Here is a 490,000-nt window from a genome sequence, read left to right on the forward strand (position 1 = left end):
GCAGGATGCCGTCCTTCTCTCCCTCCGCCGCCGGCTACTGTCCTCTGCCGCTGTCGAGCTTCGCTGCAGGATGCCGTCCTTCTCTCCCTCCGCTGCCGGCTGCTGACCTTCGCTATATATCCATACATACATATATACATACAGTATATATAAAAAAATATATATATATGTTCTTCAGTATTTATTGATACCTTTTTTTTATTTGGACCAACAATTTGTGTCATGGGACAAGCTTTCAAGAGTTTTCCTCTTCCTCAGGTCAAGCAATACCATAAATATATACGCACATAAACATGCGCACACAGTGTATATGTTTGCGTGTGCGCATGTTTATGTGTGCGTGTGCGCATGTTTGTGTGCGTGTGCATATGTGTGCGTGTGCGCATGTATATGTGCGTGTACGCATGTATACGTGTGTGCATGTTTGTGTGTGTATATATGTGTGTTTGCGCATGTTTATGTGCGCATGTATACGTGTGTGCATGTTTATGTGTACGTGTGTGCATGTTTATGTGTGCGTGTGCGTGAGCGCATGTATGTGTATGTGTGCGTGTGCGCATGTATACGTGTGTGCATGTATGTGTGCGTGTGCACGTGTATGTGTGCGCGTGCGCATGTATATGCGTGCGTGTGCATATATATCTATATCATACAAACACTCACAAAGGGGGTAAGCGCGGCCCTCCTACCCCAGCCGCCAAAGCTCCCTTACCCCCTCGCCGCTCCCTCCCCCCCCCGCCCGCTCCCTTACCCCCCCGCCTGCTCCCTTTCCCCCCCCCCCCCCGCCCGCTCCCTTACCCCCCCGGCCGCCAACTCCCCAGCCGCTGGGGGGCCAAGCAGCCTCGGATCTGCGCCAGTCCCACTCTCCACCACCTCTCACTCCCGTTGTGTGTGTGTGTGTGTGTGTAGGGACATTTTACTCCTGCCAACAATTTGTGCCTCACTTTCACCCCACCCTACCCCTGCCCTTCACCCCCCCTACTCCTGCCCTTCACCACCCCTGCCCTTCACCCCCCTCTACCCCTGCCCTTCACCCCCCCTACTACCCCTGCTCTTCACCCCCCCTAACCCTGACCTTCACCCACCCCTACCCTTCACCCACCCCTACCCCTGCCCTTCACCCCCCTTACCCCTGCCCTTCACCCCCCCCACGCCTGCCCTTTGACTGACGCACGCACACACCCTGACTGACACACTCACACACCCTGACTGACGCACTCACACACCCTGACTGACGCACGCACACACCCTGACTGACGCACGCACACACCCTGACTGACGCACGCACACACCCTGACTGACGCACGCACACACCCTGAGTGACGCACGCACGCACCCTGACTGACGCACGCACACACACCCTGACTGGCGTACGCACACAAACCCTGACTGGCGCACGCACACAAACCCTGACTGGCGCACGCACACAAACCCTGACAGCCGCACGCACACACCCTGACTGACGCACGCACACACCCTGACTGACGCACGCACACACCCTGACTGACGCACGCACACACACTGACGCACACACACACTGACTGACTGACGCACGCACACACACACACACACACTGACTGATTGACGCACTGACTGACACACACACATACATACTGACGCACGCACACAACCCCTCACAGCCGCATGCACACAACCCCTCACAGCCACACGCACACATACACAGACTGACGCGCGCACACACACACACACACTGACTGCTGCACACACACCCACTGACTGCTGCACACACACACACTGACTGCTGCACACACACACACACACACACACACACACTGACACACACACACACACTGACACAAACAAACACACACACACACTGACTGACACACACACACTTACTGACGCGCGCGCGCGCACACCCCCACACCCACACACTTACTGAATGACTGACTGACTGCCGCACGCACACACTGACTGACTGAGGCACACACACACGCACACACTGACTGTGTGTGTGTGTGCGTCAGTCAGTCTGTGTGTGTGTTTGTGTTTCTGCGTCAGACTCACTGACGCGCGCGCACACACACTGACTGACTGACGCACACACAATGACTGACGCTGTAAAGGAGGGAGGGGGGGAACTGGATTGATGTGAATGGGGGACAAACAGAGAGAGGGGGAGGGGTGAGGAGAGAGAGAGGAGCGGGAACATTACATCCCGGGCAACGCCGGGTCTCTCAGCTAGTATAAAATAAACGTAAAGAGAGGGTGCATACCATTCAATGATGGATACAAAAAAAGGAACAACAGGACAGTCACTCTTATACTCCCAGAAAGTGAATATATATATCATTTACGTGAATCACTATCCGTATTTGAAGTGTGTGTGTATATAAATATATATATATACATACAAATGAGCATACAGTAATATTTCCATTTGCTATTTGCCTTGCTATGGAGGGTTTTTGTCACTTTTTTACTCACATAACTTCACATATACATACATATATAATATATATATATATATATATATATATATATATATATATATATATATATATATATATATATATATATATATATATATATGCGCAGTGGAAGTGTATTGTGTGTATTTACCTACACACTCACTCCACATTTCAGTAACATACATATACATCTAAATAATATTCACATATACACGTTTGCTATAAATGGAATTATTACAATTTTTACATTATATACACGTGCAATGAATGGAATAAACACTGTAATAAGTTTGAAATCGCCTATCCGAGCTGCTATGCATGGCTGATCCCTTTTCTCCAGCTTCCTTGAATGTACTACTGTATGAGGAAGATCATGTGACCAGATGCTAGTGCACGTTTAGAGAGAGGGAGGGCAGTGCTGACAAAGGGGTGTGCCTGGGTTTGTGACAGGCCATGAAGGGGCAGTGCCTAAGCAAATGCTTGTTAAAATAGAATACAAGAAAATTGGTCTTTCAAAGTTGTTTTTTTAAAAACCGAAAATGCTAAAAGTATTTTTTCTTACTACAGAACTGATTTATTAAAAAAAACACACATGCAGGATATAGACTGAACTGCAGCTTTAAGGCTTGCTTTAACATTTCTGACTGCTTGTCAGTGAACGATGTTGTTCTTGTGATGCCCAGAGATTACATTCAGAATGGGGTAAAGTTATACTGTAGTACACTTCAGGGCATGTTCTTATGAGTGGTATATGTGTCCAACAATTCTGACTTGTTTTCTTTCATACTGTACATTTAATGCAGTTAAAGGGAACGTTTTTAATTCTTTGTGATGCAAATGTTATATTCTCCAGCAGAGACCCTTCTACAGACTGTCATAGATCATAATGCCATGACTAATCACGCCTACTCTGATAGATGCTTAATTCCTCGCTACTTGCGTCACTCTCCGCATTCATTGTATCGGAGGCTGCACAAATGGCTCAGTGAGTAAAGGCACTGGCTGAAAACATGGAGCGTGAAGTAGGGGATGCCCGGTTCTAATCCCTGTGCCTCGGGCACCAAACAGATTGTATGTGTAATGGGTATATACTGTATAATGTACATGGATAGGGTCACACTGGAAGTGCCTCCATAAGGATACCTCACATTTCCATAAATATACTTTATACAACTTTTCTGGTTTCCAGAATCCCACTTGACTTTGTTTGAACAATTAAAAGTAGTATTCTGTCTAGTGTTATTCAGGGTATGCAAGTGCTGAGGAAGTAGGTTAATATGCATTACTTGAAAATAGTAAAATGTTTGCATTTAACTCAATGTACTGTGATGTATATACAATACTATGTATACATATTTTCTTATGTGGTATCTGTTGTATCAGCATTAGACTTCTAGTATTTATTTACTTTGTGCAGCAATAGAAAGCAGCAGGATGTTATCCACTTCGAACACCGTATAACTTCTGCTAGGAAAATAAAGCCAAAACAGATCATTTGCATTCTCCAGCAATTCAGCAGTAACCACTGCAGTGATACTCACCAATGCCCGTGTAATGCCCTCCACCAATGCTATTCAGTAATGCCCCTCAACCTCCACAACAGGAAAGAATCTTCTAGTTCTTGATTTGGTTTCCTTGAGTGACATATTTAAGAGTTACCCAAAATAAATAATTACTTTCAACAGTGTTTGTTTGCTTTGTATCTTCTTTATCAATGTAGGATTCAAGCAGAAAGCAACTGTGTTAAGGGAAACCCTTCAGAAGCTGTAAGCTTCTCCACAATAACCTGTGAACCTGAAACGCCAAACCCTCCACGGATAACAAATCGGACCAAAAATTCACTTTCTCTCCAGTGGAAGGTAATTTTCCAAAATAACTTCATATCTACTTGAATTGAAAGACGCTACATCTAAAGTGGGTGCTTGAGTGTTCCTGACTCAGACACCCAATGCCTGATACCTGAAAATCTCTTCAACCTACAGATGCAGCCACCAGTATAAGAACACTTACCTGGGAAATTCTGGGGCAGTCTCACAGTAAATGCCTCAACATTTCTGTGAGATTCTTAATGGCCCATCGGATTATCACAGCGGGGGGTGCCTGCAGTCCCATTCAAACTGAATGGTACTGTAGGGACCCCCACTGTGTTAATCCGATGGGCCATTAAGAATCTCACAGAAATGTTGAGGCATTTACTGTGAGACTGCCCCAGAATTTAAAAGGCAAGTGATCTAATACTCGTGGCTGCATCTGTAGCACTTATTCCTAAATAACAGTGCCCAGATACCAGAGCACACGTGTGTGAAACAGTGGCCTATGATAAAGTCCTTTATGTGGATGTAATGTATTTTATTTTATACGTGCAAATAGAAGGAAAGTTTACTTTTATGCGATAAATGAGAAAATGAGGATGCCACTTTATTGGTCATTATTAAGACATCATCTAGAGTGCTGTATCCATGTGTGGAATCTACGCTTTGTGACAGAGGCGATTCATTTTGACATTGTGTAGATGGCTCAGTGCCACATGCATCGGTGTGGCATTTTAATTATTTCATCCAAATCTCAAAACCTTACCTCCTCTAAAAATGACTGACCTGAACCATGGATTCCCCGCGGCTAACAAAAGGTGTAATGTTTATAGTGACTAGTAAAATGGGTCCTATATTTCTGTGTTTCTATTGGAAGACCCGGTGTGCTCATTTGCATGTGATTTCCCAGAATCCCTGGCTGCAGTGGAAGCACTGTATGCTTGGAGATGAAGGTGAAAAGCAGGGTGGCAGACCTGTCTGAGACACGTGAAATATGCTCATAAGGGATATTTTTATTTGCTATTGGAAGAGAGGAACATGGATTTTAATTGTTGAAAAACTGCTTTGCTACAGCTCTGCTTTTCCTAATTACCTTAGCAGAGCAACTACAAATAATAGTAAATAATGACACTAACATTTTTCCTGGTTACTATTCAATAAGAATCTGAGATGATATAAGGAACACGTGTAGCAGTAGTAAAATACAGCACCAGTTACAGATAGTGCGTCTTTCCTTTCACATCCACTTCCTGGCGTAAAAACCCAATGACGTGAAGCGGCATGTTCAAACAATCTGTTCATGTTGTTTTGTTTTGTATTAATTAAGTGGAAATGCTGCTTTTTTTGGTCTGTGAATCATAACACGGTCTTATCAGTGTTAACAATAGTATATCACATTGTTACATCGTGTTTCCAAGGACTCGCTTATTGTGACCTGGAAGCAAGGGGTCAACTACTGTATGCTTAGCCACCTGCTTAACAAGTGGTGACTAGCTGGCCATGCTACCTGAGAGGAGCAGTTCCATCCAGTTGTGTTTGTTTATATGGATTGGGAGCAGGTTGTCTCCAGGGCTGAACATATTTCAGCCTTGGGGACCACCTGGTTCCCAAGATACTTGGCATTTAAATCTCCCTCATTACATGGGTCAAAAGGAAGTCACACGTCCTCCGTCTCAGCTTGCTATTGGCCCGCGGGATGTGGGGATTTAAATACCAGGTAGTAAATAGCAGCACCTTCCTGGGTTAGTATCTTGGGAATCAGGGGGTCCCTGGAGCTGAAATGAAAGCGGGTCAGCTCTAGAAATCCCTTCTATGTGTAAAAAAAAACAAAAAATGGGGGATGGGGAGTAGGGAGGGTCTAAGCGAGGAATGCTCTTTTAAGTTTCTTTCGCCAGGAAGACACATGTATCTGGACCCCAGGCAAGAGTCACTTTATTTATTAAAGAGCCAATTACACGTGGCATGTAAATTTCGAGCATGGGGCTCGTGTTTTGACTTACATACCACGTTTTCTGCCCAACAGAATTTCACTGCCTCACGTGGCCATCACCTTGGACACCTGAAAGCTATATTGACTGTTAACCAGTTTATTCGAAGTGCTGCAATATTACAATATAGACAGGGAATAGTTCCGTGGGCGCCTATAAAATTTTACCACTATAAAGGATATACGAAAACCAAGCCTGTTGGTTGTGAAGATTGTTGATCCTCACGGTGGGCTTGAAAACAAAGAGAAAGCACAACACATAGCGTAATACTGTTGAAACATTAAACAAACAACATATAAGACAACATATAACAGCTGAATACTGAAATGGTATTTTTAGGACAATAAAATCATTTAATAACCATTAATATTTACTATAATGCACAATTTGCATGGACACATAGATTTAAGCAATTAAAAATCTGAATAGGTGGTTCAACTGCTCCGTAGCACCAATGTTGATGATAGCAATGCCTACTCACCAGATGGAATAGGTTTGCAGGCAGTGGATATTTTAGAGAGTATCCCCTCTCATCTGTGTGCTGCTCTCTGCTTAGCTGGCGTCTCTGTCGGCTCGTGGGTGCAGCTCATCAGCAGGGACTCCTGCAGCTCCAGGAAGCACGTCTGAGCAGATGGAACTCAGCTGCAGCTGATTCAGCACGATGTCAGCCACGGACCACCGTGAGCTAGTCTATCTGCTGCTCACTGCTAGCTGGCGTCTCTATCCGCTCGTGGACGCAACTTGTCAGCAGGTACTCCTGCAGGGTGCCAAGCAGGGCGCTTGAATAATGGAAAACCGCAACAGCTGGTTCAACTCGTCGGCGGCTATAAGAGATGGTTAGCTGGCAGCTCACGTTGATTCACCGATGTACGGGGGTACTACACCAATGTGTGCGGGGATATACCCCTGAGGAAGAGAGCAGATCGCTCTTGAAACGCGTAGGGTGGAGGTTCAAGCCCCGCACACATTGGTGTAGTACCCCCGTACATCGGTGAATCAACGTGAGCTGCCAGCTAACCATCTCTTATAGCCGCCGACGAGTTGAACCAGCTGTTGCGGTTTTCCATTATTCAAGCGCCCTGCTTGGCACCCTGCAGGAGTACCTGCTGACAAGTTGCGTCCACGAGCGGATAGAGACGCCAGCTAGCAGTGAGCAGCAGATAGACTAGCTCACGGTGGTCCGTGGCTGACATCGTGCTGAATCAGCTGCAGCTGAGTTCCATCTGCTCAGACGTGCTTCCTGGAGCTGCAGGAGTCCCTGCTGATGAGCTGCACCCACGAGCCGACAGAGACGCCAGCTAAGCAGAGAGCAGCACACAGATGAGAGGGGATACTCTCTAAAATATCCACTGCCTGCAAACCTATTCCATCTGGTGAGTAGGCATTGCTATCATCAACATTGGTGCTACGGAGCAGTTGAACCACCTATTCAGATTTTTAATTGCTTAAATCTATGTGTCCATGCAAATTGTGCATTATAGTAAATATTAATTGTTATTAAATGATTTTATTGTCCTAAAAATACTATTTCAGTATTCAGCTGTTATATGTTGTCTTATATGTTGTTTGTTTAATGTTTCAACAGTATTACGCTATGTGTTGTGCTTTCTCTTTGTTTTCAAGCCCACCGTGAGGATCAACAATCTTCACAACCAACAGGCTTGGTTTTCGTATATCCTTTATAGTGGTAAAATTTTATAGGCGCCCACGGAACTATTCCCTGTCCATACTGTTTTCCTGACCAGGGGGTCAGGCTTTGTGTCCTAGGCAGCCCCTTATGTATAGTTTTAATTAATATATAAGGTAATAGTTACTACACCACACACATTGCGGTTAGCGCTACCTGTTTTGTTGTTAATATTACAATATAAAAATATTAATAACGCGATTACTGAGTGTTTGCCAGTATGCAGTATTTACAAATGTATATTATCTCATTGTATCTATAGGCGTCATGTGACAACGGTTCCAAAATACACAGCTACCTTCTGGAATGGGATGAAGTAAGTCCTGTTATTTTGCACTGATTTTCATACACAGCAAACTTTTATCTAGGTTTCTGTTCTGGGCTGTACAGTAAATGTAATGCAAACAGTAGGCAGAGTAACGGCACATTATTGTTTTTTTTAGATATAATATAGGATTTGATATTTCTGAGGTGAAATTGTGTTGGGTAACATAATTGTGCACAATGCTTGTTGCGGGTCACCTGACATCCTTTCGTTTCAATCTTCAGAGTGTTTTACTGGGTATTCTACAGAATTGAATTAAATTATGCCAAATGAGTACATTTTGTTATTTTGTGGTAACAAACACAGACATTATTAAGTCCCACAAACTAGCACATTTGGTTATGTTGTGTAATCCACACACATTGCGTACAATGAGCCATACATGCAATAAAATCAGGTAATTTAATGGCAGCAGTGTAGATCCACAGGCAATAAAAACAAGGACTATCACAGGGAAGTTCCTCGCCATGTTCAGGGTGACCGAGACAAAACAAAGGAGAGAATAATGCAGTCATATTACAGTAAATAAATCCACTCCCAGTTAATGGAGAGTTGGAGAAATCGCTCACAGACTTCAAAGCTTCTTCTGAGAAAGGCCAAGTAGCTACTCTTCAGTGTCAAGAATAAGACAAGCATAACACACCGGGCGTTATTCATTCAGCTGTGATAGTGCCGATTGCGGCACTATGACAGAGACATACTTATTGACTTCAGTGGGAGATTCCGGGCAATAGTGCTTTGTTTGGCACTGTTGTAGTTGAATGAATTACCCCTATAGACACACAAATCTTAAGGCGGCAATCCCCTCCCTTTTACCATATACAATAATTATTATTATAATCTGGCAGATGAAAACTTGGCTCTCAATTCTCCTTTATCGAAGTGCAGACACTTGGACTTTTCCAAACATTCGCCAGCTTATCTTCCATTTTAAATGATGCCCATATATTGAGAGCTATATTATTCATGTTATCCTTTTTTTTCCATGATACTCTAAAAAAGACTAAAATATGACTTCTCCCAGATTACATTGTTAGCATTAACATCTTCCAGTGTGCAAATGTTGATAGAACTCTTTACCAAAGTAAAAACGTGGTTAGCAAACCATCCTGGTAGTAAATTGTATTTACTGACAATTCTTGTGACTACAGTTGGATGCTTTCAGTAACTTTCTAAGTTTATTATGCATTTGTGTCTGGTGTGTTATTTTTGTTGTATTAGTGGTGTGGAAGTTATTACTGCACTATCCATTGTGCACCTAACAAGTACTAAGGTCAATGATACTAAGCACATATTGCTTGGCTATGCCCACTACAATATACAGTACTAAGCAGAGGAAATCACATGTACGCTGTAGCTTCGAAGGCCATTATTGTTAGTTGCAGAAATAAAGCAATGACAAGAATTGAGGTTGATAATCCCAAAAGTATTCTGTTTAAATTGCTGCTTTTAAGATGGAAGACATCATTAAAATACATTTTTGTAGGAAATATTTATACAATAAAACGTTATAAAAAATGACAAATTTCATATTAGTAACTTTTTCATAAATATCTCTAGGGAAAAGGAAACCAAGAGTTTTGCCAATGTTACTATGGATTACAGAAGCAGTTTAGGGTGACAAAACTGTCATCAGCAATCGGATATACCTTCAGACTTGCAGCAAAAAATGATATGGGTATGAGGTAAGTGACATTTTTTGTTATACAAAAGATCATGTTATGTCACATATTGGATCAGAATTTAGGATATGAGAAGCTTTGGCATTAGATCACACATTAGATCTAGAATACAGTATTCTAGTGTAACCTGGTACATGATGGCAGAGATGAAATGCCAAAAAGAGGAGGCTGAATTATAGGGTTTTCCCCCCCAAAATGTTTACTTTACAAAAGGCTGTGATTCTGCTTTCCCTGTGATGGAGAATCCAACTGAATTTGTTTAAAATAGACTCCATCGTGGGTGACAATGACATCGCAGCATATTGAATAAAGGCCTGGGTCCGAAGAGCTGTACATTGTCGGAATATATTCTGTTCTTCTTAATCAAAACTGTTTATTGTGAACAAAATGTTGGCACACCTCAGAGACTGACTTGTTCAGCTCAAAGTCACAGTCAAGATGCAATCATACAGCTGCTGATTTTTGCTCGGTGCACAGACCTTCGCAGCGACTGTGCAGAGTAGCTGGACGGCATACCGGTCTTTAAAAAAATAATGCTCTTTATTGTAGGTGTCAATGTTTCAGTGCTTTATAAACTGAAGGTTTTTTTTGTTTGTTATTTTTTTAAAGACGTGTGCCGTCCTGCTGCTTCGTTCCTCTGTCTTGTTCAGCTAACACATTTCTGTCTGTCTTCTCCTCAGTGGTTTTAGTGAAGAAGTCCTGTTTTACACCTCAGGCAGTGCTCCAACAGTGCCAGCGAATCCAACACTTCTTAAAGCTGGAATTAGTTGGTTATCAGTGCAGTGGACTAAACCCTCAGGAACACCGTCCGATGAAGGAATTTCTTATATTTTGGAAATGGAAGACGAAACCTCGGTATGTGCAGTGAACAAAAATTGTTATGCTGCACTCTACTCTCTGTAACTTTTGCTATCCAAGTATATTTCTGTTTCTTTTATGTGAAGCTGCAGTCCTGCTTAGCTTACATATTACATATTACAATGTTGTACACAACAATGTCATGCGCTTCTTTAAACAGATTTATTCATCCTTAAGAAAAACATATATTTTTATGTATTGTGAAAATGACAAGTGTCAACAGCCCATGCCTGGATGGAGGATAAAACAGACAATTCTGCTCAACGTTGGGGAAATTGCCCGAGAAACCTGTTTACAAATTAATTTGAAAGAGAAAAAGTTTGCTTTTTATGTAAATCCCAGCATTATAGACCCTGATTTAAGTACTGAAACACATCTTTAAATTGATTGATTTTGGTCCTAGGGTTGATGGTACATTTTACATGTGCATTGTGATTTACTTAAGTGTTTAACTTTCTAGTATCCGTATCAGTCCTGGAGAGGTTCACTCTAGGTTATATTTAGTAATGGAACATTATAGTTTTTCAAAGATGTCGTGTTGGAGCTTTCCAGTCCTCACAGATCTTTTCTTAAGATGTCCTCCAGTCATTTCAGAAGAAGACTTGTGGGGATTCAAACGTTCATAAACAATTACATGTATAGAGAGCGGTCATATCTGTGTGTTAGAAGGTATCATAAGCAGCAAAGAACTACATTTGGAATTTAGTAGTAAAATACAAGTTGTAGGTATATCTTTATTTATCTAGTGCCCACAGCTGTATTTAGCGCTTTACAAGAGATTCAAGACACTACTGGGAATTATAGTACAATAAGTATAATCAATTAGATCAGACAATAGAAAAGGAAATCCCTGCCCTAGACAGCTTACAATCTAAGTGTAAAAACGGCTTCCCCTTCCCCGGGGAATCGAACCCCAGACTCCCATGCGACTTGCCACTATACTAATGAGGAATTGCTTGTATTTGTAAAGGCACTGTACTGTCGTAATATTGTATTATTTGTTTCCTATTGGCTTCTAGTGTGCCTCTAATTTATTGTTTGTTATTAGCCTCCTTGCCAATAAAGTGTTAGAGGCTAATTGTGGACATTTGACATTTGAGATCTCAAAGGCCACTCTATCCAAGTTGTTTATTTGCGCACAAAATCTGCCTGAAGACGCAACCTCTGTGTTCCTGAAAGCTCACCCTCTTTTTAACCCTGAGTTAGTCATTAACGGTATCACTTCTACCCTACAGTTGTTTGTCAATTCTAAGGCTAACACTGTACTATCCTCTATTTGTGTCCAATGTTCTGACGGTCATGTCCATAGTGGTAATATTGTATTGTAAATAAGTGTCAAGACTTGTGTCGCTATCATAGTATGTCATATATACTGCTATTTATATAACACCACCAATATATGCAGCACTTTATCATCGAGACATTACAAGGAATTATAATATAAAAAGTGCAATAAACATACTGTTGGACAATAGTCTTGGAAATTCCTGCGCCACGTAGATTACAATGCAAGTGCTACATTTGAAGGTCACCATGTTATTCTGTTTTTAGGGGTACGGTTTCAAGGCAATATACAATGGAGATGACCTTACATGCACAGTGAGGAATCTGAGACGAAGTACAAAATATAAGTTTAGGGTAAGTTTATCTTTTTATATATATATATATATATATATATATATTATATATATATAATATATATTTGTTTGTTTTTTATGTATTTGTGTCATGTATATAAATTGGAAGCAGTAATTGTAAAACTAAATGTCAGGTACATTGCACAGCTGTATGTAGTAACTATACAGATGTAGCCAATATTGTTTCAACCAGTGGTGCGCTCCTGCGGGTGAAATAGAATGATAGCCCCGACCCCTTTAGAGCGCGGCTGATTTAAAACATTTAAATGCCATACCCACCCCCTCTCCAGGGGGATCCCACGTGGTCAATTCCTGTGGTCACACAGGAATTGTTCATCACTGGAGGATTTTGAGATCAAATCACGTGGTCTTATTTATCGTTTTCTGAGCAGAGGCTATGATCGGATGGATCTAACAGAGGCCTATCATGTGGCATTACATACCGACAGGCAGGATTTGATTTCTATGGACATCACTAAATTGGGTTCTAGATCCGAGAGGGCTACAGCCACACAAAGGAATCCCAATGTTTCTAATTTAGATCCACCCTACTTCATAACAAATTATAGTGAACAGGCAACAGCCATAACATCTATCATTAGGAAACCTTGGGGTACTTTGTCTTTGGACCCATTGATCCGGAACATGATTAGTGCAGACTCTAAAATTGTGTTTATAAAAAGCACAAACTTTAGGCAATCTGCTTTCTCCTAGCATGTTGCGCACAGGGAAATCCAGACAATATAATATATATATATAATACTCTCACAATTGAAAGGATCTTACAAATGTGGACGTTGTAAAATATGTCCATATTTGCAAAAACCGCAAACCTTTCATAATAAAGACAAGACAAAGGTGTTCAAAATCAATTCATTTATTTCCTGTCAAACCAATCGTGATATATCTTTTGATCTGCGGAAGCCATATGTGTATATATATATTAGGGGCTCACCACCAGACTGTTGAAAATCCGTACCATGGAACACCTGAGGTTGATCGCCAAAAAATACATAAATCATCCTGTTGCAAAACATTTCACCTCATGCCCTGTGAGCTCTCTGAGTACATTTCAATGCATATCTCTGGAACATACTCCTCCACCCGTACGTGGAGGTGACAGAGTTAAGACATTACACCAGAGAGAGGCACATTGGATATTTACGCTTAATACATTACATCCACATGGCCCTAACACGGAATGAGATTTGAAATGTTTTCTTTATACAGTCTGCCTATGGGTACCGTAATCAATATATTCAGAATATATGGATAGGTTTATGCATTTTTGCATGATCCAGATGAATTACTACAATTTTTGTGCTCTCTTATTATCTCCATTTACTATTGTCCATAGATGGTGTAAATTATGTAAGTTATTCTATTTCTATGGAATTGCACCTGCCTATGAAGCACAATTTGGAATCCACAAGTGGATTGCCAGTCACTATCCACAGGTACCAACATACCTCCTTAAAATATTATGGAAATATTTCATTCCTGGGAAGATTCCATCTAGTAAAGATGACCATCTTCCCCAAAATTCTTCATGTCTTACAAATGTTGCCAATATTAATGAAAGACAAAGATGTTAAAAAATTAAAGCGTTCCAAATCTTCATATGGAGAAACAAGAATCCCAGAATAAGTATGGTGAAGTTGCAACAACATAAATGGAATGGGGGGATCAACCTCCCCAGACTCAAATTATACAATACAGCAGCGCTCCTAAGATACAAAGGGGATTGGATCAACCACACACACCAATTTACAAATAGGGCAATAGAACAACAGATGAGTCCGGATATAAATCTAAAATATCTACTACACATGGCACCTAAAGTTATCCCAGTAATTATAAAAGACAACCCATTGCTCTTCAGCACCTACAGGGCATGGTACAGGGCTCATTAAACATTCACTGGGATACATTTTTAAACCTATCGTTCACAAAAAACAATCAATTCCAGGAAGGGAAAGCAAATTACCCATGTATATATGGACTGGGAGAGAAGAGGTATCCTTGGGATAAGACAGCTGCTACATACACTAGACCACTCCATACTCATATTTCAAGAATTAAAAGAAAAATATGGGTTATCTAACTCAAATTTTTTGCATATCTGCAAGCCAGACATTACACAAGGGAGTTAATCGATAATTTAACATTAGTGGAGAGGGACAATCCATTGGAGAGTGTCCTACAGGCAACACACCCGGGAAAATCTCTATCAAATATCCAAACCTGTCTTCGGAAAACACAAATATACGACTGCAACACAGCAGGAATAGGAGCGTGGGTGGCAGATAGCACAGACGAAAATATGGAAGATGTCATGCGGCAATTTGAGAGATCACTTAAACTTCTGCCCTCATCTTCAAACCAAGAGATGCACTACAATATCTTACACAGGACATACACCACCCCCACATTTAGACATGGGGCTAAACTAGCTCCAAATAGCAACTGTACCAAGTGTGCAGCACCGGAGGCGGATATGCTGTCTATGGAGTTGTCCTGTGATCCAAACGTTTTGGACACAGGTGGCAGATTTGAGCAAAAACTCACTACACACAAAGCTCCGTCTGACCAAAGAATACGCGATCTTCAACTACATAGCGCTAACAAATGGAGTTGACGGGGAGGCGACAGAGACAAAGGTTTTCAATAGATTTAGACAGATTATGGCAATGGCTGCCAAGAAACAATCCTCCAGCAATGGATACACCACACTCCTCCCTCAATAGATCTGTGGAAAGGAAAATTATTTAATTTATTCCATTTCGATAGGGTGGAAGCAACAACTGACAGAGAGAGGAAAGCAAACACCTTCTTTAAAACTTGGGAAAGATTCATTGACACACTATCCCAAGAAATTAAACAGCGGGTGCAGGAAAACTTCCAGCACACAACTTGGTTCGCTTCACGGATGCTCAGAAGAGATCCACCAGTTAGAATATAATAACGATTGCTGGAAAACAGAGAAACAGAAATACACATATTGTAGAACATGTGCCTATGCAGGAAGTCCCTAAACAACTATAGCACCCGAAGGGCAAGAGAAGTAATAGAGTTTATGCAAAGGCAGACTAGTAACTATGACTCAGAGAGTGGAGAACCATATAGGAAAAGGGAACAATAACAAAACAATACAAACACATAAATACTAGGTACTGGGGGGGGGGAGATTAGAGAGAGTCGACGGTAGCGTGGCAGTGGTAACGCGGTCGCAGGAGTTCCTGTTAATTACTAATTAGTCATTCAACTCGCCTTTTATTTGTTGTACAGGTTCTAGGAAGGGAATTGTATTGCTTATAAAGAAATGTTAAATTGAAACAATGCTTTGACCAAAGTTTATTAGTTTAGCTTTATATATAATAAAAAGATGAGTCATACAAACCTGTAAATGGATAATAACCTGTTATGACAAAAGAGGAAATATTGACCATTTATGATCTTTACAAATGATGACAAATATATGCAATGCAAGGCTTTCAATCAAAATACTAACCAAAAAAACTCACCTGTAGACATAGGGGCCTATGCAGAGAGCAGCGAATTTTCGAAATTCGCCATTTTTTGGAGAAAATCGCGCAGAAAACAGCAGAAAATGGCGAGTTCCGAAAAAACGCGCCAATTTTTCTTTTCTATTTGTAAAACTCGCCTCGCGGCTGGCGAGAACCTCAATCTCGCCAGTTTTAAAAATATCCTAATTCAGAGAGCCGCGAACGGCATCTAGCGGCTGTTCGCGCCAATAAAATGGCGCGATTGTCTCCTTTTTGCCTCGCCAGAAAAAATTGGCAAGAAGCTGCCGCTCGCGGCCATTGCAATGGGAAAAAAAAGGCGCGAATTTGTTTTTACACGTTTCTGAAGCGCGCATCTCGCCAATTTAAACTCGCCACACGCATCCATGTTAAACATAGCAGAATTCGCACTTTTCTGCATATGGAGAATAAAACTCTCCAAAAAAGGTACTTTTTACTAAATTCGCCATTTTTAAAATTCGCTGCTCTCTGCATAGGCCCCATAATGTATATGGAGATAAATCAGCAGTTATTTGCATTACTGTCTTATTAGCATTTTTAAATGATGCAATCTATCGATTAAAACCCTTTTATAGGTGTTTATATTGATATAAAATGGTTAGTGTCCAAGTGCATTCAGTTGGTCCTACAGTTTATATTTACTTCATAATATTGAGAATATATGTATATTGTCTTTTCACCTGGATTTGGCTCTATACCAGCATTTCCCAATTAAATTTAGTCAGGGAACCCTTTTATATTTTGTACAACAGAATGGAACCCCTTAAATATTTTTTTTAGCGTAGCTGCAGCACATTGGGGGGGGAAAATGCGCTGCAGGCGAAACATTTTCTTGGTTCAAGATCAAATACCTTAATAATAAACCAAACTATACCATGCCTGCTTTTTGATAACTCACTTATGCATAGATCCCCAAAGAAAGCCAATGCAAATACAAACCTAAATAAAATGTATTCAAGCCTAGAATTGAATATCAATGGAACACCTAATAACTACCCCAGTATCTTGTGTAATGAATCCTGCCTAAAATTACCCCTCTTGACGTGCAACAAAAAACATCCCTATAACACAGATCACCAATATCCTGGTTACCCACTGGGTAGGCAAATTAACTACTACCACGGAATCCTCCACTTTTCTTGAGAATAGATGCCCGGTGCGGCTTGCCACCCACCCCCCAACCAGGCACTAGGTAACTAGGGTGGAACCTGCACCTGTGGCTGCTAACCTTCTCCATGAAAGAGACTGCAAAATCTCCTTCTTGGTTATAATCCCTGTTCACCCCAGATAAAGCATTAATAGTCCTCAACTTGCCAATAGGCTCAGTATTGGGGTCACAGCAGTTCTTGTCTCAAAGCAGGGACTGCTGAAATGCTTACCAAAATGAGGGAGGGTACCTCAGGCTCTTCCGGCCGTCACTATGACAACAGTGCGCTGCTGATGGATTCAGAGAAACCCAGAGGTGACTCCTGGCGACATCTCCTGCATCTGTGTGTACTGAAGAAGCTCCTGTGTGCCGTGTGGTGCACCTGAATCCGGTGCTTGCAGCCCTCCTCCTTTTAGCTGGTCAAGACCCACCACAATCTGTATTGGCTCGTATTATTGCATGTGATATTTGGGGGCTAGGAGAAAACTTAGCAGTGGTCTGAGAACCCTCGGAGGTACAGACCGGGATCGTGCTCTGACTTCGGCGAATGCCTTTTGTTACCCACTGCAGCACTGTCTCCGCCTGCCATCACTAGCAAGCATTTGCATATCCAATCAGTTCCATCATGCAAGGTCTGCGGTCTAATAGCAGCTAGTAGCCCGTCCAAAACCCACTGTCCAGATTCCTCTTCTCCTCGGGACCCCAAAGTCAAAGCCATGCTAGGGTTCTCTTGTTAAGCTCTGAGGAGTGAAATGACTGTGGACTTTTTTACAAAGCAGATGAAACAGGTTTATACAAGTGTGTGTACAGCGCGTGTAACCACGTTGCGATTACATTTACTGACACTGAGGACGGTTTCCCACTATGCGAAATACGAACACGGAGCATAACCAATCACAGCCGTTTTGCGTCATTTCCTAGTATTTAGGTACGTAGGTGCGGTACAGTCGATGTAATGTTCTGGATTACAAAGGCAATTTAGTACACAAGCTGTGCAGTAAAAGCGACCTGACCCAAATATTGTCTCGTCTGCCAGAATTTTTTTGCGAAACACTTAATTTTACCGCACGGAACCCCAGGGTTCCGCGGAAACCCATTTGGGAAACGCTGTTCTATATAATGATGTTTATGTGCAGAGACTTATAATGTCTTGGTTAATTGAATTTAGATATTTTTTTATTCGGTTGAGCCTGCTTGGATACTATCGAAAGTGTCCTTAGGATTGTAAACTCAGTGGATACATATATTGGGTCTTTGTGACGCCAAATTTATGCACATAGCTAAATATACTGTTATTATTGAGATTTCATTTAGATTGTGTTTTTTCAATCTTCACTTTTTTGATGAATAGATTATATATTTGATCAATTCCATTACAGTTCTTAAACAAATGCGTGCATATTTGGCACTATCAAATATCAATGTCTAGATCTCTATATGAGATCTATTGATCTAGTAACCTTTTGACTTTTATCTCGTGAGTCTATCCGAGTATTCAATCCAATAGGGATTTACCTGTAGGACAATGATAGGTTGCATCCACTTTGACCATTTTTTAATTACAGATTGCACTCGCCTACAATCTGGCGGTCTTTTATGTATTTAAATGTCGGTTCGCTCCTTGCGCCCTACTCCTTGATAAAGCGCCATTCAGGTGTGAAATGCGTGGGAGGTGTTGCATGGAGATTGCGTCTCCTGTTTGTATGAATAAAGCCTTCTATTTTTTACATACCTTGATTCTGCCGTCCGGTTGCTGCTCCGGATATTCTTCCCGTGTTTTCTATTTAAAACAATGGCCACCTGCTCTTCCTGCTGCGTTGTCTGTGTCCCACTTCAGTGTGCCAGTGGTTAGCAATAACTTCAGCTACATCTGTATATAGCAACATAATGCTTGGGGTTAAAAAAAAGGCACACCAAATTCCATACAGTTGCACCTTTTCTTGAACTCTAACTGGGTAAGATACTCATCTTATATTTAGATTGGTATTGATCAAGAAGAATGCAAATACAAAGCCAGTGTAGCGTCAGTAATGTTTCTGGTGTTCTTTCTGATTGCAGTAAATGGCGGTTCTGTTGTACCATGAGTCGGTGCTCTACCTAGGTTTTAACTTATTCACAATACAGCTTCTAAAAAGAAAATAAAGATATCCAGTCTTTTCTTAGGCATGTCTACTGAATCTGCCATCAGTCCCCAAATGTATTAAATGCCACATTCTCACTTCTCTACTACAGTATACAGAAACCTTTCCTATACTGTAAGAGAACTCTCTCCTGATACCAAGTACAACCATGCAACAATTGTACAGTCCTTGGGATGAAAAGTTCCTTGGAAAGTTCTTTGTATTTATCCAGGACAGTTTGTGATGCATTGTGGAGCATATTATGATTATTTACAAGTGGCTAAATAAACAGTTAGGGGAGGAAATGGACAAGAAGAGGAAGGCGTTTAGATTCTTTAAGTCAGAAGGGACAGAGACATCGTATCAGAATTATAAGGAATGTAACAAAAATTGCAAAAGGGCAATTAAATTAGCAAAAATGGATAATGAAAAAAGGATTGCAATAGAAAGTAAGGTCAACCCTAAAAAGTTCTTTAAGTACTTTAATAACAAAAAAATGAGAAACGAAAATATAGGACCCTTTCAGTGTGAGATGGGTAGGCAGATTATTGGAGATAAGGAAAAAGCTGAGGTATTAAACAAATTCTTTGCCTCTGTGTTTACCATGGAAGAATCAAGTTCAATGGGGGCGCCACAGGAGGAAGCCACAACCTCCATATTAATGAATAATTGGTTAACTGAGGAAGAAGTTCATAAGCGACTTGAAAAAATTAAAGTAAATAAGGCACCTGGCCCCGATGGCATACATCCAAGAGTTCTCAAGGAGTTAGACTCAGTAATAGCAAAACCATTATATTTAATATTCAAGGACTCCATTTCCACAGGCTCAGTACAACAAGATTGGCGTAAAGCAGATGTGGTGCCTATATTTAAAAAGGGAGCTAGATCACACCCGGGGAATTACAGACCTGTAAGCCTGACTTCAATAGTAGGGAAACTACTTGAAGGTTTAATACGGGATAATATTCAGGAATACCTGATGGAAAACAAAATTATTAGTAATAGTCAGCATGGATTTATGAAGGATAAATCATGCCAAACTAACCTTATTTGTTTCTTTGAGGAGGTAGTAGGAATTTAGACCAGGGTAATGCAGTTGATGTGGTCTACTTAGATTTTGCAAAGGCTTTTGATACGGTTTCACACAAGAGGTTGGTGTACAAAATAAAGAAAATTGGACTCGGTAATAATATATGCACCTGGATTGAAAACTGGTTAAAGGACAGACAACAGAGGGTTGTCATAAATGGAACTTTTTCAGGTTGGGCTAAAGTCGTGAGTGGAGTACCTCAAGGATCGGTACTGGGACCCCTGCTTTTTAATTTGTTTATTAATGACCTTGAGGTTGGGATCGAGAGCAAAGTCTCCGTCTTTGCTGATGATACTAAATTGTGTAAGGTAATAGAATCAGAGCAGGCTGTCATTTCTCTTCAGAAGGACTTGGAGAGACTGGAAACGTGGGCAGGTAAATGGCAGATGAGGTTTAATACAGATAAATGTAAGGTTATGCATTTGGGATACAAGAATAAAAAGGCGACTTACAAATTAAATGGAGATATATTGGGGGAATCCTTGATGGAGAAGGATTTAGGAGTGCTTGTAGACAGCAGGCTTAGCAATAGTGCCCAATGTCATGCAGTAGCTGCAAAGGCAAACAAGATCTTATCTTGCATTAAACGGGCAATGGATGGAAGGGAAGTAAACATAATTATGCCCCTTTACAAAGCATTAGTAAGACCACACCTTGAATATGGAGTACAATTTTGGGCACCAATCCTAAGAAAAGACATAATGGAACTAGAGAGAGTGCAGAGAAGAGCCACCAAATTAATAAAGGGGATGGACATTCTAACTTATGAGGAGAGGCTAGCTAAATTAGATTTATTTACATTAGAAAAGAGGCGTCTGAGAGGGGGTATGATAACTATATACAAATATATTCAGGGACAATACAAGGAGCTTTCAAAAGAACTACCGTAAATTCCGGACTATAAGCCGCAACTTTTTCCCCACGCTTTGAACCTCGTGGCTTAAACAATGACGTGGCTAATATATGGATTTTTTTTCCGCTTTCAAATTTTTTTTTTCAAAAAAACACATTCTGTGACGTGCTCAGTTTTTTGGCGGCATGAAGCTTTCATTAGACCAGGCCTGCACAACACGCGGCCCGCAGGCCGCATGCGGCCCGCCTGTACTCACTGTGCGGCCCGCGGTGGCTTTCTGCTCTCCCCCTCCCTCCTGAGTCCTCTCCCGCGCCCCCCGTGAGCTCGCTGTCACCATCCCCTGCGAGCCCGTTGTCACCATCCCCCGCGAGCCCGTTGTCACCATCCGCCGCGAGCCCGCTCTCCCCCTCGCAGAGTAGCAGCGCACTCTAGCATTGAGGCACTTCCTGCCTGCTGCTTGCTAGAGCGTGCGTGCACTCCTGCTTGGACGGCAGAGGTATTTACTGGTTAATGTGAGGTGCTGGGGGGTTAATGTGAGGTGCAGGGGGAGAGTGATGGGAGGTGCAGGGGGACAGTGATGGGAGGTGCAGGGGGACAGTGATGGGAGGTGCAGGGGGGGTTGATGTGAGGTGCTGGGGGCTTGATGTGAGGTGCAGGTGGTTAATGTGAGGTGCAGGGGGAGAGTGATGGGAGGTGCAGGGGGAGAGTGATGGGAGGTGCTGGGGGCTTGATGTGAGGTGCAGGGGGAGTTGATGTGAGGTGCAGGGGGTGTTGATGTGAGGTGCTGGGGGCTTGATGTGAGGTGCAGGGGGTGTTGTTGTGAGGTGCAGGGGGAGTTGATGGGAGGTGCAGGGGGAGTTGATGTGAGGTGCAGGGGGAGTTGATGTGAGGTGCAGGGGGAGAGTGATGGGAGGTGCAGGGGGTGTTGATGTGAGGTGCAGGGGGAGTTGATGTGAGGTGCAGGGGGAGAGTGATGGGAGGTGCAGGGGGGGTTGATGTGAGGTGCAGGGGGCTTGATGTGAGGTACAGGGTGTGTTGATGTGAGGTGCAGGGGGAGTAGGCACCTGCGGCTTATAGACGTGTGCGGCTTATTTATGGTCAAAATAATATATTTTTTTTAATTCAGTGGGTGCGGCTTATATTCAGGTGCGCTCAATAGTCCGGAAATTACGGTATTCATCCCACGGGCAGTACAAAGGACTCGTGCCATCCCTTAAGGTTGGAGGAAAGGAAATTTCACCAGCAACAAAGGAAAGGGTTCTTTACAGGAAGGGCAGTTAAAATGTGGAATTCATTACCCATGGAGACTGTGATGGCAGATACAATAGATTTGTTCAAAAAAAGGTTGGACATCTTTTTAGATGGGAAAGATATACAGGGATATACCAAATAAGTATACATGGGAAGGATGTTGATCCAGGGATTAATCCGATTGCCAATTCTTTGAGTCAGGAAGGAATTAATTTTTCCCCTTAATGGGGTTTTTTGTTTGCCTTCCTCTGGATCAATAAGTAAGTATAGATATAGGATAAAGTATCTATTGTCTAAATTTAGCATAGGTTGAACTTGATGGACGTACGTCTTTTTTCAACCTCATCAACTATGTAACTATATGTAACTATGTAACTATGTTTTAATATTCCTTGAATGTCAATCTCGAAATAAAAATACAGTATTATTCAACAGTGTCCATTTGATCCGCCTTTATTGATTGAGAACTAAAGTCTATCTACATCACCTTATCCTTCTGTCTATCCTAAAATATAAACTTGCTGTTATATTCGTGTGGACTTGCACATTACATCAAGTTCTCCTGGTCTGTAATAATGCTGTTTGCTGTGCTGCAATAGTAGGTTGTGTGGGCTAAAGAAAGCCCATCAAAGATAAAATACCTTGGAGTATACTGTATCTGCATGTACACCACAGGCCCTTAAACCTGCGTCACCTGTCACCTGTCACACAGGGGCCTTAATCTGCAGATAAGGACTCGTATAAAAAAATGGATATAAAGTGTTCTTTCTTGTACTCGGAAAACTAGCCCCATTCAAAATTATTGCGTTCAAATTTTCCCGAGCTAGGGGAACACGATTTCACAGCATGTAGAGGAAGGTGGTACGGTGGTGCGGTAGAGGAAGGTGGTACGTCCGGCCAACCCAAAGATCCCCTCGCCCTCCTCCCCCCTCACCCCCACCCCCTGTCCTCCTTCAGGTTTTTAATGGATTGTACTCCTTCCCTCCTCTCTCCGCTCACCAAATGTGCCTGGGCAATGCTCGAGTCCCAGGCCCTGGCAAACCTAGTAAGGCCGGAGTGCCTGTGGACATTTCGATTTATGATTTGGTTTTCTTGGTGCTCTATTTGACACTTTTGTGGTTTTCTTCGATTTTTTTGATAAACAAATTCATTAAAATGTTTTACGTGCAGAAAATGTCTGCATTTTTAGTACAAACTGATCATTACATGTTTTAGTGCATTAGGATAACTTAATGTGCTGTATGGGGAGAGAACACGGTTTTAAGTGAAAAAGGCATTAAAACTTTCACAAGGAATCAAATTTAAGGCAAAAACAAAACCACATTTTGGATTTTTTTGCACATCTTTAATCACAAACAACATATAATAGGTATATTATAGGTATATTATATAGGAAAGCACTGAATTCTTGAAAATTTTCTCTGCCACTTTAACAGTTGATTAAAAATTTAGGATGTTTCAACACGAAGCCTGACTATGAAAAGCTCAATATTACACGCATAATTATTAGGAGCTAGCTTGCGGCTCGTTCCTCAGTGTGGGAAAAATAAAGCAATTATTACACAATTACAGTGATCAGGGCAGTGTTATAAATCCGGTTTAACCTAGTCACTGCCAAGGTGAACAATGATCCTGTTAGTTCAAGTATTTTTTACTTAATGTTTGGTACAGTATCTATCCCAATACCCTCTGCTGAGTGTTCCTTGAATCCAGTATAATTATATATATAAAACTATTAGCAAAATGAGACGGAAACCATTTTTGGAGAGGTAAATTTAATGCTTTGTTATGCAAAGCATCAGATCGTTGCTTGAAATTAGTTTTATAGTTCACAGTACACTGATTGTACACTGGCACATATTTGCCAGACGGTTAAATGTTATAAGAACGTAATTGTGCATATTTATTCATATAAAATGCAACAGCACCATGTCACTGACTTCTCAGCAAATATGTTATATTTGTTTATTTAATTCAATTATTATTTGTTCAGGTTATTGCATATAACTCAGAAGGCAAAAGCAGTCCAAGTGAGGTAGTGGAGTTTGTGACCTGTCCTGACAAACCAGGTGCCCCCTCAAAGCCTTCTGTCAAAGGGAAGGTGCATGCACAGAACTTCAGAATAGTGTGGGGTAAGTGATCTTTTCGTGCAGTATGTTTTAATACCACAGTGACTTAGATTTCTCTGGCATAGGAAATACTGGTCTCCTAGAACTTGCAGTGGCTAGGGTGAAAGAGTGATAGCTTAATTTGCCCACAGACAAAGCAGTTGACATTGAGTCTGGAAACCGTCATCTCCAACTTCATTTACTGACTTCACTAAGTTCTTGTACAGATGTAGCGTGACTAGCTGTTCCCCGTGCTGCATCTGAAGAAAAGCCACAGCTCGATGCGGCACTGATCCCAAGTTTGGCCGCAACTACAGGAACATGGGGTCATACAACAGCTGCACAAGTTTAGTAAATGACATTGAATGACTTCAGCTAAATCAGGGCACAAGGGTACACAAACAGCACACGTCAATCAGTAGCGACTTCTATCCTTGTATTCTTGTTGAGCGATTGAGTCATACAGTAGGTTTGGCAGTGTAGGTTGGCATGTGGCTTTTCACAGCCTTGAACTCTGTACTAATCTGCCCTCCACTTTGATGAGATCTCTAATATTCAGTACTAATACTTTAAAATCTTACATGTTCATTCTCTATCAGTATATACAAAAATTCAATCTGCATTTTATTGAAATGCTTTCCTTTTTATCATGTCTAAACAAATATCTTTTTCTGTGTATAGATCCACCAAAGGACAATGGAGGCGCAACAATTACTAAATATATTGTGGAAATGTCAGAAGACAGCAATGGTAATCCTTTTTTTAAATATTCTAATGCAACAATATCAACCCCCCTCCCCCACCCCTCTCCCCAGCTTCCCCACTCCCCCACCTCTCTCCCCAGCTTCCCCACTCCCCCACCTCTCTCCCCAGCTTCCCCTCTCCCCAAATGATGTGTGTATAATTTTTTTTTTTTTTAAATGTTACCTGAACCCATTGGATTCCCCATGATCTCATTCGTGGTTCCCCCGATATCCAGGAACTCCCCGCTTCTCGGAGGGTTTTGTGCCAGTTTTAAAAAATAAATAATAAAAAAAATAACTACAAGTATGTCACCAGTAGGAAGCCGCAGTGTTGACTCCTGATGGTGAAGCTTTCCCAGTAACTAATATCCTGAGCCTTGACCCTGCTGCCATTTTGTGTCCAGCAGCTCATAGCCTGCCTGGTGCAGAAGTGTGGTTACCGTGGGGTCCCCAGATATTATTTATTTTATTTATTTGTTTATAAAATGTTTTACCAGGCATTGAGAGTTACCTCTCGTTTTCAAGTATGTCCTGTGCACAGAGTTAAAATGACAAATAATACATGGTTACAAATACAGTTACATAATTGAACAGGGTATACATTATATTCAAGACAATGTATGCACAGTTAAAGAAGATGTATATTAGGGACAATGGAGCAGTTCCAGGAGAGGCTGCTACATTGTGCTACAAGCTTTTGAAAAGGCAATATGATGATGATCTGTAAAGCGAATTTGACAGGAAAAAATGTGCTTATACATTTTTAGATAGCTGGTTTTCTATGCTTTTTATTGTCTTAAGAAATGCTGCATAATGTTATGTTTCAAACATTTCTTTATTACTGCTAAAAGCTGCTTGAATTTGTGTTGATATGTACCAAATAAAAACAATTTTTTCTCACTTACTTGTTTTCAGTACTTTTGTACCATTTTCCATTCCTGAGATACCAATCCCAGAAAAAAGGCCATCTGGGAGGGATTAAAGGGCTTCCAGGCATTTCCATGACCTTTAGTCAAACAGAAAATTGACTGAATCTCTGGGAACCTCTCTAAATGCACATTGGAGGGGCTTACTAATTTACTTGGTCCTATTCTTTAATGTGAATTGAGTTGGGTGGTTTTATGTCGGTTATTATGTTTATACTTAAAACATTGCTTTAATTTCACTTGGACAACCACTACTGTTGTCTTTCTTATTGGTCGATCATAATAATGACTTTGGGCTTGTCCAACTAATCAGGGTTCTTCTAGATCCACCCTGTCCAATTAAGATTTTTACGTTAAAGTGCCTTTAAAATAATGTCCCACTTTATCTCCGTTCCTTGTAATGCACCACAATCTCATCAGTATGAAACCAGTTAACCCCGTATTATCAGGCCAGCAACCGCACATGAACCACTTCATTAGAAACAAATTGTCCTTGTTAACAGATGTGTACACAAAGTACACGAGATGTGACCTCAGTAAGTCCCTGGAAATTGGTCCAGGAATTTATGCCTGTGAGTTAATTAGATCAGTTCCAGGAAGCTGTTAGCAAACTTACATTTGTTTAGTCCAGTTTTAAACCAATCACGGAAACAGTCATTTAGCAGAGACCAACATGTTCACGACAATGAAATGTAAAGAATAAAATGTTCCTTAACTGAGAACACATACATGATTAATCTTGCAGGAAACAAGTGGGACATTGTGTACAGTGGGACTGCTAGAGAACATGCGTGTGACCATCTGAGCCCAGGCTGCTCCTACCGATTGCATGTGTATTGCATCAGTGATGGCGGAGAGAGTGCGGTAATGTTTACAGACTTACTTTACATCACAAATGGGAAGTTCTAACATCTACTACTACATATAGGGTTTTTTTGTTGCTAGTACATGCTCGGATAAACAAACTGGCTAGAAGACACACACATTATATTCCCAGGCTAACCTACAGTGGCTATATTTTATCCACACTTCTTAAAATCATTTTTTGTTTTCAGTATTTTAGTTTTAATGTTATTAAAACAAAGAAACGGCAGAGAAGAAAGCTGGGAATCCAACATTTTGTAACTGTCTTTCACAAGCTTTTGCTTTTGTTAGACACATTATGTAGAGTAAACCCTTCGTATCTATAACTGCATTTCTTCTTTTCTACCATTAATCTTTTTGTGGTTAAAATGTTTTCAGAATTGGGAGGTTCAGTTGTGCATCTGTATTCAGTGACGTGAGACTTTGGCGTCTTATTCTGTGCAGATATCCGACGTGTTGCTGGTGCAGACTCCAGCTGTGTTTCCTGGTCCTTGCCAACCGCCAAGACTACAGGGCAGACCAAGATCAAGAGAAGTGCAGTTGAGATGGGGTAACATTTGTTTTGTCAGTAAATATTGGGCTATCTCATTGTGTTGGGTGATGGAGCCACCATATATGTTTCTGGAAAGCTTTGCTTCCACATTTTGGCTTTTTGACTCCACACGTTATTTACTTCCCATTCTCCTCCTCCTACTCACTCAATTTACTTTGAAATTGGATCTTCACATCGCAACCAAAGCGATGAATAAGAAAGTGTCTAACAAATGTGAATGTTAAATGATGCATGCTCTGTAGCTATGGATACCCACAACCAAGCATTGAATCTCTTACTGTGCCATCATGCACTAACGTTTGTTTTGTGTTTACGCGTAGTGCCACCTCAGATAGATGGTGGTTCTCCAGTTACCTGCTACAGCCTTGAAATGTCTTCTGAAGTGAGTGAGCATAGAGAGGTGTACCAAGGATCGGAAGTGGAGTGCACAGTGGGCAGCCTTCTTCCAGGGAAGGTGTACAGTTTTCGACTACGTGCAGCGAACAAAGCAGGGGTACGGCGGATGTTTGAATCTGTCACATTACTGTCTCAAAATTATGTTTTAAATTTGTTAAGTGCTCCATATTACCCCAAATTAAAAATTATTACCTTAGCAGATAGCTTCTAATGTAATGAAGCAGCTTAAGTTTTATTTTATTCATAGTGTGCATGAGCAGGGGGTCTCCTGAGCTGAACAAAGTTCATTTCAACCTCGGGATACCCTACTTCCTGAGATACATCCGGTATGGGGTGCCGGTATCCCTCTGCTTTGTTTAGATCCCATGTGGTTAAAACCATGTTTTAATATGGTGGGGATACCAGCACCCCATACCGGGCCTGTAACTCAGGAAGTAGGGGGTCCCCGAGGCTGAAATCAACTTTGTTCAGCTCAGGAGGCCCCCTGCTCACTATAAATAAAAATAAAATGTAAGCAGCTTCATTACCTTAGTGGTTAGCGCTAAGGCAATGAAAGGGTTATAGCACAATAGCTGGTTTATTGGGGGCAGAGGGGGTGAGAGAAGGGGGTACTTGGCCCTTCGCTCACCCCCTCTGCCCCCAATAAACATTACAATATGTATTACCCACCAATGCACAACCCACCCACCCCCTGTGCCCCCACATAAAAACATTTTTTTATTTTTTATGCACAGGATTGACACCAGAGGCTGGCGGGGGTTCTTGGGTGGTCCCCACAAGTGTCCGAGGGCCACACGGGGTCCTCGGGTGGTCCCCATGGATGTGTGGGGGCCTCCTAAGTGGTTCCTGCGGGTGTCAGGGGGGTCCTCGGGTGGTTACCGTGGGTGTCTGGGGGTCCTCGGGTGGTTCCCACGGTGTCCGGGGGCCTCCAGGTGTCCCTGAGGGTGTCGAGGGGGTCCTCGGGTGGTCCCCGTGGGTTGTCGGGGGGGGGGGGGGGTCCTTAGGTGGTTCCCTTGGGTGTCCGGGGACCTCCAGGTGGTCCCCGCGGGTGTCTGGGGGCCCCATGGGTGTCCGAGGGCCTCCAGGTGGTCCCCAAGTGTGTCTGGGTGGTCCCCGCGGTGTCATGGGGTCCGCGAGTGGTCCCTGGGGGTCCGCGGGTGGTTCCCGAGGGTGTTCGGGATGGCCCCGCTGGCCTGCGGTATCAATCCTGTGTATAAAAAAAAATGCAATACATTCAAATAAATACACCCACCCCCAAAACATACAGTACAGTAATGGGCAAAATTACTATTATCCATATCTGGATAATAGTGCATTTGCCCATTAAAATAAAACATAAATCAGCAGCATAAAGTAAATTAAACTGGCACTTACCCCTGCCAGGATGAAGGCAGTGCTCACCCTTATCACCTTCCTTGTCCTCCGTGGGCATCAACAGCAACAGCACAATGAAAAAATACAATCTAATGGCCCCTAACGCCTTAATCAACTTTGCAGCTAGTTACCGCTACAGTAATTAAGGGGTTAACCCACCCTCCCCCGCTGACCTCCTACCCTACCCGGGGACACCACCCCCGCTACCCATTGATGGGATACCCCCGTGGGAACCATCTGGAGACCCGCGGGAACCACCCGAGGACCCCCAGACACCCACGGGGACCACCTGAGGACCCCTGCCAGCCTCTGGTATCAATGCTGTGCAGAAAAAAATATATTTTTTTTTTAAGTGGGGCACAGGGGGTGGGTGGGTTGTGCATTGGTGGGTAGTACATATTGTAATGTTTATTGGGGGCAGAGGGGGTGAGTGAAGGGCGAAGTACCCCCTTCACTCACCCCCTCTGCCCCCAGTAAACCAGCTATTGTGCCTTAACCCCTTCCGCTAAGGTAATGAAGCTGCTTACATTTTATTTTTATTCATAGTGTGCGTGATCAGGGGGTCTCCTGATCGGAACCGCATTGATTTCAGCCTCTGGGACCGGCTTCCTGAGATACAGGCCCCGGTATGGGGTGCCGGGAACCCCGCCATATGAAAATCCTCTGCGTCACGTGACCTGAGGCCTTTACCATTGCGGGGATACTGGCACCCCATCCCGGTGCCTGTATCTCGGGAAGCAAGGGGTCCCCAATGCTGAAATCAACTTTGTTCAGCTTAGGAGATCCCCTGCTCACGCACACTATGAACAAAAATGAAATATAAGCAGCTTCATTACCTTAGCAGCTATCCACTAAGGTGAGGATTATTTCTTGGTGGGGGGTGGGGGGGGTGCCGAAGAGGGGGGTTATACTAGTGTGCGGGAGCAGGGGGTCTTCTGAGCTGAACAAAGTTGATTTCAGCCTCAGGAATCCCCTACTTCCCGAGATACGGGCCCCATTATGGGGTACCGGTATCTTCTTAAATGTGAAAATCCCACGATTATGTGACCCACAGGATTTTTACATGGCGGGGATACTGGCACCCCATAACGGGGCCTGTATCTCGGGGCGTAGGGGGTCCCCGGACCTGAAATCAATGTGGTTCAGCTCCGGAGATCCTCTGCTACAATACTGTAGTGTTAAAATTTAAATAAAACCCACGCGATCGCCTGTTTGAGGCGTGAAGGTAGAGTGACTGATTCAGCCTATCTCTTGCTGCGCGTCTCTTACAGACAGGCACACCCGGTAGGATTAACACAGCAGGGACCCCTGCTGTGTTAATTCGATGGGCCATTTAGTCTGCAGAGGATCATCTCGGACCACGACGCACTATAGTGTGTGATTCACCCAGGTAAATGATCGGATAATGACTGCTAAACCTGTATGAGATGTCAGAACAACATATGCACCCCATAGAATCCAAAATAATGATGGGTTCTTGTTCAAAAGTGTTTTGTATCACTGCTTGTACACGTGCGTATCTTTCAGTGCGTCAATAACTGTTTTTTAACATTCGTCTTTCAACAGCTGTTTATAAAAGAAAAAATCTGTATTGATTTAATAACAGTGAGACGTTGAAGCAAAGTTATTAAACAAATTAGTCGCTTCACTATATACAGTACCAAAAAGTAGCTAGTAACAAAATTATTACGAGAAGAGGAAGATGTTGCTTTCTTCTGATGCGGTTAAACTCTCGAAAGCTTGTCTAATATCAATTGTTAGTCCAAATAAAAAAGTTATCACCTTACTGTACCTATATATGGTTAAACAAACGTTTAGAGCACTTTTTAATTTGGGATCATGTTTGGTTTGAAACTTTCTTACCCATTTATGAACCTGATTCATTTGTCTGATTATTATTTTTTTATTACGTTTCAGTTTGGACCTTTTTCTGAGAAATGTGACGTCACTACTGCCCCAGGACCACCAGATCCGTGTAAACCTCCCCACATAACATGCAGATCTGCAACATGTGCAAATATACATTGGGAGGTAAAATATTACAATACTGTTTGGTATTTGTCCAGCCTAACTCTCTGAAACAAAATCAGAATGTTGCATACATGTTTTATTTCTTCCTTATTTAAGAGAGAATACTCACGGTGACTTAAGACTTCATAATTATTTTAATGTTTCTGCTACAGACACTGACGTTGCCTCATATTTTATTCATATAAATAAATGCACTTGTCATAATGCCGTAATGCTGATTTAAACTGTAAGGTTTGCAATGAGGCATGCCTTGTACAAGTTGTTATTCTGCTAATACATTCAAAGGTAAATCATGATGCATGTATTAGGTAATACAAATGAAATAAAGAATAGTGTTTGAAGTAGCTACAGTACATTTAGATTTTAATAATCTGCAACAAATGAAAGAGCCTCTAGAATGCATAGTGCAATCATTGATGCCATCTGTACCCTACTTAATATGCTCTGAAGTCACAATTTTCTTGCTTGGAAAGATTTCAGCCCCATTTGTATGGTGCGGACATCTTCCCAAGTAAGGGGACGACTGATCACAACACATTAAACAGGGGGCTAATATGAAAAACATATCAATAAAACTTTTTAAGCGTTGTATGGTTAAACTATCGTTAATATAGCACCCTAGAGACATGTTTGTGATATTGTGATAGAACAAAATGTCTGCAAGTTCCACTGTTGGTGAAATCATTTTAATTTAATATGTACAACATGGGTTTTAAAGACAAAATAATGTGCATGGAAACACGTTACTGTACTGAATATATTTTGAGTACTTTGCAATATTTGTAGAGGGACCAGACACAAGTATGAGAAACGTGGTCTTCGACCAGCTGTGATTTTCCGTGACGAATTGCTGCCTGCTGCACCTTCCAGGATCTTCAGCCGGGAACCTGTACTTGGGAAGGTTGCCCATCTAAACTAACTCTCCATCACTTAAAAGAGCAGCGAATTGTATGAGTTTCAAGCTCTCTCGTAAGGACAACCTAATCAAATCTAAATTAATTCAACATTTTCTTGCATTCTCAATGATTCTGCTCCCAGTAGACGGCTTCCTTTATTGTAGTAGGTACGCGAGATGTGACTGTTCTGGAATCTATAGTTATGTGGTTCAATTATAATTATACTTTGCCTTTTGGTTCTACAAAAAATAGGCAATATTACGCCACAGGTGTACTCAGTCTTGGTGATTGTTACTGAATGCATATGTGAAACCTCATACATGGTCTCAATGTACTTTTTAGAAGAAGAAAAAGTCTCTGTACTTTCCTTTGGGTGCTAAATCTTTCTTTACTTCACAGGCCCCCAACAGCCATGGTGCGGACATCACCGAATACCGTCTGGAATGGGGAGGCATGGAAGGATGCATGCAGATTTGTTACTGTGGTCCTGGTTTCACTTATGAAATGAAAGGGCTCTCTCCGGCTATAGTCTATTACTGCCGGGTTCAGGCAAGTTCTATAACCATGATGGTTTACTTTACCATGGCCAGAAAATATTCCTTATTTAACATTTCATGTTTTTGTGTTTTTTGTTGCATGTTGGCAGGCTGTGAATCTTGCTGGCGCAGGCTTCTTTAGCGATGTGGTTCCATGTTTGACTCCGGCATCGGTTCCGGCTGCCGTGACAAGCCTTTGGGGAGTGAAGGAAGAGGAAGTAGAGAACCCACATTATTCTCCTTCTACCTGCCTAGCTATGAAGTGGGAAAAACCCTGTGATCACGGCTCCGAGATCATTGCTTACAGCATAGACCATGGGGACAAGCAACCAATAATGGTTGGAAAAACATCAAGCTACATTCTAGACAATTTGCAACCAGACACAACATACAGGTAAGCTACACCAAAGGGTAAAAAAGATCCACATAACATTGTACAGGCATACCCCGCTTTAAGTACACTCACTTTAAGTACACTCGCGAGTAAGTACATATCGCCCAATAGGCAAACGGCAGCTTACGCATGCGCCTGTCATCACGTCCTGAACAGCAATACCGGCTCCCTACCTGTACCAAAGCTGTGCGCAAGCGGGGAGAATATAGAGCCTGTTACAAATGCGTTATTTATATCAGTTATGCACGTATATAACTATTGCAGTACAGTACATGCATCGATAAGTGGGAAAAAGGGAATGCTTCACTTTAAGTACATTTTCGCTTTACATACATGCTCTGGTCCCATTGCGTACGTTAATGCGGGGTATGCCTGTATTAGATACTAGATCTAACCTCTTCAGTTGATGCCAGATACTGAGCACTATTGTTAAGCCAGCTGTCTGCAATCGTTTCAAAATCCTTCTCCGCCAAACATTTAATTATTCAATTTGGAAATTGGAGGTTTTTGCTGAAATTCGTAGCTGTACATTTATCTATAGGAAACCTAACCTGCCCATTCTCCCAATTTCTCTAAATCCCTCTGCAAAGAAATTGCTTCGGGTTCTGAATATACAGTGCAGCCATAGGCTGCAGCCCGGCAGGGAGCGAGCGCGCTGGTCCGAGGTGACGTCACGTGCTCTACTCGGCTGGACGATTTGTGGCCAGCTAGGAACGAGCGTGTTGGGGGTGCGGCCATGACGTCACGGGGCTGGTTCACCCTCATTGGGCGAACCGCTCACGTGACGCGCCAGCGAGCGGCATATTCAAATTTGCTTGCTTCTGCAAGCAGCTAAGCGGCGGCATGTGCAGGCTCTCGCTCACGTTGGCCACACGCATTGCTGCAATGGGTTTCATCGCGGCGAGCACGCCCGCTCAACATCACCCTGAACAAAGCCTTAGTGCTGTAAGCAAAGATGATGACTTTCTTTCTCTACGCCCATTTATAAGCTATTGATAAACCAGTTAAATAGAAGTGACCCCAGTACAAAGCCTTTAGGTAGAAAACATAGAGAGGTAAAATAGCAAATGTGTGGTGCTACAAAAAAAAGCCTTTTAAGACAAAAAATATATCTTGATAGGAGAATCCTGTGGTGCAACCCCCCTGTGGTTGAATGGCTGAATAAGCCCAAGTAGAATAGGTGAAAGCTGCTGATGTAGCTCCAATAATAAACCGACTAGCGGAATAAGCCCAAGTAAACCTTGACCTTGATAAAGAGCTAGCGCTCGAAACGCGTTGGTGGGGGGGCTCAGCACCCCACAATGTTGTTGTAATCTTTTTGTAGTATCCATTAAACTTTTGTATGGGAACTAGCTCTCTTTACTAATCTTTATTTGCTGATCCTGTGTGGCTGCCAGTGCCTGCTTTTTCCCATCTGCAAACTTTCAGAAAACATAGAGAACCTTTATTTTGGATTGCATCCTCCTATGTATGACTGTTAAACACATCTGCAAATCGAATCCCAATGTAGTGTATTTATTGCCTTGCAGTAAATTCCTGCATACTTTCTATTAAAGAAACCCGGTACTGTATGGTGAGTTTGACATGACCTATTCCTAAGGAAGCATAAAGTCTCGCTCTTACTGAACTGATCTCAAGGTCAGGTCCTTTATTTACCTTGATTTTTACTTCTAGCAGCCATTGCACGTCTGCCTCTGTTAGTTAGGTATTGGTTAATGTTAGGGTTTGGCTTTCTCTTGCTGTGATTCTTTTGCTAGTGGCTTCTCTTTGATATACAGAACACTGAACAAAAATTCAATAACGCAATACTCCTTGTCACCAATAATTTGTTTGGCCATCTTACCCTGCTATTGTCCTACATTTTCTTTTGTTGTCCCTTCACTATAAATAGTGTATATTTAAAGAACTTTTTATGATTTTCTTTGCTTTTAATTGAAATCTGTATTTAGCCTCTAGTTTTTTCAGAAAGAACTTCAGTCTAATTTATTGCTTGTAGACTATTCCCTAGTTGCTTAACGTCTTCCGTTCTGAAATGGAGTCTTTGCTGGTCACAAATAGTGCTCTTATTGTATATTAATTTGAATGCTATCACCTTTAATAAATCACTATTTAATACTTCTGTTATTTATTATGATTAGGTCCAGTATTGCCCCTTTTTAGTTGGTTCCTCAACAATTTGGGTCATATAATTGACATTCAACAAATGCCCTTTGTCTGTAGGGTAGTGCAGATTTCTCTACTCCAGAGTTTGCTCCTTGTGCAGATATCAGTCCACATAGTTTACACATTTTCACAATACCTAGGTCTTCTAATAGGTTTCAAATGTGGTTTTTCATATAAACATACATGACCATGTATGCCAGGCCTGCACAACATGCGGCCCGCCTGGCCTCTGTGCGGCCCGCGATGAGATTAAAAAAAAAAAATGGCGGCGATTCCCTGCGGTCCCAGCGCGAATGCTCAGGGCCTGCTCCCCCTCCCTGCTCCCTCCCCCCCCCCCCGCTCGCAACGTGGGACGGAGGGGGAAGTCACAGCCAGCTGAGCTCTTCTGCGGCCGCTCCCCCCCCTGATCCCAACGTGGATATGTGCAGGGGGGTGATGTGAGGTGCATTGAGGGGGGGTGCAGGGGGGTGAGGTGCATTGAGGGGGGGTGAGGTGAGGTGCATTGAGGTGATGAGGTGCATTGAAGGAGGGTGAGGTGCATTGAGGGGGGGTGATGTGAGGTGCATTGAGGTGATGAGGTGCATTGAGGTGATGAGGTGCAGGGGGGTGAGGTGCAGTGATTGGAGGTGCAGGGGGGTGATTGGAGGTGCAGGGGGGGTCATTGGAGGTGCAGGGGGGGGTCATTGGAGGTGCAGGGGGGGTCATTGGAGGTGCAGGGGGGGTCATTGGAGGTGCAGGGGGGTGATTGGAGGTGCAGGGAGGGTGATTGGAGGTGCAGGGGGGTCATTGGAGGTGCAGGGGGGGTCATTGGAGGTGCAGGGGGGGTCATTGGAGGTGCAGGGGGGGGGCATTGGAGGTGCAAGGGAGGGTGGTGGGAGGTGCAAGGGAGGGTGGTGGGAGGTGCAGGGGGAGAATGATGTGAAGTGCAGGGGGGAGAGTGATGTGAAGTGCAGGGGGGGAGAGTGATGTGAAGTGCAGGGGGGGAGAGTGATGTGAGGTGCAGGGGGGGAGATTGATGTGAGGTGCAGGGGGGGAGATTGATGTGAGGTGCAGGGGGGGAGATTGATGTGAGGAGCAAGGGGGGAGAGTGATGTGAGGTGCATGGGGGGAGAATGATGTGAGGTGCAGGGGGGAGAGGGATGTGAGGTGCAGGGGGGGTGGGATGTAAGGTGCAGGGGGGTGGGATGTGTGGTGTGCATGGGGGGTATTGTGTGTTTGATGTGGAGAGGGAGTATTATGTGTGTGGGTGAGGGGGAGAGATGGGGGTATGAGAGATAGATGGGGAGTATCGCAAAGGTTGATAGTGAGGGGTGCTGGGGGAGATATATGAGGATGAGGATGATGATGATGAGAGGTGCTGGAGGAGAGATGATGATGATCATGATTTTACCTGTGCGGCCCAAATTTTTTTTCCTTGGAGCAGTTCGGCCCTTCTCGCTTTACGAGTTGTGCAGGCCTGATGTATGCTATATGCACATTGATTAGCCATATAAATTAACAGCCATCATGTTTCCTGCTACCATTATTTGGCAGTTCAAGTGTTGCCATTCTTTAACATTTGCGGAGCTTTGCAGGGTGATCCATACTGTTGTCTTCCACTGATTTTAGAACTATCCATTCAGAAATGAACTTTGATGTTCACCTTTTTGTAGCGCTTGTTATCCTCTTGTGCGTATTCTGATAACATGCTTTTTTGTTTGTTTTTTCCCATTTGTTAGAATAAGGGTTCAAGCCCTGAACAGCCTGGGAGCAGGTCCTTTTAGCCACTCTGTAAAATTGAAAACCAAGCCTCTTCCCCCAGACCCTCCTCGACTGGAATGTGCTGTGTATAGTCACCAGAACCTTAAGCTGAAGTGGGGAGATGGAGCATCCAGGTCATTACCAGCAGATTCCATTCAATATCACCTTCAGATGGAGGATAAGAATGGAAGGTAAGGTGTTTTTGGTAGAAAATGAATGTAATCATACAGCATTTATATACCAAAAGGATCATAGGAAATCCTTTTGGGAGCACATTACAACTACTCTGGTTTTTATACTAGTATTGGCTTAAATGTTTATAAGGAATCTTAAATGAGCGTGAGTGCTGATTTGCATGCCATTACCCAGAATCCCTGGCTGCAGTGGAAGCACTGTATGCTAAGAGATAATGGAGAAAAGCCGGGTTGTGGACCTGCCTGAGACCTGTGACTGTGCTCACAAGTGGTATTTTTATTTGCTATATAAATAAATATTATTTTGAACTTGTGGGTGGATGTGTATCGAATTGATGCATCTTGCTGCAGAGCACAAATTGCCATTTTTTTTTTTCCAACATCATATGTCTGAAATGTGTGCCTTTTATTTCTTACATTAGAGGCAGATCTCTTATGAGAAGACATTAGTGCAAATTATAACTGTCAGATTTAGTTGATGCAAAGGGAAGGCAAATTTGATCCAATTATACATGCAAATGTTGATGCATATAATGCAGAGACTGTCTCCTTCCCTGACTTCTTTCTACTCGCTGCCCAAGTGTCACTGCAAGCAGAGACGCCAGTCAACTTAATGTTAACCTTTAACGTTAACCAAGTTGTAGCCACTACATTATTGGGTCTTGCACTCCAGGCACCCCATGACTGTGTGGCTATGTCAAGCCCTCAGACTACTCATTCTCTATAGGAACGCTGGACACGATCTGCACTATAGGGAAATAGAAAAGGACTCCTCTTTGGTTTCTGGGTTAAGGGGTGCTGCGGTCACATGACATTGCTTTGCCAGATGGACCATGGCACTCTAGTGCCGTAGCCCCTTCGTCACCCAATAGCTAAAGCGAAGTTAGTTGAATTGGCACAATTTGTGTAGTTGTGTGAATTAATAGGGTGTTCCCCCACTAGACTCCTAATGTTAAGTCTGTAACACGTCTGTGTCTTATGCTTATATATTAGAATATTCATTTTGCACAGGACAGACTGAATACAGGTAATTATTTGCAATTAGGAGATTTTCAGTAAACGGTGGAGGGTGCAAATAGGGGTTGGTGTTGGGTTATTGCAGTGGTAGGCAGCATTATCTGCTTCAAGGGCCTCATATGCAGCCCTTAAGTCCTCACACACACAGAGACGCACAGCCCCCCCGGGCTCGGCTCCGGCATCAAATGACATTGTGGGGTCGTGTGACGTCCCGTTGCCATGGGAACGCAACGTCACGTGACCCCATGGCGTCTTTTGACGCTAGGTTACCACGGCGACGCGTGACCGAAGCCCAGGTGGGAGAAATTACAGAGGCCTAGCCCTGCCCCCCGGCATTTAATTTAAATGCCTTGGGGGAGAGCGCGGGGCCTCTGCAACCGTCGTGCCCCCCCCTGAAAAATCTCATGCTCACCTGGGGGGCGCGTCCCCAGTTTGAGTTTGCGCACCCCTGCAGTAAGGCATGGAGTGCAAAGTGAGGGGAGGAGAGAGGGCAAAGAGGAGCAAGTTATGATGGAGGAGAGAGTAAGGTGGGGAAGAGGGGACTATAGACAGCAAGGTATTACAGGGACGGCTGAAAACAAAGAATAATGTTTCATTAAAAACCTTTAAAGCTGCAGTTCAGTCAATATCCTGCATGTGTGTTTTTTTAATAAATCAGTTCTGTAGTAAGAAAAAATACTTTTAGCATTTTCTGTTTTTAAAAAAACAACTTTGAAAGACCAATTTTCTTGTATTCTATTTTAACAACCATTCACTAAGGCACTGCCCCTTCATGTCCTGTCACAAGCCCTGGCACACCCCTTTGTCAGCCCTGCCCTCCCTCTTGCACATGTCAGTGAAGGAGTGCTCATGAATATTCATGAGCTTCCACTGAGTGACAGAAACAGAGGAAATACATTCCCCATATTTAAAGATGTCGCCAAACTTTGCCGATCAATAGACGGAGAACGAATTGACCAGCAGCTATGCAGTTCTTTAGGTAAGTAGAGATTGCACACATGAAACTATTGAAGTAAAAAAAAAAACTATAATTTTTTTTTTTTTTTTAAAGCCTGAACTGCAGCTTTAAGATCTGCTAGATTGGCGTATGGTATGTTTCTCCCACTCACTCACACACTCACTCATTCACACACACACCACGGGGAAAAATGAATGTCAGCATATTTTAATTTTTTTGTTTTTTTTAAGTATCATAAAGCTGAAATGAATGCAACTTGCTGCAAGGGTTACCAGTTATTGTAAGAATCCTATTGGTTAGTAATAGTTGTCCCAGGTCTTAAGATTAGTACAAAAGAAGCTGGCGCCAAGGAAGCACTGCTGCTCAAACTGTGGTCCCTTAGCCACTAAGGAAAAGTCAGATCTGCAAGAGATGAGCGCAAGAAAACGTTTCTAATGGTGCTATAAAGTTTTATTAAATAAAACGTTAAAATGAAGAATTCACACACACACACGTGATTATTTATATAAAGCATATAGCTGCGTGGTTTACCTGATGATCGCGTCTCTAACTCCAGGACTTCCACCTCCACTTACTCCGGGCGTGGGAAATCCCTCCTCCGCAAGCTTCTTGCGGGGAAAATCCCTTGTCTGGCCTCGCGTGCGCTTGACATCACCGGGTCATGGTCGCGTTTTTCTCAGGAGCTTGCTGCAGTGACCTGAGACACAACATTCAGCTGTCTTTTTGTCAGAAGTACAGTTAATAAGTCTCCAAACATGACATTGAACCAAAAAGAGATGTTCGGTAGAGATAACTTCAATTACTCTGAACAATTTGATGATCAGCTGAATGTCTATAATATTTGTTAGACAGCCGCACTGCTGCAGTACTTAAAGTAGACAGTTTATTTAGGATGCGGAAATTAGTTTAGTAATTACACACCATTATAGCATATATGGAGCAACGCTGGGCTTTTAACTTTTAATTGCAATAAAAATGAAAGGCACATTTTCAAAATCAACAAGAAAATGTTTGTAAGGATATGCTTTAAACCACCAAATATCTGTGAGATTGAGGAAGCTAAAATACTTTTGCAAATGGTGAAGTCATCAAAACTAGGTAATGTTTGCATAATGGGTGATTTTAATTATCCAGACATAGACTGGGGCAATGAGATTAGCATTACAACAAAAGGAAACAGGTTTTTGGGGCTGCATAAAGACAATTACCTGACCCAAATTATTACCCAATACATAACCAACCAGGAGAGGGGTAATAATGGATTTGGTAATATCAAACAATGTACTGTAGAAGTAATAGCAAATATTCAAGTCCTGGAACATTTGGGTAAAAGTGATCATATCATGGTCTCATTTTGAAATAAATTCTCAAAAAACAGATTACTTTGGGTCAACAAAGACCTTAAACTTTAGAAAGGCAGATTTTAGTAAACTGAGGACTAATCTACAAGGAATAAATTGGGATGATGATTTTTGCAGGGAAAAATGTAGAAGATAAATGGGCAGTCTTTAAAACATTGTTAGAAAAGCACACTTATCAGTATATACCCTTGGGTAATAAATATAAAAGGAATAAGTGAAAACCTATGTGGCTAAATAAACAGGTAGGGAGGGAATGGAAACGAAGAAGCTGGCAATATAGCCGAATTATAAGGAATGTAACAAAATTTGCAAAAGGGCAATTAAATGAGCAAAAATTGATAATGAAAAAGGATTGCAATAGAAAGTAAGATCAACCTTAAAAAGTTCTTTAAGTACCTTAATAACAAAAAAATCAGAAAATAAAATATAGGACCCTTTCAGTGTGAGATGGACAGGCAGATTATTGGAGAAAAGGAAATAGCAGAGGTATTAAACAATTTGTTTACCAGGGAAGAATCAATTTCAATTGTAGTGCCGCGGGAACAAGCCACAACCTCTATATTAATTAACAATTGGTTAACTGAGGAAGAAGTTCATAGGCGGCTTGATAAAATTAAAGTAAATAAGGCACCTGGCCCCGATGGCATACATGTAAGTTCAGTAATAGCCAAACCATTACATTTAGTATTCAAGGACTCCATTTTCACAGGCTCAGTACCACAAGATTGACGTAAAGCAGATGTGGTGCCTATATTTAAAAAGGGAGCTAGATCACAACCAGGGAATTACAGCCCTGTAAGCCTGACTTCAATAGTGGGGGTGCTACTTGATGGTTTAATACGGGATAATATTCAGGAATACCTAATGGAAAACAAAATTATTAGTAATAGTCAGCATGGATTTATGAAGGATAAATCATGCCAAACTAACCGTATTTGTTTCTTTGAGGAGGTAAGTAGGAATTTAGACCAGGGTAATGCAGTTGATGTGGTCTGCTTATATTTTGCAAAGGTTTTTGATACAGTTCCACACGAGGTTGGTGTACACAATAAAGAAAATTGGACTCTGTAAAAATATATGCACCTGGATTGAAAACTGGTTAAAGGACAGACAACAGAGGGTTGTCATAAATTGAACTTTTTCAGGTTGGGCTAAAGTCCTGAGTGGAGTACCTCAGGGATTGGTACTGGGACCCTGCTTTTTAACTTGTTTATTAATGCCCTTGAGGTTGGCATCGAGAGCAAAGTCTCCATCTTTGCTGATGACACTAAATTGTGAACAGAAGGACTTACTGTATAGAGACTGGAAGCTTGGGTAGATGAATGTCAGATGAGATTTAATACAGATAAATGTAAGGTTATTCATTTAGGAAGCAAGAATAAACAGGCGACTTACAAATTAAATGGGGATAAATTGGAGGGCAGGCTTGGCAATAGTGCCCAAAGTCATGCAGTAGCTGCAAAGCCAAACAAGATCTTATCTTGTATTAAACGGGCGATGGAAGTAAGTCTAATTATGCCCCTCTATAAAGCATTAGTAAGACCACACCTTGAATATGGAGTACATTTTTGGGCACCACACCTTAGAAAATACATTATGGAACTAGAGAGATTGCAGAGAAGAGCCACCAAGTTAATAAAGGGGATGGATAATCTAATTTATGAGGAGAGGCTAGCTAAATTAGATTTATTTACATTAGAAAAGAGGCGTCTAAGAGGGGATATGATAACTATATACAAATATATTCGGGGACAGTTCAAGGAGCTTTCAAAAGAACGATTCATCCCAGTACAACGTACACAGGGGCATCCCTTAAGGTTGGCGGAAAGGAGATTTCACCAGCAATAAAGGAAAGGGTTCTTTACAGTAAGGACAGTTAAAATGTGGAATTCATTACCCATGGAGACACTGATGGCAGATAGATGTCCAACTTTTTTTTTAATAAATCTATTTTTTATAAAAAGGAAAGGTACACAGGGATATACCAAATAAGTAAACATGGATGTTGATCCAGGGTGTAATCTGATTCTTGGAGTCAGAAAGGAATTTTTTTTTCCCCTTAAGAGATATCATTGGATGATATGTCACTGGGGTTTTTTGTTTGCCTTCCTCTGGATCAATATACTGTAAGTACAGATAGAGGATAAAGTATCTATCATCTAAATTTAGCATAGGTTGAACTTGATGGACGCATGTCTTTTTTCAACCTCATCTACTATGTAACAGCTCAGAATTTTTTTTTCTTTTCTTTTTCATTTAGATTTGTATCCTTATATAGAGGACCATGTCATACATACAAAGTACAAAGGCTCAATGAGTCAACTTCATACAGATTTCATATTCAAGCATGTAACGAGGCTGGTGAGGGACCTTTCTCCCCAGAATACATTTTCACAACTCCAAAATCACTTCCAGCTGCCTTGAAAGGTAAGTGTATAAATTCTGAGCAAAGGACCATTCATTTATAAAAGAGTTCTAAAAACATAGATTGAAAGATAGGTGGGTCTTGCGTTGCACACCCCACAAAGAAACATGATCGGGACAGATTAAACATATAGTATAGTGCAGAGAATTGTCAGGGAGATGACTGACCACTGTTTATGAAATAGTACTTTGTAGTTGGATATTGAAGAAACAGTTCTCTTGAAATTGGCCATGTTAGATCTTAACAACAAAAAGTGAAATACACTGCTCACCTAATAGGAGCTTGTTGGGTGTCCACTATGTTTCACCTAATAATGTCCTAATATAAGTGAAACATAATAATACTGTAAGGTGCATTGGGAGCAGCAATTAACATATACAGATATGATCCAAGAGATATAGCATGCATACTACAGTAGAGGCAACGTTTATTCTAACATTTGCTGTAAACTAGCCGGGTTACATTCTGGGTATGTGCTGGGTATGTGCTGGGTATGTTCTGGGCTAGTTTGAGGCACGTTTAAGGCATTTCTGCATTGACTAACGACCCATAGGATTAACACAGCAGGGATCCCTGGCAGTCCAATTCAGTTTGAATGGGACTGCCAGGGACCCCCGCTGTTAATCTGATAGGCCACTGGGGCTAGTTTAAGGAAAGTTTAAGGCATGTATTCAGAATGTACCTGGGTGTTTCCTGGTTTTTTTGGGGAATTGCCACTGGTTTTTGTTCGAATAAGAGTTGCCTCTACTGTATATAGACACTATAATTAACTAGTATTGCATACCAGAACGCAGCATGGGAGGTCATTATTCACTACTCAATACAATTTTATTCAGTTCACAATATATCCATCAACAAGCATAATTTATGCTATATACTATATACAATGTTTGGATAGAGATGACTGAATAACCTTGTTCACGTCACCATGACAGAGGAATTTTATGCATTTCCATTGTAAATACTTCATTTGATTGTGTATATTATAGAATTTGGATGTAATAAAATGTAGTTATTTTTTGGTTTTACTACATTTGCTGGTCCATTTGATAATTTATGATTGCCAATCAGATAATATCTGAAGGGCTATTATAGTCCTGAAATATCACTACATTAGGTATTGAGTGCAATAATTGGGGTACTTTGGATCTCTTGGATCATATCTGTCCATGTTGGATCTTCTCTCAAATATCAGTACCATTCTGGAAATATTAAATTAATTTGAGCCTTGTATGTATGTTGTATTATAAATTGCATGTTTATAAAGTGACCATGGGCAGTTGTGCCACAAGACACACATGAGATCACCCTTCCCAGGTCTGTTCTTTTGCAAAACAAAATAGAATTGGCTTTTTCTTCAAATCTGGCAACCGATCTGCTTCATTGCGAAATTTATCTTAAGAAGATTATTTATTGTCCCTGAAGTCTTGCTTCGTTATTCAACTCGTAATGTTTCTGTTTGTACCTTTTTGCTCCCGTCAGCCCCAAGAATAGACCGAATAAATGAACACAGCTGTGAAGTCACTTGGGAGTCTTTACAGCCAATGAAGAGGGATCCAGTTATCTACGTTCTTCAGATAATGGTGGGGAAGGACTCTGATTTCAAACAGGTAATTATCACACTGTCTAGTTTAGGAAGATTAGTTTTTAAAAAGTACAATAAAACTCCAAGTCTGCCTAATTATTCCATACTGTGCAGTCCAGAGCTAAATTATGTCCTGATCAAAAACAAATTATATGCAGATGAGGTCATGCTATTTTCCATCTCATCTTCCTGGGTTTAACAAATGTTTCTTAACAAAATGAAGTCTTAATATGACCAAGTAGTGTAATATCTGTAATTAAATTCAGTAAGGTTTATTGAGCTGTTATTTACTTCAGTAGAGATTGATTAGATGAAGTGCATGGGTAAGAGAGCCCCTCTACAGTCCCTGACTGATATCACCCAGTTTCTTAGCTCCATTTCCTCTCTGAATGAGAAGAGTGAGCTGCTAGTTCTTGGGGATTTCAACTTCAATTGGCTTGACCCTAAAAACCACAAAATCCACACACAAATTAAATCGCTTAAACTATCGCAACTCATTTCCCAACCCACACGGACAAACCTGAAATCGCACAACCATTCCTTGCTTGACTGGATTCTCTCCTCAAATCCCAGAAGAATCCAATCCTCTGGCATCCTTCCTGACATTTTCAGTGATCATGCAATAGTGTACTGTGTAAGGAAAATTAAACTGCCCCAATCAAGCCCTAAAGTTCTCCTCACTAGAACATTTAGAAACTTTAACCTACAACAGTTTCTGGCTGACCTTACCAACTGCCCTTGGCACAGAATCGGTTTAATTCCTGACCCTGATTTTGCGCACGACTTTTTCCAGTCCGAGTTCTTAAAACTCTGTGATACCCATGCTCCACTACGCAGAATAAGGGTACAGGGTGCTCACCTTCCATGGGTTACACCTGACCTTATAGCACTCTACCAGTTCAGGGATGCCTTGTGGAAAAGCTACAAAGTAACTGGCACTACCAAGGATCTCAATCACTACAGATGCCTGCGGAACATGTGCACAAGGCAAACAAGGCATGCAAAAGCACAATATTACTGTGACAATCTCCTCCAGAATACATCAAACCCAGCTAACTTCTGGAAGGTTATCAACAACATATTCCAGCCTTCTAACCATCAACAGCCAAATAATATCACTAAGGGCGATATTACTCTGACAAACCCCAACGACATTGCAAATGCATTCAATGATTACTTTGTGGGGTGTGCTACTAACTTATTAGCGAAACGCAACCCAAACCACAAACTTGAATCTCATCCTGGGAGTACCCCTATAGCCCCACCCCCTCCCAACACTGCCCACAATTTCCATAGTCAACTCTATCCTGTCTGCGGGCCATATTCCTAAGACCTGGAAAGCTGCCAGAGTTGTCCCAATCTTCAAAAGTGGGGACAAAAACACTGTATCAAACTACAGGCCAATCTCCCTTCTCCCATTCCTATCCAAAGTCATGGAAAAATGTGTCCACTCCCAATTAAGCCATTACTATAACATGACAAATTTACCTAGCCAATTCCAATCTGGCTTTCGCCCCAAACACTATACCGTAACTACCCTGCTAAAAGTTTGCAATGAAATCCAGTGTGGAATGGAACAGGGTCAACTCACTGGTGCAGTATTCCTAGATTTTGCAAAGGCTTTTGATACAGTTGATCATGCTATCCTGCTTAACAAACTCCAGAGCTCTGGAATAGGGAAGCATGCTTTAAACTGGTTTCAGTCCTACCTATCAGGTAGATCCCAACATGTGTCCATCTCAGGCTCTAACTCCAACCCCCTGGATATCACCTGTGGTGTCCCGCAAGGCTCTGTTCTGGGGCCCCTACTCTTCTCAGTGTTCATCAATGATCTTCCCACAGCTTGTCAGGAAGCCTCAATACACATGTATGCAGATGACACAATCCTATATGCACACAGTAATAGCCTCTCTGACCTTCAACACATACTTCAGTCTGACTTTTTGAGCCTCGAAAAATGGATTTCCCAAAACAAACTGTTTTTAAACACTGATAAAACTGTAACAATGGTATTTGGGACCAAGACTAAATTTTTAAAGCTTCCAGCGACTGAGCTTCAGATTAGAACCAACACTAACACCACCCTAACCCCTGTCACTAGTTTTAAATACCTGGGCATATGGTTTGACTCCCACTTAACATTCGGGATGCACATTGATACCCTGACAACCAAGACCTATGCCAAACTAGGGGTACTTTACAGGAACAAATCCTCCCTAAGTCTCCTGGTCAGAAAGCGTATCGCACAGCAGATGCTAATGCCAATTATTGACTATGGAGACATAGTATATGGCTCGGCACCTCAAACCCACCTTAGCAAACTTAACACCCTCTACAATTCAATTTGTCGTTTTGTTCTCCAATGCAACTATAACACACATCACTGCGAAATGCTCAAAGAACTAGATTGGTCATCACTCGAGTCTAGGCGCAAAGTTCACCTTTCCTATCTTGCTTTCAAATTCTTTATGGGCAAGCTACCCAGCTATCTGAACAAGCTGCTCACCCCTACCACATGCAGCACCTATCATCTGAGATCAGACTCCAAAAGACTGTTCATGGTCCCAAGGCTCAACAAAGTATCCGGACGTTCCTCCTTCTCTTACAGTGCACCCCAAAACTGGAACAACCTACCAGAGACTCACATCCACCACCAGTCTAAGTTCTGTAACTGTTTCATACGCCCATAATATATATTATCTTTAACTGTGCATGCAATGTCTTGTATATAATGTATACCCTGCTCATTTATGTAACTGTATTTGTAACCATGTATTATTTGTCTTAACTCTGTGCCCAGGACATACTTGAAAGCGAGAGGTAACTCTCAATTTATTACTTCCTGGTAAAATATTTAATAAATAAATAAGAGAGTGGGTTTTCCAGAGGTGTAGTTAAGTTCTCCATGTCATTGGAATACTTATTTGAGCGGGTGACTTACAAATGAGGTTGAAGATGAGTAGAGAAAGTATGTGTCAAACTTGATGGGAAAGGAATCCCAGAAGAAAGAGACAATTGAGAAAATGGTTTCAGGTGTGAGAGCACTTGACCGAAGGTTGGCAAAGAAGAGGAAACCTGTGAGGTTCAGAAAGATCTTTACACTAAAACTTAATCGAAGAAGATCTCAAGTTGATCTGTTCAAAGATGGAAGCTATGACAAGTGTGCACTTTGCCAGGTCCTAGACAGCTACTAGAACTTGGTACAACACCCCGTTAGTAGAAAATAAGAGGCGAACGTAATGAGAGAGCTGGGATGTAAAGAGGGGGACCTTTAATAGAGTACAGTAGGCGATCAACATAAGATGGAAAGCAGAGAGAACATAAAAACTAAAATATGTGGATAGTGTAAGCAGAATTGTATCTTTGATTACTTTATACACTGTGTATTTGGCCATCCGGCCATTACAAATTCATCATCATATTTCATCCAAGTGATGGTATCATCGCTTGCAGACGTGTGTAGGAGTAGCGAGAACGAAAAGCACTGTATGCTGCATTCAATTCATTAAATAAATAATGTAATAATGGTAAGGATTTAAACAATAACTTTTATTAGGTACTGTATTAGTATAAAATAAATGTCAGACTGGAAAGTCTATGAATAGTAGTGGTAAACATATATTCACAAATGCACAAATGATCAAATATAGAAAATTTAAAAGTGGGATTTACCTAGGGGCAGTTAATAAAGTGCTGATGTCCAAGTGTGACACACCAGTACAGACAGGGTTAAGCTAATAGCAGCCCTCGGGTAGTGGACACAATTGAAAAATAATTAGAGAGTTAACAGGTATTCCTTGACTAGCTAATGGTAGCCTGAGTAGCAGAATTCAGTATGAGGTAACCGTGATGGGCATATCAAAGTACACTTGCCGGAAAGTGGTAGTCCTATATTACTGGTTATAGGAACGCATACATGGAGAACAACTCCTACCTAAGTGTAAACCCTGGTAAAATCATGGGAAGGGGAAGAAGGGTCCCTGAAATCACTAGTCTAGTGTATACCAGGCCTGTCTTCTCGGTGGGAGCTATAGCACTTACTTGCAAGGACTCCGTTGGCTGCGGTACCAACCGGAGACACAAGTAAGGTGTCTGACTGCCCTGAGACGTCATGCTGATGTGATTTATTATTTATTTATTTATAAAATATTTTACCAGGAAGTGATACATTGAGAGTTACCTCTCGTTTTCAAGTATGTCCTGGGCACAGAGTTAAGACAAATAATACATGTTTACAAATACAGTTACATAATGAGCAGGGTATACATTATATACAAGACATTGCATGCACAGTTAAAGATAATTTATATTATGGGCGAATGAAACAGTTACAGACCAGATTAAAATGTGAGACAGCCTTAGATTTGAAAGAACTTAGACTGGTGGTGGATGTAAGAGTCTCTGGTAGGTTGTTCCAGTTTTGGGGTGCACGGTAAGAGAAGGAGGAGCGGCCGGATACTTTGTTGAGCCTTGGGACCAGGAACAGTCTTTTGGAGTCTGATCTCAGGTGATAGCTGCTGCATGTGGTAGAGGTGAGGAGCTTGTTCAGGTAGCTGGGTAGCTTGCCCATAAAGAATTTGAAGGCAAGACAGGAAAGGTGAACTTTGGGCCTAGACTCGAGTGATGACCAATCTAGTTCTTTGAGCATTTCACAGTGATGTGTGTTATAGTTGCATTGGAGAACAAAACGACAAATTGAATTGTAGAGGGTGTTAAGTTTGCTAAGGTGGGTTTGAGGTGCTGAGCCATATACTATGTCTCCATAGTCAATAATTGGCATTAGCATCTGCTGTGCGATACGTTTTCTGACCAGGAGACTTAGGAAGGATTTGTTCCTGTAAAGTACCCCTAGTTTGGCATAGGTCTTGGTTGTCAGGGTATCAATGTGCATCCCGAGTGTTAAGTGGGAGTCAAACCATATGCCCAGGTATTTATAACTAGTGACAGGGGTTAGGGTGGTGTTAGTGTTGGTTCTAATCTGGAGCTCAGTCGCTGGAAGCTTTAAAAATTTAGTCTTGGTCCCAAACACCATTGTTACAGTCTTGTCAGTGTTTAAAAACAGTTTGTTGTGGGAAATCCAGTTTTCGAGTCTGAAAAAGTCAGACTGAAGTATGTGTTGAAGATCAGAGAGGCTATGGCTGTGTGAATATAGGATTGTGTCATCTGCATACATGTGTATTGAGGCTTTCTGACAAGCTGTGGGAAGATCATTGATGAACACTGAGAAGAGTAGGGGCCCTACAACGGCGACCGACTATCATCTCGTGTCATCGTGGCGCTTTTTCACAGGTACTACAGCTCCCATGGAGCAGACAGATGTGATGTGATGTGTGTGTGTTCAAAAACGAATAGATGATACCGTTCTGTACACATATATATACACATATACTTGTGATTTCAGTGACCTCTCTTCCCCTTCCCATGATTTTAGCAGAGTCTACACATAGGTAGGAGATGTTGTCCATGTATATGTTCCTAGAATCAGTAATATAGGACTATCGCTCTCAGGCTACTGTACTTTGGTATGCCTATCACGGTTACCTCCTTTGCAGTCTAAAGCTCTAAGACAACTTTAGCAAGATTATGGTAGGTATAAAAAAGTAGTGTAAAACAAAAACAACTTTGCAGTGCAGTAGAACTGTTCCTTTAAATAAATACAAAATATGCATTTATATTAATCAAAAATATGAAACACATTGTATGATTATGCATTTTTCATTTTAGTGTTATAATTTCCATATCAGATATCATTTAATATTAAACAGCCTTAAATTTAGCCACTGGCATCTTCTCCTTGCACATTATACAAACAAATTAACACAAATTGACATTAACATCAGTGTGTTCTATTCTTCACAGAGCTAGGAAGAACATCCCTGGCAATAAGGCAAACACAATTCATTTTGAAACAAAATTAAACAAGTCTAATTTAATAATGCGGCATAACGACATAGGCAGTAACGTCTTATTATAATACTGATGTATATGCAAGTTCTCTTGTGCACTGGTAATGTTGAATATTTTATATGAGCAAAAAAATAATTTCAGCTTGTTCTAAAGATTTTTCGTTGGGGGGTCAGTGCTATTATGGGACGAGTGATCCGAGTATCCATTTATGTGAGATGCCAGGCAGAAAGCGGTTTAAAGCAAGACTTTTTTTATTTTTTTGCTTATGACCTCAAGATCTGAAAAAATCACACTGCTAACTGTATTAATTTAGCAAGAATCAATGGGTTTTATTAAATTAACAAATATTACTTCGTGCAAGGCTAATCACATCAATATTCACTCATGGAGACTGAGTGAATCACACAGCTAAACTACTTGATGAAGACAAAGTGTTTCCTCCATTTTGTGCGTCTGAGAAGCCATAGAAACATAGAACCTCCTTCCTGGTTTACAGGTATTGAGAGAAAGATTAGAACAGTGGTTTCCAACCTTTTTTTGGTTAAGGAATCCTGTATGAAATTTTGAGGAACCCTGACGATCTCTAATAGTGTGTCTGAGATCAGATGCATAATAAGGAACCCCGACCCTCTCTAATAGTGTGTCTGAGATCAGATACATAGAAAGGAACCCCAACCCTCTCCAATAGTGTGTCTGAGATCAGATGCATAGAAAGGAACCCCGACCCTCTCTAATAGCGCATCTGGGCCTCTGTAAATGCCGCTCCCCCCCTGAAAATCTCAGCCTCCAGTTTGTGCACCTCTGAGGTAGATAACACTTGTATTTTCTGCTCTTTCAGGTTTATAAGGGATCCAGTGCTTCATTCCGTTATTCTGCCCTCCAGTTGAACTGTGAATATCGTTTCCGTGTATGTGCCATTCGCCAGTGCCAAGATGCTGCAGGACCTCAGGATCTAATCGGTCCTTACAGTGCCACAGTCCTCTTCATCTCTCACAGGAGTGAGCCTCAAACCAGCACCAACAAAGACACTGTGGAAGCCACAAGGACAGGAAGGACGCTCAGTGACGAGCAGTGCGCTGCCGTCATCCTTGTGCTGTTTGCTACTTTCTCCATTCTGATTGCCTTTATTATCCAATACTTTGTTATCAAGTGAAAGAGAACCAATTAGCTTTGCCTAAACCCCTATACTTTATTTTACTTTACGTCCCCAACAATTACAGTTATTTTCTGTTCTGCTTTTAAAAAGTGGTGGCAGTGAGCACAGCATTGAGACTACTGTAGCATGCCATTATTGTCATTTCTGCCAACCTCAATGCTTATAAATATGACATGGTCTTATGAACTTAAGGCACGGGTATGCTGCCATATAGACCCTGACTCTTTATGATGCAATCTTGTGTGACGTTTACACACATTCAACAATCCTCACTTGCGCCACAGTTTAAGGATTGTTTTTGTGCAAGGAAAATACACAGAATGAGATATTACTTGGGGGTCACCCTAGGTGCTGGAAAGATGTGAAGAGGGATGGATGCTTTGAACGTAATCTAGCACTGTACTTCTACCTCCTCTATGTCTTAATTTGAGAAAGGAGACTATGGTGAATCATTTGGAGACTCAACTCAGGCAGAAAAAAAATAAACCCTGGAATTTCTAGAATAGTGTGCGAGACTAATCAATTAAAAAAAACACACCGAAAAAACAAGCTTTTAATTGTTCAATGGGAAGTTATTCACTGCAGATAATGATTTGAATAAAGATGGCACAACTGATTGAATTGGCCTAATGAAACCGCCATTCGAGCGGAATCTGGCTTGGATGTAGTAAGTTTAACTTTCCATGCTAAAATTAATTGGAGGTGTTAACCCTTTCACTGCCATAGAATCATGCCACGCATTGTTCTACTGTGTGGCTCCTATAGCAGCATGGGGGTTGATACATTAGCATTTGACATTTATTGCTGCAGATATCCAGGTGTGTTCCAGCACTTTCAGCTAAAGCATATATCAGATTAGACGGGTTACCACTAGTTATGCTTTCCAACTCCATCACAGTTGCCCCTTTGTCACCCTCAGAGCTAAGCATTGATCATTGCCTTTTATTTTTTGTTCTGTCACCAAAACCTAAAGATAAAACTTTTGTAATTTGCACCAGAAACCTTTTAAGCTGCTTTATACCTTGTGCGGGAAGGCGGGGGATGGGGGTGGGGGGGGAGAAATCCAATGTTTAGTGTAATGTCTGTCAGGATTCTGTACCAAATTGTTGATTGCATGTAGTTAGTGTTGCATAGGAGCACTTTGCAATTGAATAATTCCTGTCCTGTGAGCTTGCATTTGTGAGTTCTTGAATGACCAGATCGGAATACGACATCTCTCTCTGAGTGTCAATGACTGCCAGCTGATATGAAGCTTCTACTACAACTATTTAACAATCTTATCACACTTACACTGTCTGTTCTACACGTTTTCTTAATTCGCTTTATATTTAATTTATTATTTCAGTCAGAGGATAGTAACTCACTAATGTTTTAGTTGTGTTGGGTTTTGTGTTTTTAATGGAAATGAGCACTTTCTATCGATTTTAAACAGCAGCTGTTTTGAGCTTTGGAAGAATTATTCCTATGATAGACATGGGCATGTATTGTAATTTGTTTCTATGTCAAATAATCTGTTGTAGAATAATACGTTTTTTGTTACAACTAATGATAAATGTAGGTCTTCTGGTGGTAACAATGCTCCGTCTTTGAAGTGTGATGTGTGTTTACTTTTATTTTCATATTCCTTGTCACTTTTATGTATTGGTTAATACGTTGTCACACAGAACACATTGATAACGAATATATTTTTTTCTAGAGACTTCTAAGACGTGCCATGTTCGTCAGTATAAATGAGGTTGCGTGTAATTGCCCAGATATTTCCACATGGTTGAATGTCTAAAATAAGAATTATCACAGCAGCTAATCTGTAGTGACCTATGTTTTTCATAGTCAAATTCAAATGAATTCCTATTTTTGATAGTAAATGTCATTTAATAGTGTATTTGCCATTAAGTCTCAACATAGATTTCTGCAGTGGAAAAAAAGACAAACTAATTTTTAATGTAACCTTAATTTTACCTCATACACTGTACATTCCGAAAAAAGAAGAGAAACTCTAAACTTTTTAACAAAATCTTATAGGTACACTACCAAACATGTCTCTAAAAATTGTACAATGATGGACTACATACAAAGGAAACATGTATAATCTCATATAAATATACATAAACTATGTAGCAAAAAATATCTTTAAAATCCGTGAAAAATAAAAGTTGTATCATTCTTTCTCGATGTGTGCTAGTTGTTTTTCTTGTTTGCTTAGATATTATTATTTGCAAGATGAGTGCCCATTTAAAGGACAAAGGTTTGTAAAGATATATTTTCATATAGATCAGCCATGGTACTCGGTGATTTACAGCTGCAGCGGCCGTTATTCAAACACTTCACGCGTTGTGTACATCGGAATACCAATGTCATGACGCGGGATGTCTTCCAACCTTACTGCCTTAAGACGCGAGTGCGGAAAATGGCATTTTAGAGTGCTGGTTTTTAAACACCTTAAATTGACACAGTAGCACAGTACTGTACACATTGCAATTCATTCATTTCATTGCACCCAAAGAAACAGAATCCATGAAATTCAAACAAAGCAATCACGATATGCGCGGGTGCCTGGGGCGATTGGCTGCGTTCATGCTGCGTGGAGTACAGCAGAGCACACGATATAGACGCCGTGATTTGTTTGAATAACGGCCGCTACAGCTGTACATACATAGAACAGTACTGGCAACATTTGTCCCTCATAAGACTACATACAGTCTAATTTCTGGCAGCAGATGACTTACTGGCATTGGGCCCTAAATCTGAATATCAAGAAACTTTCATAGCGGCATCATCTGCTTCCACTCCCTTAATGTGTATTTGCTACTCGTCTCGTTACATTGGCTTATGTAAGACCACCATATTCAGGGGGATTCCATAGCACAAAAGAGGAGCCACGTGCACCAAAAGTTTAATATGACTGAATATGTTTTATTCCTCTGATCATTTCTTCACACCGCCTAGGTGTGCACTATTGTTGCCATGTGAATTACACGGAATAGACCATCATTCCTTGGCTATGTCTACCCATTCATCTTGATGACAACACACATTGTGGTTCACTCAGCACTTGCAGGCAAACCACAATTTTCAAATGAAGCTCACATTCATAATCAAACACTTGTTGACAATTGATTGAAAATATCTACAAGTATATCATTTGAAAGGGATTTGAGATATATATATTAAAGCATAATTCAGATGTAAATATTTAAACTGGCGGCTGGCTTGCTGAATTTTGCATCGGAATGCATTACACATTACAGGTGAAGAAAAACGAATTTGGTACTCAAGGGTTAAACTTATTTATGTAATTTTTTTTTAATAGGCATATGTAATACACAACTGTGGGTGCTTGTACTGCTAAGGGATTGCCTATATCCCACTGACTAAGATAAACAAATATAAGATAAAGGCAACACCACTCCAAAATAAGTGAATACAAATCAAAGTATATTACTCCCATTTGTACAACTAACGTTTGGACCCTAACATTAAGGGTCTTCATCAGGACCTACCCTAGTGTTGTGCAAATGTGAGTAATAAACCTTTGATTCATTTATTTTGAACTGCCACTGCCTTTTATCATATTTGTAACATTATAGGTAACCTAGAGGAGGGTATTAAAGAGGATCCATGAAGCCTGTCTGCTGCAGTACTGAGAGTGGGAGCCAAGCAGGGAATGCTTTATAAGGGACTACTCCTGTAAGTCTTACAATGGTTAGTGTGTGATTACACATTCTGTGTAGAATTTGAGGATATAACCCATTGTCACATGTAATCATTAGGAAACATTGGTGTTCTGTAGTCAGACAAACTTTAACATGAAAATGGCCATTATCTGCAACCAACATGTTACATTGTCCAACAATTATGGATTTTGCTGCTGAAAGTATTTAAAAATAAATGGTTATTTCAAATAGTATACTTTACCTCTATAATTTCACATATGAATAGACTTTTTATTTGTATCTTGTAATTTAGATTAACATCACTTTCCTCAAGGAGTCACTTCCTGAATTTGGCATTTTGCCAATGGAATACTTTACAGGCAAAAGAAAAAAGAGGCCGTTTCCAGTTATTGGTGGTTGAATTGGTTGTGGTTACTCAGCGGTGGTAAATCTAGAGTTAATGTAATTAACTTTTCACTTGGGTCAAGGGACATCTCTTGCTTTGTCCCTTCTATGTGACTCCAGATTATTCTTATTGTGAAAACTGTCACTGCCCTTTAAAGAAGTACAGTACGTAAAAGTTTATTATTTGTCAAATCAACACAATTTTCTATAAAGCAATATGCTTTACAAAGGAAGTATGACTTACATTGCAGAATATTGTTCAAACCAATTGGATGTGCATGCTTTAGTGTTTTATCAAAATAGTCTATAGACAGTGATTTTGATCTCTTTTTAGCTACCATTTTGACCACAGATTATCACATTTTACAATATCTCTCCCATTGCTCCCACCATTATATTAATCTAATTGTAATTAATATGGTTAACACTGCCTATGACTCCTCCAAGTGTTTAATGACGTACAATAGGGAGATAGTTGCTGAAGTGCATTAATATCTGAGTGTCACAACTGGAAAAGAGTTTTTTTTTTTAAAAAAGGTGGAAATTAATTGTGTGTACTGTTTTTGTTACATTTGCTCTTGGGCACGTTTGAAAGATGTATCTTTTATAATTATGTTGAAACGTCTTCCTGCTCTCTTCTTCAAGAGTCAATCACACCTTTGATGCCCTAGATTATATCACGGGGAACAATGCTTCGCACCAGGTCTATCATTTGTGCGGAATGTCACTGCTAACTTGTTGGTGTCTACTTTTTTGGACATTTTTACTTTCAACTTATGTTTAATATCTCCTAGCGTTTCTTACAGTGCTGTACATTATATGGGGGGGGAAGGGGGGAGATACAGACGCACCATTTACCACTGCTTTCGTTTCACGCTATAGACTATTTTATTTCTCAGAGATTTAAGTTTTTGAGACAAACCTTTCCAATAACTTGTCAGGAACCGCAACCAGAACTTTGTTTTCTTCAGAAAACGTTACCGTCTGCTGCTTTTTACCCCCTCTGGGGCAGCTGTATTGCCAACATCTTGTAGTAGTGGCTGTGCCTCCACAGGGACATTATGCTGTCCCCTCACTTCCTGCCGGCTCCTGTCCCAACCCTCTACTCTCTTGCGTTCTTCACCTACAGCCTCCATTCCACGCCTACTATCTCCAGTTTTAGGTAACCTCACCAGACCACTCCACTTCTTCTACTCTACACATACATACTAGAAAGAGTCCAGAATAATAGAAAATATCTAACTAACTCACAACACTTAAACTTTCCTATTCTTGCACAACCAGACCTCTTAACTCCTTAGGCTCAGTGTGTATCTAATCTCCCAACTGCACTGCCAGAGTAAAAGTGTACAATGATTTTTAATATAATCCCTATCGCTTGTGATATTGATGCTATTTTTAGAATCTTGTGCATATCCAAATCTGTCCACTTGTGTTGTTTAATGCGTATTTGTACGCTATCATTACTTAATGCGTATTTGTACGCTATCATTACTTAATGCATATTTGTACGCTATCATTACTTAATGCGTATTTGTACGCTATCATTACTTATTGCATATTTGTACGCTATCATTACTTAATGCGTATTTGTACGCTATCATTACTTAATGCATATTTGTACGCTATCATTACTTAATGCGTATTTGTACGCTATCATTACTTAATGCATATTTGTACGCTATCATTACTTAATGCGTATTTGTACGCTATCATTACTTAATGCATATTTGTACGCTATCATTACTTAATGCGTATTTGTACGCTATCATTACTTAATGCGTATTTGTACGCTATCATTACTTAATGCATATTTGTACGCTATCATTACTTAATGCGTATTTGTACGCTATCATTACTTAATGCATATTTGTACGCTATCATTCATTAATGCATATTTGTATCTACAGCTCTGTTTAATGCTTATGTAACGCATTAACTTTTTAACACAGTATGTAAGTGTAGTAATTCCAGGTCATAAACTGCACAGTGTAGACATCATACGAGTAAGAGGTGCTAAAACAAAATACTTGACTGATGGTCTGTGTAGAAACTTTAATGTAGGCCACAATGTGCCTGTCCCAAAACATCAGAATTGTGGCTTGTTGTGAACTAAGTAAAATAAAAATGGCAAGAAAAATATTTTAAACGGCATGTTTGGCAGTATAGCCCGTAGCATTAAAAAACATGCACAAAATATGCTGAGCAAAACAGAACCTAATTACCTGATGCTCTCAGACACCTATAGTCAAGGTCCAGCCTATAGCTAGTTGGAGCAGAGATCTACTAGGAGACGCAACATCTCCTACTAGCAAAATCCTGCCCCAGTCAGCAGCCGATCCACCAAAAACTCAACACCAACAGGATGAGCCCCAAACAGAGGAAAACCAGCTTGGAGCCAAGCAAAGCTGAAAGCAATGAGCAAAACAGCAAAAAAAAAACAGCCCCAGGTTTAGACAGGCAGCAGCTTTGAGACATGCAGCAGCCAGCAGCTCTGAGACAGGCAGCAGCCAGCAGCTCTGAGACACGCAGCAGCCAGCAGCTCTGAGACACGCAGCAGCTCTGAGACAGGCAAAAGCGCTAAGTTGAGAAAAAAACTTTTGTCGAGGAAAACCGCCGCAAATTACAGCTCTAAACTAAGCTGAGCAAAGCTATTGGTGCACAATGTATGAAGTCCCAGCACAGAATGGAGCTGAGAAAGATGTGAGCACACACAGCAATACAACTTCACACTGAGCGCAATGAAGTTATAGCAGAGTATAAACAGATCCCTGGCAGGATGGAGGCCAATTTACTTACTCTGTTACATTCATTGGCTAATAGCGTACTCATCGGAGAGGTCTCAAACAGAAGGGGACCTCATCTAATGCCAGAAAAACAAGCGCTATGGTCAGAAAACTTTTTCTTACCTATAGAACCTAAAATGGAACAAAATAAGATCACTCTTGAAGAATACAAATAATAATAATAATAGCTTTCATATAGCGTTTTTTTCTCCCAATGTGACTCAAAGAGCATAACGATTACAATATAGTGTGAGGGAGTATGTGGTATGATACCTTTTATTTGACCAACAGTTAGTTAATATGTTACAAGCTTTAAAACCTCTTGGGGTTCTTCAGGTATGGCTACCCACCATTCTTTGCCTAATCTAGTGCACTGTAAGCAGCATTGTACATAGGATTCTTACACAGTCCCTGTCTGGATGAGTTTACAATCTATGTTTTTGGTGCCTCTGGCATAGGGAGATAAAGTGACTTGCCCAAGGTCAACAGGAGCTGACACTGGTATAGAGAAGACATGCATTTCTTGCTCCAACTTTTAGTAGCATGATAACTCCACAGAGGTTCTTAACAGATCGTATAGGTAACAGAAGGCACATCATGCCTTTGGAATACTAGGCAGCACCTGCGTGATCCTCGCACTCGAGATTGGTGTAGCATCAAACGATACCATGGAGATCCTCTTCAGGCAAGTAGGAGGTAATAACTTGCTTCTGAATACCACAAATGCAGTGAGTATAATTCTTCGAACAGTGGCTAGGACCACAGCAAAGCCCACATCTGCTTGATTCCCAAACAAATGTATCATGGCACCAAGTACTTTGGGCAAATCTCCTTTACCTGGCAATACAGAGTCCAGAGGCGCCCTGTATCAAGATTTACCAGAAAGAGAAAAAACACTGCGGAAAGAGCATGGACTTTCTCTTCCTCTCTCACCCCCTCCTCCTCTTTCTCTCTCACCCCCTCCTCCTCTTTCTCACCCCGCTCCTTCTCTTCCTCTCTCACCCACCCCTTTTTCCTCTTCCTCTCACCCCCTCCTTCTCTTTCTCACCCCCTCCTTTTCTTTCTCACTCCGCTCCTTCTCTTCCTCTCTCACCCACCCCTTTTCCTCTTCCTCTCACCCCCTCTTTCTCCTCGTCCTCTCTCACCCTGCTCCTTCTCTCTCACCTCGCTCATTCTTCTCTTCCTAACAGTTCCTGCGTGGGTCGAGCCCAAACCACACTATAGCGAATATGATCCGATGTAATCTTATGCAAGGGAGTCCTCCCACATTTACGGGATTATTAAGCCAAGTGAAGAACGAGGCACACAGTCGGTTTCACGCCACCAAGAAAGCCAAAGAGTCCCGTAAAGAAGAGACTAAAGGAGCGGTGGCTCGGAAGACTCCAGGAGAGCAGTCAAGTGCCAAAGAGAAGGCTGAGGGCTCTACTCCCCAGAGGCAGGACCGACTGACCTCATCACTTAGAAGATTAGTGCTCTCCACCAGTGCCAGCAAGGACCAGATGCCCTCCGCTTCACTGTGGCCAAAATGGTCACATCTTTAGGAACTGTCCGTAGCCCAATAAACCCCGGACATCCAACCCCAAGTTAATGACCTGCAAGGTTCAGTCGGCAGAAACAACCTCCCCACCCACAGAAAGTGCACCAGCACTAACACCCGATGACACCTCCTCATCGGACATTTACCATCGTGTAGGACCGGCTGCCATTATCCATGTCCTCGTGGATGGCATATACGCCTCGGCATTGCTTTGTCACGGGGTCCCAGGTGTTCTATGATCTACATATTAAACATCTGCTCATGCAGTCGGCCGACAAGATGAAGCTATGGGGCCTCAGCAATGAGGAGTACCCCATCGATGGCGTGGTGCAGGTTAGGCTGGAAATACCCCACACTGGAAAGTCCCACACCATGGATGTGGAGGTGTAAGGAATCAGGGAACACGTCCATTGCGACATGTTCCCTTCTTACCTGTCATCACTCAGATTTCCGCTATGGCACCAACGTGTGCGTGCACCCCCACTCTGCTTACAGAGCACACGCGCAGCTCTTCTAGAGTGCCACGGAGCTTAGCTCTGCCCCCTCGGCCGCGCCGCGCTTTTCTCTTGCGTGCCGCACACACGTGACGCCATGCAATGCTCCCCAGCTGCGTAACAAGTATTCAATCTAGCCCACTTGTCTCCTGCAGCCAATCTTTGCCTCCGCAGAGGCCACGCCTCCACTCTGCCTCCCTTGCTACTTGTTCCTGTGTGCTACATATACCCTGCAGTTCCCTTCCTGCGTTGCTGAGCATAACTAGTTGTAGACTTGTGCTCCTGCGGTTGTTGTGCCTTGCTCTTGTCTTGTCTCTTTCACAGTTTGCATTCTTCGTGTACCAACCCGGCTTGACTTTTGAACCCCTCTGGATATCGACCCTGGCTTACCCTCGACTCTGCGTACCTCTCCAACCCCAAACCATGGCTTAACGGACTTTGACAATTCTGACCTCTCCGTCCCAAGGCCTTGGCAAGTATCAGGACTAACCCGCTCTCTCCAATCCAGACCCGGCTACGTTGACAATCCGCCTGCCAGGCACAGGCTTCAGCTGCTGTGGGTGCGTGGGTCTATACTTCCCTTCCTCAGTACCGGGGTCCTGTCTTGCTCGTGGGCAGCGCAAGCGTTACAGGAGGTGCTCATATGCCCTGAGCCTCGGGAACACCCAAGTTCTCTGATCATATTGGGGACAAACACCGACATAGTAAGGGCAGTGATCAGAGCCTACTTGCAAGATGCCGGAAAGCTACCCCTGTCTACCCTATAGATCCACCCAGTACTACTAGAAGAGTGCTGCAAGGTATCGGCCCAAGAGGGACACAGGATCATCTACAACATCCGAGGGGGGTTAACCCAGATTCCACCAGGGGGAGTGAAGCGCATGGCCGCAGTTTGCTGTTGACCGGGCCAAGATGAAGCCGACCACCTTTTCTCTCTAGAGAGTACGAAGGACGAGGATGCCCACAGAGGCTACAAGCTGGTGACCGAAGTGCGGGAATGGACATCCAAGCTGCCGGGAAGGATCAAGGTGTTCGTCCAGAACATTTCCCTTTACCCCATGGCCTACGATCACGGTCAGAAATTGGGGCGATTATATCCTGTTACTGCCGTTGAATCGATAGCCGCGCAAGTGACCACCGCCGCAGTATAAGAACCGCTGGCCTTCGACTTTGGGGACTCAACCTTGATGCCGAGTGAAGGGAATGGCTCACAGCCAAGTGAGAAGCACGAAGAGCAGTATTCTTCACTAGCGAGGTGGATGTGCGCTGCAGCCGGAATTCCCAACACACCATCCGGCTAAGTGATACCACTCCCAACCCGGAATGATCCCGGTGCATCTTTCCCTGAGATGTGGAGGGCATGAGAGACCTTCCACAGGAGATGGAGATGGCTGGGATTGTGACGGTCCCATAGCCCATATGCGTCACCAATCGTGGTAGTGAGAAAGAAGAATGGGTCGGTCCGCCTGTGTGTGGATTATCGAACACTGAATAATCGCACCGTACCTGACCAATATACTCTTCCGAGGATTGAAGAACTTCTGAACGCACTGTCGGGAAGCCAATAGTTCAGCATACTGGACCTGAGAGCTGGGTACAACCAGGTACCAATGAGTGCCAAAGACCAGGAGAAGACGCAATTCATGTGTCCTCTTGGCTTCTACCAGTTCACCTGTATGCCCCAAGGCATTTGTGGAGCTGCAACAACGTTCCAGTGGCTGATGGAGAGAACCTTCGGTGACATGAATCCATGGGAATGCTTGGTCTACCTAGACGATATCATCATCTTCGGCAAGACCCTAGAGGAGCATGAGGAATGCCTGCTGAAGGTGCTGGATCGGCTGGGCCAGGAAGGCCTGAAGCTGTCCTTAGACAAATGCCGATTCTGTCGCACATCTGTGACCTACGTGGGACACACAGTAGCCACGGAAGGGATAGCCACCGTAGAAGCTGTGGTGAACTGGCCCAGACCAAAGAACGTCGTGGAATTAAGCCCATTCCTAGGCTTCTGTGGATACTATCGCCGCTTTGCGTAAGTGTATTCCAATAAAGCAAAGATCCTCAACAACCTTCTCAAAATTTCCCAGAGGATACCAGGCGCAAAGCGAACACTGTTTGACGGAAAATTTATGGCCACCTGTGAAACGGCGTTCACCGGCCTGAAGAAGAGATTAACAGAGGCGCCCGTCTTGCGTACGCCAATCCCGAGCAGCCCTACATACTTCATGTAGACGTGAGCTTCAACGGCCTAGGTACAGTATTGCACCAGAAGTATGCGGCTGGCCTCCGACCAGTGGCCTACGTCAGCCGCAGTTTGACCCCCAGTGAGCAGAATTATCCTGTCGACAAGTTGGAATTTCTCGCTCTCAAGTGGGCACTCGTGGACAAACTCCATCATTACCTGTACGGCGTCACCTTCGAGGTGTGGATGGATAACAATCCATTGATGTACATACTGACGTCCGCCAAACTAGACGCCACCGGCCACAGATGACTTGCAATCCTCTCAAACTACCGGTTCACACTGAAGTACAAACCGGGGCCCCTGAACATTGGAGCCGATGCTCTATACAGAAGAATGGGACAGGATACCTTCCCAGTAAATACACTATTTTTCAACTTAGTGTGTTCTTAGCTGCTAATTGACTGAGTCTGCTGAATTAACCTAGTACTCACTACCCATAGACACCAGATTTTAGTACAGCACTATTTATGTGTTAATTGATTTAATACAGCTCAATTTACCTTTTTTAACCTATTAGTAATCCAGGTTGTTACACCCCACCAGACACAGAATCTATAGTGTACAGTATGTCTACTATATGTCTATTTTACACCACCTTCATTTGAACATTTATGACTAATAAAATATTTTACATTTGACATAAATCGTTCAGACAGGGGGATAGAGTGCTTCAAGTTGGGTTTTTTTCTCTCCTTGTATATCTCAGGTATAATTGTAGTTAATGTTTTCATTACACTAGAAGAGCATGCTATTTGCACGCTTCCTTGAATAAAGGAAAGTATCTTCTTTTTAAGTAATGATCAATCCATTGTGATATTGATCAGGTCGTGCTGACAAAGGGAGAGCAAACAGATGAGATTGTTGTAAAGCCTTTTCTGAGGATAAGAGAGAATCATATACAGGGCACTTTATTACTAAGAAACACGCCTCTGAATCTATTTTTCTAGGTACACGAAATCCTTTCAAGCAGAGCACGTACAACTGTTCAGGTTGTAACAGGTTAAACGTATAAGACAATCAAATTGTATATTTAACCCAGCCAATCCAAGACAGTCCTGGTCCAGCCCATTGTGTGCACTGCTGAGAACACTGTAGTGGCACAACACAGCATCCACAGGTACAGTGAAGCTTGCTGCACTTTGGTATGTCTGTTTTTTCCAACTGGTAGCACTATTTAATTAAATGTGTAGCCTTCAGATACAGAATCAGATGAGCTCTATTCTTGAAAGCCACTTGTTTGCATAATTCTCTCAGCACAGTCTGAGTAGCTGGATCTGCTGGGTGAATTTATTTTGTCCCAAATAATGAAGAATGAATCCAGCAGTGAGGGTGGAAGCAGCTCAGCCCCCGACTACTCTGATGGCTTCCATTGTACAGAGCACTCCTGCTCCTTGTTCTCCATCTCTGTGCTGATCCCCATGACTACTATCTTTCTTATTTTAATGGTTGTTGGTATTATAGGTAACACCATCACTATCCTTATTATCAGAAGGAACAAAGACATGAAGACAACCACAAACTTGTACTTGTCCAGCATGGCTGTGTCGGACATGATCATCCTACTCTGCCTTCCCTTTGACTTGTACCGTATTTGGAGGTTCAAGCCATGGATATTTGGAGGGTTTATGTGCAAGTTTTTAAATTTCATTAGTGAAGGATGTTCTTATTCTACCATCCTACACGTCACAGCGTTGAGCATCGAAAGGTACTTAGCTATATGTTTCCCTCTCAAAGCAAAAGTGTTTATCACAAAGAAAAGGGTCAAGATTGTCATTGGCTTCCTGTGGATTTTCGCCCTGGTATCAGCAGGTCCATTTTACTTTTTGGTCAGGATTGAGCCGGTCCACAACTTCACCAATTCTTCTGCAACCAGCTGGGAATGTACAACCCCCACGTCTGATCTTCTCACCGTCATGTTCTGGGTGACCACTGCATACTTCTTCTTTCCCGTGTTTTGCCTGAACATCCTTTACGGCTTCATTGGCCGAAAGTTGTGGAAAAGCAGGGATAAAATTAGAGGTCCTAATGCAGCAAATAGAGAAAAATGCCACAAGCAAACAGTTCGGATTCTAGGTGAGTGCGCTTTGTTTTTAGCATTTCATTCCCTAATTGTCAATAATAATCAACTATATGCAGGGAATAAGATGTTTACTGACATGGGAAAGGTGTAACTGAATACATTAAAATAGAGTCCAAAGTAAAACATTTCAGGGATTCATTTCCCGGTGTCAAAAATATTGACATTTTCTGATGGTTGCATTAACCAATAGGGTGTTAACGTTTTCCTTTTTTTTATTTATTTGATTTATTTTTAAATATATGTAGCATTGAAGCAGGGGGTGTCCGGAGCTGAACCGCATACATTTACGCCTCCGGGGAGCCGAATCTCCTTCTGGTATCTCCTGCTCACATTTAAAGCCCCCGAGCACATGGCAATAGGAAGCCGCCTATGACATCACGGTTTTCTATTAACCCATGTGATGGGACAGATAAAACTGAGCAGGAGATACCGGCACCCCCTATGGAGGTAAGTGTCTCAGGAAGCAGAGGCTCCTCGGAGCCTAAATGAATGCGTTTCAGCTCTGGAAACCCCCTGCTTCCTACATAGGGGAGAACAATTTGGTCGTTTTTTTGGGGGGGGGGGGTCATCCTTAGTAGTGCTTGCCTTAGGGGAGCACATAACCTAGGAACTGGCCTGCCCACTGCTGTACGCAGCGCTTTCCAAAAGAGACATGGGGCTAGATGCTGCGGGGGTACCAGAGTTAGAGATCTCCTGCAGAACGTTATTGCACGAAACACTACAAGATTGTTTGACCATTTCGGTACATGACTGCATGCTTCTTTTTTTTCTAACCTAATTCCTTCATTATTATTTGTAATTCTCATTTCCTTGCTCTACTAAACAATTTCCTTTTATACAGTGTTTGCTAAAAATACTACATTACAATCTTGTGCATCGTTCCCACTTCATACAGGTGTAGCCAACATTATAACGCCCATTAACTTGGAATAACTTAAGAAATAAACCCAGTAAATATTGCATGCGTTAAGGAGATAAAGCCCACATTACTATTGTATTCAATGATGCTCGCGGTAAAACTAGCGGTAATAACACGGTAGTGGTAACGGGTACAATAACGTCTGCTACATCTATACATAAGTCATTTAGTAATATGGGTATTTCATTTCACCTAAATATGCAGACATACCTTTTAAATCCACTTTCTAGTATAAAATAATTTGTTTTATTTATTGTATTTTACACGGTATTAGATATATCTGCAGAGAAGGGATATGAGACCAACACCTCTTATGCAGACGTACCTACATAGACTTCTCGGCTCTCGCTAAACAATTTACTTGTTAGCTCCTGAATAGGTTAGCATGGCTTCTTTTACATGCTCTGCTGCTGCTCAGAGAGAATGGATAGGATATGCAGAATGTGTGCTCGGGATACTAGGGGAGCCACTAATTATAACTTCTCTGCTGACATGAAGTGTGCAGTGTAAGCTGGCGGTCGTCATTGTTTGGATTAGATTCGTTTGCAAGTTGTCACCAACTGTGAGTACTGTACATCTCTAAATGAGCTTAAAGTAAGTGGGAAATGAATGGATCCAAGAAGTGAGGTGCATAAAAGATCGAAATAAATGGAGGGATGAGTTGAACATCCCAGATAAATTCACTGAAACACGTGCACACGGGAGCTTCAAGTAAAGAAAACTCAGACACAGAAGAGTTGTTCGGGAATCATTAGATGTACTATTTATTGCAGATCCTACCGTAACTGCACATGTGGCAGAATAGAGATATTGTGACTATAAGGTGTTTTTAATTTTTTTTTTAAAAATTTAAGAGCCCCTACAGTATAAACTGCTATTTATTCCCTATCTGTATGGAATTTGGGTGTGTGGGCACAATCGGACCCTGTGTTTTGGTCTCTATATAAATACTGCCTGTAATCACAATTCTCCATCCTGACAAAACGGTGGCCAATCAATCTGGTGATGCATAAACTTCTCTTTCAATAGAGTTCCCTGATATAAGAAACGTTCTGCCTGTAGCCAATGGATACCATTAAGAGAGGGAGATAAGGGCATGGATACACTTCCTGCCCGGGTTATTAAAAAGAGAGACAATAACTGCTAACAAAACAAGTTTTGTTTTTGCTTGTTTTTTTACAATGATTTCTGATTCTCTTTTTATCTCTTGTGAAAATAGTAGTATTTTTTCCTGTTCACCCTGGCAGTGGGCACCGTGGGGTTAACTCCACCCTCAGCTTATTAGGACAGGAAATTGAATTCTTGCAGGCAGGCCATAAAGGCCCCTCCCACTACCTGCAGATTAGTCGTTTTTTCCTGTCCTACATCTGGGAGCAGGTTTTGTTATTTTGTTCAAAAGGACTCACCTGACTGTAAATAGTGCAGTAAAGCCAGGGAATCTCGGCCTCTCTTGTCCCTGGAGCTCCGATCGATGTGCCCTGGTGGGTATCAATTCGGAGGCCTGTGCGACTGGGCAGTCCCACGGAAGCGTCTCGTAATGCTGGGGCAGAACAGCAGGGCTGTTTGAGCAATGGTGGCTCAGTGTATACCGCACAGGCATCTAAGAATGCAGCGGTGTGGGAGAGACAAGCCGGCCGGGCGTCTCAGGCAGAGCATAGCGCGTGCACGTTCTAGCGCGCGCGCACGCACACTGCGTCCCACTGGCGGGCAGGTGCGTGAGGGCCGAGAGCTCTGACTAGGCTGCCGTAACTGTGCGATGGAAGACAGTGTGTGAGAGGAGCCCTGAAGCAGCCGCAGCATGGAACGCTCGGCAGATAGAAGAAATCAGCTCCAAGAAGCTAGAAGGAGTGTGGAAGCCAGAATGGACACAGCTGGAAGTAAAGGGTCGCTGACACAAATTAGGTGAGTCCTTAGATTAGTTTTACAAAAGGATTTAAGAGAGTGGATTGTAGGAACTAAGGGAATAGATTTGAATTTAATTGTACTTTTTTTTTTACTTAAGTTCTATGGTTAAACAACCAGAGGAAGGAACTTCTAAGGGGGCAGTAGAGTCCCTACATCAGAAAAAAACTGCTAAAAAAAACTAAGTGGTGTGCAGCTTGTGAAAAGCCAGCCTTAGAGGGCAGGAAGCTTTGTGCAAACTGCCTTAAAGCTGCAGCAGGAGAGTCAAATGAGAAGATGAGTACTTTTCTAGCTTGGATGAAAAATACAGTAAAACAAAGTGTAGATTCTGCAGCGCAGCAAGCAGTAAAGCAACCACAAAAGAGAGCGAGGTCTCAGACCAGCATGGATAAAGTAAGAGATTCCTCATCTGACAAATCAGAATTGATATGTTACCAGGTGTCAGAGGGGGAGTGGGATTCATCAGAGCAAGAAATGCAAACTGAAGAATCAGAGTTTGATTTAGAAATGGTGGACCCTCTTATAAAGGCAATGAGGGAAACATTGGAGCTAGGGGACGAGGAAGAAATGGTTGAAAAATCATATAAATTCTTTGGGACAAGGCAGAAGAAAACCAGATGTTTTCCAATTCATCAAGTGATCAAGATGATACAGATGGAATTGTCACAGCCGGATAGAAAACTAAATATGCCCAAAAAGTTTAACAGAATGTATCCATTTTCACAAGAAGAGGTAAAGCACTGGGAAGTCAGTCCTAAAATGTATGCAGCAATTTCCAGGGTGTCAAGAAAAACAACTATACCAGTTAAAGATGCAGCATCCCTCAAAGATGTAATGGATAAAAAGATGGATAGTGTTTTAAAAAAGGCATATGTAATCGCAGGTACAGCATGCAAACCAGCGATATCAACGACATCAGTGGCAAGAGCAATGCGGATATGGATTGCTTATATCGCCATGCATAATAATGGTATATAGCTTTCCTCTCTGTTGGCAGTAAGTCCTGGTAAGAACAGGTATGCCAGCAGTAGTTATGGAGGTTTTCCCTCATCCAATGGTGATGTGCCCTATGTATGAAGGGGAGTGGCTGTATGCTCTGAGTACCTGGATAGTGACGTCAGGGATGCGCCTGCCTCCTGAAGTATTTAAGGCACAACACAGTTAGTTACCGGGGTTCTAGTGGTGTTCCAGCAGCTGTGGAAAGCTGTTAGGAAGTTGTATTGCCTGCATAAGGGAATGTAGGAACACTTTGTGACCCTAGTGACGTAACTAGCGGTCCAGGTTGACCAATCAGCCTGTCTAAGCCACTCTGTGTCCAGGGACCTGGCACAGAGCGGATCTCCCTAGGAGAAGAGGGGATCCCACTTCAATTTGGGAGGGCGTACCTGGCGAAGGGACAGCACGGAGAGATGTGCGGCTAGAGCCGGCAGCTGCATGGGGCAGTCTGCTACATCACCGTCTACAATAAAGATGACCTTGTTAACGATACCCCCACTGTGTGAGTGTGAAATTACTCAGCAGGGGATGGCACCACCAAGAAGGAGTTCCTCACCAGGACCATCTCCCTGCGGAAGCACAGATCCTGATGAGGTGGAGGCGCTGCACATGATGTAAGTTGAACTCGCACCCACTACCTCAGCTACCTGTTCTGTTGAAAATCCCCTACTAACATCAAGCGGGAGACTCAGGAGTTCTGTTGCCTACAGGTGCACCACCACACACACACGTAATGGGAGTTGGTTATTAAAGTACCCGGGCCAATGTGAGATTGGGGGGGGGGAAACCCGTTACAATTGAAGGTGCTGCTGAGATGATATATACCTATCAACAGGACAGGCTTTTGCTAGGCACACGCTAGGAAACAGGGAAAGTGTATGCTGCCACTTTGTGCTGCGTTGGGATGGAACCGCAGGAGTAGCCTGGGAACCTGAGTGGAGTTAGTGGGTCTGGAGAGGGGCTATAGCTGTCCGAGTCACCTTGAGGTAGTGCTAGGGGTATGACGCCAGAAGGGAGAGCTTGTTAACTAGGTCAGGTGTCCTGGAGAGGGTCTGCACTAGACTGACCAAGAGAGGTAGACGCCCAAGTACTGCATGGGAGCCCCAGAGTACTCTAGCCATTCCAGATCACTTACCGAGGGGAGCACAGACTGGGAGGATGGAGATACAGTAAACACTGAGGGAGTGAGCCTAGCCTGAGGTAGTGCAAACACGAGTTAGACATATGTTAGGTACACGAGGTGGTGCACAAGGCATGTTTATTGTACGGATGTGGTAGCTGCCCCGCAGAGCGGAGCTCCATGTACAATAACCCAGTATACCATGAGCAAGAAGTGTCCGTCGGAATGGAGGATCTGCAAAGAGCAGAAGGTCCAGGATGCCGGGAAGAGGAAGGAGAACAAACTACAGGAGAGACTCTTGTGTGTTTGCTATGGAATGGCGTGAAAGCCGTGGCTGCGCCGTGTTTGTCATGCCTATGTCCTAGGGATGATACCCCTGAGAATAGTGAGGACGACAGCCTTGCGAGATGGGAGGAACGAAATGGACTTTGTGACACACCAATTAACAAACAGTCAGACGCTACTTCAAATACAAAAGAGGACAGTGCTTACCAAAATGGCGGTTCCCGCGTTCCCGGGACACCGCGTGGGCCAGCTGCAGAAAGCCTTGCAACTCTGCAGTTGGCAAATTGTTGGCCAGGATTGGCGGCAATGAGAAAACTCCACCCACTTGGGGAGTTTGGCGCGAAAGCTGGAGCCGTGCCCTCATGGACTATGACTCACTCAGCCCCTGTGCTGGGTCAGCCTACAAAGCGGCGAGACATCCCCCTAGTTTCAACCAGGGGGAGTGGTCTAAAGTTCCACCGGATGCTGATGGAGGAAGAGGGGGGAAGGACAGCTCAATCATCCCCTGCACTTCAGTTGCGAAGAGCCATTGATCACTACAGACCGCTAGGACGAGTGCTCCCGTTGGTGACCATGGCTGAACAAGCGGAGAAAGTGGAACAGAGTCCCTTGATATCAACCCACCCCTACTCGGCTCCAGGAGGCTTCCTGATTATTCGAGTAGAAGGTGTGGAGACAGTGGTCTGTCTCTGCCTGCAGTGCAGACTGCCTGGTGGAGCCGTGGGCAGTGAGGCCCGATGCCCTCACTGTAGCCTGCAGTACATGTGGCCCATGACGACTTTTGTGCCAGTACAAACTGTAGGGATGAGACATCCTACCCCGACGTTGGCGGCGGAGCTTCCGGGTGCCTTGTGGAGGGAGAGTGCAGATCCCGCTGAGCCGGAACCCGGCCGGGTTCTCAATCAGGAGAAACCCAGTCATCGTAGAGGTGACCGGAAAGGAGCCCACAGACGGTCCCCTACCGGAATACCCCGACCGAACTGTAAATTAGAGTCCTCGGACGCGGAGTGTGCCAGATTGGCCGAGACACAGGACTTGTTGGCGGAGTACCATACTACTGGTATTCCGTGGCGAGATGCTATACCTCGTGGTGTGGAGACACAGAGCCGAGTGTCTCCAGTGCCGCGACAACCCGATCGCCGGAGTCCCACTGCCGTGGTGACTAGCGGGTCGGAAGGAGGTCGATCCACCCCGACCCTGCGGAGCAGTAGGATAACCCCGTGCTCACCGCAGATCCCAGGAGTGGAGGTGAGCGAAGAGCGGAACCAGGGTCAAGCTGGACCGCGCAGCAGAAGGGCATTGCCGGATATCCTCGTGGAGGAAGAGGTCTCATTTGGGGACCCAACCCAAGATGGCGTCGCAGCACGTGCGGATCCTGAGGCAGTTCCGGACGACCTGAGCGGTGTCGAGTGGGAGGCGATTGCGCCTCTACGATCAAGCAGTGGGAGTCGATCCCCTACGGACAGCCGACGGAGTGGGCGCTCGAATCGGAGAACGAGAGGACCCACTACCGAAGGACAGAGCGAACATTGTGGCGAACTTGAGTCAGTTGTTGCGGAGGAGCAGGCCGTGACCCTGCCGGCACCTACCGTCCAGTCCCGTCCCCCAACCCCGTCCATCCCCAGGGTTAGCCCCAAGGCCCTAGTTCAAACCCCTGTCCCTGTTACCTGTTCCTTTGGGTCTACCTCTAGTCTGGGTATGTCAGGGGAGTCCCGGGGTCCTACCACAGAACGAACTGGAAGCCTGGACTGGGGAACTTCCGATGATGGATCGGAGGGTGGAGGGAGGATTTCTCGACGAGGGTCGATAATTAGCGAAAGCTATAGTGCGCTGAGCATTGAGCAGCAATCCCGCCTGGGATCTTACCTGATCCGCAGTCCCTCAATGTCCAGGTACCTTCATTCCAGCAATCTTATACATTGGAGGGGAGGTGTTCCCTACCTGTCTTCTGGGTTAGGGGGGGTTCCGATGTCTCCCGTGTGAAGCTTGAGTCAGATCTGGAAGAAAGCAGTATAAGTTATTTCGGTGTAGTATAGGGCAGTTAAGATATACAGGGTAAATAAGATATCCAGATCCAGAGTGAGAGACAGCGAGAGTGTGGGGGAGAGAGACAGAGAGAGTGTGGGGGAGAGAGACAGAGAGAGTGTGGGGGAGAGAGACAGAGAGAGTGTGGGGGAGAGAGACAGAGAGAGTGTGGGGGAGAGAGACAGAGAGAGTGTGGGGGAGAGAGACAGAGAGAGTGTGGGGGAGAGAGACAGAGAGAGTGTGGGGGAGAGAGACAGAGAGAGTGTGGGGGAGAGAGACAGAGAGAGTGGAGGGGAGAGAGACAGAGAGAGTGTGGGGGAGAGAGACAGAGAGAGTGTGGGGGAGAGAGACAGAGAGAGTGTGGGAGAGAGAGACAGAGAGAGTGTGGGGGAGAGACAGAGAGAGTGTGGGGGAGAGAGACAGAGAGAGTGTGGGAGAGAAAGACAGAGAGAGTGTGGGGGAGAGAAACAGAGAGAGTGTGGGGGAGAGAGACAGAGAGAGTGTGGGGGAGAGAGACAGAGAGAGTGTGGGGGAGAGAGACAGAGAGAGTGTGGGGGAGAGAGACAGAGAGAGTGTAGGGGAGAGAGACAGAGAGAGTGTGGGGGAGAGAGACAGAGAGAGTGTGGGGGAGAGAGACAGAGAGAGTGTGGATGAGAGCCAGAGACAGAGAGGGGAGAGAGCCAGAGACAGAGAGGGGAGAGAGCCAGAGACAGAGAGGGGAGAGAGACAGAGAGAGTGTGGGGGAGAGACAGAGAGAGTGTGGGGGAGAGAGACAGAGGGAGTGGAGGGGAGAGAGACAGAGAGAGTAGAGGGGAGAGAGACAGAGAGATTGGAGGGGAGAGAGACAGAGAGAGTGGAGGGGAGAGAGACAGAGAGAGTAAATGTATATGATTGTCGAACACTGCATATATATATATATATATATATATATATATATATATATATATATATATATATATACACACACACCGCTGTACCAAATTTATGTACGTAGTGAAAAGTGCTGCCACGGGTGATCGGATGGTGAGACAATACAATGGAAAAGTGCCCGGGCGCTACCTCAATATGGAATGTGGGGAAAAAATGTATATAGATGTTTTACGACCTTATTGGGGTTTGTTTTCCCCTTAGCTTCGTGGTGCCCTCCTGTGACTCTGACCCCAACAGGATCTATCCAGGACCCTTGATAGTAGTTGGAACACAAAAAAAGAAAGGGGGGGCACAGGTTAAGGGATAGTGGAGGATGTGGATATTCTCTACCAGGTGTCCAATTTGGGTGTATCAATGCCCCAATTGATTATCTGGACTATGATGAAAGGGGGGATAGTATATCAAATGATGTATAAATATCACTTACACGGCCTTGTTCAAGTGCTATTGCCTCAAGGTATCTTTTATTCTTCCTTTTTCTCTCTGGTGTGGATCTCATTCGGTCTTTCTTGCGATCTTCCTTCTTTGGTCTACACGATGTCCTCCTTGCTCTTGCCTCAGTCTGCTCTTGCTCCTAATCCAGATGTTCATAAAAATGAAAAGCCATTAAAATAGCATCCAGTCTGTGAGGGGATTGTTCGAGACTCGTGTGTAGCTCTCTGCATCCGCGTCCAGGTGCAGTGCTACACCTCCGTGGTCTTGTTCCTAGACGGTGGCTGAAATGGACCAAAATGCTTAATCAGTTGAGCAACGCGTTTTGCCCTTTCTTGGGCTTCCTCAGGCTCCGTAGATGGGGCAGGTTAAGATCCAATAGCAATTTATACTGGTGCCAACCTATCCCATTCCTATAAGCATCACACATCTTGTGCATAATTTGGGGATACTTAGCAAGAAAGAATGGGGATACATACACCGAGATAAACCTATTCTACCGTTTTTTTAATTTTTACCCAAAGTTCATAAATGTTTGGAGGCCCCACTAGGGAGGCCAATCATATCAGGGATTGGATCCCTGACCCAAAACCTGTCAGAATACATCGATTTATTTCTTCAAAAATATGCAGTTAATGGTAGATCTTACCTCAAGGACACAACCCAAGTTTTAAATGTATTAACAGAGGTCCAATGGCAAGATGATTTTATATTATCCACTTGCGATGTCAAATCGCTGTATACGTGTATACAACATACAGATGGCATAGGAGCAATAGAAAGAACAATCATAAGAGATACAGCTATTTTAGAGGAGCAACACACTTTTATTTTGGACAGAATAAGTTTCATTCTACGGCACAATGTGTTTTGGTTTAACAACCACTTTTATCTTCAGCTGTGCGGCATGGCTATGGGGACCAGGTTTGCGCCTAGTTATGCTAACATCTTTTTGGCGGATTGGGAGGACAACAACATTTGGTCCAACCATCCATTTGGCGCAAACCTGGTCTCCTGGCATCGCTACATAGACGATGTGCTTTTTATATGGAGAGGAGGAGAGGAGAACCTGAGGGACTTTATTGGGTACATCAATAATAATAATGTCAATCTGGAATTCACATCAGAACACAGCCGGGAAATAATCAATTTCCTAGTTCGCACAATATATATAGAAAACAAGGAAATTCAGACCAAGACTTTTTTCAAACCCACAGATGCCAATAACTATTTACTTACTTCCAGTTGCCCCCACCCAAAATGGCTTAGTAACATCCCTTATGGCCAATTCCGGAGAATTAAAAGAAACTGTATGGATAATAGGGTATTTCAGGAACAAATACACACATAGTTACATAGTTACATAGTAGATGAGGTTGAAAAAAGACTTCCGTCCATCAAGTTCAACCTATGCTAAATTTAGACAACAGATACTTTATCCTATATCTATATTAATTGATCCAGAGGAAGGCAAACAAAAAACCCCATTAAGGGGAAAAATTAATTCCTTCCTGACTCCACGAATTGGCAATCGGATTAATCCCTGGATCAACATCCTTCCCATGTATACTTATTTGGTATATCCCTGTATACCTTTCCGATCTAAAAAGATGTCCAACCTTTCTTTGAACAAATCTATTGTATCTGCCATCACAGTCTCCATGGGTAATGATTCCACATTTTAACTGCCCTTACTGTAAAGAACCCTTTCCTTTGTTGCTGGTGAAATTTCCTTTCCTCCAACCTTAAGGGATGGCCCCAAGTCCTTTGTACTGCCCGTGGGATGAATAGTTCTTTTGAAAGCTCCTGGTATTGTCCCTGAATATATTTGTATATAGTTATCATATCCCCTCTTAGACGCCTCTTTTCTAATGTAAATAAATCTAATTTAGCTAGCCTCTCCTCATAAGTTAGAATGTCCATCCCCTTTATTAATTTGGTGGCTCTTCTCTGCACTCTCTCTAGTTCCATAATGTATTTTCTTAGGATTGATGCCCAAAATTGTACTCCATATTCAAGGTGTGGTCTTACTAATGCTTTATAAAGGGGCATAATTATGTTTACTTCCCTTCCATCCATTGCCCGTTTGATGCAAGATAAGATCTTGTTTGCCTTTGCAGCTACTGCATGACATTGGGCACTATTGCTAAGCCTGCTATCTACAAGCACTCCTAACTCCTTCTCCATCAAGGATTCCCCCAATATATCTCCATTTAATTTGTAAGTCGCCTTTTTATTCTTGTATCCCAAATGCATAACCTTACATTTATCTGTATTAAACCTCATCTGCCATTTACCTGCCCACATTTCCAGTCTCTCCAAGTCCTTCTGAAGAGAAATGACATCCTGCTCTGATTCTATTACCTTACACAATTTAGTATCATCAGCAAAAATGGGAAGGTTACAGGGAAGGTTCTTAGAAAGAGGATATCAGTCTAAACTCATTGACGCAGCAGTAGAGAAAACCAATTTAGTACCACGTAGTGACCTGTTGAAACCGGCAACAAAGACAGAAACCACCAGTTTTAAGACATCATTTATTACAACATATAGCACATATGCAGTCAAAATTCAGGACATCATAAAGAAACACTGGCATGTTGTCCAGATGGATCCCATCCTGAAGGAACATGTCCCCTCGGTGCCTAGGTTGATCTTTAGGAGAGCACCCTTCATCAAATCTAAATTGGCACGAGTGTGTTCAGGAAAGAAGCAACGTCGAGAAACCAACATTGGTTACCCCCACCAATGTTTTTTTTTGGATGCTTCAGCTGCAAAGCCTGTAAACAGGTGTCTAAAGGAGAAAAAGCGGAATTTAGTTCACGTCACTCAGGAAAAATTCAAAATAAAACAGACCCTCAACTGTCGCACCGAATTTGTCGTATATTTGTTGTCATGCCCATGTGGTCTCCAGTACGTGGGCCGTACCTCAAGACCTTTGAGAGTCTGCGTACTGGAGCACATGGGGAATATTCGCAAACAGGTTATGACACACAGTGTCTCAAGACATTTCAGTATATTCCATGAAGGGAATCCTGAAGGCCTCAGTTTCAAGGGAATAGAAAGGGTGGGCACACATTGGCGAGGTGGGGACAGACTATTGAAGCTCTGCCAACGGGAGAACTACTGGATCTATAGATTAAAAACTTTGACCCCCGGGGGTTTGAATATAGACATAGACCTGGGGGCTTTCATTTAGTTTCCAGTAGGTCTCGCCCCCACCGCTGCATGTTTTTGTAACATGACATTAGAGTTTCTTTATTGAAACCGATTTTTATTAAGGAACATTTACATTCCTTTATTTAGCTCCTTCTGACAATACACTCACTTTCAGACAGGTTCGGTTTTTAATAATATTATTTTAATCATCACTAAGTGTCTAATACACTAATTGTAGATTCTGTACCATCATGCACGATATTCAGTGCTGATATGTTTGCACTAAATCCACTTGGGGTCACTCAAAAACTTGCACTTTTAAGGATTATTTTTATTTTATCTTCTTTATTTCTTCGTGTGTATTCACACCTTGTTTTTCCTTTCTCTTCTTTTATATATATTTTCACAGATCATGTCATTTATTCAGTTTTGAGATCATCTTACTAATAGATATCAATATTCATATATATATATTATTGCCATCATGTTATAGTTTTATTTTGATGTACCAGATATTATTTACTAAGGTTATTGTATTTGTCAATATGTTACATGTCTCATGAATAATCACATTAGCACTGTGTAAAATGCTAAGTCTATTTCATAATCATTTTGCACTCTCAGAGTAAGAATGTCACTAGCACTAGCTGCTTCATGTCACAGCCCGTATGTGACTTTAGATATTTGCTACCTTCCTACTAGGAACTGTTACGCCGATGCTCGCCACAAACCGGGACCGGACCGCGGGGCTGAGGTGGGGTTATATAATCACCGACCTGAGTCCACGCAGACTGATCCGGAGTGCGCAGTTCGTAGTCGTACATCGCAGGGTCAGGATTGGAGAAGGCAGCATCGTCGTTATGGAAGCAGGAGTTCGGCAACAGGTAGTCAGGATTTCCCCGCTTCAGCTTAGGAGCGTGAGCGCGGGGGTGGCTTCTGCGCGAGGAGCGGCCTCGGCCCATGACGCCGATCTCAGCAGGAGGAGACAGCAGGCTGGCCGAAGTTCACCGCAGGGCAGCGTCGGGTAGAACCAACGCTTCAGCGCAGAAGTCCAAGGCAGGTCACTGCAAGAGGATCGCAGCAAGCCGCAGGAAAGGAAGGGTAGCCACTGCTAGGAGGGAATGCAGCAGGTACCGGTGCTGGCAACACGCTTCAGCACAGACGTCCCGGGTAGGCCACTGCAGGAGAATAGCAGCAGGCCAGTGCTGGCATCAACGCTTCAGCACAGACGTCCAGGGCAGGCCACTGCAAGGAGATAGCAGCAGGCCGCAGGAAAGGAAGGGTAGCCACTGCTAGGAGGGAATGCAGCAGGTACCGGTGCTGGCAACACGCTTCAGCACAGACGTCCAGGATAGGCCACTACAGGAGAATAGCGGCAGGCCACAGGACAGGAAGGGTAGCTACTGCTAGGAGGGAATGCAGCAGTACCAGTGCTGGCATCAACGCTTCAGCACAGACGTCCAGGGTAGGCCACTGCAAGGAGATAGCAGCAGGCCAGTGCTGGCAACAACGCTTCAGCACAGACGTCCAGGACCAGGCCTCTGGATACTCAGGAACTTGGAAGGTAAGAACGCTAGGAGAGAGGCCTGGGGTGGTTTGTGGCAGAGTCAGTAACATAGAGATATGAATAGTTATGCTCGGCGCTGGTTCAGAGCCAACGCCTAGAATATAAAGGGCGGAGATCCAATCACAGGAGGAGGGTGTGTGAGAATTCCTCCAATGAAGTAGCACAGGGCAAAAGCTGCAATGAGAGGCAGCACCTGTGCCATAGATTGCCAGAGGAAGCCTGCAACTGCACAGGTCTGCAAGGCAAAAGTCAAAGCCAGTAGTGGATTCCTTACAGTACCCCCCCCTTCAGGTGAGACCTCCGGACGAACAAGATCCATCACAGATTTGGGGGACATGGAATTGTTCCTAAACCTCCTTAGGCGAGAGGTGGCGTTGAAAGCCCATAGTTTGTTGGGATTCCTTACAGTACCCCCACCACTGGGTGAGAAGCCTGGGTGAACAGGACCATTCATAGGTCTGGGAGACATTGAGTTGTTCCTGAAGTGTCTCCGGCGAGAATTAGGTCCACAATCCAGATGTACATTGGCGAGTGCCATGAAAGACAGCGGTGGTACTGCAGTTCTTGGTACATGGACAATGGGACCTGAGGGCTCCGGAATGGGAACATCGGAAGGACAGTAGCCAGGTGTCCGGTGCATAGTAATAGTCCAAGAGTACGGGACACAGGACACAGATTGTCGGACAAAAATGGCAGAGGGACCTTCAGAGAAGGCAATGTCTTTGGTGAAATCAGCACGGAGGAAGTTGCGAGAGTCTTTAGCTTCCAAGGAATTCCGGGTGGTGGTTAGCAAGGGAATGGGGCGGGAGGGTTCACTACACACTATTGCAGCGGTACTTTTGATACCAAGCAGGGTTGCTATCCCAAGCAATTTGCGAGAGTCTGTAGCAGTGTGTATGCAACTCTTGGTCATGGTACTGGCAGTTGAAGAAGGATCCGCTTCCTTTGGTTTGTGATCTTTAGAGAGAATGAAATCCGAATTTGTGGCTTTGGCGAAGGACATAATAAGCATGTCTATACCCATAGTGGAACCATAGAGAACAGGAACGGACGCTTCAGGTAAAGCGACGAGGTCCAGTAAGGGTGTCTTCGTCTTAGGGAGAGGCCAATTGCCATACAGAATGGGCACTTTGGGCACCGCACAGAGACCTGCGAGTAAGGAGTCTGTTTGAAAGGTGAGAAAACAGATTTTATCCAAAAAACAAGGCAGGCGGTTACGCGGTGCATCAACCTTAGGGAAAAAAGTCTTGGGGTTAAAGCTGGGTGCCTCCAACACAGAGAAAGAAGACAGAGAACTAGAGCTTGGCTTCGGAGTGGAGGTCCCAGGTACCCAGGTCTCACATGATACTGTGGGAGAAGCAATGCAAATTGTTACTGTTTTAAACATAGGGTCTTTAACATCGGTAGCTCCAGGCACCTTTTTGAGAGGTAACCCTAGTTTTGGGACAGGACAGTCAATAGCAAGTACCCCAAGTATTGTGGAAGACACAGAGAAAAATAAGTCCATTTTAAAGACGGGATCTTCTGAAAAAAGGGAACGTTCCAAATGCGATACCCCTGAGTTCGTGGTAGTAGACATACAGTCAGTAGTGGATACCCCGAATACTGTGGGCGAATCAGCGTAAAACAGTATTATTACAGGAATGGGCATCCCAGACTTTAAGTCATTTTTAATCATCCCGGAGGCTGTGGCATGATCCATGAGAGAAACTGGGGTAAACTCTCCAACAGACACAAGGGATATCTTGCTTGTTACAGAATTGGGTCCCTGAGAATCCCTAGTGAGGGCATCAGACTCCATGGGAGACTTAGTGACAGGGGTTTTGGAACTGATTAAAGGAATTGCAGGTATCACAGATTTAATAGGAGAAATACCTTGCAAAACAGAAATTTTAGTAAAGGTGATAGGCATCACAGATAGGACAGACAGAAGTAAGCTAGGCAAGGTTGCTTCTATAACAGAAGATTTGGCAGCGGCAAAGCTTAACTCAGCGGCTGCTGGAGAACTTTTAACTACAGTGAGAAGGGACTGCAGATTTACAAAGTCAGGGATAAAGGGAGTCTCAAACTTGAAAGCCTGATCCTTCAAAAAGAAGGGCCCTAACTTTAATGGTACTGAGGGAGCAACAGCAGATACGCTGATCTCAGTAGGGGTCACTTGGAAAGGAGCATAATATATACTGTTCGCTTTAAACCCTAGGATTTGAGAAGAGGAGAACTCAGACAGTGCAAGTGGGGTAACCACGCCTGTGCTGGTCTCTGAAGTGGGTATTTGGGAAGGAGTGTCTGGGACATCAGAAACGACAACAGATTCCACGAAAAGGGGTCTATGCTCAGAAGCAGGGGTCTCAGCTCTCTGAGTGACAGACGGGGTGAGTGAAATACCTAGGAGTAGGGATTCTGCGAACAGGTTTAGAGAAACAAACGGCTCCAGAGTACTTTTTACTGGAGCCAGTATTATTGCCGAAAGTTCAGGGGGCATAACCCCGAGAATTTTAGCCGAGTCAGAGGACAAAAGGGGTTGATCCTCTGAGGCTAAGGAGGTATCCCTGACTGACGAACTAAAGGGATCTACCAAGGAAGATTCACAGGGCTGACCTGCAGGGGTTAACATAGGAAAAACCCCAAGGGTTAAATTACTCTGTACCTGAGAATCAGAGCAATAGAAGCTAGTCTCCGAGAGTGGGGTCATAGGGGGTTCTGCCTCTTGCCCTAGGGACCTATCATTAGACTGCGGAATACTAGGGTTAACAGTAGGAACCTCACAGAGCAGACTAGCAGGGGTTAATACAGAAAAAACCTCGGAAACAGAGCTTAGAATTTTTGGTTTAGGAAAAGAGGGCAAACAGGACTCATTCTCTGGTGCTAGGGAAGACACACTGACCTGGGGACTGCAGGGATTTACAGTGGGGAACGCATAAGCCTGACTAGCAGGGGTTAAGACCGAAATAACCTCAGGGACAGAACTTAGGGAGGTTAACTCAGGATTAGGGAGCGTGGCAGCTTCTTCCTTAGCGGGCAGCGACAGAGAAATGGTTTGACCATTCTTAGGAGAGAGAGGTAACCCCACAGGTTTAGTAACAGGACTGGTAGCACAGAGAATCTGCCAAGCAGCAGCATAGCTGGCAAGGAGGGGATCCTGTTCTATTATGTGAGTGTCTAGTGTTGAGGAAAATACATGGAGTGTATCTTGAGACTGAGCCAACATGAGGAGGGCGCTCTGTTCTACTAGATGAATGTCCAGTGATGAGGCCAGGGCATAGATTGCCTCTTGGGCGTCGGCCAGTTCCAAAGGGTACACGTTATCCCAGGTTAAAGGGGAATCAGTAGAGCGAATACAAGCAGCTAGAGACTGTTTTAAGTTCAGGATGCAGTAAGCCTTAATAAAGAGATCACAACGGCATTGTCTTTGCAAAGGGGTTAAACCTTCATACGTCCACAGTTCATCAACCAGGGGTAGTACTTCACACAAATACTGGCCTTCATAGTGGGACTGATACGCAGGACGGGACATAACTTCAGTTGGAAAATTGCCATCCCCCGCCACGGCGCGGTCCGGTTTTAACGGGCCGAGCATACTGTTACGCCGATGCTCGCCACAAACCGGGACCGGACCGCGGGGCTGAGGTGGGGTTATATAATCACCGACCTGAGTCCACGCAGACTGATCCGGAGTGCGCAGTTCGTAGTCGTACATCGCAGGGTCAGGATTGGAGAAGGCAGCATCGTCGTTATGGAAGCAGGAGTTCGGCAACAGGTAGTCAGGATTTCCCCGCTTCAGCTTAGGAGCGTGAGCGCGGGGGTGGCTTCTGCGCGAGGAGCGGCCTCGGCCCATGACGCCGATCTCAGCAGGAGGAGACAGCAGGCTGGCCGAAGTTCACCGCAGGGCAGCGTCGGGTAGAACCAACGCTTCAGCGCAGAAGTCCAAGGCAGGTCACTGCAAGAGGATCGCAGCAAGCCGCAGGAAAGGAAGGGTAGCCACTGCTAGGAGGGAATGCAGCAGGTACCGGTGCTGGCAACACGCTTCAGCACAGACGTCCCGGGTAGGCCACTGCAGGAGAATAGCAGCAGGCCAGTGCTGGCATCAACGCTTCAGCACAGACGTCCAGGGCAGGCCACTGCAAGGAGATAGCAGCAGGCCGCAGGAAAGGAAGGGTAGCCACTGCTAGGAGGGAATGCAGCAGGTACCGGTGCTGGCAACACGCTTCAGCACAGACGTCCAGGATAGGCCACTACAGGAGAATAGCGGCAGGCCACAGGACAGGAAGGGTAGCTACTGCTAGGAGGGAATGCAGCAGTACCAGTGCTGGCATCAACGCTTCAGCACAGACGTCCAGGGTAGGCCACTGCAAGGAGATAGCAGCAGGCCAGTGCTGGCAACAACGCTTCAGCACAGACGTCCAGGACCAGGCCTCTGGATACTCAGGAACTTGGAAGGTAAGAACGCTAGGAGAGAGGCCTGGGGTGGTTTGTGGCAGAGTCAGTAACATAGAGATATGAATAGTTATGCTCGGCGCTGGTTCAGAGCCAACGCCTAGAATATAAAGGGCGGAGATCCAATCACAGGAGGAGGGTGTGTGAGAATTCCTCCAATGAAGTAGCACAGGGCAAAAGCTGCAATGAGAGGCAGCACCTGTGCCATAGATTGCCAGAGGAAGCCTGCAACTGCACAGGTCTGCAAGGCAAAAGTCAAAGCCAGTAGTGGATTCCTTACAGGAACTTAATTTTAGTTTTAATCACAGATTCACCTTATATTTATAACATATATTCACTTTCTTGCATTTTATTGTATTTGTTTAAATGTACTGTATGTCTGTACCATGTCAGCTTATTATATGTATTTTTGATAGCTATTTCTTTCTAGAGATATATTCCCCTATGTTTTTATCAACACAAATTAAATACTGTTAAATTCAAGTCACCGTGACTTTAAATATGCACAGCCCTATTCTAACCATTGGGACTGCGCACAAAGCTTTTATCAGTTTAAATTATGCACAAGATGTGTGATGCTTATAGGAAGTCATGGGATAGGTTGGCACCAGTATAAATTGCTATTGGATCTTAACCTGCCCCCTCTACGGAGCCTGAGGAAGCCCAAGAAAGGGCGAAATGCGTTGCTCAACTGTTTAAGCATTTTGGACCATTTCAGCCACCGTCTAGGAACAAGACCACGGAAGTGTAGCACTGCACCCGGACGCGGATGCAGAGAGCTACACACAACGAGTCTCGAACAATCAAATCACAGACTGGCTGCTATTTGTATGTCCTTACTTCATTTTGATGAACATCTGGATTAGGAGCAAGAGCAGACTGAGGCAAGAGCAAAGAGGACATTGTGAAGACCAAAGAAGGAAGATCGCAAGAAAGACTGAATGAGATCCACACCAGAGGGGAAAAGGAAGAATAAAAGATACCTTGAGGCAATAGAACTTGAACAAGGCTGTGTGTTGATGAGAGCCAGAGAGAGTGTGGATGAGAGCCAGAGACAGAGAGGGGAGAGAGCCAGAGACAGAGAGGGGAGAGAGACTGAGACAGAGAGGGGAGAGAGACAGAGAAAGAGAGGGGAGAGAGACAGAGACAGAGAGGGGAGAGAGACAGAGACAGAGAGGGGAGAGAGACAGAGACAGAGAGGGGAGAGAGACAGAGACAGAGAGGGGAGAGAGACAGAGAGGGGAGAGAGACAGAGTGGGGAGAGAGACAGAGTGGGGAGAGAGACAGACAGGGGAGAGAGACAGACAGGGGAGAGAGACGAGACTCACACCCCCCCATATACACACACACACACACTCCCATATACACACACTCCCATATATATGCACACACACACACACTCTCTCACTCTACACACACGGGGGGGTCGGAAGAGAGGAAAGCCCATGACCAGCACCACCACCACCCCGCTACCCCCCCCCCCCCGCACGGGCATGAAGCTATTGGGCGGGCAGGCTGGAATTTCCCCCCTCCCCCCCCCCCCTTACCTCACTCGGCGTAGTGGAAGCTTTGGGGAGGCAGGGTGGGAGGCACGTGGCGAGGTGTTCCCCAGCGGGTGCCCCAGGGGACAGTCAGCCCAGCCGTGGCCACCACTGCCCTGCTCCCCTCGCCGGCATGTCCTGCAGTGCAAGGCCAAGCAGCTTTGCAGGCTGCTTCTTCCCCCCAGCAAGCGGTGGCATGAAGCTCGTGGGTGGGGCAGGCCGACATTCCTCCCCCCCCCCCACCTCATGCGGCGGCTGCGCCGTCATGAAGCTAGCTGGCGGGCATATTTTAAGTTTTGGGAAGACGGGCGGGAGGGAGGCACGTGGCGAGGGCCCCCCGCGTACGCCAACCGTGCTGCAGCAGTGGGGACCTCCCGCCCCGGGCAGTGATCGGTGGATCAAGGGGAGGGGAAGGGGACAGGAGCAGGGGAAGGGGAAAGGAGCAGGGGACAGGAGCAGGGGACAGGAGCAGGGGACAGGAGCAGGGGACAGCAGAGCTAATGCGGAGGCGCAGAGGGCAGGAGCAGAGGGCCACTGTGGGGAGTGGGGACCCGGGGGATCGCAGGTTGTCTTGCAGGAGGCAGGGAAGGAGCAGAAGGGCCGCAGCATGGAGAGATTGGAGAGTACTTACCGTCCAACAGAGCTCCAGGCAAAAGAATGGCCGCTCTTTGGGGGCGGGCTCATATAGAGCCTGGCCGCGCGCCCACAAAGCCTGGGAGCACGTGCCAATCAGCTGTCAGGTAGGGAGAGTTTTTTTTTTTTTTTTTCAGCGCCAGCAGGGAAAATTTCAGCGCGAGCAGGGAAATTTAAAAAAACACACACGTGTGCTGCTTGGGCCAATATTTACTTGCCCGGAGGTTAAATCCACTCTCCACGGGCGTGTAAATGTATAGCATTGTCGAACACTGTCTATAGGAATACCCCCTACTGGTGGGCTAAGCTCTATATGACTGATTAGTACAAATCAGATAACAGGTTATAAACAAAAAGAAAAACCGGCGCCTTACAAGTCCAATTTGTGATTATGGAAGTCCAATTGGTGAAGGAAAGTGTCCCAATGATTAGACCTTTCAGATCTTTGAATACAAGATGGTCTGATGTGGCTTCCGCCGTGCGTTCAAGTGATATGTGAAAAAAACACAAAGAGAATTATAGTGCAATATGCCAACACATGTCACTCTAAAACTGACATGCATGCCAATACAAACAAAACATTTAAGGCAGACAATACAGACCAAGACACTACCCAACAAACAGGACAAACAATAGCAAGGCTGAAATTGCTAAAAGCTAATTTAATAAAAGATAAAACAACATAAATGGTAGTTATGCGGATGAGAGACCGCCGGTCCGTATGGTGTAAAACCGGGACCCTACTCATGAGATTTCAGAAATAAGCAGGCAATGAAAGTCGGTCGTGAAATGGAACAGTTTCTCCTTCTGGTCACACTATGGAGCGTTTTTTGTAAACTCTCCTGTAGTTCCCCGCGTCTCTGGGGCGGATGCTCCGTCACTGGGAGGCGGACCTTGTGGTTGAGTACTCCTTCCCTCTCCGACTCGCGTCTTCCGCGTCACTCTCGTCACTCCGTCGAAAAAAGCGCTCGACTTCCCTACGCGTTTCGTGCGCTTGTGCACACTTCCTCAGGGGATAATAATAATGTTGATAGTTCGTGGTATATATATCTTTGCAGTGAATCTGATTGGCTACTCACGAGTAAAAAATTAACACAGCAATTACCACGATTGATACATTGATCGATTCTAACAACATTTCAACAGCCTAACAATACACATAAACAGTTAAAAACAATACAAAATACAATTAACAGGAAACAAAAAAACAAACAAAATTTTTTGGACGGAGACGAGAACTCAGTTCGGTCACAGTATATATCAAGTTCTCCTCATTTACAAAAAAGCCCCCAAGTCGAAGTCTATATTCAGGACTATTGGAGAAAGTGTCTTAAGTTCATAAATCCAGTATGCCTCTCGCATACTGGTCTGTTCTAATCTGTTGCCACCTCTCCAATTGGCCCGAACAACCTCAATTGCTTGGCATAGCAATCCTGTAGGATTTTTATTATGACACATGAGAAAATGATGCGAGACACTATGAGTGACCAATCCCTTCCTGATGTTATATATGTGCTCATGTATTCTCCTCTGAAATGTTCTCCCTGTTCTGCCTATATACTGCAAGCCACAAGGGCATTGAAGCAAGTATATAACGAACATTGAATGACAATTAATGAATGACTTAATCGGATAAGATTTTGGGTTACATTGGATTTGAATGATTTAGCATTGCAGCTGTACGAGCATGCTACACATTTAGCACATGTAAAAAAGCCTTTATTACTCCCAACCTGTTTCTGCCTAAGATGATTCAATGGGCAGCTTAGGGCCAATTTTGATTTTAAATTAATGGCCTTAGTTAATATAATATTTGGTTTGAGGGGAAGAATTTCAGCCAATGTGTTATCTCTAAGTAGAATTGGCCAATATTTATTTATAATCTGTCTTATTTTAGGTGCCATCTCGTTAAATTGAGTAATAAACAAAACTGTATGATTGTACTTGTTCACCTTGTCTTCTTTCTTATATTCAAGTAATGTGTCCCTTTCTATACTGTTGACCTGTTTTAGAGCTTCATCTAAGAGATTCTCAGAATACTTTCTCTCAATAAATTTGCATTTTAACTCTTTAGCCTGAACTTCGAATATCTCCTTATCGGCGCAGTTACGTTTAAGACGCACCAGTTGACCCTTTGGAATATTCCTTAGCCATTGAGGGTTATGTTGACTGTCTGCCCCTAGGTAGTTATTGGCTTGTAGTGGGTTAAAGAATGTTTTCGTATGAAGTGTATTGTTATTTACATATATATGAAGGTCTAAAAAATGTATGTGATCTATAATGTGATGACATGTGAATTTTAAATTTCTATCGTTACAATTCAAATATGTGAAAAAAGTGTCAAGCGAAGCCTGACTGCCTGACCAGACAAACACCACATCATCGATGTAGCACTTCCAGAGCACCAGGTTTGCCCCAAGGGGACAGTTGTTCCAGATGTAATCTTCTTCCCAACTGTCCATAAATAAGTTTGCATAACTTGGGGCAAACCTGGTGCCCATAGCAGTGCCGCATACTTGAATAAAATAATGTGAATTAAATGTGAAATAATTATGTGTTAAAATAAAACGAATACTATCCACCAAAAAAATATTTTTAGCTAGTGAAAGATTGCATTCTGTTTCCAACCTGCGAGACACTGCTCTGCAGCCCAGCTCATGATTAATTACAGTATATAAAGATGTTACATCTGCTGTTACCAGTATATAACCGGGCTGCCATTCCAACCCTCTCAGGATTTGCAATATATGAGTCGTGTCTCGCAAATAGGATTTAACACAAGTGACAATCGGCTGGAGGTGGTGATCGATAAATTGAGATAAATTAGATGATAAAGATGATATTACTGAAATAATAGGTCTCCCCGGAGGTGAAGTTAAGTGCTTGTGAATTTTAGGTATGAAATAAAATAAAGGGGTGCGCGGAAATTGAATATATAAATAATCCATCTCTTCTTGGGTGATAGCCCCACTATTCAAACCAGTAGTAAGCATATTTTTGAATTCTACCTTGAATTGTTCCAAGGGGTCATTTATAAGGGGGAGGTATGTGGCTGTATCTTCTAATACTCTCATGGACTCCTGCATATAGTAACACTTGTCCATCAACACTATACCTCCCCCCTTATCTGCAGATTTAATGACTATAGAGTCATTATTCTCCAATCCTTGTAATGTTTCTTTTTCCTGAATATTAAAATTATCGTGTCTGATTTTGTATGTCCGACTTGATTTTTCTAGATCCATAGTGACCATCTCTACAAATGAACTGACCAGATGTCCTTGTGAGAATTTAGGGTAAAATGTGGATTTCTTTTTGAAACTTTTTTGTGGAAACTTTTTTGTGGAGAGTTATTAGAACTAGTCACTTCTCCATTCAAATTAGTTTGATTGGATATAGCGTCACGGGCAAAACTTGAAAATGAGCTTCATGGGGTTCTCTGTGTTGTTTAACTTGAAAATAGACTATCCTGGTTTGTATACAGGTGTTTCAGTTCCATTTTAATTGTCATATTATACTGCTTCAGCAGAATTCACGACATCCTATATTAAACTGCCAAATTATACACAAAATGGATTATACAAAACAAAATGGAGTCTAGCTACACAAGATGGAATCTGAATTTTTTCCACTGCTTCCATGTTGCCTTCATGCTAACTCCATTGTGTCCATTGTACTGTGTATGGCTTTATATTAACTGCTCTACTGAGAGCCATAGTAATGGGCATATTTGTGGGAGCCACAGATGCAGGAGCAATCTTCTATGTTTCTAACAAATAGGGCATGGGTGTTGTAGGAGAGAACCAAGAGGAACCAGGTGAAAAAGTTCTAAGAAAAAATTGTAGGATTATCAGGCTAGATCATGTCTATGTGGAGAGAAAAAGTGAAGAGGGAGTAAATAGCGTGACAGATTAAACAGATGAAGAATATAAAGTTATGGTTAGGAAATAACCATGAGAGAGTCCAGTGTTTGAAGAGGTATAACCTGAGGTCCTTGCATGACCCAGGGACATCTACTTTCCCTCTCTCCACCCCGCTCACCTCAAAACTATATTAACCATAAAATAAAAACACAGACAAGTGAAGTGGTGAAAAAGGCCACATCATTATTTATTTACTTAGCTTACACTTATAATCATAGCTAAAAACCCAGGACCTTTTCCAATCCAACACAAAATCTCTTGCCTCTAGGCCAAGAGGTAGATCAAAATTGAACCTCCATATTAAAACCCATGAGGAAGACTGACCTTGAGCACTGCCTATCAGCCAAGTGCCCTTGGGGAGTAGCACCAAGATCTAGCTGACACTGGGAGCGTGAACCCCGCCATTCATCTCAAGATCATTGTTCTGTGGGCTCACAGTGGGAAATGTATTCTGGGAGAGTGTACCCCATCATCATTCACATATCTGTTCTAAGTGCTGAGTTCTAAGATGGTGGACACCACATATTCGTCTGTTCTACCGTTCTAAAATTGCGCTCCCGCGACGAAAACGGGACCACATTGGCTGCAGTTCACAACTTGCAAAAGTTTGTAAATCCTGTTGCAAGCTTTCAGCACCAAGCTTGGGCACCACCCCTCAAAGTGACTGGCTCAGCCAGAGCCATGTCACCACCTCCTTGTTACGCCGGTGCTGCCCGCAGACTAGACCCGTCCCCTGTGCTGAGGTGGGACGTAGGGATACACGCACCCGCAGCAAAGGGAGCGCGTCCGGAGTGTGGTGTTAGTGTTGCCAGGCCAGGTATAGTAATGAAGACAATACTTGCCGGTACCGGTACTAGAGGAGGAGTAGTTATTGCCGTTGCCAGGATCAGGGATAGGAGAGTTGCGGATGATCGAAGGTATAAGCCGTGTTACAGGGATGCCAGAAGTTACGAAGTCCAAGTAGAGCTGAAGTCGAGAGCCAGAGGGGGTAGTCGTCCAATCCGCGTCTATACCTGAGGAGTCACTGAGAGAGTAGTCAAATGCTTCCATACAGAGACTATGTCGAGCGACGAGTGATGGGAAGCACAGGCATAATAAAGCTGGACAGGCCAATGGGAAAAGGGGGCAGGCCTGGAGGACTGCAAGGAGTCTTCCCTGATAGGAGGGAGGTGTTACAGCCCAGCTGAGTGTAATCCTTGATTTGCATGGAACTGTGTGATGCTTGGGGGCGACGCCTCACTGCAGGAGCAGTGGTTAAAAGTGCTCTGTTAGGCGTGTGCTCTGTAAGCTGGGAATGCATGCACATAACGTCTGGGGCTGGCGTGCGTGTAGGTGTGCGTGCAGGAGGGCGTGGGCGTGCCTGGCGCTGAGCAGAGGAATCGCCGAGGGGAGTGATCCCGCGACGGTGGCAGGGGCGAGGAGCCGTGGAGGCCGGTAAGGCAGGATTGTTTTGTGTGTCCAGGGGCTCCCTGCGGAGAGGGAGTGCTCCGTGTGGGAAGCGAGGAGAACGCCGATTCCTGACAGTACCCCCCTCTTCAGGAACGGCCTCAGGACGGTCCAAGAACGGTTTCTCTGGAAACTTTTTCCTGAAGGACTTAAGAAGGGCCGGGGCATGAATGTCCTTTGAAGGTACCCAGGATCTCTCTTCAGGGCCAAAGCCCTTCCACTGCACCAAGAACTGGAGCTGACCCCTGGATAGGCGAGAATTCAAAAGAGAGTGAACTTCGTATTCCTCGTTATTTTGTACAGTAATGGGATCCGGTTTACGAGTCTGATCCAGAAAGAAGTGACTGGAGATGAATGGTTTTAAGAGGGACACATGAAAGACATTGGGAATCTTCATACTGGGTGGTAGTTGGAGCCGGAATGCCACAGGATTGATTTGTTCACAAATAGGGAAGGGTCCCAGGAACTTAGGTGCCAGTTTAGGAGATGGTACCTTGAGGTGGATATTCCTAGAGGAGAGCCATACCAAATCCCCTGGTTTGTAACTGGGCGCCGAACGACGACGACGACGATCGGCCTGTAGTTTCGATCTGCGGGAGGAGTTGAGAAGGGTAGACTGAATCCTGGACCATGCGGTTTGGAGGGAAGAAATGCGTTCATCTACGGCTGGTACTCCAGAAGGAATGTTGAGGATGGGAAGACAGGGAGGGTGGAACCCGTAATTTATAAAGAAGGGTGACTCCCGGGTGGACTCGTTTTTTGCAGAATTGACGGCATACTCTGCCCAAGAGAGGAGTTGAGCCCAATCATCCTGGAAATCGGATATAAAACATCTCAGGTAATTCTCCAGGGATTGATTGATTCTCTCCGTTTGTCCATTGGACTGAGGATGATAGGCGGAAGAGAAGGAAGAAGAGATGCCCAATCTCTTCGTGAAAGCTCTCCAAAATTTGGATACGAACTGAGAACCTCTGTCAGAAACAATGGACGAAGGGATCCCATAAATCCGAAAAATCTGCTCCGTAAAGATATCAGCAAGGGCGGGGGAGGTGGGTAATCCTTTAAGTGGAATGAAATGGGACATCTTCGAGAACCTGTCCACGACCACCAAGATAGTGTTCATTCCTCTGGACCTGGGCAACTCCACGATGAAGTCCATAGAAATGTGGGACCAGGGGCGGTCGGGAACTGGAAGGGGTAACAGAAAACCCTGAGGCTTTTGATGGAGAGTCTTGCTTTGAGCGCACGTGGGGCATGCGCGGGTAAACTCCAGAATATCTTGAGACATCCTTGGCCACCAGAAATTCCAACGAATGAGATCAGTAGTCTTCTTAAAACCTGGATGACCTGCAGATTTAGAGGAATGACCCCAAGACCGGACCTCTGGAACAAATTTGGATGGTACAAAGAGTTTGTTGTTGGGAACGACCAAGTCCTTGGGAATGCGTCTCTTGGAGTGCAAAATCTTGTCAAGATTCTTGAAAGTAGTCGTGGCGAGAATCCTTTCATTTGGAAGGATAGTCTCCAACGATTCCTCTGGCCTCTCTTCAGAAGAATGTATACGGGAGAGTGCGTCTGCCTTTACGTTCTTGGTCCCGGGAATATAGGACAGGTGAAAATCGAATCGAGGAAAAAAAAGAGCCCAACGAGCCTGTCGTGGACCAAGGCGTCGAGCGTTCTCTATGTAAAGAAGGTTCTTGTGGTCCGTGAGAATAGTAAACGGCTCTTTTGACCCCTCCAGCAGGTGTCTCCACTCTTGAAGAGCCATCTTCACGGCCAGAAGTTCCCTGTTACCCACGTCATAGTTCCTCTCGGCAGACGAGAATTTCTTGGAAAAATATGCACAGGGATGTAACTTATCTTGGGGCGTGGGTCTCTGGGAAAGAACGGCACCAGCGCCGCAATCAGAAGCGTCGACCTCCAGGACGAAGGGAAGTTCGATGTTGGGATGACGGAGAATAGGTGCGGATATAAAGGCTTCCTTGAGTGTCTCGAAGGCGGAGATGGCCTCGGGTGACCAAGCAGAAGGATCAGCTTCTTTTTTGGTGAGCGCAGTGAGGGGTGCAAACAATGGTGGAAAAACTCCGTATAAACTTACGATAGTAATTAGCGAACCCTAAAAAACATTGTATGGCCTTGAGAGAGTTGGGTCTTGGCCATTCAGTGACTGCTTGAAGTTTACCGGAGTCCATCATAAACCCCTCATCGGAAATGATATACCCCAGGAACGGAGTAGAGGTCGTATGAAAGGTACACTTCTCCAGTTTGGCGTACAAATGGTGTTCACGGAGACGGGAAAGGACGTATGAGGTGTGGCGTATATGGTCCTGGAGATCTTTGGAAAAAATCAGGATATCATCCAAGTATACAATAACAAAAATATTGAGTACCTTACGAAAGACGTTGTTGATGAAATCCTGGAAGACAGCGGGAGCATTACATAAGCCGAAAGGCATTACTAGATATTCGTAGTGTCCACTACGCGTGTTGAAGGCCGTCTTCCATTCATCCCCCTTCCTGATGCGCACAAGGTTATAGGCACCACGTAGATCCAACTTGAAAAAAATCTTGGCCCCCTGTAATTTATCGAACAGTTCGGTAATAAGGGGAAGGGGGTAACGATTCTTAATAGTGATGTGGTTTAAACCCCTGTAGTCGATGCAAGGCCTCAACGACCCGTCCTTTTTCTTGACGAAGAAAAACCCAGCCCCTGCTGGGGAATTGGAGTGACGAATACAGCCTTTCTTGAGATTCTCCTGGATATATTCATCCATAGCGTGAGATTCTGGTAACGACAAGGGGTAGGTCTTGGACTTGGGTAGGGAGTAACCTGGAACTAGATCGATCGGACAATCGTAAGTCCTGTGTGGCGGCAAGAGGTCTGACTGTACCTTATTGAAAACGTCCCGGAATTGATGGTAAACGGAAGGTAGAATAACTTCGGGAACAGAGGTATTGGCCAGCAGTTGATGAGTCTCGCCTGACCTCGGCCTCCAGGAAATGGGGGCAGAGGAAGTCCAGTCAATGAGAGGATTGTTAAGCTGTAGCCAAGGAAGACCAAGGGTGATGGGTATCCCAGGAGCGTGAATGGCATCGAGAACTAAGATCTCCTTGTGCAGATGTGAGGACAGAAGCAAGGGAGCCGTCTCTAAGGAGATGTGGGCCGGGGTAAGAGGACGTCCATCGATACCGACGAGTGCGATGGGAACCTTCTTTCTCACGAGTGGTATGCGGTTTAACCTGGCGAATTCAAGATCCACAAAGTTTCCTCCAGCTCCTGAGTCAATGAAAGCGGCGGTAGAAGTCTTGAACTTATCGCCTGAAAGGGAGACTGGAAATGTAAGTTTCTTAGGGAGTTCACCTTTAGAAAGGGGATGTGGAGACATTACACCCAGAGAGAGCCCCTCTGTACTCACTGGGTGTTTCCGTCCCGGACGCAGTGGACACTCCCGAACCAGATGTTCCATAGATCCGCAGTAGAAACACAATCCCCCGGCGTGGCGGAACTGCCGTATCGGTGTGCGGATGCGTTGTACCCCCAATTGCATTGGCTCTGGCAACTCCAGTGCAGGAGTGTTGCTGGGAGTACTGGAGAACAGAACTTGAAAGTTATGGACGCGAGTGCGCTGACGCTCTGAGCGGCGTACCTGGATACGTTGATCCACTTGGACAGCCAAATCAATGAGGACCTCCAATTGATCCGGCCTGGATTGGCGAGAGAGTTCATCCTTGATGGGATCTACCAGGCCTTGCCAGAACACGGAGACGATAGCCTCTTATCCCCAGTTAGTCTCGGCTGCTAGAGTCCGGAATTCCACAGCATACTGCGTCACCATTCGCCGTCCCTGAGTGATCTGGAGGAGAGAAACAGATGCCATCTCCCGACGAGCGGAAGAATCGAATACTTGTTGAAACTCGGCTTTAAATGCCGGGTAATCTTGGGTAAGGTCAGAACGTCGCTCCCAAACCGGGGAAGCCCAAGCCAGGGCGCTGCCAGTGAGGAGGTTATAAATGTAGGCTACCTTCTTGCGATCAGTATTGTAGAGATGGGGAGCCATTTCAAACTGCACCTCACACTGGTTTAGGAAACCCCTACAATCTTGCGGTTCACCTGCATAAGGCTTGGGGGGAGGAATGCTTACATCTGAGCTGCTAACTGCGCTTGCGGAGTGAGGGCTTACATCTGGCGGGGTCGCGTCGGTACCCTGTCTGAGAGTACTGCGACCTGGCGTGTAAGTGTCACAATTTGATCCTCCATGGCCTGGTTATGCTGAAGCAGATTAGAGAGAGACTGTTGAAGTTCGGTCTGGTCTCCATCTTGTGGGCTCGACATAATGTTACGCCGGTGCTGCCCGCAGACCAGACCCGTCCCCTGTGCTGAGGTGGGACGTAGGGATACATGCACCCGCAGCAAAGGGAGCGCGTCCAGAGTGTGGTATTAGTGTTGCCAGGCCAGGTATAGTAATGAAGACAATACTTGCCGGTACCGGTAGTAGAGGAGGAGTAGTTATTGCCGTTGCCAGGATCAGGGATAGGAGAGTTGCGGATGATCGAAGGTATAAGCCGTGTTACAGGGATGCCAGAAGTTACGAAGTCCAAGTAGAGCTGAAGTCGAGAGCCAGAGGGGGTAGTCGTCCAATCCGCGTCTATACCTGAGGAGTCACTGAGAGAGTAGTCAAATGCTTCCATACAGAGACTATGTCGAGCGACGAGTGATGGGAAACACAGGCATAATAAAGCTGGGCAGGCCAATGGGAAAAGGGGGCAGGCCTGGAGGACTGCAAGGAGTCTTCCCTGATAGGAGGGAGGTGTTACAGCCCAGCTGAGTGTAATCCTTGATTTGCATGGAACTGTGTGATGCTTGGGGGCGACGCCTCACTGCAGGAGCAGTGGTTAAAAGTGCTCTGTTAGGCGTGTGCTCTGTAAGCTGGGAATGCATGCACATAACGTCTGGGGCTGACGTGCGTGTAGGTGTGCGTGCAAGAGGGCGTGGGCGCGCCCGGCGCTGAGCAGAGGAATCGCCAAGGGGAGTGATCCCGCGACGGCGGCATGGGCGAGGAGCCGTGGAGGCCGGTAAGGCAGGATTGTTTTGTGTGTCCAGGGGCTCCCTGCGGAGAGGGAGTGCTCCGTGTGGGAAGTGAGGAGAACGCCGATTCCTGACACTCCTCAGCACCGCCCTTCCTTAATTCCACCCAGGTGAGGGGCCAGCACGATTACCAGCCAATGGGAGCCTTCCTCTACTCTGGGAGGAGTCCCTGTATTGTTGCACCTAACTCAGTTCCACTGAGCTTAGCTGGAAAGAAGAAATCTTTGCACAATCTCTATCCACTACCTCATGTCTGTTCACTTAGACCTGGAAACTATGGAAGCCAACAACTACAACCTCCCTGGCGGTTTCCTAGTAGAGCGCTTCCAGGGCAAGACACATTTGAGATGCCCATGCTGTCGGCAACCTGGAGGCGATCCTAGCCTTCAAGCGCGGTGCCAGCACTGTGGCACCTTCTACATGCAGCCTGCTAGCTCTGAGAATTCTGCACGGAGCACCTCTATCTTCGGTGTGGGTGCACCGGATGGTGTGGATCCTGCCGTGCATCCACCTACTGCCGAAGCTATCATGGGCTTATGTGCACTGACCATTGTGCCCGGATGCCCAAGTGGTCCGGTGCCACCTGTAGCTGTATCCGACCCCCAGGCTGTGGAGGATGCCATAGGCCTGGGTGCCCTGCATCCTATCACAAGAGGTGCCAGAGTATCGGTGTCTTGTTCCAGCCCTTCCAAGATGCTGTCAGAGGTGGATCCTGTGGGTGAGTGGACCGCCACAGTGTGTTGCGTGCGGTTCCCCAGGCTGACCAGGAACAGGCAAGCTCCATACACTTGGTCGCCCGGCGAGCGAATAGCCACAACATCATGTCCTGGCGGAGGTCTCCCCATCCAGATCCAAAGAAGATGACAAATGCCATGCTGAACCTGTGGAGAGAAGATCATCTCTTACCGGTGTTCTGCGGCAGCGATCCAGGTCGGAGTCGTCCATCAGGAAGGCTGTGGTGACACCACAGCTCTGGAGACGTCCTGCACCTGCGGAGGATGACGTCACGATAAAGACCTTGCCACCTGTGGAACCAGATGGCGTCCCTTACCTGCGGATGGGTGAGACTCCTGCTGCTTACCTCCAACAGGATCCTGTTGCAGTCTACCCAGACGCGGAGCAGCCAGACGGGCCCTGTTTGGTGTGTTGCGGGGTGACGTATTTCCGGTCCAGCCAGATGTGACGTCATCACTGCCGCCGAAACTCGAGCCAGCCGGGCGCTTTCGCGAGATGGTCACTGCCTTCTGACATCACCAAGATGGCATCCGCTGAGTCCCCGGAAGTTCCTGAGCCGCCTCCGGCTCCAACGGTGGCGAGGCCGGGACTCTTATCAAGGGACGCACCGTGCTATGTGGCCCAGTGCTACGTAAAGGGTCACCGAGTCCTTGACACTACCTTGCCAGTGTTTCTACGAGGCCGTAGTAAGCCGGCTTTATATGGACAGGCCATGGACTTGGTTAGGTCCCCACCACCGGCCCTGCCCAGTTCTGCCCCTGCCCATACCACTGCTATCACTTCCCCTCCTGTTGCATTTGTCCTGTCACGCTTCCCTGAGGATGATGTGTCCCCTGGATAGTCCCTCTGAGGATTCGGAGGGTGACATTCCTGTAGCTTGCTGTGTAAAAAGATCTACATCTAGGGGATCTTTTCAGTCTTTTAGAGAGTAAACCCGGTCACAATCCCAGCAGTCCAGTACATCTGATGTGTCATCTCAAGGGTGTTCCACCTCATATATCTGAACCTTTGTCCGGGAAACCCCTCAAGTGATGGGACCCCATGTTGTGTGGTTATGTCCCTACTATGAACAGGACAATAGAAAAAATACTGTGAAGAAGGTGGTCACTGCTCACCGATCAGAAGAAGAAACCAAGTGCAAATAAAAATAAGTTATTTATTCAACCAAAAAATAAACATACACGGAGCCAGGAACTCTGACTCGTTTCGTCTTTGCAAAAGCACTTTATCAAAGAGTACTCTTTGATAAAGTCCTTTTGCAAGGACGAAACGCGTCAGAGTTCCTGGCTCCGTGTATGTTTATTTCTTGGATGAATAAATTACTTATTTTTATTTGCGCTTGGTTCCTTCTGATCGGTGAGCAGTGACCGCCTTCTTCACAGTATTTTTTCTATTGATTTCATTTACCGGCTGGAGCACGCCGTTACAGTGTTGGATCGGGGCTTTTCTCAGCTATCAGCAACATTTGGCAGACATGGAGAACATTTTGTGAGTACCTGCCAGCTGATCCGTTAAGTGTGGGACACAGGGGTTTCATGCTTTTATATACCAACGAAAGTTAAGAAGATTTACTATATGTCATTATATGGTTTTTTATTGGTATTGACGGAGCATCGTTTTTTGGAGGTTTATTCCTCTATTTGTCCATTTATGAACAGGACAGGACAAGGTTTGTATTGGTCAACGGTCAACGGTCCTACAGTTGATTATTGTTGGGAGGAAGGCAAATCTCTCCTGAGGATGAGGCCGAGGCTCTGCATACTGTAAGAGGCCGGGAGAAATTAGCCTTGGCGTCCGAATACCTAAGGGCCCCTCTATATTATATCAAGAGGTGGGTCCCAATGACCTAGGGATTTGGGTACTACCTGGCCAAGGAGCTGGCCAGAAAAACATATGATTGTGCCGGGCAGATAGAGCCATTAAGAACCGGTAAAGGTTATCTCATGGCTATGATTTCCCATGTGTTCCAGGAGATAGATGACAACAGGCATGATTGGCTGATAACTGTTACAGAATATCTCCATGCTAAGACCAGCTACAAGGAATTTGTGACAGAGTCTCGCATATGTGCTATTTTGAGGGAATGGATTACTGGGACCAGTATTTTCAAAGATAGAGTAGAGGTTCGCCAGGACACTGGTGGGCCCAAAGTTTATTATGTTTGGGTGAAGGATTTTGAGGGACGGGCAATCCGAAAACCGGATCTCAAGTATTACAAGTAGTTCCCCTAGACTCTTCATGTTGGAAGAGGGTAATATCCATCGCTGTTAACAGTGGATTGTAAGGTTTCTACTGTGTATGTGCATTGTGAGTATGTGTACCATCTGATGTCTACCCTGTCATTATTTTGCAGGCTCCAGAGTGATGGATGGTGCAATCAATTGTTCCAGTGAGGGCATGGAAATTTACACGCAGGGGAGAGTGTAACAGGGCTGGTCCCAGTTGCCTCTCTGCACTTGTTACGCAAGTCCTGATAGTGCTGCCGGCTTTGACAAGCTATTCCAAGGGGCCTTTGAACCCCTCATGCTATTCTGAGTGATAGAAGAGGCGGTGACCTGGTGTTTGTGTACAGCCAATAGTGGTACAGACACTAGGCCCTCCCCTTCCAGAACTCAGAGAGGAATTGCCAAATTGATAGTGAGGCTGGAGGAGTTCTGGTCTGGAGGTTGGAGAGACTGGAAGGGCTGTGAGTCTCTCCCATCAGGGATGAGCATGCCCCCCCAGCCCCATAGTGTGTGGGAGACCATCTAAATTAGACAGATGCCTCCCTACTATTGGAGGTCCTGCAACATCCAGACGTCTGGAGTCTTCTGCTATCTACATGCATACACTGTATAACATCTGCAGTGACTTCTGAATAAAGCCCTTTGTTTTTATATATCCTTGCCTGGGTCTGCAGTAATTGGGCAGGGGTATGTGGGACTGGTGCTTTGGTGGGCACTACTCTGGGATTCCTGGAGCCCACTGAAGCTGGAGGCGCTGTTCACCATGAGAAGACGGAATACATCAAAATTCTGTCCCTGCCCCCACACCAACGCGGACATCTCAGCTCTCCTGACCCTCATAGGTATGCCAGCACAATACCACATAAATAGCCGCAGTAACATCTCCCAGAGGGTGTGAGGGGGTGTGTGAGGGGGGGGGGGGGGGAAGCAGTGCTACACATATCTACATACATATATATATATATATATATATATATATATATATATATATATATATATATATACAGTGTTCGACAAATCACCCAAAAATCTACTTGCCCAACCAAAAAATCTACTCGCCACCTAGTCCCGCCCCCAACCCCGCCCCTAGTCCCACCCCCAACCCTAGTCCCGCCCCCAACCCCGCTTTAAAATAAAATATATAAATAAAATACATTTAATAAATTCCTAGCCAGAACAACATTCGTTTTTGACATAAATGTCTTTATTGTATTACATTATACTACAATTAGTCCTTGTTACGTGTGTGTGTGTGTGTGTGTGTGTGTGTGTGTGTGTGTGTGTGTGTGTGTGTGTGTGTGTGTGTGTGTGTGTGTGTGTAAATGTCGATCTAGAAATAAAAGCCAGGTGTGAATGACTAGTTTCCTGAACCCCTTAACCAGTGTCTGGACGTCCCCGCTTCACAATATCTAAAGCAGCAATCCCACCTGAGATCTTACCTGGAAATCTTAGAGATCTTAGAGGAAAGGCCGCGCGACCGAGCACCACCACCCCCACTGCCCCGCTCGCCCGCCCCCCCCACGACCATCTCACTCCCTGCGCGGACAGCCACGGGACCGCGGGGAAGCGGAGACCAAGGAGGTAAGAGGGGAACACCCCCGCTACCATCTCCCACCCCACGCGGGGATCTGGGAAGCGGGAAGTGGCGCATGAAGCCGGGAAAACACCCACTACCATCACCCGTCCCGCGCTGGTATCGCGGGAAGCCGGGGTAAGCGGGGACACCCCCCACTACCATCACCCGCCCGCGGGGATCGCGGGAAGCCGGGGTAAGCGGGGAACACCCCACTACCATCACCCGCCCCGCGCGGGGACCGGGGAAAGCTGGAAGTGGCGCGGGAAGCTGGGGGAATAAGGGGGGGACACCTCCGCCCCGCGCGGGGACCGGGGAAAGCTGGAAGTGGCGCGGGAAGCTGGGGGGAATAAGGGGGGGACACCTACGCCCCGCGCGGATAAGCGGGGGCCGGGGAGAGAAGGCGGAACACCCTCGCTACCATCTGCAGCCACGCGCGGGTATTGGGGGGGGAAGCGGGGAGTAAGGGGGAACTGCAGGAGGCAGGGAAGGAGCAGAGGGGATGGAGGATTGGAGAGTACTTACTCTAGTACTCTCCAACAGATCTCTGGCCAGAAAAAATGGCCGTTCGTTGGGGGCGGGCTCATATAGAGCCTGGCCGCGCACCCACAAAGCCTGGGAGCGCGCGCCAATCAGCAATCAGGTAGGGGGAGTTATTTATTTATTTATTTTTTCAGCGCGAGCAGGGAAAATTCAGCGCGAGCAGGGGGAAATTTAAAAAAACAAGCACGTGTTCTGCTTGGGCCAATATTTACTCGCCCGGGGGTTAAATCCACCCGCCCCGGGCGTGTAAATGTATAGGATTGTCGAACACTGTATATATATATATATATATTTTTTTTTTTTTGATGCCGACACCACATTGCAGTCTCTTTTGTCCAAAATGAGGCAGGAAACGCTGTATTTCTCTATACTTGGGGTTTATTTACAGGGATAAATAATACTAATAGGCCCATCGTCCCTTTAATAAAACCAAATAAAATAAAATCCTATCCCTATTCAGGGAACTAACTGACTTCTCGGGCCCTTACTATCAGGGCTGCCAGCTAAGCCGGTTGTCAGCCCAAAACATGCCCTGGCATAGGCAGTAAGTTAACAGCACAGTCTTTGTACACAATAGAATGGGCTTTGCTTATCTTATTCCATCTGGCAATGTTCCTGCTTCAGCACAGTCTATCGTCCTTCCTTCTTCTCTTTGGGATTCAAGCCCACGGGAGCTCAGGGAAACTCCTGTGTTCCTCTGTAGCCAGCCGTCACTGCTTCAGCACAGCTCTCTCAGCAGTGTCTCTCACGCTTCTTTAGCCAGCATCTGTTAGCTGGGGAGCTCCTCTGTCTCCCCCCTTCTCTGGGGAAAACTGTCTCTCGGTGCCTTGCAGCTTCCATACTCTTAAAGCAGTTCCTGATTATTCAGAGTAGGCAGATTAGCTTCAGCTGCTGCTTTTCTCTAGGGAGGATTAAATTAACTCTCTGTGGTGCAAAAAGTCCAATAGCTGCCCGATTCAGCCCCTAGAGGACAGCGATGGCACCACAATATATATATATATATATATAATGTGTGTTTAGAATGATAAATAAATCATTGACTAACATTACAAATTGAACATAGACTTCAATAAAAGTAAAAAACAGAGGGAGGCCATTCGCTTTAAAAAAAACTGCAAAAGGATTAAAAAAAAGTCTAACTGACACTCTCATGCCCACAAATACCCAAGAGCTCTTACCACGGCAACCACACCACCGACCCTTATGCCAGGCAACCAACCTGTCCCCCCTTAGTATTCGCTTAAAAATTATAATGCCAATATGATGTTACTGTATGGGAAAACAGAAAAAGGGAGGGGGGTGGTGGAGAGGGGGGAAATCGCTGACTAGATCAAGATGCCCCTTAATGCTTAGGGCCTGGGGCTTCCATAACGACCACATAGATCACTGTGAACTCCTACAAAATATAACTAATTGCAGTTAAGTAATAGTTGCATGCTCCATTAAATATGACTAAAATAGTAATGTGTCCCTGAGATGTTTTACCGCACTGCCTCTTTTCTTAGAATCCATTCCAGCTCCTGACCCTTTTGCTTACTCCCTTGTTTTTAAGCTGTGGTTGTCCTGGCTTTCGTAATCTGCTGGCTGCCATTCCACATCGGAAGAATAATCTTTGTGAACACGGACTATGAAATGATAAACTTCTCGCAGTATTTCAATGTGGTCGCCATGCAGCTTTTCTACCTGAGTGCTTCAATCAACCCGATCCTTTACAATCTCATTTCGAAGAAGTATCGAACTGCTGCCTACAAACTTCTCCGGCCCAGCATGTCAGAGGAAAAGGCATCTAATGTCACCAGGGATGAACCCGGAGGCAACACAGATATCAGCGTCATCATCCAACATGAATACACAACACACGTTTGAGACGGCCCAACCGGAGATGTGCCAATCATTTACTGGTAGATGCAAGTTGGGTAAATATCATCCCTGTGTGGACTATGTATTAAGGTTTTCTAGCTACAAAGTGATATGACAAGAAGTAAATGCTGCACACCATAATATAATAAAGAGATTGATACAGTTACCGGTACTCCCATCAATGTACGATCGGCTGTGTCCAATCCACGACATACAAGAAGGATAGAAGATGGGGCACACGGATTTCAAAAAAAGAAATAATTTATTAAAGCATACACAACGTTTCGACCTAATAAGTCTTTGTCAAGTGCAAAAAAGTGAGCCACTTTTTTGCACTTGACAAAGACCTATTAGGCCGAAACGTTGTGTATGCTTTAATAAATTATTTCTTTTTTTTAAATCCATATGCCCCATCTTCTATCCTTCTTTTCTGGCTACAAAGGCAGGCAAAAGTTAAGTAAAAAGATATATCAAATGAAAGGAATTTAACTGAAAACCATAGGATTTTTTGCTTTAATAAATTTGGTGACATTTTCTTACTCCACTTTTTGCTCTCATTTTGTATCCAGGAGGCTGTGATATGTAAGATCCTGTTGTGTTTGAAAATAAGAAAGGGCCAATTGCATTAAAATAATCGTCAAAAAGGCATTACATCCAGTTGGTTTTAGGAATATTGCAACAAAATCACTCACAATTACCCAAACCTGACTTGAACAATAAGTAAATAAATAAAAATGTCAGAGGAACTAAGTGAATCACAATCCGTCAGGGGAAGATGTGCTGCCAAATCTTTCCCTTAAGTGTTTGGTTTCATCCTTTATTAATAACGGCTTAATAATGCCTTAATAAATACTATATCACGGCTTGGCAGTGTTGCGACAGTATTTCTGTAACTGCAAAATCAAATGCTAAAGAGCATTGTTTTTTGTTTTTTGAGTGTATTTGTGCGTTTCATTGTGAGGGCAATTTCTTTTTGTATCCCATTTATGCAAAGGCTGTCAATATTTATAGTTTATTTTGCCAATAGGCTTGTTGTGTTTGTAATGATATATCATTGTGCCTCGGTGTAAAATAGTAAGTAAAAGGGCTGGCATGATGTAATTTAGCAAAGCAACAAGGTATTCACTTGGGAGGAACTCATGTTTCCTGTAAAACAGGCATGATAAAGTAGTGAAAGCTACAGTAACTTCATGAGTCTCTCTTGAGCTACAAAACCTTGGCAAAAAAATGTAAGGGTGTTCTATATTTCTAGAATTTGTGATGCTTGATGACATGTTTATGACGTGTTTAATGTAGGCCACAAAAGTGTGCTTCTTTTGAGCTTGTGAACTAACTATATAAGGCAATATGTTTGATAATGATAAAATTAAATATATTTTTCTTTAGAGCTTCATAAAGAGTGAAAAGTACAATAATGTTATGTTCCCAAGATTTTCTCAAAATGCATTATGCAGGGTATACAGTACGAAGTAAATGGTTGAGTGGTGCTATTGAATCAATAATGTGTATACCAGACAATAAACTACTATCTTGGGTATTCCAGACTAACAGTACAGTATAGCCACTAAACTATACGGTACATCCTTTGTATGTTCTTAACCCAGGTTTAGCTGTTGAATTTTCTTAATGAACCAAGTTGAGACTAAAATAAAGGGGTCTATAGTCTATATTTACATATCATAACACCACTTAGTTAACATGGTCCATAACATTTACCATGCATTATGATATCTGCAGTGTAAACACTATACGACGCCTTACATGTCATTAATATGGATTTCAACAGACCACTAATTACTGCAAATGTAATTTGAGAAAAATGCTATGTAAACAGGCCTGTTATAAAGAGTATGTAATACATGACATAATAATGGCTGAAATGAGGTTGCTATTGTATTGTCTATAATTCATCTATTAAATATTAAGCACTTACCAGTCTGTGTTACTTTTTATTGGGGAATTCCCTTAATCAGTTGTAGAAAATATATGGGTATACTTTAAAAGTTAACTCAGTTATTTCTGCATAAATAAAACATAATCACATTTAATAATTGGAGCCCATATTCACTAAGCAGTGCTATTCGGGCACCAGAAGACACCTTAAGGCCCACTCAAGCTGGACCATGTCCACTGTACGGTAAACGTTGTTAAATCATCAGAAAAAAATCTTCATTATCAAAAAGCACTAACAATATATACATGTTATCTAAATTATCAGTATATTCACATTTAAAATGTCAGTAGAAAACAATGCACATTTGCGGTGATAATTGTGAAAATCTATACACTATGTATTATTTCCTTTGCTATATGCTCTCAGCATTGCGGCTTATCCCTATAGCAGGGGTTCCTAATTTATGGTCCATCGAGTACAGGTGTTATTGGGGGATCCCACAGAACACCTCCAAATTCACTTCAGGCAACTCTCTCCTGCAGACCATGGGCTCTCATCACTGCTAAAGCCGTTCCTTTGTGAAGCTGCATTTTAGATGAATTGCTAGTATCTTAATACTCGGGTTTATCGATCAATTAACAGTGCTATGTAATGGTGGTGAAACTCTTTATCATTTTTGACACTGGAGTTTTCCTCTGATAAAGAAAAAAATAAGAACCCCTGCTTCACAGGATAATAAAAAGGCTGTGGGGCCTATTCAGGTAGATTCGATAAGTGACTTAACTCTTTAGTGCACTTTCCAAAGCTATGATAACATTTCGAAATTGTGTGGAAACGGCATTTTAGCTAGTATTATCACTCTGGCTCTGACAAGCCTTACTGTAGCTCAAACATGTTAGCTTCGATATGCACATCGCACCTTAAACTCACATTTGTTTTTCCCATCACCTAAATGGTAGCGAGATCAGAATCGTGATGTGCATATGAAGGAGTATAATTTATTTTTACTACATAGGATTGACTCGGGGGTCCCTGTAAGGGATGTGTGCAGAGGTACGCTTAATGGAGACCGATTAGGGTGACATTAAATCCTGGCTTTATTGAGCCTGTTCCTTTAACAAGGCAAAACATACAAAAAGAAACAAAATAAAGGCCTACTCTACTTTGGAGAAAAAACTAAACCTTTACTCCAGCCCTTTCTAACTGGGTGGCTAGCTAAGCTGGTTACCACCCCAAACATATATATCAATATATATATATATATATATATATATATATATATATATATATATATATATATATATATATATATATGTAGCCCTTTTTGTGAACCGGCCTGACCCACCCAATCTCACCTTGGCCCCTGTGGTCTAACCGGTCCCTTTCCTTGCGGCACACCTCTTCTAAGGGACTACTGGTAACTGCATAACACCTGTGGCTCCAGGAGATCTGAGCCTCCGCTAGCTGGGAGCCTGGGGAAACCCTTACCATTTACCTGGTGCAGCGCCTCCACTTACCCAGGATCCCCGTTATGAAAGATAGCCCTGGGTAAGAAATACAACAACAACACATATATGATACTAACACTTTACTAAACACACATATAACACATTACATAACATCGTGCTCTATCCGCATCACCTTAACCGTATACCTCAGGCCCAATGTCTGGTGTTCCCACCCAGTGTCCTGTGATCCCCCACACCCAATGTCCCGTACTCCTACGAAGGTCGTGGGTGACTGCGCAGTCACTAAATTATCTGTTAGGCCTGTTGGTGCACTTATATGAGAATACCTTCTGAGCACTCCGATGCTCGGGCCTGCAACGCTCTTCTCAAAGGGTCAGACGTGCGATGCATCCATCTGATCCTATCCAGGTACTTCTCCAGGAACCCCCAACGAGGGTCCCACCGCTTCACGGGAACTCAACCGTCTCTCGGTAACACCACCGTCGCACGGGAACAGCAACCGCCGCTATCCCTATCTATCCCTAACTACTCCTAAAGTGACAGGGACCCTAACCTAGGGCCTGTCCCTGATGAACCGCAACCTGGGGTGGCTTGGGGAAAACTCCTAGGGCCTGCGGAGTAATAACCTGCCCCACTCCCCTAGCTACCCACGTCCTTAATCCTATCTGTAACTACTAACTACTTGCTACCCCTAATAGCCTGCAGCAGACACACAGCTCTCACCGTCAGCCTGCAGACACTCACACACGCTGCACACACTGCTCCCAGCACATGCAGCAACAACACACAGAACGATACACACAACATCCACTGGAACCCGCAGCAAATACCCACTGCTCGCACGCTGTGCCTATTTGACAGTGCGCACAGCTCTACCCGCTGTGGCACTGCCAAACCTGCACCTTTCACTCCTAAGGGTGACCTCCTTATCTAGGGCCGTCCCTCTTCAGTTACCCCCTGCCCTTACCGGGAATTGGGGCCTGCCTGGGGACCTAAGGAGAACCCTTACCTGGTGCAGGAGCCACGCGCTCCCTACACCCTTCCTACTCCTTCCTTTGCCTCTTCCTGACTGCCTGTGCAAAGCCCGGGAAATGTATCTCTTTTCCCGGGCTGAGCTTCCTCCTGCCCTATTGGCTGCAAGGGAGCACCTGACCTCTGTCTCCCTATGCCTCCTGGGAATTGTAGTTCCCAGGGGGCTGCCTAAGCATTGGGGCCGCGTGCGAACTTGCCCTGCGCATGCGCGAACCCCTAATGGCCGCCTCAAGCTCTCTCTACCCTGTCCTGCTCTCGCGCGATCTCTCCCTAGCTCTGGGGTCCTACCTTGTGCTTGCCGCCTACTGCGCATGCGCGAGACTCCCTGCAATGGCGGCGCCCTCTTCTCAAGCCGCCGGGCCGGTGGCAACGCGATCGCGGCCTTAGCGACGGCCCGATCGCGTCCCCGGCAACCGGCCTGCGCCGCAACACCTAGCGCTGCTCCCTGCACTGGCCCCCACCCTCGCGAAGTGCCGGCGGGTCCGTCGCAGCCTCCGGCGGCACCCGCTACCGCACGGCACTCGCGGAGGGGGGCCAGAAAGTGCAAATTTTCCTCGGGGCTACATATATATATATATATATATATATATATATATATATATATATATATATACATTCAACAGTCCAACATAAAAGTCTCATCTGTTTCTGTTGTACTGTAGCTGTAGGCTTTTGCAGTCCAACTGCTCCCAGGAATAACTGTCTGGTCTTGCCTCTGTCAGCATAGTTGTATGCTCAGGAAAAACTCTGGTCAGTCCTCCTTCTCCTTATGTCAGCCCAATTGTGAGCTAAGGAATCTCTCTCCTGTTTCCAATAGGAGACCTTTTCTTCGAGCTCTAATTTAGCCAGGTGGAGTCTGGTTAATTGCCTGACTGCATTTAACCATCTCCCTGCTGGATTTAGAGGCGGTTGCTCTTAACAAGGGATAAGTCCCTGTTACAGTCCCCCTGCTTCAATCTTACTGTATGTGATAACAATAAAATTACAGTGCAGGTTAACCGCTAAGATAATTAAGGGGTTAAATAGCTGTTGGTGGTAGAGGGGGTGGGTGAAGCTTGTAGTTGCCCAGGGTGGGTGGTTAAGCCTCTCGGAAAGGGTTGTGGGTGGGGTTAAGCCCTTTATTACCTTAGCGGTTATCCACTAAGGCAGTGTTTCCCAACCGGGGTTCTGCAACACCCTGGGGTTCCCTGAGAGGATTAAAAGGATGCCCGTGGGATTTCCCCTTCTCCCAAATCAAGGAGAGAGCAGGGCAGTTTCCTCTATCCTGATTGGCTGCATTTCCCAGCAGCAGTGTCTCTGCTCTGTCGGTGTGTTTTCTATGACTGTCCTGTTGTGTGTTTCCTGTGACTCCCCTGCCCCTCTGACTCCTGTTACTCCCTGCCCCCTCTGACTCCGTGACTCCCTGCCCCCTCCCACTCCCCTGCCCCCTCCCACTCCTGTGACTTCCCTGTCCCCTCTGACTCCCTGTGCCCCCCTGATTCCCTGTGCCCCCTCTGATTCCCTGTGCCCCCTCTGATTCCCTGTGCCCCCTCTGGCTCCCTCGACTCCCCTGCCCCCTCTGGCTCCCATTACTCCTCTGCCCCCTCTGATTCCCATGACTCCCCTGCCCTCTCCGACTCCCCTGCCCCCTCTGATTCCCATGACTCCCCTGCCCCCTCCAACTCCCCTGCCACCTCTTGATTCCCCTGCCCCATCTGACTCCTGTAACTCCCCTGCCCCCTCTGACTCCCCTACCCCCTGACTGCCCTGCCCCCTCTGACTGCCCTGCCCCCTGATTCCCCTGCCCCCTCTGACTCTCCTCCCCCTCTGACTGACCTGCCCCCTCTGCCTCTCCTCCCCCTCTGACTCCCCTGCCCCCTCTGACTGCCCTTCCCCCTCCCACTTCTGTGACTCCCCGTGCCCCCTCTGACTCCCATGACTCCCCATGCCCCCTCTGACTCCCCATGCCCCCTCTGACTCTTCATACCCCCTCTTACTCCCCGTGCCCCCTCTGACTCCCCTGCCCCCTCTGATTCCCATGACTCCCCTGCCCCCTCCGACTCCCCTGCCACCTCTTGATTCCCCTGCCCCATCTGACTCCTGTAACTCCCCTGCCCCCTCTGACTAACCTACCCCCTGACTGCCCTGCCCCCTCTGACTGCCCTGCCCCCTGATTCCCCTGCCCCCTCTGACTCTCCTCCCCCTCTGACTGCCCTGCCCCCTCTGCCTCTCCTCCCCCTCTGACTCCCCTGCCCCCTCTGACTGCCCTTCCCCCTCCCACTTCTGTGACTCCCCGTGCCCCCTCTGACTCCCATGACTCCCCATGCCCCCTCTGACTCCCCATGCCCCCTCTGACTCTTCATACCCCCTCTTACTCCCCGTGCCCCCTCTGACTCCCCGTGCCCCCCCCCATGACTCCCCGTGCCCCCCCTGACTCCCTGTGCCCCCCCTGACTCCCCGTGCCCCCTCTGACTCCCATGACTCCACAGCCCCCTGACTCCCACGACTCCCCTGCCCCCTCTGGCTCCCACGACTCCCCTGCCCCCTCTGCCCCCCCTGCCCCCCTCTGACTCTCCTCCCTCTCTGACTCTCCTCTCCCTCTGACTCTCCTCCCACCTCTGGCTCCCCTCCCACCTCTGGCTCCCCTGCCCCTCTGACTCCTGTGACTCTACTGCCCCCTCTGGCTCCCCTGCCCCACATGACTCCTGTGACTCCCCTGCACCATCTGACTCCTGTGACTGTCTGTCTCTGTCTCCTGTGACAGTCTCTCTGTCCTGTGTTTTCTGTGACCCTGTCCTGTTGTAGGGGTGCCTCAGCAACTGAGCACTGTGGTTAGGGAAAAAAAAGATGAAATCCACTGCACTAAGGTAATGAAGCTCTATTTTTATTTTAATGACAGTTTTGAAGCAGGAGGTCTCCGAAGCTGAACTGCATTCATTTCAGGTCCAGGGACCCCCTACTTCCCGAGGTACAGGCCTCAATATGGGGTGCTAATATCTCCTGCAAGTTTAAATGTCCTGGTCACATCGACCGTGACACGGGACATTTAAATTTGCAAGAGATACCGGCACCCACCACAGAGGCCTGTACCTTGGGAAGCAGGGGTCTCCAGACCTGAAATGATGCAGTTCAGCTCTGGAGACCCCTGCTTCAATACTATGTTATTAAAATAAAAACAGCGCAATCTCTTGTAAGAGCTGTGGAGGGAGGTGCAGCTTGAGAAAGTCCTTTACGGACGAAACGCGTAGGTGCGTTCCTACCATTGTTTTTTTGCACTGACCATTAAAGTACCCTTTTAATACCTATCCCTGTTTGGAGTTACCCTCATTTTTGGCAATCCACTAGCTGATATATTGCCAAGAAACACTGCTGTGCTCCTCTACATCCTTGCTGCACAGCTGTTCCAGACTGAGATGGAGGGAAATCGCACGGCCATAGCGCTTGAAAAGCACATTCAAACTCATGCGGTACTGTATGTCATTTTTGTACCAAACGGTATATCTTACTGAATACCATTTTTTCACAAATTTCATACCATTCGATAGGAACTTGCAAACACGTTCGATGTTGCAGTGATAACATCGAAGCTACCTGAATAGGCCCCTATGACTCAACCCCCCTTCCTTTACCTCATGTAGCAAGGAAATAAATAATGCCTATATCCAGTCTGTGATGCAAATAAGGCGACTACAATGCTGGAGGTAAGGCAGGACAATAGTTAATTTTGTGGTAAAAAGATAACTGCATATGCATCAACCTGTCGAGTCATAAATTTGATCGCTGACTCATTCCTGTGACAAAAAACTCTTTATGGCAGCATTGCTGCTTAGAAAAAGATCTTAATGAATACATCAGTCTTGTTAACTATCAATGATCAACTATCATTAGATTCACATCATTCAGACTCATTCTGGAATTTGACTCAGGAAAGGCGATAGCTGTTCATAACTTTCATATTATTGTCTACATAGAAGGATCTCTGTTATGTCATAAGATTGAGAACGACAGACTTGCATTCATGCAAAGTCGCTGTCCAGTGCTGAACAGAAAGGAGCCATATGTTTAACTAAAGAAACAAATTGAACACATGTATATTTCTATTGCTCAAAATATCAACCACGTTTTAAGTAATGTAAACCTCTCTAGCTATACAGGGGGGAAAACCATACACTTCACCCAAACGTGCATTATGTGAAAAACCGTTTTCTTTGCATTTATACATTTCCAAAATTGAATAAAAAGCATCAATAGCTGTAATTATTTTCACAAAGTAGTGTTGGAAGTATGTGCATTTGCTCAATCCTGCTTTTTGTCAAAGTATGTTAAGTTTTAAGGGTTGAGGTCAAACATGAACTTTATAGATTAGTATAAAAATGTTTTCTGTGTATAAGGATGGATTGAAGTACTTAGAGTGATGGGATATACATTTGATGCTGTTTTTGCCCCAGCTAGTCTTTTATACATATATCCAGTATTTTTTACAGCAGGAGAAACACTGACTTCCAAACAAACACCACAGAAAGCAGAACTGAGTATCACACAGACCATGACAAATAACTTAAATGCCTTGCAGAAAGTTAATTAGCTCAGGGCTCAGATCCACTTCAATTTCTCTTTACATTTGTCTTGAAATGTTGATGCTTTATTAAAATCCCCACTTAGCGGTGGTCATGTTTTGATGTGCAGTCCACTAACTCTGTGCTTGATGCTCTAAAGTGGAAAGTTAACACACATGTTCTTTGTAAATTGTTAATCTGGGAATAAGGTCATTTCATGACTATTGTTAGTTAAACATGGATGTACAGGCAGTCCTCGGTTATCCGACACAATGCGTTACTCAAAATGGCGTTGTAAAGCGAAACGTTGTAAAGCGATACCCGTTTTCCCATAGGAACACTGTTTAAATGAAAGGTTCCGTTCCTGAAGGCATTTTTAACACTAAAATACACCAAATATTTTATGCAGGCAATAAGATATGCAGCACACACATAAATTATATAGTGTATATACTGTATTATATATATAATATAACAAAATAAATAATATATTAGATAGTATAATATAATATAATATAGTATAATATTATATATATATATACGCTCTTACGACGCTTTGCAACAATGTTTATGTGAATGTGTATATATATATACACACATACACAACGTTGCAAAGCGTCGTAAGAGCTTTGGATAAGCCATTTTGGCGTTGTAAAAATGAATATAGGTATGCATTGCATAGCGTTGGATAAGCCATTCGTTGTAAAGCGAAGCGTTGTAAAACGAGGACTGCCTGTAGTGTATAAAATCTACCTGAAAATTATTTTGTAAAGTTTACTTGTTTATTAGAACCCATTACATTTTAAGGTGGTCCAAAAGTTTAAAGCAGATATCGACTCATGCATTTAGGGTTCAACTAATATTAATTGCAATAATGCCCAGGAACCCTTTATCCTTGGCACCATGTTTTTAGGGTTAACTCCGTAATAAAAAATATGAAACCATATACTAAAAAGTAGAAGCAGCAGTTTGAAAAAAATATGTATTTTTAATTTGAGCAGAGAGGATTGCTGTTTGTAAATATACCAATTGTTAAAAACCTTAATTTTGAGCTACTAGCAATTCTTAGATTAAGTTCTGATTACAAATGAAATACCACTCAACAATAGCTCTTCTCATATGATGGGTAGGATGCTTATACACAATACACAGAATCATGCACATTTGTATTTCTCTTATTACACATTAGGAAATCGTATTTTAATTAGGGGTTCTGGTTCTCATTTTTTAACCAATTAAAAAACATCCCTGGCAACGTCATGCACTTTCAGTTAAAACCAATAAATAAATACCTAACTCAAATGGGTACATCATTTTGTATTATTATTATTATTATTATCATCATCATCATCATCAAAAAAGGAACTCTGGTTAAAATAATTTTTTTAAACAACAACTATAATCCTGTCTTATTTTCTGGACTGCAAAAAAGTTATTCTTTTCAATGATATGTTTATGCAATGTTACTACAATGAATCCTTATAACATGCTTTTCTACATGGTGCCATTGTTTTAATAACATATGTTTCTGCGATAGCCTTGATCAGATGTAGTACATTACAAAGACCTTCAGGAGAAAATCAGTTCATGATATCCACATCCGTCTCTCGGGTGACACAGATATGGAAAGAACTAGTTACCATTTAAAGTAAACTAGTGCCGGTATGTGTATGCTCTCTAAATATGATAAACCTCTGATGCATTTCCCGCCGTAGCTGGTGCTTTATCTTCAATAAAACCTTTTTTATTACTTTTGAACATTTGCCTCCAGTTTCTCCTCAATGCTGCAGTGCTCTTAGCTCCCTTTTTTGATTGTTGCTCATCTCGCTAAGAAGGATGCACACCAGGATGAAGAGACAGGTTTACCTGCAGGGACGGGTCTGTGAATACTCTATCAGCTGTTATATACCATTGGCTTATATGCTGAAGACTTGCTACAATTTATCAGGTAGGATACTGACATTTTTGCTATACTTACCAGGTTTTGGGTTGGTTGCCATTCTGGGCTCGGGTCTTACTGGTGATGCTATCGGCATCTCCCATTCCTTCACCTGTTCCCTTAACCACCTGGCTTATGTAATTTGGATTATTATTAATTCTCCTGTAGCAGCTATTAGTCTTTCCACAGAGTCTCTTCACCATATTGTCTTAAAGGGTATCTTATTTAGTGTCTCCATTTTTTATTCTGTCCAGGGTTTTAGTAGCACCATTTTTGGAGAACTTCCCCCACTCGCCAGGGGAGACCCAAAACCGGATCTCCAGAAATGAAGACAAAAAGACAAGACGCACCAGGGGTAAATGTATAGAAAAGCAATTTAAAATCATATAAAATCCAAATTTACAATTAAAACAATGGACGGAGCTCTGCCGTACGATACCATAATCCGTAGGTGATATGTCCTCTGAACCCAGGTGCACCAGGCTTCCGGACCAACTGGAATACAGGGAACTCTAGGGGCATCCGTCAGTGCGTGCATCTAAACAGAATGACGTGTATGACACAGTGATGTAACCTCACGCGTTTCGCACGTGACCATGCTTCATCAGGGAGTGACATCAATGAGGAACCTTCACCTATTTATATCCACCACTGCTACCATGGACTTTATCTCAAATGACACCATGGACTTTGCAAAGTGTGAAAATGTATATCGAAAACAACTGAACTATAAATCAATAAACCAAATTAAATTGAAATTAAATACATAAATGAGATAACTAGATACAGAAAAATTAATCAACGTATCGAATTGATAATATAATAAATACAGAGATAGGCACTGTCTAGTATCTATGACAATTACCTATACTTGAATATAGCTATCCATAAGCGAATGAAGAGTGGATCATATTATTCCTCCATAAAGTATAAGAGCATATGATCAAATCATAGATATAATACATGTAGAGGTGACTACAAGTAGGTGGAGTGGAAGCTGAACATAAAATGGGGTCCTACCACAAAAGTGTGGAGGTACTGCATTGTCAAGGATAAACATACATGAAGGTACATATACCCAAAACAGAGTGTACACTCAATATTAAATACTAAAAACACAACTAAATATACAATACAAGAACATATAAAAACACAATGAACATGAACATAAGACAAGAATAGTGAAAAATGTCAGAAGAAAAGTGTGGCACTACATCAAAAAAGGGATGACCAATAAATCCCCAAGGGTGTTTAGTATGCAACTTAAAAGTCCAATATTGTTCCCTACGCAATAATCTCAAATCTGCACTGTTGGATCGAACATCAACCAATGACTCAATGGCCATAAAGTGCAAAGCTCACGGATCACAATGATGAACCTTCAAGAAATGTTCCAGAAGGTAAGTGAGAGGTCTGCCTTTGTCGACAAAGTTTCTTTGAATATTTTTAGTGTTCCTAAGATGTTTGAATATCCTTGTTTTAAGATTCCCTAAGAGTCACACTGGAGAAGATATCACAAATTTAGCATCAAAATTGATATATGTGCCAATTAAAGGTATCTCCAATAGTTTGGGATTTAAATTGTTTAGATGGTTTCATAGAAATGCTTACCTTACACCTCAACCATTTGTAACAGCCCCTGGGTTTGAACGAGTTGGTGAATGCAGACCCACCCGTGGCACCTGTGACAAAACACTTTAAGATTGTTGGCTCTACTGAAGAGGACTTTGGGTTGTGAGGTCAACAATTTACCCAGAATTGAATCTAATTTAAGGAGATTGCAATGTTAGGAAAGTATTTTTATAAATTTGCAATAGACCCCATTGAATTAGGTAATGAACATAGGGGTACCATACTTAAAAGACCTAGAAGTGATTACTGAGGTAACTACTCCACCAGTATATTAACTCCCCAGAGGGGTAATGGTCATAAACTGGAGATCTACGTGTCTTGAAGATTTGAGTAATGGCTTACCCTTCTCCTTGTATCTCAAAAGGACCTTCCTGTCTTATTTGTGGGCACCTTCGAAAGGTCCTTCCCCGTTGTATGTATCATAGTTTTTCTGTTGGAATCTATCCTTCAGAAAATTGGACTGGTCAAGGAATGTGGATTCCTCAGTACAGTTCTTTCTGACATGTAAAAACGGACTATAGGGTATGTTCTGGACCCAAGAGAAATTAGGGTACAAAAACCCCAAATGACAAGTGCTGCAGAGTGCATGTAATAGATATATGTCAGTCATGCTTCATTGTGTGTAATTCACCTTGTTAGCTCCGGTTAAAGTGGGTGCTGTTTGTGTATATAGCACCAAGTAAAGCTTCTTGGACCCCTATGGAGTGAGGGATGGCATAGTGGAGAAGGTATGAGAGGGGGGGGGATGTCCATAGGATGTCGAGACAAAGGCTCTGGACCCCTACCCACTATCTGCCACAGAAGTAGCTAATCCTCCTGGGGTAATAAAGCATAGAAATATCAAGTAAGCAACTTACAGATTCCACAAGTGTTGTCCGGATCAGTGTGCTCCCTGCCAAAGATTGTAGACCAGAAGTGAAGTCTCAGGGTGCAAAGAACGGTGAAAAAAATATGAGCCTGTACTCTGGCTTTTTCAAAGAGAAAGCCTGAGTAGGGGAGAAACGCATTTGAGTTCGCTTGTGGGGTTATCCCTTCTTTTATCAACTTGCCTATGGCCAAATAAATCATTTTTAACATTCAACAACCCAGCCTTATCATATTTTTTCACCGTGCTGTGCACCGCTGATACTCCTCCCCCACGTTATGTTCTGGACCCATCTCGTGTCATGATTACAAGTAGGGTCTAGATAGGAGTTAACATTAACCGTTTTGAAGAAAGTACTCGTACATATCACACCATCCTTGATGTAAATGTCCAAGTCCAAAAAATTTACTTTTTCATCAGAGGAATCAAAAGTAAAATGTAAATGAAATATGTTGTGTGACAGAAACCAGGGGATGGTAATAAATTCCATATATAGGTCTCCCAGGATACAGAACAGTTTCTATCCTGTTTAGGCTGGAAAGTGCAGCCTCATAATACATGCACTCCATCCCACAGTTTGGCAAGTGCTGGAACTGAGGGATGAGGGATCCAGACCAGAGTTTGTCTGCTGCCTGATTTCTGTCACCTGTCCTGCTATTTAGAAATCTGGTATTTAAGACTGATTTCCTGGTTCCTCTTCCCTCTCCCCAAGAGCCTGGAGGCAGGAAGGCTGCTGGAAGCAGAGAGGGGAAAAGCCTCTCCCCAAACAGGTTAAATCATTCTACTCCTTTTTTCTAAAACTGCAAAGTTCCTTATTTTTGATGTTGGAAGTGGAAAAGCCACTCCAATCCTGAGTCAGGGAAAACCTGAGTTAAGTTAGTGCTCAGGTGAGCAGGCTTTTGTTTTGCTTGTGTTTCTTTTGTATGCACTGTGGCAGTCTCAGTGCCTGGGACTGAATAAACCAGGCATAGCCTGTTTAAAGGAACCGCACGTTACACCTCGTCATTTAACCTACCCTAAAAGACCGTGTTCTAACAGTCCCGGACAGACGGCGGAGCCCCGGAGTAAGCTGTTTGTCACAGTTGATATTCAAATTCGTTGCTAACAAAGATGTACAGAATAGCCACACACACATATATATTTATATGAATAACATTGGTATTTTATAACATGGCTTTAACATGTAATGCCTTAACAAACCATGCATTGACCAGTCTAGCAGTACTAACATAATAAGCATAACCCATTAGTGTTAAAAAATGTTTACTCTTCCAAGTGTGTCTATTAGTACAAATATTTGCAGGAGGCTTTGTAGTGTAATCAAGCTCACGGAAACAAGTTTCACTGGTATTGTACTGCTATGAAAAGCGACAGTAAAATCCTAGCACCCCTATTATGCATTATCACAGAAAGAAGCACATACAATTTAATATTTAGCCTCAGCAGAGTTCATGGGGGAAAATCCCAGCAACCTATTGTGTATTACTCCTTTGTTTATTTGCAGATGTCATTGTGTAATCTTTGTTTCATCTTTGCTGGAAATTATAAAGCAAAAAAATACATAATAAAATGTTAAATCCTGCAGTCTAATTGTAATCTCTAATACAGAATGATCTGAATAGTCATTGTCTGGTAAACAGGTAATTCCCAGTAATGGATTCTGATAAGCACTAAGCGACTCAGTGAGCACAGACGTATTTTGTAAAAAAAAATATTTGGGGGGTTTTAGATTTATTTTGCTAAAATTAAATAGCACGTGCATGAATTTGTGTTTAATAACTACTGGATCCTCGGATTTCTTTCATAACCAGATAAAAAAGAGAAATATGTTTATGCTTGTGTTAGAAATCCATTTATTATATTAAAATGTATGAATGAGAACTTATATAGAGACAATTGAATGTGAATATATTTCAAGATTTAGAATTCATATGTAGCCAACAGAGATTCATTCCAGTAAAGGTTGAATGCATAACAGATGTTGGAGAATGGATTAAGGATAGGATTTCAAGGCCCAGTAGGAAATTTGAGTCTGAACTAGTTTGGAGTTTCTTTGTTACAGAGAAACCACGAGGAGAAAGAGGGCGGAGTTAGTGATCAATAAATACAGTTGAATTTGAAAGAGCAAGCTCTCTCTTCTACAAGACCCCCCTCCCTTTTTCTCTCAAGACCACTCTGCAAATTGTAAGCTGCAATATGAGACAAGGGTGTCTTTGTTCAATCATTACTATCTATAAGAGAGAGCACATGTTGGCATCATTGATTGAACTTTCATCTCTGAGTAACACTAAGAATAAACTGACTTTGTCTGCTGAACAACAACCTTCTGAAGTATTGGAATCTTTCTGAACAAGGAATAAAGTGAAATTTATTCTAACAGCTTGCATAACTGAAATAGCAGCAATTACTTTATTTAAGACAATGTCTATAAAAGGGCTGGATCACCCCAGTCCGTGCTAGACAAACCTGCAACTTATGTTAGACGTCCGTAGTAGATCTGAGACATTTTAGTTGGTCAGCAAGTAAATAGAGTGTGGGCAGTTGGAAAAACAGACATATTGTATTTTGTAAAATGGCACTCTATATTATGTCGTGGTGACCCATTTAATGAATGGCAAAAATAAACTTTCCACAACTGCTATGGAATAACCAGGAACTTTACCAAGTATAAAGAAACAGACCTTTATTTAAATATGAGGATCCAATTGAGAAGAGTATTGAAATGTTGTGATGTTTGAATAAACTTGTTTTTTTAAATACTTGGTGAAGTGCCTGGATTCCAATCACAGAACGTCCCACTACATAAGATCCCATTTTTATATCTGTCTCAGGTAATTCCTCCCTAATTCCGCTTATAAACACCCCCCAAGTAACAAACACCCCCCAAGTCACAAACTGACATGTGAGGCACTAACCCAATTAGATCAAAAAACAGTACCTTGATTTACCAATGGATAATCAGAATGACAACACGGCTTTCTATTGTCCGACAGGACATTTAAAGCCACCTTATTGATAGCCCCGACCAGCCCCTTTAATATCAAAAACAGTTTGAGCTTGATTACTGCCCCACATGGTTCAAATATCTGCAGTCTCTCTTATATCTAAGTTCAGGATACCAATATTTATTATAATTTAATATCATTGTCTTTGCAAATAATTGGAGCATTAATATACATACATGAATGAGATCAAGCCTTTGTGGTTGGATCCCTTAAAGGCAAAACTTTAATAATAATAAAAGATCTATGAATTTGTTTGGTAGGAAAGTGGGAAAATGTTATTTGATAGTGTAAGAGAATGTGGATATGTTTTACTGCTTCCTGTAGTGAGGTAAGTAGACCTGTTCTTTACCAGTGTAATCCTACATTTTGCTGACCCCATATACTTCCTGTCATGTTCCGAGAGGAAAATATGGATTATGCTGAATTGATGCCTTTTGAAGTGTGTGCTTGGGCATCATTTAAAGCTTTATCTCTGTAGCTTTTTTTAGCTGCACACACATTTTGTGCAGGAACTTCACGTGCACAACACATATTTTCCTTATCCAAGGAAAGATTAAGCGAAGGTTAAGGGGAGGTTAACTGCCTGTATGCTGGAACATACACTCTGCAAGCTCTTTTCAACCTGTGCAGACGGTGACTCCATCACACTGTGTAAAACTTTTATAGAAAATATTTCTACTACAACTTTAAATACCGCATTGCTTCAACATAAATCTATGTACATATTAGATATGTAGCACCTATTATCCTCCACCCCTCCCCCCCTATGGGACGGGAGAGGTGGCAGCTACATGGGTGTTCTCTGGTTCTGTTAGCTTATTTGCAGTCTTACAGCAAGTCTGAGGGCTCCGCTGGTGGTGTATTGGTGCAGCAACTGGACAGGGGTTTCCTTCTTAGGGTGGTGCAGCGCCTCCATCCCATGAGGATCCTAGCAGAGGCAAGATTGGTCCCCACAGACACATACTCTCTCCATGAACAGAGACTCATGATGGTACAACTGGTCTTTATTCCTCCTCAATTTCCCCAGAGCAGGCCCCAAGAGTCCCTCCTCAGCTCCTTCACCCCCCGACGGGGCAAAGGGAATCACTCCCACTCCACTGATGGAGGGAAGACACACACACAATTTGGTGGAGTGTCTGCTTTTATACCCAGGGGAGGGGCTTGTAACCCTGCCCCATAACAGGGCAGGTCCAGGTACTGACAGGCATCACACCATCTGCATGTGATCCAATCAGTAACCTCCCCAGGTATGACACTCCAATCTGCCGGTAGACCTGCCCCTGGATATGGCAACATTGTAACCATCCAGGCTGCAACTGCAGGCTTGGCCCTGTGCAGGAGTTTTACCCCAACACTGCCTGTTCCTATCAGGCCTTATAAGGTTGAGGCCAGTGGAAAGGCTATTGCCAGGGGCACTGGGCTACATAGATTTATATAGCACCCCAGTTTACAGAGCGGTTTACAAAATTACACAACAAGGTAAACAAAGTATAGGCTATGGGGATAAGCGTGACAGGTAAATGACAACACAAGGCAAACATTTTCCATTTATTCATTAGACAATAGTGTAGCATTGGCACAAATTTGCATCAGGCATGAGGCACAAGCCTTAAAATCGACAGATGTTCCTTAACAACACACAATGAAAATCTGACGGATCAGTCAGGCCTGTGCAAAAATAAAAAAAGATATGACCCGTTCTTCAAAAATGCAATGAATACAGTAATGCAGTTGCAAATAATTTGGTGTGTGCCAATGAACAAAACATGGATTCTTACACCAAAAAGTTCTAGTTAGTCAGAAGAGAGAAATGAATCAAGAAAAATATACAGTAGTTCCAGTGACATCGTTCAACTGAAGATAGATATTACAGTCAGTCAAAAGAAAGAAAAACCTTATCAAAGGGCTCACGTTGCTCTATTTAATCTAAAGATAAATTTAAGATAAACAATATTGAGCAATGTATCCATGAGTGGATGCACTCGGACATATGATACTTAGAATAAACATACAGAAAACACCACGTGTACAAACTGAAGGAAATCAAATTACAGATGTGCACTCTGTCACATTACTATCATTGTGGAGCTATAATAGTGCTGCCCTGTGTCCAAAAGTGAGTACTGCAGTACATCACCATTAACATAGTGGCTCAGACATACTAAGCAATGCTAAAGCTGTAAGGCACGTTACTGCTCCTTAAGACTTAGCACTACGTGGTGGACATGGCTCTGTGTACCTGAAAATATACATTGTCAAAACATATGTTATATCCATAAACCAGGGGTCTGCAAGTATCATCCCACATAAAAATTATCCCCTTTCACCACTCCCACCCCCCACAGAATTATCTTACATAAAATGTCCCCCTTTCCCCACTCCCACCCCCCACAGAATTATCCCACATAAAATGATCCCCACAAAATTATCCCACGTAAAATAATCCCCTTTCCCCACGCCCCATAGAATTATCCCACACAAAATAATCCCCTTTTCCCACTCCCACCCACCACAGATTTATCCCACATAAAATTATCCCCTTTCCCCACTCCCACGCCCGATAGAATTATCCCACACAAAATAATCCCCTTTCCCTACAGAATTATCCCACAAAAAATGGTTCCCTTTCCTCACTCCCACAGAATTATCCTACACAAAGTGATCCCATTTCCCCATTCCCACCCCCACAGAATTATCCCACACAAAATGATCCCCACAGAATTATCCCACACAAAATAATCCCCTTTCCCTACAGAATTATCCCACAAAAAATGGTCCCCTGTCCTCACTCCCACAGAATTATCCTACATAAAATTATTCCCTTTCCCCACTGCCACCCCATATAATTATCCCACACAAAATGATCCCCTTTCCCAACTCCCACCCCCACATAATATTGTCCCCATTCCCCACTCCCACACCACACAGAATTATCCCACACGAAATGATCCCTTTTCCCCACTGAATTATCCCACAAAATGTTCCTCTTTCCCCACTCCCACCCCCCACAGAAATATGCCACATAAAATAATCCTTTTACCCCACTCCAACCCCCACAGTATTATCCCACATAAAATGACCCCCCTTCCCCACTCCCACAACCCACAGAATAATCACACACAAAATAATCCCCCCACATAATTATCCCCCACACACATATTTGCAGCACTTAGTGTTGGGGTCTGCCTGCTCTGTCAGCGCTCTAAATTGAGGTGCAGGCAGACTGGGGCTGGTGCGGTGGCGCAGAACGTCAACCAGCATGGGAGAGCGCCGACAAGCAGGGGAGGGCGCTGAAGGCACAATGGAGGAACCGCCTCCTGAAATGAGCCACAACGACCGTCCAGAAGAGCCGCATGCGGCTTGTGAGCCTCAGGTTCCCGACCCCTGCGTTAAACCCTTCCTCATTAAGCAAGTGCCCACCTGCAGTGTGTGTACATTTTGAGCTCGCAATGCAGGATTATATTTTAGAAACAAGAAAGGAATTTCCATGATCAGCCATTCTCAAAAGCACCCAGAGTGGATAAGAAAAGTAGGGAGGGATTTGTCACAGAGAGTAAGAATAAAACAGAGGATGGGAAACCTTCACATCTTTACAATGTGTTCTGGAGGAACTGATTATGTTGTATTGTTCTAATCTCACTCTTCAGTTCTGTAATCAGTAAGTGACTGATTGTGAGACTGTTTCCTAAGTGCGCAACTCATCCCCAGCCCAACCAGCACATCCTAATCATGCCCCCTTTTCTGTATTTGGTTCCTATTTTATATGCTGTGAAGCATCTCCACATTGCAAGAGAAAATATAATCATCTTAAAAAAATACTGGAGTTGAACACAAGCAACTGGAAAACTTCACAGCATTTTGAATAGGGGCCTGTGATTCATCTTCAAGCAAAAGTGGAGATATGATTGGGTTACTAGTTACAAAAATAATAATTGGGGTTTCTTAGCGCAACTTCTGACCATAAGAATATAAATTACAGCAGGGAAGAACTGAGATCTTTAAATAGTGACCAACAAGCCTAGAGTGTGGAGAAAATGTTTCTGCAGAGTTAAGGTACTGGCTTGAAATGTGCTAAAACTTTATGACACACTGAGATTCTATTTATTTTGTGACATCAAAATGTGTGTAATCGGTGGGTGTGGCCTGGCACTGAACTGAATTGCATCGCTCCAATTCCAGGAGGACTCCTAATTAAGCTCACATAAATTTGCCTTAAGAGCCTAAAACAAGCTATAAAAACCCAGCTGCACAAGCGAAAGCTGCAGACACCTGAAAAATGCAACCCAAGACCAATAAACGCCTCTCTCTGAAGTAATGGACTATTCTAGAGAAAAAAAGCCGGCGACGCAAGCGAGCCACAAGAGTGCGGATTCCTGCGTGGGAGCCCCGATACAGAGGATGAGCAAGATAATATCCCGCAGCTCTCCTCTAAGGCCTCGGTCCCGCTGCGCTCGTTGGCGCGGGCGGCCACACGCGAGTTCCCCACCAGCAGGGGAATCCTACCGAGCCGGTCCCGGTCCCCCCTGGCGGCACAGCGCACTACACGCTGTGGCGCGTCAGCCGCTATGGGACACAAGAAAATGGTGATCCCTAGCGTTGACGCGTCACGTGGTGTGGCTGTGAGCCAATAGGGAGGGGAGGCTTCGGGAGGAGGAGAGGCTTCGGGGAGCGGGGAGGAGTGTGGAGTGAAAGCAGCGTGAGTGCCTGTCTGTGTGTATGTGTGTGTGCTTGAGTGCGTGAGTGCCTGTCTGTGTGTGTGTGTCTGAGTGCGTGCGTGCCTGTCTGTGTGTGTGCCTGAGTGCATGCGTGCCTGTCTGTGTGTGTGTATGTGTGTGCCTGAGTGCGTGAGTGCCTGCCTCTATCTGTGTGTGTGTGTGTGTGTGTATATGAGTGTGTGAGTGCCTGCCTCTGTCTGTGTGTGTGTGTATAAGTGCGTGAGTGCCTGCCTCTGTCTGTGTGTGTGTGTGTGTGTGCCTGTGTGTATATGAGTGCCTGTGTGTGTGTGTGTGTGTTGCTTACCATCAGCAGCTCCAGCCCGAGTCCGTGGAGGGAGGGGGGGGAGAGTAGCGGGTCCCTCCGCTCAAGCCACGCCCCCCTCCCTGTCAAACCTCCCACTCCCGCCCACCTCCCGCTCCCTACAGACCGCATATCGCGGTCTGTGTATGTCAGCGCACCGCCTGTCTGCAGTGCGGGCGCGCTGACTCTGGGAGCGGGGCCTTAGCCTAAGCAAGATATAGCAGACCAGTACAGAAATCTCAAACATGCCTTTCGGGATAAGGTACAGAAAGTTGTGAGGGAGTTGAGGGGAGATCTGGAGCAACTACAACAATCTCGCAACACAAATGGTGTAAGTCGTGAACATCCAGGAGGACTCCTTTAGGAGACAGCCAACAAGTGTATTTTAGCTGTTTTTTATTACCCGATTTTGTTTCCCCAGTCATGTACACCTGACATAACTTCTCCTTGTGTACTGTCCTATTTCTTTCCATTTCTGTATTGCTTTCCTTCCTTTCCCCTGCGGTTCTCAGCAACTACACATGTCCAGGTTCCCCGAGATGACGGGCATACTCCCCACGGGGGGCTGGTTCAAATGTATATTACCTATTTCTCATTCACGTTTGTAATCAAGATAATCTCTCACAACGTTAAAGGTTTTAACAGTCCTCAAAAGCTCAATCTAGAATTTGATAACTATAAGAAGGAAGCAGCCGACATAATATTTATTCAGGAGACACATTTCAGCAGAGACTCAGTCTCTACCAATTTTCATAAGCAATTCTCACAAGTCTTCCCTGCCTCTGAAAAAAAAAGGGATATAGCAAATTTTTATCAATAACACCCTCCCGTTCAGGCTGGACAGTCAAGAAGGATAAGCAGTGTAGATTTATTTATCTGACGGGCATGCTTGGAGGGGCGCAGTTGCCGCTGGCCAACCTATATGAACCAAACAAACCAAGAGGTCCTTTCTTTGATCACTTTTTGTCAATGTTCTGGAATATAGATGTAACGGGTATTTCCTTTAGTCTGACCCACCCAATCTCATATTGGCCCGTGTGGTCTAACCAACCCCCATTACATGGTCGTGTCTGGTGGTGCACCTGTAGGCAACAGGACTCCTGAGTCTCCCGCATGATGGTATTCGGGGATTGTCAATCCAGACAGGTAGCTGAGGTAGTGTGTGCGAGTCCTACCTATATCACGTGCAGCGCCTCCACCTCATCAGGATCTGTGCGTCCGCAGGGAGAGGGTCCTGATGAGGAACTCCTTCTTGGTGGTGCCTTCCACTGGAGAGTAACTTCACACTCACACAGTGGGGGTATCTTTGAACAAGACATCTTTATTGTTGCTTGGTGGGCAAGCTGCCATTCACAGCCAGCTGTCTCAGCCGCACATATTGCTTTGCTGTCCCTTTTACAGGTACGCCCTCCCAATGGAGTGGGATCCCCTCTCCCCGTAGGGAGATCACCCCTGTGCCAGAGCCCTGGACACAGTGTGGCTCTTATCAAGTCTGATGTGGAAATGGACCACTAGTTACTGCACTAGTGGATCCTTCCTTCACAACGCACTCCAACACTCATCAACACTAACTTTGGGCAGTGCTGTGCCTTATATACTTCAGGAGCTGTCACAGCTCTTATGTCACTAACTGTGGACTCAGAGCATGTAGCCACTCCCACCCATACATAGGACACCTCAACAGGGTATGAGGGCAAACCTCCATGATAACTGCAGGCATCCCTGTAACTTACCAGGTTTACTGCCAGCAGGGGAGACAACTGCAGACCAGTTTACATGCATGGCTACATAGAGATGGGCACCGTGATTGTTGAAAGAGACTTCAATACTGTCCTAAACACTGATAGATCTGGAGGGATGGGTCCCTGTCTACCCCTAAAATATCCAAAGATGCAAAAATCCTATCAGACCTTATGAAGGACATGCAGTTGATAGACATCTGGAGAACCCTCCATCCCACAGACAGGTACAGTACTACACATTCTTTTCTGCACCCCATAACTCCTACTCCCGGATAGACGTTTTTTTCATAGACTCCCGTCAGATCTCTCACACACAGAACAGTCTAGTATGGTTAATATCACGTGGTCAGACCGTGCTATGATAGACATCTCAATTTCCAACCTGGGTCTTCCAAAAGATAACTGCCAGTGATGTCTAAATAAATCACTAATATGTGCCCCAGAAATCCAACAACTGTTAGAGGAGGATTTGAAATTATTTTTTGATTCCAATTGTTCCACGGAGATACCGTACGCCACAACCTGGGATGCTCATAAAGCCGTTATCAAGGGCGCAATAATTAGAGTAGCCTTATATAGGAAAAAAATAAGAATGCAACATATAGATCTCCAACGTGACCTAGTCCAGCTGAAGGAGAGACATAAAGATGACCACTACGTCCTGCTCCTGGCAGAAATGATCAAAGTTTGTTGGGGAGGTAAACTTAAGTTTAGCTAATAAAATGAAGAGCCATGTGCTGGACTGCCAAAAAGTTATATGAGCAGGGCAATAAAGCACATACGATACTCGCAAAAAATTGAGGGAAGCATTCACCATATACAATATCCACGCCATACGTTTACCAGACGCCTCCCTGACACACGACCTCATGCTTATCATGTGGTAATTCCAGTTATTTTATCAAACCCTATATGATGGGAAAAAGGTCAACCCTAAGAAGAGCACACCCGATAGTTTAGCCACATTTTTAAAGCAATGACATCTACCCAAATTTAAACCCTCTCACGGGGAGAAAGTCAGTGAGCTAGTCACCAATGAGGAAGTATTTGAGGCTATTAAAGAACTTAAAAGTGCCAAGTCCCCTGAACCGGATAGGTCCTCTGGTGCCTACTTCAAAACATTTTACGGGCATTTGGTACCTCATCTTATAATTATGTTCGACAAATTCCTAGGGGGGGGCACCAATCCCGTAGACCATGTCATTAGCCAACATAGTACTGATCCTTAAGAGTGGACAGGACCCTAATAATTGCAAGACCCACCGCACAATCTCACTATTTAACACTGATATCAAATTGTATGTGACGATATTGGCAAAACGATTTAACAAGTTCAGGCCTTTGTTGGCAGGGCCGCCAACAGGGGGGGACAGTCGGAACAAGTGTCCCGGGCCTGGTTTCTGTGGTGGACCTGACCGGCAGACGCTGCAAGTTGGGCCTGATCTCTGGCCAGACCCTAACTCTCCCCAGCTGCAGGTCTCCTGACTCTGTTCCACACCGGGCCCTCCAATGTCAGCACGCGCCGGGCCTCCCTCTCATACCGGTGCGCACCGGAAGCTGAGGTCCAGCTTACTTCCGGCGCACTGACGTCAGAGAGGCCCGTCACGTGCTAGCGTTGGAAGCTCGGTGTGTGACAGAGTAAGGAAGAGGCCTGCAGCTGAGGGAAAGCAGGGTCCGGCCGTAAGAGGACCGGCAGCTGGGCCTGGCCAGAGGTCGGGCCCAACTTGCAGCGCCGGCCGCCGTGCCGTCCAAAGACACCCGGCCAGGCCTGACCGTCCACAAGGTAAGACTGTTTTTTTTATAAGCATTGTTTTTTTTTATATGCTTGGGGGCTTTTTTTTATATATATTAGGGATTTTTTATATGCATTATTTTTTTTTATATGCATTGGTTTTTTTATATGTATTGGAGCTTTTTGATATGAATTTGTCTTTTTTATATGTATTGTTTTTTTTTATATGCATTGGGGCTTCTTTATATGTATTTTTTTATATGTATTGGTTTTATTCATATGTATTGGGGGGTCTTTTATTTATTTAATATGTTTTGGGGGTCTTTTTTTTATATGTATTGGGGTGTTATATATATTGGGGGGTTATATGTATTGGGGAGGTTGTTTTTTTTAAAATGTATTTTGAGGGGTTTGTATATATTTGGGGGTTGGGATTTTTTTGTAAGTATTTGGGGGTAGGTAGTTTTTTGCATTGGGGGGTGTTTTTTTTTTGGTATATATTTTGTGGGGGGTTTATTTCCTCTCTTTCACCTTGCATACTGTACAGTCAGCCTGGCAGTCTCTCTACCAACCTGCATGCAGTGTGTGTGCAGGTGTTTTCTATGACTCTCTCACCCTGCAGGCTGTCAGTCTGTCCCACTCTACAAGCTGCTAGTCTCGCCCTGCAGGCTGCCAGTCTGTCTCTCCCGCCCTGCAGGCTGCCAGTCTGTGTCTCTCCCGCCCTGCAGGCTGCCAGTCTGTGTCACTCTCGTCCTGCAGGCTGCCAGTCTGTGTCACTCTCGTCCTGCAGGCTGCCAGTCTGTGTCTCTCTCATCTTGCAGGCTGCCAGTCTATGTCTCTCGCCCTGCAGGCTGCCAGTCGGTGTCTCTCCCGCCCTGCAGTCTGCCTGTCTGTGTCTCTCGTCCTGCAGGCTGCCAGTCTGTGTCTCTCCCGCCCTGCAGGCTGCCAGACTGTGTCTCTCTCATCTTGCAGGCTGCCAGTCTATGTCTCTCGCCCTGCAGGCTGCCAGTCGGTGTCTCTCGTCCTGCAGGCTGCCAGTCTGTGTCTCTCGTCCTGCAGGCTGCTAGTCTGTGTCTCTCCCGCCCTGCAGGCTGCCAGTCTGTGTCTCTCTCATCTTGCAGGCTGCCAGTCTATGTCTCTCGCCCTGCAGGCTGCCAGTCAGTGTCTCTCTTGCCCTGCAGGCTGCCAGTCTGTGTCACTCTCGTCCTACAGGCTGCCAGTCTATGTCTCTCGTCCTGCAGGCTGCCAGTCGGTGTCTCTCTTGCCCTGCAGGCTGCCAGTCTGTGTCACTCTCGTCCTGCAGGCTGCCAGTCTGTGTCTCTCGCCCTGCAGGCTGCCAGTCTGTGACTCTCTCATCCTGCAGGCTGCCAGTCTGTGTCTCTCCCGCCCTGCAGGCTGCCAGTCTGTGTCTCCCGCCCTGCAGGCTGCCAGTCTGTGACTCTCATCCTGCAGGCTGCCAGTCTGTGTCTCCCGCCCTGCAGGCTGCCAGTCTGTGTCTCCCGCCCTGCAGGCTGCCAGTCTGTGTCACTCTCGTCCTGCAGGCTGCCAGTCTGTGTCACTCTCGTCCTGCAGGCTGCCAGTCTGTGTCTCTCTCATCTTGCAGGCTGCCAGTCTATGTCTCTCATCCTGCAGGCTGCCAGTCTATGTCTCTCGTCCTGCAGGCTGCCAGTCTGTGACTCTCGCCCTGCAGGCTGCCAGTCTGTGTCACTCTCGTTCTGCAGGCTGCCAGTCTGTGTCTCCCGCCCTGCAGGCTGCCAGTCTGTGTCTCCCGCCCTGCAGGCTGCCAGTCTGTGTCACTCTCGTTCTGCAGGCTGCCAGTCTGTGTCTCCCGCCCTGCAGGCTGCCAGTCTGTGTCTCCCGCCCTGCAGGCTGCCAGTCTGTGTCTCCCGCCCTGCAGGCTGCCAGTCTGTGTCACTCTCGTCCTGCAGGCTGCCAGTCTGTGTCTCTCGCCCTGCAGGCTGCCAGTCTGTGTCTTTTCGCCCTGCAGGCTGCCAGTCTGTGTCTTTTCGCCCTGCAGACTGCCAGTCTGTGTCTTTTCGCCCTGCAGACTGCCAGTCTGTGTCTTTTCGCCCTGCAGACTGCCAGTCTGTGTCTTTTCGCCCTGCAGGCTGCCAGTCTGTGTCTTTTCGCCCTGCAGGCTGTCTGTCTGTGTCTCTCTCTATTGGGCTATTTTGTCTTCTCAGTTGTTGTAGCTACTGCTGACATAATGGAGTGGGGGCTCAGTCAGGTCAGCATATCTTTTGAAAAGCCAATCACACTAAACAGATGAGAGACAAAGAAGCGGTGTTATGGCAGTTTCCAGATTAAATAGATGCTGAACAAAACAGGAAGCTTTGTTAAAAGGAGCCATATAATGAGAAATCAAGTACTCATAGTGAAACAAACACGGAGGTGGTTAAACCTTTGTATTTTTTTGTTTACAGTCCAGAGTTTGAAACTTATACAGAGACAATTTTAGAGCGTATTAAGAATTCAGTAAATTTGCAAGTGACTCTTGCAGGCCCAATAATGAAGAAACAGAAGACGCAATGAATTAATGTGTATTGGATATACAGAATCCCTGTGACAATCACAAGCATGTACCAAATAAATGGCTGGATTCACAAATCAGATTAGTCTGAAATGTGAAACTTGAGTCTTCTGTTAAGTTCGACACATTTTGTAAAAATGGGGGTATTAAGACACTATGAATGAAACATGCTGTTTTTGCACAAGCTGTTGTGTTTGTTTTGTGCTTTAGAATTGGCAAAATGCATTAAGCTCAATCTTCACAGGGATGAAGCATTCTCTGCATTTAAAAGCGAGAAGCAGCGGCTCATTGAGTAAAGACACTGAGTGGCACTGAGCTTGAAGCAGGGGAACCTGGTTCAATGCCTGGTGTCAACTCCCTGTGACCTGGGGCAAGTCACCCTATCTCCCTATGTCTCAGGCACCAAAAATATAGATTGTAAACTCCACAGGGCAGGGACCTGCGCCTGCAAAATGTGTCTGTAAACTAGCAGCGCTAGAACAAGAACATGCTATTATTATTAGATATTTTGAGACATAGAATTTGGATGTTTTGTTTGAATAAAAAAAATTGCCAGTATAAATACCCAGTAGCATTATCGATAAACTAGAATGTAAAAGGGTGTATCTACAATTACACACACACACCCCCACCCCCCCCCCCCACACACACACCCACACACATAATAAACACAATGCCCATGGATCGTGATATCTTGCCCTCAAGCTCAGTATTACTATTGTTTGGATTGTGCTCTTCTTCTCAATAATCAGCAGTGCAAATGCTTTGAGCTCAGTGAGGGGATTTCCCCAGATAATAATAATAAACAGATTCTCTCTCTCCACCCTCCCCCCGGGTTACTGACTCACAGGAAGATCAGCGACAGTCACCGAAACCTTATTAAACAAGTGGTTGCCATGGTGATGACAGAGGGAAACGTCACACCTATGAGCGACTCCGGGTCTGAGTCATGCACGCCAATAGGTTGCTCCTCTTGAACGTCAGAAATAAGCGACTCCAATGAATGGATCTGAGTTACGTCATAGACGCGCTGTTATTGTGCTCTGAGCAGCAGCAGAGGAGGAAGGATGGGGAGGATATAGCTTTAGAGGGAAGGAGAAGATCATCCCGGCTTCCTCATGCGGAGGAACCAGGACACCGCGGAGACCTGCCACGGAGAGCAGCCCCAGTCCTCCACCGGCACCCAGACAGACAGCATGCAGGGTGAGACAGACTGACGGCATGCAGGGGGAGACTGACTGACTGACAGCATGCAGGGGGAGACTGACTGACTGACTGACAGCATGCAGGGGGAGACTGACTGACTGACTGACAGCATGCAGGGGGAGACTGACTGACTGACAGCATGCAGGGTGAATAGATTGACGGAAAGACACAAAATCCAGCTGGAAAATGTTGGTCAGTTAGTCCCCAGATTATGTGCATTTACAACCATACGTGTGGTAGTGTAGTGTATAAGGTGAGACAGACAGCATGCAGGGTGAATTGAAGAAAAGGTGCACTTCCTTGATTTTGGAGACATTTTTAATTGCTTTGGGTGCACACTCAACACCAAAGGCGCAACCAGTATGTCTAGTAACTCTCCTTCTAGAGAAGAAAAGAGCCAGGGGTCTTATTTTAAAAATAGAAAAGTCTTTTTATGTAGACAAAATCGATGTTTCGATCCATAACTTTTATCTTCATCAAGATCATAATGTGATGTGAACCCATTGCCTTATATACATGATATGTGATAAAACACCTGTGGTGGACATGTTTACGTAATCCCCAAATCAAGCGTCGTCGTATTTTTAATTCACCATCAATGTATCAGTATGTGAATTTAACTATTTAGATGCTGTGCAAAAGGATACAAATTACAAGGAAAAACTATGGAAAGTTTATGGTGTGTGTTAAAGCAAAACCCTAAGTAAATTATCTACACATAAACAAAGATTTACGACTGTAAATATATATAACATAAAATAAGTAGTTATTTTACATCTGAATTGGTGAAAACCTGTTAAAGCATTAGTCTAAAAGTTACTTAACGGAGCATTTAAAAACGCAAACAATTGCAAATACTGAAACAAACAGATTAAAAACTCTCTATATAACGACAGTAGTATAAATTAAAGGCTCCAATCTGGAAATGGTTTAGTCACATACTTTGTCACTGTTGCCATCGATATTTAGCAACAGAATATTTTTCTGTTGAACAAGATATTCTACTATTTTTTTCGCAAGATGCATCATCACAAGGTGTATAAAGCAGTTAACCCTTTCATTTATGTACATCTACTTTTAGCCATATCGAGGTCAGAATTAAAGACACAAGTCTTGCGAATAGACCTAATGCCCAAATTGAAATTTCGCGTATAATTTTATTATAGTATGTCCCCCGAATCCTATAGTTTTTGGCTTATAGTTCTGTACTTAAACCAAACCACTTGTCAAACGACATAAAAATGACATATGTTTTTAAGTGTCTCCGCTTATACGTTGTGGTCACCACATATCTTGGCTCATTGCTTCACACCTGGTAACAAAGACTAAGACAATATAGTGGAACTGCTCTTTTTAAGAATATTGCTGTTATTGTTTATTGGTGCTCCACTTGGTAGAAACACTTTTTGCTAGGAGAGGCTGATACCTTAAGTCAGGGGTGCGCAAATTTTTGAAGCTGCCTGCTCCCTTCACTGCTCGCGCCCCCCTTACCTCTTTGGTCGGCGTCAAATGACGCAGCAGAGTCATGTCACGTCATTTGACGCCACGTTGCCATGGCGACGGCATGTGACGTGATGATAAAAGGAACATAGGGCACAACGGATTTAGAATATCCAAACTCATTTATTGAGCCAACACATTTCTACCGTGATGGTCTTTATCAAGTGACAATGGCATAAACATAATCCCTTCAAACAACATTTAAATAGTGCCCCAAAACCCCATAATGCAACCTGTTCAATCAGTGGTGATGGTATGCATGTGTTGAATGAGTCCCTTCATCCAATGTCCAGTTCGTATCCTTAACTAAGTAATCTTCAACAGATGTTAGCATACTCCTGTGTATCGTGGTATCTGTATTCTCCCCACTTCCGGGTTGTTCGGCGGTGTCCATCTTGCTGACGTCATCAATCCGGGTCCCAAGCTGCTGGAACGCATTTAGGTCCTCTGTTCTTCTGGCACATTTCCTCAAGTTGTGCGTTTCATTGTTCGCGCATGCGCAGTAAGAATTCCTCCGATTTCCTTCATTCTTCCTCCCTTTGGAACGCATGAGGCGCAGACTGCGTGTCAGTCACTGCGCATGCGTTTGTCATTCCGTTCGCGGTCAGCTAGCTTAAGGGAGATAAACTGATCTTCAGTCTTCTTCTGTAGTGGTCCCTCGATGCGTCCTCTTCTCCTGGCAGTAAGTGGGGGATATCTTCATCATCAAGAGTCCACGATGTGTGTTAAAAAAGGAAAAAAGGGGATAAATCAGCACACCACTATACGAACTGATTGCAAATATATCATCCTACTGTGCAAAGTGAGTTATAATAAAAAAGATTAAAAAAGGTTTGTCTTTGTCATTTTAATAATCTTTAGAATTCACAGCCCCAGAGATATACTGACCTTACAGTTTTTATCCAATACAGCAAGCAGTGGCAGCCACCTATGGCTAGTGGGAAAGAAATGATATTATCTTTCCTCAATGAAGCACCCTAATGACAAAAAGTCATTCAGTCCATTAGGATATACAGTGTCTAATGTATGAATCCAGAAGGATTTACGCTGTAATAATAGAACATCCTTATCTAGACATGCCCTAGCTTTTTTAATATGTTTGTTAGGACCAATATGTCAGGCCAGAATCTGCACTCATGTCTAGCTTCCATTTTGTATGGTCATAACTAGTTAAGATTCTGTAGTCAGCCTTTTGCTGAAATATAATTCCTAAATGCACTCAGTTTCTGCCAAAATTGCATTTCCTTTCTTTCTGGTCAGGATATTACTAGATACTTTTGTGATGTCACTTTCCTCGTGTTTTAGTAGAATATAATAGAATGGTTCTCTGCAAGAAGCAAAATAGTGTAATATAGTTGCTAAGACTCAAGGTCTCTTTTGATAACAGACAATGAATAAGCTATGTATTCAGACAATTGCTTGTATTGGGAAAAGACACGTCCCTAAAGTCACGCCAATAATATGTCCTGCCCCTAAATCACGCCTCTAATCAATGCTACGCCCAAGACACACCTAGTATACGCCTATGTCACGCCTATGATACGCCTATGTTACGCCTCTAACCAATATCTTTTTTTTTTTTCTATATAAAAGTCATTACCCTATGAGTAATAAATTGAGACAAAGGATTTGAAACCTGGCGTGCGTTACGTTTCATTTCGTTCGTCTTCCAGGCCTGATAAGGTTCATCAAAGATCGAAGATAACAGTTGCAGGGCGTGAAAGCTTCCTGGGAAGTCTGCTGCAAAACGGTGCAGATTGTGTCCAGTCACAAGGCTTCAGTTTTCTTTTCAGAGAATAGGTTCCTTTTGGTTCTGAAGCCAGGGGAAGGAAATAACGGATTTTCCTTCAGTTTTTGGTGTCCGAAGTGGGATTCGTACCCACGCCTCCAATGTTCAATACCCATTAATTTTAATGAGGATATTGGGCTACTCAAGCCAGTGCAATGTCTAATAATAGCAGTATCCTCTGCACGATTACTGATTTTACTCTTATGTTCGATGAATCTTGTTTTGAGCATACGGTTGCTCTTACCTATATAACATAATCCACATGGACATTTAATCATGTACGCTATATTTGTGGTTGTGCAGGTGATACGCTCTTTGATATTAAACAATTTGCCACTTCTGGGATGATAAAACTTATCCCCAGTGTTGAGACTGTTATAGATGCTACACCCATAACATTTATAGCAACCTGCCTTGGGTGAACTCAAGAAATGTGGAGTGGTATAGTGTTTCTCATTATCGGCTTTAATCAGGATGTCCTTTAGATTCTCTCCCCGTTTATAAGCAAAACGTGGGAAATCTTTACAGACATCCTTAAGTGTATCGTCAGTCTAGTATTTTGCAGTGTTTTTTAAGTGTTTTTTTTAATAAAACCACTGGCAGTTGTAAATTTACTTACAAATGTAAGACGATCACTTTTAGAAGTTTGTTGTGGAGATTTGTTAAAAGCTGTGATAATTTCAGACCTGTTATGTCCCCTTTCCACAAATCTCTCCTCAATCTCTTTTAGAATATCATCCAATTTAATAGGCCTGTCTACTATTCGTGTAGCTCTGATTTTTTGAGAAAATGGTAGCATTTGTTTCAGGCGCTCTGGGTGGAAGCTAGATGCATGCAAGGTACTATTCCTATCCGTGGGCTTCCTATAAAGATCACTCTGAAGTTCTCCATTATCATATGTAAGGAGCACATCTAGATACGAGATCTGTTTTGTGCTCCAATTTTTAGTAAATCTTACTGTTGTATTCAGCCCATCAAGATAATCAAAAAAGTTGGTAAGCTCCTCCTCTGTACCTTCCCAAAGATATAGCAAATCGTTAATGTATCTACAATAGAATAACATCTTATTGTAATACTCTGTGGGATAGATGAATTTCTCCTCAAAATCAGTCATATACAAGTTAGCATAGGATGGGGCCACATTGCTCTTAATGACCAGAGGCTGCAAGAAAGTATCAACATGTAGCTGATAAAATGGGCCTCCCTGGGGGATTTTGCAAACTTTTATGGCTCTTTGGAAATAAGTAGACTGGACGTCTCGGGTTTTTCATAGTAAGAAAATGTACTATTTCTTCATTAATCCATAAATTATTTAATCCTAATTGGAGTATACCCTTAATTTCAGTTTGATACCTTAATGTTGGATCTAGGTCAAGCTTAATATAACACTCCTGATTCTCCAATTGCCTCAGTGCTTCTGTTTTATACACACTATAATCCTGCACTACAAGTGCTCCTCCCTTGTCTGCTCTTTTAAAAATAATATTGTTATTCTCCCTGAGTTTTTTTAAAGTTTCCTTTTGTGCAAGTGTCAGATTGAAGTTTGTGTAATGATGCTTTTTAAAATAATGTTTAACATAATTTTTTAATAAGGCGCATGAATACATTTACACCTGTATTTTGGAAAGGTGCAATAAACCTTGATTTTAATTTACATCGATTAGGGTTTACCTGCTCTTGTTGCTGCCACTGCTGGTCTTGCTGATCTGTGGATCTACTGGAGAAAAAAAAAGATTTTACATTTTAAATTTCTTTCAAATTTGAACAGTTCAACCTCTAATTCAAAGGGGTCAGGTCTTGTACTGGGGACAAATGAGGGACCTTTGGATAACACGCAGATATCCATTTCAGTTAATTCATGAGAAGACAAGTTGATGATCAAATTATGCTTACTCATATTGGTCGTGGGCGAAGAACTGGAGGTGTTCTTTGCACTTCTGCGGCCCCTCCCTGTTTTGCGTCTTTGGCCCTTGATGTCTGTCCTCTTCCCTTGTCTAAAAAAGACCTCCCTGGGGTTTGGGTTACTGCACCCGCCGCTGATGAAGCAGATGCGGAATCACTTGTGAAGCCTGTGGGTTTTTTGGCTGTTGTCTTTGCTCGTGTTTGATTTTTTTGAACGTCTCTCTGCTTTTCTGCAGAAGTAGACAGTATTATCTTTATAATCTGTCACTATTTTCTTAAATTTTTGTTTTTTAAAATGAATGAAATCATCCTTAAATTTTTGTAACCTGGTTTTAAGCTCATCTAATGATTGGACGGTAATATCATTTTGATGTCTGCTCAATGATAATTTCTATTTTTAGAATATCATGCCTCACAGTAGCGAGTTGCTTACCCACTTCCTCTATCACCAATAATATTAAGACAAGTGATGCTTTGTTTAAAATTTTGCACCAATTATCACAAAAGGCATTACTGTCACTTCCAATTGTGGGGCGGTTTTTTTATACGAAACCCCCTGGGTATGAGTTTCTGTTGGTGTATTACCATGAGAATAAAGTTTGATTTCTTTTTTCTTTAGCCTTTCTAGATCTTTAATGTGATCTGTGGGTCTATCAGGACCAAAAGCCTCCTGTGGGGTTGATTTTAAACAAAATGTTATTAATTTCTTCGTCATTTAAAGTTTTTATTTCTGCTCTATTAGTTAATCCGCTAGACAAATTATCCAAACCTTCCATATATTAAAAATTCTTCGCCACTTGTCACTAGCAGAAAAAATATATCCAAATGTGGATCAAAGCTCCTGTATAGCAACAGGTATAAACGGTTAAAGTAATTACAAAATAGATACTGACTTGAAGCTTAAAAGCTTATCAGTATTATACACAATTATGCTAATTAAAGCAGTAGGGTGGGTGCAAGCAAAATAACAGGTAGCAATAGTCCAGACAAGTAAGGAAGATGCAGCACACCTCAAAATAAAGGAGAGAAAAAATTGATACAGGTGCCGGTGTTCCAATGTTTGTACGGCACGTGACGTCACATGGCCCCGCACCAGCCATCTGAATCACGGTAAGGAGAGGTGCAGATGCCTCACGCGATCCCCCGGCATGTAATTTAAATGCCGTAGGGAAGAGCGCGGGGCCTCTGCCACCGCTGTGCCCCCTCTGAAAAATCCCGTGCCCCCCAGTTTGCACACCCCTGCCTTAAGTCATGTGGTTACAGATAACTTCCACGGACAGCATCATGCATCACAGACAATATAGTGAAGGATGGGTTGTTGGTTATTACTCCAGATAACTTGTCACATGTAGCATGGACAGTAACAAAGTATGTGACTACACTATTGCCAGATTGGAGCCTTTTATTTATACTACTGTTATACAGAGGGGTTTTAATCTGGTTGTTTCAGTGTTTGCGTTTTTAAATGCTCTGTTAATTAACTTTTAAGCTGATGATTTAAGAGATTTTCACCAATTCAGGTGTAAAATAAGTAATTATTTAGTGATATATATTTACAGTCTGAAGTCTTTGTGTTTATGTGTAGATAATTTATTTAGGGATTTATTTGTGCTTTAACACACACCATTAACTTTCTTTTGGTTTTCCCCCTTTTTTTCTTTGTAATTGTATCTTTTTGCACAGCATGTAAATCGTTAAATTCACATACTGATGCAATGATGGTGGATTAAACATACGACGACGTTTGATTTGGGGATTACGTAAAGATGTGCACCACACAGGTGTTTTATCACATATCGTGTATATAAGGCAATGGGTTCACTTATTAGGCTGCGTCCATGGTATGGACGACCGCGCGGACACGTCTGTGCGATCAGACTGCTTCAAGGCAGTGATTGCTTCCATGCAGCGTGCGGAGGCAGGAGGATGCGCGAGAAATCAGTTCAAACAGATTTCTCGCGCGATAGGGCGGTCGTGTGAGCAGTTCACCCAATGAGGGCGAACCAGCTCCGTGATGTCACTGGGAACGCCCCCAGAAACACCTCCCACGGCCCGAGTACTATGGCCAGGGAAAGCACCCGCTTTCCCTCAGTCTCCGCACGGCTGCACTCAATGGACGCAGCCTTAGATGGGACAGAGCCCCAAGATGGTATTGTGTCTTCGCTCAGAAACATACTAATATGTTGCTTATGGCTGTCAGGCTGTATAGAAACCAATAACTATGCCTTTTACATCAAAATAAACCAGTGACCTACTGCTTTAGGCCTCTTCAATACGCCTGTATTATTTGTTCTCCCCCCTTTCACGTGCTTGTGTCCAGTAATCCCACCTTACCTTAAACCTCTGTTTCCCTATTTCGATGCAGAAATAACAAAGATCTAGTAATGCAAAATGAAACAGTGACCTCTTCTTTCTAACGACACATAAGTAAAAGAGAAATTGTTAATATTTATTCCACTTTGCAGGTCAGGTACCAAGACTCTCTAAAGTCAATTTATTCACACTATTGAGCCTCTGGATGGAGATTTTTCCTTCTGCTGACCATGACATGACACATGACCATGACACAGGAAAAAGGAAATCCCAGGTAATATAATACATATCTTATCTGCTGCAGTGAAACTATTTACTTTGTTTTGAGAACATGAAAGGGTCAATTCTATACTATTGGGTATTTTTTGTCAGGAAGAGCTATTCAAAATCCTTACATTACATATTAACCACATAGGACTTCATACTTGATTTATTAAATTAGATATGTTAGTATAATTAAGCTACATAGGATTTGTGTGAATGCAGTCAATGTTTAAATCTTCATCGCTCAATATTTTTTCCGGCGTACAGCCACCTGGACTCCCACAAACCGTTACCCAACTGTTTTTGTTGACTTTAATTTATGTTGGTCTTGTAACAAGGAAAGTGGCGCTGTAGTTTCTTATTTTCTAATTGCCCCAACACCTGGAAATGTTGGCAGTTCATTTGAAACAACATTTTATCTTCTACAGAATTACAAATAAAAAAAAAAACTTTTTGAGAGTCTAATTTTGCTACCCATACGATGTACCTTATGGAAAGACCATTGGGAGACCAATTGGAAAGACCATTCTCTTCTCTCGCCCGCTGGTTGCTGTAAATGAGGGTTTTCAGTATACAGTTATGAAAGCGTACCTGCACATACTCATCCGCATTATCTACATTTGAAGAAATGTGGTCCGTTATTGGGAATGATTTCAAAATGACTTTTTAATGTAAAGTTGTCACAGGTTTCTATTTCACTTTCTCGAGATAGCAGCGTCCCTATTTTTTTTATTCTCCATTTTGTACTCTACACAGGAGTGCTCATCTCCAGTCCTCAAGCCCCTCCAACAGGTCAGGTTTTCAGGATATCCCAGCTTCAGCACAGAGGGCTCTATCAATTCTTAGTAAACAGTTTGAAAATGCATATTAACCACATCTTTGCAGGAAGCTTGAGCTCCAGCATCATTCAGTGAAGTACAATAGAAATGATTAGAAGGTTGGCAGCTCCTCCTTATTACACGGCGTTCTGGCGCAGGAATGCATGCAGATACTAGCTACGCCCTTGTAAATGCCACAATTCTAGAATTACAAATGACCAGTAATAAAGAAAAAAACAAATGTGTGTCCTAGTAACAATGATGATGTTTTTGTATATAACAATATTACGAGGAAGCTCTTGGCCAGATCTACACAGGTAGACAATCACGCGGGCCTCGAGCGGATGTCCTAAGGAATTGAAGTATTTGTTGCAGGATCCCCGTTTGTCTCACAATTTTGACCTGTCTAAAGAAAACACACCATTTAAATACTATTTCCCCACTCTCACCCCACCCCGTGATGCCGTAGGAAATTTCTGTTCCACGCGGTATCACTACGGTTGCTAAGCAACTCACCATAAATTAAACAAGTGTCACAAACCATTTAAATAATGAATTGATTTATTTCCAAATGCAGCACTGAGTACATAGTTGCAGTATCTCTTTGAGATGAGAACACACGAGTTGCACCAAAAGCAGCAGCCCCTCCCCGCCAAAGAGTCTCCTCACCATGCTTCCCCCTTCACTGGTCCTGTCCAATAAGCCGGCGTGAACAGGGTTAATTTCATCAAGGTGTTCTGGAGTTAGTCACCTTCTCCTACCCCCTACATTTTTTTTTCTGGCAGTGTGTTTCTTACATTTTTGCTAGGAGGGTGTGTTTTATGTTCAGCTGATATCACCTCACCTTAGGACTTTGAGAACGCACAAGTCTCGCCAGATGGGTGCTGATGTTACAGCTGCTCTGTTACATTTCGAAAACACACAAACCTTCCTTGCCCCCTTGTGCCTTTTGTTTGTACTTACCCTTCCTTATAGATTGTAAGCTTGGGGCAGGGCCCTCCTTACCTTCTGTAACAGTGTATGTTAATGTTTGATATTTTATTGTTTTCCGTCCTCCAGTCCTATTGTACTGCACTATGGAATATGTTGGCGCGTTATAAATAAATAAGAATATCTAATATGCCAAGGACTTAAAATTAGTTAATGTATAGATGCGATCTCTACAGAGTTCCAGAAACATTTTGTGATATAGTTGGTGAGCTGATAGGGGTTATAAATGACCAACTCTGCATTTGCAAAGTTTTATCATACCTGAGGGAAACCCATAATGTATTCTTGATGTGTTTTATTTTTTAGTAATATCACATAGCCCTCCTAAGGGTAAACCGAGTTGGTGTGTGTGTGTATTCAATGTCAACTTGCTGGATTTTGGGGGGGATTAGTAAGGCAGATATCCAGATATATTACATAATTGCTATTTCTGTAATATCTATTGCAGTGAATGTTGTCTTTATGCAACGTGTGTGTGTGTGTGTGTGTGTGTGTGTGTGTTTTGGGGGATGTTCCAATCATCTGACAAAAAAAATGTTTTTGTGTGTTGTAAATTTCTCGCTTTCCGCTGTACGGTTGCGACCCTCTCCCTTGGTCCGAGAGCCTCCCGGGAGGACACCCTACGATATCTAGTGCGCTGTTTCAGGAAACTCAGACGTCCGGGAGAAGCAAATAAGTTCAGACATGCAGTAGTCTTGCTCAGTTACTTCTCTATTTTATTATAGAACACAGCCTGTTTATATAGCTAGTTCAGGACGTAGTCTTGGAATGCATATGTCCATTATCACAAGACATCAAACAGTACCTGGCATTTGATAGCAGTCACTGGTAGTTACTGAGTTAATTTTCCTTTCATCCTTGGCCTCGGGGCAGTTTCCTGACTATCGTAAAAGATAACAAAAGAATGTGTTTACCTTCATTTAAATAGCAGCCGAAAGCAATTCTATGCAGAAAACAACTGTAAGTAAAAATACTTTCGGTTCCTGATTATATATTTGTGACACACCTTTTATGTCAAAAATGCCTGTTATAATAAAATGGAGGACCTACTGTTATATTTATATTAACACTACCCCTCATATATACATTAACACGTGTGTTCTTAATGTAGGTGAAAAAGACTGGTCTTGTTGTGGTTGCAAATATGAAAATTATTGGCCTTCACTGTTCCAGCAAAGAGCTGCACGCAGGTCAAATTGCAGTAATTAAGCATGGCTCAAGACTCAAGGACTGTGATGCTTATTTCTCCAGGAAACCATGTTCAGCTTGCTTAAAAATGATTGTCAATGGTGAGAAGTGAAAGGTTGTTTTGTTTATTTTGCAGTCTGCTTGCAATGTCCCAATAAACTCTTCAGCACTAGAGCATGGTAATAGGAACTGTAGTAGCAATACATTTTAAAACCAGTTGGAGCCGGTCAATGATCATCAACATGTACATGGTAGGAAGGACATTTGGCATGTGACAATGGCACCCATCAGGTGTATGTAATATACAGTACAGCAAATATAGTTTAAAGATTAAAAATGTATACTAAAATGATAGTTTCAAAATGATTATACAAATACCCATAGACACATACTGTATGCACAGTGGCCTTACAAAAACTGTGAAGATTATGTTTTGGATTATACAGTGAGAACTAAAATTAACCATTATGGATCTCAGACTGCCATACTCTATATTTTGGAAAGTTCTTTGTCTGTTCGTTATGGATTTGGACACCTTAAGATATCGTAACCACATTTTAGCATGATGGTTCCTGAGATCAAGGAGCAGATTTTTGTCTGTTTGGATAGAATTGGACGTGAATGACATCACAAATGATCACATCAGAAGATGGAATCTCATTGAACTTGGCTTGCCCACAGCTCATCGAGATCAGGGCAATTGACTTGGCAAGGAAATGAGGAGAGAAGCAAGCTACAATGCAGTGAAAACTATGCAACAACCAATGAACTTTTATTAGTTCAAGATCAAAAAATATATATAGTAGATTTATATATTTTCATTTTTTAAATTTTAATGCCACCAAAAAAAAACAAGATTCCCACTCATCCCTACCTATATTCCTTTCAAATTCAAACGACTTCAGACTCCAGTGAAACTGCCTTTGCCGGTCTAGGATATTTGGTCACAGCCATTTTGCAGTGACCAAATGGCAACTGGCGCTTTGCCGCGACTCTGCTGCTGCCGCAGACCACTTTACCACCAGCCGGTAAGGTAAGTAAACCCCCAAAACTAAAAAAAAAAAAAAACCTTGCCCTAAAAAACCCGTACCCTAAGCCCTTACACTAAACAAACCCTACCCTAACAGCTAAAACCCTTAAATTAACCCCCTACCCTAACCAACAATAACATTTACCTTCGGCGCGGAGGTTCCAGGGGTGAACGGCTGGGGCGGAGGCTCCGTCGGCGGCAACCAAACGTCCCATTCCGGCCTTTGCAAAATCAATAAATAAAAATGTCAAGGACGGTCACCTAAAGTAGCTGTAGAAAAAGAGGAAGCGGCGCTGTCCATTGAATTATAAATACTAGTGTAGAGTTAATGTGTGAGTGGGTGAAACTCCTATAAGAGAAACACACCAATTTGTCACGGGGTAGTAAATATCCCAAATGGGATGATGCTTAAGTCCGGCAGCCAGAGTCCAAAGAGGTTTTTCCACGTCCCTCCAAACAGTAAAAAAAAGAACAAGAATGTCTTCTGGCGCACAGACTCAAGCGGGATTTCCAAACATAGGAGCGATACAAGGAAAAACAGTATATTAATAGACAAATTCCTGTAATTGACCTATTAGTGAGACAAGCATATTCACAAATCAGCCTCTATTTTGTCTCCGTCAATAAAATTATTGCCCAAATGAGTCGATGTCAAAGCAAACTTCGATTAATCAAGGCAAAAAGGTAGGTCTAATATAGATAACGCACACCTGATATGGTGATTTTCTAGGTATTTCCTCATGTTTTTTCCAAATGGCAGCAGGTGAAATAAAGCTGTATGAATTTATTACCCAATTGGAACTTAGGGATATTCTTCAAATCCCAAGGAAAACCCTTATAAAGGGAAATGGCATGGCATAATAACGGTTTAATTGGGAAAGGACTGGCATAAAAACAAATGTTCACTCACAAACGCCCGGTTTGATGGCACCTTTTGAATGTAGCGTTCCAGCATCTAGAACCTCGGCGTCCTCCTGAATTTCTTTGTCGCAGGGGCAGATGAGGTATTTTACGTTCATTAATCCGTTCCGGTCAGCTGGCGATATTCTCTCCACACTGAGATCGCGTCGCTGTCTCGTTCCCCTGCTCGTGCGCAGCTGGAGGGGGATTTGTGACTATGCTTTTCTCACTAATTGGCTAATTACAGGAATCTGTCTATTAATATACTGGTTTTTTTTCCTTGTATCGCTCCTGTTTGGAAATCCCGCTTGAGTCTGTGCGCCAGAGGACATTATTCTTTTTTACCTAAAAGTAGCAGGACTGAATTTAGAAAATCCATGTTTTCCATAGGTGAACATTATGTTGGATGCTCCAGAGTGGGAACTGGAAAAAAATGGTATGGTTTTTGCACCTGATGGAAAAACCACAAATATAGTTTACCTAACCCCGCATTAGACTAAAAATACATACTTACATTTTTTTCCCCATTAAGAAACAAAAAATATTAATTATCCATTTACAAATCTCAGGATTTTCTGGCTTCTTAAAATTCCCAAGCAACACCAGGTGCTTTCAGCTATTGGGTTGATGATAACCATGACTTATTTAAGCCCCCTTGTGCATGTAAAGTATAAGGGCTTGATTATAACCAATATATTTTGCTGTTTCAACAGCAATTTGTATCTTTTTTTTAGAAATATTTTTGCTGTTAATAATACTCATGTTGTATTATGAGAACTTCTAGCTCAGTATTAACTCTGACTATAAATGCTATTTTTATAGGTGGGGTAAACAGAATTTCCTATTGGCCCGGCGATCCAGAAATGAGCCTGCAGCAGGAAATCACCAATCATTCCAACCCTGGAGATGCACAGCTTGATGCAAAAGCCGTGGAGAGGCTGAAATCCAACAGTCGCGCTCATGTGTGCGTGTTGCTGCAGCCGTTGGCATGTTCCATGGTACAGTTTGTTGAGGAAACTTCCTTGAAATGCGACTTTATCCAGAAGATTGAAATGAAGCATCCCGACTTCACCACAAATGTATTTTATGAGTATCGTCAGGAAAGGATTAAGGAGTACGAAACGCTGTTTTTAATTTCCAGCGAGGAAATGCACAAGGAAATGCTGAGGATGATGGGTCTGAAGAATCTCTGTGAGAACCCGTATTTCATTAATCTGAGGCAGAATATGAAAGAGCTTGTTCTCATCTTAGCCACGGTGGCATCTAGTGTTCCCAGCTGCTACGATTTTGGTTTTTACTTAAGTGAGTCTCAGTTGACCAGTGACGTGAACCATCAGAGTCTTACTCCAGAAATTACCCAGCACTGTATGATTCAAGCACGGCTGCTGGCATATCGAGCTGGTTAGTTGAATGTTTAATACACTGTAAACTGATTATTTGGAATTTGTGAGTTGGGTCCACTTCTTGGCTGCCAAAGTAAGTTTCATAAAATATCCTCTATCCGCTATAATTAGAAGTTTAGTTTTGGTGTGCTATTGTTAGGGCACATGGAGAGTTGAAGGGTGTCCCGTAAAAAGCCATACCGGATCATTATCACACAAATCGCCTTGGGTCATTTTGACGGTATGCAAATGTGATGAGTTACCATGTGGCTATGATGGCAATACGGTCCCGCAGAAGTGTTTACCCTTCTTATAATAAAATAGTTAAAAGCCAAGGACACCCATAAACAACATTCTTTATTTCGAAAAAGAAATATCAGCAGAACAAAAAAAGAATAATACTGGGATATTAGACGGAGAAAAAACAAGGTAACCAAAAATAAATGTATGCACACAGAACTATTCTCTTGTAAAACATCATGGTCTATATTTACTAAGCACTGCTAAGCCATAAGACACATTATGGCTCAATCATGTGAATGGGCCTAAAGATGTCCTATGGTTTAGCACCGCTTAGTAAATATTCCCCCTCATCTTTTTATTCTGGTCTTGTTCTCGGACATTATATGTTTGTTTTTTGTTTTTTTTATTTGGTGAACTTTTATGTGGGTTTGCTATATTTGTAACACATGTTCCCAAATTCTGGAGGACAAACGGCAACATGTTTCATGCAGCACTTTAAGGAAATGCTTGTGGGAACTGAGGCCCCTGTATAATCTGTTGCCACGCTCACAGGCTTCCTGGTCCTGCAGAAGCAGTAGAGTACAGTAGTGATGATGTAACTTGTTGCACGGAGTATTTTCATTTTGCCACTTGTCAGAGCAGAAGCTCCCATCCAGAATGAGAATTAAACTGAAATCCTCCAAACTAACGTGAAAATAAAATGAAGCGGGGAAAAGGCTGGTGAAGTGACAAAGTAACCTGAGCAGCTTGTCTTTTTTGTTGACTTTTTTTAGAAGATCACAAAATAGGAGTTGGTGCGGTTATTTGGGCGGAACGGAAATCTGTAAGTATTGTTTTTTGTTTCCCCCCATTCTTTAAGATTCATTTTTCCTCAACCTTGATGTGATGTATACCACTTAAAGCACAATTCAACTTCTTCCCCCCCTCCCCCTGTTTTTTTTGTTGTTATTTTCTGGCTATTATGATTATTTTAGTCTTTCGTTAGGCTGTTGACATGTGAACATTATATCTCGATGACATAAGCTCACATGCGTCACTTCAGGAAAAAGTACAGAGCTTACTGCTTGCATCAGTGTGTAATCAAGACCGCTCAGGATAAGGGAGATGTGTGTTTCAAGTCAGTGGTGTCATAAAGTTTAATTTCGCTTTTAGCCAAAAAAAATTAGTAATACAACACACAATGTTTAGACCTCGTGAGCAGAGAAAAAACTAGAGCAATAACAGACGCAGTTGTATAGAATGCAGAAACATAAAAAAAAAATATATATATATATATATATGTACGCGCAAGCAAGCAGAGAGAACTGCACCGTTAAATGCTCATTATTAACTGTGCTGAAAACCATTGCACATGACATACAAAATCAAAGAAAAAGAAGCGAAAACTCCCATTGCAGGACATTGATTTAATGTATCAAAGGTAAAAGTATCAAACAGTCTTATATAAAAAAAAAAAGTAGACCGAATGGTTACAAAAAAGTAAAATTAAAAATGTTACAGAAATAGAGGAAACAGCAGTGGATACAAAACTGTAATTAAAAAATAGAAGTAGCAGACAGCGATGAGTTCATCGGTAGACACACAGTTAATATATGCAAGTGCCCTTACAGAATATAAATTAAATTTGATCTCATCGGTGAGTCCACTTATGTAGTTGGACGTTGTATCCAATGGTAGTGTCTCTGTCACACGGCACATTGGTATAGGTGAAGCGTTCAGGGGCGCTTCCAATCTGCTCCGCAGATGTACTAGCGTCGCAGTGGAAAAAAGGCAAACCGGAACGTCCGACACAGTGATTACTGGTTCCTAGGGCTGGGCGTCGCGTTATGCACAGTATGCTGAAAGTAAGAGACCTTTATCCTAGCACAGCCTTCAGCTGATCTTGCATCCATCAGAACGGTGTCTAATCAGAAGTGGAATGCGCACCTAACAGGATACTGGTTCTAGCACTTGCTGTAACTATAGCTACTCACAGCTGGCGGTTCTCTAGCTGGTACCGCTGTAGTACAGCAGAGGTGCTACTCCACAATAACAACCTTTTATTAATAGAAAATGTTTCTGTGCACCGAACGTTGATTTTGTATTAATAACATTTGTATTTTATTAATCCAAAAATCGACGTTCGGTGCACAGAACATTTTCTATTAATAAAAGGTTGTTATTATGGAGTAGCACCTCGGCTGTACTACAGCGGTTCCAGCTAGAGAACCGCCAGCTGTGAGTAGCCATAGTTACAGCAAGTGCTAGTACCAGTATCCTGTTGGGTGCGCAAACAAAATCAACGTTCAGTGCACAGAAACGGTTTCTATTAATGAAGGTTCGTTATTATGGAGCAGTCCAGCATTCTGCAGTTCTGTAACTGGTAAGATAATTTGTATGCATGTATATTTTTAGTTGTAGAGCGCCACCAATGAACGCAGAGCGTTACAAAAGAGACACTGGTCATTCTCTATAATGTATTAAGTGCAACAAACCATAATAGGAAAGGAAATCCCTACCCCAGAGTGCTTACAATCTAAGTACAGGCATACCCCGCATTAACATACGTAATGGGACCGGAGCATATATGTAAAGCGAAAATGTACTTAAAGTGAAGCACTACCTTTTCCCCACTTATCGATGCATGTACTGTACAGCAATCGTTATATACGTGCATAACTGATGTAAATAACGCATGTGTAACAGTCTCTATAGTCTCCCTGCTTGTGCACAGCTTCGGTACAGGTAGGGAGACGGTATTGCTGTTCAGGACGTGATGACAGGCGCATGCGTGAGCTGCCGTTTGCCTATTGGGCGATATGTACTTACTCGCGAGTGTACTTAAAGTGAGTGTACTTAAAGCGGGGTATACCTGTAGTGTGTTAGAAAGACAGCAGGCGAGGGAGTAAGTGCAGCAAATAGCTGTGCTTGATCACACTTGATGGTAACGGTGGCTGTGGATATAAGGCAGTAGTGATGAGTCCTGGCTATTGAAATTATTTTTTTTTTTAGGTTTGCCTTAAATGAGGGGAGAGAAGGTGCTTGGGGAATAATAAGAGAGAGTTTCACAGGTAAGGGGCAGTGAAGGAAAATGGTAAGACCAAAGATCAGTACAATTGGAAGGGGTGGAAAGGAGAAAATAATCAGACGAGCAGGGGCATAGAGAGAAATCCAAGATGATATGTTGGAAGGAGTAGATGAATGGGGAAACCTGCAGGTACAGTAAGAATGAGAACTTTGTAGGTGGTCTGGCACATGATAAAAAGTCAGGAGAGGAATGTAAGGAGACGATGAGCAGGGTCTATTCTGGGAGAAAGTGAAATGTTTATTGCTGCAGAAATGTGGATTAATTGCAAAAGAGAAATTTGTGAGGCAAGGAGACTTGGTGGTGGTGGTGATGGTAGTAGTAGTAGGTTACAATAATTCAGGCAGGAGAGGATAAGGGCATGCATTAGAGTTTTCGAGTGAGTGAGGGAAGAGTGTAATGTTATGGAGGAAGAGAGATGGGGTTTAGCCAGAGCATGAGTGTAGAAGGAGAGGGAGGAATCAAATGTCACAGCTAAGCACCATGCCTTGGTAACGGGATATATGGTGATCCTGTTTACTGTGAATGGGGGGGGGGGAAAGGATATTGGGCTAGGTTCAGGAGGAAATATGGGGATCTCTGTTTTGGACATATTACATTTTGAGGTGGAGGAGCGTCATCCAGGAGGACATGGCCAAGAGGCAGTCAGAGATTTAGGACTGGGTTGCAAGTGTGAGATTAGAGGTGGGTAGATATATTGCTGTATCTATATACCTACGTAGAGATGATGGCCAAATTCAAAGGCATTGATAAGATTAAGTGATGGTGTATACAGAGAGAAAATGAGAGGTCCTGGAAAAGAGCCTTGAGGTACACCAACAGACAGATCAACAGGGCATGAGGACATGTTGGCGAAAGAGACAGTATATATGTGGTAGGAGACGTGTCAGGAGAAACCAGATAAAGCTATGCTTCAGATACCAATAGTGTTTAGAATCTGAATTTACACGAGAGTTGGTAACAGTATTGATAGTACCGGGGAAAATGTACTTTGGAATTTGCTTCATTGAGATCATTAGCTACTTTAGTGAGGACACAGCCTCAGATGAGTAACCTGTATGAAAGCAAAATTGCAGAAGTTCCAGAAGGTCATGGGAATTAAGAAAGTTAATATTGCGGTATCTGCCGTTCAGACACTTTGTCTCCACAGGCCCGCCTTGTAATTCTCCCTTTAATAACTACATATGAATCTATCTGCATGAATGACCCATTGGCCAAAGGCATGATTTCCATACTTTATCAGGAGTTACTTCTTCAATACTCTAATATAGTCCATGCCTTTTATTAAATAGTGAGGAAAATACTTTCGAACACCTTTTTAGAATCTGATTGGGAAGAGATCTGTGAAACAATCTCCTCCATCTCTATCAATACCACAATAAGAGAGAGTAGCTGCAAAATGCTATATTGGTGATACCTCACCCCGGATAAACTCCATAACAACTATGCACAGACGTCACAACTATTTTTTATTTATTTTTTTTCCCCCCGTAACAGCAGAAGATCAATAACTTTAATATCTGGTGGGAAAATCCTTCCCTAAAAGCACGTTGGACCCATGTGTTCAATTTAATAAATCGGCTGCTCCAGTTAGCCATCCACCCAGACCCAGCCATAGCCTTACCCTGTAAACGCCCTCCTAATATTAACAAGGTTGAACATAAACTTGTGAGCCACATACTATCGGCTATAAGATTCGGCATTGCCTTCTCATGGAAGCAAAATGTGTACAAAAACGTATCAAATGGTGGCGCTCAGTGTATACGGTTTAAATAAACATCAAATAAACCCACAGTGTAATACATAAAATAAGATAATTCGTAGTGATACTTATACAACCACGTGTGATATATGCCGCTGTGACCTGATGCAGGACTGCTCTTTCAATCCTCGTGGACAAGTGAAGGGTAGAAATCATCAAGAAGCGCAAATCATGTGGAATACAAAAGAAGACAACAAACTTATGGTGCAGTATTGTGTGAATTCGGTGTGTTAAATGGCACGGTTAAATGTACAGAATACTCACAAACGTGAGAGGTAAGTAGGCATGTAAAGGTTTCTTTAACCCGTGAGATGAAGCCTAGTATTCAGATAGGAACCCCGCTCGTGATCAGGTACACTTTAGCGATCGAGTCCACTTTAGCCAGGGGCCCTTAGGAATAAAATGAACCGGACATAGTGCAGACTGTACACAGAAGATTTATAAAAGCAAGCAAAATCCAATCAACTCACATGGTGATGGAAATAAACCAGCGTATAGATCACAGTGTGGATCTCTGCAAACCAGGAGTCCTGAAGAAACCTACAAGGTGAAACGCGTAGAGTGATGCCCTAAGACGAAACCGGAGCCTCTGGAAGCGGATGACGTCACTTCCGGTCCTCGGTGAGACGCATCCGTGACACGCATACCAGAACAGAGGAACAGTCGAGACACCACTCTTCCGGTCTGCAGAGATCCACACTGTGATCTATACGCCTGTTTATTTCCATCACCATGTGAGTTGATTGGATTTTGCTTGCTTTTATAAATCTTCTGTGTACAGTCTGCACTATGTCCGGTTCATTTTATTCCTAAGGGCCCCTGGTTAAAGTGTACCCGATCGCTAAAGTGTACCTGATCACGAGCGGGGTTCCTATCTGAATACTAGGCTTCATCTCACGGGTTAAAGAAACCTTTACATGCCTACTTACCTCTCACGTTTGTGAGTATTCTGAACATTTAACCGTGCCATTTAACACACCGAATTCACACAATACTGCACCATAAGTTTGTTGTCTTCTTTGGTATTCCACATGATTTGCGCTTCTTGATGATTTCTACCCTTCTCATGGAAGCAACCATCCCCAGTTATGAATGCAGTCAAGAATAGAGTTAATCAAACCATGGTATATTAAAAAAAAAAATTTCATTACACCATTATCAAATTCCAGAGAGTCTGGGAAACATGACTCTCAGCGGAAACTCACATCCATCATAATAGAGAGTTACTGACCCTTTAGAATCAAGGCCTAGAAAACTACAGGTGCTTTGGTAGTCCCGAGCCAATGCCTCTATTTACATAGTATATTAAATGTACAGCTTTCAGTGGGACTGGTTAACAAATAGTTATTATGCCGAGTATCTCAACAACATATTTAATCATCTGACCATATATTTGTATCACTGTGTAAATTATCATTTAATGTAAATGTGTAAGTTGTAACTTACATATTGGCCCGAAAATAGTGCGACCTCGCACATAATACGACCCTTACAGTTTTCAAGGTGTTGGGCTGCGCATATAATATGAGTACAGTTTTCGGAAGGACATTTTTAGGAAAAAAACATAGCACTATATTCAGGCCAATACTGTACTTTTATTTCACTCGGACCTGACCAACTCCTTCATTTTTATTTATTTTTTCTCCTTTAAGTAGAATATATTGGGGGAGACAATTACACATTTTAGTTGAAAGGAGACAAGGCGGTAGTTGGTAATCCACACAGGGTCAAGTGTGCTTCTTTTTTTTTTTGAGAAATGGGGACAACTGCATGCTTAAAGGGTGAGGCGACGGTGTCTGAGGATATGGGGCGTTGAAGATATGGGTGAGAGTGGGGACTTGGATAGGAGTAAGATGTTTCATAAAGTTTGAGGGAATAGGATTAAGAGGGCAAGTGGTAGAGGAAGAAGAGAGTAACTGAGAAATTTCCAACTCTGTATCTGGAGAAAAAATAACTATAGGAAGAAGGTTTTGGTGGAAGGGACATACAGAATCTCACAGGGGATAACATCCACCTTGCCTTTAACCCTTTGAGAACCCCCCCCAAGACGTAGTCGCAACGTCATGGTGTCTGGAATTCCAGGGGCCCCATGACATAGTGACTGTCATCTCAAGAGAGGGTTGTTTTTTTCTGGTTATATCGCGTCCTGCTTTCCCATGATCTGCCCCTTGACTCCTCTTCCATTCCCTGTAAGCCGGTCACGTGACCACAGTGTGCCAGAGGGGCCATGGCACTTGGTTAGTGTGACCCCTCCGGCACTGAAAGGGTTAAAGTGTAGGTTAGTGAGGGGTAGTGGTGTTTGGCAATAGAGAGAGCAGAGTTACAACAGGAAGGCAGACATTTTTAGCGTATAAAATCATAATGAGTGGGATATTTCCTGGAGAGGTGTTCAGAGGAATGAGTGTAAGCACATGAAGCGTTTGTGAATTTAGCCAAGGCTGCGGGTTAGAGGGATGAGTGTGACAGATCCAGGAAGGGGCATATACTGTAGATCTATTGAGGGAGTGGATAGACATGTAAGATATTCACCTCTCCTTGCATTTCTTTCTCTGAACCTGTTAGAGTTCACGCTAGATGCAGAGAGCTCAATTGAGTGAAGGTCTCGTGAGTAGCAAGGATAACAGGTAGGGGGAGCGTGAGTGGATTGAGTGGTGGTGAATGATATGAGATGATGGTCCGGAAAGGGGGGAGATGGAGAAATCAGAAAAGGAACAACTTTTAGTAAAGACCAGGTCTAAATAGTGGACATACTTTTGGATGCTGGAATCGGACCATTGATGGAGGCCAAAGGAGGAGGTTAGAGAGAGAAGGTGAGATGCCTAGAAGACTGAGGGGTCATCAATGTCATAATTGAAGTACCCCAGCAAAATAATGGAAGAGTGAGTAGAGGAAAAAAAGTCAGGATTGAAAGTGAGAGAGAAATGTGAGGTAGAGCAGGGATGTGCAAACTATTGGAGTTGCGCCCCTCCCCCCCTGGTGCTCGTGCCCCCCTTACCTCATTTTGCGGTGTCAAATGACGCCGCAGGATCATGTGATGTCACGTCAACCTCCAGGGGAAAAAATGATCTGAACACAAAGTGCATCATCTCGTGCATTATTTAATGTACAAAAGGTTAAACCACAAAGCTTGAGGTCGGAAACTCACAAACATTCTTGTAAAAAGCACCTTGCTGAGTTTATAGTCCTGGCTACAGCTACGACGACGGCTTGCAGCCACAAAGCAACCCAAAGTAGTCCATAGCGACCGCATATAGTCAGGGCGACTAGCAGCGACAAAGCTACCAAAATCTATGTAGCTGAAAGATTTTGGTATTTGCAGCTACAGAAGCCCCATGTGACTTGCAGCAAGCCAATCACACAGCCCCTCTGCCTTCCCCCTACCTGACGTCACCACCCCTTGAGCCAGCTACATCGCACAACAGAGTGCAACTTTTGCTACGGCAACGAGTGACAACACTGGTAGCGGTGCCGTCGCTGTAACAAGGACTATAAACTTGCCCTAAAACTCAAATAGGAAAGTCCTCAGGGAAGAGCACTTCCCCCGACCATCATCAACAGTGTGTGAAGCTTCCTCACACTTGTTCCCTGATGAAGTAGCCTTAAGCTGCTACGAAACGCGTAGGACGTTTGTTCAGCTTTTCTTGTCGCTATCCTCCTTCACCCTGCCTCCTTAACCGGCGACGGATACCTTTCCCCACTGTTCTCCGGTGAGAGCGTGAGCAGAGTGCGGAGACTCAACAACAGATTGGCACGTTTATTACTCAACTGCAACTTGGGACTGAGGACTTTCCTATGTGAGTTTTACTCGGCAACGCGCTTTTTATAGTATGTTTGTGTGTTTACGACCTCTAGCTTTGTGGTTTTTAACCTTTTGTACATTAAATAATGCACTAGATATGCTAGTTCAGTTGCGATAGTGCAGAATAAATTAGTTCTTCAGTATTAGGTGATAGCTTTTTTTATTTTTATTTGGACTAACAATTTCTCATAAGACAAGCTTTCGAGAGTTCTCCTCTCTTCCTCAGGTCAGCAATATTGATTAACAAGATGGCACCGCAATATGCCAATCTTTTCATGACAAATCTTGAATAAAGATTCCTAACTACATGCCCCCACAAACCCTACAGATACATTGATGACCTGTTTATAATATGGAGAGAGGATGAAGGAAACCTAAAACAATTCCACGAGTCCCTGAACTCATTCCATCCATCAATTAAACTCAAAATGGATTATTCGGCAAACCTAGTAAACTTTCTAGATACAACAGTAACACTGAAAAATGGCAAACTACACACATTTGTATACAAGAAACCAATAGACAGATGCTGTTACCTCCAGAACTCCAGCGTCCATCCCACTCATACCAAACAAGGTATCATACACAGCCAGTCTATAAGATACCACCGCATATGCTCTGACACTGAAGACAGAAACAACCCTGACTGAATCGTTCACACAGAAGGGATACAAACCAGAGACCATTGCCAGAACTATTACATCTGCACTAAAAGCCCCACGAGAACACCTTCTATAATACAGACAGAGAACCTTCCACATGCCACTAGTGGCCACATACAACCCTACCCTAGAGGGAATACAAAAAATAATCAAAGATCTGAACCCATGCTGGAAGAGGATGTGACATTAAAAGAAATCTTTCCCAAACCTCCCATTCTTGCATTCTGGCAACCACCAAACCTCAAACAGAAATTAGTCAACAGAAAACTTCACAACGAACTTAAAGACACTGATAATGGCACAAAACTGTTCAACACACGTTGCAAACATATGCCAAGATCCCACAGCCAGTCACAACCATGGAACACTCAATGTTAAAGGATCATACTGCTGCACATCCAGAAACGTGGTTTATATGATTCAATGCAACAAATGTGACCAAGGATGCTACATTGGGGAAACCAACCAAAAACTTCAAGGCAGAATGAATATGTACAGACATTCTAAACTCCACCACGAAGAAGGAAGATACTGCTCACTTGTGGGACATCATTTTCTCACAACCAGATCATTCCATAAGTGATTTAAAAATCTAAATCCTCAATGGAATGTTAAAACGCACCCAAGAACGGAAAACATTTGAATTCAGAATAATAAGACTCTGACACCAAAACAAAAGGATTCATTGCGGATATGGGGTTTCTCACACACTATCACAATTGTTTGTAATCATCCCCTTCCCCCTCCATGCTGTTCCTTGTTACCCTTCAATGTCTTCAAACACTTTCTCACCCTACCTTATCTACAGTACATCTCTGTTGTTTTTTTGTTTTTTCTCCCCTGCTCTCCCAAACACTGTTTTAGACACAGATTCCTGTGTTAATCAGTATATTTGACCTGAGGAAGAAAGGAGAACTCTCAAACTTGTCCTATGTCATAAATTGTTAGTCCAAATAAAAAAGGTATCATCTAATACCGAAGAACTCATTTATTCTGCATTATATTTATTGCCTTTTTTTGCATGTTTCTTCCCCTCTGGTAATTGGTTGTAATGCGTTCAGGGGCTTATTGCTGCAGGATCAAAAGATGTCTGATCACAAGCATAGTTGTTGAATCCTTGTTCAATACCTGCCATACTAAGGTGTTTTATGATTGTATTCCCCTGTACAGTACACCATTTTATTACAAACACTGCTGTATGAAAAGAACACAAGAGTGCAAACTCCATAGTGTAGTATTTACTTCAAAAACAGAGAAAAGCACACAAGTGTAAACTCACAGTGAAGTGAGAGCATGAAATACAGTATGGGGATGGCGTTTGCGGCATCCTAGGGCTTGTCGGTAAGGAGAGAAATCCCCGCTCCTTCCACACCATGGGTCTACGTCGTGTGGCTTCTTTCTGTTCTTGAAGTAAACACTGCACTGGAGTTCGCGCGTTTGCAATGCCCTTGGAGAATTTGGGTACTTTTCTCTTGTGGCAAAGAGAGCAGCATCTCCAAGATTTTGGACTGATGTACTTGGACATTTTGGGACAGTAAATATACTTATGTTCAGATCTATTACTATTTATTCTGATTTATTGAATGATTTCTCTGAATTTTTTTTAATTATTATTATTATTATTTTTTTGATGTGTGTTCATTTGCCAACTAACCTTTCTTTTGGTGGCTTTAATATTTTATCATCTTATTTGCTTTATTTATTGTTGCTATTAATAATTAATATTTTTTCCCTCCCTACTTTTGAGGAATATATGTATCTTTTTACTTATTTTTTTCATATATTGTTTAAGCCCCCTCTTCGTTTCTAATACTACTGTATGTGAGATTCCTATTGACAATGGTCTTTTTTTTAAATCAAATTTGTACCTTAACTTTGACAAATGTTCCACAATCCCATTTTCTCTGTGTAGATTTTTGTCTAAAGTTTATAATTTCATTGTGTTCATATTGTTCTTATTTTATTTCTGTATGGGAACCACTGGTTTCACGGGCATGTGAAATCTGTTAGTTTTGCAGCGCCTGGAAGTACTGTATCACTTTAAATGTTCAGGTGTCACTTTACAAAGGATTCCTGTGGCTTTGTACTTTCGCTATCACTGTTTGTTTAATGCTCCAATTCAACAATCATTCTATATGGTTATACTTTCCAATATCAAACAACGAATATCTTTCCAGAACTTTCCTCAAAGTGAAACCTAGTATTCAATGAGTACGGTTCAATGAGTTGGTTAAAAAAAAAAACCGCTTTTGAATTTTTTTTATTTTTTCATTGACAAGAACTTTCATTTAATCTAGGGGAGTCCTTGCTAAACGTGCGTTTACTAAACCTGTCCACCAAGGGCCAATAAAGATAAGGAGGGTGCTCCTGTTGAGCACATATTGATTTTGTATGTATGTATGTGTATATATATATATATATATATATATATCTCTAGAACAAATCAACCCCCTCCCATGTCCCAGATTACTAAATTATTCAGATTTAAAAATACTTACATTTTGTGTCTAATCGTATATTATTATTATTAGAGGAAAGGAGGTTTCACCAACAACAAAGGAAAGGGTTCTTTACAGTAAGGGCAGTTAGAATGTGGAATTCATTACCCATGGAGACTGTGATGGCAGATACAATGGATATCTTTTAAAATAAATAATAATAATAAAAAGGTTGGACATCTTTTTAGAAAGGAAAAGGTATACAGGGATATACTAAATAAGTAAACATGGGAAGGATGTTGATCCAGGGAGTAATCTGATTGCCTTTATTTGGAGTCAGGAAGGAATTTATTTTTCCCCTTATGAGATGTATCATTTGATTGATATTTCATTGGGGTTTTTGGTTTGCCTTCCTGTGGATCAATAGATGGTAAGTACAAATATAGGATAAAGTGTCTGTCGTCTAAATTTCATATAAGTTGAACTTGATGGACATTTTGTAAGTGGTCATTTTTTTTCATGGTAATTTTTCAACCTCATCTAGTATGTAATTATTAGAAATAATATTTGCTTTGAGTTTTTCATGTTTGGCTGGGCTCCTCTCCACAAAATACTTTCTGCCTTTGGCTAGGTAAGCAGCTGACCACAGCATTGTGAGCTCATCGGAGTGTTGGTTAGCTATACATTATGGAGCCTGCCGGAAGGAGGTGTCAGTCATTGGGTAGCATGGAGCAGAGGAAGTAGAGGGTTTCGTTGTGCCAGCATCAGCTTGGTTGCCTCAATAACATCCTGAAAACCAATGAAGACAAATGGAGGTAGAGAGATACAAGTGCAGCTTATTCTAACAAGGGACAGGGCTGGATTTTTATTTTAATTGGGTGAATATTTCCTTATCTTACTATATTATATAAATAAAATAAAAAACCTCACTTTCTTCAGTCTGATAGGAGAGGAGGGTTGATGAGTGGAAAAATCTGTCACTTTTATTTGATCATGATGACATCAGAATGAAGGTGAGTGATGGGAGGACCAGAATATTGTTGAAATTCTACAGAATATATATATTTTTTAAAAACTCAATACACACTATCTTGGCATTTTATTACATAGAAAAGCAGCCTACTTTCAGTGCTTAGAGTACAGGATTGTCAGAAAAGTATGAAAATGACAGTTTCCCCCCTCACCACCTTCGGAAATTATTACTTAATTAACACTGTATAGTTTACATATCTAATTTTTCATAACTGGATTTTGAAACCAATTACTTTCAATTTATAAGAGAGCTTGTAAAATGTCTTAATATATTGCCGTATCCCAGTTCTAGTTTTGCTTAAAGATCATTACCCAGTGTTGATAGACGTTGCAGAATGGATTTGGAGAAACCGTTGTTAAGCTTTGTGCACTAGTTTGTAGGTGTTACACTTTATTGCAATCGTACATTCATCTTCACATGAGCAGCCTGTGTGTTTCATCCTTTTCTGATTGCAGAGTACGGTGGATTGTGATGGTACAGGAACCATGTATTTCCTTGGCTGCGGATATAATGCTTTTCCGGTTGGGTCAGAATATGCGGACTTTCCTCACATGGATGACAAGCAAAAAGACCGAGAAATCCGCAAGTTTCGATACATCATTCATGCCGAGCAGAATGCATTAACGTTCAGGTAGATATCGTTAAGAGGGACATGCGTAATATTGTTATGAAATGAACCCAGATTAAGAGAACATACATAATACTGTATATTATTACATAACAAAATCCATTATTATTTTTCCCCTTATTAGACATTGGAGCATGTTTCACTGCCTTTTTTTTGTTTGCCCATCTCTGGATCAAACAACTGTAAATATGGGATAAATAACTGTCTTCTAAATTTTGCATAGGTTGAACTTGATAGAAGACATGGTTTTTTTTCCAACCACATCTATGTAACAATGTACAGTAATTGCAGTTTTCATTATATGCTGATATACTGTAGCAGCAATAGATTTCTAGATCTTGATTAACAAATACAAAAGTTGTTCAAAATTGAAAACCAAACAGAGGCATACAAAGCTGATTCACCTTGAGAGGTTCTGTAAGTGACAATTTTATCATTAACTTAATAATTGGAAAATGTAAATTGCATAGTACTGTATAATCATTCAGTAAGTTAAACACAATTTGTTATGTATCTATTTTGAATATTATTCATGCATGGAACCACATTGTTACTTTGAGTGATTTACCTTCTGATTTTTTGCTAATGAATTCATTTGGATTATACATTGGATAATAAATTTGGATAATACATTGAGAGTTAGTTACCTCTCGTTTTCAAGTTATGATACTGTCATGTGTTGTATGTTTATTTTGATCTGTTGTGCAGGAGGATTTCTATTGTAACCCTCTTTACCTGACTCTGAAAGCGGTCACATCAAATAGGTTGCATACAATGGCAGTGCTCAGTATCTCAGGCCTTTGCAGGGTGCGGGTAGATGCAGGCTGGGCGTGAATAATCAGATGGGATAAACAATGGGCGCCAGGATTTTTTTATCTGAACAAAATATGCTTTATTGACATACATTACACCTGGACAGAACTCGTGGCAAACAATAGTATTATGGATAACATCCCCTGGTAGCTCTCATGCATACACTGGGGAGGTAAATAACTTGAGGGCCCATCATAAAGGACATTGTGTGGGCCACTTGCAGGAAGCATATGATTGTACAGTACATATTACCGCGCTCCTCCCTATAGAAGTTTGCTGCTGGTAAAAAGATAGGCCCTACATATAGAAAAACAAAAAGAACAATTCCTGCGTTCCTACCAATTAGGCTAAGTTAAAATCGTGATCTCATGAATAAGGGTTATTTCGTTAAACCCTTTGGCCAAAGCGTTATAATCCTGCAGCCAACGTCAAAGCTTAACCGAATTTGCAGGTACCTACATTGAATATATGTAATTATTGTCTCATGGACTAGTGAAAATGTGGGAGCCATGAAGGGGTTAAATAAAACATATGCTTATTGTGAGTAGTGCAATTAAAAGCTGGCCAAAGTATCATCGTTACCTTAATATAGAGGTAAACTGGGGGAGCACAAATTCCCTGGTGTGAATATAATAAAACATTACATATATTTCTTTCTGCCAGCTTTATACAGTCACCTACTCTTGGAGGGTGATGTGCAGACTGACCCTGAAGTGTGATATACCTGTACTAATTGGAAAAATGGTGGGGGCTCTTTCCTGAAGGAAGGAGACATACACCTCCAAGGAAATGCTATCTAAAGCAAATGAGCCAATAAGCCTACCCCTATGACGTTTCAGTGACACTACATTAAAATGCCCTTATGGAGTATGCAGCAAGGAAATGGATTGGCCTAATATTTGGGAAAGACTGTACATATTACCGCGCTCCTTCCTATAGACGTTTGCTGCTGGTAAAAAGATAGCTGCAAATTTGGTTATGCCTTGACGTTGGCTGCAGGCTTATAACGCTTTGGCCAAAGGGTTTAACGAAATAACCCTCATTCATGATATCACTATTTTATTTTAGCTTACAGACTGTAATTGGTAGGAGCGCAGGAATCGTTCTTTTTGTTTTTCTAAATGTAGGGAGCATATGATGTATTGGGAACCTGCTGGACGGGCGGGTTCTATATGAAAATAAGCTGCCATATCGCAAACCCGGTGATGACAGCTATGGTAGGCTTTTTTCCAAGGTCCAGAGGGAACAAAACATAGATTGACCAAAAAATTATTATTATGCGCATTTTAACAATGTACTAAATGTGAGTATAATTTTTACCTGCTTTCTATATAAAGTCTTTTTCACACACATTTGCACTATGATCGCCTCTATCCCTGTACCCTGAGGTAATCCGCACACGGAACCAATCTACCAAAGGAAGAGTCACTTGCCACAGTTTTGGATATATACTTTGACTGAGTACACTGTGTAGGCAATTTATAAGAGCCAATATTTCCTCTTGATCATTCATCTGTTTCAAACGTTTTTGCACTATTGCATTTCTCTCTTCTGTTTTTGGGTGATCTATGTTTTGCTCCCTCTGGACCTTGTAAAATATGTGCTTTAAGGGGACCTCTTGGAAACAAGTTCCACACCAGAGGTTTTGAACATTATTTCTGATCACATAAGCACTTATTTTTGTCATATTTTAACTAAATCACTAATTGTATGTCACTTGATTAGTGTCTTAAATCACATATACCTTAGAATATATTTTCACTTACACGTGGAGCGCCGTTCCAAACCACTTTCTGGGTATCTGACATCTACGGTAGGATCAACCCTATGCGACCAGGACAAGTGGCATCCGTCTCCCACAACATAAGGTCTCCATTCTTTGACAGTTGCTATCTTAGAGGGCACGTTCCGAACTGAAAACAACAAAGGGCGACAGGATACTTCCTTAATATACAGTAACTATACACAAACCTATTTACAGGACTCGCAGTGAGGATCCCAGTCAGAACTCTGAAGAACCTGCTTCTAGAACATATGGGGCAGCTATAAATACCCTTACATCTACATTATTCATCACATGGTGGGGAGGGAAGTAACATGCGTGAGCCCACACGGTTAACCCCTTAAAGCAATTAGCCATTTACAGAACTAGTGGTCACCAAAGAGGGGGCTACATTATTGTGGTATTACTAGTGCTGTGTTTTAACATCATCAATTATGTATTCACTCCTTTGACCTCACAGAATTTGTATTTTTTTTTTTTTTTTTTTTTTCCCTCCTTTTTTTTCCGGTTTGCAATGGTCTTTATTGGTTGAAGATGTCATGACATCAAACCTGAGGAAAAAAGCATGATCTTTGTGACAAAATGCCCATGTGATGAATGCGTGCCCTTAATCAGAGGCGCTGGCATCAAGCAGATCTATGCAGGGGACATTGACATCGGGAAGAAGAAAGCCGACATATCTTACATGAAATTTGGGGAACTCAAGGGAGTCGGTAAATATACAGTAAGTGTCAAATTGTGACAAATCATGATGACTGTCATTTGAATTTAATTTATATGTAAAATACTGTGTAATTGTACCACAAGAGCACAACTGAAACATTGATTTTTGTGCAGTAATGTTTATGTATCATTTTTATGTTTGTCAGATAATAGCAAAATTAACAAAATATAAAAAACAAAAGTTTCCCCTTTAACCAGAAGTGCTACTAGAATCCCTGGCTAAAAATAAGCGTGACACCATACTATTTCCAGTTCGTTCCTAAGTGAGATTATGTGATGTTGCTATGGAGCTGCTGTGTTTAGTGCAGCCTTTTGATTCTGGTTCCATCCACATTCCCACTGTTCATTTAATTACCCCATTACATACAGTCTGAAACGAGACCACGTGAACACAGTGTGCAGCGTCAATGGGTTGCTGGAAATTAGTGAGATGAGCGAGGATGACAGGGACGCGACATTCAATTAGTCTGTTTAATTAACTGGAGATTGTATCGATTGCACAAATTGATGCACCACATTAGCACAACATGCTCACTCAAAATGTGGGGTTCTCTCTAATACTTTGGCAATGAACATTGATGAATGTAAAGGAAATGTACCATGTTGCAGTGAAATATTACTGTATACTAAAGTGTTTCTAGTGTATGAAAGTGGAACATGTTTGGAAAGGGTCACAGGACACATTTTGTTTTCTTGCGTGGTTTCCTTCAAGGGGGTAAAATGTGTCATTTTCCTTTCTGTCTTCATAATTCCAACTTTTATATACCATTGGAAAATGGCATCCAAATTGAACAGTAAGGATTGTAAAGGACACCAAACTAGTCAGCTAGATATGTTTTATACAATATGCCTATACTGTAGGTCAAGGAAGTGTGGCTCCAGCTTTTAATATCATCATGAAGTGTGCACTAGTCAATTTAGATCACCATATTCAAATAAGAATCGATCGCATCCATTAGACGTCAGGGTGAATAGTTTTTCTCAAAGATTTTAGAAAACCCAAACATGCCCTATCAACATTTTTACATTTACTTTTTAACAGTGGCAACAAAATCTATGCAGTGCTGGTGATGTTGAACAGAGTGATCCCAGAGCCAGAGGAAGTGAGTATGCTCTGAATTAAACATACAGTATCCCTTTCCGTTGCATGCTATAAAAATAAAGGCAAAGAGGAGGGAGTCTGCATTTAAGTGCTGGGAAATAATGCAGCGTTGGCCCTCTGGCAGCAATGGTGTTTAATGGACCCTGTCTTGGTTAGTATTATTTTTATGACCTTCTTTTGCAGATGGGATGCTGAAAAAAAAATCAATAGATGAAGATCACAACCATCAATGCAAGAAGTTGCATATTGGAAAGAGCTCCTAGAACAAGATGAAGAGCAGCCCCGTCTGTCTCTACAAACCATCCATTCTATTTTCTCTAAAAAGTTGGATGCACTTAATATAATATTTTCTAATGAAGGGTAAATGTTTTAAGCTGTAAATTAATGCTGATTTTATTTTTGCTAATTAGGTTTTAATATTTTTTAATTTAACATCATTTATATAATCTCATACTGTACTATAAACAACTTTCAGTAATACTGCATATCTGCACCAATTCTTATCCCATTCTTCATATTGAGTATGTACTGTACCTAAACATAACCTTTTTGTGATGGGCATCGGACGCATGGTAGAGGCATCTCACCGTAGCTGGAACAAGGTAATAATAAAGATTTGAGAACAGAGGACGGGGTTTCCAAAGAAATCTGTCTGTGTAAGCAGGGCCAATATTTAAAGATTCATTCATTTACTTTCCCTGCTTTTTCTTACTGTAAAGTCTGTACAAGTATTTAAAGAAACTACAGCTTCCACTATACAATTTCAATGTCACGACGAAGCGATGGAGCTTGTGATACCATTGCATTTTTTTTCAGGAAGTAATACGGTCATGTAATGAATGCATGTTTTTATTTGTATAGTACTGACTTGGTACACAGTGCTTTACAGACCCAGTATAACAGACATGTTGCCGTAAACATGGAGCCAAGTGGGGAGGAGTGCCAAATAAAAGAGAACAGTAGAAAGGAGATCCTGCTCTGAAGCACTTACCATCTAGTAACCATAATAAGCAGACTTGCAGACAAGTCTATAGCCCAGTTACCCCTCTGTCCTTGCCATTTTTGGGGGGGAGGATGGGCTGAAACAGATTGAGTTTAAATATAGTGTTCTTACATTAATGTAGTCCCACTCTTTAATCATGGGCTGGGATTCTACTGATTCAGCTTCCACTGTATTGTGGAAACAATAGAAACTTTACCATTGTCTATGCATTCTGCTGTAGATAATAAAATCACTTTATTTCATAGAGTACAGCGTTTTTCTGCCAATGGGACTCAAAGCGCTTCACAATTACAACATTAGTGTGCTGCACGGTACATAGAATTTTTACACACACCGTACCTGCCCAGATGAGTTTACAATATGTTTTTGCTGCATGAAGCACAGGGGGATAAAGTGACTGGGTTACAAGGAACCGACACCAGGAACCAGGTTGCCTGCTTCAAACTCGTTATTGGAGTCTGTACCTTTACTCACCGAGCCACTCCTCCCAATGACCAGGTAAAGGCAGGAACACCACCTATCAGCTCATGTTGTGTGCAAAATGTAACCCCTCCTTGCCCGGCTCAAAAAGGCTAGATTGTGTAGTGTATCTGACAGTGGTGCTCAGTCTCTTATCCTACCTTCTCAAGGTGATTAACTTTGTGCAGGCTGGGCGTGTGAGTAGTGATATTGCAAGATGGGCGCCAGGAATTTTTCTCTTTCAAACATACAGTATAGTCTTTATTTACATTTGGCATACAATACATATTTCTTCTTTGGGTGCCCATATAGCATCCCAAGGAGGCACTTTGCTTGTTACCATTTCCACGGCACTTGTCTGGCAATCTGTTGCATAGCATTGAGGTTCTCCTACTATCACCAGGACCCTGTGACAGGGGTGCACCCTCTCTGGGGGACCAGTGTCCTGTCACTGTGCATGACCCTACTGGTCCCTACCTATCAGATGTAGGTGTGCTGGTGGACATGTTGCTAAAGCTCCCTTCTTGTACCCCATATCATGGCTCTATCTCAAAGAATGGCATTTTTCCTAACTACTAAAACAATAAAGTGACTGTTTCCTTACAACTCTATATTAATTATTCACAGTGAGGCTCCTCTTTCTTCTTCTCCCAGGAGCTTGATTTCCAGAACCTTCAACTCACTGTATATATCCTCTAGTGATTTGTATTGTATTGTATGTCTTTATTTATATAACGGCATTAATGTATATAGCACTTCACAGTAGTAATACGTGACTATTATATAAATAACAGGTCATGGGCATAAGTGCTTCAGACATTAAAGTAACATTTAGGAAGAGGAGTCCCTGCTCTGAGGAGCTAACAATCTAATTGGTATGTAGGAAGAACGTACAGAGACAGTGGGAGGGCATTCTGGTAAGTGCATCTGCAGGGGGCCAAGTTTGATGTATCATGCGTATAGTATTAGCCACGGTGCTACTCATATGCTTCTGTGCAAGTGTGCATATGCAAGTGTGTCTTAAGTTGAGTCTTAAAGGTAGATAGAGAGGGGGCTAGTCGGGTATTGAGGGGAAGGGCATTCCAGAGGTGTTGGGCAGTCAGTGAGAAAGGTTAAAGGCGGGAGAGGGCTTTAGATACAAAGGGGGTAGAGAGATGACATCCTTGAGAAGAACACAGGAGTCGGGATGGTGCATAGCGAGAAATTAGGGCTGAGGTGTAAGGAGGGGCAGAAGAGTGTAAAGCTTTAAAAGTTGAGGAGGAGAATTGAGTGCGAGATGCAGGATTTGATCGGAAGCCAGGAGAGTGATTTCAGCAGGGGAGATGCTGAGACAGATTTAGGAAAGAGTAGAGTGATTCTGGCAGCAGCGTTTAGGATAAATTGTAGGGGAGACAGGTGAGAAGCAGGAAGGCAAGACAATAGGAGGTTACAGTAATCAAGACGGCAGAGAATGAGGGCCTGAGTCAGAGTTTTAGCAGTTGAGCAACAGAGGAAAGGGCGTATCTTTATAATATTGCGGAGGAAAAAGTGACAGGTTTTAGAAAAGTTCTGAATGTGAGGGAGGAATAGAGTGTGACCCCTAGGCAGCGTGATTGGACTACTGGGTGAATGATCGTACTTCCAACAGTAAGAGCCAGGTTTGGGAGGAAGTATGAGGAGCTCTGTTTTTGTCATGTTAAGTTTAAGTTGACCGAGGGCCATCCAGGATGGTATAGCAGAGAGACATTCAGAAACTTTGGTTTGTACCGCAGGTTTAAGGTCGGGGGTTGAAAAGTAAATTTGTATATTGTCAGCATGGAGGTGATATTTAAACCCAAGAGATGTGATTAGGTCACCTAAAGAAAGTGTGTACAGAGAATAGAGAAGAGGTCCCAGGACAGAGCCCTGGGGTACCCCCACAGAGATATCGATAGTGGAGGAGGAGGTGTTAGCAGAAGAGACACTGAACGTACGATGAGAGGGGTAAGAAGAGATCCAGGATAGAGCTTTGTTCCGAATAACAAGACTATGGAGAATGTGAAGGAGAAGAAGGTGGTCCACTGTGTCAAATGCTGCAGAGAGGTCGAGTAATATGATCAGAGTGTAATGACCTCTGTCTTTGGCAGCATGAAGGTCATTACTTATTTTAGTGAGGGCTGTTTCAGTCGAGTGAGCAGTACGGAAGCCAGATTGTAGAGGTTTTGGGAGAGAATAGGTGTTGAGAAAATTGAGCAAGCAAGAGAATACAAGACGTTCAAGGAGTTTAGAGGCAGGAGGGAGACAGGTCGATAGTTAGAAAGACAGGTAGGGTCAAGCTTGCTGTTTTTGAGTAATGGTATAACGGTTGCATGCTTGAAGGTGGATGGAAAAGTACCAGAGTAGAGGGAGGAGTTAAAAATGTGTGTGAGCATAGGGATTATAGTAGGAGCAAGAGGTTTTAGGAGATGGGAGGGAATGGGGTCAAGAGAGCAAGTGGTAGAGGGAGAAGAGGAGATCAACAGTGACATCCTCTGAGACAGTGGAAAAAGAGTCAAGGAAGGCAGGAGGAGAGTTAGGAAGGCGGTGTAGGATGGGAGGAGGAAACAGGATGTTCTGACGTATGGATTCCACCTTTTCCTTAAAATAGTCAGTAAAGTCCTGAGGTGAGATGGAGGAAGAAGCGTCAGCTGAGGGTGGTTTGAGTAGAGAGTCAAAGACAGAGAAGAGTCGACGTGGGTTAGACTTGTGTGTGTTGATTAAAGAAGAAAAGTAGGTTTGTTTAGCTTGAGACAGGGCAGAGTTGAAATAGAATAGCATAAATTTGTAGTGGAGGAAGTCTGCGAGAGTGTGAGATTTCCACCAGAGGCGTTCAGAGAAACGAGTGGAGGAACACAGCATGCGTGTGGGAGAATTTAGCCAGGGTCTGGGGTTAGAAGGGCGAGGATGGCAAAGAGAAAGCGGGGCATGTAGATCAAGAGAGGAGGATAAGGCAGAGTTGTAGTTCCTGACCAGGTTGTCAGAGTCGGTAGCAGAACTGAGAGATGAGAGGGAGGGGTGTAAAGTGGACTCAAAGGCTGGTATGTTAATAGAGCGCAGGTTTCGGCAGAACCGAGGGGGTAGGTGGAGGTGGAGAATGGGAGTAGCGAGAGAGAGAATGAGATGAGGTGATGGTCAGAGAGAAGAAATGGAGAAATCGGAGAGAGAAACGTTTTTGTAGTGAAAACCAGGTCCAGGTAGTGGCCATTCTTGTGGGTGCTGGCTGCTGTCCACGGTTGGAGGCCAAAAGAAGAGGTTAGAGAGAGAAAGCGGGAAGCCCGAGAGCAGGGTTATCAATGTGGCAGTTGAAGACCCAAGGAGAAGAACAGGGGAGTCTGAGGAGAGAAAGAAAGAGCTAGGATTCAAAGTGAGAAAAAAGGCAGAAGGTGGATGAGTAGAGGTAGGCGATAGATGACCTCCATGTGGACAGGGAGAGGAGAGAAGATCTGGACAGTGTGAGCCTCAAATGAGGGAAAAGCAAGAGAGGGAGTAGTAGGAAGGGTATGCTAACGCAGAGAGAGGAGAGCAGGAGCCCCACACCTCCACCCCTGCTATCAGGGCGCGGAATGTGAGAGAAGGAAAGGCCAAGTGCAATATACAAGTGAAGGTGATAATATAAATGCGCAAAACAATAAAGAGTGCTCACTGTTCTTAAAGTGATAAAGTTGTGAAAACAGCAACATGGATAAAATATATATATATATTATAAATGTAGAATACAAATCAATAAAGATGATGGAACTCCCTGCTCAAACCCTCTGGTAGGGCCTGTCTCCACCGGTCCAAAAACATCAGAATATGTTCCCAGTCCAGGGGGAGCATGAAAAAAAAGAGAAACAACAACACCAACTCTTAAGTGCAGTAGAATGGCACAGGTGGGTAAATCTCAGACTGAAATCTTGGCTCTAATGCAGTGGATTTTTCCACGGCGCACAGTTTGGTAACCACTGCTCTAATGTATGCCTACTCACAAGATTAAAATGCAATACAGGCACATATGCTGTGGTACTCAGGAACGCAGGACAGGCTGTCACTCTCAGTGTTGGTGAAAGGATGTACCTCAGTAAAGAAGGGATAGCTCCAAAGCACAGATCAGTATGTAAATAAAACTTTCTATTAAAAGTGTCAAAAACGCACTTACAAAGAATCAATATTAAAAAGGCACATCACACTCGCAAGTGTTAAGAGGAGACTGCGCATCAGACTGTTCACCACCCCGCCTCTTCTAAACGCTCTTCTGGTCTCGGATCAAGATCCTGGGTCAGTTCCCAGCAAGCCAATGGTAACTGCTTACTGCCTCATGTTCTGTCCCCCAAGAATGACGTCGCTCACTCAGCTTCTGTGGATGAGCTGGTAGTCTGCAGCCTCTCTCCTGCTTCCTCCACTTGCTTCTGTGCTCAAAGATAAAACCACCCACTCTACGCCTTTCGCCCAATCACGGCTTCATCAGGAGAAAGAAAAGGCAGCTTCCAGAGCAGAGACACACTGAGTGAGCCAGGTCTCAGTTATAGCAAATAGGAGCAGAGAGTGAGAGAGAAAGAAGTCATGCACAGAGAGGAACTTGTTAGAAAGGATGCGAGCGGATGTGGAGCTAGGCAGACATGTGCTGAGTGAGCTCTGTCCAAGCAGCAAGGGAGCGGACCCATCTGGCCCCCACAAATACCCCCAAAATGAGCGCACCCCCAGGAGAACAACTTCGAGAGCACCCCACCCCCCCCTCAATCTCATCCGAGGGAGAAAGAAGGAGAGCGCCGGATTGAGGAGTTTATGGAGCGCCTGTGCCCAGCAAAGATCAGACCGCGGCCATCTTGAAACGGAGCATTGAGAAGTCGGGTGTGTGTGCCCCCCCCGACCGCAGATTAGATATTAGATCCTCTGCGGGGCTAGGGAGTTGAGCGGGCTCCTGCTCTGTGAGAGCGACAAGTGGGGGGAGAAGGAGAGGGTTGTGGGGCCGCCCGGCTCGTGCGCTAGCTCAGCTCTCCATATCACTCCCTGCAAATCCAAAATGGCTGCCGGGTCAGCATAGAAGCTCACTGAGAAGGGCTTGGGGGAACAGGACCCCTACAGAGGGGAGTGTGAGCTGCGGCAGTTGCGGAGAGCAGGGGGAAAGCCTAGGGAGGAACAGAGGAGCCCCCAGTAAACATTAAGCATGAGGCTGAGTCCCCGCTGGCTCTTAGCTCGCTTGGTGCATGGCGCGCTTACCTTCTATGTGAATCAGCACATCCCCTCTCACGCTGTGCTCGCGCGCTCATGCGCGTTCACACACGCTCTCCCAAGCGTTCTGCTTTGGGAGACAAGGGAGAGATACTTTCGTGCTGAGAGCAGGGTCACATGAGGAAGAGAGAGGGCGTGTTCTACTCTCCTGTCACACACACACACACTGACACTGAATTCAGCAGAGAAGTGGAAAGGGGGGGGCAAACGGATAGAGAGGGGGCAAACGGACAGGGGGAAGGGCAAACGGACAGAGGGGGGGCAAACGGACAGGGGGGGGGGAAACGGACAGGGGGAGGGGCAAACGGACGGGGGGGCAAACGGACAGGGGGGGCAAACGGACAGGGGGGGCAAACGGACAGGGGGGCAAATGGAGGGTGGGCAAATGGACAGGGGGCAAACGGATGGGGGGCAAACGGACGGGGGGGGCAAACGTGGGGGGCAAACAGACGGGGGGCAAATGGAAGGGAGGGGGGGCAAATGTACAGAGGGGGGGCAAACGTACAGAGAGGGGGCAAACGTACAGAGAGGGGGTGCAAACGGACAGATGGGGCGGCAAACGGATGGAGGGCAAACGGACAGACGGGGCAAACGGACAGAGGGGGGGCAAACGGACAGAGGGGGGGCAAATGGACAGAGGGGGGCAAACGGACAGAGGGGGGCAAACGGACAGAGGGGGGGCAAACGGACAGAGGGGGGGCAAACGGACAGAGGGGGGGCAAACGGAGTGCTGCTGTATGGTGGGGGCAAACGGAGTGGTGAGGTGGGGGAGAGGGGAGAGAGAGAAAGAGGGGGAGAGAAGGGGGAGAGAGAGAGGGGAAAGGGGGAGAGGGGGAGAAGGGAGGGAGAGAGCGAGGGGGGGAGAGAGAGCAGGGGGAGAGAGAGAATGAGGGGGGGAGAAGGGATGGAGGGGGGGGGAGAAGGGATGGAGGGGGGGGAGAAGGGAGGGAGGGGGGGGGAGAAGGGAGGGAGGGGGGAGAAGGGCGGGAGAGAGAGGGGAGATGTGAGAGAGAGGGGGGAGAAGAGAGAGAGGGGAAGGGTGAGAGAGAGGGGAGAGAAAGCAAGGGGGGAGAGAGGGGGGATGGCCGGGAGAGAGCGCGGGGGGGGCAGGGGAGAGAGTGCAGGGGGGGCGGGGAGAGAGTGCAGGGGGGATGGGGGAGAGAGTGCAGAGGGGCGGGTGAGAGCGCAGGGGGGAGAGAGCAATGGGGGGAGAGAGAGAGCGCAATGGGGGGAGAGAGAGCAATGGGGGGGGAGAGGGAGAGAGCAATGGGGGGGAGAGAGCGCGCGATGGGGGGAGAGAGATGGGGAGAGAGATGAGGGAAGGGGGGATATATATATATATATATATATATATATATATATATATATATATATATATATATATATATGAGAGAGAGAGAGCGCTATATAGAGAGAGAGATATATACAGAAACACAGACAGTCCCTATACAGCCAATGACACACACACCCTCCCGTAATAGCCACGCCCCCCCCCCCCCCCCCCTTCCCGCTCCTGCTCTAAAAATGTTGCAGGACAGCGATCGCTCATGCTTGGAGAGCTGGTGACATCACCGCTCTCCAAGCATGAGCGAGATCAGCGGCAGCGGGGCCGCAGCCTTAAACATACACTAAACAAAAGAAAAGGAAAAAAATAGCTTGAAAGCCTCCCCCTGCACAAAAGTAAAGGTGAACACCAGGGAAGCACATCCAAACATTGCTGAGGATACAGCACCCGTTGCTGTCATGGTGGGGTGAGTGACAAAGGAGACATAAGAGGAATTAGAGGCCCTGCAGTGGGGGGTACCTACAAAAGGAGCCCAAGTAACAGCTCTCAATGAAGAGCCATATGCCCTCCCACACTACACCAGGCACAGCAAAGGTGGGAGAATGAGAACACACCCCACAATATGAATCCTGATCATTATTAAAACAACGCAGTGGGGGACACGAGGCTCCTGTCTAGGCCCAAAAGCTGAAGAATTGGTTGTCCGTAAGCAAAACACTCATCGTTTGAAAAACTTTTAAACACAATCTACAGGGGGGGAAAAACATATATATATATATATACATAAATCAAGCAGCGCCACGTGATCAACACTATAAACTAATAATGCAATAACGACAATGTAATAATTAAAATATAACAATCCGATACAATAAAGTGCACAGTTAAGATATAAAAACGACCAATAATAATACTAATAATAATATCTCTGACCCCAATGAGGGAATACAGAAAAACAAACAATCAACGAGAAAAAAATAATAAAAGTAAAAATAAAATACCTTTTGATACAGTAGTCCACTTAGTAATTAAAATGTCCAAGCTGGGATGAGGGCTGCTTTCAGAGGGAAGGAACCAAATCCAAAACGATATCTAAACAAAAGAAAAAAGAAAGCGCACGGCCCATAGCATAAAATCTTTAAACATTTAATGAAAAGGATAGAGGAAGGGGAGGAAACAGGCTCACTCACAAGGGATGCAGATATTAAAGCAGTTGTGAACACAAATAGTCACCACATCAGGTAAGTACACCGTCTGCCACCACAAGTAGGATCCTCAGCAACCTTTACGAAGCTCCTGGAAGAGCCTGGGTCCTCAGTAAAAAGTCCCAGCAAGACAGCTAGCTCCAATGAGCAATAAATGCTGTTTAAGCCTCCTGCAGCTCCAGAGACGGGATCCGGCCACGATACACGTCCCTCCGTGATGACGTAATGACGCTGCGCACATCCTGACGGCAACTTTTTCAAAGTTGAAAATAGAATCCTGATCTTCCAAGATTTCTCTACACAGGTGTCTCAACAACGGAAAGAATTTTCAGAAGTATGCACCGAGCTATACAAGAAAGGGATCAAATTTGCACTTTTTCAAAGTTGAAAATAGAATCCTGATCTTCCAAGATTTCTCTACACAGGTGTCTCAACAACGGAAAGAATTTTCAGAAGTATGCACCGAGCTATACAAGAAAGGGATCAAATTTGCACTCCTATATCCAGCCAAGCTACGGATCCAAACCGACAGAGGATAAACAGAGTGTATTTATGAACAGTCCAGCAGAAGCAAAAGAGTTTGTACATATGCTTAAGAATGGCAAAGACACGGAAGATACCTAAAAGACCAAAGAATTAGAGCTTCCAAGTTTGAGAACTGCTTAATTGCTACCCTGAAGGCTCAAAATAGAGGAACATTGGGACTATAGATAAGCCAGTAGCCCCCCCCCCCCTCTGACTCCCTCCCCTTCCCTCTTCCCCTCTTCCACTCCTCCACTCTCCCCCCCCCCCCTTCCACCTCTCTCCCCTCTCCTTTTCCCCTCACTTTTCCTCCTCCACTCCCCCTCTCTCCACCCCCTCCTCCCACCTTTCCCCACCCCCCACCCCTCTGGGCTGTGAGGAACCAAAACATCTAAAAGCAAATAGATGAATCAGGATTTCTGATTATATATCACAAGAATTAAGAAATTGATATGTTTGTTTGTTATTTGTTACTGTTTAGTAATGTTGATTTGTTACAGACGATCTCTACAATACAATTCAGGCGATCCTGAGAAAATGAGGAATCCCAGAGAATTTATGACTTTAAAGTGGCAGAATGAGAAAATGTATGGTGGACGAAACCCCAGAAGAAGGAGGCTGACGGCGCGCATGCAGACATTTAAGTATAAAACTCGCAAAGCACACAGCATAATAATACTAAATCACATAGAACACTGGTACCATGAGTAAACTCATATTTATCACATGGAATGTGAAGGGGGTGCACTCCCCTATAAAAAAAGCAAAGATACTACAACATTTAAAAAATTTAAAGGCAGACTTTAAAAACGTTTCTTCAGGAAACCCACTTAGACGAATCAGAACACAAAAAAACTAAAAAGGCAATGGGTGCAGGAATGCTGGTCGGCCTCCTTCGATGGGAAGAAGAGGGGAGTTGCTATTGTAATCAGGAAAGGGTTGCACTATAGTGTAAATAAGGTAGACAGCGACTGTAAGGGTAGATATATTATAGTGGACGTTACGCTGGCAGGAAAGAGGGTCATCGTGGCTTACACATATATGCCCCAAACAACCTCAACACAAGTTTCTTTTCTGAAATATTGATGAAAATAACTATATTGAACAAAACAACAGCACAGGTTCCTCTGATAGTGGGAGGGGATTTTAATCTGGTTTTTAATGAAAAAATAGACAGAAAGAGTATAAAAATGAGAACAGAATCAAATAACAGAAAAACACAGTCCTAAATTTTTGTAGTCATACGCTCAGCACCACAGATATATGGAGAGGCATTTGCATCCCACAGAGCGGGATTTTACCTTTTACTCCCACCCACACACATCCTTCTCTAGGATAGACCATTTTTTGATCTCCAACAATTTAGTAAATCAGGTCAGCAGAGCTGAAGTAGGCATCCTAACAATCTCAGGCCATGCCCCAGTGTTCTTTATGACAGGCTGGAATAAAGAACTTACCTCCCAGGGCGGAGGGAGATTTCCAGCCGCTTTGGCAGCAAACAATTTAAGTCCTTTTTGCAGACAGCATGGAAGGACTTTGCTACTAATAACAAACAACATAGAGAACAGGAAAATCCATTCTGGGAAACCGCCAAAGCAGTATTAAGAGGAAACATTATAAGCTATGTGTGTTTCAATAAAAAGAAGGCAAATTAAGCAATATTAGCAGCTGAAACGACACTCACAAAGGCCTTTAAAACCTTCAAAACATACCCCTCAAAAGGGAACAAAGATACATTTCTGCTAGCAAAAAGAGAGCATGAGCTGATTATACAGAAAAAAAAATAGAATTTACAGCATCCTTAGGCAAACTTAAATACCATAAACATGGAAACAAAGCAGGTAAACTTCTGGCAGTATTATCAGGAGAATGCTATACACCAACAATAATCACGGCAATTAAAGATAACACAGGGAAAAGGTCAACAAAAACCAAAGAGATATTGGGAGTGTTTGAGGAATTCTATAAAAAAAATTATACGCAGAGAAACCATACCATGAGCCAAACAGTGAGGCCTTCTGGTCCCACATACAACTCCCGAAGCTAAACAAAAAATATTCGGACACACTAAACTTACCCATAACAATTGAAGAAGTAGAAGGGGCAATATCCACTTTAAAAACTGGCAAAGCCCCAGAACAAGATGGTATGTCAGGGGAATTCTACAAACTTTTAAAGCAGGAGATAGCACCAATTTTGTCAGATATATTTAACAATGTAATGAATGGGGTACCGCTACCGCATACATTTAATTCAGCATACATTAAAAGTGTTCCTAAAAAGGGAAGAGACGTGGAAGACCCAGGATCATACCGACCCATATCACTACTTAACCAAGATTTTAAGCATCTCACAAAAATTTTGGCTAACCGAATCAAACCCCTGATACGTATGTTAATAACACCAAACTAGACAGGATTTGTTCCAAATAGTAAATCCACGGTAAATATTAAGAGAGTATTGACAATTATAGACTATTTTAATAGGAAACATATCTCCAATAAAGTAAAGAAGAATAAGATAATACTTACCCTGATGCCGAAAACACTTTTGACCAGATCGCATGGAGACATTTGTTCCCCACATTGGAGAAATTTGGGATTCAGGGAAACTTTTTACGAATAGTTGGGGGAATATATGATGAGCCAACTGCAAAAATCATGATTAACAACCAAATGTCATATAGATTTTGTCTGAGTAGAGGGTCCTGGCAGGGGTGCCCGCTGTCCCCCCTGCTGTTTATACCGGCCCTGGAACCACTGTCCATATGCTTATCAAACATTAAGGATTTTGAAGGGATAAAAAATAGGAAACTGTGAGAGTAAAATCTCATTATTCGCGGACGATATGCTTCTGTTTGTATCTACTCCAAAACAATCAGTACCAACTATTATAAAAGCTATAGAGAATTTTAGATCCTTCTCAGGATACACTATCAATTTAAGTAAATCAGAGATACTTACAGTCTGCCATGAACTGTCTAAACCTAATGTCGGAAACACCTTCCCTTTCTGATGAGCCCCCGGATATATTAAATATCTAGGTATAACGATACCAAATAATTTGAAAAAACTATATTTGCTTAACTTTACTCCTATAATTGAAAAAATGAGGGAGAATTTGTATTGTGGAATAAACTACCCCTGTCCATCTGGGGAAAAGGAAATTTGATTAAAATGTCAATATTCTCTAAATTACTATATCCAATTATGATGCTCCCTATCACACTAAGCAACAAAGATATTAAGAAAATACATAGTATGTTCACAGCGTTTATATGAGGAGGCAAGAAAAAGAGAATAAGCGGCAGAAAACTACAAATGGATAAGTTGGAGGGAGGAATATCTATGCTAGATGTGAAGAATTATGGGCAGGCCTGTCTATTTAGATATATAAGGGACTGGGTTAACTATACATACGGGTTTGTCATCCCAGAAATGGAAAAAGAATATATGGAGGGTTACAACCCGATAGCAATACTACACGCAAAATAATCAAAACTCCCAACCTACATAAACAATTCCTTACTAATGCACCACACAAAAAAGGAATGGAGAACCATAAGGAAGCAGCTAGCGCTAGATAGTGAAATATCCCAATTTATCCCAATACAGGGGAACCCAGAATTCCCAGAATGCTCCACGAGTCAACCCTTCTTTAATTGGAGGGAGCAGGGATTAACGAAAATAAGAAAACTAATTGAAAAGAAGGGAAAGCAATGCAAATCCTTCCAGGAACTAAAGAATGAATTCAGGATAGACAATAGAGGGTTCTTTGCTTATCTTCATTCAAGTTAGGCATGATATAAATGGACTTATTACATAGAATCCATGTGGGTTGGAGAACAATGTCCTGGACTCAATACTAAAAATGACAAAAGAAAAAAAAATGTAATATTAGTAAGATCTACAAAGTGACAACTTCCGAGGCAGAGGAACCTATCATGGCAGGGATGTGGGCCCAGTGGAAAAAAAGATGTTCCAGAAATAGGAAATAACGAAATAATAATTAAGGGATTAAAAAATATCTTCAAAAGCACCCAATCTCTATATTGGAGAGAAACACAAATCAAAATTATACACCGGGCATATATTGCGCCTGGAATACAAGCCAAGTGTTTGGATAAGTGTGAGGGTGACTGGCCAAAGTGTTCTGGGAAGGATGCCCGCCTTTTCAATATGTTTTGGTCAAGCCCCCGAATACAAGACTTCTGCAACAAAATAGGTGATTTTATAGACAATATATACCAAATAAAATATAGAAGAGATCCTATAAGCCTGCTATATGGAGCAGAACAGGGGGAGGTAACTGACAAAACAAGATACCCTAGGCTTATCCAAACAATTCTGTTGATAGCCAAGAGATGCAATGCGCTAAAGTGGATAGACAAAGAACCACCAACTTTGGATCTAGTAGAGCGCAAAATGCTGGACCTGTTCAAATTGGATAGGTTGGATTCATGGTTAGAAGGGCCATCCTCAAAAAATAGGATGATTGAGCATTGGAAACAGTTCCTGACAAACACCCAATTTATCAATAGGAAAATCTGGGAGGAAATACTAGAAACTAACATATAACGTACTCAAGGATTCACCAGGATAAAGTGTTTACATGAAAGAAACTAGAGAGATACAGGCATACCCCGCATTAACATACGCAATGGGACCGGAGCATGTATGTAAAGTGAAAATGTACTTAAAGTGAAGCACTACCTTTTTCCCACTTATCGATACACGTACTGTACTGCAATCATCATATACGTGCATAACTGATGTAAATAACGCATTTGTAACAGGCTCTATAGTCTCCCCGCTTGCGCACAGCTTCGGTACAGTTAGGGAGCCGGTATTGCTGTTCAGGACATGCTGACAGGCGCATGCGTGAGCTGCTGTTTGCCTATTGAGAGATATGTACTTACTCGCGAGTGTACTTAAAGTGAGTGTCCTTAAACCGGGGTATGCCTGTACGTCGATTCTGTTAGAGTGACTTTTAGTTAAAGTTAAGATTTAGAATAGCAGTTTACTTCTTTTTTGTATTTTCTATGTTTTTTTTATGTGGAGTTGGGCCTTCTTCCTATATAACAAAAATGTTAAGGATAGGAATAAATGGGATCTTCCGAAAGAGAAGAAAGGGCCGAAAGAGAAAGGGGAAAAAAATAATAGATCACAACCAGGTATGAAGCACTTTCAAGATCGAAAGCTAAGCATAGACAGAGAAATGGGAACAACAGTCATGGGTATAAATTATACTATGTGTATTGTATAACCAAAAGCTGTATAATTAGCAAATGTACCAATATAGGATATGATCAATGCTGTACTGTGAAAGTTGAAATTCTTTGTTTCTGTGTGATCCGAATAAATAAAGTTAAAAAAAAAAGGAGCGAGCATTCCAAAGGGCACAGGAGAGAGGAGGGAGGGTGACAGGGGGTGGGTATGAGGTTAGAAGGGTTGACACCAGAAGGAGTACACGTTGCATTTGGCAGGCGAGGACGAGTCATGTAGGAATAAGGCAGGGGCCCTCTGCTGTGTGTATTTTAGTATATTAAACTGAAACAATCCTAGGTAAATCCCATATTTGAATCCTGTCTCATTCATGAGCAAAACTCATTCATCTGAGCTGGAGATTTGTCATCTGAGAGACTTAATGCACCGGGGGCAAGCTTTCTTAGTTTAATTACTAGGTAATCTGGCTTCACATAAAACACATGTAGAAGTACAGTGCTTACATTTGGCTGTAGCCTTCTCAGGCCTAGCAGCGACCTGTCAAGGAGCCACAGACTTCATTATAAGATCAAGAGAAGCATTAGGAGCTGACATAATAGAGCTCAGGAAACAGCAGCAATGATGGATAAACTGGTGAAGAAAAGGCGCCGAAAGGAAGGCCCACCCCTGCACTTTATATGCCCCTCCCAGGAGTGCAGCTGCAGGATATCACCACTTGGGATGTTTTGCCAAAAAGAGGAGTCAGAGCTGACTTCGAGTTGCACTGAGCTGTTTAAGGCCCGACCAGACCCAGAGGCATAATCCCCTGCTGAAATCTTCCTGGCTTCCCATAAAATCCTGTATCACACACTCAATTCTCCTCTTCACTTTTAATGCTTTTCACACTTCTGCCCCTCCTTACATCTCAGCCCTAATTTCTCGCTATACACCATCTCGACTCTTGCCTTCTGCCCCTTTTCTCACGACCCCTTTTATGTCTAAAGCCCTTTCCCGCCTTAAACCTTTCTCACGTGTATTACTGCTGTGAAGCGCTATGTCCATTAATGGAGCTATATAAATAAAGATATTCATACATACCAGGCCTCCCCCTGTTCCCATAGCAAATGGGCCTTCGTTACAGGCCTTGAGCCACGGCTCCAGGCAGCTTGCGCAGCATCAGAGCCGACAGGGACCTGCCTTCCTGAGGTACTTCTTGGAGCTTCTGAGGGAACGTCTACACAGGTACGAAAAACATGACTGGGGATCTGAGCTGGGAGGAGTCCTTTAAAATGCTTTGGGAAAGGTGGTCCTATAACGTAGGATGGAGCAGCATAAACCCAATTGTGTGTACTATCATGGAGGACGTCGAAAAAAAAAAAAGAAGTGTGTGTGCCGAGCATGCGCACTTTAAGTGAAACTTCTTTGTCTTTTGTCACTGTTTAGTAACAGAATTGTATTTGCGATGGTGATGTTTTTAATTGAAAATCATAACTCAATTTCAGTACCAAAACACAAAGAAGTTTGCCTTTGAACGTGTGTTTTAGCTATTTGCACTTCTATATTTATAGTAACTGTGAATTCCTCGTGTGTTTCACTGTGTCACTGTATGCGCGCGTGTCAGTGTGTGTGCGCATCAGTCAGTGTGTGCGCATCAGTTACTGTGTGTGTGTGTCTCCCAAGTGTGGCGCTGGGGTGGAGGGTGCGCTCACCAATGCCTCTCCCCTCCCCCATCTCCTCCCTCCGGCGGAGCTGCAGGGACATGGCACATCTACCTGCCGAAGGGAGAGAGATCTAGAGGGAGCCGTGGCACAAGCGATGCTGTGGGGAAGTGGGTGACGGCGGCACCGCGTGCTTGGGGTGGGGGAGAGAGTGTGTGTGTCATCCAGACGATCCAGCGCCACCGACCCGCCAATGACTTACTCCTCGTTACCAGGCATGAGCTGTCCGAGTCCCCCAGCCCGGAGCAGCCCCCCCCCCCCTCTCCTCCCCCCGGCAGAGCCGCGGGGACACAGCGCCCCGATGTCAAAGCCACTGTCCGAAGAGGAGATCTCGGGGGAGCTGGGGCACGGAAGTTTGGTACTGAACGTGTGTGTGTGTCGCCTCCTCCTCTCCGGTGACTGGTGGGAAATGGCAACGCTGACATCGCTGATGGCTTCTTTTGCCAGCAGTGACGTCACTTCTGGGACTGTACTTACGTCACCTTCAAGGCAATTTTCTGCCAGGGAAATTTTCATGTGGTAGGTGCCGGTAAAGAAGTTTCTCTCCTCTCTCTCCCCTCTCTCTCTTCTCTCCCCTCTCTCTCTTCTCTCCCCTCTCTCTCTTCTCTCCCCTCTCTCTCTTCGCATCTCTCGCCAAAATCAGTTGAAATATGTGCTGTCACTGATACAAATGCAATATCATATAGCTACAGTACAAGAAGACTCAAAATAAATAAAATAATCTTAAATAATAATCACGTGTCTAATCCAGGATAATATTGGAGGCGTGTTGGCAATCCAAGATTCTGTATATGTAAGGTAAGCCCAAATGCAGGAATGGGGTCTGCTGTAAAACGGAAGAATCACTTCCAAAAATGAATCTGTGTAAGGGTGCCGCTACGCGCACTTGGCGCTTGGAGCGCTCACCTTAATGATAGCAAATCAGCATGGCCACGCTGACACAGCGCGCACGTACAGATGCAGCGGCCGTTATTCGAACATGTCACGCGTTGTATACATCGGAATGCCCATGCCACGACGCGTCATTACCGCGAGTTGACTTGTTTTATCGAGTGCAGAAAATGGCATTTTAGTGTTCTGGTTTCTAAACACCTGCAAATTGACACAGTACTGTACACATTACAATTCATTCATTTCTGCCATGGAAACGCGAAGAATTGCACCCGAAGAAATCTGGATCCATGAAATTCAACCGCGTGATTGGCCGCGTGGAGAACAGCAGCGCACACGAAAACAGCTCTGTGATATGTTCGAAAAGAGGCCGCTGCATCTGTACACTTTGCAAAGCTAGGCAAATGGGGAGACAGGGAAAATTGATTTTCAAGCGCGATCAGCAGCAGCCAATGACACGCCCCCGGCCACGCCCCCCAGCAAAATTCAGCAGGACAGCTGAGCGCTCATGCTTGGACAGTTGGTGATGTCACCGCTCTCAAACATGAGCGCGCTCAGCGGCAGCGTGGCTGCAACCTAAGAAGAAGAAAACAGCGCACAACCCTAGTGCATTACCAAAAAAATAACAATTTAATGGGGAAAAAGGGGAAGACAAATGCTCTAAGTAAGTGAGCATTTGTCTTCCCCTTTTTCCCCATTAAATTATTTTTTTGGTAATGCACTAGGGTTGTGCTCATTTTTCTTCTATATATAGATATCTATATAAACAGGACAGGCACTCCAAGATCCAAAGGTGAAATTCTACCCTTGCACTTACAGTTTTAGAATTCCTTTCTGTAAGATTGTCCTGGTTAAGGTTGCCAGGCATCCCATATATACGGGATTGTGCCCCCCTCCCCTTTTTTCCAGCTCCCCCCCGTTGTCCCAGAAACTGATTTTGGGACACTGAAATGTCCGATATTTTCAGACCCAGAAGTTAATTACCACTGATACAGGTGTAACCATGCATGTAAAATGGACTGCAGTTTCCTCTCCTGTTGGCAGTAAGCCTGGTAAGTTACAGGGATGCCAGCAGTAATCATGGAGGTTTGCCCTCACACCCTGGTGAGGTGCCCTATGTGTGGATGAGAGTGGCTACATGCTCTGAGTCCACCATTAGTGACATCAGAGATGTGCCTGCCTCCTGAGAGATATAAGGCACAGCACTGCTCAAAGTTAGTGTGTTGGAGTAAGGAGCAGGTCTGCGTTGAGACCTGGGAAAAGAGGGCGCTAGTGCAGTAACTAGTGGCCCTATACTGATAAATCAGCATCAAGTTGTTAACGCCATACTGTGTCCAGGGACCTGACACAGGGGTGATCTCCCTGAGGGGAGAGGGGATCCCACTCCATTGGGAGGGTGTACCTTTGAAGGGATCACACGCCAAGATGTGCGGCTGAGTCCATCACTGCGAGGGGCAGCTAGCCCATACCGCAACTACAATAAAGATGCTCAAGTTCAACAAATCCTTGCTGTGTGGGTGTGAAGTTCTTGCACAGGAGGAGGCACCACAGAGGAGTTCCTCGTCAGTCACATCTTCCTGCGGACGCAGAGATCCTGATGAGGTGGAGGCGCTACACTGGATATAGGTAGGACTCATGCACACTACCTCAGCTGCCTGTCTGGGTTGGCAATCCCCACACAACATCATGCGGGAGACTCAGGAGTCCTGTTGCCAACAGGTGCACCACCAGACACAACCATGTAATGGGGACTGGTTAGACCACAGGGGCCAATGTGAGATTGGGTGGGTCAGGCTAGGCCAGAAAATCCATTACACAGGTATCAAAGAATGTCATGGGATGTATGTTAACAGTTAGAGATGACAGTGCTGTGTTGGGCAGGGGCAGATCCAGAGATTTCAACCACCAATAATCGCCTCTGGAATTTGTTGCCTGTAGCCCATTATACTACGAGCACGAGCGGGCGTAGCCATTTCCGGACCCATACCAGATAGCAAGTCGGATGTCAGTAGGAAGGGAATCAGCCAAGAAAGTCTTGCGGTGTCCGAGGAGCCATACGGCTACCTGCTGGTCTGGAGTAAGTGCCGACGGAACGTCCCGGCCTGTGGAGGACGAACGGCAACCCTGATAGAAATTATTGAAGGCGCATTTCCTACTGCACTCCTGTAAGTAGGGTTCCAATGTTCGCGGACAAGAGGAGTGGATCATTTTGTTATTTGCACATGTTTTTATACATTCAATGTTCTTTTTTTTACCTTCCTTTCTGAATCTTCATTCCTACCTCTGAGGGAATTCATGTTTCCTTTTTATTACGTTCAAGCCTGCTATCATCTAATAATTTAACAGTATTACACTATGTTGTTTTTTCTCTTTTCTTGCATATGCTGAACACCATCATCACAAGCACGTGTGGATTAATTCGGACAATTGTTCGGTTATCACATTCACGGTGACATTTTCCTTTTGGATCACATTAGTATTATATACAATTGCATTTACAATTGTTCTTATTGTATATTTTTGGCACCGCCTAGTACTGTTTTTTCAATGTTGTGCTTTTTCTGTCCTGGGTGGTCAGAAATTACTGGTTAGGCAGCCACATTATTAACACTGTAATATTTTATTTAAGTGGGAATTAATTGTGTTCACAATTTCTACTAGATTAGCGCTACACGTTTTTTTCTTTTCTCTTCATTGAATCATATACACTACATTCCTGGATGTGTAGCTGTATGATCCTTTAACATTGAGTGTTCCCTGGTTGTGACTGGCTGTGGGATCTTGGCATATATCTTTGCAGAGTTTGCAACCAGTGTTGTTGCACGGGTTTGTACCATTGTCAGTATCTTTAAGCTCGTTATGCAGTTTTCTGTTGACTAATTTCTGTTTGAGGTTTGGTGGTTGCCGGAATGGGAGGTTTGGGGAAGATTTATTTTAATGTCGCATCCTCTGCCATCATGTGACACACACACACACACACACACACACACACACACACGTTTAACATGACGTCACACTTTCATACTGGATTTCGGCATCCCATTTTATAAAACGTACATGTGGCAACTGTAGTCCTGGGTGGCTGCTAATTGCCTAAAAGATCATCCTGTCTCAGAAGCAAGTTTCTTGGGTGTCATTTTTTTACTCCTTCCTGTTTTCCTCACATTCACACTGTTGCCAATTCTGGACTATCCACCCTCTCCTGTCACTCTACAAGGAACAAACTAATTAAGGCTCTCTTTCACACCTGTCTTAAATACTGCAACCTTCTGCTATCTGGACTTCCTGCCACACAGCTATCCATACAAAACTCTGCAACTACAACACTCCCTGAGATCTCTCTTGCTCTCTTCCTTAGATCCCTTGGCTGGCTTCCCATTAAATACCTCATCACTTCCAAAATTATTCTCTCCGTTAAGGCTCTTCACTTTTTTGCCACTCCTTACATTTCTGCTCTCCTATCTCATTATATACCTGCATGCCTCTGCTATTCTCAAGGTTGTCTTCTCTCTGCCCCACGCATCTTTAGTATAGTACAGCTGTCAATTACCAAATTTATAAATGGTTTTCAAGAAAATAGTTTGGTTACCAACAGGAAATTGATTAAATTATGACTAGAAAAATATACCAAAGCATGTGTGGCCTCATAATGGCCAGCACCTCCTATGTATCTGGAGGAACCTCTCATTGTTATTATTTGAAAGCTGTACCTTCTCACCAAAAAGAAAGCTACTGTAAAAAGGTACAGAATTACAACTTTCATACCATTAAGTGCCAAAAACATTAGCACCGTGTAAGCAACATCCTTTTTTTTTTAAAATGAACATCTAAAAGAGAAGTCATTACACAACCAAACTATTAATATCACCTGAAATTATAATTTTATTTGCCCTGGTAATTTTATTGCTGGTTAATATGTTCCTTCACGAGTATATAATTAAAAATAAAAACACACACCTCCTCCAGACCCACACCACTGTGTTTTATTTGTTAGGGAAGTTTCTTCCCTTGGAATGTTGTCCAAATGGTAGTATGGTAATCGCTGTTACATCTACTAACAGTCTTATATTGTGGCCTAATGACTGTGCATCAGTGTTTCTTGCTTGTTGTATTTGTGCCCAGTAGAGGGACATCTTACCGCAAATAAGAGCTGCAGCAAAATAAGTGTTTCTGGAGAGACTACAGGTAAAATCTATGTGGAAAGGCAAGAATAGTAGTGGTATGGGCCACCCTATTTACTGTATGTATGCATGCATACATACATAATGCACATACTTTTGAGGATACATTTTACACTGTCAGGGAGCAAAAGTATTGCTTAAAAAAACAAAAAAAAAAACAACAATCATACCTATATAGTTAAAATATTTTTTTTAATTGTATTTTTCTTTCTTCATCCATGTCTCATACAATACTCTTTAACCATTCAGCAGATTTCAAGTTCTAAGACATCAAGAAAATAATTTGGGGGTCACAGCAACTTTGAATTCTTGCACGATTTTTACTATTTGCTTAATTAGCCATGTTTGATGTAATTTGCTTCACTATCTGCTTAGTGTTATTTATTTATTTTTTGCCCCACAACAACCCCACCGCCGCCCATTCTATTACCTGTTTGATCACTTTTAACATCATTCAATGCTAAAAGGGCCTCATTTTGAGTGGATGCACATCAATGATATTTAGGTTACAGTGCCAAGAAACTTGGTCCTCACCTGGTATATCTGCTTATGGTGAACTGGTTTAAAATGTGACATTTTACTTATGCCAAGATACATATTTTACTTTCAATTAGATCTCATTTGTGTAGGCTTGTAACTTTGACGTTGTTTTCAGAAAATGGTGTTTCGTCTTATTGATGCAGCGTGCTGCTTACACACAGCAATCTTACAATTCCCAAACTGAATTATTTGTCATCAATAAGGAACCGCATTTGATCACGCCGAGAGGGGGAGGGTGTTTACATTGGGGTATTATTGCTACCATTTCATTATAACTTACACTTAAAGCTGCAGTTCAGTCTTTTTTTTTTTTTTTTTTTTTTTACATTTTTTTTTTTACTTCAATAGTTTTATGTGTGCAATCTCTAATTACCTAAAGAACAGTATAGCTGCAGCTCAATTCGTTTTCCATGTATAGATAGGTCGAAATTTGGTGACATATTAAAAGCTGGCATTTGTTTATAATTTGCTTGACTGGCAGTGGAAGCTCATGAATATTCATGAGCACTGCTGCATTGACAAGTGCTAGAGGGAGGGCAGGGCTGACAAAGGGGTGTGCCAGGGCTTATGACAGGACATGAAGGGGCAGTGCCTTAGCAAATTGCTGTTAAAATAGAATACAAGAAAATTGGTCTTTCAAAGTTGTTTTTTTAAAAACAGAAAATGCTAAAAGTATTTTTTCTTACTACTGAACTGATTTATTAAAACAAACAAACATGCAGGATATTGACTGAACTGCAGCTTTAAGCAACTAATGCCAAGATTACAAGAACATGTAAGTGTCTTTAAAGGTAAAATCAGACAGACAGACAGACACACAATACAGACCTAACACTAGAACACCAATGTCCCTGATACTTTATATTCTGGAAACATGTCTGGTTTACAGTTATAAGGGACGTACATCAAGCAATATTTGATTATGAAGCGATTGCATGAATTTTCTCCAGCACTCTTAGCACTTTTGTTACCACACCGGACGTTGTATTACATGATGTGTTAATGTCTCCACAGAGCTGGCAGACTTCATACATCCAATTTACTAGGCAATTATACCATTGCTTTTCCAAGCATCAATTAAATAGCAAAATAGCAATTTGTGATGCCGGATATGGAGACCCTCTATTGTTGATTCAATGCCAGCACATTAATTAAAAAAAAAAAAAAAAAATGATTGATTGGAAATTGCCTCCAGCCCCCTTCAATATTTACACAGAACTCTAATGTTATCTTTCAGCTGCAAGAAGATTCTATAAATGGGTTAACTTATTGCTGGAGAATTGTAGCAATGGAACGGCCGATGCAGCACATCCGCTTTGAAAGGATTAATGAAATCAGTTACTAATCATCTTGTGTGCATAAACACCTGTTGGGATTTTATTGCTGTGAAGGTGGGGGGGGGGGGGGGGGGGGGCTCATTCAGTATGCTGCAGAAATGAATGTGCTAAACCCATTCATTTTGATGGGGCATATATGATGCAGACTACAGCTACTGCTATGGAATGCAGGCCCTTAGACTTACAGAGAATAAATGAACTAAATATGTGCAAAAGAGGCTTGATGCACTTCCTGTAATGTATTGTACTGCAGGATATTCTGATACTAATTAGAGAATGTCCACAACAACTACATCATTAGGAAAGGTCCCATTAGTAGATTTTTAAGGTACATCTAACATGATATGGGTGTAAAAACAAATAATTTGCAAAAAAAATAAAAATAAATAAATAAAAAACACAACGTTAAGAAGCATACCACTGATCAGTAACCGTGCTTTTAATGCTTTGTAAATATAATTTTCATAAGTACAAACTGCTGATATATATATTTATTTTATACACACACACACAATAGTTTAAATAAGCAATTAATTCTTAGGTTTTATCCCTTTTCTAAGGCGCAGAAGGTAAATTCCAATGCAGTAACTGTATGGACAATCTCACATTTGCTTTCAATTGTTATGCTGTACTAAGTGTTTGTTTCGCAACTCATTTTAAAAAAGGTCAGATCAAACCAGCAGGGGGAAAAAAATATATAGAATTAAAAAAAATAATAATGCAGAACCATCAGACTAAGCAGTAATAAAAGGCTCCTGTTTCGTTCGCTTCCCCTTCTGTAGTGGAATGGCAGAAAATTAACAGGAATATTATGGTAATGATGGTTTGTAATGTAGTATTGTTGCTTTATGTTAAGGACCAAGTCAAAATGTCTTTGTGTGCAAACTGTATAGAAGCAATTCCTGGTGGCAGAATGAATGTGCAGAAGGAGGAAGATAGGAAGGTAACCAGACTATTGCACTAGGTACCCTTATAACGTTGCATGTTGCTCCAGCACTTGAAGCACTGATGACTTAACAAAGAATACATTGGATGGAAGGTGCATGATTTATGCCCCATACAACAGTGCTAACAAACTGACTAGGAAACTGATAACTGTCAATGTCATCAAGGAGCTAGATACACAGGAGAAGTCAGTTTAGGAAAATAGTTTTATTATGTGCAGGTGGTTAAGTTATTGTGAGTTTTGCAGCGTTCATATTCTTTTAATGGCTGCAGGATAGGCAATCAAAGGGTTCTAGGTGCATTAAAGATCTCAAGGGGTCCGTAAAGTGCAAAATTGGTGAAATTATAGGGCAAAAGACTGCACCGGAGATGTATCTGCATGTGGTGTATTTCTTTGCACCCTAGAATTGCATACATACATAATCCCTCTTTTGGAACAAAACTTCCTTTTGAAAAAGACATAAGGCACCTGCTTTTAGGGTTCAACCGGTTTACTTTTGGAAAAAAATAAATCGAATTTACAATGTAAATAGAGCCAATGTAATATATTTGATCCCAAAACAACTGTACGACTGCTTAAAGTCACCTCTTCCCCAATGTGTTATCATGGAGTGCTACAGCCTGGACACATAACAACGGTCTCAATGAAAAGTGTTGTGATCTAGACATGAAAGAGTAATCCAATTTTGTCACCAATAATCCATTAAAAAAACAAACAAAAAACCCTGTCTACTTGCTGGTATCCATTAGTACTGGAAAGGCCAGAAACTCACTGCAATGCTATTCCAGCAGTGAAAGAGTCACGGAGAGCTTCATAACAGGATTAGGAGAGACAAATAATATATTAAAATAATATTCAGATAGAATGGGTTCTTTACAAAGCCACCTTACACCTAGGTATAAAAATAGAAAATAAACAACTTTGTTTTGCATAAACCCTCTACTCCACAATGACTCGTACAATTATAGAACTTATTATAATAATTTACATGCAGCCACCTCCAGGGCGAATGCTTTGCAGACTGCAGAAAATCTCAACGTGAAAACAGACAAATGAATTCTGCCCAGTCACAGCGGGACAGAATAGAGGCACGAGGCTTCATGCTTTGCTAGCTTAGAGCAGCACCACTATTGGCTTGGTCACTTTTTCACAAATGGCAGAAAAGGAAGAACTTTAGAAAGAAATAGCAACTGGGGTAAAGTGGTTGTTATTCATTAACATGCAATAGTGTTGGAGGTACTACCGCACAGAAACTCCCATTGAGGTCACTTTAACGAATAACCCCCAATGATACCTTTGTTCTGAGAGAGTATCAAAGATAATGACCTGGATAATGTTGGGACGCATAACGCAAACTACTAGTATTGTGACCTTCATTCTGCCATCTACCATTAGTATGCTTGTTTTTGGGGAGTAAAACAGAATGTCCACACTATTGTGCCCAACAGTATCAAATGCGAGTGTCTTCCAATACTGAGGGGGAGTGCTCCTTTTTGGGGTGTCCAGTTATGTTATCAACTCAGTCATTTATTAAAAAGGTGTCAGTGCTTTAAAAGGATACTGCAAGCAAACCATGCCAATTTAGAAAGTGCCCATCTCGCCTTATGCGTGTACTTCTAATATTAACATATTTTACTTCTAGAGTGCTTTTTGATTACAAAGCACTTCATAATGACATTTTAGAGGCATTTGTGCAACACATCTTGGGTATGCTGTAGTCTCCATGGCAGCCATCAAATGAGATAAGAAATCGGGAACAATTATATTACTCAGTATGTGGTGCAAAGGCACAAAAAAAATTACAGACGAGTGAGAGGCCAACGTGGAAATCAAACACAAAGTTGGTGTGTTCAAAAACAACAGCATAACTCTTAAGAAATGGCTCCTTCCAAGGTAAAGATCATAAGAATATTTACAATTTAATTCAAAGTGGGGGCAGTCAGCAAAACCCTTTTGGGGAGTCCAGCTTCTGTTACTCCTCAGTAAAGGCCAGACAGTCCAGGTTCGATGTGAAAAGGGACGTATAAAGTTGTGGGACAGCCAGAGCTACAACATATCAGCAGTGATCAAAGAGACATCTTAAAGTACTGGTACTCTGCTATAATGGAAAGTCTGTGCAACTTTTAAACAATGGGACAAAGCTCATTGGCCCATGAAGTCTATTGTTTATTTATACTCAAGAAGAAATCTTATTTAGATCTCCCGCACTTTAAAAAAAAATAAAAAAAAGAGAAAAGAAATGGAAAGGTAGGTCTATGTAAAAAGTAGTGAGGCTCTACCACAAGTACCATCAAACAGCCATAGCTAAGAAGGGTTTCTTTTCAAAGGTATACATAGGTAAAACCTAACTGGTGGAGTGCAGAATCCTTAATCCTCTAAGTATCAGGGGAGGGCGGGATCTAAAATGTACTGCAAGCCCCTCTGCTACATGGTTTTGTTGCACCAAAATTGGGTATTGTTGCAGAACCCATTCTAGATGACATTCTCATAAGATCAAAAACTGGGCTGGTTAGTACTTCTCTTCACATTCATTTACTGTACTAAATCACTCGTTCCCTGTACTATAATTGCAAGTGTGGAAAGCTAAAGTGAAAAGTCCTGAATTATTGACAAAATGTAGTCAAATCAACATCCGCAGCAGTACTGTTTCTATTTATAAGCTGGCAAAAGTCCTCTGGCGGCCCGTACTTTCAGTCAATCTCCAGGACAACTAAATATATTTGCCTGTTTCTTATACATCCAACTTCAAAATGTACATCCCCACAGACCTGATTAAAAAGAATGTATTGACCTGGTCATTTTTTTTTTTAGTTTTAATATAAAACCTTTATACTCTTGGCAGCTAATAAACTAAATTGAAACAAAAACATAGGCACTGACAATGCCATGACAATTCTTTAAAACACTTATTTAGATGATCTTCGGTAGATGCCAGTGGCGGAAATCAATGATGTTTTCATGGTGTGGGCTTTTTCAAGTCTCGTATCTGTTTGATCAAGTAGTTCTTCTCATCAGAGAATTGTTCATCGTCTGTTCTCTCCTTTTGGAAGCTGCTCAGAAAATCGATTAACTTGGTTTGGTTTTTTAGCAGGATGTCCACAATCGGCTGTGTTTTGTTTGGATTTGCCACAAATACCTAGGATGTAAGAGAAAATACATTACTCATTTGTCGCATTAGTGTACCTTCTTTTTTTTAATGGAAATTACAATTGTTTTTTTGCAGAGAGGGAGCGTTCGTTAAGTGTTTGTATAGGAAACCACAAAAATTATGTACTCCTACAAACACATTCACAAACATAAATATGGTACAAATAACTGTTCCCAACTGGTAATTATGTGTTGTTCTTTTTTCACTTAATTGTCAATAGATTGTAATATTTAACACTGCCCTAATGAAGCCACCTTCATTTTTCTCTTTGACAATCTGTGCAAAGATGCTAGAATGTAATAGTTTGCACAGAGGAGCTAGCCATGTGAAATGTGACTCAACAAAACACACTGTTTTCCTGAGTGATTGCAGAGTTTTTACTTTATTACATCATCAATTATAAAGGAAAGATATAGCTCTAATATTCCAATGTGAAAAAATATATATTTGTAACCACACATGCAAATAAAAACCTCTTTGGATATTCTAACCATCTATTTGGCCTCTCTTTAAAAATGGTCAAGTAAGCAATTAGCATCTGAACCTCAGTAATTAATCCTGTAAATAATGGGATGATATACAACCTGTCAAAATCCTCTCCTTGTCCAAACATTTTCCCACACTTGGGAGCTAAATAAATAAATTTTTCTTTAGACCACTATGCCAGAAAATTATACTACAACACATGGTTTAGCTCAAGATCACGGATCAAGAGTCAAAAAGGAAATTAGTTTAATAAAGATTTGAGGTCAATCACCAAACTGCAAAAAGGGAAAAACAATAAGAACTATGATTAGTTGTTTATAACACTGGGGGAAAGAAATTGCGTAATTACAATTCGTTAAAGGCATTGCATTCAATCGGGAATTGTTAAATATTAGAGAGATCTGCATCTTGACACTAAAGAGTATACAAATTAGAATTCTCACTTTTCCTGAGCTAGTAGCTAGCAATGCCAGACTTTCACACCTCCTTGTACAGCAGCCAACTGGTGGCTCTTTAATCACACAGATCACTTAATGCTGCCTGGAGGAAAACTACATGCAAATCAGGAAGGTGAGCAGGGCAGAAAGTCACATCAAATAAAATCTGATTGGGACAGCTAATCATAGTTGGGCAAAGAGACATCCATTGAATATCCCTGTTTGCTTCTACCAAACTATTTCACCATCACATCTCTCACAATTGTACTGCAGCTTACCCAAAGGATTTTAACATCGTCTTTGCCATTTACATTGAGCGAAGTACCACAGAAATGCAGCTATAAAATTGGCTCCTAATTTGCTTGAAGGCAGAAATGTACTGCAACCTATTAATATTGAAACGCTCTTATCAGAACAATGAACCAGCTCAAAGAGGTTTGATTTTAGTGCTTAGCCTCTTGCATGAAAGTGGTTGACGGGAAGAATTACTGCAGACGCCTCCGCCCATCGCATTAGATCAGAAGATGGAAAAAACTGTAGGAATGTGCGCTCCGTCTTTCCTTGCTCAGTGACGAATACTAGAACAGATCCAATTCATGTGCTCCCATAATGTGTGCAGATTAAAGGGTGTTGGCCAGAGGCCTCTAACCCAGACGCACATTGCTGTATGTGCTAATGGATAAAATGTTTTCCACGTGCACTTTATTCCACTTTCTGTCACCTGACGAAACATAGGACTACCGTGATGTGCGCGAGCGCCTTAATACTGTACCTTAAACACATGGAATGCTTCAAACTGAATGTTTGGACTCTTATCTCGAAGCAGATTCATCATGAGCTTCAGGTTTTCTGGTTTGCTGATATATTTGGTCATGATGGAAAAGTTGTGTCGATCCAGGATCAACTCACCTAGCAGCTGAGAAAGTATTTGAGACAGAGAATTTTTAGAACTGTTCAAAAATGTTATTAATTACAAGCTTCTTAAGCATTTCAAAAGGGAAAATACATATTGGGGCATCACAGTATATGAAAACATTCACTGAAGAATGCGACCAAAAATGGCTCAAACATTAACTGCAAGTAGAAATCGTTCATCTGGCTTTCTCATTTATAAATTAATATCACAATCCGTTTTATAAATGTAAAATTATAATAATAAAATAAATCTAGTGTTTGTACCAACTAAACCACTACAGTAACTTTCAGTATTACAACGAGATTTTAAAGAGGGGGGGGAGGGGAAGGTAGCACAGAAGAAATTAAAAACGTATGATTTAAGTCATTCCATGTTTCACATTACCTTCAATGACTGTCTCTTTGTCACATAGTTCTCTGAATGTAGAAGTTTTTCATAGTCATTAAATATCTAAAAGAAATGGCAAAGGTACAGTATGTAATTAGTCGCCTTCACCTTTTGTGCATTCATTTATAACTACTCACTTACTGAATTTCTACACAGCTAACAATTTGATAACTTATTTCTAGTGACAACTCCCCTGGGTTTGCCCAAGTATTTGTTATTTGTTGTCCTGACAGAACTTGGCTGCTATGATGGCAACACCGATGTCTAGATATCTATGGATAGACGGAGCATTGGGGGAAAAAAAGGCAAGTGGCCAGATAGTCCAATAATTGAATATATTGTAATTTCAATGTACAATCCCAACATACGGTATGTATTCTGACCTAGAAAACTGGAATGGGTGATCTTTTGATGATTACAGTGAAAGAAAACTGTATTCTGTACGATTTACAGTTGACTAGGAATATTTAGTGTCAAACACACTTGACTCACCAGATGGGAGCGGTAACAGTGAACATGACTGAATGATCCCCATCCCTCTCCTATTCATTGAGTGAGGGCAAGCCTTGTCTGCCAAACAATATACATAACCTTATATTCACTAGGCCATGACTTTTATAGCTCCCGTCAATAACCTCACTGTTATTAATCCTATAGCGAGAGTCGCCATATTTACCTTGCCAGTCCAAAGTTTTCAAAATACTGAACTTCTCAAAATAAATGTACCCCTTTTCATACGGATCACAGACCAGCCATGTCCCTGAAGTGAGGAAGGGGGGGGGGAGGGGGGCAAATGGAGGCAGGTCTTCCTTTCCCCTTAAACACTATACTTATACATTAAAAAAAGCAAATTATGCTTAATCTGCCCCTGTCTTTCCTCACAATGAAGAGTGGGTCACTAAAATAGTACTGTAGCTGTAAGATGGGACCAATATTCAGCACTTCTTTGTGCCCGCAGATATAAAAGAGATATTGAAGAGGGCAGATCTACACAGTGACCTTAGGCGTTTTACCCAAAGGTATTGCGGTAAGTCGCTCAGTTATGCAAGTATTCTCAAACATGAAGCTATCATACTTAATTTAATATAAACAGAAAAGTAGAAGTTGTGGTGCTCAAGAGTTATGACCAATCCAATAAGAAACAAATGAAAACATCATAATGCCATATTTGAGAATCCATGTGACGATGGAGTGCCCCCACTTGTTATGAGGAAAACCGGAAGGGAATAGTGACTAGTGGAGTCTGCCTGACATCCACATCTATGTACACTATAATAAAAACCAAACCAGCTATATAATATGAAGGACAATGTCTGTGGTAACCAGGAAATGTTGAAGCACTGCGGCTCTTTACCTGTGTTACTCCAGGGGCACTCTGACCATCATGGGCGTGCGGTCCATCCGTGGTAGATTCAAGGAGGTAGTAGGTATAGATGAAGTACAGCCGAGGAAATCCTTTATCCAATGTCCATACAGGAAAAAAGGGTAGGCCACTCCAAACTGCCGAAAAAGTTAATTTATTGCAAGACTAACATACAGTGCAAAAAAAGGGACTGATAGAACGCACCTACGCATTTCGTACAAGAAGTACTTTATCAAGGTTTGATAAAGTACTTCTTGTACGAAATGCGTAGGTGCGTTCTATCAGTCCCTTTTTTTGCACTGTATGTTAGTCTTGCAATAAATTAACTTTTTCGGCAGTTTGGAGTGGCCTACCCTTTTTTCCTGCGTGGACATTGGATAAAGGATTTCCTCGGCTGTGCTTCATCTATACCTACTACCTCCTTAATTTAATATAAGACTAGAGGTGACCAGTGCATGCTAGTATTAATTACAGCCAAACACTGTTACACAGAGAGAACGAGAGCCGTTTCTGGTACCATAACACAAAGTTAGCATTAAATTCCCATAATAGCTAATGGTGTTTAAAAGCATTTTAAACCATCAAACTATGTTTTGCTTTTACTAAAGCAGTATTCAGAATATATCCCTCACCTTTAAATCTGAAACCACAAAATAAATAATTTTCACAAATACGCTTTATACTATTCTCGCTCTGTTCTAACACTACCTGATCTACTAAACATCTGTTTTCCTCTGCTATTTACTGTACATCAAAGTGTTTGTGTTATATTTAGCATTTTATTTAGCTTGGCAAACAACTGTTCCCACTAAAGTGTGTACACACCACCACGAGATCCCTGGGGAAATGAAAAGGTTAGTACAGTACTGGATTCTGTTCCTTGGTTTTCTATCCCTTTAGCAAATTCCAAACAAGTACACACACTTCTTTGAAAGAACTACTAGAATAACAATAATACTCAACCACAAAAGTTTTGAAACAAGTGCTAATAAAACCAGCAGCAGTCTATTTATTACAGTTTTTATAACATTTAATATAATGTATGCTACTTACTGTATCATAGTTCTGTTCTAGAAATTCAGCTACCACCAACTTGTGTCTCGTCAGCAAGTCCTGAAACAAATAATTGAGGTTAGATTTTTCAGACTGTAGAAGACGATATGCACCTGTATTGTCAGAGGGCGGCAATTTACTTCTGACTACAGCCTGACAAGACCTACTGTTAATTAATTAAGCCCTTACTTAATTTGTAGTCAGCAGTTTTAGAAAGAATATTGCCAAATTATATACTTTAGCCATTATTACACCAGCATCCGTCTCTGTGGGAAAACTTTTGGTAACCTCCGTCAGTCAACGAGAGTCAAATGTGTGGGGTTAGCTTTTGCAATGTACAAGCAGCTGATTGGAACAGTGTTGTAAAAGTATTTTCTTGGACCTGAATGCGGTGGTTACAAAAGAGAGAATCATGCTTTGGTTCCCACTGCACATTGGGTTACACTCACAGCTGCAGTAGAAGTCAAAGACATGTCCAGTGGCGCATGGAGACCGGGTAAAAAGGCAGACTCGGCCAGAAGCACGAGTGCCTGTTTGGGGCGCCTTTTTGCCATTGCATGTTGCCTAATGAAAGAGCCGTTTTCCTCATTCATTGATAATTTGATCCAGATCCTCTATCCCAGCTCCAACATTTCTCCTAGTTCTCGCCATTTAAACTGAAATTTATGATTACTTCTTTGGGATTATGCAGTAACTTGCATTATCAGATGTGGTGTTGTGATTATCTTGCAGGGATGAAATGACAAAGTAATTCTGCATCATAATGCACCTCTTCCTATCAGTGCAAATGTAGTTCCAGCAAACATATTTACTAATGGTGCAGGCATCCGCATTGGTCCTTGATTTGGCCTTAAACATCATGTCAAATACATGGTCTGCTGCTTGTGTGGCACTAAACAAGCAGCTCCTAAACTGCACCACTACTAAATAATACATTGCAACTGTACATAGACACTTGAATTAGAGGGCTGTTTTTTAAAGCCAAAATAGGAATAGCCTGATCGCTCTTTCATGTTAACCCACCTATGGGTCAAGGTGTAACTCAAATATTTACTGTACCATTCTGAGATTAATAATTATACTGCGCTATAAAAAGCCCTTGTTATATTAAAGGAAAAAGAAACCGTGTTCGTTTGGAGTGACAATCTTTATAGAACTTATGAGGCGGTGCAGTTGCACTGTAGCGTTTGCCATACATTTGTGGAAACACTCAACACAAGGATTTATTCAAATGTCCATGGCTAGAGCAGAGCTCGCTCAACTCTGCAAATCGGTTGCACGCAATTCTCCAAAAATGATCCAAAATATAGTTGCAAAATGTTTAGCTTCCGCAGCCCCTCCCCCCAGCAATTTTGGTTCTAGAAGAAACATTTTGCAAAATATCAATGGGCTAATAATGTCGCAAAATGCGTATGCGTTAGCAAAATATCGCCAGTGAGAGAAACGGCAGAATACACATTTTGCACAACCGGAAAGCAAAAAATGATGACTGTTCGAGTATATGGAGTGGTAATAGTTAGTGCAGGGTGTTCTCAACTCAAGTCCTGAAAACTTCCCAACAGGTCAGGTTTTCAGGACATCCCTGCTTCAGCACAGGTGGCTCACTTGAAGACAGACACCTGTGCTGAAGTAGGGATATCCTGAAAACTGACCTGCTGGAAGGGAGGGAGGATGGGGGTCCTTGAGGACTGGGAGTTGAGAATCCCAGAGTTGGTGTGATTGTATTAATATGGAGTGTTGGTAAATGTATAGTGAGAATTTTTTTTGTACAGAACATAATAAACAATAAAAAAAAGGTTTAAATGTTTAGTAGTTTGTTTTAGTTAGTTGTTTGCAGTAGTTAGAATGTATAGTTGGTTTTAGTTATATCTTCTTATATAGATAGATAGATAGATATATCTACTATATATTTCTGAAAGCACTGTATGTCTGCATGGCCTGTGTCCCTAGCGGCACTCTCATTGGTCCCTTGGCCCGCCCGCCCGCCCCCGCACACCTCTGATTGGCCTGAGGCGGAGTGACGGGCCAAAGGACACATCACACACACACACACACACACACACACACACACACACACACACACACACACACACACACACACACACACACACACACACACACACACACACACCTCTCTCTCTGTCCTCTCCCCCCCCCCCCATCACACTCACCTCCCTCTCCACTCACCTCCCTCCACCTCCCGCTCCACTCACCTCCCTCTCCACTCACCTCCCTCCCGCTCAACTCCCTCCCCGGCGCGGGGACAGGCAGTGGGCAGGGCAGCCTGCCGCTGCCTCCACTCACCTCCCGCTCCCTCCACTCACCTCCCGCTCCACTCACCTCCCCGGCGCGGGGACAGGCAGTGTGCAGGGCAGCCTGCCGCTGCCTCCACTCACCTCCCGCTCCCTCCACTCACCTCCCACTCGCCACGTGGCACCTAAGATGGCGGCGGACGGAAGGACCCCTTCCTCCCTCGCGGACTAACTAACATGGCGGCGGCCAGAAGGAGAGGTGAGTGTGTGTGTGTGTGTGTGTGACACTGTGTGTGTGTCTGTGTGCGTGTGTTACACTGTGTCTCAGACACTGTAGAGTGGGGACCGGAGCTACACATGGGGGGGGGGGGGGGGGGGCGGGGGGGTCACGAGCGGAGAAAGATACAGGGGGAGTGGAGAGGAGGGACCCGTCAATTTAAAGCAAACCAACCCCCCTCCTGTCCACTGTCACCCCCCCTCCTGTCCACTGTCACCCCCCCTCCTGTCCACTGTCACCCCCCACTCCTGTCCACTGTCACCCCCTCCTGTCTACTCTCCCCCCCCTTCTGTTCACTCTCCCCCCCTCCTGTCCACTCCCCCGCCCCCCCCTCCTGTCCACTGCCCCCCTCCCTTCCTTTCCCCCCCCCCCCCTCTTCCTAGCGCTAAATGAAACTCACGGGCAACGCCGGGTCTCTCAGCTAGTAGATATATATATATATATATATATATATATAGATAGATAGATAGAGAGAGAGAGAGATATATCTATATATATTTTAAAAAATGAAAAGTTTGTTTGCAGAACAGGTCCATCGATCCACCCGCCCCCAACGGCTCTCATTGGCCTGCGGGGTGCGATGATGTCACTGACACACCTAGCCCATTGTCACACACACACAGACTCATACTGCCCGAGCCTCTCACCTCTGCGGACTCGGCTATCAGCCCGGCGGACTCCACTCCCATCGCCTGACCAGCACACCCACCTTGGTAAGTTTCACCCACTTTACGCTCTCTCTGCCTGCACACTTTCCCCACGCCGCCCCCCCCTCTCTCACCCCTCCCGACTAATTGCAGCACAAATTATCTCTGTCCCCATGCCTAAATATATTGTTAATTATTTGCTTCAGTGAAAAGTGCATATTAGCATGTGAAAGCAAATAAATAACAATATATTTAGGCATTAAATGACAGTGAAGAGATTCTCACAGCAGCCATTTTGTGTAAAGACAGATTAATTTCTACATATAGGTGCAACACATGGGGTATGTGGAGTCTGCAGGGGTGATAGGCTCAGGAGGTATGAGTGTCTGGGGTCTGCTGAGTCCACAGATGGTGTTATTCTTTTCACTGAAGCAAATAAATAACAATATCTTTAGGCATGGGGGCAGAGATAATTTGTGCTGCAATTAGTCCGGAGGGGTCTCCCGGGCCGCTGTGCACCCTTGCCTCTCTCCCCCCTCCCCCCATCCAGCCCGCAGTGCACCCTCTGCTCCTCCCCCCCGGCCCGCCGTGCACCCACCGCTCCCCCCCCGTGCGCCATCCGCTTCCCCTCCCTCCACCCAGCCCAAATAATGCCGCCTGCGCGCGCCCTTTCCCGCCACCCACTCCCTCTCACCCCTACGCAATAATGGCTGCTACCACCACCTCTCACCCACTCAACACTTACACCGTATGGGTGAAGAGGGCACCGGTACGCCAATACAAACTTTTTTCAAAAATATCATCATTTTTCTTTACATACCGGGCAACGCCGGGTATATCAGCTAGTAGTCTATATAGTTTATTTAGTTATAATTTGATATGTTACATTAGTTTTATATAGTTGTATATTTTTTCAGTTTTATTGTACTGTAGTTTTTTATTTTATTTAATTTTATAAATTGTATTTTATTTTCTGCCAGTGTCTTTATAAATAATTTTCTTTTTATATTGTTTGTTATTATGACAAGAAGAAAAGTATAGAGCAATGTAAGAAGAGGACTGAGAGGCAAGTCCTTTTCTCCTTGAAGCAAGGGTCTAGAACAGTGGCCAGGAGATATTCCGCCTTAAGCCAGGTCCCCAGTGGCACGCTACGGCGTTTACGCCACACACCACAGTACAGCCCTCTATGGGGCAGGCCCCAGTGGTCGTGTGTGCGCGGGCGCGCAAAGCGCGATGACACGTATGCTGGCAGGAAAGATATCCCATCGCAATCCTCGCATCCCATCGCTCTCCTACAGACCGCGGCTTTTATCTGTGCACGCGCCACCAGGCGCGTGTGCAACAGTAACCACTGGGGCCATATCCTTAGGTTTTCACAGATACTACACAGGGATAATTGATCAGGCTGCCAAGCATAGTCCATCAACCTCAACAATTCAGCATTATAATTATTCTCACATGCATTCTAACAAGGGTACTGTCTAAAGGGAATATAAGTGGGGTGATTTGGCTGATGCCAGCATCATCACTGCTGACCAGAATGGTAGCCTCCTTATACTGCCTCAGTAGCCCACACAGCTCCCCTATCAGATGTCCTTGGTTGGGCTGCAAGTATGCCCCCTCTACGAGTGTGGAGGTCCCCATGATGTTATTCACTGCTTTGTAATGCTCAGAGCTGCTCTAGTATGTACAGGGTTGTGGTCCATCGAGCGGGTACCTCTGCTTTAAGCCTGTGGTGTGGCAGGTTGTTAAGACTGCTGCAGGCGACAATGGGCATTATGAGCTGTGTAGGAACACATCAAGTGGGGATATTTTATGAGATGCGGATAATATTTCCTACGCTTCCTCACACTAGTCTAAGAAACGGTTAACTATCAAGTTGAGTACATGGGCAAAGCAGGTTGCCTTGAGGTAATGCTGCCACCAGGTTAATTCTATTATCTCCTGCCACAAGCCCAACCTCCAGGTCCCTTGGAGAAAACAAGCACTCAAAATCCATTGCAATTGAAAAACAAATCAGCCACTTGATCAAACCCTGCATACACAGGGTAGCCTGACTCTTATAAGTGCTGCAGACTTCCTGAATCTTAACATCACTACCATCACCCCCGTCACATCGGACGATGTGGTAAGAGGAAAGCTCAATCAATGGGCGGTAACAGTCATGTAGTTCCCTACGCCATGTGTGCTAGTCCAAGTCTGCTGTGCACACAATGTGTGAAATATCAGCAGCCTGGGCCCACTACTTTAACAACGTCTTAGCACAGATGTGGAACAGCCGTAGTGGAAAAATAGGCCCCACTTTATATTTTACATCGAGGCCTAGCGTATTCTAGGAGCTCCCTAAAGCCTTTCTACTCAAAGCTAAAAGGGACAGCAAACATTTTGGACAATTTGCCACTCTGCAAAATGGCCTTATTGTGCGAGTGATAAATGTGCACTCTACCAAAAGCTTCACCAGCAATAGGTTGCTGTATTGGATTATCAGATATAATTAGGCCACTACGTGTCTAGTTATGTCAGAGGGTCCCCGCGGCTTCACTGCCCACTGCTAGTAGCAGAAGCTTGTGCTTGAGCAGGCCCCATAGCATCCTCCACCCTATCATCATCACTATTACCACCAACTATATCTTCAGTAGAATGACTCATCACCACCAAAACCCTCAGAGTCACCGGATCGAAGCTTAGTTGCTGTTAGTGAGGAGCAGGTAGGTAGCTGGGTGACAGTTAGAAGGGGAAGCAGGGGCAATAGGGAGAGGCAGGTCGTTTCTGAGCTGACACATCCCAATATATTTGCCATGTTGAGTGAAGATATTGGGAATGTTGGGGCAGAAATGGCAAGGCTGGGGGAGACTAATTCCTCTAGCAGCCAGGGGAATAGTTCCTCCAGCACAGTGGGGACTCAGGATGCTCAGATGCAAAAAAAGATTGTGGTGGTAGGGGACTCCATTATTAGGAAGGTAGATAGGGCAATCTGTTGCCGGGACCGCATGAACCGAACAGTTTGTTGTCTCCCGGGTGCTCGGGTTCGGCACATTGCGGATCGGGTAGACAGATTGTTGGGGGGGGGGGGGGGGGGCTGTGATTGACCCGGCGGTCTTGGTACATGTTGGCACCAATGACAAAGTTAGAGAAAGATGGAGGGTCCTAAAAAATGATTACAGGGATCTAGGCCAAAAGCTTAAGGCAAGGACCTCCAAGGTAGTATTTTCTGAAATACTACCAGTGCCATGTGCTACCGCAGGGAGACAGTCAGAGATCAGGGAGGTTAATGCATGGCTAAGAAAGTGGTGTAGGAAGGAGGGGTTTGGGTTTTTAGAGCACTGGGACTCCTTTTCTGAGTGGTGCCATCTATATTCTAGGGACGGATTGCACCTCAATGAAGAGGGATCTTCTGTGCTAGGGGGGAGAATGCTAAAAAGGTTGGAGGAGATTTTAAACTAGGATGGAGGGGGGAACGGAATGAAACAGATAATTATTAAATGGAATAGATGAGGATACAAGGTGGTATGGAGGTAGTATACAAAAAACAGGACATGGAGTCCAATCATGGTGCAACAGAATATTCCGCAGGTATAACATGTAGTAAGTCCCATAAACCACGGACATCAACATTCATATTCCTGGGTATATGTTTGAAACAGAGCTGATCCAGAGAAATTGACATCAATTGTCATCCCAATATAAAGTTCATGAACATGTGACTGCCGATTATGGCTTAAAACCTAGAGTGGGATTTATAGGGTACTAGGGGGACACATTGCCAAAGGCTGACGGTCCCCTTTTTAACCAACCACACTCAGATAAAGTCACAAAACAGTATAAATGACAGTCAAAGATTAGCCAATAATATCACAGTCCACTCACTGTTAATGTTGACAAACAGCAGGAAATCCGTGTAGGCGTGCATCCAGCTTGATTGAAGATCAGAAGAAAACAGCATCTAGGGAGGGAAGTGGAGCACAGCGCAGGGACAAATGGCAGGAACCAGCACACCATACGTTAAAAAACTCCTTTATTGGTCGACAAGGGGAGACACCACGAACAGGGAACAACCACCCACTCTGACGCGTTTCGGGGGGTGGTTGTTCCCTTTTCTTGGTGTCTCCCCTTGTCGACCAATAAAGGAGTTTTTTAACCTATGGTGTGCTGGTTCCTGCCATTTGTCCCTGCGCTGTGCTCCACTTCCCTCCCTAGAGGCTGTTTTCTTCTGGTATGGAGGTAGAATGGGGGCAAGTGCTAGTTTGACAAGCAGTGAGATACCTATAGTAAATAGAGATAATACTAGAAAACTTCTAAAGACTAAACCAAGTGGGAGCAGAAAGGAAGGAGCAGATAAGATAATAGTACAGGCTGAAAAAAAACTTAAATGCATGCTTGCTAATGCAAGAAGCCTGACAGATAAAATGGGGGAGCTTGAATTAATAGCTACAAGGGAGCAGTATGATATCATAGGCATTACTGAAACATGGTGGGATGAAACTCATGACTGGACAGTTAATTTAAAGGGGTATTCTCTTTTTCGGAAGGATCGAACAAATAGAAGGGGAGGTGGAGTATGTCTATATGTTAAACCAGATCTAAAACCTATTATAAGGGATGATGTCTATGAAGGGAATGATGAAAATGTAGAGACCTTGTGGATAGAAATTAGCAGTGGAGGTAAAAGTATAAAGAAAATGTTTGTGGGAATATGCTATAAACCACCAAATATCTGTGAGATTGTGGAAGCTAAAATACATTTGCAAATGGAGAAGGCATCAAAACTGGGTCATGTTTGCATAATGGGGGATTTTAATTATCCAGACAGACTGGGGCAATGAGATTAGCGTTACAACAAAAGGAAACAGGTTTTTGGGGGTGCTTAAAGATAATTATATGACCCAAATTATTGAGGAACCAACCAGGAGAGGGGCAGTTCTGGATTTGGTCATATCAAACAATGTAGAAGTAATAACAAATATTCAAGTCCTGGAACATTTGGGTAACAGTGATCATAACATGGTCTCATTTTAAATAAATGATCAAAAAACAGATTACTTGGGTTCAACAAAGACTTTAAACTTTAGAAAGGCAGATTTTAATAAACTGAGGTCTAATCTAGTAGTAATACAATGGGATGATGTTTTTGCAGGGAAAAATGTAGAAGATAAATGGGCAGTCTTTAAAACATTGTTAGAAAAGCACACTTATCAGTGTATACCCTTGGGTAATAAGTATAAAAGAAATAAGTGAAAACCAATGTGGCTAAATAAACAGGTAGGGGAGGAAATGGACAAGAAGAGGAAGGCGTTTAGATTCTTTAAATCAGAAGGGACAGAGACATCGTATCAGAATTATAAGGAATGTAACAAAAATTGCAAAAGGGCAATCAAATTAGCAAAAATGGATAATGAAAAAAGGATTGCAATAGAAAGTAAGGTCAACCCTAAAAAGTTCTTTAAGTACCTTAATAACAAAAAAATGAGAAAAGAAAATATAGGACCCTTTCAGTGTGAGATGGGTAGGCAGATTATTGGTTATAAGGAAAAAGCAGAGGTATTAAACAAATTCTTTGCCTCTGTGTTTACCAGGGAAGAATCAAGTTCAATAGTAGCGCCACAGGAGGAAGCCACAACCTCCATATTAATGACCAATTGGTTAACTGAGGAAGAAGTTCATAAGCGACTTGAAAAAATTAAAGTAAATAAGGCACCTGGCCCCGATGGCATACATCCAAGAGTTCTCAAGCAGTTAAGCTCAGTAAAAGCAAAACCATTATATTTAATATTTAAGGACTCCATTTCCACAGGCTCAGTACCACAAGATTGGCGTAAAGCAGATGTTGTGCCTATATTTAAAAAGGGAGCTAGATCGCACCCGGGGAATTACAGACCTGTAAGCCTGACTTCAATAGTAGGGAAACTACTTGAAGGTTTAATACGGGATAATAATCAGGAATACCTAGTGGAAAACAAAATTATTAGTAATAGTCAGCATGGATTTATGAAGGATAGATCATGCCAAACTAACCTTATTTGTTTCTTTGAAGAGGTAAGTAGGAATTTAGACCAGGGTAATGCAGTTGATGTGGTCTACTTAGATTTTGCAAAGGCTTTTGATACGGTTTCACACAACAGTCAGTATAGGATACAGCGAGTGACAGAAAAAGGAGGAACTTGTGGTTGCCAATAGTGGTTTTGCAGAACTTAAATATCGTCTGAGTTTGAATTTTTTTTTATTTTTCCGGTTATGTTTTAGACAGTTCCAAAAATGTATTTTTTTTTTTTTCACGGACCATCGGGGTGTCCAGGGACCACAGGTTAGGAACCCCTGCTCTAAGGAAACAAAGGGGCAGGCGGCACTACACTGGTATATAGTATATCATTAAGTGGTTAGGTGCACAGGAATAATGGACTTTATGTACAAGTCCTGGAATAGTAGTCAAAACAGAGGATTTCCAGCACTTCCAAAAATGCAAAGTAGTCAATTGTGATGAAAAAAAGAAAAGTGTATTTACATAAACACACTTGTCAGCAAATCCCAGAAAAGGTTTACAAAACAAGCTATAATAATCACGAAGAGTTCCCACCAGCCGGAGAGAAAACTCACAAAACAGAAGAGCAAGAGAGAAAAAAAACAGTTCAGAGCTTCACAGGACACAGCAGTCTCTATTACAAGAATCCTCAATCAGAAAAAACGAATCTTGTGTATGGCAGGAATGTGAGCAGCATCCGGCATTCAATATAGTGTGAGCTCTTCTACACATATGTTGATAGTTGCAGACAGAGCCACGGGAAGGAGGAATCAATAAAGTAGTAACAAAAAAATAAATAAGGTACTCGTCAATAAAAAAAAAAACCCTGACGTGGCGAGTCAGAAGAAATAGTTTGATAGCAATATTTTTCTCTCTCATATAGATATATACAAGGGGGCAAATGTTTTAAAGCCAAAAAAGGCCCATCTGTCTCGTTCCCACCAACTCAAAAGGTTCGTGGTACTTCCCTTGAAAGAGAAGAATTAAAAGATTACTAGTTGCAAAGTCAAAATCGCAGTCAGCAAAGAGCAGATAGGTCTTGTGCACATTTGCAAATTTGAGTGTTTGTCAAGTAATCCTCCGGAGGTCTGCAGACACAGCAGGACATCTTGGCAAACACTCCCAAACTGCGAGTATCCACACAAGGAGCTATCGGGTCTTTGCCAACTGCAATTTTGACATTACGGCTATTATCTGTTCTGACCCGTACCACCCTGATTAAGGGTATTTGAATTTAACTCTCTCACCGCGGAAGTACCACTAACTTTTGGGTTGTTGGAAACATGCCAGAAGAAATCATTTATTTATTTAAAAAATATTTTACCAGGAAGTAATACATTGAGAGTTACCTCTCGTTTTCAAGTATGTCCTGGGCACAGAGTAAAACAAATAATACATGGTTACAAGTACAGTTACATAAATGAACAAGGTATACATTATATACAAGACATTGCATGCACAGTTAAAGAAAATATATATTATGAGCGTATGAAACAGTTACAGACCAGGTTAAAATGTGAGACAGCCTTAGATTTGAAAGAACTTAAACTGGTGGTGGATGTGAGGGTCTCTGGTAGGTTGTTCCAGTTTTGGGGTGCACGGAAGGAGAAGGAGGAACGTCCGGATACTTTGTTGAGCCTTGGGACCATGAATAGTCTTTTGGAGTCTGATCTCAGGTGATAGGTGCTGCATGTGGTAGGGGTGAGGAGCTTGTTCAGGTAGCTGGGTAGCTTGCCCATAAAGTATTTGAGGGTGAGACAGGAAAGGTGAACTTTGTGCCTAGACTCTAGTGATGACCAATCTAGTTCTTTGAGCATTTCGCAGTGATGTGTGTTGTAGTTGCATTGGAGAACAAAACGACAAATTGAATTGTAGAGGGTGTCAAGTTTGCTAAGGTGGGTTTGAGGTGCCGAGCCATATACTATGTCTCCATAGTCAATAATTGGCATTAGCATCTGCTGTGCAATACGCTTTCTGACCAGGAGACTTAGGGAGGATTTGTTCCTGTAAAGTACCCCTAGTTTGGCATAAGTCTTGGTTGTCAGGGTATCAATGTGCATCCCGAATGTTAAGTGGGAGTCAAACCATAAGCCCAGGTATTTAAAACTAGTGACAGGTGTTAGGGTGGTGTTAGCGTTGGTTCTAATCAGTAGCTCAGTCACTGGAAGCTTTACAAATTTAGTCTTGGTCCCAAATACCATTGTTACAGTCTTGTCAGTGTTTAAAAACAGTTTGTTTTGGGAAATCCAGTTTTCGAGTCTCAAAAAGTCAGACTGAAGTATGTGTTGAAGGTCAGAGAGGCTATGGCTGTGTGCATATAGGATTGTGTCATCTGCGTACATGTGTATTGAGGCTTCCTTACAAGCTGTGGGAAGATCATTAATGAACACTGAGAAGAGTAGGGGCCCCAGAACAGAGCCTTGCGGGACACCACAGGTGATATCCAGGGGGTTGGAGTTAGAGCCTGAGATGGACACATGTTGGGATCTTCCTGATAGGTAGGACTGAAACCAGTTTAAAGCATGTTTCCCTATTCCAGAGCTCTGGAGTTTGTTAAGCAGGATAACATGATCAACTGTGACAAAAGCCTTTGCAAAATCTAGGAATACTGCACCAGTGAGTTGTCCCCGTTCCATTCCACACTGGATTTCATTGCAAACTTTTAGCAGGGTAGTTACGGTGGAGTGTTTGGGACGAAACCCAGACTGGAATTGGCTAGGGAAATTTGTCTTGGTGTAGAAATCGCTTAATTGGGAGTGGACACATTTTTCCATAACTTTGGATGGAATTGGGAGAAGTGAGATTGGCCTGTAGTTTGAGACAGTGTTTTTGTCCCCACTTTTGAAGATTGGGACAACTCTGGCAGTTTTCCAGGTCTTAGGGATATGGCCTGCAGACAGGATAGAGTTGACTATGGACGCAATTGGTTTGGCAATGGCCGGGGCACCAAGTCGTAGGAACCTAGATTGTAGTAAGTCGGGTCCACATTGGCTGCTTAGTTTTAGTTTGAGGAGCGCTTGTGTAATCTCCTCTTCAGATACTGGGCTAAATTGAAAATTGTGGGCAGTGTTGGGAGGGGGGTGGGACTGTAGGGATACTCCCAGGATGAGATTCATGTTTGGGGTTTGTGCTGCGTTTCGCTAATAAGTTAGTGGCACACCCCACAAAGTAATCATTGAATGCATTTGCAATGTCAGTGGGGTTTGTCAGAGTAATATCCCCCTTAGTGATATTACTTGGTTGTTGATGGTTAGGAGGCTGGAATATATTGTTGATAACCTTCCAGAAGTTAGCTGGGTTTGATGTATTTTGGTGGAGATTGTCAGAGTAATATTGTGCTTTTGCATGCCTTGTTTGCCTTGTGCACATGTTCCGCAGGCATCTGTAGTGATTGAGATCCTTGGTAGTGCCAGGTACTTTGTAGCTTTTCCACAAGGTATCCCTGAACTGGTAGAGTGCTATAAGGTCAGGTGTAACCCATGGAAGGTGGGCCCCCCGTACCCTTATTTTGCGTAGTGGAGCATGGGTATCGCAGAGTTTTAAGAACTCGGATTGGAAATAGGGTTGTAGTATACGTTGAAAAACCCCCTCAACTAAATTCTTTAAAATGAAAACTTTGCATTCAGAGAAGCACTGTCATGATACGTGACTTCATGATACGATCTGTTACATTCTTTTGTTTTTCAAAATAGTGGTGTACAGAGTCTGTACTGTAGTTACATAAATTCCAAGCCTGGAATGCACAGCAGAACATTGACAAGCGTATTGCCAAGTACAGTATTTGTTGGCGTTGGTCCGAGCCTAATACACAAATATTTCAAGGATGTGCAATAGCTTGAGTAAAATAACTGATCCCGTTCTATTATTGAATACTGTGATCAGGTCCGGCCGTGGGGTTTGCGGGGCCCAAGACGGCAAGCTGGGAGTGGGGTACCTCTGGTGAAAGTAGTCAGGGCGGCCCTCCTCCTACAGCGTCATGTTGTCATGGCAACGTGTCGCCATGTCACATCGGCTCACCATGACAACACAACGCTGCCGGAGGAGGGCCGCTCCGAATAAGGTATGAAACCCCCGTCTCAACACACACACCTTAAGGTAGGAGGCGGTCCTGCCAGACTGTGGAGTCCCCAGTGCCCTCCTCTGGCTGGAAGTTGGATCCCGGCGCCGACAGGAGGAGGGAAGAGGATGGCACGCCAGGGACCCCGAAGGAGGAGGGAAGATGATGGTACACCAGGGACCCCGAAGGAGGAGGGAAGAGGATGGCACGCTAGGGACCCCGAAGGAGGAGGGAAGAGGATGTCGCGCAGGGACCCCGAAGGAGGAGGGAAGAGGATGTCGCGCAGGGACCCCTAAGAAGGAGGGAAGAGGATGGCACGCCAGGGACCCCGAAGAAGGAAGGAAGAGGATGGCACGCGGGGACCCCGAAAGCGCAGCGTCCAAGGCAGGCGCCTTGCCCATGTGTGATTAAAATGTAAAGGTCAAAAAGAGGTTTTAACAACACTTGGTATGAGAACATTGAAAAAGCATACTTTGTATTTTGTCAGCTTGTGAAAAATCACAAGAGGAGTATGTAAAGCTATAAACCTGCCACCTGCCATTCAGCACCTAAATCCGCTCTGTACCTGGCGGAACTTTAATTTAACAATTAATTGTGGCAATTCCACACATTCGCTTCTGTAAATATCCTAATACTATAATGCAAGTTTAATTACATGAAGTCAAGGTAATGCTGCAGCTGCGCTTATATACAGGAGACCTGCTGCGAGTTAATCAGCATGTGGGCTTCAACGCACAAAATGTGCTCATTGATACAAAAGGAGGCCATAGCAACAAGCGTCAGAAATGGATGCACTGTAAAAAAAAGAGAACGTTAAATTATACAGAAGCAGTGGTTCTCAACCTTTTCTGAGCAGGGGCACCCCTGAAGGATTTTTAAATTCTCGGGGCATCCCTGCTCTTCAGACCTCACTCATCCCCCTCTTCACCCACCCCACATTCACCCTCACACATAATACTCAGCCTTTCACCGATGCACTCCACATTATCGCCCCTTCTCACATAACACACTCGCCCTCTTAATCATAAATACCACCTTTCACCCCCCCCTTTTTTTTACATACTCCCTACACCACAAAAAGGACACGTTTCTCTCACCCTCCCCACATAAATCCATCACCCCCACCCCCAAAGCCATCACACTCCCCTCTTTCCTCCCACACACCTGAAACATGTCAGCTGCTCAGGAGGCGCATCCTGCCTGGAGCGAAGAGGTGGACAGCAGCCCCTACGTCTCAGACTGCGCAGACGTTCCCGCTGAGCAGCCAGCAGAGTTTTTCCCCTGGCACCATGGAAACCTTGCAGAGGCTTGTGGCACACCAGGGGTCCTGATAGATTAAACACCGGAGTATACTTTTGTTCATGGCCTTGTATATAGCGGTTTGCACGTCTTATTTGACCCCCTTCCGGCATGAAATGGGTGAATTTGTCAGCAAATAGTATAGGGAGTATTTATATGGAACACTAATTGTAATGGTAATTCATTTTTAATTTTTTTTTTGCATAATTTGTCTCTCTGTTCCTAGCTTTAGGTTTGAACAGGCATGAACTGTCTTCTAAAAGCCAATGATAAAGCCAGCTGCTTCTTACATTTAAACACTGCACCTCAGTTTTACCCCGTTCTGTCGTGTGTTGTACAGTAGGTGCCTCGGCCACAGAGGTTTAGAAAAACAGAATGCTTGCTTAGTTGTGCGAAGTTTATACTTTTTTCTAGTACTCGCTGAACACAAAAGTTTACATAAAAGCACACAAGAGAAATCCCCAAATATTTGCATAATTAACAACAGTGGTTGAAGTGCCTTAATAAAAATAGTGGTACGATGTACAGTTTCAAAAACGAAAAATAAAATTAAAAACTTCTTAAATAACGGTGCAGAGTCTATTATATGTCATTTTATACAGTATTCCTACTGTAACATAAATGCAGAGAACATTTTAAATACAAGCAGCAGTCCTCTGAACACCCAAGTGCCATCACACTTTCAACATTGTATCTGAACCATTTGGTTCTTACGGAGGATTCAGCTCAGCCCCAGGACCATCAGGTTCTGGAAACTTTGGCCAATGCTTGCAGTAGATACAAAGCATGGCAAGTATCCCACATTGCTAATTATGCTCCCCAAATTCATTAGAACAGTTTAATCAGCAAATTGCTAAACTAAGGAACACAAAAAACAGCAAGGATCATATTTACTGAGGGGCATTCTGGTGCCATGGCCCCACCAGCATGCAAAGGGTTAAACAGGACTAACCCATATATAATACCATCTTGCCCCCCCCCCCCCCCCAAAAAGGAATAAAATGCTCTGATAATATCCTTCAGCAGGCATATTTGGGTGGATGTTGGCCAACAGTGCCTAAAAATACTTCCCACTGTCATGCTTGTCTGGAGATTTACTAATTAAAAGCGAGCACTACTAGCAAGCACGGACCGAACAGTTTATCGTTTCCCGGGTGCTTGAGTTCTGCACATTGCAGGTTGGGTAGACAGAGTTGGGAGGGGCTGGGAATTACCAACTTTATCACTCATGTCAACATGTACCAATGACAAAAAAGTTAGAGGAAGACGAACGGTCCTAAAAAGATTTGGATCTAAGACGCAAGCTTAAGGCAAGGACCTTCAAGGCAGTATTTTCAGAAATACTACCAGTGCAATACGTTACCCAAGGGAGGCAGTTGGAGCCGAGGGAGGTTAATGCAAGACTACAAAATGAGTGTAGGAAGGAGGGTTTGGGTATTTAGAGCACTGGTAGTCCTTCTCTGGGAGGTGCTCTTTATAGTAGGGCTGGAAGGACACCACAAGGGATCTTATTTGCTAGGGGAGATGATTACAAGGTCAGAGGAGATTACAAAACTAGGAGGGAGGGGCAAGCAAAAGGACTACACATAAAAGATATGAACTGGAAATCAGCTATTTGTCATGGGGATGGAGAGAAGGGGATGGAGAGAAGGGAATGGATAGTGTAGCAAGTAGAGATGCACCCATATTAAATACAGTTAATACTAGAAAACCTACAAAAAACAATGTCCATGGTAGAAGAAAGGCAGCAGGAGCAGTTAAGCAAACAGTATGACATCTAAAACAATAACATAGCTTGAACTCTCCTCCCCTTGGAGGGATTAAGCTCATTTATACTGGTTTAAAAATTGCTGAGACTTGAAAAGGCTGTGTGTACACAGTGATCACCTTATTACTCGTTCGTTTAATACATTCTTCCCCATTCCCCTCATTGGGTTGCTCATACTAGTCAATCATAAAAAAAACAAATGTGACAATTGAGCTGTATTTTGCAGTTTATTTCTTCCCTTCCCTTTGGGCTCCCCATGATTGCAAGGTCATAGAGAAGGGACCATTATCCCCGATATAGGTCCTATATAACATCACGCGGGGTCACAACCTCTCTGGATATGCCTTTGAGGGAGGTTTTAAATTGTAGGACACCAAGGGAAGTACCGAAGACCCATCTGGTCTTTGGGAACGGGCCAGAAGGGGGTTCACCCCTCTAAACGTTGTCGCCTTGTTCACATTTTACTCACTCCCCCTTTATATGTTGTTTTGTCTCCTTTCCTTTCCCCCCTCCCACCTCTAAGTCCCAATGTAAACATAAAAATAACTGTGTCCCTTGATGTATCAGTAGATCTTGTTATTTCATTATGTACTTTTGGTATTGTGTCATTTGTGCTATGCGTTGTTTTGCTATATAAAAGATTTTTTGTTCATATCCAAATCTCCTCTCTTTCATTTGAGTGCTGGGAACCCCTTTGGGATTTTTGGAAAGTATTATTTTTGGAGGGCTCAGGGTCCTCCCTTGTTCCCGTTGCACCACCTGTGACACATTGTTGAGTGCTGCCGATTCCATATATTTTTTTAAAATCTAAATATCCAACTATGATATGCCTGACACCAGAGTACAGTATCTATTAAATAATGTCAATGCATTTTGCATGGTAAGCAACTTTATATAAGCCACTGTGTTCCAAATGGTCAGCACTGATATGCTTAACGTTATCTAAAGCTATATCTTATTCATTTGTTCTACTGAGAAATTTGAGACCAGGTTGGATATTATCTTTTTCATTATTGGATACTGCAATGGAACCAGCGGGTCACTGGATAAAGAACTCTTGTCCCTGAGGCAAAGGATAGCAACACAAACTTTACATTTCTGGTACTGTAGGTGCAGACAATATCTTTATTTCTTACTAACCCACATGAGCACATTTGTAACATCATCAGCCTGCAAACACAATCTCACAAAATGTATACAAAAAATAAATAAAACATTTCTGTTTATGGACATGTTTAGAATCCACAGCTAATAAAGCTACCATTTAAAGTGATAAAATACCAACACTTTCAAATCTAGCTGTCTAGAGACGATATGATCTGAATTGAAAACCCATACTTTTATGTATCTAAAAGATATTTATTAAATATGTTTTACTTTTCTCTATGGGTAGGACAGGTGAGATCAAAATGATACACTACCTTTTACTGACTCAACAAATGCAAATGCCCTATTTATTGAGAGGGGAAAAAAAAAAAAAAAAGATTTGCTCTAAGGAAAATGAAAGTGGCTACCAAAAATGTAAAAGAAAATAGAAAATCTGCATTTTTAAGTTCCAGATCGATAAAGAACTTTAAGTCAACTCCCCCGATATCAAAACCTAATGAAGCTTGTTTGCCAGAAACAGGCTATTTAATGACATGTATTAACCTTATTGAAGTGCAAAGTAAAGACAACAGTAGATTGCCAAGTTTGCTTTCTGATTGTTTTATACATTTTCTTAATCCAAAAAAGCCAACCACCATGAAAACAAAAACACTCTTGGTTCAAGTGACGCTACTCCACAGCATTTCTTAGAAAATGCTGCAGCTATTTACAATTGTCTAAGACCCAGAAAAGAGCATTTATGTTAGAGGATTTGACGGTGAAGTTTGTAAACATGATGTAAATTTAAAAAAAAAAAAAAAAGAATTTTCACAATTTGTAAAATAACAAAATGCTGAAAAATGATCACTTTGTAAAACATTCTAGGGAGTTCAGTTCAGGTTTATTTTAGAAACGGACCATTAGGAGGCCCACCTCGTTTGCCCATTTCCCCGGCCAGCTGTAAAGCCTCAACCTTATTTCATATTCAGCCTCTAATATTGGGAGTATTGAGAATATTCTTGTGTCTATACTAAGTAGATTTGAACTTCTGCGTTAACCTGCACCCCTTCCTTTGGGAAGCTATTCAATGGATCCACTCCCCTTTCAGTTATGTACTTCATCACATTTCCCTGACTCTCCCACCCTTTAGACTCAAGGCATGAGCTCCTGTTATAGTACTCCACTTTCTCTGAAAAATTATTCTCTCCAGTACCTTAGACCAGCGGTGCGCAAACTGGGGGGAGGGGGCGCAAGATTGTTTAGGGGGCGCAGGCGATTTTGCCAGAAGCCGAGAGAAAAGCAGTCGTTAGCTGCAATTTCTCCTGCAGCACAGGCTTTGCCTTGCTAAACGCAGCGTGATAAGGTGTGTGTGTCATGGAGAGGTGGGAGGGGGGTCAAAGAGAGGCATGGAGAGGGCGGGAGGGGGGTGAGAGACATGGAGAGGTGGAAGGGGGGTGAAAGTTTGACATGGGGGTGAGAGACATATTGGGGGAGGGGGAGAGAAAGACACTGGGGGGAGGGGAGGGAACGGGAGACACCCTGGGGGAAGGTGAGAGAAACACACACACACACACACACAGGCTGGAAGGAGAGAGAGAGAGACACACACACGGGGGGGAGGGAAAGAGAGAGACACTGGTGGGAGGGAGAGAGACACTGGTGGGAGGGATAGAGCGACACTGGTCGGAGGAAGAGGCACAATGGCTTGAGGGAGAGACACTAGGGGGAGGGAGAAAGAGACTGGAGGGAGGGAGAAAGAGAGCGAGAGTGGGGGGAAGGATGGAGAGACACTGGAGAGGGAGTGAGAAACATTGGGAGGAGAGACTGGGGGAGAGGAGTGTGAGACTGTGGAAGAGGGGAGAGAGGTCCTGATGTGGCGGAGTGATAGAGAGATTAATAATACAGCATAAATGGAGACGCTATTGGACAAATATCCTAATATTTATTTTTAAGTGGTGTAATTTGTGTTATAAATATTTTTTATGATGTGTCCCGGTTTTTACTTTTGAAAGTCTGGTCACCCAAGCTGGCGGCCAACATCATGGTGCGCGCGGGGGCTGCGGAGGTATGGCGGCTGAAGAGAAATGGCTCCAAAGAGGCCAGGGGAGGAGCACGCCCCAGCGCAGTGACATCAAACGCGCTGCAGGTCTGGCCAGCACAGTGGAGTGATTGATGTTCAAGCTGCAGCTGCACGCTTTGCTGTGTCTGCTGCTGTTGGGGGAGAGGGGATGGGAGGGAAATTCCAGCGGGGGAGGAGGTGGTTCCCCTTTCAGACCAATGAGCTCCACACCCACTGGTAGCAGGGCCTTCCAGCACCTGGAGGAGCCGGAGCAGGCCCCTGCCTCATGATCACCTATCCCCAGGGAGCTTCAGCAAGACCAGGAAGAGATCAACGGAGCACCCCCCTCCACGCCCAGCTAAATGGAGGGATGAAGGTGAGGCAGAGATGGCAGAATTGAGGGGCTTGAGAGGAGGATGAGTTTTGGGGGACCGAGGGTTATTCTTTGGGTCGGGAGGGGTGGGGGTCACTTGGGAGTATTGATCAGCAGGGGAGATCCATCAGTACCCCACTTGAGTTTGGTTATGGGGATCCCTGGGCAATATTTAAAACGGGAATAAATAAATAATACATAACACTGGTAGGTAGGAGATGATGACACTGGGGAAAGCAAATGAGAGAAGGAAAAAATGGAGGGGAAGGAAAAATAAAAAAAGGGGAGGGGGGGGGGGAAGAGGGAAGGGAGGTAGCAAAAAGGTGGATGAATTCGCCCTCAAATGGATTGCCTTTGTGCACCAGAAAAAAAACATATTACCAGATGCCAGCAAACAATAAAATAAACAGCGATCCAATACTAGTATACTGCCTGCGCGCGCACGCCTGCAGCCCAAGCGATTTGTGAACTTAGCTGCAGGAAATTGTAGACGCGTGGCGGACGCGTCTCAAAGCTGGTTCGCCCTCATTGGCTGAACCAGCTAATGTGCGCTGAAGTCATGAAACGAAATTTCGTGGATGAAAAGGGGGGCTTGGCATAAAAAGTTTGCTCACTCCTGCCTTAGACAAAGGGTGCTCAAACTTTTTCCCCTGCGACCCGCTGCATGCTGTCCCTCCCTGCTCGGCCCCCCCTTACCTTGGCTCTGGCATCAAATGATGCCACGTGATCATGTGACATCATGTTGCCATGGCAACGTGATGTCATGTGACCCCCACGGCATCATTTGACGCTGCGTCGCTGGAAGCCAAGGTAAATGAGTTACAAAGGCCTTGTGCGGTCCCCCAGCATTTAAATTTAATGCCTTGGGGAAGAGTGCGGGACCTCTAATTGCCGTGCCCCCCTTGAAAATTTCACACCCCTAGTTTGCACTCCCCTGCCTTAGACCAGTGGTTAACTCTTTTTGGTTAAGGAACCCTATGTGAAATTCTGAAGGACCCCCAACCCTCTCTAACAGCGAGTCTGAGATCAGATGCATTGTAAATTCTTCTGTATTTGGTACAATTTGCAAATCACCAGAAAATTGCAGGGAACCCTTTAGGGATGCCCGGGGAACCCAAGGGTACCTAGGAACCTGTTGAAAAACACTGCCTTAGACCCTTAATGTATTTAAAAGTTCTAGAACATCCTCCTCCAACTCTCTTCTTCCCATATACACATGTTGTTGTACTAATTGTGGAGGCCTTTCCTTTTGAGTTTTATACTTCCAACAATGCATCAATCTAGTTGTCATTCTTTGCACTACCTGCCTTGTTAGGTCCCGGAAATACAGTATGGGCTCGAGAAATAAACATGGTTTAGGTGAGATTCTACCAAAGATCTCTGAAGTGGTTTTACTACCTCCCTGTCCTTGCTGACCATACATTTCACTATACAACCATGCATCTTTGCTCACTCATTTTGTAAAATTTCTTGCCCACTTTTAAAGTCATCAGACACACCACCACCCAAATCCTTTCCTCTGTGGTGATTGACAGCACTGTACCACTGATAATTTTAGTGGTCTTTGGAGGGGAGGAGGAGAGGAGGGGGGCGGGGGGAAACAAATCTGTACCGAAAAATTCTCCCTTGCTATGACACAAAGAAAAATAAACTTGGTATGAGCGCTATTTTAAACTGCGTAAACACTGAACAGGCATGAAATGATTTACCTTAAATGTAGCAAAGGCATCGGAAGCTATGTCGAATGTTGACATTTCAACATATTTAAAGAAGTCTCCGAACTGCTCAGAGTAAATGATGGTTTTGGCAAGCGGCTCGTGACGGACACATTCCCGGAGCATTATCCCACAATGTAGGGCAACTTGAGGGGATTCATACCTAAAAGGAAACACTACATATTAGAAGAGGAGGCTCAACAGGCACGACAATTGTTCTGCCCTAATCACAACAGGTTTTACCAAATCGGTTATTCCACTTATACAAATTGTAAAAAGCCAATAACCGGAACGTTTTTAGCCTGTTTAACAAAATAATTGCTGGGATGACTTGAAGCAGCCACCTCCGGTCCTGAAGATGTGAAAATAATATAAGAATGGAAGACCCAAAACCTACATTAAATGTAACATGTAAAGGATGTCCAAGTGGTTTTTAAAATCATCATCTGTGCGGTGCTAAAAACATTTCCTAATATTTTTTGCCATTTAAGTATGGTTTACTGGGTTTAGAATTTTGCCGACTTTCGATTTTTGTGTTTACAATATTCTTATTTATGTTTCTAAATATGTACATAACGATATAGAATTTTGGAACTGCGCTTTCAAGTTCCAGTGTCATCACTGCATCAGGGAGACACTGGTTGCGGTTTATTTTCCCAGAATCCCTTGCTTTGCTTCTCCCCACTACTCTCCTGTCCAACTGAGGGCAACGTCATCACACTGGAATGAAGGCTGGATTGTATTCTGCCATTCTTTTCTATGCCAAGCAGAAGGTGATTTCAGAGAAACTTTCAAGGAGTGTCAGGAGTGGTCTGTAGGATTATGGAAACATGCCCCTTTAAAATGTAAGCAATACAAAAATAAAATAGAAAAATGTTTGAGGGAACTACACCTTCATTATTAAAATCAAAATCCTCAAACCTGAACTCAAAGAGAAAATAAAGATCCACTCTGCAGCCACAATACAAATGTTTACATGTATGTATACCAACATGCCTGTTATAAAAATGTTTCAGAAGTTCTGTGTGGGGCTGTGTCCTCATTTCCCCCTCTATGTGGCTGTCAGGGATAGAACTGAAATGTTATTTGGAAATTAAGTCATCTTAAATAAAAAATAAAAAAAAGCCACTGGAATAATCCAATCAAACTTTTTGCAAAACCGTAGAGAAGCTGGCCAAATTGTAGGACTATTTTTGTGAGGGAGCTCAGGAGAACGGGCACCTTATTTATATGTTCTGTGACATTTAAGGGATATATAAGAAACAGAGTACAGTGATTATAAAAGTATTAGGAATGGAAATACGATGCCACGTGGGACAGAATAAATGCTTTTTCTATCACCTTTCTGTATTTAAAGATATTTAGTGTAGTTTAGATAAATTCATTTTTCTTTGTTCAAGGTTACGGGACCGAATGCCTACAAAAACACCACTTGCAGTACTTTATGCCTTGTAGAGCTACAGCAGTACACCTATTTGAAAATAAATTCAATTACATGTAATCAGGCAAATAGAGCTTCCCTTCTGACCATTCTGAGGAACAACCTGCATTCTCTCGAATGTGTCTCAAAAGTAGGATGAACAATATATGCAGTAACACGTTTTTTTGACAGCCAAGAATTTAAGTTACACTGATGGTGCAAGAGACTCTTACCAGTAAAACAAAAAGGTTATTAGATCCCTTAAATTCAGGCTTTTTGCCTGTTGGGGTCATTATATTTTCTTCACACATTTGGTAACATTACGCATTTATTCTACGCCATCATTCTTGTACAGTTTATAAAAAAAATAAAATCCACAAAAAAATTTCTCTCAATTTCTTTTACACACAAGCTCTGTACAAATACTGTGGTTTGTCATATATTATTAGAATGTTAATGTTGAGTACAATAACAAATCCAGTGTGTGAGTTACTGTACATGGTCCCAGTTACAAAAATGGAAGGCTGCAATTTATTTCCTACAAACAGAACGGTTTAGCAGAGCATTGAAAATAATGTTATGCAAAGTCCATGCAGGCAGCCAACATGTAATTATTAGCAACAGGAAATGACTGCAGGAAATAGCACAGCATTGCTAGATTTCCTTGGTGATTGAAAAATGGATGTACAGTAGCACGCTGGAAAATTCACGAACTCTATGCCAACTACATACTGTAAGGGTTAGGGGGTCTAGGAATTTAATCTATGCGAATTTGAGTTCTACCTAAACATTTTTTTGCTGCAATGAACACCTTATCAAACAGGTGTATGGTGTGTTCCTGGTGTATTTTCTTGTGAAAGAGATTAAATAGTAGGGAGGATAATTAGCATTAATGGCTTGTGTGCCCTAGTGACGTAACTCAACCTGACGGCTGGAACTCGGAGGGGGTCCTTGAGACGTTCATGACTTTTTTTGGTTCATCCTTTAAAAAGGATAACGAGTTCCACTGGAATGCAATCGGATCAAGAGGACCTTTCTTATCCGCTCAGATGACTGCAGTCACGATCCCGCCAAGGAGCGAATATGTGGTTGCAACTCGCCAGAGAGGACCTGGTACTCTGATGCTGCAGAAAGGGTTAAGCAGCAATCTCCCCCAAAAACTAAACGGTAATCATAGATCGTCAGTTTATTTTGTGCATTGGGGTGGGTGAAGGGGTGAGCAAATTTCCAACAATATTTCCAGAGTAGCATTGACAGGACTTCACAGTGATAAACATTTGTTACGGTTAGTAGAAGAGATTGCTGCTTTAACAGAAATGGAGATATTCGTGTTTAAGATCCTGTGACCTTGTATGTGACCTTGTGGAGGATGTCACAATAGAATGTAAGCTCTTTAGAACAGATCTTAACCCATTAGTCGATGTGTTACACCATGTACACAAATATTTTTAAAGATCCCAATCCAAACGAACATAACAAACAGTAAATTAAGTGTAAAATATTAACAATGCAATAAAATATTAACAAACCTGTTTTCATTTCCATTACTTCATTTTGTACACAGAATGAAGTAAGCAGAGTTCAATTTGCTGGTCTGCTCTGTTTTCCAACAATTTTGAGACGTAACAGGTCAGTTATTTTAAGAAGCCATTCTAGAGAAGGATTCCAGATATGCAGTTACCTGATTAAATTATTGAATGCCTTTGGCTAACCAGGAGCAATTAAATATCCCTGACTTGTAACAGGTCTGAAATATACCCAGTGCCCTTTAACAGAAGGTGAACTGTTGAGCTACAGCAAGTTAAAGAGGCAGTGTCATGCAGCAGGTCTCAACATTAAAATAAATACATTAGATATAAATATATACCTATCAAATAAAAAGATCACTTGTGAGCACATTCACATGTCTTAGACAGGTCTGCAACCCTGCCTTTCACCATTATCACCTAGCATTGAGTGCTTCCGCTGCAGCAAGGGATTCTGGGAAATGACATGCAAATTAGCACACAGTGTCACCTTTTGCCTTTTGAAATCCATTTTTACATGGAACTCTACAGCAAGTATTAGCTTATAATTTCAGGCAAAAGGTCACATGATGTGCCTTGCTGCAGTGGAAGCACTGTATGCTAGGTTATAATGGTGAAAGGCAGGGTTGCAGACCTGTCTAAGGCTGGGGCCATGGTACCGCAGACCGTGCGTAGACTGCCTTAAGGCAGTGTTCGCGTCCATGTGGCGCGCGGGCGGAAGTGGGCGCGCGTCGCATATATATGTGTGTGTGTGTATATATATATATGTATATATGTGTATATATATTATACATACATACACATATAGATATAGATATAGATATATATATATATATATATATAATACACACACACACACACACACACAATGGTGAAAGGCAGGGTTGCAGACCTGTCTAAGACATGTGAATGTGCTCACAAGTGATATTCTTTATTGGCTATATGCCAATGGTGGGGGGTTTTTGTTGCCTTTTTCACCCACCATAACTTAAAATGTAATGGTAAACCTACCCAGCCTAGAAATATTGCAAAGCAAGTATAAACCAACCTCACACTGATGATACCCATCAAGGTTGAAACATGTCTGTGAATGGTTTGACTTGCTTTGCTAGTGCCATGCTCTGCTTAAAAGTTGTGTGAACGGCGATGCATTTGCTTAAATGGGCTCCATGTGAATGGATATTCCAGGCAAAAGGTGACACATTGTGTGCTCATTTGCCATGTAATTTCCCAGAATCCCTTGCTGCAGTGGGGGCACTGTATGCTAGGTGATAATGGTGAAAGGCAGGGTTGCAGACCTGTCTAAGACATGGGAATGTGCTCACAAGTGATTATATATAGACATACATATATTTATTATATGTGCATCACGTTAAAAATGAAAGGATGATCTATTTTCCTCCAAGTGCATTGAATTCAAGCATATCAGCTACTTATATTGATCTTATATTGATTATATTAATGAATGATGGGGTCATAATTACTATACAAAAAATGGACAAAAAACAACAATTCCCCTCTAGTATGAGGACTGGCAATCTCATCACCAAATAACATTCAAGATTGTAAAAAGCTTCCAAAGCTTTTGTTTACCAAGAAAAAAGAAAGTTTAAAAAATATATATATAATATCAATTTTTAAATAATGGTTAAATCGCCTACATCTAACATGTCATATCTGGTCGTATGAGGGACCCTCTTTAGAAAAAAATACAATACAATAGACAATATTTTGTGAAAAAGATAAGGTGTGGATTGACATTTTGTGACGTTCACTGCAAGTGTAGCATTCTGCTTCACGGGAGATAACGTACATAAATTACTGAGAAACCAAACACCTTTTTGTAATAAATAATACATTTTGTGAATAATAATTTAAAGGAATGTTATACCTACAAGTCATAGGGAGTCAACTTTTGTAGGGACATTTTAAAAAAAATTTTTTTAACAAAAATTATTTTTTTTCCCCCAAGGGTAATTCTATCTTTAATTGAAAATTAAAAATGAAAACCTTCAAGTTTATTCTACTGTTTACCCTTTAAATTCCATTGATCAATCACCCTGAAGGAGATGCCACAAGTTTTCTATTGGTTGGAAACCTACCCTTTCAGTAGTATAAAGAGGACATGTTGATGAGAACTAATGTACTCCACAGTGGGACTCCGGGTACCAATCTGTCTTCGCAAGATGTTGTTGAATATCTGGGATACATCCTTCTTGCCCTGCGGGATAGGAGTAATATATTTAAGCATATTCACAAACATGTATTATTTGTATCGGAAGTATATTAAACATGCATAATAACCTTTTTGGGATGATACATTCACACTCTAAAGCTGTGAGCTGAGAGATTAAGGCACGCCTTAAAACAAGATTCAGTGCAATCTTCATTTGAACATTTTAACCAATCACTGTATCTGTACCACAATGGTGCAAGAGGAAATATGGTAGAATTGAATAGCCCTCATATGCAGGGTTGCCACCTTCGACTGAAAACCAACCTGGAGATTGTTAAAACATTTTTTTTTTTAAATAAAGCACTTGCCTCTGATGTCCTCCTGGCATCTTCCCCCTGCAACTCACTTCAATACGCCACCATTTGCCACCGCGCAGCCATATTGTCAGTATTTGCAGGGGGAAGATGCCGGGAGACGTTACCGCCGCCGCTCGCCACCACCCGGAGGTTTACTAGGTAAACCCGTAGCCCGGAGATACGTGGCCAAAACCCGGTGAAACCTAGAGTGGTGGCAACCCTGCTCATATGTCCAGTGGACAGTTGATTGCTGCCGAGATTTAACCACATGGCAAGAATGCTTGATACTGACCCAACAACCCGGGAGAGCGATGTGAGAACACAAACTAGAAAAATGTGTCCATCCTGTCCGTTTATTAGACCAAATAAAATTATTTTGCATTGCAGTTTGTCTAGGAGGAGGAAATAACTTGCGTCACCAGATGGGCATTCTTTTCTTTTATTATGCCCTTAAAACCTAGAACACTCAGGGTAACCAGATGCAGATTTGCCCTGTTCTAAAAACAGAGGGTATTATTATTTATCAGGAGGTACAATTTTACACACACCCTTTTTTAAGTCACAGAACTAAACGGGATCCTTTATTGATACACGTATGACTCATCGTGCAATTCTAGAACTACAGTTGTAAGATTCATTTTATTTCTACTCAAATAGATAGAGAATCCCTCCACGCCCCTGTTTTACCTCACGGTTAAAGGAGCCTCTGAAAAAAGGATTACAATTCTAAGCACTAATGGATTCATACGAGTATTTTTTGTAATGGTTATGAAGCAGGGAGCTGAACCACGTTAATGTCAGCTGCGGTGACCCCCCCGCTCGCCTCCATAGGTTACTTTGTGGTTCTTAAATCTCCCACAGCTCGCGTCAGATGTTGCGGCTCCCTATTGTCCTGTGTGCCACAGGAGATTTAAACCTCCATTTTGTTTCCCTAGCAGGGGATGGTACCAGGGGCACTTTTGGGGGCCAAGTATCCTCTGGAACCAGGGGGTCCCCGGAGCTGCCATTAATGAGGTTTAGTTCTGGAGACCCCTTGCTTCCACCTATCAAAAATACATAAATAACAATTATATATTATATTACAATGAAAAAAAAAAAAAAATACAGGTAGGCGAAACCACACCTTTAAGCGACAGTTGGAATAGAACAATATCCATATGGTAAAGCACAATGCAGATATCACTAGGGATACATTGTGGGATTCCTACATGTTTTTTTATACATGTTTTCTTTCTTTGCTAAAAAAATGTGAATTCTCACTTGTTCGGAAAGAAAAAAAGCTGCCACAAGTGTGAGGTCGATTGTATTGATGGAATTGCCAGTACAGGTATGATGATGAATGTCTTTGTAATATACCAACGGGAACCTGTATATACAATTTGACCAACGTTCATCTGCAGCATGTTACGATGAGGAATCTCTTACTGCCTCTTACATAATGGCTGAGGCTCAGAGCATGTATTACATTTAATGCAGGCATGAAGACGTATGCCAGGTCCCTGAGAGTACAAGCTCTTAGAACCTTTAGCTACTGTAAGTATTTCAGCTGCTTCTCCCATTCTGAGTGCTGTAGATTGTACATTTTAGCCTGCAGGCTAATCTTTGGTGATGCAACAAATCAATTTAATGATACTCGTCTACATGTGCTAGTTCAAGTAATGTTCATGCAAAACATCACACCACCACAGCAATTTATCTAGATCATCAAGTAATTAATGTGCCCATTAAATGTAAGATAAGGAAGAATTAGAAGTAATTAGCCGTACAGAAGCGATAAGGAAGAATATTTGTTTGCTCCAGTCTGCACCTTTTAAAATATATTTACGTTGTGGGTACAGAAACTGCTCTTGGAATTTCTAAGAATTGTCTCTTAAATAAAAAAAAAAAAAGATAAAATAATAACTTAAAAAAAATTATATTTTTTCATATATACAGGCATACCCCGGTTTAAGGACACTCACTTTAAGTACACTCGCGAGTAAGTACATATCGCTCAATAGGAAAACGGCAGCTCACGCATGCGCCTGTCATCACGTCCTGAACAGCAATACCGGCTCCATACCTGTACCGAAGCTGTGCGCAAGTGGGGAGACTATAGAGCCTTTTACACATGTGTTATTTACATCAGTTATGCATGTATATGACGATTGCCATACAGTTCATGCGTCGATAAGTAGGAAAAAGGTAGTGCTTCACTTTAAGTACATTTTCGCTTTACATACATGCTCCGGTCCCATTGCGTATGTTAATGCGGGGTATGCCTGTACTGTAGTTTCAAAACTATTGTGGTTGAACATTATATGTACATTGCTGCAGTTTCTTGCCCATGGAGCATACGATGTGCTATTTTTGACAAAAGCTCAGGGATATAAAATGCCCAGTCACTAGGAGCGGACAATATGATTTAAATGGAATGACATTTCCTGTATCTTTAGGCAAGTTCGTGGTGTTCTGGAGTCTCTGGGGTAACGGGGAAATCCCGCATCACCCTTCTGATCATCCCACAGAACCCCAGTTGAGAAACACTTGTCTATGCAGAGGAGGGGGGGGGGGGGGGAGAATCTTTGCCAAAAAAGGTACTTACCAGGTCAATGACGAAATAAAAATCACTAAATAAAAAGACCAAATTAAAAATTGTGCTAAAAAGGTGATTCATTCTATTTCAGAAAAGATTATTTGGCCTCAAGTCAAACAGCAATAATTAAATCAAAACATTTTTTTTTTTTAAAATCGGGAAAAAAAAAAAAAATCATTTAAAAAGCCCAAACTATTTTTTTAACAGACACGTAATCAACATGTTACCGCATAAAATAAAGCATATCTTAAGCATATGCAATAATTATACCAGAGGTGATCATCAAAATAAGAAAATAACGCTAATGTCTACACATTTAAATACTGAATATGAATTTAATGAGTAGTATCAGGCTATAATTGAAAAATTAACAATTTATCACCTACCCCAGGCAAGATAACCCTATGGGATAAAATGTATAGCAATTTTTTTATAGTATATTAACCCCTTGGTAACCAAGTTAGTTGTGGAATGAAATAAATAAATATCACTTGAGTGCCAGTGAGCCTATCTAGACCATCTCAAGTACTGTAGTTAAAGGGGTTAAGGAAGAAAATAAATATCAATTACCCCACCCATGAAGAGGACCACTTCAGGGTGTAGGACCCCAAGAACTATTCCATACAAAAGTCCCTTAAAACAATCAATCCATCTGAAGCCCGATGCAACCTCCCCACCCCAGTAAAAATACAAATGAGCCTACTTGTAATCCACAGCAATCCGGGCCCAAAGCCTTTGATAGTCTGCGGTTTGAAAAACCTACAGATGGGAGTATTTCTTGGCAATGTGTTATTTTCTTGAAGGTTGACGCAATGTCCTCATAGGTTTCCCTCCACAGGCAAACAAGTCGTGTTATTGGAGGACTTGGCCCTTATATGTAGTGCCTCTATAGCAACCAGTCACATTGGTGACTGGGCTACCAATGTGCTGGTTGGTCGAAAATTGATTGGCCTACCAATGTGCTGGTTGGTCAACCGATTTACATCATCAGAAAGGGCGGGGAGCACGTTACAGCAACCAACGTGTCTGGTTGCTATAACAAGTATTCCTACCCAAATGTTATGCAACGGTCTGCTGGGCCCTCATCCAACACTACACTATTCTCCGGTTGAAAGAAACCTGTGGACGACAAACTATAAGAAGGATTTTTTTTTTAATGGTTAGGCATCAGGCTATGTGTGGAATGGTTCTGAGAGAGCCTATACCCTGTAGGGGATAGTGGGTGGTATTTATTGCCTAATCCCATTTACCCTGCCTTGAGAAGGCTTATGTAGCTTTCACTTTAGGTGTGTTGGATGGGAGGTGTGTGGGGGAGAATGAGGTATGTAGTGCTCACAACACAAGAATACTTATCTAGTAGATGCAATATCGCTGCCAAGTTAGGCCTCACTGCAATGGCCAACCAAAAGCAGCAACATCAGGAAATTGTGTTGTGGCTTTCTATTAAGGACCCGAGTGGTCATCACTTATTTTTTTGTTCCATTTTCTAGCAATTTCAACTACCGTGAAAATAAAATGTCATTTGGAGGAAGAGAGGGGGGAGAGAGGCTGGGGGAAAGGCTGTAGCTTTAAGATAAATTCAACAAAAACAGGAAATGCACATGCAACAGGTTTTTGTTTTACAACAAAAAGTGTATGGTTATTTGTTCTAAAAAAATACTTGTGTGCTGCTCTTAACAAAAAGATGTTGACAAATATTTCTCGACTTCAAATGGTTGGGCTCCACACCAGTATTTTTTATCATCTTTGAGGGTGTTCCAAATGGTGTTATAGCAATCAGATTCTTGCCGTATACCGTATAAACATTTATTAAGGTGCATCAGCTTGAAGGAGCGGAGCTTTAAAGTCTGTGAAATGCTCTCATGTCACAGCAAATCGCCATTCAAGACATAGTATAAAAGATAAAATACAAAGTTGTTTAAAACTAAATATTTACTTGAACTGGGAGTGTCACTTCAGAACTCTGATGTATACATTCTTAAATTAAGTAAATGGTGCGTCATTGAGAATTTAGGATAATCCAGTGGTTAAGGTGTAGTCCCATTTAGCACCATAGTGAATTAATATCAGCGATTAAAACTTGTGACATAAAATAAATACAAAAACAACGACAACAAAAAATCAGACAAAGTATAAGTATTTCAATTATTTGTGAAAGTCTAACATGTTTTTATTATCGACATGGGCTATACTGCTTCAAGCCAATATACTGTAAGGCAATTCAGATAAAGGGATGCCTAGTCTACATCTGAAGACCAAGTACTGTAGGAAAGGAGACTTGAACAATGCCACAAGAAGAGCACTATAAAAATACTCTAAACTTCAATGTAAAATCTTTACAAAAACTGTACCTGTCTAATATACAATATTTGTATATATATATGTGTATATGTATGTGTATGTGTATATATATATATATATATATATATATATATATATAAAAAAGAAATAGAGTATTAACCCATTAAATATTTCACTTATGTCACAAGTACACTTAGTTATATATAGGACTTCATCTGTAAAAAAAAAAGCTCACTTCTTCATGAATGACATGCATTTGTTATTATGCAGATTTTCACTTTGACCGCTTATCAAATCCAATATGGTAAAGATCAAACAATGTTCCTGTTAGACTTAATGATTTCCTTATGGGGGGGACCCCGAGTGATTTGAGGTGACCAGGGAGCACTTTAAATAAATACAACTTAGTACATTTTATTACTTTACCTCCTTTGTATGGTTATGTGCTAGCAGACAATAAGTGGTCCTATGTTGAAGAGGACCATGAACAGAACATGCATTGTAAAGTAGACATTGGTGGTTAGGAGTAAGAGATCAATGCATTACAGGCTACTCCCAAAGCATCTATCATCTGAGATCTGACTCCAAAAAACTGTTCATGGTCCTAAGGTTCAGCAAAGTATCCGGTCGCTGCTCTCTCTCTTACCGTGCACCCCAAAACTGGAACAATCTACCAGAGACTCTCACATCCACCACCAGTTTAAGTTTCAAAACTAAAGCGGTCTCACATTTTAATCTTGTCTATAACTGTTACATACGACAATAATATATATTATCTCTAACTGTGCATTCAATGTCTTGTATATAATGTAAACCAGGCCTGCCCAACTCGTAAAGTGAGAAGGGCCGAACTGCTCCAAGGAAAAAAAATTTGGGCCGCACAGGTTAAATCATCATCATCATCACCTCTCCTCCAGCACCTCTCATCATCATCATCCTCATATCTCCCCCAGAACCCCTCACTATCAACCTTTGCGATACTCCTCATCTATCTCTCATAACCCCATCTCTCCCCCTCACCCACACAATACCCCCCTCCACATCAAACACACAATACCCCCTCCACATCCCCACAGCCCATTCCATGTCAGCAGCCCCCCCCACAAGTCAGCATCCCCCCCATGTCTCTCTTCACTCAATATAACTCTCTCCCCCTCCCCTAAATCACACCCTCTCCCCCTCCCCTCAATATGACTCTCCCCCTCCCCTCAATATGACATTATCCCCCTCCCCTCAATATGACACTCTCTCTCCTCAATATGACACTCTCTCCCCCTCCCCTCAATATGACACTCCCCCTCCCCTAAATGACACTCTCTCCCCCTCCTCTAAATGACACTCTCTCCCCCTTCTCTCAATATGACAGTCTCTCCCCCTCCTCTCAATATGACACTCTCTCCCCCCCTGCACCTCACATCCCTCTCTCCCCCCCTGCACCTCACATCACTCTCTCCCCCCCTGCACCTCACATCACTCTCCCCCCCTGCACCTCACATCACTCTCTCCCCCCCATGCACCTCACATCACTCTCTCCCCCCATGCACCTCACATCACTCTCTCCCCCCATGCACCTCACATCACTCTCTCCCCCCCATTCACCTCACATTACTCTCTCCCTCCCTGCACCTCACATCACTCTCTCCCCCCTGCACCTCACATCACTCCCCCCCCCTCACATGCCAGCAGCCCCCCCTCACAAGTCAGCAGCCTACCCCCCCACCAGCCCGTTTTTCACACCCACCCCCCACCAGCCCGTTTTTCACACCCACCCCCCACCAGCCCGTTTTTCACACACACACACACACACACACACACACACACACACACACACACACACACACACACCTCTCTTTTAGGTCAGCACATCCTCTCTCCCCGGTACTAAGCCCCGCCCCCGGCATGCTCTGACCTCCCCGGCATCTACCTGTTGAAAAAAAAAATACTCACGGCATCCTCCTCATGCTGCTGCTGCCCCCGCGCACCGCAAAACCCTGGGGCGGGTGGATGAATTGCCACCATTTTTAAAAAAAAATTTTTTTAAATTTATTTAATTAATTAACTGGCGCCCTGCCGGAGTCATCGCGGGCCGCACAGAGAGGCCAGGCGGGGCGCATGCGGCCCGCGGGCCGTATGTTGTGCAGGCCTGATGTAAACCCTGTTCACTTATGTAACTATGTATTTGTAACCATATATTATTTGTCATCATAACTTTATGCCCAGGACATACAGTACTTGAAAATGAGAGGTAACTCAATGTATTACTTCCCGGTAAAACATTTTATAAAAATAATAATAAATAAACGTAAGTTTTAAATAAGGCAGCGTCAGACAAGACCCTCACTTAAACAAGAGTCACTTACCAGAGTCACAAGCTGGTTTTATATTTGATTTTTTACAACGCAAGTATGAAACATTTTCGATCATAATAATCTGAACCGGTCAACGCAAAAGAAACCGCTTTGCCATTTTTCAGTTTTACAGATGCTAAAGAAAGACAGGATTACAAACACTGGCGGCACCAAGTAACAGCCGGGCCACGGGTCCACACACGTGGAACAAAAACGGGAAGAATGCAGTGACACGTTAGGGAGAGCAAGAGATTGGAGAGGAAAGTGGAAAACAAGGAAAGGGAATAGGAGGGAAAAGGGAACGCGACGGGAATAGTGATTCTTTAGGACAAAAACAGTTCAAGTGTATAGTTATATAAAAGGAGGAAAGGAAGAGTACTCTGCCATTAACACATTATTTTAAATCCACAATCTGAAATTAAGACCAATTCTGGATGATCCATACTGAAGGGGGTATACACGGTGATGTGCGTTAGTGAATTATATTGCAGTGTCAGAAAGGTTAAGAGAATTACGCTCCTTAGAATTGTATTAAGCTGTAAGCATATTTCTACAGTATTCCAATACCCAACTCGAATTACAGAAAGCCAAAACTATGTGTAATGCATGTTTAAAACGGCATTGTATGTCTTTATTTATATAGCGCCATTAATGTACATAGCGCTTCACAGCAGTAATACACGTGGTAATCAAATAAATAACAGATAATATAAATAACAGATCATGGGAATAAGTGCTTTAGACATAAAAGTAACATTAAGGAAGAGGAGTCCCTGCCCCGAGGAGCTTACAGTCTAATTGGTAGGTAGGGAGAACGTACAGAGACAGGAGGAGGGAGTTCTGGTAAGTGCGTCTGCAGGGGGCCAAGCTTTATGTATCATGTGTTCAGAATATTCCATATACAGAGGAAAAAAAGCCCCTCTTATAAAGGCACCAGTCCTGTACATAAGGAAATGGGGTAAACATACCTCAAAATCTATGAGATGCAAGTTGGCGATCAATGTCACCAGCAGGCCACTGTTGTACAATTCCTGTGCCAGCTGAGCCACCGTCTCTGTCTGAGGTTCTTTGTCTCCCGTACCGCACAGAATCTCCTTTGTGGCTTGCAATGATTTGGAAACCTCTTCAGAGGCCTATCAGATACACACATAGATGAGATGAATAACCGAAGTGCACGCTATTTAATTTAATAATTTTTTTTTGTTTAACATAATACATAATTGTATTTTGTAATTCAAAGAGGTTTAAAAATAATATGCGACATGCACGAACAAGTAACCTCTGGCCAATCTGGTTCAGTTTGATTTGCATTACCACAATACCTTTTTATGTCTGAATAAAATTAATTTAAGAGATTAATCCCGTGGCTGCCAGAAGGACCTAAATACCTTGTGCAATTAACTGTTTTTTTTTTTAAATATATAAAAAATGCAATATATATATATATATATATAATATACTGTACAGTCATGCAATAATGTGTTAAAAAAAAAAAAAGTACATTAAAAGGTTAGTAATACGTACACATTTCTCCATTATCTGAACCGCTGTACTTACAGCTCTGGGGGTGCAATCTACAAGGATTGCTGCTCTAATATATCCTTCATGGCTTATATAGATACCTGTATTTAGTATCCCTCACAAAATGCTAACATTCAATGGATTCTTGACAATATAATGTCAGGTGACAATGTATTAACCTTCCTCTATGTTGTATCTAGTAGTCAAAGAACTAGCATTGCTATTGGCGTTCAGTAAAAATGTATAACTTTGGTATAAAAGTGGTATTTAACTTGAAAGATAACTTGGAGTTCACACATTTTAGCGTTCACTATTGAACGGGATTTTGGTATACACAAACTTCCAGGTTTATTATTTTTTAGACCTGTCTGAGATACTGTATGTGAAAGTGCTCACAAGTGATATTTGTATTTGCTGTACACTGTACAGTGAAGGTTTTTGCCACTTTTGTACCCACCATAAAACTTATATACTGTAATGTGTGGTTGAAATCTATTCCAACAACACGCTGCAAAGCCAGTATAACCAGCCTCACAACTGAAGAGGCCCAAAAGGTCGAAACAGCTGTCTGTGAGTAGGTTTACTGGATATGCACTTCTTTAACCCAGGCTGTGCTGAAAAGTGGTGTAATGCGGCGGGCATAAGCTCATAGGTGTCCATGTTAAAATGGACATGGAACAAAAAGGTGACGTGTGCTCATTTGCGTGTCATTTCCCAGAATCCCTAGCGGTAGTGAAAGCATTGTATGCCAAGAGATAATGGTGAAAAGCAGGGTTGTCAGACATGTGAATGTGTTCACGAGATGGAGATGGAGAGAGAGAGATTTTTTTAGGGAGAAATCAAGGTGGATTCAAAAGAGAACTCCGTCTTCTCAGACTATCCAACAGTATTGCAGATCAATGCTTTGGTTGAGTATTGTTCGGGTGGATTGCTTAAAATTGTTTGAGCATAAATGATAATTTTTTATTTAAATAAGTATATTGTGTTTTTCTATGAGCTTTAAGTAATAGATAAAATATCTGGGGCAATGTCAACCAACACACAGCAAGAGAAAGACGTTTGTTGCCAGTCAATTCAAGAAGGAAAGATTCCTAGACAACCTCTGATACACAGGATTCAGAAAAAACAATCATGAAAACATTCTCACTTTAAAAGTTAAAAGGATTCAGTTATGTCCCACATCCAGTATATATAACAAATCAAACATTCATCGTATAGTGAAATAATGAAGAATGTGAAGATGTAATAGTTTCTCTGAAAGGGGGTGGGGGGTGGGGGTGGAAGGCTTACATTTATAAGTTCTAAAAATTGTTCAGATTGATCAGTGTCCAAACATAATATCACCAATCGTCTATAATGAAACCCTAATCTTAAAGGAGCATGCCTCCTACTTCTTTTTATCTTTTTTTCTCCCCCCTCCTTACAGGAGGGTCCTCCTGAACCAAATGCTGCTATTTTCAGCTCCGGGGACCTACTTACTGGTGGAGTTAAGAGTTTAAAATTGCCCTCACAGGATTTAAAAATGGCTGCCAAATAATGAGAAATAATAAGCTGCAAGATAATCAGTTGTGGCTTCATATTAGACAGCCATTTAAATCCCCTTTAAAAAACAAAATATCTGTAACTTCCCCAGTAATTATCTTGGGAAGCAGGGGTTCCACAGAGCTGAAAATAATGCGGCTCAGGTCTGTAGGACCCCCAACTCCAATCCTGTAAGTAAATAAATAAATATAACATAATTGTGTGCGACACACACACACACGTACGTTAGGGTGGATTCTCATTTAGTCATTTCAATTTAAATTATTATTAATAATACAGTACAACTTTTTATATAGGGCCAAAGCTTCTTGATGACTATTTCCTGGTACCTAAATGGTTTACCTTTGAATGATCTTTTTGTATTTATACCAATGGTGTACCCTCCATCTTCATCCCTAAGTTAACCCCTTTTTCTCAATACTACCTTTTTTTTATTGTATTGAATAGTCACTATGCCTGTATTTCTAAAGATCATTTCCATTATGCCTAGACAAAATGCATACTGTTGTCTGTATTAACTCCAACCAGCCACAATTGTTATTTTACACATTTTGCAGGTCCCTGTGTCAGCCAAATGAAAAACACCCATCTGGTTAACACCCACTGATTCATGCGAATCACATTTTCTACTAATCATCATACACTGGTCCCGTCTAGAATTAAATATTAAAGAGGCAATATTTATGGAACACTGCAACATGTATGCATTACAAATCTTGCCACACTAAACCTTGTCATTGTATAATAAGCTGTGACATTCCTGAAGTCAAATTAAAGTTACAGTATTAGCTGTGTAATCGCAAAGAAAACAGGTGGGTCTGCAAACATGTTGAACAATGCCAAGAGTATGTCCTGGTTTGTTTAATGCAATAAAAAGGTCACTGATGGGGCAAACTGTCTTTTTGGGCCACCATCTTATTGTTTCATTGCCTTATCTTTGTCATTTTAACGTCAAAGCAGGCTGCTGTAGTTATCTGATTTGATCTGGATATACAGGCACACTGGAATGCCATTCCTCCAACGCCCTTCTTGATGCCCTGCAGTCTGGATTATTGCTAACCACTTTAGCTTGATTACTCTCACCAATGATCTCCTCATAAGAAAATCATACTTTTGCTTTGGATTTTTTTTTAACCTCTCTGCTGCTTTTTACCAACTTGACCCCTCATATTTTACAAACTAACGTCCATCAAGCCCCAAAACCTGCCATAGCTTCCCTTTTATTTGTCTAACTATTCATTAGGCTGTAAAGCCTGTTTTACGTGGTGAAGATAAAACACAATATAATATTGAATTAGGGCCTAAGGCTGAAGCCACTTCCATGCTATAGAGATAGATAGATAGATAGATAGATAGATAGATAGATAGATAGATAGATAGATATAAAAGTATTAGGGCACTCAAATTTAGAATAAAAGTCTATAGATCAAGCCGCTATAGGAAAAAGTAGCCACTACTTATCTTCATGGGGTGTCGGTAGTGGAAACAGGGAAATCACACCAAGACAAAAATTGCGGGGTGTGGGGGTGAGTGAGGGGGACAGGGCCGGCATGATGGCGGTGTCAGTGCACCAAGACCAATTGTTTTGGGAAATCCAATATTCGAGTCTCAAAAAGTCAGATTGAAGTGTGTGTTCAATGTCAGAGAGACTATGGCTGTGTGCATATAAGATTGTGTCATCTGCAAACATGTGTATTGAAGTTCTGGGGCCCCTACTCTTCTCAGTGTTCATCAATGGTCTTCCTACAGCTTGTAAGGAAGCTTCAATACACATGTATGCAGATGACAATCTTAAATGCACACAGCCCTAGCCTCTCCAACCTTGAACACATACTTCAATCTGACTTTTTGAGACCTGAAAATTGGATTTCCCAAAACAAACTGTTTTTAAACACTGACAAGACTATAACAATGGTATTTGGGTCCAAGGCTACATTTTTAAAACTTCCAATGACTGAGATCCAGATTAGAACCAACGCTAACACCACCCTAACACCTGTTACTAGTTTTAAATACTTGTGCATATGGTTTGACTCCCATTTAACATTTGGATGCACATTGATACCCTGACATCCAAAACCTATGCCAAACTAGGTGTACTTTACAGGAACAAATCCTCCCTAAATCTGCTGGTCAGAAAGCGCATTGCACAGCAGATGCTAATGCAAATTATCGACTATGGGGACATAGTATACAGCTCTGCACCCCAAACTCACCTTAGCAAACTTGATACCCTCTACAATTCAATATGCCGTTTTTGTTCTCCAATGCAACTATAACACACATTGCAAAATGCTCAAAGAACTAGATTGGTCATCACTTGAGTCTAGACACAAAGCTCATCTCTCCTGTCTTGCCTTCAAATACTTTCTGGGCAAGCTACCCAGCTATCTGAAGAAGCTCCTCACCCCCACCACATGCAGCACTTATAATCTGAGATCTGACTCCAAAAGACTGTTCATGGTCCCAAGGCTCAACAAAGAAGCCGGACACTCCTCTAAGCGAGCACCCCAAAACTGGAACAACCTCCCGGTTTAAGTTCTTTCAAAACTAAAGCTGTCTCACATTTTAATCTGATCTGTAACTGTTACATACGCCTATAATATTATCTTTAACTGTGGATGCAATGTCTTGTATATAATGTATACCCTGTTCACATATGCAACTATGTATTTGTAACCATGTATTATTTGTCATCATAACTCTATGCCCAGGACATACATCGAGAGTTACCTCTCGTTTTCAAGTATTACTTCCTGGCAAAACATTTTATAAATAAATACTAAAATTATTAACGATAAAAAAAAAGTACCAAACAAATTTGTCTTGAGCAGTCTAGGTCTAAATGAAAGTGACATGTTAGGTAGGTATTAAAAAAAAACAAAAAAAAAACTGAACATTGTGAAATATTCGTTTTAAAAGGTTCAATGTTTTCATGGTAATAAAATGTTTGGAGGATAGTTACAACTTTTACCTAATCTCTTTTGTGTATGTGTCTACAAAACACATGCAAGGTTACATGGGTCAATATTGGTTATTTTTGGGCCTTCTGCCTGCCATGTGAATGCTCCTATGATCACGCCAATGTGCTTCCACACTGACACTCTATATTCAGTGGTTGTGGGTAACACGGAGTTTATGTATTGTACTGAATTAGATGTCAACTCTACCTCTACAGTAACAATGACATCCTAGCCACATTTTCCATTTACATTTCACATGTTAGTTTGTTACAGCCGGGTAGAATCCCTGATGACCTACTCAGATACCATGAGCATAAAAACAGCATCTTACCTTTTCAGTTTTTTTGTCCTGCTTCTCTAGTAAGGCCATGTTTTCTTTCAGAGTTTTCACAATCTCAGCAGGATTCTTGTGTGATTTACTGAACAAGGGCATCTTTTTCATCTCTCCAGGTACGCGTTATTTAACGTGTCAAGATCCTTAAAGAAAACAAAAATATATATTTACTAACATATTATTTAGAATTTGAAATAGAGATATAATATATATATATATATATATATATATATATATGAAAAATAGTTTGCACTCTTCTCAAATGAAGGCAGATGCTCGTCCCATATAGAAACATGTACAGGGTAACCAGGGAAATCCAGGTAACAAAGAGACAGCACACCGCAATATTATGAAGTAAATAAAGTGTATTAATACATTAATGCCCTGTGTTGTTAATACACTTTATTTACTTCATTATATTGCTGTGTGCTGTCTCTTTGTTACCTGGATATATATCTATACACACACACACACACACACACACACACACACCACAATAACGACATATTGGGGCCAGACAACTAATTCCTTGAATTAATTCCCCACGGGCCCTGTACATTAATGATAGTAAGCACTTTGTCCTTTCCAATAAAATAGCACTTGCATCACCCAGTTTGATATGTCCCCAACCCAATTTATTTTCCTTAGCGGACTGGTTTCTCACGTCCTCCTTTTATCTTGGATATATTCAAGGTCCAATTTTACAGATCTTAGCTCTAATACTCTTAACAAAGGAAACACACACACACACACACACACACACACACACACACACACACACACACACACACACACACACACACACACACACACACACACACACACACACACACACACACACACACACACACACACACACACACACTTCCAAGCTTGGCGCTTATGAAGTTTTAAAAAAATAAGTGTGTTTGAAGCGCGCTCAATAGGCTCCTCCATGCACCCCCCCCCCCCGCGCTAGCAAAATTCGCAGGATACTCGTGCTCATGTTTGAAGAGTTGGTGACGTCACCACTCAAGCATGAGCACAGTCAGCGCCAGCGGGGCCACAGCCTAAAACATAATACTGCATACAACTTTACCACAGTGTGAAATGCAATAATCGCAGAATATTGCTGTGGTCAGGTCTACCCACCGAAGTTGAGAAGGAAAAATTAATATTACGGCTGTTAGAACGCAGAAAGCGATACTGTGGCTGACAGACAAGCAAGGATCTTATAGGTACGCAATTGAAAATTTATGTTCAGAATACGATGAATTTCAACAAATATTTATAGTATAATCCCTCCATTTATGAAAGCTAGGATTTCTGCACCCACACAAAGTACTGTATTTTATCCTGATTGCCATTTTTTTGTGCATATTACCTACATTAAGAGATCTTCCTGCTCTTTCCAAAGCAGTTTTTATTTTATTTTAAAATCGAATGCTCGGTACAGGAGATAAGCGTTTGAAATATTAAGTGGTAATAATAATAATAATAAGACAAGCAGCACATGCTCAGGGGGAAGACACCAACATTCTAAGGCCTCGTCCAGGGTTGCTGCTTGCTGGCGGAGGCGCGCTTCCGCTTGGCACTGAGCCCCTACAGCCGCAATTAGAGCGGCTTTAGTAGGGACTCGCCTACGCTTCCGCAAGCGCGTAAAAGCGTAGGTTTTAGCAGATTTTTAAATTTCAGCACGCGCCGGAGCGCAGGGCCGATCACGTGAGCGGTTCGCCCAATGAGGACGTCACTGGCCCGCCCCCTGATGGCGCGCTGTCTAAGGCCAGGGAAAGCACCCGCTTTCCCCGAGCCTCAGCGCGCCTCAGCACGCCAGCGGGGAGCTTGGCCGAGGCCTTAGAGTTACATTTATATAGATAGCCGGGAGGAGTGTCGTTTTAAAATTAATGCAGAGACTAAATAGACTCATCACTTTCTGACATGTATGAATTATCTCATCTATACCCAAAGCTGCATGGGAAGACAGACCGACATGTCAACAAATATAAAAGGACAATAGAGCATTAAAGTATCAGCCGTGAACAGAGATAGCACTCCAATCGCCAATTTAAGACAGGTGGAATGAATACGATTTATTGGGTGTTTTAATGTGACGGATGGGCTCACATGGGCCATCTTTCAAGATCAGAAAGACTCCCTGTCATCATTGTAATGAATAAGTATATATGTATTGCGGCACTTGTTTCCCATTTCCCTACTGTGTTTCATGGGCCTGCATCTGGTGGCCTATGCTGGAGATAGGGCAAGATGCCCAAACATGACCATCCCAATGTTTCCGGGACGACGTGTGCCCCGCTAATCTCATCACTGGGCCTGCGTCATGTGCTGAGGCCCAGTAATCAGACACCTGCCGTGAGAGACTATGGTTTCCGGATGGCAGCTATAGTTTTCCCCCCAGACTGATCAGCGTCTCAAATTGTGTGTGCTCAGCCGACATGACAGCAAGCCATTAAATAATCACATTATAAAGACACTATTTCACCCTTATAGATATATATTACCAATGTCCAATATTACAGGCTGAACGATGTCGGAGAGGGAAAAAAATGTCACAGAACCGGTTTCATTAAACTTTAGTTTTTTTGATCGAGTGTCAGCTTTTCCCCCTGATTCAGACGAGGGCCTAGCACAACTGAAAGAAGCCTTTCCATTAAAGAAAATATAAATAAGCCATACAGGTATGCATATGCAATAACTAATCAGAAACATATGTAGCAGGGTCCCCCCTGGTCCCCCTTACCCACGCTGCTGTGGAGGCTCCCGGTGGCGTCGGAGGCAGGGCGCCACCATTTGGTTGTGTCGCGGAGGTTCGCACATGCGCAGTAGCAACCCGGCGGCCATTTTGGTAAAGGAGAAGTGGCAGCAGAGGCGCTCCGTAGCGCAGGGATGGCCTACAGTCGCGCATGCGCAGTTAGGGCGATGCGGCGGCCATTACAATATTGCGCAGGCTCAGCGGAGAGTAGCGTCGGCCACAACAGATCGCGCACGCGGCCCCAATAGGAAAGAGGGCCATGGAGGACTACAGCCCCCAGAATGCTTAGAAGCAAAAAAGAGGCAGACAGGCCACCTGACACCAGGGAGCCACTAGGGCTTACATCTTTCCCTGAGAGGAAAGATACATTGTTGTGTGCTGCAGTGAGGAAGTCAGTGAGACTTAGGAGACAGAGGGGGAAGGAAGGGGGGCAGAGAGCTGCGAGCTCCTGCCCTAGGCCATAAGTACCCCGGGCTAGAGTTGAGGCCCTGACTCACCACTAGTGAGGGTGGGTGGTCATAGGGACAGGCCCTTAGGTAAGGACCCTGTGCCTTCAGCTGTGAGATAGGCAAGGACAGAGTTACAGTACCTGCTGTAGTTCTTTAGTGCAGGGAGAGAGAGACTCTGTGCAGTTCCTTAGTGCAGGGATCAGTGATAGTGTTTGCTGCATGTTCCTGTATGCTGTGTTGCTGTAAGCTGTGTTGCTGATCCAGAGACTTTCCTTACGGTGGGACGTCCAGCTGGACCCCATCCCACACTGAGGCACAGATCAGCGCTGGACCAAGCAGCGCCGTTAGATCCTTTGCGAAGAAACCCAGGTGTAGAGACACCTGGGCAGGTATTTACAGCCTTCCACACGTGCACCAACTTTACCTTGCTCCTCACATGTGACAGGCCTGTTCACACACTTGGGTGGGTTTGGACTCTCTGGACACGGGGGTTGGGAAGGGGGTGTAAAGGTATAGCCCAGTTAGGGGCTAAGAAGGTTATAGCCCAGTTAGGGGCAAGGTTATAGCTGCCAGCTAGTGGCAGAGGGTGTCCTATATACTGTTGTGTATTGCTGATGTATGTGTTATGTTATATTCTGCTTATAGTAAAGACCGTTGCTATTTTACATCTAGTGTATATGTTCATTTGAATGTGTCCTGCGAGGAACAACTCCCGCTCTGCTGGGAGCCATCGCAGGTGGAGGCGCTGTACCATATAGTATTGTTCCAGAGGATACACCCCAGGCTCTCACTGGCAGAGGCTCAGGCCTCCTGTGAGCCTAACAGGTAAAGCACCACACCGGTAATACATATAGATTCTCCTCACATGCACCCTATCTGCGATTGGGGGAGGGGAATATGGGTTACACATACATTGCATGGAGACCTGTATATTTCTTAGTATTTATGTGTTGCTTGGAGAAGTTTGGGGCATTCATTTATAAAGTCAATATAGACTGTTGAATATGATTAATATATACATGTTAAATGCTTTTCAATACGGCTTCTCCAATGACTGGTATGTAGAGAACTGTGGTCAGAGTAAATGATTGATGATGCCACCACACCCATATAAGTGTACAGTATTTAACCTGGATTTCACCGAAGTGACTACTAATCAAACACAATTAGGGAAGCCCCACATAGCAAGGCAAACATTATTTTTCTAAACCACTTTTCCGTGTTGCCGTCAATCGCTCTTATAGTAACAGTTTTACTTAGTTTCATTCTGTTAAAAATGTATGTTTTCGTTTCCTCAACCGGTATGACTAATGATGACTTCATAGTTACTATGCAAACAATGAACAAAAAAAAAGACAAAAGACTTGCTTTGAGGAAGGACAAACAGTCCTATCGCCAATTGTAAAAACTTTCCTAAGCAGCGATTGCCAACAAGGAGTTTCGGGAACCCCATGGGGATTGTGAGGTGTGCCCAACAAGTTTGCACAAACATATAATGGCGGATTTCAGGCAGTATAGTGGGTTCCTGAGTCCATGTGGGGGCTATAAAGGAACCGTTTCGGGCCTTACCAAGTGTAAAGTGGAGGATATGCTGGTCAATTACTGCAGAAGCTGCCAAAGTCGCTCTCCACAATGCTTTGCATTCACAGCGGGGTATGACTTTGGAAGCTGCAGCACCAATTGACAACTATACCACCCATGCTGTCTGCACACACGGAGGTTCAGTTTGGGACCTTATTAAGCGTGTGTTCCTCCCACACGAGCTAAGGACACTGTACTGCCTGGCATCTGTCAAACCGTATTGTTAGCAATAAGATTTATTATTAGGTGTTTGCGGAACAAATATTTTCTAGCAGGCGCAATAATTTTGACTGAACCACCTGAGCTGAACCAGGAATATCCTTAAATCCTGACCTGTTGGCAGCAGTTCTTGAGGATTGGAGATAGCCGCGTCTATGGAGGGGTCCTACGAAGTACAATAACGGTGCTGCCGGTTTCCCCAATGGTCAGTAAATTAGCCCTTAAATCTCCCAGGCAAAAATACTTGCACCGTGACGACAATATGACAAGGACATTGCAGCTTTCTATTGGCCGCTAGAGCCAAGGGGCGGACAGCCAATAGAAAGCCGCCACATCTCCAGAAAAGGACATCATGTCTTTCCGTTAGTGACCCCGGGCCACATTTGTAATTTTTTGCTAGAACCTGGCAAACTTTAAAAGTTGTTTTACAGGAAAAGATAAAGTGTTTCCCTGGTGCTGCACTCCAGGATAACACCCCCTATCCCCCTCCCAATATAATTTTTTTTTTAAATCTATTTTTATTAAACATATACACAGGGGACAAACAGTCCTGGATAATATCAGGAAACGAAAATGAAAAACTATTCACAATGAAAAATATTTTCAGTTCTACCATGCGAAGAATAAAAATGTTTTGAGTGCGATTGCTGCCCTAGGCTGCGCTTATAGTGCCGGTGACGGCGACGCCGCCCGAAAACAAATGCATTGTCGCCACCGCGTGCGCTTATAGAAAGCGCGACGGCGACAAAGCGACGCGATTTTTTGCAGCCAGGAATATTTGATTTTTCAGGGGCTATCGCCTCGTGACAGCCCCTGAACCAATCAATGGCCTGGTCGCCCGCGCCGCAAAGCGAAATACAACTTTCGCTAGCAGCGATGGGTGACGTCACGCGTCACGTTCGCGGTCACTATACGCACGGCCTTAAATAGCAAGGATTCAGAGATACAATACAGGTTATAAATAGTATTACTGCTTTAGCAGAAGAAAAAGGAAATTTGTCCCAAAAATTCAGCATGTTCTACCTTCATCAGCCTCATATGATCTCATCACAGAATAGTAATTCATCGACTACCCCTTGATACCAAAGACGGTAAAAAAAAAATATATATATGTTTCTTTTGCGTGTTGGGATGACATTATTATTTTTTATACTGTACATAATTACAAGAATTCCCTTTGTAAACTGAGCAGCAAACTCTGTATTTTTAATTTCAGATTTTTTTGAAATTCTTTATTGGGATTACAGGAGTTAGAATTTGGCTTTAGTTGTTAAACATACAAATGATTTCACTATATAAGAATTTGGTTTCAAATTGAAGTATTGTGCTCCAACCCACTTACTGGTTGTTTGTTCAATGACTGCACAATAAAATTCTGCCAAACAATAGTGCCTCAGTTACAGGAGTCAGAAGAAGGAGCAGCACTGCTGATGTTCAGCCCTACTTTCCACGCATGGAAATAGCCAGGGTTTATATTAAAGCACAACCCAGAGAGGTTCGTTTGGGTTTTTTAGGTCATTAAAGTGTACATCCGATCTTTTTGGTTTGCTTTACCCCATATAGGCCACAGAGTCATTTCGCAGGACTCATTCCTACTGTATATGTCACCGAAACCTGATCAGCTGTTATGTGAACATGGAAGATGTGGGTAACCATAAATGTGAATCACGCACCAACATTAAAAACACGTGTTCTGTATCGTGCCGTTACACGTATGCTTTTGATCGTGCACAAAAAGATAACATTTAGAGTTTTTCCTAGAAATATGCCAATTGCATGACAATTTGAAGATGGGCGTTGGGGTTAGAGCAGAAATTCAGGATATGGGGTTGATACATCTGCTGCTTTCCAGTCTGTTACTCACAATCCAGCTAACCAAACGTGCCAGTTTACAGATGTATAAATCCTCCCTCCTAATTACAGACCAGTGACTTGATACAAATTTAGAGTGAGCTGTTTTGCTATGGATAACACAAGCCAAATATTTCAGAATGGTGCTACTGAAAGCATACACAAGTAGTATCATAATTATCTGATCAATGAATAAAAAAAGTTATAAAACACAGGTAGTACACATGGGAGTCAATACAAAGGAAATTGCCAAAAGGCTGATGACTCCCAAAACCAAGTTTTTTTCCCCCTTGACTTCATCTTAAATAATATATTCATTTACAAAAACAATTTGCGAAACAGAGGTTGGGTTGATCTGATAAATATGAAGGTGCAGTCAAATTATAGTTATTCCAATCATTTGTTACTTACAGACAAGGGCACAGTTGTAGGTGTTAGGAGGCAGACTTGCAGCCCAAAACTAGTCATGTACCAACTTTGTAACTGAGCCACATGAAATAAAGCAACATTCATGAACAAAAGGGGATGTAATAAACAAATCTTGCCCAATGTTTCCGGGACGATGTGTGCCCCGTTAATCTCATCACTGGGCCTGTGTCATGTGCTGAGGCCCAGTAATCAGCCACCGGCCGTGAGAGACTATGGTTTCCGGATGGCAGCTATAGTTTTCCCCCAGACTGATCAGCGTCTCAAATTGTGTGTGCTCAGCCGACATGACAGCAAGCCATTAAATAATCACATTATAAAGAAAAAGAAAGCAACATTCATTAACAAAAGGGGGTGTAATAAACAAATCTATATTAAAAAAAAACATACACATGGAAATGAAGCAAGTTATATACGTCAACTGATGGAAATAATCAAGGATGCAGCGGTCAGCACACAGTCTTATGACGTGCTGAGGACGTGAAGGAAGGAGAAGACAATGTCTCCCTTTGTAGTCTGTATAATCAAGACACAGTTTCCCTCTTATTAATAACTGACTAAAGTACCTGGCTTCGCCCGGGTTGCAGTAATCAAAATTAGTAATAATACAATTGTGTGTAGGTGTATAGTAATTACCCTATTGTACTTGTGTAATACAGCCCTGATACGCTGAGCTGTTGAGCTGGGTCCTGGCTGCTGCCACTGCTGCTATGTTTGCTTCCGGTCTTGCAACTTGTTGCTCTGGGGGTTCAACTACTGGATGTGGCCTTCGCTGGTCTGTCTTCTGCCAATCAATAATGGCGCCATCTTACTGACAGCAACAGCAACAACAACAGGTGCATACCCTTAGGTTCCCCTTATAATGGATGAAAAGTTTCAGGTCTGTAGGGTGCAAGGACTTGGAGATACTATGGCTCTGAATGACAGACACATTTATAAGATTAAGACGCTGTCCAAAGAGAACGCATTAGTTTTATTTTTCAAAGGGCTGCCCTCTAGAGTTTGTCACTAAGGCCACGCTTATAGTCCCGGCTACGGCACGTCGCAACAAGTTGATTTAATCCATCGCGTGCGCCTATAGTTGGCGCGACCGCGGGCAAAATCACTGAAGTCAATGGAAATTGATTTTTTCGGCGACCGCCACGTGACGTTAGCGGCACAGCCAATGAGGGCGAACCGCTCATGGCAACGCCCCCTGGTCGCTATCTGCCATCTCCTACACTATAAGCTGAAATCGCTATTACAATGGCGACGGATGACGTCACGCCACCGGGACTATAAGCGCGGCTTAAGAAATATTTTTATTTGCTATTACGTGAGAACATTCACGTCTCAGACAGGTCTGCCACCCTGCTTTTCACCATTATCTCTTAGTATACAGTGCTTTCCCTGCAGCCAGGGATTCTGGGAAATGACATGCAAATGAGCACACACTGTCACCTTTTGCTTCTCACGCATTTAAAACAAACATGGACCCCATAAGCTTATGCCCGCCGCATTACACAGCTTTTCAGCACAGCCTGGGTTAAAGAAGAGCATAGCCAGTAAAACTACCCACAGACAGCCGTTTCGACCTTTTGGGTGTCAGTGTGAGAGGCTGGTTATACTGGCTTTGAAATGTAAAACTGCAATTGGTTTCGAGCGCACATTAGATTAGTTCATGGATCAAAATAAAGTGTCTGAAATTTTTTAATAACTCATAAAATTAATGGTGTTTAAATTAAAAAAACAGGTGCACAGACCTACGATCCGCTTAGTATGCATGCAAAACTTGGAGCTATGGCTCTGACAGACACACAGGCTCTTTTATTATTATTATAGCTAGGATTTTATATTTGAGAATTTTATTGTTGGTTGCAAATATATGTAGCCCTGGTTGGGTTTGGGCTATCAGTCTTCCCTCCTGGCAGTAATCCCTGGTAAGGGCAGGTCGCCAGGAGTAATCATGGGTTTTCCCCACCCCTCTGCAGCTCAGTGAGTCACAGAGAAGGTAGTGTAATCAGGCCTGGTGTCTAATCAGGGGGCAAGGGGCTGGTTCCTGCTAGATCTGTACTTAAGGAGTTGCACTTCCTGAATTTAGATGTCTGCCTCTACATTGAGAGAGGCAAGGTCTACCCTTGAACAGTGTGCAGGGCTCTGCACACTGTGTGCCCTCCCTTAGGGGAGCGGTGGGAGACTGTTCCCATTACTCTACCAGAGAGTAAGGGAAGAGCTAGGACTGCTCCTGGTGCCCGCTGGCTGGGAGTGTAGGTCCAGGGACATCCTGAGGGTGTAAGCCCTAAAAGCTGCTGGTTGACTGCTGTGCTGTGTGCATAGAGAATAAAGAGATACTGTTTAATATACTTCTTGCCTGAAACTGAAATCTATTAGGAAGAAGGAAAAAGAGACTCTCAAGCAGGGATTTCTCCCCTTATCGTGGCGACTGCAAGAGATGGAGGCGCTGTCACCGTAAGTACGAGTCAAGTTATACCCCAGAAACCTGTCCTGTTGCTATCCCCTAACATCATGCGGGTGACTCAGGGCTACTGTTTATCAGCAGTAGGTATGCACCACACTACTCCGGGTAACCAGCATAGTGTTCTCCATAATAGACCCTATCTGTGATTGGGGGGGGGGGGGGGGTTGGAGGGGGGGCAAACAGGGTTACATATATTTTCCAGAGTATTGAATATGATAACCATATCCAATTATTATAGATATTATGATCATGCCTTATAGACAAGGGAATAGAAGATGAACCAACTATTGATATATATGATCAATTTCTCTATAGGTATATTCAACTATAGGTTGAATCTGCATGAACATTGAATATGAACCAAGAGGCTCAGTTACAATCCCCTACAATTCTCTGTCTATACTTTAATACAAAAGCATAAATTTGGTCACCTATATGGTAGTGACTAGTTGGAAATGTGTCCATAAGTGTGTGCGTGTCCATCCAAAAATAGAGAAAAGAACCTAAGCAGAGCACTCTGGTATACCAGAAATACAAAATAAATGATACATTCTCTACAAATTACATAAAAACAATATCCACCCCTCAAATCAGAAAACATATCCAGAGACACAAGTCTAATAGGGCCATGCATATAAATATGATGCAACACACAAACTAGAAACAAAATGGAAAGAACTTGCACTGGTCATATTCCTGAGATAAAAAAGGTGCAAGATCCCGTATTCATATCACTGGATGCACACAACTGAAAAATACCATTTTGGATCTGCACTCAAAAATAAAATCAAACCAGACGTATTCCTTTTGGAATAAATCAAGTTTCTTCCTCCGTGTATCAAAAATCAGCAGCTATACAAAAATACTCACATGCACACAAGGAAAGGTACATCAGCAGCAATACAAAAATACTCACATGCACACAAGGAAAGGTAAATCAGCAGCAATACAAAAATACTCACATGCACACAAGGGAAGGTAAATCAGCAGCAATACAAAAATACTCACATGCACACAAGGGAAGGTAAATCAGCAGCAATACAAAAATACTCACATGCACACAAGGAAAGGTAAATCAGCAGCAATACAAAAATACTCACATGCACACAAGGGAAGGTAAATCAGCAGCAATACAAAAATACTCACTTGCACACAAGGGAAGGTAAATCAGCAGCAATACAAAAATACTCACATGCACACAAGGGAAGGTAAAATCAGCAGACATGCGGTTAAATGTCCAAATTGAAGAAATGTTTCAATGCCCCCTCCTCAAGAGTCTATTTTGGGAGATTTGTATTTTTAACCCTTGACCACCATCACAGGCAGTATATGTAGCCTTAGGCACGTTCTATAGTGCCGGGTGCGGATTTTTAGTTGGCTGACGTGTGTGTGTGTGTGTGTGTGTGTGTGTGTGTGTGTGTGTGTGTGTGTGTGTGTGTGTGTGTGTGTGTGTGTGTGTCTCAATGATTGCAGAAGTTAAAACATTTATTAAAGTTTTTTTTCATAAAAAAAAATATATATATCTTATCTAGCACTTCCTTTCACTCACACAACCCATGTACACACATATACACATATACATTACCTGCAGCTCCCGGCACTATATACAGGAAAAGCATGCGGCACGTGCACGCGCGTTCGCATAAGAACGCACGGCCGCATCCTGTATATAACAGCCCTTATGTTAGTGGTCTATGGTACCTATAACACTTTAGTTTCCTTTGAGCGGTATCTCTTTGTTGTCTGCGTGTTCAGACACACATATCTCAAACCAAGACTTAAACTTGCTCTAGCCAAACCTTTGCTAAGAAAGTGCAGCGCCAGGAACCCATTTAGGAATAACTTATCACATTAAGTTTAAAAACCCTGTGACGTGCTAAAAAATGACAAGGACATTTGTCTCATACAAGATTCCCTAATATTGCTCCAGGTTTTGTACGGCCTTTGAACCGCACATCCAGAATAGTGATGCTATAAAATGCTATGGAATTTTGATATTGATAAAAAAAAAAACCCACCTCATTGCATCAACTTGTACACATTAGGCTGAGTCCATGGTGACTCAGCCCATGCAGAGGCGCGCTGAGGGAAAGCGGGTGCTTTCCCTGGCCTTGGTTAGCGCACCGTCCGGGGGCGGGCCAGTGACGTCACGGAGCTGGTTCGCCCCCATTGGGCGAACCGCTCACGTGACCGGCCCTGCGCTCCCATGAGCGCGAAATCTAAAATTTGGATAAGACCTACGCCTCCGCACGCTTGCGGAAGCGTAGGCGAGCCCCTACTAAAGCCGCTCTCATTGTGGCTGCAGGGGCTCACTTGTAAGTGAGTGCGCGCCTCAGCACAGGTCAGCGCATAGGCGCTGACCATGCCTGAGGCCTTATGCTGACAAGAAAACCTCCATACACCCGATTTATGTTTATTTATCTTAGATGTGTGTGCAAATAATTGTGTCAGCTAAATTTACTGATCTATCCATTTAGTGGTTATCAGTTTGTTCTTTTTGCTATCATTTGTTTTAATTGGGCCCTTTTGAATTTTGTCTTCAAATGGTCAAAATGTTATTAATATGAATTATGGTATACACTAGAGATTGTTACATGTACGGTGCCTTATTTTTAAGCCTCCTGGCATTACAGGATACTTTGAGAACTTAAAAAGTCTACTGGCATTGCAATACACCAGTGACGTCATCCAGATAATATTTTTGGCAGCATTTATGGCGATACAAATGACTGCAGGGCTGGGCAACTCCATTCCTCAAGGGCCACCAACAGTTCAGGTTTTCAGGATGTCCCTGCTTCAGACGACAGAGAAGCCCAATGCTGCATCCAATATGACAAAAATACACAGTAAAATACTTATATATTCTCTTGAAAAAGGGTAATTTAGTTTAACCCTTTAGCCAAAGCGTTGTAAGCTTGCGAGCCACGGCAAGGCAGACCCCGTTCACAAGTCCTAACACTACCAGTGTATTGAGAATATTACTGTGTATTTTTGTCATATTGGATGTAGCATTGGGCTTCTCTGTCATCTGTTGTATACATATGCCACGCTCAATAGCACTCCTTTTTGACACTTATATACATATATATTTTGTTCCCTAAAAGAGCTTGCTGGGGTTTTGTGTGTTTTGTCTCTGCTTCAGAACAGGTGGCTCAATCAGTGGCTCAGTCTCTGATTGAACCACTTGTGCTGAAGCAAGGATAGCTTGAAAATCTGACCTGTTGGTAGCCATTGAGGACTGGAGTTGGGCACCCCAGAAAAATTGTATAAAATGTTATTCAGATACATTTTTCATCTTGCCACTGGAAGTCCCTCTGCTCATAACAAATTCACCTGTATTGTAACAGGAGCTTAAAATGGTGTATAGGTCAGCTGCGGTTAGCAAGACAATTAGTAACTATGAGTTTAGTGTTCTCAATTGGCTCACAGGCTGGAAGCCACCCATTGCTGATCATGGTTTTGGGCACTAGATGTAGGGCCATTGTATGCTTAGGTGTGGGACCCGCTACGCCAGGCGGCGCGGATGGCCGCGTGAGCTTTCCCCACCAGCAGGGGAATCCTTCTGAGCCGGTCCCAGTCCCCCCTCGCTGCTGGCTCACTACGCGCTGTGACGCGTCAGCCGCCAGGGGATGCAAGAAAATTGTGATCCCGAGCGGTGCCGCGTCACGTGGTGCGCTGATGAGCCTATCAGCGGCGGGGGCGGGAGCTGTCAGACAGCTTCCTACACAAGGTAGGGGGTGGTGTGTGTGTGTGTGTGTGTGTGTGTGTGTGTGTGTGTGTGTGTGTGTGTAGGGCATTTGTAGGGGAAGGGGGAGGGAAGCGAGAGCTGCTTACCTTCCAGCAGCCCGCAGCAGCTCCATCCTGCAGCCCGGGAGACCGAGCCCGTGGAGGGATGGGGGGGGGGGGGGAGTAGCAGCGGGTCCCTCTGCTCAAACTACGCCCCCCCCTCCCTCCCACTCCGGCTCCCGGCTCCCTACAGACCGCATATCGCAGTCTGTGCCTGTCAGTGCGCCGCCTGTCTGCAGTGCGGGCGCGCCGACTGAGGGAGCGGGGCCTTAGCCTTAAACTACAAAACCTCCTCCATTTAGGAAGGGGCAATGGATTTCTGCTCTAAAAACAATTACAGAGAAACCAGCAAATTGAACATGATTGGGGTCAAATCAGTATTATTGGGAGGAACAAACGGACAAATAACAAGATAACGGTGAGGGGGAGAGAGGGGAGAAACCCCAGAATTCCAAAAATCAACTCCCTCAAAACATAAGATTTTCTTTTTTTCTCCAGTTTATCTGAAAGATCCCAGAGCCAAACCACCACTATAAGCCTTAACGTAGCAGATATATTTAACTCTGATTACTTTTTCAAAGGTAAACACAGCTGCCAACACCAATGGCCAATGAACGAGGAGAACCCAACGTTGCAAAGTGATATTCCAACATTCACTGGCTCGCCAATGCAACGTTCTGAGTCAGCAGCGGATGTTTCCTATTTGAGCATTGTACAGGTCATGCACAGGGCGCTCTGGTGGTTGAAGCAGCAATACAGATTCAATCCTTTATTACAGGGGATCTCCGTAGCGAAATTGCATTAATTTCAGGTCACGGGACCTCCTGCTTGCAGAGATATTTACCTCCGTAGGGGGTGCCGGTACCCCTTTTCAGTTTAAATGTCCCGATGACGTGGGCCTATAGGAAGCTGCACCGGATGATATCACAGTTTCCTATTGGCCGGCGTGACGGTGGCCGTTTAAACACTGCCATTATGATAGAGAAACTGTGTGCCTAACTGCAGAGGTACCGACACCCCCTATGGAGGCAAATATCTCAGGAAGCAGGGGGTACTCAGTTCAGCACCGGGGATCCCCTGCTTCAATCCTGTAATAAAAAAATAAATAGTGTAACCCGTATTGCTGCTTTCAGGTAAGATGGAGACAAAAATAAAGAGCCAGCATGTGGCACCAATGTGTAAATGCCCAGATGTAAAGTTGAGGTGGGCGCTGAACTTTAGCTCCTAAAAATTCTCCCCCAGCCTCCTATCAGCTGGGCTGTGTGTGTGTGTGTGTGTGTGTGTGTGTGTGTGTGTGTGTGTGTGTGTGTGTGTGTGTGTGTGTGTGTGTGTGTGTGTGTGCGTGTGCGTACCTCTGTGATTCACACTGGCACTCCTCCCCACGACAATGACCTCATTGAGAGCAGGGGTGGGCACAGTGCTTGAGCTCTTCACCTCTGCAAGCGGCTGTGCACCCTGCCCTCCACTGCCCCCACCCTCCCCTCGGCAATACACACTAAGTGGCACAGTGCTGAGTGACCTGTCACAGGCTCCCAAGCTTGCTTTGATGTCACGCTAGTAAAAGCAGGATTGGGCACGCTGCGACCGGCTGCGGCGGTGACTGACAGGTCACAAGGCACTGCAAACACACAGGTACCAGGGAGGAAATTCTAGGCGCCACGCGCCAGGGACATTTCCATCCCTGACTAAGGGCAAGACGACGGGAAACAGTACACCCATTTGCCCTTCTGGAATTTGGCTCCCAACCTCTTTTTCTATAAAACCTTTCAATCCCATCAGTGCCGAGGCCAAAAATACAATTTATATTCAAAATCAATGTAGAACCATAGCATTTTAATCAAACACTCACTCCTTTTTTATATAAACACCAGGCATTGGATATGATATGCGAGTTAGAAGGATCATATTGAAATCAGAGGCTTTTTACAATTATTAAAAAAAAAAAAGCATTATTAAAAAGGAGTTGAAAATAGCAACATCCATTGAATGCAACTTGATTACTTGTTACTGAACATAATACTTTATTAATTATACACCCCATTTAATCAAGGAACCTACAAATCGCCTGAAAATATAAAATTATGTATTTTACTGCAAAAGTGTGGGAAATGTGTACAGTTCACACAGGTGTTCAACCATAAAACAGCATATTGAGTACTAGCTGATATACCCGGCATTGCCCAGGATAAAATTTTCCCGCTCCCCCTCGCTCTACGCTCACCCCCCTTCCCCCCCCCTTTCACATCTCCATTCCCCCCCCCCCCTCACATCTCCAATTATTCCCCCCCTTCACATCTCCAATTATTCCCCCCTCCCCCCCCTGCCTTCATAGCTCGGCAGCAGTGGAAGAGTTCAGTATGTCATTGTGACCATGTGCAAACCAAAAAGTTTTTCCTCACTTTTCTTCACGACCAAAAAAGACCAGGTAAGTGAGCTAGCATTAACAGATGCAGTTTGTGAGTCCTTTTACCCCAAGGATTTCAAGAACTCCTTGACTTTTTTTTATAGTTAAATTTGAATTGGGAGTAGGGGAGCCTGCAGACAATCACAATGGCTGCACATTGTTAGTGGCCTCCCGCAGGGTATTGTAAAAAAAAAAAAAATGTTGATGTACAAAGTCCATTGTGCTGGTGGAATGCATCCCCTTAATGTCATTGTTAATGACGTCTCTGCCAGCAAGGAAATTGGTAGAGGCCATGTCGGTTTCCAATATGTGGGCAAACAAAATAAAAATATTTCCAGAACACCGGGGCTTCTTTGTAATAAGTAAGAACATGTAGAAGTTCAAAGAAGTCAAGAACACTACATATAACTAGGGTTGGAGATCCAAATATGTGTAGGTGAACCATTACAATATGAAACAGGAGTTCAAAAAATAATTATGTACAAAAAAAGAAATAATAATAAAAAAACAAACAGAACGGGATAAATATTCTCAATGTTATGATGTGTTAATTACTATAAAAAGATTATATAACTAAGTTCCATATTCATTGTTGCATTTTAATCACAATCCGTCTAGTTTTCAAGTCCTAACAATCCTACACACAGACACACACACACACACACACACACACACACACACACACACACACACACTATTAGAATCAGTAACTATTTTGAAATCAATGCAATGACAAGTATACATACTTTGAGAGCAGTTATAGCTGCATACAAAAGATAGTTCTATGAGTTAGTAATGTTCAGTAAATCATGTTAGTCAATTGTCAACACAGTACTTACAAAGAAATCCCTGAGCAAATTCAGCTACACAGCAGATCTCACGTAACGACACTGAACACAGTCGGATCTCGTATATCCAAAGAGCTTATTTCTTTATATTCCACACGCTTGAATACTAATTTTTTTTCTTGCAAAGAGATAAGGTATCAAGATCCCGGTTATCAGATCCTTCCTTTCTACCTCTGGTGACTGGCCAATATCCCCTTGACTATTTACACGAAATCAATGGCTTGCAGTGGAAGGCAGCAGTAAATTTCCACTCTAGTTTTCCCTGGGCTCGGATTCAGTCTCACTTGTTCCTTTAATCTGCTATAGGCGGTACCGTTTCTGGTTGAACCAGCTCTCTTGCTCTCTCTGTTGAGCTGAGCTCCACATCACAGGAATGTGTATAAGACAAAAGAAAGCATCTGCCAAAAGAATCCTCGGGGAGGTTTAAGTCACAGATGTAGCAAACACAAAAAGCTTACTCCAGAACCCCGCCTCACTTAATTTTAACCGCTCCAACACTTTAGAACCGCAATGCATTGCAGTGCAATATGCTGCAGGATCCCACACAACTAAAGATGTTAAACAAACCAAAATCGTGGCATGGTTTCTAGAGACAAAAAGGCCCCAACGCTACATACAACTTGACAAACCATTTAGTGCATAACTATGTATTTTAGCCAGTGGTGGGATCCAGAAGTGTTAGCAACAGGTTCTCTCTCACCTTACCGCCCAAACACAGAGAACCTGAACGGAACCCGGGGACCCAAACTGGGGCACTGGAACCTAACTCGGTCCAAGCCATGTCATTTATAAAATGACCTGTTACGTCATTTTTATTTCTAAATTTCACTCCAAGTATTCCCCAATTTGCACCAATTTATATTCTGTTTCGTAACAAATCTGGTGAGGAGTCTTGGGAGGGAGGGAGTAGGAAATAGAATATGAAATAGTGCAAATTGATGCAAATTGGTGCATGTTTGGAGTGAAATTTAGAACAAATGACGTAAAGGTCAGATCATTTATAAATAACTGACCTGCAGTCATACTGTACATGGTGAGCAATACTAATACTAATCTTAATGCTTTCCCCACAAATTCCAAGATTGTTGCACCCCTCCTCATCCTCGCTCTCCCCTTATCTTCTCACCCCCTCCCCTCCTCCTCTTTCTCCCTTTATCCTCTCACCACCCCTCCCTTCATCCTCTCACCCCCATCTTCGCCCCCCCTCCCTTCATCCTCTCTCCCCCATCCCTTCATCCTCGCCCCCCCATCCTTTCATCCTCGCCCCCCCATCCCTTCCTCCTCTCACCCCCCATCCCTTCCTCCTCTCACCCCCCACCCCCACCCCTTCATCCTCTCACCCCCACCCCTTCATCCTCTCTCACCCCCCATCCCTTCCTCCTCTCACCCCCCATCCCTTCCTCCTCTCACCCCCCATCCCTTCCTCCTCTCACCCCCCATCCCTTCCTCCTCTCACCCCCCATCCCTTCCTCCTCTCACCCCCCATCCCTTCCTCCTCTCACCCCCCATCCCTTCCTCCTCTCACCCCCCCATCCCTTCATCCTCTCACCCCAGTCCTTCATCCTCTCACCCCCCCCCCAATTCCTTCATCCTCTCACCCCCCCCCCCAATTCCTTCATCCTCTCACCCCCCCCCCCCAATTCCTTCATCCTCTCACCCCCATCCTCCTCCCTGTCATTTTCACCCCCACTGAACAGCCAGACACACACACACACACACACACACACACTTCTCTCTGCTGCATGGTTTTCCTCCACTTTGGCTGCATTACACAGCAGCCAATCAGGATGGATCAAGCTGCCCAGACCCCTAGCAGAAGCATTGCACTCTCCCTTCTAGCACTGGTTCGGAGAACATGGGAAATTCTAGGTACAGGTTCGCACGAACCGCCTGAATCCCACCACTGATTTTAGCTATATTCTTTCTTCATAAATAAGGGTAATTTAGTTCAATACTTAGACCAAAATATTTTAAGTCTACAACCACATCACGATAAAGCCATTTCAGTAGGTCCTGTACTACCAATTATTATACTGCCTTATGTATTTCTTCCACTGAATAGAGACGCGAGGAAACAAAAACACTGCAGTCAAACGCATGTGGTGTGGGACATTACCTCTCTGGACATAGTGACCTGACCGGCTGGGGGGGGGGGGAGAGAACAGGGCTATTGCTAGGGGGCTGGGCAGCTTCCTCTGTCCTGATTGGCGGCATAACATAGCAGCAGCCAATCAGGAGGAAGTGTGAGTAGCCTGGGGGTGGGACCAAGGAGAGAAGGAAACAGCATGGAATGGAGAGAGCTGAGGGGTGTGCATCTCTCGAGCGCGTTGCACCTGTCACCATTGTGTCCAGTATTTTTGGAGAAGCCACCCGGCAACACTACCACTAAATCATTTGTCAAGTTGGATGTAGCATTGGGGTCGTTTTGTCTCTTGTTGTATATATTTGGTCAAAAACCCAGAGCACTCCTATTGACACACACACACACACACACACACACACACACACACACACACACACACACACACACACACACACACACACACACACACACACACACACACACACACACACACACACACACACACACACGTTTGGGTTTTGCGTTTAGCAAGATTATGTATGATTTCTAGTCCAAGGTTTTGAAAAGGATCATGTAATCCTCAATAAACGGGAAATATATATTTTGCATAATCTGTCACATGAATAAAGAGTGTGTCAGATACATCTGACTTAACATACTATAACATGTTATAGAAAAACATATGCAAGCAACAAACAAAAACAGAACACTATTTTCAGACAAAACTTTTGACTCACAGGGTGTAATTCATTAGGGCGCTATCACATGGAAACTCCCACTGAAGTAAACAGGAGTTTCTACGCCATAGTGCCCGATCGGCACTATCGCAATCTAACGAATAACCCTCACGCCAGATGTAGCCCGATTTAGTGTTTCTGTGACTGTAGTGGAAGGGTCTACTGGGGTTTTGCAATTCTGGTGCCTTATGAGCACTATTCACTTAAATCTTCAGCGACATGCTGAGAAAGTAGAACCGAGGCTATAGTAACATTTAAGCTGCACCAGAGATCATTCCTTTTTGCGCTTCTCAAGAAACAATAGCAGAGCAGCGGTATTTAAAGTGGCTGTCCTGATGACACTTCAGAGCTGAACCACATTTCAGCTCCGGGGACCCACTGCTTCCTGAGATACTTACCTCCATTGGGGGTACCAGCAGCTGCTTCGGCAGGGATAGTTGGGGCTAAAAATGGTGGCTTAAATGTCCCGCAGGCCAATAGGAAGTTGTGACGTCATCCCTTGTGGCTTCCTATTGGGGACATTTAAACGGAGCACAGATACCAGCACCCCATTCCGATCAGGTAGCAGGGGTCCTAGGAACGCAAATTAATGCTGTTCATATAAACCTATCTATATATTTCAGTCACAGATAAAAACAGTGCATCTTGGAATGTTAAGTTCAACCTTTCTTGCTTTATCCATTGTAACAGCGCCGGAAGAGATCACTGTATCTGGAAAGCTTGTACAAATAAAAGCATTTCGTTAGCCACAGAACGGTATCGTCTATTCATTTTTTTTATATCACACACAAACACACACACACACACACACACACACACAATAACCTATATAATGTGTGGTGAAAACCCACCCAAGTCTTAAATTGCAAAGCCAGTACAAACAACCTCACACTGATGAGACCCAAAAGGTCGAAACAGCGGTCTGTGAGTGGGTTAACTGGCTTTGCATCTGTTCCCATGCTGTGCTAAAAAGCTGCTTTTAAAACAGCAAGCATTGGCTTAAGGGTTCTATGTAATAATGGATTTAAGACAAAAGGTGGCACTGTGTGCTCATTTGCATGTAATTTCCCAGAATCCCTTGTTGCAGTGGAAGCACTGTATGCTAGGTGATAATAGTGAAAAGCAGGGTTGCAGACCTGTCTAAGACGTGAATGTGCTCACAAGTAATATTTGTATTTGCCATAAGGTGGCGGGTTTTCAGTCACCTTTTCACCCACAATAACACACACACACACACACACGGCGCAAAACCTAAACAATATATAAATATAATGTTTCAGTATATTGGTAAAATAAATGTTGGAATAGGTGATCTTAACAGATTTCTGAAATAAAAGGAAGAGACCAATATAGTAAAGTACTGTTTGGTATCACACAATGGTGAAGTGCTACTCACAGTGTAGCAGAAGTTAGTCATGTCGGACCAAGAACTGCAGTTGAAGCCGCAGATATCAACGTCTCTGTCTTGATGCTTAAAAACCCCCATAAGAGCTGGCGTTTCTGTCCTGATGTCCAAGCAGTGTCGATCAGCTGTACGTTGTGATGAAAGCCACAGATGTTGGGATCTTTACTTTGCTGTTATGGCAGTGTAGATCAGCTTTTAGAGCTACGCTGGAACCAAAAATGTCGGCGACTCTGCCTCTGTGCTGAAGCAGCGTGGGTCAGCTGTTCATGCCCTTAGATCTGATTTTAGCGCCGTTTCCTCCCTCTGTTCCTCCCATCAGCTGTTACGGACGTCACTGAGGTGCAGGAGATTCAGGCGAGATAATGGCAATCATATAGCTAAAAGTCTGCTTGTAGAGATAGCTTTCTATTAGAATCGATTACCATCTATGATAGCACAGATATAGGGTATGGGTAGGCAAGAACACCTTACACGTTTCGTCTTAGTTCAAACTTCTTCAGATGTATATTTAATTGTTTATTGCGCAACACACACACAAACCCCCTCCCCACCAATCACTGTCCTCTAGGTGCTGGAATAGGGCAGCTATGGGACTTTCCAACGCAGTTAGTCTCCCTAGAGAAGCCAGCAGCAGCTACTGGCTAATTGAGCAGGCTGGGGGGAGAGAGAGAGAGAGAGAGAGAGAGAGAGAAGAAGAAGAGAGAGAAGAGAGAAGAAAAAGAGAGAGAAGAGAGAAGAAAAAGAGAGAGAAGAAAAAGAGAGAGAAGAGAGAAGAAAAAGAGAGAGAAGAGAGAAGAAAAAGAGAGAGAAGAAAAAGAGAGAGAAGAAGAAGAAGAAGAAGAGAGAAGAAGAAGAAGAGAGAGAAGAAGAGAGAGAAGAAGAAGAGAGAGAAGAAGAAGAGAGAGAAGAAGAGAGAGAAGAAGAAGAGAGAGAAGAAGAGAGAGAAGAAGAAGAAGAAGAAGAAGAGAGAGAAGAAGAAGAGAGAAGAAGAAGAAGAGAGAAGAAGAGAGAAGAGGAAGAAGAAGAGAGAAGAAGAAGAAGAAAGAGAAGAAGAGAGAAGAAGAAGAAGAGAGAAGAAGAAGAGAGAGAAGAAGAAGAGAGAGAAGAAGAGAGAGAAGAAGAAGAAGAAGAAGAAGAGAGAGAGAGAAGAAGAAGAGGAGAGAGAGAAGAAGAAGAGAGAGAGAGACGAAGAAGAAGAGAGAGAAGAGAGAGAAGAAGAAGGAGAGAGAAGAAGAAGAGGGAGAGAGAGAGAGACTGCTGTCCCAGAGAAGGGGACAGAGATGAGTTCTCCCCAGCTGTGGAAGCTGGCACAGCCCCTAGGCTCACTGGACGGTTGTCGCGGAGCCTGCGGGGACTGCCTGGGTTGTTAATCCCAGGAAGAAGGAAGGACGAGAGACCGTGCTGAAGCGGGGATGTCCTGTCCCTAACATGGGACTTAGAGGAGAGATTCTCAGAGCTCGTGTGGGGCCCGAGCTCCCCTAGGAAGGATGGACGCGAGACTGTGCTGAAGCGGGGACGTCTGCTCCAAACCCTGGAGTAACAGATAAGCAAAATACTGTATTGCTGTGTTCAGAGACTTTATATGTTCAGCTATAGTAGTACCTATTTTGAGGTGGTAACCAGCTTAGCTGTCCAGCCAGGTAGTAATGGTTGAAGCTGAATGTGTAGTTAGTCTCCTAAGAGGAATAGGAGTTTATTTTATGATTTTGTTTTGACTTAAAGGGACGGCGGGCCTGTTAGTATATTATTTTTCCCTGTAAATAAACCCCATATAGAGAAATACTAAATTTCCTGCCTTAATCTGGGACTAAAAGATACAACGTAGTGTGCCTCCGCACGGGAGAAGGCACCATGGCCCCAGCCTAATGAGGAAAATATTTCCTGGGAGAAAGAAAAACATGCATCCAATTCACATTCACAACCAGAGTGTCCCCCTAATACAGGGAAATTGGCCAGTAAAGATTTAAGCGTCAATGCGTAAAGACGGATGTGTCCGTCATTTGTATGGAGGTCAAGTGTGAAGCCTAATGAGCGGATGAGGATACTCAGCGAGTGTAGAGAGAGAAAAGTTTCTCGCAACAGACTGTAGGAGCGTGGGTGGGCAACACCAGTCCTCAAGGGCCACCAACAGGTTAGGTTTTCAGGATATCCCTACTTAAGTCTTCGACTGGCCACCTGTACTGAAGCAGGCATATCCTGAAAACCTGATCTGTTGGTGGCCCTGGAGGACTGGAGTTGCCCAGCCCTGACTTAGAAGTATCCCCACAGACGAGGATCTGTTGATGGCCGTGATACTGATCCTTGCGCAAGGAGGGGGAGGGGGAACTGGAATGGTCTCTATCACATCATCAGACAGAAGAACTTGAAAAAGAAAAAAAAGTGAACAGAGCACAAAAATCAAAGGCAGCCGAAATCATTTCTGTAGCATTTTGCAGCAAAGAGATTGTTGGTTTCTTTTAAGTTTCAGTGGAGAGAGCAGTACGAGGGTCTTGAAGTTGCAAAATGACGTGTGCATGGGAATACCAAGCGTACATTAGGAAGGAGGAGACTGAAGGGGGAATTGTGAGGCCAATAAGAGAAAGCAAAAGGAGGAATTAGGATGACAGACAGGAAAGGTCTGCAGACAGGGAAACAGGTTGAAATTTAGTGAGGCAAGTAGAACAGGAGCCAAAAGCTAAACAGTGTTTTTGTTTTTTTTTTAAATCAATAAATGGTTATAAATAGAATACAAAAGGAAAGCAGGGTAATAATGAGTGAGTCATGCAAACACTCACAAGCTTCTCTTGCAACACCCACCCAATTAAAATAAATTATAGCACTAAAATCAACTTTTAAAGTGAACCTGCAATTCAAAATGGACTTTTGGTTTAAGCTGGCATATTCTGAAAATGAAAGCCAGGGGTTTTCAGTGGGGTATTCGAGGATGTAAACACATACTGTATGAAGCAGTTGATCACGTGAGGACCCCGTGGCGTAATTTCACTCTGCGCGAGGTAAGGGGGGGGGGGGGGGCGCAACAACAGAGGAGAGCAGGCATGGGGGCGAAGCAAAAACAGTTTGCGCTCCCCTGATGTAGAAAGCGCACTAGACAATTTGGCAAATTTAGGTCAGGGGGCATAAGATTAAAGTCATTACTTTGGAGTTTCAGCAGGGCAATTCCATCAAGACAAGATTTGTACATATGTTTTTTTGTTTTGTAGTCAATTTGGGTTGGGAGAGAAACAAAAAGGTCGGAGGGAGAGGCAGAAGAAATGAAGTTAACTAAGTGAAGTAATTCCACTGACATGTTTAAGCAGCTACATTTAGGTGATTGATTTTCATGAACACATGTATCCGACAAACAAAATGTCTTCTTTTTTTAAATTTTTTTTTAGTCTTGGGAGGGGTTTGATTTGTTTTTGACTGCTCCCTGTTGTGCAATGTCACAGAATGATCAGTGACTCTTCCCTCCTCCTCAATCAAATCACAGCGAGTGGCACAATGTTGAAGTAACACAAATTTCACATGAGTGATCAAGTTTGCAACAATTGGTACACATCTCCCATATACTTCAAGGCGAACCCCTGACATGTTACTGCGAGAATATAGGGCTATCAGTCTTATGGATACAAAAGTGGGACAACAAAACCCCCATTTATCAAAGAAAATGGTCCTCGGAATATTGGAGCAAAATTGCCATGTGTGTTGTGCCTCTTTGTGTCAATGTATGGGGCACGTTACTCCTGTTTGCCCTATCTGTGCCAGCTTTGTGTCCCTGTCAGTCACACTTCCTCCTTTCAATCTGCGTCAAGAGATTCACCAGCTCTGCGTGCGGTGACCTTCCTTTACTTGCGTAGCAATCGGTGCCGGATGTAAGAAACTTGGAGGGGGGGGGGGGGGGGGGGGTGGAAGGAAGGTGGCGGTGCGTGTGTCCGTCTAGCGCTGCCTTACTCCTCCTGGAGTAAGCTGGCAACACCGACGGCCTCGTCTGCCAGCAGTTACGTCACTTCCGTCACCACTGACTTCCGTCTCAACTCCATTCACTGCCATGGAATTTTGCTGATGTGGTAGGTGCCGCGAAAGAAGTTTCACTTCAAGAAGCACTACACGCGGCACATAAAAAAAAAAAAATATATATATATATATATATATATATATATATATATATATATACACAGTGTTCGACAAACCTATACATTTGCTCGCCCCAGGGCGAGTGGATTTAACCCCCGGGCGAGTAAATATTGCCCCAAGCAGCACACGTTTGGTACTAGGTGGCGAGTAGATTTTTTTGTGTGGCGAGTAGATTTTTTGGTGATTTGTCAACCACTATATATATATATATATATATATATATATATATATATATATATATATATATATATCTTTGTTTTAATATATGGCTTTGATTAAATTTCTTGAAAACTAATTATCTAAGCTGCCGATCGATTTGTTCTCCCGTAATTGATCAGCAAAGATCCTGCTTCCCAGGGTTCACTAAATGGCTGCCTTTCAGTTTCAATCAATCCTTCAGTCAGTGTTAACAGCAGCTACATTGTATTCTTATATTACTATGGTAATATTATCTATTGTTACAGCTCAAACTGCTGGGAATATTGGCAACAAATGATCAAGAACAGGAAAGTGTTACAAGGATCTTGCACTGCTGGAGATGTGAGCTAAACCTGCTATAGAAATCAAAGGATGCTCAGTATAGTAAAACTCATGCAAAGTTCTGTGGGAAGATCAGGTGACCAGGCAATCACTAGATACAATTGGTGCACTGCTAGAGAGAGGGCAGGGCTCAAAAGGGGTGTGTGCCAGAGCCTGTTTCAGAAGAAGGGGATGTGACTTTGTAAATGGTTGCTATAGAAACAAAAATGATTGTTACATTAAAAATGTCAGAGTTCTATTTTAAATGCTACAAGTATTTTCTCATAGTACAGAACTGATTAGAGTGTGGGGGGGGGGGGGAACAAAACAAAAAACAAACAAACAACACATGTAGGATATTGCTTGGGTTGCTCCAATGGAGCGATTCTCTCAATTTCTAAGAATTGTCTAACTTTAGAAAACAAAATAATAAAAAACATTTATGGAAGAGGAGGTGGTTTGTTTCTAGCTTAAGGAAATTAATAACTCTAACTGTCCTTGCAATGTTTTATATATAATGTAAACCCTGTTCACTTATGTAACTGTATTTGTAACCCTGTATTATTTGTCATCTTAACTCTATGCCCAGGACATACTTGAAAACGAGAGGTAACTCTCAATGTATTACTTCCTGGTAAAACATTTTAGAAATAAAATTAAAATAAATGAAGCCTCTAGATGTGTTCATAAATAAGGAGCAAGTTTATTTATTGCTTTAGTGACATTAGGGATCTATCGGCTTTCCTAAAAGCATTGTTAGAAGAAATTGAGACTGGATTATCCAAAATGTTCTACATTTGGGTTTTGATTCCAGACCAAAAATTAGATTTAACTGGGCAGGTTCATGAGATGTGGAAAAAGGACCACTTTGACCACAATTGGGACAGCAGAAGTGCCTAGCGCCAGGATAGTTATGAGCTAGTCGAGAAGGTGGAGAGTACAATCTCCAAGGACAATGATTTTCTTTTATGGTGGTTCATATAGAAGAGGAAGCAGAAGATACAGCATATGTCAGGCCAATATTTCTCCGAGATTCACTCCTAGGTCTTTCTCCCAGAGACATATTTATGTTTAATTGGATGGACAGGAGTATGCAGAAGGAAACAGGCAAATCGAAGTCAACCCTTTTTCATTTTCATGAGAGTAACAAAGACTTTCAAATCTAGTAAGGTTTGTTTCTTGTAGGGATCGAGAATAAAATTGTTTGAGTAAATCTAAATACAAATAATAAATATGAATACATTAATATACAGACTGGTACATAGTTCTTCAAAAGAGATCATTTTATTCTTTAAAAAGGATCTGTGTTACTTTATTATTTTTGAGACATCCCAGGGATGTTGCTTATTGGGTGTATTGGAGCAGGACTTTAAAAGTTTGACCAATTTAATGCAAGCGAAAAAAGGACCCTTTTACTGCACCAATTATTCAAAAAGGGAGTCCACATGTTATCTGAGATTCCTAGAACAAATACGTCTGTCACATAAAAAAAAAGTGTGGTCCCATAGGCTTATACCTAACAAACGACCCATTTTTTAAGAAGAGTCCAGTAGCAAACCTTTGGTTCATACCCCAATGAAGCAAGCAGTCAAGTGATAACGACGTCAATAAGTTGGATGCCAAAGTCAAGGCATTACAGTAGTCTTTAGCAGCTAATGGGAACTATCTAGCAATAACAACACTTTGTCTTCTTCTTCTAGCATCACATTTCATAATCTCTCCATATTGCATTTAGATATCCAAGACTTCTTTCAGTGTAGATAGTCCTATATTAAATCACAAATCCATTATTGTGTCCAACCATCACGCACGAGGTGACGTCACAAATGATTTACTATAAAAATCAGAAGAAACATGTGAACATTGCGCTGTTCGCACAATATCTATATATCCTGTTTAAGCAATAGAACTGCTCAGATTGGTAGTGAATGTAACATGGTTTGGGTTGTTTTCCTGAGCTGGAAATCAGCAATAATTATACAAAGTGGGGAATAGAGAAAGGACAGACGAAAGGAGGACGGACAGAAAGCTCAGAACCTTCAGCTACTTATGAGAAGTTGATCGATGTAATTGTTTTGCTGACATGGATTTAAGCATGTTATAAATGTAATATCTGATGTTATAATAAATAGGACTGTTGAGGGAAAAAAAAAATATTGTAGAAGATAAGAATGAATATTCCTTTTCTCCCATCGCAAGCAAAGAACGCTTAAAAGCAGGAAGACAAACAAAGCCTTGGTGCTGATCCATAGAAAGTGGTCTGTGTAAGCAAACTATTAGGTTCACTGGGTCCTGCACAAGCTCTGGCACGCCAGCAGAGAGAAGTCTGTAAGTGCTGCAGGCAGCCAATCAATGCAACCAACAATTCTGCCGGCGGATCAGGACTCCACAGCTCAGAATTAGCAGAAAAGTGACACTATGAAGAGGAAATATGTCATGGAGCAAAGATCTGGAACAGTTGGGTTCAGACAATTAAGAGATTAGATGACAACTACACAAAATCAGAGCAATTAGAATTGACATAACATTTACATTCCATTCGCTCTGTTGCAGCCTGGACTTTGCCACTTCAATCCCTTATAGGCAGTCTTTTTACTGTATATTAGGTTTGGAACTCACCCAGACTTGTTAGGATTTTTTTATTATTATTACATTGTCAGGTCAGTTAAACAACGGTGGGAAACGATTACAAATAAACATCACTCGAGCAACATGCTGCAATTTGGCATAAATGAGCAGCGATTTCCGCAATAAAAAAGGCCATTCAAGTTAAGGGGAATCCGTGACTAATCATCAAAGAATATTGATCCCAATACAGAACTGCAGAGGGAAACAATACAAATGTGTTTTTTGTTTCTGTTTCATGTGCCAACAAGCAAATGCCATGACAATTAACCAACGCCATGCTGAAATAATCGTACTGCTAAATACATTGCTCTTTAACAGGCAAAATAGATCTGAATGAATGTGGTAAAATGGGGATATTTCTGGACATTGCCAATAAAAACAGTATGAACCCAATTTTTCCATAGTTAAAGATATTCCTGCTGTATGTTGAAGGCCTCCCTTTTTGGGTGTGGATGTTAGAATCTGGAAGTGTGACAGTGATGTGCTGTGGCAGTCTTACACCCAGACACTCCCAGTTCCCAAGAAACGGAAGTAAAGAAGCTATGCTTGCTGCTTTTCAGACATATTTCTGGCATGGAGGTGTGTGGGGAGTGTGGCTTATTACTGGAGCTGAACCATGTTTCTTACAGCTTTATTGACAGGGTGCCAGATATAAATATTCTTGCCTGGGTGGAAAAAAAGCAAGTATTATCTGGAAGCCGGGCCATGGTGATCATCCTGGCTCTCATGGCCAAACACAAAGCGGTGACTTCATCAGGCGTAGACGTTGTGGCTTTCTATTGGGCGTTAGGAGTGGCCATATTAGATTCTTTGGACAAATTAAAAGTTTTCATATCCCGAGAACTGGGTGATCCCTAGAGATTTAAGCAGATCGGATCAGCTTTGGGGAGGGAGTGGGGCGAGGGGAAAAATCCCCAGATCATATTTTTTTTTATTATTATTAATAATAATAATAAGAAGAGATTGCTGCTTTGATGCTGTACAGATAGGACACTGCACATATTCCATGATGGCTTCTTGCCTGCGAGTCATTAGTAACGGTAGTCACCCACGTCACTGGCCAGCTTGCTTGAAGCTACCTGTGGGTAGCTTAACCCGGATACTGGAAGTGCATGTATACTGGTGATGGATTTTTCTTAAACTGGGAAGTACAACAGATGCTGTCTCCACTTTGTCCTCACAAGTTGATGGAGTGCAAAAACATTTTGGACCAAAGTCTAGCAGCTTTATAAACCATCTGCTTTTAAATACCTGATCTGAACGTTATACAAAATTAAATCACCAGTTTGTCAAAGCACAGGCCAAGAACAGCTGTGATCAAATATAGCAGAGCAACAGGGAGAAATAAGCAATATTTTCTGTAAATTATAGGTCTTTAATTGCAGACATTTGCAAATCTCAGCTGTGCAAATAAGATTCCAATTCTTTGAAACCTGTTGGGGGAAAAAAAAAATCTAGCGGCCTACACCTACCTCATGAAGGGTGATATAGTTATGTCTACTGCATATGTCCACAAGTTTCAGTCATCAATAGATCATGCAGAGAGACAGTGATTCTTTTAGTTAGTATCCATGTCAAAAGTGATAAACTTGTTCATAAAATTCCTTATATATGATGTACATCTCTTCAGAAGACATCTCAGTCCTCAAATTGTATTTTTCAACACAAATGGGAAAACATGGCACGAGATGTAAAAATGGATACATCCCTTTTTATATATGTTGTGCCTCCTCCTGTAACGTCTCATATAAATAAATTTCCAGAATAGTGCCCTAATGCCAGCACAATATAGGATAATGGTTGAACAATGAATATGACAATGAATACACTATACCCAAATGCCCCTCTCCGATACAAAGACTAAAAATAGTGTATAAAAAAAACCCTCTGCTTAAAACTATTCCCCATGGCTTAATGCCCACTGACTGTGATTTTCTTTAATCCAATCAGTAAATAACCAATATTACTTAATAAAACTTGCATTTCTAATCAAGGTTTTGGTATCATTTGAGCCAAGACCCCCACCCCCCAAAAATAAAGTTTATTTCTTATAAAACACCAAAAAAAATAATACAAATCATGAACATTTTCTTCTTTCCACCCCCAACAAGTAGATATATTTTGAGTGTAACCATTACAAAATGGGAGAATTACTGCAAAACACATTTTATTTACATAAAAACTGGAGAAACCCCCCCCCCCCAAAAAAAAAACCCGACATATTTTAACGTAAAATCTACAATTTAAATTTTTTAGGAAAATTCTGACGATTGACGAACAAATAATCTGGCCATCAAGGAGAATCGTCTTGTCTGAGCCTGGAACCGAGTTCTTTAACGCATTAGTTAGAATAGCCCAGCTCTGTTAGCACACAAAGACGGTCCCCACAGGAAGGTGTCAGAGAGCCAATGAGAAACTAGGATCAAAGACACTGCCATTACTAAGTGGCTTGCTCATAAAAAGGTGTCTGCCAGTCATTTTTGCCTGGGAGCTAAATTTCTTAGGAACATGGTTGTCCTTCCAGGACCGATTTTCCTTCCTTTCCTAAAGCCCTTCGAAATAAAAAGGTGAGCAATTTGGGGAATGCTGCAGCAGTACTCAAAATAATGGAGATCTGATTTTATTTACACAAGCTAATAGCTGGTGGACTGTTGAGTTTGTATTTGGTGCTATTACGGTTCAATGACAATCTTTTCAGCAAAATGCTATGTATGTATGTACATAGAACGCATCCTCCTAAAACTAAAAAGGAACCGACACTCCAGAGGTCTTCATACAAAAAAAAAAAAAGATTTTAATCCACATAGATCAATGTTTTGGTCAAACACACTGACCTTTGTCAAGACGTTGCTTCCTTTTATTTTTAGGAGAATGTGTTCTATATTACAGGTCTCCCCAGCGGGGGATGAGCACTGTGCACCTGAGGCAGTTGCATAAATCTAGCGAGTGCACCTATATCTTTGTAATGTACGTACGTACAAATAGGTGCACTCACTGGATTTATGCAACTGCCTCAGGTGCACAGCGCTCGTCCCACGCTGGGGAGACCTGTAATATAGAACACATCCTCCTAAAAATAAAAGGAACCGGCCTCTTGACATAGGTCAGTGTGTTTGTCCGAAACATTGATGTGGATTAAATTCTTTTTTTTGTGTACATACATACATACATACCTTTATTTATATAGCACCATTAATGTACAAAGCGCTTCACAGCAGTAATACACGTGACAATCATAAATAACAAATAATACAAATAACACATCATGGGAAGAAGTGCTTCAGACATAAAAGTGACATTTAGATAACGGAGCACCTGCCCCTACATGCTCACTTGTGTGAAGACTTCCTCTTACACTACAGCCTAACTTGTTCTGCTTCATGTTGGTAACACTATTACATATACAAATGTCTGAAGAGAACCGACATACAGTGGGTCAGATGTGTGTGAAAACAAATATTAATAATCTTAAAACTGCAAAAACCATCACTGTACAATAGCAGGAGCTTTGCTACAATTCTGCGGCAGAATGGACAGAAACCGCTCAATAACTATTCGTTTTCAAGTGTTTTCAATGACTGAATTGGGTGGGTCAGAAGAGTATATTAGGAAAAGACATCAATTAGTGATTATTTTTACGGCACATCCTTTTATACAGGGAAATGTATTCTCTTAATATTTTGCTGACCGTGTGAATTTTTATATTACACACATACATTTTATATTCTGCACTATCGCAACTGGACCAACACAGCTATTTCTGATAGATAAATATGTGGCCCGGTCCCCACTGAGTTCCCCTTCATCCCTTTACCTTCCGCTGTGGCTGCGACTGGCAGCGGAGGATGGGGAAGAGTACTGGGAGGGTTACAGGTGGCGAGCGGCAGCAACGGAGGCAATAGAGTCTACCAGCTTGTTAGTATCCACGCATGCGCAGTTAGGCGCTTGAGGCGGCCCTTAGGGGAATAGATCCGCTGGGGACAACCCCCAGCAGCCCAGGGGCTGTAGTCAGGTGGCACACAGCAGTCAATAGGGCACCAGGATTCCCCAGTCAGGGAATAGATACATTTGCGCTGAAGAGACCACGCCAATCGGAGCTGGGACATCAGAGGGTAAGTATGTGTGTGTGTGTGCAGGGTTTCTGTAGGCCCCTGCACTAGGCCAGAGACCCCCTGTTAGGCCCCGACTCCCCTAAGCTTGTGGTTGCTGCAGGGACAGGCCCATTAGATAGGGACACTGCCCCTGTAGTGCCAAGTGTGAGGGACACAGCGACGAACTGGCAATCCGGTGGTCTGGAACCAGATCACCCCACAGATAACACTCTCTTCATGGTGGAACCCTGCAGCTGGACACCACCCAACGTGGAGGCGAACTCATCGCTGACAGCGATGGCGTGGGAATGGACGGCCCCTTTGTCTTCAGTTGGTGCTACCGGGTGTTGGAACACCCAGCAGGTATCTCACCTACACGTGCACCAACTTTAACACGGGTTGTGGGCAGCGCTGTCACACATACATTGGGTGGGCTGGCTTCTGTGGACACTGGGAGGTTGAATGCCCAGAGGACCTCAGTTTTTGTTATGTTGCTGTTATCACCTGTTCAGTAAATCTGTTATACCATACCACTGTGTATTTCTTACATTGTGTCCTGTGACGGGGTTATTCAAAATAGTTAGTATACCGCACAGGTGGAGGTGCTGTCACCAGACGGATCAGGTACACCCCAGGCTCCCAGCAGCAGCGGTTCATGCCTCCTGTGAGCCACAGGTAAAGCACCACACACACGCACTAGTCGTCTCATGTCCCATAGAGTGGTGAAAACAGTGATATATATAGATAGATATACATACCATACCGTTTGAAGCACGAGATCAGGAGTAAGTTTGATCACAAGTTTTTCTATTGAAAAAGACACATAAACCGACGTTTCGGTCCCCCAGTGGGACCTTTCTCAAGGTGGTGGAATATATATATTCAAAAAATAAATAGATGATACCGTTCTGTGGCTAACGAAATGCTTTTATTTGTGCGAGCTTTCGAGATACACTGATCCCTTCTTCCGGCTACATCGCCGGAAGATCAGTGTATCTCGAAAGCTTGCACAAATAAAAGCATTTCGTTAGCCACAGAACTGTGTATATATATATATATATATATATATATATATATATATATATATATATATATATATATATATATATATATATATATATATATATATATATAGTGTGATAGGTGCTGGAAAGAGTTAATCATCCCTGGAGTTGTCAAGAACACCTGAAATCTAATTAATCAGCCTGGGCTGAACTCCTGAAAAAACAAGGAAGCAGCAAGGCACAGAGAGACAGTTTTTCCCTAGAGAAGGGGGGAGTCAGAGGAGCTCCCCAGCTACCAGGAGCTGGTTAAAGAAGCTTGCAGAGAGTGAGAGACACTGCTGAGAGAGCCATGCTGAAGCAATGACGTCTGGTTGCAGAGGACCTTAAAAGACTAAAGATAAGGCAAGCGCTTTGTTATTATCTACAGAGACATTGTATGGAATGTACATGTTTTGCGGCTGACAACCGGCTTAGCTGGTGGCCCTGATAGTAAGGGCCTGAGGAGTCAGATAGTTCCCTGAATAGGGATAGGATTTTATTTGGTTTTCTTAAAGGGATGGTGGGCCTATTCGTATTATTTATCCCTGTAAATAAACCCCAAGTATAGAGAAATACAGCGTTTCCTGCCTCATTTGGGATAAAAGAGACTGCAATGTGGTGTCGGCATCAATATACATACACACTAATATTATTGTTTTTTCCTTTATAGCAACTAGGGGTTTAGGCCCAAAGCGCGCCAACCCTGCCTCCTGCTAAATATTTACAGGTTTGACTTTCTTCCCCACCCCTCTCTCCCCACTTAGTCTATCATTGAATACCTTATATCATCAATTCCTTCCGCCTCGCTATACTAGAGCATTATTCTTAGGCCGCGTCCATGCTTAGAGCGACCTCGCGATCAAACACATTAAATCTATGCGAACGTCCATAGAGCAAACACGTGTATGTGAGCGACGGCACCGCTGTTTTTTCGCGATACATTTTTAATTTTGTCGTGTGACTGCCGGGTCACGTGAACCGTTCACAGGCCACAGATCGCTTAGACAACAGGTGCGCTTGACATCACGCGCGTGTCCTAGCATGGACGCGGACTTACTCTGTCTGCTTTCAGTGTAAACTTTATAGCTATCTGCCACCAGGCTATGTGCATTATGTTACCGATGAGCTATATCTCACGGAGGTATGGACAAAACTTTTCTTTAATATATAGAGATATAGCAATAACTAGTTAATCTGATTTAACAGTGCCTCTGGTTAAGTACTTGATATGCATAGCCGTCGAGCACGACTGCAGACTGGAAACAACAAGTTACAGTATTTATCCTTGTATAAAAAAGGTCTGCCTTTATTTTTATTTTATTTATAAAAAAAATGTTTTACCAGGAAGTAATACATTGAGAGTTACCTCTCATTTTCAAGTATGTCCTGGGCAGAGTTATAAAAAATACATGGTTACATTAAAAGAACAGGGGTTAATACAGTCAATTCCCAGGCATTTTATGGACAAAAAAGTTGGAAAATTGGGTACAAGTGATACCTTTGTTTAAAGCGTGGCAGAGGATTTAATCTGTTTTTTTTTTTTTTTTAAAACAACTGTTTAAGAAGGCTACATTGAAATATATTAAATAACCAGTCCATCCTCTGCCATCTCTTTGTTCCACATTAAGGCAGAGATCTATAAATAACATTCTAATCTTTATGTAAGACCTTTACTGATATTCTTTCAACATTTCCATGTCAAATATAAGGAAAAAACACTGACTCTTTGTTCCAAAATATTCATATTTTCAATTAAAGTTGACAGGAGTACAAGAGTCACATGTGATCAGAGAGGGCAGGCCCTGTAATGCATACAGTCCGTATGATAATGGAGTGCTTTGTCTTTTCCTTTAACTTACTAAATGTTCCAGAGATGACTTCAACGCATTGTCATCTGACATTGAGGAGGTTAAGATATATTTTCACTGACAATTCTAGTTATTATGACGTGGCTGCGTATGATGTGTAATTTGCCACAATCCCTGCTACTGAATATCCCTTTTATAGAACAACTATGTGCTAAGCATTAGTGTACATTATATAATAAAACACACTGAGCTGGCACCACCTCAGCCTTCGGTCAACTGTGTCATTCACTTTTATGAATGAATCAGTGTTGTGAAATCTGACATTGAAACGCGGTAATTCAGTACATCTGGGGCGAGAATAAACTAGACCATACTGGATTGTTAAGTGGAAGGCCTCTGATGCCAAAGTACCACTTAGATCTCAAAAACATGCTTTTATGTAGAAGGCATTTAGCTTAATAAAGCAGCTATAATTGTGAAAATCTAAGAAAATCTCTTTGTTTCCAGAGACGTAGATGGCAATGAATGGCTATCGTTCAACCCAATATATATGCCTCTTATGCTAGCGCAATTAACATCAATACTATGGAAGTGGCTAAAATATGGAAAAAAGTACTTTTTGGTTACAGTACCATCTGGTGGTCCTAAAGAGTGACATGGCACTTCTCAAACTTATCATCAGAAACTCATTAGTGTTACACAAAGTCTCCTTTCAATTGCTCTCTGCCTCTTTATACATTATATGCACAGTCTGCTCTGAAAGGCATTGACACACCTCCCAACAAAAAGGAGTTCAAGGATCCAACTGAGGGTTCTAGGTTTGGACCCCAGTATATAAAAAAAAAACCTGTGAATGAGTGAAAGTGTTAATTACAGACACACACACAAATATATACATATACACACACATTATATATATATATATATATATACACACACACGATTATAGAAGCACCTATTTGCATTTATACAAATACACACACAAATTGTATACTCTATGTCCTATACCAGTCTGGGCCTGGTTATTCCCCCATTGTTTACCAGAATATATTTTGACACATGTATACACATTGTATAGAGGTATATACACACAATAATACATTATAATTGAGGTTGGGGTGGGGAGGGGCGGGGAGAGGTAGCGTGTACAGAACATGCTTGTTAATGGACACACTATAACTTCCGAGTCAGCATCAGTCTATGACAAAACCTAATAATTGTCATTTCCCCAGAGGAGAGGCCTGACCCGTGTCACTGCACAAAGAGGAGCTTAACCCGCGTGATATCTGCACACACAGAGCCGTATAACCCGCGTGATATCTGCACACAGACACTATAACGCCCAGACTTCTAGCAGGGGGCGGGGCACATACAGACCATGTACAAAACATAGCTGTGTGGGTACAGACCCCGCGTGATATCTGCACACAGACACTATAACCCGTGTGATATCAGCACACAGACACTATAACGTCCGGACTTCTCCCAGCAGGAGGCAGGGCACATAGAAACATGTATACATAGCTGTGTGGGTACAGACCCCGTGTGATATCTGCACACAGACACAATAACGCCCGGACTTCTCCCAGCAGCAGGCGGGGCACATACAGAACATGTATACAAGGATGTGTGTGTACAGACCCCGTGTCAGACCGGTGCTGCTGGCTTCCTCCTCTGCTCCTTCCTGCTGTCTGCGCTCTGTGTACCTCTCGTGCCAGGAAGAGCCGGCGCTTCCGTGCTGGGCGGTCCCGCTCTGACGCGGCGGCGCTGCCATGGAAACAACTGAGTGACACCGGCCTAGGCCCAGACAATCCGGACTGGGGGGGGGGCGGGAGGAGACGTAGAAGGGCGCGGGTCTGAGTCAACCCAATAAACACACACCGAACTTATACACAGTATCTTTATTACAACAGCCATGGTGTTTGTGGTGCTTTGATGGACCCCTCTCTCCGCGTCGCCAGGGAGAGGGCGGGGACTGGGAAGGGTTGGACTTTCCGGGGATTTGGTGGCTGCTGCGCCACATTTGCCACACACAAGATGGCGGCCAGGAGTGGGAAGGACGTGGAACGTCACCGGACGTCACGAGGGCAGGTTGCACGCGCTCGGATCCACGTCGGTTTCCGGATTCAGGTGGTTGTTGGATGCAGTTTGGTGTTCAGGTTCATTTAGGTCAGTGATGGACACGATGCCTCTTCTACGAACCTGTGTAACATTTCATATGATCATTTCCAATGTTGCTGTTTCTTTTGTTTCTTAATTCAAATGAGATTAGTAGCCGTATTGGGCCGAAACTGCAAGGGGAAAAGACAAGTCTTTACAGTGTATATACAAGCTCTGCCCCGTCACAGGGCTCTACTACAACTAGGTGATGTGTTTGATGGTCCTGAAGAGCCATGTGAGGTTATGAGCCTGTAGGCCAAATGTGGTTCATGAGGATCCAGTAGACCTTGAGATGACCTGGTTTGGACATGCGGGGAGAAGAAGCACAGCTGCGATCTGTTCTCCTCTGTACATATTCTCCCAGTCCTGCATCACAGGGGGGACTGTCTGCGCTCAGCGGTCCCTACGCTCACTAGTGAACACCAAAACCGTGCAATCCACAGCCCTTTTCAAAGCTGTGTGTTTTTTTTATTTTTTTAATCTGCTTCGTTCAGGAGATATAAGGCCAGGTCCCCAGTGACTGCGGCACGCGCCCACCACACACCACAGCCCTCTATGGGGCAGGCCCCAGTGGGCGCGTGATGATGCGTCCGCTGGCAGGGAAGACGAATTTTGTCTTTCCGCGACGCGATCACGTCGTGTGCGGGCAGCCAATGGCAGGGCAGATTGTGTGGACCAATAAGAGTGCTGTGCTTTGTGCTGCGCTGATATCATGGCCGTGCTCCCCCCTAGACCGCACAATGCGGCTTTCACCTGTGCACGCGTCGCCAGGCAACGCTGGGGCCGTAGCCTTAGCGGTTGAAATATTTGGTGTGGTGTCGGGGAGGCTAAAATAAAGCACTCCCCACAGCCCAGTGGAGTCAAAATGTTGCCATGGTAACAGAAGCTAGAGATTAAGAAAAACATGTTTCTGAGCACTAGACAAACAACAAAGTGCAGAACATTCTCAGGGTGCAGGATGCTAACATGGGGTTAAACTCATTTAGGCTTCTGAGGGGATTGCTACTTTAAAACCAGTTGCAACAACTAGAAAAAGTGGTAGACCAATAACCCAGACTGGGCCAGTGGACCAGTAGAAGGTCCCCTACAGAACAGCACTCATCACTATTTGAGTAACAGTAAACGCTTAATAGCAATTATAGGCGCAATTAGAGCTTAAGAACGATCAGTTTGATATGATAGTATTAAAAGCACTTTTAATAAGTACAACATTAAAACGTTGGGAAGAAGGCTCAGTGAGTAACGACACTGACTGGGACTGAGTTTGAAGCAGGGGAGCCTGGTTCAATTCCTGGTGTCGGCTCCTTGTGACCTTGGGCAAGTCACTTTATCTCCCTGTGCCCCGGGCACCAAAAACATAGATTGTAAGCTCCACGGGGCAGGGACTTGTGCCTGCAAAATGTCTCTGTAAAGCGCTATGTAAAACTAGCAGCGCTATACAAGAACATGCTATTTTTTATTATTAAAAATCTCCCTAATGGGAACCCAGGCTTCAACCAATGGAAGCATAAGCTTCAGACAGGAGATTATATATACCGTGGGGAAAAAGGGGGGGAGGGATAAGGAAAGGTAAATGAACCTCTGCTCTGCTAGAAGGTAAGTAGTAAATAATGTGGATAAGGTGCTTGACTGAGAATTGTATTGACAATAAACCAAAAGAAAAAAAGAACTCGGTTAAATGTAGCACTCAATTATCGCTAGTGAAAGATGTCCGTATTAAAAATATCTTTATTGGAATTAACTAATTAGTAACATGATGTTTTCTGCTCTTGTCTTCCTAATCCATGTCCTTATTTGCATCTAATTCCGTGGTTTTCAACCTTTTTTTTGGTTAAGGAACTCAATTATATTATGAAATACTGCAGAACCCCAACCCTCTCTAATACTGCGTCTGAGATAAAATGCATTGAAAGGAACCCCAAACCTCTCTAATAGCGTGTCTCAGATCAGATGCATTTTAAGGATCCCCCAACCCTCTCTAATAGCGTGTCTGAGATCATATGCATTGTAAGGTACCCCAACCCTCTCTAGTAACGTGTCTCAGATCAGATGCATTGTAAGGAATCCCGACCCTCTCTAATAACGCGTCTGAGATCAGATGCGTTGTAAATTCTCCTGTATTTTGGTACAATTTTCAAATAACCTGAAAATTGCAGACAATCTTTTTGGAATCCCCGTTGAACCCCAGTTGAAAAACACTGGTCTAATTGTAACTCAGAGTATGATTGTCTTGTCATTTGAGGTTGAAAGACAACCAAGTCTGTTATACATGAGAACAGGTAGAAATACATTTTTCAATTAAGGATCGCTATTTGACAAGCTTTGCTATGTGTGTTTTAAAAAAAAAAAAATATTTAGCAATGGTTTTATGTAACAAAGTAATATCTTCAGAAATTTAAAAAAAAATGACACTGTAGACATGTGCTCGTTTTTTTTTGCTTTTTAACACAGGACAATGAGATGGACACAATGAGACGGACTGAGCCTCCCACAAATACCCAGAACTTGAACGTTTCATCAAGGACACAAGAGGCGCACACTGTACCTCTGCTAGCCAAGGACCTTTCTTTTGGTAAGTTGGGATTCTGTTATTGGTAGATTTAAAGCTCCTCTTTGTGTGCTGTCAAACTAGCAATCCGTATTGCTCCAACTGCACACATATTTTTTCTATTCATTTGAACTGTACAAATGCAACCATCTTCCACTGGAGAGACTCCCCAATGCAGAAACTATTGCTCTGCACAATTGGTCCATAAAATTTATCGGAAAAAATGTCCAATCAGCAAGGAAAGGTACAGTATTTAGAGTTGGATGTAGGTTACCTCTGCGAAACACAGAGCAATCCAGGTAAGGAATGCTTTACCTTCAAATATGCGTCACGCCTGATTTAATAAAATGAGCATTTTAATATGCTAGCTTGTATGAAGGGTAGTTAAAATATGCATGTGGTTTCATTTTTTATGATCATAAATGTATTAAGTAAATCTTGGTAAATAAATATGTTATGTAGTGCTGGTGTCGTACATCTCCTATCCTGTGGAGCTTGAGACAGCGAGAAACTGAATTGATCACAAGTGGCTTGGCCGGTTTAACCATCTCAAAATCAATGATAGTTAACACTAGATGCCTCTCAATGTTATTTAATGGTAAAGTAACGACATTACTAATTGCAATAATAGCACCAGCGTGAAAGAGATAACATAATGATGCACATATTGTAATAAGCTGTGTTCTCCACTGCTGCCGAGCGCGATGCGTGGTGGGGAAGCACGGGCTCTTGGCGTATTCTCTGGTATCATTGGGACACATTGCCATGGTCTCATGGGGCAGACCAGTGATGTGGTGTCTCTGACATTACCGGGCGGTTATGTCGGGGGCTAGTTCTCTTTCCTAGGACGTGGGTTTTCTGTCTCGGAAGAGTGGCACCCAGAAAAAATATATATTCTTAGCAAACCAAATAAGAGCGACTGGTAAGCTGGAGTAATGATTGGGAAACCCTGGTTTTAAATGCTGTGAAATATGCACTGCTGGTTTGTGGGGAAGATAAAATATACTATGAGGAAAGGGGTCGGCTAAAAGTGCAGGTGCCTGTTTAGCGGTGCCCACTGCCTACAAAAGCTCACAGAGAACATACAAAGATATATGTATTGTGCTTTGTAATAGGATGCAAGTCACTTGTGTCTTCAATCCGCACAAAACAGGATGGAAAACATGCATACAATGTTCACCTCATACTTAGTCCTGAAAAGGACCATCTTACTTCTCCCAGCTATGTAATGTTTCTTCTGTTTAATAAATGTAACCAATTCAACATTATCAGAGCCTTCCAATACTTTCAGCTTTATTCTACCATGCTGCTTTCTTACTAAACACAGCAAATGGAACTACAAGTGTGACACAGGACTTTACCTTCGTTTCTTCTGTGATAGAGAAATTTGCAATGACGGCATCCAAAGCAACATGGAAGACTTTTTCAAAAACTCTGTCATTGACTCTCTTAGATTGCCTAAAATACAATCAGTGAGCAGGGCTAGTTGGTATTGAACACCTTCACTTTCAAGAGAAGTAATAATTCCTCTGGACACAAAATGCTGATTGAGAAGATAACAGTTGAATGTATTTATCTAAACCAACAATCTCGCTTCAGAAAGTCACTTTAGCAATGATCAGATTGAGGCCCACTAATGTAAAATATTGTTTTTGTATTTCAGATGAAGCACACAAATTCTGGAAAGATCGACACGCAGATGGAAAACTTGACGCGATATTTGAGCAACTACAGAACAAGCTGCTGCTACTACAGCAAAAAATCAAAGATGGGTCAGCAACAAACCAAGGTTAGGGCAGAGCGCATTTACAGATGTAGCCACCTTAACTGTTCCCTTTTGTGAGTTATGCTCGGGGATGCTGCAGGAGCTGCAGCAATTTTACAATAAAATCCAAAGGAGACTGATATTCTGAGACCTGCGCGGTTATGTTAAAATACTGTCTGCGAGGTGGTCTGCACAAACAAACAGATTAAACCTGCATTATCTTCCCCCCTTCCCCAAAAAAGCTTTTATAAAGTTATTTTCTGATTTGTCAATCATAAGTATAAAGGGGCGATTAGTATTATTAGCAATATGGTTCAAGTGAGAGCTAATGGCAACTTCAGTGGATGCAAAACATATAGACCATTATTCTATAAAGTGCGATCGCGCCTGTCAGGTTCCTGTTTTTGAGTCGGCAGTGTAGGTTAATGCTGTAAAAGTGCACTGGTTTGGTGATGCCTCCCCTGAATATTAACATGCTGCAGAATGAAATCCATCCGTACGCGCACCCAACTATCAAAGACTTCTTAAATTGGAGAACAGAAACGCAAAGCAGTATTTGGGGCTTTCACTAGTAATTACAGCCTATGACTCCTTTACTTTATGGTTACGAGATCTCCAAAAGATATAGAGAAAAGACCCCACTTTACTGCACTCTAATACTTAGCAATAGTAATCTTACATATTTTCCAAAGGCTAGCAACAAATGATCCCTCTCAGATTGGGGTAAACGACGAAAAAATAACAAATTTTTATTAGATCAGAAAAATATCACACTAAATGGTTAAAATAGATACTAAAAATGTTAAAAATCCCCTTATGGGAGCGAGGGGTTAGTCAATATCTGTCAATTATACTACTTACAATTAGTAGTCAGAGACTCTAAATTCCCTCCTGTGTGCTCAAAGGTTAATGGTGTCCGTGTAGCTGGTTAGTGTATAACCATATTGCTGTGTGGGTTAATTTAACTCATATGAACACAGCACGCTTGCCTGCTTGCACCGAAACAACCATTGAGAGCAACTCCAGGGTTTGCAACTAATACATAAATACTGCACATATATAGTATCCAAGTTGATACTATGTATAGATATTTCTCTAGGGAAAAATGGTAAGTATGAAGCAAATATTGATGCCAAAAGCCTGTCCCATAGAGCAGCGGTGCGCAAACTGGGGGGTGCGCCACCCTGGGGGGGCGCAAGATTGTTTAGGGGGGGCGCAGGAAGCAGCGGCGATTTTGCCAGGAGCAGAGGGAAAAAAGCCGTCTGCAGCTGCAATTTTTCTTTTGGCCATTAGGTGGCGCTGTGCTCCGCTGTGCTACAGAACACAGCAGCATCTCGTTGCTTCCTGCATCAGCGTGTGACATGGGGAGAGGGGGTGAGTGAGACTGGCACATGGGGGTGAGTGAGACTGGCACATGGGGGAGTGAGACTGGCACATGGGGGAGTGAGACTGGGACATGGGGGAGTGAGACTGGGACATGGGGGAGTGAGACTGGGACATGGGGGTGAGTGAGACTGGCACATGGGGGAGTGAGACTGGCACATGGGGGAGTGAGACTGGCACATGGGGGAGTGAGACTGGGACATGGGGGAGTGAGACTGGCACATGGGGGAGTGAGACTGGGACATGGGGGAGTGAGACTGGGACATGGTGGAGTGAGACTGGCACATGGGGGAGTGAGACTGGGACATGGGGGAGTGAGACTGGGACATGGGGGAGTGAGACTGGGACATGGGGGAGTGAGACTGGGACATGGGGGAGTGAGACTGGGACATGGGGGGGAGTGAGACTGGGACATGGGGGGGAGTGAGACTGGGACATGGGGGGGAGTGAGACTGGGACATGGGGGGGAGTGAGACTGGGACATGGGGGGGAGTGAGACTGGGACATGGGGGGGAGTGAGACTGGGACATGGGGGGGAGTGAGACTGGGACATGGGGGAGTGAGACTGGGACATGGGGGAGTGAGACTGGCACATGGGGGAGTGAGACTGGGACATGGGGGGGAGTGAGACTGGGACATGGTGGGGAGTGAGACTGGGACATGGGGGGGAGTGAGACTGGCACATGGGGGGGAGTGAGACTGGCACATGGGGGGAGTGAGACTGGGACATGGGGGGGGAGTGAGACTGGGACATGGGGGGGTGAGACTGGGACATGGGGGGGAGTGAGACTGGGACATGGGGGGGAGTGAGACTGGGACATGGGGGGGAGTGAGACTGGGACATGGGGGGGAGTGAGACTGGGACATGGGGGGGAGTGAGACTGGGCCATGGGGGGGAGTGAGACTGGGACATGGGGGGAGTGAGACTGGGACATGGGGGGGAGTGAGACTGGGACATGGGGGGGAGTGAGACTGGGACATGGGGGGGAGTGAGACTGGCACATGGGGGGGAGTGAGACTGGGACATGGGGGAGTGAGACTGGGACATGGGGGGGAGTGAGACTGGGACATGGGGGGGAGTGAGACTGGGACATGGGGGGTGAGACTGGGACATGGGGGAGTGAGTGTGAGACTGAGGCATGGGGAGGGTGTGAGTGACATGAGGGGGGTGAGAGTGTGACATGGGGAGGGGGGGCACTGGCAGGAGGGAGAGAGACACACAATAGCTGGAGGGAGAGTGTGAGAGAGACACCGGGTGGAGGGAGAAACAATAGCTGGTTGGAGAGTGCAAGAGAGACACTGGGGGAAGGGAGAGGCAATGGCTGGAAGGAGAGTGAGAGACAATGGAGGGAGGGGGACACTAGGGAGAGGGAGAAAGAGAGAGAGAGACACACAGGGGGAGGGAAAGAGAGTGGGGGGAGACACTGAGGGGAGGGATAGAGAGGGACTGGAGGGGGAATGAGAAATACAGGGAGTTGGAGAGACTGGAAGAGGAGTGTGAGACTGGAAGAGGGGAGAGAGTGAGAGACAATGGGGGGAGGGAGAAAGAGACACACACTGGGGGGAGGGAAAGAGAGTGGGGGGGAGGGGGAGACACTGAGGGGAGGAATAGAGAGGGACTGGAGGGGGAGTGAGAAATACAGGGAGAGACTGGAAGAGGTTAGAGAGGTCCTGAGGTGTTCTAATGTGTGCAACATCCTGCAACATATCGATACACATTTAAGTCATCACTGAGGCTAGACCCTTATACCCAAGTTGATATTAATAGCATTTAAGAGACTATAGATATTGCTACAGTTGTAGTGAAAACATCATCTTATATGTCAACATTATGCTGCAATTGTTGTCCCTAACACATAAGGGGTATGCAGTCCATAAAGTATTCCCGTATACAGACAGGGCGTAACTTGTGTCCGACTTAAGTGGTTGCCCAATGTTAATACAAGGTATTACCACATATACCCACAAGCAAGGATTAAAAAGTCCCCCGACTACACGCTAGATTTAGCAATATCTATAGTCTCTTAAATGCTATTAATATCAACTTGGGTATAAGGGTCTAGCCTCAGTGATGACTTAAATGTGTATCGATATGTTGCAGGATGTTGCAAACTCAAAGAATAAGGGTTACGGAGAACCCAAAACACCGCAGGACAAACATATATATACAAGCCGTGCTTACTGTTGCACGCGGTTGCCTGTGTCCGTGTCGGCTGCCTCTGCCGTTTGTGCCTCTGCTCCACTGTGACGTCACTCCTGTGGGTCGGACACACATGCAGGATATTGACTGAACTGCAGCTTTAAGTCAGACACAAGTTACGCCCTGTCTGTATACGGGAATACTTTATGGACTGCATACCCCTTATGTGTTAGGGACAACAATTGCAGCATAATGTTGACATATAAGATGATGTTTTCACTACAACTGCAAAGTCTGCCGTGATGCAGATAAATTGCTAACTTGCATGGATGTCTGACCTGTTGATATAGATCTCTTTGTATCGATAGTAGATTCTACTCTGGTTCTCTATGGGACAGGCTTTTGGCATCAATATTTGCTTCATACTTACTATGTATAGATATTTCTGTAGGGAAAAATGGTATCAACTTGGATACTATATATGTGCAGTATTTATGTATTAGTTGCAAACCCTGGAGTTGCTCTCAATGGTTGTTTCGGCAAGCGTGCTGTGTTCATACGAGTTAAATTAACCCACACAGCCCATACACTAACCAGCTACATGGACACCATTAACCTTTGAGCACACAGGAGGGAATTTAGAGTCTCTGACTACTAATTGTAAGTAGTATAATTGACGGATATTGACTCTAACCCCTCGCTCCCATAAGGGGATTTTTAACATTTTTAGTATCTATTTTAACCATTTAGTGTGATATTTTTCTGATCTAATAAAAATTTGTTATTTTTTCGTCGTTTACCCCAATCTGAGAGGGATCATTTGTTGCTAGCCTTTGGAAAATATGTAAGACTACTATTGCTAAGTATTAGAGTGCAGTAAAGTGGGGTCTTTTCTCTATATCTTTTGGAGATCTCGTAACCATATATGCTTAACCTCTATGCACCTATGGTACTTATCTTTGGACTTTATCAATTGGGTGAGCGGTTAAATTTCTCCTTTTAGCGACTCCTTTACTTTACACAGCAATAACAAAGCTGTAAGAATAGACGTTCCTGTTGAGTATTGAGGCCTGCAGGGCAAATGCAGCATGCCATTTACATGTTATTCTTGTGGGAATTCTTGACAAGGTTGCAACCAAAGAGATTTTTGTTTGATATATATTTTTTTAAACTGGTACAACATATTTATAACACCATGTCGGAAGAACATTTAGTACCAATACCAGAAATGCTAAATAAAGTGGGAACAGGGGAGGCAGATGGCAGGTAAGACACCATGACTGCAGTTATACCTAGTTTTTATCATAGTTACACACCAATATTTGTCTTTAAGACTAACCAAACCCCAATCAGTCATATTTTGCTCACTATGTCTTTTTGAGGAGAGTGCCACCAATCGCCCATTTTCAGTCCGTCTCTTCAAAAGACGGTTCCTACAAGGTTTTTTTTTTACTTATGTGAAGACACCCATTTAGTTATGATAGGAGGGATTCCCTAATTCTACGAAACCTTTTCATAGTCTCAATCAGCATTACACGGGATATTTGTTCCTTGACCTTTTTGAAAGTAAGGCGAGTTGACCTGCCTTCAACATCTGGTAACCAACTACCTGGTGGCATTAAGGATATGCTCAATCCATTTTACCTCCCTTTTATTTATACCTTCTACTAGTTTGTTTAGAACTAAGGACCAGAGGTCACTTGTCACTTTAACCCCAGTTGAGTCAAAGAGCAAATTAAGTATTTTCTCCCACAGCGGTTGAATTTTAGGGCAATCAAGTCAGATATGAGATAAAGAAACTCTCCACATTCCGTCCAACATAGAGGGGACATATTTGGGTCAATGACATTTTGTTTACTAGATTTTAATGTCTATTTCCAATAAAGCGGTTTACATATTTTTGTATTTCTCTATTTTCATAGAATATATTAGAGCCATGGTTTTGGTGAATGCAGCCGATTTGAAGGATAGTGAAGCTGTCCACTGTGGTATGTGCATGGGTTTTCCATTTAAATTGTCAAATGTTTGCTTTTTTTTTTTCTTTCAAGTACAGAGTTTCAACATCTCTTCCATGTTAAATTTGGTGAGCCTACTTTTAGTAATCCCTTGGTGCAAACGGACAGTTTGTAGTGTATTTCTGGGGGAAAAGGGCTAGTGTTTTTAACCTTGGAAGCAATTAATAATTTTTAAAAAATTACTCCATGTGATGCCAGCAGTACCATATTATATATGGCCACACAGTATGTCCATTTGCTATTTTAAATGCAATTGAGAAATAGGAATGCCTGAGATTCCTGTATTCAGGACTGAAACTACTTCTATTTGAGAGCGAGAGATATTCCTTGAACTAAAGGAGAGTTGCAGCTAGTCAGACTAGATGGCTCAAGAACTAGAAATGGATAGAATTGACAAGCGCAAACTCTCACAAGAAGGAATTTTAGTGAATAAACGTACAGCAATTAGAAACTATAAAAATAAGCAGGTATGTAAACCCTCAGTTGCTGTCAGGTTACCAGACCCTCACTGGCATCACCAGAGTAGTGTGGACCTCGTGGAGGAATTTACCGGGCTGACGGTGGACAAACAGGTAAGTAGGTGCCCGCAGTCACTGCAGCATTAGAAGAATATCCATTCCGGTAGTGAAAGCACCCGGCTACCGATCTCCGGCATGCACGTAGTCATGGCGTCACGATAATGGAGAGAACATCTGTTCCGGTAGGGAAGGCACCCGGTCCATGGCACACACCCCACGCCTCACTCAGCTGCGCAGGTGTCACTGGAATCACCTCCGTTTGTGCGGCAGCTGTAGCAGAATTGCTCATGGGTGACGTCACTGCCCCGAGGTACACGGAGACAAAACAGTCTCAAATAGCAAAATATTTATTTTGAAAATGTTTTACCGGGAAATAATACATTGAGTTACCTCTCGTTTTTAAGTATGTCCTGGGCACAGTGTTATACTGACAAATACATGGTTATAAATACATAATTACAATGAGTTTAAAGTGTTATACAGTACATTATATAGAAGACATTGTATGCACAGTTAAAGATAATATATATTATAGGCGTATATAACAGTTACAGACAAGATTTAAATGTGAGACCGCTTTTAGTTTTGAAAGAACTTAGACTGGTGGCGGAAGTGAGTCTCCGGTAGACTGTTCCCGTTTTGGGGTGCACGGTAAGAGAAGGTGGAGCGGACGGATACTTTGTTGAACCTCGGGACCATGAAAAGTCTTTTGGAGTCAGATCTCAGATAAGTGCTGCATGTGGTAGGGGTGAAGAGCTTGTTCAGATAGGCGGGTAGCTTGTCCAGAAAGTATTTGAAGGCAAGAAAGGAAAGATGAACTTTGCGCCTAGGTTCAAGTGATGACCAATCTAGTTCTTTGAGCATTTCACAGTGATGTGTTGTAATTGCATTGGAGGACAAAGTGGCATTATTGAGTTGTAGAGGGTATCAAGTTTGCCAAGGTGAATTTGTGGTGCCGAACCATATACTATGTCTCCACAGTCTATAATTGGCATCTACTGTGCAATGCGCTTTCTGACCAGCAGACTTTGTTCCTATATAGTACACCTAGTTTGGCATAGGTTTTGGATGTCCGGGTATCAATGTGTAACCCAAATGTTAAATGGGAGTTAAACCATATGCCCAAATATTTGAAACTAGTAACGAGCTAGGATAGTATTAGAGTTGGTTCTGATCTGTAGCTCCTTCATTGGAAGCTTTAGAAATTCAGCCTTGGTCCCTGTAACTGGGACTTATCACTGTTGAGAAAAACGGTCTCTAAATTCAGCTGTGTGCTTGTTAATTGCCCAGGCAATCAACCAGACTCCACCTGGCTTATTAGGACTGTTAGAAAATGCCTGATCTAAGAAACAGTAAGGAGATTTCCTTAGCCCACAACTGGACAGACCAGAGAAAAAGATGTCTTGATGCACACAGGACTGTATGCTGACAGCAAGACAAGGGGACAAGACCTGTATACCTGGACACAGACATTTCCATAGCACACAAGGGTGCGGACCCAGGAGAGCAGAGATGCCTTACCCTACGTGTGTGTGTGTGTTTTGGATGGTAATTGGCTTAGCTACCCACCCAGATAGAGAGGGCTGGAGTAAAGGTGTAGATATTTTCCAGAGTAGAGTAGGCCTTTATTTTGTTTATTTTGAATGTTTTGCTGTGTTAAAGGAATAGGCGCAATAAAGCCTTATTTTAGTTTCACCTTAAAAATGGTCTCCATTGCATACCTCTCCACATATTTCCTACTGTCCGAAATACCATTGTTAGTCTCGTCAGTGTTTAGAAACAGTTTGTTTTGGGAAATCCAATTTTTGAGTCTCAAAGCCAGATTGAAGTGCGTGTCCAAGGTCTGGACTGTGTGTGCATATAAGATTGTCATCCGCATACATGTGTATTGAGGCTCCATTACAAGCTGTAGGAAGAACAAAAATGAACACTGAGAAGTGTAGGGGCCCCAGAACCGAGCCTTGCGGGACACCGCAGGTGATATCCAAGGGGTTGGAGTTAGAGCCTGAGATGGACACATTTTGGGATCTACCTGATGGGTAGGAATGAAACCAGTTTAAAGCATGCTTCCCTATTCCAGAGCACTGGAGTTTGTTTAGCAAGATAACATGATCAACAGTATCAAAAGCCTTTGCAAAATCTAGGAATATTGCACCAGTGAGTTGTTCCATTCCACACTGGATTTCATTGCAAAATTTTAACAGGGTAGTTACCGTGGAGTGTTTGGGGCGAAAGCCAGATTGGAATTGGCTAGGGAAATTTGTATTGGTATAGTAATCGCTTAATTGGGAGTGAACACCTTTTTCCATGACTTTGGATAGTATTGGGATAAGAAAGAGTGGCCTGTAGTTTGAGACAGTGTTTTTATCCCCACTTTTGAAAATTGGGACAACTCTGGCAGTTTTTTAGGTCTTAGGGATATGGCCTGAAGACAAGATAGAGTTGATTAGGGAAGCAAGCGGTTTGGCAATGGCTGGGGCACCAAGTTGTAGGAACTTAGATTGCAGTAAGTCAGGTCCACAGTGGCTGCATAGTTTTTTTAATTTGAATAGCGCTTGTGTAATCTCTTCGGATACTGGGACAAATTGAAAACTATGGGCAGTGTTTGGAGAGGGTGGGGCTATAGAGGTACTCCAGGAATGAGGTTCATGTATGTAGTTCGGGTTGCGTTTCACTAATTAGCACACCCCACAAAGTATTCATTGAATGCATTTGCAATGTCAGTGGGATTTGCCAGGGTCATATCCTCCTTAATGATATTAAATGGTTGTTGGTGGCTAGAAGGCTGGAATATATTGTTGCTAACCTTACAGAAGATTCAGGGAAAGGGCTGATCACAGCCAGGGATAGGGCTGGAGGCAGGTATCCAATAAAAAAAAGTTTATTAATTAAACAGCATGACAGCAGACAGATGCAGGGTCCTCTGACGCGTTTCTCGCCCGACAGGCGCTTTATCGGGCGAGAAACACGTCAGAGGACCCTGCATCTGTCTGCTTTCATGCTGTTTAATTAATACTTTTTTTTTATTGGATACCTGCCTCCAGCCCTATCCCTGGCTGTGATCAGCCCTTTCTCCGAATCTTTGCTACACTTACCTGGACTGAAGCACGCCTCATCGGGATCCAGCTGATTCAGTCATCGTGAGTTTATTTATTTATTTTCACGGAACTTCCTCCGGTTGCCAGTGTGCTTCTTACATCCCTCCAGCCGTCCAGAGGCATGTGCTTTCACATAGGGTGAGTGTTGGTCTTCCTTCACTTACCCTTGTCAGCACAGTCAGACCCCTCCATTGGTCTTACCTTATGGGCTATAATAGGAGTGAGATTGCCTTCATTCACACACTTTATTGTGCACCTGGATAGATTTGTGCTTTATGCTATATGGATCCCGGATTTGCCTTATATATTGCTATACCACACAGTGACGTTTTTGTAGCACCAGTCCAGGGGATTGTTCTCTTTTCCCCTAACCTTACAGAAGTTAGCTGGATTTGATCATTCTGATGAAGATTGTCAGAGTAATGGTGTGTTTTTGCGTGCCTTGTTTGCCTTGTGCACATATTCCGCAGGCACCTGTATTTAAGATCCTTAGTAGTGCCAGTTACTTTGTAGCTTTTCCACAAGGCATCCCTAAGATGGTAGAGCGCTATAAGGTCGGTTGTAACCCACTGAAGGTGGGCCCCCGTACTCTTATTCTGCGTAGTGGAGCATGGGTATCAGAGTTTTAAGAACTCAGATTTTAAATAGTAGAGTGCAGAATCGGGGTTGGGAACTAAAAGTCGATTCTGTACCAAGGGCAGCTGGTAAGATCAGCCAGAAACTGTTGTGGGTTAAAGTTCCTAAGTGTTCTAGTGAGGAGAACTATTGGACTTGATTGGGGTGATCTGATTTTCATTGCACAGTACACTATTGCATGGTCACTGAAAATATCAGGTAGGATTCCAGAGGATTGGATTCTGCTGGGACTAGAGGAGAGATTTCAGTCTAGCAAGGATATGAGAAAAGTCATAAGGAAGGCAAAAATGGAAAATAGGAGCAAACATAGCACACAATCTAATCCAACGCGTTTCGTAGCAAGTACTACTTCATCAGGGAATGATTGTAAAGTGAGAATGGGTGCTATTTAAATCACTCTATAGTTAGGGATTGGTCAAGATAACAGGTGTTAGAGTTTTTCTACCTTAATTCACAAGCACTTTATTGGTTTACACAGACTGTCCAATAAGAATGGCAGAATGTAACAGTGCTCGTCTCAAGCCAAGAAACGGACCCGCATTGTTGAGGTAGGAAGGTGAAAGAACCGACCTGAGCCTGGGACAGAGTCCTGATAGAGTAGTGCGTGGTAAGCCGAAGGTCAGGGCTTGAAGAAGAGTTGCGATGTAGGTGTGAATGCAGAGGTCGAGGCAGGCAGAAGGGATGGGTAGTCGAGATACTTACAATGCTCGGGGTGGGCTGAAGACAAGGATAGTCGAGGTACGTGAGCAGGATCTGATAACGTGAAAAACAATAAGCATGAACAAAGCAGGAAACTGCAACTTTGCTCAGCAACTTCCTGCTCACCGTGCTGTCCTTATTTAAAGGAAGTTGCCAGGAGCAAAAATGGAAGATCTAGCCATAGAGGGCGATCAAGAGCAAATTCCCGAACCGGAGAGGATTTTGCCAAACCTCATACACATACAGAGTGGAAATTACAGGAGAGGTGAATTAATACAATGCTACCTCTCAAAAATTGAACATATAACACAGATTTATATAATATTATAAAATCAAAATAAAGAACAATATTAATAGAAAACTAGATAAAACATATATTTAAAAAAATGCCAAAAATATGAATTCCCGATACTTAGGAGGGACAGAAGAGGGAATAGAATAATAAAAAAAAATAGTACAGTACCATAAAATACTCAATACGCGATATCAAAAATGTCTAAATTGACTAAATAGACCATTGAATCCAATAAGGCAGGGGTGCGCAATCTTTTCCCCCTGCGCCCCCTGCCTGCTCTCCACTGCTCTCGCCCCCCCACACACCTGCTCGGCTCCAGCGTCAAATGATGCAGCAGGGTCCTGTGACGTCCCGTTGTCTTGACAACGCAACATCACTGACCCTGCGGTGTAATTTGATGCTGGGTTACCATGACGACGTCTCACTGGAAGCTAAGGTCCGTTAGTTACAGAGACCTTTCGTGGTCCCCCGGCATTTAATTTAAATGCCTTGAGAGCGCGGGACCTCTGTATCTGCCGCGCACCCCTGCAAAGTGTCAGAATAGGGAACGGGAGGATACATAATATCGCCACAACTACATTGATGGAAAATGAAGAGAGGGAGGTGCACCATCAAATTGAATATTTGGATATTGTGTCATAGATTGCCTTGCTAGTTGGACAAAGCAATTGAAAATGATTGTACATGGCCACTATCAATAGAGCGAGAAAATCAAGATCCTCGTGTAACCCCAAAGGTACAATTGTATTTAATTGAAAGATCCAATAGCTCTCCTGTTTAGAAAGTGCCTTGACTCGATCACCTCCCTTCTATCTATTGGAAAGACTTGAATACCTTTTTATATTGAAGAAAGGAGGGGTCCTGGCCATGACATGCCTTGAAATGTCTAGACACCATGGTTATCAAAGCCAATGCGAATATTACGTACATGTCCCAAAATGTACCTGCTTGTTTTCATGTTTTCTAATTGCTATATGTTTGTTTATACTTTTTTTATTCACTAATATTCATTCTTATGAGAGTTTGCGCGTGTCCTTTGTATCCATTTCCAACTAAGGGATACTAAGCAGTGATAAATAAAATAAAAAAGTGCTATGTATAACATACAGTACACATCACGTTGATTTAAAAAAAAAAAATGCTTGCATACATGGCTACCTTACAGGCTTTGTATGTCTTAACACAAAGGAAGGTATTTGCAGTCAGTTTGATAAGAGATCTTGTATGCACCATTCCATACACAGGCTGAAACACTATTAATATTCTAAATGAGAGGTGGGCGGATAGCATACCCACTTGCCTGAGTTGCCATGTTTGATTTATCCACAAGGGGCAAAAAGCATGCAAGAGCCCCGCAGCCTGCCTGGAGTGTGCAATGGGATTCGTCACCTACTGTAGTTTGGAGACTGGTGCAGTACTCTATTCATGACCGAGAGGATTGTACAAGCTGGAATTGTTAGTGTCTTAAATACTTTAGGTCATCTGGCAAGTTGAACCCATTCTTTTTGAATAAACTGATGGTAACCACCTAAAGTCCTCCACATATAAACACATCTGACAATGTACTCTTTGATATAAGTTACTATTACTGCTGTGAAGCGCTATGTACATTAATGGCGCTATACAAATAAATACATACATAAGTTCTGAAGTTGTATTTATGTCAATCATATTGATTGACTTTCCACTTAGCAAAAGTTAAAAACAATTATCTTATAACTATCGGCACAATATAGTGTCATCTCTAATGCACCATTGTATGCTGGACTATTTTCTGTAATCCTATGGTGACAGGAGACGTTTGCTACGTATTTCTGTTCTTACAAAAGCGGTTGCTAGCTGGAGGTTGTGGGAAAGATACTACATATATAATAATAATATAATACACTGGGAGTTATCTAATTCAGAATTGTTTTTACTTTTAATATTTAATGTTTCAGGCCAAAAAATAAATTGGTGGCAGTGTGTTAAGCCCAAACAGCATGAACCCCCAAATCCATCAAATAATTAACAAACCGTAGCACTTCAAACGTGTCGATCAAATCTGAGGGAGCGAGCAACGTAAAGATGGTAACACATTGCCATATTTATTCAGTGATAAGCATCACATTACGAATTTGAAGTGTGACTATAGTTTGAAAGATGTATAATGCATTTGTGCTTATAAATATGTTCAATATTTGTACAGGTAAGAACATTACAGATGAGTTGCAAAAAACGACAGGTTGTTTGCCAACCGGAAGAGAGGAGGCCTGTCTTGACATTAACACACTATGGTATGTATATAATTATCATTCCCTATTTTCTCAGACATTATCTGAGCCTCAGTGGTTTCCTTGTGTCTACTGTAGTACATGTGCACATTGCTACATGTCCTAATGCTTATTGAAGACATTCAGCTACTGTGCTCCCCACAGACTTAATTCCTGCTTCAAAAATGCTGCTCTAGTTAGTTGTGCCACTGGATAATAAGCACAGCTTAGTAGATTTACCAACTATATTGCTTCCAACTTCAACTCTTGTGACATTTAGGATCATATTTACTAAGCACTGCTGTGTCATAAGATCCTTTTATTGTGTTGTGAGACACCTTACAGCGCATTCACGTGAAGAGGCCTTAAGCATCTTACTGCTTGGTAAACACTGTATATCCCGGGTAATGTTTTATTTAGAACGCTGCCTTCAGTGCTCTGTTAATAGCAGCATCGAAAATCCAAGCACAGTATTAAAGTTATATAATGCAGTGTAGTATCTCAGACTGTTATTAAAAAGCTTTTAACCATTTCAGTGTGTGTCTTAAGGCTTTCAGCAGCACTGATTTAAGGTAACGTGTTACTGTACTAATCGGAATAGGCCTAATTTTTATAATGTCTAATGCTTTCATTGTCATTAGGGCCTTTTGCTTCTTAATGTGCTTTAATTCAACAAAATGTAGCCCCCTGCTGGGAAAATGTACAAGGGCAAAAAGATTTGCTGTTAAAGCAGCACCGCAAGCATCAACAGAGCTGTTGTGTACAGCCAATAATTACAGTACGAGTACATGGTGAAGTGTTTTCCACTCATAATACTGCAATAGCAACTGTCATTTCAAATATTCCCTCATGCATCCGGAGGTCTCCAAGTTCTTAACGTGTTATGGGACAAAGTATTCATTATTTAAAATATATGTAGAGTAGTGTTTCTCTTGTTGTACACATTGTATTTATGGAGATAGTTGCGCTTTCCTATTTATTATTTATTTATTTATAAAATATTTTACCAGGAAGTAATACATTGAGAGTTACCTCTCGTTTTCAAGTATGTCCTGGGCCCAGAGTTAAGACAAATAATACATGTTTACAAATACAGTTACATAATGAGCAGGATATACATTATATACAAGACATTGCATGTACAGTTAATAATAATTTATATTATGGGCGTATGAAACAGTTACAGATCCAGAATAAAATGAGTGACAGCCTTAGATTTGAAAGAACTTAAACTGGTGGTGGATGTAAGAGTCTCTGGTAGGTTGTTCCAGTTTTGGGGTGCACGGTAAGAGAAGGAGGAGCGGCCGGATACTTTGCTGAACCGTGGGACCATGAACAGTCTTTTGGAATCTGATCTCAGATGATAGGTGCTGCATGTGGTAGGGGTGAGGAGCTTGTTCAGGTAGCTGGGTAGCTTGCCCATAAAGAATTTGAAGGCAAGACAGGAAAGGTGAACTTTGCGCCTAGACTTGAGTGATGACCAATCTAGTTCTTTGAGCATTTCGCAGTGATGTGTGTTATAGTTGCATTGGAGAACAAAACGACAAATTGAATTGTAGAGGGTGTCAAGTTTGCTAAGGTGGGTTTGAGGTGCTGAGCCATATACTATGTCTCCATAGTCAATAATTTGTTCTTTTATTATTATTATTATTATTATTTCTTGTTACAGCGAGACAGAAGCTGCTCGTATTTCAGAACTTGAACTGTGTAACATAACTTCATCTCTTCCTGCCAGAGAGCAGGTCCCTTTTGAGAAGCACATCTGCAGGCCATTATGCCTTTCTGAATGGTGTCCAAGCCGTTCCTTGCGAGAGAACCCATTGAAGCTCCCAGTTGTGTGTCACTTTCAGAGGAGGCATGCAAAGACAAATTGCCTCTCAAAGGCGCTGGACGTCATTTACAAAGCTCCATGCAGAAAGAGTCTGCGAAACTTTGAAGAGGTGCGTTCCTACCTTTTTCAAACGGAGTGCGCCTCTTTATCTGTGGACAACTTTTCTTTCAATACTTACCTCCAGCTGGATAGGAGTACTTCTAACAGCCAAGCTATTGTTCAGGACTCTGATATCAGCAAGGATGTAGAGTCTGTGCCAGTGTCATTCTGCAATGAAATTGATAGCACCCGGCCATCCAGTTTTAAATACAGGAAGTCTTCCTGGCCACGTGGATACTCCATCAACAATTTCAGTGACATGTTCATTGAATCGTGCAGCTGTACCGATGGCTGCTTAGATATGTAAGTAGTGCTTGATCACCTACGTGTCATGGCAAAGACACACACTTTTGCAGAGGTAATATAAATAATTTACTTCCTCCATTCATTGCAGTGCTATGTAGGCATCTCCATCATGTAATGTTTCATGTCCCTTACAGGACCATCTAAACATATTTGCACAATTCTTTTAGCCTCATCTTTTGCTTGTCTTGTTTGTTTTGTTTGCTGTGATCATATTCTTGCTTGTAAAGTGGGTTAAATATACATACTGTAGTGTGGATGCAAGAAAGCAGCGCACACAATACAACTTTTGCTGTTTCTACTGTATTGGTCACTATTTTTATTTTTTTGTCACGGTCGGTTATTCAACTACACATGGGTGGGTTTTCCCTCCGCCTTCCCCCCTCCCCCTGCCAAACAATATTGTGTTATTGTAGATTCTTTAAAATAAGAAAATAAATTGAGTAGCACCTGCTAAAGGCCAAGTCCATAGTGCAGGTGCGCATAGCGTCACGCCTGCTGCAGAGACGATCCGTGGCCTTTGGCATTACTAGGCTGCGTGCGACAGGGAGGCGTGGCCGCAACGTTACGAGGCCGCTTCGCCCTCATTGGCTTAACCGCCCACGTGACGCGGCTGTTGCTCGGCCGCCGCACCAAAACACAAAAAAATGTCTAATGGAAATGCTGCCGCGTCTCATCGTGCGTGCGCTCACTCGCACTATGGACGACCTCATAGAGGAGCCGTGTCTTGTTCGCGCCGTCGCGATCACTACGGACGAAGCCAAAGAAGTATTGTGTGCGGCTTCTTTGCATATATACTATATGTTGAAGGCGCGAGCATTGGACGCCGGCACCAAAAGTAGGTTAAATGGTGTGCAGTGAGGGATCTGTTGTTGGTGGTTAAGGCTACGGCCCCAGTCACTGCGTGAGTGTATCAGTGAGCCTGGCAGCGCGGGTAACCGTTTAAGCCACGATCTGCTATCCTAGGGTCGCGATGAGAAGCGCGTGCAGGGGGAGCAAAGACGAGATTTTTGGCGGGGGCGCCGCCATGACGTCACTCGGCTGGTTCGCCATCAATGGCTGAACAGCCGCCGTGATGTGGCCGCCGCATCAAAAGACAAAAATCTTGCCTTTTGGCAAAGGCGGTCGCACATCGCGGTTGTTCACACGCCGAATGGGGCCTGCCCCGTAGAGGGCTGTACTTTGTGTGCGTCGCGTGCGCAGCCGCAGCCAGCGGGGACAAAGCCTTAGAATTTTGCAATAAAATTCCAAAGCTGCCGAGTTGAGATACTGAGCAGTTTTTGTTTAGAGAGCGGCAGCCAAAAGCCTGGGCAAAAAATATTTTTGTGTCGATGTTTCTAGACAAAAACAATAGAATGATTTTCAGAATGATGGGATTGTACAAAAACGTCATCAACTAAGGGGTTAAATCAATATAGTCAGATGTGGCTGTTTGGGCCATTTTCAGCAGGTACAGTACAACACAAACGGCTGCTTCAGACTATATTCAGTAACCCTCTGTGAGGCTGTGCAATTGCTTATTCTGGCTTCTGCTGTGTGAAAACCATTCCACTTAAGGGCCTATTTTAGAAGTTTGCTGGGTTGCAATGCAGGAAGTCACATACTCTCTGCCAGTGTTTGTCAACGCTTTTTTTTTTTTTTTTTTTTTTCATTGCAGCGATTAACATTAATAACAAACACCTTACCGCTTTAATACACAATGTTTAATCTTTTTAGATCGACTTGTGCCTGTCTGCAGCTGTCAGCCAGAGCCTACAATGAAAATACAACTTTGACGGCAGGCAAAATTACACCTGGATATACGTATAAAAGACTCCAAAGACCTGTGCCTAGTGGGTGAGTAATAGGAGTGCAAGTTATTTTTGTTAAATGACATTTTTGTGTGTGTACTGTACGAAAGTGTGTGTGTATATATAACATTTTTTTTTATATATATATATATATATATACATATATATATATATCGATCTCTTTAGTTGATAACTGGAGTGCCTTGACCCTTTCTACTACAGTTATAAGAAACAATAATAAATAAATCCTCTTTACTGTAAACAGCAAAATGGGGGTTATGTATTGGTCTCACGGCTCAAACTTGCGCCAAACATAATATCACATTTAATAAAGCAAACTAATGAAATTGCTGTCAGCTGTTTATTTTTTCTCTCTTAGAACCATTTTTTTCTCCTCCCCCCCCCACATATCCCCACTTTTGCTTTTAAAGGCAAAATCTCATTAAAAAAAAGGTTTTCTTAACTCCTTTTTGTTTCCATATTACAAAAGTATTGAATACAAGGGATAAATAAAATGAAACTAGAGGTGGGGGAAAGAGAGAGAGGCATTACATTTTGTTACTGCACCGACACACTTTATTCGAGCAAATACCCGGTATGTACCTGGCAGATACCTGGAATGCGCCACTCCTCACCTCTAACAAGCCCCGTTGCATTTGCCTTCCCAGCCTGGGTTCATGCCTGGCTGATGGGCGGCTGATCTGTTAAATGATAATGATTAGAATTTAATAGGCTGCAATGCTTCGCGTGTCTACCAGATGGCATAAATTCATGAATTGTAATGCAGTATATATATATATACTGTGCAGTATTGCAGCCAGCGGGAATAAAAGGCTTCAATCCCTGCTTGGAAAATAACTCAATGCACTCGGGCAGAAAACAGTCACAAACCTCAATACACCCGGGTATACCCGAATTCGTGGGACTAGCCAAGCTCGAATAAAGTGTGTCGCCAGTGTAAGTGTAGAAACTCAGAAAGCAGGTAAATTTGCAGCCACAATTACGGTTCTGTCTCGATCGGATCTTTTGATTGACAAGCCTTTTTAAAAGGTCAGTGCTTGGGACAATATTGTTGCGCACACCAGAGTCCTCACACAGGGCCGGCCTTACCTTTTTAGCGGCATGCTGGCAGCGGGGTCCCTCCTTGTTGTCATAGCAACACGTCACGTCTCCACGTGATGCTGCAGAAGGAAGGCCGCTCCGCATAAGGCGAGACACCACCCCACCCCTGCACTCGCATATATGGGTTGCCCCCGCCCCCAGGCTACCTCTTCATCCCTCAGCTAACTCCTAACAGAGACGCACCTACCTACCTTGGGGTGACCAGCGGTTAAGTTTGGTGACTCCCCAACTCCCGATGGGAGGAAAGAGAGGGAGCATGGGACTCCCCGAAGGCCTTGCTCTCCTTGCCCTATATAGGGAATAAAAATACTGATCCCTGCCATCAGTGAGATAAGAAACCACAAACGTGGGTTTTAGAACCTCACGCCTTTTAACATGAAGAACCAGTTAACCCGGTAACAAGCAATTTAAAGCATATAAGAAAAATTATAGGAGGGAGCTAGGGGGAGAAACTGGTAGAAAGAACACGTGAGAAACTGGGTGAGTCTGTGTTCAAATATTTTGACAAACCACTTTGTGTCAACAGTAATAGGAAGTATGGGTGTATTGTTTGTGTTGCAAAGGGCTCTTTCCCTCTTTAGAAATTACTACAATGTCCGTATTGTTCATGGAGAGGGGAAGGAGAATGCCATCAAGCATATCATTAAGTAGTTTACAGAGGGGTGAAGCTAATTGTTTACTTTTTTTTTTGTAATATAGGCCAGAAAACCCATCTTTCCTGGGACTTTGCGATATTTAAAATGTTGAATATTTATCAGCTACAAAGTCTTGGCACCCAGTTTCTCCCACTCGAGTTCTGTAGTTTTGGGATTTCACACTCACTCGGATATTTTTATACAGGTGATGTGACGGATGGGTGTGACGAGAGATAGCTAGTGGATTTGTTGAAGGTGGCTAATATCTGGCAAAAGCATTGCCTGATCTCTTTAGGAGTATAGGTCAGACTCTGAAACTCCAATCCTGTCGTCTGAACTTTACCAGCAATGCATTTTTCTCTGAATTTCCTGGCTTGAAGTCTATAGAATAGAAAAAGTAGCACCAACCAACTACCAAGGCAAACAACAATAAAATGTATAAAATATATACTATTACACAGTAATCCAGTGTGTGAAAAGTCCTGCTGCTAGAGTCCAGGGAGGTGATTCCAACACCTCCAAAACAAATTGTAAGGAAAAGGGGAAGTCCTCCAGCGCATAGGCTCAGTTCACCATCCCAAGCAGGTATATGTGGGAGAAAACAGACAGACACACAGAACAAAACATATAGTATAATATCAGTATATTCTCCCAAAATACTGCAGAATCTCACGAACTAGCAAACACACTTACATGTGCAGATCCACACTAGAGTTGAGGATGCAGCATTCCACAGCAAAGTAACTTGAAAAGAGTAGAGAAAACAGACATGGCATAATACGTTTTAATAACAATAAGTAGATAAAAAGTGGATGAACTCACACACGACTCTGTTAAAAAGGCAGTTATCGGACTTGTTGCCCTTATCGGGGGGAAAAAATTGTTTAGTTCATCTCCTCAAATGTCCATTTTTGGGGTGGGGAGTTAGCAGGTATTAATTTAACCCCAGATCTTGGCTAATTGAGCCATTATTTGAGATGGGCAAGATTTATGAAATTATTGTAAACGAGAAAGCTGTGAATTTAGTTGCAATAATTCTTGTTTTTTGGAAGAAGACCATACTCCTGAAACAGCCTCTAACAACAGATTTGTGCACACCTAAGATCATGGAATTATTGATATCCGGAAATAATTAAGTATAAAGTACAATTTTGGGAACAGATTGCAAGGCTTTATTTAATGTCCAACAAATAGAGAACGAGGTGTCTCGGAAATTGTAATGTAGCTTTAATAGGGGCATGGTCAGAACGCGAGACACCCTATATTACTAGATTTTACATTTGCAACAAGACCTGAGCTAATAAAAGAATAATCAATTCTAGAATAGAAGGAATGGTTATTTAAGTAGAAAGCAGTCGCTTTAGACAGGATATTGCAACCTCCAGGCATCAGATAATGCGTGAGTCAACCTTTTCTATAACGATTTAGAGCTAGGCAGCAAAATTCTAAACTAATTGACATGAACTACAGGATTAATCTAAATACGGCTTGAAGTGAATAATAAAATTACCAGCTGATATAATATTCCAAAAGCAAAAGAAAAAAAGGGGGTGCGCCAAATAATAAATGCAACTTGGAATACTGGACTAACCTTTTGACTGCGTTTCCTTTTTTTTTTTTTTTTCTTTTCTTTTTTTTTTTTCTTTTAATATAATCTTTCCTTTCCTAATTTCATCGAAGTGCAATTTAAATCGATTTACAAATTCAGGTTGCTGGGAGATGGGGACATACACATTAGCTAGTGTAATAGCCTGAGATGTGAGTATAATGTAGCTGCCCTCCTTGTTTAATTAGGGATCTGAGGGGACGAAAAGAACTCTATTGTAGATTAACATGGCTAGTCCTTGTTTTGTAACAAGTGGCAAGGCCAAAAACTGCGTGTCAAGAGGTTTAGTCGGGTTTGGATCTCTTAATTTGTTTCCTGAACAAAAATAAAGCCCCTCTGTAAGTTTAAATAAATAAAAGCATTTAAGGCCAGTCAATGGTTGAGAGAAGCGTTTTAATCCTTCAACATTTTGGGTGATACATTTATTTATTGAGAGAAGCTGATGAATGCATTTGAGATAAATCAGATTAAGTTTGGACTAAGAGCCTCTTATCAAAGGACAGTATGTAAATACGCAACCATAAATCGAGAAAAAAATAGTCTGAAGAAAAAGGAGATGTGAATAAAAACCTAAAATAAAAGAGCCCAAACATTTGGCATGCCTGCGGTATAGGTTGTTTTCCAATTGGTGATCTCATGTAAAGGAGGCTGGCTGTTTGTCGGTGAGGGGGATATTATGATCTGCATAATTTCCTACGCTTCTCTAACGCACATCCATCTGTGATGGTGACACTCATGCACCTTCCACACACAACTTTTTATCAATGTACACTTAAAAGAAACATATTTTATTTCTCCGTAGCGCTTATTTTAACCACATTGAATAATTGAAGGAGCCGTTCCCCCTACCATTTTTACCTTTCAACCTCACTCCCCCCCCCCCCCAACCCATTGTTCCCGAGATGCTTACCGGTGAAGTTACAAAATGTCGGGCCAATTGGAAGCCGCAACATAATTGGTTGAGCTTCCTGTTGAACCATCATTTAAATCCCCTTTAAAAACCAGGTATTACTGGTAACTTCACCAGTAAGTATCTCAGGAATTAGGGGTCCCCGGAGCTGAAAATAGCGTGGTTCAACTCAGGAGTCGTCCCTGGTTACAATTCTCATCATACAGATGCTGTGCGATGTGCTGGATGAAGGCCTCACCAAGGATGTTCCAGGTACTGCAGTTGCAAGCCTCTTTTCTCTGTTGCTCCAACAAATGTTCCAAGTTGTCCAAGCTTCTGCATTATCTTCGCATTTAAGGTCACATCCATATCTGAGAACGGGCTGAATATACTGGTCGAAAAGTGTGTGTGCGCATACATACATACAACTTAATGTGTAAAGCACTCTCTGATAATGTCTTAAAAGCATTAAGGAGCATTTAAACTGCTCTAATTTTTGGACCTTTCTGTCTTGCAGTAATTTTTTCCTTTTATGTGTATATATCTATATATAATTATTATTTTTATTATTTTTTCCATTTAGACCTGACTATTGACAATCGTTCACTTTTTTCCCTGTTGGGGGTTTTCTAAGCATCAGTGATTTATTTTTTATTTTTTTCCAAAAGGGGGTAATAGAAATTAAAATATCAATTATCACTCTTGTAATTTAATTCAATCAAAATACATTTCTGAATGGAAACTTCATGCTCCCAGTTGGAGATGCTCTTTGAAACTTCTGCTATTTCTTTGGCACAGAGTATATGAATGTAACGTGTCTTGTAAGTGTGACCGGAAGACGTGCCAGAACAGAGTTGTGCAGCACGGCCTCCAGGTGCGACTGCAGGTGTTCAAAACAGAGAAAAAGGGCTGGGGAGTGCGCTGTTTAGACGACATCGACAAAGGGACATTTGTGTGCACCTATGCAGGTAAGTGTAATCTCGTAAAAAGAAAACTCGTACCATATATGACTTCTCCATTCTTATATCGAATGGACTTATGTGACTTCTAACAAAGTAGGTTTCAATATGGTGGTTAACGTTGCATACCATGTATACCATGATGTGCCAAACCAGTTAAGAAGAACCTAGGCAGAATTTTGATTCGGGTATTAAACTGCATCTACTGGAGTTGGAGAGGTTTCTGCGTGAGATCTAATTGACAAAGAAATCATAAATGGCACTGATCATTTCTGTTTTTTGTTTGCGCTTTTCTGAATAAATAAAAATAAGATTAAAATATGTGTATCTCATCCAGTTAGATTTTAGCAAACACATAGCTATTGTTTTTTTTTTCTTTTTTTTCTACACTAACCTTTATCCTATGAAGATAAATGTGTACTGTTTTCTGTAAGCATTGCTATATAGTAAGCCACTTACCCTATTGGTAAGTTTAGTATAGGGGGTCTGCAATCTTTCAAAGAAGAGTAATTTTATAAAAAAAAATGTCATTATCCAAAATATTCTGAGAGCCGCAACACATGCATGAATATTACACCCCCACAAACAGACATGTCCTGTACATAGATTAATAGGTATATTCTGTATAAGCATTAATATACAACACATGCATGAATATTACACCCCACAAACACATACATATACTGTGCACACATTAATAGGTATATACTGTATAAGCATTAATATACAACACATGCATGAATATTACACCCCACAAACACATACATATACTGTACACACATTAATAGGTATATACTGTATAAGCATTAATATACAACACATGCATGAATATTACACCCCACAAACACATACATTAACTGTGCACACATTAATAGGTATATACTGTATAAGCATTAATATTCAACACATGCATGAATATTACACCCCCACAAACACATACATATACTGTGCACACATTAATAGGTATATACTGTATAAGCATTAATATTCAACACATGCATGAATATTACACCCCCATAACACACATACATATACTGTACACACACTAATAGGTATATACTGTATAAGCATTAACATACAACACATGCATGAATATTACACCCTTACAAACATACATATACTGTACACACATTAATGGGTATATACTGTATAAGCATTAACATACGACAAACTTACTTTAATCAAAATTAGGGAAAGGAAAAAATATGTGGGGAAATAAAATGCATCTCACAATATGTCCCTTTTTATTTGTTTTTTATTTTTTCTTTGTTTTTCCGTGCAAAACAGTTCGGAAATTTCTCATACACAATACATACATACACATTCACTCCCCCCCCCCCCTCCAAATACATGCACACAAACTATCCCCAAATACAAACACCCCCGCGGGCGCGCACGCACCCCCGCGGGAGCGCACACACACACACACACACATACACATACACACACATACACACACATACACATACACACACATATACACACACATATACACACACACACACACACATACACACACACATACACACACATACACACACATACACACACATACACACACATACACACACACATACACACACATACACACACATACACACACACACATACACACATACACATACACATACACACACACACACACACATGCATCGGGACAGTGCAGAAGGCATGCCAGCAGCTGGAGAGATGCTGTGTGGCAGCAAGAGGCCCGATCAGCATCGGCAATGCCCCTCCCCACCCCCCATGCAGCCGAAAGCAGCACAGTAAGGAGATCCAGATGTAGGTGCTGAAAGAGCCGCAAGTTGCCTACCCCTGGCTTAGTATACGTCAGATTGGGCCTTAGATGGCAGTGTAGGTCACCGTCAACCTTTTTTTGCACAGCAGCCTTTACTTCTTCCACTTGTTCAGCACAGCAGAGTGCAGTGGTGTCCTTTACAGTACTTACTCACCATTGTCGGATTAAATGTCTGTTTGAACTATAAGATCAGAATTAATGTTTTTCTGAAACTTCAGAACAGAAGCCATTCATTGTTAGCCAATGTGTTCTCTCGGTAGGCCGAATATTAATCCGAACTGTAGATGCTTGTTTGAAAAACATGGCGGAAGATACTGATGCATCTAATAACCTAGAGGAGGGCGATAAAGCAACTACCCGTTCCACAGTGATTGCAAAGAGAATGAAGCGACGTGTTTCTCATTCAGACTCTGAGATTACACTTTTCAGTTCGGCTCCGTGCAGCAGGAACAAGCTTACAGTTTCTCAATTGTGGTCTGCGACTGGTAAACCAGAAAAGACCAGGTAAATGCCATGCTGGGAATTACACTGCAGTGCATCAAAACATAGTCGGACACACCACACTGGTGGGCCGGATAGATAAATCATCTTTGTACTGAGTGTGTGTGTGTGTGTGTGTGTGTGTGTGTGTGTGTGTGTGTGTGTGTGTGTGTGTGTGTGTGTGTGTGTGTGTGTGTGTGTATCACTTGTGAGCACATTCACATGTCTTAGGCAGGACTGCAACCCTGCCTTTCACCATTATCACTCAGCAAACAGGGCTTCCACTGCAGCAAGGGATTCTGGGAAATGACATGCAGATGAGCACACCTCACGCCTTTCGTCTGAAAAACCATTGTTACATAGAGCCCATATAAAGACATGTGAATGTGCTCACAAGTGATCTTTTATTTGCTATATGCAATACGGTAGAGGTTTATTGTTGCCTTTTTTACCCAGCATAACGTAAAACATATAGATCTGCCTCTTTAACTATTTTACCACTTAAACGGTTGATGGTAAGACAGCAGATTTGTCATTTTATGAGCTCTTAAGAAGTTATATATCCAGTCATCTTACGGCTGCAGCATTACATAAAACTGAAATCTTTGACTCCATACAAAGGTTGTTAAATAGTATTGTACCTTTTTAACTGAGCTCTATAACTGAGCTTTTCTTTTTATTATGGAAAGAAGTACACTGGAAATGGCAGAACAGGTGCAAGGTAAGGTGTTTTATTTAGAAATACTCTGTTTGAAGATTGACAGATGTTCAAGGCAGGCATGTCTTGTTTGCGTTTCTGGCTGTAGTTCTTGCCCTTTCAACACTGTATATACTTGTTTACTATTGTATCCGCATTGTATATCCCTGTTTATTTTGTGTTGTATCCAGACTGCCAACCCCAGAGTACGCAGTCAGCCATATGCTAGAATATAGTCCATAGTGATTCCGAAAGTGAACGCACCTTTTAGGAAAACATTAACAAAATGTGAAACTTATGTTTACAGCTCCCCAGGCAATGTCCCTTCTTTTTATTTTTAATACAGAGGGAAGTACGGATACAGTGGAAGAAGTTCAGAATTTATGTCCATTAGAAGACCTAAAACCAGAACAGCCATCCTCCAGAAACGCAGAAAGCAGCTCATGGAAGAGGTCACAAATGAGGCGTTTTTTTTGTCAAAAGTCATTGTTCTATATGTAGTTAAAAGGTGTTGTCACACTTCGGATTACATGGAGTTGGAGGCACTCAGTAGTGCAGTAGTCTCCCTCATTTTAACAATATGTTTCAGAATGGTTAGATTTTAAAATCTACACCAGAAAGCATAACTCGTAAGAAGATACTAAAGGTACTTCCATGCATCAATGTTTAACGAAGGAGTGTACCTGTTCCGGTGAGGAGAGGCAATTCAGCGGGTGCCCGCTGAATTGCCTCTCCTCACCGGAACAGGTACACTCCTGCACATTATATCAGCCATGGAGCACACAGAACCGGCGTTCATATATATGTGAGTACAATTGCTGCCCCATGAGAGCTGCCCCAGGCATATAGGTTAATTCAGTTCAGAGAGACTGGAGAGGTCAGGGGGGGTTTAAAGACTCCCCCCTCACAACTCTGCATATCTCTGCTATACCTTGTGCCATCTAGGGGTTTTATGCATACAGCCTCAAGCATGCATTATCACACCAAGTGATCCGGTTTAAATGCAGTCAGATATACTCATTTTCAAATCATTGTGGGTTAAATACAAAGCTCTGCAGCACTGGCTGATTGGGGTCCTCTATCCCATATTTTTTGTTATCAATGTTTAACGGTTACATGCAAAATGTTTATGCGTATAAAAATGTCAGGGGAACAAAATTTGGGATTGAAAGCAAATGTACAAAGATCAGTGAAGATGTTATTTGAGTTGGTCATTGCACTTGATTACATGTCTGTTCATAGACACTTTGTAGTCGATTGAGTGCACATTTCTAGTACTTCACCTTGAAATGCAAATTAATAACAACAATTTGTGGATCCTTTCAATGTACCAACAAGAAAGTTATTTTTAGCTGTAATAGTGGGTAAAGATCTTGAAGAAAATTTATGTTTCTCATATACTACTGAGGTGCATGATGCACTCGGCATATACAGTAATTTCCCAGATACAAACTTCATCCCAGTTGAAATTCAATTTTTTGTTTTATGCCTGGGACCTACTGGGATTTGAATGAGCATCACCCACCTCAGTCAGGTTACCTACCACTCCACCTCTTCAATCTTAATAATAAGACATGATAGGAAAGGGCCAAATTGACAAAGAAAGTGGAGTAGAGTGGGGAAGAGGGTGTGAAAAACCACAGCCAGGAAGGGAGGCTGGGAAGGACATTTATGTAAGGCAGGGAAGAAGGTGCAGTGCACTGCACGCCCATGCATAAAAGTTTTAGTCCTGAAGTAGCGAGACAGCAACTTTAATCTTTAACCCCTGTCATATTGCTTGTTTTATTTACAAAGCGCTCTCTGTATTGGCTAGACACTCATATGGAAGTTTTTCTGCTAGCGATACCTGTCATATATAGCCGTTCAAGACATTTTTAGATTTTCTGAGTAAAAAATTAATCTGTTTCCTCAGATGGCTGACCATACATAATATTTGAGCTGTATTTATTTTTTTGCCTTAGGGGGCATCAACATTGCTGCACAGTTCAGAAGAGGACTGTCCAACTCCCCAACCATCTCCCAAAGAAAAGCCGGTCACCGGAGCAGGTGACTGAACTATTGTCAAATGAAGAATAAAGTACATTTAGTATTATACAGAAAAAAAGGCATCATGATATGAAGAGAAAAGTTCCCCTCGCGCTGACTGTCCACACGGTATTGAATTGATTTTTGGGTAGTAGTTTTCAATTTGGTCCACTTCCTTGCTGCTAGTGTCCGATTCCGAGGAATCTTAAAAAAATTGCCAGGAAAAGACACAGCACACCAGAAGTGAATGGTAATAAATGTATTGATAAGACGCACAACAAATACATGCACTTACATATAAAATTATAAAAGTGGCGTCCACCATATCCAGGTGAGAGCTGAAAGTCCAACGGTTCTTATTCCATATGGACTAGGTGCACCAAGTCCCAGGACTAACCGCTCGAAACACCTGGAGGTAGTAGAAGCCACACCGAATACAGCTGATATCTAGCTGATTCTGTGACAACGTCTCAGCCTCAGTGCCCTGCAGAACTACCAGCCCGGCGTATAAAGTTACATGAGATAGATAGATACAGTAGATATAGATATCTATATTTATTTTTTATAATATACTGTGTTGGTTTTTTTGCAGCACATTGTAATTGATTAAACCTGCCCCATAGACATGCGTCTTATCAAGTTCAACCTATGCTAAATTTAGACGTGTGCATTATAGCGTCCTTCATTGAATTTGCTAATATTCTAACAGTAAGGGCATGTAAAAGAATTGGACTACAAAAATTACTACTACGTAAAAATTAAATAATGTAATACTTTTTGTGACAAGACTGGTTTATTGGTTAAAACATTAGATAAGGAGCCAAAGTAATTTTGATTTGCTTCACTGTATTATACTCTAAAACCAAAACCTACTTTGCATCCACTGCTCTGTCAGTGAAGAAGCACTTCCTCATACTGCTCCTGTTCTACTCCGTTTCAGAGCATGACCTTCATTTTCTAGAGCAGAGCTGCTCAACTGCAGTCCACAAGACCCCCCCAACTGGTCAAGTTTTAAGGATGGCACAGGTTGATCAATCAGTAAAAATTAGTTGCTAAAGCTGGGGTATCCTTAAAACCTGACCAGTTGGGGAGGTCTTGAGGACTGGAGTTGTTCTAGAGTACACCGGTTTCTCTGAAAAGTGCTTTTATCCATGTACCTTACACCTGATTCCACTGCAAATATTGCCATGTAATATCCCAAACTCATAACATTCCATAATTGGCCTTGCAAAAAGCATCAAACTAAGGTACCTATAAGATAGGAGAGAACAACAGTAACAATTTTTTCCTTTATCACTGCATTATATTTTACAAATACATATTGTCTTTGGACAGATAACAATAGACAGGAGGAAGATGAGGCTGACAAGATATCGGTGTCTTCTACTACATCGGAAATGTTGAGGACTAAAGAGGCTGAGCAGACTGCACTGGATGATGAATCGGTGGAGAGCAATACTTCCATACTGTCAGATGTACATCCTTTGGATGAGTCCGCATGTGAGGATATGGATGAATCTGAGGAGAATTACTTAACGGGATCTCAGTCTCTCACTTGCTTATCTGTTTGTCCGAATAAAAAATCGGACGAAACGGTTTATTTAATAGACGCCAGCAAAGAAGGGAATGTGGGGCGATTTTTGAATGTAAGTAGAACAATGAAAGGTAACATCTCCATTTGATGGCTAAGATTAAATTGTAGTGTATTTTTGTCAAGATATAAATATTTATATACGGTCTTACCCTGCATATATTTAACATGTACATCTTGGTAATATTCTGTCCGATCGGTCTTGTGTTCAGAAGTGCAATGGCTGCTTTTGAGATTTACATAATCTAAATTTACATTTTTTAATATATTGTCTTTGCAATAACTTTTTAATTACGAGTAGTGATTTATAATTGTAGAGAAAGTGTACCAATTCCTCAGGACGTTAAAAGGGAAATACATAAATATGCAAGACAGGGGTGCCCAATGCTACATCCAATTGACAAAACATATATGGTAATAAATATAAAGGTTAAATACTTCAGTAATAGTAATTACTTGGTTATTTAGTTAAACCCTTTGGCCAAAGCGTCGTAAGGCTGCATACCAAACGTCAAGGTATAACTAAAAATGCAGGTCCTACACTACACTGTGAACCCTTCCTTTTACCTCTGTATGAGGGGAAAGAACCATAGTAGGTCCTGTTCTTGCAGCAAAGTGAAAAGACCTCCCAAGTTAAAAAGGTGAGGAGGAGTGAGCTCTGGGGGGAGATGCCACCTACCTCCATACAACTGACACCAGTCAGAAATTAACACACATTCCCAGCAAGCTCAAACTCCCACACCCACCACATCATGAATATATATTTATGTCAAAAAGAGTGCTATTGGGCATGGCAAATGTATACAACAAAAGACGGGTGCCCAATGCTACATCCAATTGACAAAACATATGGTAATAAGTATAAAGTTTTTAAATACTTCAATAATAATAATAATTACTTGGTTATTGTGTAAACTGTATACTTATTACCATATATGTTTTGACAATTGGATGTAGCATTGGGCACCCCTATCTTTTGTTGCATACATTTGCCACGCACAGTAGCACTCTTTTTGACATAAATATATCTTCATGATGTGGTGGGTGTAGGAGTTTGAGCTAGCTGGGAATGTGTGTTAATGAAATACATAAACATGCAAGCCTGCTAAAGAGAAGATTGTTCTATACTGAACATTACCATAGTACAACCATTATTGGCAAAAGAGCTGGTTGTGGCTGGCTAAAGTAATACTGTTTTTTTGAGCCAAAGTAACTCTTTGTAATTATGGTGATAAAAACATTCATCATTTTGCAATAGCGTAAATTTCTTTCCTGCGGACTGGTTTAATTTGTTTGACATTGTATTATGTATTGGTAAAAGGGTTACTAGAATGCAAAGTATAGCAGGATTACGAAGTCTTGCTTTCAAAATAAACATCAACTTTGCCTTTATTTAGTTTCTAAACACAAGCGTTTGTGTTACCGCAGGGGCATATATCCTGGCATAGTTACAGTACATTCCAGTGACGTCACTGAATTCTGCTGCAGTCTAATGTGTCATTTCTGCTTTCTTTCCATCCACACAGCATAGCTGTTGCCCCAATCTATTTGCACAGAACGTGTTTGTAGAAACTCACAACAAAAGTTTCCCGTGGGTGGCATTCTTCACTAAAAGGTTGGGACCATTAATAGATGTTATCATTATTTATGTCTTCTTTTTTTTAATCCTTTCATCCACAGCCTCTTTTTTTTTTTTTTTTTTTTTTAATGTCCCGTTTTGGGTGTCCTAAAAACACGCGGAACCGGGTGGTCCAAGTTCTGTTATTAAAGGCCATTAACAGAGAAATCTTGAAAAACGAGACTGTGTAAGTAACACGCAGAGGAATATTAAATCCAGTCATCATTAGGGTGACAAAATGCACACGATGTCTCTCATTCAGAGTGCATTTTGTAAATAAAAACAAAACCTTTTACACACATGTAACTGCACTTGTGGGATTTCTTGTCCTGTAACATTAGACTTTCCCACACTGTTCACACATTTAACTCTGCCGCTGCCAAACACCTGCAATTCATTGTAGCTCATTGCTACACGGCTTGCCCTTTTGGCAGCGAAAGGGTTAAAGGTCCCCAGAACCTCACTCCTTCATGAAATCATGTCCAGCATCCTCTCTGATATCCTCATGTGGTCCTGCCTCTACCATAACACCAATCATCCAATATCAAGAAACATCTAAGCTGCACGTAAGGAGCATAAAAAAACACCAGCATCTCTCTTCCACTGAACTTTTTGTTTCCACTATTTCCTTTTAGGTTGTAGGCTCCGTGGAGCTGGACACTTCTTGTTTTACTGCCCTAGTGCATTTTATATTATGTCATTTTATGGTCCGTGTATTTCACACCCCAATTGTGTACAGCATTGTAATATTAAAACATATATGCACTTTGTTTTAATCTATTTAGCATCACCGCCATTAATTTACTTTTGTTTTCTGTCGTACTCTGGGGAACATACTGTGAGTTGGACCATGCATGTTCTTTTGAATGCTTATATTTGCTGGTTTAATATTGGCGGTGTAACTGTGGTTTCATAACATTCTTTTAAATATCTCAACATGTCTGCTTTTCAGGCACGTGAAAGCCGGAACAGAATTAACCTGGGAATACAACTACGATGTTGGGAGTATTCCTGAAAAAGAGATTCCATGCTTATGTGGACAACAGGCATGCAGAAAAATAACTGTATAAAATGATCTGGAGTTTTCATCTATTCTATTAATGAAAGACCAAATTCTACGTAGTGGAAAAAACGATTCAAAGAGGGCGGGCGCACTCCACTCCTTTCAAAATGGTGGTTGGTGTTCTAGTAGGAATGCGATAATCCCAACAGAAATTGATCCATGGACTTCAATAGAGAATAGTATCCTGTGGCACTCAAACCCTTGACAAAAGTCATATAGACATTTAAATTTGTTTTAATGTGCATTAGGTCTGCATCAGTAAAAGGACTTTAAATGTCTAACTTTTGTCACTGAGTTTGAGTGTCACAGGATACTGTTCTCTATGCAAATAACTTAATCCTCCATCTCCACAACCACGTCATCAAAACTTAATGACATAACTGTTTTCAATATCCTGTAAATAATTTTTTTAATGTTGCTTCAATGACCGATAGTATCATTATACTAAGATGTATTTCTTTATCTGTAGCAGGCGATTTGGCACAAATCTTTTTTTTTTAATGAAATATATAGAAAAAAAATCCTGGTGCATTGTTTACTGTGTTTGAACTTTTTAAAGAAAGCTACTCCTTATGTCTGTGCCTTTCTACCCTCCTTGAGACACTCCAGCAAGACCAGATTTTAGGAACAACCAATTATTATCAAGCACATGGTCGCAGTTACATCAATGTGTGATGAGTTCTCCTCTTCCGCTTTAAAATATGGCCTGGCTGGAGTGTCCATGCATACATATATTGTCTTGCAGGAGACACCCCTGCCAATGTGATCATATCTGCTAATGTTTTAGGAATAGAAGAAAGTGGCAGAGCACTGCCAAAGAAGGAATGAAAAAATCCAGAGGGGGCTCACATATAAGAAAATGTTGTCTTTATTGGACCGTACAAGACCCCCAATCCAATACAAAAGCACCAGCACGTTTCGGGCATGCTGCCCTTTGTCAATGTTTTAGGAACACCTCCATTAATGTGTTCACTTTCCCTCTGTCTTCTTCACCTCCTTTCTCTGATCAGATGGGACAGAAAACTCTTGACGGCTGAGAAACATTGCTTTATTCTGGGGTGTAGGTGGTCCCGTATTCAGTTTTCAGCAAACAGGCTTCTTATTGTACCCTTCTCCCCGTTGTAGCTTTCACGAAAATTATTCATAGGTTTAAGGTTTGATTTGAAAATCACACTCTGATCTATTTGTATTCGCGCAAAAATATATTTTTCCCAAGTAGATTTTGGAACATACTTTAAACTTGATTTAGACATGATATAATTGGTATGGAAAGTTGGTACTAACAGACCGACCGAATTAAACACTCGCTGTATAAAATTATCAAATTAGACTGAGTGTTTAGGATCTGTAAATCTTTTACGTTCAAGAGGTTTGGGAAGGGATCTTGTAGTAATGTCATGGATAGTGGATTAGTCATCAAAATATAGTTGTAATATATTTTCAATAGAATGAAGTCCACAAGAGAGATTATTGATGTCTTTGGCAAATTCCTACATCAAGAAATAAATTTAGATCTCTTTGAAGTCTGTTGTTTGGGATTTCTGAATTATTCCCTAAATTGACACGTTCAGGGTAGGGGGAGAAGTCTCTCCCCTTGGCATGTTGAGCATAAAATCACTTTAGAACCAGTTTCTACAGCTCCTGATCTAAGACGTCGGATGATAGAAAATACACATTGGTAGGAAGAATATAAATTCATTTTCTGCACCAAGACATAGATCAAAATGATACTTTTGGGTATACTCTATGCCAGAGGAGAATGTTCCATTCTGGGGTTGGGGGTTTGATCCCAAAGCTTCATGACATCAACTTGCATATTTCCTTCTATGAAAAATGTAAATAGTATTTCTTGGTCCCTTCTATGCAAGTACAAATTAATGGGAATGATTCCCCTCTGCCTTGCGATATGTTTTGTCCTATCGGGCTCCACCAGCCCCTAATAGGTTCCCTGCTCTCCTGACATCTGTTATTTTTGTCCTACCTGCCATGGGGGCTGGATCTCTTCTCAGGGTATGTTATTTGTATGGTATAGGGCTCCTTTGGACTTCCATATTTCCGGGCAAAGGAGAAGATTTATAAACAGAACCACTGTGCTTTGCACTTTATAGGTATAATGACGCACTTTAGGTTCATAAATAGTGTCAGATGTCGGTGCTTTGCTCTTCAAGGTAAATTCCCCCCCCCGCCCCCACCCTCTTGAAATTCTTGGCAAAATAGCTGTATGGGTGGTAGCCCATAAATACACCAATATGGTGCAGTACCCTTTATTATCAAATGTGTAAAATAAAAACACAGATCCGCTAACGTGAGTGTGCATCCCTAAGGTACAGGTATATAATGCTTGGGGCCGGTCCCAGTTGGAGCAGGACTTTTCCTTGCTGCAGCTCTTCCCCTTGCTGATGGGCTGCTGACACCGGTGCAGCTGCACCCGTCATGTTTTGGGTTCCACTGCACAATCAGAAGTTTACACTGGTGACACCAATTTTTGGGCCTTCCTGTAGAGATTTGCTCCAAATGCTATAAACTTTCACAATTGCCTTCTCAGCCATGGCCTAGACAGAGGATCAGCTCCTGATGTTTGTATGCTGCTTGGGTGCATGTTATTCTAATCCCAACATGATTTATAAATAAAAATAAACTTCTCAAGCCCAACCCCTGCACTACTTGATCGTCATAAATGATCGTTCTTAATAGGGACATCTTTGGCACTCACTGCTATGCAAATTGCGTACTGAATCCTTGTTTCTGAATGGTAGTTACGCAAGACTTTACGTAAATTGCTTTTAAAATACTTTAAACTCCGGGGCATTTCTGGCATGATTTAACGTACAAAAATGCTATAAATTGCCAACAACTGCAACTGAATTTAGAATAACAGACACTACATCTCTACTTGTGAATATCTTTACACTTTTTTATGGCTACAGGCTATACTGCCACATGCAGCTGTTCATAGTTTTTTTTCCCCTGCCATTTAAGAAGGCTTGATGGATACATATGCCTTACTTTTAGACTTTGCCTTTAGCATTACTTTAGTGCTTTTTTTCCCCCAGCTGTTTAGCTTTTTTCACAAATAGGATGGTTAACTACAAACATATTGCATAGAAAAGGCTCAATGTTAACTAATGTAAATGTCAAAAACACAAGAATTAGCTGAAGTAGAGGAATAAAGAATTTAGTAATTAAAAGCAGTCCTGTTTGTGGATTATAGAAGTCAATTTTTGAAGATATTTATTGAATAATAAGACATTGGTTACCTTTCCATCTGCAGTCTTTTTGTTCATTTTGACAACCTTGATTCTAAGTTTACATTCTCCTGATTGTACGTGCCTTTGGGAACTAAGATTGCTCTTCTGAGATGTAATCTTCAAGTGCTTAATATAAAGACAGAAAAAAAAAAAACTGGCCTAAGCATCGGACCCAAAGAATAAAAAGATCTAACAGGCAATCGGAATAGCAAAACGTGGGGGAGCAGGGGGGGAAATATAAATGTAAACCTCCATCCAAGAAGTTTAAGTACATTAACAGCAAAATGATTGTAAAAGAGAATTGAATACTCACGAAAGAAATACAATTAAGATTGCATTGAGACTGCACTATTCAGCTGTTCTTGGCTTCATCTTAGGTGTGGTAAGAAGTGCCACTCGCCCCAATACAGGAGTTGAAACAGGAAAGGCACAAGATTAAAACCTAGATTTGGTAACTTGAGGCAAACAAACAAATACTGTGTCATTCAAAATAAAAATATGTTGTGAACATTTTCTTTGAATAATAGTCATTTTAAAACTCTGAGCAAACCTTTTTCACTACGTGTAACAGAGTTGAGCTGCTCACTGTAAAACTTAAAATGTGATAAACAGTTCCCATAACAGTTTACTGGTAAGTATAGCATCCCTCTGAAAGTAGTCCCATGTGTATGACTATAGGTTTTGATCAGGTAACAAGTATATGAAGGATCCAGTGCATAGAAGAGCTGCAGCTGAAATGCCCATATTTGTGTAGATAAATAGGGTGGTATCTGACCAGAAACTGGGGGAGAAAAACAGAGGTACAGTTATGGGAGTAAATGACAAAAACAACAGTGCAAAACCGCAATAGTGAAGTATATCAAATATAATTAAGTAAAATAAAAGGTGAGTATTCTGCGTACATTTAGTAGATAAAACAAGCGCATTGAGTATAATACACAACGGGTTACCACACGATGGAACTACGGCAGGTGAAGTATGCCCTCTGATAGCCCTCGAATGGAATCGTGACGTCAGCTCCGCGTCCCGAACAGATGGCGCGCTGCACACTCTGTATTTCCCTGGACACAGATCTCGTCAATAGGGGATCCCTCTCGGAGGCAAAGGCAATGGGAGTCCCAGAATGCAGAGCAGTGTCACCACTCTAAGGTACAGCAATCACGTGATGGAAGGTCCTTTGCGCATGCGTGATGCGGGATAACAGTCCCGGGATGAAGTAGCATTATCAGATACGAAATGCATAGGATTAGTGTTTTTATATTGCGCTAGGGCATATGCCAGACTATCATTTGTATGACAATTGTTAGCTCTTTATTCCGCTTCTGCCTGACGGAAAAGCAGTGGACATCTGCTGTGATGGCGTAGCGGTTGATATACGTTCTAATTGTCACTGTGGGTCTACTATCCGGGTCCTGTGTTTGGACTGTTATCACACATGCGCAAGGGACCTTCCATCACGTGATTGCTGTACCTTAGAGTGGTGACACTGCTCTGCATTCTGGGACTCCCATTGCCTTTGCCTCCGAGAGGGATCCCCTATTGACGAGATCTGTGTCCAGGGAAATACAGAGTGTGCAGCGCGCCATCTGTTCGGGACGCGGAGCTGACGTCACGATTCCATTCGAGGGCTATCAGAGGGCATACTTCACCTGCCGTAGTTCCATCGTGTGGTAACCCATTGTGTATTATACACTCAATGCGCTTGTTTTATCTACTAAATGTACGCAGAATACTCACCTTTTATTTTACTTAATTATATTTGATATACTTCACTGTTGCGGTTTTGCGCTGTTGTTTTTGTCATTTGTCTAGTGCTGTCGGAGTGCTGAGCCACCTCGTATGATACAGCTGCAGACGCCAATGATACTTATCACAGATACTGTATGTCACAATTACTCTATTTTGATTAAGGGTTCATACAAGGGTGCATTATATTCACTTGTACACTAGTTGTTTATTGTATTATAGTTTTATTTAGGTGCGCACGGTATCTCTTCACCTGTTCACAGTTATGGGAGAACTCACCGATCAAGTGTGCTCCCCGGAACCGACCCTGAGCGTCCCACTGCATATGACACTCGCACAGCGCATAAGACAAGTGTACTGTATAAGATGACACAAAATGAAAGTCCTTGTGGATGGTCCCTGGTGTGTGTGCTGATTCCTGACGGCTAGCAGAGACAAACTAAATCCAAAGGATGGTGGTACACAGCAGAAGGTGAAAAAAGTTGGATGTGAACCCTGACATATATAAAAGCAATTTATTGTGCGCTTAGGCAACACATATCCAAGAGAAAGATCCTCTGATGCGTTTCGCACCTGTGCAGGTGCTTCATCAGAGTGACATGTGAAGTGTGCCCTTAAATAGCGAACTTGTGGCGGGAACGAGTGCCGGAAGCGGGTCGGAACAAAGTATCCCTCAGCTGGGTGATACAAAGTATCTCCACGGCACTCGGATCCCTCCCCGGTGCAGGCGCTGTATCCAGATTGACAAGCTCACCCCAGGCTCCCAGCGGTGGAGGCTTAGGCCTTCTGTGAGCCACAGGTCAAGACAGCACACATGTTCCCTTAGTTACGGGGAAAGGGGGCTACAAAGTAATGCTTTGGGCTCTGAATGAACTATTGCACGCTTGGTAGAGAGTAACTTAAATCTTCGGACACGTTCTGGTATAACAGATTTTTGTGTGCTAAGTGCATAGTTTTTTCGTTAATAAATAGGGACCTTAGACCCTGGCAGATATATAATTACATATTTTTTCTGCATATTTCTTCGGTAGTAGCGTATAGATATGATTTGCATTAGAGTAAGGGATAAATATGAAATAAATGAAAATACCTAGCGTAGGAGAAAGGTGAGTTGGCTAGAGTAGCCGTGTGTATTAACTCTGGTTGCATATCTTAGTCACGTCCCCAACAGGTGGTATATTGGGACATAGTATGTGGAGATATTGTTAATTTGATGGACCTTTGCGGAAGGCGAAAAGTGGGTCAGCTAGATAGCTGTGTATTAACCCTTGTTTCCAATGCAGGTCACACACTCACAGGTGTGCCGTACGTGACAATTACATTATTGTTTACATTACTTCACTGAGGAAGAGAGTGCTGGGAACCCTTATGCAAATATATTATTGGTTCTAGGAATTGAGGGATTCCTGTGTGTTCCCTTTGCCCCATCCCATCATTCTTCATGTCATCCATCTTAGATTAAAGTTGTGCTGTCTCCTACATTTTCCCCACTTATCTTAGTCACCAAGGCCGGGAAGTGGTGCCATACTGGTATTGTTTCGAAGATCCTTCTTCGATTTAAGAAAGGTCTTGATGCAACTATATGGCGTGGCAATGTCTCCCACGATGCAGTGATGCAGTAGAAGAAACTGACCCTACGTCTCTGTCCTACATTCAGTCATGTTATGTAAATCTACTGGTGCATGCACTCTGTGTACCTATGTCTGCATATGTGACCATTCACTATTCCTCTCACTGTAGACAGAAAGTATGGGATTTACAGAGAGAGCCATCATAACAATTACTGTATAAACAAATGTAAAGACTTCCGCTAATGGCTAATTGCTTAGTTATCTCAATGAAATTAGCTGAAATAAAGGCACCACTAATAAAACATGATAAAATGCCAATAGAGAAAAATGTATACAAATAAAAAATTATATATATATATAAACAAAAAAAATATATATATAATACAAGAAACAAACAGCGCAACTTTAAACAATTATCTAAACCAATTACAAAAATGATATTACAATACTCCACACATAAAGAGGTGTTAACCCTTTCAAATGTAACTATCCCTATTAAACTTAGGTCCGCGGCTCCACAGATGCCGCAAAAATTAATACCAGAAGAACGGCCTAGGCGCAAAAAATAGAGAACAGAGGACCAAAAAGGAGAACAATTATAGGGTAGTGTGTTCAAACAAATGCACCTAGTTGATGGTAAAATGTGCACTCACAATTATGTAGATAAATCAATGCCTTTATCCACCATTGGGGCTAGGAACTCAGCTTAAAATCGTCTTTAAACCAGCAGAGAATCTCCACACCCTCCAACAGCAACAGGATCCCACGATTAGAATTATCTAATCCTGGACACACAGCTTCCGTCTCAATGACAGGTCACATGCAAGAGGTAAGGTAGGGAAAAAAAACAATATAGTGTAAAATTGTTTAATAAATAAAAAAAATGAGTATAAGATAACGCACAGGTAGTACACTCACACTCAGAGTATAAAAAGCACAGTTGAGAGATTTACAGATGAGTCGCACTCAATGCTGCTCCAGTACCCGCGATCACTTCCGCATCACGTGATCGCGTCACAGTCTCGAGAGATCTCGGCTCCGCTATCGCCGCTGTGGACTCCGGTTCTGTGGTGGACCTCGGATGGCAATCTTCTCATTCTGGACACTGCAATAACACACCCTACGCATTTCACCGCTATGGCTTTGTCGGGCTGAGAACTTGTACCTATCCCTACCTAGAGTTTTATAGCCACCTCGTATTGTTGATTGGATAGTCATATTAAATGTATTAAAGGGTTTTGATGAAAAAAGAATCTGTTTTGATACACATATTGTAATTATAATTATACAGGAGACCTTATATACAGACCAACACACATTAAAACCAAACTACAGACATCATAATACTTGATATATCTGTATACTCATTAGCTAAATAGATTACTCAGCAATTTAATTAAGTTTGAAGGGCTACCACATTACATATAGTATTAATTTGAATAGACCTTTGGTAGGTGGACAGATTCGACATTAGATTACCTATTTATCAATATTTTATATATAGTGTTAATAGACAAATCTTATCATGATGTACTATATATTGAGAGATAGTCTTTAATAATATAGATTAATTATGGAGCTGCATATTGCTAATACACTAAATGCCCTACATATGACCACCCTTCATAGTAATAACATTATCTCATATTGTGTTAATATATTGAGAAAGTGACATATTGGTCTCAAGTAAAGAGCACTAGGATTTAAGCAACCATTTTGTTTGCCTGTTCTTGTCAGCCATTTTGTTTGCCTGATGTCATCCATTTTGATGTGTTCTGTCTCAGTCTGTCATCCATTTTGATGTGTTCTGTCTCTGTGTGCCATCCATTTTGGTGTTTGTCTGCTTGGAAGCATGAAATGAAAGCACAGCTTGGGTTTGAAAGAATATTTAGCTCTCAGCAAATTGTTGATACCAGCCCTGGCCAGCCCAGCTGCAGAAGAAGAGAGGGTGCGTACAGCCTTGAGAAGTGGGATCAGAGTTAGAATCGACTTCTCAACATTCACATTGTGTGTGTGTGTGTGTGTGTGTTTGTGTGCTCCGTGTACATCACTAGCCCCTAGCACTGTGCCTCTGTTTATAAAATTGCATTACGTGTATAAACAGTTATGGATCCAGCGCTGGAGCGCTTAAGTCACTCATTTGCTTACGTGCTTGCTAGATTTGTAGCTGCGTTGTACTTGGAACACTGTTTCCTCATGAACACAGAAGTTACTAATGCTGTATTTACCTGTGTGGCCCTCAGGAGTCTAAGCCTCTGCACGGAGAGCCTGGGGTACATATATACAATCACAATATCTAGTGGTGCAACGCCTCCACCTGGGAGGGATCCCGACGGAGTGGGAGGAGCCCCTCAGAAGACACAACACAATAATACTCACTGGTATAAACAGAACGGTCTTTACTAAGCACATGCACATATATATGTGTAGCCCCTTTTCCCGGGGCCAATCACAGATAGGGCCCCCTAAGGTGTACTTGGGTCTGCTACATGTCTTTGTGTGGTGCATACCTGCTGGCAACAGGAGGGTCTGAGTCTCCCGCGATGACATGGGGGATAACAGGAACAGGTTTCTGGGGTGGATGCCTTCGTTCTTATTCAGTGGTGCAGCGCCTCCATCTTTAGTAAGCCCCAGGAATGCGGGGTGGAATCCTTACCAAGAGTGTCCCCACACAGGGATGAGAGATTCCAGTCTCACACAGGTTGCCTTTCTTAAAAAAACAGCAGTCTTTATTCGCAGCAGCAGACAGGTACAGGGTGTCCAGGAGGAGGATAGAACTATAGCCCTATTTCTTACCAGGGCTACACTCTCCCTCAGGTGAAATCCAATGGTCCCCACTTGGACCTAATTTGCTGTACCATCCTACAGGTGAACAATCTGTGAATATACAAAACAGAATTGATTAGTATATGTACACTTGACTGTCACACCCATGATGGCGAATACATAAACATTGGGTACCTCCCAACATGGAGAACCCTAACTTCAATAATAATGACGGGGATCAGGCTTTCTCACTTCCCGCCCGTTGTGATCCACAGTCGTAACATAAAAGGGTTGTACAGGCCCATTCTCCGGTCTGTACAGGACATTGTGCATGTAGATATTCCTGCCTGTACTCCAAGCTCTGATCACATCACATATCTTATCCTCCCTTAAGTAACCTGTTTTCCCAAACTTGGTTCTTAGATACTCAAGAACTGCTTCTCGGAGCCAGGAATCTCTCTGGTCTTCGATTTCCTGCATTACTGGCTCTGGCACATACGGAAACTCATAGCTATGAGATTGCCGATACCTTGCCACTATGGCTCTGTCTGCCCTACTTAACTTAGTCAGTTTCCGATTCCCAGCCTTGCCTGACAGTACCCAGAACTGTGGCTCTTCAGGGGCAACATTATCATAAAGAATGGATGAGCCTTTGGGGATAATTACTTTTTGTACAATATCTCGGTACCTCTTGTCTAATTCGTCGGCAACCTCCTTTGAAGAAAAGGTGCCTACATCCCACCAGTGATCTACTATCTCTTTCTTGATCAACACAAATCTGGTGCGATCCATCCCCTCATGATACCCTGTGAATAACGGTGCCCACCATTTATCTCGGTGCTCGTATGATGATGACACACTCATACCTTCCTCGGACTCTGCTCTGGAGGATACACCTGATGTCTCTGCCTCGGTAGAGTGCGAGCCTTTGCGTCTACCTCTGATGACATTCCTAATAATCGTGGGGTTCATTTTATGTGTTATGGGACTTACGGGACCCGCTTTTGCAGTAGTCTGGGACCCTCGGGCCCTACCTCTAGGAACAGGATTAAACACAGTGGGGTTAGGTACACGTACAACACTTGACAATTGTATCTCCCCATCAGAACCCTCATCACTTATTTCCCAATCCCTCCAATCAGTGGAATACTTGGGCGTCTTATCCAGCTTACTCCCGCTAGGACCCGGTGGCATGACACGTGATGGAGCAGTGGCCGGGGCAATGGCGCTAGGGGTGGTGACCATGGGATCAACAGAGTCCGTCAAAGTATCTCTAAGTCAGGCGACGCCACGACCGGTGGGTAGCTTCTTACTTGCTCTGTCGGCAGCACTTCGGGCTCCTCTCTTGGCTACTTGAGCCTTGAACTCTTCAAACTCGGCCTCCAACCCCGCTCTCCTCAGGGAAAAAAGCAAAGCTTCCGGGCCTCTGCGCCCGTCGGACCCGGAAGTGACGTCATCGCTGGTCGCCACGGAATCTCCATCCGCTCCGTGGTCTCGCACCGGAAGTGTGTCGAGGACCGGAAGGGGCGGTGGTGGACCATCAGGGTCGCGGATGGGCAGCTAGGCCTTAAGCCCTTCTCTCTCCATAGGTTCCATCTTCGCCTGGCAGGAATAAGGGGGTGGTGGTGTACTCTTACCGCTCTGCTGTCTTGCGATACTCTGCGGTTTCGCCGGAGCCGTCTTGGATCCCATCTCTGCCGCACTGGAGTCGCCACGGCCGTGGGACTTCTACGCGGTTCAGGCCGCACCAGCGCTCGCAGTCGGGGGGGGTCTCCGGACTCGTCTGCTCCATCTCAGAGGTAAGTGGAACTTCTTCTTTACAGCTGGGGTGGTCCGCCGGCCGCCGCATCATCACCGATGACAGGCTGTCTCTTTCATCCGATGAGGACTGCAACGGCTCCTCCGCTTGGGAATCACCGCGAGTCCTTGTGGCACCGCCAGTGGATACTGGTACGAAACGGGCCCGCTCCGGTACCTCCACTGCGGTCGCGCTCTTCTCCGCCGGGACATCTCTTGATGGCTGCACCTGGGTCCCTACCTCATAGGTGACATATGGGACCAGGGCAGCCTCCGCTTCTTCTACCTCGATCAGGGTTGCTGGAGAGGCACCTCGCAGGGTCTGGATCATAGGCCATGGCTCGACAGGCCATAAATAGAATGTGCCAAACTGTGGGCACCGTGCCGCTGTACTGGGGGCCGGTCCGGGTGTCCTGCATTGGAAGCACAGGCACCGCAGATACTCTTGGCCATCAACCTCCACAACCAGGAAGCCTCCTGGAAACTTAAACGTGGTCACACTTAGATCAGCCATCTTTTGCGCGGGATTGAGTTGCTCAGCTTGCTGGTCTCGCTCTTAGCTCCTTCTCCTTCACCAGTCAAGCAGAAGTGAAGTTCCTCGGTCTCACTTCCTGTCCCTCCTTCCGCTGGGGAGGACTGCTCGGATTGGTTCTTGGTGTGCCCCCTCCCTCTGATGGAAACAAGAGGAGGGGCACTCTCTCATCGTGTGACGTGGCTTCGTCTGTCGGCCAGTCACTGCACAGGTGGGCGTGGTTTCGGCTTTCGCGCCGCTCTCCTCTTTTGGCTGGGGATCTGGGTTTGGCGCCAAACCCCTGCACATCTCTCGCCACATTTCTTTCACAGCCTGTTTGCACGCAGCACGTGCGTTATCTACGCTCGGCTGGAATCGCCATTTTGGATCGGCTGCAACCCGTGTTGTAGTGAATGACGCTGCTGTCGCCATTTTAACCTCCTCCATGCTCCGCAGAGCACATGTATCTCTCACCACCATCTTTAATGAGCCCTCTAAGCCCACGATAGCGCTACTCTCAGTGCCTATAGTGCAACTCGTTCCTAGACACTCACTACTCTCAATGGTGCTCTAACCAGTGAATATAACACATGGCATACCCCAGGCTAGCAGAACTCTCTCCTAGTACACCGCACTCGCTGACGGTTCATCACAAGCACTCTGTGGTGTGTTTTCTGGATTCTGGCTAGTGTACTTGGCATTTCCTACTGGGCGTCTCCTACTTTTCGTACTGGGCGTCTCCTACTTTTGGACACTCATAGTGCAGACCCTGTGCTGAAGTCCCTGGACTAGTTAACAGGCTAACCCCCAGAGGAATCCTACACTATCTGCCTCAAGGGACTAGAACAGCTATAGCCATGTTACCCAAATTTACATTACCCTCCTAGGGCACCCAGGGCGTACTGTGCGAGAGAACATTCCCTCCTGACTACCCCTAGTCTGCAAACATGCCCTTCTTTCTGTAGCACTTGCTCTGAAAGTGTACCTACTACTTTCAGTTCTGCTTCGCTGAAAACCTGTCCTGTTTCTCTTAACTCTCTCAGCTGCGCCTCCAACTGTAGCCCCTTTTCCCGGGGCTAATCGCAGATCGGACCCCCTAAGGTGTACTTGGGTCTGGCTACATGTCTTTGTGTGGTGCATACCTGCTGGCAACAGGAGGGCCTGAGTCTCCCGCGATGACATGGGGGATAACAGGAACAGGTTTCTGGGGTGGATACCTTCGTTCTTATTCAGTGGTGCAGCACCTCCATCTTTAGTAAGCCCCAGGAATGCGGGGTGGAATCCTTACCAAGAGTGTCCCCACACAGGAATGAGAGATTCCAGTCTCACACAGGTTGTCTTTCTTAAAAAAACAGCAGTCTTTATTCACAGCAGCAGCAGCAGCAGCAGCAGCAGCGGCAGCAGCAGCAGCAGCAGACAGGTACTCTTCTGATCCACTTAGATTGCTCTCCTTTAGGATGGTCCCTCCCTGCCACCACTCTGGATCGAGGGCATCCAGAGTGGGGCTAACTCTTCCCTCACGCCCTAAGCAGGGTGAGAGGTACTGGTCCACCTCCCTACGCTATGGTTGGATCAGCTCTACTCATGAGCTGATCACTCTCCTTCTCCAACTGTAGCTCTCAGCTCACTAACTAACAACAGCCACTAACACAAGTCACTAAATAGGAAGTGCACTGCTCTTTTATGATATCAGCAGGCACCGCCCCTGTGTCTCTTGCCTTGACACAGAGTCAGGTGACCTACCTCCACCACTCAGGGCAAGTGCTTGAAGTGGGGGAAACCCATGCTAACTCCTGGCAACCTGCCCTTACCATGGCTTATACCAGGAGGAGGATAGAACTATAGCCCTATTTCTTACCAGGGCTACATATGTACTTATACTCACATATATATATATATATATATATATGCAAATACAACTGTATGCTCAACTGCATGTCTTAGGCAGGTCTGCAACCCCGCCTTTCCCCATTATCCCCCAGCATACAGCACTTCCACTGCAGCAAGGGATTCTGGGAAATGACATGCAAATGAGCATACAGTGTCACTTTTTGCCTCAAAAACCATTTTTAACATGGTTCCCTATAGGCTTAAGCTTGCTGCATGGTCACAGCTTTGAGCACAGCCAGGGTTAAGGTGCATATCCAGAAAACCACCCACAGACAGCTGTTTCGACCTTGATGGGTCTCATCAGTTTGGGGTTGATTTTAACTGGATATGCATAAGAGGCTATGGGATAGGCTATACCATAATACTGAGTTAAGTTATGGTGAGTAAAAAAAGTGACAAAAACCCTCCACAGGAAAGCAAATATGCAAATACAACTGTATGCTCATCTGCATGTCTTAGGCAGGTATGCAACCCCGCCTTTCCCCATTATCACCCAGCATACAGCACTTCCACTGCAGCAAGGGATTCTGGGAAATGACATGCAAATGAGCACACAGTGTCACTTTTGCCTCAAAAACCATTTTTAACATGGTTCCCTATAGGCTTAAGCTTGCTGCATGGTCACAGCTTTGAGCACAGCCAGGGTTAAGGTGCATATCCAGAAAACCACCCACAGACAGCTTTTTTTTTTTATTTTTTTTTTTTTTTTTTTTGTAGCCCGGGTGGTGAAAAAGTGATTCCACCTCAAAAATCGTGCTCGTGATCCACACTGTGAGATAAGGTGCGCTCCACTTGTGACTATAGGCTCCAGAGAGCTGCAAGTCCATGACATAGTCAGTCCTCTTCAGCCACGAGGGCCAGGAAAAGTTCTGATGTTACACCGACGTCGTCTTCAGAAGAATCCGACGTCCATCTTGTTCCCTCCTAGTGCAGCAGACGCCGCAGGAGGGTCCAAGTCTTTAGGGCTTTCGGCTGACGCCTACTCGCCCACCGCAATCTTCTCCCGAGGGATGGCGACCACCGACCAGCACACAGTCTTGCATTCTCCGAAGAAAATTAGGTGACTGATAACCCCCCAAAAAAAGGAAAACAAATTGATGGTGCGAGTGCTCCAGTGCGCTGTGTGATGCAGTGCAGGAGGTGCTCAAACGAAACAACAAAAATAAGTGTGCACAAGTGCACGCCAGACCCGGAAGCCTGGCGGGTAAAAAAATAGTGGCGAACCCCTCAGCGGAAGGCAATAAGGGGTGCCAGTGCAGAAAATGTAGGGGTGTGCAAATTATCCGTGCAATGTCAAGTGCTGTGCAGCGTGCAGCAAATGACTCCGCCAGGTCAACCACTCCTGGGGTGCCGTGATAAGATAGCCCGGGCTACATATCCGCCTTCCCGGCCATGACCAGAGGACCAAGTGTGACTACTACACTTGATCTTAGCCAAAATGTCTATAAGCCATATCCATTCTTCCTAAATAGTACACCATTTTATTCATATATATTAATTTGCAACATATTGTGTCTATTTTAATGTTTTAATAGATTTTAATTATGTAGTTCCCAAGAGTGAATTAATTTTATTAACAGCCTAAATGGTAGGAGTGACGGTTAGGACTAGTTTGACCCCATCAGCTTAGCACAGCGAGTGAGCTGTTTACTGTCCCTTAATCACTCTGCTAAGTGGTATGTAATTACGCCGCCCATTTGTGGGCGGATAATAGTTAAATTGCCTGTACATAAGGAACCAGAGTACTGGGCTCCCACATCCCCTGAGGAAGTGACGTATCGTCACGAAACGCGTAGGGAGGAGGAGCCTAGTACAGTGCACGTCATCCGTCACCTGCTGTGTACCTTGTGGTGTTGGGGAATACAACGGGCGCTGCGCTACTGACGTCATCAGTTGGCGCGTGACCTCGTGGACCCTATCCCCACTGTGTAGGATACAAGCTGCGGACGGCATCCTTAAGTGGCACGTTTGCCGTTACAAATTGTAAGTGTAACCTTTGCTGCTTTTAATCATTGTTTAATAAAGTTTTATGCGGAGTACACTAGGCTGTCTTCATTTTTCTCCACCTACGGCTGCTGCGGTGCATGCTGCCCCTGCAAAGACGCCGATCGGGGTGAAGAGAGCCATCCTGGGAACCACGTGGGGTCCGTGGACATCAGGGTGAAGAAGAAAAGAGCCTGGAACAGATTCTCTCCCCTGAATCAACAAGAGTCTATCTTGTAAGTAGGGATATTCTTCTCCTGGTTAGGGCATTAGAGTTTTTATACTGCGCAATGGTGTGTTTCTGTGTTTATTTGTAATTGCAGACATCATCTGGTAAACTACACCTGGAAGAAAATCTACCTCATTACAAGTGTTGGTGTATCACTCCATCATCAGGACTGTCACTTCATCCAGGACTGTCTTTTTGTCATGGTACTGTGATCATCATCTTTTTTGCGCCGGGGACATTATCTTTGTATTTGTATTATCAATTGGATTTGAACGGTCTATTGTTTTTTGCCCCCTTGGCTGCATTTTTCTACACACACTTTATTTGGGTTTGGTGTATCCACTCAAATTCAATTTAATTAATTTAATCAATTGGATCAAGCGCTGATAGAGAGTTTTTTAGTTAGTTTGTAGTTCCAGTTAGATATATATTATATATATATTTTGGTGTAAATTACAGCCTGCCATAAAGTCACCGTGACAGTGCGCACCTGAGACTCATGGGACATGTAGTCCCTTCCAAGAGCCTTCCCTGGTTGGCTAGTGCTGCATGTGCTGTCACAGCGCGCGCTGTCACTGCGCATGCGCGATCACCCTAATGGCCGCCGCATCTCTCTCTGCCCTACGCATGCGTGAGGGACAACATGGCGGCGCCCTGTACAGTCGGGCCGCCGCAGAGCCTCCGGAGCACCGGAGCACTCCCTGCTCGGCTTCCACCCTCCAGAAATGCCGGCGGGTCCGCCACTTGGCTCCGGCGGCACCCGCGATCACCCCCACAGCGGAGGTACGAGGGCGGGCAGGGGAACACCACTACATACTAAACTGTCGATAAATTAAGGAAAAGACATAGAAAGCAAGTTGCCTTCAAATGTGGGCCATTTTATTGTCCAAGCCAGCTTCAGTTAGAACACACGATAGCTTATAATGGCATCTTCTGCTAAAACGGTCGATGCTCCCAATGTACTGTACTGTAGAAGTGCTCAGCTAGTGTGAAAAAAGGCGATAGCAAACCTGGTGCATTTCTTTTCTTTTGAGCCTCTACTCAAACGCAATGCAACCCCTTATCTCTTTTTGATGCATAACAAATTCTAAAACAGAAGTCTCCCCAAATAATAAGTAGGTAATCAGTAATAATACAATCAGTAAGATCTGCAAGTCAGGCAAAATCAGCATTGGTTAAAAAATACGAAAACTATTGAGGTTAGGCTGTGCCAAGCAATGCAAAGACCTAGCTAACAACATATTGTTCTAATTATTTCAGGGAACCAATATTATTTTGGGGTGTTTATTTGTTCAACAAAATCAGCTATTAGTATGTTTCTAGTCAGCGCTGCCCTGTATTGCAGTATGTTACTTTGTTTAGAAGTCCATGTGAGCTTTATTTACTCTGATCAAAAGAGGCGCGTCTTCGAGGTTCTTTTGCAATAAAAGAGCAACATGCGAGAGTTTGTACAAGTGACGCTGGCTCGGTTTATTGGTATATTGTGAATATTTTACATTTTAGGAGTGAGACAATTCCAGTGTCTTAAAAAAAAAAAGTTGCGTAAATACAAGTTCACAAATAAAGAAAGAAACTCCATTATAACACTGTGTGCTTTGTATTGTGTAACACCAGCTTTCGGCTTCGGGTATGAACGGGTGATTCACACTGTATGTACGTTTCCGTACCGAAAGTGAAAGTAACTTGCCCCCTTCCAATACACATGACTGCGTATAAGGAAGTAGCGGTAGCTGAGGACAAGGCGCTCATACCGCACCCCCAGCCGTGCTCTGCTTTCCGCGGGGCGGACTCTCTGTGCCATGTCTCGCAGGAAGCCCAAGGTCCAGGGCACGTGCGGCTTCTGCCACCAGCGGGAGAACAGCGAGGGTGCCGGGAAGCTGTGTAAGACACCGGACGATAAGTTAACCGCGCATTACAACTGCATGGTGAGGCACAGGGCTGTCATATACACTGGGGTTTAGTGGGAGAGGTTTGCCCATACACTGGAGGCCTTACACATTTGTCTTATGCCACCCGCAAATGTTAAGGGCCCAGATGTATTCATTTGTAATAAATAATTCCCCGCCCCCCCCCCACCCTGGCACATAAATCCTGGTAAGAGCAGGCAGTGTTAGGGTTAATAGTTAGTCCTGGTAAGAGCAGGCAGTGTTAGGGTTAATAGTTAGCTGGTGAGATTACATCCCCTCAGTAGCTAAGTCTGCGTTCAAACAGAATGCGATGCGACGTGCGCTCGCACGTTTGTCACACTTTCGCTTTGGTGTGTGTGTTTTGAAGCTGAAAACGACACCCGGCGGCGAAGTACAGCGTTGACGCTGCTGCACTTGAAGGAGACAAATGAAGTTGTGATTTCAAGCAGCAGCCATGTCACGTGTTCTTCGCCAGCCAATCACAAACACTTCTTTCTTTTTTTTTTATTCAATGACTGAGTAGTCCCGCCTCCAAGTCCGTTCATTCTGTCTGCTGGGCATGAGCACACATCGCCCAGCAGACAGAGGCGGGGTGTGCGAATGTGCAGTAGTCTGTCTGAACTCAGCCTTAGGCCTTGTTCAGGGTGCCAGAGGCAGGAGTTGGAGGGAGGGCGTTCGGGAGGGGCAGTCTGCTGGGCGATGTGTGTTCATCCCCAGCAGACTGTTTCAGGAGTTGAGGAGGGGGCGGGGCTACAGACGGCAGCTTAGGGATCCAAGTTGCAGTCATGGAATGATTTCATTGGCTGCCGAGGTCCCAGTGACGCTGCTGCAGCTTCAAAAAACGATTTTTTGTTTATTGAAACTGTAGCCAGCGTCAACTCCGGGCTTCGGAGACAGGGCGGCTGCTACCCTGACAACCAGTATTCAATTTGAATACTTTGTGTCCCACGGCAGCTCGCACGTCAGCACGCCCTCCCTCCGAAGCCTGTACCCTGAACGAGGCCTAGTGTAGCAATTTACTGGCACAAGTCTGGGCTTGTGGAGCTGCAAGCAGAGGGGGAGGGATAGCTTGGTCCCTCCTGCTGTATGTTTAAGTGGGTTCTGCAAAAGGCAGTCAGTTGATCTATCACCTAGGGAAGTGCAGGTGTCTTCCTTCCCTTGGGGTGAGGACCAGGGGCTGCTAAGTGTAGACAGCCTGGGAGCCTCCAGCTCCTGGGATGCACAGTCAAGATCAAGTGAACAAGAAGCAAGCCCTTCCTAAGTGATATTCGGGCTGAAGCAGTATTCTGGGATGCAGTGTGCTAGAAGCTAGGAAGCCCAAAGGATTTGTGTTGGACTAGAGGCCAAAGACTTACCAGAAGTACTTACCTGAATGGGAAGGGGCACTGAGGGAACTTGCCTTAAAGAGAGCATTATACAGGGAACCTGTCTAATGAGGTATTGTGCTCTATAAGATAATAATTGATCCTGTGCAAGCCTGGAGCTGTTGTGCCTGGCAATAAAATACCTGTGAGTTGCAAATGATCCTGGCGCCCTATTTCTTATCTTGTCCTCCAACCCACCAACTACCCTCCATTACAGCCAAGTCTAAACCTGCCAGAGGGAACCCTGAGATCGCAGGTAACTGACCGAGGAACTAACACTAATCCCATCGGGAGCGGGGCAGAACCCTGTTCACACATGTACACCCTATCCTCTGTAGCCGGGGAGGGGGTGTTACACTTACAAAAGGAGAAAGAGGCCCCCTAAAATAGATCCATGTTCTTTAAGTCAAAAGTGGAACTACAGTATAAGTTATATTCTGGGGTTGAATATTAAAAGCTAGTGGTACTACTCAAATTCACACCATGTTCTGTATGACGTACAGAGATACAATTCAAAGTACTTGGTCCTAATTGTAACTCTATGTTCACTTGGGTTATCTATAGATTTGTTTGTTTGGTGTTAATACTTATCTCTATGTGCAACTAACACTTGAACAAGTGACCACCAGGGGTCACTAAAAGCCCTATAAATTGCACTCATAAGTTACAGTATCCATATCAGACACTGTTACAAGTGGATAATATGTAATGAGTAGGACCGAAGGAAGGGACCACTGACCCTATGACAACAGACTAAAAAGCATAATTAAAACCAAAAATAACAACATTTTATTAAAACTATTTGTGATAAAACAACATATATACTAGACATATATACATACACAGGATATAAAATCCTCGGTGGGAGAGACTGTTGAAATTGGGGATGAGCTGGTATATATCTACCCGTTGCTCATACAGGAACTAATGCCCTATTGGATGTAAGGTGTACACGGTATAATAACAGTAAGTTGTAAATGAACAAATACTGTTAAAGGGGCTAGACACTAAGGAATAGTTCTAGATGAGATCATAGTATATACCCAACACAGCGCAACAAAAACCACATATATATACATCCCCAGATAACCAAAAATAAGAATATATCATACACTTATATTAACTACATGGATAATTGCCACAGATGGTAACATAGTGTATATTGACACAAAGTCGTGGAGGAGATTGTATTCCTCAATATACCCGCATTGTGTCATGAAAGTGTATATACAAGGTTGCAGCTAAATAGATGTTATATACTGTGCCTCATTCAATATAGTGGTATGGTCACGAAGGAGGAGGGAATAATCAGCTGTGTCCGTCGCTGTGTTACCTTATCTTCGTATCCCCATTACCAAACCGTCTCTCCTGGTGTACGTCATGCGTCTGACGTCACCATACCCCGACGTACTTTTCACGTGCTAGGCACACTCCTTTAGGGGGAGGAGTCACTACCAGCATTAGCTGAGCTTACAGCATTATTAGCGGCTTGACCATCAGCTCATATCCCTGAGTGTGTTTTGCTGTAGCCTAGACATTATATGTGCTTTGTAACTATGCACAAGGCATTGGCTTTTGGTCAAATAGAGATTTCGGATCAGTCATACTTAGACTGAACCTGAATCCAGACCACTATTTGTGTGTATATATAGACACAAGGTCATTCACACTGAGTGTCCTGGGTACACTGCTTGGCCCACCATATCACACATTTAGCCACACACTTGTATGGGCTGGCCTACTACCAGTGACCCCTGTGCATGAGGGAGCTACTACCAGCACCAACTGAGCCTACAGCTTTTACTAGTGACCCGACTATCTTTACCTCCATCTGCAAGCAGGAGATATACATAGCTGTACCTTACACTCAGTAATAACTAGGATTTACAGCTTCCTTAGGAGGGCAGCACATATGTCATGCTCTGTATCCGGCTAGATTTTAATATTTCGCTGCTTTTTTGGCTCATCATTGAGTCGCATATTTGTGGACCTCTTGCGTCCTATCCTATTTTTTATTTGAGTATTACTCCCAATAAAATTATTTTAAATTTGTATCACTCCTTACCTACATATACTCACACACCTATCTCCACTATTGTATCTGTGATCATATAGTCATTGAGTGCTCTCCATTGGGGTTCTGTTCTCTTTGTGTACCCTGTAGCTGCAATTAACCAGCTCCCTGCTGGATTCCTTTGACCAATACAGGCTTTCTATTGAATCCTTTTTAGACAGGGGTCCTGCCCTGTCACAATATAGTTCTATGTATTTGGGATCTGTACACAGATCTTGTCTAACCAGTAACATTGAACATTTCTAAAGAAGAGAACTGCACAGGTACCCACAGATTTTATTGTGTTCAGTCTGCTTGAAGACATCCCCAAAAAACATTGAGCTTTTATCTTTGACATGCCACGCTTGTCTTTGTTTTTTGGGAATGGGCCGAGGTACCTATACTAATTGAACGTGCACACAGAGTTTGATCAAATAAATATTCTTTAAAACCAAGAGTTACAATTGTAAAGCTTTTACATTTTCAGGACAAATGTGAACTCCTGACAGCATACAGAAACAAAGGGAACATCCAATATAAAAACAATACTCTATTATCTGTTTTTCAAGACTTCTCAGAAGAAGTTGCAAAAAAGAAAATTAGAGTTTTCTGTGGTTTGTTCCAAATTTTTAAAGCGACAGATCAAATTCCCATTGGTCTTTCCTGCAAAATTTAGTGTTTACGAGGAATTACATAGATGTTAGGATGGTGAAAGCCGAAAGCTTTGAAATAATTTCTGCAGGAGCCATGAGGCGGTATTCAATATACAGCACTGACCAGCAGGGATCTATATAGGGTTAGGGGTTTTATCCCGATTTTATCCTGTTATTGTTTAGTATCTGTGTATGTTTGAGGATGGCAAAAATAGGGGATGCAAATATTATGCAGAAACAAACAAGGAGATCACAGTGTCTCCAAAAAGATCCCTCTTTTTGGAGACACTGTGATCTCCTTGTTTGTTTCTGCATGTTATTACCATCCCTGTGCACCGGCTGTGTTTTGACTATATATTCTATACATCTATTTGATTGGTGAGCCGTTTACCACAAGTTATATACATATAGATGCAAATATTATACGATTCGTATGGTCCCGATCTCCGTATAGAGTGTACATTAAAGTATACATATAGTTTGGGCTGGTCGTAGGGTAAGTTTTTGCTCCCAGGTCACTCTTGATGCAATTATCAGTATAAATATATATTTTCATTGATAATGTTTATAATTGATCTGCATGGTTGGCTGTTTTTAGAAAATGCTAGATCAAATGTGCCTATAAATATACCCTAAACCTATCTAACACCCTTTCTCCCCCACCCTCTTCCCCCCCGGGAGATTTGGGTGTTTTGGTGCTAACCTGTAGGCTCCTGCTTGGTACAGCGCCTCTATCCTGCAGGGGCAGAGATTCATCCCTACAGGAACGTTCCTTCTAGCACGAAGCACTCTGGAGTACCAGCAACAATGCAACTTGTCTTTTTTTTGGGTCCCACAGCACAGATACATCCTTACAGCATACATAGTCCTTCCCCTCATAAGGCATTCTGGCCCAGGGGTATCTTTCCTCTCTCCTACGGGGGAAAGGCAGAGCAGCCAGAGCCCTGGCTACTGTCTGTACTCAGACACACTTCACCACCTAAAGGGGTAAGGCAGAACAAGACTCACTCAGAACTCTCTTCCCCCAGAGGGGAGAGAACAGCACAGACTAGGGAGGGGGGCCTTCACCCTTTATACCTGGGGAGGGGTTAATCCCTCCCCCCAATATCTGGGCAGGCCCAGCTGACATCACAGGCCTAGTCAGCCCACCATCCTTACATGTGACTCCAACTGCCAGGCTCCTCCACCTGCACTTGGCTACTTAGTATCTCTCTAGTTAGCCATCTCACATGCAAGCCCATGTGCAAGAGACTTAACCCTGGCATTGCTGGTGATACTAAATAGACAGCACCTAGGGCAAAGGATTTTCGTAGCCACGGGCTATAGGGCTACACCTATATACATACCTGCCTGTCAGTGCTGTATATTGAATATACTCCCTGTACCAGGGACTTATCCCTGTTAAGAAACGTGCCTCTAATCCAGCAGTGTGCTGGTTAATTGCACACCTGCAATCAACCAAACCCACCTGCCTAATCAGAGCTCTGTCAGAAAAAGCCTGCTCTGAGACACAGGAATAGGATTCCTTAGTCACAATTGGGGCTGACCCAGGAAGGACAGATGTCTTGAGCTGTAAAGAGACTGCAGGCTGACAGCAAGACAAAGGGGGACAAGATTTCTAAGCCTTCCCTTACAGAAACAGATAAGACTTTCTTATGGGACTGTTGTGTATCTGTATAAATGTATATATATTTGGGGCTGGTAATTAGCTTAGCTAACCACCCAGTTAGAGAGGGCTGGACTACATGTGTAGATACTCTACAAAGTGGAGTAGGTTTTCTTTTGCTTAATTTAAAGAATTTTGCTGTGTTAAAGGGACAGGCCCAATAAAGCCTAATTTAAGTTTCACTTTCAACGGTCTCCATTGCGTACCTCTGAACACGTCTCTTACTTATGGTGTTAGAGGTGGGATGAGAGGTGACCCTTGAAGTTAAAAGGAGCCCCGGAGAATGTGCCTGTGAAAATGTTTGTGCTTTTGCCTGCAACAAAACCAAAGAATCACATGCAGCAGTGACCAGAATTAAAGGGCTACACATCCAGGCAGGAAAACTGCACTGCACTGAACTGCACTGTGAAAAAAGCCACAATGTCACAGTTGGACTGGGAGAACTGCGACAGATGGTGATCCACATAAGGACTGATGCTGTGACCAGATTGTACCCCACTGGTGAAAGACAAGAAAGAAAAAAAACCCCTGGGAATTTAAAATGGCCGCCCAGCTGAAGTCAAATACAGACTCTGCAAGAATGGGAAGAAAATGTGTTCCTGGTGTAAAGAGCCCGGCCACACGGAGCAGTGTCCCTTCAGGCCTTATCAGACAGTGAGGATGGCCCCTAAGTGGCCTCAGAAAAAGGGCAGCAGCCAGAGGACTATTTTTTTCAACGAGCCAAGGAACTGCAGCAGCAAGCAATGCGCTGTGGAACCAAGGAAGGTACAGAAGTTTTACTTAGCAAGTGCACATCCAGTATCACTGATGAGAAGGAATGCGTGCACAGTACTGCTGATGTTGTAAAACATACCAAAGTAAAGAAGAAGAAAAAAGTCTACAGAGACGCCTGTGAGAGCTACGAACTCTACAAACAAAGTCTGCCCACCTGTAGGACTACCACAATTTGGGGTTCTAGCGAATACAGTGACAACAGCTGTAATAGCGCCTCCTGAGGTCAGGAAGAAAAATACATCTGATAGCCACAAAATGGAGGACAAGATGTGGCGTTCTTGTAATGAACCCTACCCCACGGAAGAGTGGCCCTTCCGGTCTGATAAGGAGGAAGTTATTTCTTATGGGGAACCCAAACCGAGTCACACCCACAAAACACCCCGAGAATGGTGGGAGTGCCTGAACTCGGTACGTACCGAAAATACCTGTGACAGGGTGAATAAGCGTCACCAGCCATATACCTGGCAAACCTATGTTTAGGTTTGCAGTGCAGCAGTGACGAGGTTAAGTTTCAGTTGAGAGGGCTGCTTAATTAGTCTGATCCCAGCTGCCTCATCAAGGGGCTTTAAAAACACCAGGCTAGACACACATGGGAGCTAGCTGGTGAGGAGACAGGAGTGAAATGCTGAAGTAAGATTACTGCTACAAGGTCTGTTTTCAAAGTACATGTTTGATAATAATAATAATAGCATGTTCTTGTATAGCGCTGCTAATTGTACGCAGCGCTTTACAGAGACATTTTGCAGTCACAGGTCCCTGCCCCGTAGAGCTTACAATCTATGTTTGTGGTGCCTGAGGCACAGGGAGATAAAGTGACTTGCCCAAGGTCACAAGGAGCCAACACAGGGAATTGAACGAGGCTCCCCTGCAGCAATCTCAGTGTCAGTCAGTGTCTTTTACTCACTGAGCCACTCCTTCTCTCGATGATGAACTATCTGTGTCCTGCATGCTGAAAAGAAGCTGTCTTGTTTTTCTATGCTGAAGAGAATCTGTTTTGTTTTTGTATGCTGACAAGAAGCTGTTTTGTTTTTGTGTGCTGTATTTTTTAAGGCTCAATAAATAAGCCTTATCAAGAAAACCCGCGTGTGGTTGCATGTACCCTGCAACATATGGTTTCAGAAGTGCCGGGATTTTGAGAGGCCCCTGCAGTTGAAGGGCCACACACATACACACACAAAAAAACAAATGATAAGAAAAAAAATGGAAGAATTTTTAAAAGCGTTTCTGTGCGAGCATTCTCGACTACAGGCAGAGAGAGATGAAAGACTATTGCAGCTGCAAACCCAGCTCCTAAGCCAGCAGCAGGAAGCACAGGATGAGCGGATGGCCAGGTTGCTGACGCAATTCTAGGGGTCTGCCAGTCCAGAACTTACGAACAAACCCCCGGTCCTCCTGAGGAAAATGGCTCCGAACGAGGATCCAAAGGCTTTTCTACTGACGTTTGAAAGAGTTGCCGAAGCCCAGGGCTGGTCTGCAGATCGTTGGGCAACCACTTTGGCCCCGCTCCTCATAGGTGAAGCCCAGGCTTCATATCAGGGCCTCCCAGCGGACCAGGCAATGGATTACAAACAAGTAAAAGCCGCCATACTGGATCGCTTAGGTCTGACCCCAGAGACCTACCGGCAGCAGTTCCGGAGCCTGAAGTACACGGCTAAGATGAGACCTCGGTCCTCGCTCAGCGGTTATTGGACTTGTGTACTCGCTGGATACAACCCAAGGAGCGCACTAAGGAGGCAATTCTTGAGCAAGTTGTTTTGGAACAATTCCTACAGGTCATACCCCCTTCTGCACGCTCTTGGGTAAAACGTCATGCTGCTGAAACCCTAGCTTTGGCGGTTTGACTCATTGAGAACTTTCTTGGGGCCGAGGACCAGGCGAGTGTCCGGAACAGGACGGATCCGACTACACCGGCACTTGCGGACGCTCAAAGAGGGAGACCGGAGCAATGGGGAAACTACGGACTGTCCATACGCCACCGCTAAGTTCCACGGAAGGAGCAGTCCTTCCAACAATGGAGAGGTCCAAATGCCGGTCACCGCCGAGAAACTCCTCCACTTCCTGATGTTGACTCATCGCCACATGAGAGGAACTTCGGAGGACGTCGCACACAGGACCCATCGGGAGCCTGGTCTCCAGTTTACGGCCCAGCTGAACCATATCCGCGTCACCCTCCGGCGATGGAACCCTCTCCATGTTCTGCCTGCGGTGAACAAAGCCACTGTTACGTGGACTGTCTAGAGAGCAACAACCGTGTATGAGCTCCAAGAGCAAAGGTAATTGGTGCCAAGCAGGGCAACATCAATAATAAATAAATAATAAACGGAGTTGACACCGGGATAATAGATAACGGGTTAAAGGACTGCAATCATGAGACAAAGGCTCGGTAACGGGTAAAGCAGGAGAGGGCTAATATGATGGGGAACACGAGGCACTCACTCAGTCCCTAGCCCTGGCCAGATCCTGCCCGGTGTGGAGTCCACGCGACTCACAGGAGATCACCGCTCTGCTCTCCCTCCTTCCAGCTCCAGTCCTGACGCTATGACCGTAGAAGCGTCTCCCTCTGTATCTGCGGCTGCATCCGCATCCGGTGGTGAACGCTGATCCTCGCACGTGACAGCAGAGAAGGGGAAGGATCGGTGGTCCATCCGCTCCAGAAAAAAGGTAGGAACTCACCAGCATAGAGGTTAAAAATACTACTTTATTAAGCTATATAAAAAAACATAAACAAACAGCACAGACAGACTCTCCCACGCGTTTCACGGCCACTATGGCGCTTTTTCAAGGACTCCTTGAAAAAGCGCCATAGTGGGCGTGGGAGAGTCTGTCTGTGTTGTTTGTTTTTTGTTTTTTATGTAGCTTAATAAAGTAGTATTTTTAACCTCTATGCTGGTGAGTTCTTACCTTTTTTCTGGAGCGGATGGAAAAGAAAATGCAAATGCTGATTTATTTTCTAGAGAAGGGGTGGATGGTCGGGCTTCAGCCGTGCGTGGCCCCAGCCACACACTAACAGGGGAGGAATGCGACAGGGTGAATAAGCATCACCAGCCATATACCTGGCAAACCTATGTTTAGGTTTGCAGTGCAGCAGTGACGAGGGTAAGTTTCAGTTGAGAGGGCTGCTTAATTAGTCTGATCCCAGCTGCCCCATCAAGGGGCTTTAAAAACACCAGGCTAGACACACATGGGAGCTAGCTGGTGAGGAGACAGGAGTGAAAGGCTGAAGTAAGATTACTGCTACAAGGTCTGTTTTCAAGTACATGTTTGATGAACTGTCTGTATCCTGCATGCTGAAAAGAAGCTGTCTTGTTTTTTTATGCTGAAGAGAAGCTGTTTTGTTTTTGTGTGCTGTATTTTTTAAGGCTCAATAAATAAGCCTTATCAAGAAAACCCGCGTGTGGTTGCATGTACCCTGCAACAAGACCGCTCTCAATGATGACGAATGTTACCGGCAGGAGCAAGAGCGGGAGCAGCAGACCTCTGAATATTTACGCCACCTAACGCAACTGCAAGGAGAACATGGCGGATACAGTGAAGCTGCTGAAGTTTCAAATAAAGACAGAGACCCCAGTATCCCTGATGGGATGGAGTCGTCCAAAACAAAAAGGCGGAAAAAGAGAAAAGGGTCTTCACTTACCGTGGAAGGAACAGACACGTCTGCAGATCCCGCAGAGAAAAAAGGGGTCCGAGATGCTCTGCAGCCTAGAGAAAATGGAGAATTCATCCCGCGGATGACAGAATATCCAGAGGGCCAAAGGCAGAAGTCATGTACCCCAGAGAAGTGTTTGTCTGGTGCTAATAGTGAGAACCCCTCAACCAACCATTCCAGGGAAGCGGAGCCTGAACCAATGAGTGATGATCGCTTGACCAGCCCTGAAGATACCCTGAAAATTGCCAGGCGGGACTGTGATCTGCTCCGGGAACAATTGAAACTGGAGAGGGAAGATAATGCTGAGCTACAGAACACTGTTCTCGCAATATACTCTGAATCTGGGATCAAATTGGAGGATCTAAGGACAGATCTAGATACAGCAAACGCTACTATTACCGCCATCTATGACAAGCAGAGTCAATCTGATAGAATGATTGCTAATCTGAAGCAGAAGTATTATTTTTAATTTATTTATAAAATATTTTACCAGGAAGTAATACATTGAGTTACCTCTCGTTTTCAAGTTTATCCTGGGCACAGAGTTAAGACAAATAATACATGGTTACAAATAGTTACATAAATGAACAGGGTATACATTATATACAAGACATTGCATGCACAGTTAAAGATAATAAATATTATGGGCGTATGAAACAGTTACAGACCAGATTAAAATGTGTGACAGCCTTAGATTTGAAAGAACTTAAACTGGTGGTGGATGTGAGAGTCTCTGGTATGTTGTTCCAGTTTTGGGGTGCACGGTAAGAGAAGGAGGAACGTCCGGATATTTTGTTGAGCCTTGGGACCATGAACAGTCTTTTGGAGTCAGATCTCAGGTGATAGGTGCTGCATGTGGTAGGGGTGAGGATTTTGTTCAGGTAGCTGGGTAGCTTGCCCATAAAGAATTTGAAGGCAAGACAGGAATGGTGAACTTTGCGCCTAGACTCGAGTGATGACCAATCTAGTTCTTTGAGCATTTCGCAGTGATGTGTGTTATAGTTGCATTGGAGAACAAAACGACAAATTGAATTGTAGAGGGTGTCAAGTTTGCCAAGGTGGGTTTGCCAAGGTGGAGCCAAGCCATATACTATGTCTCCATAGTCAATAATTGACATTAACTTCTGCTATGCGATACGCTTTCTGACCAGGAGACTTAGGGAGGATTTGTTCCTGTAAAGTACCACTAGTTTGGCATAGGTCTTGGTTGTCAGGGTATCAATGTGCATTCCGAATGTTAAGTGGGAGTCCAACCACATGCCCAGGTATTTAAAACTAGTAACAGGAGTTAGGGTGGTGTTAGTGTTGGTTCTAATCTGGAGCTCAGTCGCTGGAAGCTTTAAAAATTTAGTCTTGGTCCCAAATACCATTGTTACAGTCTTGTCAGTGTTTAAAAACAGTTTGTTTTGGGAAATCCAGTTTTCGAGTCTCAAAAAGTCAGACTGAAGTATGTGTTGAAGGTCAGAGAGGCTATGGCTGTGTGCATATAGGATTGTGTAATCTGCATACATGTGTGTTGAAGCTTCCTTACAAGCTGTGGGAAGATCATTGATGAACACTGAGAAGAGTAGGGGCCCCAGAACAGAGCCTTGCGGGACGCCACAGGTGATATCCAGGGGGTTGGAGTTAGAGCCTGAGATGGACACATGTTGGGATCTACCTGATAGGTAGGACTGAAACCAGTTTAAAGCATGCTTCCCTATTCCAGAGCTCTGGAGTTTTTTAAGCAGGATAGCATGATCAACAGTATCAAAAGCCTTTGCAAAATCTAGGAATATTGCAGCAGTGAGTTGACCACGTTCCATTCCACACTGGATTTCATTGCAAACTTTTAGCAAGGTAGTTATGGTAGAGTGTTTGGGGCGAAAGCCAGATTGGAATTGGCTAGGGAAATTTGTCTTGGTATAGGAATCGCTTAGTTGGGAGTGGACACATTTTTCCATGACTTTGGATAGGATTGGGAGAAGGGAGATTCGCCTGTAGTTTGAGACAGTGTTTTTGTCCCCACTTTTGAAGATTGGGACAACTCTAGCAGTTTTCCAGGTCTTAGGGATATGGCCTGCAGACAGGATAGAGTTGACTATGGAAGCAATTGGTTTGGCAATGGCTGGGGCACCAAGTCCTAGGAACCTAGATTGTAGTAAGTCAGGTCCACATTGGCTGCTTAGTTGTAATTTGAGGAGCGCTTGTGTAATCTCCTCTTCAGATACTGGGCCAAATTGAAAATTGTGGGCAGTGTTGGGAGGGGGTGGGGCTATAGGGGTACTCCCAGGATGAGATTCAGGTTTGTGGTTTGGGTTGCGTTTCGTTAATAAGTTAGTAGCACACCCCACAAAGTAGTCATTGAATGCAATTGCAATGTCGGTGGGATTTGTCAGAGTAATATCCCCCTTAGTAATATAACTTGGCTGTTGATGGTTAGAAGGCTGGAATATGTTGTTGATAACCTTCCAGAAGTTAGCTGGGTTTGATGTATTCTGAAGGAGATTATCAGAGTATTATTGTGCTTTTGCACGCCTTGTTTGCCTTGTGTACATGTTCCGCAGGCATCTGTAGTGATTGAGATCCTTGGTAGTGCCAGTTACTTTGTGGCTTTTCCACAAGGCATCCCTGAACTGGTAGAGTGCTATAAGGTCAGGTGTTACCCATGGAAGGTGGGCCCCCCGTAACCTTATTCTGCGTAGTGGAGCATGGGTATCACAGAGTTTTAAAACTCGGATTGGAAATAGTCAAGCGCAGAATCAGGGTCGGGAATTAAATCGATTCTGTGCCAAGGGCAGTTGGTAAGGTCAGCCAGAAACTGTTGTGGGTTAAAGTTTCTAAATGTTCTAGTGAGGAGAACTTTAGGGCTTGATTGGGGCGGTTTAATTTTCCTTACACAGTACACTATTGCATGGTCACTGAAAATGTCAGGAAGGATGCCACAGGATTGGCTTCTGCTGGGATTTGAGGAGAGAATCCAGTCAAGCAAGGAATGGTTGTGCGATTTCAGGTTTGTCCATGTGGGTTGGGGAATGAGTTGCGATAGGTTAAGCGATTTAATTTGTGTGGTTTTTAGGGTCAAGCCAATTGAAGTTGAAATCCCCAAGAACTAGCAGCCCACTCTTTTCATTCAGAGAGGAAATGGAGCCAAGAAACTGGATGATATCAGTCAGGGATTGTAGAGGGGCTTTAGGGGGGCGGTAGATGCCAGTAAGCAAGATGGGCTTAGAAAAGGGGAGGCATATTCTGCCAACTAGGATTTCAAAAGAGGGTGGGCTTGGGGGGCAATTTAACAGTGTAAACTGTAAGGTGTCTGCAATATAAAATAACACCCCTCCTCCTCTATTTGACCTATCTCTCCTAGAAATGGAGTATACCTGAATGGCAATATGTGCATCAGGGGTTTTAGGGGTTAGCCATGTTTCTGTAAGAACGATGGCTTTTGGTTTATGCGTAAGGCACCATGCTCTTAGTTCATCCAGTTTGGGCAGCCGACTCCGGATATTTATGTGGGCGACAGATAGCCCTTTTTGGAATTTGAGGGGGTTATTCTCAGGAGTATGGGACAGAGTTGAAGTGGGAGGGCCTGGGTTAGATTCAATATCACCTGCTAAAGAGAGAAATAGTATGAGTAGAAATTTGAGTAGTTGTTTGCAAGTTGTAACTCTATGATTTTTGCCAATTGAGTGTGCGGTGGTTGGAGTGCTGGTTTTCAGGGTTCTCCACCAACATTCAGTAGATAGTGTTAGGCTTTTGATTAATCCAGGGTGTATGGTGATGTTGGGCGTGGGCCAGGAGGGGCGAGTGTGTAGTGGATAGAGGGAGTAACATTTCAATGAGACCACGAGAAAGAACAAAGTGGAGGTAAAAAGCAGGGTCATTATGCCAGAGGTAGGTAGCGCTGCATGGAGCTGTTTTGAGCCAAGTGTGTGTGCCCAGCATAAACAGCATGGATCATAGTGTGGTCAGAGTAGATCACCGTTTGTTGCCATGTGTAGAAGAGTTTGCAGTAGATCCAGTCCCCAGTCACCTCTAGGCAAACTATAGTCTAACTATATTTCTCACTTAAAAGCTCACGTTAAATGGTTCACTATATCATGGCAATGCAGTTCCTGCAAATGCAGGAGGGGTATTGGTTTTATACAGCTAAAAAGTCACATGACCCTCCCCCTCCCCAATAAATCAGCTTGTTCCAGTTGGTCAATTAACAGCACAGATTTAAGAGGGGGAAAAAAAACACCTTTTGATATTCAAACATACCAAACTTATCAATGCTTAAGGCCGCTGAGTAAATCTTTTAAACAGGACTTGCACATCAAGGGACATACTTTAAGTGGCTCACTATATCATGGCAATGAAGTATGAGGAGGCACTGAAGGAGATTACAGTCTTTCAGCAAGAGGTTCACAAGTGCCATAGAGAGGTGGAAGTCTCTCAGAATGAGGTTCACACTCTCCGCATAGAACTGAATGCCTCACACCAGGAGGTCAACAGTTGCCGCACAGAACTGTAAGTCTCTAAAAAGGAACTTCAGTCTCACTGAGAAGCTGGACATCTCTAAAATAAACTATCCTCAGTCTTAACATGGATCTCAAAGTCTCTCAGAAAGAGCTTCAAACCCTAAACCTAGAGATGGAAGTCTCTCGAAAGGAGACCAGGAGTCTCAATGCAGAAGTGCAAAATTGGAAGGAGGACTACAAGGAGGCCCTGAATATTACAGACTGCAAAAAGAAAACATTTTAGACTGAAATAAGAAAATTCTGATTTGACAGACCACATCAATGAAAAGAATGAAAAGCTGCACGAGCTTGAAGAAATAAATAAACTTTTGGAAGATGAAAAGTTTGAAGCAGAGAACTAACTGCAAGGTCTGCGTACGCACCTCCAGAATGCTGAAGGGAAGCAGCAAACTCTGCAGGAAGAAAATCTGCAGGCTGCTAAAGAAGTACAAGTTTTGCAGGAGCATCTGATTACCCAATGTGTCCCCGCAAAGCAGCATGGGAAACTGAAGGCTACCCTGACCATCACCAAAGCATCGCTAGAGGCCAAGCTTAGAGGCCAGGCGACTCAGTACAAGAGGGAGCAGAAGAAGGTCCAGAAACTGAGACAAGTAGCTGCGGCTCGAGCAAAGAAATTCACATTGCACCACAATATAATGAAGGAGACGTGGAAGCAAGCTCAGAGAAAGCACAGTGAGGAGATGAATACCCTGAGAGGAGAATTGCGGGATGCACTCAAGAAACAGGGATCTCTCATGGATGAGATTACAGTACTACAAGAAAAGGTATTGACCCTACCTAAGCGTCAGTATCCCACAGCAACTAAAACCCATGAAGACAAGTGTACAGTGAGAGCTGGGAACATCGCTCATCTGAAAAACAACGTTGCAAAGTTTGAACCACCTAAACGAGCACTAGCTAAACCTTCAGCCACCCAACAGGCAACAAAAAAAGGTATACGTGCAGAATCAAAACCAGAAGAATCCTTAGCGGATGAAGCTAAAAAGATAGGACGTTCTCTGGAAGTGGATGTGGAATTGCAACTCAATCCCAAAGTAGCTGAACTAGCAACTCCATTGAGTGGAAAAAGTGCAGAAAGACAGCTTCAAGAGCGGAAAACTCAAAGGGCTATTCTTAAACACTCTGCAACTGTCGCCATACAGTCTGCCTACAAAAAGAGGAGCGCCCAACACAAGGGAAATCTCATGACCACGCACTCAGTAAAAAGACTATACTTGGAAAAAGTCCCCCTCGAGCGACTGAGGAGTGCTCTCTTTCTCCACCCACTCTCATTCGAGTCACAGAGATCTCGAATAAGCGTGGAAGGATGGGCTTCGGTCATTGTAAGCCTTAGCTTCCCACAAACAGGGGACGTATGTAACAGGGACTTATCCCTGTTAATAAATGTGCCTCAAATCCAGCAGTGTGCTGGTTAATGGCACACCTGCAATCAACCAACCCCACCTGCCTAATCAGAGCTCTGTCAGAAAAAGCCTGCTCTGAGACTCTGAGACACAGGAAGAGGATTCCTTAGTCTCACAATTGGGGCTGACCCAGGAAGGACAGATGTCTTGAGCTGCAAAGAGACTGCAGGCTGACAGCAAGACATAGGGGGTCAAGATTTCTAAGCCTTCCCTTACAGAAACAGATAAGACTTTCTTATGGGACTGTTGTGTATCTGTATAAATGTATATATATATTTGGGGCTGGTAATTAGCTTAGCTAACCACCCAGTTAGAGAGGGCTGGACTACATGTGTAGATATTCTCCAAAGGGGAGTAGGTTTTCTTTTGCTTAATTTGAAGAATTTTGCTGTATTAAAGGGACAGGCCCAATAAAGCCTAATTTAAGTTTCACTTTACACGGTCTCCATTGCGTACCTCTGAACACGTCTCTTACACTCCCCTACGTATCCAGATAGCTACCTCCATTCCAGGGTTTTTAGATCTCACATTGTTATTGATGCGATTTATTATGATGAAATTAAAGATTATTTAAACATGGGGCGGGTGCCTATCCCCAGAGGTCTACCTCCACTATTCTTCCTTTTTGTTGACTCATTCTCTGGATCAATGTTGTCTACAGGCATACCCCGCATTAACGTATAAAATGGGTCCAGAGCATGTATGTAAAGCGAAAATGTACTTAAAATGAAGCACTAACTTATTTCTACTTATCGATGCATGTACTGTACTGCAATCATCATATACTTGCTTAAATTATGGAAATAACGCATTTATAACAGGCTCTATAGTGTCCCCGCTTGCGCACAGCTTCGGTACAGGTAGGGAGCCGGTATTGCTTTTCAGGACGTGCTGACAGGCGCATGCGCGAGCTGCCATTTGCCTATTGAGCGATATGTCTTTACTCGCGAGTGTACTTAAAGTGAGTGTCCTTAAAGCGGGGTATGCCTGTATATGCATCTTCTATCTCCTAGATATTCCCTGATAATCATTTACTATATCTATGTATTGTATGTCTTTATTTATGTAGCGCCAAAAGTGTACTCAGCGCTGCACAAAGAATACACTACAGAGAATTATAATAATACATTAAGCGCAGCAAAATCAGGTAATAGGAAGGGAAATCCCTGTTTAAGTGAGGCTGAGCGGTAGCTTCACTGTTGGATAATAAATATATCGTTCTGGGACATTTTGTCCTTTTTTTAAAATTATCTTCTGGCTCCCCATAAATTACTTTATAGCTTCTATACCTTGGTGTTTCAACGACATTTCTCTGTATATACACATATATATTAGAAAGGATGTTTTTTTGTATAATACAAATCTGATTTTAGTGCCTGGAAAATTGAGGCTCAAAGTATATTTTCAACCAATGCGACCCCGATTGAAAATATCCAGGGTGCGGACATTAGAAATTACTTCCTTGCCCTTGGTAGGGCATATAGACAACTAACCAGGATCTGGTGGGAAGTTGCAAGTCTCAAACACGACATTAAATTCGATCTAGTTCCGAGGTGCCTTAGATTAACACCACCATCCCACCAAATCCTGGATAAAACTTTCTTTAAATCGTGGGAGAATGCTCTGCTCCAATGCTCTTAAAATCTGATGAGATTACATATTGATTTCGTAACTGGGAAACTCGAAACCACTAATGAGGAAATTGACAAACTATTGACAGACATTGATAAATGGAATGAACACCCTGACTTTGAGGGACTAGAAAAGAAACGCAAATTGAATATGGAAAGACTGACAACTGAAATTAAAGAGAGAAGACAAAAAAAGTTTATTTGTGACTCTCTTGACTTCAAAGAACGGAAGGTATTCAGCTTCAAAACCAAATATCCTAGACAGAAACAAAATATGAGGGCTCATGACTCCTCTACGGACTGGGAACAATCTGAACGTGACAACGACCAAGAACCACCCCGCAATAGATCAGGGAGAGGTACGATTAATACCGCGCACCATCTTCCTCCCCGTCCGAAAGCCACTTTGTCTTTTTTAGATGACTGCACCTCACACAACAACTTCCCAAGAGGAAGACAAGGTGTGGGAGGGTAGACTTTCTGGGAAATCAGGACATCTGGGCCTATCAGGGCCAGGGGAAGAGGAGAGGGCTCCACAAAATGATACAGAGAACCCAAATAATTAATCTGTCCAGCAAAGTCCTCAGTCCTCACAATATTAAGGTTCTGTGTAAGGGATTGTCCCTTTCTCCTGCTAATCACATGTAGGGTTGCCAGGTGGCTAGTCCAAAAATACTGGACACAATTGTGAAAAATGCGGCGCGCTCAAAGTCAGTGGGGAGGTATGTTATTTAGAAATTTATAAATTCTCAGACCATTACGTATTTTTTTCTATATTTAACTCCACGTATGCACCAATTTGCACTATTTCATATTCTATTTCGTAGAAAATTCTGGGGAGGGGTTTGGGGATTGAGCACCGTCCCAGCATTTTTTACGAAATAGAATATGAAATAGTACAAATTGGTGCATACACTGTACGTGGAGTGAAATTTAGAAACAAAATGACATAACGGTCAGATAATGTATAAATAACATACCTACAGTCATACATGGCGAGCTATACTGATCTTAATGCTTCTCTCCCACTACTTCCAAGATTGTTGCAACCCCCCTCATTCACCCTCTCACCCCCGCTCATCCCCCCACCCTCATACTCCTCTCACCCCCCCTCATCCTCCTCTCACAACCACCCTCATCCTCCTCTCACACACTCCCCCCTCATAGTCACCCCTCTCATCCTCTCACCCCCATCCTCCTCTCACCCCCCCTCATCCTCCTCTCACAACCACCCTCATCCTCCTCTCACACACTCCCCCTCATCCTCCTTTCTCCCCCACCCTCAGGTAGGGAGGGGAATAGGGGGGCGTGGTCGGGTTTTTGCAGGGGCATGGCCATGACTTCACACGGATAGTTTGCCCTCATTGGCTGAACCGCCGTGGGGGGGGGGGGTCCACTCCTCCGTCGCAAGTTATAAACACAATTTCTCTGTCTTTTGAAAAACTTGTAGTAGAGTGTGGCTGCCAAATGCGCGTGAAGGCACATACTGGGCCCAGCCCCATTGAGGTGCGGTACTTGTTCGTGCTGCACGTACTAGGGCCACAGCCTAACGCTGCTTCTGAATCAGACGTAGTAGCGGAGACCCTGCACCCGACCACTCTTATCACTCGCGCTGCCCGTTCAGAGAGGGAGAATACCGGACACATATATGTCCGGTATTAACTCTCATTTTTTTACTGGACAGAGGGGCAAACTACCGGTTTGTCTGGTTCTAAACCGGATACATGGCAACCCTAAGTCACATGGCCCATTTTGAGTGTGTTAAGAATGTTAATATTTTCTCTAGAAAATTATTACTGTATACATTTTTTAATAGACAACAGCAAATCAGCTGCCGAAATTCACCATTTGAAGATTTTGACAATAGAAACTTTGCTTGTATTATAATTCTTATAAGCCTCTTAGAGGAGACTGATAGAATACTAGGGGAGGGCACTTTTACTGACCCGACCTCAAAGGCCAATCTACATTTACACCACCTTACAGATTAAGGGCCATAGTATTTAAGAAAATTGCTCAGCATAGTTAATGTTATACAAAGAAATTCAGCACAAACCTTCTCACAGTTGCATTTTATTCTTTTTCACTTTTTTTAATTGTATTTCATGAAATAATTTGATACTTATTATTTATAAACATGGCATGACTTATTGCATTTCAAAAACTTGTATTCATTTTTTCCTGAACATACCAAAATCGCTAAGACCCAGATCCAAAGGGTGCTAAGCTTTAGTATGCCTCAGCTCCCATTCTGGGCCGCCGATGGATTTACCGGCGCTCAGGACTAGAGTTTTGACAGGGCCACCTGTGTTGGTGGTATTGCGAGCCCCCCTCTTCATTTCACACCTCCTCCTCTAGTTCCCCCTCTTCCCATGTATTTCTCTCCCTCCTGTCTCACTCTTAACCCCTCTCTTACTCACTCTCTCCCTCCTCACCCCTCTCTCTTACTTACACCCTCTCCTCATTCCCCCCCTCCATGAATTACCGCACTTCGTCAATCCCTCCATTTTCACACTCATTCCTCTCCCCCCGGACACACAATCCCCCACCACCAAATACATACAAAAAAACCCCCACCCCTCACATACATACTAACCCCCAACCCCCTAAATACATACAAACCCCTCCCACCCCCAAATAGATACAAAACAAACCCCACCCGCCAAATACATACAAAAAACCCCACCCCCCAAATACATACAACCCCCTACCCCCCAAATACATGCAAAAAAAACCCCACCATCCATATACATACAAACCCCCCAAACACATAGAAACCTGCCCCACCCCCCAAATACATTTAAAAAAAACCCCACCCCTCAAAAACATACAAACCTCCTCCCCCAATCCCCCAAATACATACAAAAAAAACCCCACCTCCCAAATACAGTGAGGGAGGCCCACAGCTGGGAAAGCCGGGGCCCGGCGGCAACAAGAGGACCGACAGCTGGGCAAAGAAGTTGGACCCGACCTCTGGCTGGACCCAACTTCCAGCGCCGGCCAGCCGGGCCCCCCCGCAGCCACCAGGCCGAGGACACTTGTCAATTACATTCATAGGAATAGGAGTAAAGGTGTGCTACAGCTTATCACCGTTTTGTGAATCTAGGCCTAAGAATGTAACTTATTGTTAGTTTCTTTCTAAATTGTTGAACATTAGGAGGCAATCTGGTAAGGACCGTAGAAGCCACCAAATAAATTAGGAAAATCATTGTTGTATGTTTTGATCATCCGCCCATAACCATGAACATGCAGCACTATGTAATGATACAGGATGTATGTTATCTTACCCTTGTTAATTGTACTGTATAAAGGTGATAAAGGTTGAAAAACTCAAGGCTGCAGAGATGTACTCAAGTTTTACATCCCATTTTACCTTCTTCCTTGCATATGTTAAATATCTCAAGTTTATTTCATTATGTTTTCTTTTTAGCTGTATTCACCGAGGGCAGTTACAAGGAGCCGACCAAACACTAGTGTCCTGGGCGGATTTGATGTTACATCTGTGAGAAAAGAAATAGAACGAGGAAGGAGATTGGTAAGAAATAATTAAAGAATGTTTTATTTTTTTTATTTGCTGAAACATTTTTTAACCTCCAGTTTAATGATGCTATAATTGAGGAAAGCCTACAGTATTTATTGTTCGTTCAAGTGAAACTCTGTGAATTGGACATTAATCTCATGCCACATAACTGTTTGCTTAGAGTTCTTGGTGTTATAGCTGTAGGAGGGGATGTACACAGTAGTTCTTTGCCACTCCACTGTGACTCTACCAACCAGATTGGCTGCCAGGTGTCATGAATTTAGAAAGACAGTTCTATAATTGGAGGAATTATCCTGACTCCAGCTAACCAGAATGACACAGTGTCCCATATTTGGGGACAACTTGGATTTTTAAGCTTTTCATGTTAGTAGAGGACTGGGGTGGACTGGAGATGAACAGAGGGAGGAGAGAATATGAAGAGACATAGCAAGGAGGGCAGGTTTTCCAGTCCGCATTATAATAATGAATGATGACAAAAGAAAACCAGTGTGCTAATCACCTACCATTGCTGTGTCTCAGATCAGGCAGGTACTGTTTCGCAGGGGATATCACCACAAACTGCGAGTTAGTGGCCCTAGGGTGACTAGACTAGATTTTCAAAATTAAAAACCGGGACACTTTAAATGTAATTTATAAAACAAATGCAATCATTAAAAATGTTATATATTTGGCTAATAGCATCCCCATTTATGCTGTATTATTCATACTCTCTCTCTTCCCCCTCCCCCCGCCACCATTCTCTCACCCTTCCCCGCCCCCTCCCCAGGGGCTGGCGCCTGCTTTAGCAAAGGCTTACTCTATCCGCTCCATGTCACAGAACTCAGACTGGAGCAAGTAACATTGTTCCTCAGAACTTGTCCTCAGCTAGGCTAGGCTTCCCTGGCACCTCAGTGCCTAGTGCTTTGCTATTGCAAGCAAAACCCCTGGGAAAACCTGCCGGCGCTTCACTGGACCAAGTTCCAAGATTGCCTGTAAGTCTGAGAGACTGAAAAAGAGAGCGTGCTCTCTGATTAGGCAGCGCCTTACATAGACCTCGGTTAGATAGACCTCGGTGTCCTATGTCTAACATGGAACAGGGACTAGCGGCCAATCAGAACGTGGGAACTTTCCCCACGTTGCCAATCAGAACGGAGCTCGGCTGGCTGTTGGTGTCAGAGGAGGGGGCGTGCCAAGCCGGCTTGAAAAAACGGGTGGGCGGGAAGTATGAACTAGCCAATGGGAAACGCACCTACGAGGAGCAACTTCTCCCAGCTAATTCATATCCCACCCGCTGGGCAGGCTCCACCAGGTCTGGCAGTCACAAAGGGGCCCTAGTGGGGTACGTGGGGGAGTGGGGGAGAGTTGGAGGATGGGTGTAAGTGGGAGAGTGTGTGTTTACGGTGTGTGTGTGAGGGGGTGAGGGAGTGTAAGGCGGAGAGTGAGGGGGGAGAGAGACGGGGTGACGGGAGGGGGGGGGGCGGGGGAGAGACGGGGGCAACCGGGCGGGCGAGAGACGGGTTGAGGGTTGGGGTTCCCCAAAATTTCAAAATAGAATTCTGGGGTTCCCGAACCAAAATAAAAGTTGGAAACCACTGCTCTAAATTCCTGTTCTGACCTACCACGAGTACTGCTGTCCCTCTCCAGACTGGACCCGCGGCGGTGGTGTGGCCTCCTTCCCCCTCCGTTTGAAGCCCCTGTCCAGTGAATTCTGGAATTCTGCAATCAGAAGACTGGAGCAGTAAATATCTATGCTCTTAGGTTTTGATTATATTTCTAATATACCAGCCTCTGATTACTAAAAGAGACACTAATAGCTGATATCATTATTATCATTGTAACCTCAGCAGACATACTGTCTGGCCTTTGCTAGATAAATACTAGCTACATAGTGGTATCATAGGCATCTAGGTCTGTAAAAACTCCCGATTTATAGGAGTTTACCTCTCACCTACCTGCAGTGATATTTCACAGTGAATATACTATTCTTTACTATACTGTTTTGATATAAAACAACCTAACTGGTATTGATATAAAATAGCTGAATGTCATTAAGTCACTCTGGTAAGTGACAGAATCAAATATACACTGAAGTCAACAGACTCTGGAGCAGTAAATAACTTTGCGCTCAGGCTCTGATTTTATTCTTGACATGCCAGCTTCTGACTATTACATCAGACATTAACAGCTGTTAAAGGCTAAAGCTGTTAAATTCCGGGCATTATTGAAATCCCTGCTCTCTGATTGGTTAAAATTTCGGGCATTATCCAATCAGTAATGGCCCGAAATTTATGGCACCCTGCCAAGTATTTCAACCAATCAGCTTTCAGTTCTCATTCACAAAGTGTGAGATCTGCTGTCAGACAGGGGAGGTGATTGGACAGGAGGCACCAGCATGGCACTGGCTCCTCCCCCACCCTGCCTGCAGAGAGCTCCGCACAGTAGAGTGAGGGGAAAGGTTTGTGTGTCAGTTGTGTGTTTTGTGGGCAGTTTTGCCACCTGTCCGGGTTTAACCCAGAGACTCCGGGTTTCAGGTACTTACCTCCAGGCTACGGGTTTAGCCCGTCAATCTCCGGGTGGCGGCGTTTCCGGCATTCTTCTCCTTCAAATTTCAGTTTTTCCCCTGCAGCTCCTTGCAAAATGGCCACGTAGCATCATTTGATATTTACATATTATACCACACCATGCAGGAATTTAACCCATGATCATTTCATATACCAGTCCACTGCTCTAAGCACTACCCTATGATATACAGTTAGGTCCGGAAATAATTGGACACTGATACAAGTTTTGTTATTTCGGCTGTGTACCAAAATAAATTCAAGTTACATTTAAATAATGAATATGGGCTTAAAGTGCAGTCTATCAGCTTTAATTTGAGGGTATTCACATCCAAATTTGAGGAAGGGTTTAGGAATTACATCTCTTTAATATGTAGCCCCCTCTTTTTCAAGGGACCAAAAGTTATTCGACAATTGACTCAAAAGCTGTTTCATGGACAGGTGTGGGCTATTCCTTCGTTATTTCATCATCAATTAAGCAGGTGAAAGGTCTGGAGTTGATTCCAGGTGTGGCATTCACATTTGGTAGCTGTTGCTGTGAACCCACAACATGCGGTCAAAGGAGCTCTCAATGCAAGTGAAACAGGGCATCCTTAGGCTGCAAAAAAAAAAAAAAAACAATCAGAGAGATAGCAGGAACATTAGGAGTGGCCAAATCAACAATTTGGTATATTCTGAGGAAAAAAAGAACGCACTGGTGAACTCTGCAACACAAAAAGGCCTGGACGTCCACGGAAGACAAGTGGTGGATGATCGTAGGATCCTTTCCATGGTAAAGAAAAACCCCTTCACAACATCAAGCCATGTGAAGAACACTCTCCAGGAGGTAGGCATATCATTATCCAAGTCTACCATAAAGAGAAGACTTCACGAGAGCAAATACAGAGGGTCCACCACAAGGTGCAAACCATTCATAAGCCTCAAGAATAGAAAGGCCAGATTAGACTTTGCCAAACAATATCTAAAAAAGCCAGCCCAGTTCTGGAACAGCATTCTTTGGACAGATGAAACTAAGATCAACCTGTACCAGAATGATGGGAAGAAAAAGTATGGAGAAGGCTTGGAACGGCTCATGATCCGAAGCATACCACATCATTTGTAAAACACGGTGGAGGCAGTGTGATGGCATGGGCATGCATGGCTTCCAATGGCACTGGGTCACTAGTGTTCATTGATGATGTGACAGAAGACAGAAGCAGCCGGATGAATTCTGAAGTGTATAGGGATATATTGTCTGCTCAGATTCAGCCTAATTCAGCGATGTTGATTGGGCGCCGCTTCACTTTACAGATGGACAATGACCCAAAACATACTGCGAAAGCAACCCAGGAGTTTTTTAAGGCAAAGAAGTAGAATATTCCGCAATGGCCGAGTCAATCACCTGATCTCAACCCGATCAAGCATGCATTTCACTTGCTGAAGACAAAACTTAAGGCAGAAAGACCCACAAACAAACAACAACTGAAGACAGCTGCAGTAAAGGCCTGGCATAGCATCACAAAGGAGGAAACCCAGCGTTTGGTGATGTTCATGCATTCCAGACTTCAAGCAGTCTTTAAAAAAGAAGAAGAAAGAAGAAAGACAGTGGCGCTCCCTCGAATAAATCTTTTTAGAGCCCCTGTGGTGGCGTAGATTGGAGAATGATACGAGGCTCGGAGTGACAGACAGTACTACTGGCCCTGATACTGCAGCTCAATCAAAATAGGATCTATCCCTGATCCTAGGTTGGTTAGTGAAAAGAGTGGAGATGAGCGCATGTAAAAAGCATGAATAAATGCATATGCGATGAGTGGGGGATAGTGATACTACAAATACTCACACGGGCATATGTGAGCAGGATCCCTCAGCTTTGTCTTTGATGTTCTTGGTCTGGTCATGAAGTTAAGTCATCTAATAAAGTGGTTGTTGTCTTGCGTTGATCACTTGCTGGTAGTTTCTAGTACCTGTGTGTTCTGGCTCATATGAGCTGTAGTGAACACACAAGGGACACACATAGAGGGGATCAAAAGGTAAGTGAACACATACAATTCGAACACGCTGAGGTGTCAGAAAGGATATATAAATTAATACACTCACATGGGCTTGTGAGAGTGATGACAGTTAGGGCAACTGTTTGCAGCGTATGGTCCACTGTGGATGGTGACTTTTATCTGTGATCTTGTTGTCTTGCAGTGGAACACAGGGAACAGACACACACACACACACACATATAAATCCCAAATGAATGGAAAGGTGGAGATTGTGACTACACTTAACCGTGTATATATAAATAAAATGAAATAGACTCATACGGGCTTGTGTGAGTAGAGGTGATGAGGGCAAGGGTTAACAGCGTGAGATCCGCTGGAATCGCTGTGTCTGCAGTCTCGCAGTTGATGTGATAATCAGGCAATCAAACAGGTGAAAGGTAAAAGAAAGTTATTTTATTAAACAGTTAAAAGCTCAAAGACTTACATAAATAATGTAGTCTCCGCGGCTGGAACCAGTTCTGGTGGCAGTGAATCCCCTAATCCGCGTCCGGGTGCGGGTCTGTTTTCCAGGGGCTGGAAGCGGCTAAGGGAGTAGTGTTAGAACAGGAGGGCTCCACGCTATGCCTAGAACGACGCGTTTCGGAAAGTCAATTTCCTTCGTCAGGTTCAGGTCATAGCGTGGGTGTAGTGGAGACTTAAATACATTTCTGCTGCTTGGCTGTAGTCCATCTGATTTGATTGGTAGCGTTGTTTTCCTCTGGTGCTGGTTCCGTGATGCCGGTCGTCGGCGCCATGTTGTGCGCATGCGTGGGGCGGCAGTGGGGATCTCATCCATAGGTCGTGACTGCGCATGCGTTAAATCCTGTGACGTCAGTTTGAGGTCACGTCATGGTCTAGAGCGGGCTGGTATCGTGTGCCGCTAGGTGCAGGAGATAAATACAATATGGACAGCGAAAATTGTCTTATATTGACGCCAATGAAACAAATAAAACGGGGATTAAAAAAGGAAATATGAATGGGCAATAAGATGTCAATGGGGGCAGTTTACAAAATCGTGCAACACTAAATGCATAAAATGAATAAAATATGGACAGTGTGATTGTCTAGCAAAAATAGCTATGGCCATGAATGGTTAAAAAGAGGGTATTATGAATGGGCCACAGGATATCAATAAGGGCAGTTCACATGATCAGTAAATAAATAAAGAGGCTTGGATTGAGATGATGGTTAATATCATACAAAAAGAGCTCATACTTAAATCATATATAATAACAAGAAAAAAGAATGAAAATATAGAAAAATCTGCAGATGTGTAACAGAGAAAATTTATATAAATGAAGCGATGTCAATGTCTGCATTAAGACCTCCTGGGGCCAATGTCTTTAATTTATATATCCAATACGTTTCCTTACGGGAGAGTTTTAACAGTATGGATGAAGTTCCAGGGGAGCGTCGCCGAGTGCCCAAAAAAGAGAAAACAGTGGATAGTGTAATACTATAAAACCAGTGTATAGTGTGTGAAAAACTTGACAAATTCCTACTCACAAACGCAGCAGGAAAATGAGCATGTGAACCAAATGGAAACTGTGGTGCAGCCCGATCCGGAGGTTTGGTATATATGTCAGCAGTTCTTAAGAAAGCAGAAAACAGCCATAGTGTAGATTGAAAATACAATTTATCAAATGTGAAAGACAAATGGAAGCTTACGGCTTTACGAGGAAATACAGCATTGGAAATAGAGTCTCTGCTACAGCATAGCTCTTCTCGTGCAGTCTTCTTGCCACCGGCATCCGCGAACGTCACTTCCGCAATGTGACGTCACCGCTCGCCGGAACTGCAGACCGTGGAGGTTCCCCTGCTTCTGTCCTCTCCCAAGATGGCTCTCCAATTGGCCAACCCCTAACCTCACCAGGGAGACAAGGGGTTAACTGGGCTGAGGTCCAGAAATGGGATTTAACCCTTGTTATAACATGTGTATTCCCCTGTTCCCAGGTTTTATTGTTATATCAGTGTCTGCATCACACACACACTAGGGTCCATCCGGGAGTACAAGGGTTAATAGTCCTTTAATGATTATAGCCCTTTGTGTAATTTCCCCGCCTTTTCAGGCACCATTTTGCAGGGTCCCATAGGCCGCCATTAGGGCTCAATGCATTCTAATGGCGAATCTTGCTGTTTTGGTCCTGTTTCCTGTGAAGACCAGCAGATGGCGTCCGAGAGGTGGAGCGGCGGTTTCCCGTTGTAAGTCAATGGGCCCATTGACTTCAATGGAGATTCCTCGAAGGAGCTTTCCAGGAACGAGTTGGCTGCCGTCCAAACCGCAAAACCGCAAAGCGGATACTTTTTCTAAAAGAGAGCTTTGATCACTTATTAGCCAAGTTCAACGACAAGTGGCGTGGGAATAAACAGTTCTAGAGCACCTAGAAATAAAATTATTTTTGCCCCTAGTTCCTAGGCCTCCCCCCACTCGACCACCCCCGGGTCGCCGAATCCTGGACCCCCGATAAGGGTTGAACCGAGAAGAGCAGGTCGCGCTATAGGTTCCAATGGCGGCGGCAGAAACAGCTCAAGAAAACGGCTAAGTGTGAAAAGCTGAAATTTAGGAATCCATAGCTCCGGTTCCGGAGGGTCCAGAGGATCAGGGTTTGGGGTACCTATAGTCACTGCTCCGGCATCGCTGCAGAACCATCCTTGACCCTCTTGGACCAACCCGACGGAGTATGGACCCCCTTGAAAGTTCGGGACTTTTCCCATAGACTCCAATGGCGGCCAATCTCCATTGACCGGCTATGGCGGAAAACCCCCATTGACTTCAACGGCGGCATCGTCCTGTTGAAAGTCTATGGCGGCGGATTCCCATAGCCGCCAACGGCGGCGGTTTGCCATTGAAAGTCTATGGCGGCGGAGCCCGTTGTTTTCAATGGGGATTTAGTGAAAAACCGTGATTTAATTTACAGCTGAGTTTTTTGTATTAAAATAGGAAACAGTTTAAGGTGTAATTGTGTAACTCCGGTTCCAAAGGTCGTAGCAAGTCTCAAATTGGACCATAGGGTGTCCCACTTCCGGCATTGAGAACTGGGAAGTTTGGACCCGCTGGACCCAACGGAACCGGATATTTTAATACGTTTGTGTTTTATCTTTAATACTGTGTCCCAAAGCCGGGATAAAACCCAGAGGAAATTCCTTTGCATACCAGGGTAGCATATGGCCAGAGAGGCGACCCAATGTCTAGGACTTAAGTATTGTTCAAAGGATTTTGTCACCCTCACTGTTTACCTGAGGGCGGAGATGGCTAAACCAGAGCAGTCTTTAAGTGTCCCATTTAACACCCTACAACAAAGCGTATCCTGCCAGGAATTCCGTTTAGTAGACTGGCTGGCATTCCTGATGCAAATGTGGGGCTACAGAAATGAGACCCCAGAGTTCTAATGCGCATGTGCTAAATAGCAGGGGGGCATAGATCAAAATGTGTTCCCATGTTAGTGAGTGGCTAGAGGTAATTGAAAACCAATCACCTGTACTTAATGTTAAGGATAGGGTTACAAAAGGTATATAATCTGTGGTCAACCCTTTATCCTGTGTTCTTCTATACCATCTTGATTGCTGAGAGAAATGCTATGCAATGTCTTCATGTATAGTCTTCATGCCAGAGGTCTTTCATGTCTTTCGTGTTTTGATGATTATGAAGATTGCTGTATGAACTGCCAGTCCAGATGTGACTGTTTCATCATTTCCATCTTTAAGTAAGTGTCCATATTTTGCCTGTTATTTGTATATCTGTTGTGTTCACCTTTATCAAGGAATAAATTATATTTTATCATATCTAAGTCTCGTCCCAGTTCAACCCAGTTATATATTATATATATATATTATTTGGTGTGTATTATTAATAGCCTGTCACAAAGTTCCCGTCACAGGGGTACCTGTTCAATAGCACGGTATGTTAGGCCTGTCACATTACTATTATGCTTGATCTGAAAATGTTTAGGTACACTGTGGGTTTGAAGTTGTTTCCTAATAGTGCCCATGTGTTCCAGTATGCGGACGCGTAATGGTCTACTAGTGCGGCCCACAAATTGTGAGGTCGAGGAAATCTATCTAGACTGGCTCCACTGGGATGTGAATACAAGGTTCTGATCATTATGATTAATGTAATCAATGAAAAGTTTTAGACTCTCTTCGCCACTTTGCCAGATAAAAAACACATCGTCGATGTATCTCCGCCAGAGGACCAAGCCTGCGCCATACTCGTTGGGGGACCATATTCTTCAATTATGGAAGAACAATTAGTTGACATGGAAAATATAGGAACAGCATTTGAAAATGTTTTTACTAAAAGACTCAAACGTGGTAACGATACTGACTTAAAATTAAAAATGATAGAAGAGTCAAGCCATAGCGAAGAAGATTTAATTAATGCAAATTTCGATAGATTAGATATTCTCCTTAAAAAAGAAACTAAAAAACATTGGGTCAAGGTCTTTCTGGAGAAATATATTGCCAACAAGCATATTCCCAGAGGCCTAAGAATCCCCAAAAAATCTTCATTCGAACTCACTGAAATTGAACTCGCTGTGGCTTGGGAAAAGATACTTGACACTTGTTCAAATGATCTGATGAATTTCATCATCAGTCATCATCAAAAATCCCTAGCAAAGATCAATATAGAGGTCACTGAAATTGAAAAATCTTTGGAAACATTAATAGATAACCCACAGTTCACCATAATGAATAACAAATTATCAGGCGAAATTGACACACTTGAACAAAATCTAATAGAAAATAAAAACAAAACATTTAAAAGAGACGAATAACAATAAGAAATGGCAGAAATTTACACTAACGTTACCAGGAACACCAAAGGAGAAACCTAACACTCCAATAAATTTAGCAACCACTTCTACATTTGCGAATACTCAACAAGAGATACAAAATACCAACATAGACAAACAAAGAGAACAAAGAAAAGTACAGTTTACACCTAAAGAAAAAACACCACCCCAACACACTTCCCACCGCCAGGGAGAAAAAAGAGGAGATAAACCTAGAGAAACCAATTTCAGAGAGAATCATTCTCATCAACACAGAGACAATCACCATTATAATAGAAGGGATGAGAGACACGAAAGACAGCATGAGAGGGGCTATTGGCGCTATGATAATGAAGATTATCATAGGTATAGGCCTTCTAGCCCTCCACATAGAGAATACAGGGAATATAGGGATTTCAGAGACGATCGGAGAAATTCCAGATCGGATCATTATTATGAAAGTCACGAAAGAAGACATAGCCCAATATGGGAAAGAAATACTGTAAATCAACCGTCGGGGTCTTTTTTAGACAGAGTACCCCACCCCTTTCCCTTGATGTGTCTCTTAATGGAATGCAACTTGTGACACCTAGCCAGGACAACAGCCTGTTTAGAAAAAAAAAAACATTTGTTTTAATGCGCCTCACATGTGCTAATTAAGCTGGCTGGGCTGAACTTAATTCAGTCAGGTGACTTTTTAGAGCTATATAACTACAGACCAAGCAGCATTAAGCTGTTTTGCAGCCTATGTTTAGGTTAGCATATTTTTTAAGTAGCCTGTAGCGTGGAGTTGAACAGGGAGTGAAACAAGTGAACAACACAACACCTACTGGCCATGAATTCTGGATTTGATTTTGAAAAGGAGGATATTATCTATACCAGACTGCACATCTCAGCACTAAAGTATTGCTGTCATGCCACTGCTACTATTTAGATTTGTTCTGACCTCACTTCTTTTCAAAATACGTACTTCTTTCTACAAATCCCATTATGTTTCTAACTCTATTCATATATCTCCATCTCTCCTTTCTTCACCACTTCTCAGTTCACACGAACTCCTTTCTTACCTGCGCCCTCTGACACCACCCAGCTATATCCCCTGCACTAAAACGCATCCCTACAAATCATCCTCACACATCCTCTTTCTATCCATGCTTCTCCTCCTTGCTTCTGGGGATATCTCTCCCAATCCTGGTCCCTGCCTTATTTCTACATGCTCTCGTCCTCACCTCCCACATGCTTCTACTCATTCTGGAATCAACCCCTTTAACCTCATACCCTTCCCCTGTCACACTCCCTCCTCTGCCCTTTGGAAAACTCACTCCCTTTCTAACAAGTGCCTCTCTCTGCATGACTTCTTTCTCTCTCACTCTCTGCTCCTCTTTGCTATAACCGAGACCTGCTCACTCAGTCTGACTCTGCTCTGGAAGCTGCCCTCTCTTATGGTGGCCTTTCTTTCTCCCACTCTCCACGCCCTGATGGCAGGGGTGAAGGTGTGGGGCTACTGCTCTCCTCTTATCTGCCGCTACCGAACCCTCCCTATTCCTCCCTCTTTTACTTTTCCCTCCTTTGAGGCTCATACTGTCCAGATTTTCTCTCATCTCCCTGTCCACATGGTGGTCATCGCCCACAGACCTCTACTCACCCCCTTTCTGTCTTTCTCTCTCACTTTGAATCCTGGTTCTCTTTGTTTCTCTCCTCAGACTCCCCTGTTCTTCTCCTTGGGGACTTTAACTGCCACATCAATGAGTTCTCTCTCCCTTGGGCTTCCTGCTTTCTCTCCCTAACCTCTTCTTTTGGCCTTCAACAGTGGACTGCAGCCAGCACCCACAAGGATGGCAACTACCTAGTTCTGGTTTTCTCTAAAAACTTTTCTCTCTGACGTCTCCATTTCTCACTTTCCTCTCCCTTTCTCCCTTTCCTCTCCCTGACCATCACCTCATCACATTTTCTCTATTTCGCTTCTCCCCTTCTCACCTCCATATACCCCTCGCTTCTGCAGAGACCTGCGCACTATTAACCTACCAGCTTTTGATTCCACTTTACGCTCCTCCCTCTCCTCCAGACCCTTACAACGTGGTCAGGAACTACAACTTTGCCCTGTCCTCTTCTCTTGATCTACATGCCCCATTTTCTCTCTGCCGTTCTCGCCCTTCTAACCCCAGACCCTGGCTAAATTCCCACATGCGCATGTGCGTTCCTGCACTCGTTCCTCTGAACGCCTATGAGGGAAATCTCACACTCTCGCAGATTTCCTTCACTACAAATTTATGCTATCCTGTTTCAACTCTGCCCTCTCTCAGGCTAGACAAACCTACTTTTCCTCCCTAATCAACATGCACAAGTCGAATCCATGCCGACTCTTTTCTGTCTTTGACTCTCTACTCAGACCAGAGTATATAGGGTAATGGGTGCTCAAATAGTCCAGGAAATATATTCAATAAATCTCCATCAAGAATATCATGGAATAATGGCTTTCCTTATTTAGAGTGGGTATACTACTAGGTGAGTAACAATAATTTCAACTTTCTTAGGCCCCCTGAAGGTAATACAAACAAAAGGGGGATGGGTGAAAGAGGGGGAAGCTCCCGCATCAGCTTCAATCACAATAGAATAGTAAATAACAGTCAATGTAAAATAAAAGAGAGAAGTCACACGGTGCAAATAGGGATATGGAGACTAATAGCAAAACAGACAGAAAGATTCCCCAATGAATGCACTCAAATTGAGAAATAAGGAATAGTGAATACTTTAAAATTAGTATTTATTGAATATTGTAATCTAAAATATGTTTTGTACAGAGGGATGTGGTAAAACTATCCACGACTCGTCCTTATAACACACCAATTACTCGTTCCAGATAATTGATAAATTATGAGGAAATAAGACCTGAGGGAGACACTAGTCTCTAAAATACCTAGTACTGTAGCTAGTAGGCTATTAAATAAATGGAATAAATCCTAAGGAAATAGATGTAGCAATCAATATTGCAAATCTATTTTCTAAAATAACTGGTAAGGTACTGTAATACCTGATACCAGTACTGGATCCATAGGAATATAATTCGCTACATAAAGTATATGTCAATAATAGCCAACATAAAAAAAGAGACTAGTGTATCTTGCAAGGTACAAGTGTAATGCAATGTAGAGTCACTAATGCGGACTCAGACTGGTGAAGGGTAGTCACCTAAACAAATAATTAGCAAACTGATTAGTAGGTGGAAACACTCTACAAAAAGGATCCTATGAAAGGGCTAGCACAAAATGTGCAGAGAAAAAGCCCTGAGGCACGGTTCAATGACATTATCCAGTTATAGCCTCCTATCTATAATAAGCAATGTATGATTGACAATAGACGTGAATCGCCAAATGCAGAGATCTACATAAAATCAAATCAATACAGACAGATGTGTACCTGAGGACAATCAGTCTATGCTATGCTGTCTGAATAACGATAGACAATCTTATCTACTAAGTAAAATATAGCTCACTAACCAAACAGCCAGAGAAAGGCTAGAAAGATGAATAGGAATATCACCTTGGTATAATAATAATAACCTAAGGGTACTATTAATCAAAATACATATATCAAACCAGTACACCTAAACAATGTTGCCCAAAATCTGTGTAATTGTCCTGGGTCTAAATATGTCTATGTGATGATACAATGTGACGTCACGTGACACCGCGATGCCGGGTTACCATGGCGAAGACCAGGTAGGAGAAGCTGCAGAGGCGTTGCGCAGTCCCCTGGCATTTAATTTAAATGCCTGGGGGGAGAGTGTGGGACCTCTGTAGCCGCAGCTTCCCTCCTGGAAAATCTCCCACCCCCCTGGGGGGGCGCACCTCTGCTTTAGAAGCTGCTCCGACTCCTGTGAAAATCCATTCTCCCTTTGGAAAACCTGATAGTACTTTTTATATATGGTATATTTGAGTAAATGTATTGTCTAATCACCTATAGAAATGTATACATTTTTATATTTAATTATACATATGCTTTTAAGTACCATAGATTGTGTGTGTGTGTGTGTGTGTGTGTGTGTGTGTGTGTGTGTGTGTGTGTGTGTATATATAAATATATAATGTCACAGCAGCCGGCACACACATGTATAAGGAAAACTCTAGATGCTATGTCCCATAGAAGATAATAAAGATGAATATTACCAGATGATTTTCCAGCAAGGAAAGACAGCACACATGGAATGAAATTGCAAAGTGGTGTATTGAAACACAAAAAAAACAACGTTTCGGTTCCTGCAAACGGAACCTTCTTCAGGGTTGTACAACAACATATATATACATATATAATAATTTCAGTTGTATTATTGCACTCACATAATATTGCATGTGTGTATTTATGCATACACACTCAGATATGTGAGTGCATCTAATGAATTGGTGTATAACTTCTTTGCGCTGATATTGTTTTTTGTTTTTTTCCATTTCAAATAGTAAATTGCAGTAATACATTACTTTTTTTTTAAATGTTGCAGATATGTTATGTTTGTAAGTTGAATGGAGCATCTATTGGCTGTGATGAACATAAGTGTGATAAATCATATCACTATGAGTGTGTGAAGAAGGATAATGGTGAATATATTTCAGAGGAAACCAAGGGAATTTACAGGTAAACGACTACAGTCCGTATTTCAACTATTTTTCTATTATGATTCTGCTTTTTTCCATATGTTCCATCTGTTTGTTTTGTCTATGGTATGACTAACTTTGGGGCTGATTCAATATACTTTGCACTGCGAACGGCCACTTTGCAGTATATAGAATGAACCCTTCTATTTGAAACACCAGTGGTAAGAAGGGATTGCTCAATTAAACTGAAATGTATTCCAAGCGTTCACAGACAATCCTAAGAAACTGCGGTTTAAAAAGTTGCTGCTTAGATTTTAGTCGATAACAAGAAATACAGACAGCAAGATGTAGAGAAAGAAAGCTGGCAGCTAACCGTGGGAGAGACAAAGAGGAAGCCATGATAACAGAGCAGGATACGGAGGTAACAAGGTTAGGGGATTAAAAATGCATTTTATACGTGTATACATCTTATCTAATTTGTCATGATGGCTCAAGCGAATGGCATGCACCATGAGACCTATTTTTGTAAAGCACCAAGTGACTTATATACCTCCCCAAACACTCCTCTGTGCAACTCATGCAGAGATTCCTAAACACACCAGAGATACCTTGCAAATATGCTGTCTATCTCTCTCCACCTCTACCAGTCTCTGCCTCCTTTACCATATTTCAGTCTCTCCTTCTTTCTCTCACCTGCTTCCTTGCTCGCTTTCTCTGTCCCCCAGTCTCTGTCTCTCTCCCTGTCTCACCCACATCTCTGTCTCTCCCTCTTGGAATGTTTCTTTTTGCCAATTTGCCCTATGTATACTAATGATTTAAATATACATTTTATTATTTTAAGTGTTTGTACAATACTTCATGCTGTCTTTGCTACCTGCCATATGCGACCATCGAATCTTGGTCATTTTGTGTGGTAAAAATCTTCACCAATTTGTATCATGATTGATAACGTTCCCTGCAACGTGACCCCAGTTTCTAGACCTGCGACTTTTCTCTTTTGAGGCTCAGGACTTCCATGATTTTCTATTAATAGATTCAATCCTAGCACATCATGACAATTAAACTCACTTGGCAGGGTACCACAAATTCCGGCCCATTACTGATTGGATAATGCCGGAATTTTTTTTTTTTTATAACTTTCTTTTTATTAAGTTTTTGCATACATCTTATACCAATCACATAACCGTACTCTGGTTTTGCATACAAAATCTTTTGAGGACATACAACATATAACAGAACAAATGATGGGGAGGCGACAAGACTAGAACCAAGGAGGGGGGGGGGGGGGAAAGAGCGAGGAGGGGGGGGAGGGGTTCGGTGAGGGTACGACCATCGTCTAGACGTTCGCTGCCATCCGATGGGTGCTACTTAAATATTCTGCAATTCCTTTCTCTACTTGTGCTGTAAAGCTTGTGGTTTGCATGAACCCTACAGGAGTTCCCGCTATAGAGTTGGCATATCCTGTCGTGCGCCCCTACTGTACTACCCATCCAAGGAGGACTCACTTTATGCTATCATAGCCAGATTGTGGCATTGCTCACCCTTGGAATATCTGTCTGGGCCAGCCAAGGCAGCCAGACCTTTTGGAATTTTTTACCAGTGTAGTTAACTAAACTCGTTAACTTTTCCATCTGGCATACAAACTAAATTCTATTTCTGATTTTTTATATTGATGGAATTGCATTCTGGTTCCATAATGCTGCGGTCTCGCACCTCATAGCCGTTGCAAAGTGTGCTATTAATTTGTTGCCCGTTCGTGATACTTCTCTTGTGGGTTTACTTAATAGGAATAGCCACGGGTCTAGTTGAATTTGGAGGCCCAAAATCCTCTATCCAATCTCTGATCTGGATCCAAACGGGTACTATGTTCGGGCAAGACCACAGCATGTGCACCAGATCTCCCTGTTCCCCACACTGCCGAGGACAGAGTGGGGAAGAGCTCGATACAAATTTAGCTAATCTGACTGAAGTGAGATACCATCTTAACAAAACTTTATATGAGTTCTCCTTCAATGTCGTGCAGATGGAACTGCTGGCCGCAGCCTGAAATATTGCCGTCCAGTCCTCGTCTTCTAGGGTTCCCTGTAAATCAGCTTCCCATTGCCTCATAAACTTGGGTCTGGCTGTGTCGTCTTTGTCAGCACCGGCCACATTCCTGTACAGAGTAGAAATCAGTCCCCGCATGTCTGTGCCTCTCACCCAGAGCCTTTCAAAATTCGTTAACGGTGGTTTCACCAGGTGTGTATTGTAAAATGCCCGAACCTGGAGGTACCTAATAAATTCTGTGTTAGGAATGTGCGTTTCTGACTTTAATTGGTCAAATGATTTGATGGTGTTACTACCCTCCAGGTCCTTCAGTCGACTGAACCCTAATTGTTGCCAATGCGTGAAACACTTACCCTCTAGCCCAGGAGCAAAGTCTGGGTTACCGTATAAAGGGGCCATTAGTGTGTGTTTGGAGGTCAATAAGCGGTTACTTTTGGCCGCCTCCCAGACCGACAGTGAGTTGAGCACAGAGGTGAGAGGTGTTTTGATGTCCTTTACCCGTTTCCTAGGGTACCATATTAGATCTCCGAGCGCTAGCGGGGCACACATCTCTTTTTCTAGCGCTACCCATTTTCGCAACTCCGGGTCCCCATGCCATTGCGTGATTTGGCACAGTTGCGCGCTTTGTAATAAGACAATAAGCTCGGGACTGCCAGACCACCAGCTTCCTTCGGTTTCTGCATAATCTTTGCATTTATCCGTGGTTGTTTACCTCTCCATATAAATTTTGTTATTGAGTTTTGAAGGTCTGCTATCTCCGACCGCACCACGGGTATCGGAAGAGTCTGGAACAGGTATAAAATACGGGGAAGGATGTTCATTTTTACGCTGTATATCCTACCCAACCATGAGATACCATATGCTGACCAGTCTTTCAGCTCTTTTTTCAGAGTTCTTAAAAGATTGGGATAATTTGCTCGGTATAGGGCGGCTGTCTTTTTTGTGATATGCACCCCCAGATATTTTATGGAGTTGGGTTGCCACTTAAACTCAAAGTTGAGTTCTATCAACTTCTCAATCTCCCGTGGGATGTTTAGGCTAAGTGCCTCGGATTTTGTCTGGTTTATTTTAAAGCCAGAGTTCCGGGAAAATTTATCTAGAAGCTCAAACAGGTTAGGTAGCGAGGTGAGTGGTTTAGTAAGAGTGAGAATGATATCGTCTGCGTACAGTGCCACTTTGTGTTCTTGCGAGTGTATTTGTACTCCAGCGATATCCGGGTTGCTACGAATTTGGGCAGCTAGTGGTTCGATGCATAGGGCGAAGAGCAAGGGTGAAAGCGGGCAGCCTTGTCTCGTACCACTTTTGATTCGGAACAGCTCAGAGGGGAACCCCTGGTGAATTACCCTTGCTGCCGGCGCTAAGTATAATGCTTTTATTGCCCTTAATATTTTATCCCCAAATCCAAATGCCCCAAGCGTGGACTCCAAGTATCTAGTCAAAGGCTTTCTCTGCGTCTAAGCTCAACACCATGCTCTGGTCCCGGTGGGCTTCAGCAAAATCAATTATATCTACGATCCATCTGGTATTGTCGGCCGCTTGTCTCTCTCTAATAAAACCAACCTGGTCCGGATGGATCAGCCTCAGCAGGATGACACTTAAACGATTGGCCAATAATTTAGAGTATATTTTAACATCCGAGTTGATCAATGAAATCGGCCTGTAACTTTGGCAGTTTGTGGGATCTTTGTCCCCTTTATGAATCAAGGATATCGACGCCTGGAGCATTTGCTCCGAGAAGGGCTCTCCTGCCAGGGCTCCGTTAAATAACCGGAGCATATGTGGGGCGAGTATGTCTATGAATTTTTTTATAGTAAAGATTGGAGAACCCGTCTGGGCCCGGGGCTTTGGAGGACTTTAGATTCTTGACTACCGCGATTAATTCTTCCCGTGTGAAATCACTCTGTATTGCCTCGCGCTCTAAGCTATTCAGCTGTGGCAGTGCAGCGTCTGCTAGGAATTTCTGCAGTTTACTGCTCGTCTTAGCCTTATGAATCACCTTCTCCCCATTGTATAGCTGTGCATAATATTTTTTAAACTCTTCCATTATATTTTTGGGGTTAAAGGATAACTCCCCCGTCTCTGTCTGTCAGGATCGCCTAGACCTCCTGCTTAGCCATAGTTCTTCTTTGTCCACTGGGTGTGCTGCTGTCTTCTGTTTCCTCTGGGTTCCTCTGTCTGCCTGTCTGTCTTCTTGTTGCTCCTGTCTCTGTCCTTTCTAGCTTCTGCTTCCTGGTTTGTTCAATTGCCTTTGCTCGAAGTCAGACTCCTAATGCACATGCCTCTGATTCCTGATCTGTTTCTGTACCTGTACCTGTATTATAGAAGTCTGTTCACAGTAAAAGCCCTTGCTGGTAATCTGGCTTGTCCCTGTTTGTTCCTGTTCTTCAATCCCTGCCCCCAGACCTGTCCTAGCTCCCCTGTCCTGTTCCAGTCTCCTCGTTGCCGACCTCTGCTTGTTACCTGACTTCGCTACCTGCCGCCTGCCTCGGACCTCTGCTTGTTTCCTGACTTCGCTACCTGCCGCCTGCCTCGGACCTCTGCATGTACCTGACTTCGCTACCTGCCGCCTGCCTCGGACCCCTGCTTGTGACCCCTACTACGCTCGTGCTGTTCCGGCCACTGAGATCCTACCCGCCACAGGAGTCTCCCGTGACACTGTCCTAATTGCATGTATGTTATAATTTGGTTGTCTATTACGGAGTCTGGTGGCTAACATTGTGTCCGGTTTGTGAGCTTTCTCAAAGAACTTCCTCCGTGTCCAACTCAAGTCTTTTTCGGCCCGGGAGGTGAGGAGGAGGTTAAGCACAATCCTTACATCCTTCAACTCCTTTAGTGTATCTCCTCTACCTGATCGGCTATGTAGTGTAGAGAGCTCATGTAAGCTCTTATAGAGCTGAGTTAATTTGGCATCCCTTTGCCGTTTCTTTCTGGCCGATATGCTTATCAGAACCCCCCTAATTGTGGCCTTATTAGCCTCCCACAGCATTACGTGGGATTCCACACTGCCTAGATTAGTCTGAAAGAACTGAGCGATTTCCTCTTTAATTGTTTTTGCTAGATCTGGTATCTTAATTAATGATTCATTAAGTTTCCAGTTTGCTCCCGGGCTAACTGGCCTCAATTGTGTGCATCTAAGCTCTATCGATGCGTGGTCCGACCAAGTAATATCATGTATTGGTGTCAGAGATTTGTGGAACCATTCTACTTGAAACAAAAAAAGTGGTCCATCCTGCTGTAACTGTCGTGTGGGTGGGAGTAGAACGTATAACTACATTCCCCCTGGTTTTATTCCCTCCATATGTCTACAAGGTTCCCCTGCTTAAGGCCTTTTAGCAACGACCTGTTGCCTTCGCGTCTGGTTTTCTATTGCTGTGGGGATCTATCTTTGCGTGGGTCCATCACCTTATTAAAATCCCCCGCAAGGATTACATTCCCTTCTGCCCATCGTTGGAGCATCTGGAAGAACTCCTCAAAAAACAGCGTTTCTTTTTCACCGGGGGCATAGATGCAGGCTAGTGTCGTTTTACTCTGCTGTAGGAGCCCCACTAAAATGATGTGTCTCCCATTCCTATCTCTCTTTACTCTCTCCACCTGGAAGGGGGATTTGTTGTTAAACACTATAGCAACCCCCTTCTTTTTTTCGTTAGCGGAGGACATAAAAAATTGTCTATAGTGTTTGTCAAAAAACCCTGGGCTGCTGTGTGTACTGAAGTGCGTCTCCTGGAGGAAAACCACATCCGCTCCTCTTCGTCTGAACTCAGAAAAGGCAATCTTGCGTTTTTTCGGACTATTAAACCCTTTGACATTCTGGGATAGAAATGTTACAGCCATAACTTTGTGTTGAATGGGTTGCGGTGTACAAAGTAGAACCAGTTCCTACCCTTAGGAGGTGAAGTATGATGGAGCTCGTCTCTGTGATGGCGACTTCTTCTGGTCTTTACTCCTTCCTCAAGGAACCCTGTGGTGGGGTGGGTGGGAAACACAAGGGAAGAACAGAAACAACATACAACGTGGACATATACATTTAGAACCTTAGTGGTCTTCAAGGTCCTCAGGTTCAATGCTCGGGGGTAACTCCCCCTTCCTGGACCCTCTTCCCTCCCAGTCCAGTCCCATGGCCTCTCTTGTCGGCAATGAGTTCCCGGGTCTTTGACGGGTCTGAGGGCTAAGCCCCCTTTCCCGCCCCAACAGCGCATGCCTACGGGCAGGATTGGTGGTAGTCCCCTGCACACCCGTCGGCAGTTCCGAACTTCATAACCTAACTTCTCCCAAACCGCTAGGGTAGTTAACTCTGCCCTAAACTAATTGTGGCTGTGCGTCTCGTATCAACTTATAAACTTATAAAACTGACTCCTCTAACCGTGGGCCGTTCCCGTGTGTCCTGGTGCCGTTTGATTTCGGAGCCTCCTATGTTTGCCCACTAACTTCTGCTTCCTCACCCCTCCTTCCAATTGCACCGACCGCTGATATGTTTATTTTCCACCCTGGACCCTCATATTCTCCCCCTCTCCTGTTAGTGAGTCTCCCTCACCTGGGCCCAGCCACCTCTTCTCCTTTTACGTACTCCCTTTGCCCTCTCTGCCAGGGAGGCCTCTCTCTTTCCCCCCTGCGGGTACTGCGCACTGCTCTCCCTCGCTCTTCTGCCCCCTCTTCGTGCCGCTCCCCGCCTCTTCGCCTCGTATCCCTTATGTTATCCCTCTCTCTGCCCTCTCTAGCCTTTCCATCTTACTCCTCTCTCAGGCCTCTTTATCCCGCTCCTTCCTCAGTAGCTTGCTCCCCACTCCCTCCTCTACCTTCCACTCCCTCCTTCCTCCACAAACTCCCGCTCCTCGCTCTGCCTTCAGCTCCCCTCTCTCTCCTCTTCGAGCCATTTCTGCCCCCTCGCCCCTCTTCTTTCTTTCCTCCTCGGCAGTGGATTTCGTGCACCCCTGCCGGGGGGTGCTGGGTCTCTTCCGGCGCCGCATTTCCTGGAGGCTGCTGTCGCTCCTCCTACGTCATCTGGTCTTCCTCGAAGTGTCTCGAGATCACGCCTCCTGACGTCCGTGGGGTGAGCTCATTCGGAGGCCGTCCACTGTCGGAGGTGGGTGTATCTGGGGGCGGGCTCGCCCTGCGCACCACTTCTTCCCGCTGAAACTGTTGCCACCATGTCTCCTTCTGCTGTTTTGCCGCGTCTTGTACATGTAGGAGTCTTGAGGCCATTTTGGGTAACATTGCACTCTTCTTTTTTTTTTTTTTGAATTTTTTTTTTTTTAGCTTTTCAGTGTTAAGCGACCGTTCCACAACCGGGGGGGGGGGGGGGGTCAGGGGCCGTTTGTCGGCCGCATAGCAGGCACCAGTCCAGAACATTAACACATGTAAAGTGAAGATTGGAAAGTAGAATCGCCAAAGTCCAAAAAATGCACCATAAGCTCACCAAGTAGAGGGCTAAAAAAGTTTAATAAAGACTACATAAAATGAAAATAAGGAAACAAACAAAAAACTAATACATAACAACCCTAGGGTTGTTTGTTTCCTTATTTTCATTTTATGTAGTCTTTATTAAACTTTTTTAGCCCTCTACTTGGTGAGCTTATGGTGCATTTTTTGGACTTTGGCGATTCTACTTTCCAATCTTCACTTTACATGCTGTCGTTGCTTGATTGGAGAGACGCGCTGAGGATCTGAGGGAACGTGGGTGTTGGCGTTTACTGCATTCTCCCCCGTGAAATCACGTGTCTACAGGGAGAGGAAGATTCACCGGACGGACCGGACATGCTATGACGCACTTCCGGCACTCGGGAACTCCACGCCAAAGATGAGAGACCGTGCAGTGGATATCCAGGACGGCTTCGTCTTCTCTGCAGACAGGGCTGCGCATGAGGAGTGCTACAGGAGGGATCCATAGAGGCACCGACATAGGCTCTCTATATCCTAAGGATCTCAGATAGCGGTTTCCATTGGAACTCCCCTTCCCTTTACACGCAGTCCACAGTGTCTTCTCCATCCACCTTAACCTTCCTGTTACACCCACGTTGTGAAATCCCCTCGTTGCTTACCTCAGCAGTCCTACGTAATTACTACTTATTATTAACTTTTTCTGTACTCTCTGTTTAGAGCTGTGAGTAGCTTTATCATTGACCAGAACATTAACACAACTTGATTTTTTTTTTTTAGTTTTATTTTGTAAATTCTTCTCTTCTGCGGCCACAGTCTCCCAGGCTGCTGCACGTGGAGGACGTGTCTCCGAGCTCCCTGGGGGAGTAGCTGGAGTGTTAAGCCCCAGCTTTTTCAGGAAGGTAGATCCCTCCGAGAGGTGCTTCAGGACATGTGGTCGGCCATTTTTCACAACCACGAGGGCAAACGGGAAAGCCCATCTGTACCTTATGTCCTTGTCCCGCAGCTCTTTTGTAATAGGTAGCAATGATCTTCGTTGAGCCAGGGTAATAGGAGATATATCCTGGAAAATGGCCATGGTTGTTCCCTCGAATGATATGGTAGGTGTCGCCCTTGTAATTTTACAGATCTCCTCCTTAGTTTTAAAATGGTGTAGCCCAAGCATGTCAAACTCAAAGGGTAACACAGGCCAAATAAACAAGGTTTAAGTTTATGTGGGCCGCAAAAAAACAAAAACTTCAATTTTCATAGAAACGTAGGTTTATTTCGAAAAGTACAGTGTGTGTGTGTGTGTGTGTGTGTGTGTGTGTGTGTGTGTGTGTGTGTGTGTGTGTGTGTGTGTGTGTGTGTGTGTGTGTGTCGGATGACCTCACTTACCAAAAAAAAAAAAAAGCCAGATGTGAATGACTTCTGAACCCATTAACCAGTGTCAGGATGCCCCCTCTTAACAATTTCCAAAGCAGCAATCCCGCCTGGGATCTAACCTGATCTGCAGTCCCTCAAGGTACTATACTGGAGGGGAGGTGTTCCCTACCTGTCTTCTGATGTCCCCCATGTGAAACTTGAGAGTCAGATCTGGAAGAAAGCAGAATAGATTATTTCGGTGTAGGTATAGGGCAGCTAAGATAAAACAGAGAGAGTGGGTGAGGGTGACAGAGAGAGAGAGAGGGTGACAGAGAGAGAGAGAGAGGGTGACACAGAGAGAGAGAGGGTGACAGAGAGAGAGAGAGGGTGACAGAGAGAAAGAGGGTGAGAGAGAGAGGGTGACAGAGAGAGAGAGGGGTGACAGAGAGAGAGAGAGGGTGACAGAGAGAGAGAGAGGGTGACAGAGAGAGAGAGAGGGTGACACAGAGAGAGGGTGACAGAGAGAGAGAGAGTGACACAGAGAGAGAGGCTGACACAGAGAGAGAGGGTGACATACAGAGAGAGAGGGTGACACAGAGAGAGAGGATGACACAGAGAGAGAGAGGGTGACAAAGAGAGGGTGACAGAGAGAGGGAGACAGAGACAGAGCGGGTGGGAGAGTGAGAGAGCGGGTGGGAGAGTGACAGAGAGAGGGTGGGAGAGTGACAGAGAGCGGGTGGGAGAGTGACAGAGAGAGGGTGGGAGAGAGAGAGGGTGGGAGAGTGAGAGCGAGAGGGTGGGAGAGTGAGAGAGAGAGGGTGGGAGAGTGAGTGAGAGAGAGAGAGAGAGAGAGAGGGTGGGAGAGAGAGATGGGGGTTGACTGACTCACCGGGCCCGGGACGCCAACCCCGGCAGACACCCCTGTTGGCGGCCTTGTCCCTCATTCTCTCTCTTCTTCCCCCCCCCCCATTTTCTCTCCCCCTCTCCCATTCTCTCCCCCTATTCTCTCTCCCTTCCCTCCCCACCCCATTCGCTCAATCCCCTCTATTCTCTCTCTACTTCCCCCCCATTTTCTCTCACCCTCCCCCATTTTCTCTCCCTTCCCTCCAAACCCCATTCTCTCAATCCCTTCTTCTCTCTCCCCACCCATCTCCCTCTCCCTCCCCTCCATTCTCTCTCTGACCTGCACAGACGCACACAGCCACTGACCTACAGACACTCACACAGGCAGACCAACAAAGACACTGACCACACACAGACACCCACACAGTCACTGCTGGCCTGCACAGACACACACACACAGCCACTGATACACACACACACACACACACACACAGCCACTAATACACACACTCCCCCCCACACACACACTCTTCCCCACCACACACACTCTCCCCCCCACCACACACCACCTCCCCCCCCACCACACACTCTTCCCCCCACACACACCTCCCCCCCCACACACACACTCCCCCCCCCACACACACACCTCCCCCCCCACCACACACACTCCTCCCCCCCACACACACTCCTCCCCCCCACACACACTCTCCCCCCCCCCACACACACTCTCCCCCCCACACACACACTCTCCCCCCCCACACACACACTCTCCCGAATACATATAAAAATAATACCCCCACACTCCTGAATACATATAAAAAATACCCCCACACTCCCGAATACATATAAAAAATACCCCCATGCCACCCGAATACATATACAAAATATCCCCATGCCACCCGAATACATTTAAAAATACCCCCACTCCCCCGAATACATTTAAAAAATAGCCCCACCTCCCCAATACATTTAAAAAATAGCTCCACCTCCCCCAATACATATAAAAAATACCCCACCTCCCCAATACATATACAAAATACCCCCACCTCCCCCCATCATCATGATCTCATCTCCCCAGTCTGGCCCCCATGCCCCCATCATCATATTCCCCACCCCATGCCTCCCATCTTTATCTGCCCAGGCTGGCCCCGATGCCCCATCATCATATTCCCCCACCCCCTGCCTCCCATCTTTATCTGCCCAGGCTGGCCCCCATGCCCATCATCATATTCCCCACCACCTGCCTCCCATCTTTATCTGCCCAGGCTGGCCCCCATGCCCCATCATCATATTCCCCACCCCCTGCCTCCCATCTTTATCTGCCCAGGCTGGCCCCCATGCCCCATCATCATATCCCCACCCCCTGCCTCCATCTTATCTGGCCAGGCTGGCCCCCATGCCCATCATCATATTCCCCACCCCCCCCCATGATCATCTCGGCCTCTTCCCCCCCCCATGATCATCTTGCCCTCTCCCCCCCCCATGATCATCTTGGCCTCTCCCCCCCCCCATGATCATCTCAGCCTCTCCCCCCCCCATGATCATCTCGGCCTCTTCCCCCCCCCCCCCATGATCATCTCGGCCCTCTTCCCCCCCCCCATGATCATCTCGCCTCTTCCCCCCCCCCCCCATGATCATCTCGGCCTCTTCCCCCCCACCCCCCCATGATCATCTCGGCCTCTCCCCCCCTCACCCCCCATGATCATCTCGGCCTCTCCCCCCACACCCCCCCCCATGATCATCTCGGCCTCTACCCCCCCACCCCCCCATGATCATCTTGGCCTCTCTCCCCCACACCCCCATGATCATCTCGGCCTCTCCCCCTCCCCACCCCCACATGATCATCTCGGCCTCTCTCCCCCCCACCCCCCCATGATCATCTCGGCCTCTCCCTCCCCAAAAAAAATAAATATTGTCTTACCTTATTCCAGGCAGGAGGCAGAAGGCAGTCTCACAGACGTCTTTGAAGCTATCTCTGCCGGGGTGTTGGCTCCGCCCCCGCTGTCCTCCCACACACGGCATGAGTGCAGGATGACTGCGCCCGGCCACCGTCCGACTCCAGTCCCAGCAGGCCAGCTTTTCCTTCCGGCCGTGCTCGTCGCATCCGCCACACCCGCGCTCGCCACCGCACTCGCTACTCCCGCGGCCAAAACTTGCAATCGCCGCCCACACGCTCGCCGACGCACCGGTTGTGGGTGGGCCGCAAAAATATTCGTGGCGGGCCGCAAGTTTGACATGCTTGGTGTAGCCGGAGGATTATGTCTCGTGGGGGATTATTGGGTAGTGGACGTGACCTCTGGGCCCTGTGGCAGCGGTCCATCGACAGCTCAGCCTCCGACTTGCCCGGCATGATGGAGGTCATCCACCGGCTCAGCAGGGCCTCTGGGTCCAAAATCTCCTCAGGGATCCCTCGTATACGCAAATTGTTGCGCCGTTCTCTTTTCTCGCTGTCCTCCTGCCGATCTTCCAGTTCTGCCACCCTGGACTCGAATGCGCCCATTCTTTTAGTAGTCTCCTGGTGGCACCTTGAGCTGTCATCCATGCGCTCCTCTAGCTCGTTTGTGCGGGTCCCAATTTGTAGGATATCCCTCCTGAGCCCCTCCACCTCGCCCCTAAAAAATGCTTTCAAGTCTGTTAGGAGCCTAGCTATCTCCGTTTGTATTATTCCCGAGTGCTCCGCAGGGGTTCCCTCCATCTCCGGGGCCGAGTCAGAGTCCGATATCGCCGAGTTCTCTGCCGCATTGGCCCTGCTTGAGCCCGTGAAATATGAGCGCACGTCCGTTTTGCTCTTAGTTTTCTGCCGCGTCGTTGCCATCTCTCCTCCGGAGGCCTTATTGTGGTCTACCGGGTGTCTTACGTTTGGGGATTTGTAAAAATGAATGCCGAGTTTCGTATAAGTTGTTTTTTATTATCTTTATCTGCCGACGGGTATCGGAGCTCTTATCCTACACCTCCATCATCGTACCCGTCGCGCATGCGCCCCTATGGCCGGAATTTTAACCAATCAGGGAGCAGGGATTTCAATAATGCATTTCTCCAGCTTTAGCCTATAATAAATAATACTATATTTAAAGAAAGATGTTATTCAACTCAATGCCATTTTAATGAGTTTAAAGCATCCTTTCATTTCTATAGCAGGCTTTAGGGCACCTCCCCAGCATTGCAAGATGTTTGTAACACTTTCCTGTTTGTGATAATCTGTTGCCATTATTCCTTGCAGTTTTAGCTGTAAACTATAACAATAGATAATGTTACTGTACCTTAGTAATATAAGCCATTATGTTAGGCACACAATCAGGATTTTGACATATTTATAACAGGGGCACCAAGCGATTGGCAGCTTAGGTAAGAATGTAGAATTATACATTGTCACAGGCTTTACATATACAAATAGGAGAGAGAAAAAGGCAGGGGGAGGAATGTAGTTTTGCTGCTTTAAACCAATTTTACCTACTGCTGTAACCATGTTGTCATGATCTGTTTTGTGTTGTCCAGAATTATTCAAATATTGTCTTTGTATAACAAGTTGTAGTTGTTGTTGGTTTTTCTTTCACCCTCCCCACGTCCATCCTGTGTCTTGTTGATTTCCTCTACCCCCTTTTTTAACGCGGTACCAATAATTATCCTTACCCCTTATAAATGGTATAATGTAGGCTGATTATCACTTACATATTGTTTATTGATTAGGTCTGTAGCATAATGCGCTTTCCAAATAAAAACTAAAGTTACAAAAAAAATAAATATATATATACATTTTTCAAATGTGATGCCCAATAAGCTTGTCTCCCTAGTTTGTGGATCGTGCTATCATGCATTTAAGCAGTGCCCAAATATATATATATATATGTAGGCACTGCTTAAATGCATGATAGCACGATCCACAAACTAGGGAGACAAGCTTATTGGGCATCACATTTGAAAAATGTATATTGTATTTTTCTGCTATGAAATTAAACATGGAAGGGGTTTTATCAAATTACCTCTTTTAAGTTTACAAACGTAGACGGCAATTTATATAACTTTACAAGATCTCTTTATTTTACATTCTCACTCAATCTTCCTTTACAGAGTATTCTGTGCAAAGCATAAACTGGATGGACCTGGGAGTTGTTCAACCCGTAAGTTGTTCCCAAAAAAGATTGAATGCATATAGTTAAAATTGTAAGCGATTTTTATATAAAAGCCAATGGCATAGTTATTATGTTACTGTGTTAGTGGTTTACTGTACATAGGGATGGGCAAACTGGCAGCTTCCCCTGAAATATTCCACTGGAAAATAATGATGTCTTCTTAGATTAGTCAATTTGAATAGACCAATAATTATATAAATATTACGTTCTCATTCCCAATGCATTTTGGTTACTTTAAAGATTTGTTGAGTGGAGAAAGGGTGCAGCTGGGGCTGCCAAGAGGATTGCCAGGTACTTGGACACGAGCCTTGACCTGGGACTTGAACAGTTTGGTGAGAGGACGGGAGGGTCATGGTGTAAGGGGCAGGTACCAGCTGATCAAATTGGTGAGTGGTGGCAGCCACTTTGTTGAGAGATCTGTGATCTGAAGAGTGAAGTTTTTTCTTCTATTGTAAATCGGGGAATGTTTTTATACTGTAATTGATATCATATCTTTAATTCTTTTAATGCCCGCTTTTCTCCATGCCTGGAAGGCTCCTTTGAGTAGCTCCATTTCCAATTTTGGTTAATCAAAGAGGGGGATCATGTCCAATTGTTTATTTGTAAATTTGTACTTACATTGAAGTCGGTCCCATAGCGATAGAGAGTGCCTAATCACTGAATAAGCTATCGCACACGGGGTGTATCTGTTTTGACCATCCATAAGAGAGAATTTATATTGGCCTGGCCAGACTCAGTTCAGTCTATCTCCACCAATCCCCTGGATTCTCTCTTGGAATTCTATAGAAGAATCTGTCTGAGTTGAGGCATAATAGTATATCATCAGGTCGGAGAGGGCTAGTCCCCCACAATCAGTGGGTCTGTGCAGGGCCAACTTATTTATCCTGGATCGTCTTCCGCCCCATATAAATCTAGCAATGGGATATTGAAGGTTTCTTATATCTCTGCTTAAAACTAGAATTGGAAGTATGCAAAAGATACATGATTCTCGGAAGGAGGTTCATTTTCACAGATGTGATCCTCACCAGCCACCAGGGACCTAGGCAGTCGCCCTGGGGTGGCACATTGTGGGGGGCGAGGGAGGCATCACGCGGGAAGCTGAGAGTACACTACTGCCGCGCTCCACATTGCAGCAGGACATGCTCCTGCTGCAGCTACATGTTCTCCTTGCACTGGCACTGTGGAGTGTAAAACCAAAGGATGCATAGACCTAGGCCTGTTAATCCAAGAGGTGAACATGGCTATGAAGATTTCGGCCTGGGTGAGTGATTGCCCAGAAGGGAGATTTGTAACTTTTATCCATATTGCTTAATGAACGGCTTCAAGAGCATGGACCCGAGGGGTAGGCCTAGGGAGGAGGGGAGGCAGGGACAAAATGGGGAATTTCCATCAATTGTCCATCACCAACTCTGACTTAGATTGTTTTATTTTATACTAGCTGAGAGACCCGGCGTTGCCCGGGAGTCACACTGCCCCCCCCCCCCACACACTGTCCCCCCTCCCCCACACACTGTCCCCCCTCACACACACACTGTCCCCCCCCCCCCCCCCCCACACACACACACACACACACACAGTCCCCCCACCTCCCCCACACACACACTGTCCCCCCCCCACACACACACTGTCCCCCCCCCACACACACTCTGTCCCTCCCCCCCACACACAGTGTCCCTCCCCGTGACTTGCGCTCCCCCCCCCCGGCGCCCGCTTGGTCCCCCGTGACTCGCGCTCCCCCCCCCCCCCGGCGGCCGCTTGGTCCCCCGTGACTCGCGCTCCCCCCCCCGGCGGCCGGTTGGTCCCCCGTTACTCACGCTCCCCCCCCCCCCCGGCGCCCGCTTGGTCCCCCGTGACTCGCGCTCCCCCCCCCCCCCCCCTGCGCCCGCTTGGTCCCCCGTGACTCGCGCTCCCCCCCCCAGCGCCCGCTTGGTCAACCGTGCCTCGCGCTCCCCCCCCCCCCCACAGGGCCCGCTTGGTCCCCCGTGCCTCGCGCTCCCCCCCCCCAGCGTGCAGGCGGCGGCAGGAAGCGCCCTGTGTGGGCCTGGGGCCTGTGTGGAGAGTTACTGGCGCCATAAGCTGAGGCGGGACGCGCAGTGACTTACCTGAGGGGGCGGTAGCACCGGGGAGGTAAGGGAGCGTTGGAGGCTGGGGTAGGAGGGCCGCGCTTCCCCTCCATCCGGAGCCGGTGCAGGGTGGCGCACGTGATGGGGGGGACACAGAGAGAGAGGTGTGTGTGTGTGTGTGTGTCAGGTGTGTGTGTGTGTGTGTTTTGGACCTTTGGCCCATCACTCCGCCTCAGGCCAATGAGAGGTGTGCGGGGGCGGGCGGCCCAAGGGAGCAATCTCATTGGCCTGAGGGACACAGGCCATGCAGACATACAGTGCTTTCACAAATTTATAGTAGATAACAATGCTGCTGCATTTGTCATTCTAGTAGCTTTATTAAAGTCCATAAAGGTTGCAATGTTTAATAATGCACGAGACAACATAATATCTATTACTTTTATATTATTGGTGCTACATCCTCACTATACCCTCCATGTCAAACATTTCTTAATAAAAGGTAAAAAGACAACACCGCTGTAATGTTAGTAAAATAGTAGGTTGCAGTCACACCATATCATACTGTAAAAATGTACTTTGTGTTCTTACAGAAGATTCTGTAAATTCTGATTATGAAGTTAAGGAACAATGTGTGACTTCCGATGATGAATCCGATGATTCAGTGCCGTCACCTACACAGGTTAACAAGGTAAAATAACTTTTCATTTGTCCATTGGCCATTTGCCTTCCATAAAACTTATGACTCTAGGTAATTAAAAGTTGTATGTTTCCCTGTTTAATGACCACAAGCTTACAGAGATGTGAAAGCATATAAGGCTCCGCTTATAGTGCCGGCGTCAGCGCGTCAAAACAAATGCACTGCCTATTGCTTATAGTAAAGACGGCGCGACGGCTTGGTTGTGATCACTGGAAGTCATCTCAATTTGATTTTTCCAGCAACCGCAGCCTGACGTCGCTGTCGCTATAAGCGTAGCCTAAGGCATGAAAAAGAGACCTTTATGCACTTTCATACAGATTAGAACAAAGAATAAGGAGAAAAAAGCATGATGCTCAGGTGTATCAGCCCACTTTGCAATACAGCTGCATAGGAACTCAGAGAAACACCTTGCAGATTTCAAACTTAAACTTTATTGAGCATATTTTAATAAATGGGTTGTGAATGTGGCGAAAAGAACACATAAAAACAATAACAAATGGAGACAGGTGTGTGCCTAGGAGAGATGCTGATATTTTCTTATATGTTACACAGTAACATTTTGGATATAGGACTTTAATAAGGTTTATTAGTAGTTCCCTGTTGGAATTTAAATATCAAGAGGACAAATTCCATAGGGTGGTGTGAGACAGGCTATTAACATGAACCTAAAGGGTCCATTTCACATTATCCCCTGCCGAGTAGAGTACAGGGATACTTTGCCACCCACAATGCTAGTTTTACAGAGGAGAATATTGCTACAACTGCTACAGTATCTCTTTCAGCAAGAATTAAACGTGCTGTTAGATAGAGGCCTGGAAAAACAATTGATATCAAAACAGGAGTTTCATTTTATGCTAAATAAATCACCAAAGGTGGCTACTTTTTATACTATACTACTATAGTCTATAAGAATCCAGTACATCCCCCGGGTCGACCAATTCTCTGAGGCATTGGGAATCTCACAGTGGGAGTGAGAACATACCTGGACCAGGTGTTAAGACCATTCGTGCTCTCATGCCCTTACTATGTGAGGGATACACAGGATGTACTTAGGAGACTAGAAGGCATAGTAGTAGAAGAGGGTAACCTCCTGGCTTGTCTTGATGTGGAGTTCCTCTATATGAGCATTCAACATCCTGTAGGTATCCAAGCTGTATCAATTTTTTTTACGAACAAGGATTATGCAGCATCAGGAACACAATGAGTTCACATGTGACCTACTCTCCTTTGTACTAACCCACATCTACTTCAATAATAGGATTTACCTCCAGGTACAAGGGACCGCAATGGGCACTACGTGAACCCCCGCATGATTATAGGGCCTCCGAGTGATCTCACAGCAATTTATCTCCCGGCTCCTAACATGTAAGGAAGCATATAAGTAGCTTTATGAGTGATAGTTTTACACCGCATACATAAACCTTGGCCCCTTGCAGATGCGCTTACCAGAATGCCCTCCTACTGTCTCTGTACGTTCTTCTTACCAACAAATTAGATTGTAAGCTCTTCGGAGCAGGGACTCCTTTTCCTAAATGTTACTTTTATGTCTGAAGCACTTCTCCCCATTATGTGTTTATATTATTTGTTATCTATATGATTGTCATGTGTATTACTGCTGTGAAACGCTATTAATGGCGCTATACACTGGCGACACACTTTATTCGAGCTCGGCTAGTCCCACGAATTCGGGTATACCCGGGTGTATTGAGGTTTGTGACTGTTTTCTGCCCGAGTGCATTGAGGTATTTTCCAAGCAGGGATTGAAGCATTTTATTCCCGCTGGCTGCAATACTGCACAGTATATATATATATATACTGCATTACAATTCATGAATTTATGCCATCTGGTAGACACACGAAGCATTGCAGCCTATTAAATCCTAATCATTATCATTTAACAGATCAGCCGCCCGTCAGCCAGGCATGAACCCAGGCTGGGAAGGCAAACGCAACGGGGCTTGTCAGAGGTGAGGAGCGGCGCATTCCAGGTATCTGCCAGGTACATACTGGGTATTTGCTCGAATAAAGTGTGTCGGTGCAGTAGAAATAAAGACATACATGTTTAGTGAACCATAAGGTTAAGAGTACCCACGGTCATACTGTATTGCTTAAATTCGGCTTTCTCCTGTCTAGCTTCATTGAACAGTTCAAAGATCGAGCTAACAGAGCACGCTCTGTCTGGAATAAAAGCCTTAAAGGCTTAGTGTGCCTATTGCGTGGTTAACTTACACCCCACCTAACAAACTGAGACGACACAGTTTTGTGGAAGTAAAAATGGTCACAGCTTTATTGTTTTAACAATACTTGCCAATAACTGTCAGCCATAATCTTAGTCCTTTGTCATCCCTATTCTCAGTATCTTCTGGCGGGAGGAGCCCTCCTCCACCCGCCCATATCTACCGTCCACCGGGAGAGACACTCTCGACCGCCACCGGGAGACTATTCTCAACCGCCACAGGGAGACTATTCTCAACCGCCACGTCATCCGCTCACCCTAGGTCCCCCTATCCTGGCCGTCTGTGCCTACCCACATAGGATAGAGCCCAGCTACCTAAGATTGGTGCCTCCCGGCATCTTGCCCTCACCCGGTCGGGGTACCCCCTACACAATGGCTCAACTGCTAAGGCTGACTGGTATTGGGGCCCTCGTTATGGGCATACCCTCCTCCCTGTTAGGGGTTCCCCGGAGCTTGGAAACACTTCTTGGCGGGGTGGTTACCTCCACATTGGCTGCACACATGCCTAAACTTACAACCCGTCCCCAGCGTGCAGTGCCCGTCATTAAACGCCCAACATTCCCCTTTCTTGCCTCTGGCCTTTGAATAACTCGCGGGCCGACCCTCTGGCCCCTCAGGAAAGGGCGCGTTATCCCCCTGTCCCACTAGCTTCATCAACAATTCTATGTCCATATTCCCCAAACTCAACCGTGTATCCCCCTGCCACCTCTGCCTGAACTGCTCATCATAATCTCGCCACGCAGACCCCCCGTGTTCGTCATGTATGGTCTGTATCACATTCAGGTATTTCATCACATTATGCAATTGTTTTGGATGTTTTGAAAGGAAACAGTACCCGAACACAGTGAAACCCAGAATCCAGTTCGCATTACTCCTCACTAACTGCCCTTTCTCGCCCCCGCCTCCCGCACGCGCTTCCTCTCTGCTCGCCCCGTTACAGACAGCTTGAACATGTCCACATATTTCCTGTTACCTATGTCTCTCTGTGTTCTCCTGGGCAGGTGTGTGTACAGGGAGCTTGTCTCGACCGCGAACGAATCCTCCCTACCGCGGGTGGAAACTACCCCCTTGTTCTTGCACTGTCTGCTTTTTCGCCTTCACCTTCCTACTTCGCCTCGCAGACTTGCTCAAAGCTTCTACCTGTTTCCTTATGCGTTTTACCCCTGGGGTCTCGTCGCTGTCTGCGCCGCTGTTGGCGTCTGACTCGGTGCTTGCCCTAGCGCTCTCACTATCGTCGCTGTCTGACCCTTGGGTATCGCAATCCAACCCTGTCATAACCGACCCCCCATCACTCCCATCATCACTTCCCAACACCACATTATCATACTCGCCTGATCCCGCAGCCTGGACACATGGACGACCGGTCCTGGATCTTTTGGCCGCCGCACCGCTCTTGTTGCCGCTTCCCTTTGACCCGGGTACTGACGTATCTGACGGGGGGCTGCCCGGGACGATGGGGGTGACCAGTAGGTCCGCGGTGGCCAGTGGGGCTGCTGTCGGATCTAGGGCTGGTGCCGGTGCACAAGGCGCGGGTCCACCTAACGGTGCGCTGGGCGCAGGTACGTAAGAGGTGGGTGCATAAGGCGCAGCTGTGTAGTGTGCGTAAGGGGTGGGTAGGTAATCTGCAGGGGGCACCGCTGTGTAGTGCGCGTAAGGGGCGGGAGCATAAGGCGTGGGGGCGCAGCTGTGTAGTGTGCATAAGGGGTGGGAGTGAAAGGCGCAGGGGCGTGGGGCGCAGCTGAGTAGTGTGCATAAGGGACGGGTTGGACAGGTGCGTAGGGCCCATAGGAGGGTGCGTGAGGCAGGGGAACTGCGGCGGCGGGAGGGGGTAACGCCACAGCAGCAGTGGGGGGGTGGGAGCCGGTGTGGGGTGGTCTGGGCATCATTGGAGGGTGCAGCAGTAGGCAGGGCGGGCGGGGGAGAGATCTGTGCAGTGGGGGGGGGTCTGTGCAGCAGATGTGGGGGGGTGGTCTGTGCAGCAGAAATTGGGGGGGTCTGTGCAGCAGGTGAGGGGAGGGATGAGGGCAGGAGGAGGGATGAGGGCAGGAGGAGGGGGGAAATTATGGCAGCAAGAGGGGAGGAAAATGGTGGCTGCAGGGGAAAGGGGTGACTAAATGAGGGCACCAGGGGAGGGGGGGTGAGAGCAGACAGGGTCTATGGCTCAAGGATGAGAGAGGGGGTTCTTGACGCTGGGGTCTCTCACCTCCCTGGCAGTGGCAGGGGCCGCTGGCTTCTCTCTCCCTGCACAGCTGAGGAGCTGGCACCGGAGTGAGGCTGTGAGGGGGGGTGGAGAGAGGGAGAGCTTCCTCTCCGTGTTGCTGCTGTTTCTCCTCCGTCCCTGCCATGCAGTAAGGAGGGAAGGGGGGGGCGCGTTTAAGGGTCTGTGCTGTTTCCCCTCTCTTCCTGCCATGCAGGAAGGGGGAAAGGAGGGTCTGTGCAGCTTCTCCTCTGTCCCTGCCGTGCAGTAAGGAGGGAAGGCGGGGGAAGGATCCGTGCAGTTGCTGCTTCTCCTCTCCCTGCGTGTGCCGGTGCAGGCTCCGGTCTCGATGCTTTCTCCTATGGGCCGGTCTCTGGCAGAGGACAGATGGGATAAAAGGCGCCGCTGGGACACAACCTGCAGGGAGAGAAAAAAACAAAGTCAGTGGGTAGCTCCTGCAAGTGCAGGGTTTAAATAGCCCGCCCCATTAGCCCCCTCCCCCTGTTGGTGCGCGCGCAAATCTACCAAACCTCGTGGTGGGGGGGGGGGGGGGAAAGGAAGGCACATTAAGTACCCCCTGGAGGCACTCAGCCCTTATGGACGCGACGGCCCCATTTTGGGACCTCTGCCTCTCTTTGCATCAATGGGTTCATTCAAAACCAAAAAATACATACTACTGTAGCTCACATATAGAAGTATTTAAGGTTCACCCTTGGAGAGCCAGTGTTATATTGATAATAAAGATTGATAAGTATATCTGTAAAAAAGACTTCACAATAAAATTCATGGCAGATTCGCCACTTGAAAGAACTCCCGAATTGTAGATTGAGCATGAGGGAGAGGTAAAAACTAGTCCTGTCTCTTCCTCGATTTCTAGAAATAAATCACTTACCTTTTATGATCGAATACCTGATAGTGAAGAGGGGGGCTTTTGAGTGCACTCGTACTGGATTTTATCAGAATGATGATATAATGTCTAATGAAGTACCGGATATAAACATCCATGACCATGATTATATGGTCTAGGGAGCTAGTTATTATAAGCTGTCTAGTGTCCTGAAAATAAATGGATGCAGTCTAAACCTAGAAAGCAGTATCAGGAGATATCAATAAATAATAAATGCTGACCTATGTGACATCTGAGATACTGACAATGACCAAAATCAGTGAGGGTATATCTGGGAAAAAAATACCTAATAAGTCTCACAGTATAGTGTAATGTTGATTTTGCCATCTGAAACCAACCCTTAATTAGGGTTTGGGAGTGAGGAAGAGGTAAAAGGCAGTCCTGTTTTTGTTCTCAATATGGGGTTACTCGGCATCTATCCTCTTTATTTTCCTTTGCGCTCCCTCCTGTCCCGAATAGAAACCAAGAGAGAACACAACACTAATAATCACTTGATCTCTTTGACCAATTGAGGTGGAGCGTTGATCGGTATCCATGACGAGGGAGGGAATAAAAATCCTCCACCGTCAGTTGAAAATCCACCCCCGACGAAGCCGAGTAGGTGAAATGTACGTCGGGTACGTCTGACCTCACTCGGTTCCGTGTGACGTCGGCTCATCGGAGAGGTGTGTACGTTTGCCGGTAAGAGTGCTTAGGGAGACTGCGCCCGTGGACAGCACAGCGCTCTGACAAAGGAGGTTACAAAAGGGCTATTTCAGGCATATATTTCACGCATATATTTCATCCACTAGCTAGATAGCATGTACAGTATATACTGTATAAGAGAGCTAGACCAAGTCCCAGTTTCTTTAAAGCTATAGAAATTGTTAGACTAGAACAGGGGTTTGCAACCTCTCAAGGAAGAAAAAAATATTTCTCCAAAATATTCAGAGAGCCGCAACACATTCATAAATATTAACCAATCTACGTAAGTACAAGCACTCACTGTCTAATAGCTAAATGATGAAAACAGTTGTAATGCAGAATAAACATTTAATAATAAAACAAACCAGAAATAAATCAAATGTGTATGCAGAAAACAGTATCACAAATGGGCATGTCACAAAGTGAGGGTTGGGGGGGGGGGGGGAAGGAAAAGGGGAAAAAACATGAAACACAAGGAATATACACAAAAAATAGAGAACGGCAAGTATGCTAGGGGGGCGACGTTTCGAGGGACTACCTCTTCATCTGGCCCATTCCCCCTGGTGCAAAAGGTCCCAGAGGTACTTCCCTAAGCCTCCCTTCCACTATAACTGGTCAAATCAGACACCCCTGAAAATAGATAGCAAACATACAGTGCCCTCAGCACTCCACACGAGCACAAGGAGCAGAGCCAGAGGGTTTGATTACTGTCTTCATTTGCTATTCCCATCAACCTTTCATTGACTGTTGTGGACTCCTGGTGCTTCTTTGCAAGCTGCTTTCTTGCAAGCTGTGTTCAGCCTTTACTGTACCATTGCCCACAGTTTCTTGTGGTACTTGAACTACTAGCATTGACTTTAGTGGATTCTTGCTGCCCTGCTATTAGCTGTTTAGCTGTATTTAGCCTATACTGTATGTTTGCTATCTATTTTCAGGGGTGTCTGATTTGACCAGTTATTGGGGAAGGGAGGTTTAGGGAAGTACCTCTGGGACCTTTTGGACCAGGGGGAATGGGCCAGATGAAGAGGTAGTCCCTCGAAACGTCGCCCCCCTAGTATACTTGCCGTTCTCCATTTTTTGTGTATATTCCTTGTGTTTCATGTTTTTTCCCCTTTTCCTTTCCCCGCCCCCCCCACCCCTCACTTTGTGACATGCCCATTTGATTGGTTAGTACTATACAGGGGAATAAGGGTCCCCTTTTGTTCCGTGCACCCTGCAATTGCATAAATTTAACACTATCAGAGTGCTGTCTATCGTCCCCTTTTACCCTTACAGTCATAAATATTACACCACCCACAAACACATACATATACTGTACACACTAATAGGTATATACTATATAAGCATTAACTTACGACAAAATATGTGGGGAAATAAAATGCATCTCACAATAATTAGTCCCTGTAGACGGACGCTCACAGAGGTACACAATTGGAGACTTTTGTAAGGTAAAATTATAACAAGGCTTTATTGTGCCTTTTCCTTAACATCAGGAAACCATCCAAACACGGGGGGGGGGGTGGGTTTTACAAAGCTTCTATTCACTTGGGAGTATTTCTAGTGAAATACTATGCAATTCACAACTCCCTTAGATATGCATGTCTCCCAGCCCCAAACACAGCATGAAAAGAACAGATATAAAAAGTCTTGTTAATAAAAGTCTTATCTGTTAGCTGGCTGCTGTAGGGGAAGCTTTTCTGCTCTCCTGGAACCGCACCCGTGTGTGCACAGAAAATGTCAGCATCCAGGTTTAGAAGTCTTATTTGTCAGCTCCAGAGATCTGTGTTCTCTTAGTCAGTCTGTCCTGGGAGACTCAAGGACCTCTGCTCTGTCTCCAAAGTTCAGCTCACACGTGAGCTAAGGAGTCTCATTTCCTGTCTCAAAAGACAGGCTTTTTCTAAGCCATCTAATCAGGCAGGTGGTGTTAGTTAATTGCCTACCAGCAGTTAACCACCACACTGCTGGACTAGAGGCACATTTGTGAACAGGGATAAGTCCCCTGTTACATACCTCCCCTGTTTGTGGGAAGCTCGGGCTTACCACGGCCAAAGCCCATCCTTCCACTCTCATTCGAGATCTTTGTGACTTGAATGAGAGTGGATGGAGGAAGAGAACCCTCTGTCCCGCTGGGATTGGAGCCCTTTCTCCAGTTTATTTTTGTCTCTTCCCGAAGGTGCTTGAGATCAACACTCCTCAGTCGCTCGAGGAGGACTTTTTCCAAGTAAAGTCTTTTTACAGAGTGCGCGGTCATGAGATTTCCGTTGCGTCGGGCACTCCTCTTTTTGTAGACAAACTGTATGGCAACAGTTGTAGAGCAGTTAGGACTAGCCCGTAGAGTTTTCCGCATTTAAAGCGGTCTTTCTGCACCTCCTCCACACCACGGAGTCGCCAGGTCAGCTTCTTTGGGACTGAGTTGCACCTCCACATCCATTTCCAGAGAACGTCCTATTTTTTTAGCTTCCTCAACTAAGGATTCTTCTAGCTTTGTTTCTGAACTCCTACCTCTGTTTGTTGCCTGTTGGGCAGCTGTAGGTTTGGCTAGTGCTTTCTTAGGTGGCTCAAACTTCGTAATCTTGTTTTGAAGGTGTGTGGAGTCCCCAACTCTCACTGTACCCTTGTCCTCACGGGCATTAGTTACTGTGGGATACCGGTGCTTGGGCAGAGCCAATACCTTTTTCCGTATTGGAGGAATCTGTAAGTTACTGGTCTGCAGAGTCTCAACCTGTTTGAGTGCAATCTGGCAAGTCTCTTCTCAGGGAATTTATCGGCGCACTTTGCTTTCTCTGAGTCTGTATCGTGTCTCCTTCATATTCTGGAGCTCTGTAATTTTTGTCGTTAAGGTTGCCGCTGTGTCTGTTTTCTCCTTGGTGTACTGACTCAAGGGAATGGAACAGTCTCTCTGTCTCTCCAGCTCTTGCTCCAGTTTCTGAGCCTTCTCACGCGCCCTCTCATACAGAGTCACCTGGTATCGAAGCTCCGCCTCCAATGATGCTCTGAAGACATGCAGCGTGGCCTTTAGCTCCTCATACTGCTCTGTGGGGACGTACTGGGTATTCAGACGTTCCTGCAGCGCTTGTACCTCTTTAGCAGCCTGCAGCTTTTCTTCCTGCAGCGTTTGCTGCTTCTCCTCAGCATACTGGAGGTGTGTACGCAGACCTTGCAGTTGGTTCTGCAGTCGGGGTACTGCTTCAAACTTTTCCTTGACTTCGTCTGTCAACTGAAAATTTCAACCACCACACTGCTGGATTAGAGGCACATTTGTGAACAGGGATATGTCCCCTGTTACAGTCCCTTTATTTAGATTTTTTTCATACATACATTACCCTCTCCAACATACACAACCCCCCAACCACAAATATACACTACCCCCAAATACACACATTACACATACATACATATATATATACGCCAATAGAAATCTTGGGGCCCAGGTCAAATAAAGGAGCAGGCCCCCCCTTGATTAATCCCCCCATATCACCCCCCAACATTAATCCCCACATCTCCCCCCAACCCCATTAAAACCCACACCATACAGCTTATTGTGTGTTGGGATGTGGGAGAGACAGAGGACAGAGGGGGAGGGGAGGGAGGAAGAAGAGGAGAATGGGGAGGAAGGGTGGGAGAAGAGATGGGGGGAGAATAGAGAGGGGGGAGAAGAGAGGGGAAAGGAGAGAGAGGGGGAAGCAGAGAGAGAGGGTGTGAAGGAGAGACAGAGAGGGGTAAGGAGAAAGGCACAGGGGGAGGAGAAAGAGACAGGGGGAAGAGAGAGGAGTGAGAGTGAGGCTTCGGCCCTGCTGGCGCTGACCGAGCTGAGCGCCTGGTGCTTGCCGCTTTTAGTTACACAAATCTTTATGTGCAAGTCCCCGCTCACGCGGTGCGTGCGCTCTTGTGCGCGAGCACGCACGCTCACTCAAGCTTGGCGCTTGAGTAAACAAAAAAATTAACGTTTGAAGCGCGTTCAATTTGCCCTCAGCTCGCCCCCCCCGCGTGCTTGTGAAATAGCAAGGACGCCTGACACTCATGCTTGGAGAGCTGGTAACGTCACCGCTCTCAAGCATGAGCGCGGTCAGCACCAGCGGGGCCGCAGCCTTAGAGAGAGAGAGGGGACAGGTATATTGGAAGAGAGGATCTGAGTGTGCCTGCTGCCTAAGGCCGCGCATATAGTGGCGGCGACGCGACGTCGCCCGAATACGAAAGCATTGTTGCCGCCGCCGCGTGCGCTTATAGTGCGCGCGACGGAGCGCCGTCGCGGAAACTGGTAGTGACGCGACAGCCCTTGAACAAATCAAATTGTCGGAATCCCGCGCTGCCACCACCCTGCGAAACATAACTTTCGCCGGTGGCGACGGGTGACGTCACCCGTCGTGTCGCCGTCACCATCGATGGCACTATAGGCACAGCCTAACGGCTGCTCTGGAGGATTGAGGGGTCCTGTTAGAAACTTGTAGATAGGGGGCCTGTTGAGCTGCCTGCAGAAAGGTGCCCATGGAGGTGCCTGTCAAGGGAACCTCCCTTCAACCAGCCTACAGCCAGCTGCCTGGACAGGCACATCCACGGACACCTTCCAGCAGGCCACCTCTGTGGATCAGGCCAGCTTAGGTTTGCCGGCAGGATAGTGAGGGAGAGAGGCAGCAGCTGGGTGTCGGCAACCTGCAGAGAGACGCAAGTAGCAGCGGAAAGAGACAGTTGCCGACCCCTGGACTAGAATGTAGTACTCAGATACAGCTATACACAAAGGAAGTGCTCTCACTAAACAAACCGCTCATTCAGCTTTCAGGTTAATTGTGTACATTCACCCTTCAAGTGGGACATATTATTTGCAGGGAGTACTCTGCTACATAATAGCTTATTTTGCTTATATGTATTCATATACTAACTCCTCTGATGGGATACATTTTGTAGCAATATTCTCCTCTGTAAGACTGGGGCCATGGTACTGCAGACCGTGCGGAGGTGTCTGCGTGCTGAGCAAACAGACTGCCTTAAGGGAGTGTTCGCGTCCATGCGGCGTGCGGGCGTGTCCGCGCGGAGGCAGGAGGGGGCGCGCGAGAAATCAGTTAAACTGATTTCTCATCGCAACAGACAGGTCACATGACCGGTTCGCCCAATGATGTCACTGAAACGCCCACGGATGGTGCACGTACAATGGGCAAAAAATGCACCCGCTTCAAGCGGGTGATGTCAAGGCCGCGCACGCCTCTGCACAGGCGAAGGCACTATGGACCTGGCCTAAAACTAGTATTGTGGGTGGCAAAGTATCCCTGTACTCTACTAGGCAGGTGATAATGTGAAATGGACCCTTTAGGTTCATGTTATTAGCCTGTCTCACCCCACCCTATGGTGTTTCTCCTCCTGATATTTACTGTATATTCCCACAGGGAACTATTAATAAACCTTATTAAAGTCCTATATCCAAGATGTTATATCCAAGATAAGAAAACATCTCTCCTAGGCACACACCTGTCTCCATTTTTTATTGTTTCTATATGCCTTCAGGACCCATTTATTAAAATATACCTAATAAAGTTTAAGTTTTAAATCTGCAGGGTGTTTCTCTGAGTGCAGCTACAAGGTAATCTCTCTTCTCTCCCATTATTGTTGAAAAACAGTTCCTTGCTCTCTCCTCTCTGGGTTCCTGATTAGATTCACCCCTATTGGCATGCCCTCTTTTTGTAGAGCAGGATTTCACTAACCCCTTGGGGTTATTCCCTTTCATTGCAAAGGAACTCTAAAGAACAAAAGAGCACACATGACACTCCCTTAGAATGATAAATTAAAGCTTAATACAGCTCAACCCCGTTATAGCGCGATCCGCTATAACGCAAATCTGTTTATAACGCGGTTTGAGCATGGACCCCGAATTAACAAAAAAAAAAAGACACAGGGGTGATGTAAATGTGCTACGCCTCCAGGGCATTGATCATGTACCACACGAAAGAAGAGGCGGTGACAGGGTAAAAAATTATTACAAAAAGAGTCCAGATGGATTTACACTTTATGTACACAGACCCCAAGTGGTCTAAATGAAGGGTTTCTATTCTCTCCTTTCATCTAAGGAACCATTAAAAATGTTTAAATTTATAAAAAAAAACTGCACACTGCATACACTGCACACACACAGCACACTGCATACACTCACTGCACACTACATACACTCACTATACACTCACTGCACACTGCATCCACTCACTGCACACTGCATACACTCACTGCATACTGCATACTCTCACAGCACACTGCACACACTCACTGCACACACAGCACCAGCACACTGCACGCAAAGCACACTGCAGACACTCACAGCACACTGCAGACACTCACAGCACACTGCATACACTCACAGCACACTGCATACACTCACAGCACACTGCACACACTCACAGCACACTGCACACACTCACAGCACACTGCACACACCACACTCACAACACACAGTCACAGCCCCCCCCCACCTCCTCCCTCTCCCTACCTTTGGTGTCGGCTGCTGAGATCAGAGCGGGGCTGGCAGGGGGGGTTGGAGCGGGGCTGGTGGGGGGGGGGGGTCGGAGCGGGGCTGGCATCGGAGCGGGACTGACGGGGAGTGATTGGAGCGGGGCTGGCGGGGAATTATTGGAGCGGGGCTGTGATCGGAGCGGGGCTGTGATCGGAGCGGGGCTGGCGGGGGGATGGGAGTGTGACTGGCAGAGGGGGGGGGGGGGATCGGAGCGGGTCTGGGGTGGGGAGTGAGGCTGCTTATTGAAGTGCAGGGGTGTTACGGTGACTGCTGAGGGGAGTTACGGTGGCTGCTGAGGGGAGTTACGGTGGCTGCTTGGGGACATGTAGGGCTGTCGGCGCCTCACTCCACCTCTTCCTCTCTCCTCTCTCCTCCCCCCCGAAAGGGCATGCGGCAGCCATTTAAAATTTTTTTAGCGTGACCCCGGTAATAGCGCGGTTGGATCGGGTGGCCCCCGAGGACCGCGCTATAACGGGGTTGAGCTGTAATAATAATTCAACCTTCTAATTATTTTGCATTCTAAGGGGCCTATTCATAAAGCAGTGATAAGTGGTTTAATGGACGATACATGCTCTTATAGCGTGATACTCCCAGATCTGCTATTCCCAAGCAGTGATAACATTGCAGTATCGCACTATAATGACTTTTTAATGCCCATTAACAGCCAGAGACAAAAAAGTTGTCCGACAGGTCAAAAAAAGCCAAAAACGTTTTTTTTTTGCCAGTAATAGCTATTCACAAAGCAGTGATAAACTTATCAGCCTATAAAATCTCTCAATATCAGATCAGATAAAGGCTGGTGCTAAAAAGATTGAGAGATGCATAAAAGCATTTTTTTTTTTCTGCACAGGATTGATACCGGAGGTTGGCGGGTGTCCGGGGGGCCCAATGGGTGTCCGGGGGCCTCCGGGTGGTCCCCGCGTGTGTCCTGGAGCCTCTGGGTGGTCCCTGCGGTTGGACCGCCAGACAGCCGCAAGGCCCCCGGACACCTGCAGGGACAACCCGGAGACCCCCGCCGGCCTCTGGTATCAATCCTGTGTAGAAAAAAAAATGCTTTTGTGCGTGTTAGGAGGAGTGGGAGGGGGGTGGGCCTGTGTAACAGGGGACTTATCCCTGTTCAGGTAATGTGCCTCTAATCCAGCAGTGTGGTGGTTAACTGCTGGTAGTCAATTAACAAAACACCACCTGCCTGATTAGATGGCTTAGAAAGCCTGCCTTTTGAAACAGGAAGTAAGAACTCTTTAGCTGACACCTGAGCTGAACTTGGAGACACACTTGTCTTGAGCTCTGCCAAAAGATAGCAGAGCTGCTTTCAAGACACAGGGAAAACGTCTAAACCTATATGCTGACCAACCCTGGAGACAAGGGAGCTGAAGCAGGGACAGTGAAGATTTTCCCTCCAAACCACAAGGAACAGATAAGACTTTCATTCTTAAAAGACTGCTTATATCTGCTTATTGCATGCTATGTGTTTGGGGTTGGGAGAAGTGCTTAACTAACGGAGATGTGAATTAATTGCATAAGAGTTCACCAGAAATACTCCCAAGTGGATAGAAGCTTTGTTCCCCCCCCCTGTGTTTGGATACTTTCCTGATGAAAAGGAAAAGGCACAATAAAGCCTATTATAATTTCACCTTATAAAGCCTCCCATTGTGTACCTCTGTGAACGTCCGTCTACAGCCTGTATCTCGAGAAGTAGGGGGTCCCCGAGGCTGAAATCAATGTGGTTCAGCTCAGGAGACTCCCTGCTCCCACACACTATTCTCAAAATTAATAATTTTACTGCACTGTGAGAGCCGTGTATGGAGACGTAGCTTTTCCAGGCTGGATTTTTTCTATTGTTGCCACTCGCTAGGATTTATAGCGCGATAGCACTGACACAAAAAACTGGCCGGACGATTTTTTTTATCTGCCTTTTAAAAAAATGGCGTTCATTCTTTGTGAATACTATTTTTGCCCTCATGTTTTAGTGCGCGATAAATCAATGGAAAGTTGGGCGCCTATGCACTGATTTTATCACCGCTTTGTGAATATGCCCCAAAGAGTGTGCTTCCCAGGTTATTTTGTTCTTTAGCACTAGAGAATTTCTATTGGGACCAAAAAATTGAATTTTTTTGTGGCATTATTAGAATGTATTTAGTATTATTTTCCCACTATATATTATTTAGCATTCTAAGGGTGTTCCATCTGGGTTCTTTACAGCATACCAGGTTTCCTGCACAGTGCTTGAAGGTTGATATTGTTTATTGAAATATAGTTAAAACCAGAGACAGAACATAAAACACAGACAGAGCTCAGTGCACATTCAGTGAAACTCATACACAGTACAGTGCCTAAATATATATGTATAGATATCTATTAAATAAAATGGTCTTTTAGTTTAACATTTTGGCCAAATTGTTGTAAGCCCCTGAGCCACTACATGGCAGACCACATCTCAAGGGTCCCTAACACATAAATTCTTAATAACCTGTGCATTACCAGGAAGAATGATTCATAATAAATCTGTCAAAATTAGTTGCATAGTTCTAAGTCTGACTGAAGCTTTTATGTATATTATTGAAATATAGGCACTTGGCAAAGAGAGAGAAAAATGCTTGTTGTTTTTAAAAATAAGAAGGAATCAATCGCTAATAGATGTTATTAAGATTGTACAGTATCTTTATTTCTTCTTTTTAGTACACTGCTAAATGACTAAAATAATGCAATGTTTTGTTTTTCTAGATCAAGAAACATAGAAAGACTTATCTGCTAAGGTAATACAATTACTTTTTTTTTAATGCCAATACCAATTTTATAAAAACATACTTTTCAAAGCATTTACATATTACTTGGGTTCAACAAAGATTTTAAGCTTTAGAAAGGCAGATTTGAATAAATTGAAGACTAATCTACAAGGAATAAATTGTGATGATGTTTTGCAGGGAAAAAATGTGGAAGGTAAATGGGCAGTCTTTAAAACATTGTTAGAAAGCACACTTATCAGTGTATACCCCTGGGTAATAAATATATAAATTAGTGTGGCTAAATAAACAGGTAGGGGAGGAAATGGAAAATAAGAGGCAGGCATTTAGATTCTTAAAGTCAGAAGGGACGGAGGCATCATATCAGATTTATAAGGAATGTAACGAAACTTGCAAAAGGGCAATCAAATTAGCAAAAATGGATAATGAAAAAAGGATTGCAATAGAACATAAGATCAACCCTAAAAAGATCTTTAAGTACCTTAATAACAAAAATTATAAAAGAAAATATAGGACCCTTTCAGTGTGAGATGGGTAGGCAAATTATTGGAGATAAGGAAAAAGCAGAGGTATGAAACAAATTATTTGCCTCTGTATATTACCAGGGAAGAATCAATTACAATAGTAGTGCCGCAGGAGGAATCCACAACCTCTATATTAACGAACAATTGGTTAACTGAGGAACAAGTTCATAGGCGGCTTGATAACATTTAAGTAACTAAGGCACCTGGCCCCACTGGCATACATCCAAAAGTTCTTAAGGAGCTGTTCAGTAATAGCCAAACCATTACTTTTAACATTTCCACAGGCTCAGTACCACAAGATTGGCGTAAAGCAGACGTGGTGTCTATATTTAAAAAGGGAGCTAGTGTGACGGATGCTCGCCACAAACAGGACGAAACCGCGAGGCCAAGTTGGGGGTATTAATACACTGACCTGGAGCCGCAAAGTAGCATCCGGATGCGTAACTCGTTATCGTGGGTAGCAGGGTCAGGGTAGGAGAGAACAGAGTAATAGAAGGGAAGACTTCAGGAACAGGTGCAGCTAATTACTAAGTCCATGGAGAGATTTTCCAGGAACCAGATGGCCACAACAGCCACGTAAGGGCAAGTTCCAGCAAAACCCTGGACTGGAATTCTTTACAGATAGATCACATCCAGGGAATTACAGACCTGTAAGCCTGACATCAATAGTGGGGAAGCTAGTTGAAGGTTTAGTATGGGACAATATTCAGCAATACCAAAGGGAAAACAAAATTATTAGTAATGTCAGCATGGATTTATGAAGGATAGGTCGTGCCAAATTAAACGTAATAGTTTATTTGAGGAGGTAATTAGGAATTAAGACCAGGGTAAATGCAGTTGATGTGGGCTACTTAGATTTTGCAAAAGCTTTTGTTATAGTTCCACACAAGAGGTTGGTGTACAAAATAAAGCAAATTGGACTCAGTAGAAATATTTGCACCTGGATTGGAAACTGGTTGAAGGACAGACAACAGAGGGTTGTCATAAATGGAACTTTTTAAACTTGGGATAAAGTTGTGAGTGGAGTACCTCAGGGATCGGAACTAGAGAGTGCAGAGAAGAGCCACCCAATTAATAAAGGGGATGGATAATCTGATTTATGAGGAGAGCCTAGCTAAATTAAATTTCTTTACATTAGAAAAGAGGCGTCTAAGAGGGGATATAATAACTATATACAAATATATTCGGGGACAATACAAGGAGTTTTCAAAAGAAATATTCATCCCAAGGGCAGTACAAAAGACACAGGATAATCTCTTAAGGTTGGAGGATGTAAGGTAAGGGCAGTTAAAATATGGAATTTGTAACCCATGGAGGCTGTGATGGCAGATACAATAGATATCTTCAATAAAAGGTTATACAGTATATATTTTTAGAATGGAAAGGTATGCAGGGATATACCAAATAAGTAAATATGGGAAGGATGTTGATCCAGTGAGTAATCTGATTTGCCAGTATTTGGAGTCAGGAAGGAATGAATTTTTCTCCTTATGAGATATCATTATATGATATTTCACTGGGTTTTTTGTTTGCCTTCCTCTGGGTCAATATACTGTAAGTACAAATATAACAAAGTATCTGTCGTCTAAATTTAGCATAGGCTGAACTTGATCTACAGATGTCTTTTTTCACCTCATCTACTATGGAACTATGTAAAGCAATGGAATTTTAAAATGAACAAGAGCCGTCTTTCATATTTCCACTTTGATTTGAGGTTAGACTTTCTCTTTCTAACTAATAATACGACCAAAGGGAGGGGCTGCCACTTTCTCCTACATACAGTACTCTCCAGTGACATGAACGCTCGCTAGTGCCTGCTAGGACACATCACTGCTCCTATACAAGCTACTATACAAGATCCCTTAGCATTCCTGTTTTGGTCCTACATATCTGGCCACTAACAATATAATACAGCTATCACACATCTCTGCACATTATAAATTCCGGTTTTGCCCGATTAGAAGGCAATGCTTTTTTCAATAAAGTTAAGTTGAAAAGTAAATACGTTATTTATAATCGGGCACTACACACTGCGAGACACACAGCAGTCGGATTTATGAGGTAGGAGGGTAACACAGAGGAAGCACTTGTGGGCCTAAATAAGCCATGTTGCTTGTGGCAGAAAGCTCAAACCGAGAGAGAGAGACACAGTGACAGAGAAAGAGAGACAAAGAGAGAGAGAGAGAGAGACACAGCGATACATAGAGAGACACAGATACTAGAAACTCAAAGACAGGGAGATGGACACAGACACAGAAACAGATAGACACAGAGACAACGATAGATAGAGAGTGAGATAGACACAGAAACAGAGAGACAGACAGAGACACAGAGTGTGTGTGTGTGTTTGTATATATGTATGTGTGTGTGTAAACTTTTATTTTTCCAACAATTACTACTGAAATTAGGGGGTTGCCGTATATACAGGGTCACCCTATAATCGAGCAAATACAGCACATCACGCTACCTTTCTGCTCACAGGTTAGCTTTACAACAGAATAGCAATTTAACGTAGTCGTTTGCGCATCATGTCGAAGAACAGAAGAAGAATTAACATGAACAGACAAAAAATGGCAAACGATATTTTATCACAGGTAAGATGAATGTAGAGAATAGTGTACTGTTAAACATGTGTCTCTTTTTGATGGTGCTTTTTTCATAATTACATAACCTGTTTTTGTGACTTGAATTGCAGAAAGAAAAATAAAAAAAGTAAAGAAGAGATTGATGGTAAGATACAGAATAATTTCATTCTTTTTTGGGGGGGTTTAGCAAGAACAAAAATTATCACATAAATGGGATTTGTGTTTTCAAGTAACTAAATAGAGACTGTAAATTGACTTTTTAACTGTATAGAACCGTGGCACTTAAAATTTAATTGTGTCAGAAAAGCAGTGCTAAAACTACAGATGCAGCGGCCGTTATTCGAACACTTCAGGCGTTGTATACTTCGGAATACCCATGTCATGGCGCGTGATTTCTTCTAACACCGCTGTAATGTTAGTAAAATAGTAGGTTGCAGTCACACTATACCATACTGTAAAAATGTACTTTGTGTTCTTACAGAAGATTCTGTAAATTCTGATTATGAAGTTAAGGAACAATGTGTGACTTCCGATGATGAATCCGATGATTCAGTGCCGTCACCTACACAGGTTAACAAGGTAAAATAACTTTTCATTTGTCCAGTGGCCATTTGCCTTCCATAAAACTTATGACTCTAGGTAATTAAAAGTTGTATGTTTCCCGGTTTAATGACCACAAGCTTACAGAGATGTGAAAGCATATAAGGCTCCGCTTATAGTGCCAGCGTCAGCGACGCGACGGCGCGTCAAAACAAATGCACTGCCTATTGCTTATAGTAAAGACGGCGCGACGGCTTGGTTGTGATCACTGGAAGTCATCTCAATTTGATTTTTCCAGCAACAGCAGCCTGACGTCGCTGTCGCTATAAGCGTAGCCTAAGGCATGAAAAAGAGACCTTTATGCACATTCATACAGATTAGAACAAAGAATAAGGAGAAAAAAGCATGATGCTCAGGTGTATCAGCCCACTTTGCAATACAGCTGCATAGGAACTCAGAGAAACACCTTGCAGATTTCAAACTTAAACTTTATTGAGCATATTTTAATAAATGGGTTGTGAATGTGGCGAAAAGAACACATAAAAACAATAAAAAAGGGAGACAGGTGTGTGCCTAGGAGAGATGCTGATAATTTCTTATATGTCTCACAGTAACATTTTTGATATAGGACTTTAATAAGGTTTATTAGTAGTTCCCTGTTGAAATTTAAATATCAAGAGGACAGAGTACTCGTACTCTGGAAATGGTTATGGACGAGGATGTACAGAGCCTCTTTGGCATTGTGATATGCTTTCTGGTGTTATTCTGGCTATAGCCTCTTTCCTTAAATCTCTCCCTCATCACATCTGCTTGTCTTTCTCTAACATGCCTAGACACAGGGGTATCTAGACTGTTTTTGACTGATCCTATGTGCTCTAGGATTCGTCTGCAGAACTGGCAACCAGTCTTGCCCACATATTTTATACCGTATGAACAAGTTATCAGATATATAACCCTGAGTGTTTTGCAGTTGAAGAAACTGCATATAGGGTATTTTTTCTCCTTGTTCTCGAAATATTTACTTGCTGTTATGGACGAGGATGTGCCGATGCCTCTTTGGCATTGTGATATGCCTTTCTGGTGTTATTCTGGCTATAGCCTCTTTCCTTAAATCTCTCCCTCATCACATCTGCTTGTTTTTTTAAATCTGCAGAGTCTGAACAATTCCTCCGTATTCTGAGGAATAGTCCTATAGGTATACCAGGTATGAGGGATGCCGGATGACGACTATCCGACCTCAGATAGCTATTGGTTGCTATTTCTTTGGAATGAGTAGAGTTCCTCCAGGTCCAAGAACACTATATTGTTATCACTGATTTCATTGGTTAGCCTCATGTTATGGGTGTTGGTGTTTAAAACTTGAACAAACTCAAGGAGTGTTTCTTTGCTGCCCTTCCATAAGATCAGGATATCGTCGATGTAGCAGATCCATAAGATAACAGGTTCTGAGTATACTTGGAAAGTTTCACTGAAGACTGCCTGTTTTTCCCACCACCCCAGGTACAGGTTCGCGTATGCGGGGGTTCACGTAGTGCCCATTGCGGTCCCTTGTACCTGGAGGTAAATCCTATTATTGAATAAGAAGTAGTTGTGGGTTAGTACAAAGGAGAGTAGGTCACATGTGAACTCATTGTGTTCCTGATGCTGCATAATCCTTGTTCGTAAAAAAATTAGATACAGCTTGGATACCTACAGGAGGATGAATGCTCATATAGAGGAACTCCACATCAAGACATGCCAGGAGGTTACCCTCTTCTACTATTATGCCTTCTAGTCTCCTAAGTACTGTACATCCTGTGTATCCCTCACATAGGAAGGGCATGAGAGCACGAATGGTCTTAACACCTGGTCCAGGTATGTACTCACTCTCTCTGTGAGATTCCCAATGCCTCAGAGAATTGGTCGTCCCGGGGGATGTACTGGATTCTTATAGACTATAGTAGTATAGTATAAAAAGTAGCCACCTTTGGTGATTTATTTAGCATAAAATGAAACTCCTGTTTTGATATCAATTGTTTTTCCAGGCCTCTATCTAACAGCACGTTTAATTCTTGCTGAAAGAGAATAGTGGGGTCTTGCTCCAGGATACTGTAGCAGTTGTAGCAATATTCTCCTCTGTAAAACTAGTATTGTGGGTGGCAAAGTATCCCTGTACTCTACTAGGCAGGGGATAATGTGAAATGGACCCTTTAGGTTCATGTTACTAACCGCATTGATTTCAGCCACGGGGACCACCTACTTCCCGAGATACAGGCCCACCCCCCTCCCACTCCTCCTAACACACACAAAAGCATTTTTTTTTCTACACAGGATTGATACCAGAGGCCGTCGGGGGTTTCCGAGTTGTCCCCACAGGTGTCTGGGGGCCTTGCGGGTGTCTGGTGGTCCTCGGGTGGTCCAACCGCAGGGACCCCCCGGAGGCCCCCGGACACCCATTGGGCCCCCCGGACACCCGCCAGCCTCCGGTATCAATCCTGTACAGAAAAAAAAAATGCTTTTATGCATCTCTCAATCTTTTTAGCACCAGCCTTTATTTGATCTGATATTGAGAGATTTTATAGGCCGATAAGTTTATCACTGCTTTGTGAATAGCTATTACTGGCAAAAAAAAAACGGTTTTGGCTTTTTTTGACCTGTCGGGCAACTTTTTTTTGTCTCTAGCTTTTAATGGGCATTAAAAAGTCATTATAGTGCGATACTGCAATGTTATCACTGCTTGGGAATAGCAGATCTGGGAGTATCACGCTATAAGAGCATGTATCGTCCATTAAACCACTTATCACTGCTTTATGAATAGGCCCCTTAGAATGCAAAATAATTAGAAGGTTGAATTATTATTACAGCTCAACCCTGTTATAGCGCTTACCAGAATGCCCTCCTACTGTCTCTGTACGTTCTTCCTACCAACAAATTAGATTGTAAGCTCTTCGGAGCAGGGACTCCTTTTCCTAAATGTTACTTTTATGCCTGAAGCACTTCTCCCCATTATGTGTTTATATTATTTGTTATCTATATGATTGTCACGTGTATTACTGCTGTGAAACGCTATGTACATTAATGGCGCTATATAAATAAAGACATACATGTTTAGTGAACCATAAGGTTAAGAGTACCCACGGTCATACTGTATTGCTTAAATTCAGCTTTCTCCTGTCTAGCTTCATTGAACAGTTCAAAGATCGAGCTAACAGAGCACGCTCTGTCTGGAATAAAAGCCTTTGCATCAAATGGGTTCATTCAAAACCAAAAAATACATACTAGCTCACATACTGCACCGACACACTTTATTCGAGCAAATACCCAGTATGTACCTGGCAGATACCTGGAATGCGCCGCTCCTCACCTCAGACAAGCCCCGTTATGTTTGCCTTCCCAGCCTGGGTTCATGCCTGGCTGACGGGCGGCTGATCTGTTAAATGATAATGATTAGGATTTAATAGGCTGCAATGCTTCGCGTGTCTACCAGATGGCATAAATTCATGAATTGTAATGCAGTATATATACTGTGCAGTATTGCAGCCAGCGGGAATAAAATGCTTCAATCCCTGCCTGGAAAATAACTCAATGCACTCGGGCAGAAAACAGTCACAAACCTCAATACACCCGGGTATACCCGAATTCGTGGGACTAGCCGAGCTCGAATAAAGTGTGTCGCCAGTGTATAGACGTATTTAAGGTTCACCCTTGGAGAGCCAGTGTTATACTTATCAATCTTTATTATCAATATATCTGAAAAAAAGACTTCACAATAAAATTCATGGCAGATTCGCCACTTGAAATAACTCCCGAATTCTAGATTGAGCATGAGGGAGAGGTAAAACTAGTCCTGTCTCTTCCTCGATTTCTAGAAATAAATCACTTACCTTTTATGATCCAATACCTGATAGTGAAGAGGGGGGCTTTTGAGTGCACTCATACTGGATTTTATCAGAATGATGATATAATGTCTAATGAAGTACCGGATATAAACATCCATGACCATGATTATATGGTCTAGGGAGCTAGTTATTATAAGCTGTCTAGTGTCCTGAAAATAAATGGATGCAGTCTAAACCTAGAAAGCAGTATCAGGAGATATCAATAAATAATAAATGCTGACCTATGTGAGATACTGACCAAAATCAATGAGGGTATATCTGGAAAAAAAAATACCTAATAAGTCTCACAGTATAGTGTAATGTTGATTTTACCATCTGAAACCAACCCTTAATTAGGGTTTGGGAGTGAGGAAGAGGTAAAATTCAGTCCTGTTTTTGTTCTCAATATGGGGTTACTCGGCATCTATCCTCTTTATTTTCCTTTGCGCTCCCTCCTGTCCCGAATAGAAACCAAGAGAGAACACAACACTAATAATCACTTGATCTCTTTGACCAATTGAGGAGTAGCGTTGATCGGTATCCATGACGAGGGAGGGAATAAAAATCCTCCACCGTCAGTTGAAAATCCACCCCCGACGAAGCCGAGTAGGTGAAATGTACGTCGGTTACGTCTGACCTCACTCGGTTCTGTGTGACGTCGGCTCATCGGAGAGGTGTGTGCGTTTGCCGGTAAGAGTGCTTAGGGAGACTGCGCCCGTGGACAGCACAGCGCTCTGACAAAGGAGGTTACAAAAGGGCTATTTCAGGCATATATTTCACCCACTAGCTAGATAGCATGTACATTATATACTGTATAAGAGAGCTAGACTAAGTCTCAGTTTCTTTAAAGCTATAGAAGTTGTTAGACTAGAACAGGGGTTTGCAACCTCTCAAGGAAGAAAAAAACATTTCTCCAAAATATTCAGGGAGCCGCAACACATTGATAAATATTACACCCCCCACAAACACATACATATACTGTACACACACTAATAGGTATATACTGTATAAGCATTAACTTACGACAAAATATGTGGGGAAATAAAATGCATCTCACAATAATTAGTCCCTTTATTTAGATTTTTTTCATACATACATAAATTACCCTCCCCAACCCCAAATATACACTACCCCCAAATACACACATTATATATATATATATATATATATATATATATATATATATATATATATATATATATATATATATACACACACGCCAATAGAAATCTTGGGGCCCAGGTCAAATGAAAGGAGCAGGCCCCACCTTGATTAATCCCCCGCATATCTCCCCCCAACATTAATCCCCACATCTCCCCCCCATTAAAACGCACACCGCACAGCTTATTGTGTGTTGGGGTGTGCGGAGAGACAGAGGACAGAGGGAGAGGAAGGGTGGGAGAAAAGATGGGGGGGAGAAGAGAAGGGAAAGGAGAGAGGGGGGAAGCAGAAAGAGAGAGAGGGGGGAGGAGAGAGAGGGTGTGAATGAGAGACACAGAGAGGGGTAAGGATAAAGGGACAGGGGGAGGAGAAAGAGACAGGGGAAAGAGAGAGGAGTGAGAGTGAGGCTGCGGCCCTGCTGGTGCTGACCGTGCTGAGCGCCCGGTGCTTGCCGCTTTTAGTTACACAAATCTTTATGTGCAAGTCCCCGCTCACGCGGTGCGTGCGCTCTTTTGCGCGAGCACGCGCTCTCACTCAAGCATGAGCGCGGTCAGCGCCAGCGGGGCCGCAGCCTTAGAGAGAGAGGGGACAGGTATATTGGAAGAGAGGATCTGAGTGTGCCTGCTGCCTAAGGCCGCGTATATAGTGCCGGCGACGCGACGTCGCCCGATAACAAAAGCAGTGCCGCCGCCGTGTGCGCTTATAGTACGCGTGACGGAGCGACGTCGCCGTCGCGGAAACTGGTAGACGGCAAAATGTAATTTTTCAAGGGTCGTCGAGTCACGTGACGGCCCTTGAACAAATCAAATTGCCGGAATCCTGCGCCGCCGCCGCCCTGCAAAACATAACTTTCGCCGGTGGCGACGAGTGACGTCACCCGTCGTGTCGCCGTCACCATCGACGGCACTATAGGCACAGCCTAACGGCTGCTCTGGAGGATTGAGGGGTCCTGTTAGAAACTTGTATACAGGGGGCCTGTCGAGCTGCCTGCTGAAAGGTGTCCACGGAGGTGCCTGTCAAGGGAACCTCCCTTCAACTAGCCTATAGCAAGCTGCCTGGACAGGCACCTCCACGGACACCTTCCAGCAGGCCACCTCTGTGGATCAGGCCAGCTTAGGTTTGCCGGCAGGATAGTGAGGGAGAGAGGCAGCAGCTGGGTGTCGGCAACCTGCAGAGAGACGCAAGTAGCAGCGGAAAGAGACAGTTGCCGACCCCTGGACTAGAATGTAGTACTCAGATACAGCTATACACAAAGGAAGTGCTCTCACTAAACAAACCGCTCATTCAGCTTTCAGGTTAATTGTGTACATTCACCCTTCAAGTGGGACATATTATTTGCAGGGAGTACTCTGCTACATAATAGCTTATTTTGCTTATATGTATTCATATACTAACTCCTCTGATGGGATACTTTTTGTAGCAATATTCTCCTCTGTAAGACGGGCCATGGTACTGCAGACCGTGCGGAGGTGTCTGCGTGCTGAGCAAACAGACTGCCTTAAGGCAGTGTTTGCGTCCATGCGGCGTGCGGGCGTGTCCGCGCGGAGGCAGGAGGGGGCGCGCGATGCGCGAGAAATCAGTTAAACTGATTTCTCATCGCAACAGACAGGTCACGTGAGCGGTTCGCCCAATTATGTCACTGGCACGCCCCTAGACACGCCCACGGATGGTGCACGTACAATGGGCAAAAATGCACCCGCTTCAAGCGGGTGATGTCAAGGCCGCGCACGCCTCCGCACAGGCGAAGGCACTATGGACCTAGCCTAAAACTAGTATTGTGGGTGGCAAAGTATCCCTGTACTCTACTAGGCAGGTGATAATGTGAAATGGATCCTTTAGGTTCATGTTATTAGCCTGTCTCACCCCACCCTATGGTGTTTGTCCTCCTGATATTTACTGTATATTCCCACAGGGAAACATCTCTCCTAGGCACACACCTGTCTCCATTTTTTATTGTTTCTATATGCATTCAGGACCCATTTATTAAAATATTCCTAATAACGTTTAAGTTTTAAATCTGCAGGGTGTTTCTCTCCCATTATTGTTGAAAAACAGTTCCTTGCTCTCTCCTCTCTGTGTTCCTGATTAGATTCACCCCTATTGGCATGCCCTCTTTTTGTAGAGCAGGATTTCACTAACCCCTTGAGGTTATTCCCTTTCATTGCAATGGAACTCTAAAGAACAAAAGAGCACACACACAACACACCCTTAGAATGCTAAATTAAAGCTTAATAAAGCTCAATCCCGTTATAGCGCGATCCGCTATAACGCGGATCGCTTATAACGCGGTTTTAGCATGGACCCCGATTTTTTTTTTAAAACGCCTCCAGGGCATTGATCATATACCACGCGAAAGAAGAGGCGGCGACCGGGTAAAAAAGTTATTACAAAAAGAGTCCAGAAGGATTTACACTTTATGTACACAGACCCCAAGTGGTCTAAATGAAGGGTTTCTGTTCTCTCCTTTCATCTAAGGAACCATTAAAAATTTTAAATTTAAAAAAAATATGCACACACAGAGCACACTGCATACACTCACTGCACACTGCATACACTCACTGCACACTGCACACACTCACTGCACACTGCACACTGCACACACTCACTGCACACTGCATACACTCACTGCACACTGCATACACTCACTGCACACTGCATACACTCACAGCACACTTATAGCACACTGCACAAAGTCACAGCACACTGCATACACTCACAGCACACTGCATACACTCACAGCACACTGCATACACTCACTGCACATTGCATACACTCACTGCACACTGCATTCACCCAAAGCACAGTGCATACTCTCACAGCACACTGCACATACTCACAGCATACACAGCACCTGCACACTGCACACACTCACAGCACACACTCACAGCACACTGCACACACTCACAGCACACTGCACACACTCACAGCATACTGCACACACTCCAAGCACACTGCACACACTGCATACACCACACTCACAACACCCCCGCCCCCCTCCTCCCTCTTCCTTTGGTGTCGGCTGCTGAGATCGGAGCGGGTCTGGCAGGGTGGGGGGGGGGGGGTCGGAGCGGGGCTGGCAGGGGGGGTCGGAGCGGGGCATGCGGGGGGGGGGGGCGGAGCGGGGCTGGCATCGGTGCGGGCTGGCGAGGGGGTGATTGGAGTGGGACTGACGGGAGGATCGGAGCGTAGCTGACAGGGGGGGATCGGAGCAGGGCTGGGGGGGGGGGAGTGAGGCTGCTTGTTGGAGTGCAGGGGAGTCACGGTGGCTGCTGAGGGGAGTTACGGTGGCTGCTGAGGGGAGTTACGGTGGCTGCTTGGGGACGTGTAGTGCTGCCGGTGCCTCACTCCACCTCTTCCTCCCTCCTCTCTCCTCCCCCCCGAAAGGGCACGTGGCCATTTTTAAAAAAAAGGTCGGATCGGGTGACCCCCGAGGACCGCGCTATAACGGGGTTGAGCTGTAATAATAATTCAACCTTCTAATTATTTTGCATTCTAAGGGGCCTATTCATAAAGCAGTGATAAGTGGTTTAATGGACGATACATGCTCTTATAGCGTGATACTCCCAGATCTGCTATTCCCAAGCAGTGATAACATTGCAGTATCGCACTATTATGACTTTTTAATGCCCATTAACAGCCAGAGACAAAAACAGTTGTCCGACAGGTCAAAAAAAGCCAAAATTTGTTTTTTTTGCCAGTAATAGCTATTCACAAAGCAGTGATAAACTTATCGGCCTATAAAATCTCTCAATATCAGATCAAATAAAGGCTGGTGCTAAAAAGATTGAGAGATGCATAAAAGCATTTTTTTTTCTGCACAGGATTGATACCGGAGGCTGGCGGGTGTCCGGGGGGCCCAATGGGTGTCCGGAGGCCTCCGGGTGGTACCCATGTGTGTCCTGGGGCCTCCGGGTGGTCCCTGCGGTTGGACCACCCGAGGACCGCCAGACACTCGCAAGGCCCCCGGACACCTGCGGGGACAACCCGGAGACCCCCGCCGGCCTCTGGTATCAATCCTGTGTAAAAAAAAAAATGCTTGTGTGTGTTAGGAGGAGTGGGAGGGGGGTGGGCCTGTATCTCGGGAAGTAGGGGGTCCCCGCGGCTGAAATCAATGCGGTTCAGCTCAGGAGACTCCCTGCTCCCACACACTATTCTCAAAATTAATAATTTTACTGCACTGTAAGAGCCGTGTATGTAGGGTGACCAGATTTTGAAAATGAAAAACCGGGACACAGTTTGTTTTTTTACATAACAGTTTATTTATTGTAGTACACTTATACTTTACTACCATTAGTCCTTGTTACATAGTTACGTGTGTGTGTGTCGGATGACCTCACTAATCGAACATAATAAAAAGCCAGATGTGAATGATTCTGAACCCATTAACCAGTGTCAGGACTCCCCCTCTTCACAATTTCTAAAGCAGCAATCCCGCCTGGGATCTTACCTGATCCGCAGTCCCTCAAGGTACTATACTGGAGGGGAGGTGTTCTCTACCTGTCTTCCGATGTCTCCCGCGTGAAACTTGAGTCAGATCTGGAAGAAAGCAGGGCAGTTAAGATAAGACATAGAGGGTGAGGGAGACATAGAGGGTGAGGGAGACAGGGAGGGTGAGGGAGACAGGGAGGGTGAAGGAGACAGGGAGGGTGAGGGAGACAGGGAGGTTGAGGGAGACAGGGAGGTTGAGGGAGACAGGGAGGGTGAGGGAGACAGGGAGGGAGAGGGAGATAGGGAAGGAGAGGGAGACAGGGAGGGTGAGGGAGAAGGAGACAGGGAGGGTGAGGGAGAGGGAGACAGGGAGGGAGACACACACACGCACACTGATACACACACCGATACACCGATACACACACGAACACTGATACACACGCACCCACCCACTGATACACACGCGCACCCACCCACTGATACACACACGCACCCACCCACTGATACACACACGCACCCACCCACTGATACACACGCGCACCCACCCACTGATACACACACGCACCCACCCACTGATACGCACCCACCCACTGATACGCATCCACCCACTGATACGCACCCACCCACAGATATACACCCACACCCACAGAGATACACACACACACCCACAGATACACACACACACACCCACAGATACACACCCACAGATACACACACACATACACACACACACACACACTGACACACACACACCCACTGACACACACACACACACCCACTGACACACCCACACACACACTGATACACACACACACACACTGATACACACACACACACACACCCACTGATACACACACACCCACACTGAAACACACACACACACTTACCCACTGATACACACACACCCACACACTGATACACACACTGATACACACACACACACTGACACCCACCCACTGATACACCCACATCCACTGATACACCCACATCCACTGAAACACACACATCCACTGATACACACACATCCACTGATACACACACATCCACTGATACACACACATCCACTGATACACACACACACAACACACCTATACACACATACACCCCGCCTCCCCCTGCACCGCCCACCAGCGACGGAAGTCACTGCTCGCCGAGCCCGTGGACGGGGGCCAGACCTGACTCCGCTCTCTCCCACCTATCGGGGATAAGGCCATGCGCCTGGGCAGAAGCAGGGAGTTCCCCAACAGCAACCGCGCACTGTCCCCTCCAGCCATCCGCGCTCCCGCTAACCTTGCTCCCCCCGCGCCTACCTCTCTACCTCGGGCAGCAGCAGCCACAGGGAACAGAGGCAGAGGGGGGGAAAACGCCAAACAGCCAACGGCTGTCCCTGCTCCCACCTCCCTGCCCGCGCGGGCCGCTGGGATCTGGGGAGGAAGCGGAGAAAGCCCCGCCCCCGGCATCCTCCAGCCAATCACCTGCAGCCCGGCATATTAGAAGCCCAACCCCCTGAAATTCAAAAAAATACTCACCGGCCGGGCTGCCGCATCCTCGCCGCCACCGCGCACCGCATCTACAGTACAAAACAAACGGGACCAGGGAGAAAAACCGGGACATTGCCGGGACGGACCGGCAGCCGGGACAGCACAGAAAAAAACGGTACTGTCCCGGCCAAACCGGGACGCCTGGTCACCCTACGTGTATGGAGACGCAGCTCTTCCAGGCTGCAATTTTTTCTATTGTTGCCGCTCGCTAGGGTTTATAGCGCGATAGCACTGATACAAAAAACTGGCCGGACAATTTTTTTTTTCTGCCTTTTAAAAAATGGCGTTCATTCTTAGTGAATACTATTTTTGCCCTCATGTTTTAGTGCGCGATAAATCAATACAAAGTTGGGCGCCAATGCACTGATTTTATCACCGTTTTGTGAATATGCCCCAAAGAGTGTGCTTACCAGGTTATTTTGTTCTTTAGCACTAGAGAAGTTCTATTGGGACTGAAAAATTGCCTTTTTTGTGGCATTATTAGAATGTATTTAGTATTATTTTCCCACTATATATTATTTTGCATTCTAGGGTGTTCCATCTGGGTTCTTTACAGCATACCAGGTTTCCTGCACAGTGCTTGTAGGTTGATATTGTTTATTGAAATAAAGGCACTTGGCAAAGAGAGAGAAAAATGCTTGTTGTTTTTAAAAATAAGAAGGAATCAATCGCTAATAGATGTTATTAAGATTGTACAATATCTTTAATTCTTCTTTTTAGTACACTGCTAAATGACTCAAATAATGCAATGTTTTGTTTTTCTAGATCAAGAAACGTAGAAAGACTTATCTGCTAAGGTAATACAATTACTTTTTTTTTAATGCCAATACCAATTTTATAAAAACATACTTTTCAAAGCATTTACATATTACTTGGGTTCAACAAAGACTTTTAAGCTTTAGAAAGGCAGATCTTAATAAATTGAAGACTAATCTACAAGGAATAAATTGTGATGATGTTTTGCAGGGAAAAAATGTGGAAGGTAAATGGGCAGTCTTTAAAACATTGTTAGAAAAGCACACTTATCAGTGTATACCCCTGGGTAATAAATATAAAAGAAGCAAGTCTAAATCAGCGTGGCTAAATAAACAGGTAGGGGAGGAAATGGAAAATAAGAGGCAGGCATTTAGATTCTTAACGTCAGAAGGGACGGAGGCATCATATCAGATTTATAAGGAATGTAACGAAAGTTGCAAAAGGGCAATCAAATGAGCAAAAATGGACAATGAAAAAAGGATTGCAATAGAACATAAGATCAACCCTAAAAAATTCTTTAAGTACCTTAATAACAAAAATTATAAAAGAAAATATAGGACCCTTTCAGTGTGAGATGGGTAGGCAAATTATTGGAGATAAGGAAAAAGCAGAGGTATGAAACAAATTATTTGCCTCTGTATTTACCAGGGAAAATCAATTACAATAGTAGTGCCGCAGGAGGAATCCACAACCTCTATATTAACGAACAATTGGTTAACTGAGGAACAAGTTCATAGGCGGCTTGATAACATTTAAGTAACTAAGGCACCTGGCCCCACTGGCATACATCCAAAAGTTCTTAAGGAGCTGTTCAGTAATAGCTAAACCATTACATTTAACATTTCCACAGGCTCAGTACCACAAGATTGGCGTAAAGCAGACGTGGTGTCTATATTTAAAAAGGGAGCTAGTGTGACGGATGCTCACCACAAACAGGACGAAACCGCGAGGCCAAGTTGGGGATATTAATACACTGACTTGGAGCCGCAAAGTAGCATCCGGATGCGGAACTAGTTGTCGTGGGTAGCAGGGTCAGGGTAGGAGAGAGCAGAGTAATAGAAGGGAAGACTTCAGGAACAGGTGCAGCTAATTACTAAGTCCATGGAGAGATTTTCCAGGAACCAGATGGCCACAACAGCCACGTAAGGGCAATTTCCAGCAAAACCCTGGACTGGAACCCTTACAGCTAGATCACATCCAGGGAATTACAGACCTGTAAGCCTGACATCAATAGTGGGGATGCTAGTTGAAGGTTTAGTATGGGACAATATTCAGCAATACCAAAGGGAAAACAAAATTATTAGTAATGTCAGCATGGATTTATGAAGGATAGGTCGTGCCAAATTAAACGTAATAGTTTGAGGAGGTAATTAGGAATTAAGACCAGGGTAAATGCAGTTGATGTGGTCTACTTAGATTTTGCAAAAGCTTTTGATATAGTTCCACACAAGAGGTTGGTGTACAAAATAAAGCAAATTGGACTCAGTAAAAATATTTGCACCTGGATTGAAAACTGGTTGAAGGACAGACAACAGAGGGTTGTCATAAATGGAACTTTTTAAACTTGGGATAAAGTTGTGAGTGGAGTACCTCAGGGATCGGAACTAGAGAAAGTGCAGAGAAGAGCCACCCAATTAATAAAGGGGATGGATAATCTGATTTATGAGGAGAGCCTAGCTAAATTAAATTTCTTTACATTAGAAAAGAGGCGTCTAAGAGGGGATATAATAACTATATACAAATATATTCGGGGACAATACAAGGAGTTTTCAAAAGAAATATTCATCCCAAGGGCAGTACAGAAGACACAGGATAATCCCTTAAGGTTGGAGGATGTAAGGTAAGGGCAGTTAAAATGTGTAATTTGTTACCCATGGAGGCTGTGATGGCAGATACAATAGATATCTTCAATAAAAGGTTGTATATATTTTTAGAATGGAAAGATATACAGGGATATACCAAATAAGTTAACGTGGGAAGGATGTTGATCCAGTGAGTAATCTGATTTGCCAGTATTTGGAGTTAGGAAGGAATGTATTTTTCTCCTTATGAGATATCATTATATGATATTTCACTGGGTTTTTTGTTTGCCTTCCTCTGGGTCAATATACTGTAAGTACAAATATAACAAAGTATCTGTCGTCTAAATTTAGCATAGGCTGAACTTGGTCTACGAATTTCTTTTTTCACCTCATCTACTATGGAACTATGTAAAGCAATGGAATTTTAAAATGAATGAAAACAAGAAAAACGAGCGCAATAAATACTGTGATTATAAATAGGATACTTATAGTCCCAATGTATAGATGTAAGCAGAAAATGATGGGTGCAGCAAAGGGTGATAAGTGAGTTCTTCAATCACTAGGAAGGGCGTAGAGTAGAAGGATCCAATGCGCACTCACATCCAGATGATATGGAGAAAAAGGAGAAAAAAAACACACAATAGTGTAATACTGTATATATGCGATATAAAAGAAGATGGTAATGCACTTACATTTAGTAAGAGAATACAAGCATCTCGGTTAGTAAGTATAACCAAACTGTAGTAGAGAAACGTCCAGGATCAGGATACTTCTTATAGGGTCTCTGATGGCAGGATAATCCCAGTTTCTCTCAAACTCACAGGTAACAGAATGGTTGTAGTAAGGAGACGTCAGGAATCAGAATACTTCTGACGTCAGGATCCTCTCAAATTCTTCCAGGCTCACAGGCAGCAGGATATTATACGGATATGGAGAAATAAGCACACATAGTGGAATACTGTATATATAGATATAGATGTTATAACTATATAGTGTATCAACTCACATTGTGTGTATAGATAACACGCCGTCAGGTTGTCAAAATAACCAATTCTTATATGGTTTTTGGCGGCAGGATATTCCCAACTTCTCACAGGCAGCAGGACATTATGCAGGTATAGAGAAATGAACACACATAGTGTAATACTGTATAATTATATATACGTTCTATAATCATATAGTGGATCAACTCACATTGTATGTATGTTAATCCACTATATGGTTATAGAACATATACATAATTATACAGTATTACACTATGTGTTCATTTGATCATTTAATCGAGCAAATACGGCATACCACGCTGACCTTTCTGCTCACAGGTTAGCTTTACAACAGAATAGCAATTTAACGTAGTCGTTTGCGCATCATGTCGAAGAACAGAAGAAGAATTAACATGAACAGACAAAAAATGGCAAGCGATAATTTATCACAGGTAAGATGAATGTAGAGAATAGTGTACTGTTAAACATGTGTCTCTTTTTGATGGTGCTTTTTAAATAATCACATAACCTGCTGTTGTGACTTGAATTGCAGAAAGAAAAATAAAAAAAGTAAAGAAGAGATTGATGGTAAGATACAGAATAATTTCATTCTTTTTTGGGGGGGTTTAGCAAGAACAAAAATTATCACATAAATGGGATTTGTGTTTTCAAGTAACTAAATAGAGACTGTAAATTGACTTTTTAACTGTATAGAACAGTGGCACTTAAAATGTAATTGTGTCAGAAAAGCAGTGCTAAAACTACAGATGCAGCGGCCGTTATTCGAACACTTCACGCGTTGTATACCTCGGAATACCCATGTCATGGCGCGTGCTTTCTTCTAACCTTCCCGCCTTAAGACGCGAGTGCAGAAAATTTCATTTTAGTGTTCTGGTTTTTAAACACCTGAAATTGACACAGTAGCACAGTACTGTACACATTACAATTCATTCATTTCATTGCACACAAAGAAGCAGAATCCATGAAACTCAAACAAAGCAACCGCGATAAACACATCTGCCTGGCGTGCTTGGCCGGGTAAATGCTGCGTGGAATACAGCAGAGCACACGAAAACGGCTCCGTGATTTGTTCGAATAATGGCCGCTGCATCTGTAACACCATCGTAGACATTAACTTGCGCATTCGATAACACTAGACAGATATGTAGGTAATGGTACCTTCTTCCCATTTCTAGAATTCAATGCTTGCTCATGCACACGTGTGTGTGTGTGTGTGTGTGTGTGTGTGTGTGTGTGTGTGTGTGTGTGTGTGTGTGTGTGTGTGTGTGTGAAAGGAGTTAGCAACAACTGACTACCCAGATGTCGTACTCGCCTCATCCACAGGACAATACAAATGAGCGCTCACACACCACAAAACCTTCACACTACACCCTAATTAAACTGCCACTAGCAGGATTAGTTAAAGAGATTAAAAACCTAAGGGGTCCTTGGTCCCCTAGAAAAATACATCAATGTAACAAAATCCCAATTTCAAAATAGGATGGTCGAAACATGTCCGGTAGTAGATCCCCCAAAACGTCATGGGTTAGAAATGATAGACCCATGTACCCACTCGGTGCCCCCAAAATGAGTGGGACTTTTGGGGCTCAACACATTCTCATACAGTACCCCGCAGTTCTTTGATCTGATTGAGGGTACAGCCAAACCTGGCAGTCTTGCAGAAGTGTGAGAAGGCAGGCCTGCAGAATTGTGACAAGGCAGGACTGCAGGAGTGTGACAAGGCAGGCCTGCAGAATTGTGACAAGGCAGGACTGCAGGAGTGTGACAAGGCAGGCCTGCAGAATTGTGACAAGGCAGGACTGCAGGAGTGTGACAAGGCAGGCCGGCATAATTGTGACAGGCAGGACTGCAGGAGTGTGACAAGGCAGGCCGGCATAATTGTGACAGGCAGGACTGCAGGAGTGTGACAAGGCAGGCCTGCAGAATTGTGTCAAAGCAGGACTGCAAGAGTGTGACAAGGCAGGCCTGCAGGAGTGTGACAAGGCCGGCCTGCAGGAGTGTGACAAGGCCGGCATGCAGGAGTGTGACAAGGCCGGCCTGCAGAATTGTGACAAGGCCGGCCTGCAGGAGTGTAACAAGTCAGGCCTGCAGAATTGTGACAAGGCAGGCCTGCAGGAGTGTGACAAGGCAGGCCTGCAGGAGTGTGACAAGGCAGGCCTGCAGGAGTGTAACAAGGCAGGCCTGCAGGAGTGTGACAAGGCAGGCCTGCAGGAGTGTGACAAGGCAGATCTGCAGGAGTGTGATAAGGCAGACCTGCAGGAGTGTGATAAGGCAGGCCTGCAGGAGTGTGACAATGCAGGCCTGCAGGAGTGTGACAAGGCAGGCTTGTAGGGGTGTAACAGGGCAGCCCTGCAGGAGTGTAACAAGTCAGGCCTGCAGGAGTGTAACAAGTCAGGCCTGCAGGAGTGTAACAAGGCAGGCCTGCAGGAGTGTAACAAGTCAGGCCTGCAGGAGTGTAACAAGTCAGGCCTGCAGGAGTGTAACAAGTCAGGCCTGCAGAATTGTGACAAGGTAGGCCTGCTGAATTGTGACAAGGCAGGCCTGCAGGAGTGTGACAAGGCAGGCCTGCAGGAGTGTGACAAGGCAGGCCTGCAGAATTGTGACAAAGCAGGACTGCAGGGGTGTGACAAGGCAGGCTTGTAGGGGTGTAACAGGGCAGCCCTGCAGGAGTGTAACAAGGCAGGCCTGTGGGAGTGTAACAAGGCAGGCCTGTGGGAGTGTAACAAGGCAGGCCTGTGGGAGTGTAACAAGGCAGTCTTGTAGGGGTGTAACAAGGCAGGCCTGCGGGAGTGTAACAAGGCAGGCCTGTGGGAGTGTAACAAGGCAGGCCTGTGGGAGTGTAACAAGGCATGCCTGTGGGAGTGTAACAAGGCAGGCCTGTGGGAGTGTAACAAGGCAGTCTTGTAGGGGTGTAACAAGGCAGGCCTGCAGGAGTGTAACAAGGCAGGCCAGTGGGAGTGTAACAAGGCAGGCCTGTGGGAGTGTAACAAGGCAGGCCTGCAGGGGTGTAACAAGGCAGGCTTGTAGGGGTCTGCCCTGTCAGTTTTGTCACTGCTCCCTTGAACAGTGACACTTTTATGACCTGTGGTCATGGACGTTAGCAATTCTTTAATTTCCAATTGGATCAGAGTGTATCAACAGCGTAATAACTCTCTCCCAGTAGTTACATTTATTGTACCTGCGCCATCATATTCAGGATAAGCCATTGACAGTCACATATGTAATGTGATAAGTTTCTTTTTAACCCTGAGGGGGAAATGCATTAACCGCTATTTTTTATAGTCTCATTTTGTTCATTTTTATATTATGACAACTGAGTACATTCACAGTTTGATAGCAATAAAAATTGTACAGGAGGGGGTTAGGGCGTGACGCTGAGCTGAATGGATGTATGTTAGAGCTACTCCGCACTAGGGAGGCCTGATCTAATATAAATCTTGATCAAAATATATTGCACCAGCACTGTTTCATATACTCTGGACACTATAAAAGAGGTGAGCATGTGCATAATGTCCTCTAAGTCCAGAAAGAAATCCAGCCGGGGGATGCCTGACTTTTTCAGAAAGAAGCAAAGTTCCTCGCGGCCCTCACAATATGCCGGCTCCTCGAGAGATGGGTATGAGACACAGAGGGAGCACGTTCTGACCATCCAACCGACAATGAAACATGTTATAAAGGACTTGTATTTAAGATTGAAAATGTCTTTTCAGGCCGAGTTGCAGAAGTCGATTACAGAAGTTAGAACAGGGGTTAACTAACTCGGGGGTAGGATGGAGGAAATGGAGTTCAAAGTAGCAGAGATGTCGGAGGCGCATAATGCTCTTGGCAAAGATTTGGGAGCGGTTAGAGGCCAAATACATAACATCCTAGAGCAAGCATGTCAAACTCAAATGCTAACAAGGGCCAAATTAAACAAGGTTTAAGTTCAGGTGGGCCGCAAAAAAAACAACTTACATTTTCATAGAAACGTGTGTGTGTGTGTGTGTGTGTGTGTGTGTGTGTGTGTGTGTGTGTGTGTGTGTGTGATGGCCTCACTAATCGAACAAAAAAAAACAGATGTGAATGATTCTGAACCCATTAACCAGTGTCAGGATGCCCCCTCTTCACAATTTCTAAAGCAGCAATCCCGCCTGGGATCTTACCTGATCCGCAGTCCCTCAAGGTACTATACTGGAGGGGAGGTGTTCCCTACCTGTCTTCTGATGTCTCCCGTGTGAAACTTGAGAGTCAGATCTGGAAGAAAGCAGAATAGGTTATTTCGTTGTAGGTACAGTGCAGTTAAGATAAAACAGAGAGAGTGGGTGAGGGTGACAGACAGAGGGTGGGAGAGCGAGAGAGAGGGTGGGAGAGAGAGAGAGAGAGCGAGAGAGAGGGTGGGAGAGAGAGAGAGAGGGTGGGAGAGAGAGAGAGAGAGGGTGGGGGAGAGAGAGAGGGTGGGGGAGAGAGAGAGGGTGTGGGGGAGAGAGAGGGGGTGGGAGAGAGAGAGAGGGTGGGAGAGAGAGAGAGGGTGGGGGAGAGAGAGAGAGGGGGGTGGGGGAGAGAAAGAGAGAGAGAGAGAGGGTGGTTGACTGACTCACCGGGCCTGTTGGCGGCCCTGTCCCTCATTCTCTCTCTACTTCCCCCCCATTTTCTCTCACCCTCTCCCATTGTCTCCCCCTATTCTCTCTCCCTTCCCTCCCCACCCCCATTCACTCAATCCCCTCTATTCTCTGTCCCCATCCATCTCCCTTCTCCCCCCCCCGATTCGCTCAATCCCCTCTTCTCTCTCTCTCCCTCCTCTCTTCTCCCCCCCATTCTCTCTCTGTCCTGCACAGACGTACACAGCCACTGACCTACAGACACTCACACAAACAGACCAACAAAGACACTGACCACACACAGACACCCACACAGTCTCTGCTGGCCTGCACAGACACAAACACACACACAGCCACTGATACACACTCCCCCCCCCACACACACACTCTCTCCCCCCCCCACACACACACTCTCTCCCCCCCCCCACACACACACTCTCTCCCCCCCCCACAAACACTCTCCCCCCCCCCCACAAACACTCTCTCCCCCCCCCACACACACACTCTCCCCCCCACACACACACTCCCCCCCCCCACATACACACACTCTCCCCCCCCCACATACACACACTCTCCCCCCCACATGCACACACTCCCCCCCCCACATACACACACTCCCCCCCCACATACACACACGCACTCCCCCCCACATACACACACGCACTCCTTCCCCACATACACACACACTCCCCCCCACATACACACACACACTCCCCCCCCCCACATACACACACACTCCCCCCCCACATACACACACACACTCCCCCCCACATACACACACACTCCCCCCCCACATACACACACTCCCCCCCCATACACACACACACACACACTCCCCCCCCATACACACACACACACTCCCTCCCCCCCACACATACTCCCCCTCACACATACACACACACTCCCTCCCCCCCCATACACACACACTCCCTCCCCCCCAACACACACACACTCCCCCTCACACATACACACACACTCCCCCCCACACACACAAAGTGGAAAACAGCGACGGATGGATGGGGGGGGGGGCGGGGGACAGAAGAAAGGCCTGCTTTTTGAGCCTCGCGATCGCGCACCACCACTGCCCGCCCCCACGCCCATCTTCCGCAACATGCGGACCGGGGGCAAAGGGAGCGCCAAGGGTGCAAGGGGGGGCGCCAAGGGGTGAGCAGAAAGGGGGTGAGCAGCAAGGGGGGTGAGCGCCAAAGGGGGTGAGCGGCAAGGGGGATCAACGCCAAAGGGGGTGAGCGGCAAGGGGGGTCAGCGCCAAAGGGGGTCAGCGGCAAGGGGGGTGAGCGCCTCTGCCCCCGGTCCCTGTGGCTGCCCGCCCGGCGGGGGACAGCAGACAGAGGAGCGGGAAGGCAGAGACACACTCACCGTGTGCTCTGCACAAAGCGGAAGCCCCGCCCCGGCTTCATCTGACCTGCCTGCGACCAATCCCCTGCATCCCGGCCGGCATTCTAAGTTCTGCCTCCTTCATTCAAACCCATGCGGCCCTTCATCCAATCCCCTGGCAGCATTCACTCACACAGAGAATACTTACCAGCTGCCGCATCCTCCTCACTGCCGCCGTAACCGGGACACATTGGCTGGGCCGCACAGATACTCGTTGTGGGCCGCATGCGGCCCGCGGCCCGCGAGTTTGACATGCTTGTCCTAGAGAAACAAGAAAACAGTGAAACATACCGGTTGAGGACCTGCCCACATATCTGCTTGGCCTATTCCAGCAATTGTGCCCGGAACTCACCACAGAAAAACTCCTACTCAATAGGGCCAACAGAGCTCTGAAACCGAAGGCTCTGGTGACGAGATAGTGAGAGCATCATAGTCCACTTCCACTACTACCAATCCCAGGAGGCCGTTCTGATGGCTGTGAGTAACCACAACTCGATTGATTTTGAGGGTCACAAATTGCAGCTGTGACCCCTGAGACACCCCAACCAGTTCCTGAATCGGAGAAACAACCGGTTTGTGCAGTTATTGCAGGAGATTGGCAAGTACTGCACCCATATAGACAGATCTCTGTTACTTCTCCTTTTAAACTTACTGGCAACCCCGGTCAGAAGCTTGGCAGGGCTAGGAGCCTATTTGAAAATACATTCCTCAAGATCTAGTTTTAGTAGGCCACTGTCTCGGGGGCCCCAGCTGATAGGTCTCCCATGGGGAGGGTTGGCCTTTCTTGGAGAAGACTGTCTATTATTACAGGGAGGAACCACAAAATGACTCCCTTTTATAAGATATATTATTATGTGTTCCTTTCTAGAGATTTAGAATAAGTTATCCTGTTATATTGTCCTAATGTTCGATATAGGAAGTTACAGGATGACGTTATGGTCTTAGTAACAAGTAATAAACATTGTACCAGATATGAATGTATAATGTTGCATTTTATGTCAAGATGTTTTTATAAATTACAAGCATATATAATGTAATAACTATGGGTGTATGACCATTAATCCTTTGGAAGTCACAGGGGTCTTGGGACCACAGCCAATAACATGCTACCTCACTAGTGAGTCTAGGGCAATAACTAAGGTTACCCACAAGGCCCCGCCTCCCCCTCCCCCCCATGCTGCGGCTAGTCTGACTTGGGAATTTGTCTCCCATTGCTACACCATACCCTCACCACATTTTTGTGGTTGTGGGTAATGTGGAATAATACTGTGACATGTTCAGTTCTGGGCCCCCCCTGGAACCCAGGTCTTTTTTTGGTTGTCGTTTAAATTTTTGTTTACCGTTTGTCAGGGTTTTGCTTTACTTTTCTCCCTCTGTCTTTTCTTTTGTGTCCCATTCAACGCGGAAGTCCACAAGATTCTATATGCCAGGGGCCCGTACACTTAGCCCCACAACGGCTTACAGCTCTTCATGCAGAAGGAGCTTCAGTACACCACCAATAGTTCTGGTACTTTTTGTTTTAAAATAATTTGATCATGACTCCACTTAAGATAATATCACGCAACGTGAATGGTTTAAATAGTCCCCATAATAGACGTATGGCTACGTCTAACTATAAAAAGGAAAGGGCCGATATTATTATTTTACAAGAAACACATTATGGTAATTGACACAAACCTTTTTTTTTTTCATAAACAGTACTCACCGACTTACTTAGCCTCCTCTCCGGTCAAGAAAAGGGGAGCTGCAGTCCTGTTCAATAATAATGTACCTTTCCAGAAAGTTTGAATAGTTGAAGATAAAGAAGGCCAATATATATTCCTAGCAGGTTTTTTAAATAATAAGAGTATAATTAAGAGTATCTCTCGTCTTCCAGTCTTGGTTTCTTTCCAGACAAACAAAAAACTCTGGGTCCGTCTGGAAGATTACTTGATCTTTGCTGTTTGAAAAAAGATATTTTCTTTGCTGTTGTTTCTTGGCTGAACAATAAACTGTGTGTTTTCTTCTTGATCTTTCATTGCTGTTTGTTCTTTGATCTTTCTTTTATTTTCTGGTTCTTTGATCAAAACCACATACTTATAACCTTGTTGAGAAAGGAGATTCGAGACTCACCCCTTTAACCAGGGGCACATCCTCAATCCCTCCTCCCCTACTGTAAGTGATGTATGTCTCAGATTCGATGCTGGATCGCCAGAAAAAAAATAACTATTCGGAAGATAATTGAGGAGACGAAAAAAAATCCTTTTTTTTTGTTATATAGATCTTTGTGTTTCCTTTCAGTAGAAATAAAATGCCAGACATAGATTTCTTAGCACTTTCTACTTTATTCTTGTAGAGGCAAAATAATACATGAATAGACTTCAGATATACTGTATTTGTTGCCTCTAATGATATTTGTTTGTTCGTTCTGACGCATCTTCTTAAAAACAGATTCATATAGTCATTTCTTCATCTACAGATTAACCTATGCATGGCTAGCAATAATACAATGAAACAATAACATATTCTCATCCTTGGAAATTACTTATCAAAAAAGAATGGGCACAAAGCCTATAACCGTGATGGGGTCTATTTTGTACCCAAAATGTGCTATAAACAATTCACTTTCCTACAAATCATTTGTTTTTAAATGTGTTTTTCTCACATGCCACCATCCTTCTACCAATTCAACAGTTCACTCAAATTATAACAAAATTAAATCTATAAAGATGCTGAATAACATAAATCCCATTTACACACCCGTTTCTCGGAGCAGCTGTGGATGAAATGTCGCACTCTTTCAGATTCCATCCCCTTCAAAACCCTCCTGTCCTGTTACAACTTACCTCTGTGCCTTCCTCTCCTCTGCACCCATTCACATGAATCCTCCTTCATCTACTCAAAATGCTTTCACCCCTGTAAGACAGAAGGAAGTATCTCAGTTCATTTTCTCCTCTTCCTCTACTATCTGCCAGCTTGATCCCATTCCTTCACACCTCCTCAGAACTCTGACCACCTCTCTGCACTTACTCACATTTTCAACTCATCCTCAACTCTGGTGCCTTTCCTTCTCCCTTTAAACATCCTATTGCAAGACCAATCCTCAAGAATTAGACTCTTGACCCCACTAACTAATATAACTATTGACCTCTCTTTTTCCTGCCTTTGCCTCTAAATTTCTGGAACATCTTGTATTTTTCTGCATTCTTTCTTTCCTAAGGTCCTGCCCTCTCCTAGACCTACTGTAACCAGGTTTTCACACTGCTCACTACTGAAACAGCATTCACCAAAGTAGCAAACAACCTCCACATTGCTAAATCCAAAGGACATCCCTCCCTTCTTATTCTACTTGACACTTGTGAAGCCTTTAATACTGTTGACCGCCCCCGTCTCCTTCACACATTTCACTCCCTTGGTGTTCATGACAAAGCACTCTCCTGGTTTTCTTTCTATTGTTCTCATTCCTTTAGTGTATCTATTTCTAACTCCTTCTTTCTCTGCTGGCCAATTTGTTTGCGCACCTCAAGGCTCTGTATTTATTTTCTGATGTTAAACTAATATGTCAAAGACTGAGATGCTCATAATCCAATAAAGTCCTATTGTGTCCCTTTCTATTTCAGTTATTAACACTACTACTGTATGCATTTAAGTCTGTTGTTTAAGCATCATATTGTTGTTCTCAACGTAATTTAATGCTATTACTAAATGTTGCCACTTCTTTAATTGTAACATTGCGTTAATATAAAATTTTCTTCATGTCTCTACTACTGAAATATTAATTAATGCCTTCATTCTCTCCCATCTGGACTAATGGAACCCTCTCTTCACGGGCCTCTCTGCCTTGCAGCTTTCTAACCTTCAATGGCCCCGGATACATCAAGCTTTATAAAAATTGCGTTTTTGAAACGCTTGTTAATAGCACAAAAATAAGTCGGTATCCAGCAATGGTTGTACAATCTGAAAAAAACGCGTGTTGTGCCAAGAAAATTGTAGATATTTATTGCCATAATGGTTGAGTTGGCGTTAAAATGGCGGAAACGTCGTGTAATTGTTCTAAAATGGTGGACTTTCCTATGCGGCACACTATATAAACCTCTGATTTCTTCATACAAATTACAATTGCTCTAGGGGGATAGAGAGAACAAATTGGCTACAGGGAGTTGGAGGTTTGATTGACTTGTACTGATATCTGATTGAGTGGTCCTGTTATATTTGTTGCCTGTCTGTGTGGGTGCTTGTGTGTGCATATTTTTCTGTAATTTTGAACTTGTTTGTCTTTTGTTTGTGCATTCATATTTGTTCTGTACTGTGTGAGAGTGAAAGATGGAGGAGAGACTGGTACGAGTGTGAGGCCGAGGGAGTGTGAGGTGTGATGGTGGGCGGAAGAGGGGGGAGGAGTGGAGGAACTGTGAGGAGTGATGGTGGGCAGAGGAGGAGTGAGGAGTGGTGGTACTGGTAGTGGGAGTGTGAGGCACACATAGGAGCGAAGGACAGTGGGGATGAGAGCAGGGCTGGTACCCAGGTGAGTGTAGGAAGAAGCCAGGGTAGGAGGCTGGGGATAGAGGGGGAATGAGGGGAGAGGAAAGAGGGAGAGGTCAGAGGGCCGATGGAGGAGCAGTGAGGGAGACGGCACAGCAGCAAGGCCCAGGAGAGCTAATGTTACAGGCTCCCCAACCTGCACATGGCAGTGAAGCAGCTGATAAGCAGTGGCTACTTAGCCTTACATTTTCTGCTGACGAAAATATTGTTTTGAAATGAAATAGTAACTTGTTACCACATTATTTTCAGTAGGTAGCAACCAAAAACGTCCTTGGTCATTAAAAAAATAAAAAAAATTAAAAATGGAAAAGCATTAATGATGCTGTTATCAGCGTTGGCACAATGTCACATACCGTGGCTAACTGCAAGAAAAGATATGCAGACATCAAAGGGAAATTGAAAGAAAAAATGGCATTGGAACATAGGAATGCCAGAGGAACGGGTGGAGAACCAGCATTGAATGTATTATACACCGCCTATGAAATAATGAACTCTGAATTAATTGTAGGCATACCAAACCTGAGAGACACGGGTCGACCAATGTCAGATGAAGAACCAGGTAAGTACATGTTAATGAAAGGATAAACTTAAATTCATATGTTTATATTAATGTGTGTGTGTGTATGTGTGTGTATATATACATATATATATATATATATGTATGTATATATATATGTATGTATATATGTATATGTGTATATATATGTATATGTATATATATATATGTATCAAACAAAACAAAAAATCCAAAGTAGCGCCTCTATTGTATCCTACCAACTGTGATAAAGTCTACCTAACTGTGAAGTACAATCAATGGGGTGGCAGAGATGGGTAATAAATGTAAAAAACCTATGTTATCTTAAGGTATAACAATAAAAAATGTATATTTTTAAAAAATATACCAATGTGCTAATACTTTAATAGTTAAAAATGTAAAAATAATTTTTTTTAAATAGGTAAAAATATTGGAAAAAATCCATAAAAAACCTTTAAAAAAACACAGAGTCCTGTTCCAAATAAATGCATCCAGGTATTAGGCGGCCCGTTAAGAAGGGATCACTACTCCCTGTTGATACCTATGAAAAAGAAAAGAAAGAAACAGGCGCACACCTAGTGCATTAAAGTATAACAATTCGGTTTATGGAACAATAAAAACAGCCAAATTCCCACTCACAAGTGTACACGGTAAATAGGCAGGTATGAGATAGGCTCTCATTAGCCAATACAGCCGTCCGACTCAGCAATGGAAACCTTCTCCTGTGTGCTCTCCGTGTGGTCTCCTGCAACCGGAAATGACGTCCACCCGGTCGGGTGCCCCGCACAGGAAATCCCTCCGGGAACTAATACCTTCAGCTGCCTGCTTCTGGTCACTGCACCACTGGGGGAAGGAAGGATCCAAATCTCTGCTTTGCCTCTCAATGCCTGCAACAGTTCTCAGACCGCAATGAGGATCTCCGTGGGAAGATGACTCCTCTGTCTTAGCCACGCCCTACGCGTTTCGTCATCTATGATGACTTCATCAGGGGTTACCCATTGGATGTAACCCCACAGTATTTATAACAAGGATATTTGCATATACTAATAAAACAATTAAAAAGTTAATTACAAAAGTTCAACCAGTCTACTGCTTTATCTTAGCATAGTGCAAATCCCAATAGACTGGTTATGAGGACCACACTGTCTTTTCAAAAAATGTGATTGGATATATATGTGTATTTTACAATTTGCAGAAATATGCTCTATGCATTGGATATTATTCAAATTATTGCTTGATGTATTAATGCATAAACTTAATGTGCTATTAACAATGTTTGAGTAGTAATTAGTGATAGTGCTATTTTTGTTTGCAACTTAAATATATTATAATTTAGATAACCTCTTATAATTATTTTAAAATTCGATTTAATTTGAACAGATGACTAAGTGACAATTAAGTTGTATAAGAAAGATTACGTCCAGGATTGGAGAAGCTATTACATATAGAATGAAACTACCAGTTTAACCCATTATACCATTAGCCGACAGTTTAGTTGCTAGGATATTACACGGACTGAAGTTCCACTTACCAAGTCTTAGTAATTAACCTGGTGTTATCCATTGGCAATTTACAAGTATATGGATTACAGTTGGAGTCATTGGTGCAGCAAAGGTTTTTGTTAAGCAAGGACAGAAGAACCCTCAGCATGAATTAATAATGTGTGTAATGAAAATAAATATTAATAGTGTATATAATAAAAAACATGTACTTAACCTATGTGGTGTTAATAAAAATATCTATAATTATACCATGAAATGAACTGTGATGTATATATTAATATATAATATAATAAATGTGAATAATTATATATATGTGAATTAACGTGAATGAATGTTGAAATTACCTAACTAATCATTATTTGATTAGTTAGGTAATTTCAACATTCATTCACGTTAATTCACATATATATAATTATTCACATTTATTATATTATATATTAATATATACATCACAGTTCATTTCATGGTATAATTATAGATATTTTTATTAACATCACATAGGTTAAGTACATGTTTTTTATTATATACACTATTAATATTTATTTTCATTACACACATTATTAATTCATGCTGAGGGTTCTTCTGTCCTTGCTTAACAACAACCTTTGCTGCACCAATGACTCCAACTGTAATCCATATACTTGTAAATTGCCAATGGATAACACCAGGTTAATTACTAAGACTTGGTAAGTGGAACTTCAGTCCGTGTAATATCCTAGCAACTAAACTGTCGGCTAATGGTATAATGGGTTAAACTGGTAGTTTCATTCTATATGTAATAGCTTCTCCAATCCTGGACGTAATCTTTCTTATACAACTTAATTGTCACTTAGTCATCTGTTCAAATTAAATCGAATTTTAAAATAATTATAAGAGGTTATCAAAATTATAATATATTTAAGTTGCAAATAAAAATAGCACTATCACTAATTACTACTCAAACATTGTTAATAGCACATTAAGTTTATGCATTAATACATCAAGCAATAATTTGAATAATATCCAATGCATAGAGCATATTTCTGCAAATTGTAAAATACACATATATATCCAATCACATTTTTTGAAAAGACAGTGTGGTCCTCATAACCAGTCTATTGGGATTTGCACTATGCTAAGATAAAGCAGTAGACTGGTTGAACTTTTGTAATTAACTTTTTAATTGTTTTATTAGTATATGCAAATATCCTTGTTATAAATACTGTGGGGTTACATCCAATGGGTAACCCCTGATGAAGTCATCATAGATGACGAAACGCGTAGGGCGTGGCTAAGACAGAGGAGTCATCTTCCCACGGAGATCCTCATTGCGGTCTGAGAACTGTTGCAGGCATTGAGAGGCAAAGCAGAGATTTGGATCCTTCCTTCCCCCGGTGGTGCAGTGACCAGAAGCAGGCAGCTGAAGGTATTGGTTCCCGGAGGGATTTCCTGTGCGGGGCACCCGACCGGGTGGACGTCATTTCCGGTTGCAGGAGACCACACGGAGAGCACACAGGAGAAGGTTTCCATTGCTGAGTCGGACGGCTGTATTGGCTAATGAGAGCCTATCTCATACCTGCCTATTTACCGTGTACACTTGTGAGTGGGAATTTGGCTGTTTTTATTGTTCCATAAACCGAATTGTTATACTTTAATGCACTAGGTGTGCGCCTGTTTCTTTTTTTTCTTTTTCATATATATATGTATATATACAGTGGTTGACAAATCACCAAAAAATCTACTCGCCACACAAAAAAATCTACTCGCCACCTAGTACCAAACGTGTGCTGCTTGGGCCAATATTTACTCGCCCGGGGGTTAAATCCACTCGCCCGGGGCGAGCAAATGTATAGGTTTGTCGAACACTGTATATATATATGTAGCCGGGATTCCTTTGCATGTATGTGTTGTGCTACAGCAGAGCAGGGAACGCTCCGGTTATCGGAGGTTCCGCGTTGAGGGCGCCGCCATTGTTTGGAGTTGGCGCAGGCGCAGAAGGTGTGGAGGAGGTTGCGCATGCGCGGGTGTGGCCGCAAAGCCCGCGAAGGAGGAGCAGCTCTCATTGGGTGAAGGAGGGGGAACTACGAGTCCCAGCAGCCCCCCGGGGACATGTGGAGTGAGGGGACCAATCGGGCGAGAGGGAAGGAGAGTGGATAAGGGGAGGGGGCGCGCACGTTGGGCAGAGCGAGCGGGAGGAGGAAGGAGACTGAGCTCCAGGTGTAGGGAGGCCATCAGCCCCCACATAGGCCCTATGCCCCAGGCCCAGTTAGGCCCTGAGCCCCGGTAGTGTGCAGCAGAGATAGGGATTGGCCCTAGATAGGTTCCGGTTCCCTTATTGTGCTGCCAAGTGATCGCGTGAGAGACAGTGTGTGTTCTGCAGGAGATCTGGGCTAGGACCCTGCCGTTGTTGCTACCGTCCGTCTGGGTGGGATCGCCCCGGACGCCTATTGCTGGAAGTCACCGCGCATCTGACCCTTTGTGAAGATCCGTGGCAGGCCCGGGCACTGGAGTGTCCGGCAGGTAATCAACAAGTGCACCAACTATATCATCATTACACAGGACACAGTGGCTGCGCAGTCACCCATATATATTCTTTACCTCACTGGAGGGTGGGAACATAAGGTGTTGGGGAATTGGACATGGGGTGGAATCACCCGGTGAAGGCGGGGAATAGCGTCCTGCGAGACGCAGAAGGTAGTGTCACCTCTAGGGAGGTACACCCGTATATATATATCTATGCTCTTGCCAACAAGTAAAGTCATTCGGTTGTTATATGCTGTGTGTGTGTGTGTATTGTTATACATATTGTCCTGCGAGGAACCACTCCCCCTCTGGCGGGAGCCATCGTAGGTGGAGGCGCTGCACCAAGTATCAGGTATCATTAGTATTACGTGTGCCACAGGCTCTCCGTGGCAGAAGCTTAGGCCCTGTGAGCCTACAGGTTATACAGCATATGGTAGCGGTCTGTGTTCACAAGGAAACAGGGCTGCATTTGGAGGCGCTGCTGAGATCTAAGCCCTGAGGTGCCCCCCATACACACATACACCACCATGGCCCTCCCCTCGCGCCAAAAAGTGCACGAGTGGGCGCAGCAAATGCAAACGCCCACCGCATGGTGGCCGTGACCCAAGTACCAATGGCCTTACCACTAGAGACATTGCAAACGGCCTTACGACAACTACCTGGTTTTGCCAAAGCTCGCCTGGTAGACGTCCTCATAGACAAAGATGCTAAGTGGAACACATTGCTAGTTGATTGCCGGCGAGATCTGGTGGTTCTTGAGCCCGCAGTACCTCAATCCCTGCAGCTTCCCAACTCCCCCCCCGGCGGAAGTCCCTTTGTCTACCCACTCAGAGACCCCCCCCCCCTGGAGGAAACGTGTGACGGCTGCCCAACCCTCACCTCCGCTCCCTACCCGGCTAGTGAAGCGGGCAGTTGTCGGTCAGGATTTAGCTATCAAGGGTCTAGTATCTCTGAAGAGGCTGAATCGTGTAGTGAAATGTTACAAAAACTCACTGACAAGGTAGGCCAGTTAACCGCTCCACCCATTTTACCACCGCTAGTGGAAGCCCTCACCCTGGCCACGCATTCTCAGAATTACCGGAAACTGAAGGCCTTCTCCGGGACCCTACCCGTCCCGACGGGAGAGAATGGGATAGACCTCTGGAAGGAGCACACCCAGGGCGTGATGGAAGAATGGTCCTGTACCGACGCCGTGAAGCGTCAACGTATCATGGAGTGCTTGAGGCCCCCAGCATCCACCCTGATTAGTATTCACAGAGAGCAGCATCCTGATCTGACCTCTCGGATGATGGTCGAATACTTAACCGAAGCCTGCGGCGTGACCGAGGATGATGGAGCCCTGTGGGCCAAATACTTTGCCATCAACCAAAAAGATGGAGAAGACTTATCTGCCTACATCCACCGAGTGCAAATTGCGTTGAGGCCCTTACTTCACCACAAGTATATAACAGCCTCGCAAATGGACGAGTATCTCCGCAAGCAATACCTGCGGGGCTCCAGTCCCAACCACCCTATTGCAAACATGATCAGCGATAACCTCACTCGCGGGAGCCCTCCTTCGTTTACCAAGCTATTGCAGCAAGTCAAGGAACATGAGGCACATCTAATGCTCCATTCTCCCCAGAAAGCTAAAGTCACTGGCAACCCCAAACCCAAAGGGGGTAGTGAGAAAAAGGAAGAACCTCCAGACAAATCCGGCCACGAGCGACCGAAGTACGTCGGCCGAACTTCGCCTCCTTACAATCGCCGCACTCCGCCGAGGGATCTGTCCTGCTACAAATCGCGGGAAGAAGGGTCATATATCCTATGATTGCCGGATGGGAGAATCCCGCGACCGAAGTCCCTCGCCCAAGAAGTTCACGCCTAACGCTATGGTGTGTGGTGCCTATGCGGCAAGCGGAGATGACCCCGGTACCAACCGAAGTGGTGAAGGTTCCAAGGATGAGAATAACCGAGTGGGGCCGGTAGCCCTTATACGGGTGCTCGTAGATGGCATCTATTTCTCCGCCCTGTTGGACACAGGATCGCAAGTGACCATCATCTATTGAGGCTTCTATGATCAACACCTCCAGAAGCGGCCACTGAAGTCGGCCAAGCATATCAAAGTAAGAGGGCTGAGCAACGAAGATTACCCCATTGATGGCATAGTAACGGTGTCCCTGGAAATTCAGCAGCTCAACACCGGGAAGACTCACCCCATGAATGTAGATGCTCTGGTATGCCCGGAACCCAAAGACCTGCCTAAATACCCGATCATTCTGGGCAATAAAATGCAGACATTGTACAAGCGGTCATCCGGGCCTATCTGCAAGAAACCCATGAATTACCCATGTCCAGTCTCCATTTGCAGCTGGTCCAGACACAACCGAGCCCCCTACCTCCAGTCTTGGAAGATTATGGGCTGCTTTTCTGTGGCCGAGCGGGTCTAACCAGAATCTTGCCGGGGAGATACAGAGGATGCCTGCCTGGTGCGCCTACGCAGAAAGGGTAGCCACAGAACAGCTCTTCTCCCTAGAAAGTACGGCGGAAGAAGATGCCCACAGAGGATACCGACTAGTACCTGAATTCCAGGATTGGCCGTCCGCCATTCCTTGCCGCATCTATGTGATGGTTCAGAATCTATGCCTCTTCCCCATGGACATCGACGCGGGTCAACGAATAGGTAGAATTTACCCCGTCAGCTCCGTGGGTGAAGTTGTGCATGTCAAGGCTACCCGAGTGGAATGCTCCGGCGCAAGACTGGACTTTGACTTTGGCTCGGAGGGGTTACCCGAGGAGTGGAAAGAGAGGCTGCGGGCTCAATTGGAAGAACGGCGAGATGTATTCTCTACTGGGGAAATGGATGTGGGGTGCAGCCGCAGCACCCAACACACTATTCGGATGAACGATACGAAGCCCTTAAGAGAACGTTCCCGCCGGCTCGCCCCTAGAGATGTAGACGATGTCCGGGCCGTCCTACAAGAGATGGAGGAAGCCGGGATCGTCACCGAGTCACGAAGTCCTTATGCCTCGCCCATAGTGGTGGTGAGAAAGAAGAATGGGACGTGAGGCTATGTGTGGATTACAGGACACTGAACAATCGGACGGTGCCAGACCAGTATAATCTTCCCCGCATAGAGGAGATCCTGAATGCTCTCCATGGAAGCAAATGGTTCAGTGTGTTGGACCTGCGGTCGGGGTACTACCAAGTACCCATGAGCCCAGATGATCAGGAGAAAACAGCGTTCATTTGTCCCCTAGGGTTCTATCAATTCACCCGCATGCCCCAAGGTATATGTGGGGCCCCCGCCACTTTCCAACGGCTAATGGAGAAGACGTTAGGTGACTTAAACCCCCGAGAGTGCCTAGTGTATTTGGATGACATCATTGTCTTCGGGAGGACACTGGAAGAACACGAATCTCGACTCCTGAAGGGTTAGCCTGAGAGGGGCTCAAGCTCTCCCTAGACAAATGTCGATTTTGCAGAATGTCTGTGACCTACGTGGGACACATAGTGTCCGCGGAAGAAATTGCCACTGATCCCGCTAAAATAGAAGCCGTAGTAAACTGGCCCCGACCCGCCAACGTGGGGGAGCTGCGCTCGTTCTTGGGGTTCTGCGGATACTATCGCAGGTTTGTGGAAGGATATTCCCGTCGGGCTAAAGCCCTCAACTGCCTCCTCAAAATCTATCCCGAAAACACTGGACGAAAGGCTGTACCTGCTCATCAACCTTTCGGAGACAAATGAACCGCAGAATGCAAACAAGCCTTTGGGGACTTGAAGCAGAGTTTTACAGCGGCCCCAGTACTAGCCTATGCCAACCCTGAACAACCGTATATATTACATGTGGACGCTAGCCTAGGTGGATTAGGGGCGGTGTTGCATCAAAATATCCCGAAGGATTACGACCCGTGGCCTACATCAGCCGCAGTCTGACGGCCAGTGAACAAAATTACCCCGTGCACAAGCTCGAGTTCCTTGCCCTCAAATGGGCCATCATGGACAAACTTCACGATTATCTTTATGGGGTCACGTTCGCGGTGCATACAGACAATAATCCGCTCACCTATATCATGACTTCTGCTAAACTCGATGCGGCCGGGCACCGCTGTCTAGCCTCCCTCTTCAACTACAAATTCACTTTGAAATATAAACCAGGTCCCTTGAACGTTGGAGCAGATGCCTTGTCTAGACGACCGGGGCTGGCCGCAACCCCCGACGACGACCAATGGGAAAAAATCCCGGGACCTGGAATGCGGGCTCTGTGTTGCACGCGGCCATAGTCAATGATCAGGTGGCCTTCTCCGAGTTAAGAGTGGCCGACTCCCTAGGGTGTGCGTCAAAAGCCATCCCGGAAGCGTATATGGACCCCAGTGGGATGCATGTCACCCCTGACAAAATCATAGCCTGGAAGTGCGATAACAGGCACGTGACCCGGTAGCGGGAGCCATCCGCTATGCCATTCAACAAAATCGCCCCGATCTCCTCAAACAGGCCCCTGGCGATGTGGGCGGCATACTAATGCGAGAAGCCGATAAATTCGAAATACGGGACAATCTGCTATACCGAGTTGTGCAGTACCATAATCACCCGAATAGGAGACAGCTAGTACTACCTAGAATATTACAAAACCTAGTGTTGCGATCACTACATGATGAATATGGCCATCTGGGTGTCGATAAGACTTTTGGATTGGTACGGGATCGGTTCTTCTGGCCAAAGATGAGAGAAGCAGTAGAGCATCACTGTCGACGGTGTATTCGGTGCATCCAACGGAAGACATTGCCCACCCGGGCCGCCCCAATGGGTCATTTGAAAAGCACTGGGCCCATGGATCTAGTATGCATGGATTTCCTATGTATTAAACCCGATAGCCGGGCCATCGGTAATGTGCTGGTCATCACTGACCATTACACAAGATATGCACAGGCCTTCCCGACGAAAGACCAGAAAGCCATCACAGTGGCCAAGGTACTCTGGGAAAAATATTTCATACATTATGGGCTTCCTCAACGACTACACTCTGGTCAGGGTAGAGACTTTGAGAGCAAATTGATAAAGGAATTACTAAAAATCTTGCACATTAATAAGTCCCGCACAACTCCCTACCACCCAGAAGGAGATGCACTGCCCGAACGGTTCAATCGCACATTGTTGGACATGCTGGGTACGTTGACTCAAGGGAAGAAAGCTGATTGGAGCCAACATGTGGAAACGCTAGTGCACGCTTACAACTGCACTAGACATGATTCTACTGGATTTTCTCCATACTTCCTGATGTTTGGGAGGGAAGCCCGACTGCCCGTAGACATACGTCTGCGAGTATCCACTGACTGAGTTCATAATGCCACTCACTTCAGATACGTGCAGAGGTTACAAGAGAACCTACAACGAGCCTACCAACAAGCAGAAAGATCAACAGAGAAACTGAACGCTGGAAACGAGGCGTTATGATCACAAAATCAAACACAGAGACATTCAGCCGGGAGACGCCGTACTCGGCAATCTGGGAGTGCCGGGGAAACATAAGCTGGCTGACCGGTGGAGAGAAGGAGTGTATGAGGTAGCGTCGCAAATGCCCGGTCTTCCAGTCTATCGCATCAAAGACTCGGAGGGTCGGGTGAAGATATGGCACTGGAATCACTTACTCCCTATTCTACAAGTAGAGGACGGGGAAGTGGAATTGGCTACAACCTCATTGGATGGTGATATGACACAAGGAGAAAACGATTCTACGATCGACAACACAAGGCATCAAGAAGACCCCCAAGAGGGAACCTCTCAAAGGGGCCCTCAACAGCGAGCATCTCCCGGTGGAGCTATGGGTAAAGAGCTCGGGGAGCACACGCCCAATGGGGTGGCTCTGGAAAAATCTACATTGAACCCACAGAGTCCCTGTTTTGTGCCATGTAATGATCAAATAGAGACTGTAACCCCCTCAAGGGAAGAGGCTGAACCTCAAGATCAGGATAGTCATTCTCCCGAGGGAGTGATCGAAGAACAGTTAAGATGAAGTCAAAGAAATGGGCAACCTCCAATGAGGATGACCTATGGTCAGTTCGGGGCACCCCACTATGAGGCTCAGCAGTGGGCTCACAATCGAGTAAAGTCAGTAATCGTGATGTTCAGTGAAATGTATAATCGTATTTAGAGTGTTGGAGGATGTTGGAGTGTTATGCATTTTTCATTATATAATGTTGTACCAGTTCAAAGGTATCGTCCAAGCGGGGGTGTTGGAATCCACAGGGGAGAGGAGGTAGCCGGGATTCCTTTGCGCGCATGTGTTGTACTACAGCAGAGCAGGGAACGCTCCGGTTATCGGAGGTTCCGCGTTGAGGGCGCCGCCATTGTTGGGAGGTGGCACAGGCGCAGAAGTTGTGGAGGAGGAGGTTGCGCATGCGCAGGTATGGCAGCAAAGCCTGCGAAGGAGGAGAAGCTCTCATTGGGTGAAGGAGGGGGAACTACGAGTCCCAGCAGCCCCGCGGGGACATGTGGAGTGAGGGAACCAATCGGCCGAGAGGGAAGGAGAGTGGATAGGGGGAGGGGACGCGCACGTTGGGCAGAGCGAGCGGGAGCAGGAAGGAGACGGAGCTCCAGGTGTAGGGAGACCATCAGCCCCTACATAGGCCCTATGCCCCAGGCCCAGTTAGGCCCTGAGCCCCAGTAGTGTGCAGCAGAGATAGGGATTGGCCCTAGATAGGTTCCGGTTCCCTTATTGTGGTGCCAAGTGATCGCGTGAGAGACAGTGTGTGTTCTGCAGGAGGTCTGGGCTCAGACCCTGCCGTTGTTGCTACCGTCCGTCTGGGTGGGATCGCCCCGGACGCCTATTGCTGGAAGTCACCGCGCATCTGACCCTTTGTGAAGATCCGTGGCAGGCCCGGGCACTGGAGTGTCCGGCAGGTAATCAACAAGTGCACCAACTATATCATCATTACACAGGACACAGTGGCAGCGCAGTCACTCATATATATTCTTTACCTCACTGGAGGGTGGGGACATACGGTGTTTGGGAATTGGACACGGGGTGGGATCACCCGGTGAAGGAGGGGAATAGCGTCCTGCGAGACGCAGAAGGTAGTGTCACCTCTAGGGAGGGACACCCGTATTATATATATATATATCTATGCTCTTGCCAACAAGTAAAGTCATTCGGTTGTTATATGCTGTGTGTGTGTGTGTGTATTGTTATACATATTGTCCTGCGAGGAACCACTCCCCCTCTGGCGGGAGCCATCGCAGGTGGAGGCGCTGCACCAAGTATCAGGTATCATTAATATTACGTGTACCCCAGGCTCTCCGTGGCAGAAGCTTAGGCCCTGTGAGGCTACAGGTTATACAGCATATGGTAGCGGTCTGTGTTCACAAGGAAACAGGGCTACATATATATATATATATATATATATATATATATATATATATATATATATATAACATAGAAAAAGAACAAAAAGCACTCCGTAATAATAGTCACTGGTGTGGGTGCAGATCCTATAATGAAGAATAAGCAATACGATACCGTTTGGAAACGAAATCAGCAGGCAGCACTCCAGAATTGAACAAACAAGTGTATTGAAAAAATAAACACACACCACCTTGACAAAGGTCCCATTCGTGGACCGAAACGTTGGTTTTGTGTTTATTTTTTCAATACACTTGTTTGTTGAATTCTGGAGTGCTGCCTGCTGATTTCGTTTCCAAACGGTATCGTATTGCTTATATATATATATATATATATATATATATATACATACATATACAGTGGTCGACAAATCACCAAAAAATCTACTCGCCAAACAAAAAAATCTACTTGCCACCTAGTACCAAACGTGTGCTGCTTGGGCCAATAGGAGCTCGCCACGATGTTGAATCCACTCGCCCGGGGCGTGCAAATGTATAGGTTTGTCGAACACTGTATATATATATATATATATATATATATATATATATGTGTTCAATTATCACACATACCATTGCATTGTGAACCTTTCATTAATAAAATGTATGTAACCTTCTTGTAGGTCCATCCAGGCATCAACATTTACGGCCTACTCTGCATCTCAGGTGGTCTCAAATAGGTAGGCAACTAATATGTAACATCTCACAATTGTACACACACTATTGTTAAATATTCACATCATTTAACCATTATATACATGTAGAATACAGCGTGTGACTGACATAACATTTGAGCTGTAACAACCAACAATTCAAACTAAACTATATTTTTTTAGAACTTTAACTTATTGTACCTATAACTGTTGTCAACATGTAATGTAACATATCAGTACATGTAACTATAAAGAACATAACAAACACTTTTCAACACATCATAGTACAATATTACCACTCCAGATGTCAATGTCTGTACTTATCTGAAAGTATATGTCAATCTGTGAAACCAACAGTAATCCTGTATGTTGTATCATGTCACCTTATTACAGGTTCACCCGTGCGTGCTGCATCAAGCCCACTGAGACAGTCTTCACCAGGTTAGACAAAAATATGTTACGTGTCCAAATGTAATTCACAATATTGTTCATTAATCACATACTTTGAGAATAATATAGATGTAACAAAGTTTGTGAATGACAACTATAAATACTTAGCAATAGATAAGTCACACATATGAACAGATTACTCATGCTATTGAATTACGGTATATGTAACTTTGTATGAAATGTTCTGTAAGTATGAAGTACATGTTAGTTCAAATAAGCATCACTTAATATTTCTGTAATTATCACATACTATAACACCTCACCTGTCTATCAATGTCTTCATAAGACAGTACTTTGCTACAAATTACACCATCACATATATCATCAACTATTGCACCTTAAAGTGATATATATATATTTATATGTAACCTTATTATAGGTCCATCATTGGATGAAACTCTATTGGCAAACCCACCACTGGGAACATCTACAGCTTGTAAGCAAATGAAGTCCAATTCCTCAGAAAGAGTAATGTTGACTTGTCACATACTGTACCTTTTCCATTTAATGAATGTAACAAAGTGCAATACAAGATTGATGTCAATGACATATAACAAAGCATTCACAGGCAGTGTCAAATTAGGCTCGCAAACTCCAAAACAGAAGAACGGCACTCTAGTGGCCTTTGCAAAAAAGATGTAGTGAGAAAATACTACAGTGCAGAGATCGACGTTGTGTTCCTGTCGCGGACCTTTGTCAAGATACAAATAAAGGGAACTGGTGCAGTATATATACACAAATCTCACAGCAATGAAGATATAAGTCTTAAGACACACCTCAGTGGAACCGGAAATAAACATGGTATCAGGTGTATTTGGCACAAACACCTTTGTATAGGTAACGTTACTACTGTAAGTAACATGGTCCTAATGTATACTATGAACGCAAAAGTATATAAAAAATATATATTGTGTAGTACTATGATCCTATTCTGACTGTACATATATAAATATTCATATATTCCATTAATAAAAATGTGAAACTGTTGTGTATGCTGTGTTTACCATAAGTCATGTAGGTGTAAAAACATATTAAAAATAATAATATTAATGAAAATAAAAACTGAATTAATACATCGGAGATTACTGGTGCAAATAAACAAATATACTGTATAACTTGTTAAATATATGTAAGGAGAATATTCTAAAGTGTATATGTATACATAGAACACTCAAAATCTGTCCAAAAGCAAATATATCTATTTAGGGACCTAGTCTTATTACATAAAGGGTGATGTATAATCGGCAATGCACGACACATATAAACATGTCACAAAGATACACAAAGTTGATTCAAATCAGTAATTATTGTCCATAAAGTATGCTGATGTGTCATAATTTAAATCATACAAGAAATTTACTGTTCCAAAATGACCTAAGGTACACAGTATCACTGCTAGTTGTTGTATCTTGAATATATCCGCAGTATACATATCAATATGGGTAACCCCATTGTGGGGAATTAAATCATTATTATGGGTTATAATGTTTACTGCAGTACCTAAATTATATATACATATATATGAATGGAATAATATTCCACATAGAGAAGAGTTGGGTGAACAGTTGAAACAAAAATACACATAAAGCGATATATATATCTCAATGGGAATACAAATAGATACTTCAAAAATTATAATTTTAGAGTAGCATCTAACACGTTCGTATACTATGTATTTTACCAATCTTCCTTCTGTTGTATCCCATAGAGCAGCGCTGCGCAAACTTTTTCAGCTGCAGCCCCCTTCCTGGGAGCCGCAGCGTTCGCGCCCCCGAAGTCACGGCTCAGATGATGTTGCGGGTCACGTGACCCCACTGCGTCATTTGACGCATGTTGCCGTGGCGACGCGTCGCCGAAGACCCGGCTGCCAGTAGGTAAGTGAGGTTACAGAGGCCTCATGCTTCCCCCGGCATTATAGTAAATGCCTGGGGGAAGAGCGCGGGGCCTCTGTAACAGCCCGCGCGCCCCCCCCCCCTGCAAATTCTCAGTTTCAGTTATTAGTGTATATAGCGGTTTTTTTTTATGTGTGTGTACACCTTAGCGACATATTTGCTTTGATATTTATTTTTTACTTTAATATCATTAAAATTGGTTTTAAATTTATCACCATATCAATCTACACAATGAGAGCTTTCAAAAGGGTGTGCTTTTTCCAATTCCTTAACCATTCCTTTATTCCCCTTTTGCACCTGTGTTATCTATTTTTGTACACTAAGCTGAAGCGAGAGTGCCATTCCCATCTTTTTCCTATTCCCCCCCACTCTCTCGTTGCCAATCTTCCCAGGAGTGGACTTCCCAGCAAATTCACCCCAAGGTCAGACTGTGCAATGCTCAGAGAAATTGCAAAAAAAACAAGAGTTACATCTCAGACCCTACAGGCCTCAGTTAACATGTTAAATGTTAAAGTTCATGACAATACAATTAGATAAAGACTGAACAAGTATGGTTTGTTTGGAAGGGTTGCCAGGAGAAAGCCTCTTCTCTCTAAAAAGAACACGGCAGCACGGCTTAGGTTTGCAAAGTTGCATCTGAACAAATCACAAGACTTCTGGAACAATGTCCTTTGGACAGACGAGACCAAAGTGGAGATGTTTAGCTATAATGCACAGCACGACGTTTGGCAAAAACCAAAAACAGCATATCAGCGCAAACACCTCATACCAACTGTCAAGCACGGTGGTGGAGGTGTGATGATTTGGACTTGTTTTGCAGCCACAGGACCTGGGAACCTTGCAGTCATTGAGTTGACCATGAACTCCTCTGTATACCAAAGTATTCTAGAGTCAAATGTGAGGCCATCTGTCCGACAGCTAAAGCTTGTCCGAAATTGGGTCGTGCAACAGGACAATGATCCCAAGCACACCAGCAAATCTACAACAGAATGGCTGAAAAAGAAAAGAATCAAGGTGTTGCAATGTCCCAGTCAAAGTCCAGACCTCAACCCGATTGAAATGCTGTGGCAAAGGAGAGCTGTGCATAAACAAATGCCCACAAACCTCAATGAGCTGAAGCAACGTTGTAAAGAAGAGTGGGACAAAATTCCTCCACAACGATGTGAGAGACTAATAGAGTCATACAGAAAACGATTACTTCAAGTTATTGCTTCTAAAGGTGGTTCTACAAGCTATTGAATCATAAGGTATACTTCGTTTTTCACACATGGCTTCTCCATTTTGGCTTTATTTTTGTTAAATAAATCATGACACAGTGTAATATGTCATGTGTTGTTGTTCATCTGAGGTTGTATTTACCTAATTTTAAGACCTGCTAATGAACAGATGATTGTTATTATGTCCTGATATGTAAAACCATAGAATTCAAAGAAGCTGTACTTTCTTTTTCACACAATTGTAGGTATCCATATTGTCCCAATTGGCAGACAAGGAGGTGACAGGGTTAAATCTCTGTCCAAACAAGAAAGCCTATGGATATATAAAATGCAAGCTTTGGCTCCTCTGGGTCTTAATGAGGAGATCGATGTTTGGTCATTATATGAATGAGCCATGCATTTTATGCTCAACCTTTCTCCCAAGTTAATTCATTTTATACATTTTTATTTTTTCATTGTTTCCACCTCAATATGAATCATATTTATATTTTTAATGCTTGTTTGTTTTACTCATCTCCTGTGTAATTTACTCTCTCCATTATTTATTTCCATTATTTGTCCGCCATATTAGGTACTAATTCTTTATATTATAAGTTTTTTTTGTCTGTTTGATTTTCATGATATTCTTCTATGTTTGAATTAGGTTGTCTTTTTTTGCAGATTCTGCTATTAACTATTCTCTTTCATTTTTAGAGACATTTTTATTTCTCTTTTTTAATATGAAGTATTATGATTGTTCTTTTTCTCATTCCCATTTTTATTAATTAAAATTGTGGTGAATATGTTGATTTTAACTTTATTGTATAAATATCTGTGTTATTTATGTTCTATTAAGATCAGCTGCGATAGCTCCGTTTCGATTAGCCAGTTTATTCTTTCCCACTGGTCCAATCACAGGGGCCCGCGGGGGTTATATACTGCCTCTGAATATTATATTATTACCCCTGATGAAGTCAGTTGTTCTGATGAAACGCGTTGGAATTAAAGCATAATTTGTGCACTTCATCGCAAGTTCCACTCTATTTTATTCATTGGGACTTTACTGCATACATTACTGCTCTTCAAGGTTTAGTGCCTTTGAGGACTCTTTTACTACTGAACATGAATTGCTGAGACAGGGCAGGGGATTCGTCTGAATGAAGTAACAGCTCTAAGACAGGGCAGGGGATTGGTCAGGACTTATCAGCCACGGGTTGACTCCTCCCCCTCCCGAGCTGACTAGATTTTCTGAGCAGATTCAGTTGAATTGGGGAGGGGAGGGGGGGGGGGTCTGCAAAGAAGTAAGTGGCTGCCTGCAGTTTCTTTGTGGCTGCAGTTTGTGTGTGAGTGTGTCAGCAGCAGGTAGTGTGTTCTGTGCTGTTGTGTTGTATATCTGTGTTGAGGTGCTGTGTGTGTGTCAGTGTCAGCAGCAGTGTTTATGGGTGTAGCATGTGTTTGTGTAGAGGTGCTGTGTTGTGTGTAGAGTTGCTGTGTATAGAGGTGCAGTGTGTGTGTGTGTGTGTGTGTGTGTGTGTGTGTGTAGGTGCTGTGTTGTGTATAGAGGTGCAATGTGTGTGTGTGTGTGTTTGTGGGGTGTGTGTAGAGGTGCTGTGTTGTGTGTAAGAGGTGGGGGGGAGAGTACAACGTTTAGTAAATGGCTGCATGTTTGCTTGTGGCTGCAGTGTGTGTGTGTTGTGCTGTTGTATGTGTAGCAGCAGTTTGTGTGTGTGTAGAGGTGCTGTGTTGTGTGTAGAGTTGCTGTGTATAGAGGTGCAGTGTGTGTGTGTGTGTGTGTGTGTGTGTGTGTGTGTGTGTGTGTGTGTGTGTGTAGAGGTACTGTGTTGTGTATAGAGGTGCAATGTGTGTGTGTGTGTGTGTGTTTGTGGGGTGTGTGTAGAGGTGCTGTGTTGTGCTGTGTTGTGTGTAAGAGGTGGGGGGGAGAGTACAAAGTTTAGTAAGTGGCTGCATGTTTGATCGTGGCTGCAGTGTGTGTGTGTTGTGCTGTTGTATGTGTAGCAGCAGTTTGTGTGTGTATAGAGCTACGATGTGTGTGTGTGTGTATAGAGCTCCAGTGTGTGTGTGTGTGCGTGTGTGTGTCAGTGTCAGCAGCAGTGTTTATGGTTGTAGCATATGTGTGTAGCAGCAGAGTTTGTGTGTGTGTAGAGGTGCTGGGTTGTGAGTGTAGAGGTGGTACTGTGTTGTGTGTCTAGAGCTCCAGTGTGTGTGTGTGTGTGTGTGTGTGTGTGTGTGTGTGTGTGTGTGTGGTGTGCTTGTGTGTGTAGAGGTGCTGTGTTGTGTGTGGTGTGCTGTTGTGTGTGTGTGTAGCAGCAGTTTGTGTGTGTTGAGCTGCTGTGTGTGTCTGTAGAGGTGTTGTGTGTGCGTGTGTGCGTGTGTGTGTGTGTACACAGAGGGGGCGGCAGTGTGTGGATATAGATAGCTGCAGTGTAAGTGTATATAGAGGTGGTTTCATGTATTTACCATTTTATTTTAATAAAAAAATCTATATAACTATACAAAGTGTCTTATTATTTATTTAAAAAGCCTACATTTAGCCTATAATAGTAATAATCCCCTCAGAACAGGGCATTATTGGCCAGTAATGCCCTGTTCTTCGGGGATTTTTACTTAAATATACTTTTGAGTGCATAGTATACACTACACTGCATAGTGTTATTTAGTAACGTTACCTATACAAAGGTTTTGGCGCCAAATACATGATACCATGTTTACTTCCGCCTCCACGGAGGTGTGTTTTATATCTAGATTGCTGTGACATTTGTGTATATATACACTGCACAAATTCATTTTATTTGTATCTTGACAAAGGTCCACAAGAGAACCGAAAATATCAATCTCTGTACTATTTTCTAAATACGTCTTTTTTGCAAAGACCACTGGAGTGCCGTTCTTCTACTGTTAGGAGTTTGCGAGTCTACTGTGCCTCATCACATTGGGGTTGTGCGAGCACCCATGGCGGTTCATTTTAGGATTTGTTTGTGCACCTTCCTGGTTCCAATAGTGTCAAATTTGGACCATAAATATTTTCTGTACAACAATATTCATGACCTAAATATTTAACAATTATTAAAGAAATAAATTACAGTGACCAACCCTTCTGAAGTCCTTACATAACAGAAAACAGGGTTAGTATAGTTAAAATTTTATCAGAACGTGTACAATATTGAGTGTAAATGTTACGTCATAGGTGTCATGCAACACATTAAAAAAAATAAAGCTATTAGCCAACATTGATAAAATTAAAGAATGATCAATATACGTGTTAACTACATATTATAAATAAATGTTCTGTCATTATTACAAAACTATATTTTAAATGTAATTTTTTTTGTACCCACAGCTACTGCTGAGTCTGATGAAAACATAACCCTTCCACAACCTTCTCAAGAGGAATTCACTTCAATTATGGAGCCCATGGAGGTGAGGGATCAACCAACACGTGTGCCTCCTAATGAGCCCCAAGGTCAAGCTGCCCGTGCAATGGTGATGTCTGTCCCGCAAGAAACCATGCAGCTACACTTGGCTCAAGTGACACACCGAAAAAAACTAATGCAGAAGTTAAGCCTTATTCACCAGGACCTAGCTGACGTCAACCAAAGCATAAGGGATCACACAGCAGTCACAAGAAAAAGAGCAGCCAGGGAGTTTAAAATGATGAATCTGAAAAGGCAGCAAATAGAATTGCATAAAAAGCAACTGGAGGCCACAGTGGAGAGGAATGCCATAATGCAGCAAATTCTCACGGCCAATAATGCAATGGGAAGCAACCTAACCCACATATCAACCCAAATTTCTTATTCTACTGACCAGGTGCGTGGAATATTGAATCAGGCCATGGCTATATGGAGGCCACAAACACCAGCTACCGTCAGTACCGAAACACCAAACATTTCGACGGATACTACGCCAGCAATCGCCTCTCCATCGACCCCGACACTGCCTCCAGCTCGTGGAGGTGTGCCCACCAGAAGAGGGGCGAGACGTAGCAGTAGAAAAAGTAAGCCGGACCCCATCCGTGCAAAGAGAGGACGCCAATAGTTTTATAGTTTGCCTTCCTCTGGATCAAAATATTCTAAATATGAAATATAGGATAAGTTGCTGTCAACTAAATTTGAGCATATATTTAACTTGATGGACATATGTCTTTTTTCAACCTCATCTACTATGTAACTATGTTTGCATAGCACCTATGTTATACTGTTTGTTTTGTTGCACTATTAATAAAATGTAAAAAAAATTGCTTAACAACCAACCAGCTTCACTCTGTTTGCACTTTACTCAGAAGAGGGTCGGGGTAGGGATTGTTAGGCATTCCAAGGGGGGGAGCGGGTGGTGGTATGGGTTCACCTTTTTTGTACCTTAGGTGTTAATAAAGCTTTATTAGGCACTAGAGTGGCCAATGGTGGGTAGGTAGGTTTGCATGGTAATTTGAATTAACTTTGTTGTCAGGTACTCATGGAAACTCATTAATATCTTAGCAGTTGCTCTACGAAGGGGTTAACATATATATTAATGTAAGAAGAAAAAGAAGCGTGCGCTCCATAGTACTGATAAATTTAAGTGATGATTAGATATCAGGATTGAAAACACTCACAAACAATTTATTCTTGAAGTTTATTGGTAATAATGTTACCACACTGGTTTCCGCACACTGCGCTCTTAGAAGTCCGCAAAGGCGTCCCAAAGCCGCCGAAATCCAACGAGGAATCCACCATATATAACAATGTGGCACTGGGTTTTAACGTCATGTGAAGAGGAAAACTCTCCGGTAGATTTAAATCGCAGGATGTAGCTGCCGTTTCTGCGCCTGTAGATGCCTCTGGTGTGCTTTACCGTTCCTGCCTTGGCGTGGTATTTACATAACAATGTAATCACGTATTCCATGCTGGTTTTCCTTATATTGCCTATGTGTATAATTTCCCCTTGATTGCGCACTACACACATAGGAAAGATATTACTACCGCCAGCCTGACGTAGGTGATAAAAAATGCACTTAATTTCTAGCCTGGACCCTGTACCGATAGATATCAACATTCCAAGGGTTGGATATTTTTTTTTTTTTTTTTTAAACAATCTTTTTCTTTTATTGAGGACTTGTAGCAGAAATACAGAAAATAATGGCATTATATAATTAGCAGTGAAGTCATAGGCATATTACTGCGGTTGTACAAGTCATCCAATAAACCTTTTTCTTTGTTTTAGAAAGAGGTAAAAGGTAAGACAAAGGAAGGGGGAGAGATGGGAAAGACAAAGAGAGAAGGGAGGGGGCATGGGAGGGGGGGGGGGGTTGGTGGAGGGGGGGGGGGTTGGTGGGAGGTGGTGGTTCAGTCGTCTCCGTTCCCATCTGTCCCGTTGGGGTTCATGCTAGGGCCAGGATCTGAAGGAGCGGAGGAGCCGCGGCGCCTGGCCATAGTTCCCAGCTTTTGTAGAATTGGGGCATCTTCTGCTTTAACATAACTGTGAGCCTTTCCATGCTCATAACCAGTGTTCGACAAATCACCCAAAAATCTACTCGCCCAACCAAAAAATCTACTCGCCACCCTAGTCCCGCCCCCAACCCGCCCCTAGTCCCACCCCCAACCCCGCCCCTAGTCCCGCCCCCAACCCCGCTTTAAAATAAAATATATAAATAAAATACATTTAATAAATTCCTAGTGAGAACATTCGTTTTTGACATAAATGTATTTATTGTATTACATTATACTACAATTAGTCCTGGTTACGTGTGTGTGTGTGTGTGTGTGTGTGTGTGTGTGTGTGTGTGTGTGTGTGTGTGTGTGTGTGTGTGTGTGTGTGTGTGTGTGTGTGTGTGTGTGTGTGTGTGTGTGTAAAGGTTGGATCTAGAAATAAAGCCAGATGTGAATGACAGTGTCTGGACGCCCCTGCGTCACAATATCTAAAGCAGCAATCCCGCCTGGGATCTTACCTGATCCGCAGTCCCTCAATGTCCAGGTACCTCATTCCGGCAATGTTATACATTGGAGGGGATGTGTTCCCTACCTGTCTTCTGGGTTAGGGGGGGTTCCGATGTCTTCCGTGTGAAGCTTGAGTCAAATCTGGAAGACAGCAGTATAGGTTATTTCGGTGTAGTATAGGGCAGTTAAGATATATAGGGTAAATAAGAGATCCAGAAACAGAGTGTGAGAGAGTGTGGATGACAGAGAGAGAGAGAGTGGGGGAGAGAGAGAGAGAGTGGGGGAGAGAGAGAGTGGGGGAGAGAGAGAGTGGGGGAGAGAGAGTGTGGGGGAGAGAGGGAGAATGTGGGGGAGAGAGAGAGGGAGAGTGTGGGGGAGAGAGAGGGAGAGTGGGGGAGAGAGGGAGAGTGTGGGGGAGAGGGGGAGAGGGAGAGTGTGGGGGAGAGAGGGAGGGTGTGGGGGAGAGAGAGAGGGAGAGTGGGGGAGAGGGGGAGAGAGGGAGAGTGTGGGGGAGAGAGAGGGAGAGTGTGGGGGAGAGGGAGAGTGTGGGGGAGAGAGAGCGGGAGAGTGTGGGGTGAGAGAGAGAGGGAGTGTGGGGGAGAGAGTGTGGGGGAGAGAGGGAGAGTGGGGGTGAGAGAGAGTGTGGGGGAGAGAAAGGGAGAATGTGGGGGAGAGAGAGGGAGAGTGTGGGGGAGAGAGAGGGGGAGAGAGAGAGAGTGTGGGGGGGGGAGAGAGAGAGTGGGGGGGGAGACACAGAGGGTGGGTGATACACAGAGTGAGAGAGGGCGGGTGACTGGCTGGGTGGGTGACTGACTGGCTGGGTGGGTGACTGATTGGCTGGGTGGGTGACTGACTGGCTGGGTGGGTGACTGACTGGCTGGGTGACTGGCTGGGTGACTAACTGGCTGGGTGACTGACTGGCTGGGTGACTGACTGGCTGGGTGACTGGCTGGCTGGGTGACTGACTGGCTGGGTGACTGACTGGCTGGGTGACTGACTGGCTGGGTGACTGACTGGCTGGCTGGCTGGGTGACTGGCTGGCTGGGTGGGTGACTGGCTGTGCTGGGTGACTGACTGACTGGCTGGGTGACTGACTGACTGGCTGGGTGACTGACTGACTGGCTGGGTGACTGACTGACTGGCTGGGTGACTGACTGGCTGGGTGACTGACTGGCTGGGTGACTGACTGGCACGGGGGGTGACTGACTGACTGGCACGGGGGGTGACTGACTGGCACGGGGGGTGACTGACTGACACGGGAGGTGACTGACTGACATGGGGGGTGACTGACTGACACAGGGGGGGTGACAGACTGACACGGGGGGTGACTGACTGACACGGGTGGGGTGACTGACTGACACGGGGTGGGTGACTGACTGGCTGGGTGGGAGACTGTCTGGGTGGGTGGGTGACTGGCTGGGTGGGTGACTGACTGGCTGGTTGGTGACTGACTGGCTGGGTGGGTGACTGACTGGCTGGTGGGTGACTGACTGGCTGGGTGACTGACTGACTGGCACGGGGGGTGACTGACTGGCACGGGGGGATGACTGACTGACACGGGGGGTGTGACTGACTGACACGGGGGGGTGGACTGACTGACACAGGGGGGGTTGACTGACTGACACGGGGGGGTGACTGACTGGGTGGGGTGACTGACTGGGGGGGGTGACTGACTGGGGGGGGGTGACTGACTGGGGGGTGACTGACTGGGGGGGGGTGACTGACTGGGGGGGTGACTGACTGGGGGGGGTGACTGACTGGGGGGGGTGACTGACTGGGGGGGTGACTGACTGATTGGGTTGACTGACTGGGGGGGGTCGTGACTGACTGGGGGTGGGGGTAACTGACGGGGGGGTGACTGACTGACTGGGGGGGGGTGACTGACTGACTGGGGGGGTGACTGACTGGGTTGAGTGACTGGGGGGGGGGTCGTGACTGACTGGGGGCGGAGGTGACTGACTGGGGGGGGTGACTGACTGGGGGGGGTGGCTGACTGGGGGGGGTGACTGACTGGGGGGGTGACTGACTGGGGGGGGTGACTGACTGGGGGGGGTGACTGACTGGGGGGGGGTGACTGACTGGGGGGGGTGACTGACTGGGGGGGGGTGACTGACTGACTGGGGGGGGGTGACTGACTGACTGGGGGGGGGTGACTGACTGGGTTGACTGACTGGGGGGGGGTCCGTGACTGACTGGGGGCGGAGGTGACTGACTGGGGGGGGGTGACTGACTGGGTGGGGGGGGGGGTGACTGACTGGGGGGGGGTGGCTGACTGGGGGGGGTGACCTGACTGGGGGGGTGACTGACTGGGGGGGTGACTGACTGGGGGGGGTGACTGAGTGGGGGGGGTGACTGACTGGGGGGCGTGGTGACTGAGTGGGGGGGGGTGACTGACTGGGGGGGGTGACTGACTGGGGGGGGGGTGACTGACTGGGGGCGGGAGGTGACTGACTGGGGCGGGGGGTGACCGACTGGGGGGGGGTACCTCTGGTGTCACACACATACTCCCATACACACATACACATTCTCCCACACACACACCCATTCTCCCATATATACACACACACACACACACACACACACACACACACACGGGGGGGGAGGGGGAAGGCCGCGACCAACACCACCACCACGCTCCTCCCCCACCCACCCGCGCCCATCTCCCGCTCGTGGGGGGGGGGGGGGCAGGCCGACCCCCCCCCTATACTTCACGCGGGCGTAGTGGAAGCTTTGGGGAGTTGGCAGGGTGGGGGGGAGTCACGTAACGAGGTGTCCCCCAGCGGGCGCCACTGCCCTGCTCCCCTCGCCGGCATGTCCCGCAGTTTTGCTGCGCAGGTTTGCCAGCATCCCCCCCACCCCGCGGCGGCATGAAGCTAGTTGTCAGACCGGCAGACGGGCATCCCCCCGCCCCCATACCTCACCTCATGCAGACCGGCATCCCCTACCACACACACCTCACCTCATGCGGCGGCTGCGCCGTCATGAAGATAGCTGGGCTGTGTAATCTTTGGGGAGGCGGCAGGGTGGGAGGCACGTGGTGAGCCCCCCCCCCCTGTATGCCAACCGGACTGCAGCAGTGGGGACATCTCGCCCCGGGCAGCGATCGGTGGACAGGAAGGGAAGGGGACAGGAGGAGGGGAGGGGAAGGGGACAGGAGGAGGGGGAAGGGGACAGGGGAGGGGACAGGAGGGGAAGCGGACAGGAGGAGGGAGAGCTAACGCAAAGGCGCGGCAGAGGACAGGAGCAGGGCCGCGGTGGTGAGCCATGTGGGGACCGCACGGGTTGTCTTGCAGGAGGCAGGGAAGGAGCAGAGGGGCCGCAGCATGGAGAGTACTTACCCTGGCAGAGAAAGAATGGCCGCTCGTTGGGGGCGGGCTCATATAGAGCCTGGCCGCGCGCCCACAAAGCCTGGGAGCGCGGGCCAATCAGCTGTCAAGTAGGGGGAGTTTTTTTTTTTTCAGCGCGAGCAGGGGAAATTTCAGCGCGAGCAGGGAAATTAAAAAAAACAACCACGTGTGCTGCTTGGGACAATATTTACTCGCCCGGGGGTTAAATCCACCCGCCCCGGGCGTGTAAATGTATTGGATTGTCGAACACTGCTCCTAACCGTGTTTATTCTATTAACAACTGTTCTTCTGGAGGGTTCTTTTATTTGTTTCCAAGCCGCTGCGATTGAATACCTGGCGGCTGTCAGGATATAGGAGGTCAACCTGGATAAAAGGGAAGGGAGGTCTCCTATTGGTTTTCCCAGCAAATATATCTGAAGGTCTAAGGGGACTTCCAGACCAACGGTTTCATGGAGAAGTTTCTGAACTCTGGTCCAGAACTTCTGGATCTCCGGACATGAGCACCAAATGTGGGCCATGTCTCCCCTTTGACCACATCCCCTCCAGCACAGGTCTGGTGTGCCGGGGAGATCTGGCTCAGTCTGCTCGGGGTCAGGTACCATTGGAATAGGATTTTATAGATATTTTCTTTTGTTATGGTACAAATCGATGTTTTGGTGGCTGATTCACAGACATCCTCCCAGTGTTCCATGTCCATCTGGAGGTTGAGATCAGCTGTCCACTTTTGCATATAGGAATGGGACGGGGGAGGGAGTGTCGACTCTATCCCCCTGTAAATATCGGATATTAGTCCTTTTTGGTACTCGCCTTTGAGGCAGAGGGATTCAATTTTGGTCAGGGCAGGAAATTTAGAGCTTTGGAAGAGAGCTCGAAGAAAATGTCTGATTTGTAAAAATTTCAACAGGTGAAGATCGTGTGAGGTGATACTTATCTTGGAGCTCTTGGAAGGAGAATTTCCTCTTTCTTTCTGCAGATCTGCAACCATTCTAATATTTAGGGCTGGAATTGACCGAATTGATTACGGGAGCACCCAGGTGGGAATTCTGGGTTTCCGAAGATAGGGGTGAGTTGAGAGGGGGATGATGATAGGCCATACTTCCCTTTGTTTTTAAGCCAAATGGACCATGTGCATCTCATTGCTCCAGTTCGAATTCTTTGTTTGCTTGGGACCATAGGATAACTGGAAGGGGGATCGGGGATGCATGATAAGATTCTATCGCCAATCAGCAGTTAGAAGTCGGGGGATTATTCCAGACCACCACCTAGCGTAGTTGAGCTGCTTGATAGTATCTGATCACGTCAGGTGCGCCTAAGCCCCCCCTCGTCTTTGAGGATAGCATAACCGACCTCGGGACCCTTGGTTTACGTCGTTTCCAGATAAATCGGAATATATGGGACTGTATATTTTTCAGTTCTGATAAAGGTATTGTTACTGGGAGGGTTTGGAAGAAATATAGTAAACAGGGAGGATATTCATTTTACAGGAAACAATTCTGCCAAACCAGGAGATTTGGTGGTTGTTCCATGAGTCCAGATCTTTTTTTAATTTGATCAAATAGAGGAGGATAGTTCATTTGGTAAAGTGATTTGTAAGTGTTGGTTATCTTTACTCCTAAGTATTTTATATGGAAGAGTTCCATCTGTATTTATAGTTAGACTGCAGTAGTCTCCAGACAGGTTCTGGTAGGGAAAGGTTAAGCGCTTCCCGATTTGTCCATATTAACCTTGTAGTCAGAGACCTGGCTAAATTGATCTAGTAATTTGTGAAGGTTAGGGAGGGATATGTGTGGGTCAGCGAGGGTCAAGATTACGTCGTCCGCAAAGAGGAGATTTTATATTCTGTGTCTGCAATCGGGTTACCTTTGATACTTGGTTCGGCTCAGATTTGGGCCGCTAGTTGTTCGATTGTGATTGGGAATAATAGTGGGGACAAGGGGCAGCCTTGCCTAGTTCCATTTTTTATTAGGATTGGGTTTAGTTGTCCGCCTGGTAATTTAAGATATGCTGTGGGGTTTTGATAGAGGGCGCGGACTCCCTCTAAAAAAGGGCCTGTGAAACCGAATTTAAGCATGGTTTGGTCGAGGAAGTACCATTTAATTCGGTCAAATTCCTTCTCAGCATCAAGGCTCAAAATCATGGCTTGGAGTTTATTGAGATGCACATGGTCAATAATATCAACAATTTTGCGGGTGTTGTCAGAGGCCTGTCTTCCTGACACAAAGCGCACATGATCAATATGAATAAGTCTGGGAGAATCGGGTTTAGTCTGGTTGCTAAGATCTTGCTGAAAAGTTTAAGGTCTCTGTTAAGTAGGGAGATCGGTCTGTAGCTACCGCATTGTAGCGGGTCCCTTCACTTCCTTGTGGATTATGGCTAGGTTGGCGGCCGAGATTGTGTCTGGGATCGGTTCACCCTCCAGAAAGGAGTTGAACGTGTCTAGGAGGTAGGGGGAGAGAGTCGACATAAACGTCTTGTAATAGACGTTGCAGAAGCCATCTGGCCCAGGGTCTCGGCTAATTTAAGGGAGCTTATGGCCTGGGTTAGTTCTTCTTATGAGATTCTTTGGTTTAGCTTTTCTAATTACTCCTCCGTGAGAAAGGGTAGGTTGCACTTTGTTTGTTAGGTATTGTGAGGCTATATTGGCGCTATCCTGTTGTTGATCTGGGTGGTGAAGGTTATACAGCTCTTAATAAAATTTGGCGAATTGTTGGGCAATTCTTTTTCCACGAAGGAGATCTGTCCGTTTTGGGTGCGTATCTTAGTGATTTGGGATTTAACTTTATGCCTATCAATTTTGCGGCCAGAAGTCTATCTGCTTTGTTGCCCCTGTTGATTGGTCCATCTCAACGCCCTCTCTACCTCTTCAAGCTGTGTTTGTTTCAGTTCCGATCTTGTTTTGTCGAGAATTTTGTATAATCTTTTGGAGGGGGAATGTTTATGTGTTGCTCCAGATTCAGGATCTTATCTGTTAGCTCTTTTGTGTTTTGAGTTTTATTTTTTTCTTATAGGAGGCTATTGAGATAAGATCCCCTCTTATTGAGGCTTTACGTGCTTCCCAGAGCATTGCTGATGCCGAAACTGATCCTCTATTTATTTCGAAAAAATGAGGCTGATTTTTGTCTAATAGTCTGAACTATTTTCAGGTCATTGAGCTAATCATTTAGCTTCCATTTGTATGTGCTGCTTTTTACGAAGGGCAGAGAGAGGGTTAATTCGACAGGGGCATGGTCAGACCATGTAATTGGGCCTATTTTGGACTGAGAAGATGCCTGGAGAACATTATTGGTGCCTAGAAAATAGTCGATCTGCGAGTAAGACTGATGAGAGCTGAAAAGAATGTGTAGTCCCTCTGACCCAGATGCTGGGTCCTCCAGATATCCGCTAGGGAGAATTTTTTTTAAATTTCTCAAAACTTTTTGGCCTTTTTTTGAGCTGCAGAAGAAGAGAGGGTGCGTACAGCCTTGAGAAATGGGATCAGAGTTAGAATCGACTTCTCAACATTCAAGTGTCTGGTGGAATCAGAGATAGAAATAATTTCTCACATTCAACCCCTTAAAGAATACACAAACATGGCAGGCCTCTTCTTGCCATACAGGTACGCACCACCGCAAATATGGAGTTAGCAAGAGATGCAGACCCAATCTCACTTAGGCTGAGCTCACACAGCAGGTGTGAGCGCATGTCCGTCGCAAATTTCGGGTTGTGCGGTGGGAGTTTTCAAACTGAAAACTCCACCGGCGGCAAAGTGCAGTGTTGGCGCTGCGACATTTTGCCGGCACAACCCAAATTGTAATTTGGGGCTACAGTCGCGTGACGCGAGCTGGTTCAGCCAATAGAGGCGAACCAGCTCCGTGACACGTACGTTACACGCCCCCGCCTCGCCCCCAAACGCCGCGATCTGGCTCCTGCTGTTTGAGCACAGATTGCTGTGCTGCAGGAGCACGCGACGGGGGCGCAAACGCTAGCAAGCTGCCGTAGCAGCCTGTCTGAGCGAGCCCTTAGGGGTGTATGTGTGTGTGTGTGTGCAAGGGAATACATGTACATCATAGCCCCTAGCACTGTGCCTCTGTTTATAAAATTGCATTACGTGTATGAACAGTTATGGATCCAGCGCTGGAGCGCTTAAGTCACTCATATGCTTACGTGCTTGCTAGATTTGTAGCTGCGTTGTACTTGTAACACTGTTTCCTCATGAACACAGAAGTTACTAATGCTGTATTTACCTGTGTGGCCTTCAGGAGCCTAAGCCTCTGCACGGAGAGCCTGGGGTACATGTATATAATCACAATATCTCGTGGTGCAACGCCTCCACTGGGAGGGATCCCGATGGAGCGGGAGAGCCCCTCACAGGACACAACACAATAATACTCACTGGTATAAACAGAACCGGTCTTTACTGAGCACATGCACATATATATGTACTTATACTCTCTCTCTATATATTTTTATATATATATCAGAAACAATACTATCTCTCTCGTAGAAAGTATAATCCTTCCCCACCACCGTGTACCCCCACACCGTGTCCAAAGTACTGTTCAGGGCCCTTGGCCACTCTACCACGTAAGTGTCCCCAAGTGGTACCCCCATCCTTTAGGTGTGATCCTTGCGTTGCTGTACAGCAGGCCTGCACAACTCGTAAAGCGAGAAGGGCCGAACTGCTCCAAGGAAAAACAATTTGGGCCGCACGGGTAAAATCATCATCATCATCAGCACCTCTCATCATCATCATCCTCATATATCTCCCCCAGAACCCCTCACTATCAACCTTTGCTATACTCCCCATATATCTCTCATACCCCCATCTCTCCCTCTCACCCACACACATAATACTCCCTCTCCACATCAAACACACAATACCCCCCTGCACACCACACACATCCCACCCCCCCCTGCACCTCACATCCTTCTCCCCCGTGCACCTCACATCCTTCTCCCCCCGTGCACCTCAGATCCTTCTCCCCCGTGCACCTCACATCCTTCTAACCCCGTGTACCTCACATCACTCTCCCCCTTGCACCTCACATCACTCTCCCCCCTTGCACCTCACATCACTCTCCCCCGCTGCACCTCACATCACTCTCCCCTGCACCTGCAATGACCCTCCCCTTCACCTCCAATGACCCCCCCCCCCCGCTCCTCCAATCACCCCCCCTTGCACCTCCAATCACCCCCCCTGCACCTCCAATCACCCCCCTGCACCTCCAATGACCCTCCCCTGCACCTCCAATGACCCCCCCTTCACCCCCAATGACCCCCCCCTTGCACCTCCAATGACCCCCCCTGCACTCCAATGAACCCCCTGCACCTCCAATGACCCCCCCCTTGCACCTCCAATCACCCCCCCCTTGCACCTCCAATCAGCCCCCCCTTGCACCTCCAATCACCCCCCCTTCACCTCCAATGACCCCCCCCTTCACCTCCAATGACCCCTGCACCTCACCCCCTGCACTTCACATCACCCCTCCTGCACATCACCTCCCTGCACATCACCCCCCCCTTCAACCTCACCTCAATGCACCTCACCTCACCCCCCTGGCTGCACCTCACATCACCCCCCTGCACATATCCACGTTGGGAGCAGGGGGGAGCGGCCGCAGAAGAGCTCAGCTGGCTGTGACTTCCCCCTCCGTCCCACAATGCGAGCAGGGGGGGGGTGGGAGTGCGCCGGGACCGCGGGGAATCGCCGCCATTTTTTTTTTTTTACATTTATTTATTAAACTGGCGCCCGGCCGGACTCATCGTGGGCTGCACAGAGAGGCCAGGTGGGCCACATGCGGCCCGCGGGCCGTATGTTGTGCAGGCCTGCTGTACAGTGTTGGTGCACTTGTGGAACGATACCTGCCCAGGGCTCCTGCACCCGGGTTCCGCAGACTACAACAGAGATTCCGTCCGGTCCGACGTCGTCATCCGCCACCGCGTGGGGATAATATCACCATAAGTCTCTGTGTCCTTGGTGGCGTTCTGATCCCAGAACCCACCTTGCAGGGCTGCGCTGCGTAGTACTGTGTCCCTGACTACCAAACAGATAATTGGGCAGAGTCCCTACCTAGGACCTGTCCCTGCAGCACAACAAGCTGACATATGGCTCAGGACCTAACCGGGCCCTAGGGGGCTGCTGGCCTAATGCAGTGGGTCACAGACCCCTGCACTCACCTCCTACCCCTAGCTCTTCCTGGTCCTGACTGCTGCTCGTGGGCTCAGCGCTCGAAATGTATCAATCCCTCAGAGCAGGGAGATACTGTAGCCCTATAGGCTCCCTGGCATCATGTGGTGCACTCCTGAGACTCATGGGACAAGTAGTCCCTTCCAAGAGCTTTCACTGGTTGGCTAGTGCTGCGTGTGCTGTCACAGTGCGCGCTGTCACTGCGCGTGCGCGATCACCCTAATGGCCGCCTTATCTCTCTGCCCTGCGCATGCGCGAGGGACAACTTGGCAGCGCCCTGTACAGTCGGGCCGCCGCGGAACCTCCGGAGCACCGAAGCGCTCCCTGCTCGGCTTCCACCCTCCAGAAATGCCGGCGGGTCTGCCGCTTGGCTCCGGCGGCACCCGCGATCACCCCCACAGCGAAGGTACGAGGGCGGGCAGGGGAACACCACTACATACTAAACTGTCGATAAATTAAGGAAAAGACATAGAAAGCAAGTTGCCTTCAAATGTGGGCCATTTTATTGCCCAAGCCAGCTTCAGTTAGAACACACGATAGCTTATTTAGCATCTTCTGCTAAAACGGTCGATGCTCCCAATGTACTGTACTGTAGAAGTGCTCAGCTAGTGTGAAAAAAGGCGATAGCAAACCTGGTGCATTTCTTTTCTTTTGAGCCTCTACTCCAGCAATGCAACCCCTTATCTCTTTTTGATGCATAACAAATTCTAAAACAGAAGTCTCCCCAAATAATAAGCAGGTAATCAGTAATAATACAATCAGTAAGATCTGCAACAGTCAGGCAAAATCAGCATTGGTTAAAAAATACGAAAACTATTGAGGTTAGGCTGTGCCAAGCAATGCAAAGACCTAACCAACAACATAATGTTCTAATTATTGCAGGGAACCAATATTATTTTGGGGTGTTTATTTGTTCAACAAAATCAGATATTAGTATGTTTCTAGTCAGCGCTGCCCTGTATTGCAGTATGTTACTTTGTTTAGAAGTCCATGTGAGCTTTATTTACTCTGATCAAAAGAGGTGCGTCTTTGAGGTTCTTTTGCAATAAAAGAGCAAAATGTGAGAGTTTGTACAAGTGACGCTGGCTCGGTTTATTGGTATATTGTGAATATTTTACATTTTAGGAGTGAGACAATTCCAGTGTCTTAAAAAAAAAAAAAAGTTGCGTAAATATAAGTTCACAAATAAAGAAAGAAACTCCATTATAACACTGTGTGCTTTGTATTGTGTAACACCAGCCTTCGGCTTCGGATATGAACGGGTGATTCACACTGTATGTACGTTTTCGTACCGAAAGTGAAAGAACTTGTCCCCTTCCAATACACATAACTGCGTATAAGGAAGTAGCGGTAGCTGAGGACAAGGCGCTCATACTGCACCCCCAGCCGTGCTCTGCTTTCCGCGGGGCGGACTCTCTGTGCCATGTCTCGTAAGAAGCCCAAGGTCCAGGGCACGTGCGGCTTCTGCCACCAGCGGGAGAACAGCGAGGGTGCCGGGAAGCTGTGTAAGACACGGGACGATAAGATAACCGCGCATTACAACTGCATGGTGAGGCACAGGGCTGTCATATACACTGGGGTTTAGTGGGAGAGGTTGGCCCATACACTGGAGGCCTTACACATTTGTCTTATGCCACCGACAGATGCAAATGTTAAGGGCCCAGATAATAACAAACGTTTTCTCGCAACTTTTTTTTTTTTTTTTCAACCAAGCAAGTGCAAAAAGATAGCAATAGAAGAGCAAAATGAGATTATCTGTTAAATATATCCTGCTATTAACACGTGCAAAGTGCTGGAATAATTGTAATTTGCATGGGACTTGTTGAAAGTGACAGATTATTGCGTGTATCAAGAGATTAATTACTGACTGACCTTTAATGTCAAAAGGTGGTGATAGATTTGAAATCAATATATTCCTTACTCAGGGCGGAGCTGGTGGATGCTGCAGACCAACAAATCAGTACTTTTAATACCGAAAGGGGCTGGGGGGCCGCGGGAGGTAGGCTGAGGGGGGGGGGGGAGACTGGCGGGCTACTTCCCGCTGGAGCATTTCCCCCTCCCCCCGGCCCATGGTTCCCACGGCTGCTGCCCGGGGCAGGAGGCGGGCGCGGGGGGAGCTTGGTTGGTGGGCGAGGGGGGAGCTGGGTTGGTAGGTGTGGGGGGGAGCTGGGTTGGTGGGTGTGGGGGGAGCTGGGTTGGTGGGTGTGGGCTCGCGAAGGTGCTTCCCGTCCGTCCACCGTTGGGAGCAGGGGTGGGAGCAAGCCCACAGGCAGCAGGCCGGACACCCTGCTTCCCTGCGTATGCGTGCTGAGACCTCTGCGTATGCGCACGGGGATCGCCGGCATTTTTTTTTCTCTGACTTTTTTTATGAAAGGGGCCCGGGACGCCAACCTCGGCAGACCCACCCTGTTGGCAACCCAGCTCAAAGTAGCTTCAAAAAAAGTAAGTGGTGCTGTGTATGACTGAAAAAAATTATTTTTTTTAACACGAGGGGAAAAGCTATTTTTACTAGGTTTATATAACATTTATACTTATGTCGCCCCTCACTAATCCCCCCCCCCCCCAGCCTGGCACATAAGTCCTGGTGAGAGCAGGCAGTACTAGGGTTAATAGTTAGTCCTGGTAAGAGCAGGCAGTGCTAGGGTTAATAGTTAGCTGGTGAGATCACGTCCCCTCAGTAGCTAAGTCTGCGTTCAAACAGAATGCGATGCGACGTGCGCTTGCACGTTTGCCAATCTTTCGCTTTGGTGTGTGTGAGTTTTCAAGCTGAAAACGACACCCGGCGGCGAAGTACAGCGTTGACGCTGCTGCACTTGAAGGAGACAAATAAAGTTGTGATTTCAAGCGGCAGCCATGTCACGTGTTCTTCGCCAGCCAATCACAAACACTTCTTTCTTTTTTTTTTATTCAATGACTGAGTAGTCCCGCCTCCAAGTCCGTTCATTCTGTCTGCTGGGCATGAGCACACATCGCCCAGCAGACAGAGGCGGGGTGTGCGAATGTGCAGTAGCCTGTCTGAACTCAGCCTTAGTGTAGCAATTTACTGGCACAAGTCTGGGCTTGTGGAGCTGCAAGCAGAGGGGGAGGGATAGCTTGGTCCCTCCTGCTGTATGTTTAAGTGGGTTCTGCAAAAGGCAGTCAGTTGATCTATCACCTAGGGAAGTGCAGGTGTCTTCCTTCCCTTGGGGTGAGGACCAGGGGCTGCTAAGTGAAGACTGCCTGGGAGCCTCCAGCTCCTGGGATGCACAGTCAAGATCAAGTGAACAAGAAGCAAGCCCTTCCTACTGTAAGTGATATTCGGGCTGAAGCAGTATTCTGGGATGCAGTGTGCTAGAACAGCGGTGCGCAATCTGTGGGGCGCGACCCCCAGGGGGGGCGCGAGACTGCCGACGGGGGGCGCGGGGTTTACAGAGGCCCCGCGCGCTTCCCGAAGGCACTTAAATTAAGTGCCGGGGGAGCTGCAGGGCCTCTGTAAACCATACTTACCCGTGGCTCCGGCGGCTTCCTCCCGGCGTCGCCATGGCAACGCGGCGTCAAAATGACGCTGCGAGGTCATGTGACGTCACGTTGCTATGGCAACGTGACGTCATTACGCCGGAGCGCGGGTAAGTTGGGGTTGGGGGGGGCGCGGGAGCGAGGGGACAGCCGTCAGGGGGGCGCAGGGAAAAAAGTTTGCGCCCCCCTGTGCTAGAAGCTAGGAAGCACAAAGGATTTGTGTTGGAGTAGAGGCCAAAGATTTACCAGAAGTACTTACCTGAATGGGAAGGGGCACTGAGGGAACTTGCCTTAAAGAGAGCATTATACAGGGAACCTGTCTAATGAGGTATTGTGTTCTATATGATAATAATTGATCCTGTGCAAGCCTGGAGCTGTTGTGCCTGGCAATAAAATACCTGTGAGTTTCAAATGATCCTGGCGCCCTATTTCTTATCTTGTCCACCCAACCACCAACTATCCTCCATTACAGCCAAGTCTAAACCTGCCAGAGGGAACCCTGAGATCGCAGGTAACTGACCGAGGAACTAACACTAATCCCATCGGGTGCGGGGCAGAACCCTGTTCACACATGTACACCCTATCATCTGTAGCCGGGGAGGGGGTAGGGGTGCTACACTTACAAAAGGAGAAAGAGGCCCCCTAAAATAGATCCATGTTCTTTAAGTCGAAAGTGGAACTACAGTATAAGTTATATTCTGGGGTTGAATATTAAAAGCTAGTGGTACTACTCAAATTCACACCATGTTCTGTATGACGTACAGAGATACAATTCAAAGTACTTGGTCCTAATTGTAACTCCACGTTCACTTGGGTTATCTATAGATTTGTTTGTTTGGTGTTAATACTTATCTCTATGTGCACCTGACTAGGACTGCGACCCCCTAAAACGTTGTGCTATGTACCATCATCACATCTGTGGCATAGAAAAGTTATTACGCTTAAACTCAAGTAGGCCTAGCACTGATGTTCTTGTGCGACTGATCAAGATTATTCACATTATATGTAGGAGACATGGAGGTACAACCAGGGAGACATATTTGGGGAAAATAAACTGTGGCTTTTAAACAGCCCGTAGCTTTGAACAATACAGTTTTACGGAGGCAACCAAATAAACAAACAAACAGTCAATCCCTTTGTAAGGGCTAACTCACTTTCCCAGTCCCTATCTGCAAGGCTGGGAGGCCTCTTACCAACCAATGACCACAAAGTCCAAAGAGATACCTGTAAGCAGGGGGCTATTTATGTCAGTCTCTAGGTTGTTTCTGTTGGGGGCCACCTTCTGGCGGGTTTCAGGGTCCGGTGTCCCCTGGATGTAGACGGTCGAGCTTCAGGGTGTCTTGCTGGCAGCACAGTCCTTCTGTGCTCAAGACAACTGTTCCTGTGAGTCTCTTGCTGGCAACACAGTCCCCCTCTGCTCAAGAGATCCCCTGAAGTTCTACCTGTATGATAAGCCAGGTGGAGACTGGTTATGTCTGTAGCTGCAATTACGAACTCGGGAGAGGGGAAAGGGAACTCGGGGAGGGGGAGGGAAACCCTCACTACTGCTAGGAAGATAAGTGGTAACGGTGCTACAATCTGGGGTGATAGGCAATGGGTACACAAAGAGAACAGAACCCCAATGGAGAGCACTCAATCACTATATGATCACAGATACAATAGTGGAGATAAGAGTATGAGTATATGTAGGTGAGGAGTGATACAAATTTAAAATAACTATTGGGAGTAATACTCAAATAAAAAAAATAGGAAAGGACGCTATAGGTCCACAAATATGAGACTCAATGATGAGCCAAAAAAGCAGCGAAATATTAAAATCTAGCCGGATACAGAGCATGACATACGTGCTGCCCTCCTAAGAAAGGTGTAAATCCCAGTTATTACTGAGTGTAAGGTACAGCTATGTATATCTCCTGCTTGCAGATGGAGGTAAAGATAGTCAGGTCACTAGTAAAAGCTGTAAGCTCAGTTGGTGCTGGTAGTAGCTCCCTCATGCACAGTGGTCACTGGTAGTAGGCCAGCCCATACAAGTGTGTGGCTAAATGTGTGATATGGTGGGCCAAGCAGTGTACCCAGGACACCTAGTGTGAATGACACTGTGTCTATATATACACAAATAGTGGTCTGGATTCAGGTTCAGTCTAAGTATGACTGATCCGAAATCTCTATTTGACCAAAAGCCAATGCCTTGTGCATAGTTACAAAGCACATATTATATATAGGCACTGATGCGCCTTACTTTATTACTAAACTTGTCACCAAGTATGTTACAGCCTAATACCCAAAAGAAGAATAGGTTATCTTTATTTCCCAAGTTATTGGATTCATTCAAATGCGGTCATTGCAAGATATGTCCCAAACATGAGCAAATCAACACATTTTACCAACCGTGATGAAACCCGTAGATTCAAGATAAAATCTTTTATGTCTTGTCAGACAAATTTTGTGGTTTACTTGTTGAAATGCGGATGCAGCAAACAATACGTTGGCCTAACTAGCAGAGTCCTTAAGATTCGCATTTTAGAGCATCTAAGGCTTATACGTAACCATGATATGCTGCATCCGGTATCTTCACACTTTAACACCTGTCCATTGGGTTCAGTGGGTTCTTTGCAATGTTTAGCCATTGAGCACATTCCTTTACCTCCTCGCGGAGGAGATCGGATTAAAATCTTGCATCAGCGAGAGGCTCATTGGATTTTTGCATTGAACACCCTACAACCCAATGGACTTAATGTAGAATACGATCTACGATGTTTCTTATAATATGAGATATATTTCTTTGTCTATAGGTTTATTGGAATCTGCTTTGTCTTTGCATATTTTAAATTAGGATTATTTAGTTCACTTTATTATAGATGTTTTGTTATTTATCCTCCGCGTCTGTTCTTTTCCTTTTCTTTTCCCTCCTCCATGTTCCCCCCTCCCTCCCCCCTTCTTTTCTTGCTGTCTCCCGAGAATTACATCATGACTTAAGTTACCAGCCCTAATTTAGCCTTAATATATGACTACTAATGTGAAAAGTATCTTGTTATGCTTTTACTTAGTTTAATGGGTTTGAGGCTGTATTTTGTTAATGAAATATTAATATCAGGGGCGCAGTTTACTTTGAAATGTTGCAATCAGATTTTAAGATACCCTTTGTGTCATTGCCTTGTGACAAGATGAGCCAAATATAGAAATGATTAATATACTACAATATGTAGGCTCCTGTATGAAATATATGCACCTTATACATATGTTTATGACTATGCTGTTGCACTATGGGCAATTTTTCCATGAAGGGGTTAACAGTTTTACCCGTTTTCGCAGGCTTTTTTATGATATATTCTCAGGCTCATACCACGTCTCCCCACTCCGAGACGAAGCCCTATACTAGAGGGTGAAACGCGTAGAGGGGGAGATCGTGGTGTAGCCCTAGTGTGTTTTGTGCGAATAAAGTTTTGTTGAATTCATCCGGGAGCTGTTTGGAGTTTGTCATGCGCAGTGGCGCTGGAGCCCTTCCATTTTTAGTAAAACTACACTGCACTGAAGAAAGCCACAATGTCAGAGTTGGACTGGGAGGACTGCGACAGATGTGATCCACATAAGGGACTGATGCTGTGACCAGATTCTACCCCACCACTGATGAAAGACAAGAAAAAAAAAACCCTGGGAATTTAAAATGGCCGCCCAGCTGAAGTCAAATACAGACTCTGCAAGAATGGGGAAGAAAATGTGTTCCTGGTGTAAAGAGCCCGGCCACACGGAGCAGTGTCCCTTCAGGCCTTATGCAGACGGTGAGGATGGCCCCTACGTGGCCCCAGAAAAGGGCAGCAGCCAGAGGACTATTTTTTTCAATGAGCCAAGGAACTGCAGCAAACAGTGCGCTGTGGAACCAAGAAAGGTACAGAAGTTTTACTTAGCAAGTGCACATCCAGTATCACGGATGAGAAAGAATGCGTGCACAGTACTGCTGATGTTGTAAAACACCAAAGTTAAGAAGAAGAAAAAGTCTACAGAGACGCCTGTGAGAGCTACGAACTCTACAAGCAAAGTCTGCCCACCTTTGGACTACCGCAATTTCGGGTTCTAGCGAATACAGTGACAACAGCGGTAGTAGCGCCTCCTAAGGTCAGGAAGAAAAATACACCTGATAGCCCCAAAATGGAGGACACGGTGTGGCGTTCTTGTAATGAACCCTACCCCACGGAAGAGTGGTCCTTCCGGTCTGATAAGGAGGAAGACATCTCTTATGGGGAACCCGAACCGAGTCACACCCACAAAACACCCCGAGAATGGTGGGGGTGTCTGCACTCGGTACGTGCCGAAAAGACCGCTATCTATGATGACGAATGTGATCGGCAGGAGCAAGAGCGGGGGCAGCAGATCTCTGAATATTTACGCCACTTAACGCAACTGCAAGGAAAACATGGTGGATACAGTGAAGCTGCTGAAGTTTAAAATAAAGACAGAGACCCCAGTATCCCTGATGGGATGGAATCGTCCAAAACAAAAAGGTGGAAAAAGAAAAGTGGGTCTTCATTTACCGTTGAAGGAACAGTCATGTCTACAGATCCTGCAGACAAAAAGGGGGTCCGAGATGCCCTGCAGCCTAGAGAAAATGGAGAATTCATCCCGCGGATGACAGAATATCCAGAGGGCCAAAGGCAGAAGTTATGTACCCCAGAGAAGAGTCTGCCTGGTGCTAATAGTGAGAACCGCTCAACTAACCATACCAGGGAAGCGGAGCCGGAACCAATGAGTGACGATCCCTTGACCAGCCCTGAAGATACCCTGAAAATTGCCAGGCATGACTGATCTGCTCTGGGAACAATTGAAACTTGAGAGAGAAGATAATGCTGAGCTACAGAAGACTGTTCTCGCAATGTACTCTGAATCTGGGACCAAATTGGAGGATCTAAGGACAGATCTAGATACAGCAAACGCTACTATTACCACCATGGATGACAAGCAGAGTCAATCTGATAGAATGATTGCTAATCTGAAGCAGAAGTATGAGGAGGCACTGAAGGCGATTAGTCTTTCAGCAAGAGGTTCGCAAGTGCCATAGAGAGGTGGAAGTCTCTCAGAATGAGGTTCACACTCTCCACATAGAACTGAATGCCTCACACCAGGAGGTCAACAGTGTCCGGACAGAGGTGGACATATCCCAGAAGGAGTTGCCGCACAGAACTGGAAGTCTCTAAAAAGGAACTTCAGTCTCACTGAGGAGCTGGACATCTCTCAAAAAACTATCCTCAGTCTTAATATGGATCTCAAAGTATCTCAGAAGGAGCTTCAAACCCTCAACCCTAGAGATTGAAGTCTCTCGCCAGGAGACCAGGAGTCTCAATGCAGAAGTGCATAAATGGAAGGAGGACTACAAGGAGGCCCTGAATAATACAGAGACTGCAAAAAGAGAAAATATAAGACTGAAAGAAGAAAATTCTGATTTGACAGACCACATCAATGAAAAGCTGCACGAGCTTGAAGAAAAAAACTTTTGGAAGATGAAACTTTGAAGCAGAGAACCGACTGCAGAACCAACTGCAGGGTCTGCGTATGCACCTCCAGAATGCTGAGGAGAAGCAGCAAACTGCAGGAAGAAAATCTGCAGGCTGCTAAAAAAGTACAAGTGCTGCAGGAACGTCTGATTACCCAATGTGTCTCCGCAAAGCAGCATGAGAAACTTAAGGCTACCCTGACCATCACCAAAGCATCGCTAGAGGCCAAGCTTAGAGGCCAGGTGACTCGGTACAAGAGGGAGCAGAAGAAGGTCCAGAAACTGAGACAAGTAGCTGCGGCCCGAGCAAAGAAATTCACAGTGCTCCACAATATAATGAAGGGGACGTGGAAACAAGCTCAGAGAAAGCACCATGCAGAGATGAATACCCTGAGAGGAGAATTGCGTGATGCACTCAAGAAACAGGGATCTCTCGCGGATGAGATTACAGTACTACAAGAAAAGGTATTGACCCTGCCCAAGCGTCAGTAACCTACAGCAACTAAAACCCATGAAGACAAGGGTACAGTGAGAGCTGGGAACATTGCTCATCTGAAAAACAAGGTTGCAAAGTTTGCACCACCTAAACGAGCACTAGCTAAACCTTCAGCCACCCAACAGGCAACAAAAAAAGGTATACGTGCAGAATCAAAACCAGAAGAATCCTTAGCTGATGAAACTAAAAAGATAGGACGTTCTCTGGAAGTGGATGTGAAATTGCAACTCAATTCCAAAGTAGCTGAACTAGTAACTCCATTGAGCGGAAAAAGTGCAGAAAGACAGCTTCAAGAGCGGAAAACCGAAAAGGCTATTCTTAAACGCTCTGCAACTGTCGCCATACAGTCTGCCTTCAAAAAGTGGAGCGCCCGACGCAAGGGAAATCTCATGACCACGCACTCAGTAAAAAGACTATACTTGGAAAAAGTCCTCCTCGAGCGACTGAGGAGTGCTGATCTCACGCACCTTCGGGAGGAGACATGAATAAACTGGAGAAAGGGCTCCAATCTCAGTGGGACTGAGGGTTCTCTTCCTCCATACACTCATTCGAGTCACAGAGATCTCGAATAAACGTGGAAGGATGGGCTTCGGCCATGGTAAGCCCGAGCTTCCCACAAACAGGGGAGGTATGTAACAGGAACTTAACCCTGTTAAGAAACGTGCCTCTAATCCAGCAGTGTGCTGGTTAATTGCACACCTGCAATCAACCAACCCCACCTGCCTAATCAGAGCTCTGTCAGAAAAAGCCTGCTTTGAGACTCTGAGACACAGGAAGAGGATTCCTTAGTCTCACAATTGGGGCTGACCCAGGAAGGACAGATGTCTTGAGCTGCAAAGAGACTGCAGGCTGACAGCAAGACAAAGGGGGACAATATTTCTAAACCTAGATCTGGGTATTTCTATAGCACACAAGGCTGCGGACCCAGGAGAGCAGAGAAGCCTTCCCCTTCAGCTACAGAAACAGATAAGACTTTCTTATGGGCCTGTTGTGTGTCTGTATAAATGTATATATATTTGGGGCTGGTAATTAGCTTAGCTAACCACCCAGTTAGAGAGGGCTGGACTACATGTGTAGATATTCTCCAAAGGGGTGTAGGTTTTTTTTTGCTTAATTTGAAGAATTTTGCTGTGTTAAATGGATAGGCGCAATAAAACCTAATTTAAGTTTCACTTTACACGGTCTCCATTGCGTACTTCTGAACACGTCTCTTACACTCCCCTACCTATCCAGATAGCTACCTCCACTCCAAGGTTTTTAGATCTCACATTGTTATTGATGCTTTTTTTTATGATGAAATGAAAGTTTATTTTAACATAGGGCGGTTCCCTATCCCAGAGGTCTACCTCCACTATTCTTATGACTTATCAGGAAGGCCCTATGAGGGAATATCAGTATCCCTGGATGAACATATATCACTATAAAGGATTCAATGACTGCAAGTTACTAGGGGTTCCTTTTGGTTGACTCATTCTCTGGATCAATGTTGTCTACAGGCATACCCCGCATTAATGTACGCAATGGGTCCAGAGCATGTATGTAAAGCGAAAATGTACTTAAAGTGAAGCACTAACTTATTTCCACTTATCGATGCATGTACTGTACTGCAATCGTCATATACGTGCATAACTGATGGAAATAATGCATTTGTAACAGGCTCTATAGTATCCCCGCTTGCGCACAGCTTCAGTACAGGTAGGGAGCCGGTATTGCTGTTCAGGACGTGCTGACAGGCGCATGCGCGAGCTGCCGTTTGCCTATTGGACGATATGTCCTTACTCGCGAGTGTACTTAAAGTGGGTGTCCTTAAAGCGGGGTATGCCTGTATATGCATCTTCTATCTCCTAGATGTACCCTGATAATCATTTACTATATCTAAATGTTGTATGTCTTTATGTAGCGCCAAAAGTGTACTCAGCGCTTCACAAAGAATACAGTACAGAGAACTATAATAATACATTAAGCGCAGCAAAGTCAGACAATAGGAAGGGAAATCCCTGTCTAAGTGAGGCTGAGCGGTAGCTTCACTGTTGGATAATAAAAATTTCGTTCTGGGACATTTTGTCCTTTTTTGTTTTTTATCTTCTGGTTCCCCATAAATTACTTCATATCTTCTATACCTTGGTGTTTCAATGATATTTCTCTGTATATACATATATATATATTAGAAAGGATGTTTTTTTCTATCATACAAATCTGATTTTAGTGCCTGGAAAAATGAGGCTCAAAGTATATTTTCAACCAATGCGACCCCGATTGAAAATATCCAGGGTGCGGACATTAGAAATTACTTCCTTGCCCTTGGTAGGGCATATAGACAACTAACCAGGATCTGGTGGGAGGTTGCAAGTCTCAAACACGACATCAAATTCGAGCTAGTTTCGAAGTGCCTTAGGGCCAACATCCCACTGTCGTTGTTTGCAAATGCTCGAAGATAAGAGCAAACACGGGTCGTAGATAATGAGAGTTTATTGTAATATACTGAATGATCATACAGGAGTGTCACTAAGAGACTCTGCAAGGGAAGGGCCTATGCAGCCTTTTTATACACATATGAGTTTCTTTGTCTAAAATAAGTTGCTAGGTAGAATACAATATCTCCTCCCTATTATAAAACAAGCATTATAAAAGGTCACTAAAAGAAGTAAAAACTGGGTTAAAAAATATTTAATACAATGAACAAGAACTCTTAGGATACATTTTTTATCTCTAAGTCTGTATAACTGTAGATTACGTGCTTCTCCCTCATTTCTGAGCATTGAGCCATAGGCCGCTTTGGCCCTGAGTCCTGGTAGCAAAACCGATACATACAGATACTTTCTCACATGAAATGATTGCAGGAAAACAGCATGAGACACAAGACAATACAATACAGAAAAAATGGAGACGAAATGGATTCTGCACACAACCAACAACCTCATCTCCAGAGACCCCCGCAGTCCATTTCATCCATATGTCATCCATTTCTACTTTATGTTAATTTCAACAATATTAGATTAACACCACCATCCCACCAAATCCTGGATGAAACTTTCTTTAAATCATGGGAGAATGCCCTGCTCCAATGCTCTTAAAATCTGACGAGATTACGTATTCATTTCGTAACTGGGAAACTCGAAACCACTAATGAGGAAATTGACAAACTATTGACAGACATTGATAAATGGAATGAACACCCTGACTTTGATTGACTAGAAAAGAAACGCAAATTGAATATGGAAAGACTGACAACTGAAATTAAAGAGAGAAGACAAAAAAAGTTTATTTGTGACTCTCTTAACTTCAAAGAAGAAGGGAAGGTATTCCGCTTCAAAACCAAATATCCTAGACAGAAACAAAATATGATGGTCCATGACTCCTCTATGGACTGGGAACAATCTGCAAGTGGCAACGACCAAGAGCCACCCCGCAATAGATCTGTAACGCCTGTATGCCCGCAGACCTGGCCAGTCCCCAGTACTGAGGTGGGAAGGATTTTACCACGCAAACACACAGCAGTGAGGGCGTGCCCGGAGTGTGGTAGTGCGTTGCCGGGCCTGTAGAAAAAGGGTTAAGGTATACTTGCAACGCCTTGGGTTTTAGAGTTCGGATAGGGATGTCCGTGTGCCAGAGTCCAGGGGCAATAGAGAGCAGGATAGTGATATCCGTAGGCCAGAGTCCAGGGGTAACAGAAGACAGCGAAGTCGTATCCGAAAGCAGGGTCCAGGGACAGGAGAGAGCAGGGTTAACCAGTACAAAGCAGAGTTCCAGCCAGGGAGATCCAAAGGTAAGCAGGGAACAGGGACAAACGCTGGAAGAGACAGGAGAGCCAAGCATAGGACTGCACACACGGGTCACAAGAAGCTATGCAGAGCAACGAGGAAATGACACACAGTGGTTATAAAGGAGGGAACACCAATGGGAGAGAGAGGAGGAGCAGAGGGTAAAGTGAGAGGAAGCAGGGATAGGTGAGAAGGAGAGAGGGAGGAGACAGGTAAATCGGAGAGGGCAATGGCTTGTACAGCATGGGGGGCGGAGCCAGAGGTTTGGGAAAGCCTACAAGAGGAACATGTGCACACGCCCTCTGTAAGGTTAGGGTGCGTGTGCACAGGCTGCGTGAGGAGACGTGCGGAATGCCGTGCTGCGGGGGCGCCCGCTGAGGAAGGAGAGGGAACCGGAGGAGTGACTGCAGGAGGTACTGTGACCGGAGGGGAGACAGAGGTGCACCGCGAGCACTGAGTGCCGCGGAGGGGATCGGGAGCCTGGGGACATGCGCATACCTTGCGGGGGATGCGCGCGGCAATTGGGAGCGTGTCAGGGCATGCCGCAGAGGGACAGATGCGGGAGGAGGAAGGGAGAGGATAACGAGGAGGCAAGGGAGAAAGGTCAGAGGCAGAGGAGACAGCGGTGACGGGGACACATGAAGGTGCAGGAATCCCCTGAACCGTCACAGTATCCCCCCCTTGAGGATAGATCTCCGAGCGATCCTGCCATGGCTTCTGGGGAAATCTCTAATGGAATTGCCAGAGGAGTTTGGGAGCATGAATGTGACGGGAAGGAATCCATGAACGCTCCTCTGGGCCATACCCCTTCCAATGAACGAGGAATTGTAGGTTATTTCTGGACCAACGGGAGTCAATTATAGAATGAACTTCATATTCCTGCTGTCCGTGAATGGCCACCGGGTTGGGTTTCCGGGAGCGATCCGGGAAGTGGGAGCTCTGAATAAATGGTTTGAGTTAGGACACATGAAATACAGAAGGAATCCTCATGTGGGAGGAAGTGCCAAACGGTATGCGACCGGATTAATCTCTAAAATCTTGAAGGGACCCAAGAATCTCGAGGTCAACTTCGGAGACTGGGTCTTGAGCCTTATATTTTTTGAGGACAACCAGACTCTGTCTCCGGGTTTGAATGAAGGGCCCGGTTGACGACGTCGATCTGCCTTTGTTTTTTGTCTTGAGACGGCAGTTTGTAGAGTCTTAAGAATCTTCCTCCAGGAGTTCTGGAGAGTAGCAACATGAGAGTCCGCTGCGGGAACACCAGAAGGGAGGGAGGAGAGGGGAAGGCTGCTATTGTGGAATCCGAAATTGATGAAGAAAGGGGACTCTTGTGTAGATTCATTTTTAAGAGAGTTGATAGCAAATTCGGCCCACGGTAATAGATCCACCCGGTTGTCCTGAGATTCGGAGACGAAACATCTGAGATACTGTTCCAAGGTCTGATTCATTCTCTCTGTCTGACCATTGGTCTGAGGATGATATGCCGAAGAAAAAAGAAGGGAAATCCCAAGTCTCTGAGAAAACGCACGCCAGAATTTAGAGATGAATTGAGAGCCTTTGTCAGAAACAATCGAAACAGGAACACCGTGCAATCTGAAAATTTCCTTAGAAAAAATATGCGCCAAAGAAGCAGAATTAGGGAGGCCCCTGAGGGGAATAAAGTGTGAATGCTTAGAAAATCTGTCTACAACAACAAGAATGGTATTCATTCCTTTAGAATTGGGAAGCTCGACAATGAAGTCCATAGAGATGTGCTTCCATGGTTGCTCCGGAATGGGAAGAGGCATGAGAAGGCCAGAAGGTTTGTGATGAGCAGATTTACTCTGGGCACATACCGGACAAGCACTGGTGAAATAAAAAATGTCCTTGTTCACCTTAGGCCACCAAAAGGTCAGTTTTATAAGATCCGCTGTCCTCTTGAAGCCTGGATGACTGGCCGATCTTGAAGAATGTCCCCAATGTAAAATTTTGTGGTGAAAACGTGGAGCTGCGTATAAGCGTCCCTCTGGTACCCCGAGTCTCCTGGGTATGTGAACCTGGGCCTTGTTGATTTAATCTAAAATATCAAAATTATTGGCAGAGATTATGCACTTGGCGGGAAGGATAGGTTCAGTGGACTCGTTGGTTCGTTCTCCGTGGCGAACTGGCGAGAGAGAGCATCTGCTTTGATATTTTTGGTACCAGGAATATAAGAAATGGTATAGTTGAAACGGGGGGAAAAAAGAGACCAACGAGCCTGACGAGATCCTAATCGTCGAGCCCCCTCGATATACAGTACATTTTTGTGATCGGTGAGGATGGCAATAGGCTCCTTAGTACCTTCGAGAAGATGCCTCCACTCCTGAAGAGCCAATTTCATGGCCAATAGCTCCCGATTCCCAACATCATAATTTCTCTCGGCAGACGAGAATTTCCGAGAAAATAAACCACAGGGGTGGAGTTTCTCTTGGGGAGAGGATCTCTGAGAGAGTACTGCACTGGCTCCCACATCCGAGGCGTCCACTTCTAACGTGAAGGGAAGTGAAGTGTCAGGATGTCGTAGGATGGGTGCGGAAACAAAGGCCTTTTTGAGAAACTCGAAGGCGTCAATGGCTCCGGGAGGCCAAGTCGTGGGGTCGGCACCTTTTTTAGTCAAGGCGGTGATGGGTAGCGCAATGGAGGAAAAGTTTTGGATGAATTTCCGGTAATTGGCAAAGCCAAGAAAGAGCTGCACGGCCTTGAGAGTTTGGCAGTGGCCAGTCGAGAACAGGTCTTCAATTTCTCTGGGTCCATAGAAAAACCTTAATTAGAGATAATATAGCCTAGGAAGGCAATAGACGTCTGGTGGAACAAACACTTCTCCATCTTGGCGTATAGGCGATTAGCACGGAGCCTAGAAAGTACCAACTTGGTATGGCGAATGTGCTCCTCTAAATCCTTAGAAAAAATGAGAATGTCATCCAAATATAGGATAACAAATGTTCCCAATACATCTCGGAAGATATCGTTCATGAACTCTTGGAAAACGGTAGGAGCATTGCAAAGCCCGAAGGGCATCACTAAATACTCATATTGTCCAGATCGCGCATTAAACGCGGTTTTCCATTCATCCCCTTCCCTTATACGAATGAGATTATAAGCCCCTCTTAAATAGAGTTTGGAGAAGATAGAGGCTCCTTGAAGACGATCGAAAAGTTCAGAAATTAGGGGAAGAGGATATCGATTTTTTACCGTGATTTTTTTGAGTCCGCGATAATCGATACAGGGTCTTAGGGATCCATCTTTCTTCTACACGAAGAAGAAGCCTGCCCCAGCGGGGGAGGTAGTGTTGCGGATGAATCCTTTCTCCAAATTTTCTTGGATGTAAGACGTCATAGCCTCAGTTTCAGGAACGGATAAAGGATATGATTTCGACTTCGGGAGGACGGTACCTGGAATTAAAACAATAGGACAATCGTAGGGATGATGGGGAGGCAGTTCTTCAGCTTGTACTTTCTTGAACACATCCAGGAACTCGTGATACACTGTCGGGAGAATCGACAGGTTGGCAGGAACGGAATCCAAACCGACGCGCACAGCAGCAGGAGGAGAAGTGGAAACTGGCTCAGATACGGAAGGCTATTGGATAGGTAAGATGCCGGTCCAATCTAGGCGTGGATTGTGGAGTTGCAGCCAAGGCAATCCTAGGATAACCTGAACGGTAGGAGAATGGAAGATATAAAAAACTATTACCTCTTTATGACCGTCCGCCAAGGTCAAAGTAAGAGGAATGGACTCCCAGATGATGAAGGCTGGCTGGAGCGGATGTCCATCGATAGCTTCAAGACCAATGGGTGCTTTTCTCTTGACCAGAGGAATTCGATTCTCAGAGGCGAAGGTATGATCCAAGAAGTTACCGCCAGATCCGGAGTCAATGAAAGCTTTTACTTCTAATAGAAGGTCAGGACCCGCCAGCGTTACCGGAAGCATGAATTTCTTTGGGAGATCTTTAGAGAGAGAGGGCCAAGAAGAGATAGTACCCTGTAAAAGTCCCTCTACCTTTACTGGGTGTTCCCGTTTCCCGGCTTCAGGGGACAGTTAGGGAGACGATGTTCTGGGAAACCACAATAGAAACAAAGTCCCTTCTGACGACGTCGCATTCTTTCCGCAGCCCGAGGTTGTTGGCTACCAATTTGCATCGGTTCTGGGGCGTCCAACGCCAGGAAAAGCGAAGGGGAAGACCTGTGGGAGACAATCGAGGAAGAAAGAGAATGGGAACAGTGTCGATCATGACGTCGTTCCTGGGTACGTTGATCCATACGTATGCTGAGAGTGATCAGTTCCTCCAGAGAGGACGGCCGGGCGTGAGTTGCGAGATCATCTTTCAAGGTGTCAGACAGACCGTGCCAGTGTGCGGCGGCAAGTGCCTCGTCGTTCCATTGAGTCTCCGCGGCGAGGGTGCGAAACTCTATCGCTTACTTGGCAGCAGTTCTTCGAGCCTGTGAGATATGCAATAGAGAAAAAGCGGCCGTCTCCCGGCGTGTGGGAGTGTCAAACACTTGTTGAAATTCACGTCTAAATTTAGGGTAATCCTGGGTTAATTCAGATTTGTGCTCCCAGATGGGAGAAGCCCAAGCGAGGGCATCGCCGGTGAGTAAGCCATAAATGTAAGCCACTTTGGAACGGCCGGTAGGAAACAGAGAGGGAGACATTTCAAATTGAACCTCGCATTGGTTTAGGAATCCGTGGCAGGCGAGAGGGTTCCCATCATACCGGTTGGGAGGTGGTATACGTGGCCCAGGATTACTGTAAGTCACAGTGACAGGAGGTGACGGAACCAGTGGGGTTTCCTGAACAGACAAATTAGCAAGTTGTTGCGAGACAGTGGTCAGTTGGTTGCTGACGAATTGTAAATGTTCCAAGGAAACACCTTGGCCCACCTCAGGGGGGTCTGCATTTATTGGGCTCTGCATAATGTAACGCCTGTATGCCCACAGACCTGGCCAGTCCCCAGTACTGAGATGGGAAGGATTTTACCATGCACCCACAGCAGTGAGGGCGTGCCCGGAGTGTGGTAGTGCGTTGCCGGGCCTGTAGAAAAAGGGTTAAGGTATACTTGCAACGCCTTGGGTTTTAGAGTTCGGATAGTGATGTCCGTGTGCCAGAGTCCAGGGGCAATAGAGAGCAGGATAGTGATATCCGTAGGCCAGAGTCCAGGGGTAACAGAAGACAGCGAAGTCGTATCCGAAAGCAGGGTCCAGGGACAGGAGAGAGCAGGGTTAACCAGTAGAGTTCAAGCCAGGGAGATGCAAAGGTAAACAGGGAACAGGAACAAACACTGGAAGAGACAGGAGAGCCAAGCATAGGACTGCACACACAGGGGTCACAAGAAGCTATGCAGAGCAATGAGGAAATGGACACACAGAGGTTATAAAGGTGGGAACACCAATGGGAGAGAGAGGAGGAGCAGAGGGTAAAGTGAGAGGAAGCAGGGATAGGTGAGAAGGAGAGAGGGAGGAGACAGGTAAATCGGAGAGGGCAATGGCTTGTACAGCATGGGGGGCGGAGCCAGAGGTTTGGGAAAGCCTACAAGAGGAACGTGTGCGCGCGCCCTCTGTAAGGTTAGGGTGCGCGCGCACAGGCTGCGTGAGGAGACGAGCGGAATGCCGGGCTGTGGGGGCGCCCGCCGAGGGAGGAGAGGGAACCGGAGGAGTGACTGCAGGAGGTACTGTGACCGGAGGGGAGATAGAGGGGCGCCGCGAGCACTGAGTGCCGCGGAGGGGATCGGGAGCTTGGGGACATGCGCGCGCCTTGCGGGGGACGCGCGCGGCAATTGGGAGCGTGTCAGGGCATGCCGCAGAGGGACAGATGCGGGAGGAGGAAGGGAGAGGATAACGAGGAGGCAAGGGAGAAAGGTCAGAGGCAGGGGAGACAGCGGTGATGGGGACACATGAAGGGGCAGGAATCCCCTGAACCGTCACAAGATCAGGCAGAGGTACGATTAATACTGCGCACTACCCCCCTCCCCGTCCGGTCCCCACTTTGTCTTTTTTAGATGACTGCACCTCACACAACAACTTCCCAAGAGGAAGAAAAGGTGGGGGAGGGTAGACTTTCTGGGAAATCAGAACATCTGGGCCTATCAGAGCCAGGGAAAGAGGAGAGGGCCCCACAAAATGATACAGAGAACCCAAATAATTAATCTGTCTGGCAAAGTCCTCAGTCCTCACCATATTAAGGTTCTGTGTAAGGGATTGTCCCTTTCTCCGACTAATCACATGTAGGGTTGCCAGGTGGCTTGTCCAAAAATACTGGACACAATGGTGAAAAATGTGGCACGCTCAAAGTCAGTGGGGAGATATGTTATTTATAAATTCTCAGACCATTACGTATTTTTTTCTAAATTTAACTCCACGTATGCACCAATTTGCACTATTCCATATTCTATTTCGTAAAAAAATCTGGGGAGGGGTTTGGGGATTGAGCGCCCTCCCAGCATTTTTTACGAAATAGAATATGAAATAGTACAAATTGGTGCATACGTGGAGTGAAATTTAGAAAAAAATGACATAACGGTCAGATAATGTATAAATAACATACTGTGATGCCGTCACTGCCCTCTAAGGGCTAAAATGGAGCAGTTGTGGGACTTTACAGCTCTCATAGAGTTAATTCTCCTGGAAAGGTCTGTTCAGCTGCTATTTAATGAGCTAATTAGCCTAGCATGTATAGTCAGGAAGTGATACATAGTGATATTAATTAATAACTTATAAAATCATATTAGGCACTATTGGCAGTTACATCAAGGCGTGTATGCATTAATAGACACAGTCTTTGGTGAGCAATTAGGTACAGTATGCTGTGTTGTTGACCCACTTTCTGCTTTACAAATTGAGTGTCATATGGTCAGGATAACCAATTGGACATTAACACCCCTTACAAATAGCAACCCTATTACATCTGTGGTAGGATTAATTTGTTTGATAACTTGTTCCTGTCAGCCTATCTCCAGTAATTGCATACAGTAGGATACACTTATCCATCGTTGTAGGATTATTATATATAAATATCCTATGACCAATATTACATTGATGGATATGTATTCCTAACGGAGTCTTATATTTGCACCCCTTTACCAACCTACTTTTTAATAACACGATACACACAGTTTAATTTTTGGCACTAAGTTTATTATATATATATATGTGTATTATTATTTTAACCATGACATAAATAAATGTTAAGTTTTAAATAGCCTAGGTGTGCACCACCAATGTGCTTCTTGCTGGGGAAAGGCTTTATAACATAAAGCCTTTATCCCCTTCTTTGAAAATACAATTCAAATCAGCACATAGGTAGCACCCGGTATCCACTCTGATACCTCAGGCTAAATTCAAATTTACACAAGTGTTAAATATATTCATCAGTGAGCGATATATTTCATTTTGTTGTTGCACTTGTCATATTACATTCATAGGAATAGGAGTAAAGGTGTGCTACAGCTTATCACCGTTTTGTGAATCTGGGCCTAAGAATGTAACTTGTTGTTGGTTTGTTTCTAAATTGTTGAACATATGGAGGCAATCTGGTAAGAACCGTAGAAGCCACCAAATCAGAAAATCAGATTACAAGTAAATAATAAATTAGGAAAATCATTGTTGTATGTTTTGATCATCTGCCCATAACCATGAATTTGCAGCACTATATAATGATACAGGATGTATGTTATCTTACCCTTGTTAATTGTACTGTATAAAGGTGATAAAGGTTGAAAAACTCAAGGATGCAGAGATGTACTCATGTTTTAGATCCCATTTTACCTTCTTCCTTGCATATGTTAAATATCTCAAGTTTATTTCATTATGTTTTCTTTTTAGCTGTATTCACCGAGGGCAGTTACAAGGAGCCCACCAAACACTAGTGTCCTGGGCGGATTTGATGTTGAATCTGTGACAAAAGAAATAGAACGAGGAAGGAGATTGGTAAGAAATAATTAAAGAATGTTTTTTTTATTTGCTGAAACATTTTATAATTTTTTAACCTCCAGTTTAATGATGCTATAATTGAGGAAAGAATCCAATACAGAGTAGGTTGAAGCAACGCACAGCAAGAAGGGGGTGACAGCAGGTCTGGCAAAAATCTTCTTTATTGTGGAAGCATTAAAAATGTGGAAGGCTGCAACCTTCTACGCGTTTCGTGCAATGAAAGTTGCACTTTATCTTGATAAAGTGCAACTTTCATTGCACGAAACGCGTAGAAGGTTGCAGCCTTCCACATTTTTAATGCTTCCACAATAAAGAAGATTTTTGCCAGACCTGCTGTCACCCCCTTCTTGCTGTGCGTTGCTTCAACCTACTCTGTATTGGATTCTACCCTCTGGCGACAGCACGCAGATTGTGAGTAACCCTGGAGATTTACACATTCAATTGTTAGTACTACTGGGGGCCAGCCCAATGAGGTTAGGGGTGGGTGTTTTCATGCAACTACCCCTGCCTTCAGGGTAACTGGAGCCCTTTTTATAGTTGTACTGTATTCAAGTCCCAGGAGGTTACTTCATTAATGACTTTAACAATCACAAGTAATGGGACTACATACTTGAGCACCATATTACCCTTTTGTATAATTGAGGAAAGCCTACAGTATTTATTGTTCGTTCAAGTGAAACTCTGTGAATTGGACATTAATCTCATGCCACATAACTGTTTGCTTAGAGTTCTTGGTGTTATAGCTGTAGAAGGGGATGTACACAGTAGTTCTTTGCCACTCCACTATGACTCTACCAACCAGATTGGCTGCCAGGTGTCATGAATTTAGAGAGACAGTTCTATAATTGGAGGAATTATCATTATCATAGACAAAAGGCAGGGAGTGGGGGGGACAAAGGGCAGGAAGTGGGGGGGACAAAGGGCAGGGAGGGGGAGACAAAGGGCAGGGAAGGGGGACAAAGGGCAGGGAGGGGGAGACAAAGGGCAGGGAAGGGGGACAAAGGGCAGGGAGGGGGGGACAAAGGGCAGGGAGGGGGGGCAAAGGGCAGGGAAGGGGGACAAAGGGCAGGGAGGGGGACAAAGGGCAGGGGGGGGGGGGCAAAGGGCAGGGAGGGGGACAAAGGGCAGGGAGGGGGGCAAGTGGAAGGGCGGGGGATTGCGAAGGGCAGGTAGGGCAAATGGCAGGGAGGGCAAAGGGCAGGGAGAGATGGGGGGGCAAAGGGCAGGGAGGGGTGGGGGGGCAAAGGGCAGGTAGGGGCGGGGGGCAAAGGGCAGGGAGGGGCGGGGGGGCAAAGGGCAGGAGTGGGGGGGCAAAGGGCAGGGAGGGCAGGGCAAAGGGCAGGGAGGGACGGGGCAAAGGGCAGGGAGGGGCGGGGCAAAGGGCAGGGAGGGGCGGGGCAAAGGGCAGGGAGGGGGGGAGGGGCAAAGGGCAGGGAGGGGGGAGTCAGGGACACGTGAAAGAACCCATTCCCCTGCGTTTCCTCACCTTGCACCCGACTGTGGCTAGTTTGGGGCAAGAACACAACAAGGTACACAAATATAAGTGCAGACGTTTCTGGAACGTGGAATGATTATGTCTTGCCTTGTATAGATGTACTACTCACAAGAATTTAGAGTAAATCAGGCAGCTGGCAAATAGGGTTGCCACCCATGTAGATGGCTAAGATCTGGACCCCCCTTGTTGGAGATACTCCGTCAGCAAGGTGATGTATGCAAAATAGAGAGAGAGCTACATAGTGCGATCAAAAAGGTAAACTTTATATTTTAAAAACGGGTCTGTAAAATACGCACTTACAATGTGCCAGTAAAAATCAAGCATGTATCTCACAAATGGAGAAAGTAGAAGCTCCCCGAACTGCTCACCGCCTCCCTCGGGTGTCTGGCTTTCTTCCACGGATCTGTGTGCCGATTCAGAGCCTCCCTCAAAGCGCCCGTCCAGGATGATGACGTCACGGCTGCAGAGTTGGTCAGCTACGGGTCGCGTCTGAGCCCAAAATTGGTCCACTTTGCCACAGGGAATCATTTGGAAGTTTTTTTTCAAATGATAACAAAAGAATTTGAAATTTTGAGTACAGATTTGAAAGAAAAGGGAAATCATAAAAAAGAAAATCTAACTAAGAATGAAAAAGATGCCCTTAAACAACTAATGGATAATAAGGATTTGGTGGTCAAACAGGCAGACAAAGGGGGGGGGATAGTCCTCATGGATCGAGAAAAATATGAAGAAGAGGCATTGAGATTACTAGGAGACACCAACACATATGAAAAACTGTCAGGCAATCCCATCATTAAATACACAGAAGAACTTAAAATGCTGTTGGATGGGGGAAGGGAGACCGGCATACTGGATGAAAAAGAATACAATTTTTTGTACCAAAATAAAGCCAAGATGCCGGTCTTCTACTTCCTTCCAAAGATCCACAAGAGTGTAGTCAATCCCCCAGGCAGACCAATAATCTCGGGGATTGACTCACTAACTGCCAACCTCTCTTTGTATATAGATACATTCCTACAAAAATATGTGGTCAAACAAAAAGCCTATTTAAAGGACACATTAGAGATACTCAATCTTTTGAGTGGTGTTAAATGGGAAAAACACTTTCTATTGGCAACATGCGATGTTGCTTCACTGTATACAATCATCGAACATACACAGGGTTGCGAATCAGTCAGGCGAGTTTTACATGAAGATGAGAGTTTACCAGCATCACAGGTTGAATTTATCATCGATAGTATAAAATTCATACTAGAGCACAATTATTTCTGGTATTCACACACCTTTTACCTGCAAAAATGTGGGACGGCGATGGGGACGAGATTCGCTCCAAGCTACGCCAATCTGTTTGTTTCAGATTGGGAGATAGATAACATCTGGTCAGGGGTGAGCTTGGTGCGAATCTTGTCCTCTATCGCCGCTACATTGATGATGTGTTTTTCATTTGGAGTGGGGGAGAAGATACACTAATTAAATTTATCAATAAGATGAACGTTAACTCACACAATTTAAAATTTACCAGTGAATGGAGCAAGGATCAAATTAATTTTCTAGATTTAAATATCTATATTGAGAACTAATCTATCAAGACAAAAACATACTTTAAAGATATAGATAAAAACAACTTCATCAAGAGAGATAGTTGCCATTTACCACAATGGATGGACAATGTACCAGCAAGCCAGTTCACCAGAATAAGAAGGAATTGCACAGACAAAGAACAATACATCACACAATCTGAAAAGATTAAAAATAGGTTCTTGGAAAAAGATTACAAAGAGGAAACAATAGAATCAGCTATAAGTAGGGCAGGGGAACTTCAGAGAGGGGATCTACTGGTACCAAAGCAAAAGAACTTAAGTAGAAACAACAAATACGATTTTGCATTCTTGACGGGATATAGTAGAGATGCAGGAAAAATTAAGAACATTATTGCAAAGCACTGGGACATACTTAAAAACGATCCAGTTCTGGGTCCCAATATCCCAGACAGACCAAATGTGATCTTTAAAAAAGCCTCTAATCTCAAAAACAAATTAGCCCCAAGTGCATTAAGGGAAACCAATTCAAAGAACAATAGATGGTTAAACAAAAAAGGTTTCTTTGGCTGTACAAGCTGCAAGGCGTGTGGATTCAGGTCTTCTAACCATACCAACTTTTGCTCTAATGTCACTGGTGAAGTCTTCAATGTTGAAACCTTTATGACCTGCAGGACAGACCATGTAGTGTATCTAATGGAATGTTCCTGCAGGCTACAATATATCGGAAAGACCACCAGACCAGTAAGAACCAGAATTATTGAGCACCTAAGTGGCATTAAGAGAAAATTGACTAACCACAGTATACCAAATCATTTTACTGAATTTCACGGTGGAGAACCAACAGGCCTAATCTTTAAAGCCATCGAACATGTACTACCCCATTGGAGGGGAGGGGATAGGGGGTTAGAACTTCTAAAGAGGGAAACATTTTGGATCCATCGCCTCAAAACATTAGCTCCAAGAGGCCTTAATACCGAGATAGATCTTGCTCCTTTTTTTGAAATAGAGTATGCTTAGAATCATGGTACTAATATGATCCCCTTGTTCCTTTGTCTCTCTGCCTCTGTACCAGCTTTTCCTATTTTATCTTTCAGAAATTACCACAGGAACTGGCAACTGTATACACTATATATATAATCTGTATGTTGTTGTTTTTGAATATTGATCCTGTATCCATTCAGTGTAAATGAAATGTCATTATAGTAGATTGATATAGACTGTTTCACAATCAGCACTTTATAATATTATACTCACATGCATTTTCACATTGAATATAATAGCCTACCTGATTACGCAATCTCAGTGAATGCCCATAAGACTCTGTTTCATGATACATAGAATCTGTACACTATTTATAAAATCAATTTATTGAATTATCTAGAAATAAGAATAGACAACACTTATAGTTTGGACCACATAGACACACCTAAATACAGGTGTATTTTGTTTAGAATGTCATCAGGAAATACTATTCTGCAACTTCTCCTTACAATATAGTTCCCAGATAGATGCTGTGCAGATAATTGCACCCCATTAAAGATCACACATTTATACTAACTCCTAATACTAATATTTTATTAGACTCTTTATTTGCTAATTTGAGCACTATTGTTAAATATCCAATAATTGAAGATCTTCTGTAAAAATAATAGAATCCATAAAGAGCTTTAAGTAGTTTCATACTACATAAATATGATTATTTAAATTCACCCCTCAAACTCTATCCCCTCACACTTTATTCCTTAATTGTTGTCCATTGATGATCGCAGATTGGACTTTAAACAAAGGATATCACTCAGGATTGCACTAGCAGTCAAACACATATGCCATACTAAACAGTAATTGTCTAATGACATTTCATATTGCCCAAGTTGGGTTGTTTTGTAAATATATATGCACTCTTAATGTTATGAGATTAGCATGTCTGCTCTATGTTTCTTCATTGCACTGTCAGTTGCACTTACACATTAATGTATACGAAGCAATTTATTGTATGCCATGAAATTTCCAACTTCACTCCCATAATAATAGTCATAGATCAGGTTGTTTAATTGTTTTATTGTATAATTAACTAGATTAGCTTGTTACATGGGTATATAAGAGTCAACTGTACCCAATCCTATACACTCCTGACGAAGCCGACAACAGCTACAGCAAGCTGGGCGAAACGCGTTGAGTGGACCAATTTTGGGCTCAGACGCGACCCGTAGCTGACCAACTCTGCAGCCGTGACGTCATCATCCTGGACGGGCGCTTTGAGGGAGGCTCTGAATCGGCACACAGATCCGTGGAAGAAAGCCAGACACCCGAGGGAGGCGGTGAGCAGTTTGGGGAGCTTCTACTTTCTCCATTTGTGAGATACATGCTTGATTTTTACTGGCACGTTGTAAGTGCGTATTTTACAGACCCGGTTTTAAAATATAAAGTTTACCTTTTTGATCGCACTATGTAGCTCTCTCTCTATTTTGCATACATCACCTTGCTGACGGAGTATCTCCAACAAGGGGGGTCCAGATCTTAGCCATCTACATGGGTGGCAACCCTATTTGCCAGCTGCCTGATTTACTCTAAATTCTTGTGAGTAGTACATCTATACGAGCCAAGACATAATCATTCCACATTCCAGAAACGTCTGCACTTATATTTGTGTACCTTGTTGTGTTTTTTTCCCCATATGCTCCCCCTGGATGTTTGAGAAAATTGCTTAAATCTTTGGAACCCGTGAAACAGGTCCCACCAGTGAGGTTTGAGCTGGGTGGTTGGAATATTTTCATCACACATCACTTTTTATTATATATTCACTATTCTTATTATTTATAGTTGTTTGCGCCTTATATCACTTATTTCACAATACATAGTTTGGGGCAAGACCACAGCATGTGTAACAAGTCTGCTTGCTGTCCACATTGTCTAGGGTGCAATGGGGAGTAACTGGGCAGGAATTTTGCCAATTTTGTGGGGGTGTGGTACCATCTCATCATAACTTTATATGCGTTCTCCCTTAGGGTCGTACACATGGAGCTTTTGGAAACTGCCATGGTATTTTTGTCCAGTCCTCTAAATCTAAGACCTCCCCTAAGTCCGTCTCCCATTTGGTCATATATCCTAACTTTTCGGTCACGGTCGAGCCAGAACCAGTTACTTCCTTGTACAACTGCGATGTGAGTCACTTTGTGGTCGTCCCTGAGCAACAGAGCTTTTCAAAGTTTGTTAATTGGTTTAGAGGTATCTAAAGAATTCAGCATTGGGGATATTTGTGTTAGATTTAAGGGTGTCGAATGTTTGTATGCCTCTTCTGCCCTCCAGGTCCACTAATCTATTAATGTGTTTAGCTTTCCAAATTGTGACGTCCGCATTGTTCAGTCCAGGAGCAAATAATGGATTCCCCCATAATGGGGTCATTCCTGATGTTTTATGGGTCAATTTGCATTTGAGCCTAGTGGTCTCCCACACCGAGATTGAGTTGGCCATTGAGGAAAGCAGCATTTTGGGGCTTAATCGCACCTTTTTGCATAGCCAGATTAGATGTCCTAGCTCAACCGGGGAGCAAATCTCTTTTTCTAATGCGACCCATCTTTTTGAGTCCGGATTGGTGTGCCATTGCACAATTTGGCATAATTGGGCCGCTTTGTAATAAGCTAACAAGCAAGGTACAGCCAGCCCCCCTGCCCCTGTTTGTTTGCGCATTATCTGCTTACCCACTATCGCTCTCTTCCCTCCCCAGATAAATTTATCTATCTCAGATTGAAGCGAGAGGGCATCCTTCAATCCCAGTGGCACCGGGAGGGTCTGGTATAAATATAGAAGGCGAGGAAGCAGATTCATTTTAATGCAGTGGATTTTCCCTATCCAAGAAATTTTGTAATTGGCTCATCTCCTTATGTCCCCTCTCAGGGCGTGTATAAGTTTGGGGTAATTTGTCTGGTACAGCAGTTTGGTTGTCTTGGTTACATTAATCCCTAGATATTTAATTTGCTTCTGCTGCCAGTTAAAGTTGAAGTTGAGGGTGATCAGCTTCTCCAGATGTTTAGGTAAATTTATATTCATGGCGTCTGATTTAGATTGGTTGATTTTGAATCCGGAGATCCTGTTGAATCTCCCCAGTAAGTCGAAAAAGTTTGGTAGAGAGGTGAGGGGTCTAGATATTGTCAGGAAAACATCATCCGCATACAGTGCCACCTTATGCTACTGGCTTCCGATGACAATACCCGAGATATCTTTGCTGTTTCGTATCTGAGCAGCCAAGGGCTCCATACACAGTGCAAAGAGGAGGGGGGAGAGCGGGCAGCCCTGCCGTGTTCCGCTCTTAATTAGGAAGGGGTCCGAAGCGAATCCCTGATTGGTCACCCTGGCTGACGGTGCCGAATATAGGGAGAAAATAGCTTTAGTCAGTCACGCTCCCAACCCAAATGCTCCAAGCGCGGCTTCCAAATATGGCCAGTCTATCCTGTCGAACGCTTTTTCTGCATCCAGACTGAGCGCCATAACTGGTATTGATCTTGTATTGGCTATTTCTAACAGATCAATGATTCGTCGGGTGTTATCTGCAGCTTGTCGACCCGCTATGAACCCGACTTGATCTGGGTGCACCAGTCTGGGCAGGATGAGACTCAATCTGTTGGCCAATAATTTAGCGTAAATTTTAATGTCTGAATTAATCAGGGATATTGGCCTGTAACTTCTACAGTTCTGTGGGTCTTTACCCTGTTTCTGTATTACTGAGATTGACACCTGGAGCATATGTTGGGGGAAAGGGGTGCTTCCCAACACTTGGTTAAACATCCTGAGGAAAAAAGGGGTCAATTTATTTTTGTATTTTTTGTAGTACAGATTCGAGAATGCATCAGGACCCGGGGCTTTAGAGGGTTTCAGATTTGTAATGACCTTGGATATTTCTTCCGCCGTGAAGTCCTTGCCCATCACCTCTCTATCTACCTCACTCATACATGGCAGATTCAAATTCTGCATGAAATCCTTCAGGACTCTCTCCGTACCAGACGAGCGGATCACCTTCTCCTGTCATATAGTGTCTCGTAATAGTTTTTTAATTCCCCCACTATATTTTTAGGGTTGGCAGAAAGTGTGCCTGATTGTGTGCGTATGGCCTGGATATTGTAGCTCTTAGCTTTGGGATTAAACATCTTGGCTAGTAGGGTATCTGGCTTGTTAGCTTTTTAAAAAAAAATTCTCTTTGACCAAGTCAGCGATTTCTCGGCCTAGGAGGTAAGAAGCAGCTTCAACTTAATCTGCGTGTCCTTAATCTTTTGGAGGGTAACCGGGTCAGGAGACCTCTTATGCTGATCCCATAGATTTTTCAATTCGTTCTGACCGTCTATAATTTTTACATTTCTCTCTCTCTTTCTCTTGGCTGCCAGGATAATGAGGAACCCTCTTAGTGTTGCTTTATGTGCCTCCCAGAGGGTGATTTGGGAACACACGCTTCCCTCATTTTCTCTAAAGAAATGTGTAATTTCTCCTCCTATTTTTTCTTGTACTTCGGGTATTTTGAGTAAGGACTCGTTAAGTTTCCAGTTTGCTCCTGGTCTGTCCAGCCCTATTTGTGCGCACTTTAGTTCTATGGGTGCATGATCTGACCACGCAATATCGTGGATCCCAGTATGGGAGATCTGTGGGACCAGTCTACTAGTGACAAAGAAGTAATCGATTCTGCTGAAGGAGTTATGCGGGTGTGAGTAAAAGGTGTAATTTTTGTCAAAAGGGTGAAACTCCCTCCATACATATACCAACCCCAAGTCCGTTAGCCCATTTTCTAGCGCTTTAGGCCTTGTCGTTGGTGTAAGCCTGGGGGGCCCTGATCTGTCAAGATCTGTGTTCAACACTGTGTTAAAGTCGCCTCCCACTATTAGGGCACCTATGGCATGCTTTTTGATATCTGTGAATGTTGCTGTATAAAACGGTGAGTCGTGACCATTTGGTGCGTATATTGCCACTATCGTGATGGGCTGCTGATTTAATGTCCCTGCCAGCAGGAGGAACCTTCCGTCTCTATCCTTCTTTACTGTATCCACCACTAGTCCCAGTCTATTGTGTATGAGTATTGCAACTCCCCGTTTCTTCTCCTTTGCGGAGGACAGAAACACCTGTTTGAATTGCTTGTCAAAGTATTTCGGGAAGCTGGTGGTGCTAAAATGCGTCTCCTGGATTAAGACTATATCAGCCCCTTTTCTCTTATAATCCGTGAGGGCCACCTTTCTTTTATTGGGGCAGTTTAATCCTTTGGCATTATGGGATATGCCAGTCAACGGCATGGTGTGAGCCGATTCTCACCTATCGTCAGTCGCATTTCCATGAAGAGTGTCGGGATGGCACGGGGGGCCTCCGCCGCCCTGCGATGTCCTGCAGCTCGTCGAGCCTCAGCGGTGTACCACCTAGGCAGAAGGTAGGGTGGGAGGGGGAAGACACAGAAGGAACACATGCTACATAAGGGAAGATACACAGATGGGGAAGAAATCAATGGCCCATGGCCAATGCCCTTCCCTTGCCTTCCGGACATGGGAATCCATTGGAGCTCTCCCCAGGTCTCCTCCCTCCAACCTGGTAGCTCCATTCTCACTCTTCCTAAGGACTTTCTCGAGACCCGGGGTGTAGGCCCCGGTCCGAGTATGTGGGCACATGACAACGACAGACCGCATATCCCGCCGGCGACTGCGTCTGGTATCCTATCTTAAAGCATCCTCTCCTCTATTGACCTTATATCTGCAGATCTGCTATATGTACCTTACAATTTCTATTCCCCATTGTGGAACCAGACCTCACTTGCCATCCTGAGATATTTACAGACATTTATTGGCTAAATCCTGTCTGGTTCCTAACAAGCTATCCAACTCCCGTGTTAATTTAACTGTTAATCAACGCTTAACCAACTCCAAACCGATTCAGGTCATGTATTTCAACCCCATCTGACCTCTATTTTAATTATTAACTTTATTCAACTCTAATTAATGCTATTTAACTCTTCTTATTTGGGCCCTACCTTCTTCAGACCTTAACTCTAACCCTATTAGCTTAGACCAGTGGTTCCCAATCTGGGCGTCGCGGCGCCCTGGTGCGCCGTGGCTTGCCTAGAGGGGCGCCGCGATTATCCTCCCCACCATCCCTCCGATTATCACACCCCACATCTCTCCTTCATGCCGGCCGGCCGGCCCTCAGGGGATTGGCTGCACGTCAGAGGAAGCCGGGGGCGGGGCTTCCGCTTTGTACAGAGCACACGGTGTGTGTGTGTCTGCCTTCCCGCTCCTGGCTCCTCTGTCTGCAGGTGGCTGCGCGGTGTCCCGTCCCCTTATGCCTTGGGTGATAGGAGAAGGTGGGGAGGAGGAGAGGGGGGAGAGTTGTACATTTGCCTGTCCAGTGACTGTGTGCAGGGAGCTGCCTGCACGGATCTCCTGCCTTTCCTCTCCCTCTTCCCCCCCTCCCCCAGTCACTCACATCCATTGCTGCCTCTGCTCTCCAATGTGTGTGTGTGTGTGTATCTGTGTGTGTGTGTGTTTGTGTGTGTGTGTGTGTGTGTATCTGTATGTGTGTATTTGTGTGTGTGTATTTATTTGTCTCTGTGTGTGTGTGTGTATCTGTGTGTGTATTTATTTGTGTGTGTATCTGTGTGTGTGTGTATGTGACTTTGTGCATGTGACTGTGTGCAAGGAGCTGCCTGCATGGATCTCCTGCCTTTCCTCCACCCTCCCTCCCTCCCAGTCACCCATATCCGTCGCTGCCTTTGCTCTCCACTGCTCTCCAAAGTGTGTGTATCTGTGTGTGTGTATTTGTGTGTGTGTGTGTGTATCTGTGTGTGTGTGTGTGTGTGTATGTGACTGTGTGCATGTGACTGTGTGCAGGGAGCTGCCTGCACGGATCTCCTACCTTTCCTCCCCCCTCCCTCCCTAAGAGAGTGTGTCTGAGAGAGTAAGTGAGAGTGTTTCTGAGAGAGTGAGTGTGGCAGGACGGCCTGTAGCCGAGGTCAGGGAACAGTCCACACGTGTAGTTTCAGGATAATGAAAAACGTTCAATGGCTTTATTTCTCCATTACAACATAACATGCGGGTACACTGTCCCTTTAAACAAATAAATCCTGCTCCATGTTGGGAGAAAAACTAACTAATACAGCAGACCTATCTAGCAGGCTGGCTGGCTAAACCATAACCAAACCTTCAGAGTCTTTTAAGCAGTCATGAAACAAATGAAACAAATCTTACTTTGGCTGCAGTAAGTAGTGTGCTGTATCCGTCTGTCTAGCAGCACATCTATCCATGTGCTCTGGTCTGAGAGAGCCAGCTACTGCTAGTAACAACATCCTTTTCTACCTTGCTGGCTCTCAGGTGTCAGATTACATCCTGACTACCTAACTTCCACCTGAGTTAACCCTTATGAGTGCTGGATGAAGCACTCAGACATATGTATCCCAGGCGTAACTGATAGGAGTTGACTTAACTCTGTCACATACCTCCCCTGTTTGTGTGTGGCTAGTGTCCCACACGGCTGAAGCCCGACCCTCCACTCCTTCTCTTGACAAAAAATCAGCATTTCCATGGTCCTTTCCGGGTCTATGCTGAATGTCAAAAGAGAAGGGTTGGAGGGCCATATACCACCTGGTCAACCTTGAGTTTGTTTCCTTCATGGTGTTTAACCACTTCAAGGGCGCATGGTCAGTAACCAGGGTGAAGTGTACTCCGGCGACATAATGTCTCAAGGCCTCAATTGCCCATTTTACCGCGAGGCACTCCTTCTCAATGACGGAATACCTCACTTCCCTTGGGAACAGCTTCTGGCTGATGAACAGTATGGGATGTTCAACACCATCAAATTGCTGGGACAGCACTGCTCCCAGTCCTACCTCTGAGGCATCCGTCTGGATGATGAAGGGCTCTTTAAAATCTGGGCTCCGAAGAGCGGGGCCCTCTGACAGGCACTTTTTAAGCATGTCAAAGGCGTCTTGGCACTCCCAAGACCATTTAACTTGGGTCGGGGCACTCTTTTTTGTCAGATCTGTTAGGGGTGCAGAAATTTCTGAAAAATTGGGGATAAACCGCCTGTAATACCCTGCTAACCCCAAAAGGGCACGGACCTGTGTCTTTGTCTGTGGGGTGGGGATTTCCTTTATGGCGGCCACCTTGCTAGCTAGTGGCCTTACTATCCCTCCCCCAATGGCATAGCCCAAGTACTTTGTAGTGGATTTACCCAGGGCACATTTTTTTGGATTTGCAGTGAGCCCTGCTTCTCTTAAGGACGTTAGGACTGCCCTTAACCTTTTTATATGCGACTGCCAGTGTCTGCTATAGATGACAATGTCTTCCAAGTAGGCCGCGGCATATGCCCTATGGGGTCGTAGTACCTTGTCCATTAACCTTTGGAACGTGGCTGGAGCCCCATGTAACCCAAATGGCATAGTGACGAATTGGTATAAACCGAGAGGGGTGGCGAAGGCAGTTTTGCATTTGGATTCTTCCGCTAGAGGTATCTGCCAATATCCTTTCGTGAGATCTAGGGTGGAGATATACTCTGCTTTACCAAGCGAGTCAAGCAATTCATCCACCCTAGGCATGGGGTATGCATCAAATCTGGATACAGCATTTACCTTTCGCAGATCGACGCAAAACCTCACCTTCCCATCTGGTTTAGGGACCAACACGATAGAGCTATACCATTCGCTGTGGGACTCCTCGATCACGCCCAATTCCAACATGTCTATTATCTCCATCTCTACCAGGTCTTTTCGGCCCTCTAGTAGGTCTGACCTTTGTTCCGTTGTTAACTGCCCTCCTATGGGAACTGATGGTCATTGTACGTACTACCCTTTGGAAGCTGTGGACCCAAATCCGTCTCTCCTTCCCGAGGGTGAATGAACAGCGATCTAATCATTTTCCAGGGTTTTAGGAGGTTCACGTGGTAGATTTGGTTACCCTTCCTGGACCCTGGTTGAGAGATCTCATAGTTCACCTCCCCGGTGCGGTGGAGAACTTGGAAAGGACCCTGCCACTTCGCAAGGAGTTTACTCTCTGATGTCGGTAGTAGTAGCATCACTTGGTCCTCAGGTTGGAAGACCCTCAAGCGAGCATTTTGGTTGTACTGCCTCTCTTGACGTTCTTGGGCAGATTTGAGGTTTTCCTTAGCAAACCGACCTATCATGTCTAGGCGGTTTCTAAGGTCTATGACATACTGAAGGGTATTCTTGGAGGGGGAAGGCTCCTCCTCCCAGGATTCCTTCAGTAGGTCGAGAATACCCCGAGGTTGGCGTCCATATAGGAGCTCAAACGGGGAGAAGCCTGTGGATGATTGGGGAACTTCTCGTACCGCAAACAGGAAAGGGAGAAGTTCATCCCAAGCTCGCTTTCCAGTGTCCACAAATTTCCTAAGCATGGTTTTTAAAGTACGGTTAAACCTCTCTACCAATCCATCAGTCTGAGGATGGTAGACCGAGGTCTGGACGGATTTTACCTCCAATAACTTCAGGACATCCTGCAATAACTTTGCCATGAAATTTGTTCCCTGGTCAGGTAACATTACTTGGGGAAGTCCTACCCTAGAAAACAGTTCTAACAGCCTGTGAGCAACCTATTTAGCAGTGGCTGATCTCAGAGGGAAGGCCTCAGGATATCTGGTGGGATAATCTACAACAACGAGTATAAATTTATGTCCCTTCGCAGAGGGTTCTAAAGGTCCGACCAGATCTACCCCAATTCTCTCGGCTACCAAGGGCAGAGGAACCAAGGGAGCCACCTTCTGTCCTTTTTGGCTAGTTAACTGGCATTCAGGACATGTCTCACATAGTTTCATGATGTCACCATGTATGCCTGGCCAGTAAAACTGGGACAAGATGCGGTCCGTGGTCTTATCTCTGCCCAAATGACCACCCCATGGGAGAGTATGGGCTAGGGTGAACACTGTTTTAATTAACCCTTTAGGGACTAGCATCTGTCGAATGACCTCCCCTGTTTGTGTAACCTTATTCACACGATATAGGATGTCATTCAACAGTTCAAAATGTGGGAACACTTTTACACCTTGTTCATCCATTATCTTGTTGTTGACCTGTACCACCTTCTCATATTGTCTAGCCAGAGCTGGGTCCTCCCTCTGCCTCTGACGGAAGTCAGGAAGATCCAGGTGTGGCAACATTCCCGTATCTATCTGTTCCCCACCCTGGTCATCCCCGGCCATGACCTGCAGTCCTTTGGGCTGACTAATGTTACCAAGAGTCCCAGCCTTTCTTAACCAGTCCTCTTTTTCCGCATCTCTGTTTACGTGTCTTTGGGACATGATGTCTACGGGGAAAAATCTCTGGGGAAAAAGGGAACAAGTCTCCGGGCTTCTCCGGTACCAGAGAAGTAGGCTCCGTAGGAGTAGGAGCCAACAATGTTTCGAGGTAGGGCCAGTCTCGGCCAAGTAGAACAGGAGCAGGTAGCCAGGGAGCAACTCCCACTAGTAGGCTAGCCTCTTGATCCTGGATACGCAGTAGAACGTTCGCTGTCGGGTATCTCTTTGTATCCCCATGGATACACTTGATATTCCAAGGAGAGTCATAAGATAGTCTATTGCTTGGAATTAGGCCCTCTAGGATCAGGGTTTTTCCAGAGCTCGAGTCCAGCATGGCGTTTACTTTTGTCTCCTCCAGAGATGCTGGGACTAACCACGGATTGTGGTCCCCTCGGAAACAAGCTGTGGCAGTGGTTCTGCCATATGAACAGTCCATCTCATCATCTCCTGAGTCCGCAACCTCGGTCGTCAGCGGAAGCTCTCAACGGGGCTCGGTGTTTGGACCTCTCCGCTGTTGGATGGGATCCTCCCTTCTGGTTGGTGGGGGTACCCTCTCCACCGGATGGGTGCCAGGAGTCCAGGTTCTCGGGGAATACTGTGGGTGGCGGCCTC

The 490,000-nt window shown here is 44.0% G+C and overlaps 6 protein-coding genes across 20 annotated transcripts in view; 5 read left to right on the plus strand and 1 right to left on the minus strand.

Moving 5' to 3' along the window:
* The window catches only part of FNDC3A (fibronectin type III domain containing 3A), a 220,193-nt gene extending 166,272 nt beyond the window's left edge, over positions 1-53,921 (plus strand). For all 9 annotated transcript variants that reach the window (XM_075591927.1, XM_075591924.1, XM_075591926.1 and 6 more), the window contains 17 exons: positions 4,153-4,291; positions 8,181-8,234; positions 9,804-9,928; positions 10,606-10,780; positions 12,335-12,421; positions 24,420-24,558; positions 25,216-25,284; positions 26,949-27,067; positions 27,512-27,617; positions 27,941-28,113; positions 31,308-31,421; positions 32,717-32,866; positions 32,964-33,247; positions 37,129-37,341; positions 42,941-43,107; positions 44,588-44,715; positions 51,436-53,921. In XM_075591927.1, coding sequence (XP_075448042.1) covers positions 4,153-4,291; positions 8,181-8,234; positions 9,804-9,928; positions 10,606-10,780; positions 12,335-12,421; positions 24,420-24,558; positions 25,216-25,284; positions 26,949-27,067; positions 27,512-27,617; positions 27,941-28,113; positions 31,308-31,421; positions 32,717-32,866; positions 32,964-33,247; positions 37,129-37,341; positions 42,941-43,107; positions 44,588-44,715; positions 51,436-51,750 — 2,557 coding nt within the window. In that variant the 3' untranslated portion in view covers positions 51,751-53,921. The remainder of the gene's footprint in view (positions 1-4,152; positions 4,292-8,180; positions 8,235-9,803; positions 9,929-10,605; positions 10,781-12,334; positions 12,422-24,419; positions 24,559-25,215; positions 25,285-26,948; positions 27,068-27,511; positions 27,618-27,940; positions 28,114-31,307; positions 31,422-32,716; positions 32,867-32,963; positions 33,248-37,128; positions 37,342-42,940; positions 43,108-44,587; positions 44,716-51,435) is intronic.
* Positions 53,922-64,177: 10,256 nt separating this feature from the next.
* Positions 64,178-102,431, plus strand: MLNR (motilin receptor). The gene is made up of 2 exons (XM_075593179.1): positions 64,178-64,946; positions 101,980-102,431. The coding sequence occupies exons 1-2, from the start codon at positions 64,178-64,180 to the stop codon at positions 102,291-102,293; spliced, it is 1,083 nt and encodes a 360-aa protein (XP_075449294.1). The 3' UTR covers positions 102,294-102,431.
* A 28,071-nt stretch (positions 102,432-130,502) lies between these two features.
* On the plus strand, positions 130,503-164,259 carry CDADC1 (cytidine and dCMP deaminase domain containing 1). Of its 3 annotated transcripts, none has more exons than XM_075591936.1 (9): positions 130,503-130,881; positions 138,541-138,662; positions 141,572-141,749; positions 144,401-144,880; positions 145,977-146,026; positions 158,417-158,592; positions 161,720-161,909; positions 162,951-163,011; positions 163,194-164,259. In XM_075591936.1, the coding sequence occupies exons 1-9, from the start codon at positions 130,797-130,799 to the stop codon at positions 163,271-163,273; spliced, it is 1,422 nt and encodes a 473-aa protein (XP_075448051.1). In that variant the 5' UTR covers positions 130,503-130,796; the 3' UTR covers positions 163,274-164,259. The 3 variants fall into 3 exon arrangements, with proteins under 3 accessions (XP_075448051.1, XP_075448049.1, XP_075448050.1); XM_075591934.1 differs by having other exon boundaries at positions 130,507-130,881; positions 144,401-144,979; XM_075591935.1 differs by lacking the exon at positions 130,503-130,881 and adding an exon at positions 131,147-131,158 and having other exon boundaries at positions 144,401-144,979.
* A 22,709-nt stretch (positions 164,260-186,968) lies between these two features.
* CAB39L (calcium binding protein 39 like) lies at positions 186,969-272,898 on the minus strand. 3 transcript variants are annotated; one of them, XM_075591942.1, is made up of 10 exons: positions 272,750-272,825; positions 256,898-257,240; positions 235,908-236,053; positions 230,519-230,683; positions 221,897-222,015; positions 216,843-217,011; positions 195,300-195,359; positions 192,881-192,946; positions 192,353-192,496; positions 186,969-190,645 (listed from the first exon to the last, which is right to left on the minus strand). In XM_075591942.1, exons 3-10 carry the CDS (start codon positions 236,016-236,018, stop codon positions 190,466-190,468), a joined length of 1,014 nt encoding a protein of 337 aa, XP_075448057.1. In that variant the 5' UTR covers positions 236,019-236,053; positions 256,898-257,240; positions 272,750-272,825; the 3' UTR covers positions 186,969-190,465. The 3 variants fall into 3 exon arrangements, with proteins under 3 accessions (XP_075448057.1, XP_075448055.1, XP_075448056.1); XM_075591940.1 differs by lacking the exon at positions 256,898-257,240 and having other exon boundaries at positions 272,750-272,898; XM_075591941.1 differs by lacking the exons at positions 256,898-257,240; positions 272,750-272,825 and adding an exon at positions 252,673-253,046.
* A 221-nt stretch (positions 272,899-273,119) lies between these two features.
* On the plus strand, positions 273,120-442,723 carry SETDB2 (SET domain bifurcated histone lysine methyltransferase 2). Its single transcript, XM_075593180.1, has 35 exons — positions 273,120-273,277; positions 275,720-275,840; positions 277,480-277,605; positions 283,027-283,092; positions 290,554-290,641; positions 292,287-292,850; positions 294,567-294,686; positions 299,691-299,860; positions 301,910-302,153; positions 303,173-303,278; positions 304,788-304,872; positions 306,187-306,497; positions 307,969-308,057; positions 309,013-309,124; positions 317,540-317,666; positions 317,793-317,908; positions 320,278-320,404; positions 324,585-324,635; positions 326,479-326,513; positions 326,595-326,789; positions 347,894-347,998; positions 361,818-361,951; positions 375,586-375,635; positions 378,301-378,398; positions 393,649-393,680; positions 396,888-396,922; positions 397,259-397,356; positions 398,818-398,877; positions 409,070-409,101; positions 412,399-412,433; positions 422,865-422,915; positions 434,894-434,950; positions 435,317-435,364; positions 435,753-435,809; positions 441,820-442,723. The coding sequence occupies exons 2-35, from the start codon at positions 275,729-275,731 to the stop codon at positions 442,515-442,517; spliced, it is 4,434 nt and encodes a 1,477-aa protein (XP_075449295.1). The 5' UTR covers positions 273,120-273,277; positions 275,720-275,728; the 3' UTR covers positions 442,518-442,723.
* A 12,497-nt stretch (positions 442,724-455,220) lies between these two features.
* PHF11 (PHD finger protein 11) overlaps positions 455,221-490,000 on the plus strand; it is a 175,048-nt gene continuing 140,268 nt past the window's right edge. For 2 of the 3 annotated variants that reach the window (XM_075591937.1, XM_075591938.1), the window contains exons 1-2: positions 455,221-455,456; positions 474,980-475,084. In XM_075591937.1, the coding sequence (XP_075448052.1) occupies positions 455,331-455,456; positions 474,980-475,084 (231 nt within the window). In that variant the 5' untranslated portion in view covers positions 455,221-455,330. The remainder of the gene's footprint in view (positions 455,457-474,979; positions 475,085-490,000) is intronic. The other variant, XM_075591939.1, reaches the window with a different exon arrangement.

The sequence above is a fragment of the Ascaphus truei genome, chromosome 3 (genome assembly GCF_040206685.1).
Source record: "Ascaphus truei isolate aAscTru1 chromosome 3, aAscTru1.hap1, whole genome shotgun sequence".
Lineage (NCBI taxonomy): Eukaryota > Metazoa > Chordata > Amphibia > Anura > Ascaphidae > Ascaphus > Ascaphus truei.

What these genes read in the sequence shown, in the direction of transcription:
- CAB39L (XM_075591940.1), bottom strand. Translation starts at nt 236,018, where the DNA reads ATGAAAAAGATGCCCTTGTTCAGTAAATCACACAAGAATCCTGCTGAG. An exon ending in AGGACAAAAAAACTGAAAAG is followed by an intron (nt 230,684 to 235,907) that starts GTAAGATGCTGT and finishes TGTATCTGATAG; the next exon opens with GCCTCTGAAGAGGTTTCCAA. An exon ending in CAAAGAGACAGTCATTGAAG is followed by an intron (nt 192,497 to 192,880) that starts GTAATGTGAAAC and finishes ATACTTTCTCAG; the next exon opens with CTGCTAGGTGAGTTGATCCT.
- MLNR (XM_075593179.1), top strand. Translation starts at nt 64,178, where the DNA reads ATGAAGAATGAATCCAGCAGTGAGGGTGGAAGCAGCTCAGCCCCCGAC. An exon ending in GCAAACAGTTCGGATTCTAG is followed by an intron (nt 64,947 to 101,979) that starts GTGAGTGCGCTT and finishes CTTGTTTTTAAG; the next exon opens with CTGTGGTTGTCCTGGCTTTC.
- SETDB2 (XM_075593180.1), top strand. Translation starts at nt 275,729, where the DNA reads ATGGACACAATGAGACGGACTGAGCCTCCCACAAATACCCAGAACTTG. An exon ending in CACCTACACAGGTTAACAAG is followed by an intron (nt 378,399 to 393,648) that starts GTAAAATAACTT and finishes TTGTTTTTCTAG; the next exon opens with ATCAAGAAACATAGAAAGAC. An exon ending in ACTGGGAACATCTACAGCTT is followed by an intron (nt 435,810 to 441,819) that starts GTAAGCAAATGA and finishes TTGTACCCACAG; the next exon opens with CTACTGCTGAGTCTGATGAA.
- CDADC1 (XM_075591934.1), top strand. Translation starts at nt 130,797, where the DNA reads ATGCGGAGGAACCAGGACACCGCGGAGACCTGCCACGGAGAGCAGCCC. An exon ending in CCAGACAGACAGCATGCAGG is followed by an intron (nt 130,882 to 138,540) that starts GTGAGACAGACT and finishes TCCACTTTGCAG; the next exon opens with GTCAGGTACCAAGACTCTCT. An exon ending in CAGAATGCATTAACGTTCAG is followed by an intron (nt 158,593 to 161,719) that starts GTAGATATCGTT and finishes TATTGGTTGAAG; the next exon opens with ATGTCATGACATCAAACCTG.